The 576,716-nt window shown below is 37.9% G+C and overlaps 7 protein-coding genes and 1 pseudogene across 26 annotated transcripts; 2 read left to right on the top strand and 6 right to left on the bottom strand.

Moving 5' to 3' along the window:
- The first annotated feature begins 167,248 nt into the window (after nucleotides 1-167,248).
- PGRMC2 (progesterone receptor membrane component 2) lies at nucleotides 167,249-185,356 on the top strand. The gene is made up of 3 exons (XM_058550055.1): nucleotides 167,249-167,681; nucleotides 181,555-181,710; nucleotides 183,196-185,356. The coding sequence occupies exons 1-3, from the start codon at nucleotides 167,264-167,266 to the stop codon at nucleotides 183,291-183,293; spliced, it is 672 nt and encodes a 223-aa protein (XP_058406038.1). The 5' UTR covers nucleotides 167,249-167,263; the 3' UTR covers nucleotides 183,294-185,356.
- A 26,699-nt stretch (nucleotides 185,357-212,055) lies between these two features.
- On the bottom strand, nucleotides 212,056-343,229 carry LARP1B (La ribonucleoprotein 1B). Of its 13 annotated transcripts, none has more exons than XM_058550040.1 (19): nucleotides 343,194-343,229; nucleotides 334,779-334,837; nucleotides 334,122-334,181; nucleotides 332,277-332,451; nucleotides 328,863-329,003; nucleotides 323,750-323,893; nucleotides 323,352-323,517; nucleotides 319,219-319,363; nucleotides 312,381-312,555; nucleotides 308,108-308,280; nucleotides 303,263-303,625; nucleotides 261,546-261,669; nucleotides 237,018-237,244; nucleotides 236,459-236,565; nucleotides 221,291-221,451; nucleotides 220,722-220,866; nucleotides 216,202-216,311; nucleotides 215,349-215,476; nucleotides 212,477-213,742 (listed from the first exon to the last, which is right to left on the bottom strand). In XM_058550040.1, the coding sequence occupies exons 3-19, from the start codon at nucleotides 334,161-334,163 to the stop codon at nucleotides 213,560-213,562; spliced, it is 2,709 nt and encodes a 902-aa protein (XP_058406023.1). In that variant the 5' UTR covers nucleotides 334,164-334,181; nucleotides 334,779-334,837; nucleotides 343,194-343,229; the 3' UTR covers nucleotides 212,477-213,559. The 13 variants fall into 13 exon arrangements, 12 of the variants coding, with proteins under 12 accessions (XP_058406019.1, XP_058406027.1, XP_058406020.1 ...); XM_058550034.1 differs by lacking the exon at nucleotides 343,194-343,229 and adding an exon at nucleotides 342,402-343,187; XM_058550035.1 differs by lacking the exon at nucleotides 343,194-343,229 and adding an exon at nucleotides 342,402-343,187 and having other exon boundaries at nucleotides 237,018-237,229.
- A 140-nt stretch (nucleotides 343,230-343,369) lies between these two features.
- Nucleotides 343,370-367,354, bottom strand: LOC131411614 (uncharacterized; annotated as a pseudogene).
- Nucleotides 367,355-368,665: 1,311 nt separating this feature from the next.
- Nucleotides 368,666-422,510, bottom strand: ABHD18 (abhydrolase domain containing 18). Of its 6 annotated transcripts, XM_058550054.1 has the most exons (13): nucleotides 422,217-422,506; nucleotides 406,599-406,703; nucleotides 405,556-405,640; nucleotides 401,983-402,083; nucleotides 395,745-395,823; nucleotides 395,557-395,641; nucleotides 393,231-393,258; nucleotides 389,435-389,573; nucleotides 380,225-380,314; nucleotides 379,446-379,547; nucleotides 375,449-375,827; nucleotides 374,625-374,787; nucleotides 371,212-371,343 (listed from the first exon to the last, which is right to left on the bottom strand). In XM_058550054.1, exons 2-13 carry the CDS (start codon nucleotides 406,688-406,690, stop codon nucleotides 371,292-371,294), a joined length of 1,395 nt encoding a protein of 464 aa, XP_058406037.1. In that variant the 5' UTR covers nucleotides 406,691-406,703; nucleotides 422,217-422,506; the 3' UTR covers nucleotides 371,212-371,291. The 6 variants fall into 6 exon arrangements, with proteins under 6 accessions (XP_058406032.1, XP_058406037.1, XP_058406031.1 ...); XM_058550048.1 differs by lacking the exon at nucleotides 395,557-395,641 and having other exon boundaries at nucleotides 389,435-389,578; nucleotides 393,231-393,248; nucleotides 422,217-422,507; XM_058550049.1 differs by lacking the exons at nucleotides 374,625-374,787; nucleotides 395,557-395,641 and having other exon boundaries at nucleotides 368,666-371,343; nucleotides 389,435-389,578; nucleotides 393,231-393,248; nucleotides 422,217-422,510.
- Nucleotides 422,511-422,567: 57 nt separating this feature from the next.
- Nucleotides 422,568-457,599, top strand: MFSD8 (major facilitator superfamily domain containing 8). Of its 2 annotated transcripts, none has more exons than XM_058550046.1 (12): nucleotides 422,568-422,774; nucleotides 425,387-425,478; nucleotides 431,463-431,506; nucleotides 436,950-437,190; nucleotides 438,093-438,206; nucleotides 440,376-440,520; nucleotides 441,256-441,311; nucleotides 445,231-445,339; nucleotides 447,426-447,560; nucleotides 451,215-451,318; nucleotides 451,407-451,654; nucleotides 455,474-457,599. In XM_058550046.1, exons 1-12 carry the CDS (start codon nucleotides 422,710-422,712, stop codon nucleotides 455,678-455,680), a joined length of 1,560 nt encoding a protein of 519 aa, XP_058406029.1. In that variant the 5' UTR covers nucleotides 422,568-422,709; the 3' UTR covers nucleotides 455,681-457,599. The 2 variants fall into 2 exon arrangements, with proteins under 2 accessions (XP_058406029.1, XP_058406030.1); XM_058550047.1 differs by lacking the exon at nucleotides 422,568-422,774 and adding an exon at nucleotides 424,072-424,279.
- A 12,828-nt stretch (nucleotides 457,600-470,427) lies between these two features.
- Nucleotides 470,428-485,988, bottom strand: PLK4 (polo like kinase 4). 2 transcript variants are annotated; one of them, XM_058550032.1, is made up of 16 exons: nucleotides 485,724-485,988; nucleotides 484,961-485,056; nucleotides 484,148-484,243; nucleotides 483,953-484,067; nucleotides 481,215-482,241; nucleotides 480,104-480,204; nucleotides 477,930-478,297; nucleotides 476,974-477,078; nucleotides 476,490-476,592; nucleotides 475,346-475,495; nucleotides 474,222-474,355; nucleotides 474,033-474,124; nucleotides 473,740-473,887; nucleotides 472,743-472,883; nucleotides 471,461-471,567; nucleotides 470,428-471,071 (listed from the first exon to the last, which is right to left on the bottom strand). In XM_058550032.1, the coding sequence occupies exons 1-16, from the start codon at nucleotides 485,751-485,753 to the stop codon at nucleotides 470,969-470,971; spliced, it is 2,916 nt and encodes a 971-aa protein (XP_058406015.1). In that variant the 5' UTR covers nucleotides 485,754-485,988; the 3' UTR covers nucleotides 470,428-470,968. The 2 variants fall into 2 exon arrangements, with proteins under 2 accessions (XP_058406015.1, XP_058406016.1); XM_058550033.1 differs by having other exon boundaries at nucleotides 477,930-478,066; nucleotides 485,724-485,987.
- Nucleotides 485,989-518,950: 32,962 nt separating this feature from the next.
- Nucleotides 518,951-569,359, bottom strand: HSPA4L (heat shock protein family A (Hsp70) member 4 like). The gene is made up of 19 exons (XM_058550031.1): nucleotides 569,117-569,359; nucleotides 558,556-558,613; nucleotides 556,305-556,445; nucleotides 553,344-553,466; nucleotides 550,792-550,891; nucleotides 550,292-550,425; nucleotides 547,967-548,211; nucleotides 547,697-547,773; nucleotides 546,876-547,027; nucleotides 546,303-546,409; nucleotides 543,478-543,611; nucleotides 541,074-541,273; nucleotides 536,090-536,188; nucleotides 534,315-534,452; nucleotides 531,833-531,958; nucleotides 531,420-531,527; nucleotides 529,032-529,151; nucleotides 525,426-525,587; nucleotides 518,951-523,406 (listed from the first exon to the last, which is right to left on the bottom strand). The coding sequence occupies exons 1-19, from the start codon at nucleotides 569,221-569,223 to the stop codon at nucleotides 523,218-523,220; spliced, it is 2,520 nt and encodes an 839-aa protein (XP_058406014.1). The 5' UTR covers nucleotides 569,224-569,359; the 3' UTR covers nucleotides 518,951-523,217.
- Nucleotides 569,360-570,535: 1,176 nt separating this feature from the next.
- Nucleotides 570,536-570,969, bottom strand: LOC131411613 (DDRGK domain-containing protein 1-like). Its single transcript, XM_058550636.1, has one exon. It carries the CDS (start codon nucleotides 570,929-570,931, stop codon nucleotides 570,536-570,538), a length of 396 nt encoding a protein of 131 aa, XP_058406619.1. The 5' UTR covers nucleotides 570,932-570,969.
- Between the last annotated feature and the right edge of the window lie 5,747 nt (nucleotides 570,970-576,716).

Raw genomic sequence — 576,716 nt, 5'->3', positions numbered from 1 at the left:
ACAAAAAAATAGAAAGAATCACAAAATCCAAAGCTGTTTTGAAAACAAACTTCTAACAAGATTTTCAATAAAAGAGAGAGTGAGAATAAAAGATATTGTGAACAAAAGACCTAGTGACAAATATGATTGATATTTAATAATCATAAAATAATGCTTTGAACAACTATATTGTAAAATAATTAAAAAATAAGTGAAAAATAACAATTTTCTTGAAACAAAAGTAGAACCAAATCTGACTCAAAAAAAAAAAATAGAAAATCTGAATAAACCACTGAATGACTAGAGAAATTGAATCAGTAATTAAAATGCACCCATTAAAAAACATCAGGCCCAAACAGTTTTTTAGGGGGTTATACATACCTTCCAGGAATAGACAATTCTAAAATCATACAGAGAATAGAAAACAAAGGAAAAGAATCTACACACAAATATATTTCATGAGGCAGATATACGTTGATTCCAAAACACAGATACAAATCTGAAAAGTCAATTACACTCTTGAGCAGAGAACCAAAAATTCTTTTTTTTTTTATTGAGGTAACATTAGTTTATAACATTATATAAATTTTAGGCGTACATCATTATATTTCAATTTCTGTGTAAACTACATCATGTTCACCACCCAAAGACTAATTACCACCTGTCAACATACACATGTGCCCTATTACCCCTTTCTCCCTGCTCCTTCCCCCCTTCCCTTCCAGTAACCACCAATCTACTCTCTGTATCTATGTGTGTGTTGTTGTTGTTGTTTTTATCTTCTACTTATGAGTGAAATCATATGGTATTTGACTTTCTCCATCTGACTTATTTCGCTTAGCATAATACCCTCAAGGTCTATCCATGTTGTTGCAAATGGCAAGATTTCATCTTTTTTTATGGCTGAGTAGTATTCCATTGTGTATGTATACCACATCTTCTTTATCCATTCATCCGTTGATGGGCACTTAGATTGTTTCCAAGCCTTGGCTATTGTGAATAATGCTACAATGAACATAGGAGTGCAAAGATATTTATGCATTCTGAAAATTCTAAATAAAATATTACCAAATGGATTCCAGCAATGTATTTAAATATATACTAATATTTTATTAGTTATTTTTAAATCCTCATAATTTTATATTAAAAGAGAAAAATATATGTGCATTTCAATACATGCAGAAAAAATATTTTATAGAACTCAATCTTTTTTTGTGATTAAACTGATAGCTAACAAAAAACGAAAATGAACTTCTGTAACCTGATAAAAAGTACTTAGCAAAAATATATGGCAAGTGTTATACTTGATGAAATTCAGCAAAACTCCTATTTAAATTCTGAACAAAAGAAAAATACCTATTGTCATCACCTCTAGTTAATTTTGTTCTGGAGGATGTAAATGGCACAATAAGACAAGAAATAAAAGGAGTAAAGGATTGGGAAGGAAAAAACAGAACTATAATTATTTTTAAATAATGTAACGGAGTTCAGCAAGGCTGATGGGTTAAAATATCAACATGTGTATATAAATAGCGTTCTTACACATCAGCCACAAACAACTAGAAAACGTAATTTTAAAATAGATTCCATTTATAATAGCAACAACAAAAAGAAAAACAAATAAGGACCTTGGAATAAGTTAAACAATAGATGTGCAAGACTTTATGATATGAAGACACATTATAAAAATGTATTGACAGGAGCTGGCCAGGTGGAGTAGCAGTTAAGTTCACGTGTTCTGCTTTGGTGGCCCAGGGTTCGTCAGTTCGGATCCTGGGCGCAGACCTACTTACCTCTCATCAAGCCATGCTGAGGTGGCATCCCATATAGAAGAGCTACAGCTCTGCAACTGTGATACAAAACTATGTACTGGGGCTTTGGGTAGAAAAAAGAAAAAAAGAGGAAGATTGGCAACAGATGTTAGCACAGGGCCAATCTTCCTCAAAAAAAAAATGCATTGACAGACTAAAAGAAAAGCTAAATAAATGGAGATATACATTTATTCATAGATTGGAAAATTCAAAATCATAAATATCTCAGTTATCCTCAAATTAATCTTTAAATTTAATGCAATTCCAATCAACAGGGTTTTTAATAGAATTTGATAAGTTAATTCTAATGCATATGGAAGAATAAAGTGTCAAGAAAGACAAGAAACATTCTGAAAGATGCAAGAGTAGAGTTGAATAAATGGAAAGACATTTTCTGTTCTTGGATAGGACAACTCAACATTGTGAACATGTCAGTTCTCCCTAAGTTAATTTATATATTTAGGGCAATCTAAATGAAAATACAAACAACTGTCTTCATGAACTTAGACAACTTGATATCAAAGTTCAAATGAAAAAAAAAAACATGAAACAATAGTTAGGAAAACACCAAAAAAGAAAACCAATGGGAGGGAGAGGAGAGTAGCCCTACCACATTAAACATACTGTAAAACCTCTATAATTGAAACAGTATGATGCTAGCAGAAGAATAGGCAAATAGACTAGTGGACTAGAATGGAAAGCTCAGAAGTATACACAAGTTCATATGAAATTTTAATATATGATAAAGACGGCATCTCAAATCAGTGGTAGAAAGATGGACTTTATAACGAATGGTGCCCGAACAACTGGGCATTCATTGGGAAAAAGATAAATTACATGTATAATTTACACCATTTACCAAAAAACTCTAAATGGATTAGAAATCTAAATGGAAAAAAAATGAAACCATACAAGTACTAGAAGAAAGCATGGGGGAATTCCTCTTTACCCTTGGTAGGAGAAAGGCTTTCTAACTATGACTCAAAATCCAGAAGCAATAAAAGAAAAGATTGATAAATTTGACTATACAAAAATGTTTTAAATTGCACGACAAAAAAATAAAATCAAAAGGCAACTGACAAACTGGGAGAAAATATTTGCAACATATACCACAAAATGCTAAAGTAAACCCTAGTATATGACAAACTCTTAAAAATTGAGGGACAAAGGACCAAAACCCCATAGAAAAATGGGAAAAAGACATGAACAGACAATTCACAAAAAAATAGATATAAAAATCTTCAAACTCACTCATAATTAGAGAAATAATATTAAAGCAATACAGTGATACCATGTCGTACCTCCTCTATTAAAAAAATTAAAAAGCATGAGGATACAATCTATTGGTGAGCTTATGAGGAAAAGGCACTTTTTGTACAACACTGGTGATAATACAAACTGGTACAGCCTTCTAGAGGAAAGTTTGACAATACCTAACAAAACTACATATGCACTTACCTTTTGACCCAGTAATCTCATTTATAAGAATCCACTCTGCAGGCACACCTCCAACAACATGCAGAAAAAAATGCATGCCCAAGGTTAGTCATTGAAGCATTGTTTGTAATTGGAAAAAGTTGGAAACAATTGAAATTCTTGTACATCAGAGAATGGTTGAATAAACTATGGTACATTCATACAATGGAGCACTATGCAGCAGTAAAAAAGAATAAAGAAGATATTTGTGATTTCCAGAATATACTAGCAAATTTTTTTAAAAAGCAAAGTGCAAAAGATCATCTATAGTGCTTCTTTCCATGTAAAAAAAGAAGAAATATAAGAAAATACACATGTATCTGCTCATTTGTGCAAATGGAAAAGAAATATAGGAAAGATAAACCAGAAGCTAATGAGATTGGTTACCTAGCAGGGCAGGTGAGAACAGGGTGGAAAGAATGGGAAAATAGGAACAGAAATGAGTAAGGAAGCCATACTTCTCTGAGTATACCTTTTTGCATAGTTTTGATTCTTAGAACCATGGTGTGATGGTTAATTTTATGTGTCAACTTGACTGGATTCCTAGATTAAACATTATATCTGAATAAGCGTCTTTCTGGATGACGTTAACATTTGTATCAGTGGACTCAGTAAAGTAGATTGCCCTCCCCAATATGGGTAGTCATCACCCAATCCATTGAGGACCTGAATAGAACAAAAGGCAGAGGAAAGAGAAATTCAACCCTTTCTTCCTACTTCACTGCTGAGCTAAGACATCTCATCTCATCTTCTACTGCCCTCCAACTGGGATTTAAACCATTGGTTTCCTTGGTTCTCAGGCCTTCAGACATGGCCTGAGTTATACCACTGGTTTTCCTGGATCTCCAGCTTGCAGACAGCAGATCATGGGACTTCTCAGCCTCCATAATTGCATGAGCCAATTCCTCATAATTAAGGAATATATATATATAATCTCCTATTTGTTCCATTTCTCTGGAAAAACCTGACTAATACACATGGTAATAGTTCACATAAAAAAATAAATAATTAATTAAAAATCGACCAGAATGTGATGGGAACCTCAAATGGAATATAAACAGTAACAAATGAACCTCACTGTGTTACAAATGACTAACATAACCAAACTGAAGGTGGTAGTGAAGAAAAAACTAACCTACGTATTGGAAAAGAGTATTTTGATTGGGTAAAGACCAAAAAAAAAAAAAGGGAAACACAAATTCTGTGTAGGTTAGTATGGGTTGATAATTCTGAAACTATTTTATGTGTATACTAGGATCAAAAAATTAAGTAAATATACCGTGGATAATAAGAGCTAGGTTTCTCACTGTCAACAACAAAAAAGCTACAAATAAGGAGAGGGGAAAGACGAAAATGAAACTTTTAGTGTTGAGTGAGTTAAGAATGTGTGATTGATATGTATACACATGGATAGATACAGAAATAAATATGAACGTGTATATTTCCTAGTTCTGTTGACTGAGAAGGACTAGAAACAATGACATCCTGTAGCAATGAGAATGCCTGGTGCCCAGATCTTGGTTCAAAATACCATTCTTCAATAAAAGAAATCAGAGCTACAGAAATAACCCTAGAGAAATGGTTGATTCCAGGGGTAGGGTAAAGGAAATAGAAGATGGTCTGGAACAACCTATGCTGCCGAATAAGAATATGCTCAAAAATAATTGGGGGCATTTGAAAGGGTAAAGAAGCAACTTGAAGGCACACCCAAAGACCAAAACTGGTTCAGTTTAAGCATGAAAATAAATTATGATGGTATCGAATTATGACCCATGAGTCCATACTAATATAAATTAAAAACTGAATAAATAAAGAAACAGGGGAGAAGAGTCAGCTCTTTTTTACAATGGATTTTGATTAATATATTTAGAAGGAATTATGGGAAATAGAAAAATCACCATTAGGCAAACACCCAGTAATAAATTATGCAATTAAGAGCCATCAATGGACGCTAAAATTAGCGAGCAAAAGTACGACAAGAAACAGGATATTTGCGTAGTATCCAAGTACCTCCCCAGAAGCTACTTATTGATTGCAAAGGGGAAAATAGTGGCTTCACAGCTAACAAACTTGGCAGACATCACCCTAACCAAATGATAAAGACTAACATCAACAGTAATAAGTCATATTGACATCATGTGCCCTCTGATATGATATGCTAAGACAGGCACAACATCACTTCAGTGGTGTCCTTGACGCAAAGGCATAATCTCAATGTAATAATGAAAAAACAGAAGACCATCCCAAATTAAGGGATATTCTATGAATAACTGACCAGTTCTCTTCAAAAGTGTAGAGGCTATGAGAGACAAAAAACGATTGAAGGTATGTCACAGATTGAGAATATTAAGGAGACATGATAGATAAATATAATGTAGGCTTCTGGACCAGAAAACCTAGTGGGAAAACTGGTGAAGCTTGAAAAAGATCTGTAGATAAGATGACAGTATTATATCACTGTTAATTTCCTGGTTTTCATACTCTTACTATAAGGGAAACTGAGTGAAGGGTATACAGGAACTCTCTGTCCTGTTTTTGCAACTTTTATGTAAATTTAAAACTATTTCTAAATCAAAAGTTTTTTAAAAATAGATTTGGAAATAAATAAAACAATGAAAAGTAATTTCCGTCTACACAAAGCCAGCCTTTCAAGACGATTACCTCACTAAAGAGGTCAAGGAAATCAACTCTAATTCAGACCAGATCAATTTTTTTGTTCCACATAATTCCCATTTTCTCCTTCCCAGTACATAAATTCTCATAGCACAGATTAGGAAATGAACAACTGCAGGGAAAAATGATTTATATGGGGAAAAGTGAAAGACATTGGTTTAATATTTGCAAGACAGTTCCCCTGTTTACAAAAGAAATGATCATCTTAATATTAATATGCGTTTTTATGATCCTTTTCTAAGGTGCAAATGCCATCAAGTCCAAAGGTCAAAAATCAACATGGAGGGTGATATTAGAAATAAATTTAGCCATGGAAGTGGAAACCGGAGACTTGGAAAAGGGTTTAAAAAAATTTAGCCAGTAGCAGAATGATGAGCAGTCAAATGGCACTTTTCATCAGAAGAAGGAGCTTAAGTCACTCTCTCACTTCAATTAGCCTACCAATATTTTTAAAATGTCAAATATATTGCTGTAATTTTTTTTCATATTTCTAAAAATATACCCATTTACCTCGTTTTTTTAATCACGTTCGTCAATATGATGATGAACATAGGAACATTCCTATTGTTCTTCAGTACCCTGCAGATGAAAATGAGAAACACCATACCTTTGCTCTTCCATTATCTGTGACATCCTAAAACTCATTGTCAGTTTTACCTCCTTCTGTCTGGTGTCAGAGTTATTTTTTACTGTGTCTTATTTCCCTATTGCTATATAAGTCCCTTGGGGGTAAACACCATGTCTGGTCATGATGGTATCCCTAAGGCACCAATGCCTTGTACATAGAAGATGTTAAATAAGAATGATGATGGCTTATGGGCTGGGCCTGATAAGATGTTAGAAATTTTGGGTGATGATTAGGGCTGAGTAACTAGGTATCAACATTCATTTTGTAGCTAACTATTTAATGCATTTGGTAGGTACTAAGTGGTATGCTAAGTGGTAGGTATTGTGCTAGGCATGGGAATACAAAGGTGAATACAAATAATAGTGTGTGCTTATATAGTGCATACAATGTCCCAGGCACTGTTTTAAGCCCTTTACATGTATTAACTTACTTAGTCCTCATAATAACTCTATAAGATTATTTTAGAGATGAGGAAAATGAGAACTTAACTAACTTGCCCAAGGTTACACAGTTAGTAAGATGCAGAGCCAGGATACAAACTAGATGGAGATATATAGTAGACTACTGGAGAGATATTTGCCCAGAGACAGTATGCAGCGTGTAGAGTAGGAAGAGGGTCTATAACCAGACCCTGATGCCAACTCGTAGAGGAATAGGTTCTTTAACCCAATTTGAGCACTTATGTGCAAGGATTATAGAGTTAAGGTTGAAAGACACATGAGCCCATCCATTACAATACAATTAAGTTTACATCTAAAGATTCTGTTATCTCACTAATAAAGTGAAGGCTTCCAGTTTATGGATAAAATTAAGAAGAGTAAGATTTGGAAACACAGAGGAGCCCATAACAAAAATAGAAAAACTTTCAGTAGTGATGAAGACTTTCTCTTCAAGAGGCATAAAAATCTTAGAAAGGAAGCCATGAAGAGTATAGAAATTTCAGCTATCCAACCCAATGTGATGGGGTTTTAGATGTACGGTGTTCCATTTTACCATAACAACATAGATATTAATTAGGTTCCAGTTTCATCTCTGGCTCATAATGGATACAAGGACTGCCCATCCCAATGAAGTTTATACTGAGGTGGGTGATATATGTTCAATATCAGCCATAATGGAAGAAAAAAATTTGCAGGTAAAACAGATATTCAGATAAACAGAAAGAAAATGCCTTCCCACAAAATCTAGCAGCAGAGAGAAACAAACAAACAACCCCTCAAGTGTGGAGTAAGGGAAGCAAGTCTAAGGTCTGTTCACAGTTCCAAGTCCCGCAGGCCTTCCTAGAGCACGGGCTCTTTTTTTCACTTTCCGTATATTCAACCTGCTTAGACACCCTTGAATTTCATGTTTTGAGGATTTTTAAAAACTAAATTACAGATATTCCAGCAATTATCTTGAGACATGATTGCTTCTGTTAACAGAAAGAAGATCACTTAAAACACTGTGACACATTTTACTACTACCTCCTTCAAAAACATATAGAATAATGATGAGTGTAACTACAGAACCCATGCAAGTAACGGTGAATCAGAGGATAGAAACAAGCTGCGGTGTTTCCTAGAGCCGATACCATAAACTTTGAATCACCTGGCGACCCAACTATTGAGAACTATGTCGGAAGCAGGGGTGTTTTGGAAAAAAGGGAACAAAGGCTAAAACGTAACATAACAATAAAACATTAGAGTTACATGTCAATTGTATCTCAATAAAGCTGAGGGAAAAATATTAGGGATTGCAAAAACAAAGCAAAAATACCTTCCATAATATGACGGACATAGCTGTCATATTACTCTCATTTCCTACTTTTCCTACTGCTTCTGCTAAGGCAGCATAACCAGAGGAGGACATCTAATGCAAAGGTAGCCAATCCGTGGGCTTGTCAGCAATCAAGGACCCGGGATCTGAGTAGAACAGATGAGTTGGGCCACTCAGATTCCACCCTCAGGAATCTGAACCAAGAGACTCTAGGGGAGTTTTCAGCTGGCAGTAGGGGCAAAAGCCAAATGGACATATCAAGAGGTCCCATGATGAAGACAAATCTGGAGTCCTATTATGGGCCATGTGCAAGCTATCGTTATAAGGGAACCAGGCAATAGAGAAAAGAGGGTAGAGGCAACATACAAAAGGAAAGTTTTGATTGTGTAGCCAGAGAGAGGAGGAGGAGGGAGGCAAGAGTGGCCTTGGTTCATGACAGCTTCCCTTCAGACCCAACTGTAATTCAATTTCTGTCCTTGGATTTCTTGGAAATTTCTCCGAAACCTAAGGTTCCTTATGCAATAACTAAAAGAGACCTAAGCAAAACAATGCATCCTAAGGTTGGTATACTTCTGTCCAGAAGTATACAATCTCCTATAGTTTATTTATCTGCAAGAATTGATACTCACAATAAAGGCTTTGATTACTCAAGGAAGCAATTTGCTGTAAAGTAAATTGGTTCCACTGCTATTTGTGTAATCTTCGCAATTCACTTCTCTCCCAAGCCTCACTGTTCTCATCTATTTAAAAAGGAATACATTTTAGGCTTGTTGCAGAAATAACAACAATAAGTATAGAGTCCCTGGCCTCTGGGCACTCAAAACTTGGTAGTTATCAACTTCATCAAAATAAAACCTAAGACCTGTTCAAAGCATTTCCACTCTCTTTATCTAATTTGATACACTCTACAGCCCTGATGAGGTAGGTAGGACCAATGTTACTACCTCCATTTTACAGGTGGCTTAGTGAAGACCCATAACTCTCCAGGACCAGAGAGCTGGCAAGCAAAAGAACATAGACTTGAACAACAGGGCTTATGATTGCTGGTCCATTTATATTTTTCACCACACAGCCTCTCATTTTACCGAAGTCCAGAGAGCACAGTCACGGATTAGGAAAAAATTTGCGAGCAATAAGTTGAAAAGTTGCAGAGAGAAGGGTCCTGACTAACCCGCAGTTCAAGAGAAAAATCCATTCCACTAAAATTCCCTTTCCCTGTGCATTACTGATTTGAGATTTTACAGTTCTTTGCAATACCACAAGATCAACAAAACATACACGCTTATAGTTCCACAAGATAATGAAAATAATGGTACTTTCTAGAGTAGAGGAAGAAAAATTCATTACACTAGACAATCCCAGAAGAATGACATGAGAGATCAAGACCAATGCAAGTAAATGTAGAAAAGGAGGGAGGAAAAGGAGGAGGGAGGGAGGGAGGAAATTAATTCTGGCATACCTAATTACTAGAGAAACTCACCTCTTAATCCCCGGGGTAATTCACACTTTTAAGATCAGTATGTCAAATTACCTTTTCAGATCTTAGTAAAATAATCCTGAAAGCTTCAGATTTCGATTGTGAACAAACTTTACATTAGATGATATGGCAGTTCTAAATAAAAGTTAGCTGCTAAACCTAAGTTTACAAAATTTCCCTTTCATATACAATAAGAAAGGTTTTAATAATTGTTCATGTTTACCTTCTAATGATTTTAATAAGTAAAACTATTAAAACCACAGCCATGCCCTAGTATAGAAAAACCTAGAGGGGCAAAAATTCCACTTCATGAGAATTCCATTTGGCACCTGGAACATTATGAATACACAATACAAACCAAGCCCTGCTCCCTGTTCATTCCTGTTGGCAGCCTTGACAGGAAGATCCGGTCAGATGAGATGAAGCACACAGGACTCTCGTCTAAGTGCCACAGGGCCTCAGGTTGCTTGATGACATGACCTCTAAGCTAAATCTCTAAGCTCTATGAACTTTCTTTCTGAGTCACTCCTTCAAATCAGGTTTAATGAGAATATCAGATATCTAAACCGCCTCATGAGTCAAGTTAATGTTTGTTAAGCCTTGCATGTTTTGTATAGACCCCAAAGCCTAGAGTTACCATAGACTCAGGGTTAAGAGCTTGATGTTTGGTATTCACTAGCTGTGTGGCCCTGGGAAAATAACCTAATCTCTCTGTGCTTTAATTGCCCCAAAGCATAAAATAGGGTAATACCTACCTTGGTATTGTTGAGAGGATTAGATGAGTTAATGAGTTTAATACACATGAAATGAGTGCTTAAAAGAATGCCTATGACATTGTAAGTTCTCAGTAATTGTTAGCTGCTTTATTATCATCTTTCAACTATGCAACATTCCTTAATATATGCAAGCACGAAGTCTATGGAAACACCTGCCATCAGGGAGAAAAGATGAAATTCAAATGTGCATACAGATCAAGAACAGGAATGTATGCAACAATACATCGCTTGCTACAGGCTGCATCTATTCCACTGAGCTGAGATGACTTCACATTGTTCCATGGTCAGCCTGCACCACCGTCCTTTGCTGGCAAAGAGGAGGTGCTCATCATAAAGCAGACTGGGTGGCAGAGAGTAGGGGCACCAGGACAAATCCATCCCTTTCACTGGTCAAAGGGCCTGGCCCTGCGCTCTCTGCTATCGCTGCGTTAGAGTGCATTGGACATGACACCCTTCTCACAGGTTCTAAGAGTTCCAAGGGTTTGGGAGAAAGAACCAAGGGCATAATGGAGGAGCTGGCAATCAGCGTATCTCTGTGAAGTGGTTTTGAGCATCTTTCTGGAGGCAGATGGAAAAAGGGCTTGGGGAGAAGCAAGCAGAGCTTTCCAGATAGGAGGACTGGGATGTATGCGCCCCTGGGAACAAAATTTGGAGAAGCCCACAGGGAAGAGCCAACAGTATTGCCAGAAAGAGAGAGCATGAAATAAGGTATAAGCAGCAGGTACAGCCAGTAATGGCCAGGAAAGATTTTGCCTATTTTGCCAATTTCCAGAGGAATAATCTCTATAACCAGATGTGCTTTGTTGTCAGGTTAGCTGCCTTTTAGGATTATATTCAGACTTTCTTTTCTTCTCTTAGAAAACCTCAAATGATTGCAACTTCCACAGAATGTTTAAATAGGTCACAATAACCAAGGAATGCTTTTTTCCTTTCAAATAGACCCCTGAAACTCTAGATTCCAGAGAACTAGATGCTAATTCCCTCGTTCTCCTGGGGGAATAGAATGGCAAATTCAACCTGCCCCACTCCCATCTCCCTCCACCCTATTTAAGGGCTCTCAGTTCACTGTTCAGTAAAAGGAAGGAGCATTTTCTCAGAAAGAAAACCAAGCTACTGATAAAAGAAAGCTGGGTGAGGATTTCTAAAGGTTAGAGACTTCTCACAGAAGTCAGGGCATTTTATATCACTCTAGAGACAGAACCATGGGGATTGTAGGGATATTACTATAGAGAAAAACAATAACATTTAAAACTGCAAACTCCACTAACTTCCTTATATGGCAACCAATAGTGATGTCCAATATCTGTTGCCATGGCCCAACAGTTAGAAGTGAAACTCAACTCAATCACAGAACTCTTTCATCCATGCTGCTCATACAGAAGAGAGAAAAACAATGGAAAATCTTCTAGGAGAGATTTTTTTTCTCTTTTTAAAGTTCATCCTGGAGTTCAGGGAGAACTTGGAAACAAGATTCTAATTAGGAAGAAGTTATCCTCATTGGGACAGGCACTTCCTACCATCATCCCTTTCACAAGCTATCAACACATGCTTTACACATGGTGAAGTCATGGCTTCCCGGCATCTTCATCTGACTCCTGATTCCTTTTCCGATCTAGGGAAATGTTGCCAGAGATTTTCACTGAATGTCATTTTCACCAAAAAGACTCTGACTAAGAATTTTGGAATCTTGGACTAGAAAACTTTCTGGGATAGTTATTGTAATCAAGGGATTCAAAGGAGTAGAAATCGAGAGTAAGAGAAAGAATTACAGTAGATAATCTACGAGATAGCTGCTATTAATTACCCCCTCCCTCAATTCTCGCTTTGTTCTTTCCCTGTGAGCTTACCTCTGAGATTCCGTTAGGCATTCCAGCCAAGGATGAGATTTATGACAGCATAATTTAGGGAATAAAGGATAAAAGAAGATGACTCCCAAGCTCCAAACCCAAGAGAAAAAGAGAATGAGGTGGATGATACAGGCATGGGGTTCGTTTTTGAAGGGAAGAGGATGGAGGTAAGCTAAGAGGAAGTTAGAAATATGAGACTGGAGAGGAGATGCGAATTGTAGCTTCAAGGCTAGGGTAACAGTTAAAGCTATGAGATAAGCTCTCCTAGGGAGAGAGTAATGTGCATCACATGCAAGTTACTGTGTGCATCCACATACACACACACATATACCTATAGGTTCAAGGCCTGGGTTTTTGGGGTACTCAGGAGTAGGAGGAAAAGAAAAAAAGAGAAGGACACAGTGAAGACAGGTTGGAAAGGCAGGAGGAGAAACCTCAAGATGTTCCAAAAGCAAAGAGAGCATTTTACTCTGGGGAAAACATTAACCAAAAGAAAACTGGTATTACACTACTAATATCATAGAGAGTAGACTTAAAGGCAAAATTCATTATTCCAGGTAACAGAGTCACTATATAATGATAAAAGTCGACTTACAAGGAAGACATAACAATTTGTATTCTCAAGTTGTATGCAATTAATGAGTCTCAAAATAAATAAAGCAATAATTGAGAGAACTTCAAGGAAAATAAACACTCTACCATCATGGTGGGAGATTTTTACATACTTTACTCAGTAAATGACAATCCTAAAAATCAGTAATATTAGAAATATATCTCTAATGATTTTTAACTATTAGAGTCTAAATTCTTAAATAATGGTCTTTACTATTCTTACCTCACTTATCTTCCTCCTACTTGAAATTCTCCAACTTCGAACATGAGCTCCGGTCAAGCCAGCTCACCAAATATATCTTCTTGGTCTCACTTCTACTCCTCTCCTCAAGCTATGTCCCCTAGCTGAGATGTGCTCTCTCCTCCATAGATTTTGTTTTCCTTGCAATTGTAAGAGAGGCTGAAGTAGGGCTGGCAGAAGTAGACTTTTGGATGACAAGGATGGAGGAGGCAAAAATGTGGGTGGACTGCAAACACAATGCCACTCCTAAGCTTCCACTGGAAAGTTGTGTTTATTTCTGTATCTCCCTTCTGGTCACAGGCCACTCTTTCCAAGCAGTGTACAAGGACTCAGCCTGGACCAAGTTTGTGGGTGACAATCAGTATGGAGTATGGAGAACAAGGATCAGAGGCCAATTGTGTCATGTCTTTCAGGAGAAAGCTGGTGGTCCAGGAAGGTAAACCACCCGGGACTGGGTGGATGAGGCGGAAGAGGAATAGGGTGTCTGGGATGTCAAGCTAAAATGTGACAAACAAGGGAGGAGCCAGAGAATAAGCTGAAGGTGCCAGTGGTTGAATGAGGAATAAGAAATTAATGAGAAGCCAAATACAAGTTGAATCTGATGGGCATCAGTAGAATCAGTTGTATTGTGAAGTTTTAGAACTGGTCTCTTGATCCCACCGCTTCTGACACTTAAAGGAGCCGTGGTATGATCCAGTGTCTTGGGATGGACCCTTGACATTCTACCTCTTCTAACAGGTACCTTTATCAGAGTTTAGGCATACTTTCAACACAAGGCATGAGGAAAGAGGTGAACTGCTTCCCTTTCTGCCTCCTGTAGTAGTGATGCACCTGGAAGTAGTCAATACACATAAAGGGACAAGTCGTGATAAAGATAATGCTCTGTCTGCAACTTTCCCTAAGGGCAAGAAAAGCAGACCAGTCAATCACCTTCCTGTACAACTTGTGGTCCTGGTCTCATTATCATTGTCCACAGTTGATGAAATAATATAAATAATTCAAAGCTAAGTGTCAGTTAAGAGTTTTAATAAACTCATAATTTTACAGCATGAAAGCCATGTTGTTTGCTCATATTCCTCACTGTCCAAAATGACAAAAGCAATAATAATATACCCAATACGTAAGATGAACCCTTAAATAGAAATTGCAATACCCACATAATGTCGAAAGAGTCCCTTTTCCAAACAGTCAGAAAGCCACAGAAATCAATGAGCCCCAGGGTATCTCCACCATGGGGACACTAAGAATCAGATATTTAATAAATCATGCTGCTTTCTCTACCCTAATCATAAATGGTCCTGCCCCTTCCATAGCCTCAGAAAAGCCAAAAGAGGTCACAAAGACAAATTCACTCAGGTGCAGGTTGAGGCTGCTGTTGGCACAGGCAACTGAAAGAAGACTATTGAAAGGGGTTTTAACTCCTTGACATCAGTCTTCGCAATGACTTTTCTTGGGTTTGATACCAAAAGCAACGGCAACAAAAGCAAAGATAAACAAGTGGGACAACATCAAACTAAAAAGTTTCTACACAACAAAAGAAACCATCAACAAAATGAAAAGGCAACCTACAGAATGGGAGAAACTGTTAGCAAATCATATATCTGATAAGGAGTTAATATCTGAACTATAAAGAACTCATACAACTCAAAAGAAAAAGAAAAATAAACAATCTGATTAAAAAAGGGCAGAGGAACTGAATAGACATTTTTCTAAAGAAGACATAAAAATGGCCAACAGGTACATGGAAAGGTGCTCAACATCACTAACCATCAGAGAAATGCAAATCAAAACCATAATGAGATACCACCTCATACCTGTTAGAATGGCTATTATCAAAAATACAAGAGATAAGTGCTGAGGATGTGGAGGAAAGGGAACCCTTGTGCACTGTTGGTGGGAATGTAAGTTGGTGCAGCCACTACGCAAAATGGTATAGAGGTTTCTCAAAAAATTAAAAATGTAACTACCATATGATCCAGCAATTTCACTTCTGGACACATAGACAAAGGAAACAAAATCACTATCTCAAAGAGATATCAGCACTCCTATGTTCACTGTAGAATTAATTATTCACAACAGCCAAGACACGGAATCAACAGAAGTGTCCATCAATGGATGAATGGATAAAGAAGTTGTAGTATATATGCAATGGAATACTACTTAGCCATGAGAAGGAAGGAAATCCTGCCATTTTCGACAACATGGATGAAACTTAGATAGCATTATGTTAGGTGAGATAAACTAGACAAAGAAAGATGCACACTGCATGGTATCACTTATATGTGGAATCTTAAAAAAAAAAAAAAAAAGAAAGCCAAACTCATAGAAGCAGAGAGTAAAAAGTGGCTGCCAGAGGCTAGAGGGAGTGGGGAAATAGGGAGAGGTTGGTAAAAGGGCACAAACTTCCAATTATAAAATAAATAGGATCTGAGGATCTAATGTAAAACATGGTGACTACAGTTGATAATGCATTGTATATGTGAAATTTGCTAAGAGAGTAGAACTTAAATGTTCCCACCAAAAAAAAAAGAAGATAAACGTGTGAGGTGATAGACATGTTAACTAACTAGGCGGAGGGAATCCTTTCACAATGTGCACGTAAATCAAATCACCATGATGTACATTTTAAATATCTTACAATTTTGTTTGTCAATTATACCTCAATAAAACTGAAAAAAAAAAAGAGTTTTACGCTCTCTAAGGAACCTTCTAACACTAAGAGTCTCTGCTTTTGAGAGTACTGTGAAAGCTCTGCTGAAAAGAAACAAACACAGCAACAGCAAGTAGTGGTGATATCAACAACATTGGGGACAATAGCAGCTGCTGAGAGAGGGCTTTCCCACACTGTGGCTGACCAAGGGAGTTCTTAATGCTATGGAGGACACAGGGGATGAGGCCCAAGAGTGAGTACAATGATCTTCACTTGGGCTCCACCTGAGAAGAAGACTTCACACCAAACTCCATATTGTAAAGGATTTCCTGGTCCGCCAGGGTTACCATGCAACTCAAAAAAAAGATTCTGTTGCCACACTTGGATGGCTCCCGAGGTCTGAGACTGAGGTCCCGGTTCTTTCTTGGTTTAATGCCTATTGTCCATCCTCTTTATGCTCTGTGTTGTTTTTGTAATTTACACAATAAAATGCTGTCTGTTCAAAGGGGAAGATCATTAAAGGGTTTGCAGGAGCCCCTCAAATATTCTATCCATTTTTAATGGGGTACTTGACATCCCGCAAAGTTCACACACATGAGGAAGACATTGCATAGCATGAACTGGAAAAAAATCCACTGTCTATTCCTCCAGGAGGATACTGATAACGTGAGGCGACTAGTACATGACATGTTTTATGGGACAGCTCTGTAAACGGTCATGCCTTTCAGCACAAAACAAATTAAAACATAATCATAACCCCAGTACCACTGTTACCACTGGGTGGCATTCTTTGTAATTAAATATGTATCACATTGTTTCCAGGCTTGCTAGGGTAAAAACTGCCGAATTCAGAATGGCAATTTACATCAAGTTTTGAAAATAAAAGTGATGTACCAGAAAAATCTTTTTTTAATTAACACTTTATTTTCAGTTACAAGTCAAATCATTATGATGAACATCGAGGGGGTGTCTAAATATCTTCCCAACAATATACTTTCATGGCATTGAATATTGTTCAAAATAAATAGACCATTTGATAAATATTTTGAAATTTATTCTTTAGAGTTTCAATTTACTGTCAAAAAAATCTAAGATATGAAAAGTCAGACTTACAGAAAAGATAAAGTAAAGAGAGGTTGTAATTTACATTTTCTTAAAGAGTTCACCACAAGATTCCTTCATAACAAGTCCCTGTGATGAAATGGAGAACCCACAACTCTCAGGTGGGTTCCTGCTACTGTGTGCTTTGGGTAATTTTCTTCTGTCAGTATTTGGGAGGATCAAAGAGAAAGGTTTTATTTCTCTTTCAAAGAGTGAACCTTTCCCAGCCTCCTCTCTGACTGCCAAGCTCCACATTTGAGAGCATGTCGAAGAGTCTGACTCAAGTAGGCCACCAATCTTTGCGCCTGTGTGAGGAAGGGTGCCCATTGTTAGTTCTCCACAACTTTGTCTTGCTTCCTCAGCTTCATGTAAAAACCATCCACCAGCTTTTCAGGAGCCCTCTGGAAAGACTTTTCATAGTCCCAGGCACTCACTCTCTTCCCAATTGAGTCTACACCTCATGGAAAGACTATGGGTGTTGGAGTCTGAATCCCAATCCTGACTCTACCACTTAGTAGCTAAGTGACTGCAATATTCTGGAACTTCAGTTTTCCCATCGATAATGGGGGTAATGATATCCAGTTCATTGGAGAGTGGGAGGATAAGTTAAAGTTTGATAAAGCATCCAGCCCTAGGCCTGTCACATAACAGATGCTTAACAAATGGGAGCTTTCATGATTACAACTATTATCCTGGCTGTTTCCTGTCTCTTTTCTTTCTCTTGTCTTTTTTTTTTTCCTTGTCTGTTTTTAATGTTCTTTCAGTAGGCTCTGGGTTGATCCAGAGTTCCTTTCTCTTAACCTTCATTTTCCCCCATAAACTCTTCATCTCTTTCTCTCCCTCCTCACCAGCAAGCTCAGTGGATCAGCATTCCCATCTCTCTCAACAGGAACCATCAAGCCTTTCTCCTTAACCCCCTCTGCAGCTAGACACTATTTCCATAGAACAATGTTACATCTGCACGTCATTACCGTTTGGCTCCCCTGGCCCCAGTCAGACTGTACAGGATGCCAAACCCACAATGACTCTTAGGGAAAAATGATTCTGTCAAAAAGCTCCTCTGTACATATAAAACAGAATTTGATTTATAAAACCTTCAGTGCATAGGTAACTTTCAGGAACAAGTCTGTGGTTCTCAAGAAGTGAGGTTCACAATTTTAAAAGTTCAATGTAATATTTGTCCCTGTACTGATCCTTCTCCAAGATAGGAAAGGAAACAGGAATAAAGTACCTAAAATTTATTAAGTCTCTATTTTGAGCAAGGCTCTTTGCTTAGTGTTTTACAACCATTATGTTATTCAATCTTCATAACCACCCTCATAAAATAAGTATCATTGTTCTCACTTTGTGATGAAAAAACTGAGATTCCAAGAGGCCAAGTGACTTGCCTAAGGCATAAAACTAGTAACTGGCAAAGGCAATATAAATCCAAGACTGGCTCACTGTTTATGGTATAGAAAGCTTTATAACATGTAAAATACAATAAAACATGTTCTTCTTCTTGGTTTAAATATTTTACCTAGTACTTTGGCTCATTGGAAGTGAAAGACCCTTATATAGGGAGTGAAAGAAATCTGACACCTTCAGCACATGGGTGGTTGCAACTCTCTTAAGTTACAGGAAGTCTTAAGGACCAGTCTGATCCCTTTTTCATTTCAGGGTTTCCAGAAAGCCCCTAATCGCCTGGTGGGAAGTTTTTTTGATTCAGCATTCACAATCGTACAGAGAGCACTAACTCTGCTGACTACAAATTAATCCTCTTTTCCTGGACCTGTGTATGAACAAAGGTATGGAAAGATTGTGGTCTCTTTCATTTAGAGATACACTAGTGCTAGCCAGGTGAGGGCCCAGGACTCCAGCTTTTACCGGGCATTATAACGTGACTGTTATATATAACATGAGCTCAAATTCCATGGAAATATAACCTGAGAGTGTAGAAAATTGTATTTATCAGGCCTCCTGCCAGGGAGTATATTGAATGTGGAGGAAAGGAACACCTTAATAAGCTGCTTGGGGTAAGAGAAGGAGACTCACAGGGGTATGATAAAATCATGGCTGATGAACCCTCAATCATTTTCTAAGGAGGTGAAGTTAGGATGTCTACAGGGCTCTTGTTTTGTAGGGTGGGGTTTGCCTATTTGGATCCAGAGCTGGATTGCCCAAGACAGAGTCAGCCCTACCATCCAGCATTCATTCATTCATTAAACACATGTGTATACTGTGTTCTATTTGAGATACTGAGGATAACCCAGTGAACAAAATGACAAACAAAAAGACCTTAGGGGGCTGGCCCGGTGGTGCAGCAGTTAAGTGCGTGTGCTCCGGTGGCCCAGGGTTCACAGGTTCGGATCCTGGGCGCACACAAACGCACTGCTTGTCAAGCCATGTGGCGGTGTCCCATATAAAGTAGAGGAAGATGGGCACGGATGTAGCCCAGGGCCAATCTTCCTCAGCAAAAAGAAGAGGATTGGGATCAGATGTTAGCTCAGAGCTCGTCTTCCTCACAAAAAAAAAAAAAAAATAGACCTTAGCCTTTCCGCTAAATATATTTTGAAAAATACTTAATGGATTCCCCTGCCAGTATGTGCCCAACAAAGCTAATGCAGAACCCCCTTCAACTTATAGACTAAAAATGACCACCATAATATAGCCAACGATGTTTTAACATAGTTGAGATTGAAAGAAAGGATATCCTAGGATTCAGAAGTGAAAAGGAAACATAAAATTGAAGTAGTAACAGTGACCCAGGCAGGGACTGGACTAACTAGAGACCTTAGTCTACTAAGTGCCAGGGTTTTAGTACTGATGGGTGTCAGGAGATATGGCCTTGGGCTCATATGAGATAAGAAGCTAGAACTAAAACCCCTAAATAAAGCCGGTACCCACAAAGTTAGCAGCCACAGTGAAAGGGACTAAAAATATCTGTTCATCAGCCCAGGGAAGTGACAAAGAAGCAAGAGAGTGTGTCTCTTCCCAGAGTTTTGGAATAAAAAGTAAAAAACCCAGGCCTATGCCATGTCCAGATTGGGAGTTCAGATTTACAGTGAGAGGTGCTAAACATTCACAGAAAAACTGGTCCCAGTCCGGCACATAATAGAAGGAAATCTAAACTGTTTTCTAGGGTACACAGACTTTATAGAAAAAAACCGTCTCCACTGAAGATGAGTTCATAAAGCATTGCAGAAATAATCTACCTTGAAAGAGTGTCAGCAGACAAAAAAATTAGGAGGATTAACACCCCCAAATAGTTGAGATAGAAAAATAATCTGGAATAGGATACAAAATAAGAATGTCTAAAAAGATTAAAGAGAGGAATGAATTGAAACTATAAGAAAAGAAAGGGATACTATGGGAAAAAAATTAAGAATATCAGTTTGTTGATACGCCAAATTACTAACCTGCTGTGAATACCAAAGTATTGACCTACCTTGAGTGCCCATACACCTGAGTCCAACTGCTTCCATTTTGTAATGGAAATTCTGTAATCCCTTATCACATTCAGAAAACAAGTATTCACCAATGCAAAGAGCAGAATTGGGTGTATTATTTTATTAGTGTTTCAAGAACTTCTCAATTCAATATATTCATCTTTCCTTTGAATAACTGGGGGCACTAAGGAACAAAGATATCAATTGAGTTTGCCTACTGTGTTAGGATGAAGGCCAAGCTTTTGTAACAAAGAGCTCTGCTCCACCAGGTCATTTGAGGACCCAGGTTCCTTTCATATTATTCCTCCACCATACCATAGGGCATCTTACTAATCTGCGTGGTCAAAGCTGAGTCATGAAAGAACCCTGTTTCACTCAGGCGTAAGGGGCCAGTCCAAATGGGAGCATAGGCCTATTGTTTTAAGGCCAAGTGCTAGAAATGGCACACATGACTTCCACTCTTATTGCTTCCTCCTAACCTCAGAGACATGGACTCATCTAACTGCAAGGGTACCTGGGAAATATAGTTTCTATCTGAGCAATTATGTGTCCAGCTAAAACTCTACTACTCTAGAAAGAAGGAAAAAATGTATTTGGGTATCATCTAGCAGTGTGTCATAGCTATAATTCTAGCAAATATTGGGGGGTGGGGTAGTTGACTAAGCTTTTTTTATTTTTAAAATATGCTTCAGCCTATCAGTCAATCACAACTATTTATCAAAGTCCTGCTATTAGCTCACCATTGCGGGTAGAAGAAACAAAAAAAAAAAATGAGGTGGCAATTGATAGTGAAATATGCCACCCCAAAACATGCTTCTTTGGCCTAAGAATTATTTTTAGCTGGCTATTTATTAGAAAAAGCAGACACAGGAGACTCTCTAAATGTAGAGTAGAACTGACTCTTTTGTAAGGGAAATTTACATTTACTACAATGGAAATATCCATTTGTAAGGGTGTCTCCATCTCTGTACCAGGAAGAATGACTCTAAATCACAAGAAACTCCTATCTATGGGGAAGGTCACCTAAATCTGCATAACAACCTTACCCTCGTTTACTGTACTTTTCCTGATTACCTCCCATAACTGACCTCCCCACCCAACATCTTTCTTTTGTCTTTAGCTGAGGATGGTATTGAAGGTCGTGACTTGGGCCGTTTTGGGGAGTTTTACTCAGTTGTCCTGGGTATCTCCCATGTATACAGGAGGTATACATGTCACTAAACTTCTGTTGGTTTTTCTCTTGTTAATCTGTCTTTTATTACAGGAAGGTCTCAGCCAAGAACAATGAAGGGTAGAGGGAAAATTATTTTTTCTCCCCTACACCTGAAAGTCACCACTGGCCACTGTCTCTCTCCCTGCCTCTACCCCACCTCCTTAACAGACTGCCATCCATTTCTATTGGTTCTACCAATAAATACCTATTCATCTCCCTTCTTGCCTCTTTTCTATCTGAGGCTCTCATTATCATTTCTTGCAAGCATTCTTGCACAGATCTTAAGAGCTTCCTTTCTCTGTCCCCTTCAAACTATTGTACCCATAAGACCAGGAACAGAATTTGCCACCCCAAAATACGTCTCTTTGGCATAAGGATTATTTTGAGCTAATGATTATTAAGAAGCAGCAGACACAGGAAAAGCTCTGAGAACCTAGTGGAAGTTACCCTTTGTAAGAGACATTTACATTTGTAGGTGAAATCTGCATTTCTAAGGGTGTCTCCCTCTCTTTGCCAGGAAGAGAAGGATGACTCTAAATCACAAGAAACTCTTATCAGTGGAGAAGGGAGTGACTTAAATCTGCATAACAACTTTACTCTTGTTTACTGTGTTTTTCCTGGTAGCCTCCCATAACTCACCCCATCTTAACAAAATGTTAAAGCTGTTTTTCAGGTGCAGTGAGCCACCTGAAAGGTGGCTGACAGGAGCATGTACAGAAGAGAAAATTTTGAGCTGCCAATCAAAACTCTTCCTGCCAGTGCTTCCGCCTATGAGCTGGCCCTCCCTAACCCTTAAATTTTACCCCAAACTCTAGATCGGGGAGACAGATTTGAGAGTCTTGCCTCCTGTCTCCTTGCTGGTCAACCCTGCAATAAAGCTTTTTGTTTGTCAAAAGCTGGTGTGCCAGCTTTTGAGATGATGTTGGCTTCTGTGCACATCAGTTGACAAGCTCTTGCTCAGTAACACTATCCTCTACATTGCTTCCTGAGTGATCTTTCTAAAACGCAGATCTGTGTATCTATCTATGTATGTATGTATGTATGTATGTATCTATCTATCTATCTATCTATCATCTATCTATTTATCCATCTATTTGTCTATCTATCTATCTATCTATCCATCCATCCATCTATCTATCTATCATCTATCTATCTATCTATCTGTGTCTACTTTGTGGCAGGCACTGTCCTAAGTGTTTGGGATTCAGCAGCAAATAAAACAGATAAAGATGCTCTCTTGAAGCTCACATTAGCAGAGGGAGACAAAGAATAAATAATATACAAAATAATGAGTACATTATAAAGTATGTTAGAAGATGATAAATGCCAAAGAAAAAAGACAAAGTAGAGCAGAGAAAGGGAGATTGAGAGTTTTGAAGGTGGGAGTGAGATGGTTGGCCAGGACTCAAGCTTATTGAGAAGGATGTTCATTAAACAAGAAGGTAGTATTTAAGCCAAGACCAAAGAAGGGAAATGAGTTAGCCATGAAGGTCTGGGCAAAGAAAATTTCAAGAAGAGGGACGGCTGAATTGTAAAGACCTATAGTGGGAGCTTGCTGGCATGTTCAAAGAACAGAAAGGAAACCAGTGAGGCTGGAGCAAAAGTGAGTGAGTATAGATAGAGATGGGATCAGGGAGGACTATAAGGAATTTTGGTGCTCACTTTGAATCATATTAGAAGCCACTGGAGGGTTTGGAGCAGAAGAGTGACATGAACTGACTTAAGCTTTTGAAAGGACCACTCTGATGAGAGTAGACTATTAGGGGAGGGCTGGGAAGGGAAGGGTGGAAGCAAACAGACCAGCTAGGAGGCTATTGCAATATCATAGGCAAGAGATGGTAGCAGTTTCTACAACAGTGAAGGGCTCTGGGTATATTTTTAAAGCCGAGCCAACAGTATTTGATGCAAGATATGAGAGCAAGAGAGAAGTCAAGGATGACATCATGGCATTTGGGGCTAAGCAAATAAAAAATGGAGAAGCCACTAAGTGAGACAGGGAAGACTGAGGAAGGGGTTGTGTGGGGTTTGAAGGGAGGTCGGGAGTTTGGTTTTAGAATAATAAACTTGAGATGTCTATTTGGCATCTGAGTGAGGATGCCAAGTAAGCATTTGGATGTAAGTATGGTGTTCAGGTAAGAGGTCTAGCCTGGAGATAACAATATAAAGCCAGCAGGTGTATATGTGTAGGCATTTTACATATGCTAACTCATTTTATCCTCACAACCACCCTAAGAGGTAGTAGAAAATATTATCATCTTTTATTTCACAGACTGGGTAACTGAGGCACATAGAGGTTAAGTAACTTGCCTGAGGTCACAAAGGTAGTTTGTGGAAGAGCCATGATTTGAATGCAGGCCTGTCAGAACCAGAATCCGTGCTTTAGGCCACAATACTATAGTACAGGTAAATTTAGGTAAATTTAGGAGTCTTCATCGTATGAAGGATATTTAAAGCTATAAGTCTGGGTGAGATCACCAAGGGAATATGATAGAGAAAAAGTGGTCTGAGGAATTTGTTTAAAAATAATATGGGGTGCAGTGGAGGGAAGTGGGTAGGAGCACCGATGAAATAAGTTTGGCCCTGAGTAGATAAATGTTGAAGCTGAGTAATGGGCGCATGGAGGTTCATTATACTTTGCTATTTTGTGTATGACTAAAATTTTGCACAATAAAAAGAAAAAACAAAGACCAGGAGATGAGGATGAATTACCAAAGGAGATCAAGAAAAAGTGACAGTGAGGCAGGAAGAAAACCAGAAGCATGGTATCCTGAAAATCAAATGTTCCAATTGTCTGTTGCTGCATAATAAACCACCCCAAAACTCCATGGCTTAAACAAGCAACAATCATTTCTTTTGCTCACAAATCTGCAATTTGGGTGGGGCTCAGTGGGGACATGTCATCTGTTCCTGTGGCATCAGCTGTCAGGCATGGTGACTCTCTTGGGCCTGAGGACTCATCTCTAAGGTGGCTCACTCACATGGCTGGCAAGTTGCTGGCGTCAGCTGGCAGCTCAGCCAGTGCAGTCCTATCTTTATCTAGGGTCAATCCCCAGATTTACTAAAGATAAGTAGTGCGAGTGAGAATTACTTGAAACTTCTTCAAGCATGTGCTTTACTCTCAACTGAAAAATGACCCTTCAGAGAACATTGAGAAAGATTCCACTGATGCTAGGATTGTTTCCTTTACAGTTACAGGAAATGAAGAGAGCACATTTGTTATCTAGGTCTTTGTAAATGCCAGGAGAGCCCCTACACTTTACAGTAAAAGATATCTGAAGTTTGTGCATACTTTTTGGCCACAGCTCCTCCTTAGAACTTTTCCTTTGTAAAATATTTTTATTTTTATTAAATTTATTTTATTTTATTTTATTGAAGTCACGTTGGTTTATAACATTATATAAATTTTGGGTGTACATCATTACTTCGACTTCTACATAGACTGCATCCTGTTCACCACCAAGAGTCTAGTTTATATCCGTCACCATACACATGTGCCCCTTTACCCCTTACACCCTCCCCCGTCCCTTCCCCTCTGGTGACCACCAATCTGTTCTCCAAGTCTGTGTTTGTTTATCTTCCACATCTGAGTGAAGCATACAGTAATTGTCTTTCTCCATGTGACTTACTTCACTTAGCGTAATAACCTGAAGGTCCATCCCTGTTGTTGCAAATGGCACCATTCCATCTTTTTTTATGGCTGAGAAGTTTTCCATTGTATACATACCACATCTTCTTTATCCATTCATCTGTTGACGGAAAGTTAGGTTGCTTCCAAGTCTTGGCTATTATGAATATTGCTGCAATGAACATAGGGGTGCATATATCATTTTGAATTAATATTTTCATGGTCTTTGGATAAATACCAGAAATGGAACAGCTAGATCATATGGTATTTCTATTTTTAAGTGTATGAGAAATCACCATACTGTTTTCCATAGTGGCTGCACCAGTTTGCATTCCCACCAGCAGTGTATGAGGGTTCACTTTTCTCCACATCCTCTCCAACACTTGTTGTTTCCTGTCTTGTTAATTATAGCCATTCTGATAGGTATGAGGTGATATCTCATTATCTCATTGTAGTTTTGATTTGCATTTCCCTAATAATTAGTGATGTTGAACATTTTTTCACGTGCCTGTTGGCCATCTGTATGCCTTTGGAAAAATGTCTGTTCATATCCTCTGCCTATTTTTTGATCAGGTTGTTTGTTTTTTTGTTGTTGAGTTTTATGAGTTCTTTATATATTTTTGATATTAACCCCTTATCGGATAAATGATTTGCAAATATTTTCTCACAGTTGGTAGGTTGTCTTTTCGTTTTGTTGATGATTTCCTTTGCCATGCAGAAGCTTTTTAGTTTGATGTTGTCCCACTTGTTTATTTTTTATTTTGTTTTTCTTACCCGGTCAGACACAGCGTTTGAAAATATACTGCGAAAGCCGATGTTCAAAGAGCATACTGCCTACGTTTTCTTCTAGGAGTTTTATGGCTTCAGGTCTTACATTCACATCTTTAATCCATTTTGAGTTAATTTTTGTGTATGGTGTAAGATAATGGTCCATTTTCATTCTTTTGCGTGTGGTTGTCCAGTTTTCCCAACATCATTTATTGAAAAGACTTTCCTTTCTCCGTTGTATGTTCTTGGCTCCTTTGTCAAAAATTAGCTGTCCATAGATGTGTGAGTTAATTTCTGGTCTCTCAATTCTGTTCCATTGATCTGTGTGTCTGTTTTTCTGCCAGTACCATGATGTTTTGATTACTATAGGTTTGTAGTACATTTTGAATTCAGGAAGTGTGATACCTCCAGATTTGTTTTTTCTCTCAGGATTGCTTTGACTATTTGGGGTCTTTTGTTGTTCCATATAAATTTTAGGATTCTTTATTATATTTCCGTGAGAAATGTCATTGGGATTCTGATTGGGATTGCAATGAATCTGTAGATTGCTTTAGGTAATATGCGCATTTTATGTTTATTTTTCCAATCCATGAGCACAGAATATCTTTTATTTCTTCATGTCATCTTCAATTTCTTTCAATAATATCTTACAGTTTTCAGTATATAGGTCTTTCACCTCCTTAGTTAAATTTATTCCTAGGTATTTTATTCTTTTTGTTGCAATTGTAAATGGGATTGTATTCTTGATTTCTCTTTCTGCTAGTTTGTTGTCAGTGTAGAGAAATGCAACTGATTTTTGCATGCTGATTTTGTACCCTGCAACTTTACTGTATTCATTAACTATTTCTAATAGTTTGGTGGATTCTTTAGGGTTTTCTATATATATAGAATCATGTCATCCACAAATAGTGACAGTTTTACTTCTTCCTTTCCAGGTTGGATCTCTTTTATTTCTTTTTCTTGCCTAATTGCTTTGACTAGGACTTCCAATACTATATTGAATAAGAGTGGCAAGAGTGGGCATCCTTGCCTTGCTCCTTTCTTAGAGGAATAGCTTTCAGTTTTTCACCATTGAGTATGTTGTTTGCTGTGTGTTTGTCATGTATGGCCTTTATTATGTTGAGGTACTTTCCTTCTATACCAATTTTATGGAGCATTTTCATCATAAATGGATGTTGAGTCTTGTCAAATGCTTTCTCTGCATCTATTGAGATGACCATGTGATTTTTATTCTTCGTTTTGTTAATGTGGTGCATCACATTGATTGATTTGCAGATGTTGAACCATCTCTGTGTCCCTGGAATAAATCCCACTTGATCATGGTGTACGATCCTTTTAATGTATTGTTGTATATGATTTGCTAGTATTTTGTTGAGGATTTTTGCATCTATGTTCATCAGTGACATTGGCCCATAATTTTCCTTTTTTGCATTGCCCTTGTCTGGTTTTGGTATCAGGGTAATGTTGACCTCATAGAATGAGTTAGGAAGCATCCCATCCTCTTTAATTTTTGGAAGAGTTTGAGGAGGATAGATATTAAATCTCTGAATGTTTGGTAGAATTCACCAGAGAAACCATCTGGTCCTGGGCTTTTGTTTTTGGGAGATTTTTTTTTTTTTATTTTATTGAGGTCATAATAGTTCATAACATTGTGAAGTTTCAGTTGTACATTACTATTTGTCCATCACCATATATATGTGCCCCTTTACCCCTTATGCCCACCTGCCAACCTCCTTCCCTTCTGATAACCACTACTCTGTTCTCTTTGTCCATGTATTTGTTTATCTTCCACATATGAATGAAATCATACAGTGTTTGTTTTTCTCTGTCTGGCTTATTTCACTTAACATAATCCCCTCAAGGTCCATCCATATTGTTGCAAATGGGATGATTTTGTCTTTTTTTATGGCTAGTAGTATTCCATTGTATATATAAACCACATCTTCTTTATCCATTCATCAGTCGATGGGCACTTTTGTTGCTTCCACGTCTTGGCTACTGTGAATAATGCTGCAATGAACATAGGAGTGCATAAGTTTCTTTGAATTGTTGATTTCAAGTTCTTTGGGTAAATAAGCAGTAGTGGGATAGCTGGGTCATATGGTATCTCTATTTTTAATTTTTTGAGAAATCTCCATACTGAGAAATTTCCATAGTGGCCGCACAAGTTTGCATTCCCACCAGCAGTGTAAGAGGGTTCCCTTTTCTCCACATCCTCTCCAACATGTGTTATTTTTTGTCTTGTTGATTATAGCCATTCTAATGGGTGTAAGGTGATATCTCAATGTAGTTTTGATTTGCATTTCCCTGATGATTAGTGATGAACATCTTTTCTTGTGCCTATTGGCCATCTGTATATCTTCTTTAGAAAAATGTCTGTTCATATCTTCTGCCCATTTTTTGAGCGGGTTGTTTGTTTTCTGTTGTTGAGTTGTGTGAGTCCTTTATATATTTTGGATATTAATCCCTTGTCAGATATATTATTTGCAAATATTTTCTCCCAGTTGATGGGTTGTCTTTTCGTTTTGTTCCTGGTTTCCTTTGCCTTGCAGAAGCTCTTTAGTCTGATGAAGTCCCATTTGTTAATTTTTTGTTTTGTTTCCCTTGCCCAAGTAGACATGGTATTCGAAAAGATCCTTCTAAGACCAATGTCGAAGAGTGTACTACCTATATTTTCTTCTAGGACTTTTATGATTTCAGGTGTTACATTCAAGTCTTTAATCCATTTTGAGTTAATTTTTGTGTATGGTGAAAGATAATGGTCTACTTTCACTCTTTTGCATGTGGCTGTCCAGTTTTTTTGCTTTGGGGGAGGTTTTTGATTACTGTTTCAATCTCTTCACTTGTGATTGTTCTACTCAGATACTGTATTTCATTTTGATTCATTTTTGGGAGATTGTATGATTCCAAGAATTTATCCATTTCTTGTAGGATATCCCATTTGTTAGCATATAGCTTTTCATAGTATTCTTTTATAATCCTTTGTATTTCTGTGGTGTCTATTGTAATTTCCCTTCTTTCATTTCTGTTTTTATCTATTTGAGCCTTCTCTCTTTTTTTCTTAGTGAATCTAGCTAAGGGTTTGTCAATTTTGTTTATCTTTTCAAAGAGCCAGCTCTTAGTTTCATTGATCCTTTCTATTGTCTTTTTAGTCTCTATTTCATTTATTTCTGCTCTGATTTTTATTATTTCCTTCTTTCTACTGACTTTGGGCCTTCTTTGTTCTTCTTTTTCTAGTTCTTTTAGGTATAGTGTTAGATTGTTTATTTGATATTTTTCTTGTGTCTTGGGGTAGGCCTGTACCACTATATACTTCCTTCTTAGTACTGCTTTTGCTGTGTTCCATAAGTTTTGGTATGTTGTGTTTTCATTTTCATTTGTCTCCAGGTATTTTTTGGTTTCTCTTTTGATTTCTTCATTGATCTGATAGTTGTTCAGTAGCATGTTTTTTAGTCTCCTCATATTGGTGATTTTTCCAGTTTTCTTCTTGTAGTTGATTTTTAGTTTCATACCATTGTGGTCAGAAAAAATGCTTGATATGATTTTAATCTTCTTAAACTTATTGAGCCTTGTTTTGTTTCCTAACGTATAGTCTATCTTTGAGAATGTCCCATGTGCACTTGGGAATGTGTATTCTGTTGCTTTCAGATGGAATGTTCTATATGTATCTATTAAGTCCATCTGGTCTAATGTTTCATTTATGGCCATTGTTTCCTTGTTGACCTTCTGTCTGGATGATCTATCCATTGATGAAAGTGGCATGTTAAAGTCCCCTACTATTATTGTGTTGATGTAAATTTCTCCTTTAGGTCTGTTAAGAATTGCTTTATATACTTTGGTGATCCTATGTTAGGTGCATATATATTCATAAGTGATATGTCTTCTTGGTGGAACATCTCTTTTATCATTATATACTGTCCATCTTTGTCTCTTGTTTTTTTTTTTTGGCTTAAAGTTTATTTTGACTCATATAAGTATGTCTACACCCGCTTTCTTTTGCTGGCCATTTGCTTGGAGTATCATCTTTATCCTTTCCTCTCTTGAGCGTATGTTTGTATTTAGAGCTGAGATGGGTCTTCTGGACCCATCTCCTGGAGGCAGCATACTGTTGGGTCTTGTTTTTTAATCCATCTAGCCACTCTGTGTCTTTTGATTGGAGAATTCAATCTATTTACATTTAGAGTGATTATTGATATATGAGGGCTTAATACTGCCGTTTTATCTTTTGTTTTCTGGTTGTTCTATATTTCCATTGCTTCTTTTTCCTTGTATTTCTGTCTGCCATTTCAATTTGGTGGTTTTCTGTGATGTTTTTCTCAGTTTCCTCTTTATTTATGTTTTGCGACTCTGCTCTGATTTCTTGTTTTGTGGTTACCATAAGGTTTGTATAAAAGATCTCAAGACAAGATAATCCTTTTTCTTCTGATAGCATCTCATCTCCATTAGCCTATGCAAGTTCTGTCCTTTTCCTTTACCCCTTCTATGTTTCTTCTGTCACAAATTATCCTTTCTTGTGAGTTTGTTACCAAATTGAAGTGGTTATAGTTATTTTTGATGTTTTATTTCCTTTATGTTATGTTATAACATATATATGTTATACAACATATACATATGTTATGTTATAACATACATATGTTATACAACATATACATATGTTACGTTATAACATACATATGTTATACAACATATACATATGTTACGTTATAACATACATATGTTATACAACATATACATATGTTACGTTATAACATACATATGTTATACAACATATACATATGTTACGTTATAACATACATATGTTATACAACATATACATATGTTACGTTATAACATACATATGTTATACAACATATACATATGTTACGTTATAACATACATATGTTATACAACATATACATATGTTACGTTATAACATACATATGTTATACAACATATACATATGTTACGTTATAACATACATATGTTATACAACATATACATATGTTATGTTATAATTAAGTGTTTACTAAGCTATTTTGACATAGAGTTGCAATTTTCTAATTCTGTTTATTTATATACCTTACTCAAAGCTGTGTAAACCTTTGGCTTTTTGCTTCAGATAGGAGGCTTCCTGTCAACATTTCTTACAAGGCAGGTCTAGCAGCAATGAACTCCCTCTGCTTTTGTTTGCTTAGGAAAGCCTATATTTCCCCTTCATATCTGAAGGATAACTTTGCTGGATAGAGTATTCTTGGCTGACAGTTTTTGCCTTTCAATACTTTGAATATATCATTCCACTCTCTCCTAGCCCGTAGAGTTTCTGTTGAGAAATCTGCTGATAGCCTGATGGGGGTTCCTTTGTAAGTTATTTTCTCTCTGGCCACCCCTAATATTCTTTCTTTTTCATTGACTTTTGACAGCTTTAATATTATATGCCTTGGAGAAGTTCTTTTTGTGTTGAGATAATTAGGAGTTCAATTAGCTTCATGTACTTGTATATCCAGTTCCTTCCCCAGGTTTGGGAAGTTCTCAGCTACTATTTCTTTGAATAAACTCTCTGCTCCTTTCTGCCTCTCTTCTTCTTCTGGGATACCCATTATCCTTATGTTGCTTTTCCTAATTGAGCTGGATATTTCTCATAGAATTTCTTCATTTTTAAAAAATCTTATTTCTCTCTCCTCTTCCACCTGAATCATTTCTAGATTTCCATCTTCAAGCTCACTAATTCTCTCTTCCATATGGTCTGCTCTATTTCCAATGCATTATACTTTATTTTTCATCTTATTAATTGTGTTCTTTGTCTCCAGAATTTCTGTTTGGTTTTGTTTTTAGAGTTTCAATTTCTTTGGCGAAGTACTCTTTCTGCTCATTAATTTTATTCCTGAGCTCATTGAACTGTCTTTCTGAATTTTCTTATAACTCTTTGAGTTTCTTCATGGCAGCTATTTTGAATTCTCTGTCAGTTAGATCACAATCTTCTAGGACTTCAAGTTTTATTTCTGGAGAGTTGTCATTTTCTTTCTGTTCTACTGTTTTACTGTAGTTCCTCATGGTGCTTGAAGAGTTGATCATCTGTTGGTGTCTTTGTGGTAGCAAACATCTTTCTTATTTGGGTAAGGATTTGATTACTTTGATTCTGAGCTGCTTCTGGTTGCATTTGAGAGCCTGCATTTTTTACCTCCACTGCCTCTACCAGAGGCCTTGTCAGTGCCCTCCTTGTGCTGCTTGTGCCTCTGAGGTTGCTGGTGCCCTGCTGCTTACAATATCACTGCAGGTGTTGCCACTGGGGTCACCAAGTTGCAGGTGTTGCCACTGGAGTCACCAAGCTGCAAGCACCTCTGCTGTTCCTGGGATTGCCTTGGTCTTGTGTTCCCCCACTGGCTCTCTGTGGGCTCTCATGGGCTCGGGTGCTGCTGTTCTGTGCATCACCCATGCTGTTGCTCCCAGGATATCTGGGGATGCTGGAAGCACCACTGCCAGGGTCATTGGGTTCACAAGTGTTGCTCCCACTGCTAGGGGCCTGGGGTCTTGTATGAAACCCCTGATGCTGGTAGAGCCGGTGTTGGGGGTGCTGCCACTGGGGGCTAGGTCATGGTTCTGCTGTGGCTCCTGAAGCCCAAGGCCACAGGTGCCACTTGCCCTTGCTAGAGTAGGGGTAGGAGCTGAGCCGTGAGTGCTGCTGCTGCTCTTGCAGCCTCTGGTCACCAGTGTGTGCTGGTGCACATTTTGAAACCTCAGGTCAGAGCACCACCACCCTGCTGGGGGTATATGCATTTTGGATTCTGACCCCACTGCTGGAAACACCAGTGCCACTGCTGGGCAAGGGAGTAGGGGCTGCTCCTCTAGTTCCACTCCCTCCCAGAGGTCCAGTCCTCTCATCATCAGATGTATAGATGTATGGATCTCTCAGGCGTTCTGGTGTGCTGTGCAGGGAGTCCTTTATTGGTCAATGGATGTCCTATTGGTGGTAACTTAGAGGGGAGAGACAAAGGGAAAAACTCACTCCACCATGATACTGATGTCACTCTGTAAAATACTTTAAGTGGCTGCAAGAAGATAGTGGAGAGGGTGAAAAGATGTGTACAAATTCTTGTGTCTGACAAGTGACAGACAAATAGCAGGAACAAGTTTTTCCCTGATCTTCTTACTCATGATTCGAAATATTCTGCTCAGGGTTTTTAGAAGGTTTTCACCATGGACGGGCCAAGAGGTTGTTCCTCATTGATATTTTAAGGTACTGACTGCCATTGAAGCCTACCAGAGTTCGTTGAGAGTTTTTAACACTGAGACCTGATTTCCAAATTCTTTGACACTTCAAATCAGGGAAGAGGTTGGAGTGCCAGTGCTGTGTCTCCAAGTGTAGAAGGGCAGAGGACAGCTGATCCTGAGACAAGTGGGTCACCCCACATGCCACTGAACATACACCACAGGGACTGCTGAGCTGTTGCAGAGGAACTAAGGAGGAAACGATTTAAAAAACAAATGAGGAGAACCGAAAGGCAAGTTTGTCTATACTTCCCCATTTCTGCTAACTTGAAAATACAAGGGGTATCTGAAACCATCCCAGGTGACTTAGTACATATTTTGATCATGATGCAGTTTTTCTGCAAGTTATGTCTTTGCCTGTGTTTTATTATCTGAGAACAGATTTGAAGAAGCCAGCTTTTTTATGTGGTGAAGTATCTGAGGGCACCATCCTCAACAACAGGCACCCATCATTGACCCGTGTCTTTGGCCAAGAGTTGAAGCATTTCTCAAACAAACACTCAAATCATTGAAGTAAATCTCAGGAACAGGTATTAACCCATTCTCTCTCTGCCTTCCACTAATGTAACTTAGTCAAGTCACAGTAAGTTAATGAGGCATTTGGAGAGCAAACTCTACTTCACTACCAATACAAACACACTTTGAGTTCTTTTCTTCCTTTACCTCTCCCTGTCACGTGTTAGTGCTCACCACTCTCTCCTTGGTTTCTAAGAGACCCCCATCTCCTGATTTTCCTCTACCTCTCAAATTGCCCTTCCTTATTCCAATTCTGACGTGTGGATTTTTCCCCCACACAAGCAATTCTGTGCCACCAGCTGAGTGTCCTACAATTCAACTCAATTCTGGCACTGTCTACCTGGAGATAGCATCAGATCCCACAGATTAAGGGCTCAGACCTACAAAACTGCACCTGCACCCACTTTGGACACCAGTCTCAAGTCCAGGTTGTTACCTGTGCTTCTTACCAACTGGCTATAGATTGGAGGTTCCAATGACCCCCTCCTTGGGTTTGATTAATTTGTTACAGCAGCTCACAGCACTCAGAGAAACATTTTACTTACTAGATTACCAGTTTATTATAAAAGGATACAACTCAGGAACAGCCAGATGGAAAAGATGTATAGGGCAAGGTATGGGGAAGGGGTGTAGAGCTTTCATGATCTCTGAATGCACAACTTTCCCCAAATCTCCATGTGTTCAGCAACCTGGAAGCTCTCCGAAGCCTTTCCTTTTGGGTTTTTATGGAGGCTTCATTACACAGGCATGATTGATTAAATCATTGGCCATTGGTGACTGAACTCAATCATCAGCTCCCCTCCCCTCCCCACAGTTGGGGGGAGACTGAAAGTTCCAACCATCTAATCACATGGTTGGTTCTCCAGGCAACTAGCCCCCATCCTTAGGTTACCGAGGTGCTTTCCAAAAGTCATCTCGTTTGCATAACAAGGCACCTTTATTGCTCTCTCATCATGTAGGAAATTCCAAGGGTTTTAGAGCTCTGTGCCAGAAATGAGGACAAAGACCAAATATGTATTTTTTATGATAAATCACAATACCACACTCTTCTCACAGACTCTTCTTCAGCTTCTCACGCCTTCTCCTCATCATTGGTCCACTTTTTGTCTTCATTCTACATGCTTTCAGTGGCCTCATCACTCACGGTCTTAGATGACCCTACTGCCCCCTTACTTTTCCAGTAGGAGTAGTGGCGGTGGTAATACAGCAGAAGTTAGAGACATAGCACCAATGGCAGTGACAGGAGCAAGAGCAGTACGTAACAGCGTGGCAGTATTGTTTTTAACTTCCTTTACTGTAGCAGCCTTCTGAAACTTTTCCCTAGCCTTGATCTTGTCCCTTACTACATCCTTCATATTGCTGCTGAGAGGGAGCAGATACACCACTCCAAGGCATGTGGATTTTTCTGAGCTAAAGGCAATTAAGACCCAGCAGTCTCAGGAAAAACTTTTTGCCTCTCCCTTAGCTGCCAAAAAGAATTCAGATAGAGGACCTACACCAGGAGAGGGCTAATACCAAAGAAAACATTTTATATCAGAAAGACTTATCTGCATGGCCTGGCAAACATTTGTTTACCAAGCATCTGCTCTTCTCATCTTCCTGTGATTTGTCTTCCTTCTCTTTGAGACCCCAGACCTCTACCCCCTTTTCCTTAGCTTAGGGTGGTATATAAGCTTCAATAGCCTGACTGCCTGTGGGTCTCATATTTTTATAGTCTCCCATATGTGTGAAATTAGTTTTTTTCCTGTTAATCTGTCTTGTGTCAATTAAATTATTAGACCAACCAAAGAACCTAGAAGAGAAGAAGGGAAAAGTTTGCCCCTCCTACACTGCCAATGTAATTCTTCCAAAATAGAAATTCAATCATGTCATTCCTTTTCAATCTTCTAATGGCCCCAGTGGCCTTGGGGATAAAAATTTAATTTCTTGGTAAGGTATGGTATGAAAGGCCCGTCACTGCCCAGCCTTGTCCATCTCAGCCCCTACATGTACCCTTTGCCTTAGCCATCCCAAACAATTTGCATTTTGCCGCCTATGGCATGTTATTTCTCACCGCTGTTCCTGGAATGCCCTTCCCCTTACCTCCTGCTGGACCCCTAACCCAACCAACTCCCATGTATCTTTCCAGAAACAGCCACAGTGATATTTCCTCTCTAGGAAGATAACCCAAGTCTCTAGGCTACATTAGCTGTCCCTTCTATGTGCTTCCTCTATCACAGCGTATTGTAATAAATAATTATTATTTTGTTCTTTGTTAATTTATTGGTGTCCCTCCTTCCTGTATGCCCAGTACTCAATTGCAAGCATGTGAGAGATACTCAATAAAATGTTGAATGAATGAATGAGTGAATTATAGCTCAATTATGGATTAATACATACACTACTTTACTTTTTCCAGTTTCAACTTGCTTCACTCCCTCAGGTTGATCATAGTCTAGCAAGGGAAACAGAAATGTAAGTAGATCTTTCTAGTATAATAATTTCCGAGGATTCATGGACCCCCTTAGGCTCATTCAGGAATCCTATGTTAATGACCAATTAAGTAATGAGGCAATGGACACACAGCATAAACGAAAGAACATCATTATTTGGTGCCATATCGTGTCAGAGCACTTGCTTTATAAAATAGAGGTTAAAGAGTGCAGAGCCACACCTGCCCTCCAGGCTGACAGTAACCCACTAGGCAGCACCTTTGGAGAGAGGTCACTCAGCCAGTTTTGAATTCACCTAATCAAGGGCATGGTGAGATACTTGGTAAAATGCTTTGTCATAATCCTTTGTTTCTCTTGTATCTGCCAACCTCATAAAGTTTATTTAAAAAATTAAAGCTAGCTTTTGTTCCTCCGGACTTTATCCACATGAAGCCTCAAGAGTCTCTTCTTGGGTCCTCTGAGCTCTGGCCATTTTCCTTGAGAAGTCTCCATCTGGGCTCTCTGATCTTGCCTCCCTCAATAGGTTTCTTTTCTACTTCTCCCAGCCCCCCGTTCAGCAACCTAACACACGGGGGATGGCTCCTCATTTCAGCACCCGCCCTCGGCTCTGTTCATCACTTTCCCTAATCACAAGCCTTTTCTTCCACATCAAGCTTTTTCACCTCATCACGCCGTCTGCTACCCCAGACCAGGCCCACAGGACTGGGTGGCGTTTTCCACCTTCCACTTCATCAGCTCATCATCTGGTCTCGCCATTCTACAGTCTCACCCAGGCAGCAGCCTTGAGTTCACTCTGAAATGCAATCTTCAAAATCCACATTTACTTCACATCTATGACCTTTGTCTATAGTAAGAAGGAGTAATAACACAGCAACATACAGCCTTGGGATCCAGGTTTCTACAACCTATTTCCCTTTGCAATTGATATGACCCCTATGTGAGTTAACCGCCCCAATTGTTTAGAGCTGTCATTTCAAGCTTCTGTGAGCTGCAGAATCCCTTATTCAAATAAAATCTTAGTGCTGGCAAGTAACACTTAAAATGCTGACTCGCTCTGGCTGACGTGGGCATGGAAGTCCCCAGCCCTCTTTGCCTGTCATTTTCATCATCCCACCAGATTCTGCAGAGCCTCCAGGTTGGAAAACCACTGGATTAGAGCACATTCTAATGAAGGCGAATGGTAAGCACCACACCACTGGGCCAGGTTTTGCCACAGGTCATGCAATATCCTGGAAAGGAGCATGACAATGATTATGTAGGCCGACTCTGGAGAAGACTGCCAGAGTTCAGAGCCCCACTCCCCCGTTCACGAGCTGAAGCTCATTGGGCAATTTACTTAACCTCTCTGAGCCTAAGCTTTCTCCTCTGTAAGACAGGGATCATAATGGTTCCTGCTTCTTTGTTTAAGACATTTAAATGAGTTCATAGGCAGAGAGAGCTTAGAAGAATGCCTGGCTGATCCAGAGAGGTGGTAAATACATATTTGCTACTATTATCTTCCAAAATCATACCCTGTTTCCAAAGAAGACCTGGGGGCAAAGTGTAAGTGAGCCAGCACAGTCCTTCTACTATCACAGAACACAGCCTCTGTTAGCAGTCAGCCCTGTCCTCCTCCTACATAAGGTACCACAGCCTGTCCCTTTGCAAACTATGTCTTGCAGTATGTGGAATGGTAACTCAATGCCCTAAAAGGGGACGTTGGCTTCATCCAACAGAGTGACTGGGTCTGCAAAGAAATTTACCTCCCAAAGTTTACTACAGATTTAGGTCAAGTGAAAGACTATACACAGTGTACAGCTTTTCAATGGAAATGAACTGGGCCATTTGATTAGACTTGTAAGTCTAAGGTTAATTGGGAATTGCGCATTGCAAGTCTAGGAAATAAGGTACTTGGCATATTTGTATATTTCTGAATCTATCCCCTGTTTATAGCTACAAATGTATGCCATTAATTTACGATTTTCCTTCTATAGGCTTCACCAGGGTAACACAAATAGAGATGGGGCATTAAACCCAGAAGGAATTTGAGACCAAGACATAAAATTTAAAGAAGGTTATACACTGAGAAAAAAAATGATGTTAGAAGTAAAGGCAACAGAAAATTATCTGCTAAATCTTCAGGATAATGCACTTTTACAGGTTGTTTTTAATAATACTCGCTATGTTGTACTTTAATCTGTGGTCCTCCAAGCTAAGCTAAGTAACTCCCTAGAGAAGAAGGGGAGAAGCGTTTCTAAGTAGTGTAAATAGGTCTTTCAAATGAAAAAAAAAAAATCTGAACTCTTTCTTTCCTGAGTTTGTATTTTCTTTATTGCTTTTTGCTCACCAAACCTGCAGGGAATGTAGAGGGTGCACATACCGAGTCTATTTCCTGAGTGCCTGCTTTCCTGACTAAACCCTGGAATGGGAAGATTGGACCTGAGGTTCTTCAGGCTGAGCCTGAGTCACACTCCTTCCTGGCCAGTGCAGGAAATGTAGGAATAGTCTTGTGAGCATCTTCATGCCCATGCCTCTGAACAACTGGTGATGAATTGAATAATTGGTGATGAACCAAATAATTGGAAGTCCACACTTCCTTATCCTCAATTCCAAAATCCAAAACGCCATGCAACCAAAAGTTTTTTCCATAAATTTGGCACAAAAATTTGTTTGGTGGCAAAATCTGACCTTCTTGACAAGCCGAGTATAGTCATTATTTGTCTCAGTGTGAGGATGCATCCCTTTTGTGGTGGAAATACGATTGTATTTGTTTACAGGGTGCTGACTCAGACCCCACTGGAAATAGTATAAAATACACGGGATATATACCACTTTACCTTTCTAAAATCTGAAAAATCTTGAATTCCAAAACATATCTGACCCTGTGGGTTTAGACAAAGGATGGAATTTCTGTCCTAAGTGTTCTGAGGTGGGAAGAGGTCTGAAAAGAAAGGACACATTCTGGCTCTGCACAAGGAAATGTGAACCGTGAATCCAGAAGGGTGATGTGCTTCAGATGGATGGGAACTCAAAGGGAGCTGTCAGTGTTATCTATCTCAGTACGAGGAGCAGGAAACCTGTGCAGTGAGTGACAAAAATCAGTCACGAGCCACACTCCTTGACCAACTGCCCATCACTGCCCATCAGTACAGGCTGAGGCCCAGGTGAGCCTAGAACAGAGGATATTGCCACACTTGTCCTCTGAGAATCCTCATCTCAGGACCTAGTGCTTTTGCAAGCATTTTTCTTCATTTTTCACTCTCTTCCACCATCTCTCTACTCTAAACAATTCCTCTTCTGTTCTTACAAATTCTGTACTGATTGCCACTCAGAATTCACTGGTGATGGTAAGTTTAGGAAATCTAAAAAGAATAGAATTAGTTTCATTCTGGTTATACTTGTTTTATTTTTTATTCTGGATTCAGACTACCTGGGTTCAATTCACGGCTCTACCACTTCCTAGCCATGTGTCTATAAATGAATTGTTTAATCTCCTTGTGTCTTAGTTTCCTCATCCATAAAATAGGGATAATAGCACTTACCTCATACAGTTGTTGAGAGGATTAAATGAGCTAACACTATGTGAAACACTTAGAACAGTGCTTGGCGTATTGTGAGTGCTGCATAAATGTAAGCTACTATTATCTCTGCATGTGTCTGCAACTGTCTTCTAGAGGAGCTCCATACACTGATAATATGTTTTTCCTTACAAGATTCCACATATCCGATTTCCTAAGGTGGCACCATCGAGACATTTAGTGGTCAATATTTATTTGCTAGAGATGAAGATACAGGACAAGACAACAAAAAAAATAGATGCACAATCAAAACCTCAGTCTGAAGTTACAATCTGCCTTCACAGTATTGCCGACTGTAACATTCTGGGGGTGTGCACAGTTTCTCCCCCTCCTCTTTCTTCCTCTTGCTAATATGTTTTGAAATCTAAAAAATAAAATGAAAAAGGATAATAAAACATTTGATATACAAACTTCAAAATAAAACCATCATATTTTTCCTTCATATTATATTCACATTTTTGTTTTCAGATTACCTGTCCCTTAAACATTAATGCCAACAATATTAATCACATTGTCTAGCTAAGAATGCCTAAAGAATAATTAATTCTGCATTAAATTGAACCCCAATTATTCAAGTATTGTAACAAGAAATCTTTCCAATGTTATACCTTCCCCGATATCCCACAAAACTACTCTGTTATTAGTTAGACCTTGGAGTGGATACTCCTTGACCTTCCTCAAGACATGAAAAAAAAACACGTGCCCCAACTGGCGTGTGGGTCATCTCCACGAGGGGATTCATAATTTTCAGGTGTATTTTCACTGCCCCCCACCCTGAGTCCACAGTTGTACTGGAGAGGCTGGGAACCCCACATACGCACCCACTCCTCTCTCACCTCCAGCTCTGACTATGGAATCAATGTTGGGGCTGCTATGACATTTCTCTAGAGTCCTAACTGGACCAACCCATATTTGTCTCAGTCGAATTCACCTCTACCCTATTTTATTTATCAAAAAAGTGTTCACCAAAAAGAATGTCCAACTTCAGGTGAAAAAAAATATATGGCACAGCTAAATGTGGGCTTAAAGCTGAAGAGACTTGAGATTGAAAAACTGCCAGTTCTTACTGCTCACTTACTCACATGAGGGTTTACAGCTCCTGAAATCATGCCAGGACTTTGAAAATGAAAGCTTACAGTTAGAAAACGATGGCTCGTGACAGCGAAGATCAGTCATGTGATAGGCCAAGTGTTTTCTGTCATTGCCTTCCTCAGACAGGGCTCAGAAACAGAGGTTAATCAGTCAGATAGCATCCACAGAGGCTGAGGGCAGTGAAGCCGGCTGCAGCAATTAATCATTTAATTGCTTTCTGATTCACTTTAAATGTCTTTTAAAACGATATTAAAGAAAAACGTTATTGAAAGGACATTTTAGATTATTTAATAAAGATCCAATATACCCTTTGTGAACCAGAAAATAAATGGATCTGTAGCCCAACTCTGTTCAATGTTTGCCTGGGCAACATTTTCTTATATAGAAGAAGGAGGGATAGAGCATCTACTCCAGGCAGGAGAAACAGCATGTATAAAAGCACTTAAAAAAGAAAACATGGGTGTAAATAAAAATAGTTCTTATTTGTTTGGCTGTTTGTTTTTTCAGCTAAAGAGTAGGATGTGTGACAGGCGTTGACAGGAAAGCCTAGAAACATGGTAGACTAGATTTTTGAGGGCCTTGAATGCCAAGAGAAAAGAGCCTGGACTTGATCTAACAGGTAATGGGAGCCAATGAAGATTTTTAGGCAGAGAAAACAGCATGAATAGGGAATAGCATGAAACGTGGGGTCCATCTACCCTGGATTATGGCCCTCAGGAGCTGTTATGAGCATTTTATGCTCTTTGGAGCCTCCCAAGCTGTACAATGGAAGTGATAATACCATTTCCAGGGTCATTGCAACATTAGAAATAATACACATAACACACTTACCCCAGGGCTTGGCACAGAAAAAGTATCTATTAAATGGTGTTAGCTGTTACACTGCTGTGCTCTGGGTAGGAAGGTCAAAGGGGAAGAGATGGGAGGAGGGAGACCAGAGAGGTCCAGGTAAGAGGTAGAGAGGCTGGACTAGACAGAGTATATATAGGCAAGGAGAGTGGCAAAGAGAAAGTGGCATAGAATGCAAGGGACTCTACAAAAGGAGATCCAAGGAAATGGAGATTAAGGAAGATTAACTTGTCCAAAGCCATTTGACGATGACTGGACATGACCGAGGGAGAAGGAGACGCCACAGAGACTCCAAGAAGAGGGCTGAGATAAGTATCACATAAGTCAGAGACACAAACTTCTATGAGGATCCAAAATAAATGATAAACCTAAATAAATGCAAAACACTGCACTTGGATTTCTAGAATGACTACAGAAATAACCAAAACCATATTCCTTTCTGCAATGATCCCATCTGAATTCTTAATAATAAGAGCAGCCCTGAGAACAATTTTCAGATCCACAGGGACAGACAATTTGGGCCATGATGTTACTCAGTGTCATACACCAGGCAGTGTCCTCTTCCCATACACCGCCACCGTGGCTCAGCACTTCACATCACCACCGCAGATGTCCCCACCATTTCCTTAGGCACCTCCTACAGCTCCATTGTCATCACTCACTTTATGATCCTCTCAGCACAAATAACCACTGACGCTCTCCTCCGGCTGGAACTGCCTTCCCCACAAGACTCACCTGCTCGGATAACAGGTAGAGAAATACCTGGCACTTCAGAACAGCAGGGTGGCACCTAATAACTCATTGCACCTGACATTTTCATTACACGCTGTGTTAGAAGTTTCTTCAGGAAGCAGCCTTAACGATTTTGCGCTACTCTGCTCAGTGGGGATTAATATTACTTACTTACACATAGGGGCCACGGCCCCTCATCCAGCACAAGCTTCTGTCCTCCTCTGGGTCATTGTGGGTTTCAGCCGTGTCAGCTCCATGTAATTCACAAAGGAATCAACCCACAGACACTTCCCAGCTGTGCATGTGCCTGGCAGGACACACAGGGGAAACTTTACAGCACATGTAAATGGACTTTAATATTGCAGTATACCTTTCGGGATGTATGTCTAATTTGCTAGAACATGCAGAAAAGCTGACAAGCCACTTTGTGCCTTCTCGGAGGCCTCTGCTTTGCACTGGCTGCCCTGGAGGAGCACAGGATTGCACCGTCTCCCCCCTCTCCCCCATCTTGCTCTCCCTACAGGAGCGCTCCCACCTGAGCTCTGGAGCACTTAGACGTTCTAGTTAGAAGACTAGGGGGGATTTTTGTTCCCGCATCACTTTCCCCTTCTTCCAGTAAAGTTGTTTTTCTTCAACATCTCTGAGAAAACACTGAGTAAGATTCAACTTTATTTTATCATTAACTTCAGAACAAATGTCACGCTGACTTATCTCCGGTTAATGACGTTGTACTTCCCGTGCAACCTGACTGGCTCCATAATAACAAAATTCAATCTACAGTATTTTGTGGGTAAAAATGTTTTATGCTTTACAAAGGGAAGTGGGACTCCACATACACTTACGAGCATATAATAACCTTAACCACTTCAGGAAAAAAATGCATCAACTCTGCGATATGTATTGACTTCTTACTCTATAAAAGACACACAGCTAATTAATCATTAAGTGGGGGAGGTTGGGTGTCAAGAAGAGTAAGATGTCCATTTCTCAGGGTACCTACAGTCTAGCCTGGTAGACAAGCCCTAAACACACGTATTGTACACATTTAGATGATGAGACCCACTGCGAACTTAATAACACAGAGCAAAAGAGCTAGGGTGAGCCAGGCGAGGGAGACTTCTCTCCAAGCAGGAGGAGTCAGAGAAGACTAGATTGGAGAGATGGGATTTGAAGTGAGAATGTCTGATGGAGGAGTAGCATTTAGTGAGGCTGGAGATTGCTGGAAAGTGGAAGTGGCCTCCAGGAGAAGTGACAAGGAATCTCTGGAGTGGGCGAGAGATCTCCCCAGTCCTGCGTCATTCACTACTCTGTGCTTGACTGGAAGGCAGCGTGAGCCCAGACAGTTAAAGCACAATGACACACTGTTATAGACTGAATTGCGTCCTCCTAAAATTCATGTGCTGAAGCCCTAACCCCCAATGTGACTGTATTTGGAGATGGGGCCTTAAAAGAAGCAATTCAGGTTAAATAAGGTCGTAAGGGTGGGCCCTAATATGATGTCCTTATAAGAAGAGGAAGAGACACCAGAGATGCAAAGCACAAAGGAAATACCGTGTGAGGACACGGCAAGAAGGCAGCCATCTGTGAGCCAAGGAGAGAGGCCTCAGGAGAAACCAAACCTGCTGACATCTTGATCTTGGGCTTCCAGCCTCCAGAACTGTGAGAGAATAAATTTCTGTTGTTTAAGCTACCCAGTCTGTGGTATTTTGTTATGGCAGCCCTAGTAAACTAATTACATATATCTTCAGCTATTTCACATGTAATGTCCCTGCCCTGGGTGGACCTGCCACCCCTCCCCTATGCTGCCTTTGATCCTAACCATCTTAGAGGGCTGGAAACCTGCAGTAGCAGGTTTCTAAACTGGTGGGCTATTCCATTTGGTTACCATGAAGACCCCTGTTGGAAAGCTTAGCCTCAGAACCAAGTCAAAGATGATCTAAGGCAGTGCATTTCAAATTGCCTGTGGTGAAGGACCAGTTTCCCCCCATTCCTTTGCCAACAGATACATGATCCTACTGTACATGCAGCCACAAGCAACTCACTGCACAAATTTAACAATGCCCTGTTCAATAGTGTACCCTGATCAGGTGCATGGAGATGGCAGCCAAGCAGTGGTGTGCTGGTAAATGTTCAGCACCTGGTTCTTGGGATGGGGGGGGGGAGAAGTCCTGATTTGTAGCATTTGCCCATTTACGTGATAAAAGTACCTCAAGGGCCCAGCTGCATGGCCAAGTGGTTAAAGTTCTGCATGCTCCACTTCAGTGGCCCAGGTTCACGGGTTCAGATCCCGGGTGCAGACCTACTCCGCTCACCAGCCATGCTGTGGCGGTGTCCCACATACAAAATAGAGGAAGATTGGCACAGATCTTAGCTCAGGGCTAATCTTCCTCAAGCAAGAAAAAAAAGAGATTGGCAATGGATGTTAGCTTAGGGTGAATATTCCTCAGCAAAAAAAAAAAAATACCTCCCGCCATGGCTGATTTCAAGCTAGCAATATGAAGTTAACTGAGCCACAGAGATGGGAAGAAATGCTCACAATCAGCTCTCTCCAGCCAGTACCACCCACCTCCAGCACACCACAGTGGCAATGTCCAATTACTATAACATTTCTAAATACTTACTGTCATTTTTGTGCTCACCTCCTAGCAGAAGGCAGATCACACTTTGTACAACACTGACCTAATTTCTTTAGCGTATGAGTCCTCAAAGAGGTCCTTGAAAGTCCTTTAGTTCACTATTTTATTGGGACAAATTCTGGACCCACAAAGTTCTAAGAAAACATTTTCAGAAAGGGCCTGTTTACCCAAAATTAGCTATGACAAAATGGCAGGCGCTCAGTTCTTGTCTTCTTTCCTTCCTTTTTTCTTCTCCATCTAGAAATATTATCTTAAAGGCCTCCCTATCTCCTCTTTTACTTTTTTCCCTTCTCTTGTCCTCCCTTTCCTAAAGGATTGTTCTTCCATTTCCTTTGCCTCTCTTCCACACCATAGTCAAATACAAGCTTTCCAATGGTCCACTCTCTTTCTCCTACAACTGGGCTTTATTGTGGAGATGGGATCCTAGTCTTTGTTATAAGGGGCAATGAGAGGATAAACCCATTCAGGCAACTCAAGGGTAAAACTCAAAGCAGCCAGCAGATTTAAAAGGCCTGCAGGATTAAAGGCAGATAATGGAGACTTACATTAGCCCTCTTTATCCTTGCTTTCCCAGAGCCAATTCAGCTTTGTTCTTTTTTCTTTTTTTTTTTATTCAAACACAGGGCCAGCCATTAGTAGAAGAACCAGAGCCTGTGGCACACAGAAAAAGGATAAACAGCGATTTTTTTGAAGGGACCCTTTTTTGAAGGGAGGTCCACTCCCTTCAGTGGGAGGGACCAGCACTGAAGTCCAGACAAGAGGTAATTAGGGCTGACCTTGGGTGGTGGCCGTGAGGACAGAAACAAAAACACAGATACAAGCCATAAAGCCATATTTTGAAGTAAAATCAACAAGATTGGATCACTGATTAGAGATGGAACAGCAAGGGCAAGGGAGGAAGATGGCGCAAAGTTTTGAACACTGGCTGCAGCCAAATGAGTCATCCTGGAGCTCAGCTCCAATTGAGTTACTCAAATGAGAAAAAGCCTTCAACGGCTTCAAGCCCACTACACACAAAATAAAATCTAAATTCCTGTATAAGGACTGCCACAATTTTGCACGCAGTTATCAGCAAGCTGGGACGCATTCATCCATTCAACAAACATTTATTGAACAGCTACTATGTATTATACTGGATCAGGGAATCAAAAATGGGAACAAGGCACAGTTTCTGACTTGGAGGAGTTCAGAGCCTAAAGAAGGTAACCTTGCAAATAAATCAAAACACATATGCTCAAGCTCTGTTCACAATGTTCACTTCATCTGAAATCCCTTTTATTTATTGAGTGCCTACTACATGCCAGAGACTGCTCTTGGCCCTGGAGACTCAGTCAAGTTATTTCAATTCATTTCTCAATCAGATCTATAGATATATTGATTTGAGATTGTCTGCATAGATTGCTGAAGCCAAAGGGAACCTTAAAAGGGAAAGACTGAAGAAGAAGGGAACCAACACCAGGCTCTTGGAGTAATGCCTATAGTTCAAGGACTGGGAAAAGGGAGAAGAGCCAGAAGGGGCCAGAGGAGTGACCAGAGAGGGAAGAGAAAAAGAAGCATCACAGAGGCTGGGAGTGGAGAGTTTCAAGAATAAGGGAGAATCTGAACTGTGTTCAATGCAGCTGAAAGGCTAAGGGAGAGAAGGCTGAGAAAGGCACCACACCACCACTCATTCCAGGTGATAGAGGGCAGAGAGTAATGAACAGGCCAAGGGAAGGAAGTTTGTGGAGAGGGGCAGATTAAAGATGCATAACACAGCAACGGGGTGCTTTACAAAGACTGGAGTAGGAATTGGGATGGTACAGAATTCATGGGCATGAATGGAAAGGTTGGCCTTGGAGAGAGGAGAGATACTTCTTTCCCCAAGACCAGAGAGAAGGAAAGGACAGACAAATATGCAGAGACGCGGGGTAAAGGGAAGTCATAGAGGCCCCAAGGGAATTGAAGTCAGACAATCTCATGCTTGAACCCCAGCTCTGCCACTTACTTTCTGTATCATATCAGGCAAGTTGCTCAAGCTCTCTGATCCTTAGTCTCTTCACCTATAGAAGGATATAAGAATGCCTTTCTCATACTGTTGTTGCAAGAACACATTGAGAAAATATATGTGCCACCAGCTTCTCCTTGCCTTACCAGTCCAAGGTACATATGGGTTGGTCACATAATAGATTCTACTGGCCCTTGCCCCATCTGCTCACACAGGACTGTGGCCCTCCACAAAGTACTCTAGAAAAAGTGCTCGCAAGTGAGCCCCACTCACTGTGCTCCAGTGGGTCAATCAAGCTTCTGCTGTCCCCAAACTGCTGCAGCTGAGGTCCTGGAACAAACGAGATGCCAAATCCAAGCATGCAGCCTCGTACTACAGAGTTTTGCTGAAGCAGCCTTTTCAGCTTTTACTAAAAACCTTCGCCCAACCTACCCTCCACCGGTCTCAGCCAGGGCCTGGATAGAAACTCGAGAGCACCTATGCTGTACCTAGCACCATCCCTCCTCTCTCATGACTGGCTTTGAGTCAGGCTCTGCCAGTCTCTTTATCCTTCATATGAACACATTTTTGTAGGACCACCCCGTTAATTTGCTAGACACCTCCTGATATGTATCAGTCTCAATCTAGATTACAACAGACCCTGGCACTCAGCAGGGGATCAATAAAAGTTAGCTGTAAAAGTTAGCTCCCTTTCTCCCTTAATCTAGCACCATGGTTTTATTTATACTTCTGATTTGGGATGTCCCTTCTCCCATCCTCAGTCACATCTGGGTTTGACCCAGGTGCATAGAGACTTGGTTATACTGCATAGTGGTGAGCCGGTGAATGTTTAGCACCCAGCTCTCTGGGAGAATAAGCCTGATTTTGTAGTGTTGGTCAATTTTCATGGTGTAAACACTCCCACCATGGCTGATTTCAATCTGTCAATATGACATCAACCACCTTGCAAAACTCCTGAAAATTTAACAATCAGTTCTCCCAAGCTGATATAAGCTGTCTCCAGCACACTACTCGACAGGTTACCTGGAAGTCTTGGCTAGCAGCATATTGAAGCAGCTCTAAAGTTTATGTCCATTTAATACAGCCCCATGCATGTCCAGCTACTGCTTTGTAAAGACAACATCCCATCCCAACTGCATTGCAATGGGGACAAATTGCAAAGTCACCAAGTCTCATCGAGGGTTCTTCACTATTTTCCTGCGGGTTGGAAAAGGATTGTATTTAAATGGCATTTTGGCATTTTGAGGGAAACAGACACACCCTGACGGGTGAAATCTCAGGGATGATCAGTGAACAAAAACACTGTCACCAAGTAAGTAAACAGTAACAAGTTTATAAGATGCTGTTGGCAGTAGCTGGATTGCGCAGTGCTGAACACTTGAGCTGGGCATGGTGGGAGCGGCTGGTTAGCCATTTGTCAGGCAAAGTCAAAACAACCCTCCAGCTACAGCACAGACGGCAGACTGCAGCTCATCAGCATTTTATTTATGACTCTTAATTAGCAAGCAAAACAAGTTCCCAGCTTGGGATATACATACTTATACATATATATTTTGCCCAGAAATTATCTTTTCAAAATAATTCAAATCCCCACAACCCTGGGAAGTAGATATTATAATTTACATTTTCTAGATGGGAAACTCTACCCTGGAAAGTAAGTATAATTATCCTAATTTTATCCATGTACGTTCAGAGAAACCAAGTGATTTTTCCAAGGTAACACAGCTAGAATATGGGGGACCTGGAACTGACAATCTTCAAACACTAGTGCAAAAGGCTCTTTCAATTACCCCATGGTTGGTTCTTATCTGGCATGTCATAGTAATAGTCCATTGACTCGGGTTCAAAGAGAGTTGACTACCAAACTCATTACATTTGTGAATAAACTCCTCGTTCTTATGGTTAGAATCAATTCTTTGGGCGGAGGGGAGTTATTGAGTGAGTGAGGAACAAAGGATGACGAGTGAGTGAGGTCAACTCCCTGCCTGCTTTTGAAGAATCTGGGGTTTCACTTTGCTACCCACAGAGTCCAATCAGACACAGGGTAGGGAATAAAAAGCACATCCCCGTAGCCCATGAGTCCAAAGTGACTCTGCTCCATGGAGAAGGAGTCTTTGAGCTGCTGGGCCTTCAAGTGGTTTTGAGGTGTAGGAAGCATCAGACGCATGAGCGGGCCTGGCAGCTATAAACATGTCAAATTCCTTACACCAACCATCTACTTACAGATGGCCTTTAGAAAGGGTTGCACTGATTATTTTTGATCACTGATTTCACACAAAAAAATGATATTTACACAATACAGAAAAAGACATTTTTATTGACATAAATCATCTTTATTACAGGTTTCTTTTGTTTTTCAGTTCCTGCAAAACGCAAAGGACAAAATGTATCTATTCATTCTCAAGGGTTCCAAGCCTCGCTAGAGCAGGAACTGGAAGGCAGCAACTTCCAAGCTCTCTGAAGAAATGTGGTCGACATTATGGAGGTCACCAGTATTTCTGGTTCTCTTCTCTTGCAGGGTCATGGAAAGATTGCACTTCTCCATCTCCTTGAATTTAAACACGGCCATGCAACTTACTTTGGCCAATGAAATATGATCAGATGTGTCACTTCTGGGTAGAAGAATTAGTTAAAAGTTAGTGCACAAGTATCCATGCTCACTTCCCCTGATGCAGCGACCCCAGCAGCACACACTGAGTTGACAGACTGTCCACCAACTAGGTCCCAGAGTCACTCTGTCAGGTAGAATCACCACTTAGTTTTAGAAGCTGTTGTTACCACAGCATAATTTCACGTATCCTAATACGAGAGGAGAATAGTTTGGTGGATGAAGAAGTTAGCTAAGAGGAAAAGTGAAAGTAAGAAGTCAAAGGCTGAAGACTCCCGGACATTTTGAATCCCACTAGAAACCTGGGACTCTGAGTGCCAGAAAACTCAGTATGTACGGTGCTATTCTTCCTGAGGTGAGCAAGGTAGAAGTTGGAAAGTCGGTCAGAATGAATCTATACTTTCAGGTTTACAAACAGATGACTGGAAAGGATCTAGAATGTAATAAAAAATCTCCTGAGTTGAGCATGAAATTGAGATTGAGTCAAATCAAATTAACAAATATCCATCATGAGCCTACTCCTTGTATAACACTGTGTTCGACATTGCAGGAGATGCTTAGGAGCGTAGAAGCCCCTTCCTTCAAGGAACTCACAATCTAATTAGTGAGCTCAAACTTAACATCAGGAAACATCAAATAATAGACTTTTAAAAAAAAAAAAAACTGCAGATAATGATAAATGTGATGCCACAAAGCAGTGCAATTAGTGACCAAACTCACCACAGATAGAAATCCCTATTTCTATCTGCTGAAGGGACTCAGTCATCCCTAAAAACCTAACCGTAGCGCGCACCCTGTTTCATCCCCACACACGGTTAACATACTCCCATCAGTGCCTGATGGCTGAGACTGGTTACAGCTGGAAGAGATGGAGGGGATGTTCAGGCTCTCAAAGCAAATAGCAGAAAAAGAAAGACCTCCTCAAGTTCTTGGTGGCTCAACTGGAAGTAACCAAACGCAAATAAGCTGCCTCACGGAGCCTGCCTTGTGTTGACACATGCCCTCAGCGTAAGAGTGAAAGGACCAGAGGAAGGCCAAGGCCAAGAAATTGCAGCAGCTATCTGGCCGTCATATCCCGTGGGCCCCCCTCACCCTTGCTCCAGATGGCTTGGCTGTAACAACCAGGGATGCTGCCAACTAACTGGGCAACAGGTAAGTTGCTCATTGCTGCATATGTTACGGCACCTAGAGGAAGCACCTAGAGGTAGAACTTGAGAATCTGTCTTTGGATTAAAATATGTCAGATCTTATTAAGTAAAACTTGATTATAATAAGGAGACTGTTATCTAACCCAACCACTCCCCTCCCGCAGCCTGGCCCAAACAAACCTGTGCTGTGCAAAACTGCATGACATCATGGTTCAAATGAAGGTTCTGTTCCCTTTTCTCCAAGTCTCTGGAATCATTGAAGGTTGAATGTAAATTACTACCCTTAAGTGCATTCTCCGAGCTGCAAGATTGAATTCCTGCAAAGAAGAAAAGAGATGAAGGGTTCATCTCTCACTAGAGTTTGAGCAACCCCCCAGGGCAGCAGTACACTGACACCAGGACATCCAGCATCATCGAGCCTGGGAGAACACTGCTGCTCCCTCCTTTGTATGGAGAAAGGGGCAAAATGTCTGTCAGTGCCTTCCACATCCGCAGCCCTCCTGAAGGGAATAGCTGTGCTCACCGCCCAAGCTGGGGAGCACCCTGAGCAAGTCTTTAATAAAGGTGACTCAAGGACTGCCAATCATAGTCTGGCTTATCCCCTGGGAGGTGGTCCAGTCTCCAAAGCTCTGTCCAGACGGGGACTATGTGATTATGTGATTAACTGAGCCAATGAGTCTCTCACCCTCCTACCCCTCTCTCTCTCTCTCTCTCTCTCTCTCTCTCTCTCTCCTTCTCCTTCTAGAAATTGAATGGGAAATGCAGGGAAGATAGTCATTGAGTTGTTGGAGGGAACAGAGGCTGAAAAGATGTAAACAGAAAGTGCATGCCATATAGCAAGGCTATGGGACAGCAGGTGTGAGAGAGCCAAAGTCAAGACTAAGCTAAAGAAATGAGCTAATGAAAAGTTGCCCAGAGCTGAAAGCTAGGCCAAGTTGGTGGCAGCAATTGTGGTGGCCACAGAGACCAGGTCCTTACGACGAATAGGGTGGGGATAGGAATTCCCATGGCTGAACTGCGCTGGACCCCCTGTTCCAGCTTCCTCATGGCCTCCTGAAGACTAATTACCCATGAGTCCTGTTTCCCGTATTCTGCCGATAAACCCCATCAGCAAGGTTGCCTCAGTGTGATCCAGCTCTTGCCTCAAACTGCCTAATACACACGTAGAGGGCTAGGTTCTACAGACACCTGGACACTGGCCAGTCTAGACCAGCCCTGCTGCTCCCTCATCCATGTCGCCAGATGTTTTTCAGCACAGGCATTTGACACTTAGCATGTCAGGTTACACTGTTACTTATTTGTGCTGGTTTTGATGCTGTCTCAACAGCTATTTGTTCTATGGAGTATTTTCAGCATGAGATGGGGAAGGGGCAGGGAGAAAGGTTGGGGAAGGAGAGAACTGTCCTCGGTGGGGACAGTGTCACATTCTCAAGGCTTGTTAAGTGCCTTGCACACATACATGCTCCAAAAAATGACTATCGATGATGCCGTCTTAATCCTACCTTCCTGTGTTTATAAAGACAAGCACAGACATTTGAAAATGTGGTCTCAGGGGATCCCTGGCAATTGAAACTCTTCCTCCTCCAGGGAGTGAACCAAGGAACACTCAAGTGTACCCATGTGGTCTTCATAGAAATATATGACACAGGGCAGATTTCAGGGAAAAAAGAAAGAAAAGAAACCTTTTCAAAACCATTAAATGGATTTTAAAAACAATCGGTGCAGCTGTTTCCTGAACTCTCCGGAAGAACTGAGATGCAAAATGCTATATCTCCCCTCCGTCATTCCCGCCACCCCCACTCTGCAAACTGGCTTTCAGGTGACGCAATGATGAGACCTCTGCGGTGAGCTCCTTCTGAGGGACGCAGCCAGCCAACAGAGCATGGGGTGCTGCCACCTCTTGGATGTTCAGAGCCAAAGCAAGTCTCTGTCCCAGAAAGGATGTATTTCGGTGATATTATGAAATGTTAACGGGCAATCTGTTCTGAAATAATTGCTCAATGTGTCGGCCTCCTTTTCCGTTTTAGAATTTCAAAGGCATTGCAGGCCGAAAGCAGTGCCAGCCTTTTAGTGGTACCTACATTGATCAAATCTAGCGCATCACAACCACAGCTACACAAAAGCTCTTTTGCTCAATTAATAAAATGGAATTAACGGTATCATTGAAAAACTCCTGCCACTTCAATTTAGAGCTATGTAGAGCTTCAATTTAGAGCTGTGTGCAAATTTTAGGATATGCATTTTTTAGCTGACATGATGAACATCACCTAATTTCTGGAGTACACCCAAATTTCTGTAGGGAAAAAAGAACGTTTACCAGAAACATACACTATAATGACAGCTTTCTTCCCCTTCCTTCCCTACACACACACAGACACCCACACACAAACACACACACACACGGGCTCACACACATACTACCCAATTCAGTTCCAGCTATTCAGTGGTCACACTGTCTCCCCTGCCTCTGGGAAACCCGATATGTCCACGTTGAGCTATCCAGGGGGCTCTGAAGCAGGATACAAATTCTAAGGCCTTTATTGCATGATACTTCTTTTGAAATATTTATATTGATCTGCCCAGTTCCTGAGAGGAAAGAGATTGTTTCTCTTATTCTCCCAGGTATAGGTCATTTGAGCAGTTGCGTTGTCATTTTTCTAATCTCTTCATTTCCCTAAGGATAGTGAGAGGATGATTTAAATGGCAACATTAGCTGCTTTAAGATAGATTTTCAAAGCTACACCAGGGGAGCTAAAAGCGCAAATCCTGTTATTGTTACAGGATTAATGCACAGAAGTCCCAGAATACCACTTTGGAAATGTAGCCAAGGAATATTATTTTAATGTACTGTATGTTATTTTTAGACTCAGCCATAGCCCAATTATCAGCTGGCGTATCAAAAATGAGACAAGACAGATAGCTGTCTTTAATCCAAAATTCTAACGAGGTTGTTGATGTTTGTGTTTTCTCGTCACTTAGAAATCTGGATATTTGGAGGAAAAAAGTAAAAGGTAGAAGCAACCACAGCTGCTACCTCCTACCTGCTCTGCTGCTGTAAATGCTGCTACTTCAAGTACTGGTTCTATAGAATATTTTATCATCTTTTTTTTTTTTTTCCTAGGAGATGCAGGTGGCAGGAAAAGTAGGTATTGGATCATGGGGACCTCTTGACCACACCATAAAAAGCTGCAAATCAACCCCAGCATACTAATGCTTTCAAGGCAGCAAGTCAGGGTTCCTGCCATCAGTCATGTCTATTTCTGCCTTTACACATCTTAGATTGTTGTTTAAAAATAACTGTCTGCCAAAGGACTTCCAGTGGGGGTAACTTTGCTTTCAAGTTGCCCTGTGGGCATGAACCAACATTTATTGATTCTCTAGATGCCTGCTGTTGGGTTTTATTAAACTGGGCTTGTCTTTCCTTTTGGCCTCTGAGGAATTGTGCAGATCAGGGATGACTACATCACTGTGTCTAGGCTACATCTAGTCTGCTAGGTGATGGCCCCCAGAAGAACTCTTGCCTTTCTGTTAGTCAAGAAACACTCTACACCAGTAGTTCCTCTCACTGACTTTCAAATCCCAGAGCATCTTCCGTTATCTCAGAAGGTATTGTATCTTTCTAAAAAGGACAAGCATGCTTGCACAGATGTGTTTCTGTGTGGGGCACGGTGTTGGGGCATTTCCCCACTTCAGTAAACTCTGGGATTTCACTTTGTCAGTAAGAAGGGTTTCACTTGGAATGCTCCCTGTCTTTGGCCGCCAAGGGCTCGTAGATCCCAGAGCCATCTCAGCAAACAGAACCAAACCTCTTTGGCGTCACCAGTGACCACCAGCTCTGACCTTGCTTTTCGGAGCAGTCGTGAGGAGGATTGAGTGAGGAACATTCTAAGAAGCACTTAGCACAGTACTTGGCACATTGTAGCCTTCGCCAAGTTAAGGAAGCAGCAGCACCAAGAATTTTTAAAAATCATATTTTATATTTATGTGCATTTTTCAATTTACAAAATTATTTTTAGATATTATTTCGTCAGCAATACAGTGATGAGCCTTGCTAATGCCTGTGGTGTGTACTTGATGTGCATTTAATGTGGCGCTAACTCAAGTTACATCTTGGCTTTTCTCGTGTAGTTTGTATGCAGAGGTTGGACTAGAAACAGGACGGAAACGAAATTCTTCACTTCAGTTTCTGGGGCATTGTTCACATCATAACCACGATTCATCTGATTTTCTTCATCTCTGAAATGGAAGTGATTAGATCCTAGACACTCAAAAACCAGAAGTGTTCCCAGTTATATATTTGAAAATTTTAAAAATAGATTAATTAATAATTCTTACGAATATTTGCTATTGGTATAACACAATAAATTAGGTGTTATTATATATCTACTTCATGAATAGTTCCTCCTCTCAAGGAACACTCGCTTAAGAACTACTAGGATGCTTGTGTACACCTATACTTTATCAAGAATAAGAACTTACCAGCACCTAACACAGTAGCACACCTAATATCTTATAATTCCACATATTCATGGAATAAATACGTAAATGAATGAACACTATGAATCACTAAAGATGAATTTCAATGCCAGTTGGTGCAAGTAGAGGGATCTGAGAACTCGTTGCCTATCCGTAAAATGAGAAGACCAGCACTGCATTGGAAAATTATTATGAGGATAAAGAGAGACAATGTATGTGAAGGACTATGGTAGGCAGCCTTCCAAAATAGCTCCCAATGATCCTCGCTTCCTGGTTTTCATGCCCTGTGTAATCCCCTGCCCTTAAGTGTGAACTGGTGACGTGCTTCTAAGTAACAGAATATGGCAGAAGTGATGGGATGTCACTTCTATGATTAGGTTACAAAGACTGTGACTTCCATCTTGCTAGTGCTCTCTCTCTTGCTGGCACTCTCTCTTGCCCTCTGGCCTGGGAGATGCTCATATGGCAAGGGACTGAGGTAGACCTCCAACCAAAATCATGTGAGGAACTGGGGCCTTAGCTAAACAGCACATGTGGAACTGGATCCTGCCAAAAACCACATGAGTGAAAGCAAACTCTCCCCTAGTCAAGCCTTGAGATGACCAGAGCTCCGAGCAACACCTGGATTATAGCCTTGTGAGAGCCCCCAAAGCTGAGGACCCAGGCAAGCCACACCAGGACTCCTGACCCACAGAAACTGGGAGATAATAAATGTTGTTTTAAGGCAATTTTGCTTTTGGGGTAATTTGTTATGCTGCAGCAATAGGTAACTAATACAAGGCCCTGTCACACCTTGGCCATTTTAAAGTATGCAATATGTAGAAGCCATTTTATTTTATAGTGGGGTTGTAAACTAAAGTGGGCTTATCTACAAGACTAAAGTTTTTACAGCTAGCAAAGAAAATCACAGAGTCGCCCTTCCTTTTTTTTTTTTATTCCCCAAAGCCCCAGTAGATAGTTGTATGTCATAGTTGCACATCCTTTTAGTTGCTGTATGTGGGACGTGGCCTCAGCACGGCCGGAGAAGCGGTGCGTCCGTGCGCGCCCAGGATCCAAACCCGGGCCGCCAGCAGCGGAGCGCGCGCACTTAACCGCTAAGCCACGGGGCCGGCCCGAGAGTCGCCCTTCCTAAGGAGAAGAGCTAACTAATTAGTCAGTGGAAGAGAATGACTGGCATCCATTCTGCTGGTTATCTCCTCAGCAAATACCAGGGGCTAGTCCTGTGTGGCAATCAGCTCCAAACAGCAGTGATGAAGGAATGTCTTCAGTTACACTACTGGTGTGCAAAGACGCAGTTAAATTCATAACCACTGCCGTAAAACATAGAGAAACAGGGTTGTTTAGTGTGAACCCAGGCCTTGCAGAAATTAAATGATTCCCTCAGCAGTCCTATTTTGAACTGTTCTCACTGCCTGCTGTAGACAGTTGGCTCTTAATCCATTTTATAGAAGCACTTTCTGTTCCTTGGATAAAAGGAAGTACATAAATTTCAAGTGCCATATTACCATACATGCTTGGTTCTGTTTGGGCACAAGCACGTTGTTCTTGTCATAAATTCTGACTCAGAATGGGAGCTCAGGATTTACCATCTCACTCTTTATAGTTACAAGATCGACTAAACTGATTACAAGAAGAAATATGTAAGCTTTGAAACTGTTCACACCAGTGATGTGGTTCAGTAGCTTATACAAGTGGCAAATAACAGTAAGCCAAAAGAAGAAAATTTCAGGAGAGACAAGGCTCTTAAAAACACAGAGTTGGTTGTGTTCAGAACCCAGGAGCAGCTGGTTCTCTTTGGAGCCTGGAATACTTTCTCCACTGCCTATTGTTGAACTGTGGTCCTTGGAAACATGGGTTTACTGCCCAGTAGAACTCACACCAGAGTTTCTAAGGCCCTTCTCTGAGGGCTGGCACCCCTAGTGAGTGAGGGGCAGAATGAAATTTTCTCAACTCCTCTAAATCTTCAGCTACAGATTGCGTGTGTGTGTGTGTGTGTGTGTGTGCGCGCGCGTATGAATATGTTGGTTTGGATTGGTTGTTTTAGCTACTGAAGAGGGATCTTGAGCCCCACTACAGGCTTCTGTTTGCCCTTGTCCAGGACTTGAGGCAGGACGGTGCAGCCACTAAAATTGAAGGCTGTGTAAGTAGACCACAGTGTACGAACCCCAGCCTCACTGTTTACTAGCGTGAGGCCTTAAACAAATTATTTAAATCCTCTAAGCCTCAGTTTCCTCATACAAAAAATAGAAATGATATTATCTCTCTCATAAGGTTGAGGTGAAGATTAAATGTGATAAACCATATAAAGCATTTAGCATTGTGCCTAACACATAGTAAATACAAAGTAAATGTTAATGTTTACAGTATTATTGGTTTTTGTATTGTTAATCTTCTTTTCATGTGTCAAACTGTTAGCTCTTTGAGACAAAGAATGTTGGGATTTTAGGCATGGGTTTTTACAAATTTGGATATTTTAGAGTAATTTTTCAGTGAGTTTACCTAGGCTGAAAAAAAATCCCTGCCAAGCAGTCCTGAAAATGTCCTCTTTTCTATTCAATCTACATTCCCTCCCTTGGTGATCTCATCCCCTCATGACTTTAAATACCATCTGCTTGCTGACAACTCCCAAATTTAATATTTCCAGCCCAGAGCTCTTCTTGAACTCCAGCTTCTGGTATCTAACTGCCTACTTGACATCTTCATTAAGATGTCTAGTGAATATCTCAAACTCAGCTCAAATCTAAATCAGTACTCTTGATCTTCCCCAAAAACCTGCCCCACCCTAGTTTGTATATAAGTTGGTGGTAATTCTATTCATTCAGATGCTCAAGCCAAAAACCTGGGAGTCATTCTTGCATTCTGTTTTTCTTTCATAACCTATGTTCAGTTCATCAGGAAGTCCTAATGGTTCTACCTTCCAAATATTTCTAGAATCTGACCATTTCCCACCACTGTCACTGTCGCCTCCCTGATCTAAGTCATTGTCATCTCTCACCTCCAGTAGTCTTCTTTTAGAAATAAAACTATTTTGAAATAATTTTAACTATATATTCTGAACTTTTTGAGAGTAAGTCCGATTATCCCAAAGTACTCTGTAATGTGCATTTTCCAAAAACGAGAACACTCCTCTATACAACCAGCATACAACTCTTCGAATCAGGAAATTGACATTGATACAACACTACCACCCAATCTCATTCAAATTTCACTAATTGTCTGAAGAATGTCTTTTTTTCCTCTGTGATCCAGGATCCTCTCAAGAACACGTATTGTGTTTAGCTGTTATGACTCTTTAAAGTCCTTCCATCTGGACCAATTCCTGAGTCTTTCTCCATCTTTCACATACTAGACACTCTGTAGGATGTGATACATTCTGTAGGATGATCTCTTAGTCCGTTCAGGCTGCAATAACAAAACACCACAGACTGGGTAGCTTAAAAACAACAAACATTTATTTCTCATAGCTCTGGAGCCTGGGAAGTCCAAGATCAACGCGCCAACATGGTCCTGTTTTGCTGAGGGCCCTCTTCGTGGTTCATATCTGTAGCTTTCTTGCTGTGTCCTCACATGATGGAAGATGGCTAGGGATCTCTCTGGAGCCTCTTTTATAAGGCACTAATCCCATTCATGAGGGTTCCACCCTCACGATCTAAACACCTTCCATAGGTCTCACCTTCTAACACCATCACATTGGGCATTAGGATTCCAGCACGTGAATTTGGGAGGCACACAAACATTTAGGCCACAGCAACCTCCAACATGGAATGTTTGACATTTCCTAATGATGAGACTCGGGCAATTCATTCTTGGCAAGAATTCCATAGAAAAATTGCCTTGCTTTTCTCAGTGCGTCACATCAAAAGATACACAAAGTCAATCCATCCCACCAATGGTGATGTTAAATTAGTCATCTGATGATGTTGAGGTCTGCCAGACTTTCCCACTTAAATTCACCATTTTTTCCTTTGTAAGTGATTGATATTTTATGGGGTGCTACTGTTAGACTACATCAAAATACTGTGTTCCTCATGAAATCTTCACCAATAAGCCTTAGCTGATTGACAGCTTCAACCAAAATCAACCACATCTGTGAAGGTTGCCAAATGGCGATTCTCTATTTCCATTAATCCATCCACATTTATTAATTGGCATTCTAAGGGAAGGACAAGCTTTCCCTTTTCATTTATTTATTTATATCAGCACGGACTCATGGATTCTTATTTTATTCAATGGGTTGTAATCCATTATTACCAATTTTTTTAGTCTAAGATTGTCTCTGATTTGGCCAGTGGGGGCCCCTGTTTCCTTTTGAAATGTCCTCATCATTCATTGAATAGCTCCTTATTTTCCAGCACAAGAAGATGTTCTAGGTTCATTTTATACTTTCCAGCCCCCACGCTGGAATCAGCCATTGGTCATTTCTCCAAGAACCCCTGGCTTCTTTTAGTGCAGGATGGTATTTAGAAACCAATATCTGGGTGATCACTGTACTATTGTTACTAGGGTACCATTGATTCTAAGCCCTCTCAGTAGACAGAGCTAGGAGATATGCATATGTATATTCATGGACACACACATTTATATATCTATAATGAGAGAGACAGAGAGATTGAGAGTGCTCATTCTGATACCTCCATTTCCAATCAAACTTTAGAGTTCCTTCTAGCCTTTCCCCCTTCCTGTGCTTGTAAATTCCTTCTATAGCAGTGAGAAACTTGGCTTCCATTGTCCTCATTATATTTACTTATATGTGCATTAATTTACTAATTTACTCAATATAATCAACCCCCCACCATGCTGGCTATATCTTATGCCTACCACATTTACACCACCCCCTCTCTGCAGTATTCTCAGCTGCTGGCCCACAGCCTCTACCTCTCCAATGCCTCTGACTCTCTGAGCCCCCTCACTACCCCATGTTTTCAGCTACCATGCTGTCTCCTCCATGTAGAAGGGAACAGGAAGGAGACAGGGCTGCAATAGCACCCTCTACCCCCAGGGTTATCCTCACTCAAGAGACAGAGTGGTTCTGATAAAATGTAAGTCCAATCATGTCGATCTTCTGTTCAAAACCCTCCATGACTCTTCATTTCACTCGGAGTAAAAACTAAAACTCTGACAATGGCCTAGAAGGTCCAACATGATCTGGGACTTGTTACCTCTGTGACTTGACCTCCTACCATTTTCCCTCTCACTCACTCTGCTTCGGCTACAGTGTCCTTGCTGTTCCTCAAACACGCCTGACGTGCTCCCACCATAAGGCCCTTGTACTTGCTCTCCTCTCTACCTAGAACTTCTCCCCATACAGCTGCATGGCTAACTGCCTTATCTCCTTGAAGTCTTTGTTCAAATGTTACCTCGATGAGGCCTACCCTAACTACCCTTTTAGAAAGTGAATCCTTCCAAGCACATTTGATCCTCCTTTTCCTTTATTTTCCAACTCTATATTTTTCATTGCACTTACCATCTTCCAGCATGATATGTAATTTACTTAAGCACTATGTTTATCACTTATTATCCATCCCCCTCCTTCTTACCACCTCCACTAAAACATAAGGTCCTTTGGAACAGAGATTTTATCTTTTACTGGTGTTCCCCAAGCACCTAGAAGAGTATCTGTCACATAGAAGGAACTCAATAAATAATTGCTGAATAAATTAATTAATTAATTAATTAACATGAGCATTATTATCTCCTTTTTACTGATGAGGAAACTGAGTCTCAGAAAAGCCAAAATAATTGTTCCAAGATTCAGAGGTTAAGATAAATTGCCAAGGTCACATATTATTAAATCATTCCTGAAATTCTATCCCAAAATTGTTTAATTTCTAAACCATTTGGCATTTTAATAAATATTGATTAATTTGATTGATTAACTCAGAATGGGCACCTCCAAGGTGCCTAACTTAGAACCAAAAAACATTCTAAGAACTATGACAAGAGAACTTACTGTATATTAGATATTAGTATTTCCTCAAAAAGTAAAACTTAGTTTTGTCACATGTTAAGGAGCAGAGTCAGAAAGAGAATCTCAAGAAGTTGGCGAAAACTCAGAGTCACTGAGATCCTCAACATGATTTATTCTATGCTTTCTAATTCTACTTCCCTTATTGAGCCAGGCCAGAACTCCTGTTAATGAAGAAGTTCCCTAAGAATAAATGACTTTCCATGTCCCCTCATAAAGAAAGAAAATCCCAGAATAAATGGGTTTTATACACAAAGATGTTCATCATGGCATTGTTTATTATAGTAAAAGTAACCAAATGTCTACTACGTGAGAATGGTTAAGTAAACTGTGATACACGCTTTTGTCAGGAATTGGATTTGTACTTGTGGTCCTCCAACCAAACTCAATGTCAGATCTACCCAGATTAAACTATAATGACAGATAACATTTATTGAGTACTTACTATGTGCCAGGCAATGTTTCAAATAATTTATATGTATCATCTCTTTTAACCCTCACAAGAACCCTATCAGACAGGTACTATTATTAACACTATTGTACAGATGAGGAATCTGGAGCTCAGAAAGGCTAAGAGTGGGGGAGTAGACCACTGAGAGAAATGACCTTTCCATCATGCTAGAAACTAGCTAGAGACAGAGACACCTGGGCTCTCACTCGGCTTTCTCCCTTTATCAGTCTGGGTCATCACGAGAAAGAAGACACGTAGTGATTTGAACAAGAATGTTTAATATAAAGAACTATTAACCATATCAGGAGATTGGAGTAAAAAGGCATTGGCTCCTAAGAAGTAAAGAGAACTCGAATGAATATGGGAATAGGAGCAGCCACTACTCGCCAGGGCTGAGACAGAGTGCCCAAGGAGGGACTGGAGCCTCTCCTCAGACAGGGCTAAAATCCAGACCTCACTGGAGAGGTTACAGTCAAAGCTTAATGAATGGCAGAGAAATTGCTATAGTGCCATGTTGACCAAACTTGCTGGAAATCTGCTCTCTGGAACTTGCTGGAAATCCATTCTCCAGGGTGTTGGGAAATCTCTTCACAGGGAGATGACTCACTGGAGGCATTCCATCACAAAACCACCCAAACAGAGGTGAAAGAATACGCTGCTGGCCCCTGGATGCTGCTGCCCACTATGCACAGCAGAAGCCTGGTGCTGGAGAAGCCACAGGCACTCCAGGAGCCTGTTTAGGGAGTGGGCCAGACTAAGCAAAATTCTTTCCTTCTGCAATGTCTCTCAAGCACTCTCTACTGACAAGGCTTAACACAGTATCATCTGTGTTTAAATATTTAAAGGGCCCATATCCATTTTCTTAGAGCAGGCAATGAAGAGTGAATTTGTAACTGTGAGGCAATAAATTGATAACTGACCCATCCTCCAAGACAAGAACATCACTATTCTTGTTAAGTTTGGTTCCAGGAAAGTTCAGTGTTGTAATAATTAACTTCAGCAAAAGTGCATAGTTCATTGGTGTGAATTCTTCCAAGGATACAAAGAGCGGTGAGAGGGCTGTGGAGCCTTCCACACCCCGGGATCTACGATGGAGAGTGTCAGCTGAAGCCATGTGCCTCATCAGGATCAGTGCAGAACACGAGAAGCTGTGCTGCGATATGCTACATCTGTCTCACCCTCGGAGGACACCTTGTCCATAAGATTTTATATTCCTGTCCAACTAATTTGGGAACATAATCAAAGCTGACTCTATGTCTATGCTGCAGTCTCCTCCAGCAAGCTATGTCCTACCAGAAATGCAACAGCGCTCCGTGGAATGTTATGCAACCGTCAAATATGTTATTAAAAAGAGCCCACAGTAAAATGGAAAAACATTCATGTTATAATTCAAGTGAAAAAACTAGAATGCCATATTGTAAGATACGAAACAAACAAAACTGCATAAGAAACAGCAGAAGGAAATACTCCCCAAATCAATCATTGTCTCTAGGTAATATTAGAGTAATTTTTTTCTTTTTCCTATTGTTTTTCTATATGGTACAAATTTTACTATAGTGAACATGTACTGGTTATAACTTTGAGATAAAACAATTTATCTAACAATAACGAAAACAACAACAAATATATATATGTATGTGTCTTGAAGTCTTAAACTGAGCCAAGGCTTGGGCTGTAGAATCTGACAGAGTTCTCTATACAGCATCGGAACCAGTTCTCTACAGTTTACTCCAGCTAAGGTGACTAGGACCAGATGGCAGTTTGGGCGACTGAGATTAGACAGATCATCTACCCTAGATGAGATAGAAAAGGGCAATATATTTACAAAACAAAATGCATTCCACTTCCTGAACCCTAAGAGTTATTGAGACCTATACAGATATCTGAGTAGGATACAAGAGAAAACCAAATATAAAGAATTAACCAGCCAAAGATTAGAATTCAGCCATATCTAAGCAAATACAGAATTTGAAATGTCAGCAACTTTCTTGTTTAAGATCTAGACAAGCCAATCTCCTTATAATTCTAATAGCAGTTTTGAGGAATCTCCTAAACACTGAACTCTCAGTTTAGGCCCCTATTCCCTGGAAATTTTTATTTAAATGTCTCCATACAAAGAAGTGATTTCCCCTAAACCATGGCTCCTGCTTAATATTAAGAACTCTGCAATTCTAAACCCTAGGACACCCCCATAATTCCCCTGCAAAAACCTTGGCAGCCACACTTCTCTTCCAATCCCATAACAACTTATAAAGAGAAAAAAAAACTGGATAAGAGGAAAGAAATTCAAATAGCAAATATTAAAGATTATAAAATGATGGAACGAGCATCAACTGTTCATTGTCTGTGGACACTCCTGCCCAGTCCATCATTGGGAACAGACGATCTGAATGGACCATCCAAGTGAAACCTGCCAGGAGGCAGTGGATGACTTCACGACATCTGAGGATCCCTTCCAGCTCTGGGACTCCATTATTTGGCAGAGACCTGGTGTACAAAGAACATATTAGAAAGAAGCACTTGGCCTACAACAGAATGAACAGAGGAAGGAAAGTTGAGGTTGTGAAGAAAGAAAAACACTAACTAGGGTGATCCCAGTTTGCCAAGGAATGTCCCGGTTTGACACTGGAAGGTCCACATCCTCAGAAACTCCACAATCATGGGCAAACCAGGATGGCTGGTCACCCTGCTACTGGCTCTGACAAAGATTAGCTTCTTTGAATTTCCATGCAAATTAAGAGCTTTAACTAACTAAGCCTCACGAACCCCTTGGCAGGGAGATAACTGATTACCTCACTTTCAACTAATGACACTGATTTCTGCCCCTGTTACTCAGCTCCATTTAAGCTTATTCTCACCATCACCCACACAAGGGCTGGACTCTGGGTCCTTCCCATTGGAGATCAGCAGCAGCTGTGTGTGGTGAAAGCCTGGATCCCGCTTGAAATGTTTGAGAAAAAAGCTTATTCTTCCTTTTACTAACTCTAAAATGGCAAGCCCTACAGGAGAAAGAGGCCCCCTCTTTGGGGGTTGTCTGACTACATAAGAAATGTATTCCTGGGGCCAGCCCCATGGCACAGTGGTTAAGTTTGGCACGCTCTGCTTTGGCATCCCAGGTTTGCTGGTTCGGATCCCGGGCACAGACCTACACCACTCATCAGCCATGCTCTGGCAGCATCCCACATACAAAATAGAGGAAGATTGGCACAGATGTTAGCTCAGGGCAAATCTTCCTCAAGCAAAAAGAGGAAGATTGGCAACAGGTGTTAGCTCAGGCTGAATCTTCCTCAGGAAAAAAAAAAAAAAGAAATGTATTCCTGAAATCCTAATAAACTCAGAGGCCCACATGGTTCAGTTTTTGATTAGCACCCTCTTCAGGAAGCACAATTCAACAACACAAATTATTTAATAATCAATCTTATTATTTATTTCCTTCTTTTTTTTTCTTTCCTGAGGAAGTAGTGTCTGTAGTAAGTGTCTGACACATACTCATAGCATGTTGGTGCTGAAAAAGACCATAGAATTCATGAGCCTAATCCCCTAGTTTTAACAAATGAGACAGCAAACAGATACATTAAATAATTTGTCCAAGGTCCCCAAGTGTCCTTTCCATTGCTCTATGCTATATGCACTTAAATCCTATGACTCGTGGTTATCAAAAAACAATAATAATTGTCAATGCCCTCCAGCAAGAGACCACCAGAAACACACCTGCAGTTGAATAAGTTAGGATTATTGCATGTTGCAGTAAGGGAGAACACACATAGTGAGGAACCACAGGGTATCTTGCAAGAAAGTGTTAAAAAGGACTTATTACAGACTTTGGGCTCTGTTAGGTGATTTGGGGGAGGGTTTAAGGAAGTGGGCTTTGCTCTGGATTGGATGCTGTCAGGAAGTGGGAGTACTTCTATGACTGAGTATCTCAATAAATCTTATGGAGAAAGAGGGAAGACTAGAGCCAGGCTAAGGCTGTAATTGGTGAAGAATCAGCAGTCACTCATACAAGCCACAATAAAGAAATGTTTGGTCACGTTTGTGGACTGGACAATGTCCATATTTTGTCTGTGTTCAAACATGGTTACACAGTGGTCTTATTTTTTTTTTTTCTTTAACCCTCCATGGTCACAGCCTGGCCCTGTCAGATGTTGACATTTTGTGGAATTTCTTACGTTCACCAGGAAAGCACCAAGACCTCTCTGTGTCAGTCCCAGCTCCCAGACATTGGGGACTGCTTTTTCCTTTCTCATAATAGTAAAACTACCATCTAATGAATGCCTTTAATGTGCCAGGAAAGTTTTAATTTTCATCACCGACCCAGGAGGTTATGAAGGTTACTATTACAATTCTAATTTTCATATAAGAAACAAAGGCTTAGTGAGGTTGTTCATTTGTCTAGTTCACAGAGCTAGTAAATGGCAGAGCTGTGCTTCAAAACTAGGCAGTCTGTCCAGGGCCTGTACTCTGATGTGCTCAGTGGTTCTGCCAAGTGTACACTGGAGTACTGGGGGGGGGGTGGCCGTTAATCCTTGGAGATGTGGGTAGTTTTTGCAGTAAATACAGTGGGGAGGGATTGCAGGCTGCACTGAATGGTTGGATCATGAGACACTTGGGATGGAATAAGAGAAAACGTGGTAAAAACCAGCTGTGACATTTTGACCATAAAATCTTCTTTGAGAATAGTCTAATAAAAGGAAAGCTGACTTATTGTTCCTTAACTGAAGAATGACTTTTATGATTTAGAATATTATTTTAAACTTTACTCTCTGTTTTCAGTATGAATTTAAATCGACTGACAGGAGAAGGAAAAATCAGCAGCAACTCCTCTGGCATAGTCAGTCAGAGCATCTCCGTGTAGTCAAACGGTAAAGCGAAATTGTTCAGGGCTGTGTGAGGGAAGCTGCAGTACCTGGCAGTACCAAAGACTTAATCATAATGATTAGGGGAGAAATATGGTTATTAATAGCCTGTTAATGCATTCATTTTTCAGAATCACGTTATGGAGTGAAATGACAGAAAGAAACTCAAATTAACAGACAAAAGCCCCCATTCCACTGTTCCCACACACACTCCGAGCTCCTCCTGACTTCAGTGGGTGTTCTGGGCACAGAGAAAGAAGAGGAGCAGGATATTGATCTATTTCTAGGATTCGAAAGAATTCTTCTCTCTATAAATTTTAAGGCAGCCAAAATCCTAATGTTACAGCAGCACTATGTTCTGGGTTCACCTTAATAAATAACAAGTAACAGCACTGAGACACAATATCCACTCCTTTCCGAAACTAAAGAAATCAGTTCTCTCAGCTGTCGGGTGGGAGGTGCTGGGGGGGGGGGTGGTTTGATAAAAAGAGAGAAAAATGGGAATGGAAAAGGTCGCTCTTCAGCTATTGCAGCTTTTTCACCAACCTGTTCTTATTACACCTTCCCACTTTCAGGGATCATTTAACAACCTGGTGAACCTCTACTGTGTGCCCAGCACTGTGCTAGGCTCTAGGAACAAGAAGTCCATTAAGACTTGGTCCTGGCCCTCAAAAATTCTATTTAGATTGTATCTCTAATTTTTCTTTGGACCACATCTTGGATAGTGCTTGGTAGATGTTTTCTGCTGGTGACAATTATAATGATGATATTGACAATGATGACAACGAAAAACACAGCTGTCCACAAGTATAAGTGGCAAATATGAAAAGAGTTTGTCCCAAAGAAACTTTCATTCATCCAAAAAGTAATTATGGAACCACTCTTCTGTGGTTAAGATGTTGCTCCGGGCTCCGTGAGAGTTACAGAAAAGGTTGCCACTCCCAGGAAGGCCTGGTGATCCTACCAACTCACTCTGGAATGGGCAGAAATTCCCACGTTGGCCTTTGGTTTCTGCAGACCTCAGAAATGACTGATGGACAGTCAATTTGGCCTTGCTGCCTCAGTTTCCATTACACCTCTAGGGCAGGTTGAAAGTATCATATGGGACAAACAACAACCAAGTTAAGTAAATTCTACTCATCCCCTGGGCAACAATACCAGGGAAAGCACTGGACATCCCACGTTTTCAACGCCATGCATTCAAGGCAAGTTTACTCCTGTGCCCACAGCAGGACAGCATCACGTGAAAGCCACCTGAGCTCATGCCTGCAACGTATCTTCAACAGCACAAGGCCTTAGGAAAGGTATGCTTGTATGGGAAATCACCTGATTATGCCATTAATCGAAGCAACCAGTTTCATTTCAAAGTGTCAGTGAGCATTGTGTGGGCACAGAATTGCAGGATAAAGTGACAAGAACGTGGATAATTTCCCAGATATTTTCTAGGAGCAAATAGAGATCACTGGCTGTGGGATGGATTCTTTGCAGATGCACATAGCTGCTTCTGCCCATAAGAAGGACCACACCCCTGCCTGCCTCCCTGCCATCGTCTCGCCTCAGCCCTCACCCCACCCCCAACGCCACATCCTTGCAAAGACATCTGCTTTTCTGGATTCCTAGATAGTCCACCTCATGCAAACTTCCCAGCATCCTTAGCCAAGCCCTGGATTCTACATCTGCTTCACTTTTCCCATTCCAGATGAGCACTGCATCTTCACATTTGCTGTTGTGATCACCGCAGAACCACAAAGACAAGGATGGATGAGGATAGAGATACACTTCTCTGCACAGTATACAGAAGGAATGGTCCTGGATTAAATCAGCATTCTTAACCCCAATAATAAGGAAAAGCATATGGATCTCTGCTGACTGGGATCAGAACCTTAGCAAGCCTCTTCTATCAATCAAACATGGCCAACAAGGAAAGATATCAACATTTATTGAGTACTTACTATTTGCCTGGCCCTCTTTTAGGTGCTTAACATTATTTATTTATCTTCATATCATTCTGGCAAGTGTGGTGTTATTATTCTCAATAAATTCTACAAAACCTTCCAGAGGCTGAAAGAAGGTAAAGAATTTGCCCAAGGTCACCCAACTAGTAAGTAAAAGAACTGGGCTTGGATCCCAAGTTTGCCTGATGCCACAGGTTTCACTACATCCCTTAGTCTTTCATTCTGAAAATGTAAAAACGGGGGTCTTGCAGGTGACAGACCCTCCCTCAGGATCATAGTCCCTAAAGTCAACAAGTCATACTTACCTCTCCTATAAACCTGACACAGGAGCAAATGGATTCTAACCCCTTAGATGATCTAAATACATTTGTGATTTTCATTAAAGCAAAATAGCAATTATGTACTTGAAATATTTATAAAATAAGTCAACTACATTTGAGGGAAAATGTAAAAGCATTGCAATTAAACAGATCTGCACACACTGCAGGGTGTTTTTCTAACAAAAGGAGTAAGGAATAATGCTGCTAATAAAAACAATGATGATCTTGTTTAAATGTTCTAATAACTCATTTAGCACTGTTCTGAGTGGAACTGTATATTAGTAATTTCAAATAAAGTCTTTGATGAAAGATTAAATATATCTTCTGCTCATTCTTCTCTGCAAAACTAGTGATTCAAGTGGGCTAATTTGTTCCCTTTCTTCTAGTAAAATGTTTTAAGTAATCTATAAATGTTTTTCTCCTTCTATTCATATTGTAAGAGGAACCAAGTGAATAATAATGACTAAGAATAGGGAGTTATACTGATGCATTGGAAAGTAATGGGTGCCCCCACCATCACACCACCACCACACACACACACACACACACACACACACACACTCACTCTTTGAATTCTCATTGGGTCTTCTAATAAAAACAGGCAGATCTCACATCTCAAAATAAATATACATTCAGGAAACTATATTAAATAGGAATTAACCTAAAACAATTTCCTGGTCACCTTTGAAAAAATTATCATGCTAATTAACAAGGAGTAGAGATTTGTTTTCTTTTCTTTTCAGAAAGAGGGGAATCTAAAAGTGTACAATATCATATATATATTTAGCTCTTCCAGCAGAAATAAAGGTATGCTGATTAAATTCTAAACCGAAAATTTTCTCTTTGATACTTCGAACTTAATATACAGTATCTGTAGGGACACGTGGACCAATCCATTTTAGTCCCTGTGGGGATGTAGGACACATAGCAATAGATCAAAACAATTGCATGCTGTGAATTGTTTCTCCTAAATGAACAAACCTACACTTAGCCAACATATCAGATGGGTCATTAAAAAAACACCTGTTTAGAGGGCAATATTGGATATAAAGACCTTAGGTTGCAGAGCTGGGCTGAAATTCTCTAATGCAAAGCAAACCGGCCATAGTCCTCATCACACTTCCTATAGGTAATTCACAGACTCCACAGCTCCCGTGGGTGCCCTGAAGGAAGAGACAATACCTTATTCTTTCTTATTATCTCAGTTTCTAGTATTAGGCAATCACAGAATATCTATTGAATGGAATGAATGAATCCATCAATCAACATTTGGTCTGAAGTAATTTCTACATTGGTATGCAGAGCTCTAATGTTTTTTTCAACAGATATGATCTGAAAAACATCCTAATTTGAAAAAACAGGTCAAGTCTTGTTTCTGGAACCCACAAAGCCAATTATGACTTAAAACATGTTGATTCATTGAGGCCGGCCTGGTGGCGTAGTGGTTAAGTTCAAGTGTTCCACTTCGGTGGCCCGGGGTTCTCAGGTTCGGATCCTGGGCACAGACTTACTCACCGATTATCAAGTCATGCTGAGGAGGCATCCCACATAGAAGAGCAACAACTCTACAACTGTGTACTGGGGGTTTGGGGAGAAAACAGAAAAAAAAGAAAAAAGAGGGAGATTGGCAACAGATGTTAGCACAGGGCCAATCTTCCTCAAAAAAAAAAATGTTGATTCAGGCCTCGCCAAAAATGAGTATCAAGGCAGAGCACATTTTCTCTGAGGAGAAGATTCAAGCTTGTCAAAGCCAAGACTCAGGCCTCTGCCCAAACCCATTCCAGTCCAGGGACACAAAATTCCTGAGGAGGAAAACTGTAAAGATGAGAAGCACAAGAATCCCAGGTAATCTGACTCCAAATTAAGGTGAAATGAAAACCTGAACTCCTCAAAGAGATGCAAACCCACTTGGAGGTACATTACCCACAAATGAGGTGTCAAGGAAGTCTGCACAAAAGAGCCATCTCTCTTACTGGATAACCAAACCAACCAAAGACCTCAGCCCTTTAGAACAAAAAAGGTCTTTTGGGGGGGTTGGTATTAGAGGTGTAAATTTACATTGTCTCCTGATAAAAGGGACTGATTTATTTCAATTGGTTTGGGGAACCATTAGATCAGGACTTTTCTCCTACCTCCAGGTTGAGGGCATCCCTGCTTTCCAAGCTTACCTGTTCCCAGATTTGCCTCAGCATCTTTCCACCTATTAGCCATCTCCCCTGTAACTGCTTAGCCTGAGTCCTGACCACGCCTCTGATACCGACTCCTGCACCTTCATCTAAGTCAGGCCAGAGTCCCAGTCCATTTTATATCCACAGACCTGGACCTCAGAGCTCAGCCCAAGAAAGAACACATCGTGAGAGAAGGTGCCATGCGGGTGACCCAAGAGCAGAACAGAAATAGAAATGTTTTGATATGTCTTCCAGAAGCTTATGATAGCTGTGAACATCTAGATTTGCGACTTTACATTCTTCACTGTAGTTTTATACTTTGGGTTGAAAAGGTTTCAGCATGTTGGATAGAAGTGGAAGAAGGGACAATGAGGGGGCTATCATGTCAGCCAAACACACACACACACACACACACACACACACACACAACACACTGCTGGGAAACAAGAAGTGTGATGATGTGATTTAAGCATCATCTGAAACTTGTCTGTCTCTTTCAACGCTTTCTCCTTAGGTCCCTATGACCTTAATACAGCATGAGATCAACCTACTATTTTGGAATAATCCTTTATTTTGGAGTGATTGAGTATCCCTTTTTTTTTTTTTTTAATTCACTGAGGATAGAACAAAAAGAAATCAGTTCATCAGAGAAACAGAGAGTAGAGCTATGGTTACCAAGGGGCTGGGAGGAGGGGAAATGGGGAGATACCGGTGAAAGAATACAAACTTCCAGTTATAAGAGTCACATGTTCTGGGGATCTAATGTATAGCATGGTGAATATAGCTAGTAATACTATATCATATACTCGAAAGTTGCTAAGACAGTATATCTTAAATGTTCTCACCACAAAAAAGAAACAGTAATAATGTGGTGGGATGCAGGTATTAGCTAATGCTATGGTGGTAATCATTTTGCAATATATAAGTGTATCAAATCAACACATCGTACACCTTAAACTTACACAATGTTATATGTCAATTATATCTCAATAAAACTGGAAAAAAAAACCGTTCATATTATAGCAAGAGGTATTTAGGTTACTTACAAAAATTTCCCAGCGGTGAGAACTTGTACCAGCAGCATGTTAGAGTGGAAGGGAAGAGGGTCCTGGATCTGAGGAGCTGGGTTGGCTTTATCACATATTAGCTGTGATCTTAATCAAGCTATTCGACCTCTCCGAATTCAAGTTGTTATGAGGTTTAAATGATATAATATAGGAAACGTACTTTGTACATCAAAAAGTACTTATTTAGGGGCCAGTCCCGTGGCTTAGCGGTTAAGTGCGCGTGCTCCGCTACTGGTGGCCCGGGTTTGGATCCCGGGCACGCACCGTCGCACCGCTTCTCTGGCCATGCTGAGGCCACGTCCCACATGCAGCAACTAGAAGGATGTGCAACTATGATGTACAACTATCTACTGGGGCTTTGGGGAGGAAAAGGAGGAGGATTGGCAATAGATGTTAGCCTAGGGCTGGTCTTGTTATTGCTGTGGTGTGAATTCAGTAAGATAAATAACCCAAACTCAAGTATCTCATTATTGACACACAATTCACCTGAGCCTTCACTTTCACCAGGAGAGAAGTGCAGACTGGGATGAGGGATGTTTAAAGTTCTGTTTAGACGAGAAGAATAAGGAAGGGGAGAGGTAGCCCCAGGAATGTGGCATAGTGTCAACAGATGGTAGAAGATGGTAAAGGAAGGTGGCTACACTCACCTCCATCAAGGATGGCCTCAAGTGGGGAAGGCCAAATAAAAACAGGAGGAAAATGAGGGCTAAGAAGATTGGGTGAAAAGATATTGAAAGATCACAGTTGAGTTTAACTCAAAACTCTAAGCCACATACATTGTAATGCAAGGTACTGGAAGGACTTCTAGGTTTGAGCTCAGAACCACTATCAATAACCATTGAGGAACCACAGTCTGCAGGAGGGAGGCCAGAATACTGAAAACAGAATACTGCCCCAATTTTCAAAGAGGAGCTTTTTCCAGAAATGATGATCCACATAGGCCCTCAGAAAATCCTACGGTAGATCACTTTAAATGACTTCTGAGAACAATTATGTTACAGAACAGTGTAAATATTATCAACCTTGACATTGTGAAAGCAAATTACAGCTGAGAGGAGCTAGAAGATGAAGGAGGTGTATTTAAAAAAAAAAAAAAAGGGCAGAAGGGTGAGGATATCAATATCCTCATCTTACGAAGTGAATAGTCAAGAGCTTATGTTAATAGTTGATTGACTAAGAGAGGTTTAAGTACATTATTTTGAGATACAATAGTAACCCTTAGAAGAAGTAAAAATAGTTATATAATTATAAAGGCATGCACCGCATAACAACGTTTTGGTCAATAATGGACCGCATATACACAGGTGGTCGCATAAAATTTGTACCATATAGCCTAGGTGTGTAGTAGGCTATACCATCTAGGTTTGTGTAAATACACTCTATGATGTTCGCACAATGACGAAATCGCCTAACGATGCATTTCTCAGAATGTATCCCCATCGTTAAGCCAAGCATAACAGTATAACAAAGAGAAAGAAATATGGGGGTGGTGAATGAGCTAAATGCTCACCTACCATAGCAGGATATCAATATAAAGTGTCTACAGCAGATAAATCAAGAATTCATAGTAAGCATGTTTTTAGAGATAAAATGGAGGTTACCACCAAATGAACTAAATGGTTAAAGGTGGGCACTTCTGAGAAGTGAGGAGTGGGACAGAGTAATAATACTTTTCAGTATAAGCCCTTCCACATTATCTACTTTTTTAAACCATTTTCATGGATTACTTACATTTTAAAAAAATTGTTTTTAAAATGATACATGAGCAGTTTAGAAAAAGCTGCTATTAATCTCTAGGACTTCCTGTAAGCTCACCAAGAACAACTCATCCACACTAGCTCAGATAGGATAGGAGTTTGATGGAAATATATTTTATTTATTTATTTCCATTCCACCTCACACAGTACCCAGAATATAATACCCATTCAACAATTATCTCTTGAAAGAATGAATGAATGATATCTTGGTTTCAGCCTTTAAGTTTTGAATGAAGTCTTTGTGTGTACAATGAAGGAATTCGAGAGGAGGAGGATTTATTTGAGTGCATGTGGCTGAGTCTTTCCAATCCAAGATCCCTGAAGTCAGGCATTGGCCGTAATTCTAGATCTCTCCCAGTGACCACCAGCAGCTCTGAATCACTGTTACCAAAACCTGCCAGCAACTACACTCAGCACTGGCCACAGGGACTTCATCCTTCCTGCGCCCAGGTATGACTCTAGCTACACAAAAAAGTATCCAAGCACCTAGGGGGAATTTTCTCTCTGCACCCGTTAGGTGTATTTAGCAGCCACCCAACCTCCAAAAGGATGCTTGGAGTGAGTCTTTTAAACAGCATGAAAACATTATTTTGTGTTGAGAGTGCTTTTAGATACTGTGGCTCACTGTAATTTAGTAATTAATCTAGCTTTGAGTTTCTTTGCTGCCAAAACATCTTGAAGGTAGGTCTCCAAAGCTGAAACGGACCGCTCAGTTAAGCTGAGAGATAAAACACTGCATCCAAATTCAGAGAGGAGTGAATTAATTTTCCAGGTCTAGCTGGCTCTTGAATACATAACTTTGCTTAAGAAAATTCCCTAACATCTGGTCCTTTTTTTTCAGTGTAAGGACAAGCATAGTGGGAGAAAATATGCCATCTGTCCTGAAAGTAGCTAATTCACTCCTCTTAATGCTAGGTGGAAACCACAATTTTACAAGTCACAGAAGAAAGGTTTGGAAATATTCAATGAAATAACCTTAAATGTACCTTTGTTTGATACAGGACAATGTGTTCACTTTTAACTTGAAGTTTTTCTTACTCCTAAATATAACACCTTCAGTTTGAATTTAATATGCTAGTATATGATTGAAAGAGAATGTCAGACCTGAGTTTCCATGAAGGAAGTCACTTTTGAAATGGATTTTCAGAGATGGACAAGATTTCACCAGGTAGAGCCTGGAATGGAAAATCGCTCCAGGGAAAGAAAAACATGAAGGCTTAAAAATAAATAAATAAAAAGTAATTACTGGGGCTGGCCCCGTGGCTTAGCGGTTAAGTGCGCACACTCCACTACTGGCGGCCTGGGGTTCGGATCCCGGGCGCACACGACGCACCGCTTCTCCGGCCATGTTGGGGCTGCGTCCCACATACAGCAACTAGAAGGATGTGCAACTGTGACATGCAACTATCTACTGGGGCTTTGGGGGAAAAAAGGAGCAGGATTGGCAATGGATATTGGCTCAGAGCCGGTCTTCCTCAGCAAAAACAGGAGGATTGGCATTGTTGTTAGCTCGGGGCTGATCTTCCTCACAAAAAAAAAAAAATTCAAAAAAAAAAAAGTAATTTCTGATAGCTATGTCAGAATGCCACTTCTGAAGCAAAATTAAGTTACTACAAATGACTGTTCAAATAGCTATTCCCTCACCTACAGCCTCACTTAGCATCCTTCCCACCAGTATCCTCTTCCTGCTGCCTACCCCTGCTCCATGAAACAGACACACCACATCAAACTGGAAAATTTGACTCCAAGATAGGGAGTCTAGCTTGACACGAGCAAAGCTGAATGGCTCTCTAAAGCCAGACTCAAAAGCTCTGCCATTTGAGTCCTAATGTCATTTAGTGATAAATGATCCTCTCCCCACAATTTGCCACTGTTGTTAAACAGGGGTCTTAACAGGACCCTCCCACCCGCACTCTACCTTTGTAATTAGTACATCTGCTCTCTGTGCATATATTTCATGGGTGACTCACATTTAAGCTAAGTGATAGGTAACCAAATTACAAGGCTATAAATACATCAAGTGTTGCCTGGAAAAAAAGCCCGAGTGGTTTATGAAGTCAGCAATATTCTGACAACTGATCCTTACAACAGAGCTTAGTTTTCTTTCGCTCCCTTCTCCTCCCCACTTAGGTAATTTGATATTATATATGTCTCCAAGTATAAATCACAAGTGAATTGTTCGAAAAGGGTAACTTGGGCCTGAAAGATTTTAATTATAGCAACATTTTTTATTTATAAGAAGTCTTAGCTGGACAATCTCCAAATAATCTACATCTACCCAGAACATTTGGATACAGGCAGGAATTCTTGGGATGTAACGCAAATCTGGCCGTGCACCAATTGACTTCTCCTCTTGGTATTATCCTTTTGTTTTTTCTGTCCAAGCGGGTGTTGGCTACTGAATCCTAGAAAGAAATCCACGGGGTAGGATTTACCAAAGTGTGGAATACCAGGTTTCACGTGTCAAAAGGACCAAAATTGATGGGAAACATCATAACAAGGAAGACAACCAATGCTGAATGGAAATTTATAGTTAACACTTTGCCAGTTTCTACATTTTGGTTTACCCTCCACATCAACAACAGAGCTATTTTATTTAGATTTTAAAAATTGTCCTTCTGCTGCCTAAAAACTGTTAACATGAAGACTAAGCATTTAAACTGAACTCTTCCTACATTGTTATTTGTCCTGATGTAGTTCTGACTCCTCTTTGAAAGCAAGAACTATGTTTTACCCATCTTTGTACCCCAACCACCTACTGCAGAGTCCAACATAAAATTGGTGCTTATCAAATGTTTGTGTTGAACTATAAACCAAACCTTATTAAACAAGAAGCCTGAATCCATGTGTGTGTGTGTATGTGTGTATGATATCTGTATAAAGCTTCTATGAGCTTACTGCTATTTACAGCTTAAAATCTAACCTCCTCAATGCGACATAGGGGACTTTTCTCAATCTGACTCCAATCTTCCCTTCTGGCATCATCCACTGCCCCTCCACCTCAGCACCATATCTGTGCTCAGCTTCTGCAATGTCAGGGCAGAGATTTACTCTCCTCCTAGGCACATTGCCTAGACATTTATGGAATAATGATCTCACTTAATGTAAGTTTAGTCTTGAGGCATTCCCATGAAGGTCAGAAGCAGAGATAAGAGTGGGTTGTGGAATGCAGGGAACAAAAGCCAAAAAACAAAGACATTGTAAAAGAATGAGAGAATAAATTTAGGCTTAAATATTTTTTTTCTAAAAACTAAAACATGACTGTGGCTAATGTTTACCTATTCATGGGAAAAAGGGGAAAGGAATGGATTCTGCTCTGGGAGATAAAGAATTAGAAAGTTGGTCCCAAGCATACTGTAACATCTAGAACAGAACTAGTTTCACAAATATAAGCATAGTAGCTTATGCAGTATCTCATGAAGTAAGTTATTTTATTGGTGATGATGAGTTAGCACAAAATCAACACCATTGTCCCATCCTCCATGTTTGTTATTGCCATTGTCACAAAGGGCTCAGTCTCAGTTGCGCCATTATCTGGGGGGGATCTGTGTTGCTCGAGTCAATAGCAGCCTTCCTACCTGGAGCTGGCACTCTGCACACCCAGATCGTCACAGTGCTGGAATCAGCTCAGAACACCAAATAGATAAGAAAGTACTGCTCAACTACTAGGGGTGAGGGCTGCATGGTCCCTAGCAGACTTACAAACAGATGAGATGCTGAGAAACCTCTCTTCCCAAGGTTGAATGAGATCATCAGAAGTCAATATTTGCAGAGAGTTTTACAGGTGATTCTTCAGATCTTATCATGGCAACCTCACCAAAGAAACAGAACCCTAAAATGGCCAAATGACTTGCTGGGAACATGTGGCAAATCAACAGGAAAAAGGCATTTCTCTAAGCAAATTTAGTGCTTTGTCCTCAGAACCATATCGTCTCTCCTTTTAAACATGTCTGCTCTATGGGTTAAAAAATGTTCCTAGAAACATGGAAGGATGCACTTCATAATTGAAGAGTGTGTCCATTTCAAGGGATTGCCCTCTCTCAAATCTTTTCTTGTGAAAGTTATAATGAACCCCTCTTTATCATTTAGTTGGCTTGGCCCAATGAGATCAGCTGCCCCCAGGGAATTGTCTCTACTTATAACAGAGACCCTGATGTAGAATAGCAGTTCTTTCCCGCAGAGAAAGCAGAATTAAGCCCAAAAGAAGAGCTAGATGCAAAACCTACATCTAGCTCTTCATTTCCTTTGGGGCAAATTGCATCTCTCTCTCGAGCTGCATCCAGGAATTGCAGGGGCTGGGGAGGGGAATGGCATAAACGTTATCTATAGGATCACAGAATTTGTTAGCTAAATGAAGAAACTAAGGCCCAGAGAGGTGACAAGGCTTGTCTGAGATAACACAGCAAATTATTAGCAGAGCTCTGACTAGAACTCAGAGTCCTATCACATGATTTATTGAAAGAGGAGGCAGAGCAGAGTGTGGTCTCCGAAGCCAGACTCTTGGCCTGAATACTGGTTCTGTGGCTGACCAGCTGTGTGACCTTGGGTAGGTCTCTTAAAGCCTGTACTGTTTCCAACATCTGTAAAATAGGAGTGACCGATCCTCCTATGGGATTTTTATAAGGTTTAAATGAGTGACTATGTGATCAGTATTTAGAATAGCAATTATTGGAACTTAGAAAACAATTATTGTTAGCTTCATTTTAGCTTAGAATTGTTTCCAAACTTTTCAAACAGCAAACCAAAAACCTGATTACAGAAAGGGGAAAACGCCGTGGAGCTGGAAATCAAGTTCCTCATATAAAGCCCTTGCCATTCCAGTCTCCTTCACACATTATGATGCTTTCAGGCAGGCTACTGTATCTTTCCCTGTGTCTAGGTCTTTGCCAACTAGAGGTAAACACTTCTTTTTTTTAACTTTTTAAAATTATGATCCCAGGATGCATTCTCTCAGCGACAGCATTACTGGTCATGCCAGTCCGTACAAAGTTATCTTTCACCCAGCATGGTGAGGAATTATCCAGTGAAGTCGTACAGTTCCTCTCCCTCATCTCACCAAGCCTGTCTGCCTCAGGGTGTGACAACTTGATGTCAGTTGTATGCCCTGATCTTACTTTGGGCTAGGAAGGGAAGCAACCACTCCGTGAGCCCAGTGGGCAAACGAGAGTGCGTAAAGCTCCCTCCCCTGAGGACTCCTCGTTAGAGCTTAGGAGCCTGAGAAGGCACACACATGAGCAAACCAGGTCTTCAAAGGACATGGTGAATTCCTGCAGGGACCTCAGGAAGTGAGTGTCTGGGTATTTCTGACATTGTGCATTAGGGAGTTGGGGTGGTACTGGTATAGCTTTCTAGAAATGCTAAAGAGTAATGGAAAGAAGGAGGAGGAGACAAGGAGGCAAAATGAACATAATGCCAGATATGTCCACATGCCAATGAGGAAGACGTGAGGAGGTGAGGCGTGAGGAGAAGTCTGTCACAGTGGCCAATAAACCATGAGGGCCAAATGCTTGGCTGGAATAACTCAGGATCTGCTCCCTGCCTGAAGGAGGGCTTGGCAGTGAGTCAGCAAATCCAGCAACACAATTTCTTTTTCAGGAGTACAGACAGTCCATTTACACACACACACACACACACACACACAGTCTCTTGTAGATATATCCTTTATCAGCAAGGAGAAAAAATATGGCATTTCTTATTAGATTTCCAAAACTGTGTATATCTTCAAAATTACCCTATTCTCCAAGAAATACAAAGATTTATGTAAGCATCATTTTGAATACTCTGCTAAGTTTATGCCACACGTCTTAAGGCAATTTCTTCTATCCCATCCCTTTGTTAAAAGGAAAACAAAATCACAAGGATATAACCAAAATGTTAACAGTGGCTATATCAGGTTGTGAGATTACAACGTAATTTTCCTTTCCTTTCTTTGTTCTTTATTTGTATTTTCTAATTTGTCTTCAATAAACTTGTATTACTTTTTAATATTTAAAAGATACATTAAAAATAACAGTGTGAGCAAAAGCAAAAAATTTCCAGTGAGCAGCCTTGCTGTTTTATGATGTTCCCTCAAATGACACCTCATGGAACCAGGAAGTATTAACTACAATAACCTCCAGAAAGAGCAAGACCCCCAGGGAAGGGCAAAGGGACTTCAGAGCACAGGGGACTCACAGAGATGATTTCATGGTCTTGCAGGAACGCTGAAGCCCGCGTAATGACTATTAAAGATACACTTTAATGCCCTGAGGAGGCTCAGCAGGACATCAGTTCCTACCAGGCATGTGAGCAGCAGAAGCCCCCAAACTATTGCTGGTCCGAGGTAGGCCTTGTGCAACTCAGTCAGAGTTTTCCCTTTTGCAAGGGTACTCCCATTTTTCACATTGCACATGAGTTTAAGTGCTAACTAATCAGGTGTTGGAGGAGACGTGCACATAATTGAAGCTAGTGCTATCTGATAATGTCTTTTCCTAAGCAAAGGCCATTTGGCTCTAGGTATTAGGCAGACTACAAAACAACCACGCACTCTAAAATCTCATGCCCCTGAACGAGAAAACATCCTTAAAAGGCCCATTGGAGAGGCTCACTTTGGTTTCAAGTGACATCTTCCTCACCTCAACCTGGTGCCCTTGATATTGAGGAAACCACAATATCAGAAACCCTGACCCTGCCTTTAAAAAAACACAGCTGTTGCCAAACAAACTTTCCCAGGGTTGGCTCTGACTGTTGGCATTCAATTCAGAATCATCAGTTCCCACAAATTACAAGTATTTGACACACATTGGAGATTAGACCAGCTTGAGCTGTCATGTTACAGGGTCTTTAGTGTGCCAGAGGTAACCAGCAACCTCATGTTGTCCAGTCGTTTCAACAGACATGCCCCCAAGCCTGGGGAGCTGGAGCCAAGCAGAAGCAGAAGGCATTCATGCAGGAGAAGGGCTGGTCCCTAAGGAAGGAATAGAGGTTGGGGTGGGAGACCACAGCCCAATGGACAGTATTTGAAATGAAAAGGCACATTTGGGCTCACATTAAGCATCATATCTCAGGGTCAGGTGTCATGAATAGATAGGAGACAACAGCTGAGCATAGGTAGAGGTTTACCTGTCACCAAGCCGAGACCTGCATCTCATTTCCAGTAGTTAGATCTCTATTGGAAACGCCTACCTGGTATTCAAGTTCATCTAAGCCCTTAATCATCTCCACAGGGTTTATAGTTATACTCCTGAACCCCAGCCCTGAAGTGGAGGCCGTGCCTCCAGCTGGCAGCCCCTGTGTTCTGCATGCGAGCTTTTGTCCTGCATCTCAGTTTTTCTGACAGACTCTGCTTTATGGCTCCCTACATAGAGCAACAGGGTGAGGAGGAGGCGTCTACACCTGTGCTTGAGTCCCAAATACCAGCTGTGTGACCTTCGGCAAGTTATTTTTATAAACTTCCGTTTCTTATCCATAAAATGGGAACAATAAGAGTTTCTTCATCCTAGGGTTGTTGTGTGGATTACATGAGATAATGGATGCAAAATAGAGCGCCTGCCACACAGTAAGTGCTCAATAAATTTTAGCAATGATGATGACAATGATGAAAAAGGATGAGGAAAACACGATGGAGGATGGATCTTCTTAACATTGGCCACATGCCTGGGACTCAGCCATACCGCAGTGGTTCTCAACCAGGGGTGATTTTGCCTCCAGGGGACATTGGGCAATGTCTAGAGATTTTGCTGGTTGCTTTAATCGGGGGGGCGAAGGAGAGGCATGGGGGTGTGCTACTGACATCTAGTGGGTAGAAGCCAGGGATGCTGCTAACCATCCTACAATGCACAGCACAGCCCGCTACAACAAAGAATTATCTGGTCCAAAATGTCAATATTGCAAACTTGAGAAACCCCGCCCTGCCAGTATTGGCATCTCCCTTCCCTGCTGTCAGTGTGCCCCTAGCTGGTGGCTGTGGCTGGTCTCGAAGACCTGACCCCTCCCAGGACTGGCCCATCCCACTCGCTCCTGAACTCCTGAGCCCCACCTCTGTGGGATTCTTTGTCAAACGGCCACCAGGCTTTTGAGTCCATAACAGCAGGGATGAGGAGAATGACCAGGCCTTCCCTCTGACCAGCAACAGGCGAGAAACTGCTTCCTGCAGGGCTGTGGCAGAGAGCCACACGAAAACAAACACAGCAGCCAGTCGAGCGTTCCACCCAAACTGGCTCCACACCAGGCCCAGACCATGAGTCACCACCACATGCTGCCGCCTCTCGCCATGACCTTTCTTTATCCCTTCATTAGCCATAAATCTTCAGGAGCAAAACAGCGGGGAACAGACTGGGAAGGCCCTGGCAGAATATCACACCTGGCAAACGCCCAAATCAAAATTCAGAGTTAAGTACCCAAACCCTGAATGAATGCCAATCACGTCCAACCAAGGCTCCCCCCAGCCATCCCTGCGAACCAGAGAAGTGGACAAATGGAACCCCTTCTCTTGACATAATTTAAATCGTGTGGCAGTGCTAGAGCATCCTCTCCAGGAGGAAGAACAGATGTGTTTAGCAATACCCAGATGGCTGGGGACAAATTGAAGGACCTGTGCAATGTTTGCCCATAATTCATGCTTGCACCAAACCGCATTGCACCCCTAAAGAAATCTCCCTTGTGTCCCTGATTCCTCTTATGTCAAATGGAATTAATATCGTCTTCCATGCTGTGTTGTGAGAAACAATTAACATAAGTTATTAAATAGTGTTTTGGCTCATATAAAACAAAACTGGTTTCTTTGTTTCTGTCTTTTCAGAAGCAAACCATCGTGCTGGGCAAAAGGCCAGTGGACAGGGCAGCTGCCTTCTGCAGAGTAATTTACTCCTCCCAACCCCACTAGAGTCATCTTTCTCAAGGTGTAGTCTTCTAACTGCCTGAATCAGAAGCACCCAGAAAGCCTGCAAACAAGCAGATTCCTGCGCCACACCGATAACCTATTGAATTGGAATTTTTGTGGATGAGACTTTAGAAGGTGCTCTTTAAACAAGTTCCCCACTTGAGTTTTACACCCACTAATGTTTGAGAACCTCATAACAATGAGGAAACCCTGGGACAACACAGCCACCATCACTATTTCCAGTAGTAAGGAGAAAGACTACGTTCTTCGCCTTCTTTTCTCTGCCCATGTTGTCCCATCTTATGCAAGTGGAATTCCTGGACAAGATGGGACAGGTCCAGAATGACTCATCCGAACTCAACTGTCCACCGCCACACTTATGTTTATAACACTGACAGTAACTAATTGCCATTTGCCCGGCCTAGTTTCGTAATTTCCCTCAACATTCTTGAAGTTTAAAAGGACTGAGTGTTTCCCCTTTGCTGTTGGACACCTACCGCCCTGAGCAAATTCCCACCTCTACTACTTGTTACCAATGAACTAATCATAAATAAACAGATCTGACCCACAAACAATCAATCCCTCCTCCCCTCGCCTCTACGATTGTTTTGAGTATTTGGTATGTGTTCCAAACATTCATATTCATTGTTCTTACAACCATCTTGTGAGGAATTATGTCCATTTTACAGGTGAGGGAACCAAACCACCAACAGGCTACGTTAAGTGACAGAACTGGTATTTGACTGGGCTCTCTAACTCCAAACCCAATGCTCTTAACAGCTCAAGTTGAACAAACCAATGCTCTAAGCTACTCTGACCCCTACTGTCTCTAAGAAATTATAACTCTAAGTAACTATCAATTGAGTATAGTTGTGTAGAGTTTAAAATCCTCTAACCATACCATTAGCAAGCATGTCCACACAGACCAACCAAAGTGGAATTATTTGATGACTACTAGACCGTTGAATTTCATCAATTATGTTATGTAACTTCATGAACTTCTGAGCTAATAACAGCTAACATTTGTTAAACACTTGCTGCAAAGAATTGTTCTAAGTGCTTTAAGTATTCCAATTCATTGAATCCTCCCAACATCCTTTGGGTTGGTACTACCACTCTTTTCTCTTCACAGCTGAGAAAACTGCAGAACAGAAATATTTAGTAAGGTGTCTAAGGTCACATAGCTAGTAAATGACTAGGCTGGGAAATACATCCAGATAAGAAGGCTTCAGAACCAATAACTAACTAACCCACCTCACTGTGTATTCTAGTATTAACACAATGAGAGACACATCAAGGCAGACAATAGGGAGGAAAAAAATCTGCTTTTCCTAAAGATCTTTCTAGTGCTCTAGAGAATTCGTATTGTTTTGAATCATGGTTTCTGAAATGCCATAGAAAACAGAGACCCATAAAATGCTGAGCAATATGGAAGATGAAAGCTCTAAAATGGTGTGAGAGTCTGTCATAAATATAGTTCCAGAAAGATTCCAGGTCTGCCATGTGCTTTCAACAAAGGGCAGGGAGGAGTTTTGTTATGATTATTACAATCTAATTTAAAGCTGAAGCCAGGCTGGAGGAAAAAAAATTGAAAATAAACTCTCTACTAAAGCTGTCAGCCTGGCTGTGGCCTCCAACTGTTTTAGTCACTAAAACCTCATATTTAATGGTCACTTTTATAACAAACACTGAGAAAGAAATACAAAGCCCTAAATCAGAGTTTATTTCTAGAGAATGGAAAGAAATGTGTTGGAGCGCTAAAGAAGGCCGCAGAGAGATGGTGCCACCAGGCTGCCCTTCCTGGCGGTGATTCTGATACAAGCGTCAAGCGAGACCTCCAGTTTCAAACTGTAGTCCAACAACCTCACTTCTGCTGGAAGGGAATCCCAGCTGTCCGTGCAGAGTCCGAGTCATTCCCAACACCCCCAGCAACAGCAGCTTCTGTCCATCAGCCCGGACCTAGAGCTTCCGCATTCACACTTCAGAATGACCATCTTTCCAGGTCAGTATATATTTTACATGGTGTTCTTGCCACAGGAAGTAAATACTGGGAGGCCCAAGTGAAAGTCTCCATAAACCTCACTAACAAAGTACCAGAGCATTTATCTGCTAAGCCCCAAGGATGTGGTTTGTCTCTGACTATGTATGACATCTTTTAAATTCTTCTGCTCAGAACATTCCAGGGATGCTACTATGGTCTGTCACTAAATGCAGAACCAAAAGACCAAATGCTAAGACCATATTTGGCCAGAAGATGTTTTCTAATATTTATGAGGTAGTGTGATCAAACTAAAATCTGGTAAATATAATCCTAGCAAATGAGCAAACGCTTCTTTATCCTTAAATCCCAGCTCCAGTGTTCCCTCCTCCCTGACTCTCCCAGGTCAAGCTAGTCTCTCCCTCTTCTGAGTTCCTATGACACTCCGTTTGTACCTCAATATGGTACTGAACCTCTTGTGTTCCAATTAACCTTTTATAACTGTCTCCCTTACTATCTATACTATAGCTCCTGGAGGGCAGGGGCTGGTGCCTTATCATCCTAATGTCTCACTTAGCAGAATTGGCAAGTAGGCACTCAATAAATATTCATTGAAGAAAAGAATGTGATCTAAAATGAGGGGGGAAAACCCATCAGTTTGATTCAAAATGATTGTATTAATTAATTAACCCTGTGGTACTGGGTCAATATTTCTGTGGCTTAATTTTCTGACTTGGCCTAGCTCTCCTTCTGCTTCTCTTCAACTGTGATCCTCACGTCAGAGACTGGATCAGGTTTCCTAAAGATGATGTAACAAATACATAAGCATATAGGCTTGTGCTAAATTGACATACTACTTACTGGATTTCTCGGAGCAAGATAATAACTAACTAGTGTATGGACGCCTCTGTTTTCCATTAGCAGATTGGGTATAATGAATCTGAGACTGTCTCCTTTCTCCTTAGAGGACAAGCTTGGGTGGCCATTCCCACACAGTCCACAGGAAACCAAGAGTAGGATGGATCATTTGCTCCCAGTCATTATCCCCAACTCCAAACCAATACCTTCAGTCCCTTCCATCACAAGGGCATTGAGACTCTACTCCCAGAATACAGATGCCATAAAGTCCCTTATCCTGGGGCAAGAGAAGCTTGGGTAGAGGCAAGACCAAAAGAATGAAGCTCTGACCTTTGCCCCAACATGCCTGAGTATATTCCTGAGGTAGACCCACATTCCAGAGTTCTCTTCTCTTCTACCACACAACATTAATCACCCTTTATTTCCTGGATGACAGAGAAAATTTATTAAAATGTGAGAATTCCCCAATCCACCTGCAAGCAGAAGAATTGTCTTTGTCAGCCTAGTTCATAAATCTTTTATAATACAGAATCAGAGAATGAGTAGTGGGAAAGAAGTCCCAAGAGGTGTGAGAAAAGCTCTAACCAGAAAGCTTGGTCAGTCTACAGGATAAAGAGCTGGGAGGAGAGGGGAAAAAGTGGGTAAATGCAGTTGTCTGTGGATATGTTGGGAGGTAGTGAGTGAAAGAGAATTAGAAAGGAAAATAACAAAGATTTTATGATATGTGGCTGGCAGATAAAAACAAGTTCCCCTTTAATGTGCTTTGAGAGACTCAAGTAAAGATTAAAATCATTTCTAAATTATTTGGGGTGTAGACTGAGCTTATTTTTAGGGAATTCCATACAGCGATTGGACCATTTGGGCTCTCAGCTTGTTTTAGAGTTATACCTACTACTACCTAATGCAGTAACACCTTTCTAGTTTGGGAAGCTAGTCTATGGTGAGAATCATTTTACCACACTCTTTCTAATATAATCCGTGAGGGACCAACTTGGATCCACAAAGGATAACTAGACTTGTTTACAAGGAAGATATAAAACTAACTTTTATGTTCTGTACCTACTATTGGCCAGGCACTGTGAAAAATGTTTGCTCCTTTACTTAGTAATGAATTTATTTTTTTTATCCTCTTTTCAAAAAAGCTAAAAAGCAGCTTAGAGGAGAACTTCAAACACAATAACATAAATGAAAAGTGAGAGCAAATTTTAAAAAAAATAGTGAGTGTGTAAATGGAGCCAAGGACGAGACCAAAAACACATGCCATAACGATGTGTACATACTTGATACTGATGGACCACACATTTGGTTCTAGGCTTCCCAGCAACTAGTTCAAAGAAGGAAAATCAGGCAGTTATACAAATTACCAAGTCCATAAGATTAAAGCACAGCAAGAGAAGTGAAACTATTCTTGGTATTAAGACCAAATAAGAATTTCTCCAATGGAAAGGAACACTGCGTGATGGACAAAGCAACTTCCTCTATAGCATCCTTAAAACAGATTTTCAAATACAAGTTTCAAGTACTATTTCTTATGTAAACTTTGAAGATAAGCTGATGATTTTATCACTAACTAAAAGCAAGTCTGTACAGAGCAGGGTTATTTCATAACCCTGTGAAGTAGATATTATTCTCCAGCCTTGTAGATACAGAAATTAAGACTCAAAGAGGTTGACTGATTTGTCCACAGACACCCTCAATGAGGTGCAGACTCAGGTTTTGGGGTTTTGTACAGGGCCATCTGACTCCAAGTCCCAAGCTTCTTGTACTACCTACACTACTCCAGCAATGCTAAACCACATAACAAAAGGACTCCTCTTTATCAAAAGTTATTCTCCTCCAAAGTCATCATGTATTTCCTTCTCAAAAACACGGAAAACAGATTTTCTCAGGAGGCAGTATTATAAGTCTCTGTTATAAGAGAAAGGCCCTCCTCAACTTTGGGGTGGTCTCTATTCCAGCATCAGTGCTTATTTAGGTATTCATTTAAGTATACCTGAAGTAGGTGGCACCTATCGACGATATCCCTGAGTACCAGCCTGCAGAAGAGGCTGACCCATGCCGGTGGTAATAAAGATCTTGTTATGTTGCAGGTGTCTTCCCAGGTGTCCTCCCATGACCAGCAGGTGAAGGTGTATCTGGGAACATTTCCCTCTCCTATAGGATGGGATGACAAGAAGAGATGCTCGTGAGAAGAGAAACAGGAAGAAGAAGGTGGGAAGGAGCCTGGTCACGTTAAAGGGATCTCAGCGACAGGCTGAGGAAGCAGGATTGTTTTGCCAAGATTTAAGCAGCTGAGGACCCAGAGGCCCAAAAGGCCCGAGGAGCAAGATGAAACAGCTGCGTGCAGGGCAGAAACAGCTGGACAGCAGTCCTCAAATCAGAATAACACAAGAGCTTTCCAGAATCACATTCCCAGCCCCACCCCAGACTAGTGAATGAGATTCCCAGGGCCAGCTGAGCCCCGGTGATTCTGATGGGCAGTAAAGTTGAAAAGCTTTGAGCTTGAATTTAAAGTGAGGATCAGTTCTTTCAACTCACAAATATTTATTAAGGGCCTCATACATGCCAGACTTTAAGCCAGACACAGGAAAGAGGGATGAACAAAAAGACAAGACCTGGTCCTCAGAGCTTACAGTTCAGTGAGGGAGACAGACATTAGATAAATAAACATACACTTACAAACCTACACCTTTCTCTCCTCTAGAATCAAGTCTGTTGGCCCACAGCTGAATATACTGAATTTCCTAAGGTTCAGGAAACTCGCTCGGTTCCAAGAAGTATGAGGAGCTGCATTTCAAAAAGCCACAACCTGAAAGGAGGAAAGCACCCTCTTGTGGCCCTCTGGGTGGTGGCAGCTGAAGGAACCCCCAGTTCTGAGAGGTAGGAGGTCGCCCTGGGCAGGTGGCCTGAAGTAGGCAGCCCTAAAGCAGCCAGGAGTGTCAGTGAGCCCAGTTTTGCTTCAGTCCTAAATCTCTCTTCAGTGTTGAATCAGCCACTTTGTGAGAAGACATTTTCCCTTGTGTCCATTGCTAAGTGGTTTTACTTTTGGATACCTGGGCTCTTTGGTGTGGAGTTAAGTGACACATTTTATAGTCAAGGCATCGATCTGAGTGTATTTCCACTCTCCCTGCAGCTCCAACATGCAGCAGGGCCAGGAACAGGGATGCCTTCAATAAATACACAGCGAATAACTAAATGAACCACACTGTCCCATCCAGCCCAACATTGCCTGCTTTGTGGGATCCTGGGAAGACTGGACAAATAATCACAGTGGTTGAGTCCCTGAATTCTCCTAAAATGACTTCTTAAAATGTGAAATACAATCTAAGTTCCTCCTAAGAGCCTCTATGAAAAGGACAATATTCACAAGGGGTATACTTTGTGCTTGGAGCTAAGCCTGGTATAGCTTAATTTGCAGTAGAGTAACATGTAAATTTATGATAATAAATTATATTATTTAAATGAAATTATAAAAATAAGAGTCGCACACTCATATTCAACTTTCATGAATGCTGACATTTCTTGAAGAATATGGAGGTCTATTTGTATTCAGGCCTGAATACCAGCATGAACCACAAGAGCCCAGGGACTGCTGGTTTCAAGTATGTAGATCGGAAGCCCAGTCAAACACTGGCACGGTATATTTAGCATTTCTAGCACGTCTCCACTCAAGAAGCTATGAGGAAGTCAGCTCAGTACAGGGCTCCGGGTTATGTGACGGCGCTGACAAAATCACTCAACACCATTTCTCAAAGGTCACTAGCAAACAAGGCCAGAACAGGAGTACATTAGAGGGCGTGGTGGAAGAATTAGAGGGGCAGAGAGAGAGAAAAGCACAGAATGAAAAAAAAATTCAAAGAACTATTTGCTACAGTACTTAATCCACAGAATCCAAAAGTAAACAAACCAATCAGTTGCCTCTAAAGGAGGGAATTGATTTTTGAGCCACGTTGATTAGGCTTCTAACTCTGAAGCTCGCGAAATACTCTACTGAATTAAGAAATACCAGAGGCTGAGAAGTACTTCTGGCCGAAGAGTTAATCCATCCCAGTTGAAAAGACCAGAGCATACCAGAGGAGAGATGGTTGGCTAAATAGTCCATCACTGCACCGCCATAGTCCCTCATTGATTCCACCTCTGGAGCCGAGTCTCCTCTGTCCACCACATCTGGCTGAGCTCAAGGTATCAGCTTTAACACCTGTACCTGTGGGATGTTTGCAAAGGAGCTAACACTGATCAGAAAAATAGCTTTAGTCATCTCCGGATAAGTCACATCAAATCCTCATTATTCATAATTTTGGAACCCTATCTCTGAGGTTTGCTGCATGCAATAATCCTACATTACTCCTAACAACCATCCTCATAAAACATATGGGAGGATGGTTAAAAGTATTAGCTTCGGAGGCCGGCCCGGTGGCGCAGCAGTTAAGTGTGCGCACTCCGCTTCAGCAGCCCAGGGTTCGCAGGTTCTGATCCTAGGTGCGCACCAACGCACCGCTTGTCAAGCTATGCTGTGATGGCGTCCCATATAAAGTGGAGGAAAATGGGCACAGATGTTAGCCCAGGGCCAATCTTCCTTGGGAAAAAGAGGAAGATTGGCATCGGATGTTAGCCCTGGGCTGATCTTCCTCGCAAAACAAAACAAAACAAAAAAAAGTATTAGCTTTGGAGTCAGATACTCAAGGGTTTGAACTCTGGGTTTGTCAAATAGTAGCTGTGCAAACTTGAGCAAGTTTAGTTACCTCTCCGAGCTTTCATTTCCTCAGGGTTAAAATGCAGATTATAATAGTATCTATCTCATAGGACTATAGTAAGAACCAAATGATATGACGTATGTAAATCTCTTAGCAAATGCCTGGAAAATAATAAGCTTTCAATCATTTTTTTAAAATTTCTTACCTGACTCCAAAGATATCAAATGGCTTCCCTGAGGTGACAAAGAGGCAACCCAGCACAATTTGCTCTTCATTATCATGAATGGGTTTCAATCACTACTTGTATTATATATTATTTATCCTCTCATCCAGTCTATTAGTAAATGTGCTAAACTTCAAAAGAACCCTGTTTCATCCCTCCAAACATTTCAACCACTTTGGAGAAATAGTTATTAATCATCATTCTCTGTTCATAAACAGTCAGTTAGGCTCACATCCAAATGTCAAGTGTTCAGACCTGTAAATGCTGAAATAATTTTGCCAGTAAAATTTCATGAGTTTCCTCATAAAGTGTTCCAATTAACTCCATTTTGCTAGATGTGATCTTAATCCTTAAATCACCAATTAATCTTAGCTAGTGGCGTTTTGGTTTTCTCTTTAATCAAAATTAAAATATCCTTGAGGACAGGATTGTAGCTTCCACTTCCTTCATATCCTACTCAATATTTGGCAGGGTATTAAGCCTAAGTAGATGTTTAATATCTGTCTGATCAGGTACATCCTTGGTATCACTGAATGCAACTATGATAACCTCTAGTTCAGGAAAAGGAAACAAACTGAGTCTCTTTCTCAAACTAAAGGCTAGGACTACAAAATCAAAAGAAAATTGTTTCAATCAAAGCAACCACTGTGAGGCCACTGTGACAACTTCAAACTACACAGATAGAGTGAACCAGCCTCCTTGAGTTTCCAGGCCCACCACTGTCTCCAGTCCATATACTGGGGAGAGAACCTTCATACTGTTAAAAACAGAGTAATAAAAACCATATAATCTAAATTTCCTCAGCCTGCAGGTACACCCAGGATATCACTGACAATAATTTCTCCCATCTCACTCACTGGATTCAGCTAGTAAAGGACCTCAACAACACCACCCTTCCCCAGCCTTTCTAGTTACACGGCAGCCATCACTGTGTGGTCACGGACTGTCCTCCTATGACCTTGACTCTGCCCACCCCTCACACTACACTTAAAGTTAGGAATACAGCCCCTTGCCAGTCTATGGAAATCCTAATTCCTAGCCTAGGATTCTGTGCCTAATGTTCACAAACCTATAAACCCACCAGATGCCAGAGTGGTACTATGTTCCTTTCAGCGCTCACCTGACCAGGGCCCACAGTACAGGAAAGAATGCCACAGCTCCGGGTGTCTTTACTTACCAGGTCCACATATGTCATAACATCGTGATTAGACACATGTGCTCCAGGGTGAGACCACCTAGGAGGGAATCCTAGCTCTAATACTCAGCTAACTCTGTGAACTTGGGTAAATTACTGAACCTGTCTGGGCCTCAGTTTCCTTATCTGTCAAATAGGGATAATACTATTATCTCAAAGATTTATTATAAGAAGTGAATGAGATAACATGTGTAAAGCAGCCAGTATAGTATCTCACACATAGTAAACACTCCCCAATGTTCACTACTGTTATACTCTAAGAATCAATCGCTGGAGAATGACTGGCTACCATATCCAGCAGGAAACTCTAAAAGTAAATTGCTTTTTTGCCAGACACTATTCTGGGCTGTATCACATAGTTTAATACTCACAACACCACTGAAGTAAATATTGCTCTGTTTTTATAGGCTCATAGAAGTTATTTACCCAAAGTTAATTTGTCTACATAAAAGAACAGCCAGTAGCTGTCCAAAGCCCTTGTGCTTCTCATGCTTCAGAAGACTTGAGACCTTTTCGTTCATGCCATAATTATACTGAAATTAGCAACACACTCATAGGTTTAATCTGCGGTCCAGAAAGTTGACTGACTCCTGCCTATTTCAGCTTCTGCCCACAGTTCATAAAGACAAGGCCATCTAACAACTGCTGGATTGTCACCTTTGAAGTTTTATTTATTTTGAAGTCAACAAGGATGTGTCTTCACAAAAGTAACCAGACATGACCCTCAGGCACTGATGACTTCCCAGCAGGAGCCCAGCCCTTAATTTACCTCAAAGACTTTGGACCCATGGCTCTTCCAAGCCTCTTTGCTGGGAAAGGCTCTAAGTCAATTAATCCTTTCTGAGACGCTGACTGACTTCGAAGAGAGAGGGAAGGGCCTGGGACGAGGTCTGAGCTGCTTCTTTCAGCCTCTGGCCTGGGACACTCACTAGGGCTGGGAATGTAGAGGATTTGGGCCCATCACTCAAAGCTCCACCTACTCTCACCTCTGTGCTTAATTACCACCTTCCTCTGAACCAGCTTTTGAGTCCTTACCCATCAAGAAGAGCCATCTTTGATACTTCAGGAGGCTAAATCCCAGTAAGACCTTTCCTAAATCTTCACACACCTCTCCACAGAAAGGCACATTGGAAGGGTGCTCTGAGAGACTCCTTTAGAATCCTGTCTTCCAATTTCTGTATTCTTTTAATGGCAAGGTGTAAAGTTTTCACCCATTCTCATTTCTGAAGTCAGAATGTATCATACAATAAATGCGTGCATTTGATGTGGAAGTATCTCCTTTTTTCCCTCAAAAATTGTTATTACTACAACGATGCATCTACATTTGCAAACTACTTAGAATTCATTAAAAGCCAAATAAAGACAATACCTTCCTCTGAGTTCCCTTGGCATTTTGTATGTTTCTCCATTATTATTTTTTAAACCATTTGTTTTCATATCTGTCTCCCCTACAAGTCTATAAAGCCTTAAAACCATTTGCTTTCATATCTATCTCCCCTACTAGTCTTTAAATGCCTTAAGGGATGGAACTTGGTTTTGTTCATCCTTGTAGCCTCAGCAAAATGTTGAGTTTCTGAAATATAGTAGGTGATCAACAAATATTTGGATGCATGGATGGGTGGATAGATGGGTGGATGGATGGACAGACAGACAGATTGATGGAATCCTCACAGACTTTGTGAAGAAGGAGGTGTTTGAGCAAATCTAACCTGAATTTCTTCCTTCCTGCCTGCCTTTCTTTCTTTCTTTCTTTCTTTCTTTTTTTCTTGGTGAGGAAGATTAGCCCTGAGCTAACATCTATTGCCAATCCTCCTCTTTTTGCTGAGGAAGATTGGCCCTGAGCTAACAACTGTGCCCATCTTCCTCTCCTTTTCCCCTTTGTGGTTTTCCTAGCCATTAAAAGGGCATAAAAAGTGTCCCAGCCTCCTCCATCCAACCATTTTCTTTACAGATAAGCAAGTTTCTTCAAAAGGATAGTGTTTAGTCAGTCCCAAGTTTAGGGGCTTTTAAAATGCCATCTCATTTCCCTCTTAGAGAGTCCAACCTTGCCGACCATTGTAATACTGATATTAACAACAATAAAAATAGCTGACATTTATTGAGAGGTGCTCTATGCCAAGCACTGTGGTCAGGCTTAACAAATATTGTCTCATTTAATCCTCATGATAGACCTATGAGGATCAGGTTAAGTAGCCTGTCCAAGATGATATAGCTAATAAGTGGCAGAGTCAGAATTTGAACTCAGACAGTCTAAGTTCAGAGTTCTACTTGTTTAATCTAATCTCTGACAAAATCACGCACGTTTTTCTTATGTAGCTATTTTGAGGGTTTTATTCTTACTGATCAACTGCTTTCATTCTATCACAGATGTAAAATATTTCGAATATGTTGATGCAAATTATCAATCTGGACACATTTAGGAAATAATTTTAGTCCTAAATTAATCCCACAAAATGAGATAGACTTCTATTATGAAGAATCTTTGAAATGAGAGGTCAGATGGGAAATGGAACAGGAACGCACATGGAAACCCAAAGTGCTGATTGTCTGTCTTGGCTGCACTGGCCGACAGTTGTCCCTCAGAGGGAGCAGTGAAGTTGCAGGGGATCATCCACTCTGTGTAAGATAACACATCTTGATTAAATTTTTAAAAGGAAAGTGTAGCCTCTGTACTGCCTTCTTGAAGGTTACAGCATATGCAAGAAGCAGATGTTTTCTCTTACTGGCTGTTGAAATGTAATATTATAACTTGTGCCTACTTAGGAATCAACTTTGGGAAGAGAATTCATATCTATGAATTCCTGGTAGCTGGCTTTATTAACATCTTGGGACATTAATGTTGCCTCTAACCCAATTATTCGCGCTATTTTCAACCACAGATTGTGTCACCACCAACTCGGTCCAAAGACTAAAATAAAACAATCCTTGGAAAATTCCAGTGGCGTACTCATCAAAGAGGGATATGACCTTCAAAAGTCTTACTGAAATGCTTGCTCAAAATCCCAGCATTCTCTGCTCCTCACATGCACAGCAGAGCATTCCCAACTCAGACTATATTTGCAATCTCAAATTCTTTACTCACCCCCACCTGCTTGGCAAAAGACTGTCTCTACTGGGATGTGCCACAACTTGTAGAAAGAACTCCATCTAATTAGAAACACTGCATTGACAGTGGTCATGAATAAGTTGTGCCAGGTGTTCACATGTCATGAATACCAGCCACGTTTGGCTATTTATAACACAAAGTCAGGGGAGCGGAGCGCCAAGTCTTACGGGCTGCTTCTCTGGTCGCTAAGTGCATTTTAATTCATATCACAGACTATCTAAAGGCACTAAAAAGTATAACCTTTACCTCAAATTTTCAAAAGGGAGAGAAAGAAGAAGGAGTCTAAAGTGTATTGAATACCCACTAAAGGCCAGGCCTTCTGCTGTGAGCTTTACTTATGTTACCTCTTTAATTCCCACCACAATCATATGAAGGAGGTATTATTATCCCCATCTTACAGATAAGGAAACACAACCTCAGAAGGATTAAATATCCTGCCCAGGTAGGTGGTAAAGCCAGGATGGGAACCAGGACTGTGTAAACCCAAATTCCATGTTTATTTTCACTGTCAGATCAAAATTGCCCCCACACTGCCTAGTCCAGGACCAGAAGCACTAGAATAATGGTTTAAAAGTTACAGATTCTGCAGCTGGCCTTCCTAGGTGTTTAATCTGTTCCATCACTTTCTAGCTGTGTGATCTCATCAAGTTACCTAATCTCTCTAAACCTCAGTTTCTTCATCTTCCAAAAATAGGGACCATTATAATGCTACTTAATAAATTTTAAATATTTGACAATAAATGTTTATTGAAATTTTATTTATTGAAATATATATGTGAAATATTTTTGACAATAATTATGACATATTATAAATTATGGCCATTTTCTTTTCCACAAAGCCTCTTCACCCATTAAATAGAATAATAATAACAATAGTTAATATTTATTGAATACTTACTACAGGCTGGGTACTATGCTGAGGGTTTTACATGAATTATCTCATTTAATTCTAACAATAATCCAATGAAATAATAATAGCTAAACTTATTGAGAATTACTATATACCAAGATCTGTTCTATAACCCTTTACTCATATTAACTAACAAGTAACTAGTAACTACTCATGTTATCTAGGGAGTAAATGAAGCAGGTAATATTGTTGTCCCAATTTTGCAAATGAGAAAACAGAAGATCAGAGAGGATAAGTAAATGCCCATTGTCACACAGCTAGGAAAAGATGAAACCATGTTAAGAATTCGGGCAGCCAGACTTAGAAGTTCACAGTCTTAACCCCAACTCTGAAGTTCCTGAACTTGGGCTGGGCCATAAAAGAAATGTCTGATGCAGTACTTGTGCTTAAAGAGCTCCAAATGCATTGAAGCTGTAAGACCTACACATTTAACAAGTGAGGATGCTACAATATTCTGTAGCCAAACGTCCAAAATCCGCAAAATACACATTAGCGGCCTTGGAAGACAACTGAGGCAGTGGGGTTGGTGGCTGGGGGTTCCAGGGAAGCCTTCCTAGAGAATATGTGGCTTCCACTGAGCCTTGTGGGATAGGAGTTAGTCAGGAGGTGGGATAGAGGAAAGTATCTCAGGAGGGAGCCTCAGCAAGTGCGGAGATGTAGATGTGAGCCAAGTTTGGGGAAGAATGAGGAGACTGACCTGACAAAAGATGGGTTTCATGTTGGAAAATAGGGATGAAATTAGACATGAAGTAATGACAGATTACCGAAGGCCCTTGACAACAGGCTATAAAATAGGACTTCATGTATTAGAGGCAATAGGAAGCATTAGATTCTTGTCTCCTCTTGAGGAGGAGAGTTCCCTGACAAGAGTGCACTGTGCAGCATGGCTTAGTGTGGGGAGACAGGAGAGGACAGGGAGGAAGCTCTGGCAGGCATCCCAGTACGAAGTGGGGAGAGCCCTCCCTGACCAAAGCGACAGCAGCAGGAGAGGGAAGGAAGGGCCCAAGCAGAGATACTGTGAGGACGGAATCCACGGGGCTTGGTGAAAGACTGATGCAGGAGACATTTAGAGGACAGCAGGTCTGTGATGGCAGGATCTGCGCCTGGCTCAGTAATGTCATATCCTCACACCAGGCTCTGTTAATGACTCACCAACACATCGTAGATGCTGAAAACATGTTTGTTAAATAAATGAGTGACTCATCTAGGTCCCAGCCCAGGCCCTTCATTTTGCACATGAGCAAATAGATCCTGAGGTTAGGTGAATTAACCAAAATTATGTAAGTGTGAGCAGCAGAATCTAAACTAAACCCTCAAATACTGACAACTATTCCAGAATTTCTTCTGCTATAACTTGTTCTCAATTTGGAAAATCTTGGGAACTATAACTATTACTGGCGTTCTTGGATAATATTAATTTGGTTTTGGATATGTAAACACTGATGTGACCACAGAACTTCTAATTAGAAATGTCCTGTGAGAGGTTTTCAATCAGGGACTAGAGCAAAAGTGAGAATTAATGACTAGAGACAGATATATTTGAGAATCATAAACATAGAACTATTAGTTGAAGGCATAAGAAATACATTTTTGTAATATCATGAATAAGAAATGTTTTTGGTTTCCCATTACTTTAATTAAATATTTTTTAGTCTACTGAAGAATTGTTGAACAAGCACTGCACTTAACTGCAATCAGTATGTTAATGCCATTGGAATCATTTCATTTGCTCATGTTAATCTTGATCTGCCTGCATACACAATGACTCAAGGACTGCTGCATTGGCCAGGCTATATCGGTGCCCTCTGAAAGCATTGCCAGGGCTCCAGATCTGTCTCCGTGGGTCCTGTTGCCATTTTTATTCTGTACTTTAGTTAGGTCTTGCCAACTATTATTTCCAAAGGCAAAGCAAAAAATCTGAAAACTTTTCTGAGATTTATGGAATACGCCCATGCCATAAATGAAGCAAAGATCTTGGATACCTTTGCTGCCTCCTCCGTCATGAGTCAGCCCACATATCCCTTTATCTGAGAAGTTTTACCTAAACCCAACCTGTGATCTTCACGCCCATGCCCATCCCCATTACGCAGTCATTCCTTTCCATCCATTCCTTCAGTACTCTAAACATATTTCAGTTAGAGTATATGGCATGTTGTTGTGTATATCTCTGCTTCCGTGTATATCTCTTCAACTAGTCAACGTGTGCATCTGTAAAAGTGGGTCCTGTTGCCATTTTTATTCTGTACTCATCTTTATATATCAGTGCTGGCACATGGCAGAAATTCAACTCATTTTAGTTGAAATCTTTTAAACATCTGAGCATCTGTAGAGTCAGGGCAATCAAGGTTGATCTAGTAGTTCATGGGAAGAAGAAACCACTTCCACACAGATTCATTACAGCAAGAGGGAGAAATTCTTTCCCAATCATAGAAACCCACGTAAGGACAAATAACTAGGGAGTAAGAATGAGCACAGTGTATGTGGAAGGAAAAAACTGACCTCACTGGAGCAGAAGAGCAGAACCTGGCTAGGAAAGAGAGAGAAAGTTGGGTACGTTGGATGGGATCAAACAAACCTTGCGGCTTAAAGCAACACAAATCTATTGTCCTACAGTTCTAGAGGCCAGAAGTCAGAAAAGGGTTTCACTAGGCTAAAACAAAGGCTGCATTTCTTTCCAAAGCTCTAGGACAGAATCCCTTTTCTTGCCTTTTCTAGCTTCTAGAGGCTGCCAGCAGTCTTTGGCTCATGATCCCCTTCCAACTTCAAAGCCAGTAATGATCAGTCTTTCTTACATCAATACACACTGACACTTTCTTCTGCCTCCCTCTCTCACTTTTAAGGACCCTGTGAGTACCTTGGGCCCACCCAGATAATCCAGGATAATCTCCCCATTTTGAGGTCAGCTGATTAGCTATACTAATTTCACGTGAACCTTAATTCCCCTTTGCCACATAACCTAACACATTCACAGGTTCCAAGGATTAGGACATGACACCTTTGAGGGCCACTATTCTGTCTACCACACTAATATGGAATGGGAAGCTTCTATCCAGCTCTTAAACCATAAATGCCATGACAAAAGCATAGAGCTTCAGACTGAGATCTCCTGAACTGCCCTCTCCAAAACCTTGCACAACTGAGTCATGATGAGGATTTTTTTTTTTACCTTTTTGCACAAAGAATGGTTTTTTTAAAAAATAGCAGGTATACATTAGGCACTTCACTCACATTCATATAGGCAGATAACAAGAACATTAGAATCCTTCTCTGTGTATAGATGATGCTGGCTCTAAGAAATGGCCCAGTTGTCATACGGTGACATGCCCACATGCATAATATTTTGAATGATTTTAACTTATTTAATGGGTTCTGAGTTCCTATTAATCTGATGGGCACTGTGATTCCCATGACACTGGTAGAGCTGTGTTATTCTCTTGCTTTTGCATAACACTGATTAATAATGACAATACAACTATCTTGAATGTAGTTATCATCTTTCTCAGAGCTAAAAGAGTGTCACAGAATTTATCCTTTTTCTTTCAAAAATATGCCTATGGGGTTACCAGCTGCAGTATCACTATTTGAGATTAAAGTAAGAAATAATTTTCCAACATCAGTGAAAGGCATAAGGAAATCTATAAATACAATGATCTGATTGAAAAAATAGTCAAACTGTTTGTTTTCATACAGGCAAACTGTAAATTCAAAGATGCTTGAGTGAAGCTTTCTGAGGTTGACTGTTTGTATCTTCAAAGTACAGGTGACCACTTCTGCATTCATTCATTCACTCTTTTAACAAGTGTTTCATGTAAACTTCCAGGTACCAGATATCATTTTAAGTATAGAGATTCAACAAAGACAAGACAAAGTCACGGTCCGCAAGCAGCTTACTGTTAGTAGGAGACAGACTACGTACTTTTAACAAACACATTAACAAACAAATTATCTTTCAGGTAGTGAAAAGTACTCTGAATAAAAAGAAAAAAAATAGCCCAGGGTAGAAAGAGAGAGAGAGAGATTGAGAGATGAGGATTGCTATTTTAGTTAGAGTGGTCAGGGATGGCCTGAGCAGATATTTGAATAAGCAGCAAGCCATGGAAAGAAATGAGAAGAGGGTGAACATGCTAATTTAAATCAATGAACAAATACTAATTAAGCATAGTTGTAGGGCCAGGAATCTTTTTGGTGCTGGGGAGAACGCAAGTATAAAGACCCTGCGTGAGGCGAGACAAGTCTGAAGAGATCAAGAAACAACAACAAAAAGTATCTGTACCGTTGAGTTATGTTAATAAATGTCTTTATCAAATACATTTACCTTTACCAAACATATTGACAAGTAAAATAATTACCAATAGCACAAAATCCTAGTAGTAGAGGTTAGTCTAACCACCCATCTTCCTAGATCCACGGTTTTAAAATTTTTCCGATAGGATCATTTGTTTAAACAAAGTGTCATGTGAAATTCCAACATATCAAACAAATAAAAGTGATCTGTTTTGTTGAAAGATTTCTGGACATCCATAGCCCTACCTATTCTGCTTTCCCTCAAAAGTCACTGCCCCTGTTTTGTAGTGATGTTAATTTCTTAGTTTTGATAATTGTACCATGGTTGTGTAAAATGTTAACATCAGGAGAAGCTGCGTGAAGGATATATGGGAACTCTACATACTAGTTTTGCAACTCTTTATAAGTCTAAAATTATTTCAAACTAAAAAGTTGAAAGAAAAAAAAATCCCACCACCATCACTACCAGGCAACCCAACTGGGGTAGCGGGGACATCATGTTAAGCCATTAACCCTGTTGATTAGCCATGCCTTGCAGATTTAGCCTACTTATAAGAGACCTTCAGAAAAGGGCAGTTCCTTTCTGGGTAACCTATTCTGGTTTTTAACCATCCTCCACACTGAAAAATTCTTTCTTGAGTCTTTAAACCCTTCATGCTCTGGGATAAATCCACTTTTTCAAGTTTTGTCATAAATAGAGAATTAAATTGCCTTCTCAAAAATAATACTTTGCGATATATTTACAGACCACATAATTTTCCATCTTTTCTCACAGGTCTTCTTTTTCCACATTTGAATCATTCGGGGGACTCTCCACTTTAAGCTTTTTTGGCCTTCTTAAACTATGGTGTCCATAGTTTATCACTGGGCTTAAAAATAAATAAATAGAAATAAACTTATAAGAGGAGCCAGTCAATGTCAAATACCTTGGGTGAGAGGAGTGTATTATCACTCAGACTTTATATACAATATTCCTATTTAGATATTATTGCCATAACAACCTCGCTACATTACCATATTTTGTTTTTTCTTACACATTTTTTCGTATCACTATGTCTGTTGTTAAGTCAAGTGCCCCAGGCATTTGTTCCTAACCAATGAACAGCCAGACTGGGAACTTCTTTCAGCAAGTCACAATTGCCAAAAAGGCTCTCTCTCCAGGAGACATAGTCCCTGAATTATATAAAGTAGAAACGGTTCTGAAGTCATTCACCTGATATCATTAAATAATGAGATAAGTAAACCAACTGAGTCTGTGACCTTGTTTGTTGGACCTCTCCATGCTTTAGTTGCCCGCCTGAAAAATGAGGATAAGCATGTTTACCAACTTGGTGCACGTGTTGTAAGAGTTGATTAATGCTTATAAGGCACCATCTGATGAGAGGCTCTGGGGCTGTACCACCCAAGTCATACAGGCTGTGGGATGCCTGGGTCCCTAAAGGGCATTCCCTCAAAGCTCATGCCATGACTGTAGGTGACTTGCTGTGGCCCATCACTACTTTGTAACCCAACTGTACTTTCAGACTTGCACACTGAGCACCAGTAGGGCTATCACCCGAAGCTGAAAAGCAGTTTTTCTAATGCTGCAGGCTCATGCACAAGGCACCAAAATAGCACTAGAAATACTATACCCATATTGCTTTATCCTAGACATCTGACACTTGTAAAGCTGATGCCAAATTTCTTGTCACATATGTGTCTGGAAGCCTTCGTGCTGAGAGGCATTTCTTATCTTCTGACATTTCAGAGAGCTGCATGGAGCTAGACAAGCACAGGCCCTCCTTCAAAAAGGCATGAGGCAAAGGCAAGCATTCTTTTCGGGTGACCTTCATGGCCCTCATTGGAGAAGATCCAAGACACCCTTCAGCATATCTGTAATCCTTAGGATATTCCAAATGTTTGAATGTGCTTTTTTCAGTGAGTAAGAGCTGAACTGCCCTGGCTCTCCAAGGTCATCTGGAAATGATATGCCCATTAGCCAAATGAGGAAATGCTACTGCAGGCAAACCAACCATAAGATCAAACGATCCTCAGGGGTCCAGGGGCCCAGATACTCTATCTCTGGTGACACAGGCTAACTCCATCTTTTAAAATCAGGCCTCAGTTGACTCTAATTACTGTTGCGACTGACAGAAACTAAACAGAAGCTAAACAAGGATTTTTGCACATGATACAGTAGTAGATAACAATTTCTAGTGATTCCCTTCATGTTGCCCACACAACATGCCTGACAGAGGAAGTGCCTTGGAGACCTCAATCCCAGCCACCAAGGAGCAGGGGTTTCTTGTAGAGTCCCTAAAGCAACATATGTCAGAACAATCTGGTTCTAAATGCAAATTCCTGGGCCCTATTACAGACCTTTGAATCAGAACCTCTGGCAAATGAGATCCAAGAATCTGTATTTTTAACAAATTCCCCAGGCGATCTTTTGTTTTTAACTTTTCATTTCCCCAGATAATTTTAACACACACTACATTTTTTAAAGTCCTGACAGAATTTTCAAGTAAATTAAAATTCACAAAACCCTCAGCTTGTTGGGAGAGTTTCTAGTCACAGGCTTATATTTAGTGGTCATTGATTCATCTACTCTAAACTTACCCACAAGCAAACTATGACTGCACTCAAGAGGAAGGAGTATTTCACGATATCTTCCTTCTCCAAGCCTCATTGTTCATGCCACTCTTTTGGAGTAATAAGCACTGCCATATGGTGCTTCTGGCATCAATTGCCTTATATTGTTTAACTTTTTGTATTAGTTTTCTATTGCTGCTGTAATAGATTACTGCAAACTTGGCACAAATTTATTACCTTAGAGTTCTATAGGTTAGAAGTCCAACACAGGTCTTACTAGGCTAAGATGAAGGTGTCAGCAGGGCTGGTTCCTTTCTGGAGGCTTTAGGGGGGAATCCATTTCCTTGCCTTTTCCAGCTTCTAGAGGCCGCCCACAATTCTTGGCTCATGGCCCTCTTCCTCCATCTTCAAAGCCAGTAACACTGCATCTCTCTAACTATTCACATTTCCTTCTGCCTCCTCTTCTGCCCCCGTTTCACTTTTAAGGACCTTTGTGATTACACTGGGGCCACTTGGATAATCCAGGATAATCTCCCTATCTGAAGGTTCTTAATATGTGATTAAAACTGCAAAGTCCCCTTTGCCATGCAAAGTAACATTTTCAGAGGTTCCAGGGATTAACATGTGGACACCTTTGGGGGTTCATTATTCTGCATATCATACTTTTCATCTGTAATATGAACGATGTCTTCATTTGGTTTCTCCCAAAAGCAGATCCTGAAACTACAAGTGCCAGGAAGCCGAGTAAAGGAGTAGGGGAGTCAGGCAGTAAAGGAGGAAAGCAAATAAGTGAGTTAATGAACAGGACACCACTGCAGGCAATGGACTGAATTCTTCCAAGGACTGTGTAGAACACACCTCAGAATAGTGCCACCAAGGGGCAAAGCATTTATCTACCAATTCCCGTCATTTACTAGTTAGGGGTCACATTAACTCCCCGGCACTTCCTGCACTTCCTGCCTAACTCTGGAAGGGCCCCACAGCTAGAGAATGTCCTTGGCAGAGACACACAAGAGGCCATAAGCTTGTTGTATCTGAGGGCCCTCCAGAGTGGACCAAGGGGCTAACAGCATCTGAATCAAGGGGCTTGGTTTTTGAGGGTAGTGTGGCATTATGTAACAAAAGTTTAAATGCGGGGCCGGCCCCGTGGCGTAGCGGTTAAGTGCGCGCGCTCCGCTGCTGGCGGCCCGGGTTCCCACCGGGCAAGCACCCACGCACCGCTTGTCAGGCTGTGCTGTGGCGGCGCCCCATACAGAGTGGAGGAGGATGGGCACGGATGTTAGCCCGGGGCCCGTCTTCCTCAGCAAAAAGAGGATTGGCACGGATGTTAGCTCAGGGCTGATCTTTCTCACAAAAAAAGTTTAAATGCTCACATCCTTTGATTCAGCAATTCCACTTCCAGGGAATTTATGCTAAGGGCATAATTGAACACATATGCAATGACTGTTTATAATATTTTAAAGAACTGGAAATAATTTAAATTTCCATTAATCAAGGATTAGCTAAATAAACTATAGTGATACAATTGAACACTCTGCTATAATTAAATACAATGATGTCCATAATCATTTACTGATAGAGAAACCAGTTCTTGACATACTTCTTTATTTTTTTCCTGAGGAAGATTCGCTCTGAGCTAACATGTGTGCCAATCTTCCTCTATTTTGTATGTCGGTCGTCACCGTAGCATGGCTGCCGACAAGTAGTGTAGGTCCACACCTGGGAACTGAACCGAGGCCACCAAAGGGAACTTAACCACTAGGCCATGGGGCTGGCCCCTTTGACGTACTTCTGAATAAAAAAAGCAGGTTACAAATAGTAAGTATATTATAAATCCATTTATGTAAAATTATGTATGTATAATATATGTGTGTGTGTGTGTGTGTGTGTGTGTGTGTGTGTGTACATAGCAAGATGGCTGGAAGAATGTTCATCAAAACTCTAATAGTAGTTATTTCTAGGAAGCAAAATTTCTTCATCCTTTAAACTTTCTCCTTTATATTTCTATGTATTACAAAAAAATTTAAAATAAACAATGTATTACTTATTTATCAATCTATTACAAAGATATTGTCCATTAAAAAAAAGAATGCAAGTTTGTCCTAAAAGATAAGTTTCTTTTTAGGTCTGATATGATAACGTGCAATGTGCTTATATATACTTCTCCATTTTAAAACTGCATGAGGCTGGGGACCACGTCTTACACAGAATACTTAGGATGTATTTTGAACACAGCAGGTGTTTAATAAATATTTATTCTTTAATTGATTATCATCTGTATGAAATTCAGTAAAACAACACACTGAACAAATTGGATCACAGTGAAATTTTCACACTGCAGGGAGATGACTTCCTGGTGAGCTGAGAGGCCTGGTGTGGTCTTATCAGGCAGGGGCCTGCCACAGCAGGCCAGGGCAGGCCTGTCACTACATGCACACACCCACATCATCCCAGAGACGCTATCATCTTAGGCAGAAGTGAAAACCACTGTGAGTACAGCCTTACAATTTTAGAGCACAAACAAGACAAGTTGAATTTGTGTCAATCTGTGAGAAATTAATTGAACGGTTTGTCCCCTGAAACTCTAGGCCTTTCTCAGAAACAGCACTGCACTTTCAGTTATGCACGATGGCAGAGCTAACTGGAGGTAGAGAGAGGAAGAGCGAGTGGGAGAACAAGCCATGGTGTGTCCATAGTGCAACAGGAATAAGAATATCTAAGTGTGAGACTTCACAGTGTTCCCTCCAGACCTCATGTCCACCTTTTACGTCTAAAGGGAAAAATTTCTCACCCGTCCAGGTTGCTCTTGGCCTCTCTTTGGTTGCTCAGAATCTGAATAATGAGCAGACAGAGAGAAAATAGAAAAATGAATAAGTCCCAGTTGATTTATATATTTAAAGAGCTGAGAGAGGTGGCAAGAGGAGGAAGAGAGACCAGAGAATCATGTGAAACGGGTGCCAGGGAGAGTTTGCAGGACTGGGAGGTGTCAGCTGGAGATTCAGAGCTCTGGGGAGCACCTGATGTCCATGAGGAAGGGAATGAGGATGATAGTGAAGTAGAGAGATTTAAAGATGCTTTTTCTATTTTAAGAATGCATATCCCATCCTAAAGTCTATTGAATTGTATGCTTTAAATGGGTGAATTGCATGGTATGTGAATTGCATCTCAATACAGGTCTTTTTAAAAAAAGAATACCCTCCCAGAAAAATGCACACCCCACTTTGGCAGTTTATTGAGAAACTAAGAAAATATTTTAACAATTCTAATTATTTTTTGGGTACCACACCATTTCTTTGAATTCATTCTTACACAGAGACTGAGCCACGTGGAACTTCAATTATGTTTGGGTTATAACAGATTAGAGAGAGTATCCTTAAAGATCCTGTAGTCCAAGCTCTCATTTCAAAGGTGAGGAAATGAAGCTGGGGAGGTAAAGTTTTCGTTGTCACACAGTAGTAAAGCTGGGAACACAGTAGTAAAGCTGGGAACTATGGAGGTCTGATCGCAGGTCTTTGGAAATCCACCACCCATCCCCATCTAACGCTTTTCCTGCTATTGTTTACAGAAAGAAACAATTCAAGGATAAACATAATTAGAACACATAGTTATTATGCCCACGGCTCAGTCCAGTTTTTCTGGCCTTTGGAACAAGTCAGTCAGACTGGCATCAACCCAATCAGCTGCACACCATTGCCCAGCTAACAGCCTAGGCTATGGAGATTCAGCCTTTCTAGCTCAAGCCTGGATAATAATCAATCCTCACATGGAAATGTTGCCTTCACTTCCCTTTGAATACCAACAGGAAAATAACAATAGCTACCATTTATTTGAGCACTTATCCACGCATCAACTTGGGCAGGGCAGTCAGAGCCCTATGACATTGGAATTTGGAGAGTTCAGTTTTTAAGAATTTTAAAACTACTAGATGTCACTAATGTAAATAACACCCATCTGTGAATCACATCAGAAATTTACGAAGTTAATTATGGGATTGCATCTCCGATGCTCTCCCAGGATGGCTCTGGCACCTGCTAGGTGCTAGGCACCAGTCTAGGCATTTTACATATGGCATCTCTTTTAATGCCCACAATAATTCCATTACATGGGTATTAATCACCCCATTTTGAAAATCAAAAAAACTGAAAACCTGATGGAAGCAGGACCAAACAAGTAAGAGATAAGTTCTGATGTCAATACAATATCCTTAGGGCTCAAAGAAGGTAGTCCTCATGATGTGATTTAAGGCTGTACCAAAGAGTTCTCTTTTATCCCAAAAGAGTCACCCTGGTGCCTGTCATTCTATTACTATCATTCTATCATTATCATTCTATCAAATGTCACTCATTCATTTGTGACTTGAATACCCTTAATAGTCACCTATGAAATCAGAAATAACCCATGGATTGGTCATAGTAGACAATGCTATGCTACAGAATAAACTGGAATCTCGGTGGCCTGACATAATAAAAGTATTTCTTGCTCATGCAAAGTCTGAAGCAGATGTTTGCAGTCCTTTAAGGGGACCAGGGATGAGATAAGGAGAGCATGGGAGATGGATGATGCAGGCTGTTTAGATTCACAGCATGCAGATCATTCAGGCCTACAGGTAGAGTACATCATTTCCACCCACGTTTTGCTGGCCAGAACTCAGTCACAGGCCAACTCAACTGCACAGGCAGCTGGGAAATGTAGGAAAGCAGAGGGATGGGTGAGCACTATAATCCCTGCCACACTCCTAAAAGAATCATAGCTTTGGTTCTTACCTCTCAGTACATTAGTTAACAAGAGTTAGTGACAACATAGACACAAATAGTATGTAAGGAGTCTATTATTTAGGACAGGACCAGAAAGGAAGAGATGGAAAAGGGACAGTGACAGAAACAAATGTACATACTTGACAATTTTGTTGGTTTTTGCCTGACTTGAAAGATCAATCTACTAAACCCCACTGTGTCTCCAGCTCATTTCTCATGCTTCCAATGGCTTTGGCTGTATGATGAATCAGACCTTACATTTTGCAAGTATAAGTTTTCTCAGAAATAAAGCTGTTTGTTCATTTTATTCATAGAGGCAAACAAGTACTTCGAGAGATACAACTAAATAAATAAATATTTTCCTGATAAGTTGACTGTAACAGATATCAATAAATTGACATATTTTTCCATTTATTTCTACCATAAAACTCAACAATGAAAAAACAATGAATTGGCCCCAAAAGGAAAGGATAAATCAAATTTAGGGATGCATACAATTTTTAAATCATATATTTAAAGGAAAAATGATAATTTTTTAAACCATTAATAACTATTGGTACACGACCCAATTAAGCCAGAAACCTAGCTTGAAACCCTCCTCTTCCCTCAGTCTAATCACTGCATTTGATGTTATCTCCAAAATATGTCTCAAGTTTATCCTCTTCTCTTCATCCTTCTAACCCTATTGTCACTGCCTCTAACTTGCTCACTTCTAGCATCGCATCACCTCCTAGATGATCTGCCTGCATTCAGTCTTGCCCACTCTCTCAATCCCACCCTAGAAAGTAGTGAGCTTGAAAATGCAGGGTGCAAGAGAATCCTTTTGGAATCTAGTTGAACATGCTGACTCCCAAGTTTTCCCCGAGAAATTCTGATTCAGTGGACCTGAGGTGCAGTTTAGGGTTCTGAATTTTTAACAAGCACTGCAGAAGATTTTAATGTGTGTGGTCCTAGGAGAAACACTGCTCCACAAAAAAATCTCAGCAAGCATCCCAAATCTCAATTGCCAGTCCTCTGTTTAAAGCAATTGAATGGCTGATCAGTGCCTGCTGGATAAATTCCAAGTGCCTCACCGCGGAATATAAATCCTCCAGGACCCAGGTCTTAAATATCTTTCTAGCTTCATATTTCACTATTCCTCCTCAACCCTTATACTTTCAGAACCACCAGTGCTAAACTAATTGTATTTCCTGAGCACACTGTATGGTTTCATGCCTCCACATCTTAGCCAGTGGTATTCTGGCTACCCAGAGTTTCCTTGCACATTGTCTTCCTGATAAACCAGCATTCGCCTTCAAAACTGAGCAGGAGTTATTTCCTTTGTTAATTTCCTCTACTATGCCACCGTTGATAGAGGTAATATCTCTCTCCTCGTTCTTCCTCCTGTCTGCTCCTGGCCTTTGGACATACTTCTACTACTGCACAACTTGTTTACATTCCTCTCGTTCCCTGTCTACTCTTCATCTCACCTCCTTGCTTCATCTGTGTGCTCCGCACATAGAAGGCACTAAATAAACATTGTTGAACAACGGGTAAATAGAAAAACTGACCTCCTTTGGAGATAGCAACAAATTAAGATTCCTCTTCAGATTATCTGATCCTTTAAGTTAAACATTTTAGTTCAGTTCAGTTTATAGCATTTTCTCTTTCCTACATTAGTCAAATTAATTCTACAAACACTTTTTGAAAGTCTACTATGGATGTCATTGTACAATAGTGCTTCTTAAATTCCTAAATTTATATGCTAAAAACTAGGAGATTTAGGCTTTTTTTGCCTTTTAGTCTCTACTGGTCTTTCATTAATTTTCTTAGTTAGCTAACAGTTTTTGTCACAGTTAGGTGAGCTATTAGCACTTTGAAGACTGTCTGATACCTTTTGAGATTCATTATACTAGTAATAAAGTTTTCCCCCCCAACAAAGTTAAAATTTCTTTTGAAATAGTGTAGTACCAGGTGTTGCTAAAACAATTTCCCTACATTTGTGTTTCTATCTAATGGGCTTCTTTGGGGAAGTACACGAGAAAGTTAATAGCAGCCTAATACTTAACCCACATCCCCAATCAATCAATAAGTTGTGTGTTTTTTTTTAATTGCATGACCTAGGCACCCAACTCACATCTTGAGGGAGATTGTTAAGTAACAGAAAGAATGGACCACTGTCTTTCTATATTTATCTCTGGATCTTTGTACTTAACTCAAAGACCCCCTCTAGATTCTGAAAGCAGCCTGTGACAGTAGAAAATGTGACATAAATATTGTAATGCTGATCACCCCTAGGAAAACTAAAAAACTTCTTTTGTACATTTATTCAAAAGTTCAGGTCAAGATCTTAAGCCTGTACATAACAATGTATTTAAACATTGTTGCTTTATACAATTCCTTATATATCTTATCGTATAAATTTGTCTTTCAAAGGAGAAAATGTTGCATAAAATAGACAGTAAAACTCTTAAACTTGCCAAAATGCGGCAGTCTAAAATAATTTTCTAACAGAGGAAGACACTGCCTCTTTTTAGCAGAAGAGTGGAGTTATTACCAATGTACTCTTTCTGACGTCAAAACAGTAAGAATGATTACTCATCCTATATTTGTTGGCAAAGAGTTATCTGGATGTGGTAAAAATATTTCCAAGAACAGTCTTCACACTAGCCATAAACCTGTAAATCTTCCCTACAAAGATGAAAACTGTCCATAGCAATCAACAGTAACACTCCAAGTCTGACACTCCCAGACACCCAAACGACACAGTGCTGGGCGGTGAAAGAGCACTGTTAGCATTAACTAAGAAATCACACAGAGCACCACACACCCTCTGCCCAGAGAACAAGTGTCCTTAATGTAGCAATGCACCAAAACTCAAAACCGTCCCAGAAAATGCACAACACAGAGTTACAAATATGCCCCATGGAAGGATAGAATTTTTTTTTAATTGAGGTAACATTGGTTTATAACATTACATAAATTTCTATGTAGATTGTATCATGTTCACCACCCAAAGGTGTACATCATTATATTTCAATTTCTGTGTAGATCACATCATGTTCACCACCCAAAGACTAATTACCATCCATCACCATACACATATGCCTAATCACCCCTTTCACTCTCTCCCCTCTCCCCTTCCCCTCTGGTAACCACCAATCCAATCTCTGTTTCTATGTGTTTGTTTGTTGTTGTTGTTGTTATATTCTATTTATGAATGAGATCATATGGTATTTGACTTTCTCCCTCTGACATTTCGCTTAGCATAATACCCTCAAGGTCCATCCATGTCATCGCAAATAGCAAAATTTCATCTTTTTTATGGCTGAGTAATATTCCATTGTGTATATATAACCATGTCTTCTTTATCCATCCATCCCTTGCTGGGCACCTAGTTTGCTTCCAAGTCTTGGCTATTGTTAATAATGCTGCAATGAACATGGGGGTGCATATATCTTTATGCATTTGTGTTTTCATGTTCTTTGGATAAATACCCAGCAGTGGAATAGCTGGATTATATGGTAGTTCTATTCTTAATTTTTTGAGGAATCTCCATACTGTTTTCCATAGTGGCTGCACCAGTTTGCACTCCCACCAGCAGTGTATGAGAGTTCCCTGTTCTCCATATCCTCTCCAACACTTAGTTCTTGTCTTGTTAATTATAGCCATTCTGACGGGCATGAGGTGATATCTCATTATAGTTTTGATTTGCAATTCCCTAATAATTAGTGATGTTGAACATCTTTTCATGTGCCTGTTGGCCGTCTGTAAATCTTCATTGCAGAAATGTGCGTTCAGATCTTTTTCCCATTTTTCAATTGGGTTTTTAGTTTTTTTGTTGTTGAGATGTATGAGCTCTTTATATTTTGGATATTAACCCCTTAACAGACATATGATTTGCAAATACCTTCTCCCAATTGTTAGGTTGTCTTTTCGTTTTGTTGATGGTTCTTTTGCTGTGCAGAAGCTTCTTAGTAAGCTTCTTAGTTTGATGTAGAGGGATAGAATTTATAATAAAGTTTAAAATCATTTATAGGGTGACTATAATTTTTTTTAAAGTAGAAAATAACACGGGGGCTGGCTCAGTGGCATAGCAGTTAAGTTGCAAGTTCCACTTCCATGGCCCGGGGTTGCCGGTTTGCATACTGAGTGAAGACCTACTCACCACTCATCAAGTCATACTGAGGCAGCATCCCACATAGAAGAGCTACAACTCTACAACTATGATACACAACTGTGTACTGGGGCTTTGGGGAGAAAAAAGCAAAAAGAGGAAGATTGGCAACAGATGTTAGCACAGGGCCAATCTTAAAAAAAAATAAAAAAGAAAGAAAATAACGAGTGTTGATGAAGATGTGGAGAAATTGGAACTCTTATACATTGCTGGTGGGAATGTAAAATGGTGATGCTTTCTGGCAGTTCCTCAATAAGTCAGACATAGAACTACCATATGACCCAGAAATTTCAGTCCTTGTTATGTACTCCAAAGAATTAAAAACAAGGACTCAAACAGATAGTTATACACAAATATTCATAGCAGCACTATTCACACCAAAGGGTGGGAAAAACATCAATGTCCATCAACAGATGAGGGGATAAACAAAATACAGTGTACACACACAATGAAATATTATTCAGCCTTACAAAGGAATGAAGTACTGATATATGCTACAGCATTGATAAACCTAGAAAACATTATGCTAAGTGAAATAAGCCAGTCGCAAAAGGCCATATATTGTATGATTCCATTTATATGAAATATCTAGACTAGGCAATTTTATAGAGACAGAAAACAGATTAATGGTTGCTGGGGGCTATGGGGAGGGGAGAATGGGAGTGACTGCTTAATGTCTCCCATTTCCTTTTGGGGTGACAAAATGTCTAGAGCTAGATGGTGGTGATAGCTGCAGGACACTGTGAATGTCCTAAATGCCATAGAACTGTACACTTAAAAATGGTTAAAATGGTGAGTTTTATATTATATGAATTTTACCACAATAAAAAAAATCATTTGGCAACTAAATACTCTTTATAAAGATATGATGCAATTCTGAGATGTTCCACAGTAAAAATACTTTTGGTTAAAGTATACTTATTAATACGAGCATTCATAAATTGCTTGTGTTATCAAATGTCAGTCTTAACTTAATTGTTCCATTTATAAATAAATTTATCATTACAGTAGAATTTCAAAGACTCTTAAAAATAGAAGATGTTTGGCAAATATTTGCTATATTGAATTGAAAAGTAGCAATGGTGCAAAGTCAAACAACATAAACCCCAAATTCATAACTTTGCTTGGTAATGTAAGATAATTACAGATATCTATAGTTAAATGCCTAGAAGACCAAAAACTCTCAGAAGTCTGAGAAAAACTAATGTTCTATTTTGAAAACCAACAAACTCTCAGCATCCCAATTACTGGCCTATACCATTTTTCAGCATTATGTACAAATACATAGATTCATGTATATACATGAAAATTCATCAACAAAATTTATGCTGAGTGCTTATTATGTGTCAGACACTATTCTAGGCATTGGAAATATGAGCGTTATTAAGGCACTTAGGTTCTTGCCCTGAAGGATCTTATGAATAAAATGGAAACCATACACGTTTTACATATTGCAATTTTACATATGCCAATAATGTTACTCGGGAAGAGTAGAGGGATGAATAGGCAACCAGAGTCAACAATAAGTACAGATAAATAATTTATTGCGATTATTTTCCTAAGTGATATTTAAAGCAAAGCACTAATAAATCAGTATCATCATGTTGTCATCCAGACAACTGCTAAGAAACATCATGCTGGATATTTGAGTTGGTAATCGCATTCTCCTAAACTCCTAAGCTCTGTTTTATTCATGTTCTGTCTCCTCAGTCAATCAGAAGAATGGGAAAATGTCTCATTTCAGGCTGTTATCACTACGAGTAGAAATGTTTGATACACAGAACCTGGTACCAGGCACCATGGATGACTCAGAGTTAATGGATGACATCTCTACCTTTGTGTAGTTTACCACCTGGGTAGGCAAAATGCCCATCAGAACTACTTAAGAGCAATTATAGGATGACATAAGATCTAAACAAATGTGGGTCAATATAACATAAACCAAGCTTCCAAGTACTGTGAGAATGTGAAGAATGAAGTACTCATAACCACAGCACTCACCTGGTACCAAATGCCCTTCTGATACAGCACAGGCTATGGTTTACATGCTCCCTTGAAGCTGAGAAACAATCCTAACCCTGATCTATTTTCTTCATATCACATGTAGAAGTTGGCAAGAAGAAATCTAGGACTTACTATGTTGCCAGGGACTTTGGTAAGCATTTTTGTTTAACCTCACAAAAACCCAACCTGGTTTATCATCATCATCATTCCCATTTAATACCTGCCCAAGATCACACAGCAACTCAATGTGATGGTTGGGGAGGAGTCATTGGACCCAGGTTTGATTTCAAAGACTATTTTTTCTGCACAATTTTGCTCCATGACACCACACTCCTTAGACCATACTCTGAAGTTGCCCTAAAGAAATGGCTCTTATCCAGAGGTGCTTCTCAGAATTACCACAAGAGCTTTTTCTAAATACACATACTAAGAGTCATAACCCAGATACATCAATCAGAAACTCTAGGGCTGGGACCTAGGTATATATTTCTTAAAAACTCTCCCAAGTACTTTTATACACTCATCTGGTTGAGAAGCTCTGCCTTAAAGTATGCTGCCATGGGAAAACATTGATTACATAATTCAAGAACATTTCACACACTGAAGAACATGAATTTCCAGATTAAAAGTGTCAACAAATGCCTGGCCTAATTGATGAAAATAGATCTACACCAAGGCACATCATTACGAAATGTCAGAACACTGAGAAAATGAACTCTGAAGAGATTTTTTTTAAGTCACGTATAAAGAACATGGAATCAGAATGGCTTTAAAGATCTCCACAACGCTGCTGGAAGCTAGAAGATAAAGGGACAATAGCTTCAAAGTCGGAAGAAAATTATCTCCGTCTCCAATCTAGAATTTTACACCCAGTCAAACTATTAGTCAAATAGGAATGTAAGATAAAAAGCATCTACAGACATGCAAGGCCCCCAAAAAATCACTTCCCATACACTTTTTTCAGGAAGCAGGAGATTGTGAAAGAATCTAAAATGAAAGAATAACAAAAGTATTCTCAGAAAAAATAAGACGTGATCCTTTCTTAACAGAGGATCCAACAATGAAGAGAGCAAAGGGAATCCCCAGATGGATGATAAAGGATGACACCAGACTGACAGCTGTGTACCAGGCCAGGGACAACCAGTCCAGATGGAAAGGTCAGAAGCCAAGTCAGAAAGCTCCAGAAGAGATTGCGCAAGATGTGAAGTCAATAGAACACCTAATGTTTCTGAATATACTGCAAGGAGATACTGAAAATTTGCAGAGTTTGAGGCTGAATTACATAAACTTAAGGTAGGCAAACTTTTCCTGTAAAGGGCCGATAGTAAATATTTTAGGCTTTTCAGGCCATAAATCTCTGTTACACTACTTAACTATGCTGTTGTAAGGTGAAAGCAGACATAAACAATATGTAAACAAATGGGCATGGCTGTGTTTCAACAAAATTTACTTACAAAAATAGGTAGAAGGCTGGATTTGACCCATGAGCCACAGTTTGCTGACCCCTGATATAAGCACAGAAAAAGCTCAACAAATTTATAAACATGGAAATTATTAATACCAAGGAAAACAAAAAGTTGTTCAGAGAAGTAAATATTATCATGGCTCAGATAAATGGGAATAACAGTTACATAATCATAATCATGTAACTACTGGATATTGATGCTAACTAAACTATAAATTTATATTAGGAAGATGGAGGAAAGGGAAATATACAAATATGTGATAGGTGCAGAGGAGAAGAGTGAAAAAAAGCTAAGCCATCATCTTTCATAGTAGAAAGTAACATCCAAAATGAAAACATCCAGAAGCAGCCAAGATGACTAACTTCTCAGCCCCAACTGAGGCCAAACTTTGCGAGTAAATGTAATGGGAAAGTGGGAAGGAAGTGATGAAACACTAACGTGCCAAGCCATTGTTGCCCAGGAGATTTTTAAAGTTGTTACTCAAGATGTCTTATGGCAATGCCCACATTGGGAACTCCAAGAAAGGACAGACTACCACCAAAAACAAAGCTCTAAAACTCTCTCATCAACCCAGTGGGACAAAAAGATCTGATCCCTCAAAAAGAATTCATCTGCTCAGGAGGACACAGACACTGATACCAAGGCCATTAGAAAGAGAACTGTGGTGTTGCACATTTATTGCCAGTTCTGGTAGAACATTACAGAGAAAGGCAAAACATCCCACAGAAACCAGTTGATAAAGGCTCAGTGCCTAAGACCAGACTTCAAGCAAATGTACAAGTAAAGACTGGAATCAATAATAAAGGACTCAGACTTTAGAAGAGAATTGTGCAAGGAATTCCACAGGCCACATGGAGCAAGAAGAACAGGATCCTGACCTAAATTCTTCTCTAAACCACACAAGTTGTAGCTTCTCACCATCTTCTTAGGGAAGCCTCTATAATTGTCTTTTTTTTTTTTTTGGTGAGGAAGATTGGCCCTGATGCCAACCTTCCTAACATCTGATGCCAATCCTCCTCTTTTTGCTTGATGATGATTGTCATCGAGCTAACATCTGTGCCAATCTTCCTCTAATTTATATATGGGACGCCGCCGCAATATGGCTTGATGACCTGTGGGTAGGTCCACACCCGGGATCTGAACCTGCAAACTCCGGGCCACTGAAGTGGAGCCCGCAAACTTAACCACTACACCACTGGGCAGGGCCCTACAATTGTCTTTTGACAATCTAGGTTCAGTTGCTGCAACAATTACTTTTGACTTCATAAAACCTCGAGGTAAGGAATCCTTCCAGGTATTGTTATATTGAAATATGTAGTAAAATAGTATCTTGAAATATTAACCTTTGTGGCTTTTTTTATTTTCTGCACTTCTTTGGACCCTATCCTAGTCAATGTGAGGCACCCACATTGCCGTTCAGAGAATTAGGACAGTTATAGCAAGATTGAAGGAAGCAGAGCATGGAGTTTATGTCATAATAATAGATTGGAAAGAGAATAGAGAAAGGCAAATGATCCTCTCCTTCTCCTAAGCTAACTGAGGATCTCTTGGGCTGTGTTTGAGAAGAAAATGGTGTTGGGGTTGACTTTTTGGGTAAACAAAAGGAATGTACCTGCAGGAACTACATGGTGACTAATACCAGGGAACTGCATGGAAGGTGAGCCAATATTCATCAACTACCGAATACTATTCCAATGAAAACTACACAATGGCCAAAGTAAAGAGCTATAGAGTGAGAGTCCATCACTGACAAAGGCCTACACATCATCCTTGAAGCATCTAACAGATGGACACCCACTCATGCCCCAAAATGTGGTGAATGCCATATGAACAGTGTCATATGAACTGACCCTGGAGGACATCCCAGGAAACCCTTAAGTCCATGACATCCAGAGGAGCAGTGGGTCACAAAAGAGGAGCCCTCAGCAGCATGTGAATTTGACTGGGAATAGACAGTAATGAAATCTACCCTAATCACAGACACTTGCACTGGGTGAGCTCTATTTGACTATAGAGTTACCCAAGTAGGCACTCTAAGGAATTCAATCTTAATGAGACTTATTTTTGTCTATATATTTTAAAAGATTATGCCATGTGTGTGAAAGTACGCATTCTCAAAGTTTCCACTTCCCTATGTGAAATATATCAAGGAGTAAATGAGTTTTCCTAAGAAACAAGCTGTGAAATTGAAAGTCTTGGTTAGTCTCTGATTTGAATGAAGGGTTCATTAACAACAGAGTCCCCACTGGAACGCCATAAACGCCCAGATGAGATAGCTACTAATTCCAGACAGTGATCCAAGCCTCAAAAACAACAACTACAAAAAAGGAATAATACTTCCCTTTGGGTACCTGGTACCTCTAAACATTTATGTTATTCTCACAAGAAAGTGCCTTTTTTTAGGGACTCAACACTACTGCATTTATAAGCAAAAGTTAAAAGTTCTACTCAGGCCCTGCATCTCTGTTCAGTCTTTACCTATAATTTATAGTCAGTACTATATTGTCAACTTAAAGCCATGACATTTTTGTTAAGCTCCACCCCCAAATTTAACAAGTACATAAGAATCTGAGGTCAATAATCCTATACATACATATTTAGGAATTTTCTAAGCAAGGAAAAATGATGTAGCCTTTTTAAAACAGAACAGGCAATGATCTGGTAATAAACCTGTGGAATCAAGAATGTGAGAGAGAGCTCAGACTTTCTCTAACAGCAAGTAAGAGAGGCCACCTAACAAGACATCAGCTTGCTCTTTAATGCTTATGATAGGACTATGTGTCCATGAGGAATTAGGTAAGAAAGATGGTTCCAGGTGATGGACTAGATTGGAGGGGGCAACTGCAGCCACCAAGTCCTAAGTGGAATATTGTGGCTCAGGGGGAAATACAGTGGGACTGTAAATATGCGGGTTATAGACACTAGCTAAGGGCAGGCAGGCTGACTTGTGTCTGAAGCAGCTCCTAATAAATTTCTGGGTACCTTTTACAAGCTTACCAAACTAGCTGCCCCAAACACAACAGCTGTGTTGTCTGACTTAAACAAAGTTATTATGTCTGAACAAAATGAGGAGGAGTTGCTGCCATGATAACAGCTGTGGGACACAGTCAAAATGTTGGTAAAGGCTTAAAGCAAGTGCTGGGGGGCACACGGAACACAAGGTAAGTGTTCAGAAGGAAGCTGAACAGAAGCCATGGTGAAGAATAGATGATATTTTCATCAATGCATTTAAGATCTGAAAAAGAATTATAGACTTTAGGGCTGGAAAGAATCTTAGAGATTACCTAACCCAAGACTCTTTTTTAACATACGAAGAAAATGAGACCCAGTAAAGTTGTTCCTTGCCCAATATCACGAGTTTTCTTTGTTTGCTGTTTAGACTTTTTCCACGACACTATTTTGGTCTCTTCTACTTGAGTTTCTCAAGTACAGGGACTTTAGGCTTCTAGACTGTCCTTGCATTCCATAATCCTTGTTTAAAGAGGGATTTCATGGGTATTTTCTGGCCCCTTGGGCACCCTCCCTGCAAGTCAACGCTTTCCTTCCCATTCCCATACACCACACAAAGCAAGCAAATACTAATGCAACATGTTTCTCTTCATGAGTCTATGGAGGAATGGGTAGCCAGGTCTACCAGCAAATCATTTTGTTGCTCCAAAGATGAAGGAAGAGTGACACAAGCATCACCCCTTGGGAAGGCTAAAATTCACTCCTAGAGGAAGATGAAGGGTTAACATGATGTACATGCTACAAAACAAATCTGCCAAATCAGGTCTGCTGGTGGGAGAAAAAGCCCACACTATATGGTTGGTAAGTATTTGCACTGAGTCCCAGGTGGGTGATTCACAAATACAGAGTGAGGAATTAATTTGAGAAAGTCATATGGGTAACTTCATCTCATTTTTGGTGATATAAATGCCCTTCATTCTTTCAGCAAATATTTATTGAGCACCTACTCTGTGCCAAGCACTGATTTAGACACTGAACACGCACAGGTGGAAAAGCCAAAGTCCCTGCCCTTAGTTACTCAAACACAAAGTCACCGTCCTTCTGAGCATTTCTTCCCCAGGCCCTCTACTATCCAGCGTCCTATGTCCTTTCAGATATCTCTTTTATCCCTTCTTCCCCTTTATGTTTGCTTCCAGAGCCAGCTCATTAGCCCAGGCCTTCATCATCTCAGGCCTAAACTAGTTTTCAAACTGATCTCCCAGTCTTCTTTCAACCTAAAATGTATACTATGATCAGATTATAGTTTTGAAAATCCTGATTTATTCTGGTTAGTCCAGTTCTCAAAAGCTTCAAATGGCTCCACACAGCCTACTTCGAACTCCCGAGCGCCACGTCCCAGCCTCCAAGTTCTGGCTCCACCTCTTCTGTCCAAACTTAATCAACAAGAATGCTATTCAGAAGCAATTTTAAACTATATTAATATTTTTGACCACATATCCTATAAGTTTACACAAAGAGAGAAAAAATTTTTGAGTCAAGCAACTCTTTCATTTATGTGGGTTGAGTTCCTGGAAAAGTTATTTTAAATCAACATAAAGTAAATAGACTTTAATTTTCTCATAGAAACAATTTTACTATAAATATTTTCACTCTTGACTAAGAAGCTAACACCTAACATTTTTATTGCAGGTCAAGATAGTGGAAAAAGTGCCGTTAAGCCAAAACAAGTCAGTAGGAGTTTCTTTTCTGTAGAAATAACTGTACTTCTACCCAAGTAATTGCTGAGCACCCTTTTGTGGAACCCACAGTCACCATCTATTATCGACTAGAATATAAGTCACGTCCTTGTGCACTATAAAATATAAAGATTTCTAAAGTGTATGTAAGCAAACAAGGTAATGCAATCATAAGAATACATTTAATATGATATGCTATCAAAACTTATACAGTTTTCTTGGCTTACTTGATAACTTCCACTTTATTTTCAAAGCAGAAGGTGAGAGACACCTTCACCAAGGACATAGAATTTAGGAGGCTTACCTGAGGTCAATTCTGACAGCATCTTCAAGAAAGAGAAACCTAGGGCTACTTGCGACTTTTTTCAGTGAAACCCATGCAGAGATACCAAAATTTTTGGTGTTCCTTTTTTTTCTCCCAAGAAAAATTTTCTTGTAGTAATCTTAGCTTACTTAAGCTTAAGCATGAGAGATTAAATAAAAGGGCACTTTCTTGAGCGGCAATATCACTAGTCCAATCATCCTCTAATAACTGAAAGTCAGCCTCTCAATTAAATTTTCATTTTTTCATCTCTCACCACTTCCTACCTCATGGTGTTAAAAAGACCCAAAGTGTGGTGGGCAAAGCTAAGCCTAAAGAATGCAGCACTAACTTTAACTTGGACCAACTGAAGTAAGTCTCTACCTTGGTTGTAACCGAGCTGTTGGCTTATAGTTATGAAAGGCAGTCAGCTTTCAACATGTAACCAGTCATTTAAGTGAATTTTTGTAGATGATTATGTCCTCAGGTCAGTGGCTAATTTTTTTGACAAATATACGAAACTGTTAAACACAAATATTTTTGCTGCAGTGTGTATCAAAAGCCTTTAAAATGTGTGTGCCTTTTGATTAGTAACAGACTCAGCAATTTCACTTACAGTAATTTTTTCCTTAGGAAATAAGCATCAAGTATGCAAAGGTATTCATAAGAATGTTCATCACAAGATTGTTTATAACAATGAAAAAAGGAAATAACATAAGTGCCATTTAACAAGGAAATAATTAATAAATAAGGATGCATTCAGGCAATTCAAAACTATCTTAGACTGGGTTTCTGCCAGAATGCAAGGCCAAGGGCTTGCGTGCAGGTAGTTTATTTTGAGAGGTGAACCCAGGGAATAATAGTGAGGGACCAGGAAGAATGGAACACAGAAGAAGGAAAATCCAATAGAAAGGTGTATTTTCAAATCAGAAACTATGGGAAACTGGAGGTTTATCTGACTGGGGACCTCTACGGAACCACATAGATTGTGCCCCTCCGAATTGTCAGCCTACACGATAGAATCAGGGAGCATCCATGATTGGCTCTCATCTCCTGTTGGTCAAGGGTTTTCCCATGAGGGTTAACATCCTCATATTTCCAAGTCTGCCCATGCTCAAGTGCTGTACGGGTCCCCACAGATTTCCCATGCGGGCTGTGAGAAGCCCCATGGCAGAGACAGAGAAATACATGGCACAGCCAATGCAGGGCATGTAAGGTAACATCTGTGCAATGGCTGTCGTAAAATTGGGGCTGAGACGATGTGAGGCATGAGAGCTAGAGGTGTCTAACACAAATACCATGTGCCACAACAGTGATGATGTAGTTCTATTATCTATTGATATGTAAGATGTCTGTTATTGATAAGGGAATAACAAAGTTATTGTAGCAAGTTACAAAATGCTATCTATAGTATGATTCTATTCATTTTGGTTAGCTAGCTATAGTTTCTACTGACAGAGTCCCTCAAGGTAGCTTTTAAAAGGAAGAGGATTTAGTGGAAGAATCAATGAAGCAAAAGGGGAATGGGGATCTCAAAGGAACCACAGTACAGACAGCCCTCAGGGGAATGGGAAGCCACGGAACACGAGACAGCTTGGTTACTAAGTACTCCCTGCACTTCGCTCTCTCTCACTCACAACCTAGTTCTGCTCTTCTCTCACTCTTGACTGGCTCCCTCACCCTTCTCTTTGTACCTTTGAATCTCTGCTTCCTCATCTAAGACGTGGTTTCTGCTTCTTCACAGCCTTTTTGTCCCACTACAACTGTGCTGGTTGTTTATAGCTGGCATCCACTCTATCGGTAGATGAATATGTCACACCATTTGTCAAATATTTTTAATATCAACTGTGTATACACCCTTGCACACACATATGTATTACGCATTTATGGAAGGTGGAAGAGACATGGAAGGAAACAGAGAAGAAATCATCAGAGAGGGAAAGAGAACCTAAACCAGAGCCAATGGAAGAAACTATAACTGTCATTGCACACGCAAATATACAGTTGATGTATACAGTGGAACACACACACACAGGAATTTCCTTCAGCCCACTGCCAGAAATAACTTTCTCCTTTTAGTCTATATGTAGAATGTGGTTAGTAAAAGGAAGAGAAAATTTGAAGAAATTTGTTCTCTCCATCTCCAGAGAGTGCATTTCGCTGGAGAAAGGTGAGGAGAAAATAGCTCATTAATATATCTTTCTATAGTATATCAAAGCAGTCAGGTACTCAGACCCTCATAATTAAATACATGAGAGCTAGGAAACATAAAGCTCTTATAGCAGCCTCAACTTTAAGAATTAGATGATTTCCCATAAGAAAGCTAAAGGAGAAGACCTTTCTTATTCATCTTTGTATGTCCTAGCACACAGTAAACAATCAATATTGGTAAATATTTTATTAAAATTTCAAGCACTTTAATTAAATACTACTTACAGCTGATATCTATTATTTTGGCTCCTATATTCATTATAAATCTCCTTTTTTTTTAAAAGTTTTGCAGAAGAAACAGAACTTTTATTTTTTTTTTTTTGTTTATTGTGGTAACATTGGTGTATAACATTGTATAAATTTCAGGTGTGCATCGTTATACTTCTATTTCTGCCTGGATTACATCATGTTCTCATGTTCACCACCCAAATACTAATTTCAATCTATCACCACACACATGTGCCTAACATAAATCTCCTTACAGGAACCACTTTCCCACCAATTTCAGGCCATGTGGTTTGAACGGCTTGTCCTCCACTCAAATGTAGAGTGAGCCATGACAGACTAAGTTAATTAGCAGATTCAATTCTCTTACACAAAATGATTGATTCAGGGATGGGCACATGACCCAGCTGAGCCATTGAGAACCAGACCTAAGGCTTTTGTTCATCTGCTGAGGATGAGAGGTCTTCTCCTATCCAATAGACTTAAAGTCTTGGCAGTGGGAAGTCTTGGGAGGCTGCAGCCTTCTTTCAACAATTAGGGGAGAGTACATCTAAGAATGAGGCCTACATGTGGAAGAGAGAGAAGGTGAAGTGAAACCCAATTTTGGAGATGTTTCTGGAGCACCTGTGTCAAGCAACAGTTAAGCCAGTGTCCCCATTGGACTTGCTGGTTATAAAAGCCAGTAAATTCCCTTTTTGAGTAAATCTATTTCTATTGAGCTTTCTTCACTTTCAACCAAAAGAAACTTAACTGATACACTGCTTATAACATATAGATGCCAATTCATTTCTATGATGTCTTCCAAGAATATATATAGAACAGACCTAGTCAGAAATAAGCCTTGCCAATAAGGTATTCTGTAAGGGGGACTTCTTACCTGGTTTTAAACACTCTGGACCCCTAAATCTCAAGTTTAATTAATTACAGTATAGATATCTATTTATAAAAAGACCTTACATATGATTCCTAATTTCAGAGCTTTATAAAGACAGACTGTTGAGAATTATAACCTACCTTATGGAATGAGAACTATAAACTATAAAAATGAGAACTATAAAAAAAAAATGAGAACTATAAAAAAATCAGCTAAATTTGGCTACCAAAAGAGTGTCTATTTTTGTCCAGATTTCTCTTTTCCTTTTATTGTTCAGGCCAACCCTCTTCTTTTTTCATATTAGGTATGGGGTAGCACGTTACTTCTGGGTATCAGGGCCCTGATCATACCCACTGCAGTTATTTGCAGTTTCTACCTACAGTGCCTCCAATTCATTTTAAAATTCCAAGTCCTCATTAATAACACTCCTAAAGAGGTCTCATCAGGCCTTCCTAGTACTTCAGACAATTTTTAGCTCTATGGTTCTTCCCAATTTAAAAACAAAATGAATTTCACAAACAGAATTGAAATGTCAAACTTTACTACCATCTGGATTTAAAGACTGCAAGAAAAACTAGGTTTGGGTTGTTTTATTTTTGTAGCCAAAGTGAATGTATTACAGTACATTTGTTTTCAGACCGTTTACCTCTCTATCCTATATTTCACTCCAGGGGAATAAGGTATTCAAGTGAAAAAGAGGAGACCATCCAGAAAATTCTAAAAGTGAACCTATAAAATTCAGTAGTTGTATTCGATATAATGGAAGAAAAATCTTCCAACTCCTCTTCATCATCGTCATGAGGATAAACCGATCTGCTCACTGCACTGCATTTAGAACCGTGAATGTTGAGTTAACAACTTGGCTCCGCTCCTCTGGGGGCTTACAATCTGATATATATACAGACATAAAGGATACACAGGCAACTTCACAAAGGCTGTATGGTCCATCCATTTAAAGCACTATGCAGCTCCAGTGCCTCCGGGGTAGGAGAAAGAACGGCAGCAGCTGAGATACATCAGGTGGGATAGATCTGACAACGGAGGAGAGGAGACAGTGAGGAAGGTGAGTTTTAGTTGTTCCTGGCATGGGCAGCAAAGACATCACCTCAGGGAAGAGCCCAGGACTGTGACACACACAAAAGGAAACTGAGTAATTCCTTACACTGGAAGAGTTCCTACAGAGAGCATCATTTGATTCTCTCAAGAATCCCAACAAGAAGCTCGTCAAGGACTATCTACCAACTTTCAGAGACGTGCAAACTAAAACCTTAAGAGATTACGTCTTGGCTTAGGTGACTCGTGAGAAGCAAAGTCAGGACCTGCGCCACAAAATGCTACACTGACTTTTGGCCAACATTCCCTGGATGGAAACCTGACTCCCAATGGCTTGGTTTCTCCCCCACTGCAGCACTCCTTATACGCTCATTCATTCACTCCCAAAAAATGATCCTGCTACGTTCCAGGCACTGTGCTAGATGCTGGGAATACAGCAGTGAACAAGACAGACAAGGTCTCTGCCCCCATTGAGCTTACATCTAACAAGGAATATAGATTTTTTAACGTATTTTTTATTGTGATAAAATATACAAAACATAAAATTTGCCATTTTAACCATTTTTAGGTGTACAGTTCAGTGAAGTACATTCACATTGTTGTGCAACCTCACCACTGTTCATTTCCAGAACTTTTTTTATCTTTCCAAACTGAACCTATATACCCGTTAAACAATAACTCCCCATTCCCCTCTCTCCCTAGGCCCTGGCAACCACCATTCTATTTTCTATCTCTATGAATTTGACTACTCTAGGTACTTAATATAGGTAGAATCATACAATATTTGCCCTTTTGTGTTTGGCCTATTTCACTTAGCATAATGTCTTCAAGCATAATCCATGTTGTAGCATATGTCAGAATTTCCTTCCTTTTTAAGGCTGAATAATACTCCATTGTATGTATATACTACATTTTGTCTCTCCCTTCATTGCAGTGTTGTCACAGCCTGAGCACCAGTGTGGCCCATGGCTGCTCCCCCAGGTGGGTGGTGCAGACTGAAGGGCCATAGTCTATCTAAGGGCAGAAAGTTTTGTGGCAGCTGGAACATGAGGCCAGGTGAGGAGCTGGAGCTGCTAGTCTCTCTTCTTCTGGAGAGGTAAAGGAGATTATAATTGTTTTCTTGTCACCTGGAATTCTAGCCTGTAATCAACAAGTTTCCTTTGTTCCATTTTGTCCCATTACCCTGAATTGTGTCTCTTTGGACTGTAGAAAAGTCCTCTTCTTCCTTCACCATTATTTCAACAAATGATACAGATAAGTATAATTGAACTGCCTTCATGCAACATTTCAAACAATAACGATATTTGAGACTTCAGACAACTACTGCTCCTTTATCACACTTTGTTCCCATTCCCAGGAAAAAAAAAAACAAAAAATAGGTAGACAAAGTCATGTGCCAGATAGATAGATGGATAGATAGATAGATAGATAGATGGATAGATAGATAGATGGATGATAGATAATAGATAAATGCAGAAAAGGAAGAGAAGGGAGGAGAAAAGAAGGGAAGAGAAGAGGGGAGAGGAGAAGAGAGAGGAGGGGAGAAAGTGGAAAAGAGATAGGTAAGATTTGGGTAACCCTTTGATGGCTGAAAAAATGTCTAGGTATTCTTTGGAATACTCCAGTCCTATAATCTTGTGAAAAGGATAATCTTATTTAGAAATCTAATCAGCAAAATTAAAGCTACTTTCCTAATTCCCCAACTTCTACATCCAAAAAATTAGTACAGCTCCCAGACAAATGTAGGTCTGAAGTAGGAAAGGCCTAAAAGAAGAGTTAGAAGGCCACTCTGGAACTGTGTTCTTAACCTCTGAATCAGAACTGATCTTACAATCCCTGGGGTGAAAGAATCAGTTCAGAGGCAAAGCCAGAGTTCTAGCCCAAAGACCTGATATAAACAGAACATGAACCCTGCTCTTGCCAGGAAAACCGGATGCTTAAATAAGGGTTAATTTCTCTATAATGATGAGGAACTGGCATTGTCACTCAAGAAAGATCAGTGAGTAAATTATGGCAGCTCAAGAAGGGAGTCAGGAGCAGTTTCAAGGGCCAATGCCTAAGTGGACCTTGAAATACCCGTAGTGGGTTTATTCCCTCAGTGGCCCACAGACTTCCCCTTTAAATAAGCACCATGGTTTTGTTCTTGGTTATAGAACCTATACAACACTCCAGAGACCCAGATGGGAAAGTGGACATAGCCTAGACGATAAGTTCTCAAACTTTGATGTACATATGAATTCCCCAAAGAGGAGAATCACCATAACAGTAAGATCCCAGCACCCAGCCCTCGGAATCAATGATTTCAAATACCTTACCTCACTTTATCCTCACGTGCAATCTCTGGGGAAGATGTTGTTTTCGTTCCTGTTTTACAAATGAAGAAGCTGAAGAAGGTTAAATAGCTTCACCAAGACACTCCATTAATACATGGTAAGACTGCTCTTACATGCAGGGAGTCCAAATTCAGATCCAGTGCTGTATGGACTTCCTGAACTCCACCCTGTCCACTTATAACCATAGGAGGGTTCTGCATTTCAGAAGAAAAGGATTTACTTTAAAACTTGGCTTATTTGGGGGAAATTCTTCCCCCAAATCTAAGTTGCTTTCTCATTAAACACCACACAAACACACATACACACACACCACTATTTTGCACTTTTTAAAGCTGCCATGGCAGTTATCCAAGCAGAAAGGGAACTTTTAAAAAATTCCACAGCATTTCAAAGAAAGTTAAATTACAAAAAAAATTTTGAGAATTATTCTTCCAGGGCATAGAATTATTTATATAGCTACCACAACTTTTAAAACAATATTGATGTATGGTGACATTTGTTCCATTAAAAAAAAAAAGAGAATTCTCTTGACCTTTTTAGGTTCATTGTTCCTTGATTAGTCAATCCAAAGTAAGCATTCTGGGCATTGTGCAAGACCTCCATTCTGTATTCCAAAATATTTATATGGTATGACACACTTGAGCTATATTTGCTTATGGTAGTTAGGTTTAGCACCACTTTAGGGCACACACAGATCTGTAATCCAGCCAGCATTCCAATTAGATCTTTTCAGAACTCCCCATCTCCTCCAGCCTCCTTTCAAGTGTCTGTTTCTATCATTCATCCTCCTCTCCTTTCTATCTGCCCCCAGGGTTTTCATCCTATCCAAATATACTCTAGCTATCGACCATCTTATTTCACTAAACCTAGTTCTTTAATGTGTCGTCTCGATCTCCCTTCTACATGTGAATAGGCATTCTTTATGTTTTCTTCACACACCTCTCACACTGACCATGCTGTATTCCAAAACCTTTATTTAATCACGTCTCCTCATTTCAGGCAAAGGTTGTCTGATTTCCCCACTATCTGCCATCCCTCTTCATGATTGTCCATAGACCTGAAGGATCCTCCCCAATTGCTTTAGAACCAGGCTCCGTGTCTTCCTCCACACCCAGTCCTCACCAGCATCCTTGGATCTTCCTCTCCACTTGATGCCCCCCATCATTTTTGGGAAGATTCAGACCCATTGATGACCCTGTCAGGACACTGGCCTTCTTCCTCTTCAGTCCCAACAAACTATCTTTATTCATTCTCAGCCTCTTTTTAATATAATCAAACCTTAGCTTTCTTTATCATCCATACCATCCCATTTCTAAGATCTTAAACTGAAATTCAATTCACCCTTTAAGACCATAACCTGCTATCTCCCCAACATCCCATTCTTTCATCCCACTGCCCTTTGATCTTCATAATAGCCCACAATCACATAATCTATCTCAGTTCAGCTTCATTTGCCTCCCTACCCATCCTGGTCCAATGGTCAGACAATTCACTACCTCCCTAGAATCCCCTGTCCCTTGGTTTCCCACCCTTCCCACTTTGTCGATCACTGTCTCTCTTTCCCCTTGTTTACCAAACTATCTCTACCCATTGCCTCCATTTCTTCACCAATTTATTCCTTAATTCTTTAATCTAGCTTCTACACACACTGCTATGCTGATGCTACTTTCTCCCCATTTTGCTGGAATTCTTCTAACCAATTCACCACCAAATTGAGAGACTTTTGCTCATTTTTCACATCCTTGCTTGTTCTGCAGCATTTGGCGCTGTTGGCTGGATAAATGTCTGTTCTTGCTAGTTCTAGCTCTCTCTCCTCTTCTGAGACATGATGCTAACCTGATTCCCTTCTTCCCTCTACTTGCACCTCATCTGTCTTCTAGCCCTGTCTCCTCTTCCCCTAACTCTTCAAAGCCTGGTGTCTCCCAAAATTGTATCCTCATCTTATTTTTACCCTGTATCTCTTCACTTATGGATCTAATCTAGCCCTCATTTTCCCATGCACTAAGACTTCACATTTGAAGACAGTTTGACCTAAGTTTTGCCGCTTACTAGAACAGGATCTGGCACATAGTAGGTCCTCAATATGTGATGAGATGAATGAACTGCGAGAAAATTAGCAAACGAATCAACCTCTCTGGGTCTCAGTTTCATGGCTGTTGTTATGTGGACTGAATGCCACAATATATAAAGAAACTTATCTAGGGGACCAGATAATAACATGTAAATAGTATAGTAAACAGTTACCCTATCCTCTATTTCCTGTGTAAATGACTCCCAAATCTAAATCTGTAAGCTACACTCACACCCGAACCCCAGACCCAAATGTACATATCTCCCTTGACAGCCAGTTGGCCCCTCAATCTCAATCATTTGAAACTACCCCATCCTTCTATCCCAAACCAGTTCCTCTCCCTCTCTTCCCTATTTCTATAATAATGCTACCATTCTCCTAGTTATTGAGGCTCCAAGCCACAAAAGTCATCTGTAATTTTTTTTTACCCCCTTCCCATATCCCACTACCAAGTCCAAAGACTATTCCCACAATGTCCTCCAACATTCTTTCTACTCCTACTGCCAAGCCTCTGGTCCAGACCAGCACCAGCTCTCCCACAATAGCTTCTTTGGTGATCTATTCACCTTCGGTCTCTTCCCATTCAGTCCTGCAAACTTCATCTTCCTAAAAACATGCCTGATCATAACACTTCCCTGTTCAAAAGCTATAATAGATCCCTCATGCTTACCGAGTGGAGCAGACTCCTTAGCCTGGCAATCAGAGCCCTGCACATATGACCAAACTCATTACTACATGTTTTCTTAATGCACCATTTTTCTCAACTTTATATCTTTGCTCATGCACTTCCTTTTGTCTCTAGAGTTTTCATCTCTAACTATAGCTACTGAAATTTTGGCCAACCTTCAAAGTCCAGCTCAAATCTTTTAGAAAGTCTTCTCTGATCCTCTGAGTTGGATTTCTTTGTTCTTTTTCTAGTACTTCCTCAATAGTTTTATTTTTGTGATTCTTATTTTATTCTATTATAATTAAGGGCTTATATATCTGCCTTCTGTACTATGTAATAAGCTCCTTGAAGACAAGGATCATTCCTTATTAATTTTTATATCCCCAAAGGAACCAGCAAAATTCTTTGCACATAAAAGGCCATCTGTAAATATCTGTTAAATTCATGTGTGCATATCTTTAAGAAATCACACACGGGAATTTAGTGTTTTTGAAACTGCTTATTATGATCATTTGTCTATGTAGACAAATGTAGCTTTCAAGGCTTCTTGGTGACGTATCTCTTAGGAATTGACAGAAAGGCCTCAGAAGACAGATATTTATCATAGCTGTGAAATGTCTTCCCCTTCCTACTTTGGCCTCTCCCTCAAATCATAGTGATGGCTGAGCTTATGGAGGAAATGATCAACTTAGAGAAAAATAATTGTTCTAATCTTCTTTCTGGTTAAAAAGACAGGAAATATGTCCCCCTCTGAAGAGCCTGGTGTATGAGAGATAAAGAATGTATCAATTCAGCAACAGCAATGGCAGGCATAATTTGTCAAGGCTTCAGATCGCTTTGTAAAACCCACCATGGACTTTCCATCCTTGTAGTTAGCAAGGTCCAGAAGCTACATGGTGCAGCAAAAGGGCTTTGGACTTATTCCAGCTCAGCCACTGATAGGCCATGGGACCTTGTCAAAGTCACTCCTTGCTTTCGGCCTCAATTTCCCCATCTGTAAAATAAGGAGGTTAACCTACTGGGTTCTCTCTTAGGTTATTTCCATCCCTGGCCTTCTCTGACTCTGATATAAGATGTCTCTGCTCCACAGCCATTTGAAGCAATACAGAAAAGGGGCAAAGAATCTGAGCACCACTGTTACCGCACCAGGTCCGTTTTTGCCCACCACCCAGAAAGCCAATCACCGAGATGACAAGATTGCAGAGAGAGAGGGTTTAATCACAAGGCAGCCAAGTGAGGAATATGGGAGATCAAGTCTCAAATCCGTCTCCTCGAAAACAGGGACTCAGGGGTATTTATGGAGAAGGGGGCAAGGTGGTCTGAAATGATTGGAGCTGAGGGGTGATGAGGTAATTGATGATCTGTGCAAGCATAGTCAGGTTTCATGTCTCTTCATAGGACACATGTTCACAGAATGGTGGCATTAGCATGCCCTGAGGGTGGGGTTCCAACCTCTTGCCGTCAAAAGGGTCCAGTTGATGGGTTGGTGGTCTCAATCCAGCCTGAAGTGGACAAGGGTTCAGTTCCTGAAAAAAATAGCTCAAACACCCATTACCATGGTAACCCAGGCTCCAGGGAGATGTCACCTATAGGAACCTAGTGGGAGTCAGATAGCATATTGCCCAAACAGCACAGTTAACAATGAGTAAGTTTATCATGCAGATTTAAGTCCTCAACTTCCATTCTGATAAGTTTCTAGGTAAGGCCATCCCACCCTTCTTCTTGGTACAGGGAAGAAGATACCTTTACAAGTGAGATTTTCTTTACAAATGTAAATGTCTCCTACAAAGGGTAGCCAGAACTAAGAATGGGCTTAGCAGGACCCACCCAGGTACCCAGAGATGTCTATGGTAATGGCCTTTTCTGGAGGCAGGCCTCTCATCCCAAACTCCTTTGGTCAGTTAGTGGGGGTGGGGGTCAAAATGTCAATCAAGCAGAGACATATTTTGAGTTGGCAAATTCCAATCCCCCATAGTTATTAGCTGCTTAATCATCAATGGCTGTTTGCCAGTTTCACTATAGTCAGACAAAAGCAGGGGTCCAAATCTGCCTTGGCCCCTCCAGCTGTGTAACATTGAGGAAGATACATAACCTCTCTGTTTCTGGTTTCCTCATCTGTAGGAAGGTTATGATGATAATAATAATAGTAATGACTTCATGAGGTTATTGTAAGGATTAAAAGAGATGTGCAAATTGCTTAGCACAATGCCTGGCACGTAGCACTTGATGAATTTAGTGATCATTAACTTAAATGTGATCTATTTTCAAAAACAGTAAATGTATCCTGAGAACACTAAGTGAACTACTTTCTTCAGGTACATGCCCAAGTATTAACTGCAGGAGCCAGGAAATAGCCCTGGACTTCTGAAGGCAGAGGTTACAAACTGGTAGCCCACAAGCTGTATGCCCCATGAGTGTATTTTCTTGATATGAATGGTTTTATTGCTGTTATTTAATTGAATTACTTGCCAACATTTAAAAATCAGTTTCACATTTGAAAAATTGGAGTATCTGGCAATTGTGAACCTGCATTCCTGCATAGCATCAACAACTAGAGCTTTCTCGGAAGTCAGGATGGCAGCGTGGCAGACTGAACTCACCTCCTCCTACAGACACAGCCAATTTACAACTACTCGTGGAAAAATTACACCTGAGAGAGAAGTGAAAACCGGATAAGAGGAACTCCTGCAACAAAAAACAATCCTAATTGAGGTGGAAGATGCAGAAATTCCTTTTTGGAGAGAAAAAATGGCAACTTCACAAGCCGCAGTGCTTCACGGCCGCCCGGGGGGTAGCCCGAAGGTACACAGCCCTCCTTAGAGGAGTAGGGACCTGAGCCGGGGAGCCCTCCCACTGTAGGCATTTTTTGGACCAAGGACAATCGAGACGAGTGGCATAATATCTGACTTTGCCTACTACTAAAACATTGGGGAGTACCCCCAGAAAAGCTGGTTCACAAAGAAATTAAAACTGGCTCTTAAACGGCCCATGCACAAATTTACCCATTTCAGAAAGCAACCTAAAATCACCAGAAAGAAAGGTGCACAGTGCTTTGGTGAAAAGAGACTCAACTGGTAGGCTCTGAGTGCATCTCGGTGACAGGTGAGACCTCTCCAGGGACTGGGACATGGGCGGCGGCCATTGTTGTGGCCTGGTGTGGGCATGCTGACACAGACACTGGCAGGCGCCATTGGAGCTCTCCCTCGGGTCTGCTAGTCCAGGATCTCCCCACCCACGAGAGCACTGACTTAATCCAGCTCACCCAGGGCAGAGAGCCCACCCACCCTAAGGACTGGCCCCACCCAACAACAAGCCCTCGGGCAACTTGTGGGCCTGCTAAGTGAGCTGCCTGGATTCTCCACAGCCTGGCGAGTGGGTACACCTCTGTGAGGCAGGGCATGTGCAAGGAGCAGGTGGAGAGCGTATGGGAGTGGTGGAGTGTGTGGGGCTCCCGCCTTGGAGAGACTGCATCCACTTCAGGAGGCCAGGGCGCGCACACGGGGCAGGACTGTGTTGACAGTGTGTGGACCTGTGGGCAGTGGGGCTTGTCAGCTGCAGAAGACTTGTGTTTCTCAAAGACCCACATAGGGGGTTTGCCCCACCTTCCAAAGCCTGAAACAATTGGGCACTCCTGTGCCTGAGGCCAGCCCCACCCACCTGCAATCCTCAGAGAGCTGACAAGAGACCTAAAAGCTGGAGACTTATAGCAAGTGTAAGCCCCTGAGCCTAACAACCTGCCACACTGGGGGTCTACTCCCTTAAAAGAAATACTGCAACACAAATGTGCTATTAGAATTTGCAGTCAACTGTGCTGGGGCTCCCCACACCTGATAAAGAGACTGAAGAGCCCACAACAACTACAAGCAGCTGAGCATTACAACAGCTGGCCAGGGGCATAGCTCAGCCTCCCTGGGCACCTACAGGGAGAGCAACCACGCCACAACAGAAGGACACATGTAGCCCACACAGGGGTCACTCCTGGAACATTCAGAACTGAGGAAAGCACACTGCTGGGCCTCATAAGGCATCACTTATATAAGGTTACCTCTCCAAGAGCAGGAGACGTAGCTGACCTACCTAATACATAAACACAAGCACAGGGAAAGAGGCAAAATGAGGAGGCAAAGGAACACGTTCCAAGTAAGGGAACAGGACAAAACCCCAGAAAAGGAAGTAAGTGAAACAGAAATGAGCAAGCTACCCAACAGAGAGTTCAAACAAAGAGTGTTAAGGATGCTCACTGATCTTGGGAGAAGAATGGATGAACTCAGTGAGAACATCAACAAAGAAATGGAAGATATAAAAAAGAACCAATCAGAAATGAAGAATACAATACTGGAAATGAAAAATTCACTAGAGGGACTCAAAAGCAGAGTAGAGGATACAGAAGAACGGATCTGTGAGCTGGACAAAAAACTAGAAGAAATCACCCAAGCTGAACAGGTGAAAGAAAAAAGAATTAAAAAGAGTGAGGACAGTCTAAGGAATCTCTGGGACAACATCAAGTGCACTAACATCCATGTGATAGGTGTTCCAGAAGGAGAAGAGTGGACAAACGGACAGAGAATCTATTTGAAGAAATAATAGATGAAAACTTCCCTAACCTAAGGAAGGAAACAAACATCCAGGTACAGGAATCACAGAGAGTACCAAACAAGATGAACCCAAAGAGGTCCACACCAAGACACATCATAATTAAAATGTCCAGAATTAGGGCCGGCCCCGTGGCTTAGTGGTTAAGTGCATGTGCTCCACTACTGGCGGCCCAGGTTCAGATCCCAGGTGCGCACCGATGCACCACTTCTCCAGCCATGCTGAGGCTGCATCCCACATACAGCAACTAGAAGGATGTGCAACTATGACATACAACTATCTACTGGGGCTTTGGGCGGGGGGAGAAAGGAGGAGGATTAGCAATAGATGTTAGCTCAGAGCCGGTCTTCCTCAGCAAAAAGAGGAGGATTAGCATGGATGTTAGCTCAGGGCTGATCTTCCTCACACAAAAAGAATAATAATAATAAAATAAAATGTCCAGAATTAAAGATAAAGAGAGAATCCTAAAAGCTAACAGAGAAAGACAAGTTACATACAAAGAAAACCCCATAAGGCTGTCAGCTGACTTCTCAGCAGAAACCTTACAGGCTAGAAGAGAGTGGGACAATATATTTAAAGTGCTAAAAGGAAAAAGCTACAGCCAAGAATACTCTACCCTGCAAGGTTATCATTCAAAATGGAAGGAGAGTTAAAAAGTTTCCCAGACAAGCAAAAATTAAAGGAGTTGGTCACCAAGAAACCAGTACTACAAGAAATGCTAAAGGGACTTATTTAAGGGGAAAATAGAAGACCACAAATAGGAAAAATTATCTGTTTCCATGATAAGAGGGTAATGGATAGAAATGCACAAAAAAGAGGTTAGATATGATATCAAAAACATAGAATGTGGGAGGAGGGGAGTTAAAGAGTGGAGCTTTCAGACACAGGTCAAACCAAAGAGACCATCAACTTAATATAGATTCTTATATACGTAGGTTACTGTATATGGACCCCATGGTAATCACAAACCAGAAACCTATAATAAATACACAAAAAACTAAGAGAAAGGAACACAAACATAATACTAAAGAAAGCCATCAAACCATAAGGGAAGAGAGCAAGAGAAGATGAAAGGAACAGAGAAGGACTAATAAAACACCGAGAAAAAAAAAAGTTAAAAAATGGCAGTAAGTACATACTTACAAATAGCTACTTTAAATGTCAATGCACTAAATGTTCCAATTAAAAGGCATAGAGTGGCTGATTGGATAAAAAAACAAGACCCATATATATGCTGCATACAAGAGACACACTTCAGACCTAAAGACATTCATAAACTGAAAGTGAAGGGATGGAAAAAGACACTCCACACAAATGGCAATGAAAAGAAAGCTGGGGTAGCAATACCCATATCAGACAAAATAGACTTCAAAACAAAAATTGTAAAAAGAGACAAAGAAGGGCGTTATGTAAAGATCAAGGGAATAATCCAACAAGAGGATATAATACTTGTAAATATCGATGCACCCAATGTAAGGGATGCAGGGATGATTCAACATCTGCAAATCAATCAACGTGACACACCCCATTAACAAAATGAAGAATAAAAATCACATGATCATCTCAATAGATGCAGAGAAAGCATTTGACAAGATACAGCATCCATTTATGATAAAAACTGGGAATAAAATGGGTACAGAAGGAAAGTACCTCAACATAATAAAGGCCATATATGACAAATCCACAGCTAATATCATCCCCAATAGTGAAAAACTGAAAGCTATCCCTCTAAGAACAGGAACCAGACAAGGATGCCCACTCTCACCACTCCTATTTAACATAGTATTGGAAGTCCTAGCCAGAGCAATCAGGCAAGAAAAAGAAATAAAAGGGATCCAAATTGGAAAGGAAGAAGCGAAACTGTCACTATTTGCAGATGATATGATTCGATATACAGAAAACCCTAAAGAATCCACCAAAAACCTTTTAGAAGTAATAAATGAATTCAGTAAAGTTGCAGGATACAACATCAACATACAAAAATCAGTTGCATTTCTATACACTAACAACAAAGTAGCAGAAAGAGAAATTAAGAATACAATCCCATTTACAATTGCAACAAAAAGAATAAAATATCTAGGAATAAACTTAACCAAAGAGGTGAAAGATCTGTACACTGAAAACTAGAAAACATTTCTGAAAGAAATTGAAGAAGACACAAAGAAATGGAAAGATATTCCGTGTTCTTGGATTGGAAGAATTAACATAGTTAAGATGTCCATACTTCCTAGAGCAATCTATAGATTCAATACAATCCCTATCATAGTTCCAACAACATTTTTCATAGAAATAGAACAAAGAATCCTAAAATTTATATGGAACAACAAAAGACCCTGAATTGCTAAAGGCATGCTGAGAAAAAAGAACAAAACTGGAGGTATCACATTCCCTGATTTCAAAATATACTACAAAGCTATAGTAACCAAAACAGCATGGTAGTGGCACAAAAACAGACACACAGATCAATGGAATAGAATCGAAAGCCCAGAAATAAACCCACACATCTATGGACAACTAATCTTCAACAAAGGAGCCAAGAACATACAATGGAGAAAGGAAAGTCTCTTCAACAAATGACATGGGGAAAACTGGATAGCCACATGCAAAAAAATGAAAGTAGACCATTACTTTATACCATACACAAAAATTAACTCAAAATGGATTAAAGACTTGAACGTAAGACCTGAAACTGTGAAACTTCTAGAAGAAAACATAGACAGTACACTCTTCAACATTGGTCTTAGCAACATATTTTCAAGCACCATGTCTGACCGGACAAGAGAAACAATAGAAAAAATAAACAAATGGGACTACATCTAACTAAAAAGCTTCTGCACAGCAAAGGAAACCATCAACAAAACGAAAAGACAACCTAACAACTGAGAGAAGATATTTGCAAACCATACATCTGATAAGGGGTTGATCTCCAAAATATATAAAGAACTCATGCATCTCAACAACAAAAAAACTAACAATCAAATTAAAAAATGGGCAAAAGACCTGAACAGACATTTCTCCAAGGAAGATACACAGATGGCCAACAGACACATGAAAAGATGTTCAAAATCATTAACTATCAGGGAAATGCAAATCAAAACCACAGTGAGATATCACCTCACACCCGTCAGATTGGCTATAATTAACAAGACAGGAAACAGCAAGTGTTGGAGAGGATGTGGAGAGAAGGGAACTCTTACACATTGCTGGTGGGAGTGCAAACTGGTGCAGCCACTGTGGAAAACAATATGGGGATTCCTCAAAAAATTAAGGATAGAACTACTATACGATCCAGCTATTCCACTGCTGGGTATTTATCTGAAGAACGTGAAAACACCAATGCGTTAGGATACATGCACTCCTGTGTTCATTGCAGCGTTATTCACAATAGCCAAGACTTGGAAGCAACCTAAGTGCCTGTCAAAGGACAAAGGGATAAAGAAGATGTAGTATATATACACAATGGAATACTACTCAGCCATAAGAAATGATGAAATTCAGCCATTTGTGACAACATGGATGGACATTAAGGGTATTATGCAAAGTGAAATAAGTCAGAGGGAGAAGGTCAAATACCATATGATCTCACTCATTAAGTAGTAGATAATAACAACAAACAAACACATAGAGACAGAGATTGGATTGGTGGTTACCAGAGGGGGAGGGGGGAGGGAGGAGAGCGAAAGGGATAATTTGGCACATGTGTGTGGTGGTGGATTGTAATTAGTAGTTGGGTGGTGAACATGAGAACATGATATAATCCATGCAGAAATAGAAGTATAACGATGTACATCTGAAATTTATATAATGTTATAAACCAATGTTACTGCAATAAACAATAAATAAATAAATAAATGATACACTTAAAAATAATAATAACTAGAGCTTTCTCTCGAAGTTTCCATCACTCCCTATTGCCCTCCTCTCAGCCTGCTCCACTCATTTACGCTATATGCCTTTAGTCATTTCAGTTTTGATCCCTGTCCTAGGGGATGAGGACAGCTGTTCTTTTCCATTAAAGAAAGCCCACACTTGTCCCACCACATACAGACAGTCTACGAAGGAACCAACACACAGAGAGAAGTGGAGCTGAAACTTAGTCAGAGGGAGCCCTAATTACATCATTTGATCCCTGGATCCAGCTCTGCCTGAAACCCATACATCCTTAGATTTCACAGTTAAATGAGTTATTAAACTCCCTTTTTAAACTGAGGTAGCTTATTTGGGTTTTTGTCCCTTGAAACCAAGAGACATAACCAATTCTATGATTAGAGTGGCCAACTCACCCTTGTTTTATCACTGAAAATCCCTTATCCCCGGAAATCTGTCAGTCCCAGGCAAACTGGACAGTTGATCAGCCTATTCATGGCAGAGTTATGATTCAAAGTCAATAGCTGTCATCAAACTCTACACTTTCTACCTCTTCACATCTTTTACTTTCATTTCCAGATTCATTATTATATTATCAAAATATGGACCAGATCTTGGTTTTGAATACCATTCTCCTATAAAATGAACCATGGCTCCTTGGAGAAATGGCTGATTCTAGGGCCAGAGCAGAGAATATACAAGATGGCCTGGAGTATCTTGTAGTACTAGGAAGTAAGGAAGTGCTCAAAAAACAAAATGATGAGGCACATCAAAGAGACATAAGAACCAACTGAAAGAGCTCCCAATGGCCAAAGCTAGAACAATTTGGGGAACAAAATAACAAAATATTGATTTTGTATAAAGTATAAAATAAATATCTATGGGTCCATACTGTTGTAAATAAATGCTTGAATAAACAAATAAATGGGGAGAAGAGATAAATCTCCCTTACAGAAAAATTCCAAATAACAATTAAATAGATACTCTCCCCTCTAAGAGGTGGAACTTAAATTTCCACCCCCTTCTCTCCTTTTCAGTAGGCTGGACATAGTGATTGGCTTCCAAAGAATAGAGTATGGAAGAGGAGGAAAAAGTAACTTTACAGTGGAGAGACCTGACTATCTTGGCCAGGTAATCAAGGTTAACATCAACATAATGAGACACGTTGATAGTATGTAACCTTAACATGATGTAATGAGAATGGCACTACGCTTCTATGGTCTTCCTCCCAAAAACCCATGACGTCTGTCTAATCATAAGTGAAACACTGAAGAAATCCAAATTGAGGGACATTCTGCAAAAAAACCTGACTAGTACTTCTAAAACTGTCAAGGTCATCAAAGACAAAGAAAGTCTGAGAAACTGTCACAGACCAGAGGAGGCTAGGGAGACATTACGACTAAATGTAACGTGATGTTCTGGGTAAGATCCCAGAACAACAAAAAAAAGGGACATTGGAGAAAAACTGGTGAAATCTGAATAAAGTATTAAGTTTAGTTAATAATAATGAATCAATGTTTATTTCTAACTTGTGACAAATGTACATCGTGATGTAGGATGTTAACAATAGTGGAAACTGGGTGAGGAGTATACGGGAGTTCTCTGTACTATCTTTTCCACTTCTGTGGAAATCTAAAACTATTATAAAATGTTTCAATTATTTTAAAAATAATAGACCAGCTCATATTATAAAAGAAAGCCCCACTATAAAGAATGTGGCTTCATCTATTTCAAAAACTTAACATAAAAAAATACACTTTAGAAAAGATGGATTTTATGTATTTTATACATTTTCTATATAAAGTATATATACAAGCAGCCCAGTGTCATCTCTCTGGATACCTTTTCCGAGTATAATTGCAAGTTAGTTGTACCATAAGATTTGATTGACCTATTTAGAATTTTGGTTCTTCCAATTGTTTGTTAAACTTACAAACTAAATTAATGCTTGTTCTGGGCTGGCCCCATGGCTTAGTGGTTAAGTGAGCGCGCTCCACTGCTGGCGACCCAGGTTCGGATCCCGGGCTCGCACCGACGCGCTGCTTCTCCGGCCATGCTGAGGCCGCGTCCCACATACAGCAACTAGAAGGATGTGCAGCTGTGACACACAACTATCTACTGGGGCTTTGGGGGGAAAAATAAATAAATAAAATCTTTAAAAAAAAAATTAATGCTTGTTCTTACGTGTCTTGGCAGAACAAATTAATACTATCTGAAGAAATTAATAACCTTGGCTCCTAACTCCTGTGATTTTGGCAGGTTATACTTTCAGTTTCTAAAGCCTGTACATAGGGGACTCTTTAGGTAGGGATCAGCTCTCCTATCAATACACGTACGACGTTATCCTTAATAAGTGTTAGAAGAACACCCCAGAGGAAGAGCAGACCTCATCACACCTTCTTGTCAAAGCAACGAGAAGCTGGCCCAGTGCCCTAGTAAGAGACTTAGATGGAAACATGAAACACAAATCCTCGCGGTAAGGAAGCAACTCATTCACTCAACAACACTTTTCTTAACACCTGAGCTGAGAATACGGAAATGACAGACACTGAAGGATTTTTGTTCTTATTTCAGGGGCAAAATTGCAAGATGTTTTTAAGCAGGAGGTGTAGAGATGTTAAACAGATGAAATTGAGTTCTTGAAATATGCAATTGGGTATTCAACTAGCACATCGGAAGCAGTGAGTGGTATGAGCAGTGAGGAGTAAATATGCATTTCATAAATAAACTTGATCACGTGCCTCCCATTGATGGCCTCTTCTGGGCCCAGCAGAGGATGCAGAAATGATTAAGACACAGACTATGCCCTCAAGGCACTTGCTGTCTGGTAACTAGGATAAAGGAAGTACACCATTAGTTACAAGTGCAACATAGAAGTTAATATGTGCCTCAAGAAAAGTACAAAGTGCTCCTGGAGGTCAAACAGGAAGACATTAAATCTAGTTAAGGATAGGGAAGTAGATAGCATTTTGAGATAGGCTTAAACTGTGGTACCAACTAGCCAGGTTTGAATGGCAGTATTATAGGCAAAGGGATAGCCTCTGCAAAATCACTCAAGTTTTCCTGTTTATCTAAGATATATGTAAATAAGTCTTGGGAAAAGTGGCTTTAAAAAGGAACCGAGATAGATGCTAAATCTGGGGAGAGAGTGGGATGAGAAGTATGATATTTACATGCTCTTAATGCATCTCCCCTCAGACTGCTTACCATCTGTAAGGGGGAAAATAGTAACTGTACTATGGAGAAGTCAGACAACACTTTAATCAAATGATCGATATTAACAGGACTGGTGAGGAGCAGATGGACATCAGGCAACTCCAGATGACATACCCCAAGAAGGACATGACATTTCTTTTGTAGTTTTCTAGCCAGACATCTAATCATGAGGAAATCTGAATCTAATCATGAAGAAATATCACACAAACCCAAATAGACAGATATAATATAAAATAACTGGCCCATGTTCTTCAAATATGTCCATGTCATAAAAGATAAAGAAAGGTAGAAAGTTCTTCCAGATTAAAGGAAACCAAAGAGACAACATGACTATATGCAATACATGATCTTGGACTGGATCCTGAACTGGAGGGGAAAATGCTAGAAAAGGATAATATTGGGACAATTGAAAAAATTGGAATATAGTCTGTACATTTTTTAAAGTATTATATCCATGTTAAATTTCCTGAATTTAATAACTCCACTGTAGTTACATAAGAGAATATCCCTGATCTTAGAAAAGCCACACTGAAGAATTAGGAAGTAAATGAGCATGATGTGTGCCACCTACTTGCAACTGATTCAGAAAAAAAAGTGTATATGGAAAGAAAGAAAGTAAATGATAAAACAAATGTGGCAAAATGTTAAAAATCAGTGACAAGTAAAGGGTATATGGGGTCAGGGGGACTTCTCGGTATCATTTTTGCAACTTTTCTGTAGTTTGAAATTATTTCAAAATAAAAACTTTTGTAGAGTAAAGACCCTGCAAAACATTAAAATCAAAATTATTTTCATGCATAAAAGTTTCATAATCAAATTCTATTAAGGTATAAATTTTTTACATAGCTGTAAATTATTATTTATATAGTATTTGAAGCTTTAGGATCTTCTTTTTCACTTAATATTATCTTATTTAAGTATTTTCACGTATCAACTTGGTCATATGTCAATCATTTTTATTAGCTATATAGTTCTCTATCATGTAATCACTCTATTATTGAAAATTTCTATTTCCAATTTTCATGATTATAGTATTACTGCTAGGAACATATCTATAAAAATTACTTTATTTCCTTTGAGAATAATTCCTAGGGGTTTTAGAATAATTCTGTAGAACAAGATCTAAAAAGAGGACTGTACTGTTTTAGATGTCAACATTATACGGATTGAGATCCACTCACGCTGGGGACATTTTCCATACTTGTGAATATGGAGTCAGTTTTGAAAATTGCTTATCAGCACATTAGTACCATTGCCAGACAAGAGCTCTCATACACACACACACACACACACACACACACACACACAACATCATTCGCCAAGCCTGAGGAGCAAACCAAACCGGGAAAGAGAAGGATGCGCAAGGAGCCAAGGCCTCCTTGGCTGTGTTGATTCACCACCAACTCAGCTGGAAAGTTTTTCTAGTTAACACAAAGCACAGCAGACAAAACTGGCTCATGCTCAGATGCACTCATTTTAGTCAATATGTCTTATTCTTTCAGAAGTTCCAAAATTTTAATATGGAAACTGCTTAGTTAAAAAAAAAGATATATTTTGACTATAGTAAATGTGTCTGGGCAGCTCGAGCATCAAACAACTAAAGAATAATTTTATGTAATAATTATGTCAGGCTAAAGACCAACTTGAGTGAACAACTGTAAACAAGGAACACCAATCAGCAATTTCAGCAATTAGGAACTGGTTGGTAAAGGATAAGAAGAGCATGGGACTTTGTAAAAGCCCTATTTCTGTCTCTAAGGAAGCACACACACACGTACACACTAAAGTGTGTCTTTGCTGAGAACTGTAAAATGTGCAGATACACACGAAACGTAAGCACTTGAATTCTTACTAATACACACTAATGAGCAAGGGCAAAGTTTTCAAAAAGATGCCTCGCACAAGGGAACATTCGAGGGTAATGGAAATGGTCTATATCTTGGCTTTGAAATTGGTTACATGTGTATATGCATTTGTCGAAACTCTCAAACTGTTCACTTAAGATCTGTACATTCTACTCCCTGTAAGCTATGTCTCAAAAAATGCAGTAGAAGGTACACAAAATTGGGCATCAGCAGACCTGCTCTGTCACTAACAAGTTCTGTGAGTTTAAGCAAGTCTTGGAGCCTCAGTTTCCTCATCTGAAAAACAAGGGGATTGTGTTAAACAATCGCTCAATTCCCCACCAGCTTTAAGAGTCTAATTGAAAATTTTTTCAAAGTAGAAATGAATTTATGTAAATTAATAACCTGACTTAGGACTTTGACAATTTTAACTTAAAAGGTGTCAATTACAATAAGTAATATATGAATACATTATCATTATAAATAGTAATTCAAATGATATAGATAAGACAAAAGTCCTCTCTGGAACCCTTCCCATAATCACAGAGGTGATCTGTCCTGCCAGGTTACAGTGTATTCTTCTAGGCTTTTTTTGTTGTTGCTGGGGAGGCAGTATGGCTCTGTGGCTGAGCATGAAGACTGTGGAGTAACACTGCCCAGGTCCACAGCCAGCAGCACCATTAGCCAGTGCAGAACCTTGTTGAAGTCACCCAAACTCCCTGTGCCTCAGTTTCCCCATCTAAAAACAGCCACAAAAATGGCAACCACTCATGAGGTTGTTGTGAGAACTAGATATGATACACAATAAAACACTTAGAACAAAGCCTGGCACCCAGGAAGTATCGGTTATAAGTGATAAACTTTTCACTATTTCATAATAAAATATCCACACTTGATTCTTCTAAATACAGTTGAAGAATAAGAAATTTAAACACTTATTCTAACTCAAAGAAATCACTCAAAGCACCACATTAAGTACAAAGGCACTCAGGAAAATAGGTCTTTTGGAATTTTTAATCATTGATCTTGAGCCAAAAGGGTTCTTCAGTATCACCCAGTACACCTTACAGATGAGGGAAATCAGGCCCATCAAAGTTGTTACCAACATTTCAGATTTGTATTTAATATGGGAAGTATTAAACATGTGGGGGAGGGGTGAAAAATAAAATTCAAGAGAGCCATGGCCATCCTTGTCTCTGTAGGTCTGTCCCTTCACTGAAAATCAACCTGCAGTCACAATACCTAAGGTCTCAAGGATAGCAGGAAGCAGAACATATCACAACACACAACTTGACAACGACTGAGCTTTGTATCTAGGCTTATGGGCAAGGGTACGATGTGCTGGCTCTATTATTCATTCTGCATTTACTCTGTAAAAGATTTTCATTTCCTAATGCAGAATCCTTTAATGAAGAAAAAAAGCCTGCCTGGTTGGATTTTGATTTGTTGGAGAGTAAACTTTCAACTGACACAAAAGAGAATAAAGTACCACATTTTCTTCCAATCAATTTTTCACCTTTACTCACAGTGATAAGAGCCTGGGCCAAAGGTTCTTTATTCTGTTTAGGGGAAAGGGCTGTAACTGACACCCACTAATCCACGAGTCAACAGCCTTAAACAACAAACCCAGACTGCGGGTTTGTGCAGTTCCTGGCTCTGCAGGGAACAGATGTTCCCTGTGCTGGGGTGATCACCTACGCTGGCAGGTGATCTGTTGGCTCTCGTGACCACCCACCCTGCAGAGAGTGCACCCATGTAGTGCCCTGCTGGAGATGAGAGAGACCAAGAGGGTGGGGAGAAAGGCCTGGACTTGCCCTTTAATCAGACCCAAGCATGATACCCTGACCTTCTTGGCTGAACACCATATCACATGCTTCCAAGCGTAATGGCCGACCTCGGATAGCAGAATGAACTATGGCCCTTGTGGTGTGATTTAAAGATCCCTCTGCCCCTAATTTCCCCTCACTTTTCTTTAAAACTGCCTGGTATCCTGTATTTGAGACCCATTCCTTTAGTTTAACAAGCATTTTCTTAAAACGGAAATGTCCTTGGGACAGTTTGTTAATGTACAAAGTCATTAGTCACTCATTCCCACTAGGGCATGAATTCATTTCATCCATTCCTTTCTACCAGCTGGCTGAGATCACCAAATCTAGAGGATGAAAGTTACTGAGTTATGCTTTATTGTTGGTATTCTATTTTATCTTTTGATATAGGAAAAGAATTTAAAAAGGGAGGGAAAGATGATTCTGGAGCCTGGGGCACTGCCTTGGAAGGGTGGGGAGAGGAGTAGAGAGTGTGGGCTACTAGAAGACAGCAGGAGGGCCCTGACCCCCCAGGGTGAGGGGAGGGACCCAGGAAGTGAGTGTTAACCCTAAATAAGCCATTATTTCCCAACTTTGGGACCAGCCTACTTCAGGGAATACTACTCCAGATCTGGGCAATGACCTAGAGTTGCATAAACTCTGCGTATCTTTCAAATTAATAGCACTAGGATTAATGAGGGAGTAATTTTTCAGTGCCTAAACTGAATTTAAAATAATCCAATAACCACATGAAAAAAGCATAAAGAAAAATTCTAAATGCATACACACAAACCCCATGATGTACATAATTATAATTTCAGCGAGGAACAGAATTCCGTAATTGCAAGTGACACAGGGAAAATAACCCCATCTGTATATGTGTCCCTCTTCACTGAGGCAAAGTGAAGGCTGTGGTAGTCTTCCACATGATGATGTTGAGTGGGGAAGATCTTCTTCCTACATTGGCTTGCTGTCCCATGCTGCATTTCATACAGCCCTGGCCACAGCTGTATTTGGAGTGGAATAAGGCCAGGAGCTGAACAGCTGTTGGTTTCCTGGGGATGGAATCGCTGGCCACCTCTCTTCAAAAGTGGGCGAAGCAAATGTGTGAGCCAGCAGCTATGACCTGGCTTCAAAGAAACTACTGCTTCCCAAATCTGCCTGGATTGTAAAAATTACTGGTGCGCCCATTTAAACCAAGCTATCCCTCAGATTTCTGATTCAACAGGTCTGGAAAGGGCCCAGGAAATTGTGTTTTTCACCAGCACTTCAGACAATTTTTATAATCAGGCAAGTTTTGTAAACACCAAGATAAGAAATCTACAATTTCAAAAAGAAAACTAGGAAGAGGGAGAGGCCAGAGGGAGTTGTTTCCTCCCTGAGTTTGGGAATAGGCATTGTTGTCCCTTTTGGAGGACAAGGTAGATTATTACTTCAGGCCCATCCATTGCCTATCTTGAGCTGAGAACGTTCCATGATGTCAACAGGACACAGTAATCCAAGATAAAGAGGGAATTCAGCTCTTATGTGTAAAGGCCTATTAAACCCACAAACTCACTACATACAATGAAAATCTAGTGTCATACAGCTATTCTTCAACGTGCTGGTGGTAAAGTCATAGGCCCACCACCACCATCAAAAATCTCAATACTATAATGGTGCAGCTAGGGTTCTGAGATAATAGACTAAAGCTGGATAATGCAGCAAGTCAAAATGTGGGTACTACTAAGGGCTAGTATGAAGTACAATCCTCAAATGGAATACAACTTTTCACAAGAATTCCTCTACCACAGAAGTGCATTAGGAACTCCATCCAGCTACTTCACAAAAACATGGCCTATGCCTGGAAGAGAACACAGGAAGATAAAAACAGTAATTATATGGAATGACAGGATTATATGTGAAGTTCTTCTATATTTATTTCTTTTATTGTTATTTTAATACGGATGTGATAAGAAATTAACAATTGTTGATGCATTACTTGCTATTCATCCATCACTATTTTGTCAAAAAGCAAATTATTCTTTACTGACAATTCAGTCAGTTTACTAATTGCTTCTGTTAATGAAGATATTATATTCCATCAACATATTTCTTTGTCATAAACTTCATTTTCAGGCATAGAAATAATATGAGGCATTGAGAGTCATATCCCAGTTTGAGAAAAAGTATTTTTTACAGTCTGAAAACAGAATTAAATGTTTGTTAAAATAGCACTGGACATTCTGAAAAACATAAAATGTGCAACAGAAGTCTCTTAGGCAGACAGAAGGAAGAGGTTGAAGTCGAGGGGGTGAGGACAGAAGAGAGAGGAGTGGACAGGACCTGCTGCATGGGAATTCACTGTGTACAGGTGGCCGGGGTCTTTGCCACCATCTTCACTGCCTGAGGCTGGGGCGCCTGAGCCTCCAGAAAGTGCACTGTGGTTACTCCCAGGAGAGCAGCGCTTCTCCCAAAGATAGCAGGGCTGTCTGGCAGAAACATACAGTTGGAACATCCCATCTGGACCTCGTGATTCTTCCATGTTTTGATGGAAGGAGAAGGAGGAGCAAGTGCCTAAAGGTGAAACAGGGAGAATTATGACAAAGAGGATCCCAGGCTCCGGAAAGGAGAGTCTGGGGGCCCAAGAATGAGGGGAAACAACTGATATCAGAGGAAGGGGCTCGAGACCAGCCTTGTGATGGTGGGGAGAATCATGAGGCCCAGATGAGGGAACCGGCAGAGAAAAGAAAAGACACAGACCGCAAAGAGAAACCGTGAGAACTACAGCCTTCCTGCTCTGCAGCTGTGTGCAGACAGACAGACAGATGCTGCTGCCTAAAGGTCCTTGATGAGGCTATTCTCTCAGGCTTGGCTGAGCTCACACAGTCCTGTCTGGCATGCCTTGTGAGGATTTTCTTGTTTGACCACAGCTGACTAAAGGATCTTTGCTTCTACAGCATTTGTTAATGGAGATATAACTGTGCAAAAGAAAGACAGGTGCTCAAGTCCCGGCCAATGGGAAAAACTGAACTTACACACCTCTCCCAGAGTTTAAAAATATGATGTTTGAAATTTGTACTAAAATCCAAGATGGCTCTTTTTTTTTTTTACTTGACTTTCCAAGTGATGGCAGGGATCCTAGATCACGACTTTTTTGATTAATATTTTCACTAAAAAAATTAAGTTGGAATCAATTAGAAATTTATTTTTATACTTTGGTTTGAGGTTTGATTTTCCCTTTATTCTGAGGATGACTGGGTTTTACCTTTACATCTAATGAAAAAAAGAAAAGAACAAAATCTATTTTAATTCTAGTATTCACTCGTACCCAAGAGTCAGTCAAATTTTTCCAAACTCATCCAGAATACACACTTCAGTTTTAAACACGACTTCTTGACATCGAGGGATAAGCTTCTTCCATGACATCATGACACCTTAGCCCAAATATCATCTCCTCTGGTTGTATTTCCCTGTGGTTGCCTTAGCACTGTAAGCAGCAATTTCAGAAATAGAGGCATCGTGGAAGAATTTTAGAAAGACTTAGATAAGTGGTTAATATTTGAGGAGATAAGCAAAATCTATGAAAAGTCCGTGAACTTGAAGTCTGCTCTACTTAATGATGTAGAATGTTTTCATTTGTTATATATTATGAAATAACAGCTCCCTTGTGTTGAGTGCTTACGTTGTTCTAAGTCCACCTGTGTAAGTATTCCAAGTGCTTCACCTCATCCAATTCCCAGAAATACCTGTGAACTTGAGAGTATCTCACACTTAAGGAAACAAAGGCCTACAGAAATCAGATCAAGGCCCAAGGTCACAGAGCTAGTAAGTGGCAGAGCCAGGATCTGAATCCCCCTGACTCCAGACCCTATTTGCTCAGCTACCAACTCTTCCCCATCAATGTGATAAGTGTTCTGGGATCATCTCCTCCAAGAGAACTTCCTGGCCAGCATCTCCACCCCACCTCCTCTGCTCTGGATTGCACCCCACTCTTTGCATTTTCGGAGCTCTTTATCTCTCAATAGGGGATACACATTCCTTGAAGACAAGGTCCATGGTGTATTTATCTTTATAGTCCCAGCACCTGCCAGGGAGACTGACAGAGACTAAGAGTTTACGGGATGTTGAAATAAGAGATATCTAGGGAAGATGCCAGAATCAAACATTTACTATTCTCATGTAGAATATAATATTATATATAATATACTTTCATTTGATATAATTAGTATTACTATAATTATTCTTTTTTACAATATAGTATTGATAGTTGATATAGATGACTTGATTCTATTTTAAAGTATGTAATTCTGCTCGAGCTTTTTGGCTATAGTAGGCAGCTGTAACATTTAAAGCATTAACAGAGGCCAAATGAATGAATAAAAGGGAAATATACACTATATATTAAATAAAGTAGAACCAAATGCTAATTGTTGATTAAGGATGAAGGCCAAAATGTAACCAACCATAATGAATATTTTGAGAGCTCCCATTTTCACAGTCAATGCTCTCCTTCCCCATAGTGGCTGTTCCTCCTACAGGAACACACTATAACATGCTTGCTCAGATCCCACTGAAGAGAAGAGTTCCTGTCACCACCTCTTCCAGATTCCCTGTTAATCTAGGCTTTCTCTTTCTGAAAGTACTCAACCTTTCACTTCTCGAAGTTCCTAGCAAAACAGTCATGACATACAGACTGTGTGCTAGCAGAGACCTCACTAGGAGCACAAAGAAGTTAGGATCCCAGCTCCTGACCAGGAGAGGAGGAGAGCATAATGGTAAATCTTGGCCTTGCACCTACCAGCTGTTGATCTTAAACAAGTGACTTTACCTCTCTAGGTCTCAGTTTCCTCATATGTAAAATGGAGCTGAAACAGCCCCTACTACATAAGCTTGTTTGGAGGATTTGGTGAGATAACGTGCGTAAAGCACTTTCCACGTTACCCGGCACATAGGATGTGCTCAATAAATGTCAGCTGTTGCAGTCTAGGGGGAGTGCTGAGTGACAGTACCCACATCCCACACAACAGAAGCAGCCTGTGGGCCAACTTTGGCACAGGTGCCAGCATTGGAGAACCTTGATCCTCAATTGAGTCCTGCAACAACATGTCAGGTGAGTCCATATAGTAAAGACTGCCTGGATGCAAATGGTCAGGTTCTAGCTGTGTGACCCGGGAGAGCTGTGTAACCTCATTACGCCTCAGTTTCCTCATGTGTAAAATGGTGACAATAATAGTACCTGACCCATACATTATCATGAGGATTAAGTGATTGTGTGTGTGCCTCTCTCTATATATATACACATACATACATACAGGTCTGGCACAGAGCAGTATAAATTATCTGTTATTATTCCAGGCTACCTTCAGCCTTCACTTGCTACTCAACACCTCTGTGTTGAAATAGACAGAGAAATGACATTCTCTTTAAAATATCTTCCTAAATTTTTCAAATAATCTGAGAAATACTTTGCACTCTATATTTCTGTTGAAAGAAATTGGAGGCCAACATATTGATAAGACCCTTTCTGCTTTTAAAGTATTTATTATTAAACTGAAAAAGGCCTCGAGCAGTACATGACAACGTGCGAGAATTCATATTCCTGCTACAAAACTCTGGTTCTCCTGCCCCTAGGTGTTTCAGAGAGAAACAGAGGTCTGGCTCAGAAGAACTGTTTTGTCAAGTAAAAATGGCCCAAAAAGTGTTTACAATTCGCATTAGATTATTCTCACTGTAGAAAAACAGCAAAAACGGTTATGAGGACTTTAAATAAAACTTTCATTACATGCAAAGGAAATGGTACAAGCTACATACAGAACTGTTGTGCAGTTTCTGAATTAAGTAAAGAAGTATCCAAGATAAGGCTGAAACACACCCTTCCCACTGGTGATCTGCCATTCCCGATAAAAAACTGTAATCGAAGCCAACCCTGGGCAAAGCAAGGTCCTGGCAAAAGGCACCTTCTCCATTTCCTCTTACAAATATCAAGAGCGGGGCTGTACCAAGCCATTTCTGCACTCTAGTGTGTTCTTAGTCACTAAGTAGCTACCTCTCTTTCTTTCTCTCTGTCTCTCTCTCCCTTTGTCTCTCTGTCTCTGTCTCTCACTCTGGGTCTCTGCATGTCTGTCTCTCTGTCTCTGTCTCGCTCACTCTCTCTCTCACACACACACACAACACACACAGAGACAGTCACAGTGATGGTTTGGAGTGAAGATGAGGAAAGAGAAGACTGCACAGCTTTTTATATACTTTACATGCAGAGCCCTGCTGTAAGTACCTGGACACCCAGCAACAACCAGCTCTCCCCACCATCCTTTCCTGGCAAGTTTCCAGACATGAAAGGAAGGACTCCTTCAAAAGACTGTGTTGAAGACAGCTACAATGTCCACCCAAACCCTCCATACTCCAGAATTCCTCAAAGTGGTATTTAATGAACTCAGGAGATTTCAAACTAGTAAAATTCTTCTGGTAGTGCTATCCAGACACACCACTGCTGCACTTTAAACTAGACTAGGGAGAATACTTGAAGAATCCTAAATTCTAGCTCCCCTGATAATGTACAATGTCGATCATCCAAATTTGCCATGTGTCAGAAAGCCACTGTTTTGGCAGCTATTCAGCAGCCTATGTAAAATGAGTCAGGGTTCTCAGGCCAGTTCCAGACAACTGACATCCAGGTCACATATCACCTATACTGGGGAAAGCTCTAGACTCAGAGAGTCCCCATGAGGCTTAGTGGGTGGCAAGACAGGCCAAAACGGGGACACCTGGAACCCTATGAATAGACAGAGCCCAGGAGCAGACCTGGTAATGGAGAAGGGTCCCAAGAGGGGCAACCAGTTTGGGGGATTCCAAACCAGGAACCAGCAAAAGGAAGAAGATCTGGGGTCCCAGGCAGCACACCAAGCCAGGGAGAGGACCGGCTGGGGCTTGGTCATAGGACATGGCAAAAACCAGTCACCAGTCATAGTGAGGTGAGCCACATCAGATCCTTTTAAGAATTAGTGGTGGTATAGATAAACAAATACATATAAATACATAAAATTATATATGGGAGAAAAACTCTAGTTTAGAAATTATAGAATTAGGCATCTAGTCTCATGTTTACCCTTTACAAGCTGTGTGATCTTAGGCAAATCACTTAACCTCACTCAGCCTATTCTGGCAGCTCTATATGGAGACAATACCTGTTATACCAGTTGCACAAGGTTGTAAGTATCTGATGAAAGGACAGATGTGAAAGCAGTTTATACAGCATTTTATTTACAGGGCTCTAGACTTATGACACGGGCTTCCTTTTTGTGTGTGTGAGGAAGACCAGCCCTGAGCTAACATCCATGCCAATCCTCCTCTTTGGCTGAGGAAGACCGGCCCTGAGCTAATATCCGGGCCAATCCTCCTCCACTTTATATGGGGGGCCGCCACAGCATGGCCTGACAAGCCGTGAGTCGGTGCGCGCCCGGGATCTGAACCCGGGCTGCCAACAGCAGAGCCCGCGCACTTAACCACTACGCCAGCAGGCCGGCCCCTGACACAGTCTTCTTTTCTCCTTTGTTGCATATCTGAGGGAAGCTCTGGACTTACAAGAGGAACAGTGGTTTACAATGCTGTAACTTTCACCACAGAGGGAAGCGGGGAATCACTTGGGCTGGGAAAGTATCAGAATCTATGCAGCTTTTAAAGGCCCCTCTTGCCAGAGTCTAAGACCCGCTGTCTTCCCTCACCCCACCAGACACACACTGAGAGTCACTCCTCTACTCCAACAGTATTTTCGATTACTCTATTGTCAACAAGATATTTGATTATTATACGTTGAAACTAGAGGCCTGGAGACCACATGGCCCATAGATGTGCTTTCTTTGGCTTACAGTTCGGCCTACACAGGATACCTCTTCCCCCTCCCTGTCTCAAAAAATTACATATATTCTCTACAGTTTTTAATATTTAAAAATCAGTAGATTTCCATAAAAATTTAGTTTTCTAGTTTCCCTTGAAAAATCAAAAGATCTAGCAACACTGGGTCCAAATTCCCACAAGGAAACACTCCAACTTTAGAGAATATCAGAATCATGGAAAAGGCTGTTAAAACACAGACTACAGGGGCCGGCCCTGTGGCCTAGTGGTTAAGTTTGCCATGCTCCACTTTGGCAGCCCAGGTTCGGTTTGCTGGCATGGACCCACACCACTTGTCAGCAGCCATGCTGTGGAAGCGATCCACATAAAAAATAGAGGAAGGGGGCCGGCCCTGTGATGTAGTGGTTAAGTTCACGTGCTCCGCTTCGGCTGCCCAGGCTTTGCTGGTTCGAAGCCCAGGTGCAGACTTACATGCCTCTCATCAAGCCATGTGTGGCGACATCCCACATACAAAATAGAGGAATCTTCCTCAGCAAAAAGAGGAGGATTGGCAACAGATGTTAGCTCAGAGCCAATATTCCTCACCAAAAAAACTAAAATAGAGGAAGATTGGCACAGATATTAGCTCAGGGAGAATCTTCCTCAGGCAAAAAGAGGAAGATTGGCAACAGATATTAGCTCAGGGTGAATCTTCCTCAGGAAAAACACACACACACACACACACACACACACACAGACTACAGGACCCCATCCTCAGAGTTTCCGATTCAGTAGGTCTGGGATGGAGCTGAAAATCTGCATTTCTAACAAGTTTCCAGGTGATTCTGATGCTGCTGGTCCAAGGACCATACTTTGAGAACCACTGTGGTAGATCATTGCATGGGTTGCTCTTATGAAATAGGGATGCACTCTCCAGTTTGCCATAGCCCCCACCACTTCCTATTGTCAGTGACACAAGTATCTGTTGTCATTTATCATGCTTACTCTGGTGTTTTTCTTACAAGTGCAAAGCCACTTGACTAACTTCATGTGCCAGGCCTCCTAGGCATTTGAGTTAGTAACCTCTGCTTGAAGGCAAGAACCCTGCCTTACTTCCACATCCCCTTCCTCCTGTCCCCACCCCCATCTCTCTCTGTCTCTCTCATACACACACACTCACCTTCCTACACAGTGTCTTATATATAGCATTCAAATTGTTAGTTGATTTGAATTCCTGAAGTCTGAACCCTTCAAGGACTTGAAGGACAGTAAGACTTTTAAGCAAGGAGCTGGTTTAGTCCTCTTTCCCTTTGTCTATCGGATCCAGATCTAAGAGCAGGTCTATGCTGCCTCAAATGCGGAGGTGGGAAACAGATAATGAAGCAGATCATTATACAGGGTCACGTATAAGTCCTCCTGAGACCCACTTCTCCTATTTAGCTTCTCAGCCCCAGTACTTAGCCCCAAATTCCCTAAAATTAGTTACCATCCAGGAAAACTATCAATTTAGCAATTTGACAAACTGCCTTCACTAATTGGTTATATTATTTATTATTTTTATTGGGCAAATTACCATCTTGAGGGCAGGGGACAGGCCTGGGTGATAACTTTAGATCCCTTCTAACTTTCTTTTCTAGGACCCCACTAATGAAGACTTGGAGCAAATTCTATGCACATTTTGAAATCCACCAAAACGCAGGCTAGGCTCTTCTCCCTAGTATCCGCCCCCCACACACACATGCTCTATCTTGGATCCTTGGTCCTGAGACACAGTTTGTATAAAATGGCCTCAAATTTAATTTCCACTAACAGTTTAAATGTTTCTCTTTTTAATAATGAAATATGGGCAGCTCATTCTAGATACTCTGTAAAGGATTCCAGTCTTTAAGGCCAAGAAATTTTATCCTTCTTTTATGGGCTGACAGTGAATGAAAAGAGTGTTTCGCCAAAAGTGGTATCAAGGTAATTTGTGAAGACCTGACCTTGTTAAAATATTCTTAAAATGGGACCAAAAAGGAAGAAACATCTAAATTAACTGTTAGAGTTCTCTTCTGCACTGTCAAAAAGTGGCCTCAGAGCAGTATTATTATCACTTCCATTTTATGGAAAAGGACCCTGAGGCTTATAATAACCTGCAGGATTACACAGCTGTAATGAAAGACAGAGTCAAACTCACTCTCAAACCCACAAACTCCTCATTACCAATTTATTTTCACCATCCACAGGTATTGTACCAAGGGCGTATCTTCCCTCTAAACCGCCTCTAAAAATCTTAAGACCTCAGAGGCTGAAGAAGGCCCAAAACTCAAAACATAAAATAGAAGACCCCATGGTGATTGCTTCTTAAAACCAGGAGAAACAGAAAATTAGCACAGGGTGAATCAGAGCAAAGGCATGCAAACACACTTTTAAAAGTGACAAATGACTCCCAGGCCAGAAAGGCTTTGCTTGAATGTAATAACAAATCCCAAGAAAGAACAGATCCCCCAGAAGACTAGGAGGTAGCAGCAAAGGTAGAAGAGCCTGAGACAGAAGTTATCAAAGCCCTTCAAGCACCTCCAAGGAAAGTCTTGGCCGCCTGTCCCAATCCTCAGTGAAGAGAGATGCCTGACACCTGTCAATTTCACAAAGCCCAAAGCTATGAAGGGAAAGACCAACAGATTTGACCACGTAAAAATTAACATTTCTATAAGGTAAAGGATGCCTTTAAAAAATCAAGAGGTCAATGAAAATAGAAGAGGAGAAAATATTTGAACACATGTCAGAAAAAAGGTTAATATTATTACTACTATAAATATGCCCGCCACAAAAATGATCAAAGACAACAACCCAACAGAAAAAATAGACAGGAGAGGAAATAAACAGATAAATCATGGAACAGGAAATGCAAATATCTCAAAAACATACAGAAAAATTCTCAACCTCACCTATAGTCAGGAAATATGCAAATTAAAACAAAGGTACACTGTTTTTACCAACCACAGAGCCAAAAAAAAAACCCTCAAAACCTAAAATTATCAATATCATCAGGACTAGCAAGGGTATAGGAAACAGATACTGTCCCACATTTCTTGGGGACAGTGTAAGATATGTTACATAATCCTAGGAACATAATTTGGCCATGTATAATAAAAATAAGTATGCCCTCTGACCTCAAATGCAACTTTCGAGAATAACATATTGAGGCATTTTTAAGTAGTGGCAAAAAAATAAACCTCAACATTCATCAATAGGGGAATGACTGAATAAATTCTAGACATCCATCTAAATATCGTGCAGTTATTAAAAAGAACGAAAAATAGCATTATCTGTGAGATAGTAAAAGGCAGTGGCTAGCACTATGGACTCAAGAGCCACATTGCCCAAGTTCAAATTGCTGCTCCCATGATCACTAGCTTTGTGAACTTGGGCAAATTAATCAAACCTCAGTTCCTCGTCTACCCGCTGGGATAATAGTACCTACCTTATATGGGAGTTGAGGTGTAAATGAGATAAAGCATAGGGCCTGGCATCCAGCAGGTACTGGAATGACACCCATGATATTCTGTTTGGGGGCAGTAAGGAAGGCAAATTGCGCAGCATAAACCTATTTTAGTCAAAAATATATATATTTTAAAGCATACTGTGTATATAGGTGTGTTGGTGAGAGGAAAAGAGAAAGTTATACTTTTTTTTTGCACATCTCTGTGTTGTCTGACTTGTTGCAAAGAATATATATTGCTTTTGTAGTTTGGAAGAATAATTCAATAACATTTTTTGGACGTGGGGTGAGTGAGGAAGAAGGAGTGGGGGATACAAAAGCATAATTAAAGATTGGGGAGTGACTCTGGAAACTGAGAAGGCCGGCAGGCGCAATGGAGAGCAGCAGGTATGAGGCTGGGGGTGGGTAAAGGAAGGGTGGTGTGTTCAAGGAAAAGGAGTGTTGAGTTTATCCAGATGTTGGTGGAAAATTCTTTGGAAAAAAGGAATGCAAAGCATTGGCTGTACACTGGCAATCTGAAAGATGAACTCTGCCTCTCCACCAAAATAAAAAGTTTCAGTGGCTCCCTTTCACTTTTTATAGGGATAAAGTCCAAATCTCAGTCCATGAGCCAGCCTTCTGACCCACCCTGCCCCAACCTCAAACTCTTCACTACAGCCACACTGAACTACTCCTAGTTCTCAGAAAGCTCCGCTCTCTCCAGCTTCTAGACCTTTGCTCGGGTTGCAGCTTCTAGACCTTTGCTCGGGTTGCAGCTTCTACCAGCAGTGCCCTTCCCCCATACCTTTCCTTGTTCTGCCTGGCTAACTCCTCAGAGCTCAGCTAAAACACTGCATCTCCTGGGAGGCTCACCTCCATCCCCCAAGGCTCAGTTTCCTCAGGTCCTCCCATATCACCCTGGCATTAGCCTAAAAAGACTACTTTTTTTTTTTTTTGGTGAGGAGATCAGACCTGTGCTAACATCTGCCAATCCTCCTCTTTTTTTGCCAAGGAAGACTGGCCCTGGGCTAATATCCGTGCCCATCTTCCTCCACTTTATAGGGGACGCTGCCACAGCATGGCTTGCATGGCTTGCCAAGCAGTGTGTCGGTGCGCGTCCGGGATCCAAACCGGCGAACCCGGGGTCGCCACAGAGGAGTGCACACACTTAGCTGCTTGCACCACCGGGCCGGCCCCCTAAAAAGACTACTTTTGACATTAATTTGTATTGTCAGTTTACTGCCTGCCTCCCCAACTAGACTGCAAATCCATAAGGGGAGGTGTTTGATATTATTCCTTGTTGACTCTTCATTACCTGGCACAGAACACAAAACATAGTCTGAGATCTATAAATATTTGTTAAATAAATAAATGTCTTTAACTATACAAGCCATCTAACTAATTCCCCTTTCTTGTATTCCATGTTTTCCCAAAGTTTCTGATTCAATTCCCTGTCCTACATATGTCAGTCCATAGGCAGAAAATCCACAACAGATCATATCAGTGCAAGTCTGGATCCACGTGACAGTTATACTGCTCACTGAAAACCAATAAATTGGCATAGGGATTTTACATGTCAATCTCGTATCTTGGTTAATGTAAGTCTGTCCTGGAAGAAAAAACCTCCATGCGCTGGCAAAAGCAGATGCCTGAGCATTCAAAATAAAGAGCCACAACTCTGAACTACGTCAAATTACTACAGTAAAGGCCCCTTGGGAGGCCTTTCTTGGCTACATCTGGACCTTGATTCATTCACTCATTTAGCAAATATTTAACAACCCCCGCCAAAAGGCAACCTTCATTCTAAGCTTTGAGGGTATAGCGGGGAACAAGACAGATGAGCCCTATCATTGTGGAATCACATTCTACCAGCAGTTAGCAGAGGGACAGCTAATCAACATGTAAAAATAAGATCTATAGGCCCAGAGCTTCTATTATAGTTATCACTTCCTTATTTTGCTTTATGATCTTATTTTCTCATATGATGGCCATATTTTATATCATTGTTTTATGAATGTTAAAACCAAGGCTTAGAAGGCCAGGTGACTTATAGCACAGGAAAAAACAGAACGGCAAGCCTGATTTCTTAGTCAACCCTTTAATGTATCCATTTACCTTCTGTGAAACTCTGGAGATAGTGTGTCTTGAAGAACTAACTGTTTAAGGCTATAGAACAATTCTCTTTCTCCTGAACTTAACCCTTCTGACGTTTTATAAATATTTCCCAGTGATACTCCCTTGGAAAATAACATTTGAAAACAAACTAGACTTATTACTATGCACAAATCTAAGAAATATATACAAAATATTATTAGGGGAAAAAAGGAGGTAGGATTGAATATAATTTCATGGCTAGAAGAACTTGGGAAAATTCACCATATTTATTGTGTTAATATACACAGCACTGTTAAGGATTAAGAGTGTTTAGGGTCTAGGGGACCCAGTAAACCATATCCCTCTTCCTACCAAGTTGTGAATCAACTGAAAAATAGGCAAGAGTGTAGACAGCTGAGAACTATCACTCTTACTGATAAAGCTGAGGCTGGAGACGAGGTATCACCAGCGGGCCTCCCAACACTGAACCCTGGAACTAGGCAGACTTGCCACTGAGTCGCTGACTGGCAGAGCAGGACAATGGAGACTCTCCTCTCCACCCACTTCCAAGAACTGTCCCTGTAAAATGTGCGGCATGAAGGAGCAGGCCAGAAGGCGTGATTCCTGATAGCAGCCTGGCTCCAAGAGCAGACTGGCCAAGGGGCTGAGTTTTCTCACCCAGTTTCTCACCATCCAGCATCTTACTAGATGGGGAAGAGGAAGGCATGGCCCAAGAGGCTAGGAGCGTTAATAGAAACCCCTGCAATGATACCACATTCCCCACCTAATTTTATTCTTTTAACCTAGTAGCCTTCAAACTGGAGTAAGTCTACCCTGGGATTCTAAGGAGAACACAGGCACAGATAATTTTAGGGAAATCAATTTCATTTATTCAACTTTCACCTACTCTTTCCTAAAATTGAGCTGCCTGAAATATAACTGAGGTTGAGATGTTACAACAATTCTATTTCTCCAACTCCCTTTAAAAATTGTTCTTTTATCATTTATAAAAGACAGGCTTCCTCTTACCCATCCTGGATCTTACTATGGCAAATTGCTCCCATGTACAAAAAGGCTCTAAGGCACCATACGAAGGAATAATTCTAAATATTGATGTCAATATTTAATTTAACCATGGCGTGATAAGCCTCCAGGAGGATTTCCCAGTTTTCCTTATCTTATACATATTTCTTTTTTTTTTTTTTAAAGATTTTATTTATTTTTTCCCCCCAAAGCCCCAGTGGATAGCCGTATGTCGTAGCTGCACATCCTTCTAGTTGCTGTATGTGGGACTCGGCCCCAGGATGAACGGAGAAGTGGTGCCTCGATGCGCACCCGGGATCCGAACCCGGGCCACCAGCATCGCAGCGCGCGCACTTAACCACCAAGCCACAGGGCCGGCCCTTATACATATTTCTGTTAAGAGAAAAGCACGGTGCTAGAAATTGGGTATTTTGGTCTGCGTTGGGTGCTCTGAGTTCAAATATAGTATAGAGCGGGGTGGCAGGAGTCATCATCATTTTTGTCTGATGTTGTTTCCTCTTCCATTCCCTGATGATGTCAAAGAATACGACTGAGATAGCAAAAAGAAATACTGAAGGAGGTTTTACCCTAGTTCATCTGAGTAACAAACTCAAAGCAAGGTTTCATGCTCCATATATCGATCTTAGAATTCAAATATGGAAGGTTTGTGGAAAACATTCTGGGAAATAGCAGTCAGCTACAAAGCACACCTACTCAGTAATGAGAAAGAACTTGGCGTAAAATCTCATTCTCCTGTGTCTCAGTTGCATATTTCAGATGGTTTCAAGAAAAAGGACGTTAAAAAATTCCAAATTTCCTTCCAACAGATCAATGTTACATGTAAACAGAATATGGATCAAGATAAGTTAATGTTTTGTTTTTACTTGAACAATTATTCAGACTCATAGGAGAAAATATTTTTATTTTCACCTGAAGATTATTAAATAGGGTAAACCTATATTCCTTTTTTTACCCAAACACTTCTGCTCCTTGTCACTTGTTAACCATTTCTCACCATATTATTCACCACTATCTTTTATGCAATAAACTTAGATTTAGATATTGCAAATAATGCATTTAATGATAATCATTTATTCATCTTTTGTAAGCCCTGCACCTAATAGTCGCCCAAAACATTTTCCTATTCTGTCTCCTAGCAAAAAATTACATTCACCTACAGATTCATGAACTAATTGGAGAGCAGGAGCTCCATTCATTTCATTAAGAGACATATATCCAATGAAATTTTAGTTCTTCATTTTAGTAATTATTTGTAAAAATTTGTAATGTAGTCATGATCAGTTATGTACTAATAATTGTAATAATAACTCAATCCAAAAGAAATTTTTGACACTGAGAACTTTCTGGTCAGAAAATTTTTAAATTATAAACAAGTTTTTATTGCAGAAAAGAATGATAGGATGAGCAATATACATTTGAGCATAAAATATATTTTTAAAACTTCTATGGGAAACTAGAATGAAAATACAAAGAGAAAAAGAATAATGTAAAATTTCTGTAAAAATGGATAAGTATTCAATTTTTATGAGATTTAATTTCATTAAACTCATTTTTAACTGACATTACCCTTTTTATTTTAAAATATTCATATTTATATTGCATACAGAAATTAATTTTTTGCAACTAAACTCAGAACAAAAAAATTTTACATGTCAATTTAAAAATTATTTTGGGGAGTACGTCAGCAAAAATGTATTTCCTTAACCCTTTCAGTTTACCCACTGAGATCAACTTGGGATAAGGTTAGTGCCCTTGGGTAAGAAGTCAGTTAGAGTAGCCCCCCTCTCATCTTCGTAAGGCCGCTTCTCCAATACTGATTCCACCTCTTGTGTGGGATCTCCTGGGGCCACTGGTAAAGTAACAGATTTTGTTTTCAGAATGCCCTGAATGGCTCAGAACAACACATCAATTAAATTAGCTCCAATGCTATTCTGTACCCAAGGTTACAATTTACAACCTGTTCTATTTCCATCTCAAATTATGTCCTGCAACATTGTTCAACGTTACCAGAAGTTCTACAAAAAGATCAAATGATAACAAAAAAATACTCTAAAAATTAAGAGCCAAAAAGATGGCCTCAGTTTGATTACGACTCCCTCCCAATATGAATTTTGCAGGGAGAAATGAAAGTTCAAAAATTAAATTATCTTATTCTTCTCAATTTTAGCCCAAAATAATCAGTTACAACTTTGTGTTAAAGTCCAAAATTATTAATGTCTAACATTGAACTCTGTTGCTCCTGTGAATTAAGGTTCAAAGCACAGATTTTGTCACTCCCTGGCAGTGAACTTAGCTCCCAAAACTGAAGCTCCCCTTCCCCCAGAGGGCCTATGCTGTAAGCTTACCCCAGGCCTCCCTTGGCAGGGGCAGGGCCCTGTGAAATTTGTGGTATGAAGCAGCAGAGCAGAAAGCACGCTTTGTGGGTGGCCTGGCTCTCATGAGAAAGACGAGAAGAAGGTGGGCTGCACATGCCAAAATTACACATCAGGAAACTTGCTAGTAGCACTGGAATACAGTATCGAGTGTTATGTTAGTGGCATCCCCTCCATACTTCAAGAAACATCTGATGTGGGAAAGAAGTGTTTTCCCCTAAAATAGAGAAAAAGAACAGAATTACAAGAAACAGTCTCACTTATTTAAGAAATATTTATTGAGCTGAAATTTCTGAGCTAGGTTTGCTGGGAGATTCATAAGTGAATCAGAACTGAACGCTGCCTAACAAACAACGCTTAACATTTGTAACATATTCACACGTCAATGCTACATATTTTAGGTTTTTGTTACAGCAGTGCCCTACTTGTGGTACCAATTTTTGTATTCGTATAGATCAGGCTTTGTTTGCTACCAAATAACCCCAAATATCTCAGCGACTTAGAACAGCAGAGATGTAGTGCTCATTCATACAACCATGTGTGTTAGCTGGGGGCTCTTTTCCACTTTGTCCTGACTCTAGGACCCTGGCTGATGGAAGCAGCCACCATTTGAAACATTGTTGGTATGGTATATTAAAGGTCACGAATTTTTGTCACTTTTCTCCCCAGTCCCCATCAAGAGGTGGAGTTTATTTCGCTTCCCCTTGAAACTGAGCTGGCTCTGTGACTGCTTTAACAAATAGAATGTCTTATTTCTGGGCCTAAGACTTAGAAAGACCTGGAAGCTTTTGTACTTTTTTTTTTTTTTTATTTTCGTTGTTTTTTTTTTTTAATGTTATTATTTTTTTCCGCCCAAAGCCCCAATAGATAGTTGTATGTCATAGCTGCACATCCTTCTAGTTGCTGTATGTGGGATGCGGCCTCAGTATGGCTGGACAAGTGGTGTGTCGGTGCGCACCCGGGATCCGAACCCGGGCCGCCAGCAGTGGAGCGCGCACACTTAACCACTAAGCCACGGGGCCGGCCCAGCTTTTGCACTTTTGCGAGTCTTGAGCCACCACGTAAGAAGTCAGGCTACTCTGCTGAAGAAGCTATGTGAAGCAAGGCCCTAGGATAATATCAGAAAGAAGAAAGGCTCAACCATTCTAGTGATGGTGCTCAGGGCAAGCCAGCCAGAAGAACCTTAAGGGAAAGGGCAGAGGGAGATTCTCCCTCTTCCCCCGACACTAGCATCCCAGTGCAGCCTCCAAATTACTCTAGCCCCAGACAATACCTGACTAGAACCAAATGAGAGACCCAAGCAAGCTTAGACAACTGCCCATAAGCCCACTCAATCCACAAAACTATTAGAGATAATAAAATGTTGTTTTGTTTCGTTTTCTTGTGAGGAAGATCAGCCCTGAGCTAACATCCATGCTAATCCTCCTCTTTTTTTGCTGAGGAAGACCGGCTCTGAGCTAACATCTATTGCCAATCCTCCTCTTTTCCCCCAAAGCCCCAGTAGATAGTTGTATGTCATAGTTGCACATCCTTCTAGTTGCTGTATTTGGGACGCAGCCTCAGCATGGCCGGAGAAGCGGTGCATCAGTGCACGGCTGGGATCCGAACCCGGGCCGCCAGTAACGGAGCATGCGCACTTAACCGATAAACCACGGGGCCGGCCCAATAAAGTATTTTAAGTCACCAAGATTTGAGGCGGTTTGTTGTGCAGCAATAGATCAAACATTCTATCACCGTACCAAACAGAAAGAGAGCATGAGAAATTGTGCAAGGGTTCTTAAAGTTTTGGCTTGGAAGTGACACAGATCACTTCCAATTGCATTTCAGTGGCCATGCTGAGTTTAAAGGAGTATGGAAATGCAAGTTCAGTATGTGTGTGGGAAAAGAAATGGAAATATTCGGTGGGTAGTACTAATATCTCCCAGAGGTAGGTCAGGGCTAGAGAGGTACATCTTCCATAGAGATGACAAGTAAATCAGTATGTCAAGGAAAAAAAAAAGAGAGGAGAAAAGAAAATAGATAATGACAGATGCCTGTAGATGACCTCTGGGCAAGGTAAGGATGGATAAAAGGAGGAAAAGGAGGCTAGAATGGAGTCAGAAAAGGAACACCTGCAGAAGCAAAAGGAGAAATCTTAGAATCCAAAGGAGAGTTTCAAGAACAGAATAGTCAAGAAGAGCATGAAATAAATGGCCAAAATGGAGTTTAGGCAAGGAACGCTTAGAAATTCAAAGAAGAAAGAGATCAGTGTGGGCTAATGTAGTCACAGGCCTGGCACAGGGGCAGCACTAGAGAAGGAATTGGAAGTTAACAGAATTTGGATGGTTGGAAAGGAGAGAGAAGGGCACTCTCAGTGAGAAAATAACATGAGTAAAGTCTTGGAGCAGGGAATGAACACCTAGCAATTGGGGGGAATGGGACTAGGTGTTGTAAAGAGAAACATAGATCACTGTAATAGAAGGTATGTGTTAAGATTAACAGATAAAGTGGATTAGGTTTGCTTCGGAAGGGGAAGGTGAGGAAGCCGTTTGTGGACTTATGGAGGCCTTTGAGTGCCAATTAGATTTCCGAGCTGTCTCCTTTAAATATGTGAGCACCACTGGAGATAGGTGTCTGAGGGAAAAAAAAAAAAATCAGTACATAGTACTAGTTCCTTCATGTAGGAAAGAAGGAGGGAAAGACATACTAGGCCACCAGTAGGTAAGTTATCACAGTATTCAAAGCAGGAGTACCCTACTGGGAAAGATTGTTACCTGGAGTGGGGAAGAATTACCTCCTAGACCAGCTCAGCAGACTCAAAGAAAAAGAAGGGTTTCAAGTGTGGAGAAATTGAGATATTTATTTTATCAAGGATATAAAAGAAAATGTTTAACTTTTTACTTCCCATGGCAATGTTGGCTACCTACCCAACATTCCCCGTCCCACTTTCTTGACAACAGAGCTTCAATACTGCTCAATTCCTCTCTTGCCTCCAAACCAATCAGGGAAAAGAAACCTACACACACATAATTCAGCTCCAAGATAAATCCTGATTGGTTTAACCCAGTGGTTCTCAACCAGTATCATCTCTCTAGGAAGTATGTGTGGGGTGGAGAGAAAGAGGGTTGTTTCTTTGATGTCACAATGCCTGGGATTTGCTACTGACATTTAGCTGGAAGGGACCAGAGATGCTAAATGCCCAGCAATGCAGGTCACAGTCCTGCATAAGAACTGCCAAAAGCCAGATAAACACTGACCAATCCCATGCTCCTTGTCAGTTACTGCTTTAGGGAATAGCTACTGACCCAGTTCCAGTCAATAAGATATAAGGAGTGCCCTGCTATAACGCCTCTGAGGTGGTTTCTTCCTGCCTGCTGATGTTGTCCCAACTGTGACACCTGGGACCGCTACAGCCGTCTTCTCCCCAAAACCAGTTTCTTCCCAATCTCCCTGTTTCCATCATTCGCACCTCCATTTCCTGTTACGAAGTCCTAAAGCATTTTGACTTCTCCTAAACGTTGACCCTAGGATGATCACTCATTCAGATTTGCCTGGGATAATCTGATTTTACTCTTATTGTCCCAGTGTAATTAATAGCGGCCCCTTTCACTTCCAAAAGTATTCCAGATTGGAGGAGGATAGATCATATGGTCACTTACTTACCCCCAATTAAATTCTGTTCACTCTGCCTCAAGCAAGTACCTCTAAAGGCTGCCCAGTGGCATAGTAGTTAAATTCCCGCACTCAGCTTTAGCAGACTAGGGTTTGCAGCCTGGACCCTGGGTGTGGACCTACACACCGCTCATCAAACCATGCTGTGGTGGCGTCCCATATACAAAGTAGAGGAAGATTGGCACAGATGTTAGCTCAGGGACCATCTTCCTCAAGAAAAAAAGAGGAAGACTGGCAATAGATGTTAGCTCAGGGCCAATCTTCCTCACCAAAAAAAAGGAAAAAAGAAAAGTACCTCTAAAGTAGGCGTCAGCAAATTATGACCTGTAGGCTGCTTCTGTACCTCCAGAGCAAAAAAAATGGTTTTTACATTTTTAAGTGTTTGAAAAAAAATCAAAAGAATGATATTTCGTGACACCTAAAATTAAATTAAAATTTCAGTGTCCTTAAATAAAGTGTCATTGGAACATAGTCATGCTCCTCCAACTACTGTCTGTCACTACAAGGCAGAGTTGAGTAATTATGACAGACAACACATAAAATGTTAATGTTTGGCCCCTTATAGAAAAGCTTGCAGAGCCCTGCTCTAACGCCACCACTAGTTCTGAGTTTCCTTACTTCTTGCACAAATAGGTAGTGTACTAACTGCTCTCCCATTCTTCTCTCCACTCCAATCCTTCACACACCTGGTAGATAATCTCGCAAGAGAAGAGTCTGATCCTGTCACTTGCCCCTTCCGTATCTTCAGTGGCTCCTCCAAAACCGGCAGTATGAAGTCCAAGCCTACCCCTTGACTAAAAATCTCACCCTAGTTTTCCAGATTTTGTTCCTCTTCACTACGTAATGCCAAAATGGACCACTTACTGTTTCCCTAATAAGCACTCTTAGCTCATACCACACGCCTCCACTGCTTGCCCATGTCCCTCCTCCATCCCCTCGGTTCCTCAAGATTAAAGGAAAACGGTTACTCCCTGATACACCTTCATTCATTCATCACACCTTCGGTTCACAGGAGGTGGGGGGGAGGTGGGGCGGGAGTGTGGGGAGTGGGGAACGACCTAACAACACAGAGAAAACAGACTAGCTGAGTGACTGAGGTAAGGGGCTCAGAAGGAGGCTTCAGAGGTGACACTTACGCCGGAATTTTAAGGACTCCGAAAGGCTAAAAGACCCAGATAAAAAGAAATGGTAAACAAAGCTGAATGAGCGAACAGAAGGACCACCTCCTCCTACCCACTTCCCTATCGCCGCAGAGGTTATGATTTAAGGAGTGAGGACACATTTAGTCTGAATCCCACAGGCCCGGCCTTGGCCACCACCACCAGGGAGGGAGCGGCTGCTGGGTGCCAGGGCAGTCAGCACGTAGACGCCCGACACCAGACAGCCCCAGCGCGGGCTCCGCGCTCTCCGCGCCGGGACACCCCAACCCGTCGCCAAAACTTCTGGGCGGGAGCCCTGACTGCGCGCCCACGCTCCCGGCTTCCGGACAGGCGCGACGGTGCCCGGGGGCGAGAGACGCCCCTCACGGGTTTGCGCCAGCAGTTAAAACTGTCGCGGCCTCCCGCAAGCCGCCAGCCCTCACCCTCGCACAGGCGCCGCAGCCGGGCCCTGCCTCCGCGGCCGCCTCGCCGCACGTGAAGCTCCCGGGACGAGGGTAAGCGAAGTGGCGCGAGTACGCGGACGCGAACCCGGGCCTGGGAAGGGAAGCGATTCCGGGGCGCACGCGCACAAAGAAGGGGACTGTGGGAAGCGTGCCTCCCGAAGTGGCCGCAGGGGAAAGGAGAGCGCGTGGCGCTCCGGAACCTGCGCACGCGCTGTAGTCTCGGCCGGCCCGTGCGCGCGCGCGGCCGGCGCAGCGTCTTTTCTTCATGCCCGCCCCCTCTTCTGCTTCAGCAGGCGGAGGCGCGGAGCGAGAGCAGGGAAGTGTGGGGCGAGGTGGGCGGGGCGTCGCACGCGAGCGCGGCCAGCAAAAGAAGGGAGGGGGAGGGAGAGACCCAAGACAACGTTACCTCGTCAACACCCAATCGGGAGCCCGCCTGACCCCGCCCCTTCCCCTCACTTTATTGGCTGGGCGGCCCCAGATGGGCGGGGCCGGCCTGGGGCTGGGGAGGGCAGGGGGCGGGGAGGAGGAGGAAGGCGCTGGCGGGCAGTGATGGCGGCGGGTGATGGGGACGTGAAGCTAGGCACCCTGGGGAGTGGCAGCGAGAGCAGCAGCGACGGCAGCAGCGAGAGCCCGGGCAGCGCGGGAGCGGCAGCAGAAGGGGGCGGCTGGGCGGCAGCAGCGTTGGCGCTTCTGACGGGGGGCGGGGAGATGCTGCTGAACGTGGCGCTGGTGGCGCTGGTGCTGCTGGGGGCCTACCGGCTGTGGGTGCGCTGGGGGCGGCGGGGTCTGGGCGCCGGCGCCGGGGCGGGAGAGGAGAGCCCCGCCGCCTCTCTGCCTCGCATGAAGAAGCGGGACTTCAGCTTGGAGCAGCTGCGCCAGTACGACGGGTCCCGCACCCCGCGCATCCTGCTCGCGGTCAATGGGAAAGTCTTCGACGTGACCAAAGGCAGCAAGTTCTACGGCCCGGGTGAGGAGGAGTTGGAAGGGGAGGGGGAGGACCCCCTGCAGCTCAAGCGCGACCCGCTTCTGATGGGGAGGCCCGTGGGCAGCGGGTTAGTTTGCCGAGCCTCTCGACGTCTGGACCCCCGCGCCTTGGCTGCCGCACCTGGGACGGCCCGCACCGCACACACCCCCAGCCGCGGGACCTCCAGCTTTTCCCCCGACGTCGGGGTTCCCAGTGTCGCCCCGAGAACCAGCTCTGAGCTTTCATCATTCTCCCATCCGATTGCTCCCTGCAGCCTTTCCTTGTGCCGAATTTCTCAAAATCCTTTTAGTTGTCGCCAGTCATGCTGGCCCTCAACCTTTCCGGAGCGTTCTGATTCCTGGGACAGGAGGGAGAGGAGGTTTCTAAAGTAGGGACCTGAAGTTTCAGGCCCTGTAATTCACAGCTTTCCTTTCTTTCCTCTTTTTTGCCACTGATCTCCCTTTTCCCTCTGCGGCTCCCCATAAGGCCACGTTTAGGTACACGTAGTTCCAAGTCCCAACCCCCTAGTCTGTGAAGTCCGGGCATATGAGCAACACCTCAGACTTTTTTTTTTTTTTTTTTTCTTTCTCAAACCAGTTTTGGTATGGAGATGCTTTCCAAGATTAACAGTGTATGTGGGATGAGGACAGACCAGAATGCGATCTTAATAAAGTCTGGGAAGGGTATTCGCCTTGAGTTTTGGGGGTGGAGCTCATATACCCAGCAGGCGTGCCTGTTTGGTTTCTTTTTCTTTTTTTTTTTTGGTAATAGGAAGGCAAGTATTCAAATTCAAATACACGTTGATAATGACTTCTTGTGTTTTCACTGAGGAGAAAAAACTTAAAAGAGCTATAAATTCATACCCCCATGCACCAGTCCTGCAAGTTAAAGGTTTTTAGGACTTTGCTTTCAGAGAACTGTGTGTATGTAGGGTGGATCGTTTAGAAACCCTTCTTTTACAATGTAGTTGTAGCATGTATTTCAGATTATGTTCATAAACTTCAGTTCAAAGTCATGGAACCTGTTGGGATACCAGAAAATTGAGCAATATTGTACATCCTGGTTGTGTAATAATGCTAAGCTTAAAAAAAAAGTGACTACAATAAAAAATAAATAATAAAATTAGAGACCTAGAGTGACCTGTTATTCGAAAGAGTACGTCCAAGCCTTAAAGTCAAGGGGGTTGACAATCTAAAAACAAGTTGATTTTCTCCTTTATTTAATCTATAGTACATGAGGTTTATTGACACTTGCAAATATATACTTCTGATCTCAGGGCATGGTGGCTGGAAATTATTTTAGAAGTGCTTTGGTTTGTTGTTTGTTAATTGGAATAGAGATAAGAAATTGGAGATTTTACGTGTTGAATTATTTATTTCTTAGTTGCTTGTATTTTTGTGCGTATATCGACATTCAGTCCAACCCAGTCATAGATAGCTTGTAAAGTATTTGTTTCTGGTTATATAAATATGAAAACCAGATGTCTACCTACTTATGTCAGCTGAAATGGTTAACACTTTTTTTGTTTACTTAACAGCATGTGGGGCAAGAGAATAGGGCCAAAGTACAGTATTTAAACAGACCAAATAATTTTTTTTAAGTCAAGGATTTACACAGTATTTTGTACCCAAAGGTTTTTCCCCCATTAGTGCTAAAATGTGTGTTCAGTGATTAGAAATTGTGTACAGATTTTAGAGTTTTAATACAGAGCTTACCCAACTAAAAGATCTGCCTTTGTAGGCCCTATCTAAACTGACAGTGAAGCAAACATTAGTGCAAACAAGCATATTAGTCCTTACACATTGTGCCTTGCCACTATCTGAAAATAGCCAGGAGAGACAGTTATAGACCCAGTTTGGCATCCTCCAGTGGCAAATGTTCTGCAACAGAAATTAAAAATTAAGATAAGAGTCATGCGTGTAATGTAGATAGCCTTTCTGTGGCTTGGGCAGTGAGGGGGCTCTTCACATAGCAGCAGAGAAGTCAGTTTTAGGTTAGCGTCCACCAATTTGATGAACAGCCTGAGTGATATTCAATTATTTTATCCTAGGTATTTATTGATCAACAACCTAATAGAGATATCTGGAATATTTTATTACTGAAAGGAACCTTAAAGGTAGCTAGATTATCTATGGGCTTGGACTATGTTAATCATCATTAATAGAAGATGTAGCACTTCCAAAAGTCTTGAAGCCAAATTTCTGGCTATGAAACAGATTTAAGTTTAGTTTTGGTTTTAATTTTTGTTTTCATCCTCAAGCCAATAAAGCAGTTTTGTAGCAGAATAATTCAGAAGCAGTAATCCTTATCTGAGAATCATAGTAGCTTGAAAGAATGAGCTAAGGGAGCCAGAAAACCTAGTTTCTATGCCTAGCCAATATCTACTCACATTTCACAATAATGGTTTTAGAGTTAAAGATTTCTTTTGTGAGGTTTTTTTCTATGTTGAAGATATTTTTCTTTTTAGTCATCAATTTTTAGAGTTCAGATTCTTAAAAAATTAAATATTGACAGTTTAATTTAGTGGAGTAAACACATGTTGGCAAACAGTTGGCATTAACTATATTTGTTAATATTAAATTTAGTAACAGTTTAGGCAGTTGACCAGCATGTGAGGCAAGTGGTCATGTAAGACACAATGAATATGGGAGGAGAAAGGAAACTAGATTTGTTAAGCCCCTACTACATCAGATCCATTAATTTGTCATCTCTGCAGTGCCTTGGTGAGATTAGTAAGTGTTCCTGTCCTTCAGATGGGGAGTCTGAGGTTTAGGTATTTGGGGTAAATTGGCTTGGGTAACATAGACATGGCATTCATATCCAGATATATTTGACTACCAAGCCTATCTCTATGGTATTTCAGGTAAACTGCATCTGGGATAAACTTGTAGAGAATCTTACTGTTGTTTTTTAATACCCTCCCCTGGTTCCCATAAGGATTTAAAGCCTCAAAGAAATATACCTTCATGGCTTTGTGTTGTGCTGTCCAGTATGGTAGCCACAAGCCTCATGTGGCTTTTTAAATTTAAATTAATTACAAATAATTAAAATTGAGTTCCTCAGTCACACTAGCCACATTTCAAGTGCTCAGTAGCCACATGGTCCCATGTTAGATAGTGCACTTTATAGAGTATTTCCATCTTCCCAAAGAGTTCTGTTCAACAGCATTGATTCTAGAGGTCAGGATAGAAGGAGGAGGAAACTCCATTTATTGAGCTTATCTCATTTAATTTCCAAAAAGCTCTAGGAAATAAGTAATGTTCCCATTTTACAAATGTGGAAACTAAGCTCAAGTTTTGCCCAAAGTCACATATCTAATAAGTGGCAAAACTAGAAATCAAACCCAGTCTAACTGGCTTCAAAGACCTTTCCTTCCCGTTGCATTCACTACATAATATAATTTCACATGTTTCCAGAGTCGTAATAGATAAGGAAGTCTTGAACAGATAGTATGATTTTAAATAATTTAATAGTCCCGCAGTAGAACTCTACTAGAACAGTGTTTTTATTTATTCTTTAGAATGGCAAGAAATTATACAATTGACGTTTCTAATAGTTTATCCCACGTTTCTGAAATTTAGATATATTGCTTCCCCCTTATTTCATGTAGAGTACTCTTTGACATATACCAAAGCTGTATTTTTTCCAAATTATATTTTAAATTCCACTGGAAAGAAAAGTCATACATAAGAAGTACCCCATGAGATGCCTAATATTTAGCAGGCTGGAGAAAGGAGCATATGTTCCTTTCAAGTATTTTTCCTCCTTTTTTAACTTTATTTTCAATATGTTAACTATTTATAGTTTACAAAATTGCAGTTGTAGCAAGAGTTGCAACATATAGACTGGGCCCAGTCTGACCAATTCCTTCTTGGATGTCCTATTGACAGTACCCAGCTCTCATCCCAGCTTCTTGATTTGAAGCCAACTGGGTATGTTGTTTGGGGTAATGTCCATACACATCCGTTACCTACCAGTAAGATAAAAGGATCAGCTAAGTTTTTTGATGAATTTTGATACTCTGCCCAAATTTAGACTAGTTATTTCTACAATACCTACTTGGTTGGCTCCTCTGAGTTCAACATTATTCCGTTGTTTTTAATCTTTGAGGGAATTGCACTTGTGTTAAATATTAACGCAGAGTATAAAAGGGTAGCTTAAAGCAGCATGTGTGAGACCAGATGACGTTACTCAAGCTGGAAGAACGGAGTAGAGTTAGTAGCATCTGGAGGTAGCCATTCAAGTTCTTGGTTTTTTTTTTTGAGGAATATTGCCCCTGAGCTAACATCTGTTGCCAATCTTCCTCCTTTTTTCCTTTTTTCTCCCCAAAGCCCCGGTAGATAGTTGTATGTCATGTTGTACATCCTTCTAGTTGCTCTGTGTGGGACACTGCCTCAGCATGGCTTGATGAGTGGTGCATAGGTCCGCACCCAGGATACAAACTGGCAAACCCTGGGCTGCTGAAGCCGAGCCAGTGAACTAAACTGCTACGCCACTGGGCCGGCCCCATTCATTCAAGTTCTTTTAGTAGTTCTTTGAACCATCTGTGACATAGACCACTCCTTCCCTGTGTACCTGTGATAGACATCACTGAATAACCACTGTACTCTTAGAACCTGCTTCCTGTCTCACGATGTTTAATATAGGATTTCCGCTCCATTTTTAAATACTAAGAAGGAATTGCCTGGATTTCATTACCGTGTTGCTTAAGTAAGATGTGAGAAATGAGAGTTAACTGAGTCTCCAAACCAATGCATCCCTAACCTCATGGAATTTATGGTCTATTGAGGAAAACAGACAATAAACAAGCATTCAATACATAATTATAATCTGTAATTAAATATGCTATGAAAGAAATGAATAGGATGCATAACAAAGGACTTTATTTAGATTAGGTGGTTAAGAAAGGTACTTTATTTAGTTTGTCAAGAAAAGGAGGTTGATACCTAAGCAGAAACCTGAAGGAGCCAGCCATACAAAGATTGGATGTGAGAATATTTTGAAGCCCTCTAGTGCTAGATCTAGAACTGATCATATTATGTTATTCGGCAGAGAAAGAAACATCCTTATCACCTTTACTGATTTTCAGATTTGACTTCAGCCTTCATTTGATTACTGTTACCTCAGTGTTTCTTTTTCCATCCTTTTACTTTCAACCAATCTGTGTTATGTTTTATTTTTTTCCTTATAAAAAAACATAGCTGGATTTTTTCATTTAATCTAATAGCAACACTATGTCTTTTAACAGCTTAATCAGTTTATATATTTTGTCATTATAGTATATTTAGATTTATTTCTACCATCTTACGTAGTAATTTCTCTTTGTCATACTTTTCTTTCCCTTTTTTTCCTTCTTAGATTGATTTTTTTAGTTCCTCCTACTTTTTCTCCCCTACTGATTTGGATGCATTCTGTTTCTGTTCTTCTGGTGATTTCCTTAAGTTTTTGCTATGATCACTATTCTGAACGATATAAGAATGTTAGCCAAACTGATTTCCTTAAGTTTTTGCTGTGGACACGATCCTGAACAATACAAGAATGTTAGCCAAACATTTTTATGTGAATTAGAAAAAACTGTCTCTAAGACACTTTACTGCCGTTTGACAGAATACTTCTTATTAAATGTACAAAACTACCATGTATACAAATATGGATGGTGTCCCCTGGAGTTGTGTAGTACACAGCCATGTGTTGTGGCCCTGGTTAGAAAGCTTTCACTCCAATCCCTCCCCCATCCTATTTTCTATGTTATTGCTATTAGACTTTTAGTTGCACTATATTTTTTCAAACTCCACCTCCAAACTGGTTAAATTGTTACCTTTTTTTAAATAATGAGTCCTCATTTAAATTTACCAACATAGTTACCATTTTCTTTATTCGCCATCATTTCTTGCATCTCATTCCTTGGTTCAGGGTTTAATTTTCATTTCAGTGAGGTATGTCCTATAGTTTTTTCATCGGTAGAAAAAAAAAATTCTGTCTGTATCTGCCCTCACTCAAGAATAATAGTATAGGTTTAGGATATGAAATTATAAATTGACTTGTTTTACCTGAAATCTTCAGTAGTTGTATGCCACTGTCTTCTACTTCTTTTTAAATCTGCTTTTGGTTTACTTGTCATTCCATTGATTCATCTGTTTTTTCCTTTTGGTTTAGTTGAGACTTTTTTTCCCTTTTTCTTTAGAGTTCTGCTCTTTCACTAGGATTTGTCCAGGTGGGGATTTGATTTTTTTTTTTTTAACACATACCAGACCCTACTAAAATCTGAGGATGTGTTTTTACTTTATTTAAGAAAATTTGAACCTGTTATCTCTTCCAGTATTGTCTCCTCCATTCTCTTTATTCCTTCCTCTGGAACTCTTAATAGATACACATTCGCTTTCATTCTATCCTTCATGTCTCTTAATCTTTCCTTATGTTTCATCTCTTAATTTCTTAATAATTTTAAGTAAACATACTATAGTTCTTTAAGCTGCTTCTGTTATCTTATTCTTAGGCTGCCAGTTCTCATATCTGTTGTATGTGCTCACTCCTCCATGGTGGTTTGTTTCTTCATGTAGTTTATAATTTTTATTGCACACTTCAGCAGTTACTGTCTTTTTGTTTCTTGGGGTATTTTTGTGATGTTCCATGAGCCCTGGGTTGAGGAAGTTTTCTGTAGAGTGGTTTGGGGTATGTTTCAAAATAGGGCCTCATGGAAGTTAAAAAAAACAAACCACTGTTTTATTAGCTAACACATTCTCAAGGCAGAAAATAAGAAGGATATGTAGTGAAAAATAAGTCTTCCCACAACCTGGCCACCATGTTCCCCTGTCTGGAGGTGAGGAACTAGTCTGAGTATTGTTCAGAGCTATTCTCTGCAAGTGCAAGCATGTGGATATGTACTTTTCCCCACATGCTAATTGTAGCATAGTATGCAAACCTTTAACAATATTTTAATATCTTGAGAGCCTTTCATATCAGTATAAAGAAAGCCATCTTATTTATTCTTTTGAATATATGCATAATATTCTATTATATGAATATATCATAATTTAACAGTCCACTCTTAATAAACATGTTTCCAATCTCTTGTTATTACATGGTACTGCTATAAATATTCATGTACATGTCATTTTACATATGTGAGTAAAATTACTGAATCTTAGGGTATGTGCATTTTTAATTTCAGTACTTATTTCTGAATTGCCCTCCAGAGAAGTTGGACCAATTTACACTTCTATAAAAATGCCCCTTTCTTATCCCCTTGCCAAAAATGTGATATGAAACTTCTTGGTCTTTATCTGAGAAGTTAAAATGATATCTCAATATTGTTTTAATTTACATTTCTCTTTTTCTCAGTGATGTTGAATATCTTTACAAATTTGAGTCATTTATGTTTCCTTTCCTACAAATTGTCTGTTCATATATTCTTTTTCCTTTTTTTTTTTTTTTTGGTGAAGAAGAATAGCCCTGAGCTAACATCTGTTGCCAATCCTCCTCTTTTCGCTGAGGACGATTGGCCCTGGGCTAACATCCGTGCTTATCATCCTCTACTTTACATGGGACGCCGCCACAGCATGGCTTGACAAGCAGTGCGTCGGTGCGCGCCTGGAATCCGAACCTGTGAACCCAAGGCCGCTGCAGCAGAGTGCGTGCACTTAACCTCTATGCCACCAGGCCAGCCCACATGTATTCTTTACTACAGTTTTCAATCATGATATTGGTCTTTTCTTACTGATTTTAGATGTTCTTTAAAAAGTGCATCAGCCTTTGCTGCAGGTGTTTTTCCTCATTTATTTGCCTTTTTACTTTGTTTATGGTGTTTTTAATACTTTTATGGTTTCAGTTTTTCAGTTCCATTTGAAATTTATTTTAAGATGTGAAATAAGAATCCAACTTTTGTTTTTGTGTTTTTACAGAAGGCTGTTTAGTTATCCCAACACCATTTATAGAGTAATTCTTTTTTTCCCCAACACTTGCAGTATTACCTTTACTGTTTGCTAAGTTCCAATAAATATTTAAGTCCATGCTGTTTTTTCACCTTAGAATTGTCATTCTACATGGGCTGTGTAAACTCAGGCCCCACTCCCACATGTGGCAAAGTCCTGGGGTTTTAATTTTTCAGTCTTCCATGAGCCCTGGGGCCAAGGCTATGAGCTCAACTCACAGTATTGCTGAGAGCCTTCTAGAGTGAATTTCAGAAGCAGGATTGAGTTTTCAGTCCCTCTTGGAATTATAGTATTCAGGAGATTATCTAGTTTGGCCTTCAACTTCAGGCACATAAAATGCTTGCCCGTTTTGTACCAAGGCCTCTAAGCTCTGCCCAATGTCACACATTGGGAGGAGCCTCTAGAACCCAGATATCTTGGTTCTTGAGAGGTATACTTTCAGTTTTACCATGCTGCCTTCTCTCTAAAAGTCTTGGGACTGTATAAAAAAATAATATTTAGGGGCCGGGCCCAGTGGCGCAAGCGTTTAAGTGTGCGCGCTCCGCTGCGGCGGCCCTGGATTTGCAGTTCGGACCCCCGGGCACACACCCACGCACAGCTTGGTGAGCCATGCTGTGGCGGCATCCCATATAAAGTGGAGGAAGATGGGCACGGATGTTAGCCCAGGGCCAGTCTTCCTCAGCAAAAAAAAAAGAGGAGGATTGGCAGATGTTAGCACAGGGCTGATCTCCCTCACACACACAAAAAAATAATAATATTTATTAGTTGGATTTCATTTAGTCACTTTTACGTATTTCTTCATTTTTTCCTAGGCCATTATAATCTCATTTGGAATAAATTACTCAATACCAAGTATTATTAGATTTTTTTAAAACTTGCTTTAATAATCACAAAAGACTTGTGAAAACAGGCCAGAAAACTGTTTATAAACGTTAATGAATTAAAGTTTGTCTCTGAGAGCTGTGGTTTTTATACCATGGATATAACTAAAATATTCATTCTAGAATTTTCTCCATAAATACTAATGTAGCTACATAATTATCTTAATAATCACAAAATTATCTGTTACATATTTTAGGTATTTTATTCCTCCTGAAATTTTCTGTTCAGTTATTCTTTAAAACATTGTTTTACAATGACCACATGTTGCCTTTTCAAAAGTACCTCACCCCATTCTACCTGATTGTATTAAAGTAAGCAGTTTCAGGATACACTGACTAATAGATTTACTGACTTTTGAACTTTAGAAATCTGTACCATAAGTTGTGTTAACTCTTAAGAGCGCTGATGAAATCAGAATTCTAACTGGTATAATGTCATTTCGGTATGTTTAACAATATCTTTGAAGTGAGGTTTATATTTAAAATGATGTCTTAGGGGCCAGCCCGGTGGCTTGAGAGGTTCTAAGTGCGCATGCTCTACTGTGGTGGCCCGAGGTTCACCGGTTCGGATCCCGGGTGCGCACCAGCGTGCCGCTTATCAAGCCATGCTGTGGCGGTGTGCCATATAAAGTGGAGGAAGATGGGCACGGATGTTAGCCCAGGGCCAGTCTTCCTCAGCAAAAAGAGGAGGATTGGCAGATGTTAGCACAGGGCTGATCTTCCTCACAAAAAATTAAATAAAATAAACAGATGTCTTAGAATATTTGTTATGTAACTACATTTAAGAGAATCTGCTTTGACTGAATAGTTGCTGTTCATTTTTTGTAACAAGAATTTTCTTGAAATTATAAATCCATTTTTGTATCAGCATTATATTTTAGTCTTTGATAGAGCAACAGAATATAATTCTCCTAGTTATTACTGAAATGTTAATTTCTAGGTGAGCTTTAATAGTTAACCTGATAAGTTTATATAAGCTAGCCTTTATTTATCTATGCATGCATGTATATATGTAAAGTATACCACACCTAAAAACCGAATACCACTTAAAAATGCTTTCCTTGGGTAGCTCTTTGGTATTTTAGTATATGGATAGCTAAGTGTAGTTATCAAAATATTGGAATCAGTAACATTTAGATTTGTTATGTAAAGGGGTAGTCGAATGGGGAGGTATTGCTGACTTCTCAGATATGCTTCTGGTTGTATTATGAATGCAGAGAAATGTACTTTAATTAGACCTCAAATCCTCCTTTCTCTGAGCAACCCATCCAGTTCCAACTCTAGTTCTTAATCTTAATCTTATGTTCTTTATGGTCTTACAGGAAAAAGTACAGAAAACTGTTACCAGAAAGACCTTTTCAGAAGTTAAATGCTTCCTGAGGGAAATTGTAAACATGTGGAGAAGACAGCTTAATATAGTTTAGAGAGTGGGGAAATATGTTAATCACTGAATCATTCTTTTCTATTCAAGAGTTAACAAAACATCATTTTGTCTAGAATTAGGCTTGGATTATTAACTATTGACTCAAATTCACTGTTACTAAGTCAGCCATCTGAAACCAAAAAAAGAACATGTTTTGTGAAGTTTTGTTTTTACATTCGTTCAATGTTGAGGCCTCCTTAGGGAAATTACTGGAGAATTTTGCTAGAGAATGCACTGATATATATTTATATAGTCAAAGATGGAGGATTTTCTATTTTTATAATGATCATATTTTCTTCTCTCATTCTTACCATTATGGTTTATACTCTGAAGTACCGTGAAGTAGATTGACTTTTGCGGGCCAGGGAGGTAGATATTATAAGAAAATGCTAAGAAAAGCTGCTGGTGTCTACAGCTTTTTTGTTAATTCTCTTCCATTTTGATTTAACAGATATTCTAAAATATCCATTCCCCTGAAATTTTGTAATTGGTGAAATGCTCCAATTTTCAGGGTTGTCCTTCCATCTTTGGATTTGTGTGTCCTCTGTGTGTTTTCTCAAAGTGTACTGTGTTTGGGGTATTAGAAAAGTGGAAATAGTACCTCCCAGTTCTGTCAGTAATTTTTGGCAAGTCAGTGAATGCCTCTGCTCCAGTTCATCTGCCAAGTGGAGAGGGCAAAAACTGTCCCTTCCACTTTGCAAGACTGTGAGAGAGTAAAGTGAGATTACTAGAAAGTCCTTTAAAAAGTTGAAACTATTGTTTTACATTTGTAGGTTCTTAAAGCCATGATCAGTTTTATTTTTCCTTGCTCATTGCTGTTTTAAGTTTGTCAGCATCCCTCCAGTCAGCATTAAGAGGCTGTATAGTGATTATTTTGTTGTTGTTTCTCAAGAAAAAAATCACACTAGTTCAATATGTATACGGCCTCCATCTCCTGAACATAGCCGTTGCCACAAAGCATGTGGAGTTATGAAAAAAAAAAAGAGACAACTGTTTTAAGGTAGGCTACTTTTCTTTTCCCTAGAGACCATTCTTGCTTAATTTTGAAAGTTAACATTTCTTGGGGCCAGCCCAGTGGCGTAGTAGTTAAGTTCGCGCGCTCCCCTTCCGTGGCCCGCGGTTCACAGGTTCGGATCCCGGGCGCGGACCTACGCACTGCTTATCAGACCATGCTGTGGCAGCGTCCCACATATAAAGTAGAGGAAGATGGGCACAGATGTTAGCCCAGGGCCAATCTTCCTCAACAAAAAGAGGAGGATTGGCAACAGATGTTAGCTCAGGGCTAATCTTCCTCACCAAAAAAAAAAAAGTTAACATTTCTCTAAAATAATTAACTCCGATTTAATGAACTTAGATTTTACTCTGTAAATAGAAACAATATTGAATTTCTTTCTTTTAAACATGTGATACCCTTTTGAATGTCAGTTGAGATAATGAGCAAAGTTTGAAAGTTATAAATGTTGGCTAATTGTAAATTGTGTCCTGTTTTCTTATATAGAAGACAAATTTAAAAGTATAAAATGGTAGTCTAAGTTTATATTAATAGGAGAATGATTAAATAAATTATAGGTATATCCATTAAGTGGGAAAATTAATAAACATTAAATGATAATTGTGATAGTCACCTGATAGTCACCTAATATTAAGTAGCAATGTGGGAAATACTTAAGAATGGGAAAAGCAGAATAAACCAGTACTTCACTGGAAGCATTACCTTTATTTTCATGTTAGTAGATCAATACCTAATAATACTACTTTGAAAATTTATTGCTAAATGCCACTCTGGTTCCATGCAGTAAACTTTTCAGAGAATGAGTTTCTCATATCCAATGAACTTTATGGTGCAGTGCTTTCTGTAATTCAAATTAATGTCCATAAATATTTAGATTTTTGTCTATTTAAGCAAAGTTTTGAATTCTACTCTCAAAGATACAGATACTTTTCTGACACGTAACCTTCAATTTCCTAAATGCTGTCAAATATGAATGTGGGTATAATCATTATTCTGCTCATTTAAAAATCAAGGAATTTCCAGTTTTTCCTACGTGTTTACTTCTCATTAGAAAATAATGTATTTTGGAAATCTTATTTATTAGCACATAATCTTAAGACAATATTTTAAACAGAAAAATCTACATGGTCTGCTCTGCAGCCTAAGATGAAGAGAGAATTAACTTTTAAAAGATTTTTATTATGAAAATCATCTTTTAAATAGCCAGACTTTACCAATTATATGAAGTAAAATTTTCCCCTCCATTCCCCAGAAATGTTGCCACTATTAAGTGTTTGGTCTGTATTCTTCCTGGTGTTTTTCATGCATATACAAACACATGTAAAATATGCATACATGTATATTCTTTCTTTAATTCAAAGCGAATCATACTATATACTCATCTGAATTGCTTTCTTCAGTTAGTATATCATGAACTGGTTTCTATGTCTGTACATATAGAGTTACCTAATTCTTTTTGATAGCTGTGTACTATTCCATTAAATTAATGTACTATAATTTATTTAACCAATTTCTTGACATAGAAAATTAGGTTGTTTTGTTAGATTAGATTTTGTTTATTAGTGTGTGTTTTAAACAATTGAAGTGTCTTTTTTATTATATATTTGGGTGGAGATTTTGCTTACCATGAGTGAATCTATTTAAAGTAAAGGGTCAAAATCTAGAGTTTCTGCTTTTTTGGAATTACAGCTCATTCACTTGGAAGAAATTTATTCTGTTCCCACTTCATGCCAAGCACTGTGCGAGGCATTGAGGATGCAGAGATGAGCAAGACAGCTGCTGCTCTCAAGGACAGACTTCGGGAATGGCTCACTTCTGTCGGCCTATAAATCATGCCATCCCCACTAGAGAAGGTGGTTCCTAATTCCTTGGACAAAATACTAATCATTTTGTGTCAATCAGAAGAACTGTTCGTTGCAGCCACTTCTCCTGTTTCCCAAAGGCTGCAAATGGAAAACATTATTTTCTCTAATGACTTTTCATAGTTTATTTGGATAATTATGAGTATATTATGGTAGTCAGGTGATATTTATTTTGAAAATGGGTCATATTTCTGATCAGACCATTCAGCGAAGATTTGTTGAACATCTACATGTGCTGGGCACTGAACCAGTTGCTGGGGGTACAGAGATGATAGTCTCTGCTCTCATAGAGTTACAACCTGCGTTGGATAGGAGAAATAAAAATGTTTGAGATCCACAATTCACTTGAGTCTTTGCATAGTACATATCCAGTGGATGCTCTGTTGATTATTTTTAGATGCCACAATTAATTAACATCCATCAGCAAAGCATTGTTTCCCCTCAAGCAAACTGGCTTCCAAACCTAACTGCTTAAGTTTTCTCTTCTCCCTAATACCTCACTGTCTTCACCTTGGAGTACAGGTTTTGCGATATCTGAAATAATTGAAATTTAAGGTTTAAATTTTCAGTGAAAAGCTTTACTTTGGTCAAAAGGCAGATTTCCAAGAAACTTCTTCAGATTTCCCCAATTAATATCTGTGCATATTTTGAAATTAAGGCTATGTACCAAATATGAGTCATTATGAGGTTTTTTTTATTTGACTTTTTCCTTTGAGACATTCTAAAATATTGTTAGGTAATCTAAATAATTTCTTTTTTTCCTGCAGCGGGTCCATATGGAATATTTGCTGGTAGGGATGCCTCCAGAGGACTGGCGACATTTTGCCTGGATAAAGATGCACTTAAAGATGAATATGATGACCTCTCAGATCTGAATGCCGTACAAATGGAGAGTGTTCGAGAATGGGAAATGCAATTTAAAGGTACCTTCATTCTGTTGGGTTCTTTGGAATTATTAAATTTATAGCCAAAAAAAGTGTATACTATTTCACGTTCTTTAAGAGCCTAAGGATATCATCTGTTTTCATCACTGTTATTATTTGATGATAAACATAGCTAAATATCAATATGATTGTTACATGTGATTATTATTTATAAAATCCATATTTAAAAATTGACTTATTACAAACTATAAGTCTAACAAAAATTGTGACACCTTTATTTAGTCTTAGCAATCTTGTTCATTAAGGTATAGTTTTTTTAAAATTTAGGCTTATAATTAAAGCTGAATTGATTACTGATATTGACACTATAATTTATTCCGAAATTATTTTATTGATCTTACCCTTGAACCATAAAGAAAAAATGTCATTCCCCTTTATTATGCCCTTGTGACATCAATTATTAGCGCCTGTGTTACACTCTGGGCAGCTATTTATATGACCTGTGGATCCCTTGGTGTAGTTCTTCTTGGCACTTGTGCTCATTCTACTGTATGAAGCAGTCCTCCTATCTTATACTCGTGGTTTGTCAGTTAATTCACTTACCTAGGTTCAAATTCCTAACCAAGAAATAACTCAACATGTATCACCTTGGACATAACAGTGTTCTAAATTAAACACCTGGTAACATAAAAACAAGCAATGTAACAGAGATCTAAGAGGAGAGTTTGGTAGGAGAAAGAATAATAATGGGACAGGGGCCGCACACTGAGACCTCAAAGAACACAGGATAATGAGTAACAAATTAATTTTCGTCCCCACATTTGGTTTATCTTTCTTTCTGTGACTAGCATATGTCACATTTTCTCAAGACTATTTCCTGGTGGGTCTACTTACCATGTGATTTTCCACCTCATGCACTCTTCTCCCTTCCGCAGCCCTACGAAAGTCACCATTTCCTTGTTTGTTGTCTTCTCTGGACCAAACTATTAACCCTACAATTTATTTCATCTCAGTTCTATACAAAATCCAATATATTTATAGATCTTAAATAACTGTTGGAAATGCCCTGTATTGCCAACTTGTTTCTTTAATTATAATACTTCGGGCTATTAAGATTTAAAGAACTATTCTGAGACTCACAATGCACGTTAGAGTTAGACCAGTTTCAGAGTACATGTCCCCAGACCTAACCGAAGAGCCTGGAATGGGCAGCTCCAAGATGGATCCTGGACACACATATTTTTTAAAAAGATCTCCAAGTGATTATGATGCAGTGTCCTTGATTAAGACCTGGTAGTATGGAACATTCTCCTGCAAAGCACAGTTCCCAAGCTTTGTAAGTTCCCTAACCTGTTTTCTTTTGTTCAAGCTTTACATGAGTACAAAGGCCAGCCAAGGTGAGCAATAGGAAAAACTTAGTGTATTCTATATGATTCTAAAAGAGGCAAATGTCTTCCCTGCTGTATAATGGAATAATGAAACAAATTTGATTGCTACTGATTTATCTTTTGATGTATCTTTCAGAAAAATATGATTATGTAGGCAGACTCCTAAAACCAGGGGAAGAACCATCAGAATATACAGATGAAGAAGATACCAAGGATCACAATAAACAGGATTGAACTTTGTAAACAACCAAAGTCAGGGGCCTTCAGAACTGCAATTCTTACTCCCTTTCACAGAATGTCCAGCGTCTTTGGGTTTGGTTCACCTGCTGCAAAAAACATTCAACAAATTTGTACAAGCTAAATGAGTCTCACTATGAAGATTTGAATACTAGATATTATTTATGCTGCCACACTCATTTGTTGCAGTTGTGTGTAATGTCTGGTGGGGCTTCATCATCGTGAAAAGTAGGAGACAGGGATTTTTTAAAGAGCAGGAAAGTCAAGAGGTTATTTTTCCCTTTTTTCTTTTATTTTTCTTCTTTTTTTTAAATCAGAGACAACCAGATGTGTCTTTGTACTTAAGTGTACAAATCTCCTCAAAAAACAGCAAAGGATTCCTATTTCATGTGCTATGTTTTTGTTTTAGCATTGAGAGAGGGAGGAGACCTAGGCAGGAGGGGTCGGGGTACACATCAGTTTGAGTAGTTTAGGCTACTGAAACATTGAAATCTGAATTCCCAAACTTTTCTTTTTGGGTTTTGTCAGGGAAAAGAAAAACACCTTTATTTCTAAGAAATCTTGGGAAATTAGGAGAAGGGATTTCAAGTTGATTTAAGTCAAAGCTAATTCCCCAACGGTAAGATCATTTGAAACTAGTTTTTATCCCTTCCCTTTACCTTGATCAAATCAATATTAATTGTGCCTTATTTCACTTACATAGACTTGAATTATTTTTCGGGAAAGCCCCTATGTGAATTCAGAAGTCACTACAAGCAGCATTGAGACTGAAGTTGGAATATTCTGTTGACCGCAAAACCTTGATGTCATTCTGTGTATATAGAATGTAAAAGGAATATTCAGTGTTACTGCCATATATGTTGATATACACAAACTTAATTAGCATTGTAATGGCCAAATGCATTCTCCCATGCTTTTCTGTTTTCAAAAAAATTGAAAAACAAATCAACAACTCTTTCCCCCAACAGCTGCCTAATTTTAGGAGTCTGATCCTCACATCTCATTGGTGTGGGTGCATGGGGCCGTAGTATGGATGTCGTATGGGTGTGTCTGAATGTGTGTGAGAGCGCCTTGGAAGGGACTCTGCAGATACTGTAAATACCAGTACCGTTTTAATAAAGCATGTACAATATACCAAAATAAGCTTGAGTTGGACTTTATATACAAACTGTAAGCCAGTGCATTATGATATGGTAGTCAAGATTGTGCATTTGATCCAAGGTAAGGAAAAAATCTTGGAAATGAAAAGCAGGCACTGGTTAACCAAGTTGTACACATTGTACCACATTCACTGTAACTTTAGGAAGAAATTCCACTTTGTGGAACATTCTCAAGAGATCTGAGATTATTCAGGTAAGAATTGATATATAAAAATGTACATATTTTTACTTTATATTTTGATGCCAACTGATTATACTAGAAGTAATAGCACTCCAGGTGGTAGTTACTGAACACAACAATAAAGGATATTATACTGATAGTATTAAATTCTCCTATTGTTAGTTTGGAAAAGCGGTTACTAAAAGCCCTATTTGTGTCAGTTATTTGATTTCATCATGACTATTTTAGGTTCTTGGTTGGGGACAAGTTACACCAAAAAAGACAATTTTATTTAACAAGTCACCAGTTAAAGAAAAGACTTCTCCTGCGGTATGAGTATCATATGTGCACAAGCCATCAAAGAAAGGGGAACTTTTAATTGCAATAATAAGCTCAAGTATGTAAAATACTAGATTCTATTATATTCAGTCTTGGAATGTTTGGTAGAAAATGATGAACTTCAGCCAAATCTTTGCTGAAGACTGGTTGTAAAGACTGAAGAATGTTGGTAAATGCTTTGTGTGTTTTTATGTAAAATATTTTCTAAAATTTGTTCAAGTAAATGACCTCTGTAGTAAAGTGATATATGTATGAATCATTTGAGCCTGAAGTTCAGCAAGAAATCTACCCTTGTGAATAGAGAAACCCTAAATATTCATGCAGTAAAAATTATGCAGTCTGTTAAGAAAAATGAGTAATTTTGTGTTTTGAACTTGAAATAAACAGTGTTCTGTAGACAATTCCTCAATTTCAGTTGAATGTCCTCATTCTCCAGTAGTTTGATGGGTGGTCTGAGTGAAAGGCCGGAGCTGTGGTGGTAGTGCTGCTGCTGTTTTCCCCCTTAGCCACTATTTCCCTAGCTTACCTGATTATTAGAAACACTCGAGGTAACTAAAATATAAATTCCCGGTCCCCAATCCAAACCTACCACCCACTGAGCCAGAATCAAAAGAGAATGGGTCTCAGACTCTATCTGTAAGAAATGCCTTGGGTAATGATGATCAGGCATATTTGAGAAACACCATCTAATCTTTTCAAGTTATATTGTCCATGTTTGTCATCCATTTGAAATGGAACTTAGGTAATTTTGGTCTGATTCCCTGTATTTAGTTTTGTATCATTCTCTAAACTTAGAGTTTCTTAGTTAAAAATCAGGAGATTTCACATAAAAATCTAATACGTGGTTTTTAAAAGTAAATTTTTGTTTAGATTTTTATCTTTTGATAGCATCTCCAAGTTGGCATATGTTTCCCAAATAAAATCTATGCTGTGTGTACTAGCCAGTTTCTCCCCATTAGGAAATGAATTCATTCAGATACAGATCAAGTTTTTAAAACCTTGGCTATGGTGCTAAGGCTGCTTATGTTTTCCTGACAGTAATTCTACTTGCCTTTTTTTGAAATCTGCAGAATCTGACACTACACCTACACTACCCACAATTTAGAGAGCTAAAGTTGATGTATTGAACTAGTGCTGGAGAAAATTGATCTCTAGAAAACTTGACATTGAATCAGACTCTCCTTATCCAAGTATTTCATTTACCCGTATTGATAACAGAAGTTCAGCAAATTGCTAGAAATTCATGCCATTGGCATGTTAACACAGTATATAACTTTGCAGAACTTTCATAGATCAAAATAAGCTGGTAATACTAGAATAATAAGTTGCTCTGAGCATAGTGGAAATAAGAGTGATGGTTCTTTTCCTCTAATTAATTCCAAGTAGCAAATGCTCAAAGATAGCTTTTGAGTATGTAAGTTCCATTAAGGTCAGCTCTCAATTTGGTAGATGATATCAATCATAGATTATTATCTGTTTGTTGTGGCAAGAAAGTTCAAATCAAGACCCTCCAACTTTACTGTTTAAAGGCAAGATTCATCATTCCCAGGCAATGCCAGAAAAGCCTGTATCTCCTCGCCACACACCTGTGAGTCAGACTTTGAGGAGACCCTGGGCTAGATTTCAGCTTTGCACTTGTTCTACTATCACTAGTGACAGAGAACATTTGAGCTGCCTGTGCTTACTCCATTCAAGAGAGCACTTGACATGCTGTGAACACTCAGGTTTATTCTCAAGGGATTTTTCTCTTACTGCATCTGCATAGGACCTTTTTTCTCTTACTGTATCTATCTGCATAGGACCCAACTGTGAAGTTTGGTGTAAGAAGACTGGTAAATATTTGCATATTTCTTTTGAAAGCGTGATTTTAATGGCCACAAAGTATTGTTCCTAAATACAATTGTTAGTGAAAATGCAGAATATTCCATATATGGTATGGTACTGATTTGGTTAAAGAAAATTGAGAGAGCAAAGTGTGGAAGAGAAATCAACCATTTAAAAACTAAAACAACTATGTTTTTACCTGGTTATCAAAGTAAGATAATGCTCAGTGTACAGAAAAGGAATAAGAAAATAAGAACCAAAAGTCAAGAGTTAAGCAAAGTTAACCTTTTCCTACATCTCCCTCCAGTTCCTTTCTACGTAAACAGGATTGTTGTGTATTCTCCAAGGCTTCAGACTTGAGATAGCCATCCAGTCATGCTGGACATCTCTGTCTGGAACCTCAAAATGAATGCATCATTTTCCCCCCAGACTTGCTCCTGCTCTTATGTTCTCCGTCAGAGAGCTACTGCTATACTCTTCCTGACTTGTCTTTCTACCTCCCTCGTTCTCATCATATTCATAGTCCCTGTTAGCAACCTAAAACATAAATTTGACCTCGTTTCCTTACTTAAAGGCCTTTGGTGGCTCCCTATTTCCTAAATAATCAAGGCTTAGGCTCGCTATCAGCTCCCACTGAACTATCTACTACATAAAAGAACTTGTAGCTTCCAGAATATACCCACTTACCCACTCCATTCTTCAGTCTGGATTATACTCTTCCTCACTTTCCCAGGTTAACTGCCCTCCTAGCTAATTTGCTCAGTCTTAGAGACTCAGGCTGACTCAATGCCCCCAGACCGAATTAGGGAGCCCCCATTCCATGCCTCCATAATATCTCAGGCACATTTGTATCACTGAATTTACCGTGTTGTAATCGTCTGTCTCCCTGATAAATCAGGGACCAGAGCATTAAATGGTAGGCTAGTATCAATAGTTTTTAAATGGGGGCTCCAAGGAAACTAAGGACTAAGAAGAGAGCCTAGGAGCTGCATCAGAGCAGCACCTCTATGTGCTTTTGTTTATTGGGCTTGCAAGGAAGAATTTGAAGAGGAAGAATTTGAAGAGTTTTTGTGCTACAAAAAAAAAATGTTGGAAAACCACTGGACTAGATGATCTCTCGTACCCTTTCAGTTTATGAATTTGATTCAAGTGTAGAACCATGCAGTCTTACAAACATCTAACAATGCTATATGACTCAAAATATGGATTTGTCCTCATGACACCACTGGATGAAGGTACAAGCACCACAGTGCAGCCCTGGGCGAGTGCCTGTCTAATCAAAAACTGCAGTTTACGGGCTTTATCAAAGGGGAGCCCAAAGGGAAAATGGAGGGAAGGAGAGGACTCCCAGTTTTTTTTCTTATAACTAAAAACACTCATCAATGCCTTTGAAATCCCACCCGAGGAGTCCTTTGCTCCCTCCCACTCTGTCTCCTGGCCTCTATCCCCACCTCTCTCATCACAGAGGCACTCATTGTGGTTTCTAGTCTATTCTCATGGTAATCTAGAAAAAAAAGTTAAAGTGAGAAGCAAGTTTAAATTGGATCTCGCCCAAGACAAACTGCAAAGTAGTAAAAGTATAATGAAAACGTCAGAATTGCCTTACTTGTGGTGGAAGACCTTTGCCCTTACAACGATAAGAAAGGAGACAGAAGCAAGATAAGAAAGGAGTAAATCACCTTTCTTATGTAAGAAATGCACGAGCAAGCATTTTAATTCCTCTGTGTTTCAGCTGTGTCTGTAGTGGAAAGAGGTTAGGCCTTAAAGAGTGTCTGCTGCTTTCTGGTGACCTGGGTGACCTGGAGCAAGTTTCTGAACTTCTCTGAGCCTAATTTTCCTCATTTATAGAAAGGGACTAATAATACCTACCTCACAGGTGAGAAATAAGATAAAAGCCACTAACTCCATGACATATGCTGCACACTATCCCCTTCTTCCTCTACTTTGCAGTGGTAGAAAGACATTTTAAGTATCTTTTTAGGTGGTACATAATTTTCTTCTTATTTAAAATAACAATCTGAAAAACCTTTTGTTAATTAAACTGATAGTGCTAAATCTGAAAAATCTTTACCAGCTTTCCCACTGTTTATCTATCAGTAACAAAGTATTGATGCATTTAGCAACAGAGCATCAATGCAATATCAAAGTTCAGCGATACTGCCAGGAGTCACAGATCCACATTAATCCATATTAGATCCATATTAATATTCTCACATGCCCAACTCATAATTTATTTAGAATCTGGACTCGTGGGGGGGAGGTTATCCTGAAATCATTTGCATAACCTAATCTGTAGATGAAGTGGTCAGAGATGGAACTGAGTGATTATAGTAAATTGAAAACACCATCACCAACCGCCTTCACTGTGGAAGAGTAAGCACATTGTGCATAAATTAACTATCTTTAGGAGCAAAACTGAAAATGCTAGATTACAGCAGAGTTCACCAGTGTGTTTGCTGTTTAGTTTTATGGATTTGTGTGCATTATTTTAGTTAACCTTATTTCAACTGCCATGAAATAATTCAGAATCATCTCACAACCCAACTTGTGTTAAGCAAAACTGGTGATTAGAATGACTAAATATATTGCAAATATACTATTCAAAGATTTTCCTCAAATGGCTGAGTCTCTTAAAGCCAATTAAAACTTCAGTCTTCCTAAATGAAGAAATCACTAGACTCCCATATCTCTAACATATATATCCTTGAGCAGTCAGAATTTAATTCAAATTGAAATTTACTCATGATGGTTAACTATGTGTCAACTTGACTAATCTATGATGCCCAGTTGTTTGGTCAAACACTAGTCTAGATGTTGCTGTGAAGGTATTTGTATATGTGATTAACATTTATAATCAGTTGACTTTAAGTAAAAGATATTACCCTCCATAATATGGGTGGGCCTCATCCAGTCAGTTGAAGACTGAGGTTTCGTAAAAAAGAAGCAACTCTGCCTTAAGACTGCAACATAGAAATGCTGCCTGAGTTTTCAGGCTGCTCACCTGCCCTGTAGGTTTTGGACTCAAGACTGCACCATCAACCCTTACCTGAAATCCAGCTGGCCAGCCCTATAGATTTCAGATTTGCCAGCCCCACAATTGTAAGAGCCAATTCCTTAAAAAATTCTCTCATCAAACACTGTATGATCTCACTCATATGTGGAATATAAACCAACACATGGACAGAGAAAACTGGACTGTGGTTACCCGGGCAGTGAGGGTGGGGGGTGGGGGGTGGGCACAAGGGGTGAAGGGAGTCATATATGGGGTGATGGACAAACAAAAATGTACAACCCAAAATTTCACAATGTTAGAAACCATTAAAACATCAATAAAAAAAAAAATTCTCTCATATCTACCTATCTATCTATCTGTCTATCTATCTACCTACCTACCTACCTACCTACCCACCTACCAACCTATATATATAGAGAGATCTCTCTATATACAAGATCCATATATATATGCTATATATAATCTCCAAAGATTTAGATCGATATATCTATGCTTATATCTATCTATATATATGTTCAGAGATTTACGTATCATCTCTCTCTTTCTCTCTCTCTCTCTCTCTCTCTCTATCTATATCTACTATTGGTCTGTTTCTCTGGAGAACCCTGACTAATACGCTACTATTTCCTAATTATTAGTACATGAGACTTTAAAAGTTTTACTTTATTTTTGTAATTAAATGACAAATCCCTTCTTGATTTAATTCAAGACTTAATACTTAATCTGATATGGCCACCTGGGCTTCAGTTTCCAAACTGTAAAAGACATTTCAGCCATGAAATGTAATGCTTTTACCAATATGCCTCCCATTGTTCCAGATAAAATCTAAACTAACTTTGCATCTAATCTCTGAACTGAGATTTCATCAGAGGTCATGAAACCGACCAAGAGATAAACAATTAATCCTTCCACTCTCAATGATACCAAAGTCGATGTGAAATTTAGGAAAAGAGTATAATCTAGTAATTTTATTCAAAATCACTTACATTGACCCCAAGATTGATTTTTTTTAATATTTAAAAATTATTTATAAATAAATGTAACAGAAGTAACATGAAATCATTTTCTTTAGGGGGAAAAAAACCTTCAAACATTGTAGCTAATGGAATATTTGAATTAACCCTGCCCCACCTTCAACTCCTGGTTCCTCTCCAAAGACAATCATGATCTTCAGTTTAGTGTGTATCTTTCTGACCTTTTTTCTAAGCATTTACATTCATATAGCTGTACCTGTGGAAATATTGCAAATCGTAAGTTCCAGAATATGTAGACAAACGGCCTGGGTTTAAATCCTAGCTCCGTGACTTTAGGCAAAACACTATGCCCCAGCTTTCAAATCTGTAATGTGGAGATAATAATAGTACCCAATTCACGGGGTTGTTTTGAGGATCAAATGACTTCATCTATGTAGCACTTAGAACAGTGTCTGGCACAAAGTAAGCACTATAAAGTATTAGCTATGATCATTTTCCCCTCCTCTCTTTTTTTTCTTTTATCAAATGGCATCCTACTGTATGTTATTTTGTAAGCTTGTTTGTTTAACCCATTCATGTATTTTGGAAATATTTCCATAATATTCCAGATAAAATCTACCTCTTTTTAACTACTTCCACATGTGAGACTTCCACACGTCTCATTTTCCACACAATGATTTCAAACAGCACCTTAGTACCTCGAAGAAATATCTACATCTACCCAAATAATTTATCCCTTTTTCTATATGATTCAGTGGACTAAAGTATCTGAAAAAAAAAAAACAAGTGCTTGGTAAACTAAAAAGCATTATGGAAATATTTGTACAGATGTCTTCACTGGGTATCAGATGAGGAGAGAGATAAGACCCCTCCATCACCTGGAACATAGCTATTACCACCGTTGGTGGCCACCATTCATTTTTGAGTCTTGGCTTGCATTTACTAAAGATGGTGACTCACCAGAGATGCAAGCAGTCATTGGCAAAGTTACCGTACTCTGGCTGTCCTATTTCTCCCTTCTTCCAGTAACTTGAGATGCTGCCTCATCACCTTGAATGAAGCTGCATGTGTGTTTAAAGAAAGGCAAGGGGAGACAAACGATTGCCATGGGTAAAGGGAGGTTTACATTGCGGATCTGCCTCCTTTTGAGGTTCCCTTTTGAGGGCATATCCTCCTTTGGCTCCAAAAAGGATCAGGAACTGCTATCACCGCATGTCGTGCTGTTGGCATCCATCCCCAGAGGAAGTGAAAGGGCAATTGGCATGGGGCGAAGGGAGAATGAGGGAGGGTGCTTCTCCCATCTTCCCAACGTTACCCTCAGGCTGCTCCTTAGGTGGACTCCCTTGTAGACACAGGCCCTGGCACAAAGCAGGCATTTAGCAAATGTTTGCTGATTAAAGAAATGAATTGATTAAACCTTTACTTACCATAGCAGGACAAAGCATATTTCACATTACACAAAGGTGGTGCAGGGAGTTCTGTGTTATTTGCATGTATTTTTATGTCTCTCTTCCCTTAGATCCTCACCCTATTGCATGAGCTCTTAGAAGCAGAAACTGAATCTTATCTTTGTGTCTCTAGCCCTAGGACAGCATCTGCTCGTAAATATGAATGAATGAATGATTTTAGCTGAGTTAGGTCTGTCCTAAAGCAACACTTACTCTTTAGGTTAGCTCCAGAAACACAAAAGCCCCAGAGGGTGCTCCAAAAGGCATAGGACCTGAGATAAAGATCACTCCAGCTTCTTTCAGGGCAAACCCACCTTGATGAGGCTGCGTCAGAACTAGTCAGCTTGTGAATCTTTTAGGAACTGGGAGAAAAGGCAGATGTGCCCAGGGCATTTTGACATTTTGCCATCCACCAAGCTGGGAAGTACTCCTCATTCTTAACCAGATGGTGTTTGAGCTAATATTTCTTCCCAGACACGTGTCTGAGCTGATGCAATTGTGTTCCTGAGGTTATAAGAGAAAAGTTACTGGCAGTCATCTCTGAAGGAGCCCATGCCTTGTTCCTGTTTATGTGGCAAAGGTTTTCACAACAATCAGCCTTCTCAAGAAGTATACACACAGCTTGCCTGACCAGGCCCCAGTGGGAGACAGAGCACGAGCCATGGTCAGGCAGAAAACACTGTTTGCACTCTGAGAGAATAACATCACAGTCAGCACTCACCAGGGTGCTCAGAGGATGACAAACATATACTGTGCCTTGCAAGAAAGAACAGAAGTCTGAGTCCTGGCGAGAGTGTTCAAGTGGATCCCAAGGCTAAATGAATGGCGTGTTTCTTCATCCAAAAGCAGCTGGTAAAGGAACAGGATAGAACATTCCAGTGGGCCCAGCAAGGATACTGAACTTTTCATTTTTACAATTGGTACTGTAAATATGTCAGTTATGAGTCAGGATGAAATAAAATGGTGTACTATCAAATGATCGCTTCCCTTGCTTACCACACCCCGCAGGCTCACACTTGTCTAACTCAGGTGGCAGAAAGGAGGTCAGCAGCGGATTAGGGGATCCAAAGCCATCCCATACACCAGATCTGAGTCCCCAGAGAATCCTGGGGAGGACAGGGCTGATCTGATTTTTTAGGGCAGAAAGCAAGGCAACTCCAAGAGAGGAAAGGGGCCAAAAGAGCATTTCTCAAACGAAGAATTACCCTGCTTTCATTCCTAGGAGCATAGACTTTTACTTTCCTGGTGAGATCACAAGAACTGAGTGTGTAAAAACTCCAAACTCTTAGGCACTGATTCTTCGGAGGATGTTACAAATGCTAACTCCACCCTGCCCCATTTCATTCTGGATGCAGTGCTTAAAATAAGGGCATTCAAAACTTTTCTCCAAACTGGCTTCATTTCTGAACATGTCACCAGGACTGCCCATGCAGTTAAGTTCAGCCTTAGCTTGCTGAAACAAATCACGTACCATGAACTTCACATAAAGAAGAGATAATTTCACAAAAGTCTTACCCATTGAGGCCTCAGACAAAGTATGGCCCTAGGCTACTCAAAAGTCATATTCTTCATATGTTTCCTCATACAAAACAGGGCCTAAATTTATGGAGCTCTAAAAATGGATTTCTTACTTGGGCATCCACCAAGATGTTGAAGTGGCCAAGAAATAACTCACAGGCAAGAGTCAGACAGACAACTTCTCTGGAAGCTCTCAGTCCTCTTGGAACATTCTTCATAAGGACATATTTGTTCGAAATATCCCCTTTGCAACCATATGGAGCAGGTACATATTCAAACCATGTACTCAAGAATACAACATATAGAACTTCTTCCCTTTTCTATAACCCAACTCAGTCTCTATTTTGACCTTGCATTTCCTTTTGTGATGGATGTAAAATGGCACCTCACATCAAGAAGTTAAATCTGGGCCTGGCCCCATGGCGTAGTGGTTAAGTGCGCGCACTCCGCTACTGGCGGCCCAAGTTTGGACCTCGAGTGCGCACTGATGCAATGCTTGTCAGGCCATGCTGTGGCAGTGTCCCACATAAAGTGGAGGAAGATGGGCATGGATGTTAGCTCAGGGCCAGTCTTCCTCAGCAAAAAAAAAAAAAAGGAGGAGGACTGGCATGGATGTTAGCTCAGGGCTGATCGTCCTCAAAAAAAAATTAAAAAAAAACAAAAAGAAGTGAAATCTATTTCCCCATCCCTCGAATCTGGACTGGCCTTGTGACTTGCTTTGACCAACAGAATGTAGTAGAAATGCCATGTGACTTCTGAGGCCAGCATCAAGAGTGCACCCAGCTTCTGCTCTTAACCTCTTAGAAAGCTTCCATCATCATGTGAAGAAAACCAGGATGAAAGACTTGTGGAGAAAGAGGCCCAGCCATCCCATCTGAGGCACCAGACACGTGAGTGAGGCCATCTTGGGTGGTCCAGCCCCTGGCAATCCCCAGATAACTTCAGCTGCATGAGCAAGCCCAGGCAAGAATGGCAGAAGAGCTGCTCCAGCTAAGCCCTGCCACAGCATTGCCACCCCATAGAAACTGTGAGCAAATGAATGATGGTTTTTTTGAGCCATTAACTTTTAGGGTGATTTGTTATGCAGCCATAGATAACTGATACACCCCCAGTGGTTGATACCATAATCTTAGTCAATTCCAGAAAAGCGAGTTTGGTTTCAATTTAATCAATTCAGAATTTCCTCATCCACAGCTGTCTCCTTGAGGTGGCATCTCAAGTTTCACACAGATCCTATATCTAAGATCTGAATAATGCATTTAACAAGCTCAAGCCAGCATATAAAATTCTACATACAACAGAGAATACACTTTCTTTTCAAGAACACGTGAAAAATTTTCTAAAATATTTCATGCATTAGGTCAAATGAAAGTCTAAATAACACTGAATGATTGCTATGCAGACTAAATTATCTTACCATGATACCATGAACTTAGAAATTAGCAACCAAAGGATAGCTTTTTTAAATCTCATATCTTTAGAAACTGAAAAATATTACTAAATATAAGGGTTTCAAGTGATAACAGAAACACTATATGCCAAAATCTATGAGATTCACCTATGCAGTACCTAGAAAGAAAAAAATACATTTTTAGGACATAAGAAATATTCAAATAACTTATCTAGGTCTTTAAGCTATTTTGGTTTGGGCTTTCTGGAAGATGCAATCAAAAGTATGCTCATGATGCTGGGCCCTCGGTTTTTATAAAGGTTGCCATCCCCTCCCATTCTTGATTGATTTTGAAAGTCTATGGATTTTCTCTTATACAACTACAGAGAATATCTGAATGTCAGGCCATGCAAAATTTTATGTATTGAATTCTCTCCTATTCAACTTTTTAAAAAATTTCAGCTTTATTGAGGTATAATTGACATATAAAATTGTAAGATATTTAAAATATCCATCATGGTGGTTTGATGTATGCACACATTGTGAAAGGATTCCCTCCACCTAGTTAATTATCACATCCATCAGTATCCTGCTCAACTTTTATCAAAAGTCCAACTGAAGAAAATATGTAAGGAATACACGATGAAGAACGTAGTTACTCCATGTCTTTAGATATCTCACTTTTATTCCCTGGATTATCACAGAGTTGCATATGGAATCTATTGTCTTTCTTCAGGTCACCTTGCTGAATTATGTATACTGTTATACCTTTGGTTTACATAGAGGAATGGCAGAAGAAACTACAGACAGAGCCCACTATTGTGTTTACTGAGGAATGCTGTTAAAGATGTCCACGTGTCACTTGATGCCCACACATGAAAACCCACACAAATATCTTATAGACCTAAATAACAATAAAAGTTTTCTTCTTCCAAAGAAACTGAATTGTTATTGTTTTAATGGAAGACGAAGTTTTAACCTATCATGTTTCTCCTTTTACCTTGGCTATTAAGCAGCTCAAAAAAATATTTGCAGTCCAATTTTAATAACCATACACTACTTTATGACCTATAAATCTGCATGCTCTCCTAGCTTTAAACCTTTTGTTTTTTAAATTTCCATTTAGCATAAGGATAAAATTCTTGTAAATTACCTCAATTCCATTATAGAATGAAGTAGGGAAATATAATTTAAAAAAAAAACAAAAAAAAATTGATATTTTGGGGAGTCCTTGAACTAGAATGTAATCTTCATATAATGCCATCCATATGGTCTTTCAAGCTGGTGAGTTATATCTGACAGTTAATTTTCACTCCATTTCGTGCTTTTCAGTTTTCAGGACAAGAACGTTATCCACAAAAGTGGCTTATCTGACCAGTCTCAGGCTCTCTAGAGGCTGTTAACTGGGTGAACGACAGCCATCTTAACATCAGGTGTTTCTTGCAACTTCTGTTAACATTTGGTCAGAGGTAACCTGAGGGGCAGCTGGGAAGGAAGACAGCTGCTCCCCAAGGGGCCCACGCTGCTCCCCCACATTCACCGGACAGCTCTCTTACACATCAGTAATCCTCCTTCTCAGGGTGCCAGAATGTTCTTAATCTTATTATAAATCAGATCATTTTGATAACTGTTCCTCTCAAGGGAAATGGGATTCACCAAATCAGGTTAGATAAGTCAAATTGAAATTACTCTTTCTAGACAGATACTTAATGGTGTTAGAGTGTGATTTAAAGTCTTATAATTGTATAGAGTCTTTCAAAAAAAAAAAAGTACTGGACTTCCAGTGCTTTGTTTTTAAATAAGTGTGAAAGAGAGGTCACTTCCATTGCTTAATAATAACAAAAACATTTTTGTGTCTCCTTCTGTCTTTCTGAGCCCAAAATATAGAAGCTAGTTCCTTTCCTCTCTCCCCTTTTTATTAGTCACTAAATCACAAAATGTATGCTTCCTGGAGAAATCTTTGCTATTTCTTGACTTAACAGATTTAGAGTGGGAGGAGGGCGTTACAGGCAAGAACAACAAAGGCGTATTTGGAGACTTGGGATGATCCACTGGGAAAACTGTGCTAGTGGTGTGGGCAACATTAAAAAGGCATGTTTAGCAAATTAAAACAATGAACTACCACTCCACACCTATTAGAATGGCCAAAAGGCAGAACACTGTCAACACCAAACGCTGGTGAGGATGTGGAGCAACAGGAACTCTCATTCATTGCTGGTGGGAATGCAGAACGGTACAGCCACTTTGGAAGACAGTTTGAAAGTTTCTTACAAAACTAAACATATTCTTACCATACAACCCAGCAATTGTGCTCCTTGGTATTTACCCAAAGGAGTTGAAAACTTATGCCCACACAAAAACCGGCACACAAATGTTTATAGCAGCTTTATTCATAATTGCCAAAACTTGGAAGCAACCAAGATGTCCTTCAGTAGGTAAATGGATAAATAAACTTTATAATGGTACATCCAGACAATGGAATATTACATAGTGCTAAAAAGAAATGAGCTTTCAAGCCATGAAAAGACAAGACGGAACCTTAAATGCATATTACCAAGTGGAAGAAGCCAATCTGAAAAGGCTACATACTATATGATTCCAACTATATGACATTATGGAAAAGGCAGTACTATGGAGACAGTAAAGGGATCAATGGTAGCCATGGCTGGGGGGAGGGATGAATAGGTGGAGCATAGAGGATTTTTACGCAGTGAAACTATATGATACTATAACGATAGATACACGTCATTATACATTTGTCCAAACCCATAGAATGTACAACACCAAAGTGAACTCTAAGGTAAACTATGGACTTTGGGTGATTATGATGTATCATTGTAGGGTCATCCTTGGTAAAAAATGTACCATTCTGGTGAGTGATGTTGATAATGGGGGAGGCTGTGCCTGTGTGTGGGCAGGGGACATATGGAAAAGCTCTGTACCTTCCTCTCAATTTTATTGTAAGCCCAAAACTGCTCTAAAAAAGAGTCTTTTTATTTTTTTAAAAAGGCATGTTTAGAAACCTTCCACGAAATCATCTGGAAGGGTACACAGGAAATGAACGAGGGGACGGAAGAAATAACTGGGAAGGAAGACTTTTCTCCATATACTGACGTGAATTTTGAGCCATGTGAATGTAATGTCTATTCTAAAAAGAAATAAAATTACTTTTAAATATATTAAGATCCCAATTTGGAAGCCTAATTGCTAAGGAGTTTCTTTTCAGCAACACTGAACATGTGACTAAAGTGGCATTTATGAAAGGAGAGTCTGGCATCAGAGGACAGGATCGGGAAGGGTAGGAGGGACTGGAGGCTCTTCTAGACACTTTGAAAGCAGAGGCTTAAACTTTTATTTGTAGCCCTGGCTAGTGGCTTACACCTGGTAGGCTCAGATAACACATCCGTTGTGACTGTGGCTGTTATTGTTGTGGTTAATGATGATGACAGTGTTGATGATGGTGACGGCAGTGAGGGCAATGATACCATTTGGTACAGTAGGGATGCAGGAAGCTTCCGGGGTCATCCGCACAGAGATGACGGTTGACACCCATCCTGCCTACTCCTCTAAATCCTGCCTTCCATTCTGACAACATTGCTCAAGTTAAGAGTGCTTATCTTGCTGATGATTTGCATTTCTTTCCCATCTATAAGATTCTTTACACAGTGATGTCACCCATCTCCTCCAAAGATCCATCTCCTTCCCAGAATCCCACAGTGAGTCCCAAAGGCTGCTCACATCAAAACTTCTCACTGGTTGTTTTCCCTGCCTAAACGTCTTTTCTCCCTTAATACAGCAAGCCAGCCCTGGCCCTCCACTCCTGCAGGGAACCTACCTGTGCTTTAAATACAGTTGTTTCAGGAATGCTTTCTGCCACGTTTTTCATCTCAAAATTCTGCTCAAGCAGCACCTTCACTCAGAAAACATTTACTATTACATACCTTTTTAAATCCTGCCAAAAACAATGAAGACAGAGTCTTTGCCATTGAAAAATTCACAAATGGTGGAGGAGTATGAGAACAATCCTTAGTGAACACCCCACTATGGTACAGAGTGCTTTAAAAGAGGTCTCGGCCTCCTATGGAAGCAGAGAGGACAGAGCAGTCAAAGAATAATACCAACTCCTTAGGTATATTCAGAATTTTCCAGTTCAGAAAATGCTTCTTATTTAACCCTCACAACAAGTCTGTGGGCTGGATACTGTTGTTCTAGTTCTTAACCAAAAAAGTTGAGATCAACAAAATAAGAGCATAAGTTTTGGAGGTGACGGGCTGGGTTTTAAATTCTGGCTCTGCCACTCTGGGTAAGTTCTTGAGCAAGTTGTGAACTTAAGATTCAGTTTCCTCACACGAAACATTAGGTTAGCAACAGTACCTACCCAGGATTGCTGTGGGGATGAAATGAAACAAGTACATAAAAGCTTTCTCGTGGAGTCTGGTAAATAACGAGTACTCAAGATTCTTTTGCTCTTTCCCTTCTTATTCCACAGCCTTCTCCACGATGCTGTCTCCAACTCACTCCTCTTGGTTTCAGCCACTTAAGTCCTGGTCACCTCTTTCTAACTAGCTTTTTGATTATTTTCTAAGAAATTGTGAGTTTCTGCTTCTCTATTTCTGGAAAGCACATAGTCCATACGTTTTGTTTTATGTTTCAATTTTTTTATAGTGGTAAAATATACGCACCATAAAAATTTACTATTTAACTAGTTTTAAGTGTACAATTCAATGGTATTAAGCACATTCACAACATTGTGCAACTATTTTCAAAACTTTTTCATCAAGTCAAACAGCAACTCTATACCCATTAAACAATAACTCCCTGTTCCCCCTCCTCCCAGCCCCTGCTAACTTCTATTTTACTTTGTTTCTATGAATTTGCCTATTGTAGGTACCTCTTATGAGTGGAATCATACCCGTCCTTTTGTGTTTGGCTTCTTTCACTTAGCATAATGTTTTCAAAGTTTATCCATGCTGCAAGCATGTATCAGATTCCCATTCCTTTTTATGGCCAAATAATATTCCATTGTGTGGATAAACCACATTTTGTTTATCCATTCATCTGTCAATGGACATTTGAGTTATTCCCACCTTTCAGCTATTATGAATGCTGCTGCTATGAACATTGGTGTACAAGTATCTGTTTGAGTCCCTGTTTTCAATTCTTTTAGGTATATACCCAGAAGAATAGCTGGGTCACATGGTAATTCTACGTTTAACATTTTGAGGAACTGCCGTACTGTTTTCCACAGCAGTTGCACCATTTCCACCAGCAATGCGCAAGGGTTCTAATTTTTCCACATTCCAACACTTGCTATTTTCCATTTTTTTGTTTTTATAATAGCCATCCTAAGGGGCATGAAGTGGTGTCTCATTGTGGTTTTGATTTGCGTTTCCCTATTGACTAATGATATTGATCATCTTTTTGTGTTTATTGGCCATTAGTATACATTCTTTGGTGAAATGCCTATTCAAGTATTTTGCCCATTTTTCAATTGGGTTTTTTTTGTTATTGAGTTGTAGTTCTTTCTATACTCTGGATATTAACCCCTTATCAGATACATGATTTGAAAAAACTTTCTCCCATTCTGTAGGTTATATTTTCACTCTCATTTATAGTATCATTTGATGCACAAAATTTCTTAATTTTGATGAAGTCCAATTTATCTATTTTTTCTTTTGTTGCCTGTGCTTTTGTGTCATACTCAAGAAACCATTGTCAAATCCAAAGTCATGAAGATTTTCCCCTGTATTTTCTTCTAGGAGTTTCACAGTTTTAGCTCTTAAATTTAGGTCTTTGATCCATTTTAAGTTAATTTTTGTTCATGGTATAAAGTAAATTCCAAATTCATTCTTTTGTATGTAGATATCCAGTTTTCTCAGCACCATTTGTTGAAAAGATGGTCCTTCCCCATTGAATGGTCTTGGCACCCTATTGAAAATTAATTGACTGTATATGTGAGGACATATTTCTAGGCTCTCTATCCTATTCCATTGGTCTATATGACTACTTGTGTGCCAATACCACACTGTTTTGATTATTGTAGCTGTGTAGTACGTTTTGAAATTGGTGTCTTCCAACTTTGTTCTTCTTTTTCAAGATTGTTTTGATAGTCTACCATTTTTATGTAGGTATACTTGCATGTGTGGTGGATGTATTGAAGAGAAAAAGGGGAAAACTCAAAACAAATGCTAACTCACAGTTCTTTACCTCCGGCAAGGTTCCAGTCAATGTCTTTTTAGTCAGACTGGTCCACTCTGTACTCCTAGAGATATAATGCAGCCTGTGGTCACATTACAGGTAAATGGTCCAGGGGTATGGTGGTGTAATTAAGGGATGTATGGAAATCTCATCAGCTTACTATATTGGACAGACCACTTCATAAGGAGACCAGAATCAGAGTTCTACCTCAAACTCTGCACTTAAAAGCAGTGATCCTTAAGAAGCATCTTACCTCTCTAGGGCTCAGTTTACTTAATTATTTTCATCGATGTATAAAATGGAGATTTTACACCTGCCCTGCATACCTCACAGGGATATACTAAGGCTGAGGTGACATAAAGCGTGTGGCATTCCTTGGTATACAGTGAAGCACTCTAACATGGACATTATTATCATTCGCATGAGTACTGGTCATCTATCTCACCAGAGCTATGAAGCTCATTATTTGGTCAGGGCCTTGATAACCATTAAGTAGGATTCTGGTCATAAAAGTTCACACATACTCCATGGTTCATCAATAAAGGTTTGTCTAGTTTTAGTTGACAGCTTTTTAACCCATCACATTTCAAGTCAACAACCAAGAGAAGTAGTGCTCTGTCATAGACTGCTTTAGTCTATTTCATACACGCAAGTGCGAAGACCCCATGAAAAACGTGGAAGCCTGTGGGAGACGAAACACACAGGCATCTGGGAAAATCTCTCATTCTATCTCCTGAACCTGAAAGGAAATATACTACTGCTTATTCATTTATGAGACTGCCTTTGGCTGGTGAAATAGCAAGGGCTAGTCACAACAGGAGGCCTTTTTAAAAAGACAAAACAAGAGGGGCCGGCCCGGTGGCGCAAGCGGTTAAGTGCGCGCGCTCCGCTGCGGCGGCCCGGGGTTCGCTGGTTCGGATCCCGGGCGCGCACCGACGCACTGCTTGGTAAGCCATGCTGTGGCGGCGTCCCATATAAAGTGGAGGAAGATAGGCACCGATGTTAGCCCAGGGCCGTCTTCCTCAGCAAAAAAGGAGGAGGATTGGCGGATGTTAGCTCAGGGCTGATCTCCTCACAAAAAAAAAAAAAAAAAAAAAAAAAAAAAAAAAAAAAAAAAGACAAAACAAGCAAAAACAACAAAAGCCCTCCCCATTAGCTGTTGGTTTCACTTAGAAGCAATTGCCAGGACCCTGGCAGCAAGTCGCTTTGGGGCCCTCTTGACAAGATTCACACGCGATCCACAGAAGGTAGAGAGAAATCTCCTCATCTCTGCATGTTAATTAAGGAGGACAGATGGCCCTGTGATTATTCAACCATATGTAGGTCAAGACTAAATGAATTAATAAGCAACTTAATTCTCAACCGCCTCCAAGAGCTTATGGGGCATCTATGAACAAACAATTGCCGTAGTATCCTGGGAAACAAGAGACGGGAGCAGGGAGAGAGATTAAATTTCCCTCATTGCACACTAAGTTCCACAGCCCGGGAAGGGACATCTCAGGCCTGCCACCACACATCTATCCTGTATTAGAGATGTTCAAATGAGTCAAAAGTTATAAATCTTAGTTTCCCATGTATAAATTGTATAACTGCAGCTCATAGGGTCTCTTTTCTTTGAAGTGAGGCTTTCCATAATTGATCACTTTAGGACTGAAAAGCAAAGGTAGTAGAGCTTAGAGCCATAAGAAGAAATGTCACAAGACAGGCAACACATACTGGGGACCAAAGGAGGGGTCAGAGAACTAGTTCTGAAAGGGCTCAGAGGAGCAAGGGGCTGCCAGAGCGGAAGCAGAGCTTGATCTGGACCCGAAAAGGCAAATGGGCACCAATTGGAGGAAAAAAGGACCAAAAAAAATTGTGTGCAAAAGGCAGGAAGCTATGCAAGGCACGCAAGGGATGATAATGAAACCAGTGTGACAAGATGGTGCAGGGGAATTCGGAGAGATGGGTTGGTACAGGTGATTAGTAGCAGACGGAGCCCTGGACAGCAGCAATGCTGGGTGCTTACAGGAGAGACTAGTCTTTCCTCTTCCCAACGTTCCTGCCCGAGTCCACAGAATAGAAACTAAAAACTCTCCAGGAGTTTATCCAGGGAACAGTCATTTCTTCCCTCCTCTGCTCTCCACTCCTCCCCATGTGTGAGCGACTGGTGAGACTGGCGAAGGAACTGAGTTGCCCTGTTCAGCTCCTCTCTCCTTCCTCTTACCAGGCTGCACTCCCTGTAGAACTGACCAGTTTGGGGGCCGGCGCGGTGGCGCAAGCAGTTAAGGGCGCACGCTCTGTTGCGGCGGCCCAGGGCTCGCCGGTTCGGATCCTAGTTGCGCACCTACACACTGCTTGGCAAGCCATGCTGTGGAGGCGTCCCATATAAAGTGGAGGAAGATGGGCATGGATGTTAGCCCACGCCAGTCTTCCTCAGCAAAAAAAAAAAAAAAAAAAAAAAGAGGAGGATTGGCAGATGTTAGTGCAGGGCCGATCTTCCTCAAAAAAAAAAAAAAAGAACTGACCGGTTTTCTCTCTTCATCTCCTAAATGGTGAGCCCTTTCTTCTGAGGAGAGGCCTGCATTTGTCCAGCTCTCTCTGGATGGGCAAGTTTAATTTTCTGAGCAAAGGGGTGAGTATTAAACCCAGTTGTCAAATCCAGCATTACTGATAGTAATAGATATTTTTCTCCCCTTGGTTTGGAGCACTGAAGGTGAAGAAAAGGAGCATAATTTATTACCTCCTCATTACCTTAAAATCTCGGCATCCAAAAGTTGGGAAAAGATATACATGGAGCTGCTGTACTCTCTGTTTTTACAGCAAAACCAAAAGGGGATGTTAAAATGAGTCAATAGTAAGAAATCTTAATTTCTCAGCCTTGTATAGCTCAGGAACATTTAAAAAATATATTTCTTTTAAAAAATATACATATAGCACAAAAGTCAAAAGGAATAGAGTAAACAGTCTCCCTCCCATCTAACCCTCCAGTTACCCAGTTCTCCTCCCCATAGGCAACCATTACTATCACTTTCTTATTTATCCTTCTAGGGCTATTCTATTGGCATACAAGCAGATGTGTATTTTTTCAACCAAAAGGTGGAATTCTAGACACAATGCTGTGTGCCTTGCTTTTTTCATTTAACATATCTTGGAGATCATTCCTATTATTCCTTATCAACTCTTGAGTTATCAATCCTTCATGAAATCCCATTATACAGCCACACTATAACAATTAATCAGTCTCTTATTGATGGGTATTGAAGTTGTTTCTAATCTTATGTTATTAAAAATAAAGTTTTCATTACTCTAATAGTATACCCACACATGTGCAAAGATTATATTTGTAGGTAAATTCCTGGAAGTGGAACTGCTAGGTCAAATGGTAAATGCACTTAAAATCTTGAAAGGTATTGTTCAATTTTCAATCATAGAGCTTTTGTACCAATTTATACTCCCAAGAACATTGGCTAACGTTTTTCAAAATATGGTTCTCTTGTGACTTTCTCTGCTCCCTTCCTAAACGCAAGAACTCTCGTTGTAAATCTGAATTTTAAGGTAGCTAATGAAGTAATAGAAAGGTCAGGTGACACCATGTACTGTTTTAACTGAATTTGCCCTGTTTACCAGGCGAGAACTTTGCAATTCCACAGCCCTCCTCAGCCTCTGTTCCACTCATTGCCACTAGCATTCTTCTGCTGTCCCAATAGGTACACACTGTAATCAGAGCTATTAGGTAAAGAAATTGCCACACTTAGGATCTTGAGTTCTCTCTGAGATTTTAAAGAATTATAAAGGGAACAAACACAGGTGGCAGTTGACCTAGTTAACTCTCTGGTATCACTTTGGAGCTACTTAAAATAGAAGTCACGTGGAACACAAGGGAGGAGATTCATAAAGTACATGCTATTTATGACATATAAAATAATTATACCAACTTAAAAGCAATCTTTTGAGTAACTTTAAAATGTAAGAGCTATTTTAATTGCTTGGTAGACTAGAACTCAATGTAAGTTAAAGCAAATTTATGCTTCCTGCTCATCTTTCCTTTACATACAGCCTTGCCATCCTTCCTAGTGTCCTCCCAAATAAGTCCTTTCCAGTACCATTTTGCCATGTAACAGAGCTTCTTCCTTTGGTTCATGCTACATGTTCTAAAATTATCCCTTCTCTCCCAAATAAAGGTCTTCTCTCTCTGTACCTAATTTTCCATTTGCTCTGAGAAATAAGGGATTTGATGTATTAATTTTCATCTGAGCTGCTAATTATTTTCCCTCTTAGAAGTACTTAAGATTTTTAATAGCAAGAGCAGGTTAGTGCCAGAGAGTAATTCACATGCATCTTCATTTCAGTATTGGAGTAGAATAAGGGACAATGGGTTAACCTAACTTGTCCAGTGCTACAGAAGAACCAGAATTTGGATGCATAGCCACTTAACTCCAAAGTCTGCACTTTTCCCCCTCCCATCAGTCTTCAAACATTTTTGCTTCAAAACCCCCTAAAATAACTTTCATAAACTCAGGTATCCCTCACAGTTTTAAGTTATCTCAAATTTTTCATTTTAATAGTTGCAAAAGTCATAACTTCCAGTATATTATAAATACTGACACTTATAGTTAAATCCATTTTTAAAAATGTATGAGCAAGCTCTCCTTTAACATTTAGAAAACTTACACCTTTCCCTTTTCTCCTTGAACTTGAATTTCCATTCTCCAGATTTTTACTCTAATACATTTTAATGTTTGAAAGTCTTATTCATCACCAGATATGTACCTACAAGAAAAATATGTATATAATTAAAATTTTTATTTTCCTCTGACCATAAGTGGTTCTAATTGATAAAACTTTTTTCTGGATTGAGTTATTATTATAAATATTAATACATAATTGATCAAGACAACATATACACTTTGGTAGTTATTAAACATAGGTAGTAAATTTTTTTATTATTAGTTAAGGTAATACTGGCTACTGTAACAGATGAACTCCAAATTCTGGATGGCTTAAAAAATAAAAGACTATTTCTTGATAACATAGAGTCCCAAAAGGGACTAGGTGATGATTCAGGGGCAGGTTCCTCCCACCTTGGGGCTCTGCTGTCTTCAACATGTGGCTTCCACATAGCTGAGAAAGGAGAGAATGAGCATGGAAATGGCACATGGGGAGGTCTAGAAGTGGTGCCCCTTACTTCCTCTGCCTTCCAATACCCAGAACCAGTTACATTGGCAAACCTAAACCAGCAGGAGGATGGGCATGCAGTCTAGCAGTGTGCATGAGGGGAAGGAGAAATGGATTGGATAAAGAGCTCGACAATCTCTGTCACAAGTTTTATTGGAAATATGTCTTGAAAAGAATCATGATCTAACTTTTTAAAGAAATCTAATGAAAGAGAACGTTTTAGTCTGCTAAAAACAAATCTGTCTGGCAGCTACTTTTAAAATAATATATCTTGTAAATAGGAAGTAGAAAATTTTAAAAACATTTTAAAACATTTTAAAAACAGATGGAATGAGGACTGACAGTAATCATAATATATATTTGGTATAATTTGATAAAAGCATAGTTCAAACTCTTTCATTGAATAATGCAATGAATACCAATCAAAAATACACAAAGCCTTACCCTTAACAGAGATATTTATAAAGAAGAGAAATTCAGCAAGGCTTAAGAGTTTATGAGGGCTCAATGAATCATTAAAGGTTTCACTTTTGTGTGGCCCATAATGGCTTTCATAACTAGAGTAATATTTGGGATGGGTAAGAGCAATGCCTTTCTTTCATTAAGTGGGAAAAAGACTATTAGCAACTCAAGCAGATTATCAGATAAATCAATTTTAGGAAAGAGTACTTATGCAAGTTGAGAATCTGGAAATTGATTCCTTTAAAACGATCTATGCCTATGTAAACTCCTCTGAAAGTATTTATGTACTCCTGGGCATACCCCTAAGTTGAGAACCACTACATTATACCATACCGCCTTGACAACCCAAAGGAGTTTCTTAAAATGTGTTTTTCACAAACTCGTGAGATATTTTGATGCCTCCCTTGGTCCTTAGACTATATACTCTGGTTCATGCAAAAGGAAGTGAGTGGCAGCGAGTGGCAATGGATCACTGCAGTGTCACTGAGCCTGAGAGAGGCCATGGGTCATGGAAAGGCAGATTCTCATATCCTGCTCAGGACTGGATATTTATGAGGAGGAAAAAGTAATAGATCATGGTGATGCTGCGAAACATAACAAGCAAAACTGTTAACCAAATAAACAAGAGGAAAGAACTAAAAGTGAGATACTACGGTAGTTCAGATTCATGACCTGGTGACTGCTTCAGGAATCTATACCCTTGTCATTCGGAGTCTGCAGAAATAGCATCTAAGCACTCTAGGACTTCTCACATGGAGCTAAGTGAGCCACCACAAGGGCAGAAAAGTGTTCGCAACTTTATTATCTTAGGACAACAAAACAATTACAAGGAATCTGACTTTTCTTTACTAATTAAAATGTTTTAAGTAGATTAATTTCACATGAAGATTTAAAATGATATTCATAGCCTATTGGAGAAAATATCTTTACATATCTGAATATAGCTTGTCCAGTGTTTAGTTCTAATAATAGCTAGTATGTACTGAGTGCTTACTGCATATCAGACATTGTGTTAAATGCTTTACATTTAATCTTTATAACACTATGAGGTAAGGGCAATTTTATAGATGAAGGACTGTAACTTAGTGAGGGGAGCCAGGATTCACTTCACATTTTTAAAAAAATAAGCTAAGTTTTCTCTAGAGCAGTTATTAAACTTATTTGGGATCATAAATCCTGGTAGGAATCTGATAAAAGCTCTGTATTATCTCCCCAAAAGAATGTAGTATATAAAATTCTATATACTAGAATTTGGGGATCTCACAGACTCACAGACTCTCCCTTTCAAAGCCCTTCTATTGACTCATTAAAAGTCAGTGTCATCTTAGATTATACTCAAGGCATTCAACTAGCAACCTGAAAATTTTAACATTAAACATTACCATACTGTGATTACATTTATGTTGTAATGAAGGTCTAATGTATCTTAAAACACCCTGAGAAAGGTATTCAATTATGTAGACTTGCAATACTACCTGGAAAACACAAAATCAAAATAATAAACAGCACATTCTGCTTTCTTTTACTGAAGCAAATATGTACATTGGTAGGAACTATTCTTTTAACCAAATTATGTTTCAATTGGCTGAGTTAAAAACAGGCTCATTGTAAAGAATTCAGAAAACTGGTGAAAAAGTACAAAGCCAGAGGGACTTCCTGTTAATTAACCATGTAGCATAAAAGACTATAATACCATTTCTGAATAGTATATCATCTTCAGTTGACAATAACCCTAACGTAATGCAAAATTTCTAAGTGTATTCTTAATAAAATGTTCCTTACCTTACCTAATTCTGGGAAAACATTTAAACACATGAATGATTTTATTCCCGAATCATTTTCCCCCCAAAAAGGATTTACAATATAGCACTTAATGTATATATTTAAATATTCGATTAGACCATTCCCTACTGCAGAGGATGCCCAAGATACAGAAACTTTTCAGTCTTAACCACAAGAATCTAAACTTGATTTTATAATAGTTAAGAATCATTGCAGGGCTGGCCCCATGGCTTAGCGGTTAAGTGCGTGCGCTCTGCTGCTGGCGGCCCAGGTTCGGATCCCGGGCGCACACCGATGCACCGCTTCTCCGGCCTCATGGCCGCGTCCCACATACAGCAACTAGAAGGCTGTGCAACTGTGACATACAACTATCTACTGGGGCTTTGGGGGAATAAATAAATAAATTAATTAAAAAAAAAAAAAAAGAACCATTGCAGTTGAGTTTTAGAGTCAGTGTCCATACGTTTCAATATTGCAAGCTGTTAAAGAACAGTTTGGTTAAGATGAAGAACTTGGGGTCTGGAGCCAGAATACTTGAGTTCCAATCCTTTCTCTGTCATTCAACCAGCTGTGTGATAACAGTTGGTTCTAGTTACAAGAGTAACATCTAGTTTTAAGTTTCTCATGTTTCAGGCAGGATCTATTCACTAACTTGCTGTGTGATTTAACTACACAGCTTAGGTTAGCCAGACATTTAACCAGATGTATCCTACAATTGTCTTGTCTTGTTTACATCTCAAGGGTTAATCACAAATAATGTTAATAAAGTACTTCAAAGTTTTAAGTGAAAGGACAAAAAAAAAAAAGCAATAGTATTCTTCTCTTTAACCATACACAAATCTTAATGCTGTTACTGTATTTATTTACTAATAACTAAGCAGTCTGGCATTGCCCTAATAAGGTAATCATGAGTTGTTGAGACATTTATGACTATTAGGAATGCAAGAGTAATTGATATAATTACATTTCACCACAAGATGGAGTGAGAGTTCTCCAAAACACACACACACACACACACACACACACACACACTCTCTCTCTCACACACTCTCACACACACACACTCTCTCTCACACACTCTCACACACACACACACACACACTCTCACACTCACACACACACTGCTGTCAAAAGACTACAGATCTGACATTACATTCTGCCATCTAGTGGTGATATAATCAGGTATTACTCTGTTGGATCAGCCTCCTATGTAAGAAGAAAATAAAAATAAGCAGTTTCATAGGAGCTAAGAAATTAATTGAAAGACAAGATGAAGCACAGAAAGGAAAGCAGAATATCATTTAGTATAATGGCAAGGAGAAGTATGCGAGAATGTCAGAGTGGAGTCCCAAACTGACAAAACAAGTTTAAAAAATTAAATCTATTTTAAAACTAAAATGATATCTATTTTAAAACATAACTTTCTTCCTTGATTCCTTTCAGTACAAAGAATTCCAACAATGGTTTCAACTATTCCTTTAAAAGGACAAGCAGTTTTGGGCCGGCCCCGTGGCTTGGCGGTTAAGTGCGTGCGCTCCGCTGCTGGTGGCCCGGGTTCGGATCCCGGGCGCACACCGACGCGCCGCTTCTCCGGCCATGCTGAGGCCGCGTCCCACATACAGCAACTGGAAGGATGTGCAGCTATGACATACAACTATCTACTGGGGCTTTGGGGGAAAAAATAAATAAATAAAATTCTAAAAAAAAAAAGGACAAAGTTTAGATTTAAACATTTTTAACGTTGCCTGTTTTATTTAAAAAAAAAAACTGTGCAAAATCATAAAGAAGTATCTAAGGTCTCTAAGGACTCACATGAATTTTGGGTAAGGCTATTTAGATTTATAGTCAATAATGTTCTTATTTTCATTGAATAACAATGCTTTTATTTGCTTGAGTTTTACATTTGAAATTTCTTTAAGTGGTATAATTGTTTTAAATTTTACCCAGAAAATGTACATACCATGCCAAACATACATAAGCAAAGTTAGAAAGCAAAGGGTTAATATTCTTGATAAGTAAAAAAGCTCTATAAATCAATTAGAAAAAGATAATCACTCCAAAAAGAAAACATAAAGGATATGATCAAGCCATCTACAAATGATATAGTTAATAAAAAATAAAAATTATCACTTATTAGTAACCTAATTTAAATGACGAAGTTAATAGTGACCTTAAAATAATACTTTTTGCTTCTCAATCTATCAAAGAGAAAGATTTATAATAATCAGTGTTGGTAAGGATGTAGAAAAGCAGATGCTGTTGGTGAACAGAGAAACCGTGTGACCATTCTAGAGTGCATTAAATGGGAATACGTTTTAGAATTTCAACTTCTAGGAATTTATGCTAGGCATAAATAAATACATAAATTTATACACAAAGATTTATCCACAGAAATATTATTAGTTAAATTGTTGTTTATAACAGCCCAAACCTGGCCACATGCTAAAGTTCAACAATAGGTGATTAGCTAAATACACTATGGTACATCCATATGCTGGAATACAAAACTTGTAAAAGTCACAGTGTAGAGATATCAATGACATCAGAAAATGCTCACCTCTACTATGTGAAAAAGCAGATTATCACATTGTATGTACAGCATGATACCAATTTTGTTCTTTTGTTTTTTAAAAGGTAATTTTCTTCTTTGTGCTTTTCTAAATTTCACAATGTACATGTACATGTATTACTTTTATAATTAAAATAATATGATAAAATTACTGATTTATTATACATCACAAAACTCTTGATTACTGTATTTTGATATAAAATATACAATTTTCCAGTCAAATATACACTTCCATATTTAGGTGAGTAGAAATAATCTTAGGTTAAATACAGGTTTCAGATGTATGTGTTCAACACAAAAAGGATATTGAGAAAAATTTTTAGATCATTTCAAAAGACCACTTTAAGCTAATAAGCATAGTTTGGAAATTTCTCACTGAAAAGCCAGAACTACATAACCACTTAAGAAAACATTTAAGGGCCGGCCCCGTGGCTTAGCGGTTAAGTGCGCGCGCTCCACTGCCGGCAGCCCAGGTTCGGATCCCGGGCACGCACCGACGCACCGCTTCTCCGGCCATGCTGAGGCCGCGTCCCACATACAGCAACTAGAAGGATGTGCAACTATGACATACAACTATCTACTGGGGCTTTGGGGAAAAAAAGGAGGAGGCTTGGCAATAGATGTTAGCTCAGAGCCGGTCTTCCTCAGCAAAAAGAGGAGGATTAGCATGGATGTTAGCTCAGGGCTGATCTTCCTCACCAAAAAAAAAAAAAAAAAAAAGGAAAACATTTAAAAATTTATTATTCTAATCCATTAGTTGTTTTGCATTATCTTTAGATGATCTCTTTCTAAGTAAAATTTATTTTCTGAATATTCAAATGTGACTATTTCTTAAAATTAAAACATCAAAATGACCCCCAAATATTAAATATTATAAAACTGCAGATTATCATTTATGCATGGGAAATAACCTAATGAAAATCTCTTATTTACTGATGAATAGCCCATTTAGTCAAAGAAGATTATATGTATCTCAACGTTGTCATTCTAAAAGAACAAGACATCAAAAAGAAAATAATAAATTAATTTAGTGTATTAAATTAGCTGCTTCTGCCAATACAAGAAAATATATGTGCTAAATAAAAATGGATTTAAGTTTATAACTGAAACTTCCTTCGCAAAATATAATGGTCCTCTACTAGCAGAATTTGAATATTACAGCTTTCCAGCTATATTTAAACAAAAATAATTAAAAATTCAAATAATTTAGAATAAGTGCTTTATTTTTTAAATTCCCACAAAAACTGAAACTATCCTTTACATCAGTTGCAATAGCAATAAAAATTAGAAATCAATTTGCTATAACTCTCGAAAACACTTACGAGCATAAAACAAAACTAAAAGAAACAAAAAGAAAAAACTAAGTACTCTTTTTAAATTGAAGATAATCTGACTGTGACATAGCTACCTGCAGATGTACAAACAGCAAATGCATTCAAAACAGTGCAAGATTTAACTAATTTAGGACAATATTCCAAACAATCCCAACCCAGTTTTCAATTACTTGCGCAGGTTTATATAGTCACAAAAAGTAAATCTCTCCTAATAAGTAACCAGCTGATACCAATTCAGAATACTCCCCACCAACACAATAACTATGGAAATCACGAGGTATGACTAGGGGAGAAAAAAGCAAAACTCAGCATAAAAAGTGTATATACTTCAACATAACTGCAATATATTTCTACTTCGGTGTGAAAAAAAAAATCCTCTAAACTATACATCTAAAAGAAAAGCAAATGTATCATTTCATATTCTTTTTCTAAATTTAAAAAATATATACGTAATCTTCGTTTTTGATAAGTTCAAATATGAATTGATAGTAGGGTAATTGGATTCTTTAAGAAAGCTCTATAGAAGAGATGAATACAACATACTATATCTTCTTTAAGAAGTATGAGCTGAAATGTTAGGCATTCCTTGTGTTGTTTCTGTGTTTAAGGAATGCTGTTCTTGGAAACAATGGCTTGGAAAAGAAATACTGAGACCAAAATACATTACTACAGGATCTCTATAAAAGGTCACCAAAACTACCCTTGTTCCTGAAATCAGGGAAAACGTTTTTAGAATTTACCTTGCTAGAAAAAATGCTACCACTTTTCTTCCTTTTTCTTTTTTCTGATTATCACAATTAAGCATCAGAAGATTTTTCCCAAATAAAGACTGATGTAAATGTTGATTTCAAGGGCAAACAACTTTCATAAGAGTCTATTTCTCAGGCATTTCACCATTTGTTGAGACCAAGGCAGCACTGTTCTGGTGTGAATTGTCACTGGCCTCCTATGAAGTGTCCCTTCTGGGAGATTCCTGGGACCTGAAGCTGACTGGCAGATGTAGGCCTAGCAGCACTTGGTGGCTTCCTAGAGGAATTAGATGGAAGTCTGTGACGACTACTCTCCTCACCAGAAGTAGATGAATGTCTTTTTCTTCCAAATTCCTCATTAATCGGGGGCTGCAGATTATGAAAGAAAACACAGTGATGATTTTACTACTTCTCCTCCCTTCAAAATCTAAGGCCAGACTTTTTCAACAAAGAGGGAAACTATGTTGGTGCTTGAGTAGATTTTATTAATATAACGAAAACTTCACAGCAATTTAAGGTATTAAACTTAAATTTCCTCCCCAGCTAAATCAGTCTACCTGTATTTGTTCATTCTTTCACTCAACACGTTTCTTAAGTTTCTTTATGTTTTTGGGCTTGAACTACATAGTAGGGCATAAGCTTAAGGCTGGGTTCCCTGCTTCCAAGAAAACGTTTCTGAGAGGCTATTTTTCTCTTTTATTCTACTTCTGTCAACTGCAAAGCATTTATAACTCTAGTCTTCTCCTCAGCCCTAAACTCCTATTCTAAGCTTGCTTGAATGGTAACGTTTAAAAGATAAACGAGAGCAGCAGGGGAAAAAAGAGATACCAAGCCAAATAACCCTCAGCGAGTTTGAAGGTTTATCTAGGATTTCTAGGATAAGGAGACTGGAGAGCATTATTGATAGTACTAAATTTAAACATTTTCCCACATAAATACTCATAAAGCTCCCAAATCCCCTCAGATCGCACGCAAGGGTGGAGCAGGTAGGGAAAAGAGATCCTGGATTCAAAAAAAGTCAGCTTTTTAGGCCTTTCCAGTTACAGAGACTTGAGAAGCTAGAACTATACAGCACAAGACTAATATTGTTATGTGAAGACAAATTATGACCATAAGCTCTTTCTCTCACTTTCCATTGCATTTAAAAGCAGAGGCCTGAATTCTTAGCTTCCGTTCAGACAGGGCAACAGTCACTATTATAGAGCAGGGAAGTCTCTGTGACAGAGCTGGCTCGGCCACTCTAGAACACAGCTCTTAATTCAGAGACACAGGCACTTCTATTAACTCCGTCCCTGGGCCATCAAATCCATCCACACAACACTATAACACAGAGCACAATACCGAGCAGAGATGGATCTAGCCTTCCTCTCACCTCTCTCTCCTGCTTCTTTTTCATTCTTCCTCTTTCCTTATTTCTCTTTTCTCTTCTTCATCCTTTTCCTTTACCTTCTTATATTCACCTCATTCTTTTTTTAAATGCTTTCCTTTTCCTCTTGAAATCAAATTGTTTAAAGCCTACTTTTCTGTCTCAACATGTGCATATAACATTCTCGCCCTAATTTTATTATGCGGGAAAACCTAAATCCATGTTACATCCACACATATTATGAAAACTACAGGATAAAGGTACATAAAAGCTGAAAAATTTTCAAAGTGTTTTTCAAACATATCCATATAAAAGTTACTAAATCTATAAAATGTTTAATTTAGGAGCATATAAAAATTAAAGTGGCCTGACAATTGTACTGTAGTTGTAAGACATTAACATTTGGAAAATCTGGGTAAACAGAGTAGATGGGAATTTTCTGTATTGTTTTTGCATCTGTTTTAAAGTTTCATTTCAAAACTGGAAAGCTAAATTTTCAAAATAAAAAGTTAAAAAAGAAAAATTGTAAAATTAAAGTTAAGAAAGTCACTGATAGCTCAAAAAATAAGAGTAATAAAAAGAATACAGAGGCAAGGACTTAAAACTTACATCAACACGGAAGTCTTCTAACCTCTTAAAGCTACAGAGGTATTCCTGAAGTTTTGGGTCAATCAACTGTGTCTTAGATTGAGAATATTTTAGATAAGCCCAAAACTTTTCTAATCCATACAGCTGACCTAATAACAAAGAAGAGTATACATGATAAGTTATATAGAATTTTAAAGAAATGACTCATATTGAACATGATCCTACCAGCAATAAACCATTTATCTCCCAATATACACTTTATCTAGATCTTGAGACAAGATCTAGACAATGTAATGAATAATAGCAGCTAACATTTGAGCATTTACTTTGTAACAGGTATTATTTAAGTTTCTTGTTATATATTAAACTAATTTGAACCATATACAACCATATACAACCCTGTAATATAGGTGCTCTTGTATTTACTGATGAGTAAACTGAGGCTAACAAGGTTAAGTAACTTACCCAAGGTCACACAGTTACTAAGTAGTGGAAATGGAATTCAGACCTAGGGATCTAGTTCAGAGCCTGCACTGTTACCCATGTGCTATTCTGCCTTTCCAAGCACACCTGCTGATGTTAACAGAATTTTCATGTCATGGAATATCAGTGAGTAGTCATGTTTGTCAAGGGAATAATGACAAAACACAACTCCATAAAGGAAACACTTGGGAGCAGTTATTTTTGCACACCTCAGAGTAAAGGCCTTCTTACTATATGGTGCCCCACCCTTCATCAAGAACCATAATAGTTGCCTGAAGGTCTTAAATCATCTGCCCTGAAGAAAAAAGTTATGAACTCCCTCCCTATTTATTGACAGACTCAGGTTTACAATTTCCAAATGGAAAAAGATTATCGTTTTGTTTTGTTTTACCAGATTCGTAGTCTTTTTTGGTTTCTTCTTGGAAATCCTTAAAAATTTCTTGTCTGAATTTTTTTTCCAGTCCATAACTATAAAACCTGAACAGACATTCTAATCCATACCTGTGAAAAAGAAATAAAAAGTTCATAATAAAATTTTTGCTATGACAATGCAAACATCTCATATTTAGCAGCATTGATACAAGCAAACATGGCACAAATAATCCCAAACAAAAAATGTTTAAATGTATGTAATTTTTAGTATGCAGATTTTTAGCTGAAGTGATAATTAGTAATCCATAGCTGGCTTTGCTATTTTTGTTGACTCAGCCATAGCACCTCATAGAGGTATACTGGGAACCTGCAGGATGAGAGGCAGCCAACTAGAGTTGGTTTTTTTGGACAGAGGATCTCTCCCTGGTATTTCTGAAGAACTGGTCAAAAGATTTAGTGACAAATTGGGTACATTTTAGATTTTTCCCAAACTAAGGTTTATAATAGTGTTTGTGCATGGTATTAAATGCTCTTAAATATAATCTTTACTCTAGAAAGATAAAGACCATACTCTTGTGCCCTAGATCCTAGGTGTAGTTGACCCATTCAACTATAAACGGATGAACCTAATTAAATGGCTCCTAAGAGATCCTTCTTGCTTTAGTTATAAAGTACATCCAATAAAAGATGTTTTTCTAAAAGAATTGTATTCACAGGGCTGGCCTGGTGGCGTAGTGGTTAAGTTCGCACGCTCCACTTTGGCTGCCCGGGGTTCGCAGGTTCAGATCCCAGGCACGGACCTAGGCACCGCTTGTTAGGTCATGCTGTGGCAGGCATCCCACATACAAAGTAGAGGAGGATGGGCGCAGATGTTAGTTCAGAGCCAATCATCCTCAGCAAAAAGAGGAGGATTGGCAGCAGAAGTTAGCTCAGGGCCAATGTTCCTCACAAAACAAAAAAAAAAAAAGGAAGAAGAAGAATTGTATTCACTACATAAATCAGAAAACAAATTTCCTTGTTTCCTCCTATACCTACCTGGAGAACCTGAAACAAGTTTTGGACAGTGGATCAGCACACCACATGGGCCCAACCTTCAACTGATAGTGATGAGCAGAATCCATGAGAGTGGACAAGGTCAAGAGGACTGCAGTAAAAGGACCACATCTAGCTCACTCAACTAAAACATGCCACAATTAAAAGATTCTTCACTTAGAAGTCTTAAGTTGTTCTGGGTGCCTTGGTAGTGTAGAAGCTACGGTTTCTTCATTACTGTTAACATAATGTTGCCTGGCTGTTATTCACAGGAAGAATTCACAGGTGTGTGTGGGTGTGTCTTTTGTAACCAGCTTATTTACAAGATGGAGAGTGATGGTCTGCTCAGAAGAATAAATAGGTTTCCTGGCAAGAAGCCAAGAGAAATATGCACAGCTACCAATCCACATGCTAACCTGAACTCTTTGCCTTGGTAGCCATAAGTGGCACTATTCTTTGAGCTTGTATGACTGAAGAACTAAAGGAACACCAGCTCAGAATGATAAATCTGCCTTTATACTCCTCTTAGAGGATATTATATTGATTATCAGTGGTTCTTAACCGTGGCTACATATAAGAATCATCTGCAGAGCTTTTAAAACATATGATCCCCAGGCCCTGCTCCAAACCAATGAAATCAGAATCTTTGCCGGTGAAGCCTAGGAGTCTTTCTTTCTTTCTTTCTGGAAAGCAGAATTGAGTACTTTCGGTTTTTCTCAAGTAAATGACATTTTAGAGGAATGTGAGAATACTTAGATTATTGGCAACGCCAATAGACTACTATAATATTTAGATTTTTACTCTTATTTTTCAGCAAACTAATTCCAAAGACCAGAAGTATCACATTAATAACATAACCCAAATATGCAGCTTAACTGCTGGATGGAGGAACAGGGGCAAATGACTAGCCTCTCAGTTGTCATTTACTCACTTACCCCTCACTGTGAGATAGCTTAGATGAGTGGAAAACATAAAGGCTGAGAACCAGAAAGAACTGTATTTGAATTCTAGGCTTGTAATTTTATCCCTGAAAATGGGGATAATAATATCCTACTTTTCAAGAATAGATAATATTTGTTAAGCCCTTAGACCAGAGCTGGCACATTGAGGATATGTAATAAATGTTATTTCTCTCCTTCCTTCCTGAAACCATCTTACTGCTACTTTCAGTCAATGAACATTTAGCACTGATCTTCCTAATTATAATACCCAGTTATTGAGCACTTACTATGTATCAGGAAACATGTTAAGTCATTTACGTGTTCTGTTTCATTTAATCTTCACAATAACCCTATGAGGGTATCTACCATAATTTCCCCCACTTTATAGATAAAGAACCTGAAGCTTACTGGGATTATAACTTGACAAGATCACAGTAAGTTAATGAGCTGGGACTCAAATCTAGGTCTGATTTCAAAGCCTTCAAGTGCTTAACCACTGCGCTATACTTCCTAACGAATAGCTAATCCAGTCTAGTCATGAACACTGTAGAAACAGACCCAACATTATAAAACGGTGTTAAAAAGCTTTTAGAAACATACACAGAATATACAGGAACACAGAAGAACTCCTAACCTAGACTTGGGTAGGAATGGGATCAAAAAAGTTATTAGAAAGTCCTGAGGAACAAACAGAAATTGTTTGCATAAATAGCACAATATGCTGACATTAATAATGGCTTTCAAGCTTTTCTAAGCCCAATAGTAAGAAAAATATTTTACCTTGTGACCAAGTCAACACAACACTCACATATGTGTGTACATAAAAGCATATATAAGTTTTGCAAACAATTCTTAAATTTGCATGAATGTATGAATTGTGAAACAATGTTAACTGCACTATGTTCAGTGCAGTCTGATATTTTCTACTGTATTTTTTTAAGCAAGTCAGAACCACTAAATTGATTGCACAGCCCACTAATAGGTAGCAAACCACAACTTGAATGAGGACATCAAGACCAGAAATGTCAAATTTTGCCTTTTGTGCCAACTCTGGTAAACTGGCAGTAGCTATTAAAGCTATGATAAGAAGACTATAAATCTGAATTCAAGAACAATCTTGAACAGCGCTGGGACTAATTAGAGATGTCAGTAATGGACAAATAGAGGTACACATGCCATGTATCTGTATTCATGATCAAGATGAAGATTCTAGATGGAAATTACATGGGCTTTATTTTTATACAAGTCAGTGCAAACAATTTTTTTTCAGAAAAATTTATTTGCAGCATCTTATATTCCTCTCAAAGGTCAAAATATCTGATTAACAATATATTCTTATTTGAGATTTACAAGAGGAATCCATTTTTAGAACTTGAAGAAGGGTAACTTAGGTAAATATTCAGTGGAAAATTATCTTTTTTCTTCTTTCCATCCCTCCTTTTCTCCCTTTTCCCAGGAATAAACAGCTTGCGTGAGTCCACTCTATGTTCCTTCTCACCCTCTCGGTCTGATCTCTACTCAGCCCTATAGGCACTCTCAAAATTTCCCCAGAGCATTTTTCAAGGAAGCAAGGTCTCACCTGGACAAAAAGAATGAGTTAGCAAAGCAGAGAGGAAGAAGAGAAGCAGCAGCAGAAGTAAGATCATGTACAGATTGCTAGAGGCCAGAGAGCTCGGTTCATCCAGAGAACACATAGTTCTGTACCACTGTTGCCCAGAGGACTAGAGAACTCGTAGCAAAAAAATGAGACTGGACAGGTGAGTCGGGACATATCATGAGAGGCCTTACCTTTTCTTGGCTCAAGGAATCTTAACAACTGGTTTGGCTCTAAGCATGTATCAATTTGGGGATGTATACACCCATGCAAGGGAAGTTGTAATGGTGGGAGCAAGAGAGAGAAAAATCTCTTTCAAATTTCATTTAGCCTTTGTGCCAGCCCCTAACATGGTTCCAAATGATCCCACCTCCTGGTATTCACAACCTTGTGTAGCCCCCTCCTACATTGTACCAGGGTTGGTCCGCGTGAATAATACAATATGGCAGAAGTGATGATATGTCACTTTCAAGTACAGGTTATACAAGACACCTAGGCTTGCTTCCGTCTTGGAAGTTCTCTCTCTTTCTTAGGTCACTCCCTCTGGGTGCAGTCATGTTGTGAAACACCCTATGGGGAGGCCTATGTGGCAAGGAACTGAAGCCTCCTTCCAACAGCCATGTGAGTGAGCTTGAAGAGGATCCTCCACTGAGTCAAGTCTTCAGAGACTGCAGCCCGGTGCAACACCTTAACTGCAATCGCATCAGAGACCTCAACCAGAACCACCCAGCTAAGTTGTCCGTGGAGTCTTGACCCTTAGAAACTGTGAACTGTAGAAACTGCAAATGTTTCTTGTTTTAAGCTTATGAGTTTTGGGGTAATTTGCTGTGCAGCAATAGAAAACTAATATAGCCTTCCCTCCAGTTATGTTGTACTACTTTCACAGTTCAAAATCGGGCTACTTCAGTACTAGTTTTTAAATTATTTTTTTAAAACTCCCTCCAAGTGTAAAAATATGAGAAAATATTTGACCTGTAGTTTTCTTTTGCATCTTCCCAAGCAAGTTGTCTAAATTCCTCATACATTTTTTTATTGAAGTGATCTCTGAGGAAAAAGGACCAGAAACGAAAGAGGGTATTCATTTCTTGGGACTGGCCAATTCCCAAGCGTTTCCTCTCTGGAAAAAGTTAAAATAATAAAATTATTTTTATTAAAGATACTTATTAAAGTCAAAACAGTAGACATTTTATATATAACAACTTTATATATAATGTTTTATGTAACTTAAAGAAAGCTGAAACACATTAATCCTCAAAATGTATTTGGGTTTCTTCTAAATAAAGGACAAATATTAATCCATTTTCTGACTCACTGCTCAAATTTAAGCATTTGTCAATAGCAACAAGAACATACTAAACTTTATCTCCTAACGTATCGAAGCTACAAAATACATGAATAAAGAATCTATATAAACACATTTACTTAAGGTAATTATAACAAAATAAAAGAATATCTTAACCTGATAGTAAATGTCACAATTTGAATTTTTTAGAATTATATTTTAATTTTACATATAGCTACGTAAAGGACAAGCATCTTACCACTTAGGCATCTTCGACGATACTTGTGGTACACTTGTTGGGTAAAGCCATTTTCCTTCAAAAGTTCACGAGATGGGTGCTGAAATTTTGGGAATGACTGAGGAGTACATCCGTAACTTCCTACTAGTGGTGCACCTTCTGAAGGCGAAGCATTTGAACTGCTGTTTGAGGAGGAGGAAAAAAGCCTTCAAACTGAAATATTAAGAACCAAATGTTTAAACCAATTTGCACTAATTGTTTGTTATTGAGAGTCTGAGCAGTGAAAAAGACATTAGTCTCTAAACTCTCCTAAACTAATGACATACAAATCTGCATATGAATTGCAATTTATGTCCAACACACAGGTAAATCCAAAAGTTGATAAAGAACATGGTTATAAGTTCTCAACTAAAACAAAAAGTAGAAGCAGATAATTGAATAGCTAGCTTATTCCTTTTCTAAATCCATTATTAATTTAGTTTAGATTAGTTTATTTTTTTCTTACAGTACTGGAGAAATTTTCAGTTTTCATGAGTAATTAGGTTAATGATGTAAATTGAATAAGTGGAAATGAGGGATAAAATCTGGCACAAAGGCAATAATTTCATATCCCAAAGACATACCTGCAATTCCGTAAATCAGTTCCACTTCTGAAATATCTCCTAAACCTGTCTTCTACTTTTCATTTGCACTCCATTATTTAAATTTAAGCTTTCCTCCTCTTTCACTTGAACTGGTCTCCTTGTTTGTCTAACTCCCTCCTCTATCTTGCCACCAATGTGATCTTCCTAAGACATTGATCTAAATCAGTGGTTCTCAATGGGTGGTCTGTGGATGCATGGAGGGGTGCCCAAGAACCTTTCAGAAAATCTGTAAGGTAGAAACTATTTTCATAATAATACTAAGGTATTATTTGCCCTTTTCACTGTGTTCACATTTGTACTGATGGTACTAAAGCAATTACAAAACTGCTGATGCAAATTGAGGCAGTGGCACCAAACTTTACTTACTAGTGATTGTATTATTCACTGCTATGCACTTGCAATTTTTAAAAAATGCCAGTTTCAACTTAAGATGCCCTTGATAAAGCAAAAAAAAAAATTAACTTTATGAAATCTCAACCCTTGAGTACATATCTTATTGTGTGTGACAAAATGAGACAGAAGCTTTAGTTTTGCCAAATGAAAAGTTCTGGATATGTTTCACAAGGTGAATAAAACTTAACATTACTGAACTGTACACTTAAAAATGGTTAAGATAGTAAATTTTATGTTGTGGTTTTTTAATCACAATTAGAAAAAAATGAGATGGAAGCATAAAGCACTTTTGCAGCATATCGAAGTAGGATGGCTGTTGCTATGGACTGAATGCTTGTTGAATTCCCAACCCCCAATGTGATGGTTATTAGGAGGTAATTAAGTCACGGGGGCAGAGCCAAACTGTTTTCCACAGTGGCTGCAGCATTTTATATTTCCACAAGCAATGCACAAGGGTTCCAATTTCGCTACATCCGCACAAACATTCATTTTCAGTTTTTTTGACAATACATATCTGTATCAGTCAACTTAGGCTGCCATAACAAGATATCACAGACCGGGTGGCTTAAACAACAGAAATTTATGTTCTCCCAGTTCTGGAGGCTAGAAGTTCAAGATCAAAATGCCAGCAGTGTTAGTTTCTGGTGAGACCTCTCTTCCTGGCTTACAGAGAGCCACCTTCTCAATGTGTCCTCACATAGCCTTTCCTCTGTGTATATGCAGAAAGAAAGAGATCTCGGGTATGTCTTCCTCTTTTTATAAGGACACTAGTCCTATTGTATTAGGGCCCCATCCTTACTACTTCATTTAACTTTATCTCCTTAAAGGCCCTATTTCCTAATACAGTCACACTGGGGGTTAGAGCTTCAACATATAATTTTTGAGAGACACAATTCAGTTTGTAACACCATCCTAGGGGGTGTGAAGAGTTATCTCATTGTGATTTTTGATTTGCATTTTTCTAATGATTTAATGATGTTGAGCCTCTTTTCATGAGCTCATTGGTCATTTGTATATCTTCTTTGAAGAAATGTCTATTCAAATCCTTTGCCCATTTTTGAATTGGGTCTTTTTGTTGTTGAGCTGTTGGAGTTCTTTATATATTCTGGATATTAATCTCTTATCAGATGTATGATTTGCAAATATTTTCTCCAATTCAGTAGGTTTTTTTCACTCTGATAGTATCCTTTGATACAGAAAAGTTCATAATTATGACGAAGTACAATTTATCTATTTTTTCTTTTGTCGCCTGTGCTTTTGTGTCATACTCAAGAAACCACTGTTGAATCCAGGGTCATGAAGATTTTTCCCTATGTTTTCTTCTAAGAGTTTTATAGTTTTAGTGCTTAAGTTTAGATCTTTGATCCAGTTTGAGTTAATTTTTTCATATACGATCTAAGGTATGGATCCATCCTTTTGCATCTTGGGTATTCAGTTTTCCCAGCACAATTTGTTGAAAAGATGGTTCCCTCCTCCATTGAACAGTCTTAGCACCCCTGTTGAAAATAAATTGACCATATATGTGAGGGTTTGTTTCTAGGCTTTTATTCTATTCCATTGGTCTATATATCTGTTCTTATGCCAGGATCATACTGTTTTAATTACTGTAGCTTTGTAGTAACTTTCAAAGTCAGGAAGTGTTAGTCCTACAATTTAATTTTTCCTTTTTAAGACTGTTTCGGCTTTTCAGGGCACCTTACAATTCCATATGAATTTGAGGAAAAGCTTTTCCATTTCTGTGAAAAAGGCTGCTGGAATTTTGATAGAGATTGCGTTGAATCTATAGATTTCTTTGGGTATTATTGATGTCTTAACAATGTTAAGTCTTCCTATCCATAAATATGAAATGTCTTTCCATTTATTTAGGCCTGCTATAATTTTCTCAGCAATGTTTTGTAGTTTTCGGCATACAAGTCTTTCCTCTCCTTGGTTAGATTTATTCCTAAGTATTTAATTCTTTTAGATGCTAATGTAAATGGAATTGCTTTCTTAATTTCCTTTTTTTTTTTTTTTTGTGAGGAAGATCAGCCCTGAGCTAACATCCACGACAATCCTCCTCTTTTTGCTGAGGAAGACTGGCCCTGGCCTAACATCTGTGCCTGTCTTCCTCCACTTTATATGGGACGCCGCCACGGCATGGCCTGACAAGTGGTGCGTGGGAGTGCACCCGGGATCTGAACCCGGGCCGCCAGCAGCGGAGCACACGCACTTAACCACTACGCCACAGGGCCAGCCCCCTTAATTTTCTTTTCAAATTGTTCAATGCTGGCATATAGAAACACAACTGATTTATGTATGTTTTGTACCCTGCAACTTTGCCAAAATTGTTTACTAGCTTTAGTGTCTTCCTTGCTGATTTGGGGGGATTTTCTATATATGGAATCATATTATCTGTGACTAGAGATAGTCTTAACTCTTCCTTTCCAATTTGATGTCTTTTCTTCCATTTTCTTCTCTACTAGCTCTGGCTAGAACTTCCAGTACAACACTGAATACCAATGGCAAAAGCAGCTATCCTTGTCTTGCTCCTGATCTTAGGGGGACAGCTTTCAGTATTTTACCATTGAGTATGATGTTAGCTGTGGGTTTCTCATAAATACTTTTTATCATGTTGAGAAATTTTCCCTCTAACCCTAGTCTTCTAAGAGTTTTTAATCATGAAAGGATGTTAGATTTTGACATATGCCTTTTCTGTGTCAATTGGGATAATCACGTAGTTTTTTCCTTACATTCCTACATCCAATGTAATGTATTACATTGACTTTCTTATGTTGAACCACTTTTGCATTACTGGGATAAATCCCACTTGGTCATGGTGAATAATTCTCTTAATATGCTGTTGGATTTCATTTGCTAATATTTTGTTGAAGACATTTGCATCTATATTCATAAGGATTACTAGCATGTAATTTTATTTTCTTGTGCTGCCTTTATCTGGTTTTGGTATCAGGATAATGCAGGCCTCACAGAATAATTGTTCCCTTCTTTTTGATTTTTTGGAAGAGTTTAGGAAGGATTAGTGTTAATTCTTCTTTAAATATTTTATAGAATTCACTGGTGAAGCCCTTTGGTGCAGAACTTTCTTTTGGAGGGGGGTTTGATTACTGATTTGATCTCTTTACTTCTTATAGGTAGGTTGAGACTTTCTATTTCTTCTTCAATCAGTTTAGGTAATTTGTATGTTTCAAGGGATTTGTACATTTCTTCTAGGTTACCTATTTGTTGATGTATATTGTTCATCGTATTCTCTTATCTCTGTAAGGTCAGTAGTAATGTCTCCATTTTCATTTCTGATTTTAGTTATTTGCATCTTCTCTTTTTCCCTCGGCAGTGTAGCTACAGAAAGGTTTGTCAGTTTTGTTGATCTTCTCAAAGGATCAACTTTTGGTTTCACTGATTTTCTCTACTGTTTTTCTCTTCTCTATATTGTTTATCTTTGCTCTAGTCTTTAATATTTCCTTCCTTCTGCTAGCTTTGGGTTTAATTTGCTCTTCTTTTTCAAGTTCCTTAAGATGTAGTGTTAGGTTACTAATTTGTGATCTCTATTCTTTTTAAATGTAGGCATTTACAGCTATAAATTTCCCTCTGAGCATTGCTTTCTCTGCATCCCATAAGATTTGGTATGCTGTGTTTTCACTTTCATTCATTTCGAAATATTTTCTAATTTACCCTGTGATTTCTTTGTTGACCCATGGGTTAAGAGTGTTGTTTAATTTCACATACTTTGTGGATTTTCCAGTTTTCCTTCTGTTATGGATTTCTAAGTTCATCCCATTGTGGTCAGAGAAGACACCTTGTATGATATCTCTTTTTAAATCTATTGAAATTTCTATTTTGGTGTAACATATGGTTTATTGTGGACAATGTCCCATGCATACTTAAGAATACGTATTCTGCTGTTGTTGGATGGAATATTTTAAATATGTCTGTCAGTCTAATTAGTTTATCACGTTGTTCAAGTCCTCTACTTTGTTACTCCTCTTATGTATGGTTGATCTATGCATTATTGAAAGTAGGATACTGAAATCTCCAACTATTCTTGTAGAACTGTTTATTTCTCCCTTCAACTGTGCCAATTTTTGCTTCATATATCTTGAGGGGGCTGTTATTAGTTACATAAATGTTTATAATTGTTATATCTTCTTCTATATTGAGCCTTCTATTGATATATAATGTTCTTATCTCTTGTAATCTTTTTGGATTTAAAGTATATTGTGTCTGATATTAAAATATCCACTCCACTCTCTTTAGGTTACATTTGCATCTTTTTCTATTCTTTCACTTTCAGTCTATTTGTGTCTCTGAATCTAACATGAGTCTCTTGTAGACAGTATACAGTTGGAGCATTTTTTTTAATCAATTCTCCCAATCTCTGTCTTTTGAATGGACAGTGTAATCTATTTACATTTAAAGTAATTACTGATAAGGAAGGACTTCTGCCATTTTGCTATTATTTTTCTATATACCTTATAGATTTGTTGTCCCTCATTTCTTCTTTTGTGTTTTTTTCCTGAGTAAAACATTTTGATTGCCTTCTCATTTCCTTTTATTTTATATTCTATAGATCTTTTCTTTGTAGTCATCATGGGGATTACACTTAACAGTAACTCTGCTCTTATACACATCCGATCCCCGCTTTTTGTTACTGATGTCACAGATTAAATCTTTATACACTATATACCCAACAACATAGATTACTAATTTTTTAATGCATTTGTCTTTTAAATCACGTAGAAAGTAAAAAGTGGAGTTACAAATTAAATTACAACAATACTGGCTTTTATAACTGCCCATGTATTTACTGTTCCTGGAGATCTCTTTTTTTTTTTTATGGCTTCATGTTACTGTCTAGTGTCCTTTCATTTCAAACTGAGGACTCTCTTTAGCATTTCTTGCCAGGCAGGTCTAGTGGTAATGAACTCGCTCAGCTTTTTTTTTCATAGACTTTATCTTTTAGGGTAAATTTAGGGCCACGGCAAATTGAGTGGAAGGTACAGAGAGTTCCTTTACACCCTCTGTATTCCCTGCTCCCCACACCACAGCCTCCCCCACTATCAATACCCAGCACATCTAGCCTCACAGTCGTACATTTGTTATAACTGATGAACCTATACTGATACATCATAAATACCCAAAGTCCATAGTTTACATTAGGGTTCACTCTTGGTGTTGTATATTCTGTGGCTTTGGACAAACGTATAATGACAAGTATCCATCATTATAGTATCATACATAGTATTTTCACAACCCTAAAAATTCTCTGTGTTCCACCTATTCATCCCTTCCTCCCCATAACTCCTAGAAATCACTGATTGTTTTACTATCTCTATAGTTTTATTTTCCAGAATGTCAAATATTGGAATCATACAGTATGTAGCCTTTTCAGATTGGCTTCTTCCACTTAGTAATATGCATTTAAGCTTTCTCCATGCTCATTTCTTTTTAGCACTGTGTTATATTCCACTGTTTAGATAAACCATAGCTTGTTTATCCATTCACCTACTGAAGGACATCTTGGTTGCTTCTAAGTTTTGGCAATTATGAATAAAGCTGCTATAAACATTCATGTGCAGGTTTTTGTGTGGACATAAGTTTTCAGCCCCTTTGACTAAGTACCAAGAAGGCGGATTACTAGATCATAAGGTAAGAATATGTTTAGTTTTGTAAGAAACTGCCAAACTGTCTTCCAAAGTGGCTGAACCATTTTGCATTCCTACCACCAATGAATGAGAGTTTGTGTTGCTCCACATCCTCACCAGCATTTGGTTTTATCAGAGTTCAGGATTTTTGCCATTCTAATAGGTGGGTGGTAGAATCTCACTGTTGTCTTACTTTACAGTTCCCTGATGACATATGATGTGGATTACCTTTTCATGTGCTTATTTGCCATCTGTGTATCTGCTTTAGTAAGGTGTCTGTTTAGGTCTTTGGCCCATTTTTATTCAGGTTTGTTTTCCTATTGTTGAGTTTTAAAAGTTCTTTGTTTATTTTAGATAACAGTCCTTTCTCAGATTTGTCTTTTGCAAAAATTTTCTGCCATTTTGTGGCTTGTCTTCTCATTCTCTTCACAGTGTTGTTTGCAGAACAAAAGTTTTCCATTTTAATGAAGTCCAGCTTATTAATTTCTTCCTTTATGGGTATTGCTTTTGTTGTCATATCTAAAAAGTCATCATCCAGGGGCAAGCCTCGTGGCGTAGTGGTTAAGTGCGTGCGCTCTGCTGCTGGAGGCCCGGGTTCGGATCCCGGGTGCGCACCGACACACCACTTGTCAGGCCATGCTGTGGCGGCGTCCCATATAAAGTGGAGGAAGATGGGCACAGATGTTAGCCCAGGGCCAGTCTTCCTCAGCAAAAAGAGGAGGATTGGCATGGATGTTAGCTCAGGGCTGATCTTCCTCACAAAAAAAAAAAGAAAAAAAAGAAAAAGAAATAAATAATAAAAAGTCATCATCCAATCCAAGATCATCTAGTATTCTCCTGTTATCTTCTAGTTTTATTAGTTTTGTGTTTTATATTTAGGTCTGTGATCCATTTTAAGTTAGTTTTTGTAAGAATGTAACTGTCTAGAATCTTTTTTTTTTCTGCACGTGGATGTTCAGTTATTCCAGCACCATTTGTTGAAAAGACTGTCTTCACTTTGCTCCTTTGTGAAAGACCAGTTGACTATATTTATGTGGGTCTATTTCTGGGCTCTCTACTCTGTTCCACTGATGTATTTGTCTATTTTTTTGTCAATACTACACTGTCTTGATCACTGTAGCTTTATAGTAAGTCTTTTTTTTTTTTTTTAACTTTTATTTATTTATTTATTTATTTTTTTTCCTCCAAAGCCCCCATAGATAGTTCCATGTCATAGCTGCACACCCTTCTAGTTGCTGCATGTGGGACACGGCCTCAGCATGGCCGGAAAAGCGGTGCATCGGTGCGCACCCGGGATCCGAACCTGGGCTGCCAGCAGCGGAGCGCGCGCACTTAACCGCTAGGCCACGGGGCCGGTCCCTTTATAGTAAGTCTTGAAGACAGATAGTATCAGTCTTCCAACTTTGTTCTTCTCCTTCAACATTGTGTTCACTATTCTGGGTCTTTTGCTTCTCCATATAAACTTCAGAATCAGTTTGCTGATATCCACAAAATAACCTCCTGGAACTTTGATTGGGATTGCATTGAATCTGTAGGTCAAGTTGGGAAGAACTGACATCTTGACAACATTGAATCTTTCTATCCATGAACAGGAGATAGCTCTCCATTTATTTAGTTCTTTGATTTCTTTCATCAGAGTTTTGTAGTTTTCCTCATATAGGTCTTGTACATACTTTGTTAGATTTATACCTAAGTATTTCTTTTGGGGAGGATAATAATGTAAATAGTATTTTGCTTTTAATTTCAAATTCCACTAATTCATTGCTGGTATATAGAAAAGTGACTGACTTTTGTATATTAACCACATATCCTACAATCTTGCTATAATTGCTTATTAGTTCCAGGAGCTTTTGTTGATTATTTCTGATTTTCTACATATACAGTCATGTCATTGGTAAACAAAGACAGTTTTATCTCTCACTTCCAAATCAGTATACTTTTTATTTCCTATCCCTCAGCTTTTGTTTATCTCTGAAACTCTGCCTCACTTTCACAGGGCACTTTTGCCAGATATAGAAATTTGTGGTTGACAGTTTTTGTTTTTTGTTTTTTCTCCCCAGGACATTGAATCAATTCACTGCCTCTGGCCTCCAAGAAGTCTGCTAGAAATTGGCTGATATATTTACTAAAGATCCCCTGTAGATAATGAGTCTCTTCTCTCTTGCTGCTTTCAAGATTCTCTCTGTCTTTGGCTTTTGACAGTTTGATTATACTATGTTTCGGTATGGGTCTCTTTGGGTTTATCCTAATTCAAAGTCACTGAGCTTATTAGATTTGTAGATGCATGTCTTTCATCAAATTTGTGAGGTTTTCAGCCATTATTCTTTCAAATGTTCTTTCTGCCCCCTTTTCTCTCTTTTCTTTCTCAGATTCCCACAATGTGTATATTGGTCCAGTTCATGGTGCCCTATAGGTCCCTTAGATTCTGTTCACTTTTCTTCATTCTTGTTTTCTTTCTGTTCCTCAGACTCGATAACTTACATTGTCCCATCTTTAAGTTTGCTGATTCTTTCTTCTGTGTGATGAAAGCTGCTTTTGAACCCTCTACTGTATCTTCCATTTCAGTTATTGTACTTTTCAGCTCCAGAATTCCTTTTTGGTTCCTTTGCGTAATTTCTATCTCTTTATTAATAATTTCCTTTTCTTCATACATTGTTTTGTTATCTTTGTCTATGTCTTCCTTTAGCTCTTTGAGTATCTTTAAAACAGTTGTTTTGAAGACTTTGTCTAGAAAGAATGGCATCTGGGCTTCCTCAGGTACATTTTCTGTCAATTTATTTTGTTCCTTCAAATGGGCCATAGTTTCTTACCTCTTTCAATGCCTTATGAGTTTCTGATGAACACAACATTTGAATCTTATAATGTGGTAACAGTGGAAATCAGGTTCTCCATCTTCCCCAGGGTTTGCTGTTTTTTTCAATTGTTGTAGGGTGTTTCTGTGCTGGGGATAAAACTGAGGTGAAAGCTTAAAGTCTCCTCAGGTCTTTTCTGAGCCTGCATCTGTCCTTGCGCATGTGCAGTTTTCTAAATTTCTCTCTATAAATGTTTGTTTTTGAATGTCCAAAAAAGTAGGACATTCAGACAGTGGAGATGAAACAATGACCAACAGACTCTGTATTTGCAACTTGTTGATCAGAAGCATTTAGCAGTCAGAACACAGAACTCCAATATTTGGAGGACAAGGTCCTTATTGCCCATCCTGGCTCCAGCAAGCCACACCAGAAATGTGAGATGCCATCCTCCCAAATACCTGCCACAGGGCTGGGGAAGTGGGAGATGGGTAGCTGCTACTGCACCAAAGGCTGACATCGATCAATATTAACCACAAGTTACCAGCCAAGCTTTCCCCTGGAAGCTTTAAGTGTTAAAATAGACTCCAGAGTTCCAAAATAGTCAATGCAGACAGTTTTTGCCAGTATAATTTTTGTCTAAGTGGAGAGACAGATTCCTGATCTTTCCCATTCTGCCATCTTCCTTGACATTACTCTCCTTAGTGGTTATTTTTTAAAATGTGATTTTTTTTTGAAACTGTATATTGAAATATGTCAACATTTATAAGTCTGCATAAGTCAGTGAATCAATTTTTCCAAATGACCAATGCATGATGTTACAAAAGCATGCATAGGCAAAAGATACATTCAAAGTGTAAGATAGTCCAATGGCTTTTAATGCAACAGAGTATGAAAAATTCACTGAATATAAAAAGGTCATTGATATGGTTTCAGATTTCACATTGCAACTAACTTTTAATAAACCACCACTTGTTCAGCTTTGGTATAATATCAAAGAATACCTACAATTATCTGAAAAGGCTATTAAAATATTTTTCCCTTTCCTGGATTTTATTCCTCCACTTCAACAAAAACAACAAATTACAAGAAGACTGAATATAGAAGCAAATATGAGAATCCAGTTATATCAAGCCAAACAAACAAATTTGCAAAACTTTAAAACAATGCCACTCTATTCAGGAAACTTTTGTTTTGTGAAACACAATTACATTTCATAAAAATATGTTATTTATGTTAACACATAATGGGTTTATGATCGTTCTTTTTAAATGAACAAATATTTAATTTTTTTCACTTTTACTTTTTAATTCAGTAAATTATATAACTCCTATAAACAAAAGCTCTTTGAGGTCCTCAATATTTTCTGAAAATATAAAGAGGTCTTTAGACCAAAAAGTCTGACAAGCATTTAACTAAATCATATCACTTTTGCTGTTCAAAATTTATTACCTACAGAATAAGCCCAATTTTCTCAGCAGGACATTCAAGGGCCTGATCAAACCCTGACTTAATTTTTACAAGAATCATTTCTCATAAAATCCTATTAATAGTATACTCATATCTTATGCTTCAGGCACAAATACGTTATTTGCCTTGTGCTACACCACCACATATTTTCACATTTCTGGTAACTTTGCTATCTCCTCCCTCATGAAATCCTCTACCTCTACTGACCTGTTGAAATCTTACCTATCCATCAAGACCGATATTACTGCCCATGCCAAGTGAAGTTTCTCATGACACTCCACAGTTGGGATGAATCTTCTTGCCTTTCTCATAATAACTGGTTTGAACATACATACACTAGAATTATATCTCAACCAGAATTCTCTCTCACACTAGACTGTAATCTCACTAAAGGCATAAAATATATCTCTCACATCTTAATAAACCATTCCACCAAATACAGAGCTTTTCATACAGTAGGTATTCAACAAAAATTTGTGGAAGAATGAGTAAACGTTTAACTTGCTTATGAGTAAGCAGTGGTACACTTAAACCCCAAACTCCAAGAGACACCTCTTTTTCCTATGTGGTTAATTAATATTTTACATGTAAATTTCCTAGGCTAATATTAATTTTCTAACCAAGCAAAACCATTTGAAATTTAAGAGTCTCTTGGAAAAGGATAAGCCTGCTTTGAAATGTCTCCATATCATTAGGAACGATTTAAACCAAACAATCAGTGTGCATTCACACCTCCAACACAAACCAGGAAAAAATTAGAGACATTAAGTTATACAGAGTAGTTCTATACTCAACACCATTTGTTCATACAAGGCTACAAAACAGCCTCCACATGGGGTAGGTAGTTTCATTCATGTGGTCATTATTGAGTGCCAACTATGTCAGGCACTGAGGTTCTACCATCCACGAATTTACTATCTGAAGAAGACATACACAAACATTTAAATAATGCATGTAAAACATTTAGCACAGTGCCCGGGGCATTTATTGAAAGAATGTAATAAGTATTAGTTAGCATTAAATAATTTCAGTATAATGACTCTACCTTTACTGACACACTTATCACAAAGAGCCAGAAAAAAACAGCTTTCAAAAGAAAGGGCAGTGAGAGATAAGGGAAAGCAAAGATAAAGAATTCCTCTCAGTACAATAGAAGGCAAAGTCACCTGCTGAGAAATATGGGGTACAGATAAGTTCAGGAGCATCCCCCTGTGAGGAAGTCAATTAGAGAAAGTAAAAGAATTGCAGATGACACTGGGGATCTAACTACAACTAGAGTACATTAATCTATACTAATATCAATCAGCCTAGGACTGACTTTGGCAACATTCTGCAGAGTAGGAACAAATATAATGGAAATAGATCTGGGTTTACTCAGTTTGAAACTTGGAAAGATGAGAGTCATAAAATAAGTCTAGGAGCAAGAATCTACAGTTCAACAAAAATTTATGAGACACACACTAAAAAAATTAAAACTCTTAATCAAAAGATAATGCAATAAACAGAACGAGACAGAGGACCCACCTACTGGCATGATTACAGCATAGACTGTAAAATAACTATGATTAATATGTTGAAGAATTTAATGGAAAAGGAGAACATGCATGAACAGAGAGAATTTCAGCAGAAAAACAAAAAATATTTTTAAAAAGTCAAATGCAAAATATACAAAGCACAATAGCAGAAATGAAGGATTCCTTTGATGGACTTTTCAGCAGACTGGACACAGCTAAGGAAAGAATCAGTTAACTTCAATACAGGTCAATCAAAATCATCCAGCGTGAACTACAGAGAGAAAAAGAGTAGAAAACAAGATCATCCAAGAGCTGTGAGGTATTAACAAATGGTCTAATGTACATGTAATTGGAATTCCAGAAGAAGGGGGGAAAAAAACAATAAAAAAACAGGGCAAAAAACATTTGAAGAGATAAAAATTTTCGTAATTGAATGAAAGACAACCATAAATCCAATAATTTCAGAGAACCACAAGCAGGATAAATACTTTGTATGTGTGTATACACACACACATATATACATACACATATCTCTGTATCCATACCACAGAATTCTATACTCAATGAGAATGTCTTTCAAAATGAAAAAACGTTTCCTGATAAACAAAAGCTGACAGAATTCATCGCCAATAGACCTATACAACAAGAAATGTTTAAGAAACGAAGAGCATTGCAAATGGTAAAAATGAAAGTAAATATATATATATTTTTTAATAATTTTATTTATTTATTTTTTCCCCCAAAGCCCCAGTAGATAGCTGTATGTCACAGTTGTGCATCCTTCTAGTTGCTCTATGTGGGACACAGCCTCAGCATGGCTGGAGAAGCGGTGCGTCGGTGCGCGCCCAGGATCCGAACCCGGGCCGCCAGCAGCGGAGCGCACACACTCAACCGCTAAGCCACGGGGCTGGCCCAAGAGTAAATATTTTTAAAATTTCTTTTCTCATGCTAATTACTTTAAAAGATAATTGTATAAAGAAAAACAATAACAAAGCATAGCACAAAGGATGGGAGGAAATGGAACTTTACTGTAGTAAGGTTCTTATACTATATGTGTAGTGGTGCAATATTATTTGAAAGCAGACTATAAGGTAAAATGTATATTGTAAACCCTAGAAGACCAGTAAAAGATAAGAGATGTAACTAAGAAGTCAATAGTTGAGATAAAACAGAATCATTATAAAAACTCAACTGATCCAAAAGAAAGGAAGAAAAAAGAACAAAGAATAGATAAGACAAATAGAATATAAGATGGTAGATTTAAATCCAACCACATCAATAACTAATGTAGATGGTCTAAACATATGAATGTTGATAGTGGGGAAGGCTGTGGTGTGGTAGGAGGGAAACCAGGGAGTATAAGGGAACTCTCTCTACCTTCACTCAATTTTGCTGTGAACCTAAAACTGCTCTAAAAACTAAGTCTATTAAAAAAATTCACCACTGGGATTATTGTAAATACTTGCCTGTCATCCCTGAATTAAGCCCCAGAAAAGTAGGGACTGTAGCTATCTTGTTCTCTGCTGTATACTCAGTGCCTACAAATGGCCCAACACATTGTAAGTCCCGGTTTTCCTGGTACATTTTACTTCCGGGGGAAGGTGGAGTGGTGGCTGGGAATGAATAAATCACTATATAGATGTATTATTAACAACAAAAGATATTAAGTGATAAAATATGAATCTTAAGAAACATATTCCCAACTAAATGTTAGAATTAAATGTTCTAACTAAACTAAATGTTATTGACTAAACATTTTTCACCATTATCTGTAAATGCACTGCTCCAATAAAAAATTCTCTGGGAAACAAACTCTCAAAATCGCTTAGAACACAAAAATAACTATTAGTATACAATTGGTGTGCAGAATAACATATACACATTTTATGTTTTAAGGCCAATATAGCTAACGAGAACAAAATGTGAAAGTATCAAATGAATATCACTGGAAAGATAGACTTGAAGATTTTCAGATCATGATAAACTCCTTAGCTTTTCTTTGAAGGAAACTAATTAATCCTTCCCTTCTAGTAACCAGCCAAAAGATATTTTTTCCTGAAGTTAAGTTTTCAATTGGAAAGTCAATCAGATAATTATTCTGAAAATATCTATATAAACACAAGATAGATTTTCAAGAAAAACACAAAGCAGTTAGCGGTAACTCACCTCTGCATCACTCTACAGGGCAAAACATACCATACTACATTGCATATAACTGGCACTACGAAAGGTTTGCTCTATCATCTCTTTTGATGTAAATAAGTCTTTTTCTTTTATTAAAGTTAAAGAAACACCATTTACTGCTAATAATCAGCTTATATAAATTATTTCCCCAAAAAGGAAAAATTCCAAAATAATAATGTTTTATTTCCATATTCTTCATATAGTTTGAATAGATTGTTTAGCACACTAGTTCATTAAGAACTTACTATGCCACTAAGAATCTGGAATCTTTCCAAAGATAATAACTTTCCTAGACCTAAATATTTTTTATCTAAGAGTACAAATTTGTGGAAACTAGTTTAAATGGAAAAAAATAATTGTTTTACCGAATTATTCCTCAATGTACTTATTGTAAAACTGTCTCACTTATTTCCCCTTCTCTGGCTTCTTTTTAATATCTTCATTGTTCTATAATTTGCTAACATATTAATTTTTAAATATTACCAAATATCTACTTAAGTATCTGTTTTGAACAAACTTAAAATCAAGAACAAAGCAAGTTTGACAGATATGGTACCTGACAGAGGATGTTCTTGGCCCATGATCTCTGGAATCCATTACCCAACCAACATGACACTCTAGAGGGGGATTTGTACTATGTCTTGTTTTTCTCTTTCTTGGACTCTAAAGAAAAAGAAGTCAAACATTGCAATTACTTTCAGTAGTGTGAACTTCACAAGTAAATTAAAACCCTCTGACTGTAAACCAACTCAAACATTTTCATACTGTGGATGACACATTATGAAATCATATGAAGTCACAAAACTCAAACATCTCACATACCAGTTACAAAACTTAACAAACAAGACCTTTTGCTAGTTTTCAACACAAGGATTAAAGGAAATACAACTTAGTATGATTTTTTTGTTACACCTCTGATAGACTTTAATTATACTACCCAACTGTAAAGAAGTTATTCCTTAACCTGAAAAAACATTGCTATGGTAAAATGTAATTTTTTAATGAATTCTTACAATCTAAAATATACATTTTTTAATGTGACAGAAACTAAAGTCTCATTCTGTAATGTGAAAGGATACAAAATGCAGGCTTTATATTCCTGGTTCTTTTTGTACCTTTACATCAATGACTTTTGATTCTTTAACAACAGGATAAAATCTTGGTGTTTTGTTTGGATCTTGTAACCTGGGTGTTCGAGGTGTTTTGGGTATCCCTGCAGGATAAATTCTAGGAGATTCTGAAACTGCTGCAGGCAATGAACGGGCCACTGTTGCTGAAGATATTTCTGAAACATGCAGCAGCTTCTGAGCCAATTCATCAGTCAAATCTGAGGAATAAAAAGCTGTTACAATATTTAGATGCTAGGAAAATATTTTACTTCGAGAACCAGGATAATTCTGAAATTCTCTACTCTCATAAGATTTTTTTTCATTAAAAACATTTCGAATATACAAGAAAGAATAAAAAACAACAAACACTTGTCTACACATCACCTAGCTTTTCTAAATTTAAATTTTGCTATATCTGCTTCTAACTTTTTTTTATTTTTATTTTTTTGCTGGGGAGATTCGCCCTGAGCTAACATCTGCTGCCAATCTTCCTCTTTTTGTATGTGAGCTGCCACCACAGCATGGCCAGTGACAGACAAGTGGTGTAGGTCCACACCTGGGAACCAAACCCAGGCCACCGAAGCAGAGCACAGTGAACTTAACCACTAGGCTACTGGGGCGGTTCTAACTTTTTTTAAAGAAAAATAGGCTGAAGCCCACTGTGTAATCCTCCCTAATCCCGTTTTGCTTTTCCTTCTCAGAGATAACCAGGCTGTTAAATTTGGTATTTTTATCTATTACCATATATATGTAATAATATTATTTTGCATAGTTAAAACTTTGTTTAAGTAACATTAAACTATATGTATCATTTTGCAAGCTTTTTCAGTCAATATTTTGTTTGCGACTTTATTCAAGTCCTATTTGTATAGCTTTGGTTTGTTCATTTTCACTGTAGAATATTATGCTGTTATACAAATATAAAATCCATTCTCCTGAAGGTGCACATTTATATTATTTCCAAATTTTTGGTATAATCAACAGTGCTGCAATTAACATTGTTGAACATGTCTCTTTGAACAGATGTGAACATTTCCCTAGGATTTATATCTGAAATGGAAATGCTAAGTCAAGTGGTTTGTGCATCTTCTGACTTACTGAATATAGCTGCTTTCTAGAGTGGTTTCACCAATTTGTACTCCCACTAGCAGCAGGTAAAAAAACCCAGCGATTTAACATCTTGGTCAAGACTGGGTTTTGTTGAGACTTTTAAATGTTTTCCCATCTCGTGGGATTTAAAAGATACTTGCATTTCCTTGGTTACTAGAAAAGTTGAGCATATTTTCATATGTACAGTTATCACTCAAATTTCCCCTTTTGTGAGCTTGCCCTTCATATTCTTTCACTATTTTTCTTGTGGGTTGTTTTACTTATTAGTTTGTGAAAATCTTATGGTAAGATACTAAGTAAGCAAGCAGATGAATCAAGCAGTAGTATCAAAAATGTAGGCTCTATTTCTATATGGCTTTTCTTCAGACTTATCAACTTCTTTTGATTCATACAACTATCTTTTGTTCATTCATTCAACAAATATTATTGAGTGCCCACTATATGTCAAGCACTGTTATAGATACAGGTTTGTAAACTCAAAAGTAAACTTATCCACTCTACTACTGAGTCTCCCTGTCTTGCCATTTCCCCTCCCAATCCATTTCCCTTATTGTTACTAGAATGATTATTCTGAGGAGCAAATTAGGGCATTTCATATTTCTACTTAAAATTCTTTAGTGTATTCCTTTTGCCTCTAGGAGAAGTCTAGGCTCTTTGTCATGGCATATAAGATCTTCTTGATTTTGCCTCATCTATTGTCATTCTCCACTTGAATCTTGGTGCCCCAAATAGCAACCTAGTTATTGTTCCTGTTTTCTTGCTTCATATCTTTTCATACTCTTTTTCCTCTGTCTGAAAGTCCCTTTCCCTCATCTTTTCACACCCAGCTGAACTCATATCTTTCCTTTAATACCCAGTACAGATGTTACTTTCTCTGGGAATGTGAAGCATTCCTTGAACATCTTCTGCCAACAGAATTAACCAATTCTTTTTTGTGCCACCTCTGCATTTTATCCATTTCTTGTGTGACTCATTAAATTAAAATTTATTTTCTTACATATCATCCCATTAGATGCTAAGAACAAGTCCCAGTGCTGTCCTGGAAGCAAGGGTCACAATCTTATATTTGTATACCAGTGTCTACTATGGTGCTTAGGAAAAAGTATATCCCCACCCAATGACTGATAAACTTAAATGAATTGTGTTAATGCTGTTTCTCCCTGTACCAAAAAGATGTACAATCTCAAGGACAAAAGTATGATCATACACTGAAAAATATGCTAAATCCTGTGCCTTCATAAAAGAAATATTCAAAGATCTAGGAGCCATAACGACCCAGAAACAGTAAGCTTCCCAGCATCCAGATCATGGTCTCTAAATTCCATTTCCCACTGATCTGGTTTCCAAAAGAAATAAAGTCTGGAGCACAAAGTATAATATGAGCCTGAGAAATCTTGAGCTAGAAAGCAATGAAGTTAAAAAAGAAAATACTAGCACAGGTCATGAGGACACAGTAACAAACTTTAGGGGATCCCACCAGTCAAAAATGAAGTGATCTGGGGGGCCAGCCTGGTGGCTTAGTGGTTAAGTTCAGTCCACTTTGCTTCGGCAGCCTGGGTTCAGTTCCCGGGCATGAACCTACACCACTCGTCAGCCATGCTGTGGCAGTGACCCACATACAACATAGAGGAAGACTGGCAACAGATGTTAGCTCAGAGCAAATCTTCCTCAGCCAAAAAAAAAAGAAGTGATCTGACCACTATAAACAATGACTGAAATGGATTAAACACATCAAATAAAAATAGGCTCCATGAGTTCATAATGGTTCTTTAGAACTTAATCACATTTGTAGGCTGCTAGGGCACTAACTCATTATTCTGAAAATTGATAAATTGAATACAAAGAAAGAAACAAGCATTTACCCTTCCTTTCCTGTAAAAATTGAATTTCAAGGTAACCAAAAAATTGACAAAAGAATATTCTTCCTTATAGAATTCTAGATAAGAAATACAGAAGGAATGATAGAATTAGAAGATGACTATTTTGCAACTCTAATGAAATAAGAGGATCTAGGTAATACTCAACAATGACTGCTAAAACCATTCAGTAAAATGCTGAAGGGAGATTCAACACCAAAGACATGATGCATGAAGAAGTAATTGATAAGGTGGACTTCATTAAAATGAAAACTTCTGCTATGTGAATGACACTGCCAAGAGAATGCGAAGACAAGCCACAGACTGGGAGAAAACATTTGCAAAAGACACATCTGATAAAGGACTGTTATCCAAAATATACAAAGAACTCTTAAAACTCAACAAAAAGAAGACAAATACCCCAATGAAAAAACGGGCCAAAGACCTGAACAGACACCTTAGAGAAGATATACAGATGGCAAATAAGCACATGAAAAGATGCTCCACATCATATGTCATCAGGGAAATATAAATTAAAATGACATACCACTACACACCTATTAGAATGGCCAAATCCAGAACACTGACAAAACCAAATGCTGGTGAGGATGTGGAGCGACACAAACTCTCATTCATTGCTGGCGGGAATGCAAAATGGTACAGCCACTTTGGAAGACAGTTTGGTAGTTTCCTACAAAACTAGACATACTCTTACCATATGGTCTAGCAATCCCTCTCCCTGGTACTTACTCAAAGGGGATGAAAACTTATGTCCACACAAAAACCTACACATGAATGTTTATAGCAGCTTTATTCATAATTGCCAAAAATTAGAAGCAACCAAGATGTCCTTCAGTAGGTGAATGGACAAAGAAACTATGGTTTACATAAACAGTGGAATATAACACAGGGCAAAAAAGAAATGAGCATGGAGGAAACTTCAATGCATATTACTAAGTGACAGAAGCCAATCTGAAAAGGTTACATACTATGTGATTCCAATTATTCAACATTCTGGAAAAGGAAAACTATGGAGACAGTAAAAATATCAGTGATTGCCAGGGGTTCGGAGGGAGGGGGGGAGGGATGAATAGGTAGAACACAGAGACTTTTTAGAGCAGTGAAAAATACTATGTATGATACCACAGTGATGGATACACGTCATTATACATTTGTCCAAACCCAGAGAAGGTACAACATCAAGAGTGAACCCTAATGTAAACTATGGACTTTGGGTGACTATGATGTGTCAATGTAGGTTCATCAATTGTAATAAATGTACTACTCTGATGCAAGGTGTTGCTATGGGGAAGCAACATCCTTCACCAGATGGGTGATGGCTATGCCAGTTGGGGGCAGGGAATAAATGGGAAATCTCTATACCTTCCTCTTAATTTTGCTATGAACCTAAAACTGCTCTAAAAAAAAAAAAAAGTCTGTTAAAAAAAATTTGAAGGGGAACTTTACAATGAATGGATCAAGATGACAACTTCTAAACCCAATGATCAATCATAGCATCAGTAAAAAGAATGAGCCTCAAAGACATTATGTGATGCAATGGGAAGTAAACAACTCCTCCTAACAAATAGTCTTGCCACCAGAAAAATAAAAATCCTGAATATACAAAATCTGCAATATTTAAATACTAGCTCATAAGAAATAGACTGGATGGAGTGACGTCAGCATCATGGCGGAGTGAGCTTTCCCGTGAATTCTTCCCCCACAAGATACAACAAAAGCAACAACCACAGACCAACAACGGAATCCCAGACAGTGAAAACCTAGAGCGGAGGGATCCACACTGCCGCACATATGAGAGCGGAACGTGCTGGGCCCCCCGGAGGAAGTGGGGAGAGGTAAGGAGAACTCCGCTCCCTCCCCATCAGATCAGCGATCCCGGTCCCCGCGGCTCCCAGAGAGGGGGGAGGGGCGGCCCTCGGCGGGAAACTGTAGCTCTTCGGGCTCTCTCAGCCAGTGGGAAACTCCCGCACAGAGGACTCAGAGGAGCCACAGGGCTACCATCAACATCTGAGCACCCCAGAGAGCGGATAAAGAGGGGCAAACGAGAAGCCTCCCACATCAGGGACCCAGAGGGCAAAAGAGAGAGCTCCCCCCTCCCCGCAACCCGGAGTCTGCAGCTCCACCAGACCTAGCGCTCCGAGGCAGACCTGAACAAATTGGACTGGACCCGTGGATCGCAGTGGGGAAAAAAAAACAAAAAAACAAAACAAAACTGCGGATCGCAGCAGAAAAACTGGGGCAGAGCGCAGGGGGCTTAGACTACACAGCCCTTTACCACCAGACAGTGGCGGCAGGTGGAAATTGCAACCAGAGACTTCCAGGATGAGGAAAATCAAAACCAACACAGGAACCACAATGCAAAAATATATGAAATCACCAGACCAGAAACAAAATGACAAGCACCCAGAAATCAACCCCGAAGACACAGAAATCCATAAACTAAATGACAGAGATTTCAAAATAGCTATCATAAAAACACTCAACGAAATACGAGACAACACAGACAAACAATTCAATGAGATTAGGAGTTTCTTCACAAAAGAGATTGAAATCATAAAGAAAAACCAATCAGTGCTGATGGAGATGAAGAACACAATGGAGGAGATAAAGAAGAATCTGGAATCTTTAAAGAACAGAGCTGACAATATGGAGGAAAGAATTAGTACTTTAGAGGATAGGAATACAGATATACTCCAGATGGAAGAAGAGAGAGAACTAAGACTAAAAAGAAATGAAGAAAGACTCCGAAAAATAGCTGACTCTATTAGAAAATGTAACATAAGAATTATAGGTATTCCTGAGGGAGAGGAGAGGGAAAGAGGAACAGAGAGCCTATTCAAGGAAATAATAGCTGAAAATTTCCCAAATCTGGGGAAGGAGCAGGAAATACCAGTAAGCGAAGCCAACAGGACGCCTATATATATTAACAGACAAAGGCCTTCACCACGACACCTAGTGGTAAGGCTAGCCAGGGTCAACGACAAAGAAACAATATTAAGGGCAGCTAGACAAAAACAAAAAATAACGTACAAAGGAACTCCCATCAGGCTCTCAGCGGATTTCTCAACAGAAACTTTTCAGGCTAGAAGAGACTGGAATGATATATTCAAAATACTAAAAGACAAAAACTTTCAGCCAAGAATACTCTATCCAGCAAAAATATCCTTCAAATATGATGGAGAAATAGTAACTCTCCCAGATAAACAAAAGCTAAGGGAGTTCATGGCCACGAGACCCCCACTACAAGAAATACTCAAGAAGGCCCTCAGGCCTGAAAACAAGAAGAGAAAGGGAACACAAAGCTTGGAGTAAGGAGAAAAGTAGGTAGACAAAATCAGAGAAACAGTAGATCTTTACCGGAATAGGTTAGCAACCACTTAAATACTAAACTCAAAGATCAAAGGAAGAAATTCACCAAAAATAAATTTAACCTCATCACTGTAAACACACAGCCACAACACAAGACAGAATAAGGTATAACAAGAGCAACTTAGAAGGGGAAGAGGAAAGTGACTGAATTGACTTAGTATAAGGAAATAGGAGGCTATCAGATAATGGACTATCTCATACACAAGATTTTTTGCCCAAATCTCAAGGTAACCACTAAACAAATAATCAAAGCAAAACCACATATGATAAACAAAGAGAAAACTAGAAGAGTCATAAGACAGAACAACCAAACTGAATTGGCAGTCCAAAACAAATGGGACAAGAAACAAAGGAAATGCAAAAGAACCAGAAAATAAGTGACAAAACAGCAACATTCAGCCCTCATATTTCAATAATTACCCTAAATGTAAATGGATTGAACTCTCCAATCAAAAGATACAGAGTGGCAGGATGGATTAAAAAGCAAGACCCAACAATATGCTGCCTTCAGGAAACACATCTTAGCACTAAAGACAAGCACAGGCTCAGAGTGAAAGGATGGAAGACAATACTCCAAGCTAATGGCAAACAAAAGAAAGCAGGTGTTGCCATACTCATATCAGACAAAGTAGACTTCAAGATAAAACAGGTTAAGAAAGACAAAGAAGGGAAATATATAATGATAAAAGGGACACTCCATCAAGAAGACATATCACTTATAAATATATATGCACCCAACATAGGAGCACCAATGTACATAAAACAACTATTAACAAACCTAAAAGGAGAAATCAACAACAACACAATAATAGTAGGGGATCTTAACACCCCACTTACAGCAATGGATAGATCATCCAGACAAAAAGTTAATAAAGAAATATTAGACTTAAATGAAAAACTGGACGAGATGGACCTAGTAGACACATACAGAGCACTCCACCCAAAAACAGCTGACTACACATTCTTCTCAAGCGCGCATGGAACATTCTCTAGGATAGACCATATGTTGGGAAACAAAGCAAGCCTCAATAAATTTAAGAAGATTGAAATCATAACAAGCATCTTTTCAGACCATAAGGCTATGAAACTGGAAATGAACCAGGAAAAAAAAACTGGGAAAGTGACAAAAATGTGGAGATTAAACAACATGCTACTGAACAACCAATGGATCATTGATGAAATTAAAGGAGAAATCAAAAACTATCTGGAAACAAACGAAAATGATAACATGCCATATCAAACCATATGGGATGCAGCAAAAGCGGTCCTGAGAGGGAAACTCATAGCGATACAAGCCCACCTTAACAAACAAGAAAAAGTCCTAATAGGCAACCTTAAATTACACCTAACAGAACTAGAAAAAGAAGAACAAACAAAGCCCAAAGCCAGCAGAAGGAGAGAAATAATAAAAATCAGAGCAGAAATAAATGATATTGAGACCAAAAAAACAGTAGAAAGGATTAATGAAACAAAGAGTTGGTTCTTCGAGAAGATAAACAAAATAGACAAACCCTTAGCCAGGCTTACTAAGAAAAAAAGAGAAAAGGCTCAAGTAAATAAAATTAGAAATGAAAGAGGAGAAATTACAACGGATACCATGGAAATACAGAGGATTATAAGAGAATACTATGAGAAATTATATGCCAACAAATTGGACAATCTAGAAGAAATGGATAAATTCTTAGACTTATACAACCTCCCAAAATTGAACCAAGAAGAAATGGAGAATCTGAATAGACCAATAACAAGTAAAGAGATTGAAATAGTAATCAAAAACCTCCCAAAAAATAAAAGTCCAGGACCAGATGGCTTCTCCAGTGAATTTTACCAAACATTCAAAGAAGATTTAATACCCATCCTCCTCAAACTGTTCCAAAAAATAGAGGAAGATGGAACACTTCCTGAATCATTCTATGAGGCCAACATCACCCTGATACCAAAACCAGACAAAGACAATACAAAGAAAGAAAATTACAGGCCAATATTGCTGATGAACATTGATGCAAAAATCCTCAACAAAATATTGGCAAACCGAATACAACAATATATCAAAAAGATCATACACCATGATCAAGTGGGATTTATACCAGAGACGCAGGGATGGTTCAACATCCACAAATCAATCAACGTGATACATCACATCAACAAAACAAAGAATAAAAACCACACGATCGTCTCAATAGACGCAGAGAAGGCATTTGACAAGATACAACATCCATTTATGATAAAAACTCTCAATAAAATGGGAATAGAAGGAAAGTACCTCAACATAATAAACGCCATATATGACAAACCCACAGCTAACATCATACTCAACGGGGAAAGACTGAAAGCCATTCCTCTGAGAACAGGAACGAGGCAGGGCTGCCCACTCTCACCACTCCTGTTCAACATAGTACTGGAGGTTTTGGCCAGAGCAATTAGGCAAGAAAAAGGAATAAAAGGAATCCAAATAGGTAGCGAAGAAGTGAAACTCTCACTATTTGCAGATGACATGATTGTATATATAGAAAACCCTAAAGAATCTGTTGGAAAACTGTTAGAAACAATCAACAACTACAGCAAAGTTGCAGGGTACAAAATCAATCTACAAAAATCAGTTGCATTTCTCTATGCTAATAATGAACTAACAGAAAGAGAGCTCAAAAAGATAATACCATTTACAATTGCATCAAAAAGAATAAAATACCTAGGAATAAATCTTACCAAGGAGGTGAAGGACCTATACAATGAGAACTACAAGACATTATTGAGGGAAATCCACGATGACATAAAGAAATGGAAAGATATCCCATGCACGTGGATTGGAAGAATAAACATAGTTAAAATGTCTATATTACCTAAAGCAATCTACAGATTCAATGCAATCCCAATCAGAATCCCAATGACATTCTTCACAGAAATAGAAAAAAGAATACTAAAATTTATATGGGGCAACAAAAGACCCCGAATAGCTAAAGAAATCCTAAAGAAAAAGAACAAAGCAGGAGGCATCACAATTCCTGACTTCAAAACATACTACAAAGCAATAGTAATCAAAACAGCATGGTACTGGTACAAAAACAGACACACAGATCAATGGAACAGAATTGAAAGCCCAGAAATAAAACCACACATATATGGACAGCTAATTTTCGACAAAGGTGCTAAGAACATGCAATGGAGAAAGGAAAGTCTCTTCAATAACTGGTGTTGGGAAAACTGGACAGCCACATGCAAAAGAATGAAAGTGGACCATGTGCTATCGCCATTCACAAAAATCAACTCAAAATGGATCAAAGACCTGAAGGTGAGACCTGAAACTATAAAACTCATAGAAGAAAATATAGGCAACACACTATTTGACATTGGTTTTAAAGGAATCTTTTCGGATGACATGCCTACCCAGACTAGGGAAACTAAAGAAAAAATAAACAAGTGGGACTTTATCAGATTAAAGAGCTTTTATAAGACAAATGAAACCAGAATCAAGATGAACAAACAACCAACCAGCTGGGAGAGAATATTTGCAAAACATACATCTGACAAGGGGTTGATCTCCATAATATATAAAGAACTCACACAATTGAACAACAAAAAAACAAACAACCCGATCAAAAAATGGGCAGAGAAAATGAACAGACACTTCTCCAAGGAAGATATACAGATGGCCAATAGGCACATGAAAAGATGCTCAACATCACTAATCATCAGGGAAATGCAAATCAAAACAACACTAAGATACCACCTCACGCCCTTTAGAATGGCTGTAATCACCAAGACAAAAAACAACAAATGTTGGAGAGGATGTGGAGAAACAGGAACCCTCATACACAGCTGGTGGGAATGCAAATTGGTGCAGCCTCTATGGAAAACGGTATGGAGATTCCTCAAAGAATTAAAAATAGAGATGCCCTATGATCCAGCTATCCCACTACTGGGAATCTATCCAACGCACCTGAAATCAACAATCCAAAGAGGCTTATGCACCCCTATGTTCATTGCAGCATTATTCACCATAGCCAAGAAGTGGAAGCAACCTAAGTGTCCCTCGACTGACGATTGGATTAAGAAAATGTGGTATATATATACAATGGAATACTACTCAGCCATAAAAAAAGACAAAATCGTCCCATTTGCAACAACATGGATGGGCCTGGAGCGTATTATGTTAAGTGAAATAAGCCAGAAAGAGAAAGACAAACACTGTATGATCTCACTCATATGTGGAATATAAACCAACACATGGACAGAGAAAACTGGACTGTGGTTACCTGGGCAGTGGGGGTGGGGGGTGGGCTCAAGGGGTGAAGGGAGTCATATATGGGGTGATGGACAAACAAAAATGTACAACCCAAAACTTCACAATGTTAGAAACCATTAAAACATCAATAAAAAAAAAAAAAAAAGAAATAGACTGGATAAAGAACATATTAAATGATATGAAGATACAATCACGTAAATCTGGACCAGAAGAAATACTATGACAAATTACCAGTTTCTTCAACAAATTATTGGCATGGAGAAACAAGAGAAAAGAAATGATTATAGATCAAGAGTGACTTAATGGTCCTATCGATCACATGCAATGTGTGCACCTTGTTTGGTCCTGATTCAAACAACCAATTTGAAAAAGACATATTTCAGATAATCAGGGACCAAACATAAACAGGGTAGTAGATGATATTAAGGAATTATTGCTAATTTTAAGTGAAATAATGGTATCACGAAAATTTATATATATTATCAGTTTGCAATATAAAATGAAGTATTTACAGAAGAAATGATATGATGATCAAGATTCAATATGAAATAGCAGAAACAAGGGAACAAGGTACAGATGAAAAAAGAATGTCAAACTACTAACAATTGTTGAAATTAGGTGAGATGGGTACATAGGGGTTCACTAAACATTTCTCTCTGTTTTTATTTATATTTGAACATTTCCAAAAAAAAAGTTGTTTTATTTCAGTTTTACATTTTGTGTGTGTGTGTGTGAGGAAGATCAGCCCTGAGCTAACATCTCATACCAATCCTCCTCTTTTTTTTGCTGAGGAAGACTCGCCCTGAGCTAACATACGTGCCCATCTTCCTCTACTTTATATGGGATGCCACCACGGCATGGCTTGACAAGTGGTGCATCTGTGCACAGCCGGGATCTGAACCTGCGAACCCCAGGCCGCTAAAGCAGAACATGTGCACTTAACCACTGCACCACCAGGCCAGCCCCTAGTTTTACATTTATTTTATGTCAGGTTTAATTCAGTGTGAATTTTACCCACCAATAAAAGCAGATATATCAATTTTGTAAACACTAAGATCTATAAAGTACTTTTGTTATCTCAAAAAAAATATTTTACAAAATTTTTACAGCATATCATATATCAATTTAGAATATTTTGAAATAAAATTATCAAAAAATAGTTAGGATAATTGCAAATACATAAAATATTTACAGTAGATATAAAAATGTTATTACTAGAAATATAAGTAATTATAGAACAAGAACATATTAAAGTTGTTTTTTTATCAACTACAATCCTGGGATGATATATGAATAACAGCTAGATCTTATAACTTCTTTTTAATAAGAATAATGGGCCATCTCTTATACATGAATGTTCAAAATAGCATTTTTCATAATAGCCCAAACTGGAAAAATTCCAAATATCCATCAACTGTCAAATGGATAAACAAAATGTCGTATGTCTATATTAGAGAATACTACTTAGCAATAAAAAGGAGTAAAGTACTGATATAAGCAACAACATGCATTAACTTCAAAAATATTATATTAATTGAAAGAAGGCACATGACTATATATCTTATGATTCCATACATTTTACTTATATGAAATTTCTAGGATGTACAAAAACATACAGAAAGCAGATGACTGTTTACCTCAGACTGAAGTTGAGTGTTGAGATTGAGTGCAAATGATCATGAGGGAACTTGTTATCTAAAACTAAATTGTGGTGATGGTGTTCAACTATGCAAATTTACTGAAACATCAAATGATACACTTAAAGTGGGCTCATTTTATGGTATGTAAATTATACCTCAAAAAAAGCTGTCAAAACAAAAGACTAGGCTATCTGCTCTTCAGGGAACCTCAATTGTGAATTTCCACCATATAGTTTCTGCTAAAAGTTTATCAGAGAAGACTGATATTTCAGAGGACTAGGCTAAGGCACTGATTTTCAAAGTGTAGTCCCAACCACTGGGATCAGCATGACCTGGGAACTGTTAGAAATGCATATTCTCAGGTCTTATTTCAACCTATTAAACCAGAAACTCTGGGTACAGAGTCCTTTAATTTGTTTTAAAAAGCTTTCCAGGTGAATCTGATATTTACTAAAGTTTAAGAACCACTTAGGTGTGCTAACTATTCTACTACTTAAGATTTTTCAAATTTTATTGCTACCAAATCAGATCATTACACAGGTACATACCTGGACCATATGAACCTTGTCCATAGTCCTCATTGTCTTTATAGACAAGAACTGCCTTTATAAAAACAGAACTTTATATTACGCTGTTGGTGTTCACTGAAGGCTGATAATAAAAAATTGCTACATGAAGACTGGCAGTTTAGTTTTTTTAACAAATAAAATGCCACTGAAACAGGACTCAGCAAACTTTCTGTAAATGCCAGATAGTAAATAGTTTTGGCTTTTCAGATCATAAAGTCTCTGTTGAAACTACTCAATCCTGACAGTGTAGCACAGCTATAGATTATATCTAAATAAAGAGTGTAGCCAGATTAGATGATGGCAGGCCATTTTTGGCCTATAGGTCTTAATTTGCCGACCACTGAACTAGAGCAGTCAGAGAGATATGCATCCAAATACTGGATTTACACTTTGCTTGCAAAAAAGTCATTATAACTATATTTCATGAAGAGCCAGATCAAACTTCTATAGAAGAAAAATGTAAGAGCTGAAATAAAAAACACACCAGATGGATTTAAAAATAGATTAGAAACTGCAGAAGAAACGACTAATGAACTTGAAGACACAGAAGTAGAAATTATCTAAAACAAAACACAGGGAGAAAAGAGACTGAAAAAAAAAATTAGAGAGCATTAGTGAGCTATGGGACAACTTCAAGTAGCCTAATAATATACATGTAATTGGAGTCTTGAAGAGCAAAAAAGTACAAAAGAAAAGTATTAATTTCCTTAATTTAAAATAATGGCTGAAATATTTCTAAATTTGATTAGCAATATATAAACCCATAGATCCAAAAACTCAATAAGCTTCAAGCACAAGAAAATGAAGAAAATTACACCAAGGAATCAAAAAATTGCTTACAATGGGTGATAAAGAGAAAATATTAAAAGTAGCTAGAATCATCAGCATTTATCATCAGCATTTATCCAATCTTAATAACAGAAAAAACAATTAGAAAAAAATTAACCAAGCCCCAGGAAGCTGAGACAACAAAAGGTCTAGGAAGGGGAAATGAGCGCAGAGCTAAAAAACTTTTTGAAGAAATAATAGCTAAAAATTTCCCAAGTTTGGCTAAGGGCATAAACCTACAGATTCAAGAAACTGAGAGAACCCCATCTAGGATAAACCCAAAGACACCCATGCCCAGACACAACACACTCTAATTGCTGAAAACTTAAGACAAATAAAAATTCTTGAAAGTAGATAAAGAAAGAACTCATTATGTGTAAGGGAACAATCTGAATGACTACAAATTCTTTTTTCTCGGAAATCATGGAGGCCAGAAAGAAGTGGCATGACAGTTTTAAAGTGCTGAAAGAAAAGAATTGTCAATCTGGAATTCTATATCCAGCGAAAACATACTCTGGGGATGAAGGTGAAATAAACACATTGCTAGATGAAGGAAAACTAAGATAAATCTTAGCCAGTAGGATTGCTTTCAAAGTATTGCTAAAGAAAGTACTTCAGACAGAAGGAAACGATACTGGAAGGAAACTTGGAACAACAAATAGAGGAAGAGCAAGAGAAATGGTAAAAATGTTGATCTATATATATAACAGAGTATTCTCCTTTTAAGTTCTTTAAAACATACTTGAGGGCCGGCCCCATGGCTTAGCGGTTAAGTGCGCGCGCTCCGCTACTGGAGGCTTGGGTTCGGATCCCAGGTCCGCACTGACGTACCACTTCTCCGGCCATGCTGAGGCCGCGTCCCACATACAGCAACTAGAAGGATGTGCAACTGTGACGTACAACTATCTACTGGGGCTTTGGGGAAAAAAAGGAGGAGGGTTGGCAATAGATGTTAGCTTAGAGCCGATCTTCCTCAGCAAAAAGAGGAGGATTAGCACAGATGTAAGCTCAAGGCTGATCTTCCTCACAAACACACAAAAAAAAACACACTTGATAGTTAAGAGTGAAAAATATAACATTGTCTGATGGGATTTTCAATGTATGAAGATATAGTATGACTACAGCACAAAAAAACCTATATGGAAATAAGGTTTCTACATTCTTATTGAAGTAGTAGTAAATATTTATTCTAAATAAACTATGAAAAGTTACATGTGTATTTAATGATCCCTAGAGCAATCACTAAAAAAATTATACAAAAAAGACATATATGGCCAAACTCACCATAGATAAGTTAAAATGCAATACAAACAAAATTACAATAACCCAAAGAGGGCAGAAAAAGGGAAACAGAGAAGCAAAAGCAGTGAACAAACAGAAAACGAACAGTAAATGCTAGGTCTAATTCCAAACATATTAATAATTACATTAAATGTAAACAGTCTAAACACACCAATGAAAAGACAGATTGTCAGCCTGAATTAAAAAACATGACCCAACTATATGCTGTCTATAACAAACTCACTTCAAATATAATAAAATAAGTAAGGTAAAAGGAAAAGGAAAAAGATACATCACATACCATGCAAAGAGTAATCAAGAGAAAGTTGGAATGGCTATATCAAAATCAGAGAAACTAGACTTCAGAGCAAAGAAAATGACCAGGGATAAAGAAGGACAATAGATACTGATAAAAAGGTCAACTCACTAAGAAGGCACAATAAACCTAACAAAAGAGCTTCAAAATAAATGAAGCAAAACCTGGAGACTTCAACACTTCTCTCTCAGTAATAGAGCTAGTAGACAAAAAATCAGCAAGGATAGGGGCCGGCCCGGTGGTTCGGATCCCGGGCGCGCACCGACGCACTGCTTGGTAAGCCATGCTGTGGCGGCGTCCCATATAAAGTGGAGGAAGATAGGCACAGATGTTAGCCCAGGGCCGTCTTCCTCAGCAAAAAAAAGGAGAATTGGCGGATGTTAGCTCAGGGCTGATCTCCTCACAAAAAAAAAATCAGCAAGGATACAGAACTCATCAACACCACTAACCAACTGAATCTAATAGACATTTATAGAACACTCCACTCAAAAACAGCAGAATAAATATTCTTGTCAAATGTACACAGAACATTCACCAAGACAGACCATATTTGGTCAAAAAATAAACCTCAACAAATTTAAAAGAACTGAAATCATGCAAAGTATGTTCTCTGATAACAATGGAATTAAACTATATATCAATAAGATTGATAACAGAAAGAGAAGAGGAAAGTTGGAAATTGAAATGGAACAACGCATTCCCAAATAATCCATGGATTTAAGAGGAAGTTTCAAGAGAAATTAGAGAATACTTTGAAGGGAATGAAAATTAAAAGAAAACATATCAAAATTTGTGTAATGCAGTTAAAACAGTACCTAACATATATATATATATATACACACACACACACACACACACACACATATGGATTAAACGCTTATATTAGAAAAGAAAAAAGTCTCAAATCAATAATTTAAATTTCCCTCTTAAAAAATAAGATATCAGGAAAATAACCAAATATTTAGAAAGTAAGCAAAAACACTTCTAAATAACTAATGGGTCAAAACAAACACCAAATAAATTAGAAAATATTTGGCATTGAATATAAATGAAAACGTAACATCAAAATTTGTGAGATGCACCTAAAATAGTGCTTAAAAAGAAATCTGTAGCACTAAATGATTATAAAAGAAATGAAGAAAGTTCTCAAACCAATTATCTAAGCTTCCACCTTAAGAAACTAGAAAAGGAGGAACAAAATAAACCCAAACCAAGCAGAAAGAAAGGAATAGTAAAGGTAAGTGCAGTAAACAATACAATTAGGAGAAATAATAAAGTAGATCAATAGAAATAAAAGCTTCTTTAAACAAATATATCAAATTGATAAACTGATGAAGCTCTAGCTAGACTATTCAAGAAAAAAAGACACAAATTACAAATATCAGGAATGAAAGAAGAGACATCTCTACAGACCCTGTAAACATTAAAAGAATAAAAAGAGACTATTACAAACAACTTCCACAAAATGGACAAATTCTTTATACACAAACTACAAAAGCTCACTCAAGAGAACATAGATTATCTAAATAGTCTTATATCTGTTAAAGAAATTAATTTGTAGTTAAAAGCATTCCAACAATTCTAGGCCCAGATAGCTTCACTGGCAAATTCTACCAATCCTATAAGGAATAAATAATAATTCTATACATACTCTTCCAAAATATAGAAGAGGAGGGAACACTTATCAACTCATTTTATGAGGCAAGCATTCCCTTGATACCAAAACATGACAAAGATAATCCAATAAAATAAAATACAAACCAATATTCTTCATCAATATAAGGCAAGCATTTTAAAAAAAAAAAAAAAAAGTAAATTTAATCCAATAATATATAAGAAGGATAATGTATCACAACTGAATGAGGTTTATCCTGGGAATCCTAGACTAGTTCAACATTTGAACAAATCAATGTAATTTACAACATCAATAAACTAATTAAAACAAACCATATAATCATTTCAAAAGACTGAGAAAAAAAGACAAAAAACAAAAATCAACAACCATTCATGATTAAAAACTCTTAGCACACTAGAAATAAAAGGGAACTTCCTCAACCTATTAAAAGGCATCCATGGAAAACCTACAACTAATATCATACTTAACAGTGCAAGACTGAATGCCTTCCCCTAAAATCAGGAACAAGGCAAAGATGTCACATCTTATCACTCCTATTCAACATCATGTTGGAGGTCCTAACCAGTACAATAAGTCAAGAAAAGAAATGAAAAGAATACAGACAGAAAAGTAAAAAAGAGAACTGCATCTATTCATAGACAACATGATTGTCTATGTAGAAAATATCAAAGAATCTATAAAAAGGCTACTAAAACTACTACAAGTAAGTTTATCAATGTCACAAGATATAAGGCTGTATTAGGATTCTCCAGAGTAAAAGAACCAATAGGATATAAAAGGAGATCTAATATGAGGAGGCGGCTCATGAGATTATGAAGGATGAGAAGTCCCACATTCTGCCGTCTGTAAGCTGGAGACTCAGGCAAGTCAGTGGTGTAATTCAGTCTGAGTCCAGAGGCCCGAGAATTAGGGGAGTCGATGATATAAATACCAGCCCCAGGGCAGGAGAAGATGAGATGAGAAGTCCCAGCTCAAACAATGAGGCAGGAAAAATGGGCAAATTCCTCTTTCCTCCACCTTTTTGTTCTATTCAGAACCTCAACAGACTGGATGATGCCCTCCCACATTGGGGACAGCAATCTGCTTTACTAAGTCCACCAATTCAAATACTAATCTCATCCAGAAATAGCCTCACAGATACGCCCAGGAATAACGATTAACCAGATATCTGGGTATCCTCTACTCTAGTTGACACACAAAATTAATATCACAAAGGATAATATATAAAAATCAATCATATTTCTAAATAATAGCAATAAACAATTGGAAGGTAAAAATTTTAAAGCACCATTTACAATAGCACCAAAACCATAAAACATTTAGGGATATAGCTAACAAAATATGTACAAAATACACCAAAAACTACAAAACACTGAAGAACAAAAAAATACTTAAATGGAGAAGTGTATCATATTCATGGATTGGAAGATTCAATGCAATTCCAATCAAAACACCAGCAGGACGGGGGTCGGTCTGGTGGCACAGCAGTTAGGTTCACGTTCTGCTTCAGTGGCCCGGGGTTCACTGGTTCGGATCCTGGCCTGCTCACAGCTCATCAAGCCATGCAGAGGCAGTGTACCACAAAGAAGAGCTACAACTCTACAACTATGATATACAAGTATGTACTGGGGCTTTGGGGAGAAAAAAAGTAAAAAAAGAGGAAGATTGGCAACAGATGGTAGCTCAGGGCCAATCTTCCTCAAAAAAAAAAAAGAAAAGAAAAGAAAACACACCAGCAGGAGATTTTATAGAAATCAATACACTATTTCTATAACTTATATGAAAAGGCAAAGAAACTAGTATAGCCAAAATAATTTTGAAAAAAAAAAAAAAGAAAAAGGTTGAAGCACATATCCTGATTTTAAAAGTATAGTTATGAAATGCTAGTGGCAAAGGGATAAACATAGAGAAAGATGAATAGAATAGAGAGTCCAAAATTAGATCTATACATAAACAGTTAATTGGCTTTTGATAAAGATGAAAAGGCAATTCAATGGAGAAAGAATAACCTTCTAACAAATGGTGCCAAAATCATTGGATATCCATATCCATACTTACATCATGTATCAAAAAAAAAAAATTAACTCAAAATTGAATAGAGACCTGAATTATGTAAAAACTAAAAATATAAAGCTCCTAATAGAAAATTTTGTGACTTTGAATTGGGCAAAGATTTCTTATAGACACCAAATCACAATTCTTAAAATAAGAAAAATAAAAAATTGCACATCATTAAAAAGAACTTCTGCTCTTCAAACGGCACTCTTAAGAAAATGAAAACATAAGCTCCAGATTAGGAGAAGATATATGCAAATTACATACATAATAAAGGACATGTATCCACAATAAAGAACTCTCAAAGCTCAATACGAAAACAACTCAAAAAAAAAGTCAAAAGATTTGAGCAAACACTCCACCAAAGAAATACTGATAATAATCAGTATCAATAAGTACATGAAAAGACGCTCAACATCACTTGTCACAATGAGATACTACTACATACCTATTAGAATAGCAAAATTTTTAAAAAATTAACAATACCAAGTGCTGGTAAGGATGTGGAACAACTGGAACCCTCGTATACTGCTGGTAGGAATGCAAAATGGCACAGCCACTTTAGAAAACAGTTAGGCAGTTTCTAATAAATTTAAACATATACTTACCATATAACCCAGCAATCCCACTCCTAAGTATTTACCCAAGTGAAATGAAAACTTATATTCACATAAAAACTTGTAAGCAAATACTTATTGTGGCTTTATTCATAATCACCAAAAACTAAAAACAACCCACATGTCTTTCAACTAATGATAAACTGTTTACATCCATGCACTTAAATACTACTTACCAATACATAAAAAGGAACAAACAACACACAAAAATATGGATGAAGCTCAAATACATTACACTAGATGAAGGAAGCCAGACTCAAAAGGCTACATTCTATATGATTCCATTTATACAATATTCTAGTAAAGGCAAAACTATAGGGGTAGAAAATAGAAAACAGGCTGCCAAAATCTAGGCATGGTGTTGACTACAAAGAGGCCTGGGAGAATTCTGTGGGAGCAATGGAACTGTGCTATATTGCGTAGGTGGTATTTACATGACTGTATGTATCTGTCAAAATTCCCAAAACTGTACATAACAAAAAGTGTGAAATTTACTGAATACAAATTAGACCTTAAATTTTTTTTTTAAAACAAAGAAATCAAAACAATAACTCTGGATCCTTGTAAGGTGATCAGAATGAAAGGAGGGAGAAAGTTAGGAGCTATTATAATTCACCAACAGGAAAATGATGGTGGCTTTTGCAGGATGACAGAAATAGAGAAGGTGACAAGTGGTTAGGTTCTGGATAAATTTTAAAGGGTAATGGATATAACCTGCAATGAATAAGATATGGAGGTTGAAAAAGAAAGAGATCAAGGATGACACCATGATTTTTTTACTTGTACAACTAGAAAGATGGAGCTAATATTTACAGAGATATGGAAGTCTGGGAGGAGAAGACCTTGGAAAGGGGTGAGAATTTAGGCCTCGAATTTTGGACATATGAAGTTAGACATGTTTATAAAATATCCAGGTTAAACTGTTGACTACACAGCTGGACATTTATCTGGAACACAGAATGAAGGTCTGGTCTATACGTACACTCGTTAGTATATCGATGCTATTTAAAATCATGAGACTAAATACTATTACCTGAGGAGTTACTGAGGATAAGAAAGAGAGGAAATGTGAAGACTGAGTCCTGAAGCAGCCAAAGCTTGGGGAAATGGAGAAGCACCAGCAAACAAGACCCCGTGAAGCAGAAAGAGAACTAAGTAAACAGTGCCTAGGAAGAAGAAGGTTTTCCAACGTAGAGAGTGATTGATCTAATGCTGATGTTACGTCAGATGGGGACTGATCTGACCCCTCCTAACCATGGAGATCTCTGGAGGCACTATCAAACACTGATTTGGTGTGTGAAGGGCAGAGGCCTGTTTTGATCAGGTATAGGGGATAAATAGGAAGCTAGATATTGAAGATAGTGAAAACACCTTCTTTATGCCATAAATTCTATTTTACCAATACTAGTTCTTTTTATTAGTATCACAGTTTTATAGCATTTCCCATCATTTTGCCTATCAATCTTTCTATATACTTATAACATACAAACAGCATAGAGCTGAATTTTCTTTAAATTCAATCCCTAATTGTCTTTCAAACTGAAAGTTAATCTATTCAACATTTCCTAACACAGCAATATATTGGATTAATTTCTATCTTCTTAATTTTTGCTAAATTATATTTTTTCTGTTTGTGTTTTTAAAAATTGGAGATAATAGCACACAGAAAGATTAATAAATGTATATATAAATTTAAAAATAAAGTTGATTTAGAAACTAAAATGAGAACAAAAAATTAAGTATGGAAAAAATTTAAGCTTTCCAAAACACTGTATTCAAAAAAATCATTTGGGGCCTGGCCTGGTGGCATTGTGGTTAAGTTCACACACTCCACTTTGGCAGCCTGGGGTTTGCAGATTCAGATCCTGGGCACAGACCTACACACTGCTCATCAAGCGATGCTGTGGCAGCATCTCACATATAAAATAGAGGAAGATTGGCACAGATGTTAGCTCAGGGATAATCTTTCTCACCAAAAAAAAAAAAGTCGTTTGGTAACTATCTGAGGCTTAAAGTGCTTAATCAGTTATAACCTAGGAAGGCAAAATTTTAAAGAAACATAGAGTTGATACCCACATACCCACCAACTAGACCAATACACAAATTGTGCACAAAATGTGCACAAGATGTGCAGACTTTTCAAATGGGATTCCTTCCTTCTCTCAGGAGTAAACCATTGTATTAAATTTTTGTATTAACAATTCTCCTTGCTCTTCATGGTTTCTATGTGCTATGCATGAATCCATGCAGTTTATATTTTATATGATGGCATTACATTGAGTGAACTTTTTCTCTAGTTTATTTTATACATCCACTATTTCTAAGATTAACGCACCTTGTCACATGTAGCTTTAGTTCATTCATTTTCCACTGCTGTACATTTTTCCTTTATATGAAATATACCACATCTGATAATCTACTATAAATGGGCATTCTTTAGTTTTCATTTGTTTTTTCTATTATGAACAATGTTACTGTAAATGTTCTTTTGGTAAACATTTGCAAGAGTTATCTCTTGAAGTGAAACTGTTGCATTATAAAATGGTATGTCATTGTGGTTTTAACTGGCAAATCTCAGCAAAGAGGGTAGCATCTTTTCATATTTACTGGCCATTTGGTTCTTCTCTATGTGAGGGTCCAGTTCATGTTTTGTTTACTAATTTTTGTAGATGTTAATCATTTTTCATATTAATTTTTAAGGTTTTAGATTTTTATCATACTAATTCTTCATTACTTTTATGCATTGCAAAATTCATCTCTTAATTTGGGACTTTCCTTCTCTCTATGATGTGCTGAGGAGCACAAATTATCAATTTTAATGAACCCAAAGTAAACAAGACAAAAAAATCTTGTAATTAGACTGAACGTCCTTAGTGGAATATCCTAAGAATTTAAAAAACTTTAAAAGTATAAAGTTTTAAAAAGTTTAAAGTTTAAAGAACTTTAAAAGAAGTAACTTTCTTTCAGTATTCATAGTAATGTTATTATTTAATATTATTGTTATTCTGAAACTGTTATATCATAGGATAAACAATTCTGTTATTGTGGTTAGGAACAAAGATTTTTTTTCATGTAGGTAAAAAGACAAGATCAAACCAATTAAAATTAAAACCTTTAATCCTAAATTAGAACAAAATATCAACATGAAGTCATAATGTATTTTTTTCTTAAAAAAATTTCCAAGCTCTTTCAATTGAAAAGGTCTAGAAACAATGATCAACTCAGTAGCAACTTGAGTACTGACAAAGCTTAACATCGTGCCAGCTGGCAAACGAGAAAGTTAACAGTCCAACTCCATTGTCACAGAACAAAGTAATGAAAAGTGGATTTGGAGCTAAAAGTTAATAAAATGATAACTGGGACAAGTATCAATAAGAATAATAACTAAAACAGAGTCAAACCCATTTAATGTATTTACGAGATAAGGATAATTTAAAAAAAAAAGAAAAAAACCAAACCTCACTGGTCACCAATGAAGGATGTTAGAGAACCAGCTCATTACTTTGAAAACTGATAAACAAAGGGAAAGAATTAAGCATTTATTCCCTCTCCTATAAGAACTCTATCTCAGGATAAACAAATAGTCAACGGAAGTTCTCTTTATGGAAGTATTCTATTGATTAAGTTAAAAAGCAATGATAAAAATAGAACTGTCACTATTTGCAGCCCCTTGTAAAATAAAAGCTCAAAGCAATTATTATCAATGGCTACTAACGCCACAAAAAGAGATGATAGAGAATTATGTGCCTCCTGGTAGAAGTATTCAATACTAGACATGATATATTCTTGCAAAAATCTGAGCCTCAATTTGATCAAGCCTCTGTATCAAAATAACAGTTATAAGAAAATTCAGGACCAGAAAACAGGTTGAATGAAACCACTGGGATATAATCAGCAAAATCCAGAACATGAGAAATTCTACAGGACAAACAATCCAGTTTCTTCAACAATAAATTACGAGAGAAAAAAAATAGTATGAACCTATAGACTAAAAGAGACATATCAACCTATTGCAATGTTTGGAACTTATATGCATCCTGATTTTTTTTTAAAGTAATGAATGAGGAAATTTGAACACTAACTAGATATTTGATATTAAAGAATTACTGTTAATTTTAGATGTGAGAATGGTACTGTTATTTATGTGTTAAAAGAGATAATTCTAATCTTTTTAAAGACACATACAGAAATATTTAGGGATGAAAAAATATAAATAAAATGATTGGGAGTTTGCTTCAAAGTAATCCAGTGGGAGGTAAAGAGAATGAGCAGACTGGAGATGAAACAAAACTGGCTATCAGATGATTAAGCAGCTAATGGGTAGTAATGGGTACATGGGGTTTTCATTATACAATTTGCTCTATTTTTGTATGTTTGAAGTTTTCCAAATTAAAAGTTTTTCTTTAACCTGCCTTCGGGAAAGACTATAACAAAATCAGTTACACTTGCCTGAAAATATCAGATTCAGTTTATGAACCTCCCAAATGTATTTACATTTTCATACAAAGCTAAGGCCTTAAAACAAAAGAATGATGCTAGTGGTGTATTTAAAGGCATCAGCAAGTCAGTGAAAATTTTTTTCATTTTGAGAAGAGAAACATTCCCAGCAATCTCAAAATCAAATGAGACACATAAAGAACCAACCAATTCTGCCTATTTTTAAGTAAGTGTCCGGGCTTGAGCATGATCTGGTGTTATAATAGATGACTCTTAAGTCACCTCTGTGATACCTGCCTATTCACCAAGAGTAAGGTGGGCTTCAAACATCGTCCATTTATGACAAGGCTGTCTTACCAAATTTACGATCTGTATTTTTAAGTCTCTAAGATGTTGTGAAGTTCACCAAAGGATAAATAAAAATTGAGTTTTAAAATTCTAGTCTTTTACCAAATACCTAAATGTTTTCCACAAATAAAAAAGAAGCAAACTTAAAAAATAATTTAGAACTGCTTTAACACTATTCAGACACTGACACAAAAGCAGGTTTACATACCTTGCCTGGACTGTGAAGGTGCTACAGGAACTTCTTGATTTGGCTCAAAAGGAAGTTCAGGTGTTAGGTTTTCAAACTGCTCTTTACTAATGAGATTTAGCTTCTTAAAGTTCTCAACTTCTTGCTGAAGTAGAATGGAGGAATCTAATTACTAAACTGGCTAATAGAGTAACCAACAGACAATAATTGATACCAACCTCAAAAAATGAGTTTTTAAAACAAGGATTAATTACCATAGAATAAAAAAGATGTTCTAATGCAGAATCTAGCATTATACTTAATTAATATTCAGAGTCTAAAAGAAGCATAGAGAACCCTGAAATATTATGAATATTTTATATTTATAAATAAATATTCATAATATTTATATTAAATATTATTTATAAATATTATGAATATTTTATAATAAAAGAGCATACATTCTAATCATTAATTTTATTTGTCGAGCATTTACACATAAGATCACTAGGGTATTACAGAGTTACAAAGTAATCTAATACATGTCCCCTACCCTTAAGGAATTTACAAGTTAGATGGAAAGAAAGAAACGTACACAAAAAAACTAATAATATTGGGCAGTATATGAAAAGTGATAATATTTGCTGTAAGGATTGAGATCATCAGGAGGCATCACAGAAGAGATGGGACAAAAGCAGCTCTTGAAAAATGAGAATTTAGAGAAAGGGAAAAGCATTCTAAATTAGGTAATGTGAGCAAAGACAAGAAGCTTGGAATAAGCAATCGTGTATTAGGAAATAATTCAGTAAATGAGAAAATTTGTGTAGAACTGGTAGCAAAAAGGCCTGATACGGAAGCTGGAGAAAGCTACTCAAAGACTAGGCCAAAAAGTTTTCACCTCATTTTCCAGTAATGGGAAAAGTGATGAAAGATACATCTAGATGGCCCTGGAGGTTCATTTCCAAATCTCTTCTATAAGCTTAGCAGCAAGGAGGCTCAGTGGGTCTGAGTTGCTAGCTCAAAGGAAGAATAGGCCCATCCCTGGCCCGGGCTCTCCTGAAGCTTCCCCTTTGTTACACAGTCACTTTGATGGTCCCTGCCCTGACCTACATATATGTAGAGTATTACAGAGATGGAGGCCATTCTCTGCTGGAAGGTCATTTGGCCATGGGGCATGAAGACCATCTATGCCTGGCCTAAGCTGTGGAATAAAAAAATAGTTTGATGGACTGCTCGCACTCTACTACTTCTTTTAAGTTTCCCCCAATAAACACTATATCACATCTATACCACTCAAGTGCTGATGGGTCCATGACCCTTTACAGAGCAACATCCAAAGAGGGTTTAAGCAGGTGAAAGACATAACAAAACTATTTGTCAGATGAAGCAAATTAAATATCATCATTACAAAATCGTTGTAGTACCTTCCTAACAGCTAACCAAACAATCTTTTCCTTCTTGTCTTCAAACATGAATAGTCGCTCGCCAGCTCACACCATTTATGGGATCCTATTAGCCTTTTATGCTAGGATCTATCTTCTTTTCATGAAAATGCCTTAAATGCCTATTTCAGCTCTTACCCCTATACCGACATTGCGTTCCCAAGTCTTCAACAGGCTCTTCAAACTAATTCAGAGTCATTATTCCTCACTGTCCCTTATCTTGCTACAGTGCTTGCTATTAGCATCTCCCACCTCAATAAACACTTATTGTATGTTTCCCATATGCCAGAGAAGAAAAGCACAGTTCTACCCTGACGGCAACACAAACAGTATGTTTCTGTTTTGTTTTTAGCTTTTAAAACTAATTCATTAAGGTATAACACACACATATATACATACACATACACATACCAAAGAAGTGCATAAATCATAAATATACATCTCAATGAGTACTGAAAAGTGAACAGATCTGTGTAACCCCCATTCAGGTAAAGATAATATTACTAGCACCCTAGAAGTACCCTTTATGCCCCTTCCCATCACTCTCTCTCCCTAAAGATAACCGACAAGAGATTTTCACATATTGAGGTATATGGGGTAACTATTCGGGTTCAAAACTGATTCGGCTTGAACTAAAGAAGCCTGACTTATGGCCTATCAAACACATACTGTGCATCTGCCTTAACCATTAAAGTAAAGAATGCACTCTCTTAAGAATGCATATTTCTCCTCCTACACTCTATCTGTAACACCTGTATTAGTCCCTTTCCTAATGTCAGGGGTCATGTTGACCTGCTAATTTGCAACTGAATACCTCTTTGAAACTTTGAATATGTATCCTGGGCATGTTGAATGTATGTTCTTTGTTCTCAAAAGTTATAAAACTGTACTGAAAGCATGCTTTTCCAGAATGCGTTCTTCCTTTCCGGAAAAGGCCTTCCTGGATTATAATCCTCACTCTGGCTCAAGTAAAACTCACCTATCTTATCTATAGAATGGTTATTGGTTATTTTACATCAACATAACCAATATGCTGACTTCAATACTATAGATTCCTTTTGCCTGTTTTAAAAATTTATAAAAATGGAATCATAATGTATGACTTCTTTTGTGCAAAATTATATTTATGAGATTCATCTCTTGTTTGTGGCTCTACAGCAGAGGTCAGCAAACCACAGCCCCCAAAGGTCAGTCTGTTTTTGTAAACAGTTTCATTGGAACACAACCACACCCATTTGTTTACATATACCATATGTCTGCTTGATTGTTACAACTGTAGAGTTGAGTAGTTGCCACAATGTATGACCCACAAAGCCTAAAATATTTACCATGTAGCTCTTTACAGAAACAGTTTGCCCATCCCTGCTCTATGATATTCTATTGTATGATCATACCACAATTTTTAAAAATCCATTCCATTATTGATAAGCATTCGGGTCCTTTCCAGATTACAGCTATTACAAATAAGGTTGCTATAAATACGTTTTTATAAAACACATCTTTTGGTGAACAGAGACACACATTTTATTATTTACTAGGAATGGAACTGCTGAATCAGGCGGTATGCTTCAATTCAACTTGAGTAGAAAATGCCAAACAGTTTTTCACACTGGTTGTACCTTCATACATTCCCATCAGCAGTATATTAAAGTTCTTACTGCTCTACATCGTCATCAACACTTGGTATGGTCAGTTTTTAAAAATTCAGCCATTCTGAAAAGGACCAAACTATGGATACACACAACAACTTGGATGGACCTCAAGGGCATTATGATTAAAAAAAAAAAAAAACTCAAAAGGTCACATGCTGTATGTTTCCATTTATATGACATTCTCAAAATGACAAAATTATGGAGATGAACAGATTAGTGGTTATAAGTGGTTAGGAATAGTGGAGGGGAGGCAGATGGTATGAGTCTAATAGCACAAGGGAGATCTTTGTGATGATAAAATAGTTCAGTGTCTTGACTGTGATGGTAGTAATATGAATCTACATGTGATAAAACGACAGGGAACTATATACACGTGTGATAAGAAATGTCAATTTCCTGGTTTTAATATTGTGCTTAGTTATGTAAGATACACTCTTTGGAGGAAACTGGGTGAAGGGCACACTGGACTGCTCTGTACTATTTTTCCAACTTCCTGTGAATCTATAATTATCTCAAAATAAAAATTCAAAAATTTTAAATATATAGCCATTCTGGTAGATGTATGTGTTATCTCATTGTGGTTTTGATTTGTATCTCTCTGATTACTTATAATGATGAAAATCTTTAATATATGTTATTTGGATAGCTTCTTTTGTGAGATGCCTATTCAACTCTTTGCTCATTTTTCTATAGAGTTGTCTTTCTCTCACTGATTTGTAACAGTTCTTTATAAAATCTTATAAGTGTCTTCTTCCACTCTGTAACTTGCCTTTGTACTCTCTTATGGTGTCTTTTGGGGAGAGGAAGTTCTTTTTAATGTGGTGCATTTTATCAATCATTTCCTTTACTGTGTTATTTCTTGTTTAATAAATCTTTCCCTACTCAAAGATCATGAAGATAGTATCTTACCTTCTAGAAGTTTTACTATTTTGCCTTTCACATTGAGAACTACAATGCATCTAGAATTGATTTTTTGTGTATGGTATGAGATAAGGGTCAATGTGCACTGGAAAAGAATATGTATTCTGCAGATGTTAGACGCAGTCTTTCATTTATGTCAATTAAGCCAAGTTTCTTAACTGTGTTGTTCAAATTTTCCACATCCTTACTGATTTTTCCACATCTACTTGCTACATCATGCACCTTTCTTGATAAGAAGGGTGTATTAAAATCTCCCACTACGATTATAAATTTGTCTATTTGCACCTGTCAATTTATGTCTAATGTATTTTGAGGCTATGTTATTAGATGCATACGGATTTGTGTTTAGTATCAATATTTATTTAAATCTACACATGTATTTACCCTTTCTATTGCTCTTCATTCCTTTCTGTATCTTCAAGCTTCTTTCTGGAACCATTTTCCTCTGCCTAAAAAACTCCCTTTAGTATTTTCTTTAAGGTAGATCTGTTGAAAATAAATTTTCTCAGTTTTCATGTGCCTGATATTGTTATTTTACTTTCATTTTTAAAATAGCCTCATTGAGATATAATTTACATACCATAAAATTCACCTATTTTAAGTGTACACAATTATTGTTTACCTTGATTCTTGAACACTAGTACCCTTTCAGTACTATGATTACATCCTCCCATGTCTCCTGGCTTCCGTCATTTCTGCTGAGAAGTTAGCTGTAAGTCTTACTATTGATGCTTTTAACCTGTCTTTTTCTCTGGATTTTGTTTTTTTTTCCAGCAGTTTTATAATGATGGCCTTGGTGTGGTTTTCTTTGTATTTATATCCTTTGAAGTTTTTAGAACTTCTTGAATTGATCCTTTGCTATCTTCCATCAGTTTTGGTAAAGTGTCAGCCATGATCTCTTTGGATATTACTTCTGCCTTATTCTCTTACTCCTCTTTCTGAGAAGCCAATCAAATGTATTTTAGACCTTTTGACAGTATCTCCTAGGTCTCTTACCCTCTTTTCTGTATTTTGCATATTTTCTGCTCCATGCTTCACCCTGGACTTTTCTTTTGACCTATTTTCTAGTTTAGTAATTCTGTATTCAGCTGTACTTATCTATTGTTAAACCAATCCATTGAACTCAGTTACTCTATTTTTCATTTCTGGAATTTCCTTTCGTTTTCTTTTTAAAGTTCCTAGTTCTCTGCTGAAATTCTCCATCTTTTTTTAAAATCATATTAAGAATAGTTAATTTAAACTCTGTTTGATAATTCTATTATCTGGATCTCTATGGGTCTATTTTCTGTTGTTTCTTTTGCTTTTTTCTATCACATCATCTTGTCTTCTTGTACGCCTGATTATTTTTTGCAGGCCAAACATTATTACGGCAAATTTGAGGCCTAGGATGATATCTTCCTCAAGGAAGGATTTGTGTTTGCTTCAGTCAAGTTGCCAGAGGCATCAGCATGTTGATCCAACAAGGGATTAAAAGGATTAGAAGCTAACTCTACTGAAAGCAGATCTTTTTCAGGTCATGCTAATTTCTAGGATGTAGCCCTTAAGAGTTCCCAAAGCCTGGAAGGTTTACTAGAGGTCCCCCTCTGGTTTCTGAATTCCAATTTCCATCAATCTAGTCCCGTGAATTTTTTTAAAATCTCTTTTCAGCTTCTCAGTTGCTTCTTCCAGAACTGGCAGACGCATCTAAGGGAAATGAAGAACATAATGCCAGTCTTACTTCTTTAGATTTCCTTCTTCTTCCAGACTTTGACCACATGATTCTTACTGTCTTGTTGGCTTTACTGTGCCTTCACGCAGATTTTTTTTTTTTTAATCTACTTTTCAAGTTGTTCTCAGCAGGAAGACTGATATGAATTACCTAGTCTACCACAACTGGATGCAGAACCAAAGTCTAATCTTTGGTTTTTTAATACCTTCAGTTTATACCTTGCCTCGCTCAAAAAGGGACCAGAGAGACTTAATAATTTAGTGGATGAGAAAAACTTGTAAACAAATTATTTATATTTCAGTATAAGAGTTAAAAATGGACACATATGAAATACAAAGGTAGAACAGAACAGTGATTTTTCTGGGGTAGATGACAATAAAAGCTATAAAGAAGTATTTCCTGGGAGAGTAATATCTGAATTGGGTTTGGCGAGCTAAAGGATGAAAAAGACTTTGGCAAGTAACAACGTGAAAAGATATTGCAGGCAGAGGAAACACATGCAACTTGGTATTTAGGGAGTATGAATTTTAAAACCGAAAACAGTGGCACAATGAAGACAGACACGTTAAGACCAAATCATGAATTCTTGTTTGCAAGGAATTTGAACTTTATCTTGAGGGGGTAAAGAAGCACTGAATAGCATTAAGAAAAATAGGGAAATGGTCAGATTTACATTTTAGATGTTTGAGAGATTTGCATTCTTTTCCTTGAAATCACTTACTTGGAAAATAATGTAAGCCTGAAATTGTCTGTAACCATCATCGCCACCACATGGAGAAAGCCTGATTAATAATGAAACTAACATAGAGGAAAGCAGACCAAAGATAGAGGTAGAGAAATGCAAAATCATTCTTTGAAGTCTTAGATAAAGACTTGCCTGAAAGCAAGCATTGCCTCTCAGACTTCTGGTAGTAAATTCCCTTATTTGCTAGGAAAAAAAGAAGAAAGGAGAAAGGAAGAAGGAAGACTACTCTGACAAGAGGAAAGCTAGAAAGAGAATGAACTAGAGCCAAGAACCTAGTGTACAGACCCCTTGGAGAGATGATACAGGCCAGAACTACTTCATGGCAGTAGGAGTGGATAGGAAAGGACAGATAGGACCTAGTGACAAAATGCATGTTGAAAATTATAAGTTGATGAGAATTCCTAAGGCATCCAACCAAAATAAAAAATATACGACATAAGCTTGGGGTAGGTTTCCTTTAATTTTTTTTAATGGAGACAGAATATAAATAAGATGCCTGTGGAACATGAGACAGACAGCTTGAGAATGTAATAGGCTACTGGTTATACAATTCTAGAGCCCTGCAAAGACACTACGAAGTCATTAGCACATAGTTAATGACTAAAAATGTGGGAGTAGTTTTCTCACTTGTGGACAAGATAAAGTAATAAGAGAAGCAAGCCAAGGATAGAACCAGGGGAGAGCGCAATTAAAAAGCAAGCAGAAATTGTACACTTAAAAATGGTAAATTTTATGTATATATATTTTACCACAATAAAAAAACAGACATCCCACCCTTCCCCCCCAAAAAGTCAAGCAGACCATCTTGTTGTGTCATAAAGTATGAAAAGTGCCAAAGAGATGGGGACATATCAGTTGTACATATAAGCCATCTTGAGACAGCTCTAACCCAACCACATTTGAGACATTTTGAACACCAAAATGAATAATGACAGAAATGGAAAGGAATATATTCGAGTCCATACTGACACTAAAAAAAAGGAAAAAAAAAGAAGAGAAAAGGAAGTTCAAATATAAAAATAAAAAATGGAGTCGAGAGGAAAAGTTCTTTTTTACAGAAGAATGCTAACTGACATAGAGGGAATAAAAGAAATTAAAAAAAAATTACCATTTTATAATCACCATAGTAATAATTGATTCAGGCAAAAATCATCAATGGAGGGTAAAACATTGAGTGAAGACTATTGGGGAATACAGTTTCAAAGTATCACTATAGAGATCACTTATCAATTACAAAGGGAAAAAAGTACCTTTACAATGAAGAAATACAAATATGGTGGACACCACGATAACCAAATGACCAGTTCTGGAACTGACATCACTATATCTCCCGAGGTGATGTGCTAAAGAGGGCACAATATCACCTACGTAATATTCCTGCCAAAAACATTTAACCTGAAACTAATCATGTGGAAATTCCAAGCAAACCTAAACTGAGGGACATTTTACAAAATTACTGGCCTTGACTCTTCAAAAATGTCAATGTCATGAAAGGCAAAAAAAAAAAAAAAAAAAAAAAGGCTGAGGAACCATTATAAACATTAAAGAAAGAACATTAAAATTATATAACTCTAAACGCAATGTGTGATTCTTGGTTGGAGCTAGTGTCAAAAAAAATTAAATTAAAAGATGTTACAAGGGACATTATTAAGACACTTGGAGAAATCTAAATATGGACTATATATTCAATAATAGCATTCTATCAATGCTAAACTTCCTATGTTTGATAGTTACGGTTATTTAGGAGAATTTACTTGTTTTTAGGAGATAAAGGCTGATGTATTTAAGGATAAAGTAGCATAATGTCTACAACTAACTCTCAAATGATTCAGAAAAAATGCTCATATATATTATGTATATTTATATACGTATTACATATATAGAGAAAAAAGCAAATGTGGTTAAGATGTTAACAACTACTGAATCTAGGTGAAGGGTATATTTCTGTTCATTATATAATTCTTGCAACTTTTCTGAAAGTTTGAAACACTTCAAAACAAAGACTTGGGGATAAAAATAGATATTATTGCTATGGAAAAATGTTTATAATATATATAGAAAAATTAATACACTTTAATAATATCTTCCAAAAGTTTACATTTATCTGCAATTCATATTGGCAAGAATGGGAGAAGAGGAAGTTGAAGCAGCAAGAGGTCCCCTCAGCCAACTTTCTTGAAAGAACCCTTGGCACTTCAACGTTCTCATCTCCTATTCATGCCAATATGAACTGCAGTCTGAATGGTAGGTACAAGGGTGTGAACAGCTGGGGAAAAAAAATTTTTTTTTAAGGATGAATACGACCTTAGAAAAAGTAAGAAACCAGTAGAGAGAAAAATTAAAGATACAGTTGAGACAGAATATGTCCCTTTATGGATCATGATCTCAGAAACCATTTATTTTCTTGGCTTCTTCAAGTATATAACTACACCTATTTTTTTAATTCTAATAACCACTAGTGGATATTCCTGTCTTTTTGGTCCCCCTCTCTTCTGTTCTTCAATACCTTAAAAGTTCGATTATTTTTGCAGTTTTAATTTTTCTTTCTACACTAAACACACTAAAATCTACATTTCTGGCTTGCTTATCATCTCTAGGATTTAGAAAGAGGATAAAAGACATTTTACATGAATAGACATCATGACACCAACTCAACATTTCCAAATCTGATCTCAATATCATTCCCTCCAGTTTTTACTCCATTAATTTTACTTAATGTTCTTATTTTATCACACCGGTACTATGAATTATTTCTTTAAAATCTCTTCTCAATTTTGGCACTTCTTCATTCTCACAAAGCCTGAAATATAATCGGTTATTAATAAATGTTTGTTGAAAAAAATAAATGCTGTCCCTTTGGTTCAGCATTTCATTTCACCCTTGGATTATAATAAATGAGTTTTTAAATCAACTTCTGCCCTCCCCTACTCTGACCTAGGCTAATGCTTCTGTTAGATTAAACCTTATTAAACCATATTTTGATCATACCACTTTTCTGTATAAGAACTGCAACTGCTACTTACTCTAAATTCCTAAATAGCTTTCAAGACACTTCACAATCTGGTCCCATCTCACCTACCCAAACAATCATCAATTTCAGTAGCGTGCCATAGTGCTAACATTTAACTTACAGAAATTTGATTACACTTGTTCAGCAATAACAATAACTTTTTTTAATGTGCCAGCAATGCAACTGCCATTCTATTCAATGAACATATACACGGACATAATTAAACCCTAAAATGTTAACTCACATAAAGAAAAACCCAACAAAAGAATGAATACGTTTTAATAATGTCCTGACCAATGAAAAGTGTCCATACAAGTATAGTTTCACCATATCCTCAAGGACCTAATTTTATAATTAAGGGTTTTCGTGTTTAAAAACAAAAAGTTGAGAACCATAGAGAAACACAGACTAAAAATGGAATTATTTTAAAAATAAGCCTCTAAGGAGAAAGATGACCATGAACAGGAAAAGCCACAAAGTTAAAATCTTCATAAATTTGCTCAAGTGCTTCAAACAGTGAAACACTTGAACATTTTATAACTAAGACCCTGCTTCATTACTATATACATGATAAATTTACACATGCATATTACAATGTAGGGCTGTGCTTAAAACCACATATGTATTTTATGAGTAATTTAAAGGAGTTTTAAGACTATTTTGGCCATAATTTTCAATTTAAAAGGACTCTAGAACCAATTCCCAAATAACATTTAACTCCACTGAATAACAGAATTCACATACTTAGGTCTTATTAGACCAATTAATGTTGAGCAACTTTCTTTGCTCAAGAGACAATATTAAAAAATTTGCAAACTGTGTATTTTCATAAATTATACCTTTATCGGGATATTAATAAGTACATGTGTTACATTTTACTGTAATTCCATCAATGAAGGAGTAGGTTAGAATTTTAGAAACTACAGTACATAGATTACATTGTAATAACTACCTGTAATACTATCCTTAAAGCAGATACTTTAGAAACTTGTTTGGTTTTCATTTATTGACTTATACATAGATTTAATACTGAATTCTTGGTTACTCTTCAATACACTTTGATTTTCATCAGCCACTGTTCTTCGCAATAATTACAAGGCTTTAACATTTATTTAAGAGCTAGTCTACTCACTTACAGCACCAGAGGCTGCTTTCTGCTCTCACCTCTCTTTTCTCCATTGTCTCGCTTTATACATCAAGCCAACTGGCTATCTTTCCTAGTTAGACCACCTTTTCCCTATTTTGATTCTGTAAATGTTTCCAAATATTGCCTAAATATTATACAATGTCTAAAAGACATTGTAGACATTTAGACGATGTCTAAAAGAAACCCCCCTTTAAAATAAAGGCATTAATAGGCTGAAAGCAAAAAGATGAAAGGAAGAAAGCTGGCAACATCAGCTTCAAGACAGAGCATTACAAGAGATAAAGAGGCACATTTCATAATGATAAGAGTTAATTCATCAAGAACACATAACTATATATAATATGTATATGTATACACAGTATCTCATAACAGATGCATATGTATGCATCAAATATATACATATATATGCTTCTACCAGAGCTATAAAATTCATGAAGCAAAATTTGACAGCTCTAAAGGAAGAAATAAATTTCAACCATAGTTAAAGATTTTAACATCCCTTTCTCAATAATTCAAACAAGAAATAGACAAAAAGCCTATAGGATACATAAGACTTGAACAACACTATCAAACAACCTGGCCTAATTGACATTTACAGAACACTACACCTAACAACTGCAGATTACAAATTTCCAAGTGTGCATAAAATCTTTCACCAAAATAGACCATATGCTGGACCATAAAATAAGTCTAAATAAATTTCAAAAGACTGAAATCTTAACAAAATATATTCTCTTATCTCTAAGGAATTAAACTAAAAATGAATAAATGAAAGATATCTCAAAAATCCTCAACATCAAACTGTACCTTTAAAAATGGTTAGGGAAGATCTGGAAGATGGCGCCGTAAGCAGACTCGGAACTCACCTCCTCTCGCGGACACAGCCAATTTACAACTACTCGTGGAAAAATTACCCCTGAGACAGAACTGAAAACTGGATAACAGGAACTCCTGCAACAACGGACAATCCTAACTGAGGTGGAAGAGGCAGAGACTCCCTTCTGGAGAGGAAAAACGCCGCCTTCACAAGCCACAGCGCCTCACGGCCGCCGGGAGCAGCGCACAGGTCCGCAGCCTCCCTGGAGGCGCGGGGCCCTGAGCCGGGGAGCGCCCCCGCTGTGGGCATTTTGTGGACCCAGCACAATCGACACCAGCGGCATAATATCTGACTGTGCCTGCTACTAAAGCATTGGGGAGCACCCCCAGAAAAGCTGGTTCACAAAGAGATTAAAACTGGCTCTTAAAGGGCCCAGGCGCAAACTCACCCGTTTCAGAAAGCACCCTAAAATCACCAGAAAGAAAGGTGCACAGTGCTGTGGTGACAAGAGACTCACCTAATAGGCCCTGAGTGCATCTCGGTGAGGGGTGAGACCTCTCCAGGGACTGGGACATTGGCGGCAGCCATTGTTGTGGCCTGGTGTGGGCGTGCTGACATTGGAGTTCTCCCTGAGGCCTGCTAGCCCAGGGTCTGCCCCACCAGCTAGAGCACCGATTTAATCCAGCTCAGCCAGGGCAGGCAGCCCACCCTAGAGACTGGCCCCACCCAACAACAAGCCCTCAGGCAACGTGTGGGCCTGCATAGATTGGTGACTGGATTCTCTGCAGCCTGGCAACTGAGCAGCCTTGAGCAGGGCAGGGTGTGCACAAGGAGCGGGTGGAGAATGTGGGGCGGTGGCAGAGTGTGTGGGGCTCCTGCCGTGGAGAGACTGGGTCCGCTTAGGGAGGTCGGGGTGCGCACACGGGGCAGGACTGTGTTGACTGTGTGTGTGGACCTGTGGGCAGCAGGGCTTGTCAGCTGCAGAAGACTTGTGCTTCTCAAAGACCCACATAGGGGGTTTGCTCCACCTTCCAAAGCCTGAAACAATTGGGTGCTCCTGTGCCTGAGGCCAGCCCCACCCAGCTGCAATCCTCAGAGAGCTGACAAGAGACCTAATAGGCTAGAGGCTTACAGCAATTGTAAGGCCCTAAGCCTAACAACCTGCCACGCTGGGGGCCTACTCACTTAAAAGAAATACTGCAACACAAATGTGGTATTAGAACTTGCAGCCAACTGTGCTGGGGCTCCCCACACCTGATAAAGAGACTGAAGGGCCCACAACAACTACAAGCAGCTGAGCATTACAACAGCTGGCCAGGAGCATAACTCGGCCTCCCTGGGCGCCTACAGGGAGAGCAAACAGGCCACAACAGAAGGACACACGTAGCCCACATAGGGGTCACCCCTGGAACATTGAGAACTGAGGGAAGCACACAGCAGGCCTCCCAAGCCATCACTCACATAAGGTCACCTAACCAAGAGCAGGAGACGTAGCTGACCTACCTAATATGTAGACACAAGCACAGGGAAAGAGGCAAAATGAGGACGCAAAGGAATACATTCCAAGTAAGGGAACAGGACAAAACCCCAGAACAGGAACTAAGTGAAACAGAAATCGCAACCTACCTGACAGAGAGTTCAAACTAAGAGTGTTAAGGATGCTCACTGATCTGGGGAGAAGAATAGATGAACTCAGTGAGAAAGTCAACAAAGAAATGGAAGATATAAAAAAGAACCAATCAGAAATGAAGAATACTGGAAATGAAAAATTCACTAGAGGGACTCAAAAGCAGAGTAGAGGATACAGAAGAACGGATCTGTGAGCTGGATGAAAGACTAGAAGAAATTACCCAAGGTGAACAGGTAAAAGAGAAAAGAATTAAAAAGAGTGAGGACAGTCTAAGGGACCTCTGGGACAACATCAAGCGCACTAACATCCGTGTTATAGGTGTCCCAGAAGGAGAAGAGCGAGACAAGGGGGCAGAGAATCTATTTCAAGAAATAATAGATGAAAACTTCCCTAACCTAAGGAAGGAAACAGACATCAAGGTACAGGAATCACAGAGAGCCCCAAACAAGACAAACCCAAAGAGGCCCACACCAAGACACATCATAATCAAAATGTCCAGAATTAAAGATAAAGAGAGAATCCTAAAAGCTGCAAGAGAATGTCAAGTTACATACAAAGGAAACCCCATAAGGCTATCAGCTGACCTCTCAGCAGAAACTTTACAGGCTAGAAGAGAATGGCACGATATATTTAAAGTGCTAAAAGGAAAAAACTTACAGCCAAGAATACTCTAACCAGCAAGGTTATCATTCAAAGTGGAAGGAGAGATCAAAATTTTCCCAGACAAGCAAAAATTAAAGGAGTTTGTCACCAAGAAACCAGTGCTACAAGAAATGTTAAAGGGACTGATTTAAGGGGAAAAGAGAAGACCACAAATAGGAAAAATTATCTATTTCCATGATTAGAACGTAATGGATACAAATGCACAAAAAAGAGGTTAGATATGATATCAAAAACATAAAAGGAGGGAGGAGGGGAGTTAAAGAGTACAGCTTTCAGACAGAGGTCAAACTAAAGTGACCATCAATTCTGTATAGAAGAAGTAAGGAACAGAGAAGGACTACTAAAACACTGAGAAAAAAAAAAAAGTTAAAAAATGGCAGTAAGTACATACTTATCAATAGCTACTTTAAACGTCAATGGACTAAATGCTCCAATTAAAAGGCATAGGGTGGCTGACTGGATAAAAAATCAAGACCCATATATATGCTGCATACAAGAGACACACTTCAGACCTAAAGACACTCACAAACTGAAAGTGAAAGGATGGAAAAAGATACTCCACGCAAAAGGCAATGAAAAGAAAGCTGGGGTAGCAGTACTCATATCAGACAAAATAGACTTTAAAACAAAAACTGTAAAAAGAGACAAAGAAGGGCATTACATAATGATCAAGGGAACAATCCAACAAGAGGATATAACACTTGTAAATATCTACGCACCCAATGTAGGTGCACCTAAATATATAAAGCAATTATTAACAGACATAAAAACAGAAATAGACAGTAACACAATAATAGTAGGGGACTTTAACACTCCACTTACACCAACAGATAGATCATCCAAACAGAAGATCAATAAGGAAACATTGGCCTTAAACGACACACTAGAACAGATGGACCTACTAGATATGTACAGAGCATTCCATCCAAAAACCGAAGAATACACGTTCTTTTCAAATGCACATGGAACATTCTCCAGGATTGATCACATGTTAGGCCACAAAACAAGTCTCCATAAATTTAAGAAGATTGAAATAATACCAAGCATCTTTTCTGACCACAACGGTATGAAACTAGAAATCAACTATAGGAAGAAAATCAGAAAAGCCACAAATACATGGAGATTAAACAAAATGCTACTGAACAACGACTGGGTTAACGAAGAAACCAAAGAAGAAATCAAAAAATACCTGGAGACAAATGAAAACGAAAATATGACATGCCAGAATTTATGGGATACAGCAAAAGCGGTTCTAAGAGGGAAGTTTATAGCAATACAGGCCTATCTCAACAAACAAGAAAAATCTCAAATAAACAATCTAACAATGCACCTAAAGGAACTGGAAAAAGAAGAACAAACAAAGCCTAAAATCAGTAGAAGAAGGGAAATAATAAAAATCAGAGCAGAAATAAATGAAATAGAGATCAAAAAAACAGTAGAAAAAATTAATAAAACCAAGAGCTGGTTCTTTGAAAAGATCAACAAAATAGACAAACCTTTAGCTAGACTCACCAAGAAAAAAAGAGAGAAGGCACAAATAAGTAAAATCAGAAATGAAAGAGGAGAGGTTACAACAGACACCTCAGAAATACAAAAGATTATAAGAGAATACTATGAAAAGCTATATGCCAACCAATTGGACAATCTGGAAGAAATGGATAAATTCTTAGAATCATACAACCTTCCAAAACTGGATCAAGAAGAAGTAGAGAATTTGAATAGACCAATCACCAGTAAGGAGATCGAAACAGTAATCAAAAACCTCCCCAAAAATAAAAGTCCAGGACCAGACGGCTTCCCTGGTGAATTCTACCAAACGTTCAAAGAAGACTTAATACCTATCCTTCTCAAACTCTTTCAAAAAATTGAGGAGGGGGGGAAGCTCCCTAACTCATTCTACGAAGCTGACATTACCCTGATACCAAAACCAGACAAGGACAACACACACAAAAAAAGAAAATTACAGGCCAATATCACTGATGAACATCGATGCAAAAATCCTCAACAAAATACTAGCAAATCGCATACAACAATACGTTAAAAAGATTATACACCATGATCAAGTGGGATTTATTCCAGGTATGCAGGGATGGTTTAACACTCGCAAATCAATCAACGTAATACACCACATTAATAAAATGAAGAACAAAAATCACATGATCATCTCAATAGATGCAGAGAAAGCATTTGACAAGATACAGCATCCATTTATGATAAAAACTCTGAATAAAATGGGGACAGAAGGAAAGTACCTCAACATAATAAAGACCATATATGACAAACCCACAGCTAATATCATCCTCAATGGTGAAAAACTGAAAGCTATCCCTCTAAGAACAGGAACCAGACAAGGATGCCCACTGTCACCACTCCTATTTAACATAGTATTGGAAGTCCTAGCCAGAGCAATCAGGCAAGAGAAAGAAATAAAAGGGATCCAAACTGGAAAGGAAGAAGTGAAACTGTCACTATTTGCAGATGACATGATTTTATATATAGAAAACCCTAAAGAATCCACCAGAAAACTTTTAGAAGTAATAAACGGATATGGTAAAGTTGCAGGATACAAAATCAACATACAAAAATCAGTTGCATTTCTGTACACTAACAACGAAGTAGCAGAAACAGAAATTAAGAATACCATCCCATTTACAATTGCAACAAAAAGAATAAAATACCTAGGAATAAACTTAACCAAAGAGGTGAAAGATCTGTACACCGAAAACTATAAAACATTTCTGAAAGAAACTGAAGAAGACACAAAGAAATGGAAAGATATTCCGTGCTCTTGGATTGGAAGAATTAACATAGTTAAGATGTCCATACTCCCTAAAGCCATCTATAGATTCAATGCAATCCCTATCAAAGTTCCAACAACATTTTTCACAGAAATAGAACAAAGAATCCTAAAATTTATATGGAACAACAAAAGGCCCCGAATAGCTAAAGGAATCCTGAGAAAAAAGAACAAAGCTGGAGGTATCACACTCCCTGAGTTCAAAATATACTACAAGGCTATAGTAACCAAAACAGCATGGTACTGGCACAAAAACAGACACACAGATCAATGGAATAGAATCGAAAGCCCAGAAATAAGACCACACATCTATGGACAGCTAATCTTTGACAAAGGAGCCAAGAACATACTATGGGGAAAAGAAAATCTCTTCAACAAATGGTGTTGGGAAAACTGGATAGCCACATGCAAAAAAATGAAAGTGGACCCTTACCTTACACCATACACAAAAATTAACCCCAAATGGATTAAAGACTTGAATGTAAGACCTGAAACTATGAAACTTCTAGAAGAAAACATAGGCAGTACGCTCTTTGACATCGGTCTTAGCAACATCTTTTCCAAAGAACTTGAAAACACCAATATGTAAAGGTACATGCACCCCTGTGTTCATTGCAGCGTTATTCACAATAGCCAAGACTTGGAAGCAACCTAAGTGCCCATCAAGGGACGAATGGATAAAGAAGATGTGGTATATATACACAATGGAATACTACTCAGCCATAAGAAACAATGAAATCCAGCCATTTGTCACAACATGGATGGACACTGAGGGTATAATGCGAAGTGAAATAAGTCAGAGGGAGAAGGTCAAATACTGTATGATTTCCTTCATTAAGTAGTAGATAATAACAACAATAAACAAACACATAGGGACAGAGATTGGATTGGTGGTTACCAGAGGGGAAGGGGGGAGGGAGGAGGGTGAAAGGGATAATTCAGTACATGTGTGGTGGTGGGTTGTAATTAGTATTTTGGTGGTGAACATGATGTAATCTATGCAGAAATATAAGTATAATGATGTACACCTGAAATTTTTACAATGTTATAAACCAATGTTACTGCAATAAACAAAAAATTAAAAATAAAAATAAATATATAAATAAAAATGGTTAAGACAGTTATGTGTATTTTACCACAATAAAAAAATTTTAATCTTCCAAATATTTAGAAATCTAAAAACATACTTCTAAATAATCTATGAGTCAAAGAAGAAATCACAAGAGAAATTATAAAGTATTTCAAGCTGAATGATAAAAACATACAGATCAAAATTTCCTGGATGCAGCTAAAGCAATGCTTAGAGAGAAATTTATAGTTTTAAATGCCTGTAAAAGAAAAGAGGGTTTACTAATGAATATGTTTCTACCTTAGAAGCTAGAAAACAAGAGCAAATTAAATCCAAAGTAAATAGAAGGAAGACATAATAAAGAGCAGAAATCAATGATACAGAAAGGAAAACACTGAGAACATACAACTATATTGTGAGTATGAAACACTTCTCACTGTGGTGTTAGTTTTCATCTTCCTGATTAATAACAAGGTTAAGCATTTTTTCATTTGTCTATTAGCCATTTGGATTTTGTCTTTTGCAAAACCCTGTCCAAATCTTCTGCCCATTTTTTTTAGTGATTTTTTAAATTGATTTCATAATAGTTTATAACATTGTGAGATTTCAGTTGTACATTATTGTCAGCCACCATATAAATTTCTGCCCATTTTTTTAATGGAGCCTTCTGTCTTTGTCTATTGAGTCATAAGAATTCTTTACACATTCTGGATAATCATTTTTGGCCATATATATTCTAAAATATATTCTCAAAATTTGTAAATTATCTTTCTACCTTCCATATGATATTCTTTAATGAATATACTTATTTTTAATGATATGAAATTCATCAATAACTTTGTATATTTATGGAAAAAAGTCTTCCCTACCCCGAGGTTGTTGAGATATTTTCTTAATAAAATGTTTTATTGTTTTGCCTTTCACATTTAGGTTTCTAATCCACTTAGAACTGACGAGAATGTAGTTTAAGGCAGGGACCAAATTTCATTTTTTTCCTATAAAAGTATCTTATTGACTCAGCACCATTATTAAGTAGTGCATTCTTTCTCCATTGCTCTGCGATATAGCCACCTGTGTCATATATCCTGTGTCTACATATGAGTAAGTTCTTGGTTCTCTATTCTCTTGAATTATTTATATACGCATTACCAACACCTCATTATTTAAATTATTACAGCTTCATAAAAAGTCTTGATATCGGGTAGGGCAAGCCAAGCTTGTGCTTTTTCTTTTAAAAGTGTCTTTGCTACTTTCAGCTTTTCGCACTTCCATATAAATTTTGGAATCACCTCCTCCTATTTGTAAGGAGGGGTGAGGGGGAAAAAACTTTAGGGATTGCAATGAATTTATTGATCAAGATGTTGAGGACCGTCTTGCGATATATAAAGATACCAGCTCTATTTATTTAGATCTCTTAACATCTTTTTAATAAAGTTTATAATGTTCTGTACAAGGATCCTGCACATTTTTTGTTATGAGTCCTAGTCACTTCATACTTCTTGATGCTATTATCAACAGTAGCCTTTTTTAAAGTCTCATTCTGTTGGTTGCTGGAAGAAATGCAAAAAGATTTTTACAACTGATTTTTGTGTCTAGCAACCTTGCTACAGTCTAATAATAATTCTAATAATTTATTTTTAAATTTTTAGGATTTTCCAAATAATTACTAACTTCATCCTATTCTCTAGTGAATGCTTTCAAATTTTTACCATTATATGATATTAAATGCAGGTTCCTTTATAGATACTTTTATTCAGTAAAAGAAATTACATTTATTTTGCAAATTCTCTTTTCTAAATCATAAGTATGTATTAGCTTATCAAATGCTATTGCTGCATCTATTAAGTTATTCTTCTCTTCTAATCTCTAAATGTGGCAAATTAGTTTCCTAATGTAAAATTAGCCTCACATTCCTGAAATAAACTCAATTTATTAAACTCATATTTTATGAGTTCTAGAAAATTCTTAGCCCTATTTCAGCATATATTGCCTCTGCCTCATCTTTTCCCTGCTCTTTCTGGATCTCTAATTAGATCTGTACATTGGATCTTCTAACCCCACTCCCTGGATCTCTTTCATACTTTCCCTTTCACTCCGTGCTTTATTCTGGGTAATTTCTGCTAATCTCTCTTCCAATTTACTAATCCTCAGTGTCTCATCAGCTTCGTCTCATCTGCTATTAAATCCAACCACTGAATTCTTAATTTTAAATGAACTTTCACCTATAAGAGTTGTTTTTTTTTAAAAAATCTGCTTTGTTCTTTAATTTTTCCCTTTACATATTTTGAACTTCATCATTTATTAATTGAACTATGTAAAGACTTACTTTACTCTATGACTGCTATTCTGTGATTTGATAATTCCAACATTCAAAGTATCTGTGTGTCTCTTTCTGTTGTCATTCAAGCTGCAATAACACACTTGGTATCTTACTTCCTTGTCTCCTTAGTCATTTTTTTCTCTGAGCTACTTATTTTCCTTAGAAAATATTTTATGGGAATCATTTGAGGTTTGGAACAAAGTCAATCAGGTGGGCAAACTACAACCAATGGGCCAAATCTGGCCCATGGCCTGTTTTTCTAGAGCCTTTTAGCTAAAAAGAGCTTTTACAATAAAGGATAATATATATATATTTTTGTGTGTGTGTGAGAGATCAGCCCTGTGCTAACATCTGCCAATCCTCCTCTTTTTTTGCTGAGGAAGACTGGCCTTGAGCTAACATCCGTGCCCATCTTCCTCCACTTTATATGGGACGCCGCCACAGCATGGCTTGTCAAGCGGTGTGTCGGTGCGCGGGATCTGAACCTGCGAACCCCGGGACGCTGCAGCGGAGCGCGCGCACTTAACCGCGCGTGGCACCAGGCGGGCCCCAAGGATTATATTTTTAAAAAATCAACGAACATGCTACAGACACCCTAAGTGGCCCGCAGAGCTGAAAATATTTACTATCCAGTCCTGTGCAGAAGAGCTTGCCAACCCCTGAAGTAAGTTCCTCCAAAGAGGATGAGTTTGCTTACGCCAGGCACCTGTGATTATGAACAGTCCAGAACTACTTTACATTGTTAGTTTTACCTTTTTAAAAAACTACTGAAATGTATTATGAATTTGAGCTGCAAACCCATAAATGCTTGACCATCATATGGTTACTTCTCAGAGCACTTCCCACCTGCCTCCATTCAGCATGACCCAGATACGAAATTTTTCTTATAGTTTCTTCTCTTCGCCCCTCAATTGAGTGGTAAGTTGATTTCTAGTTCACTCTTACACTGAAGATGTAGCCCAGTCTTTTATCTTACTTCCTAACTTGGGTGGATCCTAGAGTTTATCTCCTGCACCATGTTCATGAGGCTGTGAATTTCAAAACTGAGTTCACCTTATTTAGTACATGCCCTCTGAGCTCAGTTTCTTTCTCTGGGTTCTCAGTCAATCTGTGGAATGACTTATTTTTAAATTTTTTTTCAATAATTTAATCTAAGATTTTTAGTTATTTTCCATAGGAGGGCCATCTGGGAACACAGCCATCCATATAATCACAAGCAGAACACTTCAGTCAAGCTCCTTCACTTGTATTCTGCTACAATAGAGGTTTACATAAGGAGCTGTGGAGACAGCAGGAAGTGGAGACCAGGAAATGATGCTCAAAGAAGGTGATGTCTAACCAAGTTTGGAATTTGAATAGGAGTCTGTCTAGCAAAGGTGATGGGGCAAGAGCATTTCAAGGCTTTGGAGAAACGTGTACAAAAGCTTAGAGATGAGAAGAGTATCTTCGGGAAACTTCAAGTACTTCAGTGCACAGAGAGAGGAGCAATGAGATAAGGCTGGAAAAGTGGAAATAGAGAGATATGGAAGAATTCACGAAATATAAGAGTAATACAAACGAGACTTACTGACTCGTGTGAGGCAAAACGGATACACGCTTGCCAATGCTCATGGATCATAGAGCCAATTACCAAGATAGGAATCATAGACCAACTGGGGTGTTTTGTTTTGTTTGGGGAAGAAAAGGAGCTAGAGAAGGGGGTTTTGAATCAAGAAATAATAAATTCAGTTTGGGGCATGCTGATTTTTAAAGGACTGAGACAAATATGATGAAATGTCCTAGGAGGCAGCTAGATACATTGTATCTGAAATTCAGCATCAAAATCTAGTCCAGACATAAAAGAGTTTGAATTAAAACAACATATGGTGAATGAAACCCTGAGTAGAAAGATTGCCTAGGGAGAGCAGTGAGAGTAAGATAGAGGTCTTAAGTCATAAGCCTAGGAATCACTGGCATTTAAGGAACAAACAGAACATAAACATGTAAGTCTAACTGAAAAAGAACGGCTACAGAAGAAGGAGGAAAAGCAAAAGAATGTGGTATAATAAGAAAGCCAAGAAGTTTCAAGAAGTCAACAGCTTCAAATGCTCAAGACCAAGTAAGATCTAGATAGGATTTTTTTTTGTGTGTGTGTGTGTGTGAGGAAGCTCAGCCCTGAGCTAACATCCATGCCAATCCTCCTCTTTTTGCTGAGGAAGACTGGCCCTGGGCTAACATCTGTGCCCATCTTCCTCCACTTTATATGGGAAGCCGCCACAACATGGCCTGACAAGCAGTGCATCGGTGTGCACCCAGGATCCGAATCTGGGCAGCCAGCAGTGGAGTGCCCGCACTTAACCGCTACGCCACAGGGCCGGCCCCTAGAAAGGATTTTATCCATTAGTTTTCAAAATAAGTCAATAATAATCTTGGTACCATCCTCCATTTTCCTCTGTCTGGTCTCTTTGGTCTAAAGCCTCTCTCGTAAAATTTCTCCAAAAGAAATAGCATCTAGTCTCCCACTGCTCACCAGGAATCTCTGATTTTTCTAAGAACCTTAGTTTCTGATTCTACAAAAACAATTTATCTTTGTCACTCTTGACCCTTTCACCAGCCCCATAACCTTGATCCGTATCTCACTGAGAAAGGTTAAATCATCAGAAGAAATTTCCTCATATTTTCACCATCAAATCTACAAAACCACCCACACCCATGTTCTACCTCTTTCCTCCAGGTAAAGAACCCTTCCTTCCAGGTAAAGGGTCACTTTGAAAGGCCAATACCTCTATATCAATGGTTCTCAACTAGGGGTGATTTTGCCCACACAACTCTGGTCAAGGCACATTTCTATTGTCACGGGGATGGGGGTGGGCTGTTACTGGCATCAGTGGGTAGAGGCCAAGGACAATGCTAACCATCCTATATCGTACAAGACAACCTCCACAAAAGAATTATCTGGTTCAAAATGTCAACAGTGCTGAGGTTGACAAACCCTGCTCCACATGCTCTGAATCCTATCCAGTCTCATATTCTCAAGAACTTAGCTCCATTTTCTATCTCTTCTGCATTTTCTATCTCTTCTGCATCTTCAATTCTCCCTTTCCACTGGACCATTTCCATGCCCATGTAAAATGTTCCAGTACATTCCCATCTTTAAAAATATATTTATACACTGTTAAATTAATTAAACAATGAAGCCATTAGACTGAGGTGGCTCTAATGCTGTGGCACCTATGTAAGCAAAGCAAAATCTACACTTGTAAATACTTCAAGGTTATGAAAGCAAAATCTAAGGACAACCAATCACAAACAGCCAACTAGGTTTTAAGCTATAGTCAATCAATAACTTCCTTACTTTGCTTCCACCTTTTCTCTATAAAAGTTTTTCCCCAGCTCCCACCGATAAAGTGCTCCTAAACACTTCTGGTTTGACGCTGCCCAATTAGAATCGATTTTTGCTCAAATAAATTCCTAAAATTTTAATGTCTCAGTTTATCTTCTAACAACAGAAACACACACAAACCTTGATTCTTTATCTCCCTTCAGGTACTGCCATTTCTCCAATACTTTATACCAAGCTTCAATATTCATATTATATTATTCAATACTCATATACATTTAAATGAATTACACTCATATTTCCACTTGTCATTTCTTCTTTCAGACTTTTCTCCCAATTGCTCCACTGAGGTAACTCAGCCAGTTTCTTCTTTCCTATTTATGAAGAGGCTCATAACTAAATTCAACGGTCAATTACAGTAGTTATCTAATTGCCTAGATTTTCCGGTTTAATTATCTCCATCCACCCACCCTACTCCCACCAATATCACCATTATGAATTACTTGGAGATTGCATTTTCAATAGTCCGTCTTGTTCACTATCACATTCCAGCTTCCAGCATTGTCTGGCACATGGCAAGCACTCAAATATATGTTAATGAATGAATCCCTAGCAAAGAGTTAATTTATTACAAGCTACCATATTTGAAGTATGTGCTTTAAAAAAAGGAAATGACTTGTGCAGGGATTATGGCTGGAATTTAAATGGCAAGGCAAAACCTGAAATCAGGCTTCCTGATTCACTTGTCTCTCCAGCAGGAATAAATCAAATCAAAACCATTTTTAAAGAGAAAGCGACTACAATTGATTTGGGGCCTTATGTTGCCTATGAAATAAAAGTGATCTGAGGAAGTCTTTCAGAGTAAAGTATTAGGAGGAAAAATTAGGATTTTGCATTTTAAAATGCACACAACATAAAAGGACTAAGGATGGAAATGTCTGACACTGGGATACCCCAGAAGAACTCTACAGACTGCAGTTTGATGTCACAATTTCTATGCAAAGCCTGAAGCTTCTGCATTCTTTGAATTCCTGGTCTCCCCTCCATTTGTATCATTCATTAAACCTGGACACACATAACCATATGGCCTTTGTTCTTTCTCACACATGCCCAGTCTTTTACAGTTTTCAAAAGTCTTTACAGTCCTATGAGGTAGAGAAGACAAGAATGATCCCCGATCCCCATCTGAGGTTCAGAGAAGTTAGTTTTTGGTCCAGAATTATGCTCAGTAGAACTTGCACACGAGTTGACTCCTGGTTAGCAACAGGTCCCAGCTTTGCCAGAGAGGTTCTCAACTTGGTGTTCTTCTCTAGTGAGAAGAGGAACAGTTCAATTGGTGGTGGTGAGGGGAAATTTAGGTGACTCTCCTCTTGCCAAGTCAATTTGCCATTGTCTCTATCTGCCAGATGTGGCATTTCCTGATAAATCTGTACACCATTTCCAGCTATACCAAAGACTTGACCACAATTAAAGTTCCTCTCACCATCTGCAACAAATATAGACAAAGGCCTGCCCGCATTTGTAAGGGGAATGCAGCAGGAGACAGTGAAGTAGTCAGCTAAGTCAGAGTGAATAACAGCCATCAGGTCTCCCAAGGCTCAAGTGCTCCATAAATCACCGAACACTGTTTGGGTCAAGGCAGAAGAGGGCCCACCTCCAGTGTACCCTCTCAACAATGTGTCTGCGGATGGTCTGGATCATCTAGCAACTGGAAATGTTCTCTCATGCAACACAGTCAGCAAATCCAAGGAGAACTCTGGAAATTGACACTGAGACCACTACTGATAACTTCATATAATATTCCCAGAAGTAATGGACAAAGCTGGCATCCTACACAATAGCAAATGCTATGAGCCTAAAGATGAGATTGACTGACTGACCGATGTGATTCAGAAGCTTCCAATTTGGAGATACTTCCTGAAATCCTGGAAACAAAGGCATGAGAGCATTTGGGTTTCCACATAAGCAACCTGGACAGAGGAAACAATGACTGAGGAAGTGGTTGTAACAGTTTATCTCCCTTGTTCTGCAGATTCAAATTAAAGATTTCTAATTAGGGAGAGGTATCATGAGAGATAGTAGACTGAGCAATTCCTAAGCCTCACGAGCCCAGAGGCCAGTCAGCAATGTGAAAGACAAGACGCAGACGTCCACCAGCATATCTCTGGGATGGAAGTCCTATCTGTATTTCCTCTATTAATAAAGCCTTCAACACTGTACAGGTTTACACCACCACCCCAAGAAGACCACTGGAGAGGAAGACGAATAGCTGGATGCAAAAAACAAAGCCAGGCTCAACCTATCTTGATTTTAGCCCAAGGAGCAACAACGCTGCAGCTCCAAGAAGTGAATAAGTCAGCTTTGGCCTGCCTGTTCTTGTCCCACACGTCCCCATTCGTGCTAGCCTGTTTTTAGTATTTTTATGAAATATACCATACAGAAGAATGTATTAAACATACATGTGCAACTTATTCAGAAAACTAACACTCATAACAACTACTAGAAACACAACACTGTTAGTATATTAGAACACCTGGGTATCCTGCTCTCTTCCCCCACAAAACAACCCAAATCCTGACTTATGTGATAATTATTCTTTATATTACCTTCTATGTATGTCTACGTTTCTGAAAAATAGGTTTGATTTGATCTGCTCTTGAGCTTTATGGAATCATACTCCGTATGTAACCTTACTTAACTTCTTGCACTCAGCATTGTTTTCTAGATTCATTGATAAAGATGTGTATAACTGTCATTCATTTCCACTACTATATAGTATCACATTGTTTACTATACCATATCCAGTTAATTGCTGATGGACATTTTGGTTATTTCTAATTTGTGAATATAATGAACAATTCTGCTATACTGTTATACAGTATTCCTGATAAACACTTCTAAGTTCCTGTAGGCAGTGCTGTCCAATATAATTATAATGAAAACCAAAAGTAACTTTAAATTTTCCAGTAGCTAGATTAAAAAGGTTAAAAAAAGTTGAAATTTTAATATTTTAATCAATTATAATTTCAATATGTAATAATTATAAAAATCAATGAGATATTTTACACTGTTTTTTCTTACCAAGTCTTCAAAATCCAATATTGTTCATTTAAAGCACATCTCATTTTGGACTAGCCACTTTCTGAGGACTCAATAACCATACATGATTAACGGCCACCGTATTTGAAAAATGTAACTCTAGAGCATATTCCTGAGTAGAGATGGTGAGCATAGGGCATGGTTTTACATTTTTTTAATCCCACAGATTAATGAATTCATGTTCCAAATACGCCCAACCACTTCTGATGTTTTAACGTCATGAATGTGGGTTTTATGAAATATTTCACTGAAATTTTCATTTGCATCTTCTTGATTAATAATGTTGAACACATTGGGCCGGCCCCGTGGCTTAGTGGTTAAGTGCGCGCGCTCCGCTGCTGGCGGCCTGGGTTCGGATCCCGGGCGAGCACCGACACACCGCTTCTCTGGCCATGCTGAGGCCGCGTCCCACATACAGCAACTAGAATGGACGTGCAACTACGACATACAACTATCTACCGGGGCTTTGGGGGAAAAATACATAAATAAAATCTTTAAAAAAAAAAAATAATGTTGAACACCTTTTCATGATTTCAATCATTTGGACTTCCTCTCTTGTGAAATGCTTGTTCATGTCTTATAACGAGTTTTCTACTGAATCTTTTATTGATTTGTACTTCTTTATACATTTGTTTTACAATACCTATCAAATCTTGAAAGGAAACCACCTTTTCTTCACTTTGTGGACTACACATGCACTCTTTTCGATGTTTAATGAAAAATTCTTGTGTGGTGAATTGTTCGATCTTGTCCTTTAAGACTGTGCTTTTCGTGTCCACTTCAGAAACACTTCCGGGCCGGCCTCGTGGCTTAGCGGTTAAGTGCGCGCGCTCCGCTACTGGCGGCCCGGGTTCGGATCCCGGGCGCGCACCTACGCACCGCTTCTCCGGCCATGCTGAGGCCGCATCCCACATATAGCAACTATAAGGATGTGCAACTATGACATACAACTATCTACTGGGGCTTTGGGTGGGGGGAAAGGAGGAGGATTGGCAATAGATGTTAGCCCAGAGCCGGTCTTCGTCAGCAAAAAGAGGAGGATTAGCATGGATGTTAGCTCAGGGCTGATCTTCCTCCCCCCCAAAAAAAAGCAACTTTTCCCTACTCTGAGATCATGAAGATGTTGTACTGTTATCCCTTAACAGCTTTATGCTTTTGCCCTTCACTGGAATATATCTGAATGACACCATAAGGCAGAGGTCTATAATTTCACTTTTTTCTCCACACAACTTTCCAGCATCATGTATTAAAAATCAGATCTTTGCTTTGCTTTGTTAACCCCACCTGTCACTTACCAAGCGTGCATATACGCATGCAACTGCTTCTGGACTTCCTATTCCATTTCCACGGTCTTATACCTTCAATCTGCTAAAACAAGTTGCCCTGCCTTTAGGAGTGTGATGAGTTTCTTGTCTCTTATATTTCCATATAAATTTTAGAATCAGCTTATCAAATTCCTAAAAAAAAAAAATCTGTTGAAATAGTTTGTGGAATTTGACTTTTGAATCAGTTTGGGGAAAATTACCCTCTTTACCACACTGGATCTTTCAAACATGAACTTTGGTATTTCTCGTTATTTATGTCTTCACTAACACCTTTCAATTATTATAATATTCTCCTTAAAAGTCTGGTGCATCCTTTTAACGATCTACCCTATGGTAGGCAGAAGAGTCCCTCAAAGATATCTAGATCCCAATCGCTATAAAATGTGATTATGTTAAATACATGGCAAAAAGGACTTTGCAGATGTCACTAAGATTTCTAATAAGTGACCTTAAGGTAGGTAGCCTATTCTGGATTGTGCAGAGAACTTTCTCCAACCACAGGCAGGAGATGCAGCAGAAGAAAAAGAGAGATGCAAGGCAGGACTCCACCAGCTGTTGGTGATTTAGACTGACAGTGCAATTTGACCAAGAATGCAGGTGGCCTAAAGGAGCTGAGAGGCTCCAGACAGACAAAAAGGAAATGAGGGACCTCAACTCTACCCGTGGCCACAAAGAACTGAATTCTGCAAACAATCTGAATGAACCTGGAAGTGATTCTCACATAAAACCTACAGATAAGAGCCCAGGGAGGAACACTTGGATTTCAGTCTTGTAGAACTGAAGTAGAAAAACCAAGTGAGCTCACCTGGACTTCTGATCTACAAAATTAAATAATAAATTCATGATGTTTTAAGCCGCCAAATTTGTGGTAATTTGTTATGGCAGCCATGGAAAATACATAGATTCTTCATGACTGTTTTACACTACTAGAAAATGAAATCTTAAAAGTTACTATTTCCAACTAACTGCTGCTATGTAGAAATTCTCTGCATTCTAAAATAATTACCTAGAAAACTTATTAAGCACTAATTTTAATCACTACCCATAAGATACTTTTGGATTTTCTATTGACATAATCATAAGTTTTTACTTCTTCCTTTCCAGCCCTTTTTTTTTTTTTTGCCTTACTATTCTAACAAAGACATCCAATGTATTTGATAGATTTCAGTGAACATCTTTGTCTTATTCTAATTACAGGAGATTAGCTTCAACATTTCACCATTCAGAACGATCTGTTTGTAGAGGATTTGGCAGAAACTCTTTATGAGGCTAAAGATATTCCCTTTTATTTCTATTTTGCTAAAAAAATCTCATGTATGCATGTTGACTTTATCAAATGCATTTTCTGCATTTATTAAAGTGATCACAATCTTTCTTCAATCTGTTCATGAGACTTGCATTGACTAACATTTCTAATGTATTAATAACTTGCATTATTCAAATGAAAAGTTGGTTATCCTATTTTTAAAAAAACAGTGCTAGATATGTTTTGCTAAAAGATTGTTTAGAATATTTAAACCTAGATTACCCGTAATGCTTGATTCTCATTCATATTCTCATGAATTTCTCATTCACGTTCTCTTCAGGTATCAGGATCAAGGTTATGCTCTTCTTATAAAATGAGTGAAGTATATCCTCTTTTTTCCCCACTCATTCAACAAATATTTAAGTACTTACTATTAGCTCTATTCACTGGAAATATTTTTGTATGGCTGGAATTATTCCAATCTTAGAAGAACTTGCTAATAAAGCCAAATTACCTTCAACTTGGAAGATTTTTAAAAAACGGTTTCTAGCAACTTATTTTCATTTCCAGTCAGCTTTGCTAAGTTAAATATTTTTCTAGAAAGCTTTCCTTATCTAAATGTTCAAACTATTGGTCTAAAATACCTTTTTAAATTTCTCCATGATCAGTAATTACATCCCCTTTTCATTACAGCTAAAATACATATTTTCCTTTTTTTTGTCCTCATATGGTTAGTCTTTTCTTTTTTTTTTTAATAATTTTATTTATTCATTTTTTCCCCCAAAGCCCCAGTAGATAGTTGTATGTCATAGCTGCACATCCTTCTAGTTGCTGTATGTGGGACATGCCCTCAGCATGGCCGGAGAAGCGGTGCGACAGTGCGCGCCCAGGATCCGAACCCGGGCCGCCAGTAGCGGAGCGCACACACTTAACCGCTAAGCCACAGGGCCAGCCCCGGTTAGTCTTTTCAAAGAACTAAGTGTTAGTATGATTAACCCTCTATTGTGTTAGATCTAATTAATTAAATTCTGCTATAATTTCCTTCCATATACATTTATGGGGGTTTATTTTGCTAATTCTTTTTCTAACTTCTTGAGAGATTTCTCACTTATAGCTTTCTTGAAAGCTATAGCAGATTCTATTATTGTTCACAGCCTGCATTCCCTGGATTGAGGGATTAGCATATCCACCCACTGTAATTACTTTTCATGCCTTTTGAGACTATACATCTCCAGCCCATAGGCTTAGCCACGTGATTTACTTTAGCCAACGGACGGTGAGCAAATGTACGTAAAGCACATCTAAGCAGCAACTTTGAATACAAAGTTTAGCTCGGCCTTTTGTTCATCCTCTCTGCTATGTGAATGAATGAGCAAGTGCTGTATAGGGGCTGCTCTTGCAGCATAAATCTCAAAAACGAGAAGACACTTAGAACAGAACCAAACACACATAGAGCTGCAACAGCCAACCCACAGCCACTGTCAAGCAATGTGAGAAATTCTTACTTTAAGCCTTTGAGATCTGGGGGGGAACTGTATACAGCAAATAAACATGGATGATTGGCTTATTAATTTCAAGCATTTTCTCTAATATTTAAGCCTCTCTCTTTAGGTGCACCTCTTAAAATCAGTTTTCATGCCACTTAGATTTTCTAATTTCCACTATGATTTCTTCTTTGGTGAGTTATTTAAAATATGTCTTTGTTATAAAACATACAGTGTTTTATTATTTTGTCTTTTTTTTACCCTTATTTATTTTAAAAACATTGTTGGCTTGGTAAATCTCCATCTGAGCCATTCCTATCATTGGTATTGTGGATAGGGAGAAAAGCCTATTATTTTGCTTTTTAACTTTTGTTTATTATCATTAAACACTAACTTAATTCCACTAACAATGTGTTTTATGTAATATCAATGCTTTGAAATTTGCTTACAAACCACTGTAGGTCAAACTACTACAGATATGATCAAAAAGAACATACGCTGCAGTTGTTAGGCACAGAGTTGTTACTCAAATTATTTTTATTGTTTTTATTCCTTATTTACTTAGGGGGTAAATTAAATCACTCACTATGACTGTGGATTTGTTCTATCAATTTTTGCTTCATATATTTGAAGATTTTATATTAAGTACATTAACTTTTAAGTTATACATTTCTGATGGATCTCTTCACTTTTAATCATCACAAGAGGACACTCCTTAGCACTAGTAATTCTTTTTGTCTTCAACTCCACTTTGTAAATCTATTCTGTCTGATATTATTATATGTACAACAGCTTCTATTAGTTACTTTTTATTTGATAAGCAGCTGGGTTTCCTTTTATAATTTTTAATTGGGGTTAAAAATTACTTAAAATTTACCATCTTAACCACCTTTAAGTGTACAGTTCCGTACTGTAAAATATATTCACAATGTTGTGAAACAGATATCCATAATTTTTTCACTTAGCAAAACTGAAACTCTATACCCATTAAACTCCCCATTTCCCCCTGCCCCCCAGCAACCACCGTTCTACTTTGTTTCTACGAATTTGACTATTTTAGTACCTCATATAAGTGGAATCATACAGTATGTCTTTGTGACTTGCTTATTTCATTTAAGACATCCTCCAAGACCATTGATGTAGCATGTGACAGATTTCCTTCCTTTTTAAAGCTGAACAATATTCCTGATGCCACATTTTGTTTCTTCATTCATCTCATGATGGACTCTAGGTTTTTCAGGAACTGCCATACTGCTTCCTATAGCAGCTATACCATTTTATGTTCCCACCAACAATGCACAAGGGTTCCAATTTCTCCACATCCTCTCCAACAACTGTTATTTTCTGGGGTTTGATTTTCATTTTGAAAATAGCCATCCTAATGAGTGTGAGGTGATATCTCATTGTGATTTTGATTTGCATTTCTCTAATGAGTGATGTTGAGCATTTTTTCATGTGCTTATTAGCCATTTAATTACATCTTTGGAGAAATGTCTATTAGAGTCCCTTGCTCATTTTTTAAACTGAGGTTTTCTGCTGTTGAGTTGTTGGATTTCTTTATATATTTGAGAATATTAACCTCTTATCAAATATGATATGTAAATATTTTCTCCTATTCTGTAGGTTGCCTTTGCACTCTGTTGTTTGTTAATAAATTTTCATGAATTTCAATTTGTCCATTTTTGTTTATTACCTATGCTTTTGGTGTCACATCCAAGAAATCATTGCCAAATCAAACATCATGAAGCTTCACCCCTACATTTTCTTCTAGGAGTTTTACAGTTTCAGGTTTCAGGTTTAAGTCTTTAATCTTTTGTTTGTTTGTTTGTTTGCAGGGAAAGATTCGCCCTGAGCTAACATCTGTTGCCAATCTTTCTCTTTTTTTTTTTCCTCACCAAAGCCCCCGTGCATAGTTGTATATCCTAGTTGTAAGTCTAGTTCTTCTATGTGATCCACCACCATGGCATGGCAACTGACAGACGGGTGGTGTGGTTCCGTGACTGGGAAATGAACCCAGGCCGCTGAAGTGGTGAAAGCCCTGAACTTTAACCACTAGGCCATCAGGGCTGGCTCAAGTATTTAACCTTTAATTAAATTTTTTTACATATGGTGTTAACGGTCCAACTTTATTCTTTTTCATGTGAATATCCAGTGTCCCCAACACCATTTGTTGAAGAGATTGTCCTTTCCCCAATGAGTGGTCTCGGCACCCACGCTGAAAATCACCTGACTGTACAGTCAACTCAAGGGTTTATTTCTGGCTCTCTAATCTATTCCATTTGTATATGTCTGTCTTTATGCCACTACTACACTGTTTTGATTACTATAGTTTTGTAATATGTTTTGAAATCAGAAAGTGTGAGATTTCCAACTTAATTCTTCTTTTTAAAGATTGTTTTGGCTCTTCAAGGTCCCATGAGATTCCACATGGATTTTAGTATTGGTTTTCCTATTTCTGCGAAAAATGCCAATGGAATTTAATAGGGATTACACTGAATCTGTAGACGATCACATTGGGTAGTACTGACTTTCAATCCACGTACACAGGATGTCTTTCCTTTTACTTGCTATTTTTTAAAAGCAGGTTAATTAAGATATAAATCATATATGGTACAATCCACCTCAGTGTACAATTCAATTGTTTTCAGTATACAGTTTTGCAACCATCGTCACAATCAATACTACATTTTCACCACTCCAAAGAGAAACCCAGCATCCACTAGCAGTCACTCCCTATTTCCTCCCAACCCCCACCCTAGGCAACCACCAGTCTAATTTATGTCTGTTCTGGACATTTCATATAAACAGAATCATTCCATATGTGGTACTTTACTACTGGCTTCTTTTACTTAGCACAATGTTCTCATGTTGTAGCATGTATCAGTAAATTCATTTCTTTCTATTGCCAAATAATACTCCATCATACGGTTATACCAACTTTTATTTATCCGTTCATCAGTTGATGAACATCTGAGTTCTTTCTACTTTCATAATGCTGCAATGAACATTTGTGTACAAGTTTTTGTGTGGACATAATTCGTCATTTCTCTTGTGTATACACCTAAGAGTGGAATTCCTGGGTCATATGATAACTCTCTGTTTAATCTTCTGAGAACTGCCAGACTGCTTTCCAAAGCACTTGGACCATTTTACATTCTCACGAGTAGTCTATGAGGATTCCTATTTCTCCCCATCATCACCAATAATTGTGAGTATACCTTTTTGATTATAGACATTCTAAGTATGAGGTGGTATCTCATCGTAATTTTGATTTTTCATTTCCCTGGTGGCTAATGATGTCAACCAACTTTCCATGGGCTTATTAGCCATTTGTATATCTTCTTTGGAGAAATGTCTATTCAGATTCTTTGCTCATTTTATAATTGGATTATTTATCTTTTTATTATTGAGTTGTAAGAGTTCTTTATACATTATAAATACAAGTCCTTTATTAAATATATAAGTTGTAAATATTTTCTCCTAACTTGTTTTTTGACAGTAGACTACTTTTTGGAGCAGTTTTACCTTCATGGCAAAATTACGTGAAAAGTACAGAGAGTTCCCATAAACCCTATGCCCTCCCACACACACAGCCTCCTCATTATCAACATCCTGAACCAAGTGTTAACATTTGTTACAACTGATGAACCTACATTGACACATCATTATCACCAAATCTCTATAGTTTACACAGGTCTCACTCTTGGTATTGCACATCTCAAGAGTTTTGATATATGTATCCACCATTATACTATCATACAGAATAGTTTCACTGCCCTAAAAATCCTCTGTTCTGCCTATTCACCCCTCCCTCCCCCTAAGCCCTGGCAATCACTGATCTTTTTACTTCTCCATAGTTTTCCTTTTCCAGAATGTCGAACAGTTGGAATCATACAGTATGTAGCCTTTTCAGATTGGATTTTTTCACCTAGTAACATGCATTCAAGGTTCCTTCATGTCTTTTCATGGTTTGATAGCTTGTTTCTTTTCAGCACTGCGTAATATTCCATTGTCTGGACATATCAGTTTATTTATCCATTCACCTACCAAAGGACATCTTAGTTGCTTCCAAGTTTTGGCAATTATGAATAAAGCTGCTGTAAACATTCACGCGCAGGTTTTTGTGTGGACATAAGTTTTCAGCTCCTTTGGGTAAGCACCAAGTAGGGCGACTGCTAGATTGTATGGTAAGAGTATGTTTAGTTTTGTAAGAAACTGACAAACTGTCTTCCGAAGTGGTTGTACCATTCTGCATTCCCACCACCAATGAATGCAAGTTCACATTATTCCATATCTTTGTCAGCAACTAGTTTTGTCAGTGTTCTGGATTTTGGCCATTCTAATAGGTGCGTAGTGGTATCTCATTGTTTTAATTTGCGTTTCCCTGATGACATATGATATAGAGTATCTTTTCATATACTTTCTGCCATCTATGTATCTTCTTTGCTGAACAGACACCTTTGCTGAGGTGTCTGTTCAGGTTTTGGTCCATTTTTTAATGGGGTTGTTTTCATATTGTTGAGTTTCAAGAGTTCTTTGTATAATTTGGATAATAGTCCTTTATCAGATGTGTCTTTTGCTAATATTTTCTGCCAATCTGTGGCTTGTCTTCTCATTCTCGATGGTGTCATTTGCAGAAGTTTTTCATTTTAATGAAATCCAACTTATTTTTTCCTTCATGGATTGTGCTATTAGTGTCATATCTAAAAAGTCATCACAACCCAGGATCATCTAGATTTTCTCCTATGCTATCTTCTAGGAGTGTAGTTTTGTGTTTTACATTTGGATCTGTGATCCATTTTAAGTTAATTTTTGTGAAAAATATAAGGTGTGTCTAGATTCTTTTTTTTGCACATGGATGTCCAGTTGTTCCACCACCATTCATTGAAAAGACTATATTTTCTCCATTGTATTGCCTTTGCTCCTTTGTCCAAGATCAGTTTACTACATTTTTGGAGGCCTACTTCTGGGCTCTCTTTCGCTATTGATCTATTTGCCTGCTCCTTCACCAATACTACTGCCTTGATTGATCACTGTAGTTTTATAGCAACTCTTGAAGTTGGGCAGTATCAGTCCTCTGTTCTTCTCTTTCAATATTGTATTGGCTATTCTGGGTCTTTTGCCTCTTCATATAAACTTTAGAAGCAATTTGTCGATATGCACAAATTCCTGAAATCTTGATTGGAATTGCACTAAATCTATAGATCAAGTTGGGGAGAACTGACAATATTGAGTCTTCCTGTCCATGAATATGGACTCTCTCTCATTTATTTTGTTCTTCTTAGATTTCTTTCATTAGAGTTATGATATTCCTCACATAGATCCTATACATATTTTCTTAGATTTATACCTCAGTATTTCATTTTTGAGGGTGCTAATGTAAATGGTATTGTGGGTTTTTAATTGTACTTTCACTTTCTTCACTGTACCTTTTAGTAAAATATATAACATTTTTTGATATGAATTTATCTATTTTTTTTCCTTTGTTGTTTATGCTACTGGTATCATATAAAAAAACCATTGTCAAATACAACGTCATACAGATTTTCTACTGTTTTCTTGCAAGAGTTTTATAGTCTTTTCTTATATTTAGGTGTTTAATTCATTTTGAGTTAATTTTTGTACATGGTGAGTTAGGGTGGCATCTAACTTATTCTTTTGCATGTGGATATCCACGTGCCCAGAGACCACTTGTTGAAAAGACTATTCTTTCCCTATTGAATGGTTTATATACTTTTGCCAAAAGTCAGTTGACCACAAACACAGGTTTTTTTCTGGACTGTCAATTCTTTTTCATTGATCTGTATGTCTATCCTTATATTAGTACCAATAGTGTCTTAATGTAAGGACTGTGTATAAACCCTTCAACAGTGTTCTTTTTCAAGCTTGTTTTGGCTATTCTAGGTTCCTTGAATTTCTATAAGAATTTCAGGTCAGCTTGTCAATTTCTGCAAAGAAGTCAGTTAGGATACTGATAGGGATTACATTAAATCTGTTGATTGATTCTGGTTTGTTACTACATTATGGTACATATTTTTCCAATGTTTTCCTTTCAATTTTTTTGCCTCCTTATCTTTTTGGTGTGTTACATATAAACAACATAACTGGTTGTATTTACATACACTCACAATATTTATTCATTTTAGCTACTTAAATATTTGGGTTTAAATCCACCACCTGATGTTCGTGCTGGAAGCCCCCTTTCCCTTTTTTCTTGTCTTATTTCACATTTTCCCTTTCTCCTACTTTCAAAGTTATTCCAATTTTATTTTTAAATGCTTATCCTTCAAACTGCAATATAAAAACTTTAAAAACTAAAATTAATCAATAGCTTCTTTCCAAGCACAAAAGTACCTTTAAATACCATTCATTTATTGTTCTATCCCAGTTTGTGTTAATGTTATATTAAATCTGTAAGACATAGTTATTGCTTTATACAGCTAATATTTATTTAGATTTATTCACATATTTATCACTTGCTTTGCTCTGCAGTCCTTTCTGTATCTTTGGCATCTGGAATCACTTTTATTCTACCTTTGGAATTTCCTTTGATGAGGCTCTGCCGGTTGCAATTTCTCTCATTGTATTTCACCCTTACTTGAAAGATATTTTTGGAAGGCATATAATTGTAGGTTAATAGTTATTTTCTCTTGGTATATTAACACTCTCATTCCATTATCTGTTGCATTCAATTGTTACTCGTGGGAAGTCAGCTGTCAGTTAGCTGTCCAGTCACTCTTCTTTCTTTGAAAGTAATCTGCCTTTTTACCCTGGCTGCTCTACTCTGGTACTTTTCCCTCAGTTCAGAAGAGATCCTAGCTATTACCTCTTAAAATACTGACTCTGCCCCATTTTCTCTCTCCTTTCCTTCTGGAACTCTGATTAAATGTCCATCTTAGACCACGTTTATCACTCTATATTCCACAGGTCTTGCTTGCTTTTTACTTTTCTTTTTTCAGAAATAAAAGGCATTATAATAAAATCCACTAAACATTAAATTACACAACTTGATTTGAAATGTACCAAATAATACAAAGACTGTCTAGAATATCATTCTATATCCTCTTTCCTATATTCTATCTCTTTGCCTCTCTCTGCTGATTTCTGAATAGTTTCTTTCTTTGTTTTTTTGTGAGGAAGATCAGCCCTGAGCTAACATCTATTGCCAATCCTCCTCCTTTTTTTTCCCTTTTTCTCCCCAAGACCCCAGTAGATAGTTGTATGTCATAGCTGCACATCCTTCTAGTTGCTGTATGTGGGACGTGGCTTCAGCATGGCCAGACAAGCAGTGCGTCGGTGCGTACCCGGGATCCGAAACCGGGCCACCAGTAACGGAGCGCACGCACTTAACCGCTAAGCCACGGGGCCGGCCCCTGAATAGTTTCTTATAAACTGTCTTCCAGTTCACTGATTCTCTAATTTTATTTAATCTGCCTCCCTTCAACTGAATGAGTTCTTAATTTCAACCTTAACTGCTTTTACTTCCAGAAGTTCAAGGAAGGTTATTCTTGAGAATTTCTTCTTCTCTGCACATATTTTTATTTCTTTAAACATAGTAAGCATAGTTATTCCATATTCTATTTAATAACTCCACTATCTAAGTTATTTCAGGGTATGGTTCTGCTGTCTGTTGCTTTTGCTCTTTCTCACATGTGGTACCTTATTTCCTTATTTGATTATCAACTTTGTATGCTGCTCACCTTCCTTATAAAATAATTTCAGTAAATTCTTTGAAGTCTAGGATACAGGAATATCTTCACAAAAGAGCTAGATTTGCTTCTGCTAGGTGTCTGGGAAGTTAACAGGCCACAATCACTTTAAATTTACAACTAATGGTTACTTTAGTCACCCAGAGAGTGAATTTGGGTTGCATGATTATAACTTCTAAGCTAATGTTTTCCTCCTCATTCTGCTCAGCTCAACTAGGGAAATATTCTTTGTAGTCTCCTAGAGTAGGAGGTGAGAAAGCAAGTTAAGTTCTCTTTCACTGAGGGTGTATTTCTTTTGGGTACCAATTTAATGGGGAAAGGGCTCCTGTTGGAATACCCAACCATGGATGGGCCCTAGGTTTGTGTCTTTTACTCCTATATTTTGGGTGGCTTTTGCAAAGCTGAACTTCTCAAACCCCCCAAATTCCAAAATAGTCTCCAGGGTAGAACTGGCGTCACTACTCCCCTTCCTTATGGTTTTATTTTGATAATAACTTACCTTGCAGGTATTCAAGGATTTTAAGTAGATGTTTTGTCATCTATTAATGGCCCATTTTAGTTGTCTTCAGTAGTAAGGCCACACCAGAAACAGAAAGCCTGTCTATACTCACTCTGTGGTGCAGTTCAACATAGCTTCCGGATCCAGCAAAACTCCTTTTGCAAAGTCAGAAATAATCACCCAACTACCGTATCAATTTGACATTCTTTTCATTTATATCTAACTCAATCTGTCCAGTTTCTAACACATCTGATTATTCTCTCCTCTTGAAGCCAGTTTTTTGCTTCCACTGCACCACTTTCCTATACAACCTCTAAATGATCATTCCTCCGGGCTCAGATGTGGATCTTCTCATTTCTGCATTTCCTCTACCACAAATATACCTTAAATTACCAACATTCAACTCTTAGAATACTTTAATAGCCTCCCAGTTGGATTTCTTCTGCCACTCTTGTCCCCATCTAATCCATTCTCTGTCTTAGTAACCAGAGTGATCTTTTAAAAATAAAAATTAGATCATGTCCTGTTGTCTGTGTAAAACCCTTCAAGGTGCTGCATTCGAACTTTAGATAAATTCCAAACTATTTAACATGGCCCACAAAACCCTGTATGATCATAGTCCTGCTTATACCTCCAAACTGTCCTCTTATATAATACTATAAGCAAATTGACTTTTTTTCAGTTACTCATATATACCAAATTCTTTCCCACCTCAGATCCTTGACACTTGCTGTTCCCTACTCCTAGAATATGCTTTACCTGCTCTTTGCATGGTTCATTCTTACTCATACTTCAGATCTCACTATAATTGTGACTTTCTCACAGGCATTCCCTGACAACCCAATCCAACAGCATCCTGTTCTTTCCCTTTAGAACATTTATCATAATTTGTGATTAAGTACTTACTATGGGTTTATTTTATTGTCTGTCCTCCCAATTATCTACAAGAAACAGGCATGTAGAAACCCTACTGTGATCTTCCCATTTCATGCCCAGGACCTAGCACAGTGTCTGGCACCTAGCAGGAGTTTAATTAAACATATATTAAATGATTCATTTCTCTCCCTATAAGCAGACCCACAAGAAAAGAACAATTCTAACCAGAAATTACATGTTGAATACAGAATTAGAAACAAGGGGACGGGCCGGCCCCGTGGCTTAGCGGTTAAGTGCACGCGCTCCGCTACTGGCAGCCCCGGTTCGGATCCCGGGCATGCACCAACGCACCGCTTCTCCGGCCATGCTGAGGCCGAGTCCCACATAAAGCAACTAGAAGGATGTGCAGCTATGACATACAACTATCTACTGGGGCTTTGGGGGAAAAATAAATAAATTAAAAAAATTAAAAAAAAAAAAACAAGGGGAATAAGTTAGATGATAGGAAAATACATAGGGATCAGGCTAAAATGAGACATACTTATGAATAGACCCATAATGCTTAGAGCCATATAGCCAAGACTACTTTCCCCTAATATTTAATTGATAAGGCAGATGCTGGTTTTTAATTATCTCAATACATGGCTTTTAATTATTGTTGCCTACCCTTCAGTTAAAGCAAATAAATAATCATCTACAAATAGCATATGTTTCTCAAGGTGGCTTGAAAGTTCATTATTTGGAACTCTGAAAACATTTTCCCACAGAACCAATAGTACACAGAGTGGTGAGCTTCTTTTGGTTAGTTCATAATGTTGAATTCATAATTCATTTATCCATTTTAACGAATATGAATTGAGCACTACTTTCTGTCAGGAACTGTTCTAGCACTGGAGATACAGTAGTGTACAAAATAAGACAAAAATTCCTATTTTCATAGATCTTACATCCATGTGATCAAAACAGAAAAGAAGTAAGTGCAATATACAGAATGGAAGATGGTGAAGAACAACGCAGAGGAGAGGGATAGGGAACATAGAGACTGCAATTTTAATCTATTATTAATTGAATTTATTTCTATCTCTTTCTGGTCCAAAAAGGATTTAAGTTAGATATTACTTATAGAATCTTAGTATCACAAATAAAATAACAATGCTTATACAAGGAAAGACTTTCAATCAAGAAACTTTATAAAAATACACTCCTTTTCTCACAGCAGTAGGACAGAAAGAACTGCTCAGGATCTAAGTCACTGACAAGCTACCACACCCTGAGGCAGGGTCTCCAAAAAAGCAGTGGCTACAGAAGGTAAGAGGGTGAAAGAGGGTGATGGAAATTCCAGGAAGAAAAGAAATGAAGAGCCAAGAAGGAAAGCACACTTCTTGTTGATGATATGACAGCCAGTCCCCTCTATTCAACCACTAGTTGGCCAGCTTTTCTTTCTATAACTCTAAGTATTTCTGACCAACATCTCTTCCCTATCTGGCATTTTATATTTACGTAACTTTTTCCTCATTATTCTATCCCCAAATCAAATATTTAACTTTTGAAGGTTTTCTAATCAATTTAATGGCAGAAAAAGATCCCTTTCAACCCCTACCTGTATCATTAAAATTCTTATCAGAGGAATGAAGATAGCCAGTAGACTACTCTAGCACTCTCATATTTTACCGTAATAACTGAGATAGGTAACAGCATATGGGGTGAAATGCAAGAAGATAAAAAATTGTAACAAGGTTTCAAACAGCATCCTTAGCACCATAATAATGACTGGACAAAGAGAGACAATCAGCCAGTTTAATCTTCTATACTTGTCCACAATCAGTTCCACTACCATGGAGCGTGCACCATAGACTAAGGTGAGAAGAATGAAAGGGGGCAACAAAAGCAGTAACCCCTCTCTAAAGCCCTCCTCATACAGCTGAGGTAATTATAGCCAGGTAAGGAATGAGCATATAAACTAAGCCTGTCCATAACTTCAGTTTTTATTCCTTCTTATGAGAAAGTGCCACCTTATTATTTTCACCTGAAAAAAGCAAGGGTTTTAGTCAGTGAGTGCTAATATTTTTTTGTAATTATTCATTTCACTGTTATTTTAATAAAATAAAATTATTTCTCAGCTTGTAACTACCAGATATATTTTTGAGAATTTTTCAAATTAAATATAATTTATTTATAATCAAAATTTCATAAAATAAAGCGTCAAGTTTAGGAAAATATAAACAGCAACATATAATCAAAACACAGCATCAGCAGAAAGATGTTGGCCAGAAACAATTACCTTTACGGCTGTGTGCTTGTTTTCATCTTCCATCCACAGATCCTGTTCATAATAATATAAGCCATCATTGATAACTTTAGCAAGTTCAGATGTAATTTTTGCCTGAGACATGTGGTTGCCTGTTCGATCTCCTCCAGGATGTTTTCTCATGTAAGGTGGTGTCTGAGTTACAATCAAAATCTTGTTTAAATCCTGGTCATCAATTTCATAATCTGAATCATTATCAGACCAATCAGTAAATGTGTTTTTTCGTCCTTCTATTTGTTCCATCTCTTCATCAAACAAAAAATCAAGTTCTTCTTGTTCTTCTTCATCTGGAGGATACAGTTGATTTGCTGTCTCTTCTTGTAGAGATGCTGATTCCTAAAGGAAGAAATTGGTATTTTGTATAAAAACTTTTCTATCACTTTAAAAATCAATGTTACAAGTAAGTAATATCAAGCTTGTATGCTCAATGACCAGTTTAGCAGCCAAATTGTACAAGAAAATCAAGCTAGTGTTATTCTGGCACAATAAATATAAAGTAAGTGCTAAATACTAAGTTCAAGACTAAAGAAAAACACAAAGCTGAGTAAAAGGAGGATTATATTAAACACTCCTTTAGAGTTAGAATGGTCCTTAGCTCATGCATTATAGCATACCAACTCATTTTACGGATGAGGAAAAAAAGGCCTAGGGATGTGATGCTACTTGCCCACAATTTCAGAATTAATCAGGACTAGAAGAACCAAGATCTTCTGACTTCCAGATTCAATGATCTTCCCTAGTCTGAACGCTTTTTACCTCACAATTACATTAATACTATAGTTTCCTAGCTAATCCTTCTGCCCCATCCTCAACTCCCATTCAATGTGGCCCAGTTTTCATGTTAAATTCACCCTAGCACTTATCGAATTGTTAAATCTCCACCCTTCATGAAAATCTAAAATCTAACCTAGTCTAGATTTCTGAAACTCTCAACACAAGGAAATAGATTTCTCAACGCTGTCATCTTCCCATGCCATCCTCCGACCTATGCTTATCTTTCATCAAATGCTAACTCTCCTACGCCTAGAGTAAAACAATCCATCTCTTTCAGAATTCCTTTTCATGTAGATTTATATTCATTCATTCAGTCAGTCAGTAATTATCTGGGTCCTTACTGTGAGCCGAGCACTGTTCTAGGCAGAGTATACAGCAATAAATAAAACAATAACTCTGCCCTGATGAAGCTAACATTCTAGTAAATGGAAGGTTGTCCATGATGTTTTTACTAAAAAAAAAAAAAAAAAAAAAAAAAGTAAGTTAACATATTGTGAATATATTTAAAAACAAAAACTATATACTTTGTTATTCACATCTGCAACTACATGAAAACAGTCTGAGAATAAATAACAAGCTGTTAATAACGGTAGACCCTGGACAGAGCCTTTTACTTTTCACTTTACATCAGTTATATTTAAATTTGTTTCAAACATAAAATTTTTTGTAATCTGTGAGGAAGAGACAATTGAGAGATTTGGGGTTGAAGATGACTTGGCTGAACATACTTATTTGCAGTAATGATAAGCAGTAAGAAAAGAATAAATCTATGTCAACGTGAAAACAAGTATTAATATCAAAAGATCACAAATTTTTATGCCTTTCTGGAAAGCAGAAAACAAGTGGGACTGTATCGATAATAAACAAGACTAGAGGAAATATCAACCTAGAACCTGTATAAAGGAAAGCTGCTGGGAAGGCAGACACCACTGGTCCCAGTGGTGTTCTGGAAGGTTGTGAGATGGTAGGTACAAAGAGCAGAATGGACTATATGATAGCAATCATAATAGATATTTGGAAAACCAACTTCAGGACACAGCTAGAACAATCAACCCCACCCCTCATCTGAGAATATGAAGCTATAAAATCTGCTCCCAACTAAAAGCCCAAGAATTGCTTTCTAGACAAAGTGAAAGATTTGCAAAGGGAGGGCTTGTGTGTTAGGAGCTGGAGAGAGGTTGAACACATCCTAGTGTTACATCAAAGCTGGGGGAGAAAAAGATAAGGTAATTTTACCAATGAATTAAATACACTAAGGAATTCTACCTCCCAGGGAAAAGTACTCCTTATTTAACAATACTGGAAATACAGAACGAGCATGGTCCTGGTTCTCTGCCTAGGTCTAGAAGTCTAAGTTCATAGGACCTTTACGCTTAATAAAAAGTGTACAATCATATCACACAGAGGAAAACAGCCCTCTGCATGAGCAAATCTACAAGGCCACAAAAGAAATCCACATCGATTTACCAATACTAATATGAACCATCCACCAAAGATCACCAGATATTAAGGGACGATCATCACCCTAAAACAAAAAGACTTTAAAAAAAAATTGATGGAAATATCACAACAGAACCTTTTTTAAATCCCTAACTCCAGAACACAGCAGCCAGATGACAAATCCAGGAGGTCCAACATCAGACAAAAAGGAATACCAGAAGTTGAAAAAAAAAGAAACATTAGTGTCCCCAAAATAAAGGACATGAATGCTGGACACAAGGAATAAAGACAGCCCAACTCCAAGATATATCATCTGAAATTTCAAGAGTGGAGATGAAGAAATAATCTTAAAAGCCTCAGCAACAACAAAAAAAATCACTTGATACAAAGTATCTGAAGGGACTGAATTCCATAAGAGGAAAATTGACCAAGATGACAGCAGAAAAATGCTTTCAGATTTCCAAGAAAAAAGGCTCTCTAACCAAGGTTTCTATACCCACTCTAGAATGTATATTTTAACAAGATCATTTTTTTAAAAGTATGTTGACAACGTTGTCAATAACTAACCTACCTCAGCAGGTTATTTCTGAAATACCTAGGCCCCCAGAACCTATAGTCACTCATCTTTCCTCCAGGCCAGATCTTCACTCTGTGCTCTCAGAATACATTTCAGATCTTACTAATGGTAACATCATTCTTTGGCTATAAAGCTGAAGGGTCCTAGATTTTCACAATTCTCTTTCCACTTCTAAAGCCAGGTTCCATCACCAATTTGCTGGCCCTATACAGCCCAACCCAATACTTACCCTTCCAAAAACTTTTTTCATCAAATCAAAGATGCTATCAATTTTAAGATGAACCATTATTTTTAAAGAAATTTTGAAATGTGATGATTTTTAAATATGGGAAGAAAATGCAGATCTTGGAATAAATGAAATCTGGTACAAATTTTTATCAGTGAGTCCAGGACACTAACCTCCCTAGTTATCCAGGTTTGCCATGGATATGGCAAATATAGAATTTAATATAGAAATTAATCAGGATCTTTAGAAAATCTTGTTTTGAGAAAGCTGCTTTAGGCTTTTAAAATGCCCCCTGAGGAAAAACTCTTGTAACATTTAAGTATGCTATGTTTAACCACCAGTAATTAAAAAGTTATCTCTGATGAGGTTTTCTCAAACTCAGCACTGTTGACTTAGCACTGTTGACATGTTGGGCTTGATAATTCTTTGTTGTGCATGTGGTGGTGGTGGGGAGGGTATCCTGTGCACTGTAGGATGCACTGGTCTCCACTCACAAGATGCAGCAGCACTCTCTCAGTTCTAACAACCAAAAATATCTCAACATTGCCAAATGTCCTCTGGTGAGGCAAAACGTCAACCCTCATTCCCCCAATGGAGAACCACTTTTAAATCCTTCGTGCTTTGATCTTAGGGATAAAGAGCACTGTTCTTAATAATTTTCAATATGATAGCCTTCTTCATCCTTCCCAAATCTACACCTATATTTAGTGATCTTTTCCTTATAGAGCTTACTTTCAATATCTGAATCATTTGAGTGGCACTGCTTCCAAGTTTATTTTTAGTAAACTTTTTACTTTGAGATAATTGTACATTCACATACAGATGTAAGAAACAATAGAGATCTCACGTATTTCTTACCCAGTTTGAACCAGTGTTAACATCTTGCAAAACTATAGTACACTATCACAAACCAGACAGACACTGACATAACCCATCAACCTTACTCAGATTTCCCCAGTTTTACGTGTTACTCGCTTGTGTTTGTGGTTAGATCAGAGCAACTTTTATGACATTTGAAGTTCACACATCCAACCACCGGTCAAAGATGCAGCAGTTCTACCACAAGGATTTCTCCTGTTGTTTCATAACCACATCCATCCCACTCCTTCATGTGTCCCCAAGAAATCAATTCTCTTTTCCCTTCCCACTGTACATTAAATCATTAAATATGAACTTGATATGAAGCCTTTACAAATAACTAATAAGGGTACAAATAATACAAGAAAGTTATAAATTCAAAATTTAAAAAGTTATTGTCAGCTTTAAAAAAACTGAAATATTATTCAAATTTAGTCACAAGAAAAAAGGCCAAGACAAAATATTCTTAAATCATATTCAGAAATAAAAGGTAAAATTTAGGACCAGCCCAGTGGCACAAGCGGTTAAGTGCGCGCGCTCTGCTGTGGGGGCCCGGGGTTCGCAGGTTCGGATCCCGGGTGCGCACTGACGCGCTGCTTGGCAAGCCATGCTGTGGCGGTGTCCCATATAAAGTGGAGAAAGATGGGCACGGATGTTAGCCCAGGGCCAGACTTCCTCAGCCAAAAAAGAGGAGGATTGGCGGATGTTAGCACAGGGCTGATCTCCTCACAAAAAAAAAAAAGGTGAAATTTAAAAATTGACACAATATAACATTTTCAACTACTGAGTAACCCATAAATTTTTACTGAAGGCCAATGGTTCCAATTTTTACCATTTTTTAAACTTTTCCAAATTTGATTCATATACCTAACAAACAGAAAACACACTGGCGTTACACTCCACCCAAGAGATATCACATTTCACTTAGTTTATAACAACTTACCCTCAATTTCACTGAGGATGGACAATGTCTCTTTTTCACTTCTATCCAAGGTTCTGAGTCCAAGTCAGGCAAACTGGTAGACAAACCTCTAGACATTGCTTGAAGATTACTTGTGTCAGTACTTTTCTTTGGGTTCAGTGGACTTCCAATTCTTGGAGAATTTGGGGCAGACTCTAAAATGTTAAGTTCTATAGTTAAACTAACGGTTTTCTTACTTATAAAATACTTTTTTATTTAGGCTTTTTTTTCACAAAAACGTGATAAATCAATCTCAATTATAACCTGATGGTTTTCAAACCTTAAGAGCTTGTAAGACGTATCTGAGTGAAAACAATGAATAACAAAAGAAATGTCACCAACTCCTACACAGATCACATTCATTCAAACTTCTCGAGAGTATCAATGTGAGTCACTTACTAATTATGACAATACATCTGGGAGGCAATTCTCTGTGAAATCTTATATTAAAATCTATTAATTATAATGAAATTACAGAATCTCAAATGCTATTAAGCCACAGTTAGACTAAATACACATTTTATTCAAGGCAAAATCAGTCCTTCATTGTTCTGCTAGGATCTATACTAAGGCAGCCATTACTTCCACTTTTCATACTTCCTTTGCTTAACAAGATTTACCTAAATGCAGTGTGCCCGCTTAGCCCATACTAAATACTATAAAGAGCAGAATGTCACATCATTAAAGTGCATTGCTCTGGCCATAACATTTAAAACTCTGTTGGAATTAAAAATGTCTTTCTCCACACTATCTTTTAATCAAAATAATGCAATATGCACTTACTTTGGATAAAAATTATTTTAAAAACAAATTCGTACTGTAAAATTCTAAACATCATTATTTATTCCCCAAAGCCAATTCCTTGAAAATACTGCAAAGTTGAATGTTACATTATATTTCTTCTGGACAGCGCTGCTCTACAACTTTGTTAATTAATGATATATGTATCATCAATTGATCAACAAAGTAGTACAAGTGAAATACGTTTGTGCTGTCAATATTAACATTAAAGTTATAGGAAAGAGAAAAAACATTAAATCCAGGGAACCCTATTCCTAACACTATGAATTATCTATGTTCATGCAGTGAATCAAGCTTTGAAAGTAGACTAAGAACGACCATCCTAGTTAACTGTGAGAATTAACTAAATTACTATGCATAGTTCACATATAAATGATTAGAACAGCACCTGGCACGTGGCAGGGAAATCTACCAATAAAAATCTTCTATTTTTAACATAGAAATTTAATCTTTAAACACCTACTTAAGTGTATTATATAATCATCTCTAGATGCTCTTTAAGCTTGAATGTTTCTAAAGTCAAGTGTTTCACTATATTCACAACACGTGCTTATAAACTAAATGACATTAAAATACCAAAGAATTTGGGTAAGACAAGAAAATTTAGAACAGTCCGAGTTTTTAAAGGGTATTCACCTTATAATTAAGCTATACATATGCTCTGTGTGATTTTCTGTATCTGTATTTTCTTTTACAGTGAAAAGATTTCAAACTTGTGTATGTGTGTAAATTTTAAGGATAATGGTAAAGCCCTAACTTTCCAACACCAAATGAGTTTGAATATGACTTGGATTACCTGACATTAAACTGACAGAAAAATTAGACACATACTTTGACACATATAGGTTCTAATTTGTGAGAACACAGAAAAATAATTTATCTTTGCTGTTTTCCTTAAGTGAAAATTGTCAACATGACTCTCTGGAGATAAATCATCATACATATTCCATGATATCTACCTAGTGTGACTTTTTTAATCCACCCTGAATCACAGCTCTGGGTAATTACATAGATTGCTTTCAAAGGATTATATATTTCATGTGTGGCACATTCAACAATACTTCTGCAGGTTAACTTTTCAAAGGAAATCCCACAGCTCATTCAATAATCAGAGATACTCCTACACATTTTTTTAAAAGCCAAAAGAAAACACAAAAAACAATATTGTCAGGTACCTGACTTCTCAATTTGGGTGAATAAAATTCTTTTACTTAAGAGTGGATAGTGCAATACTATATCCATAGAAGTGCAAAACTCAATTTCAAAACTAACATCTTACCATTCCCAAAATGAACCTTCTCTGGTGCATTAAGGTCCTCTGTTCAGTGCAAAGGTCATCAAATGTTAGACAATTCAACCTCCATAGAGGGAAAAGCAGAAATTTTAATTTCTTTGATGAAAAGGACCAAAAATGTTTAAATATTTTACCATACAAATTCCTCAGAAAGTATACATCAAGGGTTATATTTTCGAAATTTAAAGTCTTCTCATTTGAGATAATAAGGATATAGATAAAGGTTTACTACTTTTCTCTAACCATAGGTACAGATAAACACAATCTACACTTCCTATCCCCTATTTCCATTTCAAATTTGGTAATATACTACTCTACTGAATTTAGGAAACTAGGCTTTCTTATCAGAGGGGAATTATTAAGGTCAGAAATTTGGGGATTCACGGGAAAAGGCTGAGTTTACATATTTATTCCTACGATATAATGTGAATCAGCACAACTCTAAGAACATTTCATCTTTTTATATGTCCTCATTATCCATCTAGTTTCTGATGTATAATCTAAAGAACCCCAAATTTTTGACATTTACATATACATTGACTTGTTTCAGGCAATATGTATGTGCATGTAAACAGTGTATATTAAAAAAACACAAAAATGTACAAGATGTAATTTTATTCTTGTAATTTTATTAATAATGCACAAATGGTTAATGGACAGGCATCACCAACTTGACTGACCTATCTTAGCTAACCTGTGGGAAAAATATTTTATATTGTATCTGACTCACCTAATGCCTGTTCATAAGCAGGTAAAAACGTCATCTTGGACCCCAAGTTTACACAATAAATTAATCTCACATACAATCAGACATTACATCTCTTTAAAAAAACCTTAAAAATGTCACTTTTCTTCAACTTTTAAAACATCTGCCCAAGTCGCTTGCTAGATTTAGAGGAACAATTAAAGAAACACTAAATAAAAATATCTGTGAGACTGTCCATCAGTGCTTTATTGATGACCAAGTCTCTCATACTGGTGTATCAAAAATACATTTTGAAGAATAAAGAAAAAAATACTCTTGTTCATTTCTTAAATTTCTTATCCCTTAGTTCCACATTAACAAACCTTATAGTCCATGTGAAATATTACAACACGTGAGTTATACAATGTACAGCATACTGAAGGGCAAATCAAACAATCTTGGAAATGCCACTCAAGCCTCTCTATTTCTGCTTTATTGATCTGGATACAAGTACATAAGTCTGGAAGGAAAAGACAGAATCTTGCAATATTTCCAGAATGATAATTAACTTTCCCACCGTGAATAAAAGTAGCACATGCAGCCCAGGCTAATTACACACAAATGGGCAGTTCTATAAAAACAACAGCAGTCCTCTGGTCTGTCTCTCATCATCACGAAGGTGTTTTATCTTCACTGTAGTGTTGGCCCAACCTCCTCCACAAGGAGTTGAGAGTAGATATTCTTGCACAGAAGTAAGTCTGGTCACTTCCATTTCTGCAGCACAATTTGTTCCAATATTTATAATGATATTTCAGTGAGTCACCTATTCCTCTGCATTTTCCGATCAAATGACATCCAAGAGCATCAGCAGATCATCACCCTGACTGAAAAAGGTTTAAGCACACATATTTTTTCCCAAGAGGGAATGTCTTAAAAATGATCCAGGAAAAAATTCTTAACATTAAAGCAGTTTTTGGAAATTCTAAATACCACCAATTCTTTAATCTGTAATTATAATAACTTCATAAGAGAACCCCAATTCTGCTTTAGAATAAGGTCATCTCATCTTTTCAAGACAAGGTTGAAGCACATTGGTAACAAAATTAAAGATACCCCATTCTTGACATTAAGACTTTTAGACTATTCCAACCCTACTAAAATATTCCAATCTTACAAAGGGAAAACTGATACAATATACCTATAATCATTTAGTAAAATTATGAGAAGATAGGGAGAAACTCCACACATAACAAAGTATACGAATAATTTAAAAGTAAATAGAGCAGAGCTTCACCCATAATTCTTAAATCCCTATTTAATTTATAGCTGTATGGGAGGCAGTACGAATGGAATTTAGAGCATCAAAGTCATTTAGTTACCTTTAACTTGCATCTAAATAAATTTTTAAAAAGGATAGGTAAATTGGCCCAAATAGCCCACTGTTATGCTGTTTGCTCTAGAAAAATAGCTGTTACCTGTCTGTGAACAGAAGGCTTGGCCTGGTACAAACTCTGGGCAATCAATCAGCTGTGAGAAGTCTGTCTGCGGCACACTACGTGGAGGAGGGCCTGGAATTGGCCATTTTTCTGGTTCTATTTTTTTTCTCATTTTCTCATCCACAATTTCCACTTCTGTGCTATCTTTCATTGCCTATAAATAGGAATTTTGAACTATTAAAGAAGTTTCATTCAAAAGACTTTAATGTATGTCCTATACTTCTAACAACTTAAAATTTTTAAAAATCTGAAATTAGCAGATGGTATTAGAGTTAATGTTTCTAAACATATTCATAAATTAACTAGAACACAACAAATTTTAAAATCATTTGTCCCTGTAAAGTAACAAATATCCTGATTTAACATGTAGCAGATAATCTGGTTTTCACAATTACAATAGTCATTCCATCAACTGAAAGCAAACTACTTTACTAGAACAAAATTTCTTTAAAATAAAAATTAAAGCCTTATTGATTTGAATTTTAAGTACAATTCAAGAGTACTCACATTATAGAAATTAAATTAGGAAAAAATACAAATATAAAAACTCAACATACATACTTGTTAAATTATAAAAATTAAAATTTGCTATATTTTAGTTGAAGGACATATTATATGTATTACTTTAAGAATCTTACATTTGTATGCCCTTAATATTAGTATAGTATTTACTTCTCAAGTTATATTTTCCAAATCTGGACATTGCCTTAAAATTAGTATTAAAAATTATTTAAAAACAAACTCTTTTGATGGGAATCAGGATACTCAAAGAGAAAGAGTCTGAAATATGGAATGAAGGAAATAAGGAAGAATCCTACAGTAAAGAGTTTGAATTGATGATAGCTGATATTTTTTTTCTAATATATGTTTTCCTAGTTTTGTCCACTGAAAGTACTAGAAGCAATGACATCCCAGTAGCAAACCAGTATACCCAGCATCCAGATCTTGCAACAACACGGATGAATTTTTAAAACTACAAATTAAAGTGCCAGGAGACAGAAGAATTCCATTTACAAAAATGTCAACAACAGACAAAATTAATCCACGTCAAAAGAATCAGAAAAGCAGTTTGAGGCAGGGCGAGGGGAAGTAGTAACTGACTGGAAAGGGCCACTAAGGAAGTTTTTAGAGTAATAAACTATTGTTTGGAGCAGGCTTATACAATTTTTTATACAAAAAACTCAAACATCTAAGATCTCTACATTTTACATCATGTTTTTATACCTGAATTTAAAAAAAAAAAAAAAAAAAACTCCTTGAAACTTTCCTATGGGTTTAAATTTTTCAAAATAATGTTTTGGAAAAAGACTGCCAACAGTGTTGGCTAGAATGTGGAACAAGTCAAACTCGCAAGAGTGATACTTTCAATTGGTTCAATACTTGGGAAAAACGTTTAGCAATATCTACAAAAGCATATATATATACAGGTATATATATATATATATACACCCTTTTATCCATCAATTTCACAGAAAAATAAGTACATGTGCCCATCCAAAACTAGGTACAATAATGTTCACAACAGTATCACAAATTCAAACCGCAAAGAACCCAAATGTCTATCAATAGCAGCATGAAAAAACAGTGTTAAAGTCATACAATGGAATACTACCCCATAAACGGAAAATGAAGAATTGCTACACACCAATAACACGGATAAATCTCACAGAAATAATGATGAGCAAAAGTCAGATAAAAATACATTTAATTCTGATTACGTGAGACAACTCTGAAAAGCAATAACCTTTGATGAGAGCAGTTGTACTGACAAGGAGAGGGCACAAGGGAGCTTCCTGTGTTGTTGAAAATGTTCTGTATCTTAATCTGCTGGCAGTCACACGTATACACATAGGGAAAAAGTATCTGTAATCTTATGATTTCTAATATACAGTGTATAAATTATGCCTGAATTTAAAAGAAAAAATTTAAAGAAAAATCTGGCTGGGAAAAACACAAAGTTCTTTATACACAGCTATTGAATGATCTTGTAATGTATGTTTTTAAAAAAGGAAGGGGCATAACAGTGTGTGCAGTAGAACTTAGGAGAAATATCTTAGGAGAAAAACAGAAAAAAGAAGTAACACTGGGCCGGCCCCGCGGCTTAGCGGTTAAGTGCGTGCGCTCTGCTGCTGGCGGCCCGGGTTCAGATCCCGGGCGCGCACCGACGCACCGCTTCTCCGGTCATGCTGAGGCCGCGTCCCACATACAGCAACTAGAAGGATGTACAGCTGACATACAACTATCTACTGGGGCTTTGGTGGAAAAATAAATAAATAAATAAATAAATAAATAAAAAAAGAAGTAACACTGATTGCCACCAAGGAGGTTTAACTAGTTCACTGTTGGTGGAAGATAGGAAGAAAATTTTTCACTATAAGCTTTTTGAATCTTGAATCACAAAGAACTTATTCCCTATTGAAAAAAAATTAATTCAAGAAGAAAATAAAGAAAACAGAAAGTGAAACAGTTGTGATTCAGGCCTTAAAAGGATCATAGAAAAACTGTATCATACACAAAATTAAGGAAAAGATCTGGACAAAAGAGTTAGACATATTTTTTATTAAAACTAAACCTTGGGGGCCAGCCCCATGGCTTAGCAGTTAAGTGCGCGCGCTCCGCTACTGGCGGCCCGGGTTCGGATCCCGGGCGCGCACCAACGCACCGCTTCTCCCGCCATGCTGAGGCCGCGTCCCACATACAGCAACTAGAAGGATGTGCAACTATGACATACAACTATCTACTGGGGCTTTGGGGAGGGCGGGGACTAAACCTTGGTTATCTTGAACTTCTAAACCATGAGTTACACTGTACAGTCAATATTTCTGGATATCTGAGGTTTTTTCTAATGAGCTATTAATTTTGGTCTTTTTCTTAATGACACCTATTACTATGAATAACTACCAATATTGGAAAATACAGATGTTATATCCTTAGTTCCTGGTCCTATGCCGCGTACTAAGAGAAAGATGTGTATGTGCAAAGACCTGGAGTTAAGAAGAGAGCAACACACATTCTGAGAAACCACAAGGTCAGCCAATTTGGAAAACAAGGTTTTAGATGAGAGTAGCAGGCACATTTCTAAGAACTTTACAGATATTATATTAATTACTCCTCTAAGTTCTCATACTCTATGATAGTTTAAGTATTATTTGCCCTATTTTAACAATGAGACAATTGAAGCATGGAGAGGTTAAGAAACTTGAATAGAGTTATACAACTAATTAGGTATAGAGCCAGGATTGACTGTGGAGCAAGAATCAAGAATGCAGTAAGCTGGATCTACCATAAGATCCAGCAATTCCACTTCTGGGTATATACCCAAAGGAAATGAAAACAGGATTTTGAAGAGATATATGCACTCCCATGTTTACTGCAGTATTATTCACAGTAACCAAGATATGGAAACAACCTAAATGCCCATCAACAGCTGAATGGATAAAAAAGATGTGGTATATATACAAAATCAAATAGTATTCAGCCAGGAGAACAGAAGATATCCTCCCATTTGGGACAAAATGGATGGACCTTGAGCACATTATGCTACATAAGTCAGACAAAGAAAGACAAGTACCGTGTGATATCACGTATATATGAAATCTAAAAAAGTCAAACTCATAAAAAAACAGAGTAAAACGGTGGTTATCAGGGGATGGGAGGTGAGGGGTTAGACTGATGTTGTTTAAGGGTACAAACTTGCAACAAGTAGCAAATAAGCCAGAGAGATCCAATGCACAGTATAATGACTATAGACAATATTGTACTATAATTATGTAATATGATAAATATTACTACAACAGCAATCATACAATATGCATATGTATCAAAGTACAAAAAAAAGAATGCAGTACACTGAAAAATGAATGGGAGGGAAGGAAACAGATTCAATAAGTCTAGCTGTATAGAGAAACTGGTAACCAGGGCAGATACGGGTGCCAGCTAAAGTATATTTTGCTTGGCGGTTTTTTTTTTTTTTTTTTTTTGGTGAGGAAGATCAGCCCTGAGCTAACATCCGTGCTAATCCACCTCTTTTTGCTGAGGAAGACTGGCTCTGAGCTAACATCTATTGCCAATCCTCCTCCTTTTTTTTTTCCCCAAAGCCCCAGTAGATAGTTGTATGTCATAGTTGCACATCCTTCTAGTTGCTGTATGTGGGACGCGGCCTCAGCATGGCCGGAGAAGTGGTGCATTGGCGCACACCTGGGATCCGAACCCGGGCCGCCAGTAGCGGAGCATGCGCACTTAACCGCTAAGCCACGGGGCCGGCCCTATTTTGCTTCTTTTCATAGTTTTTTCAAGAAAGGAAAGAAAAGCATATTCAAACGCATATAGGAAAAAGCTGGTAGAAATGAAGATAAAAGGAGGAGTGCTCAATAGAAGGACATCCTTGAAGACTAACAGTAGGAGCCAATTCTTATTTAAAGCTTACTATGCGTGCCAGATACTGTCATCACATATTTCATTCTTATGACAACCCTATGAAGTATGTTCTTGTTGCTACAATTTCCACTTTACAGAAGTCTCAGGACACTACCCAAGGTCAGAGAGCTACAAGGATGTCTATACAGGTTTTCAAGTCCATGCTCTAAATCAATGTTTATATTGCAAAGCCTAAAGAAGCCTTAATAGAAAAAAGACACCTTTCCCACTGTAACAGATGGTAGGTGCATGTTAAGTGAATGAAGGCCTACGCTGTTCTAAATCACTATGCTTATATGTTTGTGCGTTTCATAGTAATATTATTTTATTATTTCTTACTGTTCATCAGCTACCATTATCAATAACGTTAACCATAATAGTAACACAAAAGTTCTTTTTAAATATTCCTTCCCTATTGCTATAAGTTTTGGAAACAGATGATTGATAATCTGAAAATTGTGCTTGAGGTCTTAATGGGAATATGAACAGACCAAAAAAGCATACAATAATGAAATTACAACCAGATTCCTACAGAAGTACAGAGAGTGGGGGAAATCGATAACTTCACTGAAAATGACAGCTGAGCTAGATCTTTGCTATAGCACAGACAATGGCAGTAGTTAATATTAAAACTCTTTCTACTATGAACATAATCATAATATTTTGCTCCAAGAATAAACCTTGCAGAAGAAACTAAGTTTTCTTCAAATTAAAGTATACAGGGGCGAACCCGGTGGCATAGCAGTTAAGTTTGCACACACTGCTTCGGTGGCCCAGGGTTCACAGGTTCAAATCCATGCTGTGGCAGCGTCCCATATAAGGTAGAGAAAGATGGGTATGCATGTTAGCCCAGGGGCAATCTTCTTCAGCAAAAAGAGGAGGGTTGGCAACGGATGTTAGCTCAGGGCTAATCTTCCTCACCAAAAAAAAAAAGTAGACAGAACTTTATTTAAGTAGTATCTATAAATAAACAAATGGAATAACGGCATTGCTTGAAGTAATTTTTTCCATAAAACAAAGAATCATTAATTACCACATCAACAAATAACAAATCACTAGTTTATATTGTTTTGAAAACCTGGACTTTCCTATGTTCAAAATATTTGCTAAAGAAGTCTGTTAAGAAAACAAAAAGATGAGTCAAAGACTTGGGAAAAATATTTGTAAAATATACATAAAAGACTTGTATACAAAATAAAGAACTCTTACAATTCAATTATAAAGAAAACACTCCAATAAAAATAGGCAAAAGATCTGAACAGACATTTCAACAAATAAGGTACACCAAGGCAAATAAACACATGAAAAGACGCTCAACATCATTAGTCATTAGAGAAATGCAAATTAAAAACACAATGAGAAACCACTACATATACATTATTCAAAAAAACTGACAATACCAAGTGCTGATGAGGCCATGGAGCAAATGGAACTCTCATGCAAAATGGTTAAACCCACTTTGGACAACAGGCTGGCAGTTTCTTAAACATACACTTACCAAACATCTCAGCAATCACAATCCTCGATATTTACCCAAAAGAAATGAAAACCTATGTCCACACAAAGACTTTTATGCTTTACTCATGATCTCCAAAAACTGGAAACAATCTAAACAAACTGCAGTACATCCATACTGTGGCATACTAGTCAACAATAAGAAAGAACAAACTACTGATACATGCAACAACACAAATGAATCTCAAAAGCACTATGCTAAGTGAAAGAAATCAGAAACAAAAGGCTACAAACTGTATAGTTTATTTATATGATATTCTGGAAAAGGCAAAACTAGAGGAACAAAAATCAGGTCAGTGGTTCCCAGGAGCTGTGTGTGGGGAAAAAGACTGGCTACACAGGAGTGCAAGGGTGAAAGTCTGTCAAAACTCAGAACTATATAGCAAAAAGGCAAATTTGATTGTACGTTATATAGGGAACAGAAACCAAAAATGTTGAAAACACTTCTAGAACAGAACAGACAAAAGAGCTAATAAAAGCGTTAAGAACACAACTGGAAAGACTGTTTTAAATTAGCCTTTCTGTAGCACATTAAAAGTTCTCAAAATTTTAATGAATGGGAATACATGCTATTTTACAGCAACCTGAAGAAGACCAAAGGACCAAGAACACCTAAGAAGGTTCAAGGTTCAACCTTGAAGGATCAGGTTAAAAACAGGTGGAAACATCATTAGTAATTCTTTGAGGGATTTCGAGCTTAGACATTTATTTGGGTTTTATAAAATGGAAAAAAGTCATGAGATGTAGTCTAAGCCTTAGGCAACTACAGATTGTTTTTGCTTTCTTTTTCTCATAGACTTTATTTTTTAGAGCAGTTTTAGGTTCACAGCATAACTGAATGGAAAGTACAGACTGCTTTGTAACTGTTTTGTAAATGAATAATTACCTCTAAAATGAGATTCAGGTTTGTAGTGAGAGCCTGAACACGGTGGAAACCAGCAATCAGGGAAATAGGCAAGAAACCCTGTTCATCCATCTTTCTCCTAAGAAAGAAGTCCCGTTCCAAATTTTCTATGCTGAAGTAATATTCACTGAAAAGAGAAATAAGGAAGTAAATATAAATTGCATCCATTTATTCAATAGGAAATAAAAATATTTATTGCTTATATTATCAATTATTAAAACTATTTTAATTTATTTATAACATTATATATTTAATACAACATAGGGTAAATATAAGAAATAACAGCAAAATCCTACTGAGTTAATTTCTCTTATTCATGAGTAGAAATTTAAAATATTGATTACCTAACCAAAAACTAATATTAACTTCTACTTAGATCAGCTTTATCTAAGTATAAAGAATTAACCAGCATTTTACTTTAAAATAGTTTAATAATTGATTTTTTTAATGAGTCAATTAAGTGAAAAATTTCGTTACAAAGCTACTTTAACTTGCTTCATTTAAACACTAAATAACAAAGCTAAACACATGTAAACAGACTGACTTCTAACTTTTTCCCAACACTGAGAAGAACAGCATATTGGAAGTATCCTTTGTCTAGTTTACTGAATAGATTAGTTTGTTTTGTTTTCTAAATTGGGTACTGACATTGTTGAATACTTCTAAACCCTAGTAATCAGCACATACTTAGTAAAAACAGTGAATACATGGGCACAGGTGCACACACACAATTATATATGGCATGATTCAAGATCTCCTTTCTTTGACGGACAGAACTATATAAAAGACATTAACTAACAGTGAACAGAATATAGCTAAACAAGGAGTATCTACACCATGAGGTACATTGGGGAAAAAATACAGAAAAAGCTTAGATACCTTAATCTTCTCTAGAAAAGTACAGAGAGAAATGTAACAGACAAACTGTATGATCAATAACTAAAAGTTCCAAGATACAAAGATAACATGAAGAATATATTCAATAATGGCTTTTGAGAAACACACATTTAATACAGCCTCCATATAGAAAAATGAGAACAGGCTTCTAGAGAGACAGAACAAGAAGGTAAATGGGGGGAAAATGTAGAAAAGAATAATACAAAAATACTCCATACAAGAAAATGAGAGTAGGATTCTAGAGACAGAAAAAGAGGATAATGGGAGAATATGTAGAAAAGAATACAAAAATACTCCATATAGGAAAATGAGAATAGGAATCTAGAGAGAAATAACATGAGGATAAATGGGTGAAAATGTAGAAAAGAATAATACAAAAATACCCCATATAGGAAAATGAGAATAGGATTCTAGAAAGACAGAACAAAAGAATGGGGGGAAAAATCTAGAAAAGAATAGTACAAAAATACATGACATCAATGATGATATGGCCTACAGTTTAATAATCCTATACTGTTTGCAAATCACAAAGAAAGTTTTCAAAGATGGGTGGCAAATTATGAGAAGGCACACCAACTCACACATTTGGGGGTAAGGCTGGATGACTTAAGATACCCTTGAAGTATTTAGGTCAAATTCTAACTTTGAAGAAATAATCATCTGTAAACGAAAACTGGCTTTGAGCTACTTTTCACTGGGGGGAAAACTCTTACTTTAGAAATGTAAATACCCAAGCTGTTTCTTTGTACTCCAATATTTACCCAACTATCAAAGTACAAAGCTCCATTAGATCAGTGAAATACTACTGACATCTCAGTAGCACTAATAAATAATTTACTCTTCTTAAACACTGAAGAAAAAAATCTAAGTCTTGAAGAAATCAACATTCTGATTTTTGTTACACCTCAAAAGCCCTTTTCCCACTGCCTGGCACGTGGTGAGCACAGAACACTTGTGTTCTGATCTCTGTTACACTTCAAAAGCCCTTTTCACAGTGCCTGACATGTGGTAGGCACATAACACACATGCTTAAATTCTCAATTTTCAGACATTAGGACATTTGATTTAGTCACAAGTTGAAACTGTTCTTAGATGAAAACTTCTCTGAATCATTAATAAGATGTCTTTTTAATCTAGTATTTAGTGAAAACCACAATATCTAAATAAATTCACAAATCACCCCATTACCTACAGTATATATATATTTTTAAACTTCTTATGGGCTGCAATCATACTCATCTCTATATCTAATGCCACAAGAGATTGTACCAGCTAGAAATAATCAAGATCTTAAATTTTTAATATTCTGACATCAAAAATGACAAATTAATGTACATTTTCAATTAAAATGATTTTAAAAACTCAACCAACCAGGGGCCAGCCCAGTGGCATAGCAGTTAAGCGCGTGCACTCTGCTGCTGGTGGCCCGGGTTCGGATCCCGGGCACGCACCAACGCACCGCTTGTCAGGCCATGCCGTGGCGGCATCCCATATAAAGTGGAGGAAGATGGGCACGGATGTTAGCTCAGGGCCAGTCTTCCTCAGCAAAGAGAGGACGATTGGCATGGATGTTAGCTCAGGGCTGATCTTCCTCACAAAAAAAAAAAAAATGCCAAGAGCGAAGGAAGAAAAAACTCAATCATCCATAATTAAGTTAAGCCTCCTACTTCAAAATACACTTAGCATAATATTCCACAAGTGCGAGGAATTTTTCACTAACTCCTCAAAGAGAAAACTCTAAACCCTACTCAACACGCCCATGTATGAGAAACCTCAAAGACACCTCAAAGTCAAAAGCGTGACTCCTCAAATCCAGATGTCTACTAACCAAACCAGGATAACAGTAAAGGGCCATTCTAAACCTAGTGATCTAACATTTGCCAAAAACCCTACTGCTAAAACAATAACAACAACAAAAAAAGGAGTCATGCCCAATGCCGCGTCTGACATTTTGTTCCGTGTCCTAGGGGACATTATCATGTCCTACCTTAGAAGCTCTGGATTCTACACTGCATGATCAGAAATTCTGTCAACACTGAAGTAGCTCTGCTCCTCCCTCACTTGTATGAGCACACTGGAGGCCGATTATCCTGACATGGAGTTGCATGTCCACTGTCAGGTCTCAGAAGGGACCTGGCAGCAAGAGTTACAAAAAAGACAGGAATAGTGGTTTGAAGTTGATAGCCAAATGCTAGGCACTTTCTGCCCACAAAAAGGCCCTTTTCTTCAGTGTTTGCGTCAACTGTAACAAAAGAATCAAGAAAAAAATAAATAAGTTGCTTCATATTGTAAGCCAATCAAATCCACCATGAAGGCATCCCCAGGAAGACCCCTGGCTGATGCTGATGGAGAAATTATTTTCTAAGAACAGTGTAGAGTCCATTTTCTTTCTTAAATAGATGTTTTTAAAATGCTTACGCCCTTACAAAAATGGCCTTTTTCCTTCAGCTTGTACGGATAAAAAAAATTCTAATTTCAGCAAATTAGTTATGCAAATCACTTGGGAACATTTTTATCACCACTATATAAACACACTATATAAATATGCAAAACATTCTATACAACGCTAATATGCAGAGGGGTTATTTTTTCTTAAAGACAATAGAACAAACTAATATTCTCCTAACTTCAAGTTCAGAGTTCTGAAAGCAACTATTATGAGAACTAGGTTAAAAGTTTGAACTAAAAAAGATTAGACAGTCCACCTATAATATGTGTCACTCAAAGAGAACTTAAAAGTCAAAAAACAAACTTAGAATTCTGAAATAAATTGCTAAGAAAGTCAAAAGACATCTACCACCATTTTTTGCCATTTATGTTCATTTGCAAATTTTAATATAAACATTTGCAAATAATAAGCCAAATCTCACCTGTTCAATTTCAAATATATATATACAGCAGTTTTACATTCTTATATTTAATCACACATATTATGCCATGACATTTTAACTAATATCCTTTAAGCAGAGAAATACCTTAACAGTTGAGAAAGCAGGAGTCTGATATAAACAACATGTAACAAATAAAAATTTTTAAAAAATACTTTACATATTTTACTAACATTTCCTAGAAAAATATATCATATAAATTACTAAAATCCTTCAATTTTACTAATAAACTGCTTAGAATATGTTATAACATATTCACTATCAATGATGTTAAAGTTTGATATTGCAACAGATTTTACTATCCCATCTGCTTATGTCCGATCGACTTACATTTGGCGCTTAATATACTCTTTAAGCAATGCTTCTTCCACAGGATACACCTGTACGCCTGTACCATCATCATAGTAATACATCATACTCGTATTAAGTTCTGTTTGAAATGGTTGATCAGTCCTCTCACCATGTGCTCGATAATCATATGAATAATCAAAGTTCACTTGATGTGTATAAAGAAAAAGAAAGGTGATCATAGATTAAAAAAAAAAGTTACTATAAAGAAAAATCCAAAGTGAAGTATTTCAAGGGGTAACAATATAAAACTATCTTTATTATCTGACAAAAAAAAGTTAGTTGAAACATTATACGGGATAGCGGGAAAAACTAACAGTGGGCTTGCATACTTTTTTCAAAGCTCATCTAATTTAACAAAACAAATAATCATGTCATACCTCGAGGATTTCCTCTGCCTCGTCCTCTTCCCCGTCCTCGGCCTCTTCCTCGGCCTCTAAAGGAACCTCGAATATTACAACCCTCACTTCTCACACTGGAAACTTCATCTTGATCATCTCTCTTTTCTCTATCACGCCTCCAATCTTTTTAAAATTAAAATATTTTTATACATTCCAATTTGCAACTATGAATAACACGATTATCTTTACGAAAACATGGTAACCACACCTCCCCACTCTGTAACTAGTTGTTAGTAACCAGGCATTCTTTAGATAGATACGAACTTAAGAGATCTCATAGGAATCTGTCAAAATGTCTCTGGCATAAAAGAGGGCCCATAAAAGTACTGATATAAAAAGAAAACATTCTAATAAGTAAAATAACATACTACAAAGATAAAGAGGTCCTTTACCAAGACTATACTATTGAAGATTCAAGAATTTCCAGGACAACTGAGTTTGCACTATATAAAACGCCTGAAAAATACTTATATTCACAAAATGTTTAAGAAAAGGATGTTTCTATTTAAATAAAAAACGTTCCTGGGGCCAGCCCCGTGGCTTAGCAATTAAGTGCGCGCCCTCCGCTACCGGCGGCCCGGGTTTGGATCCCGGGCGCACACCAACGCACTGCTTCTCCGGTCATGCTGAGGCCGTGTCCCACATACAACAACTAGAAGGATATGCAACTGTGACATACAACTATCTACTGGGGCTTTGGGGCAAAAAAAGGAGGAGGATTGGCAATAGATGTTAGCTCGGAGCTGGTCTTCCTCAGGAAAAAGAGGAGGATTAGCATGGATGTTAGCTCAGGGCTGATCTTCCTCGCAAAAAAAAAAAAAAGTTCCTTTTAAAGAAAAAAGGAAATGAAAACACAAAAACTGGAAAAGATATCTGCAGCACGATACAGAAATTACATTCAGAATACCTATAGAACTCACACAAATGTCTCTTATGGACAAACACTACATGGCAACTCAATGGGAAAAATGGCTAAAAGACAGGTAGAGCAAACAAGGAAATGCAAACGAATAATACATATTGAAAACAGTGCTCAGGGGCCGACCCAGTGGCACAAGCGGTTAAGTGTGCGTGCTCTGCTGCGGTGGCCCAGGGTTCGCCGGTTCGGATCCTGGGCACGAACCGACGCACCGCTTGGCAGGCCATGCTGCGGCGGCGTCCCATATAAAGTGGAGGAAGATGGGCACAGATGTTAGCCCAGGGCCAGCATTCCTCAGCAAAAAAAGAGCAGGATTGGCAGATGTTAGCACAGGGCTGATCTCCTCACAAAAAAGAAAGAAAGAAAAAAAAAAAGAAAATGGTGCTCAGCCTCACTGGCCATGAGAAATGCAATTTAAGACAATGAAAGAGTATTTCATCTGCCCTAATCTGAAAAACATTTTAAGGTCCTGTAATATCAAATGATGACCAAGACAGAAAAGGCAGAACATCTGTTTACTGCTAGAGTAAAAGCGGGCATATCCATTTTGAAAAACAATCTTGAATAATCAAACAAATTTGAAGGTACATATATCCTAGAGACCAGGGTTTTTTAACCTTGGCACTATTGACGTTTTGAGCCATATAACTCTCTAGTGCGAGGGGTTGTCCTGTGTACTGTACGATGTTTAACATCAATCCATGACCTCTACCCACTAGATACCAGTAGCATTCACTCACCACCACCACTCCCCTCCCCAGTTGCGAAAACCAGCATTCTCGAGAGAATGCCAAATGCCCCCTTCAGAGGGAAAAAATCACCTACTTTGAGAACCACTGCCCTAGCCCCTGCAATTCCTCCTCGATGCATATCTTAATACAGCCTTTTCCAAACATTTCTGACTCAACCTACAGTAAGTCTTATTGTACACTTACAAAATACACATACAAAAATTTTTTTGTGATTTAAACACAAGTGTCATGAAAAAATATTTACTATGTAAAGCACTCTAGTCTATCAATTTTTTGAAAAATCTTATCATGGCCCAGTACACCAATTTCGTAAAACACTCAAGGGTTGCAGTCTGAAGAAATTACCCTAGAGAACCTCTTGTACATGTTTACTAGAAAATATGCATAAAAAAGGTTCATGGCAGCACTTTAATATCAAAAAACTGGAAACAATCCAAATGCCCACCAACAGAACAGATTTTATCACATAATAAAATACCCTTTAGCAGGGGGAAAAAAATGAATGAATCACAGAAATACAACCAACAAGCATAAATCTAAGAAACTTAGACTAAGTGAAAAAAATGAAGTGCCAAAGAATATGTGAATGGAGTCATACTGGATGCCAATTTCAAAAACATTCGAAAAAACTAAAACATTCAGGCTTCCCACCCCCCCATCCCAAGGAGGGAAACAATGGGATGCAAGTGTGGAGGGCACACAGGGAAATTCAAAGGTAATGGTAACATGCATTTCTAAGCTGGGAGCTGAGTTCCCAGTGTTCATTTTATTATTGTTCTTTATAACCTTACACATTTTCTCATACTCAATATTTAATAACAAAAAAATTTTGAAGTATGAATATACATTACTTTTAGAATAAAAGATTAAAATGATATAATTGAGAAACAATGATACAAGAGGCAAAAAGTGTCTTTTGTTTTGTAGATATGTTTTATAATTTTATCATCGTATTTTGTGAACAATTGAGCAAATATACTGACTAGATTTTAGATGACAGAAAATTTTAAAATTATCAGATTTAAAAGATTTCAGCAGAAAACTATAAAACCAAACACTCATCCGATTGTTTCCATAAATCCTTCTGTCCTCCTCTGCTTTCTGAAATCTAAGCAAACCCCGTTGAAATGATGTATCTGGGGGATGATTTTTAATGATAGAAATACCATTAAATGAAAGATTGATGGGACACTTTCTAATGGATGGATAACGCTAACAACACCTGAACCAACTCAACCTTAACACAACTGAAAGTGAGACACCCAGACATTTTATTCCTACTACGGTGATACAATACACACACATACACACACACTATGAAGCATTCCTCCCAAAACAAAATCAAAAATAAACCGGAACCTAGGGCCGGCCCCATGGCTTAGTGGTTAAGTGCGCTCGCTCTGCTGCTGGCGGCCCGGGTTTGGATCCCAGGCGCGCACCGATGCACCGCTTCTCCGGCCATGCTGAGGCCTTGTCCCACATACAGCAACTAGAAGGATGTGCAGCTATGACATACAACTATCTACTGGTGCTTTGGGGGAAAATAAATAAATTAATTAATTAAATTAAAAAAAAAAAAAAAAAACCAGAACCTAATCACTCTGGCTCTCATTACCAGTTATATATAGAAGAAACAAAACAACTCATTACAGGATATCCTGACAAAGATTCAGCCAAATCCAAAATATGGGAAATTCCACATGACATATGGCCTAACAAAGAGCAAAGGAAAGAAACATTGTTAGTGAGAATGTAAAGTGGTACAACCAATTTGGAAAACAATTAGGCAATTTCTTATAAAGTTAAATATACACTTACCATACCACCTAGCAATCCGCTCCTAGGTGTTTACCTGAGAAACTAAAACATATGCCCACACAAAGACTTGTACACAAATATGCATAGCAGCATTACTCATAATAGCCCCAAACTGGAAACAAGCCAAATATCTCTGAATAGATAAATGGATAAAAGGGTACACACATTCAAAAGAAAACTATTCTGCAATAAAGAGGTAGAAACTACTGATACAGGGAACAAGACTGACGAGTCTGAAAAACATTATGTTGAGCAAAAGGAGAGACAAGAGTACATAATGTATACTGTATAGTTCAATTTATATGAAATTCTAGAAAAGAGAAATCTAACCTGACAGAAAGTAGACTGGTGGTTGATGGAAGTAACAGTAATGTGAGTGTATTTTTTTTTCAGTGAGGAAGATTGGGCCTGAGCTAACATCTATTGCCAATCTTCCTCTCTCTTTTTTTTTTTTTTTTTTGCTTGAGGAAGATAGTCCCTGAGGTAACATCTGTGCCAATTTCCTCTACTTTGTATATGGGATACCACCACAGCATGGCTTGATGAGCAGTGTGTCAAGGATCCGAACCTGTGAACCGAAGTGGAGTGCGTGAACTTAACCACTATGCCACCAGGCTGGCCCTGAGTGTATTTTAACATATGTAATTTATAGCTCAGTAAAGTTGACTTTTTAAAAAAGGACCCAGAAACCACCCAGAAGAGATTTCCACTAGCCAAATCTGGGACAATTTGAGCATCAAATTAAATAATCAGAGTAACAAATTATAACCCATTGAAAAAATAAGAAGCCATAAGTCCATACTGATAATAATGGGAAGCTGTTCCTCATAGTGGAATACTAACTAATAAATATAAAAGGAATGATGCGGTAAGAAAAAGCATTCACAACCACCATGACAGTAATTGAATCAGGCAAGAATCATCAATGGAAACTAAAGCTCATGTGAAAAGTCTGATGAGAAACTGGGTATTTCCACAGTCTCAAAGTCTCTCCCCACAAATTACATATTAATTACCAAGGGGAAAAGAGTATCTTTACAATAAAGAAACCTGGAGTACATCATCTTAACCAAGTGCTCCAAGTTAATATCACCAATAATAAAATAAACCAAGATCATGTGCATTTCCACGTGACGTACTAAGAAGAAAACCATTTAACTTCCGTAGTACGCCTGCCAAAAAATCATAACACAAATCTGATCATGAGGAAACATCAGAAAACCCAAAGTGATGGATATCTACCAAATAACTGTCCTAAGGTCTCCAGAAAAAATCAATTGTCATGAAAGACAAAAGCAGAAGAACCGTTCCAGACTAATGGAGACTAAAGAGAAAAGACAACTAAAAGCAATGTGTGATCCCAGATTAGATCCTGGAAAGGAGGGGGAAAAAACTGTAAAGGACATTATTGGGAAAATCTGCCTCTGGACAGTCATACTGTATTACTGTTCTTATGATATATACTCTGAAGGTATTTCGCGTTAAAGGGACACAAGGTCTGCAGCTTACTCTCAAAGAGTTTATACTATACATGGTTACTAAAATAATAACCATTAAGTAAGACCAAGTCTTTTTGTCATTTTCCTCTTAGACTGTAACTTACTTCGTGTTTCATTTCTCCTATTATTATGTGATGATTTATTTGCTTCAAGTTGACATCTTGAGCTGTTCCGGGATCCTGGTCTTTCTTGACTGTCTGGTCTTACATCATCTAAGTGGAGTGGTACCCACCTGTGCTTATTAGCTTGAAGAAAACAAAATAAAATCATTTAACGACAATGCACGATTTTCATTAAAGCACTGCAATTCTGAAAGGACTCTAAATTTTAATTAAATCAATGACTTGATTTTTCCTTAAAAAGCTTACTATGGAGTACCAAAATAATTTTCCTCTTCTCACACAGCTCCTTAATAAACTTGTTTGTGCAAACAGTATTTCTAAAAGTCAAGTGAAAAGCCAGTGATGGAGTATCCTTGGAATTCTTTTGCTTTTAAACGAAATGTTCACTCTTCTGTTTAATTCTGATGGATAAGCTATTTAAAAATAGTACATGTACACCCTACTCCTGTCTAATACTTGATTCTTAGGCTTTAGAACAGGGTATATCTGATAAGATCTTATAATATACACACTGGAAAGTCTGACTAGTGATTCAAAACACTTTTAGTTTCGAATCACTGCTTAAATATTGATTTATCCAGCATTACTACTAATGAAAGAGGTTTCTCAAAATTAAGTTTAAGTATAAAATTTGTCTAACTGCACTTGAAAATCTTTTTTCAGGTACTACACATTTTCCTAACTTTTTTTTTTTTTTTTGAGGAAGATTGGCCCTGAGCTAACACTTGGTCCCAATCTTCCTCTTTTTCTTTTTTCTCCCCAGTACACAGTTGTATATCCTAGTTGTAGGTCCTTCTGGTTCCTCTATGTGGGATACCTCCTCAGCATGGCTTGATGAGCAGTGAGTAGGTCTGCGCCCAGGATCCGAACCGGAGAACCCTGGGCAGCAGAAGCAGAATGCACGAACTTTTTAACGGCTATGCCACTGGGTCGGCCCCTCCTAACTTCTTAAGATAAGAGATACAAGGAATGTAACTTTTCTTGTTGACTAAATGATAGTGTAATTGTTATACTATAGTAAAATTCTGAAGATTACCTATTCATAGATTCCATAGTTAAGGTTTCAAAATGTTCAGTCTTCTGCCCAATATATATTTTCAGCTAAAACAAAAAGACTCATGGCCAAAGGAAAAACTACCAAGGTAATTAAGGAAAAGGGAATATTGGTGTGCAACTGCAGCGCTGATTTCCTACAAATCCTGCAAAATATGGATAAAAGAGGAAGAGAGAATACAAAAAAATCTAAAAACTCTTTAAAGTCTATACTATAGGGCCGGCCCTGTGGCTTGGTGGTTAAGTGCGCGCGCTGCGATGCTGGTGGCCCGGGTTCGGATCCCGGGTGCGCATCGAGGCACCACTTCTCCGTTCATCCTGAGGCCGAGTCCCACATACAGCAACTAGAAGGATGTGCAGCTACGACATACAACTATCCACTGGGGCTTTGGGGGGAAAAAATAAAATAAATAAAATCTTTAAAGTCTATATTATAAATTCTATCAATGAGATTCTTTTGCATAAACAGGCTCTTCTTTTGAAGATAAAAACGTGTGCATGACTTGATTATATGAATTACTCTAACTATAAACACCTTGATTTCAGTGTTGGCTGATCAGTTTTAATTGAGGCAACTAACAAGACAAATTTTAGAGCAGGTCTGTCATTTATGAATTCTAGACAGTCAAAAAGACTACTTAGGGCCAGCCCCATGGCTTAGCAGTTAAGTGCTCGCGCTCCGCTGCTGGCAGCCCGGGTTCGGATCCCAAGCGCGCACCGACGCACTGCTTCTCTGGCCACACTGAGGCCGCGTCCCACATGCAGCAACTAGAGGGATGTGCAGCTATGACATACAACTATCTACTGGGGCTTTGGGGGAAAAGATAAATAAATAAATAAAATTATAAATGTAAAACTTTAAAAAAAAAAAGACTACTTAGACATCTAAGCAGCATGAAAAAGGTAACTGATAAAGTCTTAAGGGAAATTGTTTTCTAAGAACCACATGGTTGTCCTGTTGCCACCACTTTTGAGCAATTAGACTTGGCTCATTGCATCAAGGGAGCCTAATGTTTACCCTGAAGCTAAGGATTACATATTCATTAAAAAAAAAAAAAAACAATTCAAGTAAGTGCTCAATATATGGCAGATTGCTAGTTCCATTATTAAAGAAGTTGGCTGGCAAATACTGCATCATCATGAAATGTCCCCTACATATATGCTTTTACAAAGCAGTTAAATCATAATCTGTCCCTTAGACATGAGAAAAGTTTTGAAAAGAATATGGAAAGGGATGTAAAGACAATATTTTTTTCTTCAAAGGTGAAATTTAATGGGGGAATGCCATGAGGAAAAAAAGAAGAACAAAATTCTCACTTTCCTATTAGAAAAATAGTCTCAGAACTCCCTGAAAAACAAGCAGCAGTTCCAATGCAGATTTAAAAAATAATCATCATACAACTTTCCAAGAATATATCTACACCCATCTCTATAAGTGGAACTTCATTCCAATCTTACATCAAATACAAGTCAAATGCAAAAAGGAAAGCCTAATAGTTCAGAAACGTTTCAAAAGCAAATTAGTTACCATTGCAGATGGTATCCTGAGGAAACCCAAAATACTCATTGGTGACTACTAGGAATCAACTGATTAAATACAATTCTTCATTACTACAACTTTTTTCCAAAAATTAAAATGAAAATGAAGATATAGATAAAGTAACCTCTCTTTCATTGATTACCTGACTGAACCTCATCCTCACCAACATTTTCACTGGGACCATCTAATTTACAATAGCCAAGACAAGGAAACAACCTAAGTGTCCACTGATAGATGAATGGATAAAGAAAATGTGGTATATATATACAATGAAATACTATTCAGACATGAGAAAGAAGGAAATCCTGCCATTTACAACTTGGATGGATCTTGAGGACATTATGCTGAGTGAAACAAGTCAGAAAGAGAAAGACAAATTCTGTATCATCACACTTATACATGGAATCTAAAAACGCTGAACTCATAGAAACAGAACAGACTGGTGGTTGCCAGAGGCAGGGGGTCGGGGATGGGGCAATGAGTGAAGGCAGTCAAAATGTACAAACTTCCAGTTATAACACAAATTAGTTCTGGGGATGTAATGTACAGCATGGTGGCTATAGTTAACAATACTGTATTGTATATTTGAAAGTTGCTAAGAGAGTAGATCTTAAAAGTTCTCATCATAAGAAAAGAAAAAGTGTGATTGTGAGGTGACAGATGTTAACTAAACATTGTGGTAATCATTTCGCAACATATATATACATCAAATCATTGTGTTGCATACCTTAAACTAAAACAATGTTATATGTCATTACATCTAAATAAAACTGGGGAAAAAATAAAGTTATAGATGAACTAACCTCTCTTTCGTTGATTACTTGACTGAGCCTCATCCTCGCTGACGTTTTCACCAGGACCATCTAATTTTGTTTCCTGGCCTTCTTTGCTCTCACTGTTACTTCTCTTTTCAACCTTGTCTTCTCTTTCTTTTCTATTTTGTGGCTTCTTATTTCCTTGGCTGAGGACACTCTGACACTGCAAAGTTTTTAAAATAATTTTCATAAACATTTTCACTAACATATCCAAAAATCTGTGGTACTATACTTTACCTAAATATTGCAAAACAAATGACAACTTGTATCAAAAATAAAACACTACTTTCAAAAAGCACTGTCAAAAGAAAAGCCAAGCCACAGACTGGCAGAAAATATTTGCTAAGTATTTGATAAAGGACTTGTATCCAAAATATATAATGAACTCTCAAAATGAAGTAATGAGAAAACAACTCAATTTTTAAAAATGGGCTAGGGTTGAACACACACTTCATCAAAAAGATACACTGATGGCAAACGTAGACAAAAAGGTGCTTGACATCACTGGTCAGAAAAATGCAAATTAAATGTACAATGCGATACCACCGAATGACTAAAATTAAAAGACTGACCACATCAAGTATTAGTGAGGATATGGAATAACTACAATTCTCATACGCTGCTGGTGAGAATAGAAAGTTTGGTAGTTTCTTAAAAAGCTAAACAAATAGCTGCCATACGATCCAGCTATTCTACCTACTCCTAGATATTTACCCAAGAAAAATGAAAGCGTATATCCACGCAAAATTTTGTACACAAAATATGTATAGCAGCTTTATTTGTAACAGCCAAAAACTAGAATCAACGCAAATGTCCATCAATAGGCGAGTGGACAATGTACATCCATTCAATGGAATACTACTCAGCAATAAGGAATGAACTATTGATACACACAACATAAATAAATCTCAAAATAATTAAGCTGAATGAAAGCTAGAAAAAAAGTGCATACTGTATGACTCCATTTATATAAAACTGTAGAAAATACAAATTAACTACAAGCGACAGAAAGCATATTCTGTAGTTGCCTGGGATCATGGGGAGAATGGGACAGGGAGAATTACAAAGGAGTGTGAGGAAGTTTTGGAGTAATGGTCAAGTTCATTCTCTTGATGGTGATGATGGTTTCACAAGTGTATATAGATCAAAACTTATCAAATTGTACCCTTTATATATATATACAGTTTATTATATGTCATTCATACACCAATTAAGCCTGTTTAAATTAATATATATTATCCACAACTACACACCAATAATACTGCACAAATTACAAATAGCAAAGTGTACAGTATCAAAAGAAAACATGTAACGAGATAATCACATATGCCACTCCTCTAAAGAGCCCCTTGATAGAATCTCAGAACCATCTTTTAGAGCTCTCATAGTTAAATTAAAAATCCATTAATTGAGCACTTCTTGATATGATACATATGCATATACATCTATGTGTATATAGTTAGCACTTCAACACATATTGAAAGATCATAAATCAAAAAAACATATATAACAAATTCTGAGACACAAAATGGGATTCAATTAGACATATCACATTAAAAATTAATCTATTTGTAGGCATTACATGAAGATGACAGCACAGTAACCACTCCTTCCAAATGTAAAGTTCCCACTTAAGAATAGAACCAGATGAAAGCAATGTGATGAATGAAATCAGGTATCCGAACAATGGGTAAAACTATAAAGAGGGTAGCTGCTGAGTTTTCAGCACCTCTTTATTAACGTAATTCTCTAAATGTGGAGTAAAATAAACTCTGCATCTTTAAATGAGAATATTTTCCCTTTACTTAAAAAAAGCCTTAAAACAATACTCACTCCAGTGTTCACTAATTCACTTGGTGTTGGCCAATTCGCCATATCGCTGAAATCACTAGCCTAAGAAGTAATAAATAAGTGTTATGTCTGCAAATTAGAAATTTTATATAGAAAATATATTTTCTAAAAGTGAAAGCAATTTTAAAAATCACCTACATTCAATTATATGCAGGCATTTGCCAAATTAACCCAAAAGCTACTCAAACAACAGAACACTGAAATAAGAATGCTTTGGGGGCCGGCCCCATGGCTTAGTGGTTAAGGGCGTGCTCCGCTACTGGCGGCCTGGGTTTGGATCCCGGGCGCGCACCGACACACTGCTTGTCCGGCCATGCTGAGGCGGCGTCCCACCTACAGCAGCTAGAAGGATGTGCGACTATGACATACAACTGTCTACTGGGGCTTTGGGGAGAAAAAGGGAAAAAAAAAAAGAATGTTTTGGTCTTATGATCCAACTTCTAGTACTACTTAATGACACTGACTAAATTGATATACACAGAGGCATACGGGAATTTGGATAAAGGCTACAATTTTCTAGTATATTAACTTTAACATCAATGATAAAACTAGAAGAAAAATACACAATGGTCTGAGAAGAGTTCCTAACGTAATTTTCAAAATCAATATAGTTAAGAACTACTTCGCGTAAAGACATACCTTGTTGGATTTCTTTGTCTTGAGTTTTCCTGCTTTTATAATTTTTGGGGAACTGAGCTCTAAAAAAGATACATAGAATTGTTTTATAACCAATTCATTCAATATATTTAACCAAATAACTAGTATACTAATTTCAGTAAGTCAGTGTAGCCATCATTCACAGCAAAATTTAAAGTTCTGAGACTCAAATTCCTAACAAGAAATCAACTACCTTTCAAATGTAGATTCTTCAGTGTTCAATCAAGAAGTGGGAAATATTAAGTTTACTTACACTGAACTGAGAGACCAATTCTTTCACTAACAGAATGCAACATGTAAAAATTAGGAATATAAAATGTTTAAATAAAGTTAGTAACTCAATTGCCAATAGGATACACTTTTCTATACAACTAATACATTTACCTTATCAAAGAACATCCAGAAAATAAGTCAGAAGACTTTAAACCATCTGTCCTTGAAAAAAAACAAAGTTTGGCAACCAAATTAGGTTGTATCTAGATTCAAGTCATAAAAAATACAACAGGTCTCTGTAAAAGTTTGTATAAGACTATCATGGTATCACCACTTGTCCCTATCTTGAATAAGCACACAGTGGCTGACAATAAAAAATACGTATATATATTGGGCCGGCCCTGTGGCTTAGCGGTTAAGTGCGCGCGCTCCGCTACTGGCGGCCCGGGTTTGGATCCCCGGCGCACACCGATGCACCGCTTCTCCAGCCATGCTGAGGCCGCATCCCACATACAGCAACTAGAAGGATGTGCAGCTATGACACACAACTATCTACTGGGGCTTTGGGGGGAAAAATAAATTAAAAAAAAAAAAATTGATAAAAAAAAAAAATACGTATATATATACTGTCTCCAAATGAAGCTTTACTCTGTCTTTTAGTTTAGTTCATTACCTAGCAAGATGACACGTCATCTAGCTAAACATGACCTAAAGTAAATATTAAAAAATAGAATAAATTCGAGATCTGCATCTACAGAAAATATAATTCACCAAAACATGTATCCCATAAATCATAGCAATAATCAATTCATAGAATAAAACAAAGCAATCTTTGAATTAAAACCCAGAAGCAGATTTAAATGAGAGAATACTTATCAAAGGAAGAGGGATGAATGATGAAGATGTCACCACAGTTAGGCATACGGGGATCTTGAATAAGGTAGTAATTCTATTTCTAAAGCAGAATAGTGAGTACATAGGTATTTGTTTTATTTTTCTTTACACTTTAGGTACACATAGTATATGTATATGTGTAAATGTGCATAAGGATAAAATATTTCATTAAAAAAAATTAGACAAAGTAGAAAAAAAATATAGGCAAACAGGACCAAAAAAAAGATGGCAGGAAAAAACCTAATTTAATAAAGAACAATATTTCCCTGAACATCATCCAGAATTTGACTGAACGATGTTCTGTAAATACTATGTAATGTATATATGTAAATACTATACTTTATGAAAGTTTACAGTATAGAACATTTGAGGGACTTTTCCTTCAACAAAGTGGAAAACATGTCCCAAAATATCACTAAGTAAAATAAATTAAGTGCCTGGTAGTTACAAAATACAGTCTTATACAAACTATCTGATGTAATGGAAAGTAAATAAGGCACAGGCCACACATGCAAGTTGTATTTAGCATTATTACAAATTAGACATTAATAATCACAAAATTAAGGTCAGAAATTAAAGATAAAAAATTATTCTGACCAGGTAACAGTAAAAACAAACTTTTCGGGGCGGGCCCGGTGGCACAGTGGTTGAGTTGGCGCTCTGCTTTAGCGGCCCAGGGTTCACAGGTTCAGATACCGGGCACGGACCCGCACACCGCTTATGGGGCCATGCTGTGGTGGCGTCCCACATGTAAAGTAGAGGAAGACAGGCATGAATGTTAGCCCAGGGCCAATCTTCCTCAGCAAAAAGAGGAGGATTGGCAACAGATGTTAGCTCAGGGTTAATCTTCCTCACCAAAAACAAAGTAAAAACGAACTTTTTAACTTCAATGCTAAATGCCACCATCAAGTTATTAACAAACTGAAGAAAAAATATTTGAACACGACAGAAAGTTAATAATCTTTCTATTGATTTAAAAATCAATATAGTCCCATACTCTACCCAGACTCTGATTATAACTCTAGCTAAAAGTGAGTAAAGGAGTCGGGGAGGAAGAGTCTTGAACTTTATTTCTTCACGTTTAAAACTAAAAGGAAAAGAGATTTTAATTTTAGTCAATTAGTTTTAACTCAAAACTTTTGGATTTTTCTTTAAAATTTAATCTCTCAACTTTAATTTCTCCTCAGGAAATACAATGGGAAAAAGTTTACATTTAACTCTGTGGGATCTATAATGCTGACATTTTGTTAACGGAGTATCTTTATGTACACACTATAATTAGAATGTTTACATATATTTTATCAATACCAAATTTAACCTCATCACAGAGTATTTGACAAACTATGTTGGCCAACGTGGTTGGATACTCTGGGATAGGAAAGCGTGATTTCTTAACATTGGCTACTAAATGGCCCTTAGAATTAATTTACTTTTCCAAGAGGAAGACTTTCCCAAAACATTCCTGTTCCCACGTCCCAATTTCCTCCCATGGAAAAATGTTTCCCAATTAATGAGTGTAGGAAAATAACCGAACTTGCAAAGCCAGCACCTTTTCTGCTTTTTCTTTGGGAGCTAACTGTCCACAAAAAGCTCCCAAGCATTCTCATCTGCTCCTTCAAGCTGTCAAGTTCACAGTGGCAGACTCCCCAAAAGAGGTAGAAGGGGGGGCTTGCAGCTGCCAAGGCCAACTGCGTGGACACGTTTTACCTAATGCCAAGTTCCACATAAGGAAGTCCTTTGTGCTGACTTAGACCACCTCATCAACCCACTCTTTTTCAGTTAAAAGAATGGTACTGAGCTTTAAAAAAACAAATCTGTGTAGAGATGAACAGATGATTCAAAAAAGTAAATACAAATGGCCAAACGTGAAATGGCACTCAATCGCACTAATAAAGAAATGTAAACTAAAACAACAAAACATTTTTCACCTATCATACTGACAAAAAAAAAAAGAATACCAAGTATTGCTAGCCTATAGAGAAATGGACATTTCTCTCACGCTGTTGGTAAGAAATGTGAAGTAGTAAAATCTTTCACAGGTAATCTGTCATTTACAATGTATATACCTTTAAATAAAGCAATCCCATTTCTGGGAAATTATCTGGGAATCAAGACATGGTACAAATATGGCTGTATAAGACGTTCACTGCAGCTTTGCTGATAATTGTATTTAAATAAATAACCCCTACATTCACTAATATGGGACAGTTATATTATGGCACATCCCTACAAAATAATGTAAAACTTTTAGAAATAAATCTGTACGTATTGACACGGAAAAAAGTCTACCAGGTTTTAAATATAATTTTATATATACATATAGAGAACAAGTCAAACAAGCCTAAGAAAGGAAATTTTTCATTTTCCCATGTTTTAACTTAAATGGAGGAAATTGCTCTGCACATCATTAGAGAAAACCTAAGACTGAAAAAGCAAGCCAACCTAGAAAATCATAAAATAAAAAAACTAATTAAAAAATTATTTTTAAATAGATGAAACCTAAAAAAAATTTAAGCTACTAATGGCTCCAAGTATATATAAATATACATGAGCAAATACACGTCACCATTTTTCAGACAGCACTGGTGAGACGCAACTTTTTTGAGCAAAATTTCAGTATCTTTAAAATGTTATTCTCTAACTCTGGAAATCTATAAGGAAGTAATTCTAAATAGATAAGGAAAACAATTCATTTTAAGAGCCTGAATACTGAAAACAAAAACTGCAACATAACTGGCGATTTTACTCACTTTAACTTTCATGACCATAATCCTCAGCAAAGTTTTAATTAAGAAAATGTACTGACAGATATCAATATTTCACATGGCTTTATAATACGTAAGGGAGAAATGTAGTAAAGTCATTTTGCTACAGTAAATGAGTGTATAAAAAAACTACTTAATTCTTGTACTCTAAAAGTGAGAGTATCAATTTGTACAGTCACTTTAGAGAGCAAGTAACAAAAGGTGATCTAACAATGCCACTTATCATCTATCCTAGAGAAAGTCAGATATATGTACAAAAAGTATAAAATGTTGTTTGAAACAACAAAGATGTTGAGCAGTAAGTAAATGGCTAAATTAACTATGTCAGGTATATTTATGGACCACTTCTCAGCAAATTTTTAAAGGAGTTAGATTAAAAAGAATCTCATCACAAGAAAAACAATTTTGTAACTCTACAGGGACGGATGTTAATTAGACTTATTGTGGTGATCATTTCACAATATACACAAATATCGAATCATTATGTTTTACACCTGTGACTAATATAATGTTAGATGTCAATTATACCTTAATAAAAAATAATTTAAAAACCTCAATTTAAAAACCTCACTAATTGTAAAGAGAAAAAATAAAAGGATGAACCAACACTTGAAATGAAAAATGGAGGATGGTAATATGCAAAGAGAAAAAATAAAAGGATCAACCAACACTGTAAATGAAAAATGGAAGATGATACTATGTTCTAAACGCATATGAAAAACCCTATATTTGGAAGTAATTGCATGGAAAGGTCTGAAAGAATATTCAGCGGACTGGTAACATGATTATCTCTTTTGTTGAAGGGGACATCAAAAGTTCTGTTTTTACAAGGAGAAAGTATTTATGTATCATTTATGTAACTTACTCAAAATGTTATTAGAGTTACTGTTATTACAGTAATAACAGTAAGCTTCTTTGAGGTTTCTGGGAAGCAAATACTGGGAGAAAAGAGTGTTGATGAGGGTCAGAAAAGACTTAGGATGAAAAAGATGGAATCATCAATATCTTTACATACTATGTTTTTGTGAGTAAAAGAATTAAAATTATTTTAGGGAGCTGATTTTTAATATGCAAAATATAATCATGGCTAGAGATAAGTGATTAATAAAGGTCTCCAAATATTGTGATATTAATAAAGGTCTCCAAAACAAATAAAAGTACTTAAAAAAAAAAGTTAGGACAGATTCGGGAACAATTCTTTCTGGTCTCCTGACTGAATTCAAGACTGCAGTGACACTATTCTAGGCCTCTTGGGTGGGCCAGACTTGGGCTGAAAAGAGGGCCTTATCTGGATTACCAGAAACAGCACTACACAGGCCAGAACCATCCCAAAAGTGGAAGAAAGTGTCTCACAGGGGTGAAGAAGCAAGAGTGAAATTCAGTTAGAACTGCAGGTTCTAACGGAGAAAACTCATGTCACGACTACCGGTCCTAAAGACTCCCCTACATTTCCTATAACGTTTCTATCTCTGGTAATAAACTTTCTGGCAAAATTTTGTGGATGGAATCCCTGTACCTTATTAAGAGAGTGACAGTAAATGCAGGTTTGGCCAGGACAGACATGGTTTAAGTCTGTTATTTCAGCATAATTTATATCCTCTTTCCCTCTCAAGTGTATCCTGGTTTGTAGGCTAAATTATACAGGCCCCCAACTGATACATTATGGTACTAATTTAACACTTCCTAGTTTGCACCTACCCTGGACCCTAAGGGTCTGCTGCTCCTATTTCATTATTCTTGAAGTTGCAAATTTGCTTAGGAAATACAGGAAGCCAAAGCACCAAGTTATAGATGGCACTGTGGTATTAAGAACAGGAAGAGATGAATACATCCACTTCATTCATTTAAAAGGCCCAGAAATCTTGCCAGAAATCAACTAGCTAGTTACTAACAACAACTAGAGTAGAACCCAAGTTTCTCAGAACAGTGCATTTCTACATCACAATCTCTCATCTAAGTTACCTAAGCTATTCAACTGCAAACAGAAGTTGTGGCAGAACAGTGGAGAGTAGAGAGTCAGTATTGGGGAAAGGCTATAAAGTTACTACATTACTCTAAGTCTGAAGAACCGCATTCCTGTGGGCACGGAGGCACGGAATGGATTCCAACAACAGAAAGAGTTGCCTACAGAAAGACCATCAGCAAAACTGAAATTCCCATGAACCACACCATACATCAAGCATCACCTTGTTCTTAATCTCCAACAAAGATCAAGACCCCCAATGAAAGCACCTGTAGGTTAATTACATTAAACTGTTAAATATTTTTCACAAGATCACCTCCAATTAAAATTCATGAGCCTCACCTTGAAAGTTTTAAAAACTATCAAACTGATTTTACAATCAACAAAGAGTTCTTTTTTTGCTGGTTCACTGAATATAATATATAACTGTGTGTAAGTCTAGAAGTAGTGAGGTGAGACAGCCATTAAGATTCACTAGGGCCTTCTTTCTCTTTGCTATATTTTATGGAGACTTTGCTTTAAGACTTTCATTCTCTTCAGTTAGTAATAGTAGTAAACAAACACATCTTTGCAGCTAGGAGAGAATGATGGCAATACTAAATTTACAGCAAATGTTTTAGTTTTTTCTGCAAACATCAAAATTTATCAAGAATAATGAATATTACTGTGCAAAAGCTAAAGAAATCAATTAACACTTATCTCACTCTATTTGAGTTCCTATGAAGAAATGTTACTATACCCGCAATAGAATGCATGTAACAATCACCTTACATTTATACCGTATCCTTTATCTCATTTGATCCTCACAACCCTGTAAACACTCTCAAAGTTTCCCTATCCCACTGTTAACCTTTAACTTTAAGAAAAACTGAAGATTTGCAAGTAAACAGCCATAAATTTCTAAATTTAATTTTCTAAATAAAAAGTTCAATTAATTTACTACAAATTAATTTAGAAAGGAAAACTAGAAGATATTGCCTTTTGTCTTTGTTTTATTTAGTATTTCCATTTAAACTTAAAGAAAAAAAACACAAAAACCTGCAATTACCACAACCAAAATAAAGCACCAAGAGCCATATTCCACTGTTCAGCATTCAAATGCAGTGGCATAACCTAATCTCCTCTAAAAGCAAGCAGGCCTAACCGAATGTTAGAAGACTACCATTTACCTAATGAGCAATCTAGTGTCATGTCAACTATCCTATTTCAACTATTTTCCACCACAATCATAACTCAAAGCATTTTAGTAGCAACCACAGTATAGAGTCTCATTTTTAACACGACTACTCAGCAGTGTTTTGAAAACACTGAGATTTTCACCTTATCAATTATTTCACAATAAAAAGAAATCACAATCGCCCTTCCACTTGCAAATAACCCCCCTTGCTCCGACTTGCTTCACGCTTCTTAAAAGGCCCACAACAACTTTTCTATAGGATGAACCGCAGTATCTACCTCAAGTTAGCTTCCCCAAGTCACTAACACGTGGGAGCAATACCATCGAGGCCGCGCCAGGCGCGCCGCTGAGCTCCGTGCCCGCGCCGTGCCCCCACCAGTCAAGGAGAACCCGAGGTCCCACCTCTTCCTGCCGCTCCCTTCCCAGATGTCCATTTATGTAAATAGGCAGAATGAATGACACCTTGGAACGAAATACCTCGGAATGACAGCGAAAGGAGGCCTGCCCCTCCCCCAGCCCGCGCCCGCCCCGGCCGCCGAGCGAGTCGCCCCTGCACACACCCTCCCTGTGCCCACCACCGAGGAGCCACCGACCTGCCTCCAGGCTTTCCGGCGGGGGCGGGGGCGGCCCCGTCCCGGCGGGGGACAGGTGCTGGGGAGGCTTTTTGGTCCAGGGGTTCTCCTTAGGCGGCGGCGGCCGCAGCTTCTCCTCAGGGCCGGCCGCCGCCTCCTCCTCCCGGGCGTCCTTGGCCGTCGGGTCCCGCGACGCCGGTGGCGGCGGCTCTCCGCCGAAGGGGCCCCCCGGCCCGCGAGTCTTGTGCGCCAGGTGCAGCGCCAGGGGTCTCACGGGCACGGCCGCCTGGGGCACGCTGTGCCCGAGCACCGGCGCCGGCGACGGCTCTCCCCGCGCCCCCGCGCTGGTGGCGGCCGCGGCCCTCTCCTCCCTCGCCGCCTCCTTGCCCTCCCGTTCGGGCGGGGGCAGCTGCTCGGCCTGCCGGCTCGCCGCGGCCGACAGCGACTCCCTCTCAGCAGCCGCCGAGGACAGCTCCCCCCGAGAGCGAGCGGCGGGCACCGGGGCGCGGGCAGACATTGTCCCCCTGCCCCGGCCGCCCCAGCCGGGGGGAGCCCGGGGCCGGGGAGCCCGGCTGCGGGTCTCTCCGCCGGGGCACCGACTGGCTCCGGCCTGGGCCAGGGAACCCGAGAGCCCGACCGCCGTGGCCGCCACCGCCGCCCGGGTCGGCCGAGGCCGTGCAGCGCCCGGCGTGCCGCCGCTCCCCGCGTCGAACGGAGCGCTAACCGCCCGCCGGCCCAGCCCGCCTGAGCGGCGCACGCCCCGAGCCGGCCCACACGCGCCGGGCGCCGCAGCCGGGAGCCGCGAGCCCTCACCTGGCGCGGGCAGCGGCGGAGACGCCGCGGGCCGGGACCGAAGCACCTCTAGCAGAGCCAGGGAGGCGCGCGCCCCCAGAGCCGGTAACTGCTCGTGGGGGGGGGGGGGGAGGCGGGGGCGTGGAGGGGGCGGCCCGAGGAGCGGGGGCGGGGCCTCCCGGAGGAGCGTGACGTGGCTACTCACCGGCTCCTGCCCTCGCCAGGCCGCCGCCCGCGGTGGTTGACTGACGAGCCCGCCCGATGCCGCCCTGCCGAAGGGCCAGCCCCGCCCCAGCGGCCAGCCGACGGGGAGGGAGGGCGAACGGGACGATGCCCAGGCCGCTGGCCCCGGGGCGGGGCGGGGCGCGCCCCCGGCCTCTGTGACTCGCGGCGGCGAGGGGCGGGGCAGGCCACGCACGTGGCGCCGGCGAAGGGGCGGTCGCTTTGTCCCCGGCCCTGAAGCGGGGTTGACCCGAGGCGAGGTGGGGTAGGCTCTGCAGCCGACACTGGGCTTTTCCCGAAGGGGCCGGGGTCCTGGACCGGGCCGCTTTGCCCCCTGCGTCTGCCGCCTCGCCCGGTGAAAAAGTTTCCACCTGGCGCTTTGGGGGCACCGCGGTCACCTGTAATCTGAGTCACGTCCAAAGTGAGAACTGTGTAATCTGTAGGTAACTGTTTATGAAACCTTTGCCCAGTTGGTTTAGTGCACTGCCCCGGCTCTGTTCCCACCCACGAACTGAAATAGTTTTAAAGTGCTCTTGAGTAAAACAAATAGTTAATATTTCGCCAGCTTTTTAAAAATTATTACCTGTTCTTTTAATTTGTAGAGGTAACACTTGCTTACAAATTAACCGTGTTCCAAATATTTTTTCCTGGAATGGATATATGTTAAAAAGTGCAAATGTTTTGGTTTTAAAAATTTGATAACAGCTTTCTACTTGGCACTCAAATTCAATGAATGATCATATTGGTTCCATGTGCGTGTATTAATGAGTTAATAATGTTTTTGTTCCGGTGCATGGTTGCTCAAAATGCGTTTAGACTGGTGAAAATATTTTTGGGGGAGGGATCTCTCATCCTAAATATCTGTATCCGCCGTTTGTATGGACTTGGTAAGGGGTCCCTCGTGGCATCCTTTAGGGCTGCCAAACTAAGCAGAAAATTTGTTCAGGACTCCCCTCCCATGAGTCTCACCTAAATTACATTAAACTCGAGATTAATATTTTTCTGTTTACTCAAAAGTTGTTTGTTGTTTTGTGAAGTCGGCTCCTGTTCCTGGCAACCCTATGAATGAGTGATATCCACAGTGTCCTGTCCTCAACCGCCTTACTCAGCTTCTATAGACTCCTGCCTATGGCTTCCGTTATGGAGTCAATCCCTCTCATGTTTGGTCTTCCTCTTTTCCTGCTGCCTTCTACTTTTCTTAGCATTTTTGTCTTTTCCCAAGAATCCTGACTTCTCATGATGTGCCCAAAGTGAGACAACCTCAGTTTTATCGTTTTTCCCAGCGATAGTTCAGGCTTAATTTGCTCCAGGACCCACTTGTTCATCTTTCTGGCAGTCCCAGGTATCCTTGGAGAGCTCTCCAACACCATATTTCAGTCAAATGCATCATTTTTTTTTCCTGTCAGCCTTCTTCACTGTCTAGCTTTCGCACTCGTGCATAATAATTGGGAATGGGAGAGTGTGAATAATCTTGGCCTCAGGCTCTAATGATACTGCCTTAAGCTTGATCTTTCCTAGTTCCTTCATTGCTGCCCCTCCAAGTCTCAGTTTTCTCTTGATTTCTTGGCTATAGTCTCCATTTAAATTGATGAGTGAACTAAAGTAAACAAAATCTTTAAACAATTTCAGTATCTTCCTTGTCTACACTTTGTCTACAAAGTGCACAGATTGTCTGCAAAACCATATCAACAAATTCACACTCGGTATGACTCAGGGAGAACATTCTGTTTTACCATCTGTTTAAATACTTGTGGATTAAAGACTGATTCAGTTGAGAAAAAGGTTATGTGGAATGGCTCTCCGAAGTTAAGATCCATATAAGCTACCTAACCATGGTTGGTGATTCTGTTTGTTGCTGGTTTTTTTTTTAAAGTGACACTTCATTATTAAAGTTGTGTAAGATCTTCAGTAGTAGTGATTTTTGTCTTCTGATGTTCAAATGCAGTCCTGCGTTGGCACTTTCTTCTTTTACTTTCATCAGAAGTCCTTTCAAGTCATTCCTGCTTTCTGCCAGTGAGATGGTATCATCTGTATATCTTAGGTTGTTGATATTTCTGCCACCAGTTTTCACTCCTTCATCTGAGTCTAGGCTAATTTTTCGTATGATATGTTCTGTACACAGATTAAACAGATGAGATAAAATTCACCCTTATCTGACACCTTTGCCTGTAGGAAACCATTCTGTCTCTTCATATTCTGTCCTGACAGTGGCTTCTTGTCCGTGAAACAGGTTATGCATCAGGACAATCAAGTGCTGAGTCACGCCCATTTCTTTCAGAGCAGCCCACAGCTTTTCATGATCCACACAAAGGCTTTAGTTTAGTAGTACTAGGCATAAATTCTTTATTTTCCTGAGGCTAATAAACTTTTCATATGTTACAACAGCTATAAACAATAAGGCCTTTTTTATTTTCCATATCACTAATTTCCAATTTACCTGACCCTAAGCAACTGCCTGAACCTGTTTCCGGTTAAATAGGGATTATACTTCCACCTGTGTTCCCAGAGAGGCTCCATCTTTACTAGCTCCTTTATTGGTGAAGCTTTGTGTTTTTAACTACCAACTATCTGCTCTTGCTGTTATAATCAGCCTTTTGGAGTCCTGCCAGGTAATGCTTGACTCTCTTTTACAAAAGCTTATCAACAAATTCACCCTCGATATGACTCAGCGAGAACATTCTATTTTACCATCTATTTAAATACTTGTTGATTCAAGACTGATTCACTTGAGGAAAAGGTTATGTGGAATGGCTCTCTGAAGTTAGATTCAAATAAGCTATCTAACCATGGTTGGTGATTTTGTTTGTTGCTGTTTTTCTTTTTAAGTGAAAAATTATAAAGGTGCTTTATTGAGACACAGGAGGACTTTCTTGGAAATAGGGAGAGAAGAACTGGAGGGAGAGTGCTTGAAGGGAGAGAACTGGAGGGTAAATATGTCCTCAAAAGGTCTCTGAAGAACTCAATAGTAGGTGTTTGCGATCTTCACTGTAGTACAGTGCTACTAATAGTCAGTGAAGGGAGTTGGCTATTTGTTGACCCTCTTTTAAACACACATTAATAACTACTGCTTCCACATGACTGCCTCTTGGAAACAACTTCACCCATCTTCTGTTTGCCCTTCCATATCTGCTCTCCACCTTTTTCCTGCTCTTGTGCCAAGGAGGGCTAACCTGTCTACATTGTACCAATAGAGTCCCTTGCCCTCCCTGGTATCTTGATGGGTTCAGGCAGTGGGAAGTATCTGTAGGAGATCAGAGGCCAGAAGACAGTGAGGTCATAGTCCTTATTCCCCAAGCTAGGTCACCAAGGGTTGACTGCAGAGCCCTCTCTGTACAGTTAATCTTTCCAATCCTTCCCTTTGCCCCTTCGGGCCTAGGAGTCATAACTGCCTGTCCTTGGAGTACTGCATTAGCCCTTGTTGGTTTCCCTTACTCTTGCCTGCCCCTCTGTAAACGGCCATTTTAATAACTCTCTTCAAATCATGCAGTTTGAGCTTTCCATCTGATTTTTTTTTTTTCCCTTTTCCCTTTTCTTTTTGTGAGGAAGATCAGCCCTGAGCTAACATCCATGCCAATCCTCCTCTTTTTGCTGAGGAAGACCGGCCCTGAGCTAACATCTATTGCCAATCCTCCTCCTTTTTTTTCCCGTTTTTTTCCTCCCCAAAGCCCCAGTAGATAGTTGTATGTCATAGTTGCACATCCTTCTAGTTGCTGTATGTGGGATGCGGCCTCAGCATGGCTGGAGAAGCGGTGCATGGGTGCGCGCCCGGGATCCGAATCCGGGCCTCCAGTAGTGGAGCACGTGCACTTAACCGCTAAGCCCCGGGGCCGGCCTCTCCATCTGATTTTTGATGGGACCCTGACTGACCTAATTTGCCATTGCTGAACCTCCATTACGTTAAGTCATTTGGCCTCTGCTGCTAGTTGCCAGATCCTTCCTCTGCTTCTTAGTTCAAAATCAAGGAACAAAGACTGATTGTCTCATTTTTTTTTTTTTTTAGCCAGATCACACAAGTTATTATCCATCCTATAGATTATTTGCCCTTGGGTAGGGTCCCCATCTAGCCTGGAGGAATAATTTATTTGGTTCAAAACATTCCCATCAAGGCAGTGGGTGGGAGAGCCAGTTATCAGTAGGAATGTGACAGAGGTACATCCTTTAACCAGGTTTTCTTCCCTTTTCCTTATCTTAGTGAATGGCACCACCTTCCAGTCCATATAACCTAGGAGTCATCCTTTTACACACCCCTTTCCCTCACCCTCCATAATCCATTCATTTACCAATATTTCTCGAGCATCTACCAGGCAGTGTTCTAGGGACTCACCAAGGGCAGTCAATTGTACCTCCTAAGTGTCTATCAAGTCCTGCTTTCTTCACTGTCACCACCCTACTCTAGGCTACCATCATGCTTCTAGAGTACTGTTACAGCCTCTTTTTTTTTTTTTTTTTTGTGAGGAAGATCAGCCCTGAGCTAACATCCACGCTAAGCCTCCTCTTTTTGCTGAGGAAGACCGGCTCTGAGCTAACATCTATTGCCAGTCCTCCTCCTTTTTTTTTGTTTCCCCAAAGCCCCAGTAGATAGTTGTATATCATAGTTGCACATCCTTGTAGTTGCAGTACGTGGGATGCGGCCTCAGCATGGCTAGAGAAGCGGTGCATCAGTGCGCACCCGGGATCCGAACCCGGGCCGCTAGTATCAGAGTGTGTGCACTTAACTGCTAAGCCACGGGGCTGGCCCCTGTTACAGCCTCTTAACTGGCCTCTCTGCCCCCACTTAGACCTATTTGATAAAATTGTTGTGAGGATTACATGAGATATGTGTAAAATGCTTACCAAAGCTCTTAGCTCAGTAATACTACTTATTTTTATTGCTTTTAAATCCATAGACTTAACCAGGATAAATGACCTTAAGTTTGCTAAACTACTGAGGTCAGAAGTCTGATTTTTTTTTTTTCTAATGATAAGGTGATCTTTTCAAAGAAGGGAGAATGGTTCTCTAGGCCCTCAGAAGTTACGAAATACCTAAAGTAATCATCCTTATACAAACTTGATAATCACATTGTTCAAATGAGCCTTTAAAAGATGAATCTTGTTTTTCCTGTTTACAGTATGCTAATGTATCATCAGATGATTGAACCCACTCCTTTTCACCTTCCCCCTGGTGTCTCAGGAAATTAACGTCCCATGAGAACATCAAGATCTTTGTTTTTATTACCAGTGCAGTTTAGGTTCAGGCTGGCAAACACCCAATGTGCAATTAGCTGTACTGTATGCTAGACAAGTCTCCAAGAATTCATTAGATACAATCTATTTCAAAGTCCTGCAGTCCAAGCAGAAGATAAAACTGAACCCAGAGATTTTTTTAACTTATAAAATAACGACATTTAAAAAGACCAATTTTTTAACTGGATATACTGAACCATCATTACCTCTAATTCCCAGAGCCTTAGGCCCTGTTTCTCATGATAATGGCTTTAATTATGAGCTAAATGCTAGGATAGGTACTAAATACTTCCAGTTATCTCTAACCTTCCAGACAATGTCGGTGCTAATGTGTGTTTGAAAGGTTTTGCACCTTCCCTTCTATAGATAAAACGGACATATTCAATCTTAGATAAAGTGAGAATAAAAGCACCTTTGGAAAATTTTGCTCTTTTCTTTACTTATCTCTATCATCCAAATAGGTAAAAACACTGTGCTCCCTATGCAAACATATTTCCAAAACAAGTCTAGGCTACCTTTCAACCAGATTGCTATTCCTAAGGAGGTAGCTCTCTTTACCTTTAGATAGGTTTTAATAGGCCAGCTTAACAGACGTAGTGTAGCGGGGGCTAGCCCTGTGGCACAAGTAGTTAAGTGCTCGTGCTCCACTTTGGTGGCCCGGGGGTCGCAGGTTCGGATCCAGGGCACGCACTGACGCATCACTTGTCTAAGCCATGCTGTGGCAGTGTCCCATATAAAATAGAGGAAGATGGGCACAGATGTTAGCACAGGGCCAATCTTCCTCAGCAAAAAAGAGGAGGATTGGCATCAGATGTTAGCTCAGGTCTAGTCCTCCTGACAAAAAAAGAAAAAAAAATTTACATATTATGGGTCAGCCCGGTGGCTCAGCGGTTAAGTGTACGCGCTCCGGGTCGGTGGCCCAAGGGTTTGCAGGTTCGGATCCTGGGCGTGCACCGACACACCACTTTTCAAGCCAAGCTGTGGTGGCGTCCCATATAAAGTAGAGGGAGATGGGCACAGATGTTAGCCCAGGGCCGATCTTCCTTGGCAAAAAGAGGAGGATTGGCATTGGATGTTAGCTCAGGGCTAGTCTTCCTCACACACACAAAAAAAACAACACAGAAGTATGAACTCTCAAACGTTTAAGTGTCTTGCCTAAGAACTCTCAGCCAATAATAGCTAGGAGCTAGGACTGATCTTCAAAACTGTCTGCCTCTCCTGCCACACTATTTAGTCTTTTTTTTTTAACAATAATAATATATTTATTTGTGTTTTAATAACACAAATAATAGTAAGTAATATTTAATCTCTTTTAAAAATACACTAAAAATAAACTATAAGTTCAAGGAAGCATCACTTTTTCTCTTCTAGTTTTCAAAGAACAGAGATTTTCAAACAATAGCATATTGAACCTTTCTGAATTCTTCATACTATTCAGTTATATTTAATATTAGTATAGTCTTATGAAAACTGGCACAACATAAATGAGATCTTTAAATTCAAGTTCAGATGAGCTTCAATGGTTAACATCAGAAAAATCAACTTTATAAAGAAATTATGGAAAAGTTTTCATAAACTTCTTAATACTTATCATTGCTTACGTAGGGGAGGAAGACAAATCCTCTACCCTCTGGGTCCTTCTGGCTGGGATACAAATTAAATTGACATGAGACAGAATAACAACAGAAGATCAAACAAAGCTTTATAACATGTATACATAGCAGAGACTCAGGAAAACTGAGCAACTAGCCAAAATGGCAAGGGCTCTCATCTTAAATACCATCTTCAGCTAAAGACAAAGGAGGATGTGGGGTGGGGGGGGAGTCAGTTGTGGGAGATTACCAGAAAAGCACAGTAAACAAGAGTAAGGTTATTATGCAGATTTAAGTCCTTGCCTTCTTCACTGATAAGAGTTTCTAAAGATCAGATCATCCCCCCTTCTTCCTGGTACAGAGAGCGGGATACCTTTACAGATGGAGATTTCCCTTATGAATGTAAATGTCTCTTACAAAGGGCAAATTCTACTTTTCAGAGCTTCTCCCATGTCTGCAGTTTTTAAAAGTAGTAATCCTCATTAGTCCAAAATAATCCTCATGCCAAAGAGACACATTTTGGGGTGGCCAATTCTGATCCCCTCCCACTTATTTTAATCAATTAATAAATATTCACGGAGTGCTTACTGTGGCCAGTAACTGGGCTAGACCCTGAGGATACACTGGTGAACTGGGCAGTTCAGGAACTTACAGAGAGGCAGAATGCATAGTGCAGTGGCTTTCACACCTGATGCCTTGATATTTATGTATAACTGAACCAAAAGTTTCACAAACCAGTACTTATCCTTACTAACTGAATACATTCTTATGTGATCTATTCTGTTCCATTTTACTCTTTTTGTGTGTGTGTGTGAGGGAGATCAGCCCTGAGCTGATGCCAATTCTCCTCTTTTTGCCAAGGAAGATTGGCCCTGGACTAACATCCGTGCCCATCTTCCTCTACTTTATATGGGACGCCACCACAGCTTGGCTTGAAAAGTGGTGTGTCGGTGCGCGCCCGGGATCCGAACCTGCGAACCCTCGGGCCGCCAAAGCGGAGCGCACCCACTTAACCACTACACCACCAGGCCAGCCCCCCATTTTTTATAAAAGATCTAAATTTCTTTTTTTTTTCTAAATTAATTTCTTGAGACAGGTACAGATTATGACCTACAGTTAAAAAAAAATGACAGTGGTTATGTCACCGTCTAATTGCCCCAAGGAACTCAAGGGTGGGTTCCAAAGAATTTAACTGTTTTTCCAAATTGTTTTTTTTTCCTTTTGTTATGTTAAGGAGATGCAACCACTAACCACTCTGAACCAGACCAAGCCTCACCACAAGAGCTACGCCCATGACCTTTGCCTTGTTTTTAATGGTAGGATCTCTCCAGGAGGAGCTCATGCCTTATAACCAAAACCTGCAGAGTATGTGGAAGTATGTTTTCAAACTGAGCCTGCACAAGTGAATACCCACCGCTCCCTTTTGAATATTCATTCCCCATCCAAAATAAAAGGCCCCTGCTTCCCTTTGTTCCAGGAGAGCCATGACTTTGGAAATGATTCCTCGTGGGCTCCTATTTGCTGCAAATATACTTTACTTTGTGTGACAACTACTTCTGGTGGAGAGCCTGATTTAGCTTGCCAGGAGGTGAACCCACTTTGGTTTTGGTAACAGTTAAACTGAAACTAGATTATCTGAATTCAAATACCAGCAATGCCACTTCCCAACAGTGAAACTGAGGGCAAATTACTTAACTTCTCTGTGATTTAGTTTCTCCACCTGTTAAACGTGAATAATAATTGTACCTACTTTGTATGGTTGTTGTGAGGACTCAAATGGTTAATTTAGGGGCCTGCCTGGTGGCATAGTGGTTAAGTTCGCAGGTTCAGATCCTGGGCATGGGCCTATGCACTGCTCATCAAGCCACGCTCTGGCAGGTGTCCCACATAAAGTAGAGGAAGATGGGCACAGATGTTAGCCCCGGGCCAATCTTCCTCAGCAAAAAAGAGGAGGATTGGCAACAGGTGTTAGCTCAGGGCTACACTTCCTCACACACACAAAAAAGTGTTAATTTATTTAAAATTCACAAAGAAGTGCCTGGGAAATAGTAAGGGACAATAACTGTAAGCCATTGTTGTTGTTATTGTTATTATTACTATTTTATTTTATTAGAGACAGACAAAACGCAAACAAACTCAATAATTACAGATTGTTGATAAGTGTTATGAAGAAAACAAATTAAGGAGGTAAAATTTAAACTGAGAATTAAAGAATGAGAAGGAACAGGCTATGTGACAAGTATTCCCTTAAGATGAAAGGGGCTTGGTGTTAAGGATCAAAAGATGAGTGAAGCCAGAGTGTAGTTACCAAGGCCTGGTAAGAGTGTAGCTAGCAGGTAATAAACAAAGCATAGTTAGAGATGAGGTTGGAGAGAGAGCCTACGGCAGACATGCCGGGGTTTCTAGATTGTGGCAGAGTTTTAATTTTATTCTCATAGCAATCAGAAGCCACTGAAAAGTTTTAATAATTAATACCCCTGTTGCTGCAATATAAAGAATGAAGGGGAGTGGGAAGTGACAAAATCCAAAATATGAAAAACAAAGAAGTTGTTGTGGTAGTCTAGGAGTGGTGATGATGGTCTGGACTCAAGTAGTGGCAGTTTGTGTGACAATTGAGTGGCTTAAGATTCATCTTGGAAATTAACAGGACTTGTTGATCGAATAGATGTGGGAAGTAAGATAAAGAAAATCAAGTTCTAAATTTCTGTCTAGAATAACTGAGAGATAGGGGTTGAGATAGGGGTGTGGGTATAGGATCTTTGCCCCATCTTGGTATTCTTAGTATGTAATTAAGTAGGAGACAAATTCAAGAATTAACTGTAGATGGCACACCCTGAGTGTAAAATCTGGGAGAATCAAAATATAAGGAATAAACATATGAAAATCATGTTCAACCTCACTAGAAATCAGGGAAATGCAAATTAAAACCACAATGTGAAAACACTGTAACCCACCAGAATGACTAAAAAAAGCCTGACACTACCAATATTGTTGATGAGGATGGAGATTAATGGGAACTGTTATACATTAGTAGTACAATCATTTTGGAAAACTGTTTGGCAGTATTTACTATAGTTGAACATAAACATCTATCTGACCCAGCCATTTTAATCCTAGGTAGATACCTAAAAATAATGTGTGCACAAGTGCACTAAAAGACATGAACAAAATCTTCATAGCGGCATTCTTTATAATAACCCTTAACTGGAAATAACCCAAAAGTCCATCAACAATAGAATATATAAATACTGGCATAGTTCTACAGTGAAATACTATACAGCTTTGAAAAATGAACAAGCTACAGCTACGAGCAATAATATGATAACTATCATAAAAAGTTAAACTGTTAAAAAAGATGGTGGACACAAACCAATACACTGTGATCTATATAAATTTAAGTTTACATAAAGCTCAAAAAGAGCAAAATTTATGGCATTAAGTCAGGATAATAGTTATCCTTGTGAGGAATGGGGGAGCTAAGAAAAAAAATATGAGGAATATGATTAATTATTCATGGTAAATGACTCAAGAGATTGCCTGTGAATGCTCAGAGGGTCATAACTGTTTGCTTATGTTCGAATAGTTGCTCTGTGTATGTACTCAGTTTTCTCATCTATAAAATGGAGATAATAATGATACCTACCTTATAAAGTTGTTGTGAAAATTAGAAGAGTTAATATATATAAAGTGCTTGATATACTGCCTAGCCTGTGATGTTAAAAACTATTAAAATGTTAGCTATTATTGTTACTACAGGTATGTGGTGATAGAGAGGAGATAGTGTTTTAAGAAATTTAATTGACCAGGGATATCATATATATTAATATATTGCTAGTATTTTGCTGAGGAAGATTCTCCCTGAGCTAACATCCACTGCCAATCTTCCTCTTTTTGTATGTGAGCCACCACCACAGAATGGCCACTGACAGACAAGTGGTGTAGGTCCACACCCAGGAACCAAACCCCGGGCCGCCGAACTTAACCAGTAGGCCACGAGGGCTGGCTGATATTGCTAGTATTTTCTTGAAATGAGAGTGCCTTGTCTCCTGAACTTGAACATCTTGTCAAAGTGCTGATGGATGTATCTGTCCATCATAGATAAAGTACACAAGCAAGAAGATACCTACTAACTCCCTTTGCTTTCGATTCTATGATGGCCAAACCTGGCTTCCCCTCAAGACTTGCCTATAGAGAAGGGACATGTAGATCAGTGGAGAGCAGAGTCTAATTTATTTAATATAATATTATTCATTGAAAAGTAATAATTTATATTTGAGATTTAATGCATCAATTTCTGTAAATTCATCTTTGAAAGCGGATCTATTATTTTATTTTTTTCTTTTAGTTTTCAAACACAAACAGACAGAGAATAATATAATGACCTCTCATCTACCCATCATCCAACTTTAACAATTAACCACATTTTGCCATTTTTGTTTCATTTATATACACCCCTGTATTCATTTTCTATTGTGGCCATAACAAATGACCACAAATTTAGTGTCTTTAAACAAGAAATTTATTATCTTACAGTTCTGTAGGTCAGAAGTCCAACATGGGTCTCACTAGGCTATAATCAGGTGTTGTCAGGGTTGCATTCCTTTATGTAGGCTCTGGGAGGGGGAATCCATTTCCTTGCTTTTTCTAGCTTTTAGAGGCTGCCCACATTCCTTGGCTTTGGGGTCCCTTCCTCCATCTTCAAAACCAGCAATGATGGGTTGAGTCCTTCTCACATCACATCTCTCTGACCTCCTCTATAATCAAATCTCCCTTTGCCTCTCTCTTCCACTTTTAAGGACTCATGATTGGATTGGGCCCATCTGTATAATCCAGGATAATCTACCCATCTCAAGATCCTTAATGTAATCACATCTGCAAAATCCCTTTGCCACATAAGGTAATATATTCACAGGTTCCAAGGATTAGAACATCTTTATGGGACTGGGACCGTTATTCTGCCTACTGCAACTTCTAGACACACACGCACACACATTGTTGTTTTTTTTTGTTTTTTCCTAGAATATTTTAAGGTAAATCTCAGACATTGTAAATTTTTGCATATAAATACTTCAGTATATATCTCTATTTCTTTTCTTTGTCTTCAGTCCAGCTTCTGGCTCCATACTCAATCATATCATTAAAATCACCAATGACCTACATGTTAATAAGTCCACTGGATAATTTTTGGTCTTCATCTTTTTTTTTCTCTCAGCTTTATTTCTCAGAATTAAGTTCTCAATGATAGCTAATAGTTATCACTTACATATATTCTAGACACTATTCTAAGTGCTTTGCATGTGTTAACTCATTTAACTCTCAAAACAACCTTATAAAATAGGGATGATTATTGCCTCCATTTTCAGATGAGGAAACTGAGACAAAGTGGATAAATGGCTTGCTCAGGATCATACAGTTAGAAAGTGCCAGAGCAAAGATTTGAGCCCAAGCAATCCAGCTCCATAGTCCTCCATACATACTCTTAACCACTGTACTATACTATACTGCCTTTCTTTCTCCTTGAACTTGCTCAGTAATACTAAAAAATAGCTTGTGGCGATTTATTTTTTAAATCCAATTAATGTATGCATATGGTAAAATGGGTACAATATTGTTTATAGTGTTTATCATGAAAAAGAAGTTCTATCTCACTGAGTCCTAATCCCCAAAGTCACCATCTTTCAGCTTTTGAGCTGCCACTGTAAAACTTGAGGATTTAGCACACCTACATGAGCCCACCCTCAGTTCTTCTCCCTATTTTTGATATTTGTAGTTTTTCTATTATTTGCTTTCAATAACATATTTGTACTTACTGTTCCATCAATTTTGGATAGAATCCTTATATCCTCACTCTGTAAAATGGGAATATATCACCTTACCCTTTGTTCTATCTTCCAATTTTTGTTTTTCTTTATTTTAACATTTTAACCTTCTTTATTGTGAAATTTGGCAGACACATAAACGTGCCCCCCAAAAATCAAAACCCACAAATATACCAATTAATAGATAAAGTAAACAACCATGTAATGGCTACCATGGTCAAGAATTAGAACCCTCACGTGTCCCTTCCCATTCACAACACTTTCTTCCCCTTAAGGGTAAGCAAAGTAACCATTTCCTTGCTTTTCTTTATGGTTTATCACCTAAGTATGCATCCCGTAGATTTGCCTATTTTTTAAACTATATGTAAATGAAGTCATACTCCAAGTATTCTTTTCTTTCTTCTTTCATTCATTGTTATGTTCTTAAGAGGCATACAAGTTGTTGAGAGTAGCTGTAGGTCATTCATTTTATTGCAGTATGTGTATTCCATTGTATGACTATACTACAATTTTTTATCCATTCTATTGCTGATAGACATTTGGGTTGTTTCCAATTTGGAGCTATTATAAACATTGCTGTTAGGAACATTTTTCTTTTCTGGTATGCATGTGTCAGTTTCTCTAGGGTATCATTTTAAGAATAGAATTTCTGAGTCATAGGTTATGCATATCTTCTAGATATTGCCAAACCATTTTCCAAACTCTCATATCAATTTACACTCCCACTGGCAGTGTTTGAGAGTTCACCACATCCTGGACAACATTTCTCCTTTCATTTACGTTGTCAAGAGTGATCATTTATATTCTATTGTATAACCATAATGCACTTCTTTATGCATTGTTCATAGATTGGTTCTAAAATTTAAGAATCCATAAACAGCTTTATATTATTTTATGAGTTTGTAGCTATTCCTCACTGCAGAATAATGTTGTGTGCTAGGATTGTGTTTCCTTCTCTGTGGTTTCATGTCATGATCCCCTAGAAACAAGATCAAATGGATTCATGTCTTATACTTCATCAGTAAAGATAATCAGCAAATTCCAACTACACTTTAGTTAGATTCATATACATATATATACGTAAACTCATATATCTATATGTGTGTGTGTTTTGATTTTTCTGGTACAGTTTTTGTTTTTCCATGGGTTCCTGATTATTCCTCTTTTCCCTGCTTCCATGATACTGCATTCTCATTGTTTTCCTCTTGCCTTTCCAGCTGCTTCTTAGCCTACCTCTTCAATTCTTCTTTGCCTAAACAGTAATTGGTGGAGGTGCCGAAGGCTATGTCTTAGCAAATTTTCAAAGTGTGCTCCGTAAACCACTAGGGTCTTGGACACCCTTTCAAGGAGTCTACGATGTCAAAAGTATTTTCATCATCATATTAAGACACTATTTGCCTTTTTCCCTGTGTTAACATTTGCATTGATAAATTTGCATTGCACAAAAGCAGTAGTGGATAAATCTGTTGGCGACTTGGCATTTTTCCCTGTGTTAACATTTGCATTGATAAATTTGCATTGCACAAAAGCAGTAGTGGATAAATCTGTTGGCGACTTGGCATGAACCAAGGCAGTGGCACCAAATTTTACTAGCAGTCATTGTATTCTTGACTGTCACACAGTCACAGTTAAAAAAAAATTGCAAGCTTCACTGAAGAATGTCCTTGATAGAGCAGTAAAAAGTATTACTTTGATTAAAGCTTAACATTGCAAGTGCATATCTTTTTAATATTGTGTGTGATGAAATAGGAAGTATACTTAAATCATTTCTGCTAAAGTGTGATGGTTGTGTTGAGGAAAAGCACTAAGATTGTTTGAGTTGTAAGCAGACTAGCTGCTTTTTTTAGGGAACCCATTTGTAATTGAAAAAACTCCTGACAACAAACTAGATTTATTCACGCTTAGGTTATTTGGCAGACATTTTCTCAAAAATGAATGAAGTGAGCCTGTCATGTCAATGGAAGCAATTGACAGTATTTGTTACCAGTGTTAAAATTCAAGCTATCAAGGGAAAATTAGAAGTTTAGAAAACTTGTAACTAACACCATGAGCTCAACAACTTCCTAGTGCTTGAAGACTTTTTCTGATGAGATCAGTAGCAATTTTAATGAATGTAATTTTTTGATGTGTAATGAAGTGTGTCAACATTGACTGGAAGGTCTGCATAACTCAGTGAGCCGATGTTGTTCAAATGACTAAAAATGTTACAGAATCATAGATTGGTAAGACAAAGGGTAAGAAAGATCATTGGCTTTCTTTTTTTGACTTAAAATGTTTTTACTATTATTACGTGTTCCTTAAATATGAACAACCATATTTATCACTATATAATTGCTTGATTCCAAGGCAATCATAAGCACTAGTGAAAATATATTACTTAGAAAATGATTCATGGTTATGGTTTATCTGGATCAGGACTTGGCAAACCCTGGCCTATAGGCCAAATCCTCTCCAACACCTATTTTTATACAGGTGAAAGCTAGGAATGGTTTTTACATGTTTTAATGGTTAAAAGTAAAAAGAAGGGGCCAGCCTGGTGGCGTAGTGGTTAAGATCGTGTGCTCTGCTTCAGCAGTCAGGGTTCGCAAGTTCGGATCCCGGGCACAGACCCATGCACTGCTCATCAAGCCATGCTGTGGCAGGCGTCCCACATACAAAATAGAGGAGGATAGGCACAGATGTTACCTCAGGGCCAATCTTCCTCAGCAAAAAAGAGGAAGATTGGCAACAGATGTTAGCTCATGGCCAAGCTTCCTCACCAAAAAAAAAAAAAAAAGTACAAAGAAGAAGAATATTTTGTGACACATAAAAGCTATATGAAATTTGAATTTCAGTTCCATAAATAAATTTTATTGGAACTCATGCTCATTCATTTACGTATTGTCTGTGGCTGCTTTCACACTACAATGGCAGAGTTGAGTAGTTGTGACAGAGACCATATGTGGTACTGTCATCACTTTATACTATTGCTAAAAGGCAAATATCAAGAGAAAAATCTAAGAGAATCCTATAAATGCCTTCCAAACGATGATGAATATGCTTCATTAAAAGCATTTGCTTATAAATTGATATCAGTTTTTGGCAGTACCTATCTGTGTGAAAAGACATTTTCAAAGTTGAAATATGTAAAATCTCGTTATAGATCAGCATTAACAGATGAATATTTGGAACAGATTTTGATGATAGGTCTGAAGTGTTTTCTGACATCAACCACCAATTCGCTAGTTCTCCGATTCTCCTACACCAACTGGCTGTCCAACCATTCACTTCAGTTCTGACACTAACTACCCAGAGTTAGTGTCAGACCTCACAAGTTAAAAGACTCAGTCCCACAAGTCTGCCCTCCCTTCAGACGTCAGCCCCAAATGGGATACCCAGGCCACCCACACTTTTGCCCAGCCAACTACAAATCAGAGGGCCCCCCACCACCCCAGGTTTGATAATTGCTAGAATGTCTCACAGAAGTCAGGGAAACACTTTATTTACATTTACTAGTTTATTATAAAGGATACAACTCAGGAACAGTCGGATGAAAGAGACGCACAGGGCAAGGTAGGGGGGAGGAGGGACTCAGAGCTTCCATGCCCTCCCGCACATGTCACCCTCCCAGTACCTTGATGTGTTCACCAACCCAGAAGCTCTCTGAATCCCACGGTTTAGGGGTTTTTCTGGAGGTTTCATCACTTAGGCATGATTGATTAAATCGTTGGCCATTGGTAATTAACTCAACCTCCAGCCTCTCTCCCCTATTGTACTGACTGTGCAATAAAAGCCAGAAAAGCAGTGTACTCATTGCTGAGGCACTCTGCAGGACCACCATGTATAACAGCCACCATGGGGGAGTCCACTATGACCCTGCAGAACTGGCTCTCAACTTGCTCACCGGTTTCAGAAAGAAAGGGAGATGTGGAGTGTGTGTGTGTGTGTGCATGAGTACGTGTAAAAACAGAACCATTTATATCAACTAACATGGGGTGACAGAGGCTCTTCTCAGAGTGTTTGACCCTAGAGGTCAGAAAAGAACTCCAGCAGAGGAGCAAAGGGCCGGGCCTAACAGGAAGGGCAGCTGCACAGAAGCTTGCCCCCTTTTCCTGAAGGATCTCTCAGGGCAACAAGCAAGGCTATGACCAGGCCACCAGTCTGGCCTCAGGTCATCTGTGGAAAAGAAAAATGTGCACCCAGGCTGGGGCTGCACTGCCACCTGGATCCTTGCTTGTCAGTGCTGGCTTTGCCACTGAACCAACTCTCTCTCAGGAACTGGAAATGTGTGAGCTTTCTAGACAGAAAACAGGAGGGCGTCTTTATAGGCACAACCCCAAGCCAATAGCACTTCTGCTGCCAGAACTCAGCCTTCCGAGGAAATGTCTAAATTGCTACCTTCGAAACCTGCCCCGGAGAGGGATTTCTTTCCTACCGATCCTCGTTCGCTAGAAAAGTGACAAACCTGAGCTGGATGGGATATAAGTTACAGGGGGCACGAGCCTCCGTGGCCCCGCTTATCGAGAGGAGTTGGAACGATTGGCTTCTGTGGTGGCGGCCCGGGAAACGGGATCTACGGCGCAGAGGCCTGTGCCTGGGGGAGCGCGACCTGCTCCTCATCAGTGGGGGTGACCTGCGCCACGTGGAGGTTGTGGCAGCATTCTCCTGGAGGGCAGAATCGCCTAGGGGCGGTTTAGGCCAGCGGGCCAGCACAGCGGTGGCCGTGGTCCCTTGGCCGGTGATTTGTTCTCTGTGCATGAGCTTCAGGGCCTTCTCAGCTTCAACTGGATTCTCAGACTCCACGGGTGTGTGGCCTTTAGATAGATCGGGATGCTTGCTTTCTACAGGCAAGGCAATCATTTAAATTTCCCCGCAGGTGGAGAATATCTCCACGATGTGATCCCACTCACATTACTGGTGAGCCTCCCAATTTGCAGTTGGGTGGGTTTAGGGGAAGGGCTCCGCCTTTTCCTTTCTTTTTCATCTCTTTTGGGTGGTTTGGATTGGGGTCATGTCTGCGCCCGAGAAAGAGGCGGAGGAGCTGCTGGAGCCGGAGCTGTGGGATGTGCTGGAACTTCCCCAGCGACTTGACGCCCAGGAGGAGCCCGAGCCGGTGCTGGTGCTGGAGCTGGAGTCTGGGCTGGAGGTGGAGCTGGACCAAGACCTGGTGCTGCTGCGACCACTGGAAGCGCTGTGCCTCTTTCGAGTTTTATCCCTGCCGCGATCCTTCCCGCTTGACTCCTTGGCAGCCCCTATATCTTTAGAGCGATCCTTGGACTTCTCCCTTCTCACTTCTACTTCCTCTAGGAAATGATCCCTAATAGATTGCAATTTACACCTAACAGCAGGATCTTCCGCCCATGCGACCTCCGCCCACTCTCCTCAGCTGCTGAGTCTTACATAGTTTCAAACTACACCCTGGTACAGTGAAAAGAACACTGCACTTGGGATCATCCTGCAGACTTGAATGAAGCACCTGCTAGTTCTTGAACTATGGCAGGCACTGCGGGCGTAAAAAAATGGGTAGGATCTGCTTCTTTCACAGACTGGGTTTGGAGAGCATGGGGCACAGATAATTGACTATTTGAATGTAATAAGGGCTGTGAAAAAAGTAAGGACTGAATTACAGAAATACAAAATTAGTGTCCTTAGCCCAGGCTAAGGGGAATCTCCCTGGAGGATTGATACAGAAGGAGGGGAAGGGGAAGAGTTCTGGCTCTACCCGTCGACAGGGAGGGTCTCACCCACTACCGGAACTTCTTTCACCGTTTTTTCGTTTATAAAATAGGCATAGTAATTCTAGCCACTCTTGCCAACCCCATAAGCTTGTTATGATATAGCAGGATAAGAGGTGAAAATAATTTTTAAGTTGCAAAGCCCTAATAAACATGTTACTATTAGCATCCATTTTTTTTAAAACTTTGTTAATGTGAAATAATTTTAAGTTTATAGAAGAGTTGCAAAGATAGTATCAAGATTTCCCACATGACCTTCACTGAGCTACCCCTAAATCTTACATAATTATGGTACATTCGTGAAAACTAAGAAATTGACACTGGTACAACACTATTAACTGAACTATAGACTTTGTTCAGATTTCACCACTTTTTCCACTAACGTCTTTGTTCCAGGATGCAGAACAATGGTTTTTAGTGAATCAGAGAATGAGAAGTTATTAATTAGGTTTCAGATTCCACATTGTAACTAACCTTTAAGAAACTATCCCTTGTACAGTTTGGGTGTAGTATCAAAGAATATCCTGTTATCTGAAAAGGCTATTAAAATACTTTTCCCTTTTCCAACCAGATTTTCTTCACATACTTTAACCAGAACAACCTGTTGCAACAGATTAAATGCAGAAGCAGATATGACAGTCCAGCTGTCTTCTATTAAAGCTAGATATTAAAAAGATTTACAAAACTAAAATAATGCTACACTATTCAGTGAAAAAAATTTTTTCTGGTTTTGGAAAACAAAGTTATTTTTCATTAACAATGTTATTTATGTTAACATTTGTGAGTTGAATTGTGTCTCCCAAAAAGATAAGTTTTAACTCCCAGTACCTGTGAAAGTGACCTTATTGAAAATAGGTCTTTGAGGATGTAATCAAGTTAAAATGAAGTCATACAGAATTAGAGTGGGCCCTAATCCAATGACTGCTGTCCTTATTTGTTGTTGTTGTGTTTTTTGCCGTTAAATCCATTCCAAATCCTAGTACCCCTGTGTACAGCAGAGCGGAACCTTGCCCCGTCTTTTTGCGCCATCGTCTCACCTTCTGGCACTGTATCAGACAATGCTCCACTGCTATTCATAGGGTTTTCATGGCCAATTTTTATTCTGAAGTAGGTGGGCAGGTCCCTCTTCCTAGTCTGTCTTAGTCTGGAAGCTCCGCTGAAACCTGTCCACCAGGGGTGACGCTGCTGGTATTTGAAATACCATTGACGTAGCTTTCAGCATCGCAGCAAGATGCAGCTGCCACAGTATGACAACTGACAGAGGAGTGGTGTGGTTCCCTGGCCAGGAAGCAGACCTGGGCCACAGTGGTGAGACCACTGAAACTTAACCACAAGACCACCAGGGCTGGCTGGTGTCCTTACAAGGAGAGGGAAATTTGGACACAGATACAGAAATGAGAATGCCATGAGAAGGAAGCAGGGACTGGAATGACACATCTACAAGCCAAGGAACACCAAGGGTTGCCTTCAACCCCCAGAAGCTAGGAGAGGGGCATGGAACAGCTCCTTCCCTAGAGCCTGCAGAGCGCGCATGGCTGTGTGGACACCTTGATTTCAGACTTCTAGCCTCCAGAACTGTGAGAGAATTTCTGTTGTTTAAAGCCATCCAGTTTGTCGTACTTTTTCACAGCAGCCCTAGGAATCTAATACAACATGTAATGGGTTTTATTATTGTTATTTTAAAATTAATATTTAAAAATATTTTTTAGTTTTAATTTGTAAGGTGGTAATATTGATAAATATGATCCACATAAACAAAAGCTCCTTAGGGTCTTCAAGTTTTAAGAGTATAAAGGGTTCCTGAGACCAAAAAGTTTGAGAACCAGTGTTCTAGGTCCTCTTCCTTCCCTAAATTCCTCAAAATGTTCACCATGCCTATAATATCGGTTACCATATAAACACCAGTGATTGCAAGTTTTTATCTTCTGCCCAGACCTCTGCTCTGAGCCTCCAAATCACATATCCTACTGTCTATTTTTAGACATCTACAAATCTGTCTGTGCAAGACTAGACTCAAGATCCATCCTCTCACACTGGTCTTCTTCCAGGGTTCGCTATGTCTTGGCAAGGCACCACTCACTTATCCCCCATTCCAACCCATCACCAGTCTATCGTCTGAATATCTCTGGAATCCATCTGAATCTCTCCATATCCATTGCCATCATAACTTTAGCTATCATCTTCTCTCAGCTGGGCCACTTTGATAGCCTTCTAGGTGATCTCCTTGCATGGACTGCAGGCCCCCTACAATTAGTTCTTCTCACTGCAGCCAGAGTGAATGAACTTTTTAAAACACGTTAAATCATATTTAATCTCCCCCAACTCCACGTATTCCCACCTGCACCACCTGAAACAACCTTTAATGGCTTCCCATAGCTCTTTGCATAGAGATCAAAATCCTTAACCTAGCCTACAGGACCCTGCATGGCCTAGTTATAAGACTTATTAAAGTATTTTCAGGAACAAATTCCACTAAACAAATTTAATTCTTCGATCTGTTTTTCTATAGTGCAGTGAAGCCAGTTTCATTTTCATACTAATTTTTAACTAAAATAATTTTTTGGGATCAATTCCTTTCTTCTTAGTTTTATATTGTAAATTTTCTTTGAAGACCTTTATTTTGATGGATTTTCCTAGGTCAAATTTACAGTTCTATATTTTGTCAAGAAATTTCAATACATTCATAAATTTTTAATCAATGTCTCTTAGATGTTTGATTTTATTTTATGTTGATTAGTTATTCCTATAAAATCTGATTTTGCTGGGATGATTTGCACTATAAGTATTATCAAGAAAAGGTGATTCTTCATCCGTGTATATTTTACCTTAGCAGTTATAGCCATGATCAGTTTTGTTTTCTCTTATTTCCACAAGTAATTTATTTACTGATGATTAGTATTTATCCTTAACTAATGAGCTGTCCCCTTCACATAGTTTAGGATTGCTCTATTATCAAAATCCTTTACAAGTCTCAAAATTCTTTCAATTCCTTGGGGGTACAAAGAACATTCTCAGGGTCATAACATTCTTCTTTGTAAGTATATATCTTTTTTTCTAAGGTTCTTGTTAATATTATATAATATTACACAAGCAATTCTGCAACTTGCTTTTTTTATTTTAAAATATAGATTGGTATGTCATGGTTTTAGATAAGCTTTTAAAAACTAATACATCGGGGGCCGGCCCGGTGGCGCAGGCGGTTAAGTGCGCGCGCTCCGCTGCGGCGGCCTGGGGTTCGCTGGTTCGGATCCCGGGCGCGCACCGACGCACTGCTTGGTAAGCCATGCTGTGGCGGCGTCCCATATAAAGTGGAGGAAGATAGGCACCGATGTTAGCCCAGGGCCGTCTTCCTCAGCAAAAAAGGAGGAGGATTGGCGGATGTTAGCTCAGGGCTGATCTCCTCACAAAAAAAAAAAAAAAAAAAAACTAATACATCGGTTTATTTCTCTATTTTGTGCATTTTCCATTATATCTGAGTTTTACCTGTTATAGAAGATAGGCAGCTGAAAATAGGGCAGATCAGCTATATAGTGGAAAGGCTTTGCCACTTTTTTAATTTTTTATTTGCTGAGGAAGATTAGCCCTGAGCTAACAGCTGTTGCCAATCTTCCTTTTTTTTTTCGTATGTGAGCCACCACCACAGCATGGCCAGTGACAGATGAGTGGTGTGGGTTGGGGTCCAGGAACTGAACCCAGGCCGCTGAAGCAGAGCATGCCGAACTTAACTAGTAGGTCACCAGGGCTGAGCCTTTGCCACTTTTTTATAGGAGGAATGTTGATCAGAATTCCAGACTGTATGCTGAAATAATAACCACTTGAAGATATGCTTCATCTGCAACAAAGTTATCTTTTCCAGTTTGGCACAAGGTTTCAAGAACCATAGAAATACTTAGGTATTTTGGCCTATAATCCCACTCCTAGAAATTTATCGTAAGCCATTAATCTCAAAGAAAAGAACAAAAATGACTGCATTTGTTTTATTTGTTTGAAATAATATATGCTATGGTAAAAATTTTAAACAATAAAGGTCATTCATTGAAAAGTTTCTTTTTGTCCCTTCTATTCTCACTCCCCAGTAGTCATAGTTCCTTATACTCCATATCCTTCCCATTTTTTCCTATGCATATTTATATATCCTTTTTTCTTTGCAAACTGTGTATTATTTCAATTAATAACTCTTGGGTATCTTTATGTATCAGTGTAAAGATAAAGCTACTAATAAAAAGCTGAAGATTTCTAGACCCTGCTAAGTGGTTTTGAGTCTGAGTTCTGCCCTCAATTTTTAGAAGATGAATTCATATGTACCCACATCCAAATGGAAGTACCAAAACACATTCCAAGTAAGAATAATTTGTTCTCTTTATGCCATTGCTCTTCATTATTGCTAACTGAATACAACATCTCTGATCAAGGGAGTATGCAGATCATTTTATGGTTCTTCAGCAGTTGGATCATTTAGAAATCGACAGATGGGTACTATTCATAAGTCATTCAAAACCGTACAAATTTTGTCAATTTGCTAATACTGTTTTTAGTGACTCACAAAACTGTTTCATTTCAAAATTATTTCTTATAATGGAATTAACATCAATCTCTTATTTGTCTTTCAGCACCTGAGTTTAATGGGAATAAATGATATGATATTCACAGAAGTAAACAATCTCTGGACATTTTCCATTATTTGTTTCTTGGTTATTTATTTACTGATAAAATCTCCTTACCTTTTCACCTGAAATTTTCAAGTTTAACCTTTTCTTAAAGATCTTAGGAAATCTTGAGGGAAATTTTCCTTAGCCATTTTTGTTAGATGATAATGTAAAAACCCAGATTTAAAAATTTTCTTTTCTTTTTTTTTTTTTTTTTGGTGAGGAAGATTAGCCCTGAGCTAACCTCCGTTGCCAATCCTCCTCTTTTTCCCCACAAGGTTGGCCCTGAGCTAACATTTGTGCCCATCTTCCTCTATTTTATATGTGGGACACCTGCCACAGCATGACTTGATAGTGGTGTGTAGGTCCGTGCCCAGTATCCAAACCTGCAAACCCTGGGCCGCCGAAGCAGAGCACAAGAACTTAACCACTAAGCCACCAGGCTGGCCCAGTATGGTTGAAGAACATAAAGCAAAGAGGTTAGCATTTTGTCTTTGCTCATACTTGTCTCTGCTTTCAGTTGCAGAGATGAGTTAAAGAAGTCTAAGATTTAAAGCTCTGCTGCATACAAGTGCCTAAATTCACCCCATCTCATTCAGCTCTAACACACATCTACCCACAACAAAATAGCAGAAGCAAAAGGAACACAGGCCCTCTTGGCTACTTTAATACATCTTGGGTGCTCATAACACCCAGAATATAAGGAATTCCTTTCCAAAACCTATGTTGATTTAATGACTTTACATCCTTTCCTTCAGCAGCTATTCCTTTTCCCTTGAGTCCTTTAGAGCACATGGTTCTTAAACCTGACTGCACACTAGAATTACCAGGGGAGCTTTAAAAATACCCACCTCAAGCCAATTGAATCTGAATCTCTGGGGTGAGGCCTGGCTGTCTTTACCTATGCTTTAAAACTCCCCAGGTGATTCTAATGTGCAGCCAGGCCTGCGATCCAATTAGATCCATGGCTCTTAGGTTCTTAAAGTGTAACCCCTGGACGGACCGCGTCAGCATCCTAGGAAACTTGTTAGAAACACACATTCCCCAGCCCCGGCCTAGACTTACTGAATCAGAAAATCTGGGCAGTGGGGTCTAGAAATCCGTGTTTTAACAAGGCTCCAGGTGATTCCAATGCAAGTTAAAATTTGAGAACCGCTGACTCTAGAAGGGTGTTTTTCAAAATTTAATATATATTTGAACCATTTGGAGATCTTGTTCAAATGCAGATTCTGACTCAGTAAGTTAGAAATGGTGCCTGAGATTCTGAATTTCTAACAAGCTCCCAGAAGATGCTGCCAATCTACTGAGCACACTTTGAGTAGCAAAGTGCTAGGGTACAACTTCTTTATTTCTTTGTGGAATTATCCAGGTACTGTATATAGGAAAACTTTTTTACCTCAATTAGTCATAGGTTTATACACAGATTAGGCTTTTTATGGTTGTTTACATTTTCTTTTAAAGATTTTATTTATTTTTTTTCCCCCCAAAGCCCCAGTAGATAGTTGTATGTCATAGCTGCACATCCTTCTAGTTGCTGTATGTGGGACGCAGCCCCAGCATGGCCAGAGAAGCGGTGCGTCAGTGCGCGCCCGGGATCCGAACCCGGGCCGCCAGCAGCGGAGTGCGCGCACTCAACCGCTAAGCCACGGGGCCGGCCCTACATTTTCTTTTAATTAACACAATCTGGTGAATCTGCACATTAGCTTTTTTGGTCCTGAGGAAAGTCTTTTGGTCCAACATTTTCTAGTTAAAACTGTTTTCAAAGTCTTTCCTACAATCATTGGTTTCCTAGGCTCCTGGCTATAAGAATATTCCTAGAATATTATTCTACTCCAAAACGTACCTCTTTTCCCTTTGCCTCATCTGCCATAATCTTTCCTTATAGTATTTCCAAACCCAGTTTCTATAGCAGACTCTGGCCAGGACCACCACTCTGTATTTATAACTGAGTCCTATATAGTTAAGTTCTTATCTCTAGATTTTAATTGTTTGTAGTACATTTACTAGTATAAATGTAAACATTCGATAGTGAGTTATACAACATTCAGATAACTATAGTGTGTCAGAATGCTGGTTTCCCCAAGATCATACATATTTGGGGGGAAAATTTGGCACTTGTAGATACTGAATACTATTCTGCTAGAGCCTCCTTGCTTATTTCTGCCTCTTCTTGTTTGGGTCATAATATAACTAAGGAGGAACACATACTCAGTTCAAGTTTGGATACCTTAATGAAATGTGACACGTTTTCTGTATTTAGAGTGATACCTCTTGAAAATAAAAATAACTTTTTAAATACTTTTATTGTGAAGTATAAAATATTTGGAAATGATTTTTAAAATTTTAGTGTGAACAATTCAATAATCTTTACAAGAGAAAGCACCACATTAAAAAATTACATTCGTAACAAACAATCTAAAATGCATATGCTAAAATGATTTAATAGTAATTACAATAGCAAATCATGAACTTCAGAAACTTTCTAATCACAGATCTAAATCAGGGGTCTCAAACTCAGATGTCTTCACTGCTAAGTAGGAAACACAAAGTAGTGAAGAAGTCTGATGCAACAGTAAGTCCAGTGGACGGTGGCAAATTGGCGAATGCATGCCCCATCTAAAGACTTTTCAAATTCAAAATATTTTGAAATATGCACCCTGAATAAAACAACTGTGGGCCAAGCTGGCCTGTATCAACTGCGAGTTTGCAACTCTAGCCTAAATGAATTTCTAGCAATTTATGTACCCAATCTTCAAAATGGCAGAAGCACTTCTCTGAATATATATGTTGTCTCTATCTCTCTATCTACCTATCTACCTATCTATCTCTCTATCTACCTACCTATTGTTTTAAAGCTCAAGCCACTATTTTGGAGGGAGTGAATAAAAAAAACTTTAAGAAAAAGTATTTTGCATTTTGAATTAATCAATTTAGGCATTTGCATGGATATATTCTTAAAACATTTGGTTGAGATGAAATTTTTAAAATGTCTTCTTTCACATTTGTTTGGGAAAAATTAGTTATGCCTAAGAGTTAATTAAAATGAAATGAAATTTCATTCTTTTACCAGTAGAAAGTCACACACCATAGTACATTATTGCTTAGTAAGAAATATTTATATGAAAAATAAAGTATTGGTTTTACTAAAGTCACTGTTCAGAAAGCATTCAATCATTCACCTCACTACATACATAAGAAACTACTTGTAATTCAGTTGACAATAAGTTTTACTTCATTTTAAAAGGTATTTTGTTAAAGAGCTTTAGTATGTTTTATACTTGGTGTTAAAAGTAAAGGTTACAGTCTGAACGTGTAAAAGTACTGTAGCTCAAATGGCTGTAACTATGTTGGTTTGTTATGCCAAAGCAGTTTTATAGAATTTACAATTTTGTACGCCATCAATGACTTCACATTAATAATTTTTAAATAGTTTTTAAAAATTAAGGTGATAGAGGGATTAGAGAGACAAATAAAATTTCCTTTAAAAAGGCTACAAAGGTACATTATAATTCAGATATCCTTACTAGACTAGGAATACATATTTTAAAATAATCCATAGGTAACACAGATTTCAAACAAATAAAACTCAAATATATTTATCCCAAACCTTGAAACAATACCCAAAAATATTTTCTACTTTTGTAAAACATTTTAGTTTTCAGCTTGAGAGTTTAACATAAAAACAAAGCACCAAATCTAGCCATATAATCTTCCAATTTAAAAAGTTAGTAGTTATTATATCTTTTCTATAAAACAAAGTTTATGTGGGACAAATCAATTTCATTTGTGGCCATTAATTTCTGAAATTAAAAAGCCAAAGCTGTTAAGTTCTTGGCCTAATTTAGCAAACCCAGAGAAGGTATACAAGAAACTGATAGATAGAAACTGAAATTGATAGACAGTATCTATCAATTAATGCAACAGGTCTTCCATTATTTCCATTTTTCATGAATTGAAACTTTTTTTTTTTTTGTCAGAAAGATGGGCCCTGAGCTAACATCCGCCAATCCTCCTCTTTTTGTTGAGGAAGACTGGCCCTGGGCTAACATCCATGCCCATCTTCCTCCACTTTACATGGGATGCCGCCACAGCATGGCTTGCCAAGCAGTGCGTCGGTGTGCGCCCGGGATCCAAACCGGCGAACCCCGGGCCACCGCAGCACAGAGTGCACACTTAACCGCTTGCGCCACCGGGCGGGCCCAGAATTGAAACTTTTTAAGTAGGAGAAATATATTTAGCATTTTTTTCTAACCTAATATTTGGCAAAGTTTTAAAGTGGCCAAGTCTTACGTATCTCATCTGCATTCCCACATTCATTTTAATTATTAAAAGCACTTAAGTATGAAGCAATCAGGATTTTTTAGAATTCAGAGTTAACACTGATTTTACACATCAAAAGTATTTCCATGGCAGAAAATTAAAGGTAAAATAAGATTGTGAATTCACTATGGATTCATAAAAGAAATAAACATGTTTCTCAAATCAAGTCAATAGCAGAAATATATAACGGTTTAGAATACAGGCTGATGTATTACAAACTTAGTTCGGTTTAGCAGTTCTTTAAAAACCAATAGGGTTTCTATGAATACATTTATTTTAAATTAATAAATTATTCATAATTAAAAATTTAAAGGTTTCATAAATAGTAACAGACTAGATATTGAGTATATGGGATTCCCACAAACAATAACAAAATACTTCAACATTATTTCATCCAAATATTGGTTTAAAGTTATTCAAAGGTATTTAAAGATTACAGTTGACTGATCTTTGACACTGAATTCCAGACTAAATCGATAGCAGTTCGATATATAGAGCTGTCTGCTTGTTCTTCAAATCCTCAATGGATGAAACTCCTTTCGTAAGAACATGATGGTCGCACTGGTTACATACAGTGATCCAATTAATTAGCGTATTTATGGAGGAAGCGTTCAAATGCATCATAGATGGCTCGTCTAAAATTAAATATGAAAGAAAAACTACAAGTAATTAGCAAAAAAAGGGGACAGACAGTGCTTTTACTATAAGTGACTTTCAAAATTACCTGTGTCTTGCAACCTGACCTCCTCTCCAAATAGCTATGAAAGAGGCAGGTACCTGAGGGTGGGTGTTTGGATCCATGTGCCTTCACCACTACTGGAAAACCTCAAATGTGCTGCCAACTGATGATGGGCTCAGAAGCACCATCTTTTTCTGTGAAGCACTTTTTTGTGCCTTAGAATTTATATAATATGTATCCATGTATGTATAATATATAAAATGGTAAAAGAAAAAGGAACTGGTTCCTTTTTATTTTGTCACTTGTTGAAAATTAAATGGCTACATAACTTTTCAGAATGTAGTATTCAATTTATTTCATAGATTATGATATAGATGCTCTTTGTTTACAAAACCATGTTCCTAGCAACTGAACTTAAAATCTAAAGTCTTAGTTTCCTACATTAACTTCACTAGGTATTTTAATATTTTAATTGGAAAGGAATAGTCAAATTAACCTGGCTCATGTCCATAAGATATTATTTTTATTTTTTTTACTTTTTGAGGAAGATTGGCCCTGGGCTAACATCCGTGCCCATCTTCCTCTACTTTATATGTGGGACACCTGCCAGAGCATGGCTTGATAAGTAGTGCATAGGTCCAGGCCCAGGATCCAAACCCGTGAATCCCAGGCCGTGGAAGCGGAGTGCGCGAACTCAACCACTATGCCACCAGGCCAGCCCCAGATATTATTTTTAAAGCTTACTTTGTTTTTTTCCTATTGCAAAATACATTTTCATTGTAGAATATTCAGAAAATCCAAAAATACAGAAAGGAAAATAGTCATAATCCCATCACTCTAAGGTATCTACTATTAATCTTTTCATATATTTCCTCCAGGCTTTTTTTTAATGCATATGTCTATAAATAATTACTATGAGATCATATTAATTTTGTATCCTCCTTGTTTGACTAAGCATTTCCCCACATCCCTAAAAAGATATTACGATTATCTTTAAAACTGGCAGCCTGCTAGCAGATTAAGATTTCCAATATGCTGGGAAGACACAGCTTTCTATCACACTTCTATTCATTTGGCTCAAAAATTTGTCCCTTGTAAAATGTAATAAACAACAAGAAGGGAAACAAATTAAAGATGGATATTTGCATGTTGGTATAAACACAAAGAGATTTTGTTTTGAGGACAGGTGTGAGAGCAATAGTTGACTGCAAGTAAGAGGGAGAGAGGGCCCTGAGATGTTTGTCCACTGGATAATTTTTTCCCCAGAGTTAGTCCTGGGTACTTGCTCTGGTAGAATGAATCTGAATTTCTTTTACTTCCTAAGCCCTGATGTAATCTAGGCTTGTGTACATGGTATGAGGAGGGTTAGGAGAGGTATACATGTGCTTTTTTAATCATTTGAATAGTCTCTTATTCACGTATATTACCAATCAGTTCTAAATAACTTAACACAAAATATTAGAGCACATAAAGGAGTGGCTTGTTTTAGTTTTACATCTGGTGAGTGAAAAGACTGAATTTTTAAAAATTCTACTATCCCAATGTCATCTAAACTCTGTTACATGTTAAAGTGACTGGTGGGGAGTAAGAGAGGCCAAATAGCTTAGTAGTGACTCCACCTGAGGGAGTTATTTAATCTTTTTTGTTCCCTGTATTTCTGTGTAAAGGGGATAATTACGTATGAAGCAATTGCTCAAGTACCTGGCACATGGTAATAACTAACATTTATCTCTTTCTCAAATGAAGCCTTCAAATTAGCACTTTTGAGTTTTTACAGCTAACTTGGATTATATCTATTCTACCTAATGCCTCTCAGCCACACTCCCACTTAGATACATAAAAGAGTAAAAGAAATCTGATTCTGATTTACTAAAGCAGGCAGTGGGTTCTCTGCATTCACGTACCTAACAGAACTTTAGACTCTTCTTGAGCAACGCTAGCAATGCTAAGTACTCACAATTTTTGTTTGTTCTTTTCTTTTAGTTTTGCTATGCCAAAGGGTCACTTGAGTATTGGGTAGCTGGGTAGTCTGCTCACTCACCAACTAACAGGGTGACTGTTATGACTCAAATGCTGAATGAATTTTTTTTTAAAAGATCATACTATAAAAAAAAGGTTTACTATATGCTTCAAGACATTACAGACTGGGTCGGCCCCATGGCTTTGTGCGCCACTGCTCCACTGCTGGCGGCCCGGGTTCGGATCCCGGGCGCGCACCGACGCACCGCTTGTCCGGCCATGCTGAGGCTGTGTCCCACATACAGCAACTAAAAGGATGTGCAACTATGACATACAGCTATCTACTGGGGCTTTGGGGAGAAAAAGGAGGAGGATTGGCAATAGATGTTAGCTCAGAGCCGGTCTTCCTCAGCAAAAAGAGGAGGATTAGCATGGATGTTAGCTCAGGGCTGATCTTCCTCACAAAAAAAAAAAAAAGAAAAAAAAGACATTTAGACTTAAAGAATTAGTCTGTATCTCAAAAAGGTCACATCTATAAGTTGAACTAAAGAAGTAATAACATACAAAGAAAGAATTATTTCTTAGATTAAAAGGGCTAAAACATGTCAAACATATAGCACCCACAATTCTTCTATTATATAGCTTTCCAGCCAGCAGTTTTGGAACACTTTTTACTTTATGTGAACTAATTTATTTAACCATTAATGATAAATATATGCCAATGATACCATCAAATTTGAATAAAAGTAGAAATAATGCAGGATACCAAAAAACTAGAGTTATAGCATAAAAGTTTTAAATAAGTTCTAACAAATACTGGAGTCATATAAGGTTATTAACATTAAAACCAATATTTCACTTCTCATTTAAGGTTTAATATTCACTAGCTACTAAAAAAACACTGCTAGATTAATCCACAGATGCTCAGGCCATTCTGAGAAAAGAACATCAGAGTGGAGTGAAAAACTCATGATGAACCAAAGCAAGTATTACAAACCCTGGTGTCCCTCCCTACCCCCTAAAGTACCTGGCCACTAATATTTAAAGAGGGTAGACCCACACAGTAAAGCATGTCTATCATATGCTACTTCCTAGTTGTCTAGAAGAAAAAGAAAATAAGAGGACGAGATAGGAAAGAGTACCACAGTGTGAGAAGTGAGGGAGGCAGAGAGGAAATAGGACTAAAAGGTACCATAAAAATACCCAATCTTTTATATTTGTTGAGGCAAAAAAACAAACAACAGATAAATAGACATCCGTTTAGACAAATCATCTTACCTGAAGAGTGCTTGTTTAAAAAGATAAGCACTAATATGACCTCCTTCTAGATACCGGATTTCACAACCAGGCCAGATTTCTTGTAGACTTCTAACTCCTGTTCGTGGAATATAGGCATCTTCTTTGGCTTGAACCACTATAATAAGGCTTGGGTCAACTGGAACTAGGTATAGGATTTTAAAAAAATGTAACATATATCTTTTTAAAAAGCTCTAAGATTTTTATATACATACTGTTAATCGTATCAGAAAATAAAATACATCATACAATGCAGTAAGTGAAACATTTGTCAAACAAAAACTTTTAATTATTAAAATCAACTATAATATACCATAATATCATTTATAATACAATAAGCTGAATATTTTGAAGAAGAATTCATTGTTTTTAAATGAACTAATAAGATGGTCTGAGATTTTCATGGATATAATATGATACATTTATTTGTGTGTTTTTTTTTTTAATTTTTATTTATTTATTTTTTTTCCCCCAAAGCCCCAGTAGATAGTTGTATGTCATAGCTGCACAGCCTTCTAGTTGCTGTATGTGGGACGCGGCCTCAGCATGGCCGGAAAAGCAGTGCGTCGGTGCGCGCCAGGGATCCGAACCTGGGCCGCCAGCAGCAGAGCACCTGCACTTAACCGCTAAGCCACGGGGCTGGCCCGTTACATTTAAATAACCAACTTATCTTAGAAAACACATTCTGGAGCCAACAATAAATATACTCTTGAAAATAAGAAATTGTCTTGTAAACCATCCTTAAAAATATTTCACAAATATTTACACATCAGCAAATATTCTGAATTTCATGTAAAAATTAGTACCTGAGAAATTTGCTACATGAGTACATTCATCCATGACTCCTTTCATAAATATTAAAGATTCTTTCTGAAGATTGTTTCTTCTTTGTTCTTTACTGAGTAGGTGGTATGACTGAGGACTGCAACTCATATAACTACTTTTGTTGGTTGAAAGTGTTTGATTGAAGCACTCCATCTTAGAGGTATCATGCAACAAGAGTCCTTCTGATATGGCACTGATAGATGTTTTACCAGAGTTATGGCACTCAGCAGGTTTTGGGGACATAACTTGGTCCGTCATATCTAAATTTAAAGTTCTAGAAACCAGATTAAGGTTAGTTAGCTTGTCTGCACTGCTAGGGAAGCGTTTCACGAACTCTTGTCCCATTTTGAAAGAATCTGTCTGAATATATGAAAGAAAAGAAAACATCATTTAATATAAAATAGAGTTTTATTTAACAACCTTGTTAAAAAAACAGAAAACATAAATGTTCATAAACAAATGGATCAATAAAATGTGGCATATATACGCAATGGATTATTATTCAGTCTTAAAAGGGAATGAAATTCTGACACATGCTACAACATGGATGGACTTTGAAGACATTATGCTAAATGAATGTCAGACACAAAAGGACAAATATTGTATGATTCCACTTTTATGAGGTACCTAGAGTAGTCAAACTCAGGTAGACAGGAAGTAGAATGGTGGTTGTCAGTGGCCAAGAGGAAGGGGGAATGAAGAGTTATTGTTTAATGGGTACAGAGTTGCAGTTTAGGCAGGTGAAAAAGTTCTGGAGATGGATGGTAATGATGGATGGAGACAACAGTTGCACAACAATGTGAATGTACTTAATACCACTGAACTACACTTAAAAATGGTTAAAATGGTAAATTTTATGTTGTATATATTTTATCACAGTTAAAAAAAAACAAAGAGAAAAGATGTCAAAATTTAACTGAGGACTAAGATAAATGACATACTTTATTGCTAAATGTTTCCTACTAAACAGTAAAGGGTATCATTTAGTCTATATCATGTTTTTATTGCCAAAGTTTTGAAATCCATGATCTGCCTTAATCCTAGAACTTCCAAAAGTCTTATGAGTGTATCCTGGCAGTAATACACCAGCCACCCCAAATCCCTTTCACAGGTTAACTAAGAAGAATTAAAAATTATCAAGGAAAAAATATTCCTATTATAATCACAAAAGTAGATATTAAGTTTAAGGACTTGTAAATACAACATGATTTAAGTAAAAATAAACTTTGTCATATACTAAAAGCAAAAGCAAAATCAAAAGAAAAAAATGACAGCCTGGGAAAATATATTTGCGACCTATATGACAAAGAGCTAATTGCTTTAATTTATTAAGAGCTAGAAGTGACTAAAAAGCCCAAAACCACTATAGAAAAAATGAGCAAAGAATCTGCAAATAAAGGTCACAGGAAATTAAATACAAACTGCTCTTAAACTAATAAACATATTCAATTTAACTTATAATTAAGTAAATTAAATAAAAACTATACCAATTTTCACTATCAGGTAAACAAACAAACAAAAAACCCCATAAGTTTGATAACCCACTGAATTTGTGAACTTATGGGGAAAGAGACACACATGTTCCTGCTGGTAGTATAAATGGAGACAAGTAGAATTAGACAAAAATCTAACCACGTTACAAATGTATATATCCTTCCACTCAGGAACAACATTTCTAGGAATTTACACTTGTGAAATGATGTATGTACAAAGTTACTCATTGCAGCACTGTCTGTTAATAGTGAAAGATGAGAAACAACATAAATGCCCACCAACAGGATACTGGTTAATAAATCATGGTACATCCATGCATATAATATCGACTATTATGCAGCAATAAAAAGGAAATACTTGTGTACAGTCCATAAAAAAAAGAGAAGAGAAAAAAGCTTCATATTTCTATTGGTTTGAAAAATTCCTTGAAATATTAATAATATAATGGGTTACCTGTTGAGGAAGATAGGACCTAGGCAAAATGGGAACAGGGGTAGGAATTGTTTCACTATATAATTTTTATACTTTTTGATGCTTGAACTACATGACCATACAATCTATTTAAAAAATTAAAGACTGGGGGCCGGCCCGGTGGCACAAGCGGTTAAGTGCGCGTGCTCTGCTGCAGCGGCCCAGGGTTTGCCAGTTAGGATCCCAGGGGCGCACCGACACACTGCCTGGCAAGCCATGCTGTTGCAGCGTCCCATATAAAGTGGAGGAAGATGGGCACGGATGTTAGCCCAGGGCCAGTCTTCCTCAGCAACAAAAGAGGAGGATTGGCAGATGTTGGCACAGGGCTCATCTCCTCACCAAAAAAAAAAAAAAAAAATTAAAGAATGAAAAATTGGTTGAAGGCCAGGAAAAAAAACCCCAACAATCTGGTTAACAGAACAAATCACTAAAGCCATCCAGACCACAGAAATATAAAAGGGAAGGAAAAGAAGTTTAGTAACATTGGGAAATGTAAGACTGAAGCATCCTAGAATTACCCAGAGTGGTACACCAACAAATTTAACTTCTTTTGATTGGGAAAACACAGTTGTTAAAACAAAAAATGAAGGAAGCCATCTTGACATTTCTTGAATATTCATTACTGCTAACTAGCTCTCACTGAGAAAAAAGACTATTGTATACAACCACCAAGAGTCAGAGGCACAGGGAAAGAAGTGCTTTCAGACAACCAAAATTTATGAACTTCACTTAAAAGATGTGTGCTAAGTTTTCTCACAAGCTCTCAAATATAGTTATCTTTCTGATTATATGTATAGTGGAACACAAGGAACTAATTAGCAGGTAGAGCTAATTTGTAATAAAGTTCTTAGGCAAGTAATTAACTACCCTTTAAGGTTATGCAAGATAGACCTACTTTACAAGAGTGAGGTTTACAGTGATGTAATTATAAATAAGAAGTCCTCATTGATAGTAGAAAGATTCGTTTTCTTTCTGAGATTTCTTGAGATTCTCAGTAACTTTCAAACTGAATGTGCAAAATTTTTAAATTCATGAAAACAAAACAAAACAAAATTCATGAAAAGAATTGGTCACCGTTGGAGAGTAATAAGGAACCAATTCAACATCCTGAAAACTGGTAAATTAAGAGAAAGAATCAAGCATTTATCCTGCCTTTCCTATATGAACTGAACTACTAGGTAACCAAATAATAGATGAGGAAAGTGCCTTTTTATAAAAGTATTCAAATGAATAAATGAAAAAGAAATGCTAGAATATCAGCATTTTGCACCCCTCAACAAATTAATAGACACAGGCATTAAGCATCAGTGGAGGCTTACACCACAAAAAAGAGACAACCAGACATTATGTGCTTCCTATGGTCTTACTAAAGAAATAAAAACTGAGTTTAATCAAGCCTCTACACCTAGTTGCCAATTTGCAGGCAATATACAGCAGGAGGAACATGCTAAACTGTACCATGAGAATGCAATCAGAATAATCTAGACTGTGAGAAATTCTACAGGTAAATAGCCCAAGTTCTTTACCATATAAATTATAAGGAAAAGAAAGGGATGAAAGGGAACTCATAGTTTAAAAGACACTTAAAAGACCCATCAAATAAAATAACTATAGTGTCTAGGGATGCACACTTGGAAAACAAAATTATTTTAAAGACAGAAGAAAGTAATTGCTATAAAAATCAGGATAATGATAACTAACAGTAGGGGGAGGAGGGCCTTTTGATTAGGACACATGGAAGTAGTTTCTGGGTTGGGTGGTCAAGTTCTGAGCTGGGTGGTCAAGTTCTATTCTTGACCGATTACAAATGTGTTTGCCATTTAATAACACTAGTAAACCATACATTTACTTTGCATGATTTTCTGTATTTGTATTTTATTTTAAAATGAAGAATTTTAAAAAGTAAAAAGTAGTACTGCTTTTTAAAAAATCTGCAATTCTTTTTAAAAATTTGAGTCATTATACCCAATCAACTTTTTCCCCCAGTGTGATGCAGAAGTTAAAAATACTTACTCCACAATATTCAAGCATGTGAATAATTTCTTCCTCATAAACTGTCTGCGTATAATACTGCTTTTCCAGCTCCCTCCAATTAACTGATTTACTCAGCACACCCTGAAATAACAAATTAAATTAAGATCAAATCACATTATAAAGCATTTTGTCCAGTAATTTTATTATTATTACTGTGCAGAAAAGTTAACGTAGCAGGCTTGAGACTTCCTATCTTTAGAAAGTCCTGCTTGTAAGTAAGGTTGGCCCTCGACTAGAGTCTGGGATCTTGACTAGTAAACAGTTCTTTACCCTGATCTAAAACTTCCTAAATGATAAAGTGGGTCATTGTGCCTAAACTGCTTGTACAAACAATGTGGTTTCTGCTGAACACCTGCTTTCCTTCTGGAATTTTGGTACACGCTAGGCAGAGGGTGCCTAAGTGACTGAAGCCTGATAAAAACTCTGGGCTCCTAGGCTCAAACGAGCTTCACTGATGGACAACACTTCACACATATCGTCATAACTCATTGCTGGAGGAACTGAACACCTCCTGTGAGACTCCACTGAAAGCTTGTGCTTGGTTTCCTCTAAACCTTGCCCCGTGTGCCTTTTCCCTTTGCTGATTTTGTCTTATATCTTTTTGCCGTAATACATCTTAGTCGTGAGTACGACTATATGCTGAGTCCTGTGATTCCTTCTAGTGAATCGCCAAACCTGGGGGTGGTTTTGGGAACCCCCAAAACAATTACTTTTAATTATATATAGGTCTCTATAAGTATTAATTGCAATTAAATTACCGTAGTGAAGACCCCAGATGCTGTGGACCAAGACAGGCATGGAATCAACGGCATGGGCTTAGGCCAGTTGGATACTGCTAAGGAAGCCATCTGTAATATGTTAACATAGTCAGTTAGAGAGCTTTTGTTTAAAGTTTCTATTCATTAAAATGAAAAATATTTAATATAAGAAGTACTTTGTGTAGTAGCTAGTGAGATAAGACATGAACACAAAGTCTCTAAACACTCATGAGATTGTCTAACAATCTCTTAAACTCCCAAATCATAAATTCAACAATAACATATAACTTGCCTGTTAGAAAGCAATAAAATATATTAGAAAATTTTAAGTAACTGCAAGACTATTCACAGAGAGCTACTTTCTACCGGGTAAATATACAGCAAACATGCTGAGATGTAGATGCTAGGCAGCAGGCTAAGCACACTCGTTACCTAAGTGACTAGCTCAGTACAGCAAAATCACAACTATAAAACTGCAGACCTTTGAAGTTGACTGAAAGATGCCAAGAATTTGGTGAACTACAAAGCAGATTATATAACTGATATAAAATAATGTATGTATGTTTTAGAGAAGGGAAAAGTTATTTTTGGCTAGAGGAATCAGAGAAGGCTTCACGAAATGGCTGAGTTCTTTTAGGGGAAATGAAAGATGAGGTCCTGTCCTCCATATGAAGAAGACAGTATGATCAAAGGCAAGATGGTGAGAAAGCACAGGGTCTGGTAGGGGAACAGCCAATATACTTCAGTTTGGCTGGTCAATAGGGCACATGTGGCCAACGGGGTGGGGAAGATAAGTGGGGCTAGAGAGATTGATCAGGATCAGATTAGAGGTTCCTTTGTTCTGGAGATAATGGGGAATTAATAAAGAGGCCTCAACAAAGGAGTGGCATTGAAGTAAAGAAGTGATTCAAGGAAGCTAAAATGATAAGAACACCAAGTTATAAGACCCGAACCTAGGTCATAACAATGGAAACACTACTACGTAGGAAAATAAATCCTTTCCACCCTTCAGTTTCACTGTCTGGTAGTTTTTTTGAATTTGAGTGAGTTTTTGAAGCTAATTTTATCAGTTTCACTCTTTGGAGGATACTTTGAATTTAAGTAAGTTTTTGAACTTAACTTTATAATTCAAATGACTTACAGAAAATTCTATATATACATACATATATACATGTATGTATATGTGTCTTGACATGAGTACAGCCATGTTTGGCCGCTCCATTGACCTACAGCCACCAGCACAAAAAGAAATATAAAAGCTGCTTTCTGCGTGGTGGGAACTGGCCCTTCTCTCACGGAGGGAGTTGCAAGTTGTAACATTTCAAGGCTCTTGGAGCGTCGTAGCACGGGATGGACTGGCCATCTGTGCCGGGCTGGGACGATAACCAAAGAGAACAATGCACGTACACAACTACTGGGCTGGGACGTTAGCCAGGGGGCTCAGTGCACGTACGCCACTGATAACCATTTTGTGCATGGGAACACAAAATGCTTGCTCTGCAAACTCTGTAATTGCTTACTCTGAAAATTACTGATGGTATAAAAACTGCTGGAAACTGAGCCCTAGTGAGAGTTCCACCTGTGGAAGGGACACCTTGCCCAGGACGTGTGATCCTTGCCCAGCCGTGTCGATTGACAGGGCTCTCCCAGCAGTGGGGCGTGGATGTTGGGAGTAACTGATTTGATGTGAAGTAATTGATTTGATGTGTTCTCTTTTCGGTCAACCTGGTGTTTCTCTTTCCGGTTGATTTGTGTCATTTTCTCTTCAGCCGATGTGGGTGTTTTCCCTTTCCAGTGGGGCTGATGTTTTTTCCCTTCTAATACTTGACCTATCTAGACCTGTTTGCAGACTATCGCCTTTACTATCCTCTATATAATAAAATATACCTTCGGTCCATTTGTTTGGAGTGGAAAGTGTCTTTTACGTCTCCGATCGAATCCCCGAACCTCTCATAACATAATTGGCGCTGTGAGCAGGATTCGATTAAGGAGATGCCTTTCCTATTCAAACAAAAGGTAACTGAAGCCAAGGTGGAAAAAATTCCAGGATGGGAGGACCCTCCCTTTTGCACTCTGGCTGGGGAGTGGGCTCGTAGGTCAGGGCTATGTGAAGCTTGGGATGCTCGTCTGCGACGATTTGAACCGTTGGATGTGACCAAAGCTTTGCAGACGGTGGAAAGGAAAGCGAAAGATGATGTTTCCTTTTTGACACGGCGAGGTTGGTGTTTGTTGACTGCTTATCGCCGGGCTATAGAAGATAGGGATAAGATACAGACAGAGAAGGCACTCTCGGAAAAAGAAAATTTAGATTTACAGTCTCGCTTGGCTATGATTCAATGTCAATATCTTGCACTGGGAGATCAGGCTCGTAACTACCAAGCTATAGCAGAAAAGGCTGCTGTAAGAGTTGCCAAATATAAATATAGAAAGAGGAGAGGAAAGGTAAAAGAACGAAAAGTTCATATGGCCATAGCATCGGCCGGTCCTAAGTGGGACCCGGACACATGGCATGGTGATATCTGGGATGATGATTCTGAAACTGATTATGAGGAAGAGGAAAAACCGCCCAAACGCACAGAGGTACGTCCTCTTCGCCATAGGCGGATGGAAATGGATGGTAATCATCCTGTAAGGAAAGATGTGATTGAGGATTTTAACCAACAAGAAATTTCTGATATTTTAGCCCGGGCTACACAAAAGCCTGGAGAAGCCATTATAACCTGGCTTGTTCGCCTATATGATATGCGCGCTACAGGAATTAATCTGGATGCAGGATATGCTTTTAAATTTGTAATTTTGTCCAATGATCCAGTAATACGGGGAGCTTTCAGAGACTGGAGCATGAATGCTCACCCCCCAAATGATCGTGGACAAGACACTGATGGTACAACTTTATTGGCTCTTGCAGTAAAAGGAGCTCAAGATAAATACCCCACGGATGATATGTGGCCAGACACTAATAGACCATGGTATACTTTAAAAGATTGTGTTCAAAAGATGAGAGAAGAAACCATGAAACGGGCTGTGTTTCTGGGGTGTGGTGAAGCTTTAAATGAAATGACTTTAAGTGTCCAGGTGCGAAACAAGTTGATAAAAACTGCACCTCCGGCATACAAACAAATAATTACAACCCTTCTCATGAATGAAACTGAAAGCCCTATATCAACACTTGCAGATAAGATTATGCAGCTAGCAGACTTGGGAGACTGGCAGACAACTGAAAACTCTCCAAGAAGGGAAAAAAGAGAAACATTCTTTAAAAAGGATAAAATGACTCGAGGTGATATGTTTTTGGCTCTACTCCAGGCAGGAGTACCTAAAGACCAGATTGATGGAGTTGACACTAGAGAATTATGGAAACTATATAAAGAAAAAGGGCTGAATGTAAAACAAGTGAATAGAAGGGACAGTATAGAGAATGCTTCCAACCCAGTGCCTACTGCACCTAGTGCACCACCTCCTCCCTTGGATCCTCTTCTTGCTGACTTATGTGATTGAAGGGAAGGCCAAACCTCTGTATCGATTAGTGCCACTATAAGAAAAGATATTAGACCACATGTACCAATTAAAATATTTTGGAAGAATGGATCTACAACTAGTGTGAAGGCACTTGTAGATACAGGGGCAGAGGCCACCCTTATCTATGGGAATCCAACTAAGTTTCAAGGTACATCAATTCTGATAACTGGATTGGGAGGAAAAGAAATCCAGGCAGTTACCACTAATCTTTCTATGCAAATTGGGCAACTACCCCGGCGCACATATCTAGTTATGATTGTGCCAATACCAGAATATATAATTGGGATTGATATTCTAAAAGGATTGACATTAAATTTGGCTGATGGACAATACCAATTTGCTATTAGAGCTTTGTCTTTTCATATTAATGCTGTAATTGTGGGATGTTTGCATCATGAAGTAGAAATTCCACCTGCCACACAAGTGATCAATCAAAGACAGTATCGCATCCCTGGAGGACAACAAGAAATATCTGAGACCATAGAAGATTATTTGGCTGTAAAAGTCCTTCACAGAGTAACTACAGCCTGGAATAATCCTATCTGGCCTGTTAAAAAAGGTGATGGGACATGGAGAATGACTGTAGATTACAGAGAGCTAAACAAAGTGACTCCGGCTATTCAAGCGGCCGTCCCTGATTTGATTACTCTTATAGAAAAAGTGCAATGTTATCCAGGCACTTGGTATGCAGTCATAGACTTGGCTAATGCCTTTTTCACCATACCTATACCTAAAAGTGTCCAAAAACAGTTTGCTTTCACGTGGCTAGGACAACAATATACCTTTACTAGACTTCCTCAGGGATATGTGCATAGTCCCACTATCTGCCATCGACAGGTTGCTGAAACCTTGGCAAAGGTACCTGCTTCTGATGATGTCCAAATAGTACATTATATAGATGATATTATGATCCAAGAAAATAAAGAAGAAAGAGTACAACAACAGTTAGAAAAAGTAATGGACACACTTGAGGAGGATGGATGAAAAACTAATCCAGCTAAAATTCAGGGCCCGAGTTCAAATGTTAAATTTTTGGGAGTACTTTGGAATAATGGAAAACAAGAAATTTTACCTAAAGCTAGACAAAAGATATTAGATTTTGCAGCATCCCGCAACAAAAAGGAAGCACAAAAATTTATTGGATTATTTGGATTTTGGAGGGCACATATTCCACATTTAAGTCGGCTCCTTGCACCTTTATATAAAGTTACCAGAAAAAAATATGAATTTGAATGGGGAATGGAACAAAAAGAAGCTTTTGAAGCAGCCAAACATGCTATTCAGACTGCTTTAGATCTATGGCCAATTAAACCGGGACCCATTGAGTTACAGGTAGATGTCATTGATCAGTATGCCAGCTGGAGTTTATGGCAAAAACAAGGTGCCCAGCGTTATCCTCTGGGATTTTGGAGTCGCAAGCTTCCCTGTTCCAGTGAAAGATATAGTACTTTTGAAAAACAGTTGTTAGCCTGCTATTGGGCTCTAATAGACTCAGAAAGCCTTACCCTGGGACATGAGGTAATTATGCGACCCCAAATACCCATCATGCAATGGATTCATAGCACGCCTGTTACTCATAAAATTGGACATACACAAGAATTTAATATCATCAAATGGAAATGGTATATTCAAGACCGGGCCAAACCTGGCCCAAAGGGGTTGTCTCTATTGCATGAACAAGTGTCTCAATATAGCAGTGAGCCAACTGTGTCACCTAAGACTGATATACCAGAATCTCCTGTTAAATGGGGTGTCTCATATGATCAATTGACTGAAAAACAACAAAAACATACCTGGTTTATGGACGGTTCTGCCAAAATGATATCGAGCTCACAGAAATGGAAAGCAGTTGCCTATAACCCATCCACCCAACAAACAATTGTCACCACTGGAGATAATATGAGTAGCCAATATGCTAAACTCTATGCGGTGTATCAGGCACTTCAACAAGAACAGGGGCAACAATGTCATATATATACTGATTCGTGGGCAGTGGCACAAGGTTTGGCAACGTGGATGCCACAATGGAAAAAACATAATTGGAAAATTAATGATAAAAAAATATGGGGAAAGAAATTATGAAAAGACATATGGTTATGGTGTCAAAACACGGTTGTTACTGTATTTCATGTTGATGCTCACAGTTCTTTAATTTCTACAGAACGAAAGCATAATTCTCATGCTAATCAGCTGGTGCAGATTCATACAACGCACAACCCAGGCTTAGCACAATGGGTCCACAAAAAGAGTGGACACTTGGGAGAACAAGCTTCATACAGGTGGGCACAACAAAGGGGAATCCTTGTCACCCATGATGATATTGCCACTGCAGTACAACAATGTCAGTTATGCCAACAGTTAAATAAACGGGGAGTTCCACACCCCTACCAAGGTCATATCCAAAAGGGATTATTTCCCGCCCATACCTGACAAATAGATTTTATTGGACCATTGCCAAATTCTTGTGGATATACTTATGCCTGCACTGCTGTTGATACATATTCTGGTTATTTATTGGCTATACCAGCTAAAGTGGCCACCCAACAGAGTGCCATAAAATTATTAGATACAATTAAGTTATATTATAAAACACCAAGGCAAATTCAGAGTGACAATGGTTCCCACTTTACAGGTAAGTTGATTCAAACCTATACCAAAGAAAATTATATAGAATGGATTTATCATATACCTTATTACCCCCAAGCTGCAGGCCTCATAGAACGAATGAATGGATTGCTTAAACAACAATTGAGGAAACTTGGTCATGGCTCATTAAAGGGGTGGCACAACCATCTAAGTACTGCTCTAAATGTGTTAAATAATAGGCCACTAGGCCCTAATGAGACTCCTCTGTCAAGGTTGTTACCAGCAAAGATTACAGAAGTGGCAGCCGCCACCCATGAGCTTATGACCTTAACCTGTTGGCCCCTGACTCAGTCTGCTAAACCGCCTTTTTGTGCCACGGCCGAAGCGGCTGGATTGGATTTATCTACTGTTCATTCTATTCAATTGCCCCCTAAAAAGCAGCCTATAGTCCCTACTGGGATAGGGGTACAATTTCCCAAAAATACCTTTGGTTTGTTAAAAGGACGCTCTGGACTGGCAGCAAAAGGTATTGATGTACTGGGAGGAGTTATTGATCCAGATTACCAAGGAAAAATAAAATTTATATTATATAATGGTAGTGACACAGTACTAACTGTAGAGTCTGGGGAACGAGTGGGACAATTATTGGTGCTTCCCCTCCTGACTCCAAATGTGTCACAAGGACAACCTCCAAGTGAATTAACTAAAAGAGGAATGCAAGGATTTGGGTCTACAGATGGATGGAAACCTGGAGCAAAGGTGTGGGTGACACATCCAACCAATGCGGCTCCCCGTGCCGCAGAAGTAGTGGCCCAAGGGCCCACTGCAACGCTCATAGTTATGTATCCAGGAAATGAACAGTTATATCATGTTCCTAAAAATTCTGTTTCTTTGCGTGAATAGATACTCCTACTGTGTTCGCTATGCTGTGCTACACCTCCATGTCTGCTGCAGACCTACACACAGAGGCATTAGTTGCCTCTGTAGGACAACCTTTGACCCTGCACTGTTAGACCAACTGCTCTACACCAGTGGGACCTATAACCTGGACTATGAATGGCCGAGAAATTTGGTCTCAGAAACAGCAAGCAACTTCGCAATATCAAATAATTTCTCTATTACCCTGCCTTCTGCTACCCTCCGTGATGGGGGCTGATCTGGACTTCTACAAGCTAGTTTGTTAGGCCTAAGTGTTACCTTATCTAATGTTATCTTTAATGCTGTACATGATTTGCAAGATCAAGTTAATAACATTTCATATTCTAAGGGGTTATTTGGTTACCTTGGGGTTTGGGCCTTTATTGCGAGATAGTTTTATAATTATTGTAGTCATTGGATTTTGGATTCTTGGATGTGCCTTATGTACTTGTGTACAAAGTTCATTGTCTGTGCGTATGGTGTCTTACGGTTAATGGAGACGGCCACGGCCAAATATGTCTTGACATGAGTACAGCCATGTTTGGCCGCTCCATTGACCTACAGCCACCAGCACAAAAAGAAATATAAAAGCTGCTTTCTGCGTGGTGGGAATTGGCCCTTCTCTCACGGAGGGAGTTGCAAGTTGTAACATTTCAAGGCTCTTGGAGCGTCGTAGCACGGGATGGACTGGCCATCTGTGCCGGGCTGGGACGATAACCAAAGAGAACAATGCACGTACACAACTACTGGGCTGGGACGTTAGCCAGGGGGCTCAGTGCATGTACGCCACTGATAACCATTTTGTGCATGGGAACACAAAATGCTTGCTCTGCAAACTCTGTAATTGCTTACTCTGAAAATTACTGATGGTATAAAAACTGCTGGAAACTGAGCCCTAGTGAGAGTTCCACCTGTGGAAGGGACACCTTGCCCAGGACGTGTGATCCTTGCCCAGCCGTGTCGATTGACAGGGCTCTCCCGGCAGTGGGGCGTGGATGTTGTGAGTAACTGATTTGATGTGAAGTAATTGATTTGATGTGTTCTCTTTTCGGTCAACCTGGTGTTTCTCTTTCTGGTTGATTTGTGTCATTTTCTCTTCAGCCGATGTGGGTGTTTTCCCTTTCCAGTGGGGCTGATGTTTTTTCCCTTCTAATACTTGACCTATCTAGATCTGTTTGCAGACTATCGCCTTTACTATCCTCTATATAATAAAATATACCTTCGGTCCATTTGTTTGGAGTGGAAAGTGTCTTTTACGTCTCCGATCGAATCCCCGAACCTCTCATAACAATATGATAGATATTTTGCCACTATATAAAACTATATATATATATATTTTTTAATGTACTGAGTGACTAATATGTCCAGGTAATGAACCAGAGCATATTACTGGCCCATGCTAAACCTACTGCTCCATGGAGGACACAGACTGCTGAACAAGTAGTCACAGTACAGTGAAATAAATACTAAAGAGATGAAGTATAGTCTGGCGTAACACTGGGAATAAGGAAGAGCTTCTTGTAGGAAGCAAGCTCTAAACTGGAACCAGAAGGGCAAGCTGTTATTTGGCTAGGTGAAAGGGAGTGAGGGGGCACTAGAAAGACGCTAGCACCTGGCATCACTAGAGCCTAGTGCAACAGCAAGCCTTTGGCAGGTTTTGAGCAGGAGAGAGCAGAGATCAGGTTTGGGAAGATCACTCTAATTATAGTGTGGAGAATAACTGTTAGGAAAAAGATTAATGAGAGAAAGGACTACAGACACAGAAACCAAATAGGAGGCCATTTTAGTACACTTTAGAAGACAAAGGTAAAATAGGTTGGTGATACTGGGGATAGAGATAAGAGATAAATGAAAAATATTTTCCAAAATAGCTTTCTTCACCAATTTAATGGTAAAATAAGGAATTTATATTTGAGATTTGAAAAGTTAAGTTTTATAATCAACTTTTAATAAAATAAATCCAATACCTGAGCTATAACTGTGGAGTAAGTAGTACAATCAATGTTTACATTAATCATACAAAAAATATCATTACTTCATAATTGGAACAAACATTTAGAATCTATTTCTGCTTTCACCAAAACTAAAATTAATTCTGTACCTAAAGTCAATTTTTAAAATAACTAGATTCCCTAGATCTTATAAACATAACCACAGTTAAATATCAGTTAAAATGAAAAGGCTTACATGTCCTCCCATGGATATTCCAGTCATTCCTAGAGGGCCGTAACCCTCCCTCTCCAGCCAGTGCAAGAGAGCTGCAGATTCTAAAACAAGAGCTCCTCCCATCACAAAAAGGTCAGACACGTTTTTTAAGCTGGACCGTCTAGCCTCACAAAACAAAAGAGCAAATTATTTATTTTATGTATTTACATTTTAATATATGCAAATTTACAACAGGCAGCCAGACTTCATGTTTTTCTTTTAAAGGACCAGATGGCTAAGTAAAACAATGGAATAAACCGATGGAATTAGAGGGCTGCTAACATTGTTCCACGTATTAATCACCTAAAACTTATTTTTAAAAAGTTACATCTGCTGTATAGCATATAATCTTCATTGAATTTCAACTATTTAACTATTTTGAAGTCCAGAAAAGAATATCTTATTTATTTGATAGCACTGAAAAAAATATTTATGGGAAAATAATATTTCTATACTGCCAATTTTTAGTTAAATTACCACCACTGATATACGGAAAAGCAAATTGATAGTTGTCCCCCCACAGAAAGAAATTGTTACAATAGAATTTAAAGCCTAAAAATTTTTTAAAAGCAATGTAAAAGAATTTAACCTAATACTAGGCTCATGTATTACTTGATCTTAAATCTTAAATATGTTGCTTATTTTCACAAAATACACATTTTATGAATATAAATTATTATAATTATAAATAATAAATAATAAATTATTTATAATAAATAATAATAAATTATAGAGAATATTAATTATAAAGAATAAATTATAAAAATACATGTTTTGATTAATTCAAATAAAGAGCAATTCACCTGGAATTTTCTGTCTTTAGAAACTGATTTTATATATAAGTACATTTCCTTATAAAGGTACTTAAATACATCTTTTTGATTCCATAAGCACTCTCATATAGTGATAAAAAATATTATTATTTTATTATTAAAGGGACCAAGCTAGAATCTATTTTTCAAAATTTAATTCATATCAAGACATACTTACATAATTGTATGAATACATCCATCATATTGGATGAAACCTTGTTCAAGTGTACAGAAATTCATTTTATCAATGCTTATTTATTATATGCCTACATAGAATAATTATGTGCAAAGAACCAGGTGCCATAGGAATGCCAAGTTGTGAAAAACAGAATTCTGGCCCCCAAAGAGCTATGTCCAGAGTCCTATCACATCCTCTCAGAGCTCTAAGTCCTTAAGGCAAGGTTTCTCTTTATGGAAACTATGCTATCATTTGTCAAAATAGATCATACTCATGGATTCATCAAAAAAAGCCCATTTATCCTTATATTTGTTTTCTATCTTCATTTAAGTGTTCTATTTATGATCACATAAATCCCCTGATTATTTTGGCCTGGTATAGAAGTTTGAATTCTCAGGTCCACCTCAGTTTGCTCCTTTATATACAAGTTACTGATGTGAGAGTCTGGAATAGTTGTTATTTAACCACTTTTTTTTTTTTTTTCGTGAGGAGATCAGCCCTGTGCTAACATCTGCCAATCCTCTTTTTTTGCTGAAGAAGACTGGCCCTGGGCTAACATCCTTGCCCATCTTCCTCTACTTTATATAGGACGCCGCCACAGCATGGCTTGCCAAGTAGTGCGTGGGTGCGTGCCGGGGATCCGAACCCGCGAACCCCGTGCTGCCACAGCAGAGCGCGTGCACTTAACCACTTGCGCCACCGGGCCAGCCCCTATTTAACCACTTTTGATGAAAATAGGCTTAAGATGGCTTTAAAAAAGAGAAAGAGAACTGTTTATTATTATTTAAATTGCAAGCCATTCCTTACTTATGATGAATTATTTGAGAAAAATCAAATACACTGGAGCATTATTTTATTTCTTGGGTACATACTATGTGATAGGATATTTTGTAAACATAATTCTCACAACAATTCTGCATGCAAGAAATTATATAGTATTTGCACTTTATAAATGAGGTAACTGTTACTTAGGAGGCTAAGGTCATACAATTAGTATGTCTGTATGACTCCAAAGTCAGAGTCTTTCTATTAAACCCATGCTGCCTCCCACAACTCAATAAACTCTTTTTCGTTTTTAACCACCTATAGACAGGGTAAAAATGGCAAACGCAGTTCTGAATTCAGAGCTTGGTTCTAGAGTAAGAATTCTTGAGGGGGCCGGCCCGTGGCTTAGTGGTTAAGTGCACGCGCTCTGCTACTGGCGGCCCGGGGTTCAGTCCCGTGCGCGCACCGACGCACCGCTTGTCCAGCCATGCTGAGGCGGTGTCCCATGTACGGCAACTAGAGTGATGTGCAACTATGACGTACCACTATCTACTGGGGCTTTGGGGAGAAAAGGGGGACAAAAAAGGAGGAGGACTGGCAATAGATGTTAGCTCAGGGCCAGTCTTCCTCAGCAAAAAAAGGAGGATTGGCATGGATGTTAGCTCAGCGCTGATCTTCCTCAAAAAAAACAAAAAAACAAAAAAGAATTCTTGAACTATTTAGCTTGGACTTTAATTTTTCACAAGGTTTCACTAAGTTTATTCTAAACTATCCTTCACAGGATATTGGTTTGCCTCCACCCCAACCCACTTTCATCTATACTTCTTTATCATGACCACATAGAACATGTGACTTCTAAATCTACCTCTCCAGCACTTTCCAACTCCCTACTTACCTTCTCCACTTGCAGGTCTAACAGACATGATAAATTTAACATGCCCAAGCCAAACTTTTGATTTCCTACCAACAATATCCAATAGGTCTTATCATTTCAATTTCTAAATTATATCTCAAACCCATTAGAGGTTCTTCCCATCTCACTGCCACCACCTTAAAGTCACTTTTTTCCCCTGCATTATTGTAACAGCTATTTTATTTCTCTGCTGCTACTCCTGCCCCAGTAAGCCAAAATAAGCCTTGAAAAACAAAGGAGATGACTCCTCTGCTTGAAATCCTCCAGAGTTTTTCCACTGCACTTACAGTAAAATTCAAATCATGGTGGCTCTTTGTAATCTGGCCCTAGCCTACCTCTCTGACCTCCTCTTGTACTACTCTCACACCTTGTGCTGGCGTTAGGCTTTTCATTTACTATTCCTCCTCTGAGGCTGGTCTTCCTCCAGATCTTCACCTTGGTGGCTCCTTCTCATTATATCATGGCCTCATATCTAATACTGCTCCAACCCTGCACCTGCCCTCTATTACTCTTTATCCCATTGCCTTGCTTTATTTTCTTCATTATCTTATTTATTTTTATCTATCTCCCATACTAGAATATAAGTTCTATGAAAGTAAGGACATTGTCTTATTGTTGCTGTCTTCCCAGTGTCTAGGGTCAAATATTTATTGAATGAACCCAAATGAAACAAAACACTGATTATGGAAATGCAAAAAAACTGCCTTCAAAGTTCATCATTTTACAAGACGAGAAAGAGGAAGTTTACCTTCAGATTACCTATACTAAGCATTGCAAGAATAAAAAGAATAGTGTTTAATTTCACAAAATAAATGTACTTTAAAAAGGAAAACATTTTATAGTTTTCTTCAGTTATAGTTTTACAAATAAAATATATCTTCAGTCAGCCTATTAAAATTTCTTATCTATCTCATCAGACATTTAAAATACAAACAGCTTAAAATAAAAATTTCAGTCAACATTCCTAAATACAGTTGTATAACAGGATTTCTTCCCCCAATAACCCTTGGATATTAAACTTAGAAGTGGTTAACCGAAGACTACCAAAAATTTTAATATTGCTGAAAATTTGGTATAAAGACTGCAAAAATGAAGGTGACATATACTTACATTTGGTCCTTGGGTTTCCTGCAGCCATTTAAGAACGTGGGTCAAAGAGAAAGTTTTAAAATAATTAAATATACTCTGTGTCTCAAAACACATTAAGTTAAGCAAAATAGTTAAATTTGAAGACAATTTAATACTGAAATAACTGTTTTCTAGTTACCTCAAATAGGCTATTTAGCAATTCTCAGGTTTTTCAACTTATTTTTCTTCTTCATTTTTTAATAGTTTTATTGAGATATAATCACATACTATACAAGTCACTCATTTAAAGTGTACAATTCAATGTTTTTAGTATAGTCACAGGGTTGTGCAATCTTCAACTTAATTTTAAAATGAAGTTTATTGGTTTGTTTTCTTTCATTTATATGTTTATTACAGAAAATACAGAAAGCATATTAGAAGAAAAACTATTTTATCTGCAACCATATTAATATTTTGGTGTATTTCTTTCCAGTATTTTTCCTTATGCACAGCTTTTTTATGGACTTTCTGTTTTTAGGTTTTTTGCATAACTATGTCATAGCATAGAGTTTTATATCCGATTTTTGCATTATAAATACTTTTCATACATTACTGTAAACTTTTTAACAATAACTAACCATTAAAATTTACTGAATGCTTATTATTCACCAGGCACTGTTCTAGACAGTATTAACAATTTAATACTCTGAATAACCTCAGAGATTATTTCCATTTACCAATGAAAAAAATTGAGGTACTAAAAGATTAAGTAACAGGTCCAAGGTTATACAGGTAGTAAGTGGTAGAGCAATAAACATAACACAGCCAATTGCATAATATTCCAATACAGTCATGCGTCACTTAACAATAGGGATACATTCTGAGAAATGTGAGGTTAGGTGATTTCATCATTGGGAACACCAGAGTATACTCACACAAACCTAGATGGTATAGCCTACTACACACCTAGGCTATATGGTACTAATCTTATAGCACCACCACCACATATGTGGTCTGTCGTTGACTGAAACATCATTATGCAGTACATGACCGTGTTATGAACCACAACTTAGCCATTTTTCTTTTTTGCAGGGGAAGATTCGCCCTAAGATAACATCTGTTGCCAATCTTCCTCCTTTTTTTTTTTCTTCCTCCCCCCCCCCCCCCCCCCCCCCCGCAAAGCCCCAGTACACAGTTGTGGATAGTTGTAAGTTCTTCTGGTCCTTCCATGTGAGCGGCTGCCACAGCATGACTACTGACAGACAAATGGTGTGGTTCTGCGCCCAGGAACCGAACCCGGGCTGCTGAAGCAGAGCATGCTGAACTTTAACTGCTAGGCCATCAGGGCTGGCTCTCAACCATTTTTCTATTGTTAGACATTTAAGCTATTTATAATGTTTTACTATTATAAATAAAGCCGTATAAATATCTTTTCTCTTTTCTGTCACTTTTTTTCTTAAGATTTATTTATTTATTGTTTTTCCCCCAAAGCCCCAGTAGATAGTTGTACGTCATAGCTGCACATCCTTCTAGTTGCTGTATGTGGGACGCGGCCTCAGCATGGCCAGAGAAGCGGTGCATCGGTGCGCACCCAGGATCTGAACCTGGGCCGCCAGCAGCGGAGCACGCGCACTCAACCACTAAGCCACGGGGCCGGCCCTGTCACTTTTTTCTTAGTATTTTATCCTTAGACTAAATTTCCCAGAATAAATAAAATAAATAAAATTCCCAAAATCACTCCGTCAAGGGATGTGAGATTTTTTTAAGGCTCCTGATGCATACGGTAAAAATGCTTTCCCAAAGGGTTGAACTGATTTTCACAATCATCAGTAACGAGATAAGGCCAATCACAATAGCCTCATGACTACTGTGTTTTATTTTTTAAATCTTTGGTAATTGTTGCTTTAACTTTATATTTCTATTATTACCAGTAATGTTGAACATTTCTTTATATCTGTGCATCAGTTTCGTTTCTTCTTCTGGGAATTGTCTGATGTCATCTTGAAAATCAAGTTAAGAACTATTCTAAACCTCAACTGATACTTAAATGTAAATGCATTTAAAACATGAGGGTTTCCTTAATAGCAAACATTTGACTTATTAATACTAAAATCCAGCATAAGTCTCACAAGAAATAGAAGCACAATTTATCTTATTATATAATAGAAGCACAATCTTTAAGTTGTTTTTTAAAAGGCATGAAATAATTTTTCACTTCTTTTCATTCTTGCTTCTTAAGTATTTTCTCAACTGATGACTAAATTTAACTGGCTTAGAAAAGCTGGTTACTATCTATCATTCTTTTTGATGACTAAATCTATAAATAAGTAAATAAAAGAAAAGATTTCTAGGTATCACAAAAGGATATAATAAGGGTTTTCTAACAACAAAGAAGCCATTCGGGCTTCTTTAATCATAGGACGAGCCATTAGTGTTCGTCGTCTCCAGTAATGCTAAGGAAAGAAAAGATGACATACTTAAAGAATATAATAACCACATCTGTTAAGGACAGTATGTTAACAAACTAGGGATTAAAATGTTATAATAAAGTCTTACATGATCTCCTGTTCCAGCAAGATGAATGCATACAGGTCTATATTTGCTGTTCCATTCTTTAGGCACAATAAATTGGAACCTATTTAAAACGAAACACATCAGTGAAATTCTCTTTAAAAGACTTTTAATACAAACTTTCAATTTTTGAAAGTTTCATAATTAAATTATTTGGGAGAAAAGACCATTCAGAATTTTGACATACAAATTGTAATTGACTAATTAAACTGCCCACAGGCAACGAAAATATTGTAAATTTGCTTTGTGTTAGGATATTAAAACATTCAATTACAATATAAACAAAGAATTTATTACAATAATTTTTACCTTGCTCAATACCACAACTTTATAAATGCATAATGAAATTTTTTTATTTTGTAGAGACATCAATATACATGCTTAAGTCCTAGAAAAAAGAATTCTTTAGATAGCTCCACTTTTTCTCTTACAAGGAATAATGCTTGGCTGTACAAGCTGTTGATGTATCCATAAAATAGTTTATGTTATGTCTTTTGATTTTCAACTTGGAGTGTATGACAGGATCTGAGTTATTAAAATTTGATACTTGGAGGTAAAAGCCATCTATGCCAGAAAAAACACAGTTTTCTCTATTTGTCTTCTTATTATTGTAGTATTTTGGTCCTCTCATTTAATGCTTTTTTCTATATGACTTGTTTTTCTTTTTACTGTGATAAATTATATGTAATATAAAATTTGCCATTTTAACCATTTTTAAATGTACAGTTCAGTGGCATTAAGTATATTTACATTGTTGTGCAACTATCACTACCATCTATCTTAAGAACTTTTTTATCTTTCCAAATTGATTTACTTCTCTTTTTAATTTCCTTAGCAGTTGACATTTTAAAATTATTATCATAGTAGAATACTGCACCCTGTCAGCTCAAGGTTTGACCTTAGGTGTCCGCATCCTCAGGTAACATAAACCTCAATTCTGAGCTTACTTTGCTTGAGCAAGGGCAATATCACTAGTAATCTACTGTCAATAAATTGTTGAATGGAACACAGACAAGCACGTTTACGCTGGGTCGACGATGATCTCTGGTTTGTGCTCATGGGAACGAACTCTTAATTTTCAGTCTCATCATCAAAACTACCGATGTTAACAACACTGCTTCATGTTGCTTTCTTAGCACCGTCCTGCTTCTTGATATTTTGAAGACTTGGGGGAAACGAAAACATTTTAAAATGTTTTCCCTAAAAAGCTAGACATCTCTGCTATTATTTATACTGTCCTTTTGTCCTATGGTAATGCATGTAGAGACTTCATTATTGGAGAATAGCTTTAAATTAACAGGAATCTTTTATTACAGCACTAACTACCACCCATCCAGTAGAGGCTCATCAGTCTGTCTGTCTGCTCAAACTATACTATCTTCTCACAGAGTCTTTTCCAGCGGCCCATGATGATGAGTACAGGCCATGGGAGCTCCTCTGCCACAGCAGACTGGGCCAGAGGTAGGCCAAATTAGCTAAATGAGATGTTCTCTTTTGGTAATCTGGGATTAGGACAGACTGCAGTCAGATTCTGTTGAGCTTCTGGACATGGAGGCTCTGTGGGGCTGTGGTAGCTATTTTTTGTCATCTGCATGAGAAACGGAGAAAGCTATCCTACCCACAGAGAAATGACATGGGCGTGGGTTATGAAGCAGAGATAAGAGACCATGAAGCACCCAGGAAAGGGAAGTAGGGTAAATATCTATATATATCTTGATGACTTCCCATTTCCACCTTCCAAAGTCTCTCTCTTTTTTAAATTGAGATATAATTGACATATACTATTAGTTTCAGGTGTACAACATAATGACTCGATAGATGTATATATTATTGTGAAATAATCAACACATTAAGTCGAATTAACATCCATCACCAGACACAGTTACAAAATTTTTTTTCCTGTGATAAGAACTTTTAAGATCTACTCTTAGCAACTTTCAAATATACAATACAGTATTATTAACTGTAGTCACCATCTTGTATATTGCATCCCCAAGACTTATTTATTTTATAACTGGAAGTTTGTACCTTTTGACCACCTTCACCCACTTTGCCTATTCCCCTCCTGTTCTCTGTTTCTATGAGTTCAAGGTTTTGTTTTGTTTTTTTTTAGATCCCACATGTAAGTAAGATCATATAGTATTTGTCTTTCTGTCTGACTTATTTCACTCAGCAGACTGTCCTTAAGGTCCATCCATGTGGTCGCAAATGGGAAGATTTCCTTCTTTTTTATATCTGAATAATATTCCATTGTGTATATATACCATATTTTCTTTATCCATTCATCCATCAATAGACACTTAGGTTGTTTCCATGTCTTGGTTACAGTAAATAATGCTGCAATAAACATGCAGGTGGAGATATCTTTCTGAGTTAGTGTTTTCGTTTCCTTCAGATAATACTCAGAAGTGGACTTGCTGAATAATATAGTAGTCCTATTTTTAATTTTTTGAGGAAGCTCCATACTTTTTTCCATAGTGGGTGCGCCAATTTACATTCCCAGCAACAGTGCACAAGGGTTCCCTTTTCTCCATATCCTCACCAACACTTGTAATCTCTTGTCTTTGCGATAACAGCCATTCTAACAGGTGTGAAGTGATATCTCATTGTGGTTTTGCTTTGCATTTCCCCGATGATTAGTGATATTGAGCACTTTTTCATGTAACTGTTGGCCATCTGTATGTTTTCTTTGGAAAAATGTCTATTCAGATTCTCTGCCCATTTTTTAATCAACTATTTTTTTGCTATTGAGTTCTATGAGTTCTTTATATATTTTGGATATTAACCCCTCATCAGATATATGATTTGAAAATATTTTCTCCCATTTTGCAGGCTGCCTTTTCGTTTGTTGATGGTTTCCTTTGCTGTGCAGAAGGTTTTTAGTTTGATGTAGTCCCACTTATTTATTTTTGCTTTTGTTGCCTTTGCTTTTGGTGTCAGATCCAAAAAATCATCGGTAACACCAATGTCAAGGAGCTTACCACCTATGTTTTCTTCTAGGAGTTTTATGATTTCAGGTCTTATATTCACGTCTTTATTGCATTTTGAGTTAATTGTTGTGCGTGATGTAAGATAGTAGTCTAATTTCATTCTTTTGCATGTGGCTGTCCAGTCTTCCCAACACCATTTAGTGAAGAAGCTGTCTTTTCCTCACTGTATATTTTTGGCTCTTTCATGAGCATGAAATATCTTTCCATTTATTTGTATCTTCTTCAATTTCTTTCATCAATGTCTTATAGTTTTTAGTGTACAGGTCTTTCACTTCCTTGGTTAAATTTATTCCCAGGTATTTTGTTCTCCATGATGCAATTGTAAATGGAATTTTCTTAATTTCTCTTTCTTATTGTTCATTATTAGTGTATAGAAATGCAGCTGATTTTTGTATATTGATTTTGTATCCTGAAATTTTATTGAACTTGTTTAATTGTTCTAACAGTTTTTTGGTGGAGGCTTTACGCTTTTCTATATATAATATCATGTCACCTGTAAATAGAGACAGTTTTCCTTCTTCCTTTCTGATTTGGATACCTTTTATTTCTTTTTCTTGCCTAATTGCTCTGGCTAGGACTTCTAGTACTATGTTGAATAAAGTGGTGAAAGTGAACATACTGGGGCCGGCCCGGTGGCGCAAGCGGTTAAGTGCGTGTGCTCCGCTGCGGCAGCAGCCCAGAGTTCGCCGGTTCGGATCCCAGGCACACACTGACGCACTGCTTGGCAAGCCATGCTGTGGCGGCGTCCCATATAAAGTGGAGGAGGATGAGCACGGATGTTAGCCCAGGGCCAGTCTTCCTCGGCAAAAAGAAGGGAAGATTGGCAGATGTTAGCTCAGGGCTGATCTCCTCACACACACACACACAAAAAAGTGAACATACTTGTCTTGTTCCTGAGCTTAGAGGAAAAGATTTCAGCTTTTCACCATTGAGTATGATGTTAGCTGTGGGCTTGTCATATATGGCCTTTATTATGTTGAAGTACGTTCCCTCTATACCCAGTTTGTTGCGAGTTTTTATCATGAATGGATGTTGAATTTTGTCAAATGCTTTTTCTATGTGTGTTGAGATCATCATATGATTTTTATCCTTCATTTTTAAAATGTGGTGTATCACATTGATTGATTTGCAGATATTGAACCATCTTTGCATTTCGCATCCCTGGAATAAATTCCACTTGATCATGGTGTATGATCCTTTTAATGTACTGTTGAATTCAGTTTGCTAATATTTTGTTGAAGATTTTTGCATCTATGTTCATCAGGGATACTGGCCTGTAATTTTCTTTTCTTGTAGTGTCCTTGTCTGGTTTAGGTATCAGGGTAATGCTGGCCTCATAACATAAATTTAGAAGGATTCCTCCTCTTCAATTTTTTGGAAGAGTTTGAGAAGGATTGTATCAATTCTTCTTTAAATATTTGGTAGAGTTCACCAGTATGGCTGTCTGGTCCTAGACTTTTCTTTTTGGGGAAGTTTTTGAGTACTGATTCAATCTCCTTACTAGTACTAATTGGTGTGTTAGATTTTCTATTTCTTCATGACTCAGTCTTGGTAGGTTGTATATTTATAGGAATTTATCCATTTCTTCTAGATCAACGAATTGTTTGGCATATAATTGCTCACAGTGGTCTCTTATGATCCTTTTTATTTGTGCAATATCAGTCATAATGGCTCCTCTTTCATTTCTAATTTTGAGTCCTCTCTCTTCTTGTCTTGGTAAGTCTAGCTAAAAGTCTGTCTATTTTGTTTATCATTTCAAAAAAATCAGCTCTTAGTTTCATTGATCTTTTTCTATTATCTTTATAGACTCTATTTAATTTATTTCCACTCTGATCTTTGTTATTTCCTTCCTTCTACTAACTTTGGGCTTGGTTTATACTTCTTTTTCCAGTTCCTTGAGGTGTAAAGTTAGGTTGTTTGAGATCTTTCTTTTTTCTTAATGTAAGTGTTTATTGCTATTAATTTTCCTCTTAGAACTGCTTTTGCTGCATCCCATAAGTATGGGTGTGTTGTATTTGTTATGTTGTTATTTCCATTTTCATTTGTCTCAAGGTATTTTTTGATTTCTCTTTTGATTTCTCCTTTGACCCATTGGTTGTTCAGTAGCATGTTGTTTAATCTCCACTTATTTGTTAATTTTCCAGTTTTCTTCTTGTAATTGATTTCTAGTTTCATGCCAATGTGGTGAAAAAAGATGCCTGATATGACTTCAATCTTCTTAAATTCACTAAGACTTGTTTTGTGGCCTAACATATGATCTATGCTGAAGAAAGTTCCTTACACACTTGAGAAGTATGTGTATTCTGCTGCTGTTGGATACAATGTTCTATGTCTGTTAAGTCTATTTGGTCTAACGTGTACTTTGAGTCCAATGTTTCCTTACTGATTTTCTGTCTGGATGATCTAACTATCATTGAAAGTAGGGTACTGAAGTTCCTGACTATTATTGTATTGCTGTCTATTTCACCCTTCAGGTCTGTTAATATTTGCTTTATATATTCAGCTTCTATGTTGGGTGCAGAAATATTTACAAATGTTATATTCTCTTGTTGGATTGACCTCTTTATCATTATATAATGACCTTCTTTGTCTCTTATTCCAATCCCTGTCTTAAAGTCTATTTTGCATGATATAAGTATAGCTACCTCTATTTTCTTTTAGTTTCCATTTGCATGGAGTATCTTTTAACATCCCTTCACTTTCAGTCTGTGTATGTCCTTATATCTGAAGTGAGGCTGTCATAGGCAGCATAGTTGAGTCTTGTTTTTTTATCCATTCAGCCATTCTGTGTCTTTTGATTGAAGAATTTAGTCCATTTATATTTAAAGTGATTTTTGGTAGGTATGGACTTACTATTGCCATTTCATTAATTGTTTTCTGGCTGTTTTATAATTCCTTTATTCCTGTCTTCTTCTCTTTATCTCTTCCTTTGTGATATGATGATTTTCTGTAGTGGTATGCTTAGATTTCTTTCTCTTTCGATTATCTATTATAGATTTTAGCTTTGCAGTCCCATGAGGCTTATATAAAACATCTTATATTTACAGTGGTCTATTTTAAGCTGTAACAACAAGTTCGAATGTATATCACAGCTCTATATTTTTACTCTCCCCCATCCTACATTTAATGGGAATAATGTTAAGTAATTTGAAATAACATGGTGTTGATATTATTATAATTTTAAACGAATATAAATAACTTATTAGTTTAACTTTCTGAATAAAATTTCTTACCTTGCTATAACAGATTCAGCTGGCATGATATCAGGCACATAGTGGGCCATGGGGGAAACAAAGTGTCCATCCAGGATCTTACAGTCTGACTGCTCTTCAATCTAAAAGAAAAGCAAAACCAAGATGTACATACATCGACTAAGATATGTTGGTCTATGATAGATGTTTTTCTATAAAAAAGTTCTATTCAATGAAAAACTGTTTTTCAGCACCTACTATGTATCCTATTTGTTTTATTCTGCTTTCTAAATACATAGCTCCTAGTCACACAGATTTCTTTTCCTTCTATATCTTTTACTACAGTCTAGTTGGAAAAATAAACTATAAATAAACCTGATTTATACAACGACACGCAATAACTGAAAATAAAATACTAGTTAGAAAAATTCAACAATATAAAAATAAACATAAGAACAATTTACAAACAAATTATAAAAATAATTTACCACAATCAAATAAGAGTTGGCATCAAGTTTGTTAGAATGGCTCATTTTCAGGCAATCTGCTTATGTAATGAGTCATGTCAACACATTAAATATGGACAAGTGTGATATTTACACATATAGAAAAGGCATTTGCTAACATTCAACACCTAAACTTTTTTCCCAAATAGTTATTTTTTTAATATAAAAAATCTTTTATCAGGCCAATAGTCAAAATTTCATTAGCGGTAAAGCACCACATATTTTCATTAAAATCAGAAACAAACAAAAAACTATATCTGTGGATGCTATATACATCCAGTTGTTTTTTGGGGTGGTTTTTTTTTTTTTTTTTTGGTGAGGAAGATTAGCCCTGAGCTAGCATGTGTTGCCAATCCTCCTCTTGTTGCTGAGGAAGATTAGTCCTGGGCTAACATCAGTGTCCATCTTCCTCTAGTTTATATGTGTGACACCTCCCACAGCATGGTTTGATAAGTGGCGCGTAGGTCCACGCCGGGGATCCAAACCTGCAAACTCTGGGCCGGCGAAGCAGAACGTGCTAACTTAACCACTATGCTACTGGGCTGGCCCCCATCCAGTTTTTTAAAACACAAATTCTAGCCAGTCATGTCAACATCATTTATTAAATAATCCACATTTTTGGTAAATGACTTAAAATGCTACTTTATCATGAGGTAACTTTCTACATATTTTGGGAAGTTATTTTCAATCCTTTATTGAGTCTAATTAGCCTATGTTTTATTTCTGAACCAATATCACACTGTGTTGATCATGCTGCAGCTTTATAATGCCCACTGATATACGACTGAACTATTCTTTACTCATTGCTCTTCCTTTTCAGACATTCCTGATCTGATTGTACCCTCATGGTTCCTCACAAAATAATTTTAGGATCCTTTTATGGACCTAAGTTCTAAACTATATTTTAATTGGAATTGCATTGCATTGTTTGAAAATGGTAAAGAGACCTAATGTGTATAATATGAAATTTTTAATCCAAAATGTCTTCACAATTTTGTCATCTTTGTGCCTCCTGGTATAGTTTTAAAGTTTTCTTCTTACCTATTTTAGAAGAATAATTACTTGATAAAGGAGGCAGCACAAACTAATGTGAAAGGAAATAATAATTCAACAAATAGTGTTGGGATAACTGGCAATTTGGTAAGAAAATAACTATTTTAGAGCCATACATAATATAGAGTTAAAAATTAAGAAAGCTACAACTCAATGATAAAAAGATGAATAACCCAATTAAAAATGGGGAAGGATTTCATACGTATTTCTCCAAAGAAGATATACATATGGCCAATAAGCACACAAAAAGACGCTCAACATCAGTCATTAGGGAAAGCATATTAAAATCACAATAAGATACATTTCACACCCACTAAGATGGCTAAGACAAGTACAAATATTAGTGAGAATGTGGAGAAATTGCAACCATTATACACTGTTGGTGGATATGTAAAATGGTGCACTTTGGAAAACAGTTGGTAGTTTGTCAAAAAGTTAAAGAGATTTACCACATGACTCAGCAATTCTGCTCCTAGATATATACCTAAGAGAATTTAAAACATATATCCACAAAAACACTTGTACATCAATGTTCATAGCATTATTATTCATAATAGTCAAAAAGTAGAAACAACCCAAGCGTCCATGAACTGACAAATGGATAAAAAAAATATTTTATGTCCATACAATGGGATATTATTTAGCCATAAAAAAGAATGAAGTACTGGTACATGCTACAACATGGATGAACCTTAAAGATTTGGCACGTGAAATAACCCAGACACAAAAGGCCACATATTATATGATTCCGTTTATGTGAAATGTCCAGAATAGGTGAATCCATACAGATAGCAGATTAGTGATTTCTAGCAGGTGGGAGATTGGGGAAGTGGGAAGTGACAGCTAATGGGTACAGGGTTTTCTGGGTACAGGGTTTTCTTTTTGGGCCGATAAAAATGTTCTCGATTCAGATAGTGAAAGAGATGAGGGTTGCAAGTCTTGGGAATGTAATAATTTAAAAAAATCACACTGAATTGTACACTTTAAAAGGGTGAATTTTATGGTATGTGAATTACATCTGGATTTTTAAAAACCAAGCAAAAGAGTGAGAGAGGTTAGGGGGGGTGGAGTGGAGAGGAAGAAAATCTATAAGAATGCATTCCAAAATCTTAACAGTAACTCCTCCTTGAGAGGGAAATGGAGTTAGGCGGTAGAACTTGACAGAAATCAGAGTGCGTTGATTTTTACTTGGTATGCTTTAAGTTTGTTTATTTGAAGCCTATGATTTCTTAATAGGAAAAAAATAGAGAAAATAAAAACATTTAGCAAAATTTGAGGGAGAAATGTTCTAAATCCAGAAGAAATAGAAGGAACAGCTATATGGTGTAGAGGAGGGATTTCTAATTTACAAAATTTTGTTTTTAGCAGTGGAACTCTTTTGAAAAATGAAATCTTCTAAAGATATCTAATACATCAAAGAGATGAAAGTAAAGTTATTTTGGTTGAAAGGCAGTGAGGGATGTGAAGCCCAACCATTTGTACCCCTCCCAACAATACCTCAAGTATCCAATTCCATAAAGCTAGAAATATTTTACAGAAACACATGTGGTTGCTTAAAAACAAAACTATTTCAAATATATTTCTCATCTTCTCTAATTTTATATCATTTTCTTTCTACCATTATCTCAGCAATTAACTATATCCCATAACATTTCCATGATGTTATTTAAGAGTTGTTTGCTAATAACTTCTCATGTGCTGATTCTCCAACTAGAGTACTTCCCTGTAGTACTTATAATTCTTCTGAAATGTTGAATAATTTACTTTAACCCTCCTGAGTCTAAAGATACAAAACGAGGCTCAAAAAGATCCAGCCCTAAAGATTTTCTTGTTTTTAGGCAAGTACTACATACATGCTCCCAAATATACATGAATATAGTTATTATAAGCATCAAGTAAGGATACATATAGCTTTTTAAAAAATATTAAATGAAAAACCTATACTGTACTCACGTTTTAGTGTTCATTGTTATTATACTCCAACTTTCAATCTATTCTTGCCACATATTTATGTTAAACCAGAATTTCTATAATTGTATGTTTTTCATTTAAATACCTTATCGATGTATACTGGATAATCACTTGAAACCAGATTCTGACATCTTTCTCGATTTCCAATCACCTTTCTGAATTCAAAGAGTCTATTATGGTAAGGAGGAAAAAAGGAAAAAATTCAGTATACCCATTATATTGAGACTAAAATTAGCAAGTCCAGTGCACAAGCCATATTAAAACTTAATTTTAATCATTAGAGAAAAAGATTAGGCTGTTGGGTTTTTTCAAGCTGGGCAATTTGTCTCAGAAAAAAAGTGACAAATATCATTGTTCAGAAAGTAACATATACAAGACTCAAAATTAAAGGGAAAAATCCTCAAAATTCATTTCCTTAAGTCTAGATATTCCCATGAGCTACAGCATATCCAGGCTTTACAGTCATTACAAACTCCAGTCACCCAAGAAAGCTAAGTCCCTGGAAACTCTGATCCACTGAAAAATTATTCAAGTTAAAAATCTAGTTTGTATTTCTGAGAGCTCTTTATTTTTAAATCTAAATTACTTTTAAAATAGTTCAAGTTATGATTATATGGGTTAAAATTTAAGAGAAATAATTATAGAGATAAAAAAGAAAAGGAAATAATTTCATTTTTTATATCATTTAATGCTTAATTTGCCAATCAGTATATATTTATAGTAAAGGACTCTATAACTGAGATGAAATTTTATTTTATTTTATTTTTTTATTTTTTTTTGTGAGGAAGATCAGCCCTGAGCTAACATCCATGCTAATCCTCCTCTTTTTGCTGAGGAAGACCGGCTCTGAGCTAACATCCATTGCCAATCCTCCTCCTTTTTTCCCCCAGAGCCCCAGTAGATAGTTGTATGTCATAGTTGCACATCCTTCTAGTTGCTGTATGTGGGACGCAGCCTCAGCATGGCCGGAGAAGCAGTGCGTCGGTGCACGCCAGGGATCCCAACCCGGGCCGCCAGGAGAGGAGCGTGCGCACTTAACCGCTAAGCCACGGGGCTGGCCCTGAGATAAAATTTTAAATGTTTACTAAAACAACAAATTCAGAACAAGCATTCAGACAAAATGCTTACCTTTTGAGATCCTCTGGCCTTCCCCATCCTCTGATAAAAAGTTTTGTGAGGAGAAGTCTCCGGTACAGAATATCTAACTTGCTCACACCCATTAGTAGCAAACATCTATGAAACAAAATTTAAAATGACTTTAAAATGTTTTATTTTAGGCAGCAAGTCAATTTTCTAACCATCTCTTTATTTATTTATTTATTTATTTTTTTTCCCCCCAAGCCCCAGTAGATAGTTGTATGTCACAGCTACACATCTTTCTAGTTGCTGTATGTGGGACGCGGCCTCAGCATGGCCGGAGAAGCAGTGCGTCGGTGCGCGCCCGGGATCCGAACCCGGGCCGCCAGCAGCGGAGCGCGCGCACTTAACCGCTAAGCCACGGGGCCGGCCCCTCTAACCATCTCTTTAAATATCAGGTAAAAATTAAAGATTGATCTACTCAGCAGCTTTCAAATATACAATACAGTATTGTTAACTGTAATTACCATGCTGTACATTACATCCTCAGAACTTACTTATCTTATAGATCTTAAAAGTACTCATCACAAGAAAAACAAAATTTGTAACTATGAGGTGATGGATGTTAACTAAACTTACTGAGGTAATCATTTCACAATATATACATATATCAAATCATTATGTTGTATACTTTAAACTAATACAATGTTATATATCAACTACATCACAATAAAACTGGGGGAAAAATTAAAGATTGAGATTAAACTATGAACTTTGAATTTATTCTCTTGGAAATAAGATACAAGATATAGAAAAAAAGAACTGGGATGAAAGTAGAGAAGATGAAGTATAGCCTCGAGCTTCACTAAACTGTGAACTCCTCCAGGGCAGGATCTTCCCATCCTCATCCTCAGCACAGTGACTGACAGTACACACTCAGTATATGTTGGATAACAATAGTAGTGGCTAATACTTATGTAGTACTGTATTACCTGCCAGGCACCATGCTGAAAACTACAAACACACACACACACACACGCACACACACACGTTCTTGTTTAAACTTCCCAAAAACTTTATAAAGAAGGATCTATTACCCCAAGATGAGAAAACTGAGGCAGAGTGAGGATAGGTGATTTACCTAGGGTCACAGAGCTAGTGGGAGGCAGAGCTAAGACTGAATCCCAGGCACACAGATCAAGATCTAACTACTATACTACACTGCCCGTCTACTACACTACCATGCATGAAAAGTAATAATTAATCAATGCTACTACTTTGTAACACTTATCTATCTTTCCCAAATATTTCTAAAGTTTTTTTAGTATCTACCTCTGTCTTTTCAAATTGAATGGTGTAGTTTTGACTTATGGGCAAAACCTGATTCAGGTTCAGAGTTTATTCTACTTAGAAAAATGGAAAATGGAAATTTGCATTTCCATCAATAAGCTTTAATAAGTAATTATCTATTACTTTGAATGGATTTTTGGAACCACTACTTATGTCTTATATTTTTCCTCTTTGGTTTGTAACAAACGACAAGTTTAACTTAATGCTCTTCTTTATTTGTATAGGTGTACAATATAACTTACCATGAACTGGGCTGGCACTTTATTGTTTTTATGACTGGACCAGCAAAACCAAATCATTTATACTGCCTCTCACAATTCTCAAGACCAAGAACAAACATTTATTAGATATTATATTTGTTAGGCAATACAATCTATAGCCATAGTATATGGTTTTAGTGTTTTTTAATACTGCCCATCTCTCTTTTTCCCAATTTCCATGTGTTATTCAATTTTTGCCCTTGATAAAAATTTGGTTTTGGCACAGAAATGCTAGGAAAAAACCATAATGCATATCCAGCTTTGTTTATTATACCATTCATATCTACCACTATAAATAAACTGGTATTCTGATTACTAGACTCCTAAGAGTTATCATCAATCAATTCACCATAGCTAAACCATTCTTGGATGGCCTAATAAAAATTTAAGTTTCTGAACTTTTAAGCATGAGTATTACTTTTTCATTGATGCAACAACTATTTATTAAGTGCTTACCATATGCTAAGCATTATTTTAGGTCCTATGCTACAAGATGATCAAGGCTTATTTTTGTTCTCATGGATCTTATATTTTAGTGGAGGAAAACAAATTATTTAAAAAAAACAAAACAAAATAAGCAAGAATAGATGATGACAACACTATGATGATAATATAACAAGACAATGTGATAAAGACCAGAGGGCTCCTTTGATAGTAAAAAAAAAAAAAAAAAAGCTTCACTTAACCCAAGAGGTAACATTTAAGCCAAGACCTACATGACAAGAAGGAGCAGCAAAGTCTTTAAATTGCAAATCTCATTAAAATCATATACCTCGTCAAGTCTTCTCATGTACTATGTTCCAATGAAATTTGTTAAAAATTATCTAGTCATTGGGTAAAGCACAGGAACAGATAATTTATATAAGAGGAAAGGCAAGAGACAAGGATTAAATACTCTCTTCTTATTTTCTAATTCAAAAATGCTCCCTGCAACATTCTTAAATTCAAACAATTATGTATAGTAAAATAGGGAAAAATAATCTCCTTCCCATTACCTCTAATTCTATTTTTCAGAGATATTTAGTGCTAACAGTTTGGATTTTGTTATTCTTGACCTTTGTCTTGTTGATAGTATTTATTTACCTACATACACTAAAAATATTTACATGAGTTATGTAACACATTTTTGGCAGACTTCAAAAAGAAAACTATACAGAGTAAAGCTGAGATGTCTCTCTTCTTCACTTCTGCTAAGCTTCCTCTCCTCCCAAAAGGTAACCATTGTTAATGCTGTATACCTGTAAGCCTTTCTTCTATCCATTTATACATGTACACAAATTTTAGGGGTGTTTGATGTGTTTTTTTAAACACAGAAGAGACAACTACATTATTTGTATTTTTCCAGTGTTGTTCTTCACCTTGCTTATTTATAAATATCTGCAAAGTTCTTTCAATTTCAGGATATATAGGCCTGCTTCATTTATTTTGTATTTATGGGGGAGTTTAGCCCATCTATATTTATTATTATGATAATCTTTTGGTTTTAGTTCTGTTATTTTTTTTGGTTTTATTGATTCTCTAGGTTTTTTAAATTGTTTACATTTAATTGTTTTTCATTTGAGTGTATGTAAATTTAAAAGAGAGATATTTAAGGTGTGATGTATCATAATGGCCAAGAGCATACACTCTAGAGGCAAACTTCCTGGGTTGAATCCTTTCCTATGTGACTTCGAGCAAGTCACTTATCCTTTCTGTAATTCACCTGTAAAATGGGGATAATGACAGTACTTACTTCCTAGGATTGGTATGAGTATTAAATGAGTTACTACATATGAAGCACTTAGCACTTTGCAAACTTAAGTGTTATACCTACTAATAATGGCAACAATTACTGATTATCTTTATAACTTTATTTAATACTCAAACCTGTATTTCCATGTTCTGCATAGTATCTGTTAAATCCCAATGATAAATAATGACAGATAGATTTGCTCCCTTTTCAGCATCGGATGTTAGCTCAGGGCTGATCTCCCTCACAAAAAAAATAATAATAATTAAATACTAAAAAAAAAAGGGCCGGCCCGGTGGCGCAAGTGGTTAATTGCGTGTGCTCCGCTGCGGCGGTCCGGGGTTCACCGGTTGGGATCCCGGGCATGCACCAATGCACCGCTTGGCAAGCCATGCTGTGGCGGCGTCCCATATAAAGTGGAGCAAGATGGGCATGGATGTTAGCCCAGGGCCAGTCTTCCTTACAAAAGAAAAAAAGAAATACACGATATTGTCTGCATTATGGAGATGAATACCATAGGAATAAAAAAAGAAATGGCCAAAAAAAATTAATTAATTAATTAATTAATTAAGAGCCATGATGAAAAGCTACAGCACTTGAACATCTGGAGAAGTTTAAAGATGGTGTAGAAAGATAAAAAGCTTGGGAACATTTTTCCAAGCAAAGATTTAGGAGTTCACTATAGTTTGTTATTGTTGTTTTGCTGTTAAAGTAAATTTTTTATAAACTGAAGTATAATTTAAATTTTTTTTTTTAATTTTATTTATTTATTTATTTTTTCCCCAAAGCCCCAGTAGATAGTTGTACGTCATAGTTGCACATCCTTCTAGTTGCTGTATGTGGGACGTGGCCTCAGCATGGCGGGAGAAGCGGCGCGTCGGTGCACACCTGGGATCCGAACCTGGGCCGCCAGTAGCAGAGCGCGCGCACTTAACCACTAAGCCACGGGGCCGGCCCCTGAAGTATAATTTAAAAGTGTACAAATCATAAGTATAATTTGATTCACTTTCACAAAATGAACAACCTGTGTTTTATATGATGTGATGATTGCAGTAAAAGATGCTAGTAAGGAGCAAGAAAGGTTGCATAGAAAAATCAGCTTTGGGCCAGCCCCATGGCATAGTGGTTAAGTGCACGCGCTCTGCTGCTGGAGGCCTGGGTTCGGATCCGGGCACACACTGATGCACCACTTGTCAGGCCATGCTGTGGCGGGATCCCATATAAAAAAAAAAAAGTAGAGGAAGATGGGCATGGATGTTAGCCCAGGGCCAGTCTTCCTCAGCAAAAAGAGGAGGATTGGCATGGACGTTAGCTCAGGGCTGATCTTCTGCAAAAAAAAAAAAAAAGAAAAATCAGTTTTAACTGAATCTTCAGAGATTAATCAGGCAGATAGAAGATATGCAAACACAAAAAGGGAGATGTGAAAAATTATGACATGCTGAAATAACATAGGGGTCTGGAGAACAGGATGTCAAATTAGCAGGAAATATATCATGCTATTATTAACACTTATCCAGTAGAGATTGATTATTGACTTTAAAGATCCATAATAATTTTCTGGAGAGTTAGGATTTTAAGCTTTTACCTGTCAGATTCATAGCAAAAAGCTTTTACCATTCCATTAATTTTTAAAATTCTACAGTTTTCTTAAATATTTATATAATCAAACAATCCATATCACCACATCCAATAGAACTCCCTAACACACTGCAGTAAGCGTACAATTCAATTTTTTTAAACGTTAAATTCCTTTTTATCATTGGAAGTCACTATAAAATAAATATTTTTCTTCTGTATACTAACCAGATTTCCAGAAACATTATTTTCTCCTTACTGTTCTCTAATTCCTATTTTTTAAATCTTGAGGGGCTGGCCCGGTGGCATAGTGGTTAAGTTTGCACACTCGGCTTCAGCGGCCCGGGGTTCGTGGATTCAGATCCCAGGCACAGACCTGCACACGGCTTATCAAGCCATGCTGTGGCAGCGTCCCACACACAAAATAGAGGAAGATTGGCACGGATGTTAGCTCAGGGACAATCTTCCTCAAGCAAAAGGAGGAGGACTGGCAACAGATGTTAGCCCAGGGCTAATCTTCCTCACCAAAAAATAAAAATAAAAATAACTCTAGAAAATCCTTTATAAACTTAGATCTAGTTCTAAAACCTGTAACCCATTTTAAAAACCCCTTTCAAAGAGCTCTTACAACTATTGTTTTAGTATTTAAAAGTCTACAATGAGTTCTCCATATACATCCCATTTATGTTTGTCATGACTTATATTCTATTTGCAATGTAACTGATAGTGTGTTCAATCCATATATTAACTTAGTAGCACTGTTATTATTTTTTTAGTCTTTCCATCCAGGGTTTTCTTTATTTCCTCCATTAATATTTTATTCTATCCTTTAAGTGAGTATTTTGATTAAATATGTTACATGACTAACAAATTATATAGTATTTGTGCTAGGAACAATCCTGCTAGGAACAGGATTCCTTTTTCTTTATATTTTCTCTTTAGATGAATATTACTAATTCATAAGAGAACAGTTTATTCTAGATATTTTTCTTCTATCCCACAACTTTTGTATTAGAACTGCATTCCAGGAATAAATGTATCAAATATTTAGGAGAGACTTATTCCTCTGTGATGGAATATGCCTCTCTCCACTATACTATGTTATTCCTCCAATTTCTTACAAGCTAAGCCATATCAGAAACCCAAGATCACAAGTCATTAAGTGAAAAAGTTCCATGCATGTTACCACCTTACAGGATTAAATTTCTCAATCTACTATTCTAAACATTTTTATACGCCTGCCTTTAAAACAGATTTCTGATTATATTTGAATAATATTTTTCCAGGACATCTTTAATAATTTACCTAATTGGGAAAGAATGTTGATCTGAAAGTGAAAAAAAAACTAAGACATATTTAAAAAATAATTTGTACTAAACATATCCAATTACTGGAAGGAGCTACACAATACCTTGTAGAATTCTGCATTGAAAAATATTAAATGATATAAACATAAAATCTTACTTTGTGTTGTAACATGTTTACAAATAATGTCTCAAAAGAACAAAGTTATAAATAGACTAGAGGAGAGATCCTACAAACTTTTTCTATAAAGGTCTAGATAGTAAATATTATAGGGTTTGCAGGCCAAGAGGCAAAGTCAAGGGTTTTATGTAGGTACTTAAGATAACAAGCAAGAAAACTAATATTCACATATTTTTTATTAAGGAAACTAAAATATAATAATAATAATGATAGAGTGTAATTTTTTGTAATATAGGTCTACTGATGAGAATGGTGAAAGTTTTCCTTGGGATATTGCTTAATGAGGGTTCAAAGTTAGTGCCCTTCTCATCAAATTGAGTACTAATGTTCACCTGTAAAAACTATTCTTAGCTTGCAGGCCACACAATAACAGGCAGGCTGGTTCACAGGCCATAGTTTGTTGACCACCAGGCTAGAAAATCAAATAAATCATAGGTATGTCACAAATGTCACAATAATATCACAAATGCAAAGACAGAACTATAAAACACTATATTTGTTAAAATTATAAACTATCCAAATCTATAAAATGGCATAAATAAAATACAGATATTGATTTTAAGAGAAGTCAATACGGGGCTGGCCCCGTGGCTTGGTGGTTAAGTGCGCACGCTCCGCTACAGGCGGCCTGGGTTCGGATCCCAGGCGCGCGCTGACACACTGCCTCTCCGGCCATGCTGAGGCCCTGTCCCACATACAGCAACTGGAAGGATGTGCAACTATGACATACAACTATCTACTGGGGGGCTTTGGGGGAGAAAAAGGAGGAGGATTAGGCAATGGATGTTGGCTCAGAGCCAGACTTCCTCAGCAAAAAAAAGAGGAGGATTAGCATGGATGTTAGCTCAGGGCTGATCTTCCTCACAAAAAAAAAAAAAAGAATTCAATATGTCACAAGGTAGACCTAAAATTAGTATTCTTTCTAAAATAAACACTAGTTATTTAATTAGCCATGTTTTGTCTGCCTTCTTAGTAGAATTTGGTAGCTAAAAGGTGGAAGCATCAATGGATGAATGGATAAGCAAAATGTGGAATATATATGCAATGGAATATTCAGTCTTAAAAAGGAATGAAATTCTAACATATGCTACAACATGGATGAACCCGGAGGACATTATGCTAAGTGAAACAAGCCAGTCACAAAAAGACAAATACTGTATGATTCTTCTACTTATAAGAGGTACCTAGAGCTGCCAGATTCATAAACAGAAAGCAGAATGGTGGTTACTAGAGGCTGAGGGGAAGGTGAAATGGGGGGGAGGGGTATTGTTTAATGGGTATACAGTTTCAGTTTTGCAAGATGAAAAGAGTTTTGGAGATGGATGGTGCTGACAGTTACACAACAGTATGACTGAACTTAACACCACAGAACTGTACATTTATTTTTATTATTATTTTTTTAAATTTTTATCTATTTATTTTTTTCCCCCAAAGCCCCAGTAGATAGTTGTATGTCATAGTTGCACAGCCTTCTAGTTGCTGTATGTGGGACGCAGCCTCAGCATGGCTGGAGAAACAGTGCGTTGGTGCGCGCCAGGGATCCAAAACCGGGCCGCCAGCAGCGGAGCGCGTGCACTTAACCGCTAAGCCACGGGGCCGGCCCAGAACTGTACATTTATAAATGGTTAAGATGGCAAATTTTATGTGATGTGTATTTTACCACGATAAAAAAACTGGAAAAAAAATTTGAAACTGGAGTTAATTTGATAGTCTCTCTACAAAATTTTTCAGAGGAAGTAAATTGATACTTTCTTTTCCTCTTGAAAACCTTCTCAGAAAGCAGAAGCAGTTCACTCTTCTACTGATCTCAGAACTCCAGGCTCGTATTATTCTCTTCAAAAAAGGCCACTGCATAATTTAAATATTTGAAGGCTTCACTAAGTAAGGGCTTTAAATAAAAGAATTTGAAGAACAAATCTCCTAATCTAGTTGGTTTCCCCCCATCTTCTCATTTCCCCTTTCTTGAGAATTAGTTTCCAAGAACCCAGTCTACCTGGGTTTTCTGCTTCAGGGTTTTATCTAGCTTCAATGGAGGTGTCAGCTGGGCTGTGTTTTCATGGATGTTCCATCCATCCATAGATTTCATGGATGTTCTCCAGCTTGAATGGAGAAGAACCCGCTTCCAAGCTCACTCAGGTTCTTAGCAGAATTCATTTGCTTGCAACTATAGGACTGAGAACTTCAATATTTTGCTGTTTGTCAGCCAGAGGCCAGCCTCGGCTCCAAGGGGCTGTCCACAGTTCTCTACCACATGGCTCTATTCACAGGAAGTTCACAACATGGCAGCTCACTTCTTCAAGGCCAACAGACGAGTGAGAGTGAGTATGCTAGCAAGACAGAGTCTTATGTAACTTAATGTAACTATGGGAATGTCATCCCATCAAGTGCCATATAATATAACACAATCGTGGGAGTGACATCCAATCACTTTTGCCATGTTCTGTGGGTTAGAAGGCAAATCATAGGTCCTGACCACACTCAAAGGAAGGGGATTACACAAAAGTGTGAACATCAGGAGATGGGATCATGAGGACCACCTAAGAGACTGTCTCCACACTGGGAGAAACCAATTGTACTTCTTAGCCTTTGAGTCGATTGTCTGGGCTGACACCCTCAAGGCTTTCAATACCAGAAGTGATAATTACCTTCTTCCCATTTTCTTACCAACAGGAAAACAAACAACAAATAAACTCCATAGACCTGAATAAACACTTGTTTATAAGCAAGTGGGCTCTTGAAAGTTTGTCTAAATCATGTTTATGTACTTCCATTCACTTAAAACCCTTGCCTACAAAAATAAACAAAAAACCCGCCCAAACAGAAGAGAAACCCTTGCCTCTTAGTTATTTTGGTTTTTATTCATTAAACAAATGGTAAAAGGCAAACTGGCTTCTGAAATGCTGTCCACACTTTCTACTTTAGTGCTATTACTAAAATCAAGGAAGTATATGAATTATATGTTTAAATTGCTTGACTAGTTTTTTCTTGAAGGGCAAATGTCAGTGTAGTATAACAAAGAATGTATCTGGGGCCGGCCCCGTGGCTTAGCGGTTAAGTGCGCGCGCTCCGCTACTGGCGGCCCGGGTTCGGATCCCGGGCGCGCACCGATGCACCGCTTCTCCAGCCATGCTGAGGCCACGTCCCACATACAGCAACTAGAAGGATGTGCAGCTATGAGACATACAACTATCTACTGGGGCTTTGGGGGAAAAAAAAAAAGGAGGAGGATTGGCAATGGATGTTAGCTCAGAGCTGGTCTTCCTCAGCAAAAAGAGGCGGATTAGCACAGATGTTAGCTCAGGGCTGATCTTCCTCACACACAAAAAAAGAATGTATCTGGTCTTTCACCCCAGTTTCTGGCATGGAGCTCCTTGGACTTTCTTGACTGATAGGAGTGCCTTTGTTATGCTAATAAACTGACTCAAGGTGGGTCCCTGGATAATTTCAGGATAGTTTCCGGCTGGGGCTGGCCAGGTGGTATAGTGGTTAAGTTCACGCACTCTGCTTCAGTGGCCCAGGGTTTGCAGGTTTGGATCCCAGGCGTGCACCTACACACTGCTCATCAAGCCACGCTGTGGCAGGCATCCCACATATAAAATGAGAGGAAGATGGGCACGGATGTTAGCCCAGGGCCAGTCTTCCTCAGCAAAAAGAGGAGGATTGGCAACAGATGTTAGCTCAGGGCTGATCTTCCTCACCAAAAAAAAAAAGGATAGCTTCTGGCTGGTCACCAGAAAGACCAACCATTTGATTAGAGGGTTGACTTTAGGCCAGCCTGACCTCCAAGAAGGAAAGAGAGCTGGAGATTGAGTTGAATCACACAGCCAATGATCCAATCAATCATGAACACCCCAATAAAAAATCGGGACACTGAGGCTTGGTACAGCTTCTTAGTTAATGAACATGATATGTTGGAGGGTGATGAACCCTGACTCCAGGGGGAAGGGGCATGGAAGCTCCACATTCCCTCCTATACCTTGTCTCATGTTTCTTCATTTGGCTGTTCCTAAGTTGTATCCTTTTGTGTGTGTGTGTGTGTGTGTGTGAGAGGAAGATCACCCTGAGCTAACATCCATGCTAATCCTCCTCTTTTTGCTGAGGAAGACCAGCTCTGAGCTAACATCTATTGCCAATCCTCCTCCTTTTTTTTTCCCCCAAAGCCCCAGTAGATAGTTGTATGTCATAGTTGCACATCCTTCTAGTTGCTGTACGTGGGACGCGGCCTCAGCATGGCCGGAGAAGCGGTGCGCGTCGGTGCACGCCCGAATCCGAACCTGGGCCACCAGTAACGGAGCGCACGCACTTAACCGCTAAGCCATGGGCCGCCCCGGTCGTATCCTTTTAAATAAAGCTATAATCATAAGTATAGTGGTTTCCTGAGTTCTTTGTGTTGTTCTAGCAAATTATCCATCTACAGGGGTCACAGGAACCCCTAAATTTGTAGCCAAGTCAGTCAGAAGTGTGGCTGGCATCAGAAGTAATGGTGCCTAGAGGACTGATCCCTTAACTTGTGGGATCTGCACTAACTCCTGTGGTGTTAATCTGTGGGTGATTAACGTCAGAGTTGAACTGAATTATACCCAGCTGGGTTGGAAATGGAACAGTTTAAATTCTGAATTAGTGTTCCATATTCCAAATAAGAGGATAACTCTTATTATATTTTTAGATACGCAACTCTATTCAGGGGGTTCTATAGCATAAGAAAAGACAATTCTGGGGCCAGGCCCATGGCCTAGTGGTTAAGTTCAGCGCCCTCTGCTTTGGCAGCCCAGGTTTGCGGGTTCAGATCCCAGGCGCGAACCTACACCACTCCTCAGCCATGCTGTAGCAGTGACCCACATGCAAAATAGAGGAAGACTAAACGGATGTTAGCTCAGGGTGAATCTTCCTCAAGCAACAAAAAAGAGGAAGATTGGCAACAGATGTTAGCTCAGGGCGAATCTGCCTCAGCAAAACAAAACAAAAAAAAACATGGGGGAAAGACAATTCTGAGTGATGAATGATGATTTTAATTATTTTACTCCTTGGATATTTCTGGAATTGTTCAAAAAATAGCACTGATACATTTTTGTGTATATTTATTAAACTGCAGTAGAAGAGCGGCATGTCATCATAACACAAGACTTCATTGTCTTTTGCAAGTATTACAGGACATTTATTTTCTCTACAGTTGCAGGAAAAGGCCAGGGATCAATGTCTTCCTTTGTAACATCTGTGGCATCAATGGCAATAAGCAGATTCCATGTTAGTGTAAAAAAAAACAAAATTCCAACACTCATATTTTACAGTAAGAAGAAAAGTACTAAATTGATCAAGAGACATCCCATTTTTCTACACAATATTCTTCTAGGTTGATAACAGATAAAAACACAGTAAGACAAACATACAAAAGTAGGAAGTTGCAAGGGAAGCAGGAAAGGACCTGAGAACAATGAACTCTTCAAATATTTTATAAAGCACTATATTTATTATGTGCCTAAATTGTTTAGTCATTTCTAAATGTCAACCCCATACTAGAAAATCTTTCCTAATCACTTTAGTTCTGTGTAATATAGGCCATGAGAGTCAGTACTCCAAATCTAGAGGCACCATATTCTTTGCTATATTTACCTGCCAGTAAACAACTGGCCAATGAGGAACAGAAAGCAGATCACACACACACACAGCTTACTATAAGTCTGGTTCTGGAGTTTGGGGTTACACAGATCTTAAATCCCATTTCAGTTCCAAGAACAATATAAAAGACCATGTTTTTTGGGATGCTCTAAACATTCTAGGCAGGGCTAACTGCTATCCAGTGCCAACAACAACAGATAATAATCCAAGCCCAGGGTAAAGATAACTCTAATTTACCAAAAAGGAGGCACCACTTGGAGCCACACCAGATACTTAAAGCCCCCACATCAGGCTGGACTGACACCAGTGAGCTTTTGCAGGACCAGTACCCACTTTTGAAGTATGTATCAAGCCAAATTGACACAATTATCATCTATACTTTTATATAGCCAATGTGAAAAGGAAAAACAAAGTGCAACAAAAATAGAAGTTCTAGTACAGTGCCAAGGAATGGAAAATCTTTCTTAGAAATGAGTTCTATTGCTAAAGTGGCACTCAACATCTATTATGCCATCTAGTACTTTTACCTCCTATCACTCTGGTATGTAAACATTTAAACAATGCAACCCTAATTTTTACCAGACTTTTATCCTCATATAGTTGATACATATGTCAAAGGCATAAATGAAATAAAAAAAAAAATTCCACCATGTACAAGAACTTCACTCCACAAAAATGCAGACCTAATCTTTATCTTATAACTTCATTTTTAAATCACTTCTTTTCAATACAGTCATGCATCGCTTAATGATGGGGATACATTCTGAGAAATTCGTTGTTAGGTGATTTCATCATTGTGCAAACATCATAGAGTGTACTGAAGGGGAATAAAATTGGCCACCTCCAAATGTGTCCCCTTAATATGAGGATTATTTTAGGCTGATTATTTTTAAGAAACAAAAGACTCAGAAAGTTTTTCTTGTTATCTCCCCCTTAACTGCCTAAAAGAATTTAGATTAAAAAAAAAAACCTGTCTCTGGAAGCCAGCTATCACCTTAGCATAACATGAACTAGGTGGTAGACAGGGAAGAACCTAGAAAAGCTTGTTTCTGGGTTCCTCTCTGTGTTGTTCTGTTTCTGTGTGGCCAAACACTTGTTTTCCAAATGTTTGCTCCTTTTCACCTACACGTGAATTGCCTTCCTTCCCTTTGAAGCCTCTGACTCTCCCCACCCCCAACATCTTTTGAGATTAGCTGAAGATAGTATTTAAGCTAAGGACTTTGGCCACTATGGCAAGTCAGTTGGATTTCCTGGGTTTCTCCCATGTATACATGTTATTAAACTTTTGCTTGTTTTTTTCCTGTTCATCTGTCTCATGTCAATTTAATTCTTAGACCAGCCAGAATAACCTAGAAGGGTAGAGGAAAATTTCTTCCTCCCCTACAGAACTTACACAACCCTAGATGGTATAGCCTACTATACACCTAGGCTATGTGGTACCCATCTTATAGCACCACTGTTGTATATACATATGGTCCATCGATGACTGAAACATCATCATGCAGCACATGACTATACAAGTTTAAGTAGCAAAGAGTTTAGAAATACCCTAGATCTCCACTATTAAAATCTACTACCCTACTTCAACAAATTTAATTCCTTTTAATCTAATACAGAAGATTGGGAAAAAATAGGAAGTTTGTTTGTTTGTTTGTTAGGTGGAGTGGATATCTATTCTAAGCAGTCATCTAAGAAAATCCAACAGGTGGACTGTCTCATATCCTTATGTGAAACATTCAGCAAATAATCTAATCTCTTTTCAAACTCAGCTCTTCTTTTCCATGGGCTTTTAACAAAAATAATTAAGTTTTTTAAAAGTTTTTTTAATGTTCACTTTGTTTGGGGGTTGTGTGTGTTCCTAAGAAATTATTTTTTCTTTTCTTTTTCTTTATTGGTACAATACACAGTGTGTATTTAGAGTTCACCAGTTTTACATGCACTCATTCCATGTACTTCTGTGGTCTAAAGTCATCACTTGGAGGCAGCAATGGAAAATAGCAGTGTCAGAAGACCTGGGTTCCTCCACTAGCTGTGTGACCTTGAGTAAGCCACCTTAACCTATAAAAGGGGAATAATACATGGCCTAATACATAATAGCAAATTATTTCATTTATATAAAAGTTGATTCCCTGTTTTAATATATTTTAAGAGATACGGGAAAAGATTCTTCTTGACATTCTTTTCACAGGAAGGCTGGTGGTAAAAAGCATAGGCTTTACAGTCAGGAGTCCCATGTTTCTTGGATTTTAGCTCTGTTGCTTATTAGCTGTATGACCCTAGGTAAATTAATTTCCATGCTTTCAATTTCCTTATATGCTTGAGACAATCCCACCTCAGAGGATTGTTGTAGGGATGAAATGAGGTAATTCAATGAGCATTCATTCAACATGTATTTATCTAGCAACTATTCTGCTTGGTGCAATACTGGTTAAAATCTCCTCTGTCAAATATACATATACAGACATATATATACACATATATATATATGCTATACACTGTGTTAGATTCCAGGGATTAAAAAAGAAGCCAAAAATAAAGTAACATTATGGCAAAAAAAAATAGTAATTTTTTTACCCATGTACCTTCTTGGAACCAATCATAGGAATCGGATATGTTTTTGTGAGCTGTTAGAAACAAATTCGCAAGACTGAATCCAAGTACAAAATGTTAGATCTGAATTCAGAAAATAATTCTGAACTAACAGAAAACGCATTTCAAGTTTAGCTGTTCACCAGTGGGATGTGCCTGATGGGATACACACAGGAAGGTCACTAACAAGGCGAAGATCAGAAGTGATGGCACACAACACAAGGTATAACTACTATAGGGCCTGGCATAGGGTAAGTGCTCATAAATACTGGTTGAAAAGAATTGAATCTGGATGCTAACTCTGCCCCTTTCACACCAAGTGGACTTTGGGTAACTTATTAACTTCTCTGGAGCTAAGTTCTCTGTAAAATAGAAATGTGTCTGCTTTACCTATCTCATAGGACAGTTGTGATCAAAAGAAATCACATAAGAATGTATTAGCTCTAATAAAACAGTAATTATGACACATAGTGACTGCTGCTACCAATTCGCTTACAAGCCTACTTGTAGGGGTAACATGTTAATATGTAAGCACTAGGAAAGAAACAGCATCAAGATCTACTGAAGAAAAAAAAAAAAACCCATAACATATTTCGAAAAATATCATCTTCCTTGTGATGAAGGAGCTGGTCATTGCTAAGCTGATGCTGTGCATTTTCTAGCCCCCAGGTTGCAGGAGCAGGCTCTGCTGAGTAGCATCTTGCAAGGCTGGAGCCCCCAGTCGCCCCCGGCGGCGGTGGGGTGCGGATCTGGGGATCAGCAGGTTAGAACGGCCTGGATCCCACCTTCAGGGCCCTATCCAGGACCTAACAAGGCACTACTGGTAGGGTGCCTTTGTAGTTAGCCGAGCGAGAAAATGACAGCGCGCAGCCACCTCCACCTTCCACAGGGGAAAGGGACCGCCAGAGTGCGCCCGGGATTTCGGCCTCGTTTCGCGCCCCCGCCCGGCCCCGCGCCCTGGACCCCCGCGTCTCCAGCCAAGCCCTGCTCCCCCAGTCCCTGCCTCCTGGCACGTACGCAGCGCGCGGAGCGGCTCGGAGAGCGCGGCCCGGGCCCGCCACTTACTGGCCGCTCGGTGGGTGCCTGCTGTCCAGCTGGCCGAGCCTCCCAGCACCGCGGCTCCCGTGGCTCCGGGGACTCGCCTTCCGTCCGAGCTCCAACCGCAGCGACAGCAGCCTCTCCAGGCACGCAGGAGCCAGGGGCCGCCGACAGCGAAGCCTAGGGAGACGGACGAGCACGGAGCGGGGTGGCCGTTTGGACACGCCCCTGAGTCCTCCTCGGCTCTCCGCAACTCTGTCCGGGTAGGCGGAGAGGCGCAGCCCGAAGAAGGAGGACCAGGACACACGGCCCGGCCCTGACCTCTTCCCGCCCGGCGCCGCCCGGACTCCCGCGCCAACAGGACTCCAGACTCTGACCTCAGGACGCTCCGCCCACTTCTGGCCTGCGGGCGCGCACGCGCATTTGGTGGCTTATTTTGACAGCTTTGGCCGTACAGAAGGGGAGGGAGCAAGAGGTGTCGCGAGAGTTGGCCTCACGCCGCCTCGTGGGCGCTGTAACTATGGCGAGCCTGGGGAAGGAGGCTGAGCAGGAGCCGCTCTTAAGCGACCACAGACCAGGAAGCAGGTGAGCGGAGGTTGGGGGAAAGCCTCCTCACCTTCCTCCGCTATGGGGACCGGCCCATTTCCCGGCGCCAGGCGCGCCGGGCCGAACAAGGGGTGCCAGGGCGGCGGGAGCCAGCGGCGGGTCTCGCGAGCCCGGGAGATGCTCTCCCTCTGCCGAGAAAGGGCGTCCGGCCGCGGGGCGCCGTGAGCCGGCGGGTCTGGGGAGGTGTTAGAGAAACTCAAACTGCCCCTGGGACTTGAACTCCAACCGCGTTGCAGCCGCCACGCCACTGCGTTCTGCATTTGGCCATTTACAGAGCTGATCATGTTACACATTTCACAAAAGTTCCGAAATGGTGGTTTTGATCGATACTTGAAGATACCTCTTTTAGTATTGATCTAATTGCCTGATAACTTTTTGATACTTTGTTAGCAAGTAAACCTGTCTAAAATGGGCTCGCCTTTGTCCTATACCAAATATATAAATAAAGACTAATTTTTTAGCATGTAAGAGACGAAGTGTATTTTGACCCTTGTAATTTTGGTTGTTTTGGTTCTAGTTTATGGACAGTAATGTAGAATTTAGTTTGTCTAAATGTTCACACATTGATTGTTATGTCTTTTTAGACTCCCCCAACCTAAAACTGTCCCCTGACCTTCTCTCTCTGTTCTTCCCAACATTGAATCCTTTGATAAGTTTAGGTCAGTTTTCTGTAGAATATTTCACATTCTGAATTTGTGGAATGTTTCTTTCTGAATAGATCCTGGTCAAATATTTCTGGCAAGAACATTCCATGGGTTGTAACCCGTTGAGAGCATCCCAATATATTGTGTCAGGAGGCATTAGATGCCAGGCCATCCCACTATGCAGATGCCAAGGTTGACCACCTGGTTAAGAGGGTAACTGTTATATCTCTCAGTTATAAGGGCTTATTTTCCTTTTAGTGATTAGTAAGTAGACAGTGGGGTGATACTTTGAGGCCCTGTGACTGTCTTGTCTTCAGCAACCTTTCAACAAGTTTTAGGATCCGTTGATGATCCTTGCTTTCATCCATTATTACGTGGAGAGTAGTTATTAAATGGTGATTTTCTAATTCTGTCATCCCTTCAATATTTAATAGCTGTCATTAACAGAAGAAAGATTTTTGACTAAGCTCCAAATCAAGCTGAAGTCACTCAAACAAGCAATTTTATTACATTTTTTTTCAGAATCAAATTGTTTACTTCTTTTCTTGGTTCCATAACTTAGATAAGATCTGAGCAAATAGTTATTTGGAAATTTTCAGACTTATTTTAATGATAGTTCTTATTAGTGATGATCAGTTTAACTTCTGATCTCCAGAAAATAATAATAGGTTCATTAAAAATGTAATGCTAACCCAGTGCCTTAAAGTGATGCCAGAATGCAGTACTGTGGGATTGAAAGGTGCGTTCCTTTTGCCTTTATGTAATTATCTGCATTATGTATTCCAAATTCCAGTGTATTGATTTCCCAATATGGTCATCTTGGGTTCTGCTGTTTTTCAGGTATGCTACACTATGGTGAAAGGTCTTTTTATGGAATGGCATATATAGTGTTAAGCACTTCATATATATTATATCAGGAACTAATATACTTGGTGCATAGTAAATCTAATAAACGTTGTCTCCTTCCTTCGCTTTCTACCACTGCCAGTCACATGACATTTGAAAAAAAACTTTCATTTTTGAAGACTAATTTGACAGCTGTAAGGTCTATTATAGAAAATAATCTTGGAACATAAGAAGGCATTTTGTCTCTTGTGCTTGTTTTAATTATTTGAAAATATAATGCTCAAATTAAGGTAAATTTGTTAACTCTTGCCGTATGCATATGTGAAAAGGTAATTGAGCACACACACTCATGTGTCACCTGACCGAAGTAGGACTTCAGTGACACTCATGTGTCACCTTGCCCTTAGTCCAGGTCACAGGTCTATATGAAAGATCAACCCAATCTGGAGGGCCTTGGTCTCTCTTTGGTCCACTAATAGAACTTGTCTGGTAACCCATGTTGGAGCAAAGGCAAGTGTTCCAGGAGGTCCAGAGCTAGGAATGTCATAGGTCACATCAGACCTTCTTGGTATCACTTCTGCATTTGTTTTGCTGGAAGCACCCAGTCAAAATAGCTTCCTGCAGCAAAGTTAATTTGCTGTCATCAAGTAGAGCATGTCATAATGATGACAGTGATTATCTGTTAATACTTAGTAGTTGTATATCTCACCTGTGGGAGATCTAATTGTTGTAGCTAGTTTATTTTATTTATCTTGATATACTTTATTCATTTTGTCATAATGAATTGCAACACTCTTGATTGATCCATTTGTAGCATGCCAACAATAGCAAAATAATTAGTTCGCAAAATATTGTGCCGTTTTAAGCTACCTCGTGTCTCCCAGGTTTCTGTGTACAATGATGTATAAATACGATCCATGGAAATTGAAAGAAATAATGCTTATTCATAGATGAATTAATACAGCGAAAACCAATATTAGTAAATTATATCTCTATCACATCACTTTCATGACTTTATGAGAGAGAAAATGAAATTGTGCCAGAGGAAGATTTGTACATAATGAGATGACTTTATACTACTTTTTTCTTCTTTACACATAGTGAATGGAATATTATAGAAACTGAGGAGCATTATAAGAGCCGATGGAGATCTATTAGGATTCTATATCTTACTATGTTTCTCAGCAGCGTAGGTAAGTATTAGAAATTATACATAATTTTAAAAATTCAGATAAAATGTCATATTTTAACATCATTTAATTTTTTAAAATTACTTTTTATTGTGGTAAAAGCCACATAACATTAAATTTACCATCTTAACCATTTCTAAGATCAAAGGTGTTAAGTAAATCTACATGGTTTTGTAACCAATCTCCAGAACTTTTTCATCTTGCAAAACTGAAATTATGCCAGTTAAACAACAACTCCTCATTTCCCCCCTGCTCCCAGCCCCTGGCAACCACCATTCTGCTTTCTGTTTCTATGAATTTGACTACCCTAGATAGTTCATATAAATGGAATCATACAGTATTTTTCTTTTTGTGACTAGTTTATTTCATTTATTTAGCATCATGTCCTCAAAGTTCATCCATGCTGTAGCATGCGTCAGAATTTCCTTCTTTTTTAAGGCTGAGTAATAGTATATACTTTTCCTTTACCTTCTTAGGTTGTGTTGCTGGGGCAAATTAAACTGACAAAAAACAGATCAACAGGAGAAAAGCATACAGATTTATTTGATGTTAATATTTTTACATGACACACAGGTCTTCATAGAAAAGAAGTGAAAACTCCAAAGAAATGGTTAGACTTGGGGGCTTATATACCATTTTAGCAAAGGGCAATAATTGTGGAGAAGTGGCTAGAAAAAGGAAAGGGGTTTGGGCTTTGAAGGATGGTAAATTGTGGGAAAGTGACTAGGAAATATATGGAGGAGACGAATGGAAGATCAGGGTTATTTTAGTAAGGTTTGTTGTGGAGACTCATCTCAGTGTCGACTCTCCATCTCCAGTGATAAGAATGTCCGCTTCTTCCTGGTCTGGGAGAGCACATTTCTCAGGGGAAATTTATACCCTGTTTTTAGGCAGAAAAAGGGAAGACAGAGACGCATTCCTGCATCTGCTGTTTGTTAGTTGCCTTCAGCTCAAAATAATCGATATGCCCAAGTGGCATATTTTGGGCTGGCGTGTTCTGATCCTCTTCAGTACATACCACGTTTTGTGTAGCCATTCATCTGTTGAACACGTGGGTTGCTTCTACCTCTTGTCTCTTATGAACAGCTGCTGTAAACATGGGGGTGCAAATATCTCTTTGACATCCTGCTTTCAGTTCTTTGGATGTACACCCAGAAGTGGAATTGCTGGATCATGTGATAATTCTATTTTTAGTTTTTTGAGGAACTGCTATACTGTTTTCCATAGCTGCTGCACTATTTATACCTACCAACAGGCAGAATTCAAATTTTTCCACATCCTCAACAACTCTTTATGTTTATTTGATATTAGTTGTCCTAATGGGTGTGAGATGGTATCTCACTGTGGTTCTGACTTGCGTTTCCCTGATGATTAGTGATATTGGGCATCTTTTTATGTGCGTATTGGCCATTTGTATATCTTCTTTAAAGAAATGTCTATTTAGATCATGTGCCTAGTTTTTAATCGAGTTTTCTTGTTGTTGTTGTTGAGTTGTAGAAGTTCTTTATATTTTCTGGATATTAACCCCTTATCACATATATGATTTGCAGATATTTTCTACCATTCCAGGACTTTTCTTTTCACTCTGCTGATTGTGTCCCTTGATTCACAGAAGTTTTTAATTTTGATGTAGTAGTCCATTTATGTATTTTTTTCTTTTGTTGCCTGTGAACCTCATTTAATTTTTATATTGGCACATAACATACAAATAGTAAAGTGCAAGAATCTTAATTTGTATAGTTTGATGTATTGTAATCTAACATCATTTCTGAAAATATAGTTATTAAAAAGTAAAACTTCATGAGGAAAAAATTTTATTAAGAACTGTTATTATGTTAAAAATGACAAGAAATGAAAATAGATAGGAATTATCAATACTGTGATCATTTTTTATTGATGTCATAATAGTTTATAACATTGTGAGATTCCAGTTGTACATTATTATTTGTCAGTCGACATATAAATGCACCCCTTCACCCCTTGTGCCCACCCCCCAACTCCCTTTCCCCTGGTAACCACCAAACTGTTCTCTCTGTCCATGTGTTAGTTTATATTCCACATATGAGAGAGGTCATACGGTGTTTGTCTTTCTCTGTCTGGCTTATTTTGCTTAACATAATACCCTCCAGGTCCATCCATGTTGTTGCAAATGGGACGATTTTGTCTTTTTTTATGTCTGAGTAGTATTCCATTGTATATATATACACCACATCTTCTTTATCCAATCATCTGTTGAGGGACATGTGGGTTGCTTCCATGTCTTGGCTATAGTGAATAATGCTACAGTGAACATAGGGGTGCATAAGCCTCTTTGGATTGTTGATTTCAAGTTCTTTGGATAAATACCCAGAAGTAGAATAGCTGGATCAAAAGGTATTTCTATTTTTAATTTTCTTTTTCAATTTATTTATTTATTTATTTAGTGTGTGTGTGTGAGGAAGATCAGCCCTGAGCTAACATCCATGCCAATCCTCTTCTTTTTTGCTGAGGTAGACTGGCCCGGAGCTAACATCCGTGCCTATCTTCCTCCACTTTATATGGGACGCCGCCACAGCATGGCCTGACAAGCAGTGTGTCGGTGCACGCCCGAGATCCGAACCCGGACCGCCAGCAGCAGAGCACGCGCACTTAACCACTATGCCACGGGGCCAGCCCCTATTTTTAATTTTTTGAGGTATCTCCATACTGTTTTCCGTAGAGGCTGCACCAGTTTGCATTCCTACTAGCGGTGAGTCAGGGTTCCCTTTTCTCCACATCCTTTCCACCATTTGTTATTTTTTGTCTTGGTGATTATAGCCATTCTCACGGGTGTAAGGTGATGCCTTAGTGTTGTTTTGATTTGCATTTCCCTGATGATTAGTGATGTTGAACATCTTTTCATATGCCTATTGGCCATCTGTATATCTTCCTTGGAAAAATGTCTGTTCATATCCTCTGCCCATTTTTTGATCGGGTTATTTGTTTTTTTGTTGTTCAGATGTGTGAGTTCTTTATACATTTACGGAGATTAACCCCTTGTCGGCTATGTGGTTTGCAAATATTTTCTCCCAGCTGGTGGGTTGTCTTTTCATTTTGATCCTGGTTTTGTTTGCCTTGCGGAAGCTCTTTAGTCTGATGAAGTCTCACTTGTTTATTTTTTCTTTTGTTTCCCTTGTCCGAGTAGACATGGAATTCAAGAATATCCCTTTATGACCAACGACGAATAGTGTACTGCCTACATTTCCAGGAGTTTTATAGTTTCAGGTCTCATCTTCAGGTCTTTGATCCATTTTGAGTTAATTTTTGTGTATGGCGAAAGCAGATGGTCTACTTTCATTCTTTTGCAAGTGGCTGTCCAGTTTTCCCAGCACCATATATGGAAGAGACTTTCCATTCTCCATTGTATGTTCTTTGCTCTTTTGTTGAAGATTAGCTGCCCGTAGATGTGTGGATTTATTTCTGGGGTTTCAATTCTGTTCCATTGATCTGTGTGTCTGTTTTTGTACCAGTATCATGCTGTTTTGATTACTATCACTTTGTAGTATGTTTTGAAGTCAGGGTTTGTGATGCCTCCAGCTTTGTTCTCTTTTCTCAGGATTGCTTTGGCTATTTGGGGTCTTTTGTTGCCCCATATGAATTTTAGGATTCTTTGTTCTATTTCTGTGAAGAATGTCTTTGGGAATACTGGGATCATTTTTAAAGGAGAGTTTTAGGGAATCTATTTTTTTTCCAAGCTTAGACTCTCTAAGTCTGTAGGTGTTAGTTTTACAAGTGATTTCTTTCCCTGAGATGGATTTAGTGAAGGTCATTTTACTAACTTGTTTTCCATATCTTTTCTATTTACATCAGTCACCACCTTATTCTCTCTCACTTGCTAGTCTTGTTTGTGATTCAACACTGAAAATACATTTTAACTTTTTTGTTGTTGTTGTTATTGAGGAAGATTAGCCCTGAGCTAACATCCATTGCCATCTTCCTCTACTTTATATGTGGGACGCCACCACAGCATGGCTTTTTGAGCGGTGCGTAGGTCCGTGCCTGGGATCCGAATCGGAGAACCCCGAGCTGCCGAAGTAGAGCACATGAGCTTAGCCACTATGCCACAGGGCTGGCCCAAAAATACATTTTAAATAAAGCTAAAACTAAAGAAAAGTACAAAATAAAGGATATTTTCAACAATTCTTTGTAATACAGTTTCATCTTGGATTGTGTATCTATTAGGATGCCTTCTACAGATATCAGAAAAAAAATGTTGATTCAAATTGGCTTAAATGGTACTTTAGTTTTTCTTATTAGATCCATTGTCAAACAACTCCAGGTGGAGTTCACTGGGGCTTTGGCTTTGCTTCCCAATAACTTTTCTGGTTAAAAAAAAAGGCTGCAGCAAGGTTGCAGCAGCAGTTTCAGGTGTCATATCCATTCACGATCATTTTTATTGATTGAAAGGGACTTTTTTTTTTTTTAAATCTCCACAGAGGTGAGGTGTCCTTTCCCAGAGGTCCCAAAGTAGACCTCCCCTCACTTCTCACTGGTCAGAACTGGGCTACCTGTCAATCTCTAAACCATCATCAGCTAGGATGCTGGGATTACCCCAGTTGAATTTTTTAGACAAACAGGATTTATCCTCTGGAATTTGGGGTGGAAACAGTTTCCCCTAAAGCCTGTGGCTTTGTGGAGGAGTGATAGATACCTGAATAAAATTGGGATTCTATCAGGGAGGAGGAAGGAGGCAAATGAATGTTGTTTAGGTAGCAATCTCTGCAATAGATTGTTTTTTCATTTAAGACACTTTTAATTTTTAGTACTCAGTTATCTAAAATTATAAGTAATAATTTCAAATTTAACAGTAAAAGAGAAAATTATTTTAACTTTAGTTTTTAATTGACATGTTAAACGTTTTACCTGTTTACAAGTTTCTTGATTGTGAAATTGTAACCTTGATTTCGAATATTAGTTGACTCTTTCAAGTCTTTTCATCAAAATCAATGTGTCAATTCAAAAATACATTAAAATCAAATAATAAAGCCTATTTTTTAAAATAATTTAATTATGAAAGAAACGAAGTGCTTGTACTGATACAGCATGGATGAACCTTGAAAACATTATGCTAAGAAAGAAACTGGACACAAAAGACCATATATTATATGAATCTATTCGTGTGAAAGTCCAGAATAGGAAAATCTGTAGAGACAGAAAGTAGATTAGTGTTTGCTTAGGGCTGTTGGGGGGTGGGATGGAGGGTAGCAGAGTAATAGCTAAAGGTCCAGGGTTTCTTTTCGAGGTGACTAAAATGTTCTAAAATTGACTGTGGTTGTGCATATCTGTGATTATACTAAAAACCATTGAATTGTACACTTTAAATGGGTAAATTTTATGGTATGTGAATTATATCTTAATGAAGCAGTTTTTAAAAAAATAGCTTTTGTAGAATTTTGATTGGATGTGCCTAACATTTAAAATTGACAAATAGCATTGGAGTTTATCATTACAGTTCTCAAGCAATAAAGGCTAGCAGAGATAATGAATTTTCTTTTAAGTTATGGCCATCTGAAATATCCTCGTTCCTTAAAGCTACTGCCCACTTTAGATGATCGTTTTCCTTCTTCCTAGTCTTCCCTACAGTCAATTATCTCTCCCATACAACACAGATTAGAAGTCTAGCACTTCCTCTGTAACAAAGTGGCCTTTCCTCCATTCATTTTGCTATAAAAACTTAAAGCTTTCAGTAATTTCCCTTTACAGTAAAAGTGTGTCAGTAAGGAGAAATAGGTCCTCTGCTTTTATTATATTAATTATGGCCAAGGACTATAATATACATTCTTTTCAAGCCTTTAATATTTTCCTTCTAATAAATAAAACCCTATTGCTTGATAAGTTAGATATTTGTGGGCATAAATTTGTAAATTCAGAATGGTATTTTAAAATCTATGCTATATTTCAAAAACTTGTGTCTATAAATAGTGGGGAAATTATTGTAAGTGTAAATAACAGAGTTTGCCTCTTTACAGGATTTTCTATTGTGATAATGTCAATATGGCCATATCTCCAAAAGGTTTGTACACTTCAATCTATTCTTCTCTTAAGTAGCTGTAGTAGTAGTAACTCTTATGTGCTTAAGAGTTTTCTAGAGAGTCTCTTTGGTATTCTATGATTTAATCTTTACTAAAATAACTTGAGATAATAATTCTTCAAAAGAGGCTTGTGAGTAAGGTGACCATATGCTTTATTGCACAAACCGGACCACTCTTGAAGAAAGCAGTGCCATACCAGGAAAATAAGATCATACCCGACAGTCCCAGGTAGCTGTAGATGTAGATGTGTGGTCGCCTACTTATTAGCCATGTTCACATCCCATCCGTAGTCCCTCCCTAATAAAAAGGAAACTAAACTAGATATAGTCTGAATTCTCAAAATGTACAAATGATATTTCTATGAAATAATTTCATGCTTTCCCATAGAATTAATTTGGGTTGTCAGGTGACATTGGGAAAAGAATAGATAATACGTCATATGTATTTTGATGTTGTGGTTACTAGATGGGGAGGAGGGGGTGACAGGAAGATGCAAGTTTGGTCAGTACCCTGACATCAATTGATCGTCAAGTGCTGTCAATTCTATCTTTTTAAAAAATATATATATTTCACGTATAACATAGTGTAAATATCTGTCAGTTCTATTTTACATCTCCAGGAATGAACTTACTAAAAATCACTATTTAAGTTGGAGGCATAATTTATCTACAACAGTGTTTCAGTTAAGGTTCTTGAAGGAGTTTCTCTGTGCTTCCTAACCTCCTATTCGCTCCTTAACCTGCTACAATCTGATTAACTCCTCTGCTGCCCTGAAACTGCTCTTGTTTAGGTCTCTAGTAACATAACTGCTAACCAGTTAGATACTTTTCAGTCCTTACTTTAGGTGACATTTTTGTAGCGTTGACATTGTTGTCCTCTCCCTACTTGTTGAAACTCTATCTTAGCTTCCGTGACATTTCTCTGTCCTGGCTTTGCTCTTAGCTCAATTTGTTCTTCAATTCTTTTGTGTATTTTTCTTTATCAACTTGCTCCGTATTTGTTGGTTTTCCCCAGAAGTTGGGGTGTGTGTGTGTGTGTGTGCGCATTTTAGCCTAGATCCTAAGCCTTGGCCCGTATGAGATCTGTGGCCAGCAATTTATTAGACATATCTTCTTGGATGAACCTAGGCTCCTCAGGTCTTTACACACTTTCCTCCTTTTTTTCTGGAATGCTTTCCCTCCCTCCATCTCTCCTTTCCTCTGTCCTTCCCTTTCTCCCTCCTTCCTCACTATCTTTTATACATTCTTCAAGGCTTTGCTCCAATGTCACCTCCTCTGAAAAGCCTCCTTTGACTGTCCCTCACCCCAGTTTCGATTAAAGGGTTTTCCTACGTGCTTCCATATCCCTTTATCATTAACACCTGTCATTGAGTGTTGTAACAGTGTGTTTATGGAGAGTTTACTTAACTTCCCTACTAGATTGTTAGGATGGTCAGATGGTTTCAACAAAAATGCTAGACATATTTGATGGATATTTAGGGATTAAAATAAGACCTATGATAGAAGAAGTTTATTGACATTTTATATTTCATTTTAGATTTTTTAGTTTTTATGAAGTCTCAAATTTTTGAAAATGCTATCTTTTAAAATATCTGAAAGAAATTTTAAAAGGAATTTAAGAAGAAAAATACAAGTTTCACTTTTTACTGATTTAGTGCCACATTTTCATTGCTATTTTGAAAATTAATTTAAAAAATTATATTACATGAAATTATTACCCATGACACCAAAAATTCTTTCCATACTGGCAAAGTTATTGGAATTGGAACAGAATATTTAACAATTTTAGAGCAACATCTTCCTTGCTAGAAAGTATTTCCATCTATCAAAACTCTTTTGATTTCTGTGGTTCTTGTATCTAGTCTAACTTCAAACTTCTCAAAAGAAAAGTGTTTGCAATAATTAAGTCTGCTCAGCACAATATGTTGAATTTTGAAAAGGTACACTCCTTTCTCTAGATATTTGAAAGCTCTTCAAAGGTAAATTTATTGAGTATATCAACTTATAACTAGTTCTTTGGCAATACAAATTAACATTGTTACCAAAAAACTTATCAATTAATTTTCTCAAGTTATTTCATAATAATATTGAGAACTCACTGTGTGCCAGGCACCGTGCTAAGCCTTTTTGCCTCAGTTATCTTCTGGTCTTCATAACAACCCTGTGAGGTAGTTATTATCACTCCTGTTTGACAGGTGAAGAAACTCAGACTCAGAGAAGTTAGGTAGCTTGCCCAACGTCACGCAGCTAGAAAATGGCAGAGCCACACCTATCTGAAACCAAAATCTGACTCTTGACCACAGTGCTATGTTATCTACTACCTTAAAACTTGTAATTCTTAATTTAAGGCTACTGTCTCTTTTGTGATAATATGTTGCCAGATGTTACTTAGCTTAAAAGTCATCTGTGAGAAAGATAAAAACTAGGCTAAGAAAAGAATACAAAACAGTAAATTGGCTATCTGAAAGAAATTTCACACTACTTGAATCTCTGAATTGTACTCTGGCCCGGCTGGTAGACAGCCATGAGCCGAGTGATTCCTTAGGCTGTGTTGCCCAGAGGGGTTGATTTCCAGGAAGACTCATATTCTAAAGCCCAGATGTTGAATTGGAATAATAGGTTATTCTATTGCCCCAGGGAGATAGTGGGAATACTCATGCATGAGTTATAATAAAACTGATGTATTAGTAGAAATAAAATACTAAGAAATATTAGCTTTTATATTGTATAGGTAACATTCATTGAGTACATACTGTATGCTGACATGGCCCTATATATGTATTGGCTCAAATAATTCTCATAACTCTGTGAAGTTACCCTCGTTTGACAGATAAAGAATTGAAGCATGCTATTTTTTTCCCCAAGCTACTCAAATACAGAATTTTTCAGAACCAGATAGTAGAACCTGGTTTGGAAACTCCCTGATGGCATGGCAGGAACTATGTTTACTCATCTTTGTATCCTTATTGTCTAGCACAGTTTTTGTCACAGAGAAGGCCTCAGTGACTGTTAATTGAAGGAATAAGCAATAATCTATAAGTAAATAGATGAGGAGGCTTGGAACACCCACATCCATATCTTAGCTCCCATGGCAAAGCATTAAGATTTCTAGAACTTTGACTTTGTCTATATTATTAACATGTTTAGAGAAGAATGTTTTGAAATTCAATACCATGCACTTTGGGGTTTTTTTTTAGAGACGATATAGCTCCAATTTTCACTGAAGTGTGCAAAACTAAACAATTTTACGGATAATTACCATACAATGTAAGTGTGTAAAGGTCTAAAAGTATGGTGTGTATGTGTGTGAGAGAGAGAGAGACAGACACACAGACAGACACAGATAGATAGACATGGGGGTGAGGGGGATGTTTCTGATCCAGACTAAAGAGATCCTGGTAGACTTTCCAAAATCAGGTATACCTGAGCTGAATTTTGAAGGCCTGCAGAAGCTGGTCGCCTGAAGGAAAGGTGGAGCAGGGAGTCGGAGGTTGGGAAGGCATTGCTGGTGGAAGGGGCAGTAAAGGAGCCTGTGCAAAGGCCTAGAGGCAGAGCTTGGCTCATTTTGGAAACTTCAAACAGTTCTACATGGCTGGAAGTTAGAATTGGGGGGAGGGAGCATGCAGAGAGATGAGGTTAGAGAGGAGAGACAGTGGCCAGCTTGTGAACTAGTTTTTCATAATGAGCAGTTTAGATTTTATTCTGAAAACAATATGATAGAGATCATCAGAGATGGCCAGAGGACAGAAATGAGATGCTGTTATTACTGTAAGAGAGAGAGAAACACACACGAGCACAGGTAACAGTTCAGTTACTGAAGTGACACCTTCTGTTGTAGTGTAGAACCTACACTATTTTATTTTCCTCTCAAACTATTTTACTTTCCTCTCAAACTATTTTACCTTCCTGTTATAATTCTAGCAGAATTCTAGCAGATTCCAGTTTTTCAGTCACTGTAAAGAATAGTGTCCAATTAAAATAAAAGTTTCCAGTGATCTTCAGCAAATATTGTTACTATTGTTAGAGCCACCCCCAAGAGTCAGCTCACTTCTGTCCATTAGATGGATACTTGACTGTGATCGGCTGATGTCTTGGAAAGACACTTCCGTCCTTTTGCTTTTAGACCACTACACTTTTAACATTAAAATTGAGTTTTCGTTGCTTTTTTGAAAATTAATTCTCAAATTTATATGACATGAAGTTATTTTATATTTTACTAGAGAGGACAAAAGGAGCTAAAGGTAATCCAGGTAGAAAATAACAACCAGAGTGCCTAAAATAAGAGATATTTTTAAGGCTAGAACTATAAATACTATGTATCGTTATACTCATTCACTCTTATTTCTCATCCCCCACAAACAAAAATCTACCTAAGTGTTTCCATTTTAAGCTATTTAAAAATATCTTTAGGGCCGGCCCTGTGGCTTAGGGGTTAAGTGCGCACTCTTCACTACTGGCGGCCCGGGTTCGGATCCTGGGCGCGCACTGACACACCAGTTGTCCAACCATGCTGAGGCCGCGTCCTACATACAGCAGCTAGCAGGATGTGCAGCTATGACGTACAACTATCTACTGGGGCTTTGGGGGGAAAATAAATAAATAAAATTATAAAATAAAATAAAATAAAAATATCTTTAGAAAAGGCCATGGTTTTTCTTATTAAGTTGTTCTACCACTTAAGCTGTATATGTTTAAACTTATTCCCTAAAATTTAATGGTTCTTATTTTTCTAAATTACTATATAGCCTACCATATTTAAAAAAAATAATCTGTTGATTTATTCCGTAGTCTCTTTTGTAAGCTAAAATTTTCTATTTTTTGAAAATATTTCATTTTCTGAATTTTAATTATTTGGTTCTCCCCTCGACGTTGATCATGATATATAAACTCTCTTTAAGTAGTAGAATCCTGAATTGTCTACGTTGAAAGGAAAAATTGGTAATAGGTTTAATTCAGCTTTTGTGGTTTTATTGTCTTCTTTAAGCTTTTGACTATTGTGCTCAGTTTAAAAAAAAAATGATTTACCATGCTAATGGCCGCTTAGCTTATGGAGTAGCATAAGTCTAAATAATTGTATTGACTTTATAAGAATTAAAGAATGGCATATTATTTTTTATGATGTTATTGTTATATTTAATAATGTAATAATCCTTTTAACAAGATTTTTATGAACCAGAAATTTCCATAATCATTCTAAAAGATGAAGCTTTCCAAGCATTTTTCCTTATGTATAGTGAATTATTAGTACATTTAATTGTAATGTCAGAAGTTACTGTAAGTAAGAGTGTTACAAAACTTATACGTTAGAATTATCGTTTTTATTTTTTTAAACAGCAAGTGTTATGTGGTCAGGAAAATGTATTTAGGTTTTACACTTTACTTTTCTTGGATAATAATTCTTAAAGCATTGTACTTTTTTCTGCAGATTGATCAGACAGCTGATGCAAGTTTTTTGGGCTGGGTTATTGCTTCGTTTAGTCTTGGCCAAATGGTAGCTTCACCTCTATTTGGTTTGTGGTCTAATTATAGACCAAGAAAAGAGCCTCTTATTGTCTCCATCTTCATTTCGGTGGCAGCCAACTGCCTCTATGCGTATGTCCACCTCCCAGCTTCTCATAATAAATACTACATGTTGGTTGCTCGTGGATTGGTGGGATTTGGAGCAGGTAATATGTGTATATGTATATGTTTGGTTGTGTCGGATTCACATTCATCCTGACATTTATGGCCCTCTCTCACCTAGTGTTACCCCTTCTCAGTCTCACATCCCACAGTTCAACATACAGATCTCTCATTGCAGGCAGACAGATACCTTTCCTATCACTTCGCCTTAGCTCATGATGTTCCCATTAGCTATAGTTTCTCTATTCTGTCCCCATCATTCTTCATCCTTCAAGATTCAGTTCAAGTTCCCTATCTTCCGTGAACCATGAAGCTTTCTTAGGCTACCCTACCCCTTAATGGGTCTTTCCCTTCTCCGACATGTCTCTGGCACTGGCTTGTATACTGTTTTGCTGTTTTGTTTGTTTGCTTATATACTGTTTTGTTTTCATCCTTTATCACCCACCAGATAGTAAACTTTTTGTAATTACAGACAGTTTATGACCTCTTTTTAAAATATTCTGTGGCCCCTAACGGAGTCTCTTGAATGTAAGAAGTGCTCATTAAATTGTTTTAAGTTGAATTATTAGTGGGTTTATTTTTCTGTTTCTTACATTACACATCTAAGCATGCAGAGTTTGTGACATCTTTCTTTTAAAAATAGTTGTAGCAATCAGGAGTATGCCATTCACTCAGTGCTTTCTCAATATTTAATGATGAAAAAAAGTTTAACATTACTGTAATGCCATTTTTTCATTCATTCAAATCTTTGTGTTTTCATATTACTAAAAGTAATATTTTCCATTAATTGATGCATTTGCTCCATATACATGCTTTGTATGATCATAAAGAGAAAGCAGTGACTATACTATAGATTAATATTTCTTCTGTATAACGCCAAATTAAGTTGAGTTTTATAAACTGAGGGATATTTTCTTTTACTTTGGATTATTCTGTCTTTTCTTAGGAAATGTAGCTGTTGTTAGATCATATATTGCTGGTGCTACTTCCCTTCAGGAAAGAACAGGTTCCATGGCAAACACAAGTGCGTGTCAAGCATTAGGTTTTATTCTAGGTCCAGGTAGGTATTCTTCACTTGTCATTGCTTGAATTTGAATTGAGAAAACTTTTAAGGTTCAAGTGTTAAATGAAATCCACGTATAAAACCTCATAGCTAAAGGGAAAGGGAGGGAAACTAATATTTTTGATCCAGCAGTAAGGCTAGGCTCTTTATATATGTTAACTCTTGTCCTGTAAATTAAGTGCTGTTAGTCTGATTTTACAGATTAGGACACCAAGGCATAGAGAATCTAAGTAAATTATCCAAGGTCAGCCAGATAGTAAATGGGAAATTGAGGTTCACCCTAATTCTATCTGACTCCAAAGTATATGTTCTGTGAAATAATCATTTAGCTTGACATCTCTGCAAGAGTTTGCTTTCTTTTTCCTTTATTAGAAACAAAATCTTTTCAACTGAAGGATATGAGGAAAGTTATAAGAGGTTCTTTACCCTTTTGCTCTTTGCCCATACCTTTAAGACTTTTCTAAAGTTGAAGAAAATGAAAGTGTTTTAAAAAGACTTACTATTTTCTTCCTCTTCCAAAGCTTCCATCCTTTTGCTGAGTATAAAAAAATAGCAATGAGATTTAATACTTCCCCAAGGCCAATTAATTTTTTGCTGAGTAGAGAAATTAGTAATTTTTATTAGAATAACATTGAAAAAACATAATTGGCTCATGCTTTGGATATTGCAGTTATGAGTATCAGCAGTTTGACTCCAACTCAATTTACTTCTTCAATACCCCACGCTCACCCCGGTTTCTGTTACTTCCTTCTGTTTAGCCAGAAAAGACTCAACAGAAGAGAATCTAATTCTTCATTCACTACAATCTAATATTGTAGTTTAGTATTCTGGGGTAAAATATAAGCACAGATGTAGAATAATTGAACCTACTACCAAACATAAAATACCCAAGGACATAGTCTGGGTCTTTTTTATTTACCACTCCACCCTCAGTGTCTAGCACAGTACCTGGAATAAACTTAGGTTTGCGGAAACTAACGCCTAAAAAGCATTTGGAATGTTATCTCATTTAAACATTTTGTATTATAGATGAGTAAATGTAGCGCTGAAAAGATTAGATGACTTTTCCAGTATTAATGACCAGATCAACAAGCTCTAACATTTACTGAGTGCTTACTACATGCTAGACACTGTTCTAAGTGCTTTAGGTGCTGTATCAAACTTAATCCTCACTCTAAGCTTACAGGTAAATTAAGAGCCAGATATAGAGTCTAAATCCAGAGAGCAAACCAGTACTCTTCCAATCCAATTTTTGCCACAAATCTATATTTAAAATATTAAATATATGTAATTTATAATACCATAATATATACTATATACATATATAGTATATTATATATATTATATATCGTATATATACCATAATATATAGTATATATTATGATACCATAATATATAATACCATATACACAGTAATATTTAAAATATTGACTTAAAATGTGACATTTTCTTTCTTATAATGAAATTGATTAAACTTTTATAATTTATTTATGTTAGAAATTGTATAATTTAAATTTCCCATGGAGATTTTTTTTATTTTTTATTTATTTTTTATTTTTTTTATTTTAAATTTTATTTATTTATTTTTTTCCCCAAAGCCCCAGCAGATAGTTGTAGGTCATAGCTGCACATCCTTCTAGTTGCTGTATGTGGGACGCGGCCTCAGCATGGCTGGAGAAGCGGTGCGTCCGTGCGCGCCCTGGATCAAACCCCGGCCACCAGCAGTGGAGCGCGCGCACTTAACCGCTAAGCCACGGGGCCGGCCCGAGATTTTTTTTAAAAAAGGAAAATAATGACAAGTTACTTTAGATATAGTTCTTTGTGAATGCATGTACATCAGTGTTTCTCAACCTTTTCATTATTGCTCCCATAAGGAGCCTCTTTAGATATTTTTTTTTTCCTAATCACTCCATCCCATGAAATTTTAATACCACAGATCTATTGTATATCTTTTAAGTATTGTATGCATATTCTGGCTTTATATGGAAAAAGAGTAAAATTTTCACCTCCTCCTCCAAACCAATTTTCTCATCCCCATTGAGATGCATGATGTAGATGGGTGATTCCATAATGTTACTCCCAATTTTGTGGTAAATGTCTTTCACATTTTTTTAAGCCTGTGCCTCCCATATGATAATTCATCTGTATACATTTTATTTTAATAAGTTTTTCAGACTTGTTTTGCACTCATTGGAGAAAAGGGCGTGACATGGGATACTCTTAAGCTGCAGATAAACATGTACACTGCACCAGTTTTACTTGGCGCCTTCCTGGGAATTTTAAATATTGTTCTGATCCTTGCTATATTAAGGTAATTAGATAGAAATGATACAACTACTTTTGTAGATTGTGAAATTTTGTAGATTGTGAAATTAAATAAGCATTATTATTATTGGAGGGTAATTATTCCTATGAAATCTTTATTTGGTTTTTGATGTCTGTAGTTGTGTTCATATTTTTTGATCAATTAATGCATATTGCAACTAAAATAATAGACAAGCTGGTAAATGAGAACAGATTATAGGGTCTTTGAAGATTCAAGGTTTGATCATGATTTACTAACTATAGGTTTCTAAGTAGGGAGATGGCATGAAGCAACATTTTAAGTAGATTAATGATTAGTATCAACCTTAAATACAAATGTTACTTGTAATGTATATCTCTTATCTTTTATATTAAAAGAAATTTTCTCAAACTAGAGAAGTTTTGTTACTTTGTATTTCTTTAGAGTGCTTTATCCAAGAGTCCAAAAACATTTATAACTAATGTTAAAATCACTGGAAAACTTCAAATGCTGATTAAGGTAGATCATGTGTGCTTTTGAATGAAATGAGTATTTCTTTTCATTTTCTATGCTAATAAGAATTGTAACTTGTATCTTTTTAATTTTATTGGTTGTATCTCATTGGTAATAATTTCATTACTCTGAAGCCAGTAAAAGAAACTATATCAGAATGTGAAAGAATAGAAGGCTAGTAATAAATTTAAACCACTTTTCCATTATACTAAACTTTTCATGGATACAATATATGTTTTTCTTTTTAAGAGAACACCGTGTGGATGACTCAGGACGACAGTGTAAAAGTATTAATTTTGAAGAAGGTACTATTAACTTGTTTGACTAAAATACTATTGCATTATCAGAGTGCTTCTAATGGTTCTGTCTGTTTGGTATTTACTTGGATTTTGCTTCTGAGGACAATACAATGGGTGATTGGGGAAGATCTTGAACGTTGCAAGTTACGTAAATTGATTTAAAAAAATGGCATACCCATATCAGTTATTTGGTGTTTACGATTGGCAAAGTTAAAACCATTGCTAAAAATCACTTAGTCTTGTTTTCAAAGAACCAATATCCTAAAACCCTTGATATCTTTGGGATGATTTCAGTAACTTTGCTACCAAATGTGTCTGTTTCAAGCAGTTCTTTGCTCCCTTAATCGTGGGATTAGGTATGGTTTCTCTTTTGTATTTTTATTCTTTTGGTATACTCTACAGATGTACATTATCATCCTTTAGATCTTTCTCTGACTCATAAATGGGTACCCAATCTGGTTAGTAGGTATATTTTACTAAATTACTAATTATGTCCTCCTTGGGGAATGTCCCCCCCCCATAAAAGGATGAGCCTCAGTCCTTGCCCTCAAGGAGTTTATAAAGTTTTGGAAAAGACACAGTGTTATTTTACCAAGTACTTTCATAGCCATTTTATTTAATTTCCACAACAACACTAGTGGAAGGTAAAGTTAAAAGTAGTAGGGTGGAGGGGCCGGCCCCGTGGCTTAGCAGTTAAGTGCACGCGCTCCACTACTGGCGGCCCAGGTTCGGATCCTGGGCGCACACTGACCCACCGCTTATCCGGCCATGCTGAGGTGGCATCCCACATACAATAACTAGCAGGATGTGCAACTATAACGTACAACTATCTCCTGGGGCTTTGGGGAAAAAAAGGGGAAAAAAAAAAGGAGGAGGATTGGCAATAGATGTTAGCTCAGGGCCGATCTTCCTCAGCAAAAAGAGGAGGATTGGCATGGATGTTAGCTCAGGGCTAATCTTCCTCACAAAAAAAAAAAATAGTAGTAGGGTGGAGGGCAGAGTGGTGAGGAGCTATAGTAAGTTTTTCAACAAAGGAGAAGTATGACAATAGATTCCATGTGAGGCTAATCCAGATGTGTGCAGGCCTGAACTAGGGCAGCAACTGAGAATGGAGAAGGGATAGATATGAGTTTTTGAAGGAAAAAAAAATCAAGATTCTTGACAGATTGAATAGGGAATATTAAGGATTAGAGGGAATTATTGAAGATGTCTGCCACATTTTGATTCTAGATAATTGAAAGAATGGGAGAGAACAAGAATTTAGGAAGGGAGATTGGGTGAAAGATAAGATGATTTCAACTTGGATCAAGCTGAATATACTGCTACACTAGAACCACTAAAAGATTTCAGAGGCATTTCTAATTTTGGCAGTAGAGATCAAAGCTAGAGATACAAATTTTGAAGTCACCCAGTGAAAAACACTACAGCAACAAAGAGCGAGAGAAAGGAGGAAAGGAAGGGGTAGATGAATCAAGTGTGGCAAATATTGTTGAACCTCGGGCATGGATATATGAGGATATGTTTGAAATTTTTCAAAATGAGAAATGGAAGAAAGGAAAGAAGGTAAGGTGAGGAAGAAAGAAGGAAGGCCAGCAATGGGTATAAGCTACTTTTTTTTAACAGTGAAAAATAGGATGCCAGCTTAAAGGACCTATCAGGTAAAGGGAATGAGCAAATGAAAGAGGGCGAGGTTGAGGTGCTGAGAAAGAGAAGATGTGTAAGAAGCAAAGTCTTTCAGGAGTTGGAAGGAGATAATATTGATCAGTACTTATTGACTTTAATGTGCTTAGGAAGCGCCTGGGAACCTTGTTAAAATGCAGATTCTGATTGAGTAGGCCTGGGGTGAGGCCGAAGTAGGGCTACCAGATAAAATACAGGATGCCAAGTTAAATTTTAATAATTTTCTTTTTTTTCGTGGGAGAGACTGGTCCTGAGATAACATCTGTTGCCAATCTTCCTCTTTTTGGTTGAGGAGGGTTGTTGCTGAGCTAACATCTGTGGCAGTCTTCCTCTATTTTGTATATGGGATGCTGCCACAGCACGGCTTGATGAGCAGTGCACAGGTCAGCGCCTGGGATCCAAACCTGCAAACCCCTGGCCGCCGAAGCGGAGCACCGAACTTAACCATTATGCCACTGGGCCAGCCCCATAAATTTTAATAATTTTTTAGTATAAATATGTCCCAGCCCATTAAATTTGTATTTCAGATAAACAACAAATAAATTTTTTGTGTAAATATGTCTCAAATATTTCATGGAACATTCTCATGCTTAAATTTCAAATATTGCATGGAACATGCTTAAAGTTATTATTTATCTCAGATTCAATTTTAACTGAGTATCTTGTATTTTTATTCACTAAATCTGGCAAACCTAGTGAGATTCTGAGAATCTACATTTATAACAATCTACTGTGTGAGCTGATGCTGCTGGTCGACAAGTCACACTTTGAGTAGCAAAGGTCTAGAACTATACTGTCCAATATGGATGGTAGCTACTAGCCACATTTAGCTATTTAAATTAAATTATGTTTAAGAAATTCTTCAGTCACACTAGCTACATTTCAAGTGCTCAATTATGGGTCTATGTAGCTAGTGGCTAATTGTATTGGACAGCACAGAGAAAGAACATTTCCATCATGTCCGAGTTCTACTGGACAGCACTGTTCTAAAGCACAAATGAGAGTTTAGAAAGGAGAGATCTATTTTCTTTCTTAAGATTTCTAGGTACTTCAAAATAATTTTTATAAAACAAAAATGATTTTTAAATTTCAGTAAATGTTTAGATAAAATGTATCAGTTATTTTCCTATTATTAAAGATGTTATCATGAGATAGGATGATAATTTCCAATTACATAGTATTTTAATCAATATATTAATGTAGTCTTTTCTTAAAGTTCTTGTAACTAGGATACCTAGTCAGTCCCTAGAGTCCAGGATGCAACATCTCTGAGCTTGCCCACTGAAGCCAGCACTGGGTGGACGCTGCAGGAAACTAACCACATATGAAGCAAACTCCAGTCTAACTTGGGCCAATGTTGATATATGACTGAAAGGAGTAAAGACTGGCTTCTGGGTGGTCATTGAGAATCAAGGAGGTCTGTCCAAAATAATACAAGGCCCACAAGGACCAGAGTCTCCCCAGAAAAGGATCTGGACAAAGGTGACCAGTTTTCTCTGTGTGATTACAAAGGGAGGTCATAACTCTAGGTTGAGTGTCCAGCGTACTTAATTGCCCCCAAGTATAGCAGACTATTTCCAAATGTCTCTTTTATTTATTTATTTTTTCCCCCAAAGCCCCAGTAGATAGTTGTATGTCATAGCTGCACATCCTTCTAGTTGCTGTATGTGGGACGCGGCCTCAGCATGGCCGGAGAAGCGGTGCGTCGGTGCGCGCCCGGGATCCGAACCCGGGCCGCCAGCAGCGGAGCGCGTGCGCTTAACCGCTAAGCCATGGGGCCGGCCCTCATTTTACTTTTAAATGCCATTTAAAAGTTATTTCTGTCATGGGGCCGGTCCGGTGGCGCAAGCGGTTAAGTGCGCGCGCTCCGCTGCAGCGGCCCAGGGTTCGCTGGTTCGGATCCCGGGCGCGCACCGACGCACTGCTTGGCAAGCCATGCTGTGGCGGCGTCTCATATAAAGTGGAGGAAGATGGGCACAGATGTTAGCCCAGGGCCATCTTCCTCAGCAAAAAAAGAGGAGGATTGGTGGATGTTAGCACAGGGCTGATCTCCTCACAAAAAAAAAAAAAAAAAAAAAGTTATTTCTGTCATATAAATTCTGTTACTTTTAAACTGTTTTGAAGCCTAAAAATGATTTTCAATGTTTAGTCATAGAATTTGTTACATATAATTTCTACGTTATTTTAGTGTCATAAGAAAGATTAGATGGGTAGGTAATATAATTTTTTCTCCTGTTTACTCTAGCAAATACAGATGAAGTTCAGATTCCCCAAGGAAATATTGATCAAGTTGCTGTTGTGTCTACCAACATTCTGTTTTTTGTGGTTCTATTTATCTTTGCCCTTTTTGAAACGTAAGTTTATTGTCTTCATCTAAATCAGATTATGTAAATAACCTGTATTTCTTACTGCAACTTAATCAAGCATATCGATGTTCTCAAAAACTGTATGTAAGGCATATTTTTCTTGTCATAATGTAAAAAGTGTATATAAATTTTATGCTTTTTAACTTGAATGTAGTTAATTCTCTGTAATCTTACTACCTTATCTTACTTCCTTAAGGAATCTATTTCACTAGTCTCCCTTTCGTCTGAGATTTATGACAAATATAGTTATAAAACTTTAGTGTCATGATTTAATTAACTGTAAGCCATATAAATCCCTAGTTATGCATATGGGATTCAGTCTGGCAATTTTAACTCTATGTAAGCCCTGATCCTGAAAACTAGTATGTAGATTACAAAATCTCTGCCTTGTGCTGACTTTGTTGACCTTTAGTTGTCATATGGCTTTTTTATTTTTAAAATGCCTTTCCATTATATTATAAAAAGAGTACATTCTTGTTATAAATATTCCAAACATTACAACAGTATTTCCACATCCACTTCTTTCCCTGGAGGTAACCACTTCTAATACTCCAGTGTATGTTTTTTCGAACATTTTTTCTATACAAAGTATTGGTATGTGTATGCGTGCAGGTGTGTGTGCCTATGTCTATTAAACCAACATAGAATATGTGATGTTATCATTTGACAACTTCGTGTATTCCCTTACCAATACATTATAACATTTTAATGCCAGTAAATGTAGATTTGCTTGATTTTTTTATTTTTAAAATTATTGAGCTATATGAAAATTTCAGCTCATCTGATTTTGGGGGCATTTTTTAAATTGTCGCAAAATACACACAGCATAAAATTTGCCATTTTAACTATTTTTAATTGTACAATTAAGTAGCATTAAATACATTCACAATGTTGTGCAACCATCACCACTATCCAGTTCCAGAACCTTTTCATCATCCCAAATAGGAGCTCTACACCAATTAAACAATAAGTCCTCATTACCCCTCACCCAGCCCCTGGTAACCTCTATTCTACTTTCTCTCTCTATGAATTTGCCTATTCTAGTGGGATCATATAAGTGGGATCATGCAACATTTGTCCTTTTGTGTGTTGCTTATTTCACTTAGCGTGATGTTTTCAAGTTCATCCATGTTGTAGCATGTGTCAGAATTTCATGGATGCATCCATTTTTTATGGATGAAGAATATTCCATTGTATGTATATACCAGTTTTGTTTATCCATTTATCTGTCAGTGGACATTTGGGTTCTTTCTGCCTTCTGGCTATTGTTAATAATGTTGCAGTGAACATGGGTGCACAAGTATCTGTTTGAGTCTCTGCTTTCAGTTCTTTTGAGTAGACACCCAGAAGTGGGATTGCTGGGTCATGTGGTAATTCCATGTTTAACTTATTGAGAAACCGTCAAACTATTTTCCACATCAGCTCATCTGATTTTAAAATTAAAAGTGGTGATGTTCTTTTTTTTTAAGAATGAATATTTTAAATTTATTTCAATTCCATTTTGTAGCCAGTTAAACAAGAAGATTGAAAGTAGGAAAAGAAGCTTGGCAAGGAAGGAGACAGATAGTCATGTAAAGGAAGAGAGACACTCAGAAGTAGGGAGAAAAATGTATACATTCAAAGTTAGGGATCAACAAGACTGAGTAAAAGAAAAAAAATTCCAGAAGGCTCTAATAACTTAATAATAGTAACATTATTTCATTGAAAAGAGACCAATTTAAACCAAAATATAACCATGATTATTTAGTTATATTAGAAGGATAGGAGTTATGGTTGGTTTGTTTCCTCTTCCTGTTTTTCACATTTTTTGCAATGTGGCTATTTTACTTATATAATTAAAATAAATATTAAGAAATAAAAATACAAACAGTGAAACAGTAGCTTATGCATGTAACGACAAAATGTGCCTAAAAAAGTGATAAAATTTTTGTTTATGTAGATCTGACATCATTGTTAAAAGGGATGCAAATTCTTGAATGTGTCGATATCATTATTAAAGCTTCTATTTCAACTTTTAAGTAACAATGACTATGATTTAAATAAAATAAGAATAATTTCTTTTTGTTTTTCTTAGCATCGTTACTCCGTTAACAATGGATATGTATGCCTGGACTCGAGAACAAGCTGTATTATATGATGGAATAATACTTGCTGCTCTTGGAGTTGAGGCAGTTATTATTTTCATGGGGATTAAATTACTTTCCAAAAAGTAAGTTATATGTCTTTGGTTTTGTTTCAAGTCTATTTTTTTGAAGTGAAACGTGAAACAGAGCTAGCAACGTAAATAAATGTGTTAGTAAAATGATTTAAAGCTTTTCTTTCATTATGTGTTAGTTTTAGTCCTTGAATGTTTGCAAACAGATTTAAAATTTATTAAGGGAGCATGATATTTCTGTACCATATGGCATGTTCTTTGGTAAAGCAAGATACTTTACAAAGTGAATAATTGTCTTCAAATGTATCTTTTGTATATTATGTTTTATTTAAGTATTTCTAGAATTTACTTCATAAAACATTTTTCTGCCATATGGTCATATATGTTATGTAACAAAAGAGATTCAGTGTTTAAGTCTGGAAAATTCTGGTTAAAATTACCAGACTTCTTTACTCTAAAACTTCTATATCTTCAATATATATGTACCATATCACCATCATGACAAGTACAGTATATAGCATTTCTCAAAGTTATTTCTAACTTTGACCACAGAACGCTCTTTTAAAGAAGCATTTTGTGGAGTACAACTGTAAAGAACACACTTTGGGAAGAATGCTTGTATAAAATTAAGTTCATTCATGTTGTCTGGGGTGGGACATTAGTTGAATTTAGACGGTTCTAACAATTTAATTATTCCTACAATACTTTAATAATACTTTAGAACTTTAATAAAGTTCTAAAATCAATTAACAGGGCTGGCCCCGTGGCTTAGCGGTTAAGTGTGCGTGCTCCGCTGCTGGCGGCCCGGGTTCGGATCCCGGGTGCACACCAACGCGCTGCTTCTCCGGCCGTGCTGAGGCCGCCTCCCGCGTACAGCAACTAGAAGGATGTGCAACTATGACATACAATTATCTACTGAGGCTTTGAGGGGGAAAATAAATAAATAAATAAAATCTTAAAAAAAATAAAATAAATAAAATCAATTAACAAATATTGTCAGTGTGAAGGGTTAGGGGCTATAAGAGATACTACGAAGATTCCTGTCCTTAGAGAGCCAAGTAGAGGGGCCACAGTACAGATATAGAGGTGACATAGGCATAGATTCCTATTCAAAGTTAAATGATGGTAAATACATTACATCTTGCTACAGAAGTAGAGTGGTCCTGCTGATAGGACTTCTTACAGATTATCCAATTCCATACCTTCAAAGAGCTTGTATTCTGTTGCGGGGGAAGCCAGTAAGCACAAATGTGAAGTCAGGTAGTGATAAGTACTATGAAGAAGAATAGAGCAGAGGAAGAGAATAAGGAGTGGCAAGGGCAGGGTTGGGAGAGAAGGAAAGTGTTATTTTGATAGACAGCTCAAGGAGAGCATGTTTAAGAAAGTTACAGGGCCCGCCTGGTGGCGCAAGTGGTTAAGTGTGCGCGCTCTGCTGCGGCCCAGGGTTGGAAGGTTCAGATCCCGGGCGCGCACCAACGTACCGCTTGTCAGGCCATGCTGTGGTGGCGTCCCATATAAAGTGGAGGAAGATGGGCATAGATGTTAGCCCAGAGCCAGTCTTCCTCAGCAAAAAGAGGAGGATTGGCAGATGTTAGCTCAGGGCCGATCTTCCTCACAAAAAAAAAAAAAAGAAAAGAAAAGAAAGTTATGGTTGTCCCCCTTATCTGTGGTTTCGTTTTCTGCGGTTTCAATTACCCGCGGTCAACTGAGTAGAAGGAGGAAGCAGATCATCCTCCTTTGGATGTATAGTTAGAAGGTCAGTAGTAGCCTAACACTATATCATAATGCCTACGTCATTCACCTCGTCACGTAGGCGTTTTATTATCTCACGTCATCACAAGAAGAAGGGTGAGTACAGTACAATATTTTGAGAGACCACATTCTCATAACTTTTATTACAGTATATTGTTATAACTATTCTAAGTTATTGTTGTTAATCTCTTATTGTGCCTAGTTTATAATACTTTATCGTAGGTATGTATGTTTAGGAAAAAACATAGTGTACATAGGGTTCGGTACTATCCACGGTTTTAGGCATCCACTGGAGGTCTTGGAATGTATCCCCTGCGGATAAGGGGACACTACTGTACATCCAAGCAGAGATCTCAGTGAAGTCAGAAAACAGCCATGCAGTGGCCTGGAGCTTTCTTCCCCGAGAAGACTGAGCTTTGTATGTTTAAGGAACAAGCAGGAAGGCCCGTTTGGCCAAAGCAGAATGAGAGAAATGGCCAATGGGAGAATATCGGATTGGAAAGATGTGAAGCCTTGTAGGTACTCTGAGGGTGATGGGAAGCATTTGGGTTTGTTTGGTTTGTTTTAGGAAGCCTTTGGTCTTGTTTGTATATTTCACTTTTTATTATGGAAAATTAAGGTGTAGAGAGCATCATGTATTGAGTCTCTAACATCTGTTACCCAGCTTCAACAATTATAAACCCTTGGACAATCTTGATTCATCTATACCTCCACCTGCTCCACACTCCCTATCCCGTACACCTGGATTATTTTGAAGCTGATCCCAGACATCATTTCATGTTTTGCATAAATATTTCAGTATATATCTCTCAAAGTTAATGATGACAACATTATCACATCTAAAAAAAATTAACAGTGATTTCTAAATATCGTCAAATATCCAGGCAGTATTCAAATTTTCTCCGTCTCAAATTTTTTTTTTATTTGTTTTGTTTTAAATTGTTATATTTTGTTTCACAGTTTACTCACTTGACTCAGGCTCTTAAGTCTCTTAAGTCTCTTTTAATCTATAAGTTTCTTTTCCATCTCTCTCTTTCCTTTTTTTCCCCTTACAAATTGAAGAAACTGGATATTTGCCCTATAGTTTCCCACATTTGGATCTCGCTGATTGAATCCCTGGGATGTTTTTGGTTTTCTTTTTAACATTTTCCCGTGTCTACTATATTTCTCAAAAAATGGTACTTAGATCTAGAAGCTTGATGAGATTTAGGCTCAATTTTTTGGCAAGAATACTTAATAGGTGGTATGTGCTTATATCAGGAGAAATGTCATGTTTTATCTCTTTTTATGATGTAAGTGGCCATTGATCATTCCCTAGATCCATTAATTCATTAATACATCATTGCAAAATGCTGGTGTTTTAATTCTGTCATTTCTTTATTTCCTGGAATACTTCCTATAAAGAGAACCCTCCTCCTACCAACTATTTGGTTATCCTGAGGTATAGTTTGTATAGGAAAGACAGGGTGATTCTTTCCTTTTATTAATTGATTTTTAAAATAATGAGTTCGTTCCCTAACATCCTCTGAAAGTAACCAAGAGTATTTTGTTTTAGTATAGTATAAATTCATAGATTATAACATTTTTATGTGTTTCAGTCCATTGTCATTATTATTCGTTTTGGTGTTCACATTGTTGTGTTTTGGGCCAGCTTCTTCATATTGGCTCTGAGCCCTTTTTTCATGACCTAGTGGTCACTAATAGCTTCTGTGCTCTCTGGTATGACAAGATGTCCAGGCTCATCGTATACATTTTCTGTCCCAGACCTGAAATCAGCCAGTTTTCAGAGGAGTCCTGGTTCCTTTTAGTGGGAAATTATATTTAGCATTCATATTCATTGCTATATCACTAAAAGTATCACGATATTATTTTATTTATAGTTTTTAAAATTATAAAAATTATGAAACTATGTTAGATGTTTCATTTTTAAATTACAGAGTTTCTGTTCTTTAACAGGATTGGCGAGCGTGCTATTCTACTGGGAGGACTCATCGTTGTATGGGTTGGCTTCTTTATCTTGTTACCTTGGGGAAATCAGTTTCCCAAAATACAGTGGGAAGGTATAGCCATACATCATTCTATAACATTAGCCACTGTTATTCGTCTAAAATAGACAGGTAATGCATTGTACTAATTTTGTTTTTTCAGATTTACGTAATAATTCAATCCCTAATACTACATTTGGGGAAATTATTATTACTCTTTGGAAGTCTCCAAGAGAAGATCACAATGAAGAACCAACTGGTTGCCCAACTGAACAAGCCTGGTGCCTCTACACCCCCATGATCCGTCTGGCTCAGTTCCTCACATCAGTGGTGCTGATTGGAATAGGCTATCCATCCTGCAATGTTATGTCCTATACATTATATTCAAAAATTCTGGGACCAAAACCTCAGGTGAGTCAGTTACCCTGACATTGCAATTATGTAAAATATACTTGTAAGCACTCACGTTTTTTGCTACCATTCTTTATTTTTACACAAGCTGATTTAGGGGATTTTTTTAAATCATATTCACTATGTTAAATTTAAAAAAAAACAATGTTTGTAAAGTATATGCAGGGCTTCTATGCTGAAATTTAACAAAACGTACTCTAAGTTAGAACTCAAAGATGTCTTGAAGTCAGAGATTATGAGCTCAAAATCATTTTCATAGAAAAAATATCTGATGCATAAATTTCTGAAACTCATTCTTAAACTAGGCAACAGTTAGGGAACCAAAATTGATAGGCAGATTTGGATCTAGGCTTAATTGCATCTGGCCCTGGGACAGTTACTAAGAGATGAAAACACAACAGTCTTAAAAGTGTACAGCAGGGCCGGCCCCCATGGCTTAGCGGTTGAGTGTGCATGCTCCGCTGCTGGCGGCCCGGGTTCGGATCCCGGGTGCACCCCGGCGCACCGCTTCTCCGGCCATGCTGAGGCCACGTCCCACATACAGCAACTAGAAGGATGTGCAACTGTGACATACAACTATCTACTGGGGCTTTGGGGAAAAAAAGGAGGAGGATTGGCAATAGATGTTAGCTCAGAGCCGGTCTTCCTCAGCAAAAAGAGGAGGATTAGCATGGATGTTAGCTCAGGGCTGATCTTCCTCACAAAAAAAAATTAAAAAAAAAAAAGTGTACAGCAGCTATATATATTTTAAAATTAGTTTTTATTATAGGAATTTCCATATTCATTATATAAAAATTAGAAAAACACAGAAGCAAAATGAAGAAAAATATCAAAGAAACAATTACTACTAACATTTTGGTGAAATAATGCTTCCACTCCCAGTCTTTTGTCTATGTCTGTGTATATGGGTGTGTGTATTTAACACAAAAATAGGATTATATCATTGATACTATTTTGTAATGTGCTTTTATATATATATATGTGTATATATATATATAAAACAATATGTTATAAATATTCTCCCATGAAATTTAATTTTCTTTTGGAGAATTATTTTTAATGGAGACATTGTATTCCATTTTATAAATGTACCGTGATTTATTCAGTCATTTTCCTATTATTGCACATTTGGGCTGTTTCTGGGTTTTACTTCTGACTCTTCTTTTTAGTAGCAGTTATTTACATTTTAATGGCCACAAAATGAAAATATTTTCTTCCTCTTTAAAACCTACCTGATAGTTTTACATTTTCAGGGCAGAAATTAGTGTTTCTCTACTGAAATAAGGCAAAGAGAAAAAATTTTTTAATATCCGTGCTTTTTTAAGCTATAATAGTAGGTAAAACATTTTGGTAATTTCTGGGTTTTTTAATCTATAAAATTATATTTTTAAATCTTCAAAATCAAGAATAAAAGCATAGTATCGCCATTCACAAAAATTAACTCAAAATGGATCAAAGACCTGACAGTGAGACCTGAAACTATAAAACTCATAGAAGAAAATGTAGGCAACACACTATTTGACATTGGTCATAAAGGAATCTTTTCGGATGCCATGCCTACTCAGACTAGGAAACCTAAGAAAAAATAAGCAAGTGGGATTTTGTCAGATTAAAGAGCTTCTACAAGACAAATGAAACCAGGATCAAAATGAAGAGAAAATATTTGCAAAACATATATCTGACAAAGGGTTAATCTCCATAATATATAAAGAACTCACACAACTGAACAACAAAAAAACAAACAACCCCATCAAAAAATGGGCAGAGGAAATGAGCAGACACTTCTCCAAAGAAGATATACAGATGGCCAATAGGCACATGAAAAGATGTTCAACATCACTAATCATCAGGGAAATGCAAATCAAAACAACACTAAGATATCACCTCACGCCCGTTAGAATGGCTATAATCACCAAGACTAAAAAACAACAAATGTTGGAGAGGATGTGGAGAAACAGGAACCCTCATACACAGCTGGTGGGAATGCAAACTGGTGCAGCCTCTATGGAAAATGGTATGGAGATTCCTCAAAAAATTAAAAATAGAAATACCCCATGATCCAGCTATCCCACTACTGGCAATCTATCCAACAAACCTGAAATCAACAATCCAAAGAGGCTTATGCACCTCTATGTTCATTGCAGCATTATTCACTATAGCCAAGAAGTGGAAGCAACCCAAGTGTCCCTCAACTGATGATTGAATCAAGAAGATGTGGTATATATATACAATACAATACAATACTACTCAGCCATAAAAAAAAAACAAAATCATCCCATTTGCAACAACGTGGATGGACCTGGAGGGTATTATGTTAAGTGAAATAAGCCAGAAAGAGAAAGACAAACACCGTATGATCTCACTCAAATGTGGAATATAAACCAACACATGGACAGAGAAAACTGTATTGTGGTTACCAGGAGCAATGGGGGTGGGGGGTGGGCATAAGGGGTGAAGGGAGACATATATATGGTGATCGACAAACAAAAATGTACAACCAAAATTTCACAATGTTGTAAACTATTAACACATCAATTAAAAAAAGAATAAAAGCATATTAATTACAAAAACAATACATGATGGTTATAACAAAATTCAAATAATTTGAAATGTATATAGCAGAAAATGAAGGCTCCTCTTAGCCTCACCACACTGAAGTCAACCACTGTTTACTTCAAGACATTTTTCTTTTCTTTTCTTTTTTTGATGAGAAAGATTTGCCCTGAGCCAGCATCTGTTGCCAATCTTCCTCTTTTTGCTTGAGGAAGATTGTCCCTGAGCTAACATCTGTGCCAGTCTTCCTCTATTTTGTATATGGAATGCTGCCACAGCATGGCTTGATGAGCAGTGTGTAGGTCCACACCGGGGATCTGAACCCACGAACCCCGGGCCACTGAAGCAGAGTGTGAGAACTTAACCACTAACGCCACCAGGCCAGCCCCAAGGACATCTCTGCCTATTCAAATATATCCACATCCATGCCTTTTTAAAAAAATATGAAACAGACTATATTATATCTCATGTACATAAAGTTTTTTCTGCATCTTGAATTTTTTTTACTTAATATGCCATAGCCTTCTTTCTATATCAATGCATATAAGATGTTATTCTAATTATAAGATCTTACTGTATATAATGCCGTATTTTTTTAAGTAACTTCCTAGCATTTCATTCATTAAATACATCATAATTTATTTACTTAATCCACTATTGATAGACATTTAGGTTGTTTTCAGTTTGGGGATATTAAAAATAATGCTTCATTGCACATTCTCAGGTAGACTGTCTGGGTTACAGTTTTGGGTACAGCATTTGGAGGAGTCACATTGTGCTTTAGTGGAAGGTGGGACAGTGGAGTCTGCCAAACATAGCTTCAAATTTCTTGCACAAGTTACTTGACTTTTCTGAGCTTCAGCTCCCACTTTTGTTAAGTGGGGCAACACCAATCATAGACATTTGTGAGCGTTAGAAACATAACATGTAAAGCCCCGAACACAGTGTCGGGAAGACAGCAAGTACAAAATAAATGTTAGCCTTAAAAGATAAATTAATAAATTATATTGTTCCCAGGGCTTCAGCAGACATTAAGTTTGTCCCTTTACTACTACTTTTATTTTTCCTAAACTGACAATATCAAATAAGTTTATTGTTCATTATTTGCTATATTTATAGAGATGCATTTTATATTTAATTTAAAAATAAAAGATGGAGAAAGTGATTCTTATGAGTTTGCCATAGTTTGGTAATAGTAGCATCATCCTTGTTTTTTAAATAACTCAACTTGATATGATCTGCTTCTCCCCTCCCCACCCCCCACAGGGTGTGTACATGGGCTGGTTAACAGCGTCTGGCAGTGCAGCTCGGATTCTTGGACCTGTGTTCATCACCCAAGTGTACACTTCCTGGGGCCCACGATGGGCATTCAGCCTTGTGTGTGGAATAGTGGTGCTTGCCATCACACTCCTGGGAGTGGTTTACAGAAGACTCATCGCTTTTTCTGTAAGGCATGGAAGGATTCAAGAGTAGCCTAGCTAAGACAGTAATGGAAAGTACTTGCTATGTGGGACTTCCTCTTCTAAGGCTCTGCTAGACAATTGCTATGAGTCAGTTTCCAAAAAGCAGGCTGCAGATACTGTATATTTTGAATAACAAGAACATTTATTGAATAACACAGGGAATTCTATGTGTAATTATGAATAGTAAGATAATATAAAAACATTCTGGATCATAATTTCCTTATCTTAAAAAGAAATATTCTTCATATAACACCTTTTTTTGGGTTGCATGAACTCTCGAGTGAATGGACGATAGTCTATAAATGTGAAGTTGTACTCTTAATTCAAACTGTAGAGGCGTCATTAAAATAATGAGAGAATATCTATGCAGTGAAACCGCAGGAGAGTTCTGTATTGACTACCTATAACACAATGAAATCATAAAAATTGTTTACCTAAATAGGTGCTTTTATTTGAAGGTACCTACTTTTTATTTATTTAAAAAATGCACTTTCTCTTATTATCAAGTTTCTTTATGAAATAAAAATCATAACTCTTAACTTTTCCACTTAACCATGACTGCCATCCTACCTTACCTTCTGTAAGTCATTGTTTTTAATACTACACCTTCTGTCTTATTTTAGTTCAGGATCTCACTAAGTAACCCTTAAGTTAATAGATGGGTACGAATAATGCTAATATTTGAGCGATAAAGAGCGTTAAGAGATCAAGATGGATTTCACTACCTTTAGTAGAGCTAGCTACTTTTTTCTTTCAGGTACTAATAAATAATTCACTTTAGAAACATAAGCCCAGATATGTGTTATTGCAAACTGTTTATTAAAATTATTGGAATTCTTCAACTCCCTTAAATTCTGGAGAAAAACTATCACTTTCATTATTTACTTTCCCATCTCTCAGTAGTGTCAGGGAAGACACAACAGTTTTCAATCTATGTCTGCATAGCTATTCAGAACTGCAGAATTTGAAATTGGATAGGCTGTGATAGCCCCAATCTAGTCATGCTAGTAAATATTTGAGGCAAAATGGCTTTAATCTAACAGTTTACTGAGTTTACTTGAAGCTGGCTAAATCATACTCTCTGTGTATACATTTCTATCTCTATATAAGTTGAATGCTGATAAAAGGACCTAGTACAGAGCTATGTATATGGATAATCAGTATTACAAAAAATGCAAAAATATTTCTAAATACTTTTTCAAATGTTTCCTACTCTAAGTTATAAATATTTTCAAATCTGAGAGTAAACACTATAATCTGTACTTTATACTAAGTTTGCTGTACTCTTTTTTTTTTTGGCTTGAACAACAGAAATTTATTTCTCACAGCGCTGGAGCTTAGAAGTCTGAGATCAAGGTGTTGGCAGGGTTGGTTTCCTCTGAGGCCTCTCTCTTTGGCTTGTAGATGGATATCTTCTCCCTGTGTCTTTTGTTTGTTTGCTTTTTCCAGCTTTATTGAGATATAACTGACGTATAATAGTGTATAAGTTTAATGTGTACATGTTGGTTTGATACATTTATATATTGCAAAATGATTACCACCATAGCTTTAGCTAACACCTCCATCACATCACATAATTACCATTTCTTTTTTGTGGTGAGAACATTTAAGAGCTACTCTCTTAGCAACTTTTAAGTATATAATACAATATTATTGACTATAATCACCATGCTGTACATTAGATCCCCAGCACTTATCATCTTATACCAGGAAGTTTGTACTCTTTGACCAGCATGTCCCCATTTCCTCCACCCTCTAGCCCCTGGCACCTGTCATTCCATTCTCTGCCTCTAATAGTTTGGCTCTTTTAGATTACACATACAAGTGATATCATACAGTATTTATCCTTCTCTATCTGACTTTTTTCACTTAACATAATGCCCTCAAGTTCCATCCATATTGTCACAAATGATAGGATCTCCTTTCTTGTGGCTGAATAATATTCCATTATATATATGGAATATGTGTATATATATATTTTTTCACACACTACGTCTCCCTTATCCATTCATCCATTGTTTCCATCTCTTGGCTATTATGAATAATGCTGCAATGAACATGGGAGTACAGATATCTTTCCAAGATCCTGCCTTCATCTCCTTTGGATAAATACCCAGAAGTGGGATTGCCGGATCATATAGTAGTTCTATTCTTAATTTTTTTTTTATTGTGAAATTTTTGTTGTACATTATTGTTTATCAATCACCATATAAGTGCATCCCTCCACCCCGTGTGCCCACCCCCCACCCCCCTAGCCCCTGGTAACCACCTAACAGTTCTATCTGTCCATGTGTTGGTTTATCTTCCACATATGTGTGAAATCATGCCTTGTTTGTCTTTCTTTTTCTGGCTTATTTCACTTAACATAATACCCTCCAGGTCCATCCATGTTGTTGGAAATGGGATGATTTTGTCTTTCTTTATGGCTGAGTAGTCCATGGTATATGTGCACCACATCTTCTTTATCCAGTCATCAGTCCAGGGACACTTGGGTTGCTTCCACGTCTTGGCTATAGTGAATAATGCTGCGATGAACATAGGGGTGCATAAGCCTTTTTGGATTGTTGATTCCAGGTTCGTTGGGTAGATACCCAGTAGTGGGATAGCTGGATCATAAGGTATTTCTATTCTTAATTTTTTGAGGAACCTCCATACTGTTTTCTATAATGTTTATACCAATGTACCTTCCCACCAACAGTGAACAGTGGTTCCCTTTCTCCACATCCTCACCAACACGTGTTTTCTCTTATCTTTTTGATCATAGCCATCCTAACAAGTGTGACGTGATATCTCATTGTGGGTTTTTTGTTTTTTTGTTTTGTTTTTTTTGTGAGGAATATCAGCCCTGAGCTAACATCCATGCCAGTCCTCCTCCTCTTGCTGAGGAAGACCGGCCCTGAGCTAACATCTATTGCCTATCTTCCTCCTTTTTTTGCCGTTCTTCTCCCCAAAGCCCCAGTAGATAGTTGTATGTCATAGTTGCACATCCTTCTAGTTGCTGTATGTGGGACGCTGCCTCAGCATGGCCGGACAAGCGGTGCATTGGTGCGCGCCCAGGATCCGACCCCGGGCCGCTAGTAGTAGAGCGCGTGCACTTAACCGCTAAGCCACGGGGCTGGCCCCTCATTGTGGTTTTGATCTGCATTTCCCTGAGGATTAGTGATGTGGAGCACCTTTTCGTCTACCTGTTGGCCATTTGTATGTCTTCTTCGGAAAAATGTCTATTCAGATCCTCTGCCCATTTTTTAATGGGATTGTTTTTTTTGCTTTTGAAGTTTGCTATACTTTTAAATCCAACTTCTTCAGCTCTAGTAGAAGGCTTAATCTGACAGAAATCATCCTATGATTAGATTCTAGAGATTGTTTTCACTCTTCACCTCCCATAGCAAGACTGCTTCAGTTAGATTATCAGAACCATAGCCAGTTTTCTGGCTGTTTGGTCAAGTCCTGGGATCCCTATTCCCTGATGTTCTGCAGCTCCTTCCTCTGTCTTATATTTTTTGGGTCACTTCTAATCCTAAAGAGTAAACTCCACCTTTGGTTTAGATTGTGTGCCTGATAGAAATAACAACAGTAACAGTAATGATGAAAATTATAATAGCAAACATTTTATAGAATTCTTTCCATATTCCAGGTGAGTGTAATGTACAGTTTAATTCTCATAGCAATTTTATGGAGTGAAGGTACTATTATGATTCCCATTTTACAGGTGAAGGAACAGAGAGGCACAGAGAAGTTAAGGTACTTGTCTAAATAACAGTCTGTCTGCAGAGTCCATACTCTTAACCACTCTATTTTTCGTAGTGGGGAAAATAGCCCAGAAAGTAGTAATAGCAGTTGATTAATTGCTAATTGTAGGGTAAATTAAGTTACTTATACCAGTGACTCCTAATAGCAGAAATATTTGAGAAACGTAATTTGAAGCCCCCTGACTGGGGCGTTTAAAATCTTAGCATAATAGTTAGCCTGTTTCCATGCAAGAATATGACATAGAGAAGTTTCCCAACTTCATTGAAGATTTATAATATTGAATAAAATTCAGACAAACTATAACCTTGCAAAAATGACTACCACCTTCCTTTTTATTGAGAGCACTTTCTTCTCCAGATGATTATACCAGCACACATCTTGGCACAAAAGAAGATAAGGAAGTGACATGGGGTTGAGGAAAGAGCAGGGAGGTAAAGTTTGAGGAAAAAAATCACCTAGTTGACGTCTTCAGTGGGACAATTTGAGTATAAATTGAAAAAGATAGTAGACCCTAAGGCATGAAAAACTGCTAAAAATAACGTATATTTAAGAAAAGATGTGGGCTGGCCCCGTGGCTTAGCGGTTAGGTGCGCGCACTCCGCTGCTGGCGACCCGGGTTCGGATCCCGGCGTGCACTGACGCACCGCTTCTCTGGCCATGCTGAGGCCGCGTCCCACGTGCAGCAGCCAGAGGGATGTGCAGCTATGACAGACAACTATCTACTGGGGCTTTGGGGGGGAAATAAATAAATAAAAAATCTTTAAAAAAAAAAGAAAAGATGTTTTTGAAAACTTAAACTTCATAAGAAAGAGTGATTTTCATATTCTGAGGGGATTTATAACTTCACAAAGATCTACATGCTACCTTGCTAAGCTTGGCTACATTTGAAATAAACTCCAGGTCATATACGACTTTTCTCTTGCATAAAGTGAAATAAATCTGCATGTAATTTATTGTTTTGGAGAGGGTAAACTGCTTGTCTGCATCTGTTCAAGAATAGATTAACTTATTTTGAGAGGAAATTTTTGGTAACATTTTAGACTACTGATTTTTTTGTAATTTAATGTATTTTACATTGTAAATGTATATTTTCTAATAAACAAGATTATTATATATGTACCTTAAGCCTTAAAATTTTACTTATTCATACTTTCACTATATATTGAAGGGACACCCACTATGTGTCAATCACCATGTCATGGTTGGGTATAGAGCAGTAAACAGAGTACACAGAGCCCCTACCCTCATGGGACATACTGGCAGGAAAGTCAGAGGTTAGTCAAATGATTACACAGACGATTATCCTTGAGGGAAGGGTGATGAAAGAGAAGTATAGGGAGTTATAAGAGTGAATAACTGGGAATCTGAACTGACAGGAAAGTTAGGGAATGTTGCTCGATAACAATTCCAGAGAAAAATGGCTCAGGCAGAAGTATCCGAAAAAGCTCCAAGTAGCCAAGTTTAGCTTACCCATCCCTGAACTGACCAGATGGGTAGGGGATGGAATCCTCTACTAACCCAGGCCTGGATCACGCATCCATTCTGGGAATGCAATTGTTTGTGTCGGGGAGAGGAAGAACCCTGTCAGGTTCATCTCAATTACATGGACTAAACAGATTTATAACTGGACGGAGAAGAGGCAGTTCCACCAAAGAAAGGTTTTCTGAGCTGAAAAATATACTTTTATCCACTACACCTACACCGCCCAACTGTTTTCATATCATTGCAATCATAGAAAGTACTGTATGCACCATTGTGGAAAATGCATGAAGCTGCTTGTACCCAGCTTCTACAGTCAACACAGGCCCTACTAACAACTCGGAGCACTGAAGGGATCAATTAGTTAGGAAGCATGGTACTATATATACCATGTTAAGTATTTTGGACTTTATTTAAGAGAAATGGGACAGCTTTTAAGGTAACATGGTCTCTAAAAAGAAACCTGGGCTCCTTGTAGAAATGGTTGATTCCAAGTGTGGGGCAAGATGAGCCTGAGACACCTTGTGCCAGAAAGCAAGAGAGTTATCCAAGACTAGAAGTCTTGCCAAAAGGACACAGGAGTCAAATAAAAGGACTCCTACTGGCCAAAAATGGGACAATTAAAGCATTGAAAAGAATAATACCTACAGTTGATTTAAACACATCAAATGTGTGAAAACCTATGAATGAGTTCATAATGAAATTAAAAAGAAACTCATTGGTCATCTTTGGAGGTTGCTAGGGCTTGAGCTCTTTATTCTAAAAGCCAGAAAATAAAGACTCAAGTGTCTATTCTGCCTTTCCTATACCTAACTTCAGGGTAATCAAATATTGATGAGGGAAAGTAATTTTCTGTAGAAGAATGCACGCTAATAAATACAAAGGGAATAACAGAATTAGACCAATCTCCATTTAGCAACCTCTAGTGAAATAACAGATATGGACAACAATCATCAATGAATGCTAAAACTACTAGGTGAAGGAGGGATGAGGCTGACAACACCTGAACTCACTGATTATTCTTAACATCATTAAAAGTGGGTAAGCATTATGTGCCTCCTGATTTGCTGCAGCAGGAAGTAGACAGCACCACCTATGAAAGTGTTCCTGGCCCCCTCCCAAAAGTTGAACCAGAATCGAATCAAGCCTGTGGATATAAACCACCAGTTTATAGGAAATACAGAAGATAAACAAATTAAATGCCACCCCTAGGACGTAATCATCTAAACCCAAAAGGTGATATATTCTATAGACAAATGATCCAGTTTCTTTAAAAAAAAATGGCATGGAGGGCCAGCCCCACGGCTTGGCGGTTGAGTGCGCGTGCTCCACTACTGGCAGCCCGGGTTCGGATCCCGGGCGCGCACCGACGCACCGCTTCTCCGGCCATGCTGAGGCCGCGTCCCACATACAGCAACTAGAAAGATGTGCAGCTACGACATACAACTATCTACTGGGGCTTTGGGGAAAAAAATAAAAATAAAAATAAGTTTTAAAAAAAATGGCATGGAAAAAATAAAGGTTGAGAGCAGAAGTCACAGATGAAAATAAACTTGAGATATATAAATCAAATGCATTATATAGACAATATTTTGGATCCTGTTTCAAACAAAGCAAATGTAAAAGGATATACAGATATTTTTTCTGCTGAGGAAGATTCACCCTGAACTATCTGTGCCAATCTTCCTCTACATTGCATGTAGGTGGCCGCCACAGCATGGCTGACAAGTGCTGTATGTCCATGCCCGAGAACCGAACCCAGGCGGCTGAAGCAGAGCACACCAAACTTAACCACTCTGCCACCAGGCCGGCCCCTAAAGGGATATTTTTGAGACAATTGCAGAAATTTGAAACTGGACTCATCATTAGATGATATTAAGGAATTATTGCTAATTCTGAGATGCATGATAAGATTATGGTTATGCTTTTAAAAGGTCCTTATCTGTTTGTTAGAGATAAATACTTAAGAATTTATGATAGGGCCAGCCCGTGGCTTAGCGGTTAAGTGTGCGTGCTCCACTACTGGCGGCCCGGGGTTCATATCCCGGGCGCGCACTGACGTGCCGCTTCTCCGGCCATGGTGAGGCCGCGTCCCACATACAGCAACTAGAAGGATGTGCAACTATGACATACAACTATCTTCTGGGGCTTTGGGGGAAAAAAAAAGGAGGATTGGCAATAGACGTTAGCTCAGAGCTGGTCTTCCTCAGCAAAAAGAGGAGGATTAGCACAGATGTTAGCTCAGGACTGATCTTCCTCACAAAAAAAAAAAAAAGAATTTATGATAGAAACTATCCATGTGTGAGATTTGCTTCAAAATACTCCAGTTGGGGAGGGGCATCAGTAGGAGGATGTAGGAAACAAGATTGGCAAAATATCTGTTGAATTTGGGTGGGAGGTACGTGGAGGTTCCTTATTCTATCCATGTTTTTGTGTGTTTTTAAATTTCCACAATTAATTTCAAGTGAGTTAATAACATAATCAGCTTTGTATTCAAGAATGATCTGGCTGCAGTGTGAAGTATGGACTGGAATGAGATGTAGAGGACATTTATCATGTCTGTGGCCACTCTTCATTTCCTGATGATCCTTCTCCATTTGCAGAACTTCTCACAGTGAGCCTCTCTTCTTAGATAGAAGCCAAAATTCTCTCTGATCCACCCTTGCAGCCAAAGCGTGAGCATGTGTTTCTGGTTCTGCCAGTAACATGCCTCCAACACGAGATTGCACAAGGAATTGAGCAAAAAGAGGAAGTGAGCAACATGAAAAAAACTGACTTTGGTGAGGGAGCAAGGGCAGTGCCTAAATTTTGGAGAAAGCAGTGGCAGAGCTTCTGAAACCTAGTCCCCTAGCTTCATCAGCACGGCTGTGGGATTTGTGCTGAGCAGGGGTGGCAGGGTGTCTTTTCTGGGGCAGCTCCTGCACTGTGATTCAGGCATTGTTTCTAGCTGCAAAGCCTGAATCTCCATCCCTCCTAGAGTTTCTATGAGTTAATATCCTTAAATAACTATATTCCCTGCTGATGTGTGCAACTAAAAACACTAACTGATATGGGGGCGAGAGATGTTTGGAGACAAGCAGGTTACTGCAGTGTTCAGATGAGGGATGCTGGTGACGTGCACTAGGGAATCAGCAGTGGAATTGAGAGTTGACAGCAGGTAAAATATATACAATAGAGGCAGAATTGACAGGATTAGTTAGGTGTTTAGATGAGGTAAAAGATGTCGAGAATGACTTCCAGGATTCCGACATGAACAGCTGGTAATACAAATGCCATTTACTGAAATAAACACTGAGGAAGAACAGGAAAGGACTAAGGCTGAACAAAATAATGTTCTTATAGACAACAAAGGCATGCCAGATAGGTATGCCCAGAAAACAGACAAAAACTGATGTCATATAAAATGAGCTGAAAGATATTATAAATGGAAACTTGAAAAAAATGACATAAATCATAATTAGAAAATGTGAAAAATCAATTTCTCAATGAAATTGAGAAATAAAACAATAAGAAGAAATAAAAATATTGCTGTCAGAGCTCTAGAAAAAATAAGAAATTTAAGAAATAATTTATTCATATAGGTAGACCAAATTAGAAAGAACACAAGAATATATAAGATACCATAGATAGCTTCATAAGGGAAACAAAAGATGGAGGAAAATTAAAATAACAGAAATAAACAGATAAAAATGATTCTGGAGAACGTGATGAATATAAAAACTAGGCACAATTTAACATACATATAGTAAAAGTCCTTGAAGGAGAAAATCAAAGCAATAAAACAAATTCTAAAAAATACAATTCAAGAAAAATTTGCTGAAATAAAAGAAAACTCGAATATATATATGAAAAGGGCAAACCAAGTCCCTGGGAAATTGACTCAGAATGATCTACACTGATGCATATTCTATTTTAAAAATTGGATTAAAAAAAAATGTGAGCATCCAACCAAAATGGCTATTACTTATAAAGAAAATCAGATTGCAATCAGACCTTGTGATGACACTTTATGCCAAAAGTAAATGGAATAATAACATATTTAAGATATTTAAAGAAAGGCGTTGTGAACCACTATACCCAGTCAAGCCTACCTTCAAGCATCAAGTCCACAAACGGTTATCATGAAGAACTCAGCGAATACTGTTTTCATGAGCTGTGAACAAGTTTCAAACTACCAAGATGATAAGAGACAATTCAGCACAAGGACTGGTAATGAGCATTTTATATATTACCCCTAGAACTAAGACTAAATGATGGAAATAAAGGTGACAGAATAATATACAATGGTTATATGTTCTGATGATGTCGTCATGGTAGAATTCCCCAAAAGCGGGGGAAGAATGGGGAGAGTAGAATAAGCTTGTTTGCTTTATTAGTATTTACTGGGAATGAAAGGGTATTACTTTAAATGTTAGAAAGAGGGAGAGGGAAGAAGTTACAAGATAATTTCAATATTGCTCATGCTAGAGAACTAATATAGGCAGTATGTAAAATTAAGGAAATCAAGGGTATTTAAAAGGTATTAATATAGAGGTAACGAGTAGAACAAGAACGAGTTCCCTAAATTCAAAAAACATACAACCACAGTGAAAGAGCTTACAACAGAGACCACAAAATAACTTAATTATACGTGCATATACAAGACATATAAAAAGTATATATATATATATATATATATAACATAAAACAACATGACAGAACTAACAGCAAACAAATCAGTCATATCAATAAATGTAAACAGGATGAACTCATCTTTCACAAGAAAAAGATTTTCATCCTGGGTAACAAAGCAAATTCAACACTAAGCTGTGCACAAGAGACATTCCACTAACAAACAGATTCAGAAAGGTTAAAATGCTGAGCAGAGATGCTCCAGGCAAATGCAAATTAAAGGAAAGCAAGGGTCAGGTCAGCATCTTGATCTCACAAGGTAGAACTCAACGAAAAACAGACAAAAGGCACCAAACGATACTTTATTATGTTCAACATTAAAATTACAAAGATAATGTTATTAATATCTGTGCAATCAGTAAGACAGTGATAATTTTTATAAAGCAGAAGCTAGAAGAGATGCCGTTCTGTCACAATAAAAAAGTTAATTTCATAAATAAATAAATAAATAAATAAATAAATAAATAAATAAATAACGGCCCGGCCCAGTGGCGCAGGTGGTTGAGTGCGCGCGCTCTGCTGCGGCGGCCCGGGGTTCGCTGGTTCAGATCCCAGGAGCGCACCGACGCACCACTTGTCAGGCTATGCTGTGGCAGCGTCCCATATAAGGTAGAGGAGGATGGGCATGGATGTTAGCCCAGGGCCAGTCTTCCTCAGCAAAAAAGAGGAAGATTGGCATGGATGTTTGCTCACGGCTGGTCTTCCTCACACACATACATACATACATGAATAAATCTGAGTTCATATACATACCAAAGACAAACACCTTATCAGTTAGTTACCTTCAGAGGTTGCTAAGAGCATCAACTCTCTATCTTGAAAACTAGTAAAGGGAAAGAAATAAGCATTTAGCCTGCCCTTTCTATATCATCTTGATTTCAGGTTAACCAAATAACCGATGACAGAAAATGCAGAAGGAATGACAGAATATCACCATTTTGTAATCCCTAATGAAATCATGAATCTAGGTTAACGACCATCAAGTGTGAAAGGCACATAAGTCAGACTGACAGCTCCTAAATCTACTAATCCATCTTAACATCACAAAGGGAGGCAACAAGTTATATATTCTTAGTAGTAAAAACAGTACCAGCTAAGAACTACTCTTATCTCTTCCTCTCTTCCCTACTGAAAAAATAAAAAATTGAACCTAAATCTAACCAAGTTTCTAGATCTTTTGGAAAATTCAGTAGATGAACATATTAAATGACACCATTGGGATGCCATCAGTTAAATCTAGAACAAGAGAAATGCTATGGAACAAATGACTTTCTGTATGATCTCATTTATATGGGGAATCTTAAAAAAAAATATTCACAGCTACAGAGAACAGACTGGTGGCTGCCAGAGGTGGGGGATCAGGAGTGGGGGAAATGGGTGAAGGTGATAAAAAGGTAAAAACTTCAAGTTATAAGTTCTAGGATATAATGTACGGCATAGTGACTATAGTTAGCAATACTGTATTGTATATTTGAAAGTTGCTAAGAGAGTAGATCTTAAAAGTTTTCATCAGAAGAAAAAAAATTTGTAACTATGTGAGGTGATTGATCTTAACTAAACTTGTGATCATTTCACAACATATACATATATCAAATCATTATGTTGTATACCTTGGACTAATACAATGTTGTATGTCAAGCATATCTCAATAAAACTGGAGAAAAAAGATTAAGAGATTTATCAACCAAATGCAGTGAGTAGATCTTCCTTGGGTTCTGATTCAAACAAACCAACTGTAACTTTTTTCCCTTTTTTGTAAGAATACCAGGGGGACATTGAGCATTGGCTGGGTATTGGATGATATTATGCAATTAAAACTTTCTTTTTAAGTGTATGTAATAATGATATTGTGGTTGTTTATAAAACAGGTATTTATGGATGCCAATGATATGATGCCCGGGATTTGCTTCAAAATAATCTAGCTGGGAGAGAATAAAAAGTGGTATAAATAATACAAAATTTGCCACATACTGACAACTGTTGAAGCCAGGTGATGGATACATGAGGCTCATTATACTAGTCTATTCTTATTCGTATGAAACTTTCCATAATAAAATGGTTTTAAAATGAAGGACTAAAAAGCTGATGGGATGGAGCTGGTTCACTTTGAATTTCCCTGTAGAATGATCTCGGCGAGACATTTGTTGGGGAACTCCAACTTTCCTGTTGGGCTGGACAGATTCTTCAGACACAAGTCTCCAATAACTTGACAGTGGCTGCCTGCACTCTGGGAGCTGAGGAGGAGGAGGCTGGGGAGTAGAGGTCGGGTACCTCTGCCTTCAGCATCCACTATGTACAGTCACTTAATCCTTCTATTTTCAGAATGGTACCCACCCTCAACTGTTATCCCCCACCCCAGTTCATAAATAATTCCAGGTGGAAACATATAAATCAAACTTCTCAAATTATAAATACAGATGAAAGGTAAAACAAACAAGTTTTGGAAGGTAATTTAGAAGAGTATCTTCACAACCTTTTGTGTAGGTGAAGAAATACTAAACAGAACCAAAAAAGCACTAACCATAAAAGAAGGCTGTGAAACTGAACTACATTAAAGTTAAGAATTTGTTTATCAAGACACTATTAAGAGAATGGGAGCCTAAAACGGGAGAAGATCAAAGGATACATATCCAGAACTCTTTTTAAATCACTAAGAAAAAGCCAGACAACACAAGAGATAAAAAATAAGAAAAAGACATCATCAGGCACTTCATAAGAGGACAAATATCCAATAAACATGTAAGATTTCAACCTCTTTAGTAATAAGGAAAATGCAAATTAAAACCACAATGATACAGTATTCTACACCTGTCAAACCAGCAAAATTTTAACAGACCACAACACCAGTATTGATGGGGATGTGGAACAGCATAAACCCTCATGTGTTGCAGGTGGAAGTATAAAAAAGCAGGCATTATCTAATGACGTTTGAGAGACTCAAATACTACGAGTCAGGAAAGTCACTTGAGTAAAACTCAAGAGAAGCTTGTGTGCACCAGAATATGTTCATACAGTATGGCTTTTACAGCCAAAATCTGGCAACAAACCAAATGTCCACCAGCAGTATAACAGATAAACAAATTGCAGTGTATTTATACACTGGAAAACTACACAGTGACCGGCCCATACAGAAAAAGGAAATCAGAGGGCTCAAGGGAGATATCTTCAAAAGGAGGAAAAAAGGGAACAACAATAAAACACAGATAGATTACCTGATGTATTTGAGCAAACAAAATAACTCCTGAAAAACCCCAAGTTTTTCAAGAAATGTAATTCTTGTGTAGCACATAGCTCATTTGAGAATATTTTCAAAATAACATAATAACGTAAACACTGAATATTGATAAACTACCCCTGTACCACTCTCTGGAAGAAAATCAGCAAAGAGAATAAAAGAGATTAAAGAAAACTCAACCTGAAACATGGTAGGAAAGGAAAAAAAACCAAAGTATGGTAAACACAAAGCACAAAAAAGTTGGCAGACATAAATGCAATAGAACTGTAACGACGAAGAGTAAAATACATCAGAAATGACAATAAATGTAAACAAAGTGGACTAAAGGGGTTACTAGATTGGATTAAAAAACAAAATTCAGTGGCTAGCCCAGTGGCCTAGTGGTTAAGTTCACACACTCCACTTTGGTGACCCAAGGTCTGCAGGTTCAGATCCTGGGTGCGGACCAACACACGGCTTATCAAGCCATGCTGCGGCAGCCTCCCATATAAAGTAGCACAGATGCTAGCCCAGGGCCAATCTTCCTCAGCAAAAAGAGGAGGATTAGCATCGGATGTTAGCTTAGGGCTAATCTTCCTCACACACACACAAAAAAACAACCAAAAAACAAAATTCAGTGATATAATACATGTAAGAGAAATACCTGAAACATAAAAACACATTAAGACTGAAACAGATGATAAAAAATAAACCTAGTTCAATTCTGTCAAAGCAAAATGTATGAGTCCTTAGCTTTCAAAATTTAGCTAGGAATTCCTTTAATTATTTCCGTTTTTAAAAGGAAACTCATTTCTGATCATATTTTTTCTCTAAGAAGGGCTTACATAATTTTCTTCCCCAAAGTTGGATTACTAATGTATTAAAATGTGTTAATTCTAATAGATATTGCCAAATTATCATTCACACTCTTAACACCTGAGAATGCCCAGCTTATCTTAGTAAGTACTATTATTTTACTATTTTTTACCAGTCCCTTTGATAAAGGGAAATGATTTTCTTATTTTAATTTTGCATTTCTCCAGCTATAAATGTAGTTGAGCATATTTCCTTTTGATTCACTATACAGATTTCCTACTTTGTGAATTATCTGTTCATATCTTTTGTCCATTTTTCTATTGAGTTGTCTTTTTCTTATTAATATTAATTTTGCAATTTACATTGCAAATTATTTTTCTTCTCACTGCCTTAGGCAAAAACCTCCAAAACAATGTTGAATATCTGTGACACTGGGCATTCCTAGCTACTTACTGGAATTAGCTCTAATATTTCTCTGATTACAAAAATCAGCAGGAGACATTATACAGTCTTTATCATATTTAAGTAGTTTCATTCTATTCCTATTTTACCTTGAGTATTTCATTAGGAATGGCTGTTCCACTATCAAATATTCTTTTTCTTCATGTTAATTAATTGCACTGTTAAGTTCTTCAGTGCTAAGATGTTTATCATTAAAATATACAGATATTTTCTGATGAGGGTAGAGAAACAATGTATTTACCATTTGCAAAATTAATTTTTAAAATTGGCTCCTCCTAAACAAACAGGCAACAAAATTTACAAACAAGTTTACTAGTAACTTATTTTAAAATAAGTATTTAATTAAATAAATCAAAAGATAAAGTAACATCACTGTATTTATTATTTTTTTATAAAATGCATTTGCAGAAATGTTTCCTCAGAAACTGGTGCTACAAAAATAAATATAAAACAAATATACATGCTTACATACGTTACTTATAACATAAATATACATTATTTACATGTTCAAAAATTCAAAATGTCCAGCATGTTTTGTCCATGATTCTCAACATGTCTGAGAAGGAAGGAAAACAATAAAAGCACAAACAAACCACACACCATTTATATTTTTGCTTTTAAAAGATTGTTCAATACAAATATATGAACACAATAAGTTTGGGGGTATAAGTTCTAAGAGCAAAAATAGGTGTCCCATTTTAATCTATGACCACTACATTTTATAAGTGACTCACGTGTCATTCTGCTTTGTTCTCTCATTAAAATACATCCATTATGGTACAGATTAAAATTCTCTTTTATAGAAAGGCTTTCTGAAGAAGTTATAGTAAATAAAAAAAAGTCACTTTACTTGAAAGCCAACAAAAAAGTTATTTATTAAACTTATATATCTAAAAGGAGCTTTAATCAATGAAAACTAGGAGTTGGATTAGAAAACATCAAAAGGATGGAAGAAAGACACTGTAATTTCTGTTTGATGTATTCTGGTAATTTTTCGTTTTCTCCATACCTAAGCAAAACAAAAGAAAAAAAAAGACAAAAACATAACTTAATTACTTGATTCATAGGAGAGTACCAAAAAGGCACATTATACTTTTCAGCAATTCTTCAACAGCAAGAGACACCTCAGAAAAATAATACAAAATCAAGTGAAGCATAGCCAATTTGTTTCCTTTTAAAACAGACCAATTTCTAAATGTATTTAAATAATAAAAAAAATTAGATCAAAAAACTTGAATTGGCATTATAATTTCTAAAGCAAGCTGAAAATGTGTATTCTTTATTAAATTGAAGGCCCTAAAGAAAATACCTAACTTTATTAAATCATTTATTTCAACATATAGAGAAAACAAAATTACAGCAAAGGATTGAATCTCAACCATTATTTTAAGAACTTACCTAGTTGTCTGACCATTTGGTGATGTATAACTGATAGAAGACACTCCTGCCTGGACAACCAACTGAGACCCATCATTAAACTGAACCCACACAGCTCCACTAGTTAACTAGAAAAATAATAAGTATGCAACATTACTATACAGTAGAGGACTTGAAGTTCTTAAAAGGTACTTATGTTTAACAGGTTTTTCACATAGTTAAAAAAAAAACAAACCTCCCAGATAACTACAAATTTGGGACTGTGATGGTAGGAGCATTGAGAATATTCATGTCTTTTTCAGATTATTCCTTTAATAGCTAGGGCATTATAATATTAAATTATTCTAAATGAATCTTATTTCCCATTTGTTTCCACTAGGATAACTGAGTAGTTTTGTTTTGTTTTGTTTTTCCACATAATATTTCTAACCAAGAAGAGATTTAGGAAATAACAAAAGCAACACTTTCTTAAATTAGGATTTCCCTCTATTCTTTGTCCTTAGGCCACAAGACTTTCTCATCTGCCTGAGAACATTACATCTTAGCCTTTGAAATTTGTTCCTTAGGTACTGATATTTACAACCTAGATCCAGACTCGGCCAAATAACGAGTAGGACTGTGCCATAATTTTACTATCTATAAAAAGAGATAACATCAACTTTACTAGGTTTTATTTTGGGGAATAATGAAATAATGTATGTCAAAAACATGGTACCACACATAAGGGACTCAACAAATGTTGAGTTCCCTTCCCTTTATTTCCTACCCCGGTAAAGGGCTAGACTGTATTTTACTTCACTGGTAAGTAAAAATTATAGGTGCTATGCTCAAAAGACTCCAAGCTTCAAGCTTTCAGATAGGTTCACACCTACATAAAATTCTGTAAGTTTGAAACTCAATGTGGACTTAACCTTTAAGTGCAAAAATCCTTTTCTACCAAATGAAAGTTACTCTAGTAATATAGATTACAAATGGTTTCTGAAACTTAAAATGCCCTGGACATCATTCTCAATTCCTAACAATTAGCCATCATCATGACCTCTACTTTAAAAACAAATAGCAAAAATAGGTCACCCAGGCCCTAGCAGGCAATCTGTTATCAACAATATCCAGAGTTTTCCAACTGTATACAAACAAAAAACGATAAAAATGTTAATGATATAACCAATATAAAAAAAGGTATAAAAACTTTCTTGCAGACAGAAATTTTTAAAATAAATTATATTTTTTAGTAATTGTTTAATCACTGTGGCAACTGAAGAAATTCATACTGAGCAAATTCACTTTCCTAAAAACTTCTCACCTGTGTAGCCCAACCAACATTTTTCACAAAAACAGATTTCAAAAGTTGTGCTGCTTTCGGAAGACAATCTTTTACACCACTGGAAGAGATGCTTGCTCCAGAAGCTACAGCTGTCAGGCCAAGTCCTTCATTTGTAACCATCTATAAATAGTAAAAGACAGGAAGATATTATTTCTCAGCATTTTTATAAGCCAACTTCAGCAAAAGTAGAAAATGACTGGATTTGCATTAGCTTAAAGTAACTTTTTAAAAACAAAATTAAAATATGACCACATAAACAATAAAGTTCAGTTTTAAAGTATTAATTAAAAACGACATATATATAACCACATTTTGGAAAACTAGAAACATATGGAAGAGTCACACAATTGCTCTTTTCCTTTGGAGAATTTCTTTTGTCTTTTTTCCACAAGGTATAATTTTTCATAGCTGCAATTAAGTATGTATGCATGTGTGTGTGGGTACACACGTACACGTACACACACACATAGATCTATTTCTTTAATGTTGCATTTTTATACACTGCTATATAGTCTTCATTGACATGATAGTTCACTGAGTAAAAATATAATAAATTTATTTAACCATGAGCTTATCATGGATATTAAGGCAGTTGATATTTTACTAGTAAAAATAAAAGGATATATATGTTAATATATTTAGCTTTTTCCCAGAGGGGTCAAGTTAGGCCTTACTGAGGTAACATTTAAACTGAGACCTGAAGGATGAGAAAGAATTAGCCATTAAGGAGTTGGAGAAGAGTTCCACGTCAAGTGAATAGCATGTGAAAAGGCCCTGAGAATGTGACTGACTTAAAGAACTAAAAGAAGGCTTCTCAGGCTCAAGCACAGAGAGCATGGGGTAAAGTTGCTCAGGATGAGCCTAAAAAAGTAGGTAGGTGATAGTAAGGTCACAGGAAGGAGTTTTAATTTTATATCAAAGGCATCAAGGAATCACTGAAGAGTTTAAAGTATAGAAGTGACATATATTTACTTACAGAAGGATTAAGTACCGGTGCGTGTTGCAAAGAAGCAGCACTATTTTTGATCATTCTACTCAAAGATGGTCTCTCTCTCATTGGGGGGTTTGGATCCACAGAAGGAGGAGGTGATAAGGCCTTAGGTGAACTAGTATTACCAGGTTTTCTGAAGGAGACAGAAATGTCCACATATATTCCTTTAAAGCTTTCAATTTATAGAAAACTAAGAATGTTCATAATGTAAACACCAGACTTTTTTTTAACATTTCCCATACATTTTAGCCATATTTAAAATTTTTTCAAACATTTACCTTCCTATGATTATTGGGAAAAAGGGAGCACTTCCACTTTTCTTTTCCTCTTCTGAAATTATGGATTCTAGTGCTAAACAAATACGATGACCCTATTTCAAAAGAAGAGTGCTTTCTGTCATTGCTTCACCTGTGTCATTTGTAATCATTATTAATTGGTATGAAAACCTACAACAAACAGGTACCTACCTCATTAGCATGGTCCATATAAATTTGTATTTCCTCTTTCAAGCTATTAACTTCACTTTCACCTTGTAAGGTGTAAGATTTCCCACTCTTTTCAATCACCTGAATTAAATCTTCTGTTTTGTGTATCTTTGCTCCTTAAAAAATAAGAAGAAAACTATTATCATTTCTTTAGATATTCCTAGATTTACATTCAATATCATACCAGTACATAACAGCTCCTAGGATCAAGGTATCATTTATATTCACTTACTGACCATTAATAAAATGAAGCTCTCAAAGTATTCAAAAAAACATAGTCCATCCATTTTTCTTTTCTGCACATATCTGGCTTTAGTCTAATACTTTTATGATATTTTAAAAAATCACTGCTCTCTTACAAAACACAACTGAAGGATAGCTATAATTATATGTGTACTGTGTGAGTGTACGTGCTGTGTCCCTTAAAGGAGATAGCCTTACAGGTTAAAAAGTAAGTCATCTTTATAGAATAGATTTAGAAAATAAGATCCTCTGATTCAACCCTATCCTTTTGCCACATTTATAATTCTCATGATTTGGTATATGTCCATTTAAGTTTCTAATAAGAAATAGGATACTGTTTATTTCATGTGATTTTTATACTATCAATCTGAGTGGTGTTAAATTTGAGTCAAAAAGGGAAAGAGGACTAATATACATATTATAGGATAAAGTGTTTACAAGAAAGTACACATAAATAAATTTTAGTTAACATGATTTGACATACAGTATACTATGCTGCATAATTTATTTATACAGATATACGCACAGACACATAATGTATATACAGTCATGCATTGCTTAACAACGGGGATACATTCTAAGAAATAGGTCATTAAGCAATTTTGTCGTTGTGTGAACATCATAGGGCATACTTACACAAACCTAGATGATATAACCGACTACACACCTACACTATATGGTAGTAATCTTATGGGACCACTGTTGTATATGCGGTCTGTTACTGACTGAAATGACATCATGCAGCACATGACCGAACATCTTAAAAAGTTGCTGTGGTGAAAATTTAAAAAAAAACGAAAAACCCACAACTACTAAATTATGAACTAAAGGGAAAAAAATTACCATTTCTAAATGGTACTTACCGTCATAAAACCAAACCTCAAAATCAGCACCAGGAGAATTCTCCATCAAAACACATTTAGCATATCTTGTAAAATAAGTGATTTTGGGAGATTTAGATCTTACAAGCTGTACAAATCTGGAAGCATACTGATATTTTCGCCAGTACTTTTCTAGGGGGAGAAGAGAAAAAAATTACCTAACAGTAGGGAATAAAGTGTTGACATATAAATTCCATATAAGTTTAATATTTATTTCTATTTTTTCTCAAAAATTCAAGTTGATAGGTTAGTAAGCTCAGTACCAAAATAAAAATACTTTAGAGATGCAAGTCTATTATTTTAATGAGAACTAAAGATAGTATAACAAAATTCCCAAGAAGTATATAACAAAATCTGATGACTTGTATCATGATTATTTAAAAAATCTTTCTTTAAATCATTGACTCCTTATTATAAGTAAGGTAATGATTCCAGCAAAGTTTTAACAAATGAAATGAAAAGATTTCTACCTGAGATATAAGAACCAAACGACTTTCAGGAAAAGAAAATTCTTTTTATGTTAGTGAAGCATAGAGTTTTATGGTCCCTATATACAAAAGTAAGTTTTTGTAGTTCCCTGGACCTATGGTCACTTACAGTATTTAAATAAATAGTCTTGTTGACCTGTTTTTTCCCTAATAGGATTAGATTAGATAGGTTTTCTTGTTTCTAAAAATCACCACGGTGAAGTCTTACTATTCAATATTTAATTCCCCAATCATAACATCCAGAAGCTGAACTGGGAGTCAAATTTGGTTAATCACAAGTATAAATGATCATTTATGTAGCATGGTAATGATTTTAAAAGTCAAAAACTACATACTTCATGTTGAATTTCTAACATGATTCTAGACAAATTAGTAACTAAGCAAATGTATAAATTATATATGTGTGATATATGACTAATATTCCAGAGTTAGTTTTTACTTAAATAAATAGATTAAAATACCATTAAAACACAAAATATGAATACTGGATTAGCAAGGTATCACCAGATATAAAATACGAGAACATGACCTGCAGCCTGACTAAAGCCAAGATATTTACAACCTATGACATCCATGTATATAAAGTTTACATATATATCAATCCACTTTCTAAATCTATTCCCTGATAAATTTCATACCTGGTAGATTGTCAAAGCTGTACCTACTGATGTTGTCAGTAGGCGAAGGTGGTCTATCAGCAAGAGGAAAACCTCTTCCATCATTCGGATAATAAATAGTGATCTGCCAAAAAAATTTTTAAGAATTATAATTATATGCCATTAAGTTACAGCACTATACTTTGTTACTAAAATTATGAAAAGAGCTCATATGTAATATTAAATATTATTTTATTGAAAATGCTAAATATTCTCTAATATTTTTTGCTTTTTAAACTTAAGCTTAAAATTTAGATTTTGTGACTAGTTATAATTATTTTAAAAACCACACTAATTTATTAAAATATGTGTAGTATGCTATTTCAGTTTTTGAATTCCAGAGGCACTATCACATCAGGAAAACTGATTTTTAAAAATATTAAAGATACCATTATAGAATGATTGGAATGCTAAATGCTTAAGTGATGATTAGAAGATGCAAGGTAATAAAGTAAATCCACATTACCATATTTCCATCACTAGATATTTGAAGAACTTCTTTCACATATTCTTGAGATGTAAACTCCTTTAGAAGCTCCACACACACCTCCTCTGAATCAAGTATGCTCACCTAAAAAAAAAAAAAACTAAAATCAATAACAATTCTCTTGTTTACTAAATAGCTCTGACATATATAATACTTAAAAGTACTTAACCATGGCAGAAACAAAAATTAAAGTCAAAATCGAATAGCTGCTTCACGGCAACAGTCTAGACCAGAGGTGTATTTGAGCACAACTGTGAAACATAAGGAGCAAAGGTAAGAAGATATAATGAAACATGAAATGATAACCACCGAAGTAGAATGAAAGCAGAAGGTAGGGTGGAGAATGAGGACTTTGAAAAGACAATAGCAAACCAAACAAAGGCAAGACTGGGTGAAATGGAAAACAAGGACAAACAGGAGGAACATGGAATTAAAAAATAAAATCACCATTCCCAATTCACATACATTTTTTTAAACTCTAAACTTAATTTTGTGCATACTCATTTCTTTAAATAGTTTCAGATGTTAAAAAAACAGTTATATTTCCTAGTTTACCTTTCTGATTTGAGACTGGATTAAATGTACAAACAATAAAAACAAAAGCAAACGGTATTATTAAACATTAACTTAGTGATTGGAATTGTGAATAATATTTAACACAGTATTTAGCCAATATTATTTTTAAATGTTTTTCATTATCAGTAATTTAAAATTCAAAACTTATCAGTATCAATTCACCATTCTTAAAGTAGCCAGAAGGAACAGTGCTATTTTTCCATAAACACTCAGTCTCTTTTCTATTTAAATGAGTTTATCATGTACATATCAAAAGCACAGGGACATTTTAGGGAACTAAAAAAACATTATGTTTGATATCAGAAACCATGTACTCAAGGGAAATATCATATAGTAATTTAGAAAAATAATAGACATACCACAGCCTTTTTGGTTTTCTGTCTGATTGGTTTTAACCTGTAAGCAGTCAAAGGAGATGTAATGCTCCGTAATGTACGTTTCTGATAACCCAACGGTGGCTCCATACCCCTAGTCTTGCTTTGTTCAGAAAGAGGATCTACGCCAAAAACAGATTCTTGTTGAATTATCTCCGGTTTACTGTGAAATGCAGTCATATATTTCATGGTATTTGGCTGTTTTGCAGAATGTGCATTATCAGAAGCATCAGGGCTGTTTTTGGCTCTTATATCAGTCCAGGCATTTCTTGACGTATCCTGCAAATCTGGATGGCCCTGGAAATCTCTGTCTGGGCTAAAGCTGTTGTGCTCGGTAGTTTCTCTTAAATGAGCTATAATATATATAGAATAAAGCAATTTAGTGAATAATTAAAAAGCCAAGTCTACACAAAACAATGTCATGTTGGTATTATTCTAATAGCATTTTCTTTTGAGGAACAAAAGAAATCTAGTGAAAAAAAAAGCTCACAAGTTTTCTAACGATAAGCAGTTTAAGATATGACATAATAAAAGAGTGACTTTAAAAAAATATTTTAAGCCAGATTGCAAAGAAATACCTTTAGTATTCCTAAGACTAAGAAAGAAAAGATAATAATATGAAATTAATTTTTCAAGGCAAAAACTAGTTACCTAGGGTCACCCACTACTTCTAAAACAAGCAACCGCCAATGTACAGTACTAAATAATGTACAATCTAACTAATGTACAATCTAACAAATACAGATTTGAGAGGAGTTCCCAGGTAATCATTCTAGAAAATATTTAAATTTATTCTCTTTAAGCTAAGGACTGTCTATTCCATCTTTACTTACCAAATATGCAACTAAAAGCAAAAAACACTATAACATATCAAATAGCTTTAATGTTATTAGTATTTAATATGACAAATGTATTTGCACCCACATTTTTTTAAAAGTTCTTGTTCCACTTTACCCATCTATATTTTGAGAATTCACATGGGAACGTTATTTTTTTAAGGCCCTGAAGTCATTAGACTACATAAAATTCTGTAAGGCAATTTTTCAAATGCTAAACTCTAAAAATTAGTATTGTAATTTTTTTCTTAAATGACTTTTTAGTGCTTTTCCCCCCAGCTCCTATTACGACAGAAAATATTTTGTACCAAATAATACACTTTAAAATTGCAGCAGCACTACTAGATTATTATAAGTAAGGCTATTTCTCCATCTCAGACATGTCTATGTTACCAAATAAAAGTATTTATAAACACAATAGAAGGTCAAGTGCAAGATTAAGTACATGGACAGTTCTAAAGTTTAAAAAACACAAACTTGAATTATCATCTTCAACAAGTACAAATGAAAAGATTAATTCTTTTGGGCTCTTGAAAATAATATACATTTAAAAAAAAAAGAATAGACTCTTGCGGTGACAGAACAAACTCTCTGCTTAAATTACAGCACTATTAAGCACTCTTTGTCTGAGGTAATATGATACTTAGCACAAATGATCTCCTCCTCTCCGTATGTTTCTTTTTTATTTTCTCTTTTTTCCGTCTTTATTTTCCAACCTACCTTCTGTGAATCTGTCCTGGTCATTAATGAGAAAGGTTGGACTTGCAAACTCTATATCTACAAATAATGACTGGAATGACAGCTGTTTAAAAATGTTTAGGTAGCTGTGTACTTGAGCGTATGTGAGGTCCCAATAGTAAACCATGATGTCCACATCAGCTTCTACTTAAAAATAAGGTCCATCATCTTTTGATTATTTTATAGGCACTGACAGTAGGTGATTATTACAGAAAAGATATAAGAAGAGAGGGGTTAAGAGTAAAGTCTCTGAGGCAGATTGCTTGGGTTAGAATTCTGGCTCCTTTACTTATGGGCAGTGTAGCCTGGCAAATTAAGCTCTGTGCACCACAATTTTCTCATCCCATCTGTAAGACAGGGCTGATAATAGTATCTTCTTCATATGTTTTTTGTGAGACTCTAATAAGTGAATAATGTATGTGAAGCATTAAGGACAGTGGCAGATATAGTAAATAGTCAGAATGCGTTAACAGTTATTATCACTGTAATGCAGTTTATTGAAAATGTATTATTTTCTTAAGAAAACCAAACAGAAAAGTGAAATGCTTAAGTGTCCAAGTCATTAATTTTTTATTAAAAACTCACCATTTACTTGCAGATTCCCAAACCACTGTTCCACCATTTCACTTTGAGATGTCTGGTCTGGAAATGGAAAAGGAGTTTTTCCTGGACAAAGATGATTGGAGCTAAACAGACAAAGAAAAGAAAATTCCATAAACTAATAAAAAATTATCAGGTAATAACTTTTTCAGAAAAAAATATTTAAAAAGGGAGATATCTTCTGATTTGAATACCTGAAAATTTTAGAATAACTGTAGAAACAAATATTTCCATAACCAAATTGTGCCTAAGAAGCTAAACTTCCATGCCAAAATGCCTATGGCACTGTAACAATGTTTCTATATGGTTACTGCCCTCTTATATTTTAAGCATAAAAATCAAAGATCAGGGGGCCGGCCCGGTGGCGCAAGCGGTTAAGTGCGCATGCTCCGCTGCGGCGGCCCGGGGTTCGCTGGTTCGGATCCCGGGCGCGCACCGACGCACTGCTTGGTAAGCCATGCTGTGGCGGCGTCCCATATAAAGTGGAGGAAGATAGGCACAGATGTTAGCCCAGGGCCGTCTTCCTCAGCAAAAAAAGAGGAGGATTGGCGGATGTTAGCTCAGGGCTGATCTCCTCACAAAAAAAAAAAAAAAAAAAAAAAAAAAAATCAAAGATCAGAAAAAGAAAAAAATAAACACTACAGTAACTAAAAAACTAGCCTTCATGTGAGTACTCAATAATATTACTCATCACAGGCTCAGCTTCTTTGTGTGTGGGCATTTGTACATGTGTGTGTATATTTACTATTACAGTATTTTGGGGATCAGACATGTTTAATATATGATACCTAGTACTGGAGACCTGCTTCATATAAAATTAAAAAATGAAACAAAAAATTCCCAAGTATTAAACACATACTACAAATTCATTCATGAGCACATACACTCATTTTAAAAGAGATTCTTAACCACAATTCAAAATCATCATTCTGATTCTCTTCCTAATAAGAAACAGAAAGCATAGTCAAGAATTGCCCCAGGAACATCTGACAATGTTAGAAAACAGGTAACCCCCCTTTAGGTAGACACAGCTTCACATTTGTGCTAATATAATGTTTATCAAAAAATAAAATGCTTTTGATAGAATTATTCTTACAGTGCTTGATCATTATCAGGTCTTTCGAAAGATCCAGAACTATTGGATGTCTTTTCTTTACAGAAGTGAAAAACATTGACATTGCTGTTTGTGGGTGAGTATCTTTCTTCATTTTCACCTACTCCTGATCTTTTGGATTTTGAAAGCCCTTCTGCTGAGTGACATCGTTCCATTGTATATGTTTTTGCTCGAGACTGACGGTTAGAAGTGCCGGATCTATCCGAGGAATGGGCTCTACGAAGGTATCGAGAATGTGGCCTTTCTTCTGCATCTTGGATTACTCTTCCCCTTCCACTATTACTGATTTCTTGTTCTTGATTTCCCCACTGAGTATAAAAACTGCTTCCATCTCCTGAAGAAGAAAAATCACTTGCATTTTTATTCTTTGGAAATATAGTCATTTTATTTGGGAGTGGCTGACCAATCAAAAGTCTTCTTCTGTCAAATAAACTACCACTTATAATGGTACTGGAAGAAGCCGTAACTGCAGTAGAAATTGTGGCATGTCCACTATCAATTGAGTCTTCTACAGTTCCTAAATCTTTATTTTTTGTTGAAGAATTCCGAGACATAAAAGGATGCTCTAATACTGAAGACAGACTTAAACGATCTGCTGGGTTTCTACGAAGTAACTGGTGAATAAGGTCCTTGGCCTCTCTTGACAAAAAAGTTGGCATTTCATAATCTGCCAATACTACTTTATTTAATGTGTTCTTGACTGTGTCTGTGTCAAAAGGTGGTCTCCCAGTAAGCAACGTATAAAACATACAGCCCAAAGACCAAACATCAGATTCAAGTCCATGTGCACTTCGAGTTGCAATTTCTGGTGAAATGTAATTAGGAGTTCCACATAATGTATAGTGCTTTTCATGCGGCATTTTCAACTGAGTTGCCAGCCCAAAATCGGCAATCTTGATGTTCATATTACGTGTAAGTAAGAGGTTAGAAAGTGTGAGGTCCCGGTGTAATATACCATGAGAATGGAGATACAACATTCCTGTGATGATCTGATGCATGAAGTGTCGAGCTATTAGAATGCAAAAAATAAAACAATTTAGAAAATCTGGAAGATTCAGTATTTAGAATCTCAAAATTCAGTATTTAGAAATCCAAGTACACATGCCAGAGTATTACATTAGAACACTGGCTTGCAGATTAGTTTTGCCAACTAAAATACTACTCTGATAATTTCAGAATATTTTTTAATTCCCTTTAAGACAACGAGGTACTCCTTTTAATCTTTGTCCTTTCCAACTGATGAGTTTTCTATATAGTTATGGGAAGCTTAATCTTATTAGCAATCGAGAGAGACTAGAGTAACAAGAAGTCCATAGCAATTAAGAGAAAATACTTATAATCACACAATTCATAAATACATTCTAATTATTAAAAAAAAAGTAAGCTAAAGTTCCTTTGATGTCCTCCCAAATCCTCCCAAAAAGTAATCACTATTAACAGAGTGTATATATTCTTTTCTACTTCTGTGTGCTTAACATACATTTAAATCTACAGAAATACATTGTAACAAATGCTTTTTAAATACAAAAATGGTATAAAAATATATAATTTCATTACTTTTTCCCTATTTCACAATATTTTTTGGACATATTTCTATGTCAGTACACATAAATCTCTATTTTATTTAATTGCTATTGACGAGCATCTGGGTCATTTCTGATATTTCAAGATTACAAAAAATATAGCAATAAACATTCTTGTACATGCTTGTTTTCTTGAGCATCTGTTAGAGGTGGTTCCCTATGATAAATTCAAGAAGTAGATTCACTGAGTTGAAGGATAAAATTCAGTATTTTAATATCTTGTCAAACTGTCTTCCAAAAGGCTGTATTTTCATGCACATCCTTGTTAACATTAGGTAGTCTTAATCCAACGACTAAAAAAATGGTACTCATTATTTTAGTTGGCACTCTTATGATTACTCTTGAGTTTGAGTATCTTTCCATATATGTTTATTGGCCATTTGTACTTTCTATTCTGTGAACGGTCTGCTTATATCCCCTGCCCATTTTTCTACAGAGGAAGCAATTTGATCATGAGTTGCTAGTTTTTGGAAGCTGAGTGGTAAGTTCATGGGGGCTCATTATACTACTCTCTCTACTTATATGTTTGACATTTTCTATAATAAACGGTTTCAACAGTATTTGTGTTTGACTTAGAAACTACTTTATAGTCATTAATAGCATTCTAAAAATCTTATCTTTATGGGCCGGCCCCGTGGCTTAGCGGTTAAGTGTGCGCGCTCTGCTGCTGGCGGCCCGGGTTCGGAACCCCAGGCGCGCACCAATGCACCGCTTCTCTGGCCACGCTGAGGTGGCGTCCCACATACAGCAACTGGAAGGCTGTGCAACTATGACATACAACTATCTACTGGGGCTTTGGGGGGAAAAAAAAATAAAAAAATAAAAAAATAAATAAATAAAAATCTTATCTTTAGATCTGAAAGGATACACACTAAATTGCTACCAACGATTTAATTTAAAATGTGGTCTGGGGGAAAGATGGATAAAACAGTTCTCCTTTTACTTCTGTAACGCTTGAATTATTTATAGGAATTAACAGCCTTTATAATTTTGAGGGAAAAACGTCTCCTTTTCTAGCTCAAAGTAATAATTGAAACAGTTTCGCTAAATATTACAAAGTAGCACATTCTTCAAAACTACACTTAAAAGAGTAAAATTTATAGATACAGGAAAAAAAAAAGAAAAGCAGCTGCCTACCTTCATTTTCTGAGAATGGTTTCATTCTGTTCTTCAGATACCTGTTCATTTCTCCATTATGGCACATTTCTAATACTAGGTACACATAATTGTTATCTTCAAAATAGTTATACAGCTGAAATGTAAAAGAGCATAATAATTACAACATACAGAAATTCAATGTCCTTGGTCACTTCTATAAAATTTGTATCTTACCTCCAAGATGGAAGGATGTTTCAATTGGCAATGTATTTTCACCTCATTTTGGACTCTCTGTACCATTCCAGCTTTGTACATGGCTTTCTTATCTATCTAAAAATAACATGAAAGATTTAAACATTGACAATAAATTTTCAAGTGTGAAGTTTCCAAAAGTTAATTTTGGGGCGGGCCCTGTGGCTTAGCGGTTAAGTGCGCGCTCCACTGCTGGCAGCCCGGGGTTCGGACCCCGGGGGGCGCACCGACATACCGCTTCCCCAGCCATGCTGAGGCCGTGTCCCACATACAGCAACTAGAAGGATGTGCAGCTATGACATAAACAACTATCTGCTGGGGCTTTGGGGGAAAAATAAATAAATAAAATTTAAAAAAAAGTTAACTTTGAAAAAAGAATATATATTTTAAAATATTTTGAAGTCCCTTTATTTACTTCTTTATGAGATTAATTTACTTTGTTGTCTATTTTTCCCACACACCTAGCAGAGTACTTGGCAGAATGAACATTCAGTAAACAAATTATTTGTTCTTTGATTTCTACCAATTACTCCAAGTATGCATAGTAAGAACAAATACCAGGTCTACTGAACATGAACAAAGATAAAACACTTCTTTAAGTACAGTCAAGGATCTCCTAAGATATCCTTAAGTTCAATTGCTGGACTTGGCACTACTCTCTCCTGCCTAAGAAATGAGTTCTTTATACCACAATAATCAAACAAAAGGCTGGTAGATAAGGAGTTTCTGACATCTCAAGTCACCTCTCTAGTTACTTGCAAAGTAGAGGTGAGAAGCTGATTGATATATTCTTACCATTTTGATCGCAACTTCTAAACCAGTGTGAATGGACTCAGCTCTGTAGACACCAGCAAATGATCCTTTACCAAGCAGATTTCCAACTTTAAAATCCTTAAAAGTTAAAATTAAAGAACATGTGTGATGACTCACAGAAGTAGAAAGGAAGAAAGATGGGAGGGGGCCTGGAAAAAGAAGATAAAATAGCTCGAGAAGGGAATTTGAATTCAAAATTCAAGCAGGTATTACACCTCGATACAGCAGGTGTCTAGGCTGGAAAGCATGTTGACGTCTTGCGGGGTCCCTGAGCGTCCAGGACGGCTGGGCTCCAGACTGAGCACCCTAATGATCTGCTTCCTCAACCTCAGAGCAGCCTCAGGACCCTCCTCCCACCGCCAGCCAACCCCTGGGAGCCGAGGGCCTGGTCGGAATCCCGCCGCAGCTCCCGCCGGAGGTAACCGCCATCCCCTTGGAGAAGGGGGAGGCAGCCTTGCCCTGCTCCAGCGCGGCAGCTCCGGCGGGATCGCTGACACGAAGCCGCGGTGTCTAGGGACCGAAGGGCGGGGACGCGAGCGACTCACCTGTCACCCCGCCCCCGCGTCTTTGAGGGGCGGGCCGCTCCGCCCCCAAACAGCCGGGCCCCCGGCGGTTGAGACCCTTCCAAAGCAGCTCGGCGCCCGCCCCGCACCCGTCAGCTTCGCCCAGTCCCCTTCCCGCAGCGGTCGCGAGTCCCGCCACTTCGACTCCCACCCGCCCGGCTGAGGACTGCCTAGTCTTTCACCTCGATCTTCTCCCCGATGCAGGTCGCCATATTGCCAGGCCCAGGCCTGGGCTCCCGGGATTAGCTCCCTTCACGCAGCCCCTTCGAGGCAGCGCTCCAAGCAGCCAGCCGTTCTTGGCGCCCATCAGGCTCGGCTCTCTAGGCCGCCGCTCCTGGCGACGACAGGACAGCCACCGAAAAGCCTCCCGGGCACCTTCTGAAGCCTAGGCGGCGCCTCCGCGCCCCCATTTTGAAAAACTCCCGCCCGTTGCCGTCCAAACAACGCAGGCGGTGACGTAACGAGACCGGTCGCTCCGGAGAGGTTGCGCCGGGGCGCGCATGCGTGACAGGTTCTCCGCCGCTCGTCCGGGTTTCCACGTCTCAGGGCCGAGCGTCGAGGGCCGGAAGTGCCCTGGTGCCCTGCAGCTGGGGTCGGAAGTGTTGGCGGTCCCGCCCCCGGGAGACCCGCGCACGGCGGGTGAAGAGCTAGCCTGAAGTGTGAGACGTTTACAGCTGATCGGTTACTCACTTCACGGTCTCAAAAACTACTTCCAATTCTGTAAAGGGTTTTAAAACGATTTTAAGATTTCAAATGTTTAAACTTGACAGAACAGCACAGAAAAAAAAAATCATTACCTGGCTTAAAAACCCTTTACACCTATATGTTTACTTCATAGTTTTTCATAACTGTAATGAATGTGTACAGTGCTTTAAGAAAATGAACTCCATTCTTTAGTAAATTCCCCTTAAGTATAATAATGTCGTTTGTATAACAACTTCCATTTAAGAGATGTCATACGCATTATGATATGTATTGATCAAAAGAGACCCCTATAAAAGTGAAATGATTCACTTTTTTGCCGGTGAGAAAACTGTGATGCTCAATAAGGATATGTAACAAACAGAACTACTCCACAAACTTAGATCTTCTGTTTCCAAATCGAACGCTCTTTTCTTCTACATTAATGGATATATCAAGTTTTCTTAAGATCGTCTATCTACAAGCTGTAAAAAAAGCCCTGTTCAGCGAAATGTCAACTTTTCCCCTTCGTTTCTGAAATCATTTCTTAAAGGTTATGTTATAATGCTTGAGCAGTTGGTTCCAGAATCCAATCTTCCAAATAGACTTGCTTTTGCCGTTGACTTTTCAGAAGTACCTATAATTTACTGTCATTGTTTTTAGGTCTTTTGGGGAGAGTATTTATCCTTTATTCCATTAATATCAGATACTATGTTGACTATTTAAAAAAGACTATTTTTCTAGAGCAGTTTTAGGTTCACAGCAAAATTAAGCTGAAGGTACAGAGACTTCCCATCTACTACCCTGCCCCCACACATGCATAACTTCCCTGTTATCAACATGACTCACCAGAGTGGTACATTTTTGACAAGGATAAAGTATATTGACCCATTATAATCACCGAAAGGCCACAGTTTACGTTAGGGTTCACTCCAAATGCATATTCTATGGGTTTGGAGAAACGTATAATGACATATATCTATGATTATAGTACCATACAAAGTATTTTCACTGTACTAAAAATCCTCTGTGCTCTTCCTATTCATTCCCCCCTCCACCCTCTAGCAACCACTGATCTTTTTGTGGTCTCCATAGTTCTGCATTTTCTAGAATGACATATAGTTGGAATCATACAGCCTTTTCAGATTGGCTTCTCTCACTTAGTAATATGCATTTCCTCCATGTCTTTTCATGGCTTGATAGCTAACTTCTTTTTTTGCGCTGAATAATATGTCATTGTCTGAATTTACCAGTTTATTTATCAATTTACCTATTGAAGGACATCTTAGTTGCTTCCAAGTTTTGACAGTTATGAATAAAGCTGGTATAAATGTCCATGTGCAGGATTTTCTGTGGACATAAGTTTTCAACTCTTTTGGATAAATACAAAGGAGCACAATTGCTGGATCATATGGTAAGAGTATGTTTAGTTTTGTAAGAAACTTCCAAACTGTCTTCCAAAGTAGCTGTACTATTTTGCATTCCCACCAGCAATGAGTGAGAGTTCCGGTTGCTCTACATGCTCACCAGCATTTGGTGTTGTCAATGTTCTGGATTTTGGCCATTATAATAGGTATGTAGTGGTATCTTTTAATTTGCATTTCCTGATCACATATGTTGTGGGGCATCTTTTCATATGCTTATTTACCATCTGTATATCTTCTTGAGTGAGGTGTATATTCAGGTCTTTGGCCCATTTTTATTTTTTTATTTATTTTTATTATTATTATTATTTTTGGTGAGGGAAGATCAGCCCTGCACTAACATCTGCCAATCCTCTTCTTTTTTTTTGCTGAGGAAGACTGGCCCTGGGCTAACATCCGTGCCCATCTTCCTCCACTTTATATGGGATGCCGCCACAGCATGACTGGACAAGCGGTGCATCGGTGCGCGCCTGGGATCCGAACCGGCAAACCCTGGGCCGCTGCAGCAGAGTGCAGGCACTTAACAACTTGCGCCACTGGGCCGGCCCCTAGCCCATTTTTAAATTGAGTTGTTTGTTTTCTTATGGTTGAGTTTTAAGAGTTCTTTGTATATTTTGGATACCAGTCTTTTATGAGTCTTTCTTTTTCAAATATTTTCTCCCAGTCTGTGGCTTGTCTTCTCGTTCTCTTGATGTTGTCTTTCACAGAGCAGAAGTTTTTCATTTTAATGCAGTCCAGTTTATCAATTCTTTCTTTCACGGATTGTGCCTTTGGTGTTATATCTAAAAAGTCATCGCTATACCCAAGGTCATCTACGTTTTCTCCTCTGTTATCTTCTAGGAGTTTTATAGTTCTGAGTCTTATATTTAGGCTTATGATCCACTTTGAATTAATTTATATGATAGGTATAAGGTCTGTCTAGATTCATTTTTTTGCACATGGATGTCCAGTTATTCTAGCATCATTTATTGAAAAGAGTATTTTTGCTTTATTGTATTGCCTTTGCTCCTTTGTCAAAGATCAGTTAAATATATTTATACGGGTCTACTTCTGGGCTCTCTATTTTTTTCCATTGATCTGTTTATCTATTCTTGCACCAATACCACACTTTCTTGATTACTGTATATTTATAGTAGCTCTTGATGTTGGGTAGTATCAGTCCTCCAACTTTGTCCTTTTCCTTTAATATTGTGTTGGCTATTTTGGGTCTTTTGCCTCTCCATATAAACTTTAGAATCAGTTTGTTGATAGCCACAAAATAAAACTTGCTAGGATTTAGATTGGGATTGTGTTGCATCTGTAGATCAAGTTGGGAAGAACTGAAATCTTGACAGTACTGACTCTTCCTGGCCATGATCCTGGACTATCTCTCCATTTATTTCTTCTCTGATTTCTTTCATCAGAGATTCTTAGTGTTCTTCCTATAGATTTTGTATGTATTTTGTTAGATTTATGCCTAAGTATTTCATATTTGGGGGGTGCTATAATAAATGGCATTGTGTTTTTAATTTCAAATTGTACTTGTTCATTGCTGGTATATAGCAAAACGATTGACTTATCTGTATTGACCTTGTATGCTGCAACCTGCTATAATCACTTATTAGTTCCTGGAGTTTTTTTGTTGATTCTTTTGGTTTTTCTACGTAGGTGATTGTATCATCTGTGAACAAAGATGGTTTTATGTTTCCTTCCCAATCTTTATACCTTTTATTTCCTTTTCGTGTCTTATTGCATTATCTAGGACTTCCAGTATGATGTTGAAAAGGAGTAGTGAGAGGGGACATCCTTGCCTTGTTCCTAACCTTAGTGGGAAAGCTTCTAGTTTCTCACCATTAAGTATGATGTTAGCTGTAGGGTTTTTGTAGATGTTATCTAGTTGGGGAAGATCCCCTCTATTCCTAGTTTACTGAGAATTTTTATTATGAATGGGAGTTAGATTTTGTTGGATGCTTTCTCTGCATCTATTAATATGATCACGTGGTTTTTCTTTTCTAGCCTATTGATGTGATGGGTTACATTAATTGATTTTTTAAAAAAATCATTTTATTATTTATTTATTTTTACCCCAAAGCCCCAGTAGATAGTTGTATGTCATAGTTGCACATCCTTCTAGTTGCTGTATGTGGGATGCAGCCTCAGCATGGCCGGAGAAGCAGTGCGTCGGTGTGTGCCCGGGATCCGAACCCGGGCCACCAGCAGCAGAGCGCGCGCACTTAACCGCTAAGCCACGGGACCGGCCCCACATTAATTGATTTTTGAATGTTGAAAGCCCTCTCTATATTGGAATTACATCCAGAACCCCCTTTTTAGTTGGTGTCAGAGAAGTGGGATTTGCTAGAACTGCCCTGGCTCATGGAAACATGTGGTTTGTGAAGAGAAAGGATAAAAGGGCAGGGGATGATGAACCTTTAATCCCTGGATGGCTACTTAGTCATCCATGGTATGAAACTGCAGCTGTGCTGCAATCAGTTACTAAGGTAAAAGTTACCAATGGAATTTAGAAATGGTAGTAGACTCCTGAGGAGTTGGCTCATTGGATATAGAAGGAAATGCAAAATAATAAGAAGCATGCTAAATATACAATCCTCTAGTTATTGTCATCTATAATAGGTAAAATGAAAGTAAAAGAAAGTGTTGAGTTGGGCCTTGATGCTAAACCAAGCCCAGATATTCGTTGATCTGAGCTTCGGCCACTAGTCTCAAAGCTGCCTAGAAAGGGGAGAATTATTGAAGGGCAACAGAAAGTACCTCTAAGACCTCTGATCACCAAGAACATAGTCAGTGTAGGGGCAGAGCAAAACCAAGAAATAACTGAAACCAGGGGATATAGTGTGAAGGGATTGTCTCATTTTGTGGATCAGTATCATCAGCTTTCTGAAGAACCTTTACTAAAATGGATTGTCAGGGAAACTAATTTGGGGTCCATGTCTTTGGTTTTGAGTGCTGCAGAGGGGAAGAGCATGTTTTAGTTGATTCGGGACCCACAGCTCACTATGAAACAATCACAGATGACTGTAGTTGATCAGACACACAAGAGGTTATTCCTGAGGGAAGGGCCAGCCTGCTGGACTGGATAAAAGCCACTGTAAAGTTTGTTTACCCTGAAAAGGGGAACTGCCCAAGTCCCCCTAAAATGCGAAGTGGAACACCCCAGATGAAGCAGCTGATATGCTTCGTATGCAAGCTATGTGGGACTGGCTTTATGACAATCAGGATATTCACCTGCTGAATCACCCAGGTCACGGTAAATGCTGTGGTTAGGAGGCCTTTTTTCACAGGGGTACCCCATATAACCAGATTGTTGCAAAACCAGAAAACAGTTGGAGAAGTCTTACCGAATTGGCTTTCTCAGCTTCCCCTCATAGGTCTTACAGATGCTAATAAAAACATTAGGTTAATTAACAAGAGGCTGAGGGGAGAGTCAAGGGACTCTTCCAAAAATGGTAAAAAATTTTAAAAGGTTATTAAGAAACAGGGTGAATAAAGCAAAAATTGATAGGAACAAACCAAAGAGGAAACAGAAAGAGGAGAGTCACAGGACTTGTCCCAGCAGGGTGGAAATCTTTAGATGGTTATTAAGAAATGGGATGAATAAAATAGACATTGATGGGTTTAAAATAGAATTTTTGATATAGCACTACCAAAGGTTGAGTGGGCCAAAGGGACTCCCTATTGGTCTCCCAACATTAAGAGGCCCCAAATAAGTCCACTCTATTTACCCCTGTTTAGAGAAATTATAAAAGCTGGAAGGCAAAAATTATGATGAGAAACCTGACCAGCAATCGCTTGGGACAGTGGTTAGGCAGATTAATCAATTTAAAGATTGACAAAAGGGCCCGGGTTCCTTGGCTTGACACTTTGCTGGGGACCCAAAGCCTTTTGCACAAAAGTGGGTAAAATGGTCAGGGAGTAAGGAAAAGAAGTTTCCAAGACTCCTTTTTTTTTTCTTTTTTGGTGAGGAAGATTAGCCCTGAGCTAACATCCATTGCCAATCCTCCTCTTTTCGCCAAGGAAGATTGGCCCTGGGCTAACATCCATGCCCATCTTCCTTTACTTTATATGGGACACCGCCACAGCATGGCTTGACAAGCGATGCATCAGTCCATGCCCAGGATCTGAACCTGTGAACCCTGGGCCACCGAAGCAGAGTGTGCAAACTTAAACACTACGCCACCAGGCCGGCCCCTCCAGGACTCCTTGATATGAGAGACCCACAAACTGTGGTACCAAAACCCATTGATGAAGCCCTGACTCATGCTGCAATTAGATTGAAAGAATATAAAAATGTAAGGGTTGATAGGATTGTGAAAGTTGGAATGTTTGAAATGGCTTTATGTAAAGAAGTTGTGTCTTCTTTACCTGAATGCTTTCTGGGAATGGATGTTATGTCTGGCTGGGGAACACTTCCCCTACCTAGTATTGTAAAACCAAAGCCTTTTGAAGAAGTCCTAATGGAGGCTACAGTTAGGAAAGTAAGGGATGGAATTAAGGTAAAATTTTGTAGGAGAATTGGTATGTTCAAACAGGCTTTATGTGAAGTGTTGCATCTCTTTTATGTGATTTTATTATGGGTATGGACATTGTTATCTAACTAGGGAACATTTGCCCCACCTAGTATTGTTAAACGAAGGCATGTGAATCTGCCCTTCAAGCAGTATTAATTGGACATGCTAAGTGGGAACCACTAAGATTGCCCAAGCCCACACAGTGTAGAATAGAAGCTGGAGTGCTGGTAAGGACAAATTCTCTGTGCGATAGCCCTATGTGGCCCCTCGACTGGGGCTTATGGCAAAAACCTGTGAGTGCCTCCCGGTGATGACTACTGGGACTTTGAATTAGAGAATTTCCATTTGAGGGGTATTTACTGCTTTCTTATCAAACATTAATTGAAGCTACCTCGATGACTGAAGCACATAAAGTGATCTTAAAATCTGAAATACCCAGAATGTCTAGGATGATGTTGGAGAAATGCCCTAATGGGGATGGCAGTGCCCAGAAGAGTTCCATATATATATTAAAATGGAAATGGTTTATACAGGATCATGCTGCCTCAGGAATGTAGGGAGGAGATACTCATGAGCAGGGAGCCTCTTTTCTTCTGGGACTGTCTCTGGAACTGTGTGAGGAGCTGTTGGATTCTATTGTCACTTGCGCAGTGCCCTGTAAACAGCTCTCCGCTGGCCCACAAAGAGCTTCTTGGTTTGTGGACAGCAGTTCCACAGTGAATGGACAACATTCTCTTTGGAAGGCCACCACTTTGCTCGAAGAAGGTAAAATCAAGTCAGCTTAGCAGGCTAAATTGCATGCTGTTTCCCCAGCAGCGATGGATGAATTGAACAGTGGTTAAAAAGCTCTTATATCTGGGTTTTTACTGACTCATGGGCAGTGGCCAATGGCCTGGCCATATGGTCAGGCAGAAGGACACTGGAAACCTGGCCTACTAAAAAGGGATGTCCAGGGGCCGGCCCCGTGGCTTAGCAGTTAAGTGTGCATGCTCCCCTAATGGCGGCCCAGGTTCGGATCCCGGGCGCGCACTGAGGCACAGCTTCTCCGGCCATGCTGAGGCCATGTCCCACATACAGCAACTAGAAGGACGTTCAACTATGACATACAACTATCTACTGGGGCTTTGGAGGGGAACAAAAAAAAGGAGGAGGATTGGCAATAGATGTTAGCTCAGAGCCGGTCTTCCTCAGCAAAAAGAGGAGGATTAGCATGGATGTTAGCTCAGGGCTGATCTTCCTCACCAAAAAAAAAAAAAAAAAAAAAAGGGATGTCCAGGGGCCGGCCCCATGGCTTAGCAGTTAAGTGTGCACGCTCCCCTAATGGCGGCCCGGGTTCGGATCCCGGGCGTGCACCGACGCACCACTTGGCTTGTCCGGCCATCCTGAGGCTGTGTCCCACATACAGCAACTAGAGGGATGTGCAGCTATGACGTACAACTATCTACTGGGGCTTTGGGGAGAAAGGGGGAAAAAAAAGGAGGAGGATTGGCAATAGATGTTAGCTCTGGGCTGATCTTCCTCACAAAAAAAAAGGGGGGGGGATGTCCATATGGGGCACAGCCCCATGGAAATTAGAGGAGTTCATTAAAGTAGGACATGTTAGTGCCCATCAGAAGAACTCCCTTTCAGATTCGGAAGGTGATTGGAATCAACAAGCAGATATCCCCATATGCTTGCTTGAAGTGGCCATCTGAGTTGATGAGATGAGTGGACATGGGGGTACTGCAGCAATGCAGAGATGGGCTGAATCTAGACAGAATCCTCTTGCACCCTCTGAGGCACAAAATGCCAATAATAACCGTTCTGTCTGCCAACAAGAGAGACAGAGACTGCAAATGGCTTTCTGCCAGATTCCCTGGTGGGAAGGCCCTGATCATAGCTGGCAAGTGAGATTGATGCTGGTAGCCCTGGGGGGCTACAAATGGGTCCTGACAGAAACAGACACTGACTCTGGACTGGGCTTTGCTTACCTGGTGGTGGATGCAAATGCTCAGAGTGATATAAAAGAACCAGAAGAGAAGGTATTGCACCAATTTGGACAGCCAACCATCATTTCTTCAGACTAAAGAACACACTTTATGTCCAACAATGGGCAGAGAGATATTCTCCTCAGAGTACTAGTTTCACAGAGAATTGGAATAGGCAACTAAAACATTGGTTGTCTGAAATGGGGAGAGATAAAGGCATGAAGCGCTGGCTTACACACCTTCACGAATGTGTGCTCACACTCAACGTGAACATGAGTGGGCTAGAGGAGTGTCCCCACTGGATATATTTCTCTGTTTTTCTGATGGATCTGGAGAAGGTGCTGGTATTCTTTTTTCCCCACATTACCTCAATTTTTTTCCCCCTACTTGATGCAGTGGTCATAGGACCAGGCTGCAACTACAAGGGCTGAAAGCAGAGATGATTTCTAAGCAAGAAACTGTAACTATGTTTTTAACCTGTGTGCCAGAATTCCTAAGGACCTGGTGGGGCAGCATGTGCCTTCACCCCATCTAGCAAAATTGGAGCTAACAGTGAGTGCAGCTGTATTGCTTGGTGGTCAGATAGCCCACTAGTTCTACATCTATGTAACCTTACCCTATGTGAACAGAAATGGACTGAGGGAAAGGACCTGCTAGATTAGTATTGCTGCCTGCTATTAGACCAGCACAGTGGCCTAGCCTAATGTCCCTTCCAAAGGTGGAAAAGTTTGTGTATAGGTAGAGAGAAGCGGGAATAGTAGCTGAGAGTAAGGGAATGAATAAATGGATTATCTAACGTGGGAAATCCGGTATTACATTAACACCTGGAAAGAGGCTCAGAGCAAAAGATGATATTGTCTCTTAGCTCAATTATACCGGATGCCTGAAAGGCTGAAGCCATATATTGCTGAGACTACTCCTGATTCTGGAACCTGACAAGATCAAATGGAAGTGTGCTTCCAGAGTGGTCTCACTCTGGGAGACATTTTCATAAGAAGATGGACTGGATGAGTCATGATTAATGACTTAATGAGGTTCTGGTAATGTGCTACTATCTTTCGACTTATATGATTGTTTTGTTTTAAGGGATCTGTGTTCGAAGACCAGAGGGTGGACTGCAATATTATGATTTATAAGAACTACAGTAGTCCCCCCCTTATCTGCAGTTTTGCTTTCCACGGTTTCAGTTACCCACAGTCAACTGTGGTCCGAGAATATTAAATGGAAAATTCCAGAAATAATTCATATGTTTTAGATTGTGTGCCATTCTGAATAGCTTGATGAAATCTCACACCATCCCACCCCATCCCCACCCAGGACGTGAATCATCCCTTTGTCCAGCGTATCCATGCTGTACATGCTACCTGACTGTTAGTCACTTAGCAGCCATCGCGGTTTTCAGATAGACTGTCATGGTATCACAGTGCTTGTGTTCAAATAACTCTTATTTTATTTAACAATGGCCCCAAAGCAAAAGAGTAGGGATGCTGGCGATTCAGATATGCCGAAGAGAAGCTGTAAAGTGCTTCTTTTAAGTGAAAATGTGAAAGTTCTCCATAAGGAAAGAAAAAACGTATGCTGAGTTCGCTAAGATCTACGGTAAGAATGAATCTTATATCCATGAAACTGAAGAAAAAAATTTGTTTCGTTGTTTCGCTGTCACAATGTGTATAGGAAAAAACATAGTATATATATAGTTCGGTACTATCCATGGTTTCAGGCATTCACTGGGGGTCTTGGAATGTATCCTCTACAGATAAGGGGGGGCTACTGTATATATTTGGTCATTCAGATGACCAAAATATATTTAAATTTCTCATATATATTTGGTCTTTGTCCAAGGTTCCTGGCTCACAGCTCCCAAAATTCTTGGAATTTCCTAAGTGATGAGAGCTTAAAGGTGTTTCTTATGTTTGTAAGGTGATTTTTGGAATGCACCTAAGGATAGAGGTTGGCTGCCAGGAGAACTAACCATGTGATTAGAGGGTTGGAACTCTCAGTTCCACCCCCAGACCTCCTGGAAGGGGAGAGGGGCTGGATGCTGAATCAATCACCAACAGCTAATGATTTAATCAATCATGCCTATGAAATGAAGCCTCCACAAAAACTCAAAAGGATGCAGTTTGGAGAGCTTCTGGGTTGGTGAACATGTGGAGATTTCAGGAGAGTGGCTTGCCTGGAGAGGGCATAGCTACTGTATGCCCTTTCCCCATACCTTGCCCTATGCAACTCTTCCATCTGACTGTTCCTGAGTTATATCCTTTTATAATAAACCAGTGATCTAGTAACTAAGATATTTCTCTGAGTTCTTTGAGCTGCAATAGCAAATTAATTGAACCAAAGGAGGGGGTTTTTGGAACCTCTGATTTATACCCAGTTGGTAAGAAGTACAGATAACAACCTGGAGTTGTGACTGAAATCCAAGGAGGGAGCTGTTGGAACCTCCAGTCTATAGCCAGTCAGTCCAATGCACAAGTGATAACCTGGGCTTGCAACTGGCATCTGAAGTGGTGGGGGCAGTCTTGTGGGACTGAGCCCTCAAGTGGAATCTGATGCTATCTCTGGGTAGGTAGTGTCTCAATTGAGTTGACTTGTAGGACACCCAGCTGGTATCAGAGTATTGCTTGGATGTGTGGAGAAGCCCCACCACCGCCACCATACACACATTGGAAATTGGGTCCAGGAACCCAAAATACTTGCATACCTGGCATAAATCTCAACTTGGTTTAGGTGTATAATTATTTTCATGTATATTGTTTGATTTGCTCATACTTTGTTGAGAATTTTTGCATCTGTGTTCATGAGAGTTATTGGTCCATAGTTTTCTTTTCTTGTAATGTTTTTGTCTGGTTTTGGTATTATGGTAATGCTGATCTAATAGAATGAGTTAGGAAGAATTCTCTCGAGAATTGGTATAATTTCTTCCTTATATGTTTGGTAGAATTCATCAGTGAACCCATCTGCTTCTGGTGCTTTCTGTTTTGGAAAGTTACTTGTTATTGATTCAATTTCTTTGATAGATTTAGGTCAATTTAGATTGCCTATTTCTTTTTGTGTGAGTTTTGGCAGATTGTGTCTTTCAAGGAATTTGTCCATTTCCTCTACAGTTTTCAAATTTGTGGGCATAGAGTTATCCATGGTATTCCTTTATTATCCTCTTAATGTCCACCGGATCGGTAGTGATGTCCCCTCTCTCATTTCTGATATTAGTAATTTGTGACTTCTCCCTTTGTTTCTTAGTTAGCCTTGTTAGAGGCTTTTGACTTTAATGATCTTTTTATTATTATTTTTTATTTTTATTTTTTTGTGAAGAAGATCGGCCCTGAGCTAACGTCTGCCAATCCTCCTCTTTTTGCTGAGGAAGACTGGCCCTGGGCTAACATCCATGGCCATCTTCTTCCACTTTATATGGGACGCCGCCACAGCGTGGCTTGACAAGCGGTGCATTGGTGTGCGCCCAGGATCCGAACTAGCGAACCCCTGGCCGCCGCAGCAGAGTGCACGCACTTAACCGCTTGCGCCACCAGGCCGGCCCTCTTTAATGATCTTTTTAAAGAACCAGCTTTTGTTTTGTTGATTTTCTCTATTGATTTCCTGTCTTTAATTTCATTGATTTTTGCTCTAATTCTTTTTTTTTATTGTGGTAACGTTGGTTTATAACATTATATAAATTTCAGGTGTACATCATTATATTTCGAATTCTGTGTAGATTACATCATATTCACCATCCAAAGACTAATTACAATCCATCACCACACACATGTGCCTAATCACTGCTTTTGCCCTCCTCCCTCCCCGATTCCCCTCTGGTAACCACCAATCCAATCTCTGTCTCTATGTGATTGTTTGGTGTTGTTTTTATCTTCTACTTATAAGTGAGATCATATCTCACTCATATTTGACTTTCTCCCTCTGACTTATTTCGCTTAGCATAATACCCTCAAGATCCATCCATGTTGTCACAAATGGCTGAATTTCATAGTTCTTATGGCTGAGTAGTATTCCATTATGTATATATACCATATCTTCTTTATCCTTTCATCCCTTGATGGGCAATTAGGTTGCTTCCAAGTTTTGGCTATTGTGAATAATGCTGCAATGAACATAGGGGTGCATGTATCTTTATGCATTCATGTTTTCATGTTCTTTGGATAAATACCCAGCAGTGGAATAGCTGGATCATATGGTAGTTCTATTCTTAATTTTTTGAGGAATCTCCATACTGTTTTCCATAGTGGCTGTACCAGTTTGCACTCCCACCAGCAGTGTATAAGAGTTCCCTTCTCTCCACATCCTCCCTAACGCTTGTTGTTTCCTATCTTGTTAATTATAGCCATTCTGACAGGAGTGAGGAGATATCTCATTGTAGTTTTGATTTGCATTTCCCTAATAGTTAGTGATGTTGAACATCTTTTCATATGCCTGTTGGCCATCTGTATATCTTCTTTGGAGAAATATCTGTTCAGATATTTTGCCCATCTTTTAATTGAGTTATTAGTTTTTTTGTTGTTGAGATGTATGAGTTCTTTAAATATTTTGGATAATAACCCCTTATCAGATACATGGTTTGCAAATATCTTCTCCCAATTGTTAGGTTGTCTTTTCATTTTGTTGATGGTTTCCTTTGCTGTGCAGAAGCTTTTTAGTCTGATGTAGTGCCATTTGTTTATTTTTTCTGTTGTTTCCCTTGCCCAGTCAGATATGGTACTTGAAAATATGCTGCTAAGACCGATGTCAAAGAGTGTACTGCCTATGTTTTCTTCTAGAAGTTTCATGGTTTCAGATCTTACATTTAAGTCTTTAATCCATTTTGAGTTAATTTTTGTTTATGGTATTAAATAATGGTCTACTTTCATTTTTTTTTGCTGTGGCTGTCCAGTTTTCCCAGCACCATTTATTGAAAAGACTTTCCTTTCTCCATTGTATGTTCTTGGCTCCCTTGTCAAAAATTAGCTGTCCACAGGTGTGTGGGTTTATTTCTGGACTCTCGATTCTGTTCCATTGATCTGTCTCTCTGTTTTTGTGCCAGTGTCATGCTGTTTTGGTTACTATAGCTTTGTAGTATATTTTGAAGTCAGAGAGTATGATGCCTCCAGCTTTGTTCTATTTTCTGAGGATTCCTTTGGCTATTCGGGGTCTTTTGTTGTTCCATATAAATTTTAGGATTCTTTGTTCTATTTCTGTGAAAAATGTTGTTGGAACTTTGATAAGGATTGCATTGAATCTATAGATTGCTTTAGGAAGTATGGAAATTTTAACTATGTTAATTCCTCAAATACAAGAGCATGGAATATCTTTCCATTTCTTTGAGTCTTCTTCTATTTCTTTCAACAATGTTTTATAGTTTTCAGTGTACAGATCTTTCACCTCTTTGGTTAAGTTTATTCCTAGGTATTTTATTCTTTTTGTTGCAATTGTAAATGGGATTGTATTCTTAATTTCTCTTTCTGCTACTTTGTTGTTAGTGTATAGAAACACAACTGATTTTTGCGTGTTAATTTTGTATCCTGCAACTTTACCGAATTCATTTATTATTTCTAAAAGTTTTTTGGTGGATTCCTTAGGGTTTTCTATATATAAAATCATGTTGTCTGCAAATAGTGACAGTTTCACTTCCTTCCTTTTCAATTTTGATCCCTTTTATTTCTTTTCCTTGCCTGATTACTCTGGCTAGGACTTCCAACGCTATGTTCAATAGGAGTGGTGACAGTGGGCATCCTTGTCTGGTTCTTGTTCTTAGAGGGATAGCTTTCAGTTTTTCACCATTGAGAATGATGTTAGCTGTGGGTTTGTCATATATGGCCTTTATTATGTTGAGATATTTTTCTTTCTATACCCATTTTATTCAGAGTTTTTATCATAAATGGATGTTGTGTCTTGTCAAATGCTTTCTCTGCATCTATTGAGATGATCATGTGATTTTTATTCTTCATTTTGTTAATGTGGTGTATCACGTTGATTGATTTGTGAATGTTGAACCATCCCTGCATCCCTGGAATAAATCCCACTTGATTTGATGTATGATCTTTTTAATGTATTGTTGTGTTTGATTTGGTAGTATTTTGTTGAGGATTTTTGCATTGATATTCATCAGTGATATTGGCCTGTAATTTTCTTTTTTTGTGGTGTCCTTCTCTGATTTTAGTATCAGGGTAATGTTGGCTTCACAGAATGAGTTAGGATGCTTCCCTTCCTCTTCAATTTTTTGGAAGAGTTTAAGGATAGGTATTAAGTCTTCTTTGAATGTTTGGTAGACTTCACCAGGGAAGCCATCTGATCCTGGACTTTTATTTTTTGGGAGGTTTTTGATTACTGTTTCAATCTTCTTACTGGTGATTGGTCTATTCAAATTCCTTATTTCTTCTTCATTCAGTTTTGGAAGGTTGTATGATTCTAACAATTTATACATTTCTTCTAGATTATCCAGTTTTTTGGCATATAGCTTTTTGTAGTATTCTCGAAATCTTTTGTATTTCTGAGGTGTCCATTGTAATCTCTCCTCTTTCATTTCTTTTTTTTTTGTGTGAGGAGATCAGCCCTGTGCTAACATCTGCCAATCCTCCTCTTTTTTTTTTTTTGCTGAGGAAGACTGGCCCTGGGCTAACATCCGCGCCCATCTTCCTCCACTTTATATGGGACACCGTCACAGCATGGCTTGCCAAGCTGTGTGTGAGTGCGTGCCCGGGATCCGAACCGACGAACCCCGGGCCGCTGCAGCGGAGTGTGCTCACTTAACCGCTTGCGCCACCTGGCCGGCCCTCCTCTTTCATTTCTGAATTTATTTATTTGAGCCTTGTCTCTTTTTTTTCTTGGTCAGTCTAGCTAAAGGTTTGTCAATTTTGTTTATCTTTTCAAAAAACCAGCTCTTGGTTTCATTGTTTTTTTGTATCGTTTTTTAGTCTTCATTTCATTTATTTCTGCTCTGATTTTTATTATTTCCTTCCTTCTGCTGATTTTGGGCTTGTTTGTTCTTCTTTTTGTAGTTCCTTTAGGTGCACTATTAGATTGTTTATTTGAGATTTTTCTTGTTTGTTGAGGTAGGCCTGTGTTGCTATAAACCCCTCTTAGAATCACTTTCGCTGTATCCCATAAATTTTGGCATGTCATATTTTCATTTTCATTTGTCTCTAGGTATTTTTTGATTTCTCCTTTGATTTCTTCATTGACCCAATCATTGTTCAGTAGCATTTTGTTTAATCTTCACATATTTGTAGCTTTTCTGATTTTCTTCCTGTAGTTGATTTCTAGTTTCATACTGTTGTGGTCAGAAAAGATGCTTGGTATTATTTCAATGTTCTTAAATTTATGGAGACTTATTTTGTGGCCTAATATATGATCAATCCTGGAGAATGTTCCATGTGCATTTGAAAAGAATGTGTATTCTGAGGTTTTTGGATGGGATGTTCTGAATGTGTCTACTAAGTCCATCTGGTCTAATGTCGTTTAAGGCCTGTGTTTCCTCATTGATCTTCTGTTTAGATCATCTATCCATTGGTGTAAGTGGAGTGTTAAAGTCCCCTACTATTATTGTGTTACTGTCTATTTCTCCTTTTATGTCTGTTAATAATTGCTTTATATATTTAGGTGCTCCTATGTTGGGTGCATAGATATTTATGAGTGTTATATTCTCTTGTTGGATTGTTTCCTTGATCCTTATGTAGTGCCCTTCTTTGTCTCTTGTTACCATTTTTGTTTTAAAGTCTATTTTGTCTGAGATAAATATTGCTACCCCAGCTTTCTTTTCATTGCCATTTGCGTGGAGTATCTTTTTCCATCCCTTCACTTTCGATTTGTGAGTGTCTTTAGATGTGAAGTGTGTCTCTTGAATGCAGCATATATGTAGGTCTTTTTTTTTCCTGAGGAAGATTAGCCCTGAGCTAACATCTGTTACCAGTCTTCCTCTTTTTCCTTTTTCTCACCAAAGCCCCAGTACATAATTGTATATCCTAGTTGTAGGTCCTTCTAGTTCTTCTATATGGGATACCGCCTCAGCATGGCTTGACAAGCAGTGAGCAGGTCCGCATCCAGGATTGGAACTGGTGAACCCTGGGCCGCCAAAGGGGAATGCGAGAATTCAATTAGGCCACCGGGCTGGCCCTGGGTCTTGTTTTTTCATCCAGCCACCCACCCTATGCCTTTTGATTGGAGCATTTAGTCCATTGACATTTAAAGTAGGTATTGATAAGTATGTACTTATTGCCATTTTGTTACTTATTTCCTGGGTGTTTTAGTCGTTCTTTTCTGTTCCTTTCTTCTTCTCTTGCTCTCTTCCCTTTTGGTTTGGTGGCTTTCTTTAGTATTATGTTTGGGTTCCTTTCTCTTCGTTTTTTTTGTGTATTTATTATAGGTTTCTGGTTTCTGATTACCATGAGGTTCATAGATAATAACCTATGTATATAGTAATCTATATTAAGTTGATGGGTTCTTTAGTTTGACCTCTTGCTAAAAGCTCTACTCTTTTACTCCCCTCCTCCAACATTTTAGGTTCTTGATATCATATCTAACCTTTTCTTTTGTGCATGTGTATCTGTTACCCTCTTGTCATGGAAGTGGGTAATTTTGGTAGTTTTGTCTTTTGACCTTAATATTATCTTCATAGGTGGCTTCTACCTTTACTGTATTTTTGCCTTTACCAGAGATTTTATTGCTTTTTAAAAAATAATTTTCATATTCCTATTTGTTATCTTCTCTTTCCCACTTAAATAAGTCCCTTTAGCATTTCTCCTAAGACTGGTTTCTTGGTGGTAAACTCCTTTAATTTTTGTTTGTCTGGGAAACTTTTATCTCTCGTTCCATTCTGAATATAACCTTGCCAGGTAGAGTATTGTTGCCTGTAGATTTTTTCCTTTCAGCACTTTAAATATAGCGTGCCACTCCCTTCTAGCCTGTAAGGTTTCTGCTGAGAAGTCAGATGATAGCCTTATGGGCTTTCCTTTGTATGTAACTTGTTGCCTTTCTCTTGTGGCTTTTAGGATTCTCTCTTTATCTTTAATTCTTGACATTTTAATTATGATGTGTCTTGGTGTGGGCCTCTTTGGATTTATCTTGTTTGGTGCTCTCGGTGCTTCCTGTACCTGGATGTCTGTTTCCTTCCTTAGGTTAGGAAAGTTTTCAGCTATTATTCCTTCAAATAGATTCTCTGCCCCTTTGTCTCTCTCTTATCCTTCTGGGACACCTATAATATGAATGTTAGTGTGCTTGATGTTGTCCCAGAGGTCCCTTAGACTGTTCTCATTCTTTTTAATTCTTTTCCCTTTTATCTGTTCAGCTGGGGTGATTTCTTCTAGTCTTTTTTTTTTTCTTTTTTTGTGAGGAAGATCAGCTCTGAGCTAACATCTATTGCCAATTCTCCTCCTTTTTTCTTTTCCTTTTTATCCCCAAAGCCCCAGCAGATATTTGTATATCATAGTTGCACATCCTTCTAGTTGCTGTATGTGGGATGCCGCCTCAGTGTGACCAGACAAGAGGCGCGTCAGTGCCCACCTGGGATCCAAACCTGGGCCGCCAGTAGCAGAGTGCGCGCACTTAACCTCTAAGCCATGGGGCTGGCCCCCTCTAGTCTTTTGTCCAGCTTGCTGATCCATTCTTCTGTATCCTCTACTCTGCTTTTAAGTCCCTCTAGTGAATTTTTCAATTCCAGTATTGTATTCTTCATTTGTTTGGTTCTTTTTTATATTTTCAAATTCTTTCTTGATGTTCTCACTGAGTTCATCCATTATTCTCCCAAGATCCGTGAGCATCCTTATGACTTTTTGTTTGAACTATTTTTCAGGTAGATTGTGTATTTCTGTTTCATTTAGTTCTTTTTTGGGGGTTTTGTCTTGTTTCCTTGCTTGGGATGTATTCCTTTGCCTTCTCATTTTGCCTCTTTCTCTATGCTTACATCTATGTATTAGGTGTGTCAGCTATGTCTCCAGACCTTGGAGAGGTGGCCTTATGTAAGAGATTCCTTCTGAGGCCCAGCAGTGTGCTTCCCTCTCATCACTAGTTCCAAATGTTCTGGGAGTGACCCCTGTGTGGGCTACGTGTGCCCTTCTGTTGTGGCAGAGTTGTTCTTGCTGCAGGTTCCCGGAGAGGCTAGGCTGACCCCTGGCCAGCTGGTTGTAATGCTCAGCTCGTGTGGCTGCTATGGACACTTCAGTCACTTTATTGGGCATGGGGAGCCCCAGCACAGTTGACTGTAAGATCTCAGAGCACATTCCTGTTGCAATTTTTCTGTTGAGTAGGCCCCCAGCATGGCTGGTTGCTACGCTCAGGGGCTTACAATTGTTGTAGGCCTCTGGCCTGCAAGGCTGTTGTCAGCTCTCTCAGGATTGCAGCTGTGTGGGGCTCGGCCCAGGTACAGGAGTACCCAATTGTTTCAGGCTTTGGAAGGTGGGGCCGAGCCCCTATGTGGCTGTTTGAGAAACACAAGTCTTCTGCAGCTGACAAGCCCCACCACCCACAGGGCCACACACCCCGTCAACACAGTCCTGCCCCGTGGACTTGCCCCAACCCCCTGAAGTGGACCCAGTTGCCCCACTGCAGAGAACTCACACACTTCACCAACACCCCACACATTCCACCTGCTCCTCATGCATGCCCTATCCCACAGAGGCAGACCCACTGGCCTGGCTGCAGAGGATCCAGGCACCCAGCCTATGCAGGCCCACAAGTTTCCCAAGGGCTTGTTGCTGGTGTGGGGCCAGTCCCCAGGGTGGGCTGCCTGCCCTGGCTAAGCTGGATTAAATTGGTGCTCTAATGGGTGGGGCAGACCTTGGGCTAACAGGCCAGGGGAAGAACTCCAATGGCCTCTGCCCGTGCCTGTGTCAGCACGCCTGTACTAGGTCACAATAATGGCTGCTGGTGGTCTCACCTCTCACTGAGATGCACCCAGAGCCTATCAGGTGAGTCTCTTTTCACCAAAGGACTGTGCACCTTTCTTTCTGGTGATTTTAGGTTGCTTTCTGAAATGGGTGAATTTGTCTGTGGGCCCTTTAAGAGCTTGCTTTTTTCCCCTTATGACTGATAACTTTTCTGGGTGTATTCCCCATTGTAGGTAGTAGCCGGGAAAGCCAGATATTACGACACTCGTCTCCATTGTGCTGGGTCCAAAAGATGCTTATAGTGGTAATGTTCCCCCACTCAGGTCCCCCACTCCTCCAGGGAAGGCTGCATACCTTAGGATTTCTCCCAGCTAGCCATGAATCTCCACGGCTTGCAAACGTGGCTTTTTTTCTCTCCAGAGAGGAATTTCTGTCTCTTCTACCTCTGTCAGGACTGTCCCTTGTTGTGGGGGTTCTTTTTATCCAGTTTTCAGTTCTCTCTCATGGGTAATTGTTTCAAGAGTAGTTGTAAATTTGTTGTGTCCATGGGATGAGCTTAATTCAGAGTCCACCTATGCTGCCATCGTGACCTCCAATCCTGCTCTAATTCTTATTATTTCTTTTCTTCTGCTTACTTTGGATTTAATTTGCTCTTTTGTTTCTAGTTTCCTAAGGTGGAAGCTTAGATTAAATCTTTCTTATTTTCTAATGTATGCATTCAATGCTATAAATTTCCTTCTAAGCACTGCTTTCACTGCATGCCAAATATTTTGATGTGTTGTCTTCTCATTTTCCTTTAGTTCAATATATTCAATTTCTCTTGAGATTTCTTTGACCCATATGTTATTTAGAAGTGTATTGTTTAATATCCATGTATTTGGAGATTTTCCAATTATCTGTTATTGATTTCAAGTTTAATTCAACTTTGGTCTGAGAGCAGATGTTGTGTAATTTCCATTCTTTTACATTTGTTAAGGTGTGTCTTATGGTGAGTGTACAGCTGGGCAAATGTTCCACGTTAGCTTGAGAAGAATGTGTATTCTGTTGTTGTGGGATAAAGTAGTCTAGATATGTCAAATTATATCTAATTTGTTGATGGTGTTGTTGAGTTCAACTATGTCCTTACTGGCATAGTTGGACAGTCTTACTGTCTGCCTGCTGGATATGCCCATTTCTGATAGAGGGTTGTTGAAGTCTCTAACTATGATAGTGGAGTCATCTATTTCTCTTTGCAGTTCTATCAGTTTTTGCCTCACATAGTTTGATGCTCTGTTGTTAGGCACATAAGGATTGTTATATCTTCTAGGAGAATTGATTCCTTTATCATTATGTAATGCCCTTTTTATCCCAGATAACTTCCCTTGCTTAGAAGTCTGCTCTGTCTGAAATTAATATAGCTACTCTCACTTTCTTTTGATTTGTGTTAGCATGGTACATTTTTCTCCATCCGTTTACTTTTAATCTATATGTATCTTAATATTTAAAGTGGGATTCTTGTAGAGAAGTTTGGATAGTTGGGTTTTGTTTTTTGATCCACTCTGATAGTCTCTTTCTTTTAATTGGTGTATTTAGACCATTGAGGTTCAAAGTGATTATTGATAAATTTGGATTAACATCTACCATATATGTTATCCTTTTCTATTTGTTGCCCTTGTTCTTTGTTCCTACTATTGTCTTCCACTTTTTCTGCTTTTTTTTTTTTTTTTTTTGTGAGGAGATCAGCCCTGTGCTAACATCCGCCAATCCTCCTCTTTTTTTGCTGAGGAAGACGGCCCTGGGCTAACATCTGTGCCCATCTTCCTCCACTTTATATGGGACACCGCCACAGCATGGCTTGCCAAGCAGTGCGTGGGTGCGCGCCCGGGATCCGAACCAGCGAACCCCAGGCCGCCGCAGCAGAGCGCGCGCACTTAACCGCTTGCGCCACCGGGCCGGCCCCATCTGCTTTTGTTTTTAATTGAGCATTTTATTTTATTCCACTTTCTCTCCTTTCTTAGCATATCAGTTATACTTATTTAAAAAAAAATTTTTTTAGCGGTTGCCCTAGAGTTTGCAATATACATTTACAACTTATATAAGTCCACTTTTAAATAACACTATCATTTTGCTATTGACTGAATGTTTGTGTCCCTCCAAAATTCATATTTTGAAACCTTATCCACAATGTGATAGTATTTGGAGGTGGTGCTTTTGGGTAGTGATTATGTCATGAAGGTGGAGCCCTCATGAATGGGACTAGTGCCCTTATAAAAGAGAAACCAGAGAGATCCCTCACCTCTTCTATCATATGAGGACACAGTGAGAAGATGGCTGTCTATGAACCAGGAAGCAGATTCTCCTCAGACACCAAATCTGCTGGTGCCTTGATCTTGGACTTCTTAGCCTCCAGAACTGTGAGAAATAAATTTCTGCCATTTATAAGCCACCCAGTCTATGGTATTCTGTTATAGTGGCCCAAACAGACTAAGACATGCTTCATAGGTAGTGTGAATACCTTATAATAACAAAATAATACTAATCCCTCCCTCCTGATCCTTGTATTATTGCTGTCATTCATTTATATATAAGCATACAAAAACATGTATACATACATAAGATATATACGTAAGCATGAATAATCAAATACATTGTTGCTTTGATTATTTTGAATAAACTGTTATCTGTTAGATCAATTAAGAAAAATAAAAGTTTTTATTTTACCTTCACTTTTTCCTTCTTCAGTGGTCTTTCTTTATGTAGATCTGAGTTTCTGATCTATATTATTTTCCTTCTCTCTGAGGAACTTCTTTTAACATTTCTTGCAAGGATTTTTTTCCCCAAACGTTTTGTTTTGAAATAATTTCAATGTTACAGAAAAGTTACAAAAATGACAGAGTACTCTTGTATTGCCCATTATTCAGTTTCACTAATTTTAACATTTTCCACATTTGTTTTATCATTCTCTGTGTAGAATATGTATATATATATTATGTAGTAATATTTAAGTAATATAAGCCTATTATTTATATTTTAGGAATCATTTGAAAGTAGATTGTATGCATTATGCTCTTTTATTCCTTATTTCTAAAATGTGAATGTCCTAAGAAGAATATCCATGTACATAACCAGGGTATTAGTATCTAAATCAGGATATTTAACATTGATATAATACTTATATCTAATCTACAGTATGTATTCTGATTTTGTCAATTGTCCCAATAGTATCTTTTTTTAGCCTTTTTTTCCCCTCCACTACAGATCCTGTACAGTATCACCTGTTGCATTAAGTTGCCATATCTTTTAGTTGCCTTTAATTTGGAAGAATTTCTCAGCCTTTGTCTGACATTTAGCTTTTTGAAGAATTCAAGCCATTTATAGAATGTTCCCTAATTTGAAATTATCTGATGTTTCCTCATGATTTTATTCAGGTTATGCATTCCTAATTGTAATATTACATAAATGATGTTATATTCTTTCCAGGGTACCACATTTGAAGACACACTATGTTTTTTGTCTCTCATTAGTGATGTTAATTTGATCTCAATTTTTCCACAGTAAAAATTACCGTCTTTCTACTTGCAATTAATAAGGAATCTATGGGGAGACACTTGAATTCTAGGCAAATATCCTGCTCCTTATCAAATCCCTCTTCCTGATTTAGCATCATTCATGATTTTTACTAAGCTAATCTTTAGTATAGTAGTTACAAAATGATAATTTTCAACTCGTCCACATATACTCGTAAAAGTTTTGCTATAGGAAGAGTCTTACTTCTGCCCTATTTAACTATATATTATCAGTATGGACTCAGGGATTCCCATATTATTCAAGGAGTTATAATCCATTTATTTAAGCGGTTATAATACTTTTTATTATTTAATGGGTTATAATGTTATAATCTTTATTTTGATGCTCAAATTGTTGATTTGGCTAGTGGGAGCCCCCTTCCAGCTGGCTGTTGTGTCCTTGTGACAGGACCCATAATTTTTTGGAGCAGTTCTTTATAGTACAAGATGTTCTAGTTTCATCTTGGGTTTTCGCTGCCCCAGCACTACAATGAGCCATTTCTACAAAGTGTCCTGACTCCTTTTAGTAGAAAATGGTATTTAGAAACCAAGATCTGGGAGCTTGGTATAGTCATTGTTACTGAGGTATTACTGCCTTTTCAGCAGATAGAGCTAAAAAAAAAAAAGTATCTATTATTAATCATGAGTTCAAGTTGACATCACCAATTCTAATCTAACCCTACGTGATCATTCTTACCATCTTTAATTTTATTGTTAACACGTATATAATTTTAAAAATTAACATTTTGTAACACGTTTTATATCACATATTACTAACAAGCATACCAAAACATCCATTTATGCTCCCCAGATGCAACCATCTTCAATTCATTTAACAGATTATTTTTGCATATTCTCCCATATTTCTAAATAACATGCTTATGCTCCTTCTTGATTTTTCAGTTTTAGATTTAGCTTTAAGTTTCTATTGTGGATGATGAGGAATTTTTATTTAGTTTTTACTATCAGCCCTCTCTGTCCTTACTTCATCTGACCTCATCCTCCAAATATAGTTACATCATATTTTTATCTCAATATTGAGTTTATATTATTATAATTAAGTAAATATTACTGACAGCTGAGAAAGAGAATCCTTTCCCCTTTGTGTATCACTTTTGGTTTCCCCTAGAGTTTTATATAAACATTAGTGCTCTGAACAACTATTTAAAGAATGATGTGTAGTTTTGAGGAAGCTACGTCAAGAACATCTCATCTCATATCATCATTGGAACAATTAGTTTCCCTTTGAGGTAGCATCAGTCAAGAGATAATAGTACTTTATTAAGATAGTCTATTGGCTATATGTAGGGGTTATGAATGAATGTGAGGATTACAGGGAACCTTCATTTTCTACCTTCCATAGCCTGTAACTTTTGAAACATTTATCTTGATCATGAATCTTTTTTATTATAAAAATTTTCCAGATGTACTATAAAAAGTAGGGAGAACAATACAAAAATGACTTCCAGTATTCAACAGTTTTTTAAAAAAGTGTGATAGGGTGAGTTTTCCTTTTTTATGACTTTGGGGAAAGTTCCAAGTGGTGCCAGGTTAGTGCAATCTGGGCTACCCTCAGCAGTTAAAAAGTGAGGAAGGAGCCACAGAGCGGGAACCATAAATTCTGTGTAAAAATTCTGCCCAAATTGTTGACAATCTCCTGAATTACATATGTGCTGGGCAGATTCTAAGAAGACCTGAGCAGAATTTTAAACTGCTGACAACCCTAAGGATGGTAGAGTTTGGAATCTGAATTTAGTCCATAAAAGGCAATTGCTTCCTCTACTCACAACACTTCTGACACCAAATGTGTGGGTTTTCCACACCAAGCGATTCTCCAACTCTCTGGATACCAACAGGGTGTCCTGCAATTCAATTCTGACACTACCTACCTGGTGTTTGTGAGGTTCCCACAGGTTAATGGCTTAGTTCTTCAAATGCCAGTTGCAAATCCAGACCTCCCTTACTTCTGGCCAGCTATAAATGGGGGTCCCCATAGTCCCCTCCTCAGCTTTCATAATTTGCTGGAATAGCTCACAGAACTCAAGGAAACACTTTACTTACTATTACTTGTTTATTATAAATGATACAACTCAGGAACAGCCAACGGAAGAGATGCCTAGGACAAGGTATGCTCAGAGCTTCCATGCCCTCTCTCAATGTGCCACTCTCTCAGTACCTCAATTTGTTCACTAACTCAGAAGCTCTCTGAACTCTATTGTTGAGAGTTTTTATGGAGGTTCCATTATGTAGGCATTACTGATTAAAGTATTGGCCATTGATGATTGAACTCAATCTCCTGCCCCTCTCCCCTCCTCAGAGGTTGAGAAGTGGTGCTGAAAGTTCCAACCGTCTTATCACATGGTTGGTTCCTCTGGCAATTGACCCCCATCTTCCAAGCATAAACTAACATGCGGTTGAAAAGCGATTATTATGAATAACAAAAGGAATTCTTTTAACCCCTATTACTCAGGATATTCCAAGGGTTTTAGAAGCTTTGTTCCAGGAACCAGAGATAAAGCCCAAATATCTACATTTCTTATTATATCACAATAGCACGGCCCATTTAGTTGCCTGCAAAACTAAAAATTCAGTAGTTTTTCAAGGAACACAACAGTCTAGTGTCTCTAAAATGGTTTACTTATAACGTCCAGGATAAAATCCAAAATTAGTATTCAGAAAAACAAGAAAATATGACATGCAATTAAAAAAAAAAAGAGAAAAGACAATCAACGGTGATGAATCACCAGCCAATATGAAGGTATTAGCAGTCAAAGACTTTAAAGCAGCTATTATAACTATTATCCTCAAGAATGTAAAGGAAAACATGCTGGCAATGAATAAGCAAATAGGAAATTGCAACACAGAAACAGAAATTAGGAAAAGAAACAAATGGAAATCATAGAACTGAAAAATAACATAAACGAAGAATATACTGAATGGGTTTAATAGATTGAGGTTGACAGATGAAGGAGTTAGTGAAATTGAAGACAGATAAATAGAATTTACAGAATCTGATTAACAGAGAGGAAAAAGATTTAAAAATAATGGACAGAGCTTCAGTGATCTGTGGAACTACGTCAAAAAGTCTAATATACATGTAATTGCATTCCTAGAAGAGAAAAGAGCAACACTGGGAGAGCAAAAAATATTTGGAGAAAAAACAGCCAAAAACTATCTTCCCAGTTTTTGAAATACATAAATATACATATTCAAGAAGCTCAGTAAATTCCAAGCAGGATAAATACCACGAAAACCACACCTAGGCACATTATAATCAAACTTCTGAAAACTAAAGAAAAAGAGAAAATCTTGAATGCAGCTAGAGAAAGACAATATGTTAATACAGGCAACAATGATATAGATGACACTGACTTCTCATGAGAAATAATGGAGATGACAGTGAATTGACATTTTTAAGAAGGGGAAACAAACCCTGTCAATGCAGAATTCTATATCTAACAAAAATGTTAATTCAGATAAATGGAAACAGAGAATTCATCATCTGCTGATCTGCACTATAAGAAATGCCAAAGGAACTTTTTGCAGGCTGAGTGGAAATGGTACCAAGTAGAAACTCAGAGCCTTAGGAAGGAATGAAGAACATGAGAAGTGGGAAATATGTGGATAAATATAACCAACTACCACTGTCATTTTCTTAATTTCTTTAAAATACAAATCAGTAATTAACATAAAAATTAAAACATTTTGAGGTTTATGGTGCATGTAGATGTAATATATATGATAAGTATAGAATAAATGAAAATGGGGTAAATTAAATATAGTTGCAAGGTTCTTACATTTGAAGTGAATTGGTACAAAATTAACTCCAAATAGACTCTGCAAGTTAAGGATATATATTGTGATCCCTAGAGTGACTGCTAAAAACAAAACAAAACATTGCCAAGAGGTGTGACTAGTGATGTCTGTGAAAACTGTGGAGTAGGAAACTCCGGGTTTCTGTCCTTCCCTAGAAACACCCATAAAACTGGCAAAATTGTCAGGATCAAATCTATTGGAACTCTGGAAGATAGTTAAAACTTTACAGCAATGAAGCAAATGCTTAATTAGGAAAAGCTTTGTGGCATTTTAAGTTACCCTTGCCACACTCCTCTGTTCCCTTGAAGGCAGCAACCTGTGTTCCTGGTCCCAAAGGGAATAGAATAGACCTTGTTCTCAAAGAATTGTGTTTGTTTTGATTTGTCTCCAGGATCCCAGAAGTACAGATGTTTGCTTTTGTTTCACCTAACCTGGAACTCTCTCAGGGTGGAGAATTGGCTACATGGAAGACATTCCTCAAAACCACTGAAAGACAAATGAACAAACCACTAACATAAATGACCAAGCTGCTGTGGCAAATGATAACAGTTGGGGCAAGCAAGAGTCATACAATATTCACACAGCCTGGGAGGCAAAGCTGGGAGTGAGATACTTTGAAGCAACAGGGGCTTTGAAAAGTTCCTGTGTGTACCAGGGAATCTAATAGGCATCCATAAATCCACATGCCCAGAGCAGAACGCATACTCAGAAAATATCTGAGAAGACCATAACCTTTCACCATTGGTTAATCTTGAGTCTCAGCACAAGCAGGAAGTGAAGGCTCGAGTTTTAGATGGTCAGGCTAAACACTGAAGTAGTGCCCCAACACAGAGCCAATCTGAAAGGACCTGTAGAAGACTTGTTTTTCTTGGTTCCAGGCATCCAGAAACCTCTGTCAAAGAATTAGCTGACCACTAAGCTAAAAGAACAGAGACTTCAGAGAACAAAGAACACAATCTTTAAAAAAATAATTTAGAGAATTCACTAAACCAACAAGCAGTTACAACCCACAGCAAGCAACAACAATAAACCCTGAGAGGGATGTGGGAGAATCTTATTTCCAGAGTTACCACATTATTAAAATGTCCAGTTTTGCAAAAAGAATTATGAGGCATGCAATGAAACAAAGTATGGCCCATTCATAAGAAAAAAATAAATGAACAAAAACTGTCCCTGAGGAAGCTCAGACATTGGACTTATTAGACAAAGACTTTAAATCAATCATCTTAAATATGCTCAAAGAGCTAAGGAGAACCTGGACAAAGAACTAAAGAAAACCAGGAGAATTTTGATAATGTCTCAACACACAGAGAATCTTAATAAATAGAAATTATAAAAAGTATTCAAATATGAATTCTGTACCTGAAATGTATAATAACTGAAATGAAATTTCTTTAGAGGGTTTCAACAGAAAATTTGAGCAGGAAAAAGAATGAATCAACTAAGTTGAACATAGCTCAACTGAAATTATCCAGTCTGAGGAACAGAAAGAAAAAAGCATAAAGATAAATGAACAAAGACTGAGACCTGTGGAACACTATCAAGCATTCCAATATACGTATAATGAAAGCCCCAAAATGAGAGAAGAGAAAGGGACAGAAAGAATATTTGAAAAAGTAATGACTGAAAACTTCCCAAATTTGATGAACGACATTAACCTTCACATCTAAGAGACTCAACAAATTCCAAGTAGAATAAACTATTATAACCAAACTATTAGAAAACTAAGAGAATCTTTTTTTTCTTCCTCCCCAAAGCCCCAGTACGTAGTTGTATATCCTAGCTGTAAGTCGCTCTAGCTCTTCTATGTGAGCTGCTGCCATAGCATGGCAACTAACAGACAGGTGTGGGGTTCTGCAGCCAGGAAGTGAACCCAGGCTGCCAAAGCAGTGAGCGCTCAACTTGAACCACTAGGCCATCAGGGCTGGCTCAAGACAGAATCTTGAAAGCAGCAAAAGAAAAGTGAATCATCATGTAAGAGGGATCCTTGATAAGATTAACAGCTGATTTCTCATTACAAACCATGAAGTTCAGAAGGCAGTGTGATGACATATTTAAGATGCTGAAAGAAAAAAAAACTGTCAACCAAGAATTCTGTATCTGGCAAAACTATCCTTCAAAAATTAAGGAGAAATCAAGACATTTCCTGATAAACAAAAGCTGAGGGAATTTGTTGGCAGTAGACTGCTTACAAGGAAAGCTGAAGGGGATCCTTTTGGTGAAAATGAAAGGACACCAGATGGTAACTTGAAGCATATGAACAAATAAAGAATACTGGTAAACGTTTCATACGTAAATATAAAAGCCAGTATTATATTTTTTGTAACTCCTTTTTTCCTATACAATTTAAAAGACAAATGCATAAATAATAATAATAAACCTATGTTAATGGGCACACAATGTATAAAGATATAATTTATGACAGTAACAACATAAAGAAGAGATGGAGCTATAAAGGAGTAGAGTTTCTGTATACTATTGAAGCTAAGTTGGTATTAATTAAAACTAGGTTGTTGTAAGTTTTAGACATTAATTGTAATCCCTAGACTAACCACTAGGAAAATGTCTTAAAATATATACTGAAAAGAAAATGAGAGGGAATCAAGTGGTACGCTACAAAAAAATCCATTTAACACAGGAGGAGGCAGTAATGGAGGAACAAAAATTATATAACACATATAGAAAACAAATAGCAAAATGGCAGAAGTCCTTCCTTATCAGTCATTACTTTGAATGTAAACAGAATAAACTCTACTATTAAATAAACTCTTCTATTAAAAGGCAGGGATGAGCAGAAAGGATGTTAAAAGATGATCAACTATATACTGTCTATAAGAGACTCACTTTAGATTGAAAGACACAAATAGGTTAAAAGTGGAAGGATGAAAACATATTCCATGCAAATAGTTACCAAAAGAAAGGTATCTATACTAATATGTGATGACATAGACTTTAAGTCAAAAATTGTCATAGAGACAAAGTAGGACATTACGTATCGACAAAGGGGTCAATTCATCAAGAAGATATAACAATTATAACTACCGTCACACTCTATTAGTTTCCTAAGACTGCCATAACAAAGTTCTATAAACTGGGTGGCTTAAAACAACAGAAATTTATTGTCTCATAATTCTGGAAGCCAGAAATCCAAAATCAAGGTGTTGGCAGAGCCATGCTCTCTCCGAAGCCTCTAGGGGAAGAGCCTTCCTTGCCTCTCCCTAGCTTCTGATGGACCCACCTGTTCCTTAACTCTGTCAGCGTAACTCCAATCTCTTCCTCCATCTTCACATAGCTGTATTCTCCCTGTGTGCCTCTGTTTTCACATGGCTGTCTTCTTATAATGACACCAGTCATATTGGATTAGGGGTCCATGGTGCTCCAGTATGATCTCATCTTAATTACACCTGCAATGACCCTGTTTCTAAATAAGGTCACAATCTGAGGTACTAGTGGTTAGGACTTCAACACAACTTTTTTGAGCGACATAGTTAAACCAATAAAACTTACCTAACAACAGAGCCCTGAAACATATGAAGAATTGAAGGGAGAAAGAGATGACTCTACAGAAATATCTGGAGACTTCAATACCCCACTTTCAATAATAAATAGATCAACTAGACAGAAGATTAATAATAGACAACTTGCACAAATTACTGATACACAAATAACATGGATTAACTTCAAAACATCATGCGAAGTGAAAGAAGCCTTACACAAAACAGGATAGACTGTAAAATTCCATGCACATGAAGTCCTGGAACAAGAAAAAGTAATCCATTCTGAAAAAAAATTCAAAACAATGGTTGCCTATAGTAGTGTAGTAGTGAAAACTGACTGAGACAGAGCATAATGGAACTCTCTGGGGTAATTGAAATGTTTTACAGGTTGATAGGGCTTTATTACACAGGTGTATGCATTTGTGAAATCCCATCAAAAGTTAAGATTTGTGCATTTCACTGTATATAAATCTTACCTTAAAAATATAAACAAATATTGAACTCTACTTAGTAATATACAAGTTTAAGTGTTTAGCAGTGAAATTTACTGATGGCATGTCTGTTCCAGCATTTACCTCCTCTCTTTTCTCTCCCCTCAACTTCTGTTTTTTCTAATGTTTTGAGATGCCTCCTGGTTGTGGATTGCCATGGCTGGGATGTTTTTTTTTTCTCTTGGCAAGACCTCTACTCTGCTTCTCCTGCCCATCTCAGGGTCCTTTTATCCTTTGTTGTGGAGGCTCTGTTCATCCAGTTTTCAGGTCCCTTTCAGAGAGAATTATTCCATATGTAGTTGATTTGTTGTGTCCATGGGAGGAGGTGAGTTGAGGATCTTCCTATGCTGCCATCTTGAGCCCTCTCTCCTCAATCATTTTCTTATCCTAACCTACTAAGCTGCCTGACACCTCTTCCTTGAGATTAGCAATTCTCAAACAGAAGGGCTGTTATAAGAATCTCTGGGGCAGGGAGCTCCTCTTTGCCTACTGAAAATTCTGAAGTTTTCAAATTCATTTATTCCTAGGTTTTCTCTTCCAATATAAAGCTAAGTGATTCTGTGAGAAGACTTCCAACATTAGTAAACTGCTATTTTAGTTTTCAGAATCAATTGTATCTGAAGATTTGAAAAATTTGATTTACTCAATTAATAACCATCATTGCCAAGCAAATTTTTGTAAATGATCCTGATGACCTGTCCACAAACCATTGTCAAGTCAATGAAATTCAGTATGTGAAAATTAAACCTCGGTGTGCAAAACTCATGGTTCAAGGAGTAAATACATATATTTATTATAATTACATGACCTCTTGACAATGTCACTGCCATCCAAAAATGAATTGCATTTATTATCAATTGCTATTCACTAGTATGAAGATGCCAATTTACACACACAGAAAATGTTTTATATACTTTGATACTAACATATGTTAACATTTTTATGGATGTTTGTGAACCAAAATTGTATGCCAAATATAATATTCCTAGAATGTTACCAATATAACATCACAAACCATTCTCAGGTCTTCTCACTGAAGCTAAGGGTCTATTACATGCAAAACAGCTATTTTTATAGACACATCACACTTGATTATGATTTTCTGCATTGCACTGGTCACCCTTTGTCTTGAAAACAAACTGGGAAATTGAGAAATCAAATGCAGTTTTCTTAAAAAAAATAAAAAGAATTATTAGCTAGTAGGAACTAAACTTCCCAAAGTTATTTTACACTAATGACCAGAGACACAGTCACTAGGCACATAAATTATTTTAATAGTGGTTGGAGAAAAGAAAGAATGGCTGGAATGCTGTATTATTAGTACTAAACAATTTGCTAACTTCATTTAAAAATTGCTTCTATCTACTGTGGTATTAAACAACAATGGCTTCACCCTACCAAACAGAAAAGATAACCACTTTTGTTTTTTTTTGCTGAGGAAGAGTCGCCCTGAGCTAACATCTGTTGCCAATCTTCCTCTTTTTGCTTGAGGAAGATTCGCCCTGAGCTAACATCTGTGCCAATCTTCCTCTATTTTGTATATGGGTCACTGCCACAGCATTGCCGCCAACTGCCATAGGTCTGTGCCCAGGAACCGAACCTGGGCCACCAAAGTGGAGTGCCCCAAACTTAACCAGTAGGCCACAGGGCTGGCCCCAAAAGGTAACCACTTTTAATGTGAGTCTCCTTCCAAGACACTAAGCCATAAAAGTTTATTTCAGGGAAAAAAAAAAAGTAACACTTTAAAGGTTCCATTACCTAGATTTCCATCTCTAATTACATATTTATTTATTTATTTATTTTTTGTGAGGAGACCAGCCCTGTGCTAACATCTGCCAATCCTCCTCTTTTTTTGCTGAGGAAGACTGGCCCTGGGCTAACATCCCTGCCCATCTTCCTCCACTTTATATGGGACGCTGCCACAGCATGGCTTGACAAGCAGTGTGTCAGTGCGTGCCCAGGATCCAAACCAGCGAACCCCAGGCCGCCACAGCGTAGCGCGCGCACTTAACTGCTTGCGCCACCTGGACGGCCCCTCTAATTACATTTTAACATCTACATTCTGGGTGGGTCTATATGAGTTCAAGAGCATTTTAACTTAAGGTCTTGGAAGCAAAAAATTTAGGAAATTCTAAAAAAACAAGGAAGATGCATAACACATATATAATCAGACAGCAGCAAAGAATCGAAGGTGTCTGATCTTTAACAACTATTTTGAATTTCTGACCCTTGTTATTTTGTCACATTGATACTTGGATTAAAAACAAGGGATGTTGGTTACTTACTGTACAGTACTCACAAAACTGACCTTTTGGGGTCCAGAACTACTTAAAAATGTGCTGAGGCCAGAATATGAAAAATCTACTCAAGCCACTATTAAATTTTAGAGATATTACATATGGAAACTTATACCATGGCTTTTCAAGTATGAATTTAGGAGTCAAAAAATTCTTAACAGTAAGATTTGGTATTAAAGTAAAAAGGAGACAACGGTAATAAAATTAGCTATCAAAATAAGATAGCAGTGAAACTATTTTTAAAAATCCACGAAATAAAAGACCTAAAGAAGAATCCAAAATAAAAAAGCAAAATATACTTGAGAAAAGTATAATGATTATTTACGAGTCCAGAACTGGATGAGAGGATAAATAAAACAAGATAGCCAGGAAAGACTAAGATCATTTCCATTTATAGCTTATAAAATTTAATGCAAGTATCTAAAACATGATGAATTTCAATCATTTCTTTATAGGATGGGTCTTTTTTAGGTGTCAATACATTTCCCTAATAATCATCCTGTGACTTAGAACATGACAATAAATTACAGATTTCAAAGCAAAGATCATACTATTAATTTTAGTTCTTGTTATGGATTTTGATCCGCGTGACAGATTGAATCAAATGTTCCTGATTCAATTATTAGTTTTTTCCTTTGACTTGAAAGCTCCAAGTCATTTAATAATGTATTTTAACAGAGGTGCTTTGTCTTTTAATACTTACTCTAACAATATGCTAGAGGTATCCTTAGGGATCTGGAAGATGAAAGAACCATTACACCTATAGGTACCGACTACTGCCACAGACATTTAGGTTTTCTTCTTTTGTTCTAAGCAGTTTCTAGTTTGTGTCACATTCTAAGAATTCCAGGTCACTTTTTATTGTATGAAAAAATTACCCTTGAATTTAGTAAGGAAAAAAAAATCTTAGAAAGACATTTGGCCATATTATAAACTCAAAGCTGTTTTCTTAGGAAACAGTATATGGAAGAATATTAATTTTAGTGCATTTTAAAATCGAGATGTGAAATAAAATAGCTAAATTTTTTTGTTTTGGTTAAGACTCTTGGTCTTTGATCTGCATTAAATTTTTGTTACTTTTTATCAAAAGAAAAGATTATGTGTTTCCTGGGATTTTAAAATGATACTTCGGATTAAATCAGACCTTGACAAAAAACAAAACATAATTTTAAACCTGTTTTTCTTTTTTGATCAAAAGGTCTGTATCTTCTGAAAACGACTGACTGCTTTAAGAAGATTATTTAGTTTGCTAAATGACTGATAAGTATAAAATATATTGTAGTAACGGGATAATAAAAGATCAGAATCAAAGTTTATAAGCATCCCTATCTATGTAATTTGAAAATTCATCAGTGGATAACTTTATTTAATCAAGGCCATGAGATTTTAAATACTAATATATCAATACAATTATAGATAGGCTTCTCATTAAGTTTTACAGAATCAAATATTACAAAACCAAATTCCACTTAAAACTCAAAACCTCCAAAGTTTAACCATAAAATAACATTTACTTTTGAAGTTTTTGGTTGTAAAATTCTAAAAGGTGAGAAAGATGAAGTTATATTTTTCTAGTCATTTAAGAATCATTTCTAGATCTATGATATGTAAAATTAATGCCAAGGCTTTAATTGTTGTAGACTACTACATACCAACTACTAAAAACAAAACAAAAAATCCTAACGGGAATGTTTATAGGCTTATTGTTACAATTCAAATTTACGAAAATGGAGGGATGGTTATACCTATTTTGGGTCAAACTGAAGTCAACTAATTTGATCACCATATTTAAATGTCTATTGTCTTTAAATAAGAATAATTTTTCAAAACAGTTAAAGATGTGTTAATTTGGATAAAATGCTTTAACACTATCATTTTATTAAATTGATAACTGAGCCCCAAAATTCACTTTAAAGACTAGCTAGAAAATAACCATAAATATACTAAAAATTGACCAAAAAAAAGTCTAAGAAATCTTTATTTCTTCTTAAGAAATAAAAGTCTACTTACTCTTTTAAAACTGGGATTATCTGTTGTTCCAATAGCCTAATTCTTTGATGTGTTGTTTCTAGTTGTTTCAAAAGTTAAGAATTGCGTATACTGCTAAGGAATTAAAACATCACAAACTTTCCTTTGTCATGTTATTTAGCAATCTTTGTTTTTATAATCAGTATAATTGGCTATCAGGAGTTGGTTTCTGAAACCAGGTAATTTATACCTTCCATAGAGTCAAAGTGTACTAATCTATATTTATTAATCACCTTAGATATTTCCTATATACTTAAGTTCTTATTTGCTTACTGTAGGAAAAGATTCTATTTTGCTATGTATCTTTTAAAATAACTTCCAAAATAGTGGCTTCTTATTTTGAAAAAATCTTTAATTTTTTGTCTATCACTGCATATTTCAGTGCAGATTAAAATTAAACTGAACTATACCTTCTACCCAAAACTGTATTAAGGAGAGCATACTACTCTCTTTCATTAATGAATTCAATAAGTAACTACATTATAAGGTTAATGGGCTTTTGAAAATATTTAAGTTGAATAAATGGGTAGGAAAAGTATACATATTATCTTTGAATGTACTTATTAAATGAAGTGTTATATAACTGCAAGAATTGGAATGTTACATATCTGACTAAAACACAGAACTAAAATAAACTTACTAAAGGAATGGAAAACGTCAGGATATACTACACAATTCAGATGCACATTTATTTCTGAGACGTTTTTGAGGTATACCTCCTAACAAAGTGGCGGAGGTTTTCTTGTTAACTCAAGAAAAAGCTATCAACTCCTGATGTGTACTGTTATATATTCCTTTTCATAACTTGATGCTCTTCCTGAAATGAAACTAATATATTCAACATAGAAATGAGAAGTAACTGATACGTGCTTTTACAAAAATGTACTTCATCAATTATTACTGATGGATATATTATTTCATTTTAAGAGTATTAAGACAAGAATAGTTTAAAGACTAGAACACATTTAAAAAATGATATGATTTTTTTTAATGCAAAATAAGGGACATCTTCCTCAAAAGGGATGAAGAAAAATCCCTGCAAAATGCACTGCTCCATACTGTCCTTTCAGTGCGGACTACATTGTAGAAACAAAATCTCTCTTAGAGAACTAGTTGTGAGAAATGACTATCCCTAAAGATATTAAACTCTCAATTTTTACTACTTAAGAAAGGCAATACTAACTCTTCTTAATATAAGGATTTAGCTTTGGGAAAAAGTGAGCATTTCAAAATTTTAACTGAGGTCAATCTAGTTGATTGGCATTCAACACAAGTGCCCATGCATTGTCTATGCTTCTTTGTTTTTGTCTGTTGAAAAGTCATTTCATCCTGCTTCCGTACTTAAATAGTTTCAAGCCTCTGAACTGAATAATGTGAACAAGTCTGGTGATAAAGCACAGATTAAGTCCTTAAAATGTCTTCATTTCACAGTTCCTTGTGCCATATAATTTATATAAGAAGCACCAAAACTGGAGCCAAGGTCTGAACAGGCAACGTAACAGCAGGAACTATAATTTAATCACATCATATCATATTACAATAGTAACATTCTATATTTTGCCTGTTGATATATGACACAGTTAAGTTTATTACAAGCATTATTTCCTAAGACTTATGGTATAAGTGCTTCTTTTCAAGTATTACCGCTTATTTAATAGTGTTTATCTTAACATTAAGCAAGTCAGTGATAAATGTATATAATGCAACGCACTGTGCCATTTCTCCCTACTTTGTGTTAAGATATTAACAAAATCAATTAAGAAAACCAAAACAACTATTAAAACTGAAACAAGGCTATCAACATCACAGACGCATATTGGAGTAGGTTAACAGCATCTCCCCCTTAACATGAAGGTATTTTCATCAAAAATGCTTCTTTATCTTTAGGTTAGCATTAGTTTAGCAGCAGCTGGTCTTCAGGACAAATAGATCAGAAGTTCCAAGTGAAAATGACACTGAATTACTCTGAGAAAACATCAACCCACGTTACTAATAAAAGAAGCAAACTGCTGGTGTTACCTTAACATAAAATTGTGCATTTTCCCCTTTCAACATGTGATTTAGTTCATTTATGTGATGACAACAAAGCTTTGGAGTTCTCACAGTACACCAATGAGATGGAATAATTTGTCAAGGAATCTCTTATTTGTTTTAATATTTAAACTATAACAATACCATAACTGGAAATGTCAGTGCCTCAGTGGCTTTAAACCACATCAATTTCCTATTTTTTTCCCCAAAATAATGACAATTAAATCTATGCATCTGCAACAATAGTGCAATACAGTATCCTTTTATGAATAAAGGAGCTGAGGTTTATCCAAGTAGAAGCTTTAAATAAGGTAGATTGTTGCCAACTACATATCAATCTTGCATGTATGATATAAAATATATTAGGAAAGCTTAAACTGACTTGTAAATCTATATTCAGCTAAAGCTTCACATAAGCAGCAATGGAAATGAACAGAAGTGTGCTCAGTATAAAACACTCTTCAAAACTACACCAAAAAACAAATGACAAAAAGTGGTTAAGAACAACTGAACACCTGTTGTGTGTACCAGAAGAATGGACCCTGTGGTTACTTGCACTGTTTGAATTATGTGAAGGTAAAATTAAGACTTAGTCCACTTCCATCGCTCCAGATTTAGTATGCTGTGAGCTGTCTTTTGTTGTATCTGGTTTAGTTTCAGTCCCACTCTGTCCATCCATTGGTCCATTGTGTTCACCATTAGCTTTTCCTTTGTCTTCAGCAACCTCTACTTTCGGTTTGGGCTTGTAAATGATGGGGTTACAGAAATTATCCAGTTCCTAAAGACATGAATAAAATTGATTATATTAAAAATATTATAGAACAAGTTACCATCAACTTTCTAAATTCCACATTAATTTTTCTAAATTTCCACATTAACTGTCTAAATTTCCACGTCTAAATTTCCACGTAATTCCACATTCCTGAATTTATGATGGCTCAGCTATATAACCAACTGTTTCTTCAAACAATTCAATGCAAGATTTACCTTCTGGGCTAGTGCATGTCTGGGTGATAGGAAACTATTCAATCTTTAACAATACATTTTGTATCTAATCTTCCTAAAAATTGATTCCTCATAATTTAAATATAGCTTACTTGGGCAGGAATAATTTTTAATTCATTCCTTTAAATTACGCCTAATACTCTGTTATGAGAATTATGTCAAATACCACCTATTTCATAAATTAATATTTCTCAACATTTACATGAAAACAATTTTAATAAATGGAGTTATATAAATATAACATTAACTTTACTTTTTGAAAATAGCTGAGTAGCCTTTTCTGTTAAAGGAAAAATAAGCCACAAAAGTAAATGCAACTTATAATAATTTAAAAGAAATACAGTGTATTTTCTATATCCTTGATTTTTTTTTTTTTTTTTTTTTTTTTTTTACACAGAAATAAGACCATTAAAATCTTTCAAGACCAGTGTCACAGAGATTGGGATAGGGATGGAAAGACAGGGAGTACCATCCTGGGGGAATGTTTTAGCGGCAAACTGCTCTTATCACACTCTGCATCTCATCTGATTAGGAGTAAATTATTACAGCTTCTTAGCAATACTTTTTTTGCTTTGATTAAAAAAATAGCTGTTTTTGTTAAAAAAATCAAATACCTAAAAATATAGTGAACTAGATTAAAAAATCACCTGAAATTCCATCTCTTACAGATTAACATTAACATCATTTTGGTGAACATCCTAGATTTATATCCATGCATACATATACATACAAATATGTAAATCTATGAACACGCTTAATTTACACAGTGAGATAACTTTATTTAGATTCTGTAATCTCCTTTTTCATTCAGTATGTTGTACACATCTTTACCTATATAGATATATCTCTATATCTAAAGTAAATTTAATGGTTGCAATGTGTTGTATGGATGCATCAATTTATCTGGTTTCTTACTGATGGGTATCTAGGCTGTTTCCAATTTTTTGCTATTATAAGCAAGGGTATTTATCTGCATATACTTGTGCAATAATAAACTTAGGATGAATTCCTAGAATTGTGACTTCTGGGTTAAAGGGCATCTTTTAAATTTCTATACATATTCTGACACTATGTCCCAGAAAAGTTGTAACCAATTTACCCAAGTTGCTCAGGGAGAGCATCCATTTCTTCACACCCTTGACAACTATGACAAAAGATTATAAATGTGAACAGAAACCAAATCAGATGAGTGAAAAGAAAGATCTGCACTTTATAGATTAGTGATGAGGATAAACATCTTTTCATATATTTATTGGGCATGTATTTTTTATTTTGTCAATTGCTTATCCAATGTCTCTACTCATTTTTCTAATGTTGATCTTTATTATAAAGTTTGCCCCATGTTTTTCATGGTGTTTCTATGATAATCTTTGACATTTTCATTAGTAATGTTTTTTACACTGTAAAGTTTATCTCAGAAAAAGGATTTTACCATAGAATTTTACACATTTCAAATTATGTCCAAGACAGACCTATACTGCAAAGTTTTACAATGGAGACTTAGAAGTCTTATCCAATCTAGAAAAGTCTGACATATTTGACAGTCAGAAGTCGTCACATTACTTTATTTCATTCTGTATTACACTTAAAATTTACAAAATAGCCTTGTGTATGTGACTAAATCAAGGAACAGAGATTTCCCACCTATAAACTTTTTTTCAAAATAAAAAATTAGCCTTAAATTTCTGTTTTTCTAAGTTCTTTTGCAAGTTGATTATTTTTCAACATATGACTCCCATTAAAACATTTTAGTGCTTGTACCTACTAAAAAGAAAATTTTATAGTTTCTTACCTTTGACTTGGCAACTATTTCTGAAACTTTCACCACAGGATCTTGAGTGAGACTTAGTTTGTTCTGTGCATTCATCTTACTGTTCAGCCAACTCATGGCTTCACTGATGTATTTTTCAACTTTTTCCATTTCAGCAGGATCCAAATGATCATATCTTTCATCCTATTAAGACAACCTTTGCTTAATGTAACAAATTTTTCAGTAAGCAACACTTTTTTTTTTTTTCTGTGAGGAAGACCAGCCCTGAGCTAACATCTGTTGCCAATCCTCCTCTTTTTGCTGAGGAAGATTGGACCTGGGCTAACATCTGTGCCTATCTTCCCCTACTTTATATGGGACGACGCCACAGCATGGCTTGATAAGCAGTGCGTCAGTGTGCGCCTGGGATCCGAACCCGTGAACCCCGCGCCGCCGCAGTGGAGTGCGTGCACTTAACCATTATGCCACCGGGCTGGCCCCCAGCAACGTTTTATTATTAATTTCTATTTAAAAGATTTAAACTCTTATTGAGTGTATACCTCACATATACTCATATGAAGAAGCCACATGCAAATTACATAAAACTGAAGAGACTGGAGAAAAGAAAAAAATCAGTGTGGGTTTTTAAAAGGAAAGCCTTTCTGAACATGCAGGTTTGGAAAAGAATGATTTTTGAATGAGAACATTCAAGGGAAAAGCAGTTAGCCAAGAAAGAAGCTGCGTGGAACTGAATTTATTAGGGAACAGAGAGAAATAAGAGAAGCAGGCATACAGCAAGCTAGACAGAAAATTCTGAATACAACAAAACAACATGATACGCTGTTAATAAGGAGAATTACATAATAAAATTCTGTCTGAAAAAGAGAACTGTAGCTGCCACATATAGGAGATAATCTAAAAGGTTATAGTTTAGATTGGTGGCCACAAAACCAGAAAGAAATGGCAATGCAACATATAGAAAGAGGATCTTTTGGTAGATTATAGATTGGACATGGAAAATAAAAGGAAAGAGAATGAAAGAATACTCCAAAGCCAAAGAACTGGGAGAATCGTGATGCTGTTTTTTAAAACCAGAAAGCTTCATCAGATGCTCAAGTCTTCTTTTTGCTTGTATGATTACAAATCATGCATCTATCATCTTGACTCAGTTTCCGGGTCCCCACATTTTCTTGAATTCTTTCCTACTTCATGGATCACTTCTTAAGTTCCTCCCCGTTCATCCCTCCATATACATGCTTTTAAAAATCTCTAGCATGAACCTCTTCCCTGAACTCCCAACTCTATACCCAACTTGCAACTCGAATTTCTATCTGTAAAGTTTGAAATGACTGCCTATGTTTCAAACTCCTGATTACCTCCCCACCTACTCTTCCCAGTTTTCCCCATCTCAGTAAATGGCAACTTCATCCTTCCAGGCCAAAATCCTTGGAGTCATTTTTGACTCCTCTTTTTGTTATATTTACATAAAATCTATCAGCAAATCTTATTAGCTCTGCCTTCAAAATATATGCAGCAAAAATCGGACCACTTCTTCTCCCTCTACTATCCAGGTTAAAGCCTCCATCATTTCTTGCTTATATTAATAATGTCTTAACTAGTCTCTCTGCTTCCAGATCTTTTAAAAAATAAGGCAAATCATATTACTTCTATACTCAAAAACCTCCAATGGATTCCTATCCATTGGATAGGAATCAAAACCAAACTTATTTACAACGGCCTAGTAATAGGCCATTTATGATCTGGCAACTGCTAACTCCACCTCCACTGTTTTAAAAGCCACTTGTCCTCCTTGCTGTTCCGCCAACATGTTCTCCCTTCAAAGTTTTGCAATTGCTATTCCTTTTTTCTAGAACTTTCTTCTTACAGTTATTATACATCTTTAGCCCTCACCTCCTTCCGTTCTTCCCTCACAGGTATGTCATCTTATTAGTCGGCCCTTCTGACAAATCTCCTCCACTTCTGGAAGTCGTTTACTTTTTCCATAGTCCTTTATCACCATCTGATTACCTTATAGTAACTTATTTATTGTCTACCTTTCCCCACTAAAGCATATTAGAAACAGGTTCAATGTTTTTTGTTTGATGCTGTAGTTCCAGTACCTTGAAGGGAGCCTGGCACATCATAAAAACTCAAAATCCTTGAACATAAGTAAAGTCTTCCCTTGCTTTGGATAATATCTTAAACCTGCACACTCAAGAAGATTGCTCAAGCCTGGGGAAAACTGGGCCGTAGTAATTGTATGTGGATCTCCAATACCAGACTTGAAATATTCTGGGTGTTTTCATTTGTCTGTTTGTTCCTTCTCAGCTTTGCATTATCCTTGCATTCTAATTTGTACCTGTACAGACAATTTGGACATTGACATTGGCAGGCACATTCACAATTGGTATCTGGATTCTTCTTTGAGTTTGGCTGGATTGCAATCTTATTTTACAAAATTCACAAATCTTTTATTTCTAAAATAAGTAACCTCTTTCCACACTGTGTAGTGAAAAACAGCATTGTTGTTAAGACTTTCTATGTTAACTTAAGACTGCCTAAGTTTTAATCCTGACTCCACCATTTACTACCTGTGTAATCCATGACAAGTTGGTTAAGCACTGCAGTTTTCTTGTATGATATACCCTTGTGAGAAGAAAGTGAGATAACCCATGTGAAGTGCTTAAAATTCACTAAGTGCTTGATAAATGTAAGCTATTATTATGATACCCTGTCTGAATCTTTCTGGTGCTAGCCTCTCTTGCCCATTGATGCAGTTTTAACATCAATGATAAAAACTGGGGGAATTATAGTGACTGTTTAAAGTAGGAGTCAGCAAACTTGTCCTGCAGGCCAAATCCAACCTGCTGCTTGTGTTTTTCAACAAAGTTATTTTGGAACATAGCCACGTCCATTCATTTACATATTGTACATGGATGCTTTCACACTACAATGGCAGAGTTAAATAGCTCTATAGAGATTATAAGGCCTGCAAACCCTAAAGTATTTATTATTTGCTCATTCAAAGAAAAAGTGTGCTAACCTCTGGTTTAGAGGAAAAAAATTATAAGCTTAATTCTGTCAAATCTTACTGGTACATCCAAATGGAGATATCATTTATGTAACTAAATACTTGAGGCTTAAAAACAGTGGAAAGGATAAGAATAGTAATACAGATTTGGGTACGTATATAAAAGAATAAAGGGTATAGGGGATTACAAATGACTAATGGACTAGACGACAAAGAGCAACCATAAGAAAAAGAGATCAAGGGACAAAATAAAGGCTCTGCAAGTCCAGCCTCAAAGAGGCCTGTAATAAAAAAAGGTCCAATAAAACCTTTTTCACTGTATCAGTAATGAAATCTCTAAGAAGAAAACATAGGTCAGGTCACTGGATTAATTTATAATGTCATTTTAGGGAATTTTAGAAGATTAAAGCCACATACCTGCACTGTATTTTAAATGTATCAGTATCCTTTACTGACAATTCTCCGATAAAAAAATAAGTTTTCAGTTTGGTACACAGTGTCTCTGGAATTCAGTAGCAACACCCGCAACAGCTTTGTACAACAGTCATATTTACCCCACCTGAGCTCACCATGTACTACACACACCACATCATCAGCTGGCTTCATGAATTCAATACCTTGTTTCTGTATGCTTCTATCACTTTCATGATAAGTTGGATCTTTTTTCCCAAGTCGTTTAAAGCTTTTGGTCTCTCTTCATGTTCCATGTATCTCATTTGAATAGGCTGGCCATATTTCTGTTAACATAAATTTTTTTAAAAAGGATATTAACAGAAAACAACTTAGAAGACAACTTTTACTGGGTCCTTACAGATGAATAGGAAAGAAAGCTGGCCAGATTAAAATATGTCCCCTCTTATTTCCCAAATGGAAGTGAGTTCCAGTGGTTATTTGCTTACTCAACCCTACACAGTGATGCCTAACTCATGACTTATGTTCTTCTCTCATTCATTAAGATTACCTCTTGATTCCTCTCAAGTCCAAAGGCAAAACTTTAATTCCTTCAAAGTTAGGTATTAAAAGTTTACAAAACTATTAAAATAAGAAAACCTTAAGGACTATACTGCATGCAGAATTCATGTATTTGAAACTTGGTTTCAAATATTTATAATGCATATAACTTTCTATAAGCAACATGATTACTGGGATTTCCTGATATCTAATATCTACTGAATATTATTTATATTACTTTTTTCTTTTTTTATTGAGGTAACATTGGTTTATAACATTATATAGATTTCAGGTGTACATCATATTCATTAGATTAAAATGTGTACCGTATTATAAGTGTGGCACTTTTAAAAAAAACCTTTGGCCTCTTGCCCCAGGTGCCTAGAATGGGGAATTTCTAAATGTTAAAACAACCTCTATAACTTTGAGGAGGCGGAGGCATTAGAAGAATGAATGACTATTTTCTTTTAAATTCTTTACATACTTAAATAAAAATCAGCTTATTTTAGAATAGTTTCAGATTTTCAGAAAAGTTACAAAGGAAACAGCAGAGAGCCAAGCACCTCTCATCGCTTTTTTCTAATGTTAGCATCTTACACCACTACGTACATTTATCAAATAACTAAGAAACCAATGCTGGTGCATTACTATTCACTGAACTCCAGACTTTATTCAGATTTTATCTTTTTCGGTTCCAGGATGCCATACTGCATTTAGTCTATTTACATCATACTTTTTATTGTAAATGTTTTTGAAAGGGGAGCAAGTACTGCATTAATTTCTAAAAGCCGTCTCAAAAAATAATAGTAAAACCTGTGAAAACTTCTGTAACTTTCATTTCTATGGTTACTTTAATATTTAAGGCAAAATAATCCATTCTGGGAGTTTCTGGGTTTTTCAGTTATTTCTATTGGCCTTATTAGCTGCCCAGCTGTTCCTATGGCTCAAAATATATACATGCTCTTAGAGAGACTGGCAGTAAAACCACCAAGAATATAAAATATGACGAAGCCTAGTTTTGCTATCATAAACTTAGGTTTTCTAGTTGCTTTCTAATTAGTCCCTTTGGAAGTAATTTATTGGCATGAAGGTAATTTATGCAAGATATTAACTTCTTTTGCAACCCCCTGCCCCAGTCCTAAAGGGCTGCCTTTTCTCATATTCTAGAAATTCTTACTAATGTCATCATCACTTAGCATCTATGTATTCCATTGCTACTCAAAGAATGGTTCAGGGACCAGGAGAGTCAGAATCTCTTGGAAGATTGTTAAAAATGCAGAATCACGGGCCCACCTCCGATATATTGAATTATAATCGGTATTTCAATAAGAGCCCCAGGTAATTCAGGGGCACATTAAGCACTGCTATGATCCCCACTAAGACTGAAAGACTAAAATCCTCTCATCCTTCCAATCTGAACTTCTAATCTCTTAAAGTATTTTTTTCAGGGTGAGGGGAGGGTTGGGTAGCAAATAGGAGGAAAGTAGTAATAGTGGTCTTAAAATCATTTCATCGACCTATGAAAAGGGGACCTGGTGGCCCCATTTCCTTATTTCTTTGCGAAAGGACATTCAAGGACAGGGGTGCTATTTGTGAAGTTCTTTGCTGCCCAGGTGTCCCCATTAGTTGCAACGTGAGAATACAAAAGGGCAGTGTATTACTCCTCAAAATCAGAGCAGTGAAGAGAGAGAGAAGCAGAGGAAGAGTGACTCCTCTAATGGATAAGAGGGGGTCAGGCTGACAAACCAATTTTTAATGACATTTCAGAAATATATGTCTTGTGTAAAAGTAATACTAACACTCTGGTCATCTGCTAAATATTTATACCTGAGTATCATGAAAGACAAATGTGACTATACATTGTTTGATTTCAGTTATCATGTAACAGCACTACTCACCTCTCAAAATGCTTTTAAAAGTAGAATTTCCTCTTACACATATCTGCCTTAGTAATTTCTTAAATATTTATTAAAAAAATACATTGTGCTCTTAAACCATAATTTTTAGGAAAATAATATTCTATTCAACACTAACACGAACTTTAAAAAATTTACCTTTAGTTCTTGAAGCTTATCCACATAAATTTGTCTAGGTTGGTCCTCTCCTTCTTCATAAAGCCAATTTTCTGTGTCTTCCAATATTGCAGATAGTTTATTTAAGTCCTAGTTATACATTTAACAAACATTAATTGAAAATGCTCTCCTTAGAAATAAAACTCATCAAGGAAGGACAGGATGTTTTCCAAGTATAAAAGATTAAATTTCAGACTTTTCTGCCTTTTTATTCATAAACATACTTTTCAACACACTTCTACAATTTGGAAAAATAACTAAAAACCATTCCTAAATGTGCCCAAGGAGATTGACAGCAACAACACATTTGGTACAGTTATTTACATAATTTGTATTAGCATTCTCAAGGAAACATTTAAATAGTTCTAATAAAAACTTACAAAATTTAGACTTACTTCTTGAGTGATGAATTTTTCATAGACAGTACCCAGCTTGTCTCTAAAATCATATACATATTCTTCAACAGCATTCTTAGCATCATTTCTTTCTTTCTCTAACTTATCTTGCATTATCATCTTCCCCTATTCAAAAAGTTTCAGATTAGTTGACATTAAGAATATGCATTAGGGAAATGCAAACCAAAACCACAACGAAATACCACTTCACACCTACTAGGATGACTATAACCAAGGAAATGGAAAATAAGTGTTGGTGAAGATGTGGAGAATCTGAAACCCTTGAACATTACTGTTGAGAATGCAAAATGCTGCAGCTATTACGGAAAACAGTTTGGTGGTTTCTCAAAAAGCTAAACAAAGAATACAGTACCACCCAGCATTTTCACCCGTAGGTATATAACCAAAGGAACTGAAAATAGGAACTCAGATATTTGTATGCCAATGTTCACTGCAGAATTATTCACAGAAGCCAAAAGGTGGAAACAATTCAATTATCCATTAACAGACGAATGGATAAATAAAATGTATACATACACAATGGAATATAATTCTACTATAAAAAGGAATGAGGTTCTGAAACACGTTACAACATGGATTAACCTTGAAAATATTATGCTAAGTGCAATAAGCGAGACACAAAAGGACAAACATTACATGATTACATTTATATGAGTTATCTACAATAGGCAAATTCATAGAGACAGAAAGTGGATTCGAGTTTACTGGGGGTTGGGGAAAGGGGGGAATGGTGAGTTATTACTTAATGGTTACAGACTTTCTGATTGTGGTGATGAAAGCTTTGGAAGTAGATAGTGGTGATGGTTGTACAACACTGCAAATATAATCAATGCCAGTGAACTGCTGTACAATTAAAAATGGCCAAAATGGCAAATTTTATGTTACACAGATTTTAGCACAATTCAAAAAATTAATAATGTAATATATCAAAAGCCATTGAATTTTACACTTAAAATGGGTGAATTGTATGGCATGTGACTTATATCTCAATAAAGCTATTAAAAAACCCCACAGACTATGTCATTGTACATACTCGGGTTCAAATCCTAGGCTCCCCATTTACAAGCTCTGAGATCACAGGTAAGTCACCTAACTTCTCTAAGCCTCAATTTTCTCATCCTAAAATAGAGAGCATACTTCTATCTCAAAAGGCTGTTAATAAGATTGACATCATTCACATAAAATATTTAGTACAGTGCCTGGCACATAACTGGTGATGAATAAATGCTAGCCCTGGGAGGGGTTTTGGATAGGGGCTGTGATCTTGAGCTTTGGAGACAGACTACCTGGATCTAAATCCAAAGGTTACTCTCTGACCTTGCATGGTTTAGTCTACCTGTTCCTGTTTCCTCATCTCTAAATGCAGATCTCTAACAGTACCTACACTTCATAGGTTTTGAGGATTAAATAAGATACCAAAGTGTTTAAAGATGTTAGTAAAAATTATGGTTGTCATAATCAAAAGCAAAGAAATAAAGAATTTGAGGATTGTAATACTTAACAAAATTTTCACTTTAACAAAACCATAGTATTTTAAACATACGACTACCAGTGCACTGGCATTCGTGAATTTAAAATTGTGAGACATTTAAAAATTTAAGAAAAATCTTATTTTATACAAGAAATTTGCCACAGCTGTGTTTTCCCACAATTCATTCCTTTGGGAAAATTACTCCTAAAACATACAAACTCCAAATTATTCAGGGTCTCTAGTAATGCTTGCTTCACATAAAATGAGGCCTTTAATAATTAACGAATAGGTAATATAGGTAGGGACTAAAAAGAGCAAGCATTATAAAGTCAAAATCTCTTGTGGAAATTCCTAGAATAATATGCAGCAGATGGGAGAATATGGGGCACTGCAAAGAAAACTTACCTTTAATGCCAGCCAACCCTGTAGAAATTAGGAACCACCACTTAAATGTAAATTTAAAAAATGAAAATACATTACTTCTCACACAACTACTAGTAAAGAAACAAAACTCTTTTCCTCAAGAGACTCTAAAATTAAATATGTAGACATGTAAAGAAAATTTCAAGAATGATGACAGATTTTAAAAAGTATTAAATGGAAGTCAGAAGACATTCTGAATAGAGGCTTAATCTTTAAGGATAACACATTAGAAGACAGGAGCTGCTAATACTTCCCCATAGAATGTTGGCTGGGTGTTACTATTAAAGACAGAATAAAAGGCGGTAAGAATCATTAGTGTTTGGAATGGTCTTTCTCTACAGTGGAGACAATCCATGTTTTTCATGTAACTAAGATGAAAGCTATACTGTAAATGACTTTAATACAGCTCAGTATTTCATTCAAAATAAAGTAGCTTAATGCTCTATTTAATAATTCCTTAGGAATTATAGCCTAGTTCCCCAAATTTGGGGGATAATCATTGACTTCTATGAAAATTTCAGAATACAACATTACCACCTATTTCAACATCAATTCAGATTTATATACCTCATTTTCAATGTAGCTGTTGAGAAGATCTTGGCCCAATTGTCTACATAGGGTACTCTGGATGGGTAGATCAATACTCTTGACTTTTCCTTTTTTAATGGTCTGGTTTAATCGATCTTGTCTGTCTGAGGAAACTGACTGCAAAAGAAATGCAAGAGAAGTGTAAATTTCTACAACTAGCTCAGAAATAGATTTAAGAGAGCGATTTCAGATGAAACAAAAGAGTAAAATCAAACAAAACTATTACCATCTACCGTACTTTATTTAAAAATACTACTTTAATACTGATAGTATTTTATACTCTGTGTACACTAAATCTGTCTACATAAAAAATATTGGGCTGGAAACGCAAATTAAAACCACAAGAGATGCCACTTTCTCAAACTAGGATGGCTATAATTTAAAAAAAAAAATGGAAAATAACAAGAGTTGGTAAGGATGTGGAGAAAATGGAACCCTCATACATTGTTGGCAAGACTGTAAAATATTGCAGCCGTTTTGGAAAACAGTTGCGCAGTTCCTCAAAATATTGAACATAGAGCTACCATATGAACCAGCAATTCCATTCCTAGGTACGTGCCCAACTAAAATGAAAATATATATCCAAAACTGATTATGATTGTTCATAATAGTATTATTCATAATAGTTAAAACGTGGAAACAACCTAAGTGTCCATCAGCTGATGAATGGATAAATAAAATATGGTACGCATCCATACAACACAATGTTATTCAGCCATAAAAGAGAATGAAGTACTGATACATCCAACAACCTGGATGAACCCTGAACATTATGCTTAGTGAAAGAAGCCAGTCACAAAGGACCATATATTGTATGACCGTATTTATACCAAATATCCAGAACAGACAACTCCATAGAGATAGAAAGATTAGTGGTTGCCTGGAGCTGGCAGGGAGAGGGTTGGGGGGAAATAGGAAGTTACTGCTAATGGGTACAGGGCTTCTTTTTGGGGTGATGAAAATGTAAAATTGTGATAATAGTTGCAAAACTCTGAGTATATTAAAAACCGTTCAAGTGGGCAAACTGTATGGTATGTAAACTCTCTGAATAAAGGTTTGAAACAATTAAAAGCAAAAAATATTGGGTAAAAGTAAAAATTTAGAAAAATAGCTTTCAGGTTTTAAATTACTTGAGAGCCTAAGATTTAAAACTAAATCTTTATAACCTCTAAAAAAAATCTATACAGCTAACCAACATAGATTAAATTCTATTCATGTTAGAAGAATCTGTTGAACATGACAGTATAGAGCTGTAGCCACATTCATCTGGGTGATTGGCATGACTGTCTTAGTAAAATAACAACTTTCAATAATAGAGTCATTTATCCTTTAAAATTTTACTTTCAAAAATATTTTTGCACAAATAAAAATATTTTGATATGTAGCAAAATGCTTAGAGTGGTTAATTTTTAAATGCAGGTTATTGCTAATTTAAGTTTTCTTCATTTTGCTTATTCCATTTCCTATTTTCTCTGAGACTGCATGATTTTTAATAAGAAAAAATGTTGCTGCAAAACACATCTTTTTTCCTACCAAAAAGATAATTTTACTTATATTGTTAGGGTTCATTCTTTAAAAAATCATTTATAATAAATCATTAAAATGTATTTATTCTGGTTATATGCTTTCTATACTTTTCAACAGAACTAAGATTAAAAATATCAAGTGTACTAAAAGCACACATTATAAAGTAAATACATTAACTCAAAATATCAATCTCAAAAAGATACAACAACAGAAATAGTAAAACATACCTTTGTTTTGGTTCCTGTGTGATCAATTTCCTCTTCTGGGGTGTGTTCAGCATGACATTTTTGATGACCTCCTTCTTCTTGGTCAACCTGCATTTTATCCTGGAAAGAAAATATGTAATAGATAATATTCGTAGTGTCTTTTTTTTTTTTTTGTAATAAACAGCATCTTAGAGTTCGAGCCTGTTATGAAACACATAAATATAGTAAAGGAGAAGCTTGTTGTTTCTCAAATGAGAGTAACTACAAATAAACAGATTAACAGGTAAGTAAAATGAAAAGATCTATTCCGTGCCATGTGAATAAATCTTGTTTCATTCACCTGTGGCCAAATAACTGCAAAAATTGAAAAACTGTTCTCAAGTCAAATTCACAAAAGCAAGCTTACAAAAAGAGAACATTAAACTTGACATGAAAAATATTTATAAAGAGATTAACATAGGAAAAATGAAGTGAAAAAGATACAAAATTTATGTAGTACATAAATTCAATTGTATTTTTAAAATGTAGTAAAATACTTAAGGAAATACATCAAAACCGTCAAAGTAGATTTCTCTGAGTTACTACGATGTAAACGTTTAAGATTTTTTTCTAATGTGTAAAAGACAAACTTGCTGCCAAAATGGACTCCCCACTTGGAAAGCAATCACAAGTATTAGATTTTTCCAGTCTTTCTTAACCTTACTCACAACCATCCTCCTAAAAGGAAGAAAGCTTGGAATTCAGGAATCCGTATGATTAAGGTCTTCTAATATATCTGGAGTTAAGCAAATATATAATACTCAGAAGGCTATGCTGAACAAAGCTTATTTACGCCCAAGAGAAAAACAAGTTAGAAGATAATTTACACCAGTGTCCTTTATAGTTAGAAGGTCAATTATTTCTGATATTCCAACTCCGCCCCTCCAACTCTACAATTTCCCTAACCCTGTGATTGAAAAGAGATGAGAAAAGTGATATAGTGGTAAGCTGGGGTAATGTAGGAAGACACAAATACATTATTAACCTTATTTCATGTAATACTAAGAAAAAAACGCTGCCAATGAAATGGCCAAAACGCCTTATCAGTTAGCATTTTTATTTTATACTTACTAAAAGAGCTCTTCTATCTTGTATATATTTATACCTCTCAAAGAAAAATAAACCAAATGAAGTAGTTAAGATATTTCTAAAACTTCTTTACATCCAGAATCCAACTCTTCTAAATCACCTAATTCAGTTGTTAATGTATTTTTCTACACAATACTATACTTGGTGCCATCAAGAGTATTAGTGATCCAGCATTCGTGTAAAAATTGCTCCAGTATGGTCTCCAATATTTTCTTATAAGCCAATGTTTTCTTATAAACTTGCAGAACAGGTGTTCTGCAAGTTTAATGATGGTGTCTTCTTTATCTTACCAGAAGAAGTCAGTAGATCGTTTTCAGACAACCACCAGGATTCATTTTCCTTCCTTGAATGGTCTTAAACAATTTGTTGTTTAAATGTCAAGGGGTTGCAAAATTGCCTAGTCATGCCATCAGGAAAACAACCAAGTTCACACATATACAGATGATGAGAACTATGTCATGATTAGTGCCATCGGCAACAGTGAATATAAGATATTACCATTTGCAAAACCCATTCCACTTTCAGATATATTAAAAAAGTGGAAAACTGTACATTTTACAATTGAGAATAATTTGTTAATCTTTCAAAACGATTTTAAGAAAGTTCATAGGAATATTATCAATAGTGGGGAAATTAAGGGAAGTGCCTCTAGACCCTGGCTTCTCTAATTGATTTTAAACTCCATGGGGGTTGAGACCATCTTTCTGTTCACTGCTATACCAAAACACACATTCTAGGTGCTTCTAGTTATATACTGAATAAATAAAAACCACTTAAGAATAAAATCCAGAATTATCATGAACTATAAGGCTTTACCTGATTTGTTCCTTGATTCACCTTCTCAATTTTTTTCCTGCCACTCTCCCCTTCTCCACTCCTCAGTCTTACACATCAGCCATCCTTATATTTGTTACAACAAAAAAGGGCTTCCTGCCTCAGGGCCTTTGTGCTTTTATTCACTCTGCTTGGACAACTATCTATCCACTCCTTACTCTCAAACTGCTTTTTCATCTTTTAGGCTGCTTACCAATTCCTTCCTCACAGGTGGATTTCCTCATCACTATCACATAGGTAATTTCTACTATGCATCCCTCTGCTGTTAATTTCCCTTATATTTATGTAGTATCTTGTTGCTCCTTGCCTGTCCTTTCCCACTAGAAGGTAAGTTACAGATGGGTGGGGACCTTTTCTATCTTGCTTACCACTGTATCCTCGGTGTCTAGAACAGTGCCTGGTATATATAAGTAATCATATATTTTGAATTAAAAAATAAATAGATTAAAAGACAAACACCCCAACCAGTCAACAATTGGGTAACAGTTAAATTAAGGTACATTAGTACAATGAACAGCATATAGTCTTTTTGGTCCCTGGTTTCATGATGAAGCCTAAGCTGTGATAACTTCTTAATAGGCCCAGATAATATATATCTACAAAAGAAGCACCAATTTTCTGAGACATCATTACATTGAAGAGAAATTGGCAACCTACGTTATGACTTCTCAGGGAAATCAAAGCTATCTTAATTTTTAATGAAAAAATGAGGATCATAAAATAAACTTTCATAAACTGACTCTCAAGGAAAAAAAAGAAAGACTCCTGCTACTGTTCACTGGTATATGTCTGAGATTATTTACCCATGTCAGAGCTAGAAATGTCAGCAGTTAGGCAAGAGTAAAAAGAAGAACTTATTACTTTCTTATTTTCTCTTCTAAAACAAACAATTAGCTTCCAGAATCTACTTTGAATTGGTCCACATTTTTTGGAGTGAAGGGAGAGACTGCTTTATAAAGGTAATTAAGCCTTCAGCTTTTTAACTTCTGGGTACAGAATTCAAGAGAAAAATCCTAGAGAGAACCATTAAGAAATACAGTATACAAGATGTTTTCCACACAGAGTACTCAACTTCATCTCTTACATTAACAAGAAAAAGGAAATAAATCACAATTTATACAAACCCTATTATATCAGCTACGGTAGGGATTTAGAAAGACAGAATATATGTGAATGTGTTCACCAACAATGCCAAGTATATGATCTATAATGTTAGTTACCTTTGTTTCCCCCCCTTGATTATATAAATTGTAGAAGGAATATTCAGGAACATCTCACTTATCTAGATGAAATCCCTTATAGTGGAACATCAACTACCTGGAATTGTTCTAGTAAGCCAAAAATACTCTTGTAAGCAAATAAGTCTCTGAGTGGCCAAAGCAGATGTCATAAATTCATATACTTTATTCACAGGTGAGTCCTTTAAGTCCACATCCAGAAATCATCCTAAAGGACTGGCTAACTGGATTTCAAGCCTACAGACAAATAGAAGCAGCAAATAAGAAACGCTAAGGGAGGTAGAAAATGGGTGCTACACTATTCTTGTTTTTAGTGCCCAGGATTCACTAACATCACATAGAGAAAACTAAAGGTCTTGGCAGAGACTTTTAAGAAAAAGAGGTGAAGAAAAGTTAAATGGTTATAAAGAACTCATCCTAGGGGCCAGCCCGGTGGTGGAAGCAGTTAAGTGCATGCGCTCCGCTGGGGCGGCCCGGGGTTCGCAGGTTCAGATCCCAGGCGCACACCGACGCACTGCTTGGCAAGCCATGCTGTGGCGGCGTCCCATATAAAGTGGAGGAAGACGGGCACGGATGTTAGCCCAGGGCCAGTCTTCCTCAGCAAAAAAAGAGGAGTACTGGCAGATGTTAGCACAGGGCTGATCTCCTCACAAAAAAAAAAAAAAAAAAGAACTCATCCTAGAAGGTATACAGAGCCCTCTCAATTTTAGTAAAATTAAGTCTTAAAGGATTAAATTTACATGTCTGACATAAGCTACTGTGAACTATAATTAAGAAAATTAACTTTTCACCTATTAATCTTACGTTAATTTATAAAAAATTGACTATCTTCACTAACAAATTAGGATATTTCCTTCTCCTCAAGTAAGGAAGGGTATAAAAGCAATATAATACACAAAAAGATGAATGAAAGAAAATGCCATGGTTCTAAAATAAAGCACTTATTTAAAGAGTAGTGGTAGAATTCTGATCAATCTGGAAGAAAAGATTTTACAGTAATTATTAATAAAAATGGACAAAAAGACAACCTTCACAACAGGGAGAAATTGTCTTGAAATTTAACAAAAGAAAATCAATTCTTAACATGCACAACTACATGAAAAATTTAGATCATACTCCAATTATGATTGGAAGAAAAAATCTAACAAATGCCATTAAAAATAACTTTTAAATACTATACATAAAAAGATGAAACCTTTGCGTAATGGAATATAATCACGTTCTCCTAAGATTCCTTCATCTGTAGTACACCAAGAGTAAATACAATATTGGGGTCATATAACTCTTTCATAGAGAAATAAACTGTCAAAAATCTGTATTTTAATGTTATTGAATGTACAGCACATTCTTCTGCTGAGCTGCCATAAATATCTCCTAAGCCCTGAAAAATTCTTTATTAAGCATGTATCTTCAATCTAAAAACTTGTATGTGTAAAGTTCAAAATTTATCAATCTGAATTGTTTTTATCTGTAAGCTAAAAAAAGCTAGCCATAATATATGTTTTTAATAGAAATAAAGAATTTAGGAAAGGTGACTCCAACCATACATATATGCCCATGTTCCATATAATGCTATGTAAGATGCACAAGCCTCTGAAAAGTAAGTTACAATGTGAAAGATGAAGAGTATTTAAAATAGAATTTTTCTGTGATGCTTTTATAAAAGAGTGTATACTGATTCCTACAGTAGAACTTCAGAGCAAAACCTCAGAGCTTAATATTCTCAACTATTAAAGTACCAGTTATGATTAAGATACTGTATATATTATTTATTAGAGGAACTCTGAAATAGAATTTCTACATACCACATCATCTTTGCTTTCATTCTTAAATGAAGTTTCTGTCTCCATAGAGACATCACTGTGATCCCCTTCTACATTTTGCTTCTCAATTACTGATGCACTAGCCACACTGAAGATTCCATGGATGTTAACACGAACTTTAACCTTCACTTTGGAACTATCACCATCAGACTGTGGAAAAACATTCTGAATAGTGAAGCTCCCTTAAGGAAAAAAGAGCTTTGATCAGTACATGGGTCTCAGATTAACTCATTCAGTTCATTCATTCAATAATTTATCATCTTTCAGATGCTGGCAAACAACTGTAAAATTATCATCACATCCAGATTAATTACGGTGGGACAGGCATTTCCCTTAGATCACCCTTTTTATACCTTAATAAATTAAGACTCAGAAAGATTAAGCAACCAGCTCCAAATCATCAGTGCCAGGAAAATGTATAGTTGAAATTTTAACCAAGGAAAATCTGACTCAAGGCAATATAACTTTTAAGTATTTTATAGTATTGTTACTTTAAAACTAAAATAAAATCCAATTCCTGAATTTGAAAACCAAATAGATACTATCTTTTTGCTATAAGCTTTGCAAATCATAATCATCTTGGTAATTCATAAAGTAATTTTTTAAAATTTCTGGATTTTTCCTATAGCAAAATTGCTATGTTATCCAGTCACTAATACCTACACAAGTCCTATTAATTTTTCATTTTAAGAAATTTACTAATGTTTTATTTTTCAAAAAAAAATCTCAAGTATATAATGATATCCATAGTAGAGAGAAAATACTAGGCAGAAAAACTGAGTAGTAACAACTCTGGTTGGCCTTTGTTATGGGTTGAATTGTGTTGCCCACAAATTTATACGCTGAAGTCCTACTCTCCAGTACCTCAAAAGGTGACCCTATTTGGAGATGGGATCTTTACAGAGGTAATCAAGTTAAAATGAAGTCATCAGGGTTGGCTCTATTCCAGTGACTTGTGTCCTTATTTGGAGACAGATACACATACAGGGAGAATGTCATGTGAACATGAAGACGGCTATCTACAAACCAAGGAGAGAGACCTGGAACAGATCATTCCCTCACAGCCCTCAGTGGGAATCAATACTGCCCACACTTTGATTTCAGACTTCTAGCCTCCAGAATTGTGAGACAACAAATTTCTGTTGTTTAAGCCATCCAGTTTGTGGTATTTATTACAGAAGCCCTAGCAAACTAATACCACCTTCAATGATTTATTTCTACTGCTTTAAACAATGTACTTGAAATATTTATATTGTCCCCTTTTTAGTCTAGCAATAAAAGCAGTACATAGAGAAATTTTTATTTATTTTTTTAATTTCAGCTGTTTTTTTATTTATTTTTTTTGTGAGGAAGATTGGCCCGGAGCTAACATCTATTGCCAAACCTCCTCTTTTTGCTTGAGAAAGATTGTCGCTGAGCTAATATCTGTGCCAATCTTTCTCTACTTTATATGTGGGTCACCGCCACAGCGTGGCTTGATGAGCAATGTGTAGGTCCACGCCCAGGATCGAAACCCACGAACGCTGGGCCGCCAATGTGGAGCGCGTGAACTTAACCACTACACCACTGGGCCGGCCCCAGAAAACTTTAAAACTTAAAAATTATTCCTTCTCGGGGCCAGCCCAGTGGTGCAAGCGGTTGAGGGCACGCGCTCTGCTGCAGCGGCCCAGGGTTTGCCGGTTCGGATCCCGGGCACGCACCGATGCACCGCTTGTCGAGCCATGCTGTGGCAGTGTCCCATATAAAGTGGAGGAAGATGGGCATGGATGTTAGCCCAGGGCCAGTCTTCCTCAGCAAAAAAAAAAAAAAAAAAAAAAAAAAAAAAGCAGATTGGCAGATACTAGCTTAGGGCCGATCTTCCTCACACACACAAAAAAATTATTCCTCTTTTAAATGCTAAAAAATCATACTTTGTTTTGTATCTTCTAAAAAGATTACTCAGCTAAAATGGACATTATAGTCGTCTAGTCTCACTTTCATATTAATCCTATGATACTCGTTCTCATTGCCAGCAAACATAAATTTATAATCAGAATATATATAGTCAGTCTGCCAGCACAATTTCAATTTATGATTAAAGAGCTTTTCCATAAAAAAATACCCCTTACCCAACCCTTTCAGGCCAATTAACAAAGCATTTTAAATATAGAAGTCAAAATGAATAAAATATACTCAAACCTGCTGTTATTGAAAAAATAAACTTTGAGCACTAAAAAAGCATAATTAGAAAAAAGTACAAATATCTTTCTTTAAATATCCAGTGCTGGCTTAGCTGAAACATCAACTTATTTGTTCTCTTGATTCAAATATTAACATATTATTTGATTCAAATATTAACATATTATTTATAAAAATTTATGCAAAAGTTTTTCTTGCATTCTCTTACCAATTCTTGGATCAGGATAAGGCACTTCATGTAAATTAGTATAAAATGCTTCTAGTTCAAATGGTTCCTTCTTGTGGAAAGTAATGACTTTTGAGAATGGGGCAGGATGGTTCTTACAGAATACTTCACATTCCCTAGAACGGAGTGGGAAAATAGTTAACAACAAAGTTGCCTATGAACCTAATTACAGAATCCATCTCATTCTTAATTCAAAAGCAGCAATTGTAAAGATCTCTATGCACAAATGTAAAGAAAAAGAATTATTGGTTTTGCTACAAACATGTATTGAGGGGCCAGCCCTGTGGTATAGCAGTTAAGTGCATGCGCTCCACTGCTGGTGGCTCGGGTTCAGATCCCGGGTGCGCACTGATGCACCACTTGGTCAGGCCACGCTGTGGCGGCATCCCATATAAAGTAGAGGAAGATGGGCATGGATGTTAGCTCAGGGCCAGTCTTCCTCAGCAATAACAGGAGGATTGGCATGGATATTAGCTCAGGGCTGATCTTCCTCATAAAAAACAAACAAACAAACATGTATTGACAGGTTTATGCTTTGAAGTGTTTAGAATGTCTGTCAGAGTAACAATTCGATCCTACTAAAAAAGAGCAAAATTACCTGAGAATAGGTATATTTTAGGGCCAAAATATAGGGATTATTTTTTTGGTCACTTCTGAGGACCAAATCCTAGCCATTAGTTTCCAAATTCCTTGTCATATCTAACCGTTTTTATTCTAGCTTCCTTGAAAAAAAACTTTTATTTGGAAATAATTTCAAACTACAGAAAGGTGCAAAAATAAAAACAAGCACAAGGAACACCTGTATATCTTTTACTTAGATTTGTTACTGTTAACATTTTACCCCATTTGTTTCATCATTTGGATACACACACTCTGTGTATGTGTATATTTTTTTCTGAACCAACTGAGGGTGTTGCATACATTATAACCCTTTACCCCTCAATACTTCAATGTTTATTTCCTAATAGGAATACAGTATAGCTGTCAATTTTATAAATTTACACTGATACTTTAACCTACAATCCATATTCCAATTTTCTTCTGTTGATATAATAATGTCTTTTATAGTATTTTCTCCTCTCCAGGACATGAAGTTTTAAAACCTACTTAGCAATTCCTATTCCTTAAATAGTATAACAGAATGGTTTATAACTATTGTTTATAGTGGCCCAGAAACTCACTCTTTAATACTATATCATCATCCTATTAATTATGCAAGGTTTAAAAATCTCACATTCTTTGATCTTTTCATCTATCCTAGTTTTCAAGAACCTACCATTACCTTCTGTTTTCTTATTGTAGTCACTAGGATATACTTACCTTCAGTTTAACTTGCCATATATTTTCTTACAATTTTTTTCTGGATCACTTATACCTTTAACTGAAACTAACTTCTAAGGTTAATATTTCTTGCCTCAAAACATGCCATATAAATGCTCTGTAAAACATTCAGATCAGAATGATAATCCATATTTTTGCAATTTGTGCAAAAATTTCAATTTCTTGGGCATGTGAAGGTATAGAACACAGAACAAAATTTTAAAAGCAACCTCAAAAGCGATATACAGGTTTACTTTATTGTACAAGCTATACTTCTGAAAAGTAGTCAAATATATTCGAAACACAAATTTTTATTTGGTGAGGAAGCAAGCTATTTAAATCCTGGGCAGTTCATGGAAAAGGAAATGTAAATGTCAATAAAAGCATGAAAAGACTACAGCCCAGAATAGTCAAAAATGCAAACTTAATAACAAAGTACTATTTTTTTTAACTATTAAAATGTTAAGATTAAAAGTATAGGAGGGGCTGGCCCGGTGGCGCAAGCGGTTAAGTGCGCGCGCTCCGCTGCGGCGGCCCGGGGTTCGCTGGTTCGGATCCCGGGCGCGCACAGATGCACTGCTTGGTAAGCCATGCTGTGGCGGCGTCCCATGTAAAGTGGAGGAAGATAGGCACAGATGTTAGCCCAGGGCCGTCTTCCTCAGCAAAAAAAGAGGAGGATTGGCGGATGTTAGCTCAGGGCTGATCTCCTCACACAAAAAAAAAAAAAAAAAAAAAAAAAAAAGTATAGGAGAAAATAAGCTGAAACAGGTAATCTCATGCAATGTTAATAGGAATATAAATGGGTATAATCATTTTAGTGAATCATTTGGCAGTATTAGTTAAAATAACGTTCATATCCTTTGGCTCAATTTCACTCCTACGCAGTTATCTTACAGATATACCAAACCCAACTAAACAAGATGTGTACAAGGATGTTCCTAATAGCACTGCTTAAAACAGGAAAAATATGACTTTATAGTGTATTGGTTAAATTAATTATGGCACACACAATTGTTGAAAAAATAGTTTTTGGCTATTGACATGGAAAGGGAATATATAACATACTTAAAAAAGTAAGTTGCACTGGAGATACACAAACGATCATGTATATATTAAAAAAGTACATGCTTTTATTTTTGGATATTCAAAGAAAATGACTGGATAGATAAACACCTAGCTGTTAACAACGGTTCTCTCTGTAAAATGGGCTACGTATGAGTTGGGGTACGGCAAATGCAGGTTTTTAAGTTTTTATATTTCTACAATGTGATTTTCATTTGAAAATAAGAATGTTTTACAATAAAATACTAATTAAAAAATATGCCATCATGGTTTACAGATTATATATCATTTTTATATTTGTTTTTTTTCTAACCCTTTTTCTAAAAGTGGTCAAGAATTTTAAGAAGTGTGAATTCCTCTTTAGAAAAGTAGGTTCAATTGGTTATTTATGACAAGCTCTAACCAAGGCTTTAGAAGTAACTTACCCAGTTCCGTCTTCAAAAGAGGTCTTCCATCTTAATGTGATTGAATAGGGAACAATGTCTGTTATGGAAAATTCACGCACTTTAAATGCTGGTGAGAGAATCGCACACTGAAAATAAGATGTATACCATATTTAAATCAACAAACACAAAACATACCCTAGGTTACCCTGATTGAACTGCTTAATAAAGTCCTTGTCATAAATTGTTACATTTTAAAAATTACTGTTTTTGGGTAGCTACTACTGAAAGTTTAAAAGTATTAGATTATTCTTTCTGTGACAATCCAAAAATTAATGTAAAATATTTTTAAATCTCAAAAAAGAATTTTAAATGTGAATAATTACAAGAATTTATAAAATAAATGTTCTTTCAGTATAATTACAGATGTACTGTCCTATGATAGTTTAAAAATATAAATGGGAAAGACACAAGACTTATTTAACAGAAATAATTTCAATTTACTTGTAGCCTGTTGCCAAGTGGTTGGAACAGATAATATTAAAAAGTCCCTTTAGACCTATCACCATATTTCTGGCAAAATACACATTCTAAAAAAAAGACTAATAATCACACCTGTAACGCACATCCTCTTGCAACAGCTTCATCAGCGTTTAATGTGGTACTTATGTCTTTAAGAAAGAATTTAGTAATTTGTTCCTTTACGGCAGGAATTCGGGTTGCTCCCCCTACAATTTCTATACTACTTAAGTCTTCACGTTGTAAGTCTGGAAAACAAAATGTTTTTAATTGAGAAAAATATGATAGTCTTTACAAAAATGTAAACAGTAGACCTTGGAAAGTACTTTTTTTAAAAGTGGATTTTTTTTATTTGCTCGACACAAGATTAAATGGAAAGAAGATAAAAACAAATTTTAGAAAAAGGCAAAATTTAATAAATATTAATTATCTATTGTCAGGCACTGCACTTGGTCCAGATGATGGAGTCACAATAAGAACAGACAAGTACCTCATGGGCTTTAAGGAACTCTTCAGAGTGCTTGAATTTTCTAACTTCTACATCACAAACCCCCACAGGAGGTATTTTCAATTAATCACCAAAAACTTTAAAAAAAGCAAATCATGTCCCCATCTCTACTTTTACTTTCATCTTAGAATCTTCTATATACTTACATATAAATACCTCCAAATATAACTAGCATTGGTTTTATGATGTAAACAATAAAAAGAGCCAGGGGGAGGTTCTAATAAACCCAGATTCTAGTGCCCTACTCTTATGAATATAGAATGAGGTATAATTTCCTTCTCTAAAATGAGAAATACAAATCTTCAAAAAACACATGAATTTTATTGATTTTACCATTTCCTACCCCACCACTCAAGTGAGTAAACACCATGGTATAGTTTTGACGATTAGTTCAGCAATTTCCACTTACTAGCTTGTTCCATTACTGCTTTTAATGGTGGTTCAACCCTGGCAAAGAGGGAAGCACATAACTGTTCAAATTGAGCCCTGTGAGAAAATGAAATAAAATTTATTATTTTGGGATATAAAATAGAGCATCATAAACCAATGTTACCTCAATAAAAAAAATAAACCCCCAAAACAAATGAAAATCGAGCATATCTTCTAAAATAAAAATCGGACATGATCTAAACATTATAAAATAAGCAAACACTTTTCAAACTAGAAACATACATGATACCTGTTCATTTTACTAGAAACATCAAGGTCATTCATGAAACACTCAATGTTCAGTGGAAGATCTGATGCATTTGCACTCATTAGCTTCTTCAGTTTTTCACATTCCTGATATAAACGCAACAAGGCCCGAGAGTTTTCTTTCACATTTATCTTATATTTGGTCTTGAACTCATCACAGAAGTAGTCTACTAAAGCCTCATCAAAGTTCCTGCCACCCAAATATGGATCAAAGGTAGTAGCCAAGACCTGTTCAATCAAAAAACCAGAACTGAATTTTCAGAAATACAGATGCTTACAAAACAACAAAAAAATACCTTTTAAAATTCAAATAAAATCAAAGCCAAAGAACTTGCCAAAAATCAACAGTGTGCCAAATTTTTAATCTTAATTTAATTATCACTTATATTTAGCCAACATATTTACCCACTCTGAATTATCCACTTTGAGTTACAGATCCATATATCATAATTAAAATAATATTCTAATTCTTCAATAATTGAGTTACAACAACTAAAACTTCAGCATCCTACATCCCCTGGTTCTATAAAAGCACTGAACAGGCAGGCCAAAAACCAAGATTAAGAGAGCAAACAAACAGTCCTAAGCATGTAACCTAAAACCAAACAGCCAAGAAAAACCAATCCAAAGATTAAATTTAAAATACTATAATTGGAGCCGGCCCCGTGGCTTAGTGGTTAGGTGCGTGCGCTCTGCTGCTGGCAGCCCGGGTTCGGATCCCGGGCTTGGATCCCGGGCGTGCACCGACGCACCGCTTCTCCAGCCATGCTGAGGCCACGTCCCACATACAGTGACTAGAAGGATGTGCAGCTATAACATAGAACTATCTACTGGGGCTTTGGGGGGAAAAAGTAAAATAAAATATAAAATAAAATAAATAATAAAATAAAATAAATAAAAAAATAAAATAAAATATTGTAATTGGTTTATTTATAGATCAAGAATTAAGCCTTCTATTATTAAAAAAAAAAAACCCAGGCTATTTTAATAAAAATATAGAAGAAACAAAAGAATACATGACAGACCAAAAAAGAAGAGAGAAAAAAGTGAAGAGGAGAAACAAAAATTTAATATAATAAGGTTGTTGAGCAATAAGCCCCAGCTAGTAGTTGGATGGAAGAGGAGTAGACAAGTCAGCATTTCACACTATAGCTCTTGAAAACATAGCACCAAGACATCTAGTCTCTCTCCCGAGGGTAGAGGGCACAAATGACTACTTAACAATAGTCACTACTAAAAAAACAGAATGCCACTGTTGGTTTGGTTCATCAGCTTTTTTCATAAGGATGGGTGTGAAATAGCGGTAAACATCATACTAGGATGTGAGCCTAATATGATTGGGACGTCATCCCACAGACTACCACGGAGAATTCATGGAGAGACTTCTCATGAGGTCCAGTATTACTCGAAATTAAATGCAAAATTATGTTGGTATATGACTAATACAAACATGTATCTTTCTGGAGAGAAGGGCCAAAGTTTTTATCAGACTTTCAAAGAGGTCTATGACCTAAAAATTACAGATAACTATTCTAAGGTATCTGCCAAAAAGGAAGGAGGGAAAATGATCTTTTTTAATTAAGTTAAAATTCAAGACTAAATACCAAGGATTAAACCAATTTATAGAAAACTACCCTATATTCAAGTATGAGTTATTTCCCTTTAATTTTCTGATTACACGGATGTTATCATAGTAACATAAACTGTGAGACACAAGGTTCTAAAAGGTGTTGGATAACCCAAAACATTTTATCTTTTAAGTAAATTCTACACATGTGCATAATGGAGAGAGAGAGTGTGTAAGTCTGGATAAGATAATCCATGTAAAAACGAATATAAAACCAAATATAGACTATAAGAAGATATGCACACAGGAGTAAATGCCACATTGTAGAAAATTATGATTAGGACTCCTGGATAGAAACGTTTCTAAAGACAATGGGACTCATTTTAGAAAATGTTTCCTAAGTTTATTTATGGATAAATATGTAATTTACACTCCTTGATAGCCTATTTAACGCCTCAACAATAATAAAAATAATCAACACATATTATAGTTTCCAAGCATTTTATGTATATTAACTCATTTTGTCCTCAAAATTCTATGAAGTAGTTACTAATATTATCCTCAGGTGAGGAACATGAGGTTTAGGGAGGTTTAAAGCATCTTTAACTTTAAGCAACTTGCTCAAGGTCACAGTTTTTAAGTGGCACAGCCAGGATTTAAACGCAGGCATTAGGTTCTCTATATAGTCTTACATGCTCTTAACCTTTAAGGTTCAATACAGCGAATCATTTATTTACTTACTTTAAGTTTTCCTTTGTTAAAAGCACAAACTGAGACCTGGTAGGCAGAATGTCCCATATCAATAAATATTACATTTCTTGGTTTCTCATCTAATGGGGGAAGATCCTGTTTATAAATTCCATATGCTAGCGCAACTGTGTAAGAACAAAGAATTAGGTTAATTTCAGCATAGCAATCACTTGGAAAACAAAGGATAAGACACTTTGATACTGCACTTTAACACACAGTAGAGTAACACAAATCATTAGTTTCAAAGTAAATTAACTTTTCATAATTTGGTTGTTTTTATTTTTGTCTACCCATCTATAACTAGAATATTAACAATTCTTATAGCCAATGTAAGACATGTTTAACCTCTGCCAAAATGTTGTACTCCAAAACCACAAGATTACAAGAACCAGTACATAACAGAGTTAAAAAAATAAATGCTTTGCATTAATTAGAAAAAAAACTTTAACAGTATTTTTCTGACAGTGATTTTCAAATTGCAAAGTGCTCACCTGCAGTAGTTTCATTCATCAACCTTAAACAATTTAAACCTGCAACCTGGGCTGCGGCCATCACAGACCTTCTCTCAGCATCAGTGAAAAAGCTAGGAATCTTATTTAAAAACAATAATTAAGCATATTAGTTTGATGTAATAGATTTTAAACATTTCATCAATTAAAAAATGTAAAATAATTGCACTAAAACTTATGCACGGTTTAAGGCCAAGAATGGTGTTCTAATTAAGTAAATGAGAAAAAAATATTCGTGCTTTTTCTGTTTTTGTTTAAGACTGGCAATTTCCATACCATAAAGTATTGACCTAAAGTGCGAACACAAATTCAAAGCAATTAATAAGATGGAATAATATTGCAAGATTTCCAAAATATGTTAATCCGAATCCCTCTTGTGTCGGTCTGGTCTATAAAAAAATATATTTGTTCATCTTTAATAAGGAAAAATTGAAAACTCAAGTCTGTTAAAATGAGATTGCCTAAATATCTTATGGTATATCCATATAGTGGAATCCTACGTGGCTGTCAGAATCTGGTAGATCTGAATAGTCATGGAATAGTATTTTTATTACATTAAAAAAAAAAAAAGCATGTATAGTGTGATTTCATTTTTGTGTATGTATCTGGCTACCAGAAGAATATAATCTCGAATGCTTACAATGGTTATTTTTCAAAGAGGAAGGGGAACTATATTGCAGGGGACTTATGATGAGTATGTATTTCTCTTAAAATCACCAAAAAACATTTCTATTAAAAAATAAATTTAGACTTAAACTTATAATTAAGGTTTACACATACTTCTATCAAACTAAGAAAGCACTTTGATTTGGTCTACAGATTTCTAAAAAGCTAATTAAGTATATTTATGTACAAAATGACTTGGGGCTCTTCCAATTTTAAGTTAGTAGTCCCTTCCAATCTTATTGATTTTTGAATTCAAAAATTTCACTCAAGAGACATTAATAACAGGAAAAGAACTTGAATTTTGATAAGCTTGTTTATCTTGATTTTGGTATTAGCCTTCTGACAAAAATCTAAATTATAATGGTTCATTTAATATTCATTGAGCACTTATGTACCAGGTATTTTTATAGCCACTAGGGATATAGTAGTGCATAAAATAGAGAAAAAGACTTTCCCTTCTATAGCTCACAGTGGGTCTACTGCACTAACTACAAAGTTAATAATGGCCAAGTAGTTCACAATGCTCTATTCTGACACCAATTTCTGACATGAAGGTAAAATCAAGTATAGTTAAATAAACAGGACTATATTTGAATTTAAGATGAGTTTTTAAAATTTGCACCATTATGACATACACTTTCAAGTTGCAGTATAGTGGAAGAGTTATGAGTATAGGCTTGGGAATGAACTATCTGGGTCTGATTTCTGGCTCTACCACCCACTATCTGTGTTGATCCGGGGCAAGTTATTTAACTTCTCTGTGCCTCAGTTTTTTAATTTGTAAAACTGGGGTTAATAATATCCTACCTCATAGAATGGTTCTGAGGATCAAATGGGTTAATACACATTAAATGCCTATAACAGTGCCTGGGCAATGGCAAACTCCACTATTTACTATTACTAAATGGCTGGAAAACAAAATATTAAGCTCTAATATTTTTGTCTCATTTAAAAAATTCCAAATACCTAAGAAAAAAATCTGATTACTAAATTCATTGAAGAGTTCATAATCTGATTCTATTTTTCTGATGACATGAAACTCTTGAATTTATGTAGCCAAGTTTAATAGTATTAGTAATATATTCACATTTAGTTGACAACATATAACTTAAAAACTCGTTATCAATATATAAGAGATAAGATAAATAAATGTTTTTTATTTATTTTGTATTGTATACTGGAAATATGCTAATAAAGTAGATCTCAGGTGCTCTCAACACACACAAAAAAGGTAACTATATGAGGAGATGGATATGTTAATCAGCTTGGCTGCAGTAATCATTGCACTATGTATATCAGAGCATTATGTTGTACACCTTACATACAAATAATTTTTATTTTAAAAAGGGCACAAGGGAATTTTGGGGGGTGATGAACATTTTTATTATACTGATAGTGATGATGGCTGCATAGGTCAAAAGTTCTGAAAGTATACACGTTAAATATATCCACTTTATCATTTAAAAAAAAAATCTTTTCTTTCTGATACAGAATATACGCAATCTCAAATTCACAACTGGGAATTTTCAACCTTCATTCACCATAAAATATTAGGTCCTTAGAGGTGGGAACTTAAATGCTACCTGGAAAGATTCTTAAGATAAGTGGCAGGTACAGCAGTTACTAATTAATCACATACATTAGTTTTTTGAAGATTCACTGATTATCACAATCAACTTTATGGGAAACTCAATCCTGAACTTTACCAAACAAGGTGATTTTTTTTAAATGTGAAAGTAAAAATACATTCAGATTATTTACTGGATAAGGGTAGAAAGAGTAAAGAAAAGGGAGAAAAATATTTCAATATAACATTAATACATCGAAAAATATGATTGAAGGGTATTCATTACTGAAGTAAAACTTACTGAAATCACACAGTCGGCCACTGGTTTCTTTAAAGCATTTTCTGAAGTCTCCTTAAGCTTGGCCAATAGCATTCCAGTAACTTGCTCAATTGCAAAAGGTCTTTCTTCTTCTAGGTATCGCACCTAAAACCCAAAGTTGAGATATTTATTAAGAGTCATTTATTTATCCAACAAGTATTTTGTGAGCATCTGTTCTATACATGATGGATATACAACAGTGAAACATGTGAAGTCCTTGCTCAAGGAAGTTATTTTCCAAAAAGACTGTTCTAGTACCACAACCACAATTTCTGAAGTTCCAGCATAACTTACACATAATATTACAAGCAAACAAAGTATTTTCAAGTGTCTTTACTTGCTCCAAATCGCCATCTCCCACAAAAGCAACTTTTATCACTCACTTTCCAAGCAAACAATGAAGGAGAAAAAGACCAAATAATTTTTCTTTTAAAATTTAGAACTCTTCCTGGGTTTAAAATGAAAGCTTTAGTCATACAGTTTTGGGAAAAGGAAATGAAAACATCAGGGGAAAAAAAGAAAAGAAAATTCCCTTATTAAAAAAATACAATATGTATTACTTCAAGGTTTCTGGGGATAATTACAAATTAAACAGAGTGTATATACAAAATTTAAAAATCATTTTTTTAGACCAAATAATCATTTCACCGTATAGGTTTAAGACTAGGTTGCATTTAAGCACATAAAACGAAACTTTACAGTGCGTTTTGACCAGGGAATACTGGAGAACCTGTACTTTATAACGACAACCACAAAATTTATAAGCAACATAAGGGCACAAGGGAGTTTTGGGGGGTGATGAATATTTTTATTATACTGATAGTGATGATGGCTGCACAGGTATATGCATATGCCATTTACCTGAGAACACATATAATAACTACATTTAACTTACAGAGGAAAAGGCTATGTCTTTTACCTCTGCATCCCCAGTGGGATGTTAGTGTAGATGTTATTCTGTAACAACTAAACTTTGGAAGAGGTTTAAAGAACTCTCAAGTAGCACAAAGTATGTACGTATACAAGTGTGTTAAATATGTATATATACTAAGATTTACTTTGAAACAGAACTAAAATTGATATCCATTTGCTTCCAAATCAATTTACAAGTAAATTCACAACGAAATATTATATGAAATTACTGCTTTTAAAGGTGGGAAGAAATCAAGCACTCTGAAATAAGGGGAAATGAATCAAATACAATGGTCTTAGTCTGATTATAGGAGGCACAACGATACAGTATTCTTTTGTATAATATAAATGTTAGATGAAATAAACATCAAAGTATATTCAAATGTCCAAAAAAATAAATTGATAAAATGCTTGAGGATTTGAATGTTGAAGATCTTCAATCTTCAAAGGATGAGGAAACAGTTCAAAACAAGACTGATTTCAAAGCCTCTTCAACTAGCTTACATGCACTCACTATGACTGCATAAAAATGCTATCAACGCAAAAATTAGGTTTTGGCTTTCTTTAAAAAATTTTTTTAACTGTTTGTCTGTTTCGTCAAACTACTTACAAAGCATGATTTTAAATTTTCTTTTTAAAGAATAAAAGTAAAAGAATTTAAGCAGTTTAAAAGAAAAACTGCTTCCCGTGGTCATTAACCAGAACTTATATCTAAAGGGCATTGGAATATTATTCTTTATCTCATTTATTGCTATCATAACCCATCCAGCTTCCTAGTCAGCAACCCTTGACCCACACATTTCACATAAAATATGGCTTCACAATTTGTCTCCTTGTCTTTAAACTCTCATGGTGTCTTCTTTGAACTCTTCTAACAGCTTCACGTCTCCTTACTACAATTCATCATCCATCCTGTAGTCAGAACCCTCTTCTAAAAATGGAAGTTATGTGCATAGCCTTAAAACATATATATCAAGTTTAAAATGGCTTTGAGATATAATTCATATAGCATAAAGTTCATCCTTTTGAAGCACACAATTCAGTGGTTTTTAGTATATTCACAAAGTTGTGCACTGATCACCACTAACTGTAGTACATTTCCATCACCCTGAAGAGAAATCCTGTACCCATTAGCAGTCACTCCTCACTCCCCCTTCCCTTTAACCCGTAACAACCATTAATCTACTTTGTCTCTATTGATTTGCCTGATTCTGGACATCCATATAAATGGAATGATACAATATTTGGACTTTTATATCTGGCTTCTTTCACTTAGCATGTTTCCAAGACTCATCTATGTTGTAGTACATTTCAGTATCCACTCCTTTTTATGGCTAAGTAATATTCCACAATATAGGTATACCACATTTGTTTATTCACTCATCAGTTGATGGACACTTGTGTTGTTTCTACCTTTTGGCTATTATGAATAATGATATTATGAACATTCATGTACAAATTTTTGTGTGCATGTATGGTTCAATTCTCTTGTGTATATACCTAAGGGTAGAATTCCTGCATCATATGGAACTCTATGTGTTTTGATGTATTCTGTTAGTTTTTGAAAAATCAATAGAAACATGTTTTTGTTAACCAATCTGTAACTTATTGTCTCAGGATGTAGAATTAAAAATCCAGAATCCATCTCTTACTTGGAAGAAGAGTTTATTACTTTTAACATGTTATATGAGTCTTCTAAATTAGAGAAAACTCATTATAGCAATTAACTTGCTTTTTGGATCTATTTTTATAAGTCACATACACCTCTGCCTTTATTCCTTAAAAATGGTTCACCTCTAAAAAGTTCTCCAAATAATTTTTCCTTGACAATAAAAGCATTGTTTGGATTAAAAAGATATTATCTAAATTAGAATTTTTTGCACTCACTAAAGCTTACTACAAAAACTGCCTGTATCTTGGTGTATATGTACTGTATCCAGAGGAAAAAAGTTAAATTACAAATAGGCAAATTATCGTATTTGGTTTCTTTAGTTTGAATACATGTTTGGACTCTAGGAATATAAAGCTTACCTTAACTCCTGCACTTCCATTAGGCATCTTCTGTAGCTCATAGGGAAGCCTGATTCTTTCGGTTTGCACAATGGGATCATCAAATGATCGCCCATGAAGCTTTTTGAAGCCATGAATTGTATTTCTTACATTCGTTACTATCTGTTGGCAGTAAACACTTTTATTTATCAATTACTAAATGAATGCAAAATAAACACTACGCTAATACTTGAGAACCACCACGTCTCCTTATCCTACACATCCAAGTTCAGAATTACACACAACCATTCATTTTTCTGGTTTCCCATTGACAGTAAAATTATACAACGAAAATGTATGCATCTTAACTATTGCCCCCCAAATTCTCCTAGGAATGTTAGGCTCAAAATTAACGTCTTCAAAAAAGAACAAAACTTTAAAACTTTTCAAATAGTACAATGAAAATCTATCTAGAACTCATCTCTTTGGTTTTCCTCAACATTTTTGCTCTAGTGAATTAGTATCTTTGGTTTCTCTTACTTCTTTCCACTTTCATTTCTGTGTTTTTATTTAACCCATATTTTTGTTGTCCCATTTTTCTTTTCCTCTCAATATCTAATTCTCTGTGAAACTTCTCACCTACTACTATGTTGCTTCCATTGCTGAGAACTGCTCCTAGGTTAGGCAAATTAAAACTCCTTCCATGTAGCACGGTGCCAAGTTAAAGAGTCTTAATTTGTAAATAGCTTGTATTTTGGCAAAGTGATTTTTTTTTAAACTAGAAATGTAGTTCAAACTATAGCATATTACTGAGATCCAGTCGCTGCCCTCTTAAGTGACCTTTAAAGCCAAATGGATATTGATCTTCCACCATGGGATAAAAACTATAAGATTCTAAATTACCACGTAGGTCCCTTTAGCTCTTCAAGAGAAATAACTTTATAGTTTGCTTTCTTCACAGACTAATATCTCTGATACACTTAGAAGATTAGCCAGAATATGAGATGTAAACTTTAGTGAAGGGGTTACTTTGGCACAAACCCAACATTTGTTTACGTACAATATGAAAGTTGAAGAGAAGAGAAAAACATGTTCATATATAGGCCAATTACAAGACAACTTTGATAAAAATTGCAAGCAAAAATTCCTGGATAAATGAGTCAATTATTCCTACAAAGTATGAGGAAAAAATCCTCATTAAAGAAAGTTATCTTATAATGAAGAAAAGACGACCCAGGTATATATTAAAAGATAAAAAGTAATTGTTAAGGGCTTTTGGTTCAGGGCAATAAACGAAGTCCAAGGAAAACAAACTTAGCATGGAATCTTAAAAGTAAATTTCTACTTATAAGCATTTCAGAAGCCTAGCAATATGAATACTTAAGTAGATTCCATGTAAAGTAGTGGTAGCCACACTTGGTACTATGGAAATGAGTTCCCCCATTTTTTCCACCTTCTTTTACAAAGACTGCTCACTTGTCATTGAAGTTTATAATCTAGATAGGATATCCCTCATAGAAAGTGACTATACAAGGAGAAACTGATGTCATATGGTAGCACACCGTAACTTCACAACTAAAGAGATTTTTTTGTTTTTGGTAAGGAACATTGGTCCTGAGCTAACATCAGTTGCCAATCGTTCTCTTTTTTGTATGTGGGATGCTGCCACAGCATGGCTTGATGGGTGGTGCATAGGTCTGCACCTGGGATCCGAACCTGTGAACCATGGGCCACCAAAGTGGAGAGCGTTAACTTAACCACTACACCACCAGGCTGGTCCCCCTAAAAGGAATTTTTAAAAATAAAACTCAAGAAATATTCTACAACTTAAAGCAAAATGTATCTAATAAAATACAAGATGTTAGGATCCATCATATTTTCATTTTCTTTTTTTTTTTTTTTTTTGTGAAGGAAGATCAGCCCTGAGCTAACATCCATGCCAATCCTCCTCTTTTTGTTGAGGAAGACCAGCTCTGAGTTAACATCTATTGCCAATCCTCCTCCTTTTTCTCCCCAAAGCCCCAGTAGACAGTTGTATGTCATAGTTGCACATCCTTTTAGTTGCTGTATGTGGGACACCGCCTCAGCATGGCTGGAGAAGCGGTGTGTCGGTGCGCGCACGGGATGCGAATCCGGGCCGCCAGTAGCAGAGTGCACGCACTTAACTGCTAAGCCACAGGGCCGGCCCCTCCTCATTTTCTTTTTTGACTCTTAATTACATAAAGTGGGAGCTTAGTTACCAAGATTCAGTTAATTCTTCCTATAAGTCAAAACATCTACATTAACAATTTACCTGGCTCTTAGCTGCATTTCCAATGGCTCGAGTTCTTGATCCCAAAGATATACAGGCCCTAAACAGGGAAAAAACACAAAGTTTGTTCCCATGGCATTTTTATATTAATGTGCTATTGTTCTGCTTCTCCTTATACAAAAATTAACTAAAAGGATTAATAAAATCGTATTATTTTAAAAACAGGTTACTGAAAATCAGAATTTTACACATTTTTAAACTTTCATAAGTAACAGAATAGTGGTCAAAATAAATGTTAGAATTCTTAAAAATGAGCTAATATCTAGCAACACTACACTGGTCTCCAAAATTTCGTTTTTCAAATTCTATTGGTCTATAACCTACTAAAAAAATTAACTGTATTCAGTAAGGCCAGGCTGCCTGGATCTAAAACCCGGCTCTGCCATTAACAGCTGAGTAACCTTGTAGAAATTACCTAACCATTATTTGCCTCAGTTTCCCATCTGGAAGATAGTAATGATAATAATACCTACTCATAGGGTTGTATCAGGATTAAATGAGTGAATATAGGTAAATGCTTTGAACAATATGATTGCTGTTTTTATTACTGCATCTAAATATAATTCTGCTTATAAAAGTGTAGAGTAACATTTTCATCAAAACACCATTTCATGTTATGATTCAAGAAAGTGTTTCCATGATTTCAGTTGTAATTACAGGTAACTATTCATTCAAATCAACAAATATTTACAGGCATTGTGTGTATATTAGCTACAATTACTGTCCTTGGAGAATTCATAGTCTATTAAAAAATCAACATATAGGATTATGAATGATACTAGCAAAAAAGAATAATCACTTCTAAATAACAAAGCTTAGGAAAACCAAAAAGAGGTGATTTCTTTAAGACTTGATAGAAGAGAAAGCATTTTAATATGTATTTGTTTTGTTGAAAAGGACATTCCTGGTATGTAGGTGTATGTCTATTCTCAATATGATAGTCAGAATGATCCTCTTAAAGACTAGGATCATGAAACTCCTCTGTTGAGAACCCTCTAATGGTGTCCTCTCTCACAAAGTAAAAGCTTACGTCCCCTTAACAGCCAATAAAGGCTTTCACGGTCTGGTCTTTGGCTGTTCTACCCTGTAACTTCAATCTATGCACACTGGTCTTGCTATTTCTACAACAGGGCAAGCACACTTCTGCCTCAGGGCCTTTGTACATGCTGTTCTCGCTGGAACATTTCTAAATATATCTACATGCCTTGTGCTCTCATTTCTCTCATGTCTCTGCTCAAATGTCAGTTTATCAGAGACACCTTTTCTGACTATCTTATATAAACAATATTTCTGCTCCTCCCCAACACATACATCTCTGTTTACTGAATTTAATTTTTCTCCATAATGTATCACCATCACATAAAATTTACTTATTTACTGAAGGTATCTACACACTAGGGTGTGAACTCCATGAAGGCAGATAATATATGCCCCACTGCCTTGATTTGCGCTACCCAATATGGTAGTCACTAGCCACATGCAGCCAGCAAAATTTAAATTAACTAAAATTAAAAATTCAGTTCCTTACCATTAATCACATTTCAAGCGCTCAACAGCCAAGTTTCAAGTTCTTAAGAGCCACATGTGGCCAGTAGGTATACAGAGAACAGAATATACATAGAATAGAATAGATATACAGTAGATTAGAAAGTTCTACTGGATAGCTAGATCATTGTCTGGTACATAGTAAAGGTAATTACTGAATGAATGGAAAGATGGCTCCCAAAGGTAACGCTTATTTGGAGAGTAGGAAGAACACAACTTGGCTAGTTTCACAGGACATTTTGATAGATGTTATTGGGGCCAGATTATACAGGGTCTCAAATGACAGATTCTAAATTTGAAATTTATTTCAGTAGGTAATGGGAATTCATTAAAGGCTTTTGAATAATGGAGAGAACACTCCATACTTATATATAATACAAACTGAAGAGGAAAGATCCCAGGATAGTGCTTTTCAAGGGTTGAACAAGACACTGTTATATTGGGGAACACTGGATTTAAGGGAGGCAAGCAGTTAAGTTCATCAGTCAATTTAACAGATGTTTGTTGAGTAATTACTATATACCTGGCACTCTGTGAGTTACTAGAGATATAATAGTGAGGGGAAAAAAGAAAGACATGATTTTGGCTCTCTTGGAACTTACAGTGCTGTAGACTCACATAAATAAAAGTAGGTGCTACAAAAGAGGGTGCATATGGTGCTACGAGAGTAGATAATAGCAGAAATTGACCTCAAGGAGGAGGATCAGGATAGGCTTACCTGAGGAAGCAATGAGGTTTGAAGGAAGAGTAAATGATTATGGGATGGAAGTAGGGGAGAGTTTGAAGATCATCATTTTGACTACAGTGTGAACTAGTGGGAGGAGGGCTAGAAGGTATCCGTAATCTATCAGGATGGTGGCAGCTGGGACAGAAGGAGAAGGAATTAAGAGAAATGTAGAAGGTAAAACTCAAAGGACTTGGTGATGGACTAGATCTTCACTGTCCAACACAGTAGCCACCAGACACATGTGGCTATTAAGCACATGAAATGTGGCTAGTCTGAATTGAGATGTACTTATTATTAAAAGTGTGGAATACCTTCTAGACTTTGAAGATTTAATATGTAAAAAGGAATATAAAATATCTCATTAATTTTAAAATAATCATTACATTGAAATAAGATTTTGGATATAGAGTTAAATCAAACATTAAAATCAATTTCACCCGCTATCTTTTTAATGTAGCTACTAGAACATTTAAAATTACATGTGTGCCTCACATTATTTTTATTTTTTGGTGAGGAAGATTAGCCCTGAGCTAACATATGTTGCCAATCCTCCTCTTTTTGCTGAGGAAGATTGGCCTTGGGCTAATATCCGCGGCCATCTTCCACCACTTTATATGTGGGATGCCTGCCACAGCATGCCTTGATAAGCAGTGCGTAGGTCCGCGCCCGGGATCCGAACCTGAGAACCCTGGGCCACTGAAGAGGAGCACGCAAACTTAACCACTATGCCTCTGGGCCTGCCCCACATTATGTTTTTACTGAACAGTGCTGGAATAGATAACAGGAGGAGGCAAGTATCAAGAATAACATCTAGGTTTCCAGTTTGCATAAGAGGATAGATAGTGGTGCCACTCAGTGAGCCAGAAAACACTGTAAGAGAGACAGGTTTGGAGAGGGACAATCAGAAGTTCTATTTTGGACATGTTGAGATTAAGGTATCTTTGAGACATCCAAGCAAATATATATTTAGAACTAAAATGTTAAAGATGATACACAGGTGTAGGAGATAACAGAAGTTACTCTTCTCTAATTGTGATCTGGTGAAAACAGGAAAATTAGGGTATAGCAGGAATCAGTGGTTCAGGTGACATCTTCACATCTTCCAAATAACTCTTTGATTCAATAAAGTCTCTGCCAGAGTAGATATTTGCATACCCAATATGGCAATCTATGTGGATGGTTGGTATTCCATCCTATAATTCAGAGAAAAGATGGATTTGTCATCTCTTATCCTACTTTATAATCTTTCTCTCAACTCCATTATTTGGACACACTTCTGAATACTTTTAATTTTTTTATACTACGCTACCATCACTTGAGTGCACAGAAAATCTTATTCTTAGGTTGATTCTCATGAGTTTAACTTCTGTTAGAACACTAAATCCAAATAAGATTGATTCAACTATCATTTATTAACTGCTAAATTCTTTGAAATACGCTTCATACATATACCACTTCCTAGAGAAAGTTAAACAATTACCTTTATCAGATATTCTCTGAAGTTAAAAGTAGACAACTTTTAAAGTTAAAAAAATTTAATGTTATAGTTTGGAAACACCCAGTTTCAATAAATAAAAACCCTCCTCACATAGCTAAAAGTCTTTAAACGCCTTCCTTCAAATTTTTTTTTCAAAAAGATTCTAGAACACAACCATTAAATGAGTATCTGCCAAGGGTTTTCAGAAAAATCAAAATAAATTAAATACCTATTCTCTCTCAAAACTTTTACCCAACTTTAGTAATATTAAGGGAAATAGACATTATACCACATATTAGGCTGACAAAAGTTTTTATAGGAAAGGATATTCAATAGTTTATCCAGATGTATACCACATAATCCACCTATATTATACTTTTTATAGATTATTTTAACTACGATTTAGAAATTCCATTTTATATCTAAAAACAAACAAATGGAAGGATTACAATGCAGCTTAAAGCTATAATATCCAATCTGATGTTACCACCATAGTGGTAGTCCAAGATTCTTAAAGAATGTCACAAAATTCTAAACAAACAAGCAAAACTTCTAAATGTCCTATGTCACTTTTAGTAGAAGAGGGACATAAAAAAATCAAATGACAAGATGTTACTTCAATAAAGTTGTATTTGTATTTTCCCTTAAAATTTAAGATTAATTTTGTCTCTTTTACAAAGCTATTTTTATAAGGACAAGCATGATTATGTTGGCGAAAATACATACTGCCAGCAGACTAAGAGATTTCTCACTTAAGAGGTGAGCACTCTCTAAATTGGTTTGCTTCTTTGTCAGTCTCCATACTAAGGATTCAAAACCTCTTGATTTTACCACTTATGCTTTAAAAATAGCTGTATTTAAAAAATTTCAGCTTTCCCTTGCCAGTTTCCATAGAATCACAATTATTATTTATAGCCTCTTCTGCAATCTTTGAGTAGATGCTAAAAAACACAATAGGGGAATTAATGATGATATGAGAGAGCAATCAATTGGTTTAAATCAAGGGGTCAGCTCCTTACATCGCCAGTTTGGCTCTGAATCAAACTGTCAACTGCTGAGCAACTAGTTTCAACTATGGTTGCCAATATGTCCATAGAGCAGGATTTCTCAACCTTAGCACTAAACTGACATCTTGGGCCAGACAATTCTTTGTTGGGCGAGTGGGACTATCCTGTGCACTGCAGGATTTTAAAGAGCATCCCCGGCCTCTACTAACTAGATGCCAGTAGCACTCCCCCTTCCCACTCCCACATATTGTCAGATGTGCCCTAGGGGGCAAAATCTCCTCCAGTCGAAAAACACTGCCCTATAGCATCATTTTCCAAATAGTGTTCTGCGGAATATAATTCCTTAGAGGTTCACGTAAGTTGGGGAAACATTCTTTTCTTGGAGTGTTTCAATGCTTATAAACAAATTAAGGGATCTGAGAAGTTCTGCAGTAAAGGAAACATCTGGTTATTATTTCCCACACTTAACTATCTGGAAAAAAGTTGCCCTAGAAGGGGGTGGGGGAGACATATTGTTGCCCTTGAAAGGACTTATTGTTGCCCTTTGCTTTCTAGCTTGCTACTTAGAAACATAAGACTTCTAGGCATAGATGATTTAATAATAACAAAAACTTTTCAATATTTCAATATGGACAGTGGATAAAAATTTTAACATATAAAAATTTCTTTAAGTTTCCAAATGCTTTTAGTAAGCATAATTCATAAATCAGTTCATAACTTGAAACCATTAACAGAAATCACACAGACGTTTACAGAGGTAGACAATATTTAAAAAGCTGATTAGGTACATTAAATTACATACATTATTTAAGTATTAACAGAACAGATACATTATTTGAAAAACTGATTATCTTGCTTAAAATCCACCAGTTCAAAGACAAACAGCAATGTACAATAATTTCAAAGTTCTTTTGATTATGATTGCCTAGACCAAGGGTTTGCGAATTAACACCTGCCACCCATTTTTGTAAATAAAGTTTTATGAGAACACAACTATGCTCATTATTTTGTATTGTAGTGACCACATACTAAAAAGACTATCAATGGCATGTTAAACATCTTAAACTCATTATAGATACTATGTAACTTGTACTTACCATTCCTTGCCTTCTAGAAACTTTTCAGAATTTCTCATCCACAAATTCAAGGCATTCAGGATTCATTTTGTTGTAGATAGTATTCATACTAAAAGATTTTATAGTCCTAGCTTTGGCCATGCTAAAATGTGAGCCATCTGCCCTTCTACTAATCTCAGCACAATTTGATTGAGGAAAAAAAAGCAAAGATATTCATTGAATTTTTATCAATAGAAAAATAATACTTTGAAATGTCCACTAAGAACAGTGTACCTACCAATGGAATACTATATAGCCATTAAAAATGAAGTAAATTAGAGTCGAGATATCTACAATATATTTTGAAAAAAGCAATTGCAAAATACGTATAATTCTACTTTTGTTAAAAAAATTAAAAAAAAATCCCAGTTATGTACAGATACTCGCATATTTGCAGAAAAACAGAAACACACACTAAAGTTTAGGAGGTGACTGAGAAGGGAAAAAGGGGGAGATTTACTCTGTATATTTCTTCAGCATTTAAAATAATTTAAATCAAAGTTAGCATAGGCTCACAGTAAAACAGACAAACAAAACCAACTCATATAGTAGAAAGACTATTTAATAAAAAATGTAAAACTTGCCTCCTCTCCCCAAACTGCCATCACCATAAAAAGTCCTCCCACCCAACTATAACCACTGTTAACCTCTGGAGTTTAGCATTTTCTACGTACAAAAATTTTTAATGCCCCAACGTAAGTGATTTCTACTTTTGTGCACTGAACAGGACATCTCATATATTTGAAATGTAGTGTATAAATAATATTTTCCTATTATTCACACACTAGTAAAAAAATAGAAAAAAGTAATGCAGAAAACCTGAGAACTGAATATTAAGTCTGATCATACAGAACTTTGATGATAAAACAATACATCTAACAAAGATCTCTTGAAACGGTTTCATTAAAAAAACCCATTTTCCTTATTGTAAAATATGTTCATAAAAATGTAAAACATTACAGACTACATATTAAATGCACACCATCCATAACTATTTCTAAGAAATATTCATTGTTAATAGTTTATAGTCTCCTACACTGCTTTTCTCCATGTTTATACTGACATATTTTTATATTTTTTATGAATTTTTAAATAAGATTTTTTACATGTTCTTAAAATAACTTAAAAGCATATTAAAATGACACTTTAAAAGATAACACTTCTTAGAAACTAGTCAAAAGTACATGAGTTTATTGATATCACAGCAAAGATGATTCTCTATACAATAACTGCCTAGCCCGGTAATCTGTTTCTGATCCTTACATCCCCATTAACCTAGTATGTATATACTAGTCTTACCCCATCGGATAATAAAGGACCTTGGGGTTCTGGGCCAAAGAGGCCTGAAACTGAATCCATTTTATTGCTTACTAGTTCTTGGCCAAGATACTTAACTTTGCTTTAGGCTTCTTACGGAAAAAGATAGCTAGTATTACCAAACTCACAGAATTGGTGTGATGTGTATGACAGCGCAAGCACAACGTCACACACAGCAATCACTATTATCAACACAGGCAGTGTGTTTTGGTTGACCACATGCTTTAATGTGATATTGAATGAGGATTCTTGGCTGCAGTTTTCTTTTCCCATGAGTGAAACTAATCACTTTGATATAACTAAGGCTGAGACAGAAATTTCAATCCCCACATCTATACTTAATTTACAAAGATATGTAAGGCCTCAAAAATTTGCACAGTCAGTAATTCTACTTGTAGGAATTTATTTGAAGGAATTAAGGGTCAAAAATTTAGTTACAAAGATAGTTACTGCAGCACTGCTTATAAAAAGAAAATATAAACAACCTGAATGTCCCAATAACGGATGGATTAAATTAAGGAAATGATTATACAAACACTAAACTAATGGTATAGCAATGTTTTACATAGAGAAAGCTTAATAAACAGAAAATGAAGTATAACCCACCCCTGAAACACATACACAGAGAAAGCCATCTGGAAGTTTTATTTCTGGCTAGAGGGATTATAATTTTTATTTTGATCTTTTAATGTGCCTGCATTTCTACAACGAACGTGTACCATACTATTTGTGTAATAATTTTTTAAAATAAGGCAGTGCTCAAAAAAAACTGAGTTAATTTTTTTCCTCTTCAATTTTTGCATGTTAATTTCCTTCTCCCTCTTCAACTTATGCATAAGATGAGCAAAGAGGCTAGTACAAGCACTCCAACTTTACAGAAGGTGAATCTGGAGAATTAGTAGGTTAACTTACTTGCCCTTGTTCCCTTAAATGTAGGCCAAAGCTTAAGCAATTATTATTTTCATTAAACTGTCCTTGTGTTTATACCATGGGATCCTCCCATGTACACATAATTATGTTAAAGAATGAACCAAAGGTGAAAAAGTATGGATGCTGAAACCAACAAATTGAACATTTCCCTCCTCTTTTCCACAGGATCCTTTTATAATGTATTTGAGTCTTGGAAATAGCTGTGTCACATATTACCCTGATGTCAGCAACTGGAATACAGAAAAAAATTTTTGAAAAGCTGGTTTATATGTATTATTAACTACTGTAGTGTATTAGAAAAGATATAGGTTCTCTAATGGTTATAACGTTGTTTTGCAAGATCAACATTCAATAAATAAATGTCCAGGGATCACGAAGGGCTACGGTTTCACTCAATAATTTAAGTCCCACAAAGTAAACATAGTAAGAACACTGGACTACAGTGAAGAATTAGTTCAATAACAATAAAAGATACACTCCTGAGGTAAAAGATAGTACACAGCCATGGAAAGAAGGGCAGAGTTGCTGATGGAAGCTAAGAATATGATCCTTCTACCTTAGGAACTTTCTAGTTTGGATTAGGATCATTAAATCTAGATATTAGTAGTGGCTCTCTTACAAACAAATCAAAAATATCATATTAAAGCTCAGCCACACAGAATTAGCCAATGTGCCTAAGAACAGTAACAAAGAGACTTTTAGAAGACTCAAATGAGCAGCCTAATTTTTAAAGAACTCTCCTTGTATGTCTCGCCAGGTTCTTTAAAGAGTCACAGACTCACTACTAAGATTTCTGAGCCTGGAAATGCACTGTCTGTTTTAGAGTTCTGATTTCTGATCTTTTAGGATAAGGCCTTAAGGAGAATGTCCATCCTACCTCTCACTTTTTCTCCATAGGCTAAGTCCCTGAAGCCAAAGACTGCCCCCATTAACCTCTACTCTGCTGCAACAGCAGAGTGGAATTTCCTGGTCCTTTTCTGGCAGAAGCCCATATCTGTTGAGGCTTAAAACAAAATCTTGTAGACATGAAGTCATAATAGTTCACAATTACTGCTTCAGCCTCTCATTGTGCATAAAACCCAGAAAAAGATGTAAAAAGGAGAAGCAAGAGTTCTAACAGTACTATGAAGATTAACTGACCTATGCTCATATTTGAGAATATAAACATACAAAATTCCACAAGAAATATAATGCATACATCTAGAAAAAGGTGGTATAAAACTTTCTAGAATATTCTTTGAAAGAAACCAAAGCACAGACTGCTTCAAGTAAGCTACTTGAACAACTCCTTAACATATGTTAAAACAAAGGAATTCTGGTAATTTAATCATTTAAATGGTTAGCCTAACACTGATCTTGGTTAAAATTAGTCTTATATTTGAAGTATTATGTTTTGGACTACTCCAAATGGTCAAATTAATATGTTTAGTTACCTTTCCATAGAAAGTAAGACAAACTGTTGATTTCCTTATAACATTACCAGTAACAGGAGCCTATAAGCAGCAGCTAGTTTTTCATATCCCTGTCTTAACTACATTCTTTGCCAACAAACTTCCCAGACCAGGGAAACAATGGAACATGTGGAAACATGTTTCCATGACATAACGCCACTCCTTTTAAGTCTTTCATCAAGTGTTCGTAACAGAATCACTCCACAATCATGTTTATACAAGACAGCTGCTGCGGACTCGCCCACAATTCATTCTGTAGAAACAGCCTTTTGACAGGTTCCAACTCCACCACTTTCCATTAATGGACGTACATTACCCATGCAAGAGGCCAACGCCTCCCATTCCTGACTCTCTCGAATTCTCAAGGACACTGGGGTAAAACCCTGCACATCTCAACCCCTTCTCAAAAAAAAAAAAAAAAAAAGGCTTTCTGGGCCAGATGAACCTGCAACTCATCTGATGTGTGCAGGCTAAGCTTTCACTTCTCACTTTCCAGAGAGAAAGGTGTCACGCAGAGATGGAGAAAGCACAAAGGGCAGAATGAATGAAGAAGTCTTGACTCAGCCAGCCGGGGACGCCCACCCGCCCGCGGCCGAAAATCCCACGCAAGCCCCACCTGAGGTAAGCAGAGATCTTTCTCCAATGTTCGGTGAGTTGAGGCGGTCCCACACCAGCCCCTTTCCCGAAAACTAAAGCAGGGCCGCTGGGGAACAGAGGCGGGGGGGGGGCGACGACACACACGTGTGGGGGTACAGAAAGGAGAGATGCGCAAAGTATTAGCCGTAAGTCCCTGTCCTTGAAGGGAAAACAGCTGTGCAGAGCGAGGAAGTCCGACTCCCACCCGGGCCGCCACGAGCGGTCTCTCGGGACCGCAGCTGATGGACCGCACCTGTCAAGGGCTCTGCGCGCACCAGAAGAAACCCGCAGGCGGGACCACCGTAAGGGTCGGGGTTACGACCAGACAAGGCACTTACGGGGTACACCTGTCGCTGTACTCGTTGGCGATGGTCTCGATGCCGCCACTCCTCGCTACAGCGATGTAGCAGTTGAGAAAGCCGAGGTCAATGCCAACCACAGACATCCCGCCGCCTGAAGGTCGGGGTGCTGGTGCTGAAGCCTCCTGTGTGGGAACCGCGTCCTCTTCTGGGCTGTTGCTCCTGGGGCTTCGACTCCTACGGGAAGCAAAGGAGAGATGACCCGAAGTCGCCAGACAGTAAATCTAGGGCAGAACGTCAGGGAATTGCGGGGGAGGTGGAGGCCATCCGCGCCGCAGCCTCCGCCGCCTCGATCTCTCTTCACTGCGGTTCGGCCGCCTCCAACCGGCAGTTACTGGGGTCTGCGCCTGCGCGCTCCGCCGCCGGAGAGGCGCGCGAGCCACGGCTCCGCGCCCGAGGCTGCCCCCGGCCTCGACTTCGGCCGCTTCCGTCAGCGCTCGGGCAACGGCTGCCCGAGATGCTGCGGGTTGGAGAAAGATCTGGAAAATGGAGGCAGCTGAGCCAGCCGGGGATGGGAGGGAGGGGAAGGCGGAGCGGGGGCGGGGGGAGATCAGGGAGGAAAGGAGGAGGGGAAGCGGGGCTGGCTCGCTCGCCATCGCGCGGCAGCTGGGCGCACTGCGGCTGGGCGAGGGGAGAGGCAGCCGCCCGGCCTGGCAGTTGACTAACGTATTTGGAAGCGCCCCTTTGGGTTGTTTTTGGCAACTAGGGGCATGCCTGGCACAGCGGCAGCATACGCCGAGGCCTGCAGGCGTGGGCCTGCCGCCGCAGCCGCGCCTTTTGCTTCGAGGGGCCGCCCGCAGCCCGCCTACCCACCCGTCGGCCTCGCCGCCCCGAGGGGCCCATGTGCCGCCGGCCGACACGCTCGCCGTCTGCCCGCGGGGTCCTGCCGCCCTCCCGCCCACCGCGCCCGGCTCTGTGAGGTGGCGCCCATTGTGCGGCGCGGCGGCGGCCTCGCCTCGCCCCAGTGGGCAACGCTGATCCCAGGGGAAGGAGTCCTTTTCGCTTTATAAGCTACAATGTCTTGTGTGAAAACGACTCAACAAATTTTAGTGATTTTTTCCCTCTTATCAGGGCTTAAAATACCAAAAACCAAACTTTTGTCAAGAAACAAGAGCACACTGACAACTTCCCTTTCATGTAGCTTCCTTCACACCATTCACACGTTCACACATGCAGTCTCCTCCACCAACCCTTCCCTCCGAAAACCAGTTTTACCGGAAAGTGACCTTACATATGTGTGTGAGTCACTGTGATACCAGGCAAGCCTGGGCATCGCCTCCAGCCTCCGCCCTTCCGTCCGCAAAAAGGTGCCCACTGTGGTCCAGCCTTCTGCCCTGCTTCATTTGATCAGCCTCTGTCGTCTGTCTGTCTGAAATTGAACCAAGTTATAGTTTACACTTACGAAGTTTGGCTGTCCGGTTCCTTCCCGTTCAGTTCTTCACGAGTTTCCTGTTCCTTCTCGCCCAATTCTTCGTATGTTTCCTCTTCCTTCTTGCTCAACTCCTCCTGTGTTTCCTGTTCCTTCTCGCCCAGTTCCTCGTGTGTTTCTTGTTCCTTCTCACCCAATTCTTTGTGTGTTTCCTCTTCCTCCTCACCCAATTCTTCGTTTGCTTCCTGTTTATTTGTTTCTATCTTGAAAGAGACTTTTTTACCAACTTTTTTAGCAGCAGCATCCTTAGTTGTCCAGTCCTTAAAAGCACTTAGACTTTTTACTACCATCAGTGCTGCAACAGCAGTAGCAGCAAGAATGGTTATAGCTCCTGCTGCTGTTGCTATGAGGAATATGAAATCCATTTTCAAAGGCAATACTGAGGAAACTCGATTGTACCGTATTATTTCCACTTTAGTCTTTCTACATTGAAGAATCGCACCTCTCTTCCATTTCACAAGCACATGGGAAGAGTGGTGTCTCCCTGTCGACGCCGTTCTCTCCAATGTGGCAGGACTCGGAGGAGGGGCCTCCCAGCAGGCGTTGCGTGAGCCGCGCAGGGATTGGGTCCCGCACCTCCCAAGAGAACCCTGGGCCCCCAGAGCAAGCTGCGCAGCTCATGGCTTCTCCAGTTTCTCCTCAGTTGACTCTTCAGCCATCATCCTTTTACGCCTACCACCATCTAGATTTATTCCAGAATATCCTGAAACTCTCCTACGACCATTTATTTATCCATGCTGTCTGTAAAACTTGAGAGTGTGAGAATGATTTTTCTATTAAAAAAACTTAAAATATCAAAGTAAAAAGAAAAAATTGAGGTTAGGAGCAAGGGATTATCACATTCTTTACAATTAACTGGGAGGAAATAACAGTACCTAGTGGCTAAAAGTATGACAGGCTTTCGGGTCACATAGACTTGGGTTGTAGTCCCAGGCTTGCCTAATTGACTAGCAGTAGGCCCTTTGGCAAGTTACTTAACTCTCCAAGTCCCAGGTTCAAAATTTGTTAAAATGAAGACAAATATACCTATTAGGCTGTTTTTATGATTAAATACTGTAAGCATAGCAACAGTGCCTGGGACCAAAAAGGCCAATAAATGGTAGTTGTGCCTAGCTGCTGTTAGGATATAGGAATTATATTGATTTATCTATATTGATCCATATATCCAACAACCCTGCTATACTCTCATAAAAATTCTAGTATTTTCAGAGTTTCTTGGATTTTCTGTGTATAGAACCACATGGCCTGGGAAATAAATTTTTTTCATTTTTAATCCTTCTACTTCTTGTTTTTTCTTAATTATGTCACCTAAGCTCTCTAGTACAATGTTGAATACAAGCAGTAGTAGTGAGCATCCTTGTCTTGTGCCTAACATCAAAGAAAATAATTCTGTGTTTATGATGTAAGAAAGTTAAAATTATCCTATTTTCCTAGTTTGCTAAGAGTTTTTCTCATAAGTGGATACTGAAACTTAACAAATGTTATTCATCATCTATTGAAATAATCTTTTTTCTCCCTTAATCTGTTAATGTGGTGAATAATATTAATAGATTTTCTAATATCCTTGCATTCCTAGGATAAACCAGCTAGGCCATGATGGTTCTGATTGTTTTTAGATACATTGGATTTGGCTCATGATTATTTTGTTTAGAATGTTTGCATCTATAGTTTTAAGTAAGATTTAATTTTCTTTTCTTTACTCATCTTGTTGCTATCAAGATTTAAGCCTCATAAAAGAAGTTGAAGAGGTTTCCTCTCTTTTTTCTTTTCTCTGGCAAAGTTTTGATAAGACAAGCCTGTAAACCATCTTTGCCTGGAGCTTGTGAGTAGATTCATGACCAGTGGTTAAGTATCTTTAGTGGGTATAGTCTATGTTTTCTATTATTTCAATCAACATTGATTATATTTTTATTGAAAATTTACCATTTCATGTTTTCATGTTTGTTGGCATAAAGTTGATTATTCATTTATGATTTTTAAAAATCTCTTCTGTAGCTATATGTTCATTTTTTCATTCTTAATATTGTTTATTTGAATCTTTTTTTCTGGTTCCTATCACTAATGGTTTGTAGAAAGACTCAGCTTTTGATTTTCTTGCTTTCTTTACTATGTCTGTTTTCTATTTCATCTGCTCTTTATTATTTCCTTCTATATTTTAATGTTTACTTTTTTTCCTTAATCTCCTGTTTTCTAATCTGAACTAGTTTAACACCTAGTTCATTTTCAGTCTTTCTTGTTTTCTAATACATATATTTACAGCCATAAATTTCCTGCTGAATACCATTTAGCTGAATCTCTACCTGAATTTTCAAACAATTGAGATAGAAGAGTAGACAATGGAGATAAAAATATCAGCTTTATTACTGATAACATTGATATTAGAGAAATGTATGTGTCTATGGGCTTGTAATTATTGTACCCCACAATCAAGCAGACTTACCTACCTAGGTATAGTAATATACCTCGTTTCACACTGGGGCCTGCCCCTGTAAAAATTCAAGGAAGAAGAGACCAGAACGTACGTAGGCTCCCAAGAGAAGTGATAAAGAGGCTAAATTTTTCCTAAATTCACCAAATTAAGTCACTTCTCTCACCAAAGTCTTTTACAGACAGTGCTTGTTTAGGTTTACCAATGTTTACTTTGTTGCTTCCTGCATCCCACTCCTTCCTTCTGGGTTCATTTTTCTTTCAGTAAAGGTCTCTGAATGGTGAACTGTTGGTTTTTTGTTTTTGTCTGAAAATCTTTCCTTACCCTAACTTTTGAATAATAATTTAGCTAAGCAGAGAATTCTTGATTGACAATTACTTTCCCTTATCTTTTGGCCTCCATTATTATTGAAGAGTCTAAATATTGTTCCTTTGTAAGTTGTGAGTTTCTCTTTTTTCTTTGATATTTTGCTGTTTCATTATGATGTGTCTTAAGTGTGGATTTTTAAAAACTTATTCAGAGTTTATTGTTAACCTGAGGATGAATAGATTTTTTTAGGTTTTGGAGAAGTCTTAGACATTATCACTTCGATTATTGCCTCTCATTCCTTCTTTTCAGTTTCTTCTGGCTCTCCTATTAGAATGTGTAGGGTCTCTTTATTCTAACCTCGATGACTCTTAGGCTGTTTTCGTCATGTTTTTAATTTCAAGCACTCTACCATTTTTAGATGTTCTTTTTCAAACTTGTCCTTTCATACTGTACTATTTTCATGATTTCTCTTCCTCTAAAAAATCTTTTAGCTTAACCATTTTAAACATTCTAATTTTATAGTCTCTTTTAGAGTATTTTATCACAGTTTTAGTTCTTGGAGTGCTCATTATGATTGTTGTATCTACCAACTCTGCCAGACAGTGCTTGTTTCCTCATGTGATTTACGTTTTTACCATGAATTTATCTTCAGTAAGCCTACTTTTTCTGTGAAATTTTTGTATACCCTGGGTCACAGAAGTGTCTCAAAGAGATTTTATATTTCTGTCAGAGCCCTGAGGAAGTCTCACTGGTCTTAGATCAGTTTTAATTTTTCTGTTTAGAGTTCCTGTACCACACAGATACTGTTTATGTGTGTGTGTTCTCTACTTTGCTGTGACACAAGCCTGGGTGTTTTTTTGTTTGTTTGTTTTTGTGAGGAAGATCAGCCCTGAGCTAACATCTGATGCCAATCCTCCTCTTTTTTCTGAGGAAGCTTGGCGCTGAGCTAACATCCATGCCCATCTTCCTGTACTTTATGTGGGACGCCACCACAGCATGGCTCCACAAGCAGTGCATCGGTGCGCGCCCGGGATCCGAACCGGGTAACCCTGGGCCGCTGCAGCGGAGGGCGCACACTTAACCGCCTGCACCACCGGGCCGGCCCCTAAGTCTGGGTGTTTTGATTTCTCACAGATAACTTTTTTTTCCTACTCACTGCTTTGAGGTGGTTGGCAATCTTGTCTACTATGGTTTGGCCTATTTTCTTAGTCTCTCTTCTTAAAGAGACTTCTTAAAAAGACTTAAAGACTTCCAGCTTTATTGGATAGTTTGTGTGGTTGGTAGGCACAGTGTGTTCCTTCTCAGTCCCCTTACTTTACCAGGGCCCAAGTTCAGAACTCCTATCTATATGTGGGTGTCAAAACCACCCCTTAGGGTCTGTATGTGTTTCTGAATCCTGTGAGATGCTACAGTGTTAGCTCCCAGCTACACCACTGGCCTTTAGTATCTTCTTTGTTTCTGACATCGGGTATTTCCCTTTTTATTAAAAAAACTCTTTTGGATATACAGTAGTCTGCCCCTATCCATGGTTTTGCTTTCCATGGCTTCAGTTACCCATGGTCAACCATGGTCCAGAAATATGCTACATCACAATGTCTACGTGATTCAGCTCACTTCATCTCATCATGTAGGCATTGAATTATCTCACACCACCACAAGGGTGAGTACAGTCCAATAAGACATTTCGATAGAGATCACATTCACATAACTTTTACTACAGTATATTGTTATAATTGTTCTATTTTATTATTAGTTATTGTTGTTAATCTCTTATTGTGCCTAATTTATGAATTAAACTTTATCACAGGTATGTATGTTTAGGAAAAAACATACTATATATAAAGTTTGGTACTATCCATGGTTTCAGGCATCTACTGGGAGTCCTGGAACGTATACCCCGGGGATAAAGGGGGACTACTGTATTTTATCCAGCATGTTCATGTTTGTTGGGGAGGGTATCTGTGTTAAGTTCAATCTGCAATATTGCTAAATATTTGCAATAAATATTTGATATCCAGAATCTCTACTTCAACGTATTGCTATAATTTGCTATCTGGTCTATGTAGTCTTTCCCCCATTACAGTGCCAAGCTATCTTCCTAAAGCATTGCTTTGACTTTGTTATTTACCTAACCAAAAATTCAGCAGTGTTTCTCCACTGACTAAACTCTTCACTCTGGCATTCAAAGCCTGTCACAGTTTGACCTTCAATTTACTTTTCCAACCCTCTTTCCTATCACTTTTCTACATCTCTGTCCTCTACCACTTATTTATCCATTTTATGAGATTATATACTCTAGATTATGAGGGTATGGAATGTATTTGTTTTTGTATGCTTCACAACTAGTCAAGACCTTGATCTAGGGGGTGCGCAATACACAGTTGCTGAAATAAGTAGGAACTTCACCTATAATAAATGCTGTAGTCAAGATTTGCATTGAAGTCTAAAAGCTTCTGTGTTTGAAGGGCTAGAAGTGGGACAACTATCTGGAGGGAGGGCTCCTTTGAAGCAGAAAGTTCTCAGAGGAGATAATTTTACAATTATGCTTTAAAAAATGAGTAGCTTTGGAGGTAGATAATGAAAAGGAAAGAACTAATGGGCAGAGGGAGAAGAAGGTACAAAAAAAAAATGACATTAAAAAATAAGGTGCAATGGCACAGAGGCATCAAAAAGCATACTGTATTTTGGGAATCAGAAGTTACTGGTATGCCTGCAATGCCTAGAAGGACAGATATGTATAGCTGAAGTCTAGAGCTAGATCATGAAGGATATTGTATGGCATTCTAAGAATAAGAAGTCTTGATCCTGTAGGCCAGCAGTTTACCTTTTCAAGAATGAGGGCCTTTCTTCAATGTAAAAAAATTATGCCTCCCAAAGTAACTACTTTTTTTAGCATTTATTGAAATAATAATGCCCACATACTCCTATGAGTTCAAGAACACTTCAACATATACCTGTATTTTGCTAATCTCCAAAACTTGTATATATATGAACGAAAATGCCATATATATATATGAATAAAATTTTAAAATTCAATTTTCAATTTTAGTGGGCATATGGACTCCTAGATTACTTGCAAAAAGTGTCCCCTAATATCCCCCAATCCAGATGACCTACAAGTCAGGAAGTACTGCTATAAGATATTTACAGGCACTGAAATAGATGGAAACTGACATGATCAGATAGGAGTTTAAAAAATACTTTGGTGGCAGGGTTTTAAGAATGGATTACAGCAAGGTGAGACTGGATACACAAGAGTCACTTAGGAGACTGTGGCAGACACCTAGCTGTCCTTCAAAATCTATTCTTTTGCCTTATACACATGGATGCTCAACTACAGACTATATTATCTACCTTTTTTATAGCTAAGTATGGCCATGTGACTAAAGTCTCATCAATGTGTATATGTGACA

Source organism: Diceros bicornis, chromosome 11 (assembly GCF_020826845.1).
Source record: "Diceros bicornis minor isolate mBicDic1 chromosome 11, mDicBic1.mat.cur, whole genome shotgun sequence".
Taxonomy (NCBI): Eukaryota; Metazoa; Chordata; class Mammalia; order Perissodactyla; family Rhinocerotidae; genus Diceros; species Diceros bicornis.
This window is presented reverse-complemented; position numbering and strand designations above follow the sequence as displayed.

Bases quoted from the DNA above. Each gene is read 5' to 3' on its own strand.
- ABHD18 (XM_058550054.1), bottom strand. From the start codon at position 406,690: ATGGGTGTGAGCAAGTTAGATATTCTGTACCGGAGACTTCTCCTCACA. The intron at 402,084-405,555 runs GTATTTAAATGA...CTTTTCTTTTAG, and splicing joins ATCCAGTATACATCGATAAG to ATTGAAGAGCAGTCAGACTG. The intron at 375,828-379,445 runs GTAAGTATTTTT...TCATATATTCAG, and splicing joins ACATGCTTGAATATTGTGGA to ACAGATTCTTTCAAAATGGG.
- HSPA4L (XM_058550031.1), bottom strand. From the start codon at position 569,223: ATGTCTGTGGTTGGCATTGACCTCGGCTTTCTCAACTGCTACATCGCT. The intron at 556,446-558,555 runs GTAAATTGTTAA...TACTGCCAACAG, and splicing joins GAAATGCAGCTAAGAGCCAG to ATAGTAACGAATGTAAGAAA. The intron at 547,028-547,696 runs GTAAGTGGAAAT...TTTGTTTTCCAG, and splicing joins AGCAGTAATGGAACAAGCTA to ACTTACAACGTGAAGACTTA.
- MFSD8 (XM_058550046.1), top strand. From the start codon at position 422,710: ATGGCGAGCCTGGGGAAGGAGGCTGAGCAGGAGCCGCTCTTAAGCGAC. The intron at 425,479-431,462 runs GTAAGTATTAGA...GCCTCTTTACAG, and splicing joins TATGTTTCTCAGCAGCGTAG to GATTTTCTATTGTGATAATG. The intron at 440,521-441,255 runs GTAATTAGATAG...TTTCTTTTTAAG, and splicing joins CTGATCCTTGCTATATTAAG to AGAACACCGTGTGGATGACT.
- LARP1B (XM_058550034.1), bottom strand. From the start codon at position 342,897: ATGTCTGCCCGCGCCCCGGTGCCCGCCGCTCGCTCTCGGGGGGAGCTG. The intron at 334,838-342,401 runs GTCGGTGGCTCC...TATCTTTTTTAG, and splicing joins GCCGGAAAGCCTGGAGGCAG to AGCTCAGTTCCCCAAAAATT. The intron at 308,281-312,380 runs GTAACAGCTATT...TTAACATTTTAG, and splicing joins AGCCTTCTGTTCACAGACAG to AGTCTGCCCCAAATTCTCCA.
- LOC131411613 (XM_058550636.1), bottom strand. From the start codon at position 570,931: ATGGATTTCATATTCCTCATAGCAACAGCAGCAGGAGCTATAACCATT.
- PLK4 (XM_058550032.1), bottom strand. From the start codon at position 485,753: ATGGCGACCTGCATCGGGGAGAAGATCGAG. The intron at 477,079-477,929 runs GTATGTCTATTA...TTTTTTTTTTAG, and splicing joins AGAAAACCAAAAAGGCTGTG to GTGAGCATACTTGATTCAGA. The intron at 476,593-476,973 runs GTAATGTGGATT...TTTTTTTGGCAG, and splicing joins TATCTAGTGATGGAAATATG to ATCACTATTTATTATCCGAA.
- PGRMC2 (XM_058550055.1), top strand. From the start codon at position 167,264: ATGGCGGCGGGTGATGGGGACGTGAAGCTAGGCACCCTGGGGAGTGGC. The intron at 167,682-181,554 runs GTGAGGAGGAGT...TTTTTCCTGCAG, and splicing joins CAGCAAGTTCTACGGCCCGG to CGGGTCCATATGGAATATTT. The intron at 181,711-183,195 runs GTACCTTCATTC...TGTATCTTTCAG, and splicing joins ATGGGAAATGCAATTTAAAG to AAAAATATGATTATGTAGGC.